The 576716-nt window shown below is 40.2% G+C and overlaps 23 protein-coding genes, 1 long non-coding RNA gene, 1 other non-coding gene and 5 pseudogenes across 47 annotated transcripts in view; 18 read left to right on the plus strand and 12 right to left on the minus strand.

Moving 5' to 3' along the window:
* The first annotated feature begins 2636 nt into the window (after positions 1–2636).
* LOC146558338 (uncharacterized) lies at positions 2637–6479 on the plus strand. Its single transcript, XM_085247765.1, has 8 exons — positions 2637–2875; positions 2957–3286; positions 3406–3645; positions 4235–4321; positions 4423–4451; positions 4560–4616; positions 5744–5812; positions 6002–6479. Exons 1-8 carry the CDS (start codon positions 2815–2817, stop codon positions 6143–6145), a joined length of 1017 nt encoding a protein of 338 aa, XP_085103891.1. The 5' UTR covers positions 2637–2814; the 3' UTR covers positions 6146–6479.
* A 672-nt stretch (positions 6480–7151) lies between these two features.
* On the plus strand, positions 7152–8764 carry LOC146558339 (uncharacterized; annotated as a pseudogene). The gene is made up of 5 exons (XR_014888682.1): positions 7152–7262; positions 7444–7779; positions 7908–8173; positions 8325–8423; positions 8594–8764. The product of XR_014888682.1 is annotated as an uncharacterized LOC146558339 (transcript).
* Positions 8765–16180: 7416 nt separating this feature from the next.
* On the plus strand, positions 16181–18804 carry LOC146558340 (uncharacterized). The gene is made up of 8 exons (XM_085248182.1): positions 16181–16232; positions 16643–16978; positions 17115–17381; positions 17483–17542; positions 17702–17791; positions 17875–17900; positions 18495–18563; positions 18670–18804. Exons 1-8 carry the CDS (start codon positions 16196–16198, stop codon positions 18763–18765), a joined length of 981 nt encoding a protein of 326 aa, XP_085104308.1. The 5' UTR covers positions 16181–16195; the 3' UTR covers positions 18766–18804.
* A 5008-nt stretch (positions 18805–23812) lies between these two features.
* On the plus strand, positions 23813–26449 carry LOC146558341 (uncharacterized). Its single transcript, XM_085248156.1, has 7 exons — positions 23813–23905; positions 24639–24974; positions 25102–25368; positions 25525–25653; positions 25792–25881; positions 25954–25982; positions 26193–26449. Exons 1-7 carry the CDS (start codon positions 23851–23853, stop codon positions 26259–26261), a joined length of 975 nt encoding a protein of 324 aa, XP_085104282.1. The 5' UTR covers positions 23813–23850; the 3' UTR covers positions 26262–26449.
* A 2608-nt stretch (positions 26450–29057) lies between these two features.
* LOC146558342 (uncharacterized) lies at positions 29058–36861 on the minus strand. The gene is made up of 5 exons (XM_085248184.1): positions 36701–36861; positions 33383–33730; positions 32724–32843; positions 31459–31800; positions 29058–31208 (listed from the first exon to the last, which is right to left on the minus strand). The coding sequence occupies exons 1-5, from the start codon at positions 36735–36737 to the stop codon at positions 31117–31119; spliced, it is 939 nt and encodes a 312-aa protein (XP_085104310.1). The 5' UTR covers positions 36738–36861; the 3' UTR covers positions 29058–31116.
* Positions 36862–46138: 9277 nt separating this feature from the next.
* LOC146558343 (uncharacterized) lies at positions 46139–49178 on the plus strand. Of its 3 annotated transcripts, XM_085248157.1 has the most exons (7): positions 46139–46263; positions 46392–46473; positions 46550–46870; positions 46994–47266; positions 48230–48322; positions 48424–48443; positions 48856–49178. In XM_085248157.1, the coding sequence occupies exons 1-7, from the start codon at positions 46219–46221 to the stop codon at positions 48895–48897; spliced, it is 876 nt and encodes a 291-aa protein (XP_085104283.1). In that variant the 5' UTR covers positions 46139–46218; the 3' UTR covers positions 48898–49178. The 3 variants fall into 3 exon arrangements, with proteins under 3 accessions (XP_085104283.1, XP_085104286.1, XP_085104285.1); XM_085248160.1 differs by lacking the exon at positions 46139–46263 and having other exon boundaries at positions 46344–46473; positions 48414–48443; positions 48743–49178; XM_085248159.1 differs by lacking the exon at positions 46139–46263 and having other exon boundaries at positions 46344–46473; positions 48414–48443.
* Positions 49179–63332: 14154 nt separating this feature from the next.
* On the plus strand, positions 63333–68117 carry LOC146558344 (uncharacterized). The gene is made up of 8 exons (XM_085248144.1): positions 63333–63529; positions 63606–63926; positions 64050–64322; positions 66454–66540; positions 66642–66670; positions 66855–66911; positions 67007–67075; positions 67781–68117. Exons 1-8 carry the CDS (start codon positions 63367–63369, stop codon positions 67871–67873), a joined length of 1092 nt encoding a protein of 363 aa, XP_085104270.1. The 5' UTR covers positions 63333–63366; the 3' UTR covers positions 67874–68117.
* Positions 68118–73262: 5145 nt separating this feature from the next.
* LOC146558345 (uncharacterized) lies at positions 73263–78978 on the plus strand. The gene is made up of 9 exons (XM_085248131.1): positions 73263–73341; positions 73548–73883; positions 74011–74277; positions 74372–74488; positions 74651–74746; positions 74854–74882; positions 76965–77021; positions 77126–77194; positions 77302–78978. The coding sequence occupies exons 1-9, from the start codon at positions 73278–73280 to the stop codon at positions 77401–77403; spliced, it is 1137 nt and encodes a 378-aa protein (XP_085104257.1). The 5' UTR covers positions 73263–73277; the 3' UTR covers positions 77404–78978.
* Positions 78979–79695: 717 nt separating this feature from the next.
* btbd9 (BTB (POZ) domain containing 9) lies at positions 79696–89762 on the plus strand. The gene is made up of 11 exons (XM_085248119.1): positions 79696–79831; positions 80177–80385; positions 81154–81517; positions 82502–82769; positions 82916–83135; positions 83373–83492; positions 84403–84512; positions 84631–84820; positions 85138–85245; positions 85925–86003; positions 87460–89762. The coding sequence occupies exons 2-11, from the start codon at positions 80201–80203 to the stop codon at positions 87658–87660; spliced, it is 1845 nt and encodes a 614-aa protein (XP_085104245.1). The 5' UTR covers positions 79696–79831; positions 80177–80200; the 3' UTR covers positions 87661–89762.
* Positions 89763–93086: 3324 nt separating this feature from the next.
* Positions 93087–104580, plus strand: zfand3 (zinc finger, AN1-type domain 3). Of its 2 annotated transcripts, none has more exons than XM_085248166.1 (6): positions 93087–93651; positions 98094–98134; positions 101438–101609; positions 103686–103798; positions 103885–104055; positions 104375–104580. In XM_085248166.1, exons 1-6 carry the CDS (start codon positions 93584–93586, stop codon positions 104527–104529), a joined length of 720 nt encoding a protein of 239 aa, XP_085104292.1. In that variant the 5' UTR covers positions 93087–93583; the 3' UTR covers positions 104530–104580. The 2 variants fall into 2 exon arrangements, with proteins under 2 accessions (XP_085104292.1, XP_085104291.1); XM_085248165.1 differs by having other exon boundaries at positions 93095–93651; positions 101438–101629; positions 103733–103798.
* Positions 104581–111612: 7032 nt separating this feature from the next.
* galnt14 (UDP-N-acetyl-alpha-D-galactosamine:polypeptide N-acetylgalactosaminyltransferase 14 (GalNAc-T14)) lies at positions 111613–345262 on the plus strand. Its single transcript, XM_085248120.1, has 15 exons — positions 111613–112105; positions 156412–156581; positions 234105–234203; positions 252420–252487; positions 269663–269728; positions 280779–280900; positions 285662–285749; positions 288678–288762; positions 301081–301184; positions 312299–312425; positions 317738–317830; positions 318719–318802; positions 321100–321244; positions 333947–334066; positions 342659–345262. Exons 1-15 carry the CDS (start codon positions 111944–111946, stop codon positions 342815–342817), a joined length of 1692 nt encoding a protein of 563 aa, XP_085104246.1. The 5' UTR covers positions 111613–111943; the 3' UTR covers positions 342818–345262.
* Positions 345263–346468: 1206 nt separating this feature from the next.
* angel2 (angel homolog 2 (Drosophila)) lies at positions 346469–355264 on the plus strand. Of its 5 annotated transcripts, XM_085248115.1 has the most exons (9): positions 347054–347415; positions 348034–348935; positions 349399–349610; positions 350223–350292; positions 350819–351249; positions 351510–351645; positions 352645–352714; positions 352846–352979; positions 353659–355264. In XM_085248115.1, the coding sequence occupies exons 2-9, from the start codon at positions 348041–348043 to the stop codon at positions 353793–353795; spliced, it is 2085 nt and encodes a 694-aa protein (XP_085104241.1). In that variant the 5' UTR covers positions 347054–347415; positions 348034–348040; the 3' UTR covers positions 353796–355264. The 5 variants fall into 5 exon arrangements, with proteins under 5 accessions (XP_085104238.1, XP_085104239.1, XP_085104237.1 ...); XM_085248114.1 differs by lacking the exon at positions 347054–347415 and having other exon boundaries at positions 348020–348935; positions 353632–355264; XM_085248112.1 differs by lacking the exons at positions 347054–347415; positions 352846–352979; positions 353659–355264 and adding an exon at positions 346469–346686 and having other exon boundaries at positions 351510–352708.
* Positions 355265–366176: 10912 nt separating this feature from the next.
* Positions 366177–398804, minus strand: vash2 (vasohibin 2). 5 transcript variants are annotated; one of them, XM_085248142.1, is made up of 9 exons: positions 398596–398804; positions 397087–397364; positions 382243–382331; positions 381984–382040; positions 381604–381678; positions 375971–376208; positions 375740–375883; positions 371649–371767; positions 366177–366504 (listed from the first exon to the last, which is right to left on the minus strand). In XM_085248142.1, exons 1-9 carry the CDS (start codon positions 398606–398608, stop codon positions 366435–366437), a joined length of 1083 nt encoding a protein of 360 aa, XP_085104268.1. In that variant the 5' UTR covers positions 398609–398804; the 3' UTR covers positions 366177–366434. The 5 variants fall into 5 exon arrangements, with proteins under 5 accessions (XP_085104268.1, XP_085104264.1, XP_085104267.1 ...); XM_085248138.1 differs by having other exon boundaries at positions 397087–397524; positions 398596–398803; XM_085248141.1 differs by lacking the exon at positions 398596–398804 and adding an exon at positions 398150–398221 and having other exon boundaries at positions 397087–397524.
* Positions 379849–379921, plus strand: trnat-ugu (transfer RNA threonine (anticodon UGU)). The gene has a single exon. It is a non-coding gene; the product is annotated as a tRNA-Thr (tRNA).
* A 1021-nt stretch (positions 398805–399825) lies between the features above and the next one.
* LOC146558352 (cytochrome P450 2K1-like) lies at positions 399826–404272 on the minus strand (annotated as a pseudogene). Its single transcript, XR_014888760.1, has 9 exons — positions 403955–404272; positions 403664–403826; positions 403409–403558; positions 403152–403312; positions 402874–403053; positions 402567–402691; positions 401306–401490; positions 400942–401083; positions 399826–400861 (listed from the first exon to the last, which is right to left on the minus strand). The product of XR_014888760.1 is annotated as a cytochrome P450 2K1-like (transcript).
* An 890-nt stretch (positions 404273–405162) lies between these two features.
* LOC146558353 (cytochrome P450 2K1-like) lies at positions 405163–418908 on the minus strand. Of its 2 annotated transcripts, XM_085248118.1 has the most exons (15): positions 418645–418908; positions 418354–418516; positions 418099–418248; positions 417842–418002; positions 417564–417743; positions 411452–411465; positions 408226–408397; positions 407960–408122; positions 407727–407876; positions 407481–407641; positions 407182–407361; positions 406741–406882; positions 406338–406522; positions 405852–405993; positions 405163–405778 (listed from the first exon to the last, which is right to left on the minus strand). In XM_085248118.1, exons 1-15 carry the CDS (start codon positions 418837–418839, stop codon positions 405591–405593), a joined length of 2346 nt encoding a protein of 781 aa, XP_085104244.1. In that variant the 5' UTR covers positions 418840–418908; the 3' UTR covers positions 405163–405590. The 2 variants fall into 2 exon arrangements, with proteins under 2 accessions (XP_085104244.1, XP_085104243.1); XM_085248117.1 differs by lacking the exons at positions 411452–411465; positions 417564–417743; positions 417842–418002 and having other exon boundaries at positions 408226–408380; positions 418645–418905.
* A 944-nt stretch (positions 418909–419852) lies between these two features.
* On the minus strand, positions 419853–423506 carry LOC146558354 (cytochrome P450 2K1-like). The gene is made up of 9 exons (XM_085248126.1): positions 422916–423506; positions 422650–422812; positions 422417–422566; positions 422171–422331; positions 421872–422051; positions 421431–421572; positions 421028–421212; positions 420542–420683; positions 419853–420468 (listed from the first exon to the last, which is right to left on the minus strand). Exons 1-9 carry the CDS (start codon positions 423120–423122, stop codon positions 420281–420283), a joined length of 1518 nt encoding a protein of 505 aa, XP_085104252.1. The 5' UTR covers positions 423123–423506; the 3' UTR covers positions 419853–420280.
* Positions 423507–425195: 1689 nt separating this feature from the next.
* LOC146558355 (cytochrome P450 2K4-like) lies at positions 425196–432740 on the plus strand. The gene is made up of 9 exons (XM_085248128.1): positions 425196–425443; positions 425538–425700; positions 425809–425958; positions 426027–426184; positions 430659–430838; positions 431029–431170; positions 431270–431454; positions 431886–432027; positions 432105–432740. The coding sequence occupies exons 1-9, from the start codon at positions 425249–425251 to the stop codon at positions 432287–432289; spliced, it is 1500 nt and encodes a 499-aa protein (XP_085104254.1). The 5' UTR covers positions 425196–425248; the 3' UTR covers positions 432290–432740.
* A 1001-nt stretch (positions 432741–433741) lies between these two features.
* On the minus strand, positions 433742–439415 carry LOC146558356 (cytochrome P450 2K1-like). The gene is made up of 9 exons (XM_085248127.1): positions 439112–439415; positions 438858–439020; positions 438423–438572; positions 438168–438328; positions 437901–438080; positions 437553–437694; positions 437241–437425; positions 435061–435202; positions 433742–434979 (listed from the first exon to the last, which is right to left on the minus strand). The coding sequence occupies exons 1-9, from the start codon at positions 439316–439318 to the stop codon at positions 434792–434794; spliced, it is 1518 nt and encodes a 505-aa protein (XP_085104253.1). The 5' UTR covers positions 439319–439415; the 3' UTR covers positions 433742–434791.
* An 8145-nt stretch (positions 439416–447560) lies between these two features.
* Positions 447561–461932, minus strand: LOC146558357 (cytochrome P450 2K4-like; annotated as a pseudogene). Its single transcript, XR_014888685.1, has 9 exons — positions 461813–461932; positions 450437–450517; positions 450154–450316; positions 449968–450067; positions 449684–449863; positions 448950–449091; positions 448213–448397; positions 447826–447967; positions 447561–447748 (listed from the first exon to the last, which is right to left on the minus strand). The product of XR_014888685.1 is annotated as a cytochrome P450 2K4-like (transcript).
* On the minus strand, positions 453025–461728 carry LOC146558358 (cytochrome P450 2K1-like; annotated as a pseudogene).
* Positions 460711–465052, plus strand: LOC146558359 (uncharacterized). Of its 2 annotated transcripts, none has more exons than XM_085248152.1 (2): positions 460711–462977; positions 463138–465052. In XM_085248152.1, the coding sequence occupies exon 2, from the start codon at positions 463866–463868 to the stop codon at positions 464856–464858; it is 993 nt and encodes a 330-aa protein (XP_085104278.1). In that variant the 5' UTR covers positions 460711–462977; positions 463138–463865; the 3' UTR covers positions 464859–465052. The 2 variants fall into 2 exon arrangements, with proteins under 2 accessions (XP_085104278.1, XP_085104279.1); XM_085248153.1 differs by having other exon boundaries at positions 460711–462391.
* An 8173-nt stretch (positions 465053–473225) lies between these two features.
* Positions 473226–480127, plus strand: LOC146558360 (uncharacterized). Of its 2 annotated transcripts, XM_085248150.1 has the most exons (4): positions 473226–476494; positions 476593–476875; positions 477008–477388; positions 479986–480103. In XM_085248150.1, exons 1-4 carry the CDS (start codon positions 476232–476234, stop codon positions 480028–480030), a joined length of 972 nt encoding a protein of 323 aa, XP_085104276.1. In that variant the 5' UTR covers positions 473226–476231; the 3' UTR covers positions 480031–480103. The 2 variants fall into 2 exon arrangements, with proteins under 2 accessions (XP_085104276.1, XP_085104274.1); XM_085248148.1 differs by having other exon boundaries at positions 477008–480127.
* A 13643-nt stretch (positions 480128–493770) lies between these two features.
* LOC146558361 (uncharacterized) lies at positions 493771–500002 on the plus strand. Of its 2 annotated transcripts, XM_085248170.1 has the most exons (9): positions 495801–495870; positions 496337–496433; positions 496982–497101; positions 497555–497644; positions 497748–497776; positions 497915–497962; positions 498819–498875; positions 499435–499494; positions 499703–500002. In XM_085248170.1, the coding sequence occupies exons 2-9, from the start codon at positions 496418–496420 to the stop codon at positions 499826–499828; spliced, it is 546 nt and encodes a 181-aa protein (XP_085104296.1). In that variant the 5' UTR covers positions 495801–495870; positions 496337–496417; the 3' UTR covers positions 499829–500002. The 2 variants fall into 2 exon arrangements, with proteins under 2 accessions (XP_085104297.1, XP_085104296.1); XM_085248171.1 differs by lacking the exons at positions 495801–495870; positions 496337–496433; positions 496982–497101 and adding an exon at positions 493771–493826.
* An 18758-nt stretch (positions 500003–518760) lies between these two features.
* LOC146558362 (uncharacterized) lies at positions 518761–523971 on the plus strand. Its single transcript, XM_085248169.1, has 6 exons — positions 518761–518774; positions 522737–523222; positions 523312–523401; positions 523493–523521; positions 523641–523688; positions 523846–523971. Exons 2-6 carry the CDS (start codon positions 522922–522924, stop codon positions 523963–523965), a joined length of 588 nt encoding a protein of 195 aa, XP_085104295.1. The 5' UTR covers positions 518761–518774; positions 522737–522921; the 3' UTR covers positions 523966–523971.
* A 3550-nt stretch (positions 523972–527521) lies between these two features.
* Positions 527522–528203, minus strand: LOC146558363 (uncharacterized). The gene is made up of 3 exons (XR_014888762.1): positions 528180–528203; positions 527673–527815; positions 527522–527595 (listed from the first exon to the last, which is right to left on the minus strand). It is a non-coding gene; the product is annotated as an uncharacterized LOC146558363 (long non-coding RNA).
* A 163-nt stretch (positions 528204–528366) lies between these two features.
* LOC146558364 (cytochrome P450 2K1-like) lies at positions 528367–529037 on the minus strand (annotated as a pseudogene).
* A 20183-nt stretch (positions 529038–549220) lies between these two features.
* On the minus strand, positions 549221–553017 carry LOC146558365 (uncharacterized). Its single transcript, XM_085247781.1, has 2 exons — positions 551102–553017; positions 549221–550941 (listed from the first exon to the last, which is right to left on the minus strand). The coding sequence occupies exon 2, from the start codon at positions 550211–550213 to the stop codon at positions 549221–549223; it is 993 nt and encodes a 330-aa protein (XP_085103907.1). The 5' UTR covers positions 550214–550941; positions 551102–553017.
* A 9072-nt stretch (positions 553018–562089) lies between these two features.
* On the plus strand, positions 562090–567933 carry LOC146558366 (cytochrome P450 2K1-like). 5 transcript variants are annotated; one of them, XM_085248121.1, is made up of 11 exons: positions 562090–562261; positions 562622–562690; positions 562843–562951; positions 563072–563234; positions 563321–563470; positions 563565–563725; positions 563813–564016; positions 564199–564340; positions 564468–564652; positions 566694–566835; positions 566917–567933. In XM_085248121.1, the coding sequence occupies exons 1-11, from the start codon at positions 562212–562214 to the stop codon at positions 567102–567104; spliced, it is 1563 nt and encodes a 520-aa protein (XP_085104247.1). In that variant the 5' UTR covers positions 562090–562211; the 3' UTR covers positions 567105–567933. The 5 variants fall into 5 exon arrangements, with proteins under 5 accessions (XP_085104247.1, XP_085104251.1, XP_085104249.1 ...); XM_085248123.1 differs by having other exon boundaries at positions 562092–562261; positions 563813–563992; XM_085248125.1 differs by lacking the exon at positions 562622–562690 and having other exon boundaries at positions 562091–562261.
* Positions 567934–570543: 2610 nt separating this feature from the next.
* The window catches only part of LOC146558367 (cytochrome P450 2K4-like), a 10391-nt gene continuing 4218 nt past the window's right edge, over positions 570544–576716 (minus strand). The window contains exons 5-9 of the mRNA XM_085248129.1: positions 572370–572549; positions 572038–572179; positions 571754–571938; positions 571181–571322; positions 570544–571103 (exon numbers count right to left, since the gene is read on the minus strand). Of these exons, the coding sequence (XP_085104255.1) occupies positions 570919–571103; positions 571181–571322; positions 571754–571938; positions 572038–572179; positions 572370–572549 (834 nt within the window). The 3' untranslated portion in view covers positions 570544–570918. The remainder of the gene's footprint in view (positions 571104–571180; positions 571323–571753; positions 571939–572037; positions 572180–572369; positions 572550–576716) is intronic.

The raw sequence follows: 576716 nt of genomic DNA on the forward strand, positions 1-576716 counted from the left end.
TTATGACAGAACCAGTGCCATCATGGCACCGGACACCGGTACCCATCCCTAGTGCTTAGTTTATTTTTCCAGTGTAGTTTTGTATTGTTTCTCCCAGCCAGCAAATAAAGCTGTGTTTTTTTGAGTTTGCTCTTTGCCTCTGTGAGTCTGCATTTGGGTCTTCTCTTACCAGCACACAGCTAGTTCATGACATTTATTGTTATGTTTTGTTTATTTTAAATAAAAATTGGTGTATATATATATATATATATATATATATATATATATATATATATATATATATATATATATATATATATATATATATATATATGCAAATTCATTGCCTCAAGCAAATAAGCAATGTTTGCTTAAGATAACTACATTAGGACAACTTATCCATTCATGAATTACATTTTTGTCATATTTTATATTTGTATTTTGAAAACAGTAGCGATGTCAGCTACCATTTCACACACTTCACATGGGATTTTGTTGGTTGAAGGACCCTAATAGACTCTAGAATTGTCACCATAAGCGCTGCCTGTCTGTTTCGTACGAGCATAACAGTTCAGGCTCAGCTGTGTTGCATGTGCGTCAAGAAAGAAGCAAGCATGAAGAAAAAGGAAGTGTACCTAATAAAAGAAGGAGGAAAGGAACAAGGTTTATCTGGCAAAAAATAATACATTGGGAAATAAAAATTAGCAGAAAAAACTTGTAAGATTTCATTTGATTTTTCTGATTCTAAATGTTTGGTATTGACATCCAAACCATTATAAAGGCCAAAATATAATCTCAGTAAACAGATGAGTAGATTAATAAGTGTAAGTAAAAGCAATAATAATCTGCCATTAAATGTTTTTATTTTCCATAGTTTGTTCCAATAACAGTATAAATTTGTCTTTCTTTTTTTCCACAGTGATTAATTTGCCTTGTTGCCATTTTTATTGACTTCAGCAACATTGTGCAGGGGAATTAGAGCATCCATTTGCTGTTGCTATATGTGAAGCTAGCCTTAAAGGCAACTGATGACGGGCTTTCTGTCTCCCATTCAGTTATCCACTCATCTCTCTTAAAGTAGAACAATCTTGACTCAGGATAAAGAAAGAAAAACTCCAGACGTGTGAACGGCACCTCCTCACGACACATCCCCACGTTAACAGTACATCAATCTGACTCCGCTCCCTAAAAGATCATCGACTGCGCTTCAGCTTCTCAGTTAAGCTTGTATGTAGTGAAAAATCTACCGTCTACAGTGGTGAGTGATTATATTAAACAAGGGTTTAAAGATTGTGTGTACTTTTTATAAAGAGGGTTAAGAAGTGGATGTCAATGTTATGTGACATGAACAAGTTTCCATTAGAGCACTGAAATACCAGCTGTTTCGATATTAAATTTGCCTTTAGGAATTAATCTGTAAGTGCTTGAAATGTAAGCTTTATTTAACGTTGTTTTGTTGTTGTTTTTTCCTAAAAGAATTATCCGGTTTTTAACATACGGATAAAAGGCACTACTGTTCAACGGAAATCTTCATTTTGTGGGCTATTTACTGTGGCATCATTTAATTTGAGTTTTAGTGGGAATTTTTTGTATTTAACTTACGTTAAAAATGGTCAAAGTAACTTACTCTTTTTAACGATATTTGAAATGGTCGCTAGCAGTTATGTTCTCGCCACTGCCTATTACCATTATGGGTGTAAAGTATGGAGGACCACAAGAGCCACACACATTGAAATAAAGGATTCTACTTAAATGATGAATTGTAGAACAAATTCTGCATCTGTGAATTCATTTTAACTAATTTAACCCTCTGGGGTCGCGGGACGCGTCAAAATCACATGACCAGTTTAAGAGGACACAGCTACAAGATGCAGCACGTCAGAGTCTCCATTTCAACTTGGGTCGAAAGTGCGGAGTTCAAGCTATATACCAGTTTACCATGTCAGCCAATCAAAAAAAATGATAAGGCAACATGTGACATTTGGTTGTTTAGGGAAAAGGGGAAGTTTTTAGGGGTGACACCCGCAACGGACAGCGGGCGAGCGAAAGAAAGAGAGAGAGCGAGTTTTCATATGTGAGACATTAGTGACGTTTAGCGTGTTTGGAGGCTAGAGTTAGTTTACCTGCTCTGTTATGGTAACTGTCTTGATTAAAAAATATTGTTATATTTTTAAAAGCATATAAATTAACAAAAACATTAAAGAGTGTTTGAGAACGTTTATCCAGCCATGATTTGAAAGCATATAGCCCACATTTTAACAGACTGGTGTAGCAGTGAAGATGTTTAATCTGCAGTGAAAGTAATATAATAAAAGTCACATGTTGTACCAGCTGTTCCAGTGAAAGGTTTGTCCCATTAGCTTGTCTATATACCTTTTAAGTTACATTTCATCAAACAGTCCTGAGAATCCACACAAATGATCTTTTTATATATTACAGTCCAAAGTGAATACAGATGGTCTCCTGCAGCTTTAAAATATCTAAAGGACACTGAGTGTGGAAACGATCTGTGTTTCTCTTTTTGGTCATCATTAAGTGCTAAAAATTCTGCTGCTGATGTACTCACATTCCTACTAAAAGACTTCCCTTTTGCTTCTCAGAGGAAAAACTATTTCAGAAATGCAATGAGGAACCAACACGTGTTAGAGCAAGAAAGAAAACATCTTATCTGTTACAGCTTGGACATCAACAGCAGATAGTTGTCCTCTTCACCTGGCCCTCTATATCAGCATAATATTAGCATAAATCACAGGAAGTGGACACAGCATCTCTACAAGAAGGACTATTTCAGAGATTAATTTTTAATGTGAGAAACAGGAAGGAGAAAGACGGAGAATGGCTGAATTCAGGTGGATTCAAATGTTTTCATCAGTGATACTAATGCTTCAATTGTCAGGTAAGAATATTTAAACGTTTATAAATGAGATTACAAAAGCTTAGTTTGTTGACATTATTGATTTTATTCTTTTCTTCACAGCAGCAGCAGCTGACTACTCTGAGTTTATTATCAGGGATGAAGGTGAGGTCACTTTGTCATGTGAAAATGTGACAGATGATCAAGATAAATGTGACAGAACTACCTGGCTCTTAAGTCAGTCAAATAGAGCCGTAGTAACACTGTTTGAAAACGGGAAGATTCACCAAGAGGCTGAAAATAAATCAGACAGACTGAGTGTTACAGCAAAATGTTCTCTGGTTATAAAGAAGCTCACAGCTGAGGATGTTGGTCAGTACACCTGCAGAAGGTTCAACAAATCAGGACAAAAAGAAGGTTCAGACTCTGTAGCTGAGCTGTCTGTTGTTAACCGTGAGTATTTCCATCATAATGTTTTCAGATTATTAGAACATCAAACTGAAACATTACAATAACTATAACTACAGTGATGATTACTGTAAATGTTATTCTTGTTCTCTCTTTTTTAACAGTAACTGAATATAAGGATGATGACACAGTGACATTGAAGTGCTCTGTGTCCACATATAAAGAATGTAAATACACTGTGAAGTGGCTCTATGGTAACAAAGACCTGAGGATGTCACAGTCTGCCTGCAGTGTGACCTTTGCAACATCTGATCATATTTACACATCCAAGAACTCTGAGATGTTGAAGTGCCAAGTAGCACATGGTGGAAACGTGCAGGAGTTTATCTTCAGTCAATCTTCTGGTCAGAGAAGGGATACGTAAACATTTCAGTCCTTACAATAACTTCATCCTGTTATAAACAAACAAAGAACTTTTTTGGGGGATATGATCATAGAAAAAGTGCTTGTATGATTGGGTGAATAAGGCGAGTTGTATAAAGCGCTTTGAAGTCAGGTAAAGTAGAAAAGCACTGCAAAAGAAGCACAATTTAACAGACTTCAGAAGCCCGCTCCTACCAACAGTCAGCGTTGGATTCTTATACACGATACACTTACTTCACTTCAGCAAGTTCCCAAAAATAAGCTGTAAAAGAAAACATCCTGTGGAGATGTATTAATGGAAAGAAGGAAAAGGGGAAGTCAGCTTAATGAGGCTGCTGTTCATTTTCTGTTCCAGTTTATAAAAAAGCTTATTTTTTAAAAAACATTTCTGTCAGTGAAATAACATTATAACCAGAACAATATTTCTTTGTTGGTCATTTTAAGCAAATACAATGATCTTAACCGAGTAATTTTATACAACCTAAAACACATTTGATTTTTATACATCAGGATTTTAAAAAGACAAGAACCTGCAGACATAATGTGTTTAATGTTTTTCTTTTTCTTCAGGTGTGTGGAAGTTTATTGTTGTAGCGCTGGGGTTAACAGTACTCATAATGAGTGCTTTCATAGGCATCATATGGAAGAGAGTTAAAGGTGAGAGCTTTCACAAGACTGAGCTTTCATCACCAGGGAGACTGCAGAAACCAGGATGGACTTTCATTCTAAAAGCTTGAATTGATTTTTCTCTTTTTCAGGACACAAATCACAGATGAATGAAAATGCTGTGAGTTATAACACTTTCATGCTATATACGAGTAATCAGTCTTTCTTACTGATGTGATTATAGTCTGCTGTGTTTATGAGGCTTCTTTGTCTGTTTTATTTGTTCCAGGAACTCAGTTTAAACCCTGCAGTGACTCTGTCTGCTCCAGGAACCATTCAGGACTCTGTGAGCTCAAATACTTACTCACCACTAGGGATGGGTATCGTTTAGGTTTTATCCGATACCGGTGCCAAATCGGTACTTTTGAAACGGTGCCGGTGCTCAAACGGTGCTCAAACCAGTGCTTAAAGAATGGAGAACACAAAATTGGTCCAAAAACCTCTCATGTTCAGCTGTTTTTTGTAAAAAGATAACAATGTTAGCCTTTTCTGCAGCTATGGGGCATATATGGTATCACTCTTGGCTGGAAGCAGTGCTTAAACAATGGAAAAAACACAAACTTTATCCAAAAACCTCTCATGTTTAGCCGTTTCCCTCTTTTTCTTTGGTCATTTTAGCCTTTTTGGCCAGAGTGAAGGGAGTATCTGCCATCAAACAAGAAGACAGCCGCATGTAGCTACGATGGTGTTTGCTAGTTCACCTTACATGCATTAATTTAATAACGTGGTGAGCCTACTCAACATAAATTATACACGAACAACATTAAGCTACTCACGCAGAGACGAACGGCTGCTGCTGCTGCCATCATCATCCTCATCATTTCTGCTACACTGGCAGTGCTAGGGGCCAGGACTCTACTCTTCGTGTTTTTGGGGGATGTTGCTAACTCCGGGTCTGATAACAGGCACCACACCCGCAGTAGATGTGCTCGGTGTGAGGTCTAGCAGCAAGCTATCAAATACAGCGCATTTCTGGCCTTTTAAAAAAAAAAACGCTATGCGTCGCCAGGTATTTCATCGGATTTGATGTGTTACTTCCTTTGACAGTATCCCAGTATCAGCTTAAAGCACTTGTTGCTGCTGAGTTTGCATATTTTGCTGTGAAGTACAGCCAGACTTTTGACCGCTTCGCCTTGGACATTTTTAATCTGTAGCTCTGCTCTAAAAGAATGTACGTACCTGGGCCCGCCTACTATCCTCGGAAACGTAAAATGATTGGCTAGAAGTGTATCACAGCTCAGGAAAAAAAAGCACCGAAATAAAGCACCGAAATGTGCGCTGCTTTTCGGTCTGGTTACTACCGTTTATGGCACCGGACACCGGTACCCATCCCTACTCACCACTTGTATTTGTTCTCCCATATGTTGAATCTAAGCATTACTGAGCAGTCTCTATGTTGTCGTATCTGTGCAGGCTGAATCTGAATACGCTGTTCCCTATTCCTCCATCAGCTACACTAACAACACCACCAGTAAAGCTCAGGTAAGCTGTCCTGTTGGTTATTCAGGTGATGTCAGTTAATAACAATAAAAATTCCCATGAAAGAGCAAGGTAAATGTTGATATCTGAGTGTTAAGAATAAATATTAAGATTATAATACTATTATCATATCTGCCTTACCCTACATTATTATGGTCTTAATTATTTTGTTTTTTGTGTATTAACTTTCAGGTTGTAGGTCAAGATGATGATGATGAAGATGATGACACAGTGACCTACATCACCATGAAAAGTCACATCACTTCTGCTGCACCCTCCAGTGATCCCAGCAGCCTCTATGCTGCCGTTAACAAACCAGTGAGAGACACGTGTTGACGAAACAGCTACAGCTCATACAAGCTTTCTTACGTTACACTGGTTATGGTTGCGCTCAGGCCCTTTTTAACCTGTTATTTGTATCAGATTGTGTAAAAATGTTTCTAATAGGCTTAAGTTCTCCATGTTTAACAAAAAGGATATTATACTGCTCATTTACATTTCTAACACAGAATGTTGCACTATGTTTTATCCATAAATTGTCTCCAGTTTGACAAAGTTCAGAATTTATTACTGTAGCAATCCCTTTATCCAGAAGGGGGTGCTGTATATTCATTATAACAAAATGTGAAGCAGTGGAAGAAATAATCTAACATCCTCAGACATAATAAAAGTCACATGTTACATCAGCTGTTTCTGCTTGCAGTCATTTAAACATCTATATCTCAGAACTGTTTGAGTGTGTGTTTCAAAGCTGAATTAGTTAATTATTCCGTATTCAACAATATAGAATCACAATGGAAAACATCCTGTGATTAACACTCCTCTAAATCCCTGTGCTTTGTGAAAATCATCTCTTTGGGATTTATGATTTGTTCGTCTCTGTAAACTTTTCGATTGGACAAATGGGAGAGAGGGGTTTCACCCACTCAAGGTGCATTTCCTGCTACTCCCTCTACTCGACGCAGCAGGAAAACTGTTATTCCACCACACAAGGAAAAGAAAAAACATGGTTTTCAAAGTGTGTGCTGCTTCTCATTGCAATTGTATCTGTGGCGTCTGATACGAGCCCTTTTGGTTTGGCGGTGTGCGTAAACTCTGAGCATTATGATTCAGTTTCTCATATTGCAGAAGTAAATAAAGTAAAGTGGACAGGACAACCAAACCTTACTTAACTATCTAAGAGATTAATTTTAGGAGTCACTTTAACAACAACTGGCTGTTAATAAATGAGGAACATGAAAGCTGTGACAGTCTGGTTGTGTAAGAATAATGGCAGAAATGTGAGAAAGAAAGCTGAAAGTCATAATGAGGAAGTCATAGATCGAAAACTACAGGAAGAAGACACGCTTATGCTTTAGAAGCCTGAGAAGAAAGGAGAGACTGAGAGACACGATGGTTACATTTAGATGGATAGAAATGTTTCTGTTCTTTGTACTCATGCTTCAGTTTGGAGGTAAGGATGATTTTTACACTGTACATCATCTTAGGATTTGAAAACTAACTCTTTTTAATTTTAGTAATATCATTTTTATTTAGCACACAAAGCTGTTGTGTTTCTGTGAACAATGAAAACTGAGTTTGATGCACTCTTGAAAAATGTAGTGTTAACATTTTTGATTCTGTCATGTTCTCAGGAGTAAATAGTGGAGATCTTTTGCTCTCCTTCACTGTCAGAGATGGAGATAAAGTCACTTTGCCTTGTGTAAATCTCATCAACAATCATCACAACTGTGACACTACTGTCTGGCTCTTCACTGATTCAAGAGGCACACCAGCAGTAGAGCTGGTTTATCTTGGACAAATCAAAGAAAAAGCCAAATCAGACAGACTGAGTGTTACAGCAGAATGCTCACTGGTTATAAAGAAGGTCACAGCTGAGGATGTTGGTCAGTACACCTGCAGACAGTTTAGAGGCAATCCAGGGAGACCGCAAGGTCCAGATGCTGTGGTTTATCTGTCTGTTGTTAGTAGTGAGTATTTGCAACACTATATTTTGAGCTCAAACCATCCTGTTAGAACAACATGCTGACAAGTTACATTTTGAAAAAAAGGAAACTTATTCTTATTTGGTCTTTCACTTGCATTTCATCTTCACCAGTGACTGAACAGAAGAAAACTGATGAGGTGACTTTAAACTGCTCTGTGTGGACATATGGACGGTGCAAACACAAAGTGAAGTGGATCCATATCAGTGAAGCTCTGGATAGAGATTACTCAAATTTAAAAACATCGGAGTCTTCCTGCTCTGCTGCTGTGACTTTTCTGAATGATGCATCACTCATATATCAACTTATGACTTTAACTGTAGCGTAACAACAGAAGATAACAAAGAGCAGCTTTTTACCTTCAGCACTCAGTCATCAGGTAAGAAACCAGGAGAGATTCTGAAGAACTTTTCAAAATAACTTTGCATTAATCTGACTAATTACCTAAAATATCCGCTCATTTTATTGATCTGAAGCTTTAACTGACTGAATTTAGTTTCCTAATGAAAGGTCCACTGAATTTTATTCAGGTGAGAAATCAAATACTGCAACAACAATAAAATCAGAAACTACAACTGGAAACACAACAAAAGAGCTGGAAATCATGGATGATTCAACAAAATTACAAGGTAATCAACAATATTCAGCTTTTTTTTTTCAATATTTTATTTTAGAATGAAATGTTTTAATTTCAGATACATGTTTTTTTTCCTCTGTATTCATCTACATTAAAAAACAAAAACAATCAGAAAATGACATTTAAAATATTATTTTCATGCTTTTCATGCTCTGTCTCCAGGCTCATGCTGGTACAGGCTCATCATAGTGCCTCTGGGTTTAGCAGCACTTATAGCAGCTGTTGTGGTCATCAACATCTGGACAAGAGCTGGTGAGAATGTTCACACATAAGCAAGAAGGGTTGATAAACCAGACATGAAGCTCTGAAGAAGCACGGGTTTATGATTTTGTATTTTACAGGTGTGTAAAGATGGTGAACAATGAAAAAGTCCAGTCTACTGAAGTAGTTTGACCAACCCTCCAGCTTCTATCAGATCTCACTGATCAGCACATCAACAAGCTTTATATTTGCACGAGGAGCAGAAGCTTTTAAAAAGGGAATCGTTGTTTTTGCCTTAGTCACAGTTTGGACAACAATTTGAAATCTTGATATGATCTTTTTAGAACCACAGTGACTTTTCTAAAATACCTGCCTGCATCAGCGGTAAAAAGCTCTTTCTCCTTGTACTGTGTTTTTTGGAGGTGTACATTGTTTTTCATCAGTTTTCAGCAGGCAGGGGTAGCTTTTGGTGGTTTTCTGGACCACAAAAATAGAAACACGTTTGACATGTTGTTTTCTCTTTCTGCAGAAGCCTCCTGTACAGCATGGTTGTTGTAAAAAGAAATACACATACAAATATTTTTCTTTTACATCTGCATTTGCTGATCATTTCTGAATTTGAAAAACATGCTCTCACTATTATTTCCAAAACACTCCTGTTGGCACTTGGGTAATAGATTTCAAAGCCATTTTTCATTTCTTTCTTTCTCAGCTGCAGAAAGTTAGTTTAGAGTTTTGAGCTTAGTTTTATGAGCCTGAGCCTGGATACAAAGTCATTTGTATGTGGTCGAATCTGGTCTGCGCTCAAATGAGTTTTGATTGATGATGATGTAATCACACACACTGTTATCTTTAATGGATTTGAACATAATGCAATCTTTAAAATAAATAAAAATTCTAAGCAGAAAGTCTATTTTGCATCTCTCACTTCAGTCACTTTTGGTGTCTTGTTTCCAGTCTTTAACTCTCATGTTATTTTAAGAACAACCACTTCTACCTGTCCCAGTTCCATAAGTACACCCTATCTTCGTTCATTTCTCTCCTTTGAACTCTTTGACAACCCTTCCCAGCATCCTGTGACCGGTTTGTGCTTTCATGACTACAAATGTAAATTTGGATTGGATTTTTGCCCTATCCTGTTAGCTTCTCTATTTGACTTTAAAGTACATTTAAATATGCCATTCAGCCACAACTTTGAGACCTGCCTGTCACAGTCAGGCTGCAAAGCTGACTGTGTGAATAAAGGAGGTAAACCCAAGCGCAGACACTCTAAAACAAAACTCAAGCTTAACAGAAAGCGAGACGTTTATTAAGGCTGGTAAGACATTGCAAAACAAAAGGCAGAGGTGATGCTAAACAATAACCTAAACTGGGGAAATTAAAGATAAACATAAAAAACCCAAAACATGACGTGGATACGTGATACGTGACACATGATAGATGGAACATGGTGGTGCAAAGGACAAAAGACAACCTGACACTGAACAAAGTAGGACAGAGGACTTCAGTACACACAGAGATAATGAGGGGATGTGGAACAGGTGGGAACACAGCTGGGACAAATCAGACCTAACGAGACAAGGAACACTGCACATAGGACAGGGACTTTCACAGTAAAACAAGAAACAGAGTGGAATCCAGACATGGCAACACAAGCTTGACAACAACAACAACAACAACAATCTTTATTTATAGAGCACATTAAAAGCCCGGGGCATGCCAAAGTGCTTTACATGAAACAATAAAACAATAAAATGATTTACACTAAAACATCAGAATCATATAGGTGTGGGATTATGTTCACAGGTAAAAACCACTAATAGGAACAGTCAATAGCACACAGCTGTAGCAAAGAGAACTGTACCATCATACACAGTGATAGAGGACATAGGCAACGCAACAATAAAATAATAAAATAATTAAGACTATAACGTCAGAGTCATATAAGTGTGAGATTATGTTCACAGGTAAAAACCACTAATAAGAATAAACTATAGCACAGAGCTATAGCAGAGTAAAGCTGTAAAGCTGAACCATCAAACACAGTGATGGAAAACATTGACAGCACAGGACAACGCAAAACAACCAGACACATTAGAACATTAGAACAACACACTAGAAGCAAGGCGAGAAATTAACTGGTAGGAAAAGCAAGTTCAAACAGATATGTTTTAAGCCGTGATTTAAAAGATTGAATAGAATCAGACGCCCGGATGCCAATCGGGAGACTGTTCCACAGCTCAGGTGCAGCTAGAGCGAACGCTCGATCACCTCTAGACTTCAAGCGAGATCTGGGCTGAACCAACAATGACTGTGAGGAGGATCTTAAGGCCCTCGTAGGAAGATATGAATTTAAGAGTTCCTTAAGATAACTTGGCCCTGTGTTATTAGTAATTTTAAAAGTAAACAACAGAATTTTAAATTGAATACGAAATTTCACAGGCAACCAGTGCAGATCAGCAAGGACGGGAGTGATGTGAGCAAACTTCCTAGTTTTAGTTAGAATGCGTGCAGCGGCATTCTGGACTGTCTGTAATCTATGTAAAAGGGTAGAGTGGAGACCATAATAAAGTGAATTACAGTAATCTAGTCGTGACGTAACAAAGGCATGGATAAGCTTTTCCAAGTCATTGTGCGGGATGTAATGTTTGGCCCTGGAAATAAGGCGAAGTTGGTAGAAACTAGATCTAACGACAGCAGATACTTGTTTGTCAAGTTTAAATGAGCTGTCAAGTAGCACACCCAGATTCCTAACAGTGTCAGGGAAAGAACTGGTGAGAAAACCAAAAGCATCATGAAGTTTGGCACGAAGAGCGTCACTGCCAAAGATCATAATTTCAGTTTTCTTATCGTTAAGGATAAGAAAATTTGCCAGAAGCCATTGCTTGACCTCGCACATGCACTCTCGAAAGTTACTCACGGACATAGCTAGATCATCATTCAGCTCAAAATAGATCTGGATGTCATCAGCATAATAGTGAAAGGCAATGTGGTATTTCTCCAAAATGACACTTAAAGGAAGCATATACAGTGAGAACAGGGTAGGGCCTAGCACAGATCCCTGGGGAACACCACAGCAAACAGGTACAGCGGAGGAGGAGGAGGTAGCCAAGTGAACCGAAGAGAGCCGATCGGAGAGGTAAGATTTAAACCAATCCAAGGCGGTGCCCTTGATGCCTACAGTGTGCTCTAGTCTCGCCAATAGTATGTTATGGTCAACCATATCAAATGCCGATGAAAGATCCAATAGCACTAGGACAGAGGGGCGTCCATTGTCAGCCATTAGTAAAAGGTCGTTAAAAACTCGAAGCAGTGCTGATTCAGTGCTATGGTGTTGTTTAAAGGCCGATTGATATTTATCATTAATGTTATTCTCATCCAGGTAGGTCTGAAGTTGAAGCAGAACTACCTTCTCAAGAATTTTAGCCACAAAGGGAAGTTTGGAAATCGGCCTATAATTGGCATAATCATTTTGATCAAGATTACTTTTTTTTAGAACAGGTTGGATTATGGCATGTTTAAGAGCTGATGGTACATAGCCGGACAGCAAGGAGGAGTTCAATATGGACAAAATACAAGGTCCAATTGTACTAAAACAATCCTTGACTATACGGGATGGAAGAACATCATGTACAAGATTAGTATTATTGAGTTTCTCAATTAGATGCTTCAGAGTAGAGAGAGAAACGGGTTCAAATTGACAAAAAGTAGTGGAACAATTGGGGGTGGGCATACGGTCGGTCACCAAAGGGAGGGTAGATTTAAGAGATGCGACTTTATCCAAAAAATAACTTGAAAATTTTTCACAAAGGCCCGGGGAGCATGGCAGAGGCATAAAGGGGCAGGGGTTTACCACAGAGTTGAAAATTTTGAATAAAATTCGAGGGTTGTTTCCATTTGTGGTGATAATTTTAGATAGGAAAGCAGCTTTAGCCATTCTGGCAGCTGATTGAAACTTCGAGCGGCTAACGCATAAAGTGTCATATGATGACTGGAGATTATCCTTCCTCCACCTCCTCTCATCCCGTCGACACATACGTCGTAAGGCACGAACAGAATCATTTAACCAACATTGTGAGTAGGTTCTGGGGCGTTTCATTCTGATCGGTGCTACAATGTCAAGGATAGAGGAACATGTAGTTAATAGAGTATTGGCGAAATTCTCAAGCGTATGTGGGGTAAGACAGTCTGACGTAGTAAATGAAAAGTTCACAAAAGAATTAGAAAATTTCAACAGAGTATCGGCATTCACAGTACGCGTAGGACAAAGAGGAGCCTCAAAGCGTGATCCGGTGTTGCCAAGGTCAAGATCGAAAATAACCGGAGAATGGTCGGAAAGTCCAGTGTTTCTAATTTCCTTAATACATATATCCACATCGTATGAAAAAACCAAATCAAGGGTGTGGCCCTTAACATGGGTAGGCTCATTCACCCATTGGGTAAGATTAAAAGAAGCAGTTAGTGCTAGAAAATCGTTGGCCAATTTGTCATCCATACAACAGACATGAATGTTAAAATCACCAGAAATAATAACAGAACCATATTTAAAAAGAATGGATCCCAAGAAGTCAGCAAATTCAGAAATAAACATCTTGTGGTATTTAGGCGGACGATAAACCACAACACACAGAGTAGTCCGAGGGGCAGTCAATTCCAATAACTGGGCTTCAAAGCTAGAATAGGTTGGGGAGGGTAGCAGCCGTGCTTCATGTTTGTTTTTAAAAACCGAGGCTAGGCCACCACCTCTACCAGTGAGCCTTGGTGAGCTAAAGAAGGCACAGTCAGGAGGGAGAAGCTCAGAAAAGGGGATAAACTCACCCGGAGAAGTCCATGTCTCCGTCAGAAATAGAACATCCAGTCCCGTGGTAAGGAAAAAGTCATTTAAGAGAAAGGCCTTATTTGAAAGAGACCTAACATTAAATAAAGCCATCCGAGTCCGAGGAGCTAGGTCATTAGCGGTAGCCCGTCGCAGGGTGTTTAGATTGCTGTGTTGAACACCGCGGCCAGGCGGTGTAATCCAAGACCGAGCAGAGTGATAGGCCACTGGGCAGGTAGGATAGGTATGAGGGCCAACAGGGCATATCCAGCGATGACTTAACAATTTAGCCGCAAAGCAGCTCCTGGAGTAGAAGATAAATCGTGACAGCTCACGACTTGCAGAAGGGTAATCCATAGCCATGGCTCTAATATAAGCCTTGACGCGAACGCGGGCACCACTCCTTCTACCCCGTTTCCTGAAGCGTTTCCTATGCAGAAAGGGAAAAGGTAAGTAGGTCGTTCTGGTGGAGGAGACAGGCGGCAGAGGAGTGGCACCACCCATAGCCCCATAACTGTCCAGACGTTGAGGACAGGAGAACCGAAGATTCAGGAGCGTGTCTCTATCATAAGTTATTAGCGTACAATCGCCTATAGAACATAAAACCAAGGATAAAATAACAAAGAGTACTACGCCGAAGCGCAGTTGAGGTCGCAGACGGTCAGCCATGCACACCGGCGCCATCTTGCCTATCAGCTAATTTGTAATGGGAAGTCCCAATATGAACAAGAAGACAAGAAACATGACAGACTAACACAGATGACTTAAGTAAAACATAAACTAAACTTAAGGTAACCAAATGATAATCCTATTACATAACATATTTAAAGGAATAACTTAAAGACTCAAAGCACTGCCCAAAAGCTTATCTCCATCTATACAAGGACAAGTGACCTCTGAGGAAGTTAGAGGAAGCATGAATAAAAACATATCTGTGATATCTGAAACAACTCATTTGGACTGTCTGCAGTGTTTATGTGGCAGCTTTGTGTATCCTATCCTATCTCATGTCAAGGCTTTCATTGGGGAGTGTGAACATTTCATTCTGTGGATTGCATTGCTCTACTGAAAATAAATCTCTTGTAAACTGGAATAGAAGGTGATAATTTATACTTTGCATGTCCCACTTGTAGTAAACTTTTCCCCTAAAAAGCATGATTGGATACTGAAATGTTTAAACATAAAGAATCATTCATCTTCTGCAGCTTTAAAATATCTAAAAGACACTCTGTGGTTTTTTGACCTGTGTCTGGTCGTCATTAGTGTCATGGTCCTGGGCCATGTTGGCCCAGTATTCTAAGTTTTTGTGTGTTTTGTATTTTGTTCCCTATTGATGCCTTGGTTCCTAGGTTATTTAGTTAAGATGTTCCTTATTTGGTTACCTCCTGTGTGTATCTGTGAGCCCTCGTCTCTCCTTGTGTTTTATTCCATGTTTTCCCCAGCCCGTTATGTCTGTGTTCTCCCTGTGCTCTCTCTCTCCTCCTGTCTGTACCTCTGTGTACTTCCTGTTTTACTTTGACAGTCTCTCGTCAGTATGCGTCATGTTGTGTTCACTCCTGCCCTGTCTCGTTATGATTATCTGTGTCAGCTGTGTTCCCCGTGTGCTCCCACTTCCCTCGTTAACCCTCTGTGTATTTATGTGCGTGTCTCCATCAGGTCAGTGTTGCGTCGTCAATGTCTCTTCCCCGAACCTGTGTGGCTTTCTGTTCCCTTGGGCTTTAGTTTATATTCCTGGTTTTGTTCTGTTACTTTGCACTTCTGCAATAAAGCAGCATTTTTGAGTTCAGTTCCAGTCTCTGTGAGTTTTGCGTTTGGGTCTTCTCCTGCCTCCACACAGCCAGTACATGACAATTAGAGGTTAAAACCTGCAGAGTTATGCTGGGGCTGTCGTATCCACATTTGCACCAAAGCACTTCCCCTTCAGTTCTCAGAAAGAGACACTTAAATAAGATGTAATGAGGAAGAAATGATGTACCAATGAAGTGACAACAGTTGAGCCTGTGAGTTTGTTGCCTCTGCACATCTATGCAGATTAATGTTTCTACCCTGTTGGCCTTACTTTCAGTCACGAATAAAAAAAGAGAGAATGAAATTTACAGTAATCTTCCAGTTTGTGTTTTAATGAGACAGTCTGAGCTGAAAATTATATGATTGAAATGTTTACTATTAACAACATAGGCATGAGCCACAAAAAAAAAAAACAATATGTTGAACTTTCTGAAAGTGTAATAACCAACACCCTCAGCTGTGAGAACAGTTTGCTGTTACACTTAGTTTAAATGTCTAAAGGACATTTAGTGTGTGAAGCGTCTGTTTCTGACGGTAACTCTTCTACATTCTCACCAACTCTGCCCCTTCACTTCTCAGAAAAACAACACTTCACAGACACAGTGAGGGACCAACAAGTATCAGAGCAAGAAGACGTAATCTTACCTTCACAAACGGACAGTGGGATTATCATAAGTCACTGAGCAACTTTCGGCTGTCTGCTCTACGTGCTCGTTTTAGTTTTACAGAGTTTGATGGCCTGCAGTGACCTTTGACCTCTTTAATATTGTTTCGTTCCCCAGCCATTTTATAAACAACAGAAATTGTCAGAGAAAGGACTTCCTGAACAGTTAGCGTGAGATAGTGAGATAACAACCACAGGAACCGCCACAGGGAGCACAACTTTAAAGTCTGCGACTGTCATTACTGTGAGAAACAGGAAGGAGAAATACCGAGAAGCTGAATTCAGATGGATTCACATGCTTTTATCAGTGATACTAATGCTTCAATTAACAGGTAGGAATACAGATACGTTTATAAATGAGATTACAAAAGTTTACACTGAGGACATTATTATTATTATCATCTCAGCAGATTCTGAGTTCTATGAATGTATTACCTCACTAATAACAGGGAAGCTGATACACTTATTTTTCAGAAGCTCAAGAAGAAAATGAGAAAAGAGAGACTATGAGAAATGATGGTTAAATCGATTTAGCTTAAAGTGTTTTTATTGCTGTACCTGTGCTTCAGTTGGTAAGGATACATCCAACATGTGTATAAGAGAAAGATTTAAAAACATTTCCAGCTCAGTGCACTAGTGAAAATGAAAAAGATACAAATGCATACATGTGTGCATAACTGTGCAAAATTATCTGTGCTCTGACATGCAGTGTTACCTTTTTGATTCTTTGTCGTGTTCTCAGGAACACTAAGTGGAGATCTTTCACTCTCCTTCACTGTCAGAGATGGAGATAAAGTCACTTTGCCTTGTGAAAATGTGATGAAGAATCATCACAACTGTAACGCTATCAACTGGCTCTTCATTGAATCAAGAAGCACACCAGCAGTAGAGCTGGTTAATCATGGACAGATCAAAGAAAAGGCCAAATCAGACAGACTGAGTGTTACAGCAGAATGCTCACTGGTTATAAAGAAGGTCACAGCTGAGGATGTTGGTCGTTACACCTGCAGACAGTTTAGAGGCAATCCAGGGAAACAGCAAGGTCCAGATGCTGTGGTTTATCTGTCTGATGTCATCAGTGAGTATTTACACCACACCACACCAGACCACCAGTATTTACAAGCTGTGAACAACTAAACAATATGCTAACACCTTACATTTATTTTTTTTTTAAAATGTTTGTTTGTTTGCTTTTTTCTTCGAATCTTCAACAGTGACTGAACAGAAGAACACTGATCAAGTGACTTTAAACTGCTCTGTGTGGACATATGAACGGTGTAAACACAAACTGAAGTGGATCCATGACAGTGGAGGTCTGAATAGAGATTACTCAAATTTAAAAACATTACAGTCGTCCTGCTCTGCTGCTGTTACTTTTATAAAGTCATCATACAGTCACATATCTAACTCTGACTTTAAGTGTAACGTAACAACAGAAGAAAACAAAGAGCAGCTTTTTACCTTCAGGCCTCAGTCATCAGGTAAGAAACCAGGAGAGATTCGGTTGAGAAAATTACTTTCAACTGATGTGAGGAAAGAACTTTTAATTAGCTGAATTTGATCTTTTGTTTGAATGATGAAGATACAGTAACATCATTAACAACAAGAACATCAAGAACAACATCACAGACTGATGACCCAGGTGATTTTTCTTTTTTTTCTTTTTTTTGGGGGGGGGGGGGGGGGGTTCAAAGCAATGATTGAATAGTTTTTTGTTAAGTCACATGCATGTCATATTTGCAACTTTTCTACCTCTTAGACATTGAACAGTAAATGAAAAGCTTCAGATATTTGTGTTCAGGTGCAGCTCTGGTGTGGCCGTACATCCTCGTGGCTGTTATTTCAGCAGCACTTTTAATCTTTGCTGTGAAACTGATTGTACTGAAGAGAGGTGAGAGAAAATCCCACATTAAATATTAAAGCTGAATCTTCTCTGTGGTCAAGTGTGTAATCCTGTTTTTCTTTTCTTTTCAGGGACCAAAACACAAGCCAATGAAAATGTGAGTTTAAAAATAATCTTTACTAAACATTTTAATTCTAGATCAGAAGTGATGCAGTGGTTGGTGCAGCAAAAGATCAAGAAAAGAAAAAAGAGGGTGCAAAATTCATTTTTGCTTTGATTTTATAATTATTAACTCCAAAAATGACCTCAGCCTATGTGCAAAGTCCTTTCTGGTCACAAAAAAGACCCTATGGTACTGGTAGTTGGACTTTTGTGTTGCATTTTATGTGTTTTATATCATTATCTATCTATGATTGTTGCAGATGTTTAAACACTCAAAAGTAACTGGAAGTTGCACTGATGTAATGCATATATTTATTCAGGCTTGACTTCAAATCCTTCAGTCATTTAGAAAATAATAAGGTCAAACTCACAACTTCTGCTGTTTGCATTTGTTCTTCAACATTATAAAACTAACTTTACAACATGAGACTGTGCAAGAGATAGATTTCAAACTGAAGGGAAGTGAACTGTTGCTGTCAAACTAAGCCAAAAGAAGTGGTAACAAATTTTGACATCATTGGCAGAGACGGGTCAGTGTAGATCCTCCTGCATCTCAGAGGGCAGTAATCATGTTTTCTTTACTGTGTAGGCGGATCATGAAGATGGTGTTTCCTACATCTCCATCAGCTACACCAACAAGGCTAACAGTGAAAATAAAGTAATGCATATGATATGTTTCTGGCTTCATCAGTGCATTAGTAAATGATGTTTTCACTGTGTTGTGTTACATGTGGTGAAACATCCTGTGGTCTGTGTGCTTCCAGGTTCGGGATAAATGTGAGAGTGATGAGACAGTTACCTACTCCACTGTGAAAGCTTCCTCCACAGATCCCAGCAGCCTCTATGCTACCATAGAGTAAACAAAAAGGAAACTTAATCATCAGGTCATTGCTTCTGTGAAAAAGCTTCGTCCCTATAAGAATTATTGGTTTGCTCAGTTTAAAAGGAGGAAGCAGTTGTGTGAGTGCTTAAAGAGCAGAATTTGTAACATTTGAAAGGCTTTCAGTTTTATTTTATCTTTTGTTCAAAGTTTTGAAATGATGTACATAGATGTGTTTATTTTGCTATTTGCCTGTAAATTTTCTAAAACTGCAGTAATTTATAAGTTTAGTTTCATTTTTTCCATAAACAATTATTCAAACATTTGTGTCTCATTACTCTAAGCATCAAAAGCAGGATTAAATGGAATCAGGCATCAGAGTGGGAGGATATGTCTTTACCTGTATGAAAAACACAATTTTACATGAATGAATGAGAAAGTTTTATTATGTTGGTTGCATTTCTCTACTGACAACAAACCTTCCCTCTGGTGAGCAGGTTTTTTCACAAAGGGCTTAAACTTATCTAAATGAAGAAATTCAGTTCAAGACACCTGAGATTGATCATAAATCAGGACACATACATATGAGAGTTAAAGTGAAAGGAGACAATATCCACTGCAAGTTTAGAATATCTAAAGGACACACAGGCTACACACACAGTGACATTAAACTGCTCTGTGTCCACATATGAAGAATACAAATACACTGTGAAATGACTATATAACAATGACAATGGCGTGTGGATATCACAGTCTACCTGCTCAGCTAGTGTGACCTTTACAACATCTGATCATATTTACCAATCCAACAATTGTTGGAGATTTTGAAGTGCAAAGTGACACATGGTGGAAAAGGTGGACGGTGGATGTTTTTCCCATTGACTGACTTGGAGAGTGGCCTAAAAAAGTAAATAACAGCACAGGTCAGTGTTGAACAGATTTAAGCACCTGCTCCGATCAAAGTTTAGTGTTGGATTATTTAGACCTTGATCAGATCAATAACATTGAACAAATACATTTATTTCATTACATGACAAGCTTATTGTCATCTGTGAAGTCAGTGAAAACAGTTGTTCAGTAAAGTTACAGTCATGACCACAACCATACCCAAGTATATTACTTTAACCAGGACTAATGAACTTTCCCTGAACCTGCAAACGTTTTTGGACCTTAGGTGTTTTTTTAACCACAAGGGTGTATAGACAAAATACAACAATAGGAAACCCAACAACAGTGTTTTCAGTTTGGAATTATATTGGATATTATATTATTTAGATTTATATATTATATTTTCTATTATATTTTCTGTTCTGTCTTTTTTGGATTGTTCTCTTTTATTTACAGTTTTATTTTTGTTGCCTGCACTTTCTAATAAATTTCACTTCCTTTGTATTTGCCTCCTTGATTAGTCGCAGCAGTGTTTGTTTTCCCATCTAGTTTACCTTCCTTCATTACCTGTTGTGTATTTAAACACACGTTGCTATTGGAGTGTATACTTGCTTAATCGATTAGTTGCGGCAGTGTTTGTTTCCCTTTCATTTCCTGTGGGTGTAACCACTCATTCTGTTCGATGCTTACTGTCTGTCTGCTTATGAGATTTCCTGTTGTATATTCAGCTTTGTTTGATGGATATTGTTATCTGGTCCCTGTTGGTTTTTTCCTTGCCCCAATAAAAGTTTGGCTTTTGTTTTGGATACACACTTTTCAATCAACATCACTGTTTTGTTATTAGTTTTATGTCTACTGGAGTGTATAATGGAAGATGTTAGGCTGAAGTTCCCCATGTAACAACCAGCTTCATTTATTTTTGTAACAATTACTGTTGTCCAGAAGGGGGTGCTGTATAATAATTGCAAGAAACTAAGCTACCAAATAGACACATACACTAACTGGTTTAAAAAAAACAATACAATAGAAAATGAAGAACTTTTTTTTCATATTTTATTTTTTCATAAATGAGTGTTCTTTATGTAAATAAGATGCCAGTGATGTTTCTTTAAGCAAAGCAAATTAAAATAGTTGCAGTCCAAAAAATGAAAAAAATAAACATCCAAATTCAAACTCTCTCTGCTTAAGTATGTCATTAATCTGCAGAGGTGGGACCAAGTCATTGTTTTGCAAGTCTCAAGTAAGTCTCAAGTCTTTATCCTCAAGTCTCAAGTCAAGTCTCAAGTAATGTCAGGCAAGTCAGAGTCGAGTCTCAAGTCACTGGTGTAAAAGTCCGAGTCAAGTCACAAGTCTGAAACTTTGAATTTCAAGTCCTTTCGAGTCATTCAAAAAAACGAAAAAAAGCATGTTGCAGTTATATGCTAAATGTAAATATTAGACCATGTAATTTTTAAATCTGTGTTTTTCTCAACACATGACAAAATAGTGAACTTAGAAAATATACACAAATTGTGAAATTGCACCTCTTTAAAATGCAGCTCAATTAAACCTAGCTCCAAGAATAATTTTCACCGACAGTTCTGAGATAAGCTGCATGTTATTCTTGGATGCGCTTGTAGGACCGGCTTTAAAATCGCATGACAAAAATATCATACACATTAAAAAAAAAACTGCATCACCAACGTAGCCTGGACAACATTTGCTAGTTAGATGAAGTCAGCTATCTCATCGTAGCATATTTATATGCATATTTATAATCATACGGTTCTTGGAGTGAGTGCATACACTCATGAAGTTTAGTAACTTCCGGTCACTGCAACAAGCCCAGGTACAGTTTACCGACGGATGGGTGCAGGACCTTGAAATGCACCGTGTAGAAAGTAAAGACCATCGTACGTATCATAAGTTTACCAGTCTCACAAATCGTCGTCATAAATACACATTCGTTAACCGTTTATTAATAGGACCTTTGAGCTCAATGGTAATTAATTAGTAGTGGAAATAATTTCTGGTAGCATCACAGAAATGTAGCAGTGACAATAATACTGTATGCTGTAATCGTACTGGGCAATTAGTGATACAAAAAACCTGTTTTATCCTGTGAATAAAAGTATATGTTTTTGTCAATGTACCATAATAACAGAGGCGAAACGCAATATTGTGTCAGGACAATTCACTATTTATGCACAATAAACAAAGGAGCATAGCGCGACAATTTCTGTTCAGCGCCAGACTTGCTTGTAACCTATATCACCAATTATTTTATGAAAAATGACGTATTAACTACTAAAAAACACTGACCTTCGTGTAAATGCTTGGAGCAGACTAACCTGTGAGCTGGAGTGTTCTGGGACGTTATATTTGGTCTTTGAATGGCTGCAATCCAGGCCATCCGTGGCTCTTTGTTACTTCGGAAACATGGCTTGAACAATTTCTCTTCAACGACGTAATCTGATAACAACCGATCTCTTTACCCGTCGGCTTCCCGTGGCTGTCATGCGACCGGCTATTGCAGTTAATAATACAACGGCTTCTTGACATTTTTGTGTTTCTTTTTATCGCTGTGTGACTGATTTCAATTGAAAGTCTGTGTGCGCTAGTACCGCTTGCCACGAGTTCCCAGAATCCTTTGCGGTTCTACCCGTGAATGACGTCACATTTTCAATCTCTATATAATATGCATGTTAAATTTTATATTTGGGGTAAAATATCAAGTCTTTTCAAGTAAACCGGTTCAAGTCCAATTCAAGTCCCAAGTCATTGGTGTAAAAGTCCAAGTCAAGTCACAAGTCTTAGAACATTTTTTCAAGTCAAGTCTAAAGTCATAAAATTAATGACTCGAGTCTGACTCGAGTCCAAGTCATGTGACTCGAGTCCACACCTCTGTTAATCTGCACTCTGAAAAGTAATGGTGACATTTCTACTTCTCTGGCATATTCTCAGTAGATCTTTCTCTTTCCTTTACTGTCAGAGACGGAGATAAGGTCACTTTGGAGTAAAGGAAAACAAAGGAACAAAGGAAGCAAAACCCAAGACAATGCACACATGGAACATGTTGTGGAGGTTTTCCATTTAAATAAAGCCTGCAGACGAGCGGTGAGCGGTAGCTAACATTCTTTAATCCAAACACACAAAGAACAGAAAACCAAGCTTGTGGAGAGCCTACATGACCGCGGGGCAGGTCAGCAGAGTCTCACTGAGCCTAGCATGGCTCTCAGTTAAATACCTTCTTCAGGAACAAAAGGCAGTACACAGCTGTTTCACACATTAAGGTTCACACTCCCTTCACACTTCCTTACAACACCTCCACCATTTGTCTTACAGTATGGGTGTCAGACATGTTAAAATCCAGTGGCACCAAGGCATTATACAATAAAATAATGTGATTAATACATAAGTAAAAGAAATTCCTATACAAACACATGCTCAACAAAATAAGACAGGAAATGAGAAAGCTAAACAGGGGTGCTAGTTTCAGTCATTATGCAAATCCAGTGTTATAAGGATGGGGAAAGGATGAGACTAAAGCAGTCACTTGAATGAGTGGCACTGAAAATGTGAAAACCTGCCACTGCATCCACATGAACAGAACTAGCTTTTACACTAAGGGAGGAATAAAGCCAAAGCAACTAGGACCTGAGAACTAAATACATTTTTTTAGGTTGCAAGAAAGTAAAGCAATCTAAAATACAAAATATTCCCACTTATGTTTATTCTGGTCATTTGTGGATAACACCTCCCCCGCTCTGCTGCTGCTCATTAAAAATGAATTAAACAAGCTAAATCATTAAGAGCAAAGTCTTGCTTACCATCACCAACATGGATTCTGTTAAACACTGAACAAGCAATATGAGTTTGCACAAGACAATTGGTACAAATGCATACTTTGATATATGGCAGTGGACAGGAAGTGTGCTGTGGCTTTAGTGGAGATAAAACTCTACAACACATTATTTAATATCCTATAAAATTACTCTTATTTACCTCCACCAAAATTAGTAAGACTGCAGTGTCAGTTTGGTTGAGAAGGGGTCTACACATTTGAAAAACTGAGGGAATTCATATGATCTACATTAAAAAATAAATACAAGAAATAACCATAACATTGAAAATGACCACAGCCTGAATGAGGAGGAGACAGGAAGTAAACTAGATAGGCATGTGTCTTTGACAAGTACAACAGAGTTTGCCAGTTATAGATGTGACAAAATAAGAAGGAAAACCAGAACAAAACGTGATGATTGAACACAAATTCTTCAACATTTCTCTGTTTCTGTTGCTTCTTTTTTCAGGTAAGGAAACCTTTATTTACAACTAAAACCTTTTTGCTATTTTACTTAATCTCAACAACAAATTTCAAACACACATTTTCAGATATGAAAATTAATTAGCTTTGAAAACCTCTTCCTACTGTAACACTTTATCAGCATCTAACTTACTGAACAGATTATTGTTAAGATTAACAGATGCATGAAGTAGTTTTGAATAATTCACTGTCTTAATGATAGACGTCTGATATTGATAAGTATGTTCAGTTACAATAGTCACCAAACTCTTGTTTTGTCTCAATTATTAGGTGTAATTTCTACATCAATTTTCTTTTACCTACTTTAGCTTTTATGCTGTGATACTTTGTTTGCTTTCTGCATTTATTTTTATATTCCTCCTTTGGAGTCTTTGTGGAGCAAATCAGCTGAACTTGTTTTGAACTGGTTGTTAAGAGTAAGCTGAAAGTCTTTATGAGGACATTATGATTCACTAATTAAAGGAAGCTCTCCGTGTATCTAGATGTATTACAAGGTCTGTGTTTTTTTTATATTTGTGCTTCAGTTTGAAGGTAAGGATACATGTAACACGTAAGAGATTTTTTTTTCTTCTTTTGAGTTTTACTTTATTTTGAAATCCAAGAGAGCTGTGCTTTTGTTTGACAACCCAAATCAAGTTTTTTGTTAGTTCTTTTGTAATAAGAATGTAAATCGTCTCCGTTCAGACAACTATTGTTTTTTTTTTCTGTTATATTCTCAGGAGATCTAAGTGGAGATCTTTCACTCTCCTTCACTGTCAGAGATGGAGATAAAGTCACTTTGCCTTGTGAAAACATGATCAAAAACCATCACAGCTGTGACACTACCACCTGGCTCTTCACTGATTCAAGAGGAAAAGCAGCAGTAGAGCTGGTTAATCTTGGACAAATCAAAGAAACAGTCAAATCAGACAGACTGAGTGTTACAGCAGAATGTTCACTGGTTATAAAGAAGGTCACAGCTGAGGATGTTGGTCGTTACACCTGCAGACAGTTTAGAGGCAATCCAGGGAAACAGCAAGGTCCAGATGCTGTGGTTTATCTGTCTGATGTCATCAGTGAGTATTTACACCACAATATGTTGAAGTTCAAACTGTGTTGTTAGAGCAACATCATGAAACATTACATTTAGTGAAAAGAAATGTATTCATACTTTTTAATTCTTCTTGCGTTTATCTTCACCAGTGACTGAACAGAAGAGCAGGGATCAGGTGACTTTAAACTGCTCTGTGCAGGTACATGGACATTGTGAACACAAAGTGAAGTGGATCCATTACAGTGAAGGTCTGAATAGAGATTACTCAAACATAAAAACATTACAGTCGTCCTGCTCTGCTACTGTGACTTTTGTAAATTCTTTATACAGTCACATATCTAACTCTGACTTTAAGTGTAACGTAACAACAGAAGATGGCAAAGAGCAGCTTTTTACCTTCAGCCCTCATTCATCAGGTAAGAAAGGAGGAGAGATTTTAATGATTATGATAAAATTTTGAAAGTAACTTCACATTATTTGTTTATTTTAACAACTTAAAGTTTTAACTGACAGACAATTTATACAGACAATTTATTAGTGAAAGGGCCACTGAATCTTCTTTTTTCATTTAGGTGAACAAACAAACAAACAAACAATTACAACAACAACAGTTAAATTGGAAATCACAATTGGAAATACAGTAAGAGCAGGTCTGGGGACAAAAGAGTTGGAAAGCATGGAAGGTTCAAGAAAATTACAAAGTAATGCCAACTTGTCCTCTGTATCATTTTTCCTCCGCTTTCTGAATTTCAGAACGAAAAGTTTGAGGTTTGTGTTGTGTGTTTTGCAAAGAAAAATACATTTCAAATATGCTTTTCGTGTTTTCTTTATCTTCCCAGGCTGGTCCTTGTACAGGCTCATCATTGTGGCTCTGGGTTTAGCAGCACTTAATGCTGCTGTTGTGATCGTCAACATCTGGATAAGAGTTGGTGAGAATAATCATATATGAACAAGATTTTGTTTGTGGAAGCTAAAGTTGACTCCTTACTTGGTCCTTTTAGGGAAAAAAGCACAGATGGAGGAAAACACGGTGAGTTTGTTAACTTTTTTCGGACAAAGTATACACAATAAATAGGCGATCACACTGAATTGTGGATAAAACTGTATTTTCTGGCTCATGAACAAGTAGAACCCATCAGGATAAAAGAAAATCTTTACTTTGTCGGCTTATTAGTCTGATTGTGCTAAATGCAAAATGCAGTTACAGTTTTAATGACGTTCATTGTTCTGTATTTTACAGATGTGCAAAGATGAGGTTGATGATGGAGCAGTGAACTATGAAAATGTCCAATCTTCTGATGAAGTTTGACCGAGCCTCCTGCTTCTGGCAGATCTCACATATCAGCACATCAACGTGCTGTATATTTCTTTTTACCTTCATACTCAACCTTTTAAACAGAGACTCGTGCTCTTGCTTCAGTCACAGTTTGGATAACGATACTGAAACTGCGATACTCTCCTACTTTGAAAACCAAAGTGACTTTTATAAAAATAATTTCCTGCATCAGCTGTAAAAAGCTTCTTGTTTTGTTTTTTGAAGTGACCAGTATTTTTAATGGTTTTTCAACATTTATGTGCTTTGTCTCAGAATCCTTGAGCTTAGTTTTATCACTCTGTGTGAGGAAGAGCTGATTTAATCAGAACTACACATCTTTCTACTTCCGTAATTACCCCCTGCTGTTCCCCCCTTTTAGAAAGGCTGTCCTTCTATTGTACACGCATAGTCAACACATCAAAGAGGAGACTTCAAACACACAAAAACTAAACAAAAAATACAACTTTATTCATTTATTTTGTAATAATTTTGACTTGAATGTAGCTCATTTTCATTAGAAAAAAAGAGACTTGAGAGAAACACATTTTTATGAAAGTCAGGCATTTTGATTTAATATTCACATTTTGTTTTGATTGCCACACAATAGCTACACTTGTTCTAAAGGCTCACCAGCTTTTACACATTTCCCTGAGCGATGGCTTTCTCACAAAGTTTACACATGCAACCCGGACAGGTATTATGCCTTAAGTGTCACGGCTGCACAGCAGTCGTGTGGTGTATTGAAAAAAGGATCCAAAATGCAGGTACCGACTGGGGTGCGAGTGAGTGTTTATTTACAACGGTGAGAAGGTGACAAAACAGGAAGAGCAGAGCGGGGAGTAAACAAACCTAAACTGGGAAAACTAAAGAACAAAACTTAAACCAAACACTCACGGGAGGAGGAGCGAAATGCACAAAGAGAGATGGCAGAGAGACACAGAATGAATACCAGGTAACAGAATAATGCAGACTGACATGGAACTAAACAGACGACGCGACAGAGACCACAGGAAAACACAGGGCTTAAATACACGGGGAGTAATCAGGGAATGGGCCACAGGAGGGAGACACAGCTGGGAGCAATAAGGCTAACGAGACAGGGGAGAGGTAAAACTGAACACACTGACATGAGACATGAACTTTCAGAATAAAACAGGAAACTAACAGACACAGAGAATCAGACAGGACACTGAATTTGACAGGCAGACTCATGAGCAGACACAATAACACCATGGACAGACAGAGGGAACACAGAGAAGTGGGAGCAGGCAGGCAAAGAACAGAAACCTAACAAATGGCAAAATCACAACAGAATACACACTCGGAATGAACAAAAGCATAAGGAAACACAAAACACTGAGTCCTCAGACTCAGGACCATGACATTAAGTCACAGCTGCAGACTGAGATTCTTGTCTCTGTCTCAGTGCTACTACACACATTTGATGGACTAACAGGTTGTTCCTTCATCTCTTCCATCAGGAACAGAGCCCTCTCTGCCAGGGAACTGCAGCCACCGCTGAACAGCATCATTCCCAAAGTCAACAAGCTTTGCAATAGCTTTAAATGTCTGCATTAAAATGGGAAAGTCTGACACCATTATCCTCAGTCAAAAATCCTTTTTAAGCTGCTGTTTTTCCTAGTTAAGCCTAATTTGTGTGCCCGGGGACATCCAATGTATATTAATAAACATATCTGTGACAAAAGGGATGCTGCTCTGTACAAAAGATTTAAAAAAAAAGTCAAAGTAAACATCTGTCATTTCCGCTATATACAGTATAGTATATAGAGAGACGAGACTACGAGGCTCCAATTACATCAGTGCAAAAAACCAAATAGATATAAGAACAGTAAGAAAATAGATATACACTTTATACACTAAATATAAACAAAAGTACGTCTTTGTGTTTCCATTTAAACAGAAAAAAAACTTGGCACAGAAAACAGACAGATGAAATGGGATGGAGAAGGTGTACATAAATTATACAACATACCTGACAATATCACAGTAAATGTGCAATGTACTGTGCGAAAACCTGCACTGATCTGACCTAATTTCTTCCTCATCCTGATTCCTGACCTGGCTAAGGTGGTTCTGGCATCTGACAAGGATTCCTTCTAGGCGTCTCCCTGGTGAGGTGTACTGGCCGTGTACCACCGGGAGGAGGCCCTCGATCAGACCCAGGACCTGAAGGAGTTACCATGGATAAGCTGGAGAGGGAGGTCTGAAGTTTTCTGCTTAGACTGCTGTCCCCGCGACCCGGTCGCAGATAAATGAAATGGGTAGAGCAAGTTTAGTTTGTAAAGCATGCAATTGTTTCCATGCAGGAAATCTATAGCAAAAAGAAGAGATGAGCCCTTCGTCACAGATGGTGTGGTCACCTGCAGGTTCAAGGTCATTGCATCTCCAACCCACATCGATAGCCACTGTACTTGAGGGAAGTTTGGACAATGTTAAACACTTTCTTCAGGCAATTGTATTTGGATCACCTAAATCAGGGGTCCCCAACTCCAAGCCTCGAGGGCCAGTGTCCTGCAGTTTTTAAATGTGTCTTTGATCGAACACAGCTAATTCGAATGGCTAAATTACCTCCTCAACATGTTTTGCAGTTCTCCAGAGGCCTGGTAATGAACTAATCATTTGATTCAGGTGTGTAGACCCAGAGTGAGATCTAAAACCTGCAGGACACTGGCCCTCGAGGCCTGGAGTTGGGGACCCCTGACCTAAATTCATGACAGTAATTCAAGCAGTAATGCCTAGACGGACAAACAAACCATCCTTAACCTCCTTGGACCTGACGTCCACATATGTGGACATCACATTTTGGGTTATTTAGACCAAAAAACTCAACACCATCTTACCAGATAACACCAGCTACAATATTGGTAATATGTGTGTTGTTCAGCAGAACATTGTCCAGTATGTTGGCTGATATACTTTATTTACCTTTGAAAATAAAAGTTGATCTGATTTTAATGAATTACAAGGAGTGTTATAAATTATTATCTTTGAAATAAACATACAGTGCTTATATTAACTGCTGAATTAGAAAAAATAATGTGCTCTTAAAAACACTCATCTATTTAAAGACTACACAAGCTGTGTTAATTATAGTTATACCATAATCCTTTGTGTCAGCATGTGATGTTAAATATACATAAACAGTATGTGTTATCAAATGAAAGTGCAAAACTCTTTGTTAGGAATTTCTACCTCTGATAACAAGTTTCATGCTTTTTCTAACTGAAAAATGAACTGAACTATGCATGAAACCACAATTCCTAAAACATGGATAACAGAAACATGAAACTCAAATAATAATCATCACAAGCACAACAAGAGAACAAGAAAACAATCCATGATGCAAAATTAATCCAAAACATAATAAACTCAAAATACTGGGTCCAACGGACACAGAACCGTGACAGCTACATAGTACTTCAGTTAGAGTCATTGACCTTTTTTTTTTTTTTAACAATGTCCATATCTACTCCACTGATTAAAAAGGAGCATAGCCTCGAATGAATAGCCAATTATATGACCCTTGTCCAACATTTAATGGTTCAATTCATTGCCATTTTTTCCCCATTCGCAGTTTTTTACATATATTTTATAAATTAATGTGCACAGTTTGTGTTGTTAGTGTCTTTGTTAATTATCCCGTTTGTCTTTTAACCCTAACATGAAGCACTTTAGTCTTTCAATCAGTTTTTGTTTTCTCAATCTTATAGAATATTTCTTACATTTAAACACAAAACTTTAGGCTGCTTTGGGGATGAAGAGCCATACAGAGAGGAATTAGGCTAGTAACAAATGTGCAAAAATGACCCATACAACTCATGTGCAGTGATTTTTGTGTAACTATTATTAAAAATTGACACATCACCAACTAATTAAACATGAATGACTCAAACAGATTTTACACAGATGTGATGACTAACTGCTAAAAGGTTTTCTGTGGATACAAATGTCTACAAATATTTGTGACATTCTTTTCTTTCACTTACAGATTGGTAAAAAATGTGTGCACGGGTTACCAGACACACACAGGTTACATTATATTTGTGTGCAGTTTTAACATTATATAGTATATTGTTATTAAAAATGATCTAATTTAGTAGCCATAGCCACTACCTTAACAAAACAGACAGGTAAAGTGGCTATCAGGTAATTGCTAATGAGGAGCCAGGTTAACATTTATGTTAACTCTTCAATATTTCAACACTATTAAAACAGGAGCTTTACTCACTGCTGAAACCTCACTGTTTAGCTGCTAGTGAGGGGCGGGGCTGTGTGCCTGTCTGTGGTGATGTGTCAGTTGAAGGAGGCGCTGTTGGTCTTTTTAGTATCAATTATTATCTACTGACTTTTCTTTCTTTTAAAAATCCTCTTTTAAGACTCTGACTGTGCAAGCTTTGTTCAAGTGCTGTTGGAAAACTTGGACATCTGAGCTTTCCTGTGCATTTATGCATAGTGAACTGGTACTTATACAGAACCTTCCTATATTCAAGTTGAGCATTAAATAGCTTTCTACTACAAGTCATTATTCTACCAGTCACACACATTTCTGCAGTGCTCTAATCTGAGCATTTTTATCTGTTCACACACACTCACACTATAGCCTATAAAGGCAAATTAATGTTTTGGATAAGTTAAAGTAACAAGTTGTTCTTGTCAAGAGAATACAGCCAGTCCAAAATGTAGTGCACAGACCACAGAAGACAATTTCTGTCTACAGAGTGTAAATAGAAATGGTTGAATGAAGAAATCAAACAGTAGTTTCTCTGATAATCAAAGCAACAATCAACCAAAAGCTTCAGATAACTCATACTGACTGCAGTAAACAGAGTTACTTTGGAAGAAGAGAAAGTGGAGTGGCGGAGTCTTCATTGTTTTCTGTGCCAATGTGGAACAAACCTCTGATGGTTTTCAGCCATCCCTCTGCAGAGGAGAAACACAACAGTGAGTCAGATCACAGAGTCCTGGTAAATGCATGAAGTCACATGACTCCAATTAAGGTGACTGCTCTGTTTATTTTCTGTCAAAGTATACATCAGTTCTTGTGTTTTTATCACACTAACAGCATTTTCATGTGAGGTCACTAACCTTCACAGAAATATAACTGTCAATATTACTAATGGACATGAATGTGTTCAGCAGGAGCTTTTAGGTCAAATTCTCTTATACTGACCATGAACCAAGAGCACCACCACTTGCTGCTCCAGGGTCTTTCCCTCATTGTCGCAGAAGGTGCAGATGTAAACACCTCCATCTTCACAGCTAACATTTCTCAGAGTCAGACTGGCATTTCCTGAAGTCCGTGGGTCTTTCTTCATCTCTGTGTGGCGTCGGAACGATTTGTTGTTTTTATGATGCTGTGTCCGACCCTGCTCATATACGATTGCCTTGACTTCTTTATCTTGGATACGTTTCCACTCCACTATGATGTCCTCTCTCTTACATTTTTTGGATTCAAAGGGCAGCAGGACACTTTCTGCACCCTCTGTCACGTCCACTGCTTTGAGCTGGCAAACTGAGAGAGCAGAGAAGAACATCAACTGTAGCAAACAGCAGCAGTAAATCACTTTTTTTTTTTAAAAAAAATGTCTTTCTATAATGTGGATAACAGCAGGCTGTGTGGCTTAGTGGAGATCACATAATCACCTATTGCACGGAAGACTGGGAGGGGATAGAGATCTGTGGGAAGACTGTTTCAGGAAAGGCGTGCCAAAAATCTGTTAATCAGATATGTAAAAAAAAAAAAAAACGAAAGAACCATAACCAATGTGTTAATTCATCCTATCATATATTCAGGTTTTATGTGTGAAGATAAAAGTATAGGATACATATAATGCCTGACTGGTGCTGGATTTATTGATATCTGACAGAAAATGTCTGTCTTCTCCATTCAAGGTTAAAGACGTCTTTTTTTTTTTAGTTTAAAAAAAAAAAAATTTCCCACTTCATTCTACATGTCTTTGACCTCTTGTAGGAGATTTTATCAGTATAGCATTCCTCCATGAATATGTTTGCTTCTTATCAAGGGCAGCTTTTGTTCTTGTGAAGGCAACTGCACGGACAACATTCATAACTTGAGAAACAAAACTGTAAACAACATCAGTGAGGAACTGAAGGCAGAGCTTGTGGGTATAAATTAGTCTTCTTCCTTTAGGGGTCTCAAAATGGATCATCTGCCTCTTACACCAAACACCACATCTATAGTACTCTCTCTTGGCATGAAGTCCTACTGCTGCTCACTGATCATCACTCTTCTTCTTAGCCTAGCATCAACAACTATTTCCCATATCTTCATAGTATCGCTCTGTAGTTACTGAAGCTCTGCACATTTCCATTGTTCCTGAAAGTCAGTACCAGTACGTGTCATCAGATTTTAAATTGAAACTCTCAACATCCCCACAGGAGCTGGCCAGGTCTGCAACACACAAACACACACACTACCTGCAGTTTTCTTCATCCTTTTATATACAAGGCTCATGAAGACAGCAACAGCAGCAGCCAAGAGAACCAGGGGAATCAGGACAGCTGGGACAACTTTGACCCAGACTGGAGAAGGTCCTGTAAAAAACACAAGCAACCTGAACATCACCCACAGTAGTTTCACTTGTTCCAGCAGTATTTTAGATTTCTGAAATTTTAAAAAATGATTTTTTAGATTCGATGGGGAAATGTGGCATCCTGCAGGATTCCACTTTGGGACCATTTTGTTTTGTTGTTTTGACTGCCAGCAAGAAAAAGGACTGGCATGTTTTTGTCTAAACTTCTAGCTTACTTATCAGACATGTATATTGTCTGTTTGTATATTATATCGATGAACACTGATTTGTAAATTATTAAAACGCATTAAATGATCAAGATTAAATGTTCTGCTACTCTGTTTTTTTTCCTAAGGCTACTGTTGTGTTTTGTTTTTTACTTTTTATCACGCTTACCTCTTTTATTCAGAGGTAAGCATGATGACATCTTTTCTGGAGGGAACCTTCAATAAACGTTGCAGTTGGTTGAAAACTGTTTGTCAGGCTATTACTGTAGTTGGGTAGTTTTTTTCATCAGCTCTGGTCACTGTTGATGGGCAAAGACACTTTTCATAGCCTGACCTTTGACCTTCAACTGTACTTCAGTTGTGTTCCTGTCCTCTCCGAAGCTGCGGGTGGTGCAGATGTAGGTTCCACTGTCAGAGACTGTAGGGTTTCTCAGAGTGAGGCTCAGGTCTCCAGTCTGCAGGGCTTCCTTCTGGACTGATGTTCTGCTGGTGTAACGAGGGTTTTGGTTTATAATGTCATCGTGTTCCTTGATGAGAGTGTGGATGATTGCAGGATTCAGATCATCACGTCTCCAAACAACTACATCGTCTTTAAATAAAGGAGCAGGAACCTGACAGGGCAGTAGCGCAGAGTCCTCCCCCTCACAGACCTCCACCTCCACCCCTGAGGCATGCTGGGAAACTGGGGATACAGAAACATGTTCACTCAGTTTCTGTTCCACAGAAAACACATATTTAGAGGCGAGGAGATCCAGATCAGGCTCACTAACTAACAAACAATAAGTACATCCAGTTTTCTTGTTTCTCTGTCACTATGGGGAAAAATTTGTGTTTCACCTTATTTTACTTCTGTGTACTGTTGGTGTGTGTGTAACCTTGTAGTGTGCGGATGGAAAACAACTCACTGTAAGCTGTGTTAATAGTTATGATGCACGTTGTGTCTTCATCTCAGGCTGGTGCCTACATGACTGTGAGAAGAAAACTATCTGCATCTAATAAGATAAAGTCTGTCTGTACAAGTCTCTACAATCCAGTTTGGTTTCAATGCTCAGTTTGTTTTATTTTATTTTATTTTATTTATTTTTTTTTTTTTTGGGGGGGGGGGGGGATTTCTTGCTTAATTTCTTTTTTGCTTCCATTTCGCTTCAACCTAAAATAGTCAAAATATTATAGGAATTAAATGTGTGGATGAATGAACCTGACTTTTCAGAAATGTTTCTTTCAGTATGAAAAATGAATGCAAAAATTAGAGAAGAACTGGAACCACTACAGGGCATTTACAACACTCGGGTCAGGAAGAGGGCACACAACATCATCAAGGACCGCACCCACCCACACTGTTCACACTCCTGCCATCTGGCAGCATTACAGGAGGGTAAAAGCAGGGACAACCAGACTAAAAACCAGTTTCTATCCACAGGCCATCAGGCTACTGAATCACTGACTGATTGTTGAACTGTAATTATCTTTAACCTGTAAATTTGCAATTTTGTACATTTATATACAACATAACACAACTTCATACAATATAAACATCTTATTATTGCATATTTATCATATGCAAACATATCACTTGTTTTACGTTATTTATTATTTTCTATGCTCAGAGTTACGTTTATTCTCCTCCATACCCGCTTCACACCCTGGAGGACGGGGCTGTGGCCCCCCCACACTCCCTAGCAGATCATTACATGGAGAAACCTTTGGAATGCAAGCATGCTGATCCACACAGGTATGCACACATGGGTATTCACAGACGCGGACTAAAGCTTTCTTGGCTGCTACCTCAAAGCACACTGTGCGCTGTCTATCTTGCGTGCTGCACAATATCGTTTATTATTTAGTAAATATTGATATCTATGACTAGCTAGTTTATTGTGATGGTGCTTTGTTTTCTCTATTATTATGTTGCTCTTTGTTGTTTGCTGTCTCCTCTGTTTGTTTTTTTTGTTTGTTTTTTTTTTTTTCTCCATACAGGTGACCCAGGAGTTCTTTTTTTTTTTTCTCTCTCTTCCCCCCCCTTCTCACCGTCTCTTCTCCCCTTTGGTTTTCTTTCTTTCTCTCCCCCTCTTTCTCTCATTCATTCCCCCTGTCCTATTTATTAAAAAAAAAAAAAAAAAAAAGACAAAGGATGAACTGAAGCTCTGCCATCACGTAATGTCGCATACTGCTGTTTCTGATGTCATTTAGAAAAAAAAAAAAAAAAAAAAAAAAAAAAAAAGAGTTACGTTTATTCTTTATTTTAGTTAGTTGCTATTTAGTTGTGTGAAGGGAACCCACAAATGAAGAATTTCACTTCTCTGTGCAACTACTGTGTTTTGCTGTGTACATGACAGTAAACTTCTTGAATCTTGAATCCAGGGCATATTTGGACAAACAAGCTTTAACATCACCCAACCTCACCCACCCACACAAGGTCCTTCCAGAGAAACTGCATTCTGCTACTTTTTCCTACTGTTATTCAAACCAATAAATGACCACAAATTCAGTGCTGAGACAGACTCTGACTTTGTGACGTGTCATGAAATTACATCAGTTCAATCACAAATAACAGTGATCACTACAGAGAAGTGCTTTTCTTGGCATGACATTACATTGCTGTCAGTGGATACCCAAGTATACTGCAAAAAACAGACTCTGCTGTCAGACAGAGACAGATAGAAAAAAGCATGCAAGAGCAGCAATGGTACAACAAAAACAGCCACACTGGTTTACAAAAGGTTCGTTCAGAGTGCAGCCAATAAGAATCAATAATGGAATCAGAACAGGTAAATTCTTATCAATTCCCATCTGTAAATATGATCTGGGTGGGTGAACTTCCATAGGAATCTTGAGCTGTTCTGATTTCCTGGGTCTGAAGAACAGTTGGGCTCTGTTCCAGAAAACAGATCTGACTTTTGGTTCCATGACAAAGATCAGTGTTGATCATTGTCTTACAGTATGCGGCTAAAGCAAACAGTGATCACAGTAATGTGCATTAAATGTCTCATTGAGGAGGAGCAGGCTGTAAACCTGTCTTACTGTCAAAACAGTCACAGACGTTTAATTATGAAGACAAAGCTGGAGAAAGTAATTCTGACTTCACCATGTTCACCAGAGTTCATGAGTAGAAGCATTAAAACGTGACCTCTGTTCTGTAGCAACTGACAATGCAGCCAACAAAAACAGAAATAACTCACTGAATTGCACACAACAGGGGAAAAAGTCTGGTACGTGTGAGATTTCCCACTATTTCTTGAAGTCAGTATGGCAAATACACTATACAGACAAGAGTACCACCTAAAAAAAACACATAGAGAAGCAGATCATCCAGTCTTTAAGGAGCTTACTTTGTGCACTATATACTGACCCAGCAGGCCTGTGCCAAATATGTATTTTAATAATAATAATAATAATAATAATAATAATAATACAGCAGATTTTTTGTATCAATAACTTCTCAGTAATTCTGAGCAATCATTTCAGTTTGTTTTTGAAGGTTTGATCATATGTAAGCCGTTCTCCATTTCCCTCTCCTGTGAACAGCTGCTCTAAATCAGATACAAAAACCAGAGCGGAGCAGCAGGAGGGAGACAGAAAGCTCTTACTCCTATTTAAACAGCTGATATATTTTTACACTAAACATCATGAATCAAGGACCAGCTGATCTTACTGTGAGCGAGGATCACAAACACCGGGACGAGCTTCATTTCCCACTACAATCGAATCCAGAACAAGCCGAACCGCTGCGCCGCTCAAAGCAAAAACAAAAAAGCAAAAAAACTTTCTCTTTCACTTTCCATTAGACTTTTGATCCCAATCCCAAGAGACTTAAAATCCCAGTGACTAATGGTATTGGCATAATAGCAATATTGATATGGTTTCACTGCATGTGTAGGCAGGGGTGGTAATATATTTACATTCATGCAGTAACACTTTTACAGTGGACATGAAACACTACATATATAAAAGTTAATGGTGCCCTGCTCTAAAAAACTGTCATAGATTTAAAACTGTCTGTGAACCTCTAGGATGTAAATTAGCATTTATAAACACAGTGTTTCATGTCAAATTTAAAATGTTAATGATATAATAAAATCTGTGATTGTGAATTATTTTCAATGTTTAGGAGTGGATTAAAAGATGCATTTAATTTTTGTGACACATCCATTATTAGGATTATTCGGTATTTATAGTGCACTTCTCAACACTGTAACAGGAGTGTATGGTAGCACAAAAGTCTACAGTTACGCTTTTTCATTGGCTCTGCGGTTCAGTACGGCTGAGCTGAATAGACTGAAGCCTAAATGGTTTTCCTCCTTCATTATCAATAAAGCCTTTCTCTTATAGCATCTCTGACTGTAGTGTTTTCAGTCACAGAGATCATATTTACATACAGTGGGGCAAAAAAGTATTTAGTCAGCCACCGATTGTGCAAGTTCCCCCACTTAAAATGATGACAGAGGTCAGTAATTTGCACCAGAGGTACACTTCAACTGTGAGAGACAGAATGTGAAAAAAAATCCATGAATTCACATGGTAGGATTTGTAAAGAATTTATTCGTAAATCAGGGTGGAAAATAAGTATTTGGTCACCTCAAACAAGGAAAATCTCTGGCTCTCACAGACCTGTAACGTCTCCTGTAAGAAGCTTTTCTGTCCCCCACTCGTTACCTGTATGAATGGCACCTGTTTGAACTCATCATCTGTATAAAAGACACCTGTCCACAGCCTCAAACAGTCAGACTCCAAACTCCGCCATGGCCAAGACCAAAGAGCTTTCGAAGGACACCAGGAAAAGTATTGTAGACCTGCACCAGACTGGGAAGAGTGAATCTACAATAGGCAAGCAGCTTGGTGTGAAAAAATCAACTGTGGGAGCAATCATCAGAAAATGGAAGACATACAAGACCACTGATAATCACTCCTCAGCCTCCCTGGGAAAGTCTATGCCAGGGTGCTGGAAAGGAGAGTTCGTCCGCTAGTCGAACCTCGGATACAGGAGGAACAATGCGGTTTTCGTCCTGGTCGCGGAACACTGGACCTGCTCTTTATCCTCTCCAGGATACTTGAGGGTGCATGGGAGTTTGCCCAACCAGTCTACATGTGTTTTGTGGACTTGGAGAAGGCATTCGACCGTGTCCCTCGGGGTGTCCTGTGGGAGGTGTTGCGGGAGTATGGGGTGTCTGGCCCATTGCTACGGGCCATTCGATCCCTATACAACCGTTGCAAGAGCTTGGTTCGCATTGCCGGCAATAAGTCGGACTCGTTCCCGGTGGGTGATGGGCTCCGCCAGGGCTGCCCTTTGTCTCCGGTTCTGTTCATAATTTTTATGGACAGGATTTCTAGGCGCAGCCAAGTGGCGGAGGGCTTTCGCTTTGGTGGCCTGTGAGAGACAGAATGTGAGAAAAAAAATCCATGAATCCACATGGTAGGATTTGTAAAGAATTTATTCGTAAATCAGGGTGGAAAATAAGTATTTGGTCAATAACAAAAATACAACTCAATACTTTGTAACATAACCTTTGTTGGCAATAACAGAGGTCAAACGTTTACTATAGGTCTTTACCAGGTTTGCACACACAGTAGCTGGTATTTTGGCCCATTCCTCCATGCAGATCTTCTCGAGAGCAGTGATGTTTTGGGGCTGTCGCCGAGCAACACGGACTTTCAACTCCCGCCACAGATTTTCTATGGGGTTGAGGTCTGGAGACTGGCTAGGCCACTCCAGGACTTTCAAATGCTTCTTACGGAGCCACTCCTTTGTTGCCCGGGCGGTGTGTTTTGGATCATTGTCATGTTGGAAGACCCAGCCTCGTTTCATCTTCAAAATTCTCACTGATGGAAGGAGGTTTTGGCTCAAAATCTCACGATACATGGCCCCATTCATTCTGTCCTTAACACGGATCAGTCGTCCTGTCCCCTTGGCAGAAAAACAGCCCCATAGCATGATGTTTCCACCCCCATGCTTCACAGTAGGTATGGTGTTCTTGGGATGCAACTCAGTATTCTTCTTCCTCCAAACACGACGAGTTGAGTTTATACCAAAAAGTTCTACTTTGGTTTCATCTGACCACATGACATTCTCCCAATCCTCTGCTGTATCATCCATGTGCTCTCTGGCAAACTTCAGACGGGCCTGGACATGCACTGGCTTCAGCAGCGGAACACGTCTGGCACTGCGGGATTTGATTCCCTGCCGTTGTAGTGTGTTACTGATGGTGACCTTTGTTACTTTGGTCCCAGCTCTCTGCAGGTCATTCACCAGGTCCCCCCGTGTGGTTCTGGGATCTTTGCTCACCGTTCTCATGATCATTTTGACCCCACGGGATGAGATCTTGCGTGAAGCCCCAGATCGAAGGAGATTATCATCCATCCATCCATCCATCTTCATCCGCTTTATCCGGGGCCGGGTCGCGGGGGCAGCAGCCTAAGCAAAGAAGCCCAGACCTCCCTCTCCCCAGCCACCTCCTCCAGCTTATCCGGGGGAATACCAAGGCGTTCCCAGGCCAGCCGAGAGATATAATCTCTCCAGCGTGTCCTGGGTCTGCCCCGGGGCCTCCTCCCGGTGGGACATGCCTGGAACACCTCACCCAGGAGGCGCCCAGGGGGCATCCTTGTCAGATGCCCGAACCACCTCAGCTGGCTCCTTTCGATGTGGAGCAGCAGCTGCTCTACTCTGAGCCCCTCCCGGATGGCCGAACTTCTCACCCTATCTCTAAGGGAGAGGCCAGCCACCCTTCGGAGGAAGCTCATTTCTGCCGCTTGTATCCGCGATCTCGTTCTTTCGGTCACTACCCACAGCTCGTGGCCATAGTTGAGGGTAGGGATCGACCGGTAAATTGAGAGCTTCGCTTTTACACTCAGCTCCCTCTTCACCACGACGGACCGGTGCAGCGTCTGCATTACTGCAGCTGCAGCCCCAATCCGTCTGTCGATCTCCGGCTCCCTTCTCCCATCACTCGCGAACAAGACCCCGAGATACTTGAACTCCTCCACTTGGGGCAGGAACTCATCCCCGACCCGGAGTGGGCACTCCACCCTTTTCCGGCTGAGAACCATGGCCTCAGATTTGGAGGTGCTGATCCTCATTCCCGCTGCTTCACACTCGGCTGCGAACCATTCCAGTGCGAGCTGGAGGCCCTCACCCAATGAAGCCAACAGAACCACATCATCGGCAAAAATCAGAGATGAGATTCTGAGGCCACCAAAGCGAAAGCCCTCCGCCACTTGGCTGCGCCTAGAAATCCTGTCCATAAAAATTATGAACAGAACTGGAGACAAAGGGCAACCCTGGCGGAGCCCATCACCCACCGGGAACGAGTCCGACTTATTGCCGGCAATGCGAACCAAGCTCTTGCAACGGTTGTATAGGGATCGAATGGCCCGTAGCAATGGGCCAGACACCCCATACTCCCGCAACACCTCCCACAGGACACCCCGAGGGACACGGTCGAATGCCTTCTCCAAGTCCACAAAACACATGTAGACTGGTTGGGCAAACTCCCATGCACCCTCAAGTATCCTGGAGAGGATAAAGAGCAGGTCCAGTGTTCCGCGACCAGGACGAAAACCGCATTGTTCCTCCTGTATCCGAGGTTCGACTAGCGGACGAACTCTCCTTTCCAGCACCCTGGCATAGACTTTCCCAGGGAGGCTGAGGAGTGATTATCAGTGGTCTTGTATGTCTTCCATTTTCTGATGATTGCTCCCACAGTTGATTTTTTCACACCAAGCTGCTTGCCTATTGTAGATTCACTCTTCCCAGTCTGGTGCAGGTCTACAATACTTTTCCTGGTGTCCTTCGAAAGCTCTTTGGTCTTGGCCATGGCGGAGTTTGGAGTCTGACTGTTTGAGGCTGTGGACAGGTGTCTTTTATACAGATGATGAGTTCAAACAGGTGCCATTCATACAGGTAACGAGTGGGGGACAGAAAAGCTTCTTACAGGAGACGTTACAGGTCTGTGAGAGCCAGAGATTTTCCTTGTTTGAGGTGACCAAATACTTATTTTCCACCCTGATTTACGAATAAATTCTTTACAAATCCTACCATGTGAATTCATGGATTTTTTTTCACATTCTGTCTCTCACAGTTGAAGTGTACCTCTGGTGCAAATTACTGACCTCTGTCATCATTTTAGGTGGGGGAACTTGCACAATCGGTGGCTGACTAAATACTTTTTTGCCCCACTGTATTAACATATTGAGCCTCATCAGGGGCATCACAAAGATGTTGTTCAAAAGGTGTAATCCAGATACCAACAGGAAACTTGACTACCAAAATACACTTTTCAGAATGCTCCAGCGCACGGCTCTCCTCTCCAAATTGTCATGAGCCGAGGAAGCGTGTAGTGTTTTTCCGCTCTCATCCTGTGTCTACCTGTGTCTGCCCTGGTTTCTCACCTGCCATCCATTGATGACAATGCGCTTAAGCCCAGCGCAGTCATCTATTCTCTGCCAGTTTGTCAGCTACCTCTGGTGGTAACCAGGCATTGTTGCATCCTGTTTCTGTGTTCATTCACTGTACTTACCTCTAGTTTCCTTGTCAAGTTGCCGCTTTAGTCACCTGCAGCTCAGTTATCTGGATGCTGGTCTCCTTGGTAAGATTCTCTGCATCTCTCTGCAACCCGCTGCATTCTTACACAAGGTTTAAGAGTGTTTCTGGGAATTTTTGACCATTTTTGAGGTCAGACATTGATGTTTGATGAAAAGTCCTGGCTAAGAGTCTCAAATTCAAATTCAAATTTCAAATTTCAAATTTTTATTTGTCACGTACACAGTCATACACAGTACGATATGTAGTGAAATGCTTGGACAACTGCTCGTGACCTAAAGAAAACAAAAAAGGAAAAGGCTATGAATAAGAAAGGAAATAAATATGAAAAATTAAAAAGGGTAAATTTAACTAGGAAGGAATAAAATATAAATTAAGGTTAAAAATGAAATAACTGTACAACACAAATTAGAATGAAGGGTAAATTTAACTGGGAGAATAAGATAAAATATATAAATTAAAGTTGAAAATAAAATAACTGTACAACAAAATACACAATACACAATATAGAACTATATAAGAATGTATGAAGAAATCTAAATATAAATAAATATATACACAATAACAGCAGCTGTACAAGTATTAACCGGAAATGAAGAATATAGTGACCAGTGTTGTGCAAAACCAAAGTCCAGAAAGTCCAGTGTGTGTGTAAGAACCATATGTGTGGGTCAGTACTGTGTGGTGGTGTGATTGAGAGACCGTATCGCCTGCGGGAAGAAGCTCCTCCTCAGTCTCTCTGTGTTGGTCTTCAGGGAGCGGAATCGCTTTCCTGACCTCAACAGAGAGAACAGTCTGTTGTTGGGATGGCTGAGGTCCTTCACCATCTTCCTGGCCTTGGTCCGGCACCGCCTGCTGTAGATTGAGTGCAGGTCAGGGAGCTCGGAGCGGATGGTGTGCTCAGCTGACCGCACAACCCTCTGTAGAGCTCGTCTGTCCTGCATGGTGCTGTTCCCGAACCAGGTTAAGATGTTTCCCGCCAGGATGCTCTCTATGGTGCACGAGTAAAAGTTCCTGAGCACCTTGGAGGGCAGTTGGAAGTCTCTCAAGCGTCTGAGGTGGTAGAGACGCTGTCGGGCCTTTTTCACCACGGTGTTGATGTGACAGGACCATGACAGGTCCTGCGTGATGTGAACTCCGAGGTATTTGAAGCTGTCCACTCTCTCCACTGGGCACTCGTTGATGACGGGGGTCTGGTAGTTCCTCTCCTGCTTAGTGCTGAAGTCCACTATCAGCTCCTTTGTCTTACTGACGTTTAGAAGGAGGTTGTTCCTCTGGCACCAGTTCTCCAGATTCCTAATCTCCTTCAGGTAGGCCGTCTCGTTGTTATCAGAGATCAGGCCCACCACGACGGTGTCGTCAGCAAACTTGATGATGGTGGTGGAGCTGGTAGTGGCCACACAGTCATATGTGTACAAAGAGTACAGCAGGGGGCTCAGAACACACCCCTGGGGGGCTCCAGTGCTGAGAGTGGTGGAGGCTGAGACATGTCCGCCCATCCTTACTGCCTGTGGTCTGCCAGTTAGGAAGTTGGAGATCCACTGACACATAGATGAGCTGAGTCCCAGATGCTCCAGCTTGGTGGTGAGTGTGGAGGGAATTATGGTGTTAAATGCAGAGCTGCAGTCTATGAAGAGCATTTTAACATAATTCCCCCTTCTAGTGTCCAAGTGAGTGAGTGATGTGTGGAGGAGATGAGAGATGGCATCGTCTGTGGAACGATTTGGACGGTAAGCGAACTGTAGTGGGTCCAGTGTGTCTGGTAGTGAAGAAATGATGAAGTCTCTGACCAGGCGTTCAAAGCACTTCATCACTACTGAGGTGAGGGCTACAGGGCGATAGTCATTGAGAGAAGCAGGGTGGGGTTTCTTCGGGACAGGAACAATGATGGACTCTTTGAAGCATGTGGGGATCACCGACTGAGATAAAGAGATGTTGAATATCTCAGTGAACACAGGAGCTAGCTGGTATGCGCAGTCTCTTAGGATACGACCTGGGATGCCGTCTGGTCCTGCTGCTTTCCTGGTGTTCACTCTCTTGAAGGCTCTCCTTACTTCATGCTCGGAGATGACGAGCACGTTTCCGGTGCTGGCAGTATCTTCCTGTCTGCAGCCGTTAGCGCCGCTAACACTAGCATTGTTGGAGACCTTAGCTGCAGCCTCGAAGCGAGCATAGAAAGTGTTCAGCTCGTCTGCCAGAGTCACGGCCGCGTTCGTCATACCGGTTGTTGGTGCTTTATAGTCCGTTATTGTCCTTAGTCCCCGCCACAGGCTCCTAGAGTCACTCTGTTGGAGTTGTGACTCTAGTTTCCTCCCGTAGCGCTGCTTCGCCTCTTTCACCGCCCTCCGCACGTTATATGACGCGGCTTTGTATGGGTCCATGTCCCCCGTCATGAGTCCCGTGTTGTAGGCAGCGGTGCGGGATCTCAGAGCGTTGCGGATGGTTTTATCCACCCACGGCTTCTGGTTGGGAAACGTTGTGATAGTCTTTGTCTCCACGGTATCATCCACTAGTTTCCCGATGAATCCCACAACCGCTTCCGTAAACACGTTGACGTCATCGTCGGAGCTGTTTCTGAACATGCCCCAGTCTGCGTCATCGAGTGCGTCCTGTAACGCGGCCACCGATTGATCCGTCCAGCGCGCGACCTTCCTCTGAACCGGAACTTCCTGTTTTAGCCTTTGTTTGTATTTTGGCATGAGGAAGATGGCGGCGTGATCAGATTTGCAAAACGGGGGGCGGGATTGTGCCTTGTAGCCGTCCTTGACCGTAGTGTAGCAGTGGTCCAGTGTCCTTTCACCTCTGGTGGGGCAGGAGATGTGTTGATAAAAGTTCGGCGCTGCGCGTTTGAGGTTGGCGCTATTAAAGCCCCCCGTCACAATAAGCGCAGCGTCCCGGTGTTGTGTCTGGTGCTGTGTGAGTGCCTCATGCAGCTCGCATAAGGCGGTGACCGTGTCCGCTTGTGGTGGAATATAAACGGCACTTACAATGACCGATGTAAATTCCCGAGGTAGATAAAAAGGACGACACATGATGGACAGTAGTTCCAGATTTGGTGTGCAGGAGCGTGTGAGAGGAACAACGTTCGCACTGTTGCACCAGTTGTTGTTCACCATTAAACACACGCCGCCTCCCCTTGACTTCCCCGAGTCCCGTGTCCTTTCCATGCGGTGAACCGAGAAGAACTCGGCCGGCTGGATGGCGTGGTCCGGCACCGCTGGGTTCAGCCATGTCTCGGTGAAGCAGAGGAGATTGCAGTCCCGAATGTCTCTCTGGAACTTTATCCTGGCCCTGAGGTCGTCAAGCTTGTTCTCCAGTGACTGGACGTTGGCGAGCAGGATGCTAGGCAGAGGTGTGCGGTGTGCACGAGCTCTCAGCCTGTTCCTGACGCCGGCTCGCTTCCCTCTAGGCCGCCGCCGCTTCCCTTTGTTCTCCCTCGAGATCTCACTCGGCCAGCTCGGATCCGGAGTTAAAAACTTCGAATTGTGAGTACATTGTATACCAATAGAAACAAGAGTGTCACTGTCATACCTAATGTACCCAATGGTGATGATTTTGCCGATTTAGAAACGCTGAAAACTAACTTAAAAAACAAAGACAAAGAAAAAGTGGTCGGAGCAGTCGTGACGGCAGCCGACCTCACCGGCGCCATCTTATGATCTATGATCTTATGAGTCTCCACTCTATTTCATCCCAAAGGTGATAAAGCTGAATAGAACATAGAATATGTCGCCATATAATCCTATAATATACACACAGCTGTACAAATTATCGTTTGCATGGAATATTCTAATTGTATTTTGTGATGATGGCAGATAACAAGATTCTGTGAATTATTCCATGCTTGTTTTACAGCATTGAAAGCACAGGCAGTGGCTATATTGTTATTCTTCATCACTAACTCCCTGAGTCAGGAGTGGGTAATTTGTGGACCTTGTACCTTTGTCAAAGTCTCTTATGAAAATAAACAACAATCTAATGTTACTTCTAGACCGTTTTCTGTTGATAGTAGACTTTCCCTCTGTTGAACAGTTTCTTTTATGCTGTGCTCTAAATGTGCTTGAGTGCAGAAATCCAGTTAAATTCACCTATTAAAAAAAAGCAAACATGCACACATTAAATTCAAAGTAAATGCAATTTATCTCTTAGTGTACCTTTAAAATGTGTAAAGGACATTTAGTGTATGACGCATCTGTGTTTCTGACTTTGCTCCGGCCATCATTAGAGGTTAACACCATCAGAGCTCTGCTGCTGTTGCTGTACCCACATTCTCACCAAAACACTTCCCCTTCATTTCTCAGAAGAAAATAATGCAATGAGGAACAAACATGTGTCACAGCAAAGAAATGCCATCTTAACTTCATGACTACTCTTAGACATCAACAGCCAATTTCTGTTGAAGTTTTCTCTTCCTCAGCATAAATTCTGAAAACGAAATAAGAACATATCCTGGTGAAAAAGTAATAAGAGCTACAAGTATTTACACAATCGCATTCATCATCTTCTCTTTTTTAAGGCACCAAATACATCACTGTGACAAATGCACTGTTTGGCTGTGGTTAGTTATTCATTTTAAATTTACAGAGTCATTGACAGCCTGGTGTGACCGCTGACCTCTGTAATATTGTTTGCTTCAGATGATGATTATAAACAACAGAAGATTAAGAATTGAAATTGTCAAAGTAAGGACTCTCTATATTTTTATGAACAGTTACAGTGAGGTGGTGAGATGATAACCACAGGAAGTCAGCACAGCCTCTACATGAAGCTCTGTTTCAGAGACTGTGACTGTCATTTTTGTGAAAAGCAGGAAGGAGAAAGACAGACAATGACGGCTCAGTTCAAATGGATTAAAGTCTTTTCATCAGTTTTACTAATGCTTCAAGTAACAGGTAAGAATACAAATACATTTATAAATGAAATTAGAAAAGTCAAGTTTACACAGTTGATTTGATTTTATCTTCACAGCAGCAGCAGTTGAGTTTATTATCAGCGATGAAGGTGAGGTCACTTTGTCATGTGAAAATGTGACAGATGATCAAGATAAATGTGACAGAACTCACTGGCTCTTCAGTAAATCAAACACAGCAACAATAACACTGTTTGAACACGGGGAGATTCACCAAGAGGCCAAACATAAATCAGACAGACTGAGTGTTACAGCAAAATGTTCTCTGGTTATAAAGAAGCTCACAGCTGAGGATGTTGGTCAGTACACCTGCAGAAGGTTCAACAAATCAGGACAAAAAGAAGGTTCAGACTCTGTAGCTGAGCTGTCTGTTGTTAACCGTGAGTATTTCATCATAATGTTTTCAAATTGTTAGAACATCAAACTGAAACATTACAATAACTATAATTACAGTGATGATTACTGTAAATGTTATTCTTGTTCTCTTTTCTTTTCTTTAACAGTAACTGAACATAAGGATGATGACACAGTGACATTAAACTGCTCTGTGTCCACATATAAAGAATGTAAATACACTGTGAAGTGGCTCTATGGTAACAAAGACCTGAGGATGTCACAGTCTGCCTGCTCAGCCAGTGTGATCTTTACAAGATTTGATCACATTTACACATCCAAGAGTTCTGAGATGTTGAAGTGCCAAGTGACACATGGTGGAGACGTGCAGGAATTTATCTTCAGGATTCTATCATTTGATCAAGAAACACATGAGAATGCAAGTCAGTTCATACAATAACTTTATCTGTTATGAAATGTAAACTGTTCTATGTGATTTTAAGATTTCATTTACTGATTTTTACTTTGAGAGTGTCCTCAAAAGACAAAATAGCAGCACTGTTCTGTGTTTAATCAGGCTTACGTTATCATGATAGAGAAACACTAGTCTTGTGTTCCTTATGAGCAGGCAGGGAATCTAATAGCTATTGAATCCCTGAAATCAGGCCGTGTGACTTAAGTGCTACTAACTGTTCGTACTCCTCGCTAGACCCCAGCAGCTCTTCTTCCCGAGGCACCACCACACAAAAAATGACTCTCTTTATCACTTCTGAGGGGTTGAAGGCTGCTGATCTAATATTTGCTCACATTGTTCTGTCATAATGGATTCAATGGGGGAGAGTGTGATGTCTGAGCAAAAAAAACTAAACACAATCTAAAAAACAATAGAGATTAGCTCAACATATCATGGCGGACACTAAGTACTGAGACAATGACTAACATACGAACTTGACAGAGAAGGGAAGGAAAAAGAACAAAAGACTAAACCAAATAACCTCAAAACAGACTTGAGACTCAAGCTACTTGAACAAATGTTACCCAAGTACAAACAAACTAAGAACCACACGGAGCATTAAATACTACAGAGAATTCAAAAGTAAGTAAACCTGTATTCATAAAATTCAGCGCTTTCAATAACTTCATCTGTTACGACTATTAAACTATTCTGTGTGGTTTTAAGATGTCATTTGCATTTATACACTTTGAGGAATATCCCGCAGAGAGGTTGTAATGGGGGCAGAAGCAAAAAGAGAAGTCAGGTTCATGATGTTATAGATCTACAGCAACATAGATTTTATCTAAACATAACCAGAATCTTCCATTTGATTGTTGAGGGGGCTTTTGTTGAGAAAAGAACAGAAAACTATATTTAAAGTATTTTAATGTGTTTTTTATTTTCTTTCCAGGCTGGTGCTGGTGGAGGTTCATCATTGTGGCTGTGGGTGTAGCAACACTCATAACAGCTGCTGTGGTCATCCACATTTGGACAAGATCGGCAGGTGAGAACATTCACATTTAAATGGGAAGATTTGATAAACCTGGATATTCTCTGTGAAAGCTAAGTTTGTTTCCTTCTCTTGTCTTTTTAAGGGAATAAAAGTTCAGCCGTATCAAAATGAGGTGAGTTTTTGTTGCATTGAGCTAAACAAACTCAGAATGTGTTTTCTGTCTTTTTATCTCTGAAAAATGTTTACAGCTCTAATATTTGTAAATCACATTTTCAGTGGAAAACCAAAATGCATCTGCATGTTTAAATTTCCATATAGGAAAGATAATATAAAAAAAGAGCAAACTGAAGCTTCAGGTTCAGTTTTCGTGTTGAATTCTTCTATTTATTCAATGCTCATGTTCATTATAGTTTAAATAAATCACATTTTGTGCCTAATGGTGTTAATGTAATGTCATGGATGTCTTTACAGTTTATCACTTTTAGTTTGTGCTACATTGATGCCCAAAGATCACAAAAGCTATATCATGTTGAAATCTAATGTCCAGAGAGTGAATGAGTTTGTCATCATGCTGTATGTCACAGGTATGTAATGATGAAAATTTCGACAGTGAAATATGGAAGTAGAAGATCTGATGGACACTGACTGATCCTTCTGTGTCTGTCAGACTTCAGTAATGTGATGGAAAATGTTAAGATTCTGTGCTTCTCTTTGTTATACAGGCCTAACTGAAATGAACGATGCATCTCAGTGTGTTTGTCTCCATATTATTTTGTAATACAAGACATACTCAGCTGCATGTAATGTTCTGATTGTATTCTGTGACTGTGGCAGGTAGATAAGGCGTTTCTATAAATGATTCGATTCTTGTTTTTATTCTTAATCTAAAGAAATACATACTGCTGCTGTACTCTGTGTTGTTGTTTGTCTTTGCAACGGCAAATAAAAAACCTCAGAAAATCTGTTTGTGAAGACTGATTTATTTCAAATTAACAGAACAAACTTGTGTCAGTGATTTCTGGGTTTGACTGGGGTCGACAAAGCAGCGACCAATCATTCTGGAAGGCAGCCTTTCCAGCCGCACAAGATGGGATTTCGAGATTACGTGCACCAGACTGAAGTAACTGGACATTTATAACCTTGGGAAAAACGTACAACACAACACGATATAGTAACTTAAATTAATAAGTGTTAATAGTAATAATAGTAATAAAATTATGAATAAGTGTATGTGTATTGCACACTGTTATTATTGCACATTAATTATTGTTGCACTTTGTATATATAAATATTTGCATAATTATAAATATTATTATAGTTATTGTTGTTACCCCCCCCCCCCCCCCCCCCCCCCCCCCCCCAGGGAGTCCAGGGAGGTAGCCAATCAGGTCAGCTGTTAGCAATTACTGTGGGGCTATTGCCCTGCTGTAAAAGCTGTCCTTTAGTCTGTTTGAACAGGAATCTCCTGCCAGAAAGCAGCAGCTTAAACACCCGGTGTGCTGGGTGTGTACAGTCCCGTAGGATGCTGCGTGCCCTCTTGAGACAGCGAGTGCTGTACAGGTCCTTCAGAGAGGGAAGGATGTCCAATTATTTTTGGGGCCATATTAATGACCCTCTGAAGTGCCTTTTTGTGTGCGGTGGTGCAGCTGGAGAACCATACAGAGATGCAGTATGTAAGTACACTGTCAATGGAGCAGCGGTAGAAGACGAGCAGCAGCTCCCTCTTCAGGTCCATTGTTCTGAGGATTCTCAGAAAGTGGAGAAACTGTTAGGCCTTCTTTAAAACCACCGAGGTGTTTTAGCTCCATTGGAGGTCTGACTCTATGTCCACACACTCCCCATTGATGCTGACAGGCTGCAGCACAGACTTCCTCCTTCAGTGTTAAGGCTGAGGGCTGAGGAAGGATGAGGCCCCACTTTAACTCTCTGTACACGGTCTGACAGGAAGTCTCCGATCCAGCGGCCGGTAGTAGAAGGAAGTCCGATATCCAGCAGTTTAACTATCAGTCTGTCTGTGAGTATCGTATTGAAAGCAGAGCTAAAGTCAACAAAGAGCAGCCTGGCGTAACACCCTGTTGTTCCAGGTCAGAGATGGAGGTGTGGAGCATTGTAGGAATGGCATCTTCAGTTGATCTGTTAGCTCTGTATGCAAACTGGAGCGGGTCAAGTGTGGGTGGCAGGCAGGACATGATGTGTTGTTGGACCAGTTGCAATGTCACATTGAGGCTGCTAATGTTGGTTCTCTTTGGCAGTGGGACAATTGTGGCCGACTTTAGCGAGATGCAGGACTGAGACAGTGAAACATTGAAGATCTTAGTGAAGACCCGGGCCAGCTGGTCTGCATATTCTTTTGGAAACCTTCCGGTCACCCCATCTTGACCGGCGGCCTTCCTGGGGTTCACTGACCTCAGTGTGCGCACCACCACCATAATCCTGCACCATGAGGCTTGGGCTGCTGCTGCTGTCCGATGTTTTAGCTGCTGCTGCCTCTGGTACCTTCACCTCAAGGCATGTGAAGAAGTGGTTCAGCTCCTCTGCAAGTGCCACATTGCCCTCAGTCAACGTGGTACTGCCAGGTTTGTAGTTGGTTAAGTGCTGAACTCCCTGCCATACTTGTTGTAAGTTGTTGTTGCTGAAGTGGTCTTCAATCCTCCACTTGTATGCTGCCTTGGCCTTTCTGATACCTTTTTTTTTCAGGTCAGATCTGGCTGCACTGTACTGCATACCATCAACGGATCTGAAAGCAACATCACGTTGCTTCAGCAGGACCTGGATCTCTTTAGTCATCCAGGGTTTCTGGTTGGAATACACCTGGAAACGTTTATCAGCAGTGGCACTGTTGACACAGAAGTTAATATATGAGAGCACTGATGTTGTGTGTGCATGTGATGCACCTTCTGACAGGGTTTTCACAGTCTTTGTGGCTGGGGAGGCTCTCCTCCTAACAGGAGTGTATGCAGGGATTAGCAGCATGCACATGTGGTCTGACAAACCTAGATGTGGTAGAGGGGTTGCTCTGTAGCCTTTTTGGATGTTGCCGTAGGCTTTATCCAGTGTGTTTTCCCCCCTTGTTGCACATTTAATATGCTCTTCAAATCTGGGAAATACTGACCTTAAGTCGGCATGGCTGAAGTCCCCAGCTATAATGTACTGCACTGGGAATGAAATGGATAAATCTTCTCAGTGAAATTCTAGGTTTTATCTTTGTTTGGATCAAAACCTTGACTCTGCCCCCCAAGTGGCTCCAGCACATGGCACCATCGTGCCATGTGCTTTAAATTGTGATCTAAATGCATGGTGGTGCCAAACATTTTTTATACCTTTATTTAATCTTTTTGTGTTATTTCAGATATTACATTATGTGGAATAGAAACAAATAGAAATGCACAACATATACAACTGCTGTATCTGTCAGAGACAAAAAAAATCCACACATACAGCAACTGGAACACAAAAAATGAGAAAATACACAAATACATTAATCAAAATTCTTCCTGTAGAGTGTGAGTGAGAGAGAGAGAATTCCTGCTTCCTTGTCACAAATGTACATGATAATGAGGACAGGAAGCTGCGGCGATGCCCCTCAGAAGCCTGGAAGCAGAAAGAGATGGAACCAGGACAAACATGCCATCCACAGTCCCCAAGAGTAACAAAGATCTGAGGCCACACATCCCAGGGACATCCATGATCCCATTCCAGCAGGAGAAGAATGGAGGCCCCAGATATGAGTCAAGAGTGGGGTCCCAGGACCACCCAGCACAAACCTGCCCCCGACAAGGGCGAAGTCCAGGCCAACCCAAGCCACCAAGGAAGCATACCAACAGCCATGCACCCCACCAACACGCATCTGCATCCCAGGGAGGGGCAAAAGCATCCAGCGCCAAGCGGTGACCATGTCCCACCTGGGCCAAGGTCCAGCAAGCCTAAGACCAACGACTAGCCATGCGCACACAAACACACACAACATTCATTCATTCACTGTCACACACCCACTAGTGGCACACAGAAAGACAAGGACATGTGCACACATTGACCCCCTCTCCTATGCCGCCCTGAACAAGCAGCAAGGATGAAGCCAAAGTGAACCACAAGACCCCCGTGAGTGTGAAATAACCATATAGGAAAATGCCTCCTCCCCCACCCCCCGACACACACACACTTATTGTTAAAGGCGTTATTTGAAGTTGATGTACAGCTAGTGCTTTAACATTTCCACATCCCTTTACCACTACTTCTTTTTCAAGTACACATCATGCTCTGACAGTTCATTTTTGTTCCTCAACACTAACCTGAGTGTTTCAAAATGGTGGGAAACCAGTTCAGTCACACACTCAGTGTGCTAATCCTTTGTGGCTAATGAAAATTAACAAATGGGCTGCTGTCAGTGTGTGTGGGGCCAGTGTGCAGAGGATTTTCATTGACCCATCGGTCAAAAGTGTGTCGGCCAACTAGACAAATGCTCTTCTATGCCCTGCTCTTGTGAGTGAGTACTGCTCTTGCTTTGGTGTCATGACTTTTGCTAATTCACATATATGGACTTAGTGTTTTATTAAAATAAACAAACTTCTACTTTGTTTTTGGACATTGTGTGCTAACACTGTTACAACTTTCATTATCATCATATTATCAGTTTCACTTTTGTTGATTGTAGACTTTCACTCTGTCAAACAGCTTATTTTAAGCTGTGCTGTATATTAGTTTGAAATCAGAAATCCACTCAAATTCATCTGTAAAAGAAAAAAAAATCAGCAAATATACAAATACTGGTAAAATTCAAAGCAAATGCAAATTATCTCTTGGTGTACTTTTAAAATGTCTAGAGGACATTCAGTTTGTGGCAGATCTGTGTTTCTCACAGATGTTTGGCCATCATTAGAGGTTAACACCATCAGAGCTCTGCTGCTGTTGTGCCCACATTCTCACCAAAACACTTCCCCTTCAGTTCTCAGGAAAAAAAAGAGCAGTAAGTATTTACACAATTGCATTCATCATCTTCTCCTTTTTTAAGGCATCAAACACGTCACAAATAAGCTACACACTCATTTTAAATTTGCAGGGTTTTTGACAGTCTGGTGTGACCTTTGACCTCTAATTTTCTTTAGTTCATGTAGATATTAGAAACAACAGAATGCTATGAAGGTGGTGAGATGATAACCACAGGAAGTCAGAACAGCCTCTACATGAAGCTCTGTTTCAGAGACTGTGACTGTCATTTTTGTGAAAAGCAGGAAGGAGAAAGACAGACAATGACGACTCAGTTCAAATGGATTAATGTCATGATCCGGAGTCTGCGACTCCGTGTTTGTTTAGTTTATTAGCATTCTGTGGTTTTGGTTACCTTGGGTGTTTATACTCTTCTGTTTCATGGTTCATGTTCCTATGTTCTGTGTCCCCCAGTCTGTGTTAAGTTGGTGTGTTATGTCATTGCGTGTATGTGTTTCCTGTTTTATTGTGAAGGTCTGCGTCTTATGTGAGTGTTTCAGTTTGTCTCCCTACTCTCGTCACGTGATCACTCCCAGCTGTGTTCCCACCTGTATGTAATCTCCCTGTGTTCTCTGAGTGTATTTAAGTTGTGTCTTCTGTCATAGTAATTGCTGGTTCGTCTGTGTTGTTTCCCCTCGGTCTCCCTGTATGTATTTCTCCGGACCGCCCTGCATCCTCGTTTCTGGTTTGTCTTATTAGTTTACCCAGTTTAGGTTTCCAGTTTCATGTTTTGTCGCCACCGTTGTTTGTACTCTGTGAATAAACACTCACCTGCACCAGAGCTGCCGCCTTTTGGTCCCTTTCTACAATTCCACACGGCTTGCCCCAGCAATCCGTGACAATTAAAGTCTTTTCATCAGTTTTACTAATGCTTCAAGTAACAGGTAAGAATACAAATACATTTATAAATGAAATTAGAAAAGTCAAGTTTACACAGTTGATTTGATTTTATCTTCACAGCAGCAGCAGTTGAAGACTCTGAATTTATTATCAGGGATGAAGGTGAGGTCACTTTGTCATGTGAAAATGTGACAGATGATCAAGATAAATGTGACAGAACTACCTGGCTCTTCAGTAAATCAAACACAGCGACAATAACACTGTTTGAACACGGGGAGATTCACCAAGAGGCCAAAAATAAATCAGACAGACTGAGTGTTACAGCAAAATGTTCTCTGGTTATAAAGAAGCTCACAGCTGAGGATGTTGGTCAGTACACCTGCAGAAGGTTCAACAAATCGGGACAAAAAGAAGGTTCAGACTCTGTAGCTGAGCTGTCTGTTGTTAACCGTGAGTATTTCATCATAATGTTTTCAGATTGTTTGAACATCAAACTGAAACATTACAATAACTATAATTACAGTGATGATTACTGTAAATGTTATTCTTGTTCTCTTTTCTTTAACAGTAACTGAACATAAGGATGATGACACAGTGACATTAAACTGCTCTGTGTCCACATATAAAAAATGCAAATACTACACTGTCAAGTGGCTCTATGGTAACAAAGACCTGAGGATGTCACAGTCTGCCTGCTCAGCCAGTGTGATCAAGATTTGATCACATTTACACATCCAAGAGTTCTGAGATGTTGAAGTGCCAAGTGACACATGGTGGAGACGTGCAGGAGTTTATCTTCAGGATTCAATCTTTTGACCAGGAAATAGGTGAGAATGCAATTAGTTCTTACAGTAACTTCATCTGTTATGAAATGTAAACTGTTCTATGTGATTTTAAGATTTCATTTACTGATTTTTACTTTGAGAGTGTCCTCAAAAGACAAAATAGCAGCACTGTTCTGTGTTTAATCAGGCTTACGTTATCATGATAGAGAAACACTAGTCTTGTGTTCCTTATGAGCAGGCAGGGAATCTAATAGCTATTGAATCCCTGAAATCAGGCCGTGTGACTTAAGTGCTACTAACTGTTCGTACTCCTCGCTAGACCCCAGCAGCTCTTCTTCCCGAGGCACCACCACACAAAAAATGACTCTCTTTATCACTTCTGAGGGGTTGAAGGCTGCTGATCTAATATTTGCTCACATTGTTCTGTCATAATGGATTCAATGGGGGAGAGTGTGATGTCTGAGCAAAAAAAACTAAACACAATCTAAATAACAATAGAGATTAGCTCAACATATCATGGCGGACACTAAGTACTGAGACAATGACTAACATACGAACTTGACAGAGAAGGGAAGGAAAAAGAACAAAAGACTAAACCAAATAACCTCAAAACAGACTTGAGACTCAAGCTACTTGAACAAATGTTACCCAAGTACAAACAAACTAAGAACCACACGGAGCATTAAATACTACAGAGAATTCAAAAGTAAGTAAACCTGTATTCATAAAATTCAGCGCTTTCAATAACTTCATCTGTTACGACTATTAAACTATTCTGTGTGGTTTTAAGATGTCATTTGCATTTATACACTTTGAGGAATATCCTGCAGAGAGGTTGTAATGGGGGCAGAAGCAAAAAGAGAAGTCAGGTTCATGATGTTATAGATCTACAGCAACATAGATTTTATCTAAACATAACCAGAATCTTCCATTTGATTGTTGAGGGGGCTTTTGTTGAGAAAAGAACAGAAAACTATATTTAAAGTATTTTAATGTGTTTTTTATTTTCTTTCCAGGCTGGTGCTGGTGGAGGTTCATCATTGTGGCTGTGGGTGTAGCAACACTCATAACGGGTTCAGTTTTCATGTTAAATTCTTCTATTTATTCAATGCTCATGTTCATTATAGTTTAGGCACAAAATGTGATTTATTTAATGGTGTTAATGTAATGTCATAGATGTCTTTACAGTTTATCACTTTTAGTTTGTGCTACATTGATGCCCAAAGATCACAAAAGCTATATCATGTTGAAATCTAATGTCCAGAGAGTGAATGAGTTTGTCATCATGCTGTATGTCACAGGTATGTAATGATGACAATTTCGACAGTGAAATATGGAAGTAGAAGATCTGATGGACACTGACTGATCCTTCTGCGTCTGTCAGACTTCAGTAATGTGATGGAAAATGTTAAGATTCTGTGCTTCTCTTTGTTATACAGGCCTAACTGAAATGAACGATGCATCTCAGTGTGTTTGTCTCCATATTATTTCGTAATACAAGACATACAGGGAGTGCAGAATTATTAGGCAAATGAGTATTTTGTCCACATCATCCTCTTCATGCATGTTGTCTTACTCCAAGCTGTATAGGCTCGAAAGCCTACTACCAATTAAGCATATTAGGTGATGTGCATCTCTGTAATGAGAAGGGGTGTGGTCTAATGACATCAACACCCTATATCAGGTGTGCATAATTATTAGGCAACGTCCTTTCCTTTGGCAAAATGGGTCAAAAGAAGGAGTTGACAGGCTCAGAAAAGTCAAAAATAGTGAGATATCTTGCAGAGGGATGCAGCAGTCTCAAAATTGCAAAGCTTCTGAAGTGTGATCATCGAACAATCAAGCGTTTCTTTCAAAATAGTCAACAGGGTCACAAGAAGCGTGTGGAAAAACCAAGGCGCAAAATAACTGCCCATGAACTGAGAAAAGTCAAGCGTGCAGCTGCCAAGATGCCACTTGCCACCAGTTTGGCCATATTTCAGAGCTGCAACATCACTGGAGTGCCCAAAAGCACAAGGTGTGCAATACTCAGACATGGCCAAGGTAAGAAAGGCTGAAAGACGACCACCACTGAACAAGACACACAAGCTGAAACGTCAAGACTGGGCCAAGAAATATCTCAAGACTGGTTTTTCTAAGGTTTTATGGACTGATGAAATGAGAGTGAGTCTTGATGGGCCAGATGGATGGGCCCGTGGCTGGATTGGTAAAGGGCAGAGAGCTCCAGTCCGACTCAGACGCCAGCAAGGTGGAGGTGGAGTACTGGTTTGGGCTGGTATCATCAAAGATGAGCTTGTGGGGCCTTTTCGGGTTGAGGATGGAGTCAAGCTCAACTCCCAGTCCTACTGCCAGTTTCTGGAAGATGCCTTCTTCAAGCAGTGGTACAGGAAGAAGTCTGCATCCTTCAAGAAAAACATGATTTTCATGCAGGACAATGCTCCATCACACGCGTCCAAGTACTCCACAGCGTGGCTGGCAAGAAAGGGTATAAAAGAAGAAAAACTAATGACATGGCCACCTTGTTCACCTGATCTGAACCCCATTGAGAACCTGTGGTCCATCATCAAATGTGAGATTTACAAGGAGGGAAAACAGTACACCTCTCTGAACAGTGTCTGGGAGGCTGTGGTTGCTGCTGCACGCAATGTTGATGGTGAACAGAACAAAACACTGACAGAATCCATGGATGGCAGGCTTTTGAGTGTCCTTGCAAAGAAAGGTGGCTATATTGGTCGCTGATTTGTTTTTGTTTTGTTTTTGAATGTCAGAAATGTATATTTGTGAATGTGGAGATGTTATATTGGTTTCACTGGTAAAAATAAATAATTGAAATGAGTATATATTTGTTTTTTGTTAAGTTGCCTAATAATTATGCACAGTAATAGTCACCTGCACACACAGATATCCCCCTAAAATAGCTCAAACTAAAAACTACTTCCAAAAACATTCAGCTTTGATGTCTGTGAAGGTTCTCAGTCATCCAGGTCATCGTAGTCAAAGGAGCTTGCAAAGAAAAGCGTCTGGACTTCTTTAAGTTGCTTGAAGACGTTTCGCCTCTCATCCGAGAAGCTTCTTCAGTTCTAAGGTCAAATGGTGGAGAGTCCCAGATATAAACCTAGTGGGAGTAACCCCCCACAGAGGGACAAAAGGACCCCCTGATGATCCTCTAATCGCCTGAGCCAAGGTGTGAAACTGGGTGTGGGTCCCAATCAGCCAGAGTTTCGGGTGTGTTCATTGTGAAACCTGGCCCCACCTTATCATGCGAATTCCTGAGGTCAGATGGCCCAGGATGTGAGTGGGCGTTAAGGCGTCTGGAAAGGGATCTCAAAACTGGATTATAGATGGCAGAGAGTTGGTGTCGTAAACCACCGCCTCTGTTCAAAGATGGTCGCTCACAGTGGACATAGATGGCTTCTTTCACTCCTCTTTCAAACCATCTGTCCTCTCTGTCCAAAATGTGAACATTGGCATCCTCGAAAGAGTGTCCTTTATCCTTAAGATGCAGATGGACTGCTGAGTCTTGTCCTGTGGAGGTGGCTCTTCTGTGTTGTGCCATGCGCTTGTGAAGTGGCTGTTTGGTCTCTCCAATGTAGAGGTCTGAGCATTCCTCGCTGCACTGTACAGCATACACCACATTGTTAAGTTTGTGTTTTGGCGTTTTGTCTTTCGGGTGAACCAGATTCTGTCTGAGCGTGTTGCTGGGTCTGAAATACGCCGGGATGTCATGCTTGGAGAAAACTCTCCTGAGTTTCTCTGATACACCGGCTACATGGGGGATGACAATGTTGTTCGTCTGTCCTTCTTATCCTCCCTCGCTGGTGTCTGGTCTTCTTTTCTGTGCCTCTTTGCTGACTTTAAGAACGCCCATTTAGGATAGCCACATGTTTTGAGTGCTTCCTTTACATATGTGTGTTCCTTCTTTTTTCCTTCAGGCTTAGAGGGAACATGTTCTGCCCGGTGGTGTAGGGTCCTAATTACTCCAAGTTTGTGTTCCAAAGGGTGATGGGAGTCAAACAGGAGGTACTGGTCCGTGTGTATGGGCTTCCGGTAAACTTCGATGTTGAGTTTGCCATTCTCTTCAATGTGCACGGCGCAGTCCAGGAAAGGCAAACAGTTGTCCTTTGTGTCTTCCCTGGTGAATTTGATGTTTTTATCCACAGCGTTAATGTGCGCAGTGAAGGATTCCACTTCTTGTGTCTTGATTTAGACCCAGGTGTCGTCCACATATCTGTACCAGTGGCTGGGTACTCTTCCTTTGAAAGAGCCAAGAGCCTTCCTTTCCACTTCCTCCATGTAAAGGTTGGCTACAATAGGTGACACGGGGGAGCCCATGGCACAGCCATGTTTTTGTCTGTAAAAGCCTTTGTTGTACTTGAAATATGTAGTGGTGAGGCAGAGGTCTAACAGTGTGCAGATCTGATCGGGTGTGAAGTTGGTCCTGTCCTCCAAGGAGCTGTCTTCTTGTAGTCGTTTTCTGACAGTCTCCACGGCCTCCGTGGTGGGTATGCAAGTGAAGAGAGAGACTACATCAAAGGACACCATGGTTTCATCTGGATCCAGGGTAAGTTTCTCTCCACCATTTGACCTTAGAACTGAAGAAGCTTCTCGGATGAGAGGTGAAACGTCTTCAAGCAACTTAAAGAAGTCCAGACGCTTTTCTTTGCAAGCTCCTTTGATTCAGCTTTGATATTAATGAGTTTTTTGGGTTCATTGAGAACATGGTTGTTGTTCAATAATAAAATTATTCCTCAAAACTACAACTTGCCTAATAATTCTGCACTCCCTGTACTCAGCTACATGTAATGTTCTGACTGTATTCTGTGACTGTGGCAGGTAGATAAGGTGTTTCTATAAATGATTCGATTCTTGTTTTTATTCTTAATCTAAAGAAATACATACTGCTGCTGTACTCTGTGTTGTTGTTTGTCTTTGCAACGGCAAATAAAAAACCTCAGAAAATCTGTTTGTGAAGACTGATTTATTTCAAATTAACAGAACAAACTTGTGTCAGTGATTTCTGGGTTTGACTGGGGTCGACAAAGCAGCGACCAATCATTCTGGAAGGCAGCCTTTCCAGCCGCACAAGATGGGATTTCGAGATTACGTGCACCAGACTGAAGTAACTGGACATTTATAACCTTGGGAAAAACGTACAACACAACACGATATAGTAACTTAAATTAACAAGTGTTAATAGTAATAATAGTAATAAAATTATGAATAAGTGTATGTGTATTGCACACTGTTATTATTGCACATTAATTATTGTTGCACTTTGTTATAATTATAAATATTGTTATTGTATTCATGTGCACACATTGACCTATGCCGCCCTGAACGAGCAGCAAGGATGAAGCCAAAGTGAACCACAAGACCCCCATGAGTGTGAAATAACCATATAGGAAAATGCCTCCTCCCCCACCCCCCGACACACACACACTTATTGTTAAAGGCGTTATTTGAAGTTGATGTACAGCTAGTGCTTTAACATTTCCACATCCCTTTACCACTACTTCTTTTTCAAGTACACATCAAGCTCTGACAGTTCATTTTTGTTCCTCAACACTAACCTGAGTGTTTCAAAATGGTGGGAAACCAGTTCAGTCACACACTCAGCGTGCTATAGTGATGGGTCGTTCGCGAACGAAATGGCTCTTAGAGTCTGATCTTTGACGTGAACAACGCGAGCCGGCTCCTTATCGCGAGCCATCACGTCTTTTTTTTTTCATATTTTAATTTATATTTCATTGTGTTGTGGTTTGCAGTGTTTTGTGTTGTTTCACTTTAAATTTGTAAAACGAAAAAGCTGAAAATTTAAATAGTTAAAAGTTGAAATGTGAATAGTTGATTTTTGTATTATATGTTTTATTTATTACATTTTATGTGGAGTGAATAAATAAAAGTATAATTACGGTGGCCCCTAGAGACAAAGCACATACAAACTTCAAATCACGTACAAACTCTGAAGCACGGACAAACCCTCAAGCACGTACAAACTTCAAAACACGTAAAAACACGTACAACCTCCGAAGCACGTAAAAACTCAGAAGCATATAAAAACTCAAAACACGTACAAAAGACAACAGAAGTGCTCCAGGATGCTGGGCGCAGTGTTGAGCTTTTGTTACCTAGTGGCTACACAAGCCAGGAAGTACCAACGACCGGATTTGGTGTGTGGTAGTAACGGGTAAATGAACTTTTTTTTTTAATTATTTGAATATATATGAATGCTTGTGTATAAATACACAAACAACACACATATGCTTTCAATTGTGTCATTTAAGTGATCTAGTAGCTCTGCTTTGGAAGTTCAGTTCATGCTAGAAATGTGTTTTGGAGTTTGTACGTGTTTTGTCTCTAGGGGCCACCGCATATATTTATATATAAACATATATAAATAAAACCACTTTTTTTACATTAGTAATTCCTTTTGTGCATAATTTTATATTATTGTTAATAATAAATTAATTAAAGCAACAAAACAACCTGAAGAGCCGGTTCGGAGCCGAAAGAGCCGGCTCTTTTTAGTGAGCTGAACCGAAAGAGCCAGATCTCTAAAAAGAGCCGGAAATCCCATCACTAGTGTGCTAATCCTTTATGGCTCAGATATGTGGTAAACATTAGAGGGTTAAACCTCCAGAGCTGCTGTATTCTCACCAAACACTTCCCACTGACAAAAAGTATGTCAGTGGTGCTGACCACCCTTCAAACCTGGGCGATGAGATTATTATTTGATAATCTCATCGCCCAGCTGAGGAACAGTTTCATCAAGAGTCTCTCAGAGGACATACAGTGTAATACCTATATTGAATTTGCTGATTTTTTTTGCCTCCATGTTTATTAAAAAGACAAAACATAAACATTTTCAAACTGACTGAAACTAAATTGAAAAAGAATCGGGGTTAATACTTCCCATTCTGCGCCAGTGCACGGAGGCTTTTCATTGACCCATCGGTCAAAAGTGTGTCGGCCAACTAGACAAATGCTCTGTATGGCAGTTTACAAGTCCAGCCCTGTCCGATGCTTTGTATTGCACTTATGTATGGCTTGGATACTGCTCAGCCATGGAAACCCAGAATATGAAGATCTCTACACACTGTTCTTGACCTAATCTGAAGGCTACATGAAATTTGTAAGTAAGTAGCCATTGACTCTACCTCTGTGCCTCAGTGCGCTGATCCAATGTGTGGCTGAGTTGCTGTCATTCTCAATTACGTCACTTGTTACACTTGTGGCCATGGAAGTGATCAGAATACCAATAATACAAGGTCTTGAATGATTAGACCCCATCGTACCTTAATGACCTTATAATACCATATGACCACATTACAGCACTTTGCTCTCAGACTGCGGGCTTACTTGTGATTCCAAGAGTATTAAAAAGGAGAATGTGAGGCAGAGATTTAGCTTTCAGGGCCCTCTTCTGTGAAACCAGCTCACAGTTTGGATTCAGGACACAGATACCCTCTCTACGTATAAGATTAGGCTTAAAACTTTCCATTTTGATAATGCATATAGTTAGGGCTGAATCAAGTGACCCTGAATCCTCCCTTAGTATGCTTGTTCATAGGAGGTCATATGATTGTTGAGATTTCTCTGCTTCTTGTAGACCAAGTTAGCTAAACAACCTGAAATTTCTTCAGAACCCAGATCACCCATCACACTGAACTCATCTTTATTTTTTCTGATTTTTTGAAATCATCACGAGTACATCAATTATGTGCCTTTGATGCTCCACACACACCTCTACTTATAGGACATTGGTGGCTCAAAGAACAAAATCCCATTAAACTGGTAGCTTAATAAGTGTTTGGGCTGGAGTCTCTTCTGTAATGAACACTAACCTGAGGGGAGCTATGGAAACTCAGTCATGGCAACTATCCTCTTGCAGAGGAAAAAAAAGAAAGTATTTTCCAAACCAAAGCAAAGGATGGCTTCCGAGCCTGTGTTGGATCTTGTGCATAAATGTGTGCATTCACTCCACTCTGCCTGCCTAGTGTTTTATTAAAATAAACAAACTTCTACTCTGTTTTTGGACATTGTGTGCTAACACTCTTATAACTTTCATTAGCATCATATTATCAGTTTTACTTTTGTTGATTGTAGACTTTCCCTCCTGTTGAACAGCTTCTTTTAAGCTGTGCTGTATATTAGTCTGAAATCAGAAATCCACTCAAATTCATCTGTAAAAGAGCTCTGCTGCTGTTGTGCCCACATTCTCACCAAAACACTTCCCCTTCAGTTCTCAGGAAAAAAAAGAGCAGTAAGTATTTACACAACTGCATGTATCATCTTCTCCTTTTTTAAGGCATCAAACACGTCACAAATGACTCATTTTAAATTTGCAGGGTTTTTGACAGTCTGGTGTGACCTTTGACCTCTAATTTTCTTTGGTTCATGTAGTTATTAGAAACAACAGAATGCTGTGAATTAGAATTCTCAGGGAAAGGACTCTGAACGTTTTAACAGTTACAGTGAGGTGGTGAGATGATAACCACAGGAAGTCAGCACAGCCTCTACATGAAGCTCTGTTTCAGAGACTGTGACTGTCATTTTTGTGAAAAGCAGGAAGGAGAAAGACAGACAATGACGACTCAGTTCAAATGGATTAAATTCTTTTCATCAGTTTTACTAATGCTTCAAGTAACAGGTAAGAATACAAATACATTTATAAATGAAATTAGAAAAGTCAAGTTTACACAGTTGATTTGATTTTATCTTCACAGCAGCAGCAGTTGAGTTTATTATCAGGGATGAAGGTGAGGTCACTTTGTCATGTGAAAATGTGACAGATGATCAAGATAAATGTGACAGAACTACCTGGCTCTTCAGTAAATCAAACACAGTGACAATAACACTGTTTGAACACGGGGAGATTCACCAAGAGGCCAAAAATAAATCAGACAGACTGAGTGTTACAGCAAAATGTTCTCTGGTTATAAAGAAGCTCACAGCTGAGGATGTTGGTCAGTACACCTGCAGAAGGTTCAACAAATCGGGACAAAAAGAAGGTTCAGACTCTGTAGCTGAGCTGTCTGTTGTTAACCGTGAGTATTTCATCATAATGTTTTCAAATTGTTAGAACATCAAACTGAAACATTACAATAACTATAATTACAGTGATGATTACTGTAAATGTTATTCTTGTTCTCTTTTCTTTTCTTTAACAGTAACTGAACATAAGGATGATGACACAGTGACATTAAACTGCTCTGTGTCCACATATCAAGAATGTAAATACACTGTGAAGTGGCTCTATGGTAACAAAGACCTGAGGATGTCACAGTCTGCCTGCTCAGCCAGTGTGATCTTTACAAGATTTGATCACATTTACACATCCAAGAGTTCTGAGATGTTGAAGTGCCAAGTGACACATGGTGGAGACGTGCAGGAATTTATCTTCAGGATTCTATCATTTGATCAAGAAACACATGAGAATGCAAGTCAGTTCATACAATAACTTTATCTGTTATAAAAAGTAAACTATTTTGTGTGTTTTAAGGTTTCATTTACTTTTTTTTACTTTGAGAGTGTCTTCAGAAGATAAAATAGCAGGGAGTTGAGGTCCATGGTTGTGACAACAAATTCTTTGTTGAGCAGGCAGGGATATTAAATCCCTGAAATCAGGCTGTGTTACTTATGCGCTACTACTTCTTTGTACTCCTCGCTAGACCCCACCAGCCCTTCCTCACGTGGCACCACCACACAAAATATGACTCTCTTTATCACTTCTGAGGGGTTGAAGGCTGCTGGTCTATTATTTGCTCACATTGTTCTGTCATAATGGATTGCAAATGTGGAAAGTGTGGTCTGAGTAAAAAAACTAAACCCAATCCAAATAACAATAGAGATTAGCAAAATAAATCAGGAAGTAACTAAGTACTGAGACAGTGACTAACATACGAACTTGACAGAGAAGGGAAGGAAAAAGAACAACAGACTAAACCAAATAACCTTAACTAGACTTGAGACTCAAGCTACTTGAACAAATGTTAACCAAGAATAAATAAACTAAGAACCACACGGAGCATTAAATACTAAGATGAATTGAAAAGTAAGTAAAACTCTATTCATATAACACCTGTTAATAAAAGGATCACAAAGTCTTCACAATAAAAAACAAAAAACAAAAACAAAGCAAAAATAAGGTTGCCTAAGTGCACGTCCAAAAGATTAATATTTTCAGTTGTTTTTGTTGGAAAAGTCCACAAACTATCATTACATTTCATTACATGGTAAAAAAAAATAATGCACTCATTTGCTGTCTGTGAAAAAAATAAAATAAAAATAAATAAATGCCATTAGCATTTCTTAAAACTAAATTGTTTGTTTTGAAGACAAGAAATCCTGTAGATGTGTAGTAATGGGACAAAAGAAAAGAGGGAAGGTAGTTTGATGCTTTTCCACAACAACAACCAAATGTTGAACTTTGACACAAGAGGCTGAACTTCATATTCTACTTCCTACTAAAAGTCAGTGAAAACAGTTGTTCAGTGAAGTTACAATCATGACCACGACCATAGCTATATGTCAGGAACGAGCTGTGTGGCAGCAGTTGTACCCAAAATACAGGACTCAGAAGATAAAGAATAAACTTAAAAGTTTATTTATTACTCTTACAAAATCAAAAAAAGCAGGTCAGGAGCAAATAGTCTAACAACTAGAAACCTTCTAAAAAAATATACTCGAGAACATTTGTGCTGGGTGGTCCTGGGACAGGGACATAAGAACATTAGGAAGAACACGACAAACAGCAAAGGGAAACTGATACAACATATACATACAGCATAATGAAGGAACAATGCAAGAGGTGGAAGAGCAGCTGAAACCAATCACAGAAGAAGAGACAAGGGAAGCAGAACTAAATACAAAGCACTAGCAGTCAGAGACTATTGAAATAAGACAGCAAATAGCAAACAATGAGACCAGGACTAAGTCATATGAACTTGATACACAGAGAGGATAAACAAACATGGAGACAAGATCGGAGGGACGCAATTGGAATGCAAGTGGGAAAAACAACCTACCATCAACAGTCAGGGGACTAAAGGCACAGATAACAGGAACGTAAACATTAGACTATAAACAGCTCAAACATAAATCCCATCTCAAAACCAAACACACAGAATGAGCATAAAGAACTGTTAAACAGGAGCACAGCACTAAAGGCAAGAAATAAACCAAACAAACTTATATATGAGTTAAATGAAAGAAAACCAGTGAAAAGTAAGAAATTACAGAAAGCAACACAGAATACAGAACCATAATGCAAAGATGATCAAAGATATAAAACTAAAGAACATGAACATCCCAGAAACAACAATAAACCCTGTATTCAAGACTGAGCGACATGACAGCATGTTATTTTATTCAGGAAGGATGAACTTTTAATGAACTAAAGCAGGTTGTTTCCAGACCTTAACACAACCACAACAGTGTATAAATAAAAATAAGTATATTTGATTTATTATTTATTTGTTGATAGCTGAGTGTTCTCTTCTCTTTTACCTGCAGGACACTAAACAGACAGGAATCTGCAGCTGAAATTATCTTAATGCTTTTCTTTTTCTCCAGGATGGTGGATGTTTATTGTTGTACTGCTGGGGTTATTAGCACTGATAATAAGTGCTGTTATAGCCATCAGATGGAAGAGAGCTAAAGGTGAGAGATTTCACCAGCCTGAACTTGTATGAACAAATGGAATGAAAAACCAGAATGAAATTTAATTCTAAAAACTTGAATTGATTTCTCTCTTTGTTTAGGAAAAAAAATGGAGACTAATGAAAATCCTGTGAGTTATATCATAATTTCTTAAACTTTGTTAGTGTACTCATACCACGGCCGTTCACTACAGTTACTGTGTTATATTTTTTATCATGAGGCCAGAAGATAAGTATTTTTGTCAGCTTACCCAACTGACCTGGTGTGCTTACAGTCTGCTGTGTTTATGAGGCTTCTTTGTTTGTTTGATTCAGGAACTGAATTTAAACCCTGCAGTGACTCCGTCTGCTCCAGGAACCATTCAGGAATCTGTGAGATTAAATAGTTACTCGGCACTTGTATTTGCTCTCTTATATGTTGAATCTGAGCATTACTGAGCAGTCTCTATGTTGTCTTCACTGTGCAGGCTGCACCTGAATACCTTGTTCCCTATGCCTCCATCAGCTACACCAACAAAACCACCAGTAAAACGCAGGTAAGCTGTCCTGTTGGTTGTACAATTGATGTCAGTTAATAACAATAAATGAATAAGCTGGTTCTCAGGAGGATATTTCCTCTATTTTTTTAGGATTTTATTTCAGGATTTGTTGTTGTAACAACCCCTTTTTGTTCAGAAGGAGGTGCTGTATAAAAAATATACACTAAAACACAAAACATGGAGGTAATGAGTTGACATCATAACCTCCTGAGAACCATCCTAATTGATTAATGCCAACTCTAGATGTTACCAAATGAGGAACATGAGACCTGTGACAGCCTGATTGCATAAGAATAACAGCAGAAATGTGAGAAAGAAGGCTGAAACTCACATTGAGGAAGTGATATTACAGTATAATTACAGCAAAACATTAAATTATTGTGTCAATAACTCGTGAAGAAAAGAGATTGAGAGATATGATGTTTACATTCAGACAGATTCGAATGTCTGTGCTTTTTATGCTTGTGCTTTAGTTTATAGGTAAAAATAAAATGAACATGTTTATAACAGAAGGATTAAAAATGTCAGTTGGTTTTTCCAGTTTTATCGTGCGTTGTAAGTGTATAAATAATCTGTGCTTAGACATTTAACGGTCACATTTTTGTTTGTCTGTGTTGTTCTCAGGAGCACTAAGTGGAGATCTTTTATTCTTCTTTACTTTCTGAGATGTGATTATATTTCCTGTGTTGTGTGTGCTTCCAGGTTCGAGACAAAAATGAAGGTGAGAGAGTTACGTACTCCACTGTGAAAGCTTCCTCCATGGATCCCAGCAACCTCTATGACACCATCAAGTAAACAAAAAGCTTCTCATCTAAAAGAGCTGTTGGGTTGCTCAGTTGAAAAAGAGAAAGCTGACACGACAATTAAACAAACATATTGTTACATACATTTATTACAGTGTGTTGTGATACTATCTGCAGGTGAAATGAAATAGTTGCTCGGGAGTTGATGCCATGTCAGATTTGGCAGTGATGGAGGGAAAGTTTATCTTGTCTATATATGTTCTCAACTTTCATTTCGGTTTTTACATATTTGTCACATTTACATGTTTCAGATCATCAATAATAATATAATATAATATAATATAATATAATATAATATAATATAATATAATATAATATAATATAATATAATATAATAATTGGACAAAGACAACCCTAGTAAATACAAAATACAGTTTTTAAATGATGTTTTCATTTTTAAGGGGAAAGTTTATTCAAATCTACTTTGGCAGTCGAGAGTTTGTGATAACTGAAAAAATTTTATTTACATCACTGTGAATGTTTTTTTTTTATTATTGTTTGCATAACGTGCTGTGTAACCCAAGTAAGGTTGAGCTGCAAGGCATGAACTGATGGCCAGACATTCAGGAGTTTCTGGTAGAGAGCAGAATTTATGGTTTCATCAATTACAGCAAGTCGTCCTAAAGGAGCAAAGTATCCCCACATCACTGCCACCACCGTGTATGATTGTTGGTGTGATGATCTTTCTATTAAATAATGTGTTAGTTTTATACCAGGTGTAACAGGTCTCAGATCTTCCTAAAAGTTCAACTGTTGTCTCATCAGTCCACAGAATAGTTTCCCAAAAGTCTGTGAGGCTTCATGTTCTTTCTGGTCAGCAGTGGTTTTCTCATTGGAAATCTCCCATGTTTGCCCAGTGTGTTTCTTATTGTTGAATCATGAGCTCTGACTTTAAGTGAGACAAGTGAGGCCTGTGGATCTTTAGATGCTGTTCTTGGTTCCTTTGTGACAATGAGATGAGTTGGTGATGTGCTCTTGGAGTAGCTCTTTGGTCAGCTGGCCACTTGTGGGAAAGTTCACCACTGTTCCAAGTTTTCTCCATTTGTGGATATTGTCTCTTACCATGGCTCGCTGTACTCCCAAAGCCTTAGAAATGGCTTTGCAGTCCTTTAGAGACTAATAGTGACTTTGTTTCTCAGATGTTTCTTTAGATCGTGGCATGATGCGTTGCCTTTTGGGATCTTTTAATCTACTTCACTTTGTCAGACAGATGATAACTGGGAGTAACCAGCAGTTACAGTTAATTTTTAATTTAACAAGAAATTTTTAATTTAACATAGTAGGCTTGGGTGACTTTATTTCCCTTAATAAATAAAGACTTAATTTAAAGACTTAAAATTTTTCGAATTTTATTCTGATTATCTAATATTAAATTTGGTTTGATCTGAAACCGATCCTATAGCTTTTTTATATGTTTGTTAAGTAACTGTCATGCACTGTATAATCTCAGGACTTTTCTTCTTCCTCTTTTTGAAGCACATTGAGCGTTTTGAGAATAAACTTGAAATGACCAATATATGGAAGTAGGTATATTCATAATATTGTTTGAAGGGGAAAGCCCATTTTAGTGTTTTATCATTGAAACATTTGTGTAATGCAGTATAATAGTTAGCCATCAAGTTAGCATTAAACTCTAAATAGATACCCTTAACATAGACTATGCAGTACACACAGTGTATTTCACAGTGTCAGTCTAGACAATTAAAGAAATATAAGTGGTAAGAATGTTTTAATGTCTTTGTGTGATGTCACTGTAACTCTTTTTTTAGTATCTCTGTGTTGAGCTGCTTAATTTGCATAACATCATTTATCTATTTTAATTTTGTATTCTGTAATATTTTACTTTGAATCTGAGTAATTGTGAATTAAAGAAATTGTTTTTAAACTGAGTTTGTGGCTCATTTTACCTGTATATTGGAAAAGTAACTAATCAAAGTCAAAGTCAGCTTTATTGTCAAAAACCATATGTACAGATCATACACGGGAATTTGAAATTCCTCAGCCCTCAGTGTTACAATAAAACGGCCTAAAGATAATCCATGTGTTTGAAGTTTAATTCTTACAATAACTTCATCCTGTTATTAAAAACAAAAAAAAAAATGTGTGATGTAATTTTAAGATGATGTCACTTCCATTCCTTTACTTGGAGAGTGTCCCCAAAAGATAAAACAGCGCTGGTCAGTGTTGAACAGTACCCTGCGCCTATCAGTGGTCGATGATGGATTACTTTGGCTATGATCAGATCACTAACGCCGAACAAGTAAAAGAAAACAGGCTAAAATAATAAGTATACTAAAGTTTTCTTTCCAAGAATAAGTAAAATTTAAAAAACTAAATTGTTTGCATTCAGTAGACAACATCATGTAGAGATGTAGTGATGTGTAAGAAGGAAAGAGGGAGGTAAGTCTGATGTTCCTACAGAGCAACAATCAGATGCTGGACTTTGGCGCAAGAGGCCGCTGTTCATATTCTGCTTTCTTCATGAAAATCAGTGAAAAGAGTCTTTCAGTAAAGTTACAGTGATGAATACAGTCATATTTTATTTTACTAGGAATAATGAACTTACCCTACGCCATAGTAAATTATATTTGATTTATTATTTATTTCCTGATAGAGCTGCAGGATTTTCAACAGATTATTTAAACAAAATAATCCTAAGAGGAAGGAGGTGAAGCACAAAATTAACAGATGTCAAGACTATCAGGAGAAAACACACCTCAGAGCACAATATTGTGAAGTGAACCGAGAAGTGAAGGAGAGTGCCAGACGGGACAAAAGACAATTTGTGCACAGTATGACAGAAGAGGCAGAAACAGCAGCCAAGCAGAACAACATGAAGGGAGTCTATGAGATCACCTGGACCTTGTCAGGAAAGAGTTTCAACCCAAGTAAGCCAGTCAAGGACAAGAGTGAGAAAACCATCACAAGGAACAAGAAACAAAGAAGAAGATGGGTGGAACATTTTGAAGAGATCCTGAATCCACCAACACCGCAAACAGTCCCTGACATACCACCAGCAAAAGAGCCCCTCTGTATCAACACCTGTCCACCAACCAAGGCAGAGATCACCAAAGCCATCAAGTCCTTGAAAAATGGAAAGGCATCCCCAACAAGGTGTTGACCAGAATCATCTTGGAGAGACTGAAGGAGGCATTGGACAAGAGACTCAGATCAGAGCAGACAGGATTTAGACAAGACAGATCATGTACAGACCACATAGCCACTCTGCGCATCATCATCAAGCAGTCTATTGAATGGCAGTCTCCCTTGTACACAATCATCATCGACTTTGAAAAAGCCTTCAACAGGGAGACCATTTGAAAACTGATGCAGCACTATGGAATCCCACAAAAGCTCAAAAAGATCATCAAACAACTATACAAAGACTCATCCTGCCAGATCACCCCCAACGGAAAACTGACCAACCACTTTGCAGTGAAAACCAGAGTGAGGCAAGGCTGCATGCTGTCACTGACACTCTTCCTGATTGTCATGAGAAGAACCACAGAAGGCAGCATTACTGATATCCAGTAGACCTTCACCAAACAGCTGGAGGACCTGGATTTTGCAGAAGACGTCAGCCTTCTGTGCCATAAGCAGCAACATGCACAGTCCAAGCTTACCCGGCTCGTTGAGGAGGTAGAAAAGACTGGCCTGAAGATCAAATTTAGAAAAACAGAGGTGATGCAGCTGAACAACCGACAAAAACATCCACTGCAGCTACAGGGAGAAGACTTAGTGGAAACCGACCGCTTCGCCTACCTAGGAAGTGTAGACAACAGCGATGGCAGCGCAGATGAAGACGTTAGGAGCCGGATCAACAAAGCAAGGCTTGCATTCAATGTCCTGGGACCCATCTGGAACTCCAAAGCCTTATCTCAGCGCAGCAAGATCCGCATCTTTAACACCAATATGAAAGGAGTCCTCCTGTATGGGTCCAAGACGTGACGGATGACCAACCCCATTACGAGCAAGATACAGATCTTCATAAACAAGTGCTTGTGGCACATCCTCAACATCCGTAGTGTTGGGGTTACACAAGACGAGTTAAGAAATCTGAATAACTTTGACTTTACTGACCACTAGTACTTGTTCTCTTATATGTTGATTCTACATTTTACACATTACTGAGCAATCTTTATGTTGTCTTCACTGTGCAGGCTGATCCTGATTATGCTGTTCCCTACACCTCCATCAGCTACACCATGAACACCGCCTCTAATCAACAAACCAAAAAGTAAGAAACATCTGTCACAGAATAGCTAAATTACAAGTGCCCTCATTTTTTTTATATATATATATAATTGATAACTAGTTTAACTCTGTCAGATTGTATAAAAGAATAAAAAAAAGTTTAGTTTTAGGATCAAGTTCCCCACTTTTATTTAAAGTAATAATATAATGTTACGTTTTATTTCAACCCACTGTATTTCCATAAATACATTATACATCCATCTACATCGACATCTGCATACCTCACTTGTCTTCACGTAGTTACTTTTGTACTTATTTATTTATCTTTCATTATTTTTATCCTTATGTTTATCTTTATTTATCTTAATGTCTTGTCTTATTTTTATCCTTATTTATCTTGTTCCTTCAACCTAATTTGGCATTTGTTTATGGACAGCAAAGGAAGAATTTCATTGCACAGAGAAATGCTATTTCTTCTGTACACATGACAATAAACACTTTGAATCTTTGAATCTTGACTTTTGCTTTTGCCAGGTTTGTTGTTGTAACGAGTTCTATTGTCCAGCAGAGGGTGCTGTAGGCTCAAAATAAAGCAGGGGAGGTACCGATCTAATGTGATGCAACTGCTCTAAACACAAGCACACGTGACAAAGGCCACATGTGATATCAGCTGTTTCTGTTTGATAACCAGTCATTTAAACACTGAAAACAAACTGTCACTGTGTGTGTGTGCGTGCGTGCGTGCGTGCGTGTGTGTGTAAAGTATGAAAATAAAGTACCCTCATGATATATATTTTTGAATTTTGTATGATAATTGTGTGTAGTAATAAACCTTATTCTGTTACACTTATGTGAAAATAAATATAAATACATTCATTCAAGTTTGTATGTAATTACAGCAAAGTGTAGACAGGTTAAAAACATGTTTGGGAGTTGAATTAAATACACTTAGCACAGAAACTCAAAGTGTGTTTTCTATGTTTTCACTAATTTTCATTCCAGATACAGCAGGTCAGTGTAAACTTAATACTAACTGTAGCTCTTTATTAATAGGGAACATGAAAGCGGTTACATAAGAACAACCGCAGAAATGTAAGAAAAGAATGTTGAAAGTCATGATGAGGAAGTCATGGCTCCACAGTTACAGGAAAAAGATACATTTGTGTTTCAGAAGCTCAAGAAGAAAAGCGAGACTGAGAGACATGGCGGTTCAATCTAGATGGATTAAAATGGCTGTGCCTTTTATACTCATACTGCAGTTTACAGGTAAGAAATATGTACAATAGAGAAGGGTTTTTTTTTAAACTCTTCTTTCTAATTTTGCTTTATGGAATCTTTATGTAGCATAGACAGCGATGCTGTTTATTTCACCAAAGCAAACAAAGATTAAATGAAAAGTAAATACATGTTAAGTGTGTAACTTATCTGCACTCGTGTAATGTAACATTTTCGATTCTCTGTTATATCCTCAGGAGCACTAAGTGGAGATCTTTTTCTCTCCTTCATTGTCAGAGATGGCGATAAAGTCACTTTGCCTTGTAAAAACGTGATCAACAATCATCACAACTGTGACACTACCACCTGGCTCTTCACTGATTCAAGAGTCACACCAACAGTAGAGCTGATTAATCTTGGACAAATCAAAGAAAAAGCCAAATCAGACAGACTGAGTGTTACAGCAGAATGCTCACTGGTTATAAAGAAGGTCACAGCTGAGGATGTTGGTCGTTACACCTGCAGACAGTTTAGAGGCAATCCAGGGAGACAGCAAGGTCCAGATGCTGTGGTTTATCTGTCTGTTGTTAGCAGTGAGTATTTGCAACACTATATTTTGAGCTCAAACCATCCTGTTAGAACAACATGCTGACAAGTTACATTTTGAAAAAAGGAAACTTATATTTATTTGGTATTTCTCTTGAATTTCATCTTCACCAGTGACTGAACAGAAGAAAGCTGATGAGGTGACTTTAAACTGCTCTGTGTGGACATATGAACGGTGCAAACACAAAGTGAAGTGGATCCATATCAGTGAAGCTCTGGATAGAGATTACTCAAATTTAAAAACATCGGAGTCTTCCTGCTCTGCTGCTGTGACTTTTCTGAATGATGCACACAGTCATATATCAACTTATGACTTTAAGTGTAGCGTAACAACAGAAGAAAAAAAAGAGCAGCTTTTTACCTTCAGCACTCAGTCATCAGGTAAGAAACCCGGAGAGATTCTGAAGAACTTTTCAAAATCCTTTTAAACTGATATACACAATAAACACCTGGCTGAATTTTGTTCTTTTTTCAGGTAAAGAAGCAGTAACAGCAAAATCATCAACAACAACATCAGCAACAATAACATCAGCAACAACAACATCAGCAACAACAACATCAGCAACAACATTATACGCACCTAGTATCCCAGGTGAGTTTTGTCATTTGTTTGTTTTCTTTTCTGCTTTTCCTAATAATAACTGAATGTCAATCTATCATTTTTTAAAGCACATGTTGTTTTTTATTTGTTTTAAATTATCTCAGATAATTAAAATATTTAGTGTAACTAAATACTTTATATTTTTGTATTCAGGTGCAGATCAGGTGTGGCTGTACATCCTTGTGGTTGTCATTTTAGTTGCAGTTTTAATTGTGGCTGTGAAACTAATCTGTTTGAAGAGACTCAAAGGTGAGATAAATTAAATTAAATGTCTCTTAGTGAGAAATCTGAATAAGGCTGAATTTTCTTTGTGGAGAAGCATCTAACCTTGTTTGTTTGTTTGTTTATCTTTTCAGGGAACAAAATAGAAGCAAATGGAAATGCTGTGAGTTGAAATTTTTTTTTTTTTTTTAGACATTTTGTATTCTCTAGATGAGAAACAATGCAGCAAGATAAACAGTGTTAATGGTTTTGTATTAAAACTCACTGGTTCTTGCAGCAAAAGATCAGGAAAAGGAACGAAAGAGGGAACAAAGCATTTTTGCTTTGCTTTTATAGTTATTAATGCTTCAAATGACAACCTGCTAACTGATGAATTTCTCTCTGACTGCAAAAAAGATTATATTAAAGGCCTCAAATATGGTGTGTATTGTGTGACTGTTGTGTTGCATTTTATCTATTTAAACTCTGGATTTAAAAAAAAGTTTGTTGCAGATGTTTCAACGCTCCCATGTTATTTATACAGTGGGGCAAAAAAGTATTTAGTCAGCCACCGATTGTGCAAGTTCCCCCACTTAAAATGATGACAGAGGTCAGTAATTTGCACCAGAGGTACACTTCAACTGTGAGAGACAGAATGTGAAAAACAAAATCCATGAATTCACATGGTAGGATTTGTAAAGAATTTATTCGTAAATCAGGGTGGAAAATAAGTATTTGGTCACCTCAAACAAGGAAAATCTCTGGCTCTCACAGACCTGTAACGTCTTCTGTAAGAAGCTGTTCTGTCCCCCACTCGTTACCTGTATGAATGGCACCTGTTTGAACTCATCATCTGTATAAAAGACACCTGTCCACAGCCTCAAACAGTCAGACTCCAAACTCCGCCATGGCCAAGACCAAAGAGCTTTCAAAGGACACCAGGAAAAGTATTGTAGACCTGCACCAGACTGGGAAGAGTGAATCTACAATAGGCAAGCAGCTTGGTGTGAAAAAATCAACTGTGGGAGCAATCATCAGAAAATGGAAGACATACAAGACCACTGATAATCTCCCTCGATCTGGGGCTCCACACAAGATCTCATCCCGTGGGGTCAAAATGATCATGAGAACGGTGAGCAAAGATCCCAGAACCACACGGGGGGACCTGGTGAATGACCTGCAGAGAGCTGGGACCAAAGTAACAAAGGTCACCATCAGTAACACACTACAACGGCAGGGAATCAAATCCCGCAGTGCCAGACGTGTTCCGCTGCTGAAGCCAGTGCATGTCCAGGCCCGTCTGAAGTTTGCCAGAGAGCACATGGATGATACAGCAGAGGATTGGGAGAATGTCATGTGGTCAGATGAAACCAAAGTAGAACTTTTTGGTATAAACTCAACTCGTCGTGTTTGGAGGAAGAAGAATACTGAGTTGCATCCCAAGAACACCATACCTACTGTGAAGCATGGGGGTGGAAACATCATGCTATGGGGCTGTTTTTCTGCCAAGGGGACAGGACGACTGATCCGTGTTAAGGACAGAATGAATGGGGCCATGTATGGTGAGATTTTGAGCCAAAACCTCGTTCCATCAGTGAGAACTTTGAAGATGAAACGAGGCTGGGTCTTCCAACATGACAATGATCCACAACACACTGCCCGGGCAACAAAGGAGTGGCTCCATAAGAAGCATTTGAAAGTCCTGGAGTGGCCTAGCCAGTCTCCAGACCTCAACCCCATAGAAAATCTGTGGCGGGAGTTGAAAGTCCGTGTTGCTCGGCGACAGCCCCAAAACATCACTGCTCTCGAGAAGATCTGCATGGAGGAATGGGCCAAAATACCAGCTACTGTGTGTGCAAACCTGGTAAAGACCTATAGTAAACGTTTGACCTCTGTTATTGCCAACAAAGGTTATGTTACAAAGTATTGAGTTGTATTTTTGTTATTGACCAAATACTTATTTTCCACCCTGATTTACGAATAAATTCTTTACAAATCCTACCATGTGGATTCATGGATTTTTTTTCACATTCTGTCTCTCACAGTTGAAGTGTACCTCTGGTGCAAATTACTGACCTCTGTCATTATTTTAGGTGGGGGAACTTGCACAATCGGTGGCTGACTAAATACTTTTTTGCCCCACTGTATATATTTATATTTCACGCAACTTAAAAGCTGCGGAGATGTAACGCATACACTAGACGAGTGATGCTTAAATTCTTCAGAGACCAGAATTAAATCAGTTCTTACATATTTATTTCTTCAGGGCCTGACCTCAAACCCTACAGTCACTAAGTGTGCACCAGAAACCAGCCAGGAAACAGTAAGATTGCCCACACCACACCCAGAGCAGCTGTTGTTTCAATTTGTTCAAGAATGTGTAATTGCAGTAAGCTAAAAGTAGTAGTAACACTCTTCACTGTGTAGGTGGATCCAGAAGATGGTGTTTCCTACGCCTCCATCACCTATGCCAACAAGACCCACAATAAAAACAAAGTAATGTATATGATCAGAGTTTCAGCTTCATTGGTGCATTTATAAATGATGTTTTCACTGTGTTGTGTTACATCTGGTGAACTATCCTGTGCTCTGTGTGCTTCCAGATTCGGGGTAAAAATGACAGTGATGAAGGTGAGACAGTTACCTACGCCACTGTTAAAGCTTCCTCCACGGATGCCAGCAGCCTCTATGCTACCATCAAGTAAAGAAAAAGAGAACTTAAACATCAGATTGCTGCTTCTGTGAAAAAGCTTCTCATCTTTAAGAAAATTGGGTTTCCTCAATTTAAAAAGAGGAAGCAACAACTCAGCTGTGTGAGTCCCTGTAAATTGGCAGTAATTTATGAAAACGGATTTTAAAAAAAATAGATATTAACGTGTATAATGATATAACCGTTTTGTCTTATTTCCGTTAATATTTAAAGGGGAAATGAAATGGAATCATGGGTTGGGTCAGGGATATAAGACTTACAAGAACAGAATAAATAATGTTGCATGGAGGGAGGACATTTAGGAATGCAGTGCAGGAGGACATGCAGGGGATTGGTGTGACAGAAGAGGATGCTTGGGATGGGGCGAGATGGAGGCAATTAAGAAAAAAAAAAGAAGAAGTAAAATGACTGAATGAATGAAACTCTGAAAATCAAAAGGCCATATGAATCATGTCACCATAAGGAAGTAAGAAGGAAGTTACATGCACACATGAGTAACACTGCAGATAGATTAGGCCTTTCTGTTATTTTGGAGACATTTCCATGAGACACAATGAAATGAGCGGTATGTCTGTTTCAGCGTGTTGTGATGCCACCTGCAGGTAAAATGGCATAATTTTTGTGGATTAATATTAATTTTTAATTTGGAATTCATAGGGGATATGTTTATCATCTGTCCTCATTATGCCTAAAATGAACACAGCAATATCAAATGTCTCAATTATTGCCTTAGTTGCTTTCTTTGTTGTTGAACAGCCTACAGAATGCACATTCACAGGGTCACTTATGATAGATCATGAAAATTAGTGACTATGGTCAGACTGTTTGGAATTCTATAGCCCTTTATTATTTTATTCTATTATTTCTATTACTAAAATGTAATAGTTAATATTAAAAGTCTCAGAATTAGCTTTAAAGTATGTTAGGGCTGCAGCTATCTTTCCATCAATTAATCGAGTGATCGGATAAGAAATGCTTTTGTTTTATTAATGGCCAATAATAATTTACTGTAAATTTACAACAATTTACGGTACTCTGTTTATAGTAACCATTGTCCATATGTAAATATGTAAGAAAAATTGTGCATGTTTCTGTTCTGTGTCCTGTGTACTGTTTGTTTGTATACGTGTCTTTCTGGCTGCTGTTACAACCAAATTTCCCCTTGTGGGACAATTAAAGGATTATTCTATTGTATTCTATTCTATTCTAATTATTCAAAAGAGAGAAAAACAGACATCTTTCAGAATAAACTGCTCATTGGTTTACATTTTAGAAAATGCAATGTTTTAAAGTTTAACTGCATACAAAGACCCTGCCAACAAAACCCTTTGATTATATTTATATGCCATATTGAAATTGAAATTTTTAAAGAAAACATTGTATTAAATGCAAAAAATATATAAATAATATCAAGTAAATACACTGTCTACACTGAAGAGTCCTGAGTTTTGGGTCCTATTTCCCCACATCTCCACGGTCTGCCAGCGCAGTCCTTGACATAAACATATATCAGACTAAGTTAACTTAACAGTTCATCTAAATATTTTAATACAACTGCTGGAGGCTAACTGCTGATTTTACACAGTGTAAAATAAAGGGCGATGGATGGAGCAGCTACACGGTTCCCTTTGGACGCTATACACACGTTTTTCACTCTGTTTGAGCTCACTGTCTCGGTAACGGCTCTTTGCTTTTGTCGGTGTGTAAACAGACTCCAGCTCCACGTTAAACTGTGGCCGCGTCATCATTAATGCTGCTGGTGTGTTCTCCGTGTTTCTGTTTAACACTCGTTTTATTCACATGCTCCTGAATACGTTTGTATTGCAACTGTGAGTTTAACGCCCACGTCTACATCTTTAACACACCGGCACACATAGCCGTGCATTACAGGAAGCATCAAAGCATAGAATTTTTCTACAATGTTTTATAATCAACTTTTTCGAATTAGTCGATAAATCCGTGCACCCTGAAGTTTGCTGCTATGTAGTATTTTTATTTTAGAATCAGTGATTGACATTGTTAATTTTATTTTCCTTTTTTCCTTAGAAGTTTGCATCTTTTATGTTTCAGTATTTATGTTTATGTTTTCTGAGTGTGTTTATGCATGTACAGTATGATCTCATGATTTTTGTTTTTCAATACGTTTTTTTAAATAAAATGTTTAAAAATGTAACTGTCAAGTATATGAAAATAAAACTATTAAATGTGATTATACACACGCTTTGTTGGGAGCCTTTATTTTGAAACTATCTTAACTGAACCGGATGTTTCTTCCTTTGCCCCCGAAGAGGTTTCCGCTGGTGTAATGTTGGAAGAGCTAGGGGGTTAACGGCTGATTTTTTCCTGCATTTTGGAAAAAATAACAACGACTGTGTGTTTGAGATCGACTTTATCTCAATACCGGAGTTAATGGTTGCTGTTCAGTAAGTTTATAACACAGATTAAAGCGAGAAAAGAGACATTAATTAGCTTCGAGCTAACGATTAGTCGAGGCGTCAAATATCCGCGACACCAGCGGCTGTAAACAACACAGCCGAGCTAGCTGTTTATTCACATCGTATTTTCACTGCTGTCGTTTTACTTTGCTGACTGAGTGTTTTTAACGTACACTTTAAAAATATGAGATTTGACGTCAGCGGTGTTTGATTACAGAAGCCATTTTCCTTCAGTGCATTCCAGTTAGCATTTACCTTCAGCTAACATAAGGTTAATTTTTTTCCGTCACTGCCTGTTTTGCTTTCGTTTTAACGTGTGCATTCCTGTGCCAGATGTAACTCTGACAGCCGTCGACCATGAGCAACAGTCACCCTCTGCGTCCACTGGCCTCCGTGTCGGAAATCGACCACATCCACCTGCTGTCGGAGCAGCTCGGAGCCCTGGTGCTCGGAGAGGAGTACAGCGATGTCACCTTCATCGTGGAGGGAAAGCGCTTCCCAGCGCACAGGGTCATCCTGGCAGCTCGCTGTCACTACTTCAGGTAAAGTTAAATGCCTCTTAGCCAGAGGTTGGCGCCTTTTTTAATTCCAGTCCTGAAACACCTGATAGTGAGTAACATAAATACTAATTTTAACCGAAAAAAACCCACGTTACGATGACAAACTGGCAATTTTTTAAAAAAGAAAAGAAAAAAAAGACAGCGCAGCGTTGTTTCACCCTGTTGATCATTTTACAACACCAAGTTTTTTCAAACTCCTAGTTGGAAAAAAATATCTTTAATTTTTTTAAAATGACTAAATTATTCAAAAGCTTCCTTTCCCAAATCTGTCTAATACAAAATATACCTTTTTTAATCCTCTGTAGCATCACTTTATTTTTGCTTTTCCACCTTGTATAAGGTGTGAAATATGTTTTCCACTGAACAATGCCTGTTCAACAGTGGTTGATTGTCCAAGTCATCTTTCTTGGGGCCTCACTGGCATCTTTTTCCATGTTTTTGTGGTCCTTGTGATCTTATTGACACTGTGCATGGTGGGACTGTGGTCTGGGTGTAGCATAACATACTCCACTCCCGATTGTCACTTTGATCTCTTACTAGTTCCACAACTCATTCCTGTTTTTTAACTAGAGACCTTATGTTCCCTACTGCCATCGAATCCTGCTGGTGTAAAGGACTATCTAATCTGTCTAAAGTGCATCTCATTCAATGAGCAGAATTTAGATCTTTTGTTTTTTGCGTGGTTTTATTCATGGCAAAAAATAATAAAAAACAAAAATGTAAACTTTTGCATATTCTGCCTCCTTTTAGGGCCCTGCTATACGGTGGGATGAAAGAGTCACAACCGCAGGCGGAGGTGTGTTTGGAGGAGACTCGGGCTGAAGCCTTTTCAATGCTGTTGAACTACCTGTACACGGGCCGGGCCAGCCTCAGTTCTGCCCGGGAAGAGGTGCTACTGGACTTCCTGGGCTTGGCTCACCGCTACGGGCTCCAGCCTTTGGAGGATTCCACATCTGACTTCCTCCGCACCATCCTGCATACCAACAATGTCTGTCTGGTGTTTGACGTGGCCAGCTTGTACTCTCTGAGCGCGCTCACTGCAGCCTGCTGTACTTACATGGACAGACACGCACCTGAAGTGCTAAATTCTGAAGGTTTCCTCACGCTCTCCAAGGTAAGAGTGATGGAAGAAGAATTGTAGTAGGTTTTGGTATTATTTCATTCTTGTGTTAGTCTTTATTTCTGTTAAAAATGTAGATGCAGTGACCTCTAGTGGTAGTTAGCAGAAGCTACAAAAGACAGTCAACACTGCTCAGCAAATGGCAACTGTTATCTAAGCAGGACTTCTGCATAGGTTAAAAATGTATTTTTATAGATATCTGAAAGGTATACATAAGTGATCTTAAATGAATTATTAATTTTTAATTGTGATTTATTATTTTGGTATGGATCCAAGTCTTGTATCAGTCATGTATCAGTAATAAAATATTAAGTGAAAAGTGTTGTCACTTTCACATAAAAACAGCTATATATGTTATATGCAGGGATAACAATGAAGTGTGTGTGGCTGAGAAAAGTAAAATCAAATAAGTTATCAGTTAAAAAAAGGATTTTGTTAAAGGCTTAAACCTTCTTTTTTTTATTTAACCCTAAAGAGACATGTAGACTCCTGCGTCCATCAGAACCCTAAAACAGAAGAAAGTTGCAGTCCTGAAAATCAGTGTTATTAAAATCATTCACATAATAAATAATCAAAGGGCTTCTGATCTTCCTGGTTTTTGTTCTTTGACCAGTCTGATTGTAAAATGAGTACTAAGCTGCCTTCTATCTGTTTTTAACCATCTTGTATTTTAGTTTGAAGAAAAAAAAAAACTATATTCATTAATTTTATTATATTATTCTGCCACACTTTGTTCTCTTTTACACAGTGATGTCATAATTTAGCCCAGAAAGGTCACACATGATGGTGAATTACCCCCTCGAATCTTCTTAAAGGCAGTTAGGTTTTAATTTAGTTACTTTTTTACAGATTAAATTTAAAAAAAGCCATTACAGTAATATAAAATGTGGTTAAACAAGATAAGCTATAAGCACTACATTTTGTGAATTTTCTGGTGTGTTTTCCTTCCCTTGAATAATTTATTACCTGTGTCTGCAGAATGCTTTGCTGACTGTGGTCAGGAGGGACTCATTTGCTGCCAGTGAGAAGGAGATCTTCCAAGCGTTGTGCCGCTGGTGCCGGCAGCATGAGGATGGCGAGCACACTTACGAGGTGATGTCTGCAGTGCGGCTGCCCCTCATGACTCTGACCGAGATGCTGAATGTGGTGCGACCGTCTAGCCTCGTGAGCCCAGATGACCTGCTGGACGCCATTAAGGCCCGGTCTGAAAGCCGCAATATGGACCTCAACTACCGGGGAATGCTCAGTCAGTCTTCTTTGTCCTTTGTTTGATTAGCGTTCACATCAAGCTGCAGTTAAAAACTGTAATGTGTGAATATTTTTTGTTTTTTATCTGCTTCTTGAAAGCATTAATTTGTGCTTTCGTTCATGGTGTCAAATCTTGGTTTTCAGTCCCTGAGGAGAACATCGCCACCATGAAATACGGAGCTCAGGTAGTGAAAGGAGAGCTGAAGTCAGCGCTGCTCGACGGCGACACCCAGAACTACGACCTGGACCACGGCTTCTCCAGACACCCGATCGAAGAGGACGGCCGAGCTGGGATTCAGGTCAAACTGGGCCAACCGTCCATCATTAACCACATCCGCCTGCTGCTGTGGGACAGAGACAGCCGGTAAAATATTCTCTGCTCATCCTGATAAAACAAACGATAAAAAGGTCCAAGCAGAGTGTGGGCCAATTAGAGCTGACTACATAAGACGTGCTGCTTCTTAATAAAAAAAAAAAGACCAAAATGTGTATTTTAAAGCACATTATAGAGTCAAACTCATTTCTTATGCACTTGTATTTTTAACCTCCCTCTTAAATCTGAAGTGCTTTGTATACTTAGTGTCCTGTATGACTGTTACAGGTCTTACTCATACTACATCGAGGTGTCAATGGATGAGCTGGACTGGGTGCGTGTTGTTGACCACTCCAAGTATCTCTGCCGCTCGTGGCAGAATCTGTACTTCGCACCCCGGGTTTGCAGGTAAACCAAACCAAAATCATATGGCTTCCAGTTATACCAGTGCTTATTAATCCCTGGCCTAAGCTATAAAATCCCATCCCATTTTTGCCATCTTTTTGGCTTTGCACAAGGGGCTTATTTGTGCTCTGTCATGACTTGCCTTAATCTCGTGTACAATTAGGGTGTGTATTTGGGTTGCTACAGTTAGTTAATTTGTACAAACCGCCTTGTTTGCCCGTGTGATGACAGAAGCATAAGTATTTTTGCATACCTCTCGAGCTGGCTGAGTTCAAATAGTGTTGTTGCCAGTAGCTGGTCTGTCCTTCCCAGACACACTGACGTGAAGTTCCTGACACTCCTGATTTTGAGTAATGTGTTGCCATGCCTTTTAAAGATAATGGAGCCAAAACATTCAAATGGATGTCAGAAGATATGACTAAAACTTGCCAGTAATGGGAATTACACCATCATTCTTTCTCTAATCGTCTTAAATTCACCATAAAAGTGAAAATATAAGTAAGTATAGTGATATGCTTGTTTGAAATTGATATCACCACCTACAGAGAAACCTGAAACTGAGTTGTCAAAAGAATGTTTATTTAATTGGTACTTTGTAAAACAAATGCTTGTGTTAATATTTGTGTTCTTGTGTTACATGGCCATGTTGTAAGAAGTTTTGTTCCTCTTCTCAAAATCCAAATTGTACTAAATGCGCTTCACTGTAGAGAAAGGCATTTGGATGGAAAACTGTCTCATTAATATAAAATACAATAAAATTCACTGGAATCAGATGATGAGCATTAATAAAATTAAAGCGGTGTTAAAAACATAAGAGGCAATAAAAAGTGTCAGTGTACTTGTGCTTATCTGAAGATTTTTAGATATAACCTGTTATTCATGTAGTCATTCATTTATTTCCTGTGTGTTTCAGATATGTTCGTATTGTAGGAACACACAACACGGTCAACAAGGTCTTCCACCTCGTGGCTTTTGAATGCATGTTCACCAACCGCTCGTTCACCCTGGAGAACGGGCTTGTGGGTAAGCAGCAAAATACTGACAGTCTGCACTGCATGTGTAGTTTGCAGTGTTTTTGTGTAGATAGAAAGGGTTTCATGTTTGTAATTTAAGCCTTTAACCCTGCTCGTAATGTCTGCAGTGCCCAGTGAGAATGTGGCCACTATAGCTGCCTGCGCCAGCGTCATCGAGGGTGTGAGTCGCAGCAGAAATGCCTTGCTCAACGGTGACACCCGCAACTACGACTGGGACTCGGGATACACTTGTCATCAGCTGGGCTCTGGGGCTATCGTCATCCAGCTAGCTCAGCCCTATTCTATTGGATCACTGAGGTGAGTGTGCACTAGCTTTGAGTTCAAATCTCAGCAGCTGTGATGAAGTCATTATTGTGTTACTTGTAATAAATCAAACGTTTCCATCACAGCTACAATAAAGTGTTTGTTTCCATCCAGTGACAAACTTTTATTTAAGCTTTTCTGTTGAATCGTATACAAGAAAAAGAAATAATTGTTGGAGAGATCAGAGCTGGAGAGTTTTATTCTGCATGTACTGTACCTAATATCTATAAGTTATTAACAACAGCTTCTTATCATTGGAGTCATTTAAAAATCTGTGGTAAAATAGCATTAACACAGACAAATGTGTTCAGGCTGCTGCTGTGGGACTGCGATGAGCGCTCCTACAGTTACTACATTGAAGTTTCCACCAACCAACAGCAGTGGACAAAAGTGATTGACCGCACCAGGGTAGCTTGTCGGTAAGTGGTTCACTTCTTCTTTTCTTACTTTCTGAATCACACCTTAAGCTACCGATGCTCTTCCAGTGTCTTTAATGGTTAAAAATGGAATCAGAGCCTTTATTTTATAATAAATGAAGGCTTTAAAGAACATGCTTAATCTGCATTATTGAAAGAAGGATCCGCAGTCGGCCTCTGTTTAAATAAATGTACCTGAAGTCTTTAACGAGAGGCCTTTTAAGACCTCAGTGTTACCTGTTCCAAATACTATTTTCAATAAAAACTCTTGATTGCAATTAATTTTTTCCTTGTTACATAATTTGACTAATCCGTGAACTCGACCCCAGCAGAGAAACTTGCTGATTTGTGTGTTCACAATCACTTTTCAAAGGCCTGTCTGATTATAGTCACCTTGAACCATCTGGATTCCATCTTTGTCTGAGAATAAATACTTATAAAGATCTATTTCTAATCCTGGAACTCTTGATTATTTTCATTTTCAGAAGATCCGTGTGTAAGTAGGTGCTGCTCTTCTAAGCCGAATGTGAACATTCATAAATGAAAAGTTATTGACAAACACTTATGAAGCAGATCCTGAGGTCCATAGAAAATTTTCAGGGTCTTCTCTGGAAACTTTGATAATAACCAGAGATAAATCAGGATCTTTCTTTTGTTTGTTTTTAATTGCTTTCTCTTACAGATCATGGCAGACACTGAAGTTTGATAAGCAGCCTGCTTCCTTCATCCGTATTGTTGGGACTCATAACACCGCTAATGAGGTGAAAACATGGTTTGAAATGGTCGTCTGTGTTCATTCGTCTGTCTCTTTGTTCGAATGCTTTAGCTTTAGAGGAGCTGAAAGTTCTTTTTACATTGTAACAAACTTTTGATAAGTTGTGCTTAATCAAGTAATTGTACAGAGAGTACTTTTCAAAAATCACTGGGTGGCTAAAGTAGCTGTTACAATCAGCTAAGTTAGTAAAGAAACAAGAACAGAAAATTCCTCTTGAACCATGTAAAAAAATTATGACTTAATATACATGTTATTTAAAGACAAAAAAAGATCCACATTTAGCACATTCCAATAGTTGAGGTTAAACACTGTCTGCTAATGTTCTTTGTGTGTTTTTGAGCCAGTTGAAACTGTTAATGATTTCCTCCCAAAGTCAGATTCTGCCTTTGATACAGACGTCGCCCCCACAAGTTTGTCGAGTGTGGCGAACTTCGCAATGCTAGCAGCGGTGGCCTTCTTCCTCGATAGTTAACATCCTCACACCTTTACAGAAAACAGTTAGACATTGAGTTGGGTGGTTATGTGCCAGTTTACTTGGACACAGCTTTCCGTCCATTTTATGGATGTGGGCACCGCAGAGTCGTGTTGGTTAGCGTGGCCATTGGTTCTTTATCTCGTCATGTCACAAAGAGAGAGAGAGGGATGCTGCGATCTGATGGGGCTGAAGATCTGGCAAGTAGCGGGTGGCCCCATAACATCGGAGAAACAGCCAGAATTGAATGATTAACCCTTTATAACCCAAGTACCATACAGGCCACCTACACGAGGAACTATTTGAATTTTCTCTCCAGCCCAAAGGTTGAGGAGTTACAGTAACGTGAATTGCACATGGTAACATGTAGGTGGAGCTGATTTTTCTGTCTTTGTTCAGACAGCAGTACCTTATGAGTGCTTTGTGCTGCTTCCATAAAACAAATATCCTCATAAACAGGAGTGCACATAAGTGGTCCGCAGGTGTGCATTCGCTGTCAAAATAAAAGATGCGTACCAGATAAGAAGTTGCAACGCGCATTTGCGTACATAAGATTTTCTGGAGGAGGACAGACATTTGTTTAGAGGTCTTAAAGATGTCGAAGAAGCTCCTTTAAGCAATTACTTTGGTGTTCCAAAGTAATTGCTTTGTCAAAAGGAGTCCGAACCGGAAAAGAAGCGCGTATTCTCAGAAAAGTGGTTGCACCTGTGGACCACTTATGTGCACTCCTGCCCATAAAGCTCATTTTCAATTTTTTCTGAAACTGTTTTCATTTTGTAATTGTAAAATGAGCCGGGTGATGGTTTAAAAAAACAAAACCAAAAACAATCAAAGGGGTTAACTCACAGTGGCTAATTGTCACTCCCATAATGATCTATTATATTAGACTAACTTTTGTCCAGTATCTGAGATAAACAGTCATTTGTGTATCGATTTCTCCTTTACATATTTAACCTTGATCTTTCTGCAGGTGTTCCACTGCGTGCACTTTGAGTGTCCGGCCCAGCTGGACACCGAGGTCAGTGAAGGCAGCCCGGGTTTGGATTCTTCTGATTCTGGAGCTACTACGCAGCAGCAACAGCAGCAGCGACCTCAACGACCTTCACGCACACACAGCCTGCTGCCCACCCAGCCCTCTTCCTCCTCATCCTCTTCCTCTTCCCATCATTAAGAACGTCCCCTTATTGGAAGATGTTGAGAGGAAGGAGAGTGGTGGGCGGGGGGGACCTCAGAACGCCATTTTGCACAGCCTTCATTGTTCAGACAGCACTGCTACAACAACACTGCTAAGGCGATCGTCTTTGTCATAATCCATAGTCCGTCTGTCATATGTGCAACATTAGAGACTGGTGTATTGGTAGCAACAGCATTTAGGGCTCCAGTCTTCCCAGTTTTGAAGCTCAACATTAGATATCATATCTCCTGCGTTTATATGAAGGTACTTTTTAGGAACTAAGACTCAAGTTTTATCCTTTAAAAAAAATATGAAGGTGAAATCTTTCTCTAAAGGTTAGGCACACACTGAAACATGTTTATACTGTATTATCAAAGAGCAGTAAGTCCATGGTGGGGGGGTGGTATTTGAATTTTATGCATTAATCGTACGATTAATAATGAAAGTACTGTTGTTAAGCTATTTTTTTAAGAAACTGTCTTAAACTGACTCTACTCACTTTTCATACCATCACAACTAACAGAGTAGAAGTTGAGTATTTTTCAAACTTTGGAAGTAAATAGTTCAAAGGTCTGCCAAAGCTGTCGAGCTAATGCATTAGGTGACATTTCTATCCAAATGGCATTTAATCCAATTATCTATCTGCATATTAAGTAATAGCTGTGGAGTATTTGATAGCAGGCTTTGACACCCAATCTAAACTTTGCAGTGTGACCTTTTCTCTTTTTTTTTTCTTTTTTTTTCTTTTTTATAGCTAAAATTCATACCTCAATAATGATCTCACTAAAACGAACCAAGATTTAACTGAGTGTCTTAATTTAATATTTTAAGCACTTGAATAGGTTGGCGCACACACACGATTAGGGAAATCAATTAGCTTGGGGGGGAAATGGGACTTAGAGGACCAAATTTGGCTGCACTTGGGCTGCTGAAGTTTAACTTTATACTGTAGACACATGAGCAGCTTCCATCTGCACTTTATTTTACTCAAGTATACAGAAATAAGGGTTGTAGCTTGGGTCTTCTGACTGAAGTAGAGTACTGGAGTGCTGGATTTGGTATCTTGCTGTTTATGTTAAATTAATTTAAAATCTTTGTGGTTCTGGGTTGTTTTTGATTTCAGTTCTTTTTGCATTTTTTTTAATGAAGTGTCAGTGCTGTGTTTTCTTTGTGTCCTGATGTTGCACTTTTACGTTATTTAAAAAGAAGAAAAAAAATCATTTGTTGGAAACCCTTTGTTTGCTGTTACATAACCTGAAATACCTATCTACCTTAGGTGACTCACTGATGTTTCTGTAAGCTTTCTTTAACCATCCCAATACATTTAAGACAACTACCCATTAGTTTGATAAGTCTTCCTTAATAACTAGAGAACAAAAATAGGGCTTTGTTCAGGTTGTACTCTCCATACCTTATCTAACTTTATGTGTACTTTTACTTATTTTCACCATCAATGTGTGACTGCATCTCACTGCCTCATGTTCAATGCCTGTTAAAAATGTGATTACGAAAAACAAAAACAACAAAAAAAGCCGATGTTGTTTGTTGATTTTTGTTTCTGTAAGAGGGTGACACACACACCTGCTAGTCAGAATCGCTGCTGTTACACACAGTGAAGCTCTTTGATTCAAGCAATACAATAAGTCCACCTTTGGTTTTAAGTATTGAGAGCTTTTGTTACACACCAAATGGTGCTGATTGATAATCGTGTAACATTAATGGGCCGGGCACTGATGCCCCACCAGCTTTGTGGGCAGTGTTAATGTGTACGGCTGCCTATGAAGATGTTATTGTCATAAAACTTTTTAAAATGTCATGTTTTGAAAATCAAAAGTTTTATTGTCTTGTTTTTCATAGTGAGAAAAGTTGCACTGTTTATTCCAGCAGGTAGGAAACTTGCATCCAAGGAGTTTTTACAGCTCGTAGGACCACAGACTCGGTTACTAACCAGTATATACACTACTGTGAAACAGTACAAAGTCTTGAGACACCCCTCATTTGTTTATTTTGCTATGAAAGTAGGAAATAAAGCAATATAAGGTAAAAACGTAGTTTGTACAGTTCTAACCAGCATTAAAGTCAATATTTGGTGTGTCTAATATTTATTCTTTAACACATCCTGAACTCTCTTAGGCAGCTTTCTTGTAATTTCTTTAAGTCTTCAAGAAAATTCTCTTGGCTTTTGGGGGGACATTGAAAGTTCTTCTTTCCGTTCTGTTCTCTGTCAAGATGATCATACACTGAGGTCTGGGCTCTGGGAAGGCCATCCCATCACTGATTGGGATCATTGTCATGCTGAAAAGTGGAGTCAATCAGTTGTTTTCCAGGTGATATTACATGGATCAAATTCTGACCATATTTTTCTGCGTTTAGAATTTCATCAGTTTTGATAATATCACCACTGGCTGAAATGCAGCCCCAAGCCATGACAGACTTTCCCCTATGTTTTACATAGGGGGTAGTAGATAATTTAATAGATAATGTTGTAACTCTCTCCTGACCTTCCGTCACTCCATAAGGCTTGTATAATATGGCATACCTCAGCCTTTTCTCCATTTCCCATCCCTAGCAATGGTTTCTTGACAACAGCCCTTCAACAGATAATGTCTCTGATGAGGCTTTAATGCCCCACAGCTGGATACTGGAATGCCTAGAATTGTACAAGATCAATGGGACCCTAAGAGCCTTCATCAGGAACTCAATGGGGATGTGGCGTACAACACTAGAGGCCAACTCCAAGCCCATAGCACAAGTCACCATCAAGTGCGGGATCTACCAAGGAGATGCTCTGTCCCCACTGCTGTTCTGCATAGGCCTGAACCCCCTCAGTGAGATCATTAACAAGACTGGCTACGGATACCGACTACAGAACGGAGCAGTTGTCAGCCACCTCCTGTACATGGATGACATCAAGCTGTATGCCAAGAGTGAACGAGACATCGATTCACTGATCCACACTACCAGGCTATACAGCAATGACATTGGAATGTCGTTCGGACTGGAGAAGTGTAGTCGGATGGTAACAAAGAGAGGGAAGGTAGTCAGAACTGAGGGGATTGAACTACCAGAAGGCAACATTGCAGACATAGAGGACAGTTACAAGTACTTGGGGATCCCGCAGGCGAATGGGAACCATGAAGAGGCCGCTAGGAAAGCTGCAACCACCAAGTACCTGCAGAGGGTCAGGCAAGTCCTGAGGAGTCAGCTGAATGGTAAGAACAAGATCCGGGCCATCAACACGTACGCCCTGCCCGTGATCAGGTACCCTGCTGGGGTAATAGGCTGGCCAAAGGAGGAGATAGAAGCCACTGACATAAAGACAAGAAAGCTCCTTACCATGCATGGAGGGTTTCACCCCAAATCCAGCACCCTGAGGCTGTACGCTAAGCGGAAGGAAGGGGGCCGGGGACTGGTGAGTGTCAGCACCACAGTCCAGGATGAGACAACGAACATCCAAGAATACATTAGGAAGATGGCCCCAACTGACCGAGTGCTCAGTGAATACCTCAGGCAGCAGAAACCCAAGAAAGAGGAGGGAGACGAGGAAGCATCATGGAAGGACAGGCCCCTGCACGGTATGTACCACCGGCAGATAGAGGAGGTGGCTGATATCCAGAAATCCTACCAGTGGCTGGACAAAGCTGGACTGAAAGACAGCACAGAGGCACTAATCATGGCAGCACAGGAACAAGCTCTGAGCACAAGATCCATAGAGGCTGGGGTCTATCACACCAGGCAAGACCCCAGGTGCAGGCTGTGTAAAGATGCCCCAGAGACAATCCAGCACATAACAGCAGGGTGCAAGATGCTAGCAGGCAAGGCATACATGGAACGCCATAACCAAGTGGCCGGCATAGTGTACAGGAACATCTGTGCCAAGTATAACCTGGAAGTCCCGAGGTCAAAATGGGAGATGCCCCCAAGGGTGGTGGAGAATGACCGAGCTAAGATCCTGTGGGACTTCCAGATACAGACGGACAAAATGGTGGTGGCTAACCAACCGGACATAGTGGTGGTAGACAAACAGAAGAAGATGGCCGTAGTGATCGATGTAGCGGTTCCGAATGACAGCAATATCAGGAAGAAGGAACACGAGAAGCTGGAGAAATACCAAGGGCTCAGAGAAGAGCTCGAGAGGATGTGGAGGGTGAAGGTAACGGTGGTCCCCGTGGTAATCGGAGCACTAGGTGCGGTGACTCCCAAGCTAGGCGAGTGGCTCCAGCAGATCCCGGGAATAACATCGGAGATCTCTGTCCAGAAGAGCGCAGTCCTGGGAACAGCTAAGATACTGCGCACGACCCTCAAGCTCCCAGGCCTCTGGTAGAGGACCCGAGCTTGAAGGATAAACCGCCCGCAGGGGCGTGCTGGGTGTTTTTTTTTTGTTATATATATATATATATATATATATATATATATATATATATATATATATATCAAAATTTTCCTTGTTTCTTTGTTGTAGATTCATCTAAAGAAATGGGAAATTCTGATGTGTCTTTGCGACAGCCATGAGTGACACTAGTGCAACAGGTTGCTAGTATGATAATGATAAAATTTCAAACTGGTTCTTTGCTATGTTGTCATCTCTAGAGAGTCATTGTGTTTTAATGAGTCATGGGTTGGTGTTAAGCTTGAAAAAACAGAAACAAAACATTCCTTTTAAATTTGTCAGGTGCGAGGACTGGACTGAGTGCAGAAGCAGGCAATGCCCAAAGAAAAACTTTGAAAGACCTCAGAAATCCTGGAGAAATATTGCTCAAGACCACCTAAAAATAGAGGTAACTCCGTAGAAGGCAGTTATAAAGAAATGAAGGTTGCTCAAGACTTGCACAGTGCACTATATATTGGGGATGATTTTCAGTAAATGCAATCTTTAACTGCATTTAACAGTAAAAAACAATACAGTAAAGAAATTATGTTTTTAAGGCATCTCATGCTGATGCTACCTTCATGAAGTTCTTGAATAAAATTTGCTTTTACTTTGCTATTTCACTTATTCCCTTATAAATGTTTTTAAATATAACAATCCACATTTTCAAATACTGAAAAGACAATTCACAATATATAGAGTGTTATCTGTAGTTTTAAAACGTGTTGTTATTGCTTTAGTCCATAGCTTCATTGTTTTGCTTTACTCTATAGTACATCTATGGCTTACTCTTACTGTACAGTACTCGCTGTACACTTGCCTTTCCAATACTAACACTCAGGATTATAGAGAAAAGTAAACACGGCGACTCAGAAATGTTGGCATATGTGTTTATTCTGGATGTTTTCCGTGTAGAAGCGGTGTTAGTTCATACTGTTTTACCATCATTTCGTTGGCCAATATTGACATTTCTGGTTTGATGGACGCGTTTCCGGCCTAGCATACTTCATACCAGCGACGTGTGAATAGGGGTGGTCCTCAACTGTCAAGAGGGGAAGGCCTTGCTCAGTCTATTTATTTTTTATTTTTTCGCACCCTCCCACACATTTAACGTCGCCATAATTGTGTTTTATTCGTATAGGTGGACGGGCGGTGTTCATTTTAAGCTTTTTGGTGTCGACTGAAACACCGGAACGCCCCCCTCCAGTCGTTTGTCGGTCGTAAAGTCCGAACATCCAGCTGATTGCTTTGAGTGCTGTTCAATTATTCCAGTTCAAACTAAGCCGTTTCCTTTGACTTAACGGAAGGCTTTTTGTGGCTGAAGCGAGTTTGCCGACGCGATATTTATTTATTTTTTACCCATGTGTGGACTTTCGGAGGAATTGGACAGCTATCGTTTTGTGTAATTTGAGCGTTGAAGGCTTTTTCTCATTGAACGACCAGGCCCCGGACTCATCCCCAGCCTCGCGTTTCCTTATCGGCTTTTTGTGTGTGCGTGTGTGTGGGTGCGCGCGCGTGTGGGTGCCTGTGTTTGTGTGTGTGTTGGAAGTCATGGGAGACACTAGTGAACGAAGCAAACCTCCGACTCTACCTCCCAGGTGTCCCTGCGGATTTTGGGGGTAAGTGTTAAACCTGATAGAAACCGGATTAAACCCGCTATCTTGAACTGAAAAGTAAATCCGGATGAAATGTGCTAAACGGGTTCAACTAGTCCAAACCCATTGTTGTTGTTCTGTTGTACAGGCCGAGGGTGGGGGGTTGGGAAGTTGGCTAATAAATAACCTCCTAGCTTGAAAACTAGCTTAATTTACCCCCTTTTTAGAGCTCTCACACTCTTTGTCGTCTCCTGTAGTGCCGGTTGTTATTTTCCGACCGTGCTTTACCGTTTTTAGGGCTATTTTTGAAGCCAGGAGATGACGTACCCGACATAGAAAATGATTTATTGCCAGCAGGTTCCTTTTAAACCTGCCCTGTTTTCGTCTACGACTTCAAAGGAAAGCTGGATTTAAATATTTAACACGCTACTTTTCTTAAACCTTAAGATTTAAATGTGTTGTTAAACTTATTTTGTCGTTTATTTTACGCCCCTCTTTACATTCGCTCTTGTCAAGAGGTGGATGTGTGTTGCATACCGGATGTGATTCACTGATCTCGCCTGTGTTACCCCATAGGAAAAATGACTAACCTTTTTAAATGTATTTAGTAGTAACCATAAGAAGTGACTGCTTATTTCTCATTAAACGCATTGATAATTTCTTGTTCCTGTCTTCACTTGCTTTGAGGCAAATATCAATACAGAACATAGTCTTATGAATTGACATTTGATAACCAGCCCATCTTCCCCAGCTGCTTCGTTTTCTGCTGTCCAGAAAGCAAACTGGAGGTGGCAGTAACCCACCTGTCAATGTCAGGTGACATGAATGGCAGCCTTGTGTGATTATGGCCCCAGCCTGCCTCAGCTCAGAATAACACCTGGTCTGGGGGGGTGGGAATCTGCTGTCTCTCAGCACATGTCCCTAAAAGCCAAGGCTTCGTGAAACGATTTCAAGGTTTTATTCAACTATTTGCAGGATTTTACATCTTACTAAAAATATGGGGTGCAAACCTTCACCTTGTCAGTACTGATGATATTTACATTGTTTAAATTCTTTTTTTTTCTTTCTTTCTTTTTGGTGTCCCTCAGCCCCAAAGAAACAAAAACAAAACAAAAAATATCTGAATAATTAACTAGTGCAAGACTGACTTGGTTCCAGTCGGTTGCACAATATACTGCTTAAGCTACTACAGAGTCTGTAGCACAGCACTACATAGATGATATAAAACTAAATCAATAGACAAATGTAAGCAGACAAAGTAATAAAATATTATGAAATGCGACTATTGATTTAAAAACAAGCAAAAGCAACAATAATACAATTTAAAAAAGGCTAAAAATGTACATGTTAAATCCACAGAAGAAACAGATATTTAATAAAGTGGTTATTAAAACCAATAAGAGGACAGTAAAATGGTTTTTAAAAAGTTAAAGGTAATAAACAGGGGAGTAATAAAATTAAATGAGAGCTGAGAGCAACACTATTCCAGGAAACAACATTTTGGCATTCATTATAAGTCCATAAAACAAATATATAAATAAGGTAAAATGATAATTAAGACCAGGAACTAAACTACCGAAATACAAATACTGCACTTTGATGCAGGTTTGCCAATATTATTCATACCAATGTGTCCTTTAAGATGTCAGCTCATCAGGGTTTAAAGGCATCGGTTAATTTTGGGTCCAAACCTGCACTAACTTGAGCAAATAAAAGTCAAACCACAAGTGATTTCATTGATTACTTCTTTGAGATAAGGCGATGCTATTCAATGGAAATCACCTGTTTGCACAGGTTGGCTCCATGAGTTTATAAAGTCCAGTAGTAAGCTCAGTAAAACATGCTAAGTAACTTCAGTTAATAATAAAAATAAATCATTAATAATGGCATTAAATGAGCTATTATTGGTTGTAACTGCAGACAAACCTATCTCACACTGAGTTTTGATGAGAATACCTTTTGATTAGCAATGATTAACTGCAACCAAGATATGTTACAGCTAAAGTGCAGCCTGGATGACATTAGTTTTAATCATTTCAAACATTGCTTTTAAGTTTCTTTAATTTGTGGATACTTCAGAGTAGCTAATGTACAGGTTGATCACTTCTTATGAGCAACAGGATTTAAGAGGATGAGGTAATCGATTTAAAAATACTTTCTTTGAGTAAAGCCTTGTTCTTGGATTCAAAATGACGGAATAGTTATCAGTCTGTTTGTTTTTTCCTACTCTGCGTGCTGCTATCAGATGAACAAGTTGCGTTTTGAGGACCTAAACAAAATATTTGACTTGGTTGTGGCACCTTTGTGCTGACATAATCAAGCTTTCCCATCTTGTCTCCACCTTGAAGCGTCACCTGGGAGCATAATGAAGTATATTTTGTCTGTAGAAGACTTGTTTTATCCTGTGTGGTTTATGTAGCAAAGAAAAAAGAAGCCATCTTATTTGGAAAATTTCAGGCTTTTAGTGATTTAAGTATTATTAAAGACTAGATGACAATATTAAAATTGTCTCAAAATTGCATTTTGTTTTTGTTTTTTGTTTTTTGTTTGGCTTAGAGCGACTGAATTTGTCTGGTACTATCATTCACCTCTTTGCTTTCAGTATAAACAGTCTGTGCAGGCTTGTCCTTCTGTATTAGTCACCTAGCTCCTGTAGGAACAATGATATGAATACCCCACCAAGTTCCAGCTTGTGTACCATTGAGAGAACTCGGTGTGAACAGAAATGGCTGAGAACAAAGACATTGTGGTGGTATGGACATTGGAGAGAAGCCCAGAAGGTGAGGGAAAGACACACCTGTGGCAAAGGTCTTACCAATTGCCAAGAAAAGATTCAAATGACTAGTTTTAAAACTGTTCATTGTCTTCTGAATGGACTTGCAATGAAAAAACCTTAAGGTCACATCTAGGTCACTTTAAACTCTGTAAGAATGTTTTCTCTGTCTATTCAAATCTTGACTATTCATGGCAAAAGCTTGTAAAATCACTTTTGTGTTTTTGTTGAAAGTTCTTAGTTAGGCTGTTACTATGCAGCCATCAAAAAGATGAAAGGCAAAGAACAAATGCTTTACACTACATTCAATCATTCACACACACATTCACACACTGGCAATGGCAAGCTACATTGTAGCCACAGCTGCCCTGGGGCGCACTGACAGAGGCGAGGCTGCCGGACACTGGCGTCACTGGGCCCTCTGACCACCACCAGTAGGCAAACATGGGGTTAGTATCTTGCCTAAGGATATTTGAGATCGAACCACCGACCTTCTGATTAGTGGCTGACCTGCTCTGCCACCTGAGCTACAGCCACCCGTGCTGTCAGTCTCAGCCGTTCTTTGAGGCATGCAACAGCAAATGAAGGTTGAAGTTTAGGTTGACAATATATGCACAGTTTGCAAATTCAAATGGGGGTTTGAGCATTGTAACAGCAGGTTACCTATTGTTGAACTTGAACCAAATATTAGTGAATTTGTAGTAGGGCTGCACGATTAATCGTTAGAAAATTGCGATCTCGATTCATACTTATGTGCGATCTCATTTCCAAATGACAACGATTTAAAAAAAAAAAAAAAAAAAAAGACGACGATTGTACCGCATTTTGATCTGGGACGTAATCTGCATGAAAACAAGCGCTCACTCTTCCTTTTTTGTTGTTTTTATGTTTATTTATTGTTTTTATGTTCAGTCTCAACTGTTACGAAGTTGATGTGCAGTTAATAAGTGCAATAAATATTTATACTGGAAAAGAAAATCGTGAGAGAATCGTGATCTCAATTCTAAGCCAAAAAATCGTGATTCTCATTTTATGCAAAATCGTGCAGCCCTAATTTGTAGCATAGTTTTTTCCCTTTTTGACTACAGAAAGATCGACTGAAATCTACTCGAGTACGTAAAACCAGATGGGCGTAATTTGCCTTTAAGATGAAATGTTTGTCTCTCTGCTTGCAGCTTGCAGGAAACTAGTAATGCTGAAACAATCAAGGGAGTGACAGAAGATTCATCAGCAACAATAGCTTAACAGTGGGGAAGAATATCCCCTCTTCCAGCCATGTGCTCCTCTTGTGCAGCAACCGTCTGCTTATCAATTTTCTCCCTTTTCTTTCAGTCTTACCTCGACGCCAAGGCCCAATTTCTAAAATCCTGAGATTAAGCCTTGGAGGAGATTATGAAAGATCATAGATTTAATGAGCTGGATATGACATAATTTTTATCTGAGATGTTGAAAAATTCAGAGTGGTATTATTCTTCCACATTTATGTTCACCTACTCTGCAGTAAATACAGGTATTAACCTGTTGGAGGAAAAGATGTTTATATATAGATGACTCCCATTAAATTCACATTTAGTAATTTGACATTGTTTCTTCTTTTACACATAAAGTTGAACTATAGATGGTTGAAATGTGTGGAAACAAACAGCAGGTCTGCGGAGGTTAAAAACTGACATTATCTCTCTTGTCTTTCCAGGTCCAGTAAAACAATGAACTTATGCTCCAAATGTTTTGCTGGTAAGTCACTTCTAAATGCACAGTATTTGTCTTGTGGGGGGAAATAAACAACACTGGGTTTTCATTTGGATATCATTCAATAGCAAAGGAGGCACAGGACACAAATGGGTCCTGTTACACCTTGGGTACCTGACATCTTTCAGCAGCCAACAACATCCCTCAGTTTACTGAATGTTTGCCAACTGCGTGACTTTTCTCGAAATATAAAAGATTTAAAGTGGTGCTACTTTGCATTCTTGCTTACATGCACGAAAGTAGGAACTCTACTTGGAGAATGAGCCAGACTTCTTTGTCCGTCAGTACAAGCCAGCTGGAAGCTGTACGAAAGAGACAGAACTGATAGCTATTCTGTTGCTTCTGATGTTCACTTTGGTTGTTTTGTCTGTAAATGTGGCCACAGGACACGCGTGGTCTTTCACTCGAATGTTGTGATGTTTTGTCCAATGAAGTTGTGGCTGGCTCAATAAATGGCCTGTATTTGTATAGCGCTTTACTAGTCCCTAAGGACCCCAAAGCGCTTTACACAACCAGTCATCCACCCATTCTCACACACTGGTGATGGCAAGCTACATTGTAGCCCTGGGGCGCACTGACAGAAGCGAGGCTGCCGGACACTGGCGCCACCGGGCCCTCTGACCACCACCAGTAGTCAACGGGTGAAGTGTCTTGCCCAAGGACACAACGACCGAGACTGTCCAAGCCGGGGCTCGAACCGGCAACCTTCCGATTACAAGGTGAACTGCCAACTCTTGAGCCACAATCGCCCAATATGTTCGTTGTCAAAAAAAAAAAAAAAATTCCTTTGCCCCCACAGCAGGTACTCAAAGCCAATCGCAGTGTTGTTTCTGTGCCTCTCTGGGTTTCAGTTTGTAGTAATGGTTAAAACGATAAATGATTTAAAGTTGCATTGGTGTACAAGGCCTGTTAACTGAAAAGGCTTATTACCTATGTCATTTTTAACATCAGTTGCCTCCAGAGTTTCACCTGTGCTGTTGTTGCTTGACTACAGAGTTAACAGTCTATACTACAGAGATTCAAATCCCCATACCCATGCACGGATGGATGCATTTCAGCACCCCTGGGTGCTCCTGGGTGTGTCTTTGTCTTTGAGAGTTACTTGCAGCTGCTTACTTCTCACATATAAATGGCTGAAACTATTGGATGTTCATTTTCTCTTGGCGTGCAGAGGCATTCTCAGTGACAGCCTGACACACTGCTAGCAGCAGCTTGAGGCTAGGTGTGCCAGCAGATTTCAGTTAGGAATGTCAATAATGCTAAGAAGTCATTCTCAGAAAACGAAAGAACCCATAAAGCGCCTCACTCCAAAATGATGTATTTGCCATTTGGAGGAAAACGGTGAAAGTTAGGAGATAATTGCTTCCATAAAGGATGATGAGATTCCATAAAATCTTCTTAATTTGCTGGGAAGATGGTAGCTGTTCTCTGAGGGCAGATTCGGGAAACAGACTTATCTTTGTCTGTTTCTCTGGTTACTGCATTTACTGTTTTGCTTGGAAGCTTTCTAAAACATAGAAAGTTTCATTTTTCTCCAGCATGATAATTGCACAAGAGAAAAATGCCCAGTTAAAGTTTGAAAATGTCATTGTATGAATTAAGCTGTCCCAATGACTTCTCCAGTCTGGTTCAGGTGGATGAGGGTTGAAGGTGATCCGCAGCCCTGTCGGTGGTCATAGCAACCAGTGAGCATGGTAGCATGGTAGACAGTGAGGACCTAGCATCACAGACAGCAGTAATGCTTAGAATAGACTTGATACACACAAGTATGGAGGCTGAGCAGAAGTGGGTTAGCCCACATGTGGAGGTAAAAGTAAAATCTAGGCTGGCCTCCCACACCTTCCCCTGCGGGGAGAGGGTGGTGGTGGAATAAAGACAAGAACCAGCTCAGGCGTGCAAGGTGATTTTTATCTTTGTCTCACTGAGTCACATTTCACTTGGTAAAGTTAACTGATAGCCACATGGTAATGGAGTTTAGAGATGGTTTGTACTTTCATTCAGGCTGTTTTTTTTTTAGTTTTTTTTTAAGGTTAAAGTTCTATTTTATTTTATTTTTATACACACATGGTAGTCATGAAATGATCAGTCGCAGAGAGATGGAGATGGCGCATGCTGCAACCAGTGATTATTTTGATTGTTGGTTAATCTGTGAATATGCAGATTAATCAACTATAAAATAAAACAATATGCAACAATGGTGGAAGCTGCTTATCAAAGATTACCATAGAAGGAAAATAGAGGCATAGATGGCACCAATGTTGAATGCTTTGGAAGGTATTCAGTAAATTATTGCTGATGAAAGAAAGTTTAATATGTTGTTTTTGTTGGGGTTTTTTTTTTGTTTTTTTGTTTTTTTTAAATGGTGGCAACTATTTGTTACAAATACAGCGTGGCATGTTAAAAAGCCAGAATATTAATTTGAGCACAGTTTTTACAAGATGCCTTTTAATCAGTGCACTGGGCTTCGATTGTTTCAAGTAATCGTGTAATTGACTTTTTGGGATGAAATCATTTCCTAGAGTTTTGTCTGTTTGCTGGTAATTTAATTTAGATGTGTTTCCATCTACAGTGTAAATGCAGATCCTTAAAGCAGCTGACCGTCAGCTGTTATTGACTTTCCTCAAATGTACTGATAAGGAAAGAGTCAGATGATTGCTGAATTCAGTGGACGCTCCATTTTCAAGTCACTGCTAAAAGTTATAGGTGTAATGGGAGGAGAGAGCCATAAACACTGAGGCACTCTGGAACATGATGTTAGGGAAACTCTGCTCACAGTTATATTTACCAAACAGCCGATGCATTATAGTTTGACAGACAGGAAAAACTGGGATACCAAAGGAAATGGTCAGGCAGAAGATAATAACATATGAGAGCTCTGTCAGGGCGGAGGACTAACTCACTGTTTCACCAAATGTTTTCTTTTTTGTCTTTAGGTTGACTTGATGGTTTTAGTTTAAATATGTACCTCCCACATATCGCTGTTAAATTGCCTGATAACTCTTATACACTAATTTCGATGTATTTTTCAGCTACATGAAACCTTTTACAGATGTTATAACGGGAGATCTGGGGTGCACAGTGCCTATACCACACTCCATAAGTCTAGAGTTGTCTGTTTGACACAATGTCCTATCTCCTCTTATTTATTTTTTTTCCTGTCCCTCCCACTGTTTGTATTTTCCCTGTCCTCTTCTTTTCTCTTCTTCTTCTTTTTTTTTTTTTTTTTTTTTTTTTTTTTTTTTTTTTAACATTCCTGTCTACTCCCTCACTCTCTGTCCTTGACCACAGACGTCCAAAAGAAGCAGCCAGTCGAAGACTGCACCCCCAAGCCCATCCAAAGCACCGGGAGTAGCCAATCGCCAGTTTTCAGTAGCGAGATGAGCAGTAGCAGTAGCCAATCCCTATCATTGTTGCCGCCCTCAAGCTCCGAGCAACTGTCAGCTGAAGAGCCCTTACCTGTGTTTTCCAGCACAAGGGAAGGTAAGCCTGGTCAGCCAATGACTTCACACTCACCCTGTTCTGTTTTTAAAAACTGACTTTCAGGAGAGCAAACTTTCCTAACAATGTGGAAGCAAAAGGTTAATGGTCACAGTAGACTGAAACTTTTGCTCAATTTAACGGTTAAGTCTTTCTCAAAGAATTGATGGATGCAGAGCAAGCTGTTTGTGGCAGTGATGATAGTCTGGACTGACTGTTCTTTTTCTTTGTCAAGCACAGGAAGATGCAGAACATGGCTGACACAGGAGTGCAGCACTGAAACAAAGGAACATAATGAAATATGAAGTTCATTGCAGAGCTCATAAAATCCCTCATGTAGGAATTTTCTCAACTATCGTGGACCTCAAGACTACGTTAAATGTCATTCTTTGTAGATGAAGCAGTATGATGTCTCTGTGGTTTGGAACAGTTTGTGCAGGCATAAATGCTGCTGTGCAGCCTTTTCAGTCTTTAAATAAGTACTGGATGAATCTGTCTGTGGGTTTTGCTTTTAAAACATAGAAAAGGCAACAGTAGTAATTCTCTAGTACAAAGCGGCACATGGTACAAGGAAAACTTCAATCTCGAGTAGAAAACACAGTTCTCTGCAAAAGCCTCTGACTGTTCAGATCTGTATGACCAGATCCTATGCTACATCAACCACAACATTAAAATCACCTGCCTTATGGATGTCAGCTGTTCCCTTCTAGGGGTGACCTGTAGGGACGTTAGCCAGAGCGCTTTGTTTTTGACAGTTGTGGTGATCTATAGATTTTTCTTGATCAGATGCATTTCATGCATGTTTAATCCGATCAGGTCAACACTTTAGGCTCTTCATCATGTTCTTTGAGCAGTTTCTGCTGTGTATCAGAGCTCTTTTCCTTGCTGGGGTAGATTCTGCCGTCACAGAGTATTAGAAGTGGGGAAACTGTACGTACAAGGGTGGAAAGACTATTAATAAAGATCAAGAACCAAGTTTTCCCCAGTAGATTGTTGCATTATAACAGAATAATACGTTTATTCACATCATAGGTTAGTGGATTCAATGTTGTGGATGATTAGTGTGTCTTGGTCTATAGCAGATTGTCAACAATAATTACTTAATATAATCTATTTTGTAAATTGCTACTTTTTAAATCTTTTTTTGGACGCTTTGGGACAGAAACGAGCGTACTCTGAATGCTGTCTGGGCTCCTGCTTAAATATAAGAAAGGGGTTCAAAGTAGAGTTGCTCTTCTGCATCAAAAACGGCTAATTGAGATGTTTTGGGCCTCTGATTAGGATGTCTCCTGGAGGTCTCCTAGGTAAATGGTTTCAGACATACCCAACCAGGAGCAGATTCTCCTGGCAGAGTCGGGACATGTTGAAGTGATTATATCCCTCAGCTGTCTCAGGAACACCTCAGAGAGCTAAAGGCGGTGGCTTGAGACTACTGCTCCTATGACCCAGACTCGCATAAGCAGTAGGGAATATAGATAAATGTTGTTCTTAACACATTTCTAAGTTGTAGAGTTATACTTGCTTTCATCTGGAGTCATGTTTCTTACCATGTGACAAACTTCAGTATTAGTTTTCCTGTTGGTCTCCAATCAAAGTCTCTCCACCAGCACATTAACTAAATTTTTACCCACCTTTCGCTTGACTGAGTTTGCTGGTAACTGTATCTGTCTGCTGTTTGATGCTGAGGTGATGTACAGAATCGTTCCTAAACTCACTATTAAGCGCTTAAAATGCACCTTTCCATACATACATCTTTGTTTTGTATCATTTGTAAAATATTGTTTTGGTTGCTTAAAAATCACATTTAAAAATCCTTGAAATGTTCATTTCATTTGTTTTGACATTTAATGGCTTTTGAAAAGGTCAAGCTGGTTTGGATGAAGTGAATATATGGCCTGCTGAAAAATGTTAGAACATCTATATAATAATGTAATGACTAATAGTTTAAGTATTGACATTTCAGCTTCAATTTCAAATGATGAAGTTGTTTTTATTTTAAGCATGGTACACAGTACAATCGTAGGTTTTCTTTCCTCGGAGTGGATGTTAAAGGAAGGAGGTCATTCCACATCGTGTCTCACTCGCCTTTTATTCCTCCACCTGTAGGTGTGTCGTCCACAGAAACAGCCCAAGGCACACTCTGCACGCCCACAAAACGTCCACGAGAATCAGGTACCACCTCTTCCTCTTGCCTTCTAGCGCCGCACGACCTTTGACAGGTTGAGCGCTAAATCTTTAACCCTGGTGTTTGTTTCCAGCCTCGGGCTCGGAGAGCGAGGCCACACCAGAGAAACGACCACGGACAGAAGAGAAAGAAGGGAGTGGCGAAGAGGCCCGCGGGACGCCCAAGCAGAAGAACCGTCGGCGCTGCTATCGCTGCCAAACCAAACTAGAGCTGGTGCAGCAGGAACTGGGATCCTGTCGCTGTGGTCAGTATCATCTTTGAGACGCATGTCACTGTATAAGCTAAGATGGTCATTGGCTTATGGCATCTTTGTCAAATGTTTGCATATAAATAATGTGGGAAAACTATAACTATATCAGAATCACTCACATGTACAAATTACAGGTAATGCACATTCATCCTCTTAAAATTGTATAAAGAAAATAGCACAGACCTGCTTTAGAAACTAGGAAAAGAGACCTCTTCCCAATGTTCTTGTTTAACAATAAGCTTGGCAAAGTAAAATTAAATAATGTGTATTGGGGTCACTTCCTGCCTCACCAGCTTCTCTGTTTGCCTCCCAGGCTACGTTTTCTGCATGCTCCACCGTCTACCCGAGCAACACGACTGTCTGTTCGACCATCTGGGCCGCGGACGTGAGGAGGCCGTCCTCAAGATGGTGAAGCTGGACCGCAAGGTGGGCCGTTCATGCCAGCGCATCGGGGAGGAGTGCTCCTGATTGGCCACAGAGTGAGCAGCCATCCAATAAAACAGGAGCTTACAAAGAGGAGGTGGTGGTAGTGGTGTTGATGGAAGGAGGTCTAGGAGAATTGACAAATGGGGTAATGGGAGGGGGCGGGTGGGAGGGGGGAGAAGAGGAGGAGGGGATGGGGTGTGGTTGTAACATCCTGCATCTGACCCAACGATTCTGGATCTGAGCTTAAGGCCACCCTGTTGAAGTCCTGGTTTCCTGCCTGGAGCGTCTGTTCGGACTCTGCTCAGGGCCAACAGGGGGCCGCCTGGTGGCTGTTCTTCAGAGCTACGTTCAGTATCGCATGTTCTCACACACACAGCCTTAACCCCACCCGTCTTCAGAGGAAGGACACCACAGAGACGGATCCAGTCAGTTGTATGTCATGCACAGTTCTTCTGTGCCTTGCCCCGGTTTTCTCCCCTTTACTCAGTCTTTTTTTTTTTTTTTTTTTTTTTTGTTCTTTCTTTTCAGTACAGGAAGTGAACTGCTCTAACGCTCAGCTGAACTGATCCATTTGGATTTTTTTGAATTCTACAGAGTTATTTGTTTTATTTAGATTTTTTCCCCCATTACCTGGTCGCGGATGAGGGGTCTAGCACTATCCCACGACCACTCCTCAGGTCGTCATCAAGGGGTCGAGGTATCAAACCTGTAACCTCACCTTCCTCTTCTTTTTTTCTTTTTTTTTTTTTTTTTTTTTCCCCCCCTTTCTTCCACCCGTGTTTGGACCCATGCACGGCATCACTAACCAGTTGTACTCATGCATGGTTCTAGCAACAGTGTATTTGTGCAGGTTTTGAGCGTGTCATTTGGTAATGTGATGCAGTCCAAGGACGCTGTGTGGCCGTTACCTTGATTAGCTCTGTTTTTACTGCTTAGCCACGGTGTCGTGGAGGACAATACAGCCGATCCCTGCCTCTGCTCACAGACTGTTGGCAAAAAGGAAAAATACAAATAAATAAATAAATAAATAAAATAGACAAACACACTAAATGGACAAGAGACACTCAGATAAATCCTCTGTGTAGCAGTCCCTCTTCTCCCTTCTCCCTCCCATTTTTCAATTTACTGAGTGGTACTGTTGTTCTTGATACATAAAGGGGAAGACGACTGAATTTTTGTATTCAAATGAAGAGTTCTTCACCAAAATGCCATATATTAATTTAGAAAAACAAATATCTGAACTATAACTGAGTCTCCATAGCTTCCCACTGAGTATTTATATTACTACCTTTTTATTTTGTGGTTTTGTTTTGTTTTTTTGTTTTTGTTTTTTTGTAGGTAGGATAAATTGGGGATTTATTTTCAGCTTTGAGATGTCTCTTTGGAATATAATTCTTAAAATATTATTTCCTTACTATTTTTATTTTTTTTAATACTGATTGTCATCCAGAACATCATTTCAGAGAGCGAGATTATTTAGTTTAAATCTGTGATAAATGTCCACCTAAAACATCAAATAAAACTTCTAAAGTAAAAAAGGGCAAATGTTGGATGGTTTTGAAAACTCTGTTTGTCTTTTTGTCAAAGTAGCCAATTGTAAGACTTTAAGAACTGAATACACTGCTTGTGGCATTGTTTGTTTGTTTTCTTACCACAGATTCAAACTGACTCTAGTGTCTAATGAATGTTTTGGCTGCAGAAATATCATGCGAATTCTGAAATTGAGTGGTTTTCCCCTTTCCTCATACGTTTTTCTTTTTTGTCATTGCTTCCAATCCTACTCCTAATCAGCCTACTCAGTCTGACTGCTTGGACTTTGTGCTGTGCATATTGTTCAGTTAAATGTTTCTTCCTCCTTATCTAAAAGGATTGTTCTACCAAAATCAATGTTTAGTTTGTGATGCTGCAGAAGTTGACGTTTTTCATCCTTTTTTTTTTTTTTTTTTTTTTTTAAGCTCGAGGTGTGAGTGCAACAAAATAAAGACGTTGTGGTTGATTTAAAACAAATTCAGAATCTCCATTTAAAAAAAAAAAAAAAAAAAAAAAAAATAATAATAATAATAATAATCTGCAGCTTTATCACACGTGTGATGATGACGTGACCGTTTCAGTTTTTCAATTTGGAGAAATAGCAGCAGGTCTCTCTGAACGGCAGGAAAATTAGAAGGTGTCGTCTTTTGCAAAATAACTCCATAAAAGTTGATTTGGGTTGAAAGCCTTTAGAAAAACCACTTAACTATGCTAATCCTCACAAGTCACGGTTTGTTCTGTCCCTCATCACTCCCCACTCCTGCTGTCTTCTCCAGTGAGAACAGTGAAGGATGAAGGGTTTGTTGGCTGATTCTTATTTTACTTTTGAAAAAGTTTTTTTTTTTTTTTGTTTTGTTTTTTTTTTTTTTTTTTTTTTTTCTTTGAGTGCTAATGAGAAATGGAAAAATCAAATTATCTTTCTGTACCTTTTAAAGGAAAAAATTTATTTAACCTTATATCAGTTTGAGTTACTTACACCCTAGCATAGAGTGACATATTTAGTTAAATGTATAAAAACGCAGGAACATAATTCTGTCCTATCTTCTCATTTTAATTTTATCGTGTTCCATTTTCTGCCGAGGAAAATAAACTGGATTAGAGGATGTGATGTGTCTTTTATTGTTGGATCACTATATGTTGGTAATTATTTTTCTCCACATAAATCACCACTGATATCAGAATCCAAATTAAGAATCAAAAATTCAGTTTTAACTTGGTAATAAATTACAAACACTTACCCTGTTTTGATTTAAAAAAAAATATTTTTTTTAAAAAATCTATATCTCACACTACCAGAATGGGAACCGCAAAGAGGAAAGCCCCAACCACAAAATACCTGTAGAGGGTCAGGCAAGTCTTGAGTAGTCAGCTGAATGGGAAGTGCAAGATCCAGGTAATCAACACCTACACTGCTGGGATAATAAGCTGGCCAAAGGAGGAGATGGAAGCCACTGACATCAAGACGAGGAAGCTCCTGACCATGTGTGGAGGGTTTCACCCCGAGACGGTACTCCAAGCGAAATGGAGTGTCAGAACCACTGTCTAGGACGGGTGGGCAACTCCTACCCTCGAGTCCCGGTGTCCTACAGGTTTCAGATGTGTCCTTGATCCAACATAGCTGATTCAAATGGTTAAATTACCTCCTCAAAATGTCCTACAGTTCTCCAGAGGCCTGGTAACAAACATATGATTCAGGTGTGTTGACCCAAGGGGATATCTAAAACCTGCAGGACACCGGCCCTCGAGGCCTGGAGTTGCCCAACCCTGGTCTAACATCCATGAGTACATCAGGAAGATGGCCACAACCGACTGAATACCTCAGGCAGCAGAAACCCAAGAAGGACGAAGACCAAGGAGAAGAATGTGTGTGTGTGTGTATATATACACACACACACACACACACACACACACACACACACACACACACACACACACACACACAGTGGGGCAAAAAAGTATTTAGTCAGCCACCGATTGTGCAAGTTCCCCCACCTAAAATGATGACAGAGGTCAGTAATTTGCACCAGAGGTACACTTCAACTGTGAGAGACAGAATGTGAAAAACAAAATCCATGAATCCACATGGTAGGATTTGTAAAGAATTTATTCGTAAATTAGGGTGGAAAATAAGTATTTGGTCACCTCAAACAAGGAAAATCTCTGGCTCTCACAGACCTGTAACGTCTTCTGTAAGAAGCTTTTCTGTCCCCCACTCGTTATCTGTATGAATGGCACCTGTTTGTGTATGTATGTATGTATATATATATATGTATGTATATATATATATATATATGTATGTATATATATACGTATATATATGTATATGTATATATACGTATGTATATGTATATATACGTATATATACGTATATATACGTGTATATATACGTATATATACGTGTATATATACGTATATATATGTATATATACGTATATATATGTATATATACGTATATATATACGTATATATATATGTATATATGTATATATACGTATATTCATATTCAAGTTTGTCAAGTTGGTTCATACATTCAAGTTGGTCAGCGCTGATCAAGTGCTGGATTTTGGTTTCATTGAAAACTGACTTTTGCAACACAGAGGAACTACACCACCGTTTTGAAAATAGAAACTGAGGTCAATGACCATATGAATTCATCCTCAACCTGGATTCACTCACAGACATACACAGATCGTTACCCAGCACAGACACTAGATGGTGCACCAAGACAGTAAAAATCTTTTTCTCCCTCAGGTTCATATCTCATAAGAAGGAACAGTTTTATTTTTGTGCCACATGTTTTATTGATAAATATAGGATGGATTTAAGTGCTCAGTAGTGTTCCTGATAATTTATTGAACTGATATGTGGAATAACTGACAGTTTTATTCTTGTCAACTTGTCTGAAAACAGGAAAAATACAATCTTGCTTCCTCCCTCCTCATGTTCTTCCAGTCTCATCACTCCTATTTCAGCTTTTTCCACTTGTTCTCATTTTCTTTTACTGTTCTTGTTCTTTGCTTCCTCCTTTGTATTTTCCCACGTTTTCTCCCACTCTGTTGCACTTTCTCCTCTCCTCTATCCCTGTCCTCTTTTGTTGCTCCCATACATTTGGTAGCTTTTATTTTATTACCAATTCTGCATACTGCCACACTCACTGCTGAAGTGGGACACAGCATGGTTAAATATAGCAGTAATGCAATAATAAAATATTTTTACTACACTAATTTTATGGATAGAAAACTACTCAGGACAAGGAGATGTGATAACCCAGTAGGCCTGGATTATATATATATTAAAAAATCTATCTTAATGACTAACAGAGCCCTTGCATGGATATTTATTGAATATTTATCATTTATATTATTCAGTGATTCATTTAAAATGTACTTATTGTAAATTCCTGTGTTAAAAAAGTTAAAAACTATATTGACTTATATTCAAAACCTGTATGTAATCATTTGTGTCATCTATGACATTTAAGAAATATTAGCTGAAGTTGAACTTGGGCCAGGTCGTACTTTTGTGTAATATCAATTTCTACCAAAAGAGGGTGGGGTGAGTCAATAGAGCATTCGGAGCCAAACCCAGTACCTTCACTGTCCCATATCCATTCCAGATCAAATAAACAATTTTCCTGCTTCTTGTGACAGCAATGGACAGCTAATACAGAAAGTATAAATAAGTGAAGCCACCATGGAAGTGATCCAAACCTGCATTCTTTCTAATAACCAGCAGGGGGAGATGCCACTGGTTCCAGAAGGACTCCCAGCTGTATACAAGTCTAAAATGTCTCTTGTCTGCTTTGCTCACTGCAGTAAACACTTTCATAATGAATGTACTGGCTCAATCACCAGTTTCAGGTCAGAATGAATAAAACATAAAGTTCAGTCTATGAATTATGGTCATCATTAGAGTCAGAATGGATGATTATTCAGGGTGTGTGGTGTTCTCAGTTTCACAGTCCATCTCTCTTGTTTCAAAATACCAAGTCTCCTGCTGTGAAAATACTGAATTCAAGGCTTCATAACAAGACATCACTAAACATTAGATAAAGGTCAAAGTGACAAATTCTAGCCTTTGTACTGTCTATGGAAACTAAACTAAGAACTTTTCTCATTTCATAACTGAAACGTCCTCCTGTCAGTGACCCTTGTCTCTTTTGTCCTTCATCCTCCTATCTGTGATTTGTAAACCAATCTCACCGCTTCATGTTTGAAGGATATCGAAAATAATGGCAAGCTTCCTCTGTCCCGGATGACAGAGGAGGCTTGCTAGAGGCATTATCATCAAGGATGGACAGATAGATTCTTTGCAGAAGTATTTTTACGTTCAGTGTATAAAGGATGCATAGACCTTGGTGGGAGAAGGGCTCTTTAAAGAACTTGTCTTTTTTTACTCATAGGTTGTTTCTTTTATTTAAGTTCATCAAACTTACTGCACTTACCTTCACTGTTTCAGGGTGCTATTAAAAATAGGCATGACGTCTTACAACATTACAGCATGTAATGAATTTAATTAAAAGTGGCCATAACTTCTTGGACTTGGACTATAACAAAAACATTCATAAACAATGTGTGATGCTGTGTTGTTGAACGTCATATTTAATTGGCATTGGTCAGAGGGAAGGATTCTCATTTTGATGAATGCATCAGTCCTCATGCCACTTCCTCATATCCTTGTTGCCAGTTTGGGAAATTTTAGTGTAATGGTTTACACATTTTACCTAACAAGCAAAAAAAAAAAGTCCCTCCAGTTTTTGAATCATTGCGAGAATAACAATTGTCACCGCAGTATAAGGAGAAATAATCAGTAATGGAATAGATTTGGGGGAATGTACAACAAAGTAGAAAAACTTGAGGGACAAATATGTATACACCCAATAAAATCCAACCACGCCAACATTTTATTTTTCTATCAGCTGGTACCACATACAAAACACCGGGGCACAAACACACGGAAATGACCGTATAACGCAAGTATAAATTCTAGCAACAATGTCGGCCACTTACATAAGTTACATGTCAGACTCTAAAAAGATTAACTGAAGAAGTCTAAATCAGGCATTTGGGATTAGTTGAAAGCAGCTTTATAAACGTGGTAAGACTCTGCCCCCTGATGGTGAAGGTTTTAATTACATTCTGTCAAGGTTAATTACAAAAAGTACCTTTAAGCAGTACTTCATATTAGTTTCCTATTCTTCACACTTTTCAGAAACTGCAACTAACTTATTTTAATTTATGATAATCTGCCAGTTTTCCACATTGGTTATTATCGATAAACTCAAACTTGGATAACTTGGCTGAGCAGAAACTGCAAAATCCAAAAGTATGCAACAGATAAACAATAATCTATCAGAGCAAGGAAACAAGTAGATGCATGCCTACATCTTTCCCCAGTCAATGCCTGTCATGCTGACCTAACTGATCATTCTCCCTTTGTTTTCTTCTCTCTTCTTCCTCCTTGTTATTTTGTTTCGGGCTCCTCCTTAGTGGAGTAGTTGCGGGTGTCGCCAGGTGGAGCTCCATGCTCTCCCAGTCAAACCTTCAGGAGGGTCCAGGACTCCCTCAGCGAAACACACACACACACACACACACACACACACACACACACACACACACACACACACACACACACACACACACACACACACACACAATAACATGCTCGCGCACACCAGCGCACGCGCTTACGGCTGTCAGGCGTGTCAGAGAAGCGCTCGCGCTTCTGTGAGTTGAAGGAGCGAGAGTGAGGGCGAGCGAGCGTGTAGTCGGTGCTTTACAGTGAGCGGGACCAGGCACGCTGCTGCCGTGTCAGTGAGTGGAGGCTGGCTCCGAGTCCGCTTCTTTCACTTCTTTTCTCGCTTCTGTGAAATGGACTTCTGACAGCAGCCGGGCTGCGGGCGCCGCCGGTTCCTCCTGACCGGAAAATGAAGCGACTCTGTCGGAGGCTGGCGGTGGCCGTGGCGGTGCTGGTGTGGCTGGGAGCGCTGGTTTACCTGCTGGTGTTGAGCCGGAGGAGGTTGCCGGAGCTCAGTCCAGGAGCGGTAGCAGGGGGAGGCGGAGTAGCAGGAGAGACAACCTACAACCAGGTGAAGTAAAAATATGACCTGCTGTGTACGCGTGGCGGACTTAAGCGGGACGTCTGCGGAGCTCGGGGCAGTCGCACTAGTTTTAGCAGCATCATGAACCCAAATCCCGAGTGAAGGAGTTTCTGAAACAGACATGGAAACGGAAAAAAAAGTTGTAAAGAATTGCTCCAATATGAGAAAGTCCTTTTTGACATTAATCTTAAGTAAAGCAACCAAATTGTCAGAAAAAAAAGTCTAGTGAAGTTTAATGATGGGGGGAAAGTGTTTACTCTTTGTAATTACCTCCGGTGGACCTAAACATCACTAATGAGCTCTTTCAATCGTTGCACTTTCTCTTAATGTATTGGTGAATTCTTGACCTGTAAAATACTTTGGCCATGCAGTGGACTAAAAACAAGACTAAAACATCTCAAAGGTGAGATGAGAGCAAATGCCACCAAAGATCCCAACTTTCTTCTGATTGCTTTTCTTGACTTGACTCCCAGAGTAAACTAAATGTTGTCTTCTGTGTTGCAAGTTAAAAACTTTTATTTTTCAGTAGATTTATTATCAGTGAAAAATCAGTTTTCTAATCCTACAGTATTCCTATCAGAGCAACTCAGTAAATTGTGAGGTAATACTCAGTTTGTCATTTTAAATTTCATTCCTTTTTTTAATGAAGTGTTGCACGCTCAGTATCCACTATCAGAGCTCTTATCATTGTTTAATTCAGTTATCAAATTGCAGTGGTTCCTTTGAAGATAATTGGGTTCATTTTCGACCCAGCTTGATACCCATGCCCTGTGTTCACTGCAGGACGTCTGTTATGCAAGAGACCCGCAACATGTTCACTGTAGCTGGGGGTATAAACGTATTGATCCTGTCTCTCTTACCTTGTTAAACAGAGCTGCCAGCGCACACATGCACACCATGTAGGAATTGTGTAACAGCCCAACTGAATGGTAAATGGCCTGTATTTGTATAGCGCTTTACTTAGTCCCTATGGACCCCAAAGCGCTTTACAGGACATCCAGTCATCCACCCATTCACACACACATTCACACACTGGTGATGGCAGCTACATTGTAGCCACAGCCACCCTGGGGCGCACTAACAGAGACGAGGATGCCGGACACTGGCGCCACCAGGCCCTCTGACCACCATCAGTAGGCAATGGGTGAAGTGTCTTGCCCAAGGACACAACGACCGAGACTGTCGGAGCCGGGGCTCGAACCGGCAACCTTCCGATTACAAGACGAACTCCCAACTCTTGAGCCCCGATCGACCGAATGTCCGTAAGAATATGGTGAGATTGTCATACATGGTATAAACCACATAATTAGCAGGGATACTGTATGAATTTATCAAGAAAAGATTATCTATGCTTAAGATAAATTGTAGCTGACCTTTGTAAAGAGTGTTCTGGGTCAGGAATTTGTTTTGTTGTGAGGCACAACAGGTAAAATGCATCCGCTTCAATGTACTTTACCTGAATAAATCTAATGAATAAGGATCCAAGATGCAAGATTTTTAGATGGAAGTACCACTCCAGTGTGTATGTGCAGGGCATTTCTGTGTGAGGACTGCTACATATTCAGCATCTCCACCACACGCTGGGACTCAGCAGTCTGTGTCAAAGGAACATGTGTTTATAGAAACTGCAAAAAATACAAAAAATAAATTCTGCATATGAAGTAGGAAAGATCTCTCATAAGCTGTTGTGTTCTTTGTGCTTTTCTGAAATTAATATGCATGTACTCGAATCACATTATTTGTTCTTCAACACCAGCGTACAGACCTCTGACCTCCCCGAGACCCTTGTTAATGTTTGCTTGTTGCTAAAGTGCACACTAAGCACTGAATGAAGGCTTTCAGAAAGTTCTGAGTAAACAGCAGAAACCCACGTTGCAGTTAGACCACCTGCAGTGTGCGTTTATTTTTGTGAGTGTATGTGTGATCTGTTACAGTGCAGTGAATTTAGAGCTAGTGTAAAAGCTGCTTCACAGGAATTCCATTCTTCACATCATCCTATATATACAGAATAGACTTACACTTCTGCGTCAGCTCTATGTCGTAACTTATGCCATAACCGGAACCCTATTTTAACCCTACACTGCAACCTTCTACCTGGTGTGCACCTCCCAAGAAACATAATGCGGGTTGAAGCACAACGCAATAACTCGAATACTGTGGAAAGTTGTTGTGTAGGAATAAAAGGAGTTTCCAGTTACTATGAAAGTTACGACGTAGGATAAATCAAGCTTTAGGCTTCTCTGAAACCTGCAACCAGCTTTTCAATGGAGGCCTACAGCTGTAGGTATTCTCTGTCTGAAAAAGAGCTGTTTTAACTCCATCTTTCTCCCTTTAATCCAACTTTATTTTGATTGGGTGCCCTTCTTAAACAGGAGGTTTGAACAGCAGGTGCGTGTGCTTGACTGTGTGCACGTATTGACTATTATAGAGTAGCATGCTCTGTCTGCGTGGGCAGAAAGGTTCGCAGACTGAGTCAAAAGCAGGAAGATAAGTCATCATTCGTGACAGTCTTACTCACCTTGTCACTCTACCGTGACTGTAGATTTCAACATTTGTTTGATAGAATACTAAAAAGATCAGGAAAGCAAAACCACAGTGCTAGCAAAGGGTGTGCACTGAAGTCAGAGTATACAATTTGGAGCAAAGTATGTATATCTCACTCCTTGGGGCTTAAAAAGTTGGAGTGGTTCATCAGATGATCTGGGAAACTCATCTCTTATAAGATACTAGAGATGTGTTCAAATGTCCATTTGATATATAGCGCACTACATATATAGAGTCCGCAGTTTTATAGCGCTGATTGAAATCTCAGCTGTAAATTTCATCCTCTATGTTATGTTCTACAAAAATCGCCACATGAGACAGCAAGAAGTGGGTTACAGGCGCTTTATTGTATATCCATCGAAGGAGACCGCCGCCTCGCTATCTGTTAAAGAATTCTGATGTAGTGTGCTAATGTGATTTTCTTACCTGTTGAGAGGGGAGCATAATACTCCTTGGATGTCTCAGCGGTGCGGTGGCTTGTTTCCTCCCCTGCCCTAGCAGTAGGATTAAAAAAACGAAATTATGCGAGACACCTACAAGAAACATATTTGAGACTTTTCAGTCTAAACTGTAAATATGTTGGAGACGTGTTATTAAGTAGCATGCTTATGAAACCTTTGCACACAAGCAATAAGAGTGAAGCTGCTGCTGTTAAAAAACAAACTGTTATTACGTTGCATTTGGCTGTGCTTCGAAGGGGTTTGAAATGCATATACTGGAGATACAGTTACAGCAGCTCTTTCCTTCTTTTGCTCTTGTAGGTGGATTTGGTTCAGCTGAAGTACGCTGTAAATAAAGTTTGCACAGATGGTGTGTGGATTAGACTTTTTTTATTTTAAGAATACAGAGTCGTATGTCAGTCACAATGTGTGTGTATACCCAAAAACTGTGTTACATTGCACCATATAGAGGATGAAAGTATAAGCCGACTGCTGTCAGATTTGAAAGACAAACTGTCTCACCCTGTGAGATGATGGATGGACTATCTAGGGACACCTGGGGAACAGCTGGGCAGATGGGTGATGATGGTCAGGTGATGTGCCTCTGCATTGACCTTCAGAGTTGGAGTGACTGAAGTGGCAAATCATGTGTTTGTGCACAACTAGCTCATGAAGAAGGACGGCCAATAATTTATGTAGAACGTTACATTATTGTAAATGCCCCCTCATTAACAATAATGTAAAGTCGGGAACAATATGAATCGTCTTAATTTTGAGGCGTGCCTTAATTTTGTGTGAATAGGGAGGTGTTTTCAAACTGCTGATAATTCATGCAATGAAGCTTAATCTGCTGTTGCTCTCATTGTATGTTGACCTGGCTAAGATTCTCAGCTAAATGCCTCAAATCTGAAATCTGAAATGTAATTAAACTACTTCAGTTGGAGGGATAGAAACAGCTGCAACCACTTTAGCCTATCAAAAGAAGAGGAAAAAAAGAGTGTCTTGTCTTGTCTTGTGTGGACTTGTTCGGTAAGCTGTGAGCCTACAAGCTAATGAGAGAATCGCTGTTCATTCAGCAGAACAGTGTGTGTGTGTGTGTGTGTGTGTGTGTGTGTGTGTGTCTTGTGTGTGTGTGTGTGTGTGTGTGTGTGTGTGTGTGTGTGTGTGTGTGTGTGTGTGTGTGTGTGTGTGTGTGAAAATGAATGTATCATTTTCAAGTCAGGACACACATGCTGAAATGCACCTCGGCTAATACCCAGCCAGATACAGACTTGCCAACTTAATCCTACAGTTTTTCACACCCAGTGTAAATCTGTAGGTACAGATTTGCCTGGTATCATCATTACCATGCACACAGTCTGCTTGTATCATAAGAAAAGAAGAATATATTTGGCTCTTTCTAGTGCCGTGGTGTATTCTCCAAATGCAAGTTTAAACAGGAGCGCTAGAGAAGTGATACAGTCTTAATTAGAGAGAAAAACATTTGGAATCAAACCAAATGTATCTATAAAAAACAGGAAACTTGTCTGAGGAATTTTGCTCAACAGAAACTTCTTAGTTTTAAATTCCTAATTCAGTGTAAAATCCTTTTGTGCAATATTTGATGATACACTCTGCTAGCTGTCCCATTAAACTTAAAATATTCTTTCTGTTTGTGCATGCAAAATGATCTTGTCTATCCACATCCACACCCCTGAGTTCATGCAAGCTGTCAATGTGCATGTGAAATTTGACTGTGCAGACTGTGTGACTGAGAAATGAGTGTGTGCACGTTTGCTGTCACATTAGAATAAAAATAAGAGAGTCACCTCCTCACAACTGGGAACAGTTGGTGAGTACTCAGTGATTACATTGAATACTTCTTCACATTTAGTGACTGAATTTAAGTAATTGCAGCGATATGTTGGTTGCACAGACATTGAGAATATAATTACTTATAAACCTCATGGTGACTAATTTTGTTTGCAACATAATTGCACAGGTAATACAATGGAAGGCAACTTGTCTTCAGATATTCACGGTCCAACTAGAACTGCCTGCAATCATTCTCAGACAGACTGGCAAAGGTTTGCAAATAACTGCTGATTCATTAATACAGATTGCCAACATGTTCCAATCAATCTCACTTAGTCTTTGCTGAAAAGTACAACAATTTCTAATCTCTGAGCTCTGGCTATAGACTCTAAATGTAAGTAGTTATTATGAATTTCTGGGTTTGGCAACAGATTTGTCATTACTGATGACATATCACAAATAATTGTTATATTGCAACAAAGAGATGGCATTTAATTGACAATTCGTTCCCATCCAGCCTGAGACTGATGGCAGTCTGACTCCACCTTATTGCAGACAGTAACTGTCTGCAAGTCGTCACAGACCTGGAGCCCAACTTCAAAGCAAACATTTCAAATGCAGTGAGATTTTTAGTTTATTACACATGATCGCAGTAATTTTGGTTGTGGCGTGGTCTCCAATCACTGTTTCTCTCTTTTTTGTGACTGTAGCTTTATGTTTGACTTATTGCCATCTAAGTCTTTGCACATCTTTTTTGTTGTTGTTGACCGAATGCTTAGTTAATATAATAATTTTCCTTTATTTTTGTTCTTTTTTTACACTCGTTTGAATTAGTCTAAATTTGCTTGTAGCTGTTTCAATGTTGGCAAACAGTGCTTGTTTTTGTGTGAATGAATGCAGTCTCAAGGCGTGTGTTTGGCATTCAGAACTACAAACTCCACCCTGATCGTTTCTGGTTTATCGCGAATTCCACTGCAGAAGCAGGAATGTTTGTGGGGCAGGAATTACGACACAAAAAAAACAAGGTTCGTGCTGTATAAATGCAAGCTAATCTCACGAATTCTTGAAAGGCCATAGGAGGTGGACAATACGTCACACTTCTGGAACTTTATCCTTTCTGTTTATGAAAAAAATCTTAATCCTAGTTGCACTTCGGAAATTGAACAAGCAAGATTTCTAAACAAACATGTATGTTCCTGTGGTAATGAAACATGCATGCAATCATGTACCGCTTACATAGGGTCCTATCCTTGTTGTTGACCTAATTACACTGTAAATACCGTATTTCCCGGACTACAAAGCGCACCTGAATATTAGCTGCACAAGCTAAAATCAGGGGAAAATCCTGTTTTTTACATACATTAGCCGCACCTGACCAAAAGCCGCAGGTGTTTCAATGTTGACTCATCATATGTAAGAGAATATGCACAAAGGGAATTGTCAGGAAAGAGATGGCTGTTTGGAGACACACCCCTTTTATTAATATTTTGAAAAACAAGTTATGGGTACATATTTGCATAACTTTTTAGGTATATGTACAAGCAGTGTTGGTCAAGTTACTTGAAAAAAGTAATCAGTAACTAATTACTGATTACTTCCCCAAAAAAGTAATCCCGTTACTTTACTGATTACTTATTTTCAAAAGTAATTAATTACTTAGTTACTTTTTAAAAACATGATTTACAACCTGAAGAGGTGATAAAGCGATAGATCTTTCAGCCCAATTCTACTTTTTCTACATAATCCATCATACAAAATGTAATCAAATGGAAAAATCTCTTTTTTTTAACTTGTTTTATCAGTTTTAATCTTTTAACTTTATGCATCAAGCAAAAATTTAATTATATGCAACATTCTCTGAGTTGAATAAATTAGTTTAACATTTAAACCTATTTTGTGCACATTCCAGCACATAAAATAAAATATTTTTTGTGTTTACACTCACTCTTTCAAATAGATGCAAGTAAAACACTTGAAGAATCCGCGACTTTCTCTGTGAGTCTCCCATTACGTCGTTGCGCACTCGGTACTTGCTTGGAAGTTTAGGGATTTTTTCGCTTTAAAAAGAAGTTTTCTTCCCACGCACAACGGACGCTAATGTTTTTGTCACTTTTTATGGAATCAAACTCAAAGTAAGGTCAGTACTTCCACGCTTTAAACGCTGCACGCTCATACTCTCTCCCGCACTCGATATATTATCCATTGTTGATCTGCACACAGCTGTTGTCACTAACGGCGCACTCGCTTACGTCACTGTCGTGAGACATTCTCGCAAAAAATCACGGTTTTAGTAACGCAGTAACGCAGCGTTCCTACGGGAAAGTAACGGTAATCTAATTACCATTTTTGCAATAGTAATCCCTTACTTTACTCGTTACTCGAAAAAGTAATCAGATTACGCCCATCTCTGTGTACAAGTAGCGGTAATTACAAGTACGAAACATGTACTGTGCTTCATAAATGAGTAACAAATGTAGTACATAACAATAACCTACAGCACACCAGAAAAATAGATTCAGACTACCTTTTAGGCTCAGGTGCAGTGACACGGCTTTAACAAGAAGAAAAGTCAAGTCATTCACCACCATCTTTCTCTTCTTCCTGCGCACTAAAACCACCAAAGTCCTCTCCTCCAGTGTCGGATACGAACAGGCTCAGGATGGCTACGTCATCCATTCTCAGCTTCTTTCATTCGTTGTCACTTGCAAAACCAAAGAAATCCTCGTTGTCAGTGTCAGAGTCGAACACCCTCTGAAGGGCCATGGCGGTGTCCTCCTCTCCATAATGCAGCAGTCCAGCCCTTGATCATGGATGTTTTCACACTTTTCCACGCTGTCAGAATCCAATGGTGGAGTTGAGCATAACTTGCTTTTCGCAAGTTTATCGCCGCTCGTCATCCACGACTCCCGCTGAACGCGTAGCGTTAATTTGAAGTTTGTTTTTCGCGCTACTTGTACAGCACTATGTTGCCTGGCGGATGGACACATGACCAACATACCACTCTTGAACCCCGATACTGTGTGTCTGATCACATGCCCTTCCGCCAGGTAACAGGCAGGTAACATTTACACACCTCCAACATTTGAAAACAATCAGCAGGTTGCCATTTTTTAATCAGAAGGAACCTTTAAGCTACTTGTCTGTGGCTGCTAAAAAACATTAATTTTTTTAGTACATGTCAAGCATTTGTGTGTGAGTGTATGCCAGGACAGAGGATGTGTCTTTTGTCAGCAATGCTCGTGCTGCTGAGTACTATTCAAATGCTAATGCAGAATTCCCACTCCTCACTGGATTAGCCTGCACTCCTGTTTACCTAGCATGACTACTTCCTGTACAAGGAAGGATACTCCTGTACTCTGTGCACACACAGAGAAATGCTTATATGCAGAATCACACCCTCATCTATATGCACGCACAAGAAAACTGGTATTTCTTGCGGGATCCCACACATGGACACACACATACACACTGAGAGAGCTTTTGGAGAGCCTTTGAAGCAGCATGGTTGGAGTGTGCCGTGTCCTCGGGCAGGTTGGCAGGGGGTCTTTATGGAATTTCTGCCTTCAGAAATCCAAACATGAGAGGAAACAATCTGTTGGTTCTTTGAATACTGAAGGACACTGCCTCACTGTGTGCCTCTCTCATTCTCTCTCTCTGGTGGAGGAATGTCAAGCGTCTCAGGGCAAGATGTTGATCAGATCTGGACCAGACAGAAATTATTTCTGTATGTAGTACATTATTCATTGAATTCATTATTTCACAGAGGATTCTCTCTTTAAATGATGAACACAATGGCACTGTGTCTAACAGAGTTAGCGCTGGTACTTCCTGACACTTTACAAAAGCACCACTGCTAATGCACTGTTTTGTTTAAAAAAATATACATGTTAGCAAATGATTGAAGAAAAGGTTTTATTAAATTGTTGAGGTGGCCATTGAATCGTTTTTGCCAGCTTTGCCCTTATTGTGCAAATTTGTCTTCGCTGAACTCTGATGGCAGAAGTTCCATACAGCGTAGTCTGTTTTTACATGATTGATTGACATTATATTGATCAAGTGACGAAAAGATGGTGTGATTGTCTGAAGCATTAGACTGATTAAAAGTTAAGAATCACCATGTGCACCCACCTTAGTAGTGACCAATTTTTAAGGATATTCTGCTGTTACTTTTGAACAGGGGCCAAACCAACTACGCCCTTCCACTCCTGTCCTGCCAACATCTGGTTGGTCTCATCCAGTCTAATGTGTGTTGTTATTCTTCAGTTGTTCCATTAAAAAAAATGCTTATTTCTAATCTTACCATCTTGTAAACCCTCCCTTTCACTTCTACCTCTATCCTTCTCTCACAAATCACTCCCAATACTTGTCTCCACCCACTCCACCCTCCCTGGACTCTCCTTCACCTCTCCAGTGCTTGTCTGTTCCTTATTAAAACGTCACCTGCACTACCTCCACTCCTTGCGTCTTACAGCTGCCTCCTTTTTTGCACACATGTATTCTGTGTGGCTTCTATTGACTTTTGCTGCTCTTCTCTCCAGAGCATACCTCCACCTCTCCAGGCTTTATTCCACCTGCTCCTGACGTTCAATGCAGATCAGTGTCATCTGCAAACATCAAAACCGACTGATGCAGTGATGAAAGAACTCAGTATTAGTGCATATTGTGATTTTTTTCTTTTGTCCCTAACTCATGGTTCAACCAATCACACAACTCGAATGCAAGATTGCTTAGTTCAGTATATAGAGTGACAGAGTGCTGTGAGAGTATTAACCCTGCTGCTTCAAGTTCCCTTGTTTTGTTTTTTGCACTAATCCCAAAGCCAATAGTAGCCCTTTTTTAAAATTAAAAAATAAATAAATAAAGGAAAAAAACACCTTAATTAATGGATTAATGGTTGATGCTACACACTGTAGTGCTCTATGCATGTAGAAAAACTTAAAATACAATATACATTTTCACAATATTCTTCTTCATACACTCAACAAAAATATAAACGCAACACCTTTGTTACTGCTCCCATTCTCCCATTCCCCATGGGATGGACGTAGAGACCTAAAATTCATTCCAGATACACAATATAACCAGCCCTCCCAAACAGTGGTCACAAATCAGTCCAAATGTGTGGTAGTGGGCACATCTGCTATATTGAGATAATCCATCCCACCTCACAGGTGTGCCACATCAGGATGCTGATCTGACATCATGAGTAGTGCACAGGTGTACCTCAGACTGCCCACAACAAAAGGCCACCCTGGAATGTGCAGTTTTGTCTCACAGCAAAATGCCACAGATGCCACAAGCAATGAGGGAGCGTGCAATTGGCATGCTGACAGCAGGAATGTCAACCAGATCTGTCGCCCGTGCATTGAATGTTCATTTCTCAACCATAAGCTGTCTCCACAGGCGTTTCAGAGAATATGGCAGCACATCCAACCGGCCTCACAACTGCAGACCTCGTGTAACCACACCAGCCCAGGACCTCCACATCCAGCAGGTTCACCTCCAAGATCGCCACCCAGACAGCTGCTGGAACAATTGGTTTGCACAACCAAACAATTTCTGCACAAACTGTCAGAAACCGTCTCAGGGACGCTCAACTGCATGCCCGTCGTCCTCATCGGGGTCTTGACCTGACTCCAGCTCGTTGCCGTAACAGACTTGTGTGGGCAAATGCTCACATTCGATGGCGTCTGGCACGTTGGAGAGGTGTGCGCTTCACGGATGAATCATGGTTCACATTGTTCAGGGCAGATGGCAGCTGAGAATGTCCCAGTTCTTGCATGGCCAGCATACTCACCGGACATGTCACCCATTGAGCATGTTCGGGATGTGCTTGACCGGCGTATACGACAGCGTGTACCAGTTCCCACGAATATCCAACAACCTCGCACAGCCATTGAAGTGGAGTGGACCAACATTCCACAGGCCACAATTGACAATCTGATAGATTCCATGCGACGATGTGTTGCACTGCATGAGGCAAATGGTGGTCACACCAGATACTGACCGGTTCTGGGTCCCCAGACCCCCAATAGCGCAAAAAACTGCACATTCCAGGGTGGCCTTTTGTTGTGGGCAGTCTGAGGTACACCTGTGCACTACTCATGATGTCAGATCAGCATCCTGATATGGCACACCTGTGAGGTGGGATGGATTATCTCAATATAGCAGATGTGCCCACTACCACACATTTGGACTGATTTGTGACCACTGTTTGGGAGGGATGGTTATATTGTGTATCTGGAATGAATTTTAGGTCTCTACGTCCATCCCATGGGGAATGGGAGCAGTAACAAAGGTGTTGCGTTTATATTTTTGTTGAGTGTAGCATCATTTTTAAAACAGTCATCAATTTATTAGCTTATTGCAATGTTTTTTGTGGAAATCTCTCTTACAATTTGACTTCTGTCTCAGTTTCTCTCTTTTCTTTCTCGAGAAAACAAGATCGATGCTCCAGTCACTGTGCTCGTCGTGTGTATCACAACGCCCAATCGCGCCACAATGGCACAAGGCACACTTACACACAATACTGTACACTACACTAAATAACACAAGAGCACACATACATAAACTGCATGCACACGCACAGTTGAAATTATTCATTTCCCTGTCATATGAAATGCAGTTATTGTTCCTTTCTCCTTCCCTCTCCCTATCAGGAGGCATTCACATGGACAAGAGGAGAGGGAAATGAGTTTTCAGAGCGGCTATAACCAGCTCCCAGGGAGGGAATAATAATAATAATGTTTTATATGAAGCACTCAGTTCAGCAGGGCCCACAGGTTGGCTAACTAGACTGGCCTCTGGCACTGGAGGACTCATTTGTGAAACACACTTACCACTGTGGAAATGAACCTAACTGAGGTTCAACAGCTACAGCGGCTGATATATCACTAAAGTTATGTCGCAGCTTTGCGATTTTCATGATGTTGGTTTGGAGAAATGCCAAACAATCAACCAGTTAAGTGTTTATTTTTGACTGGTATTGATGGTAGGGATAAAAGGGCACCAGTTTAAGCTTTTAATTAAACCATATGTTAATGGAAATTTGTCATGTCTTTGAGTAGGTTCAGAGGTTTCCTAACATGTTTTTTCCCTGACATTTCATAGTGTTATATTGTCATAACATAGACTTAGTGTTATTTTTTTACAATAATTATTATAAAATATGATTATATTTTGGCCATGTTTCTCAGTTTTCCCATGTCTGTATCATAATGAGAAATGTGAAGCTAAATATTTGCAGACATCACCCAGCAGAGATCCATGTCAGAACGCTAATGTGCCAAGCAGTCAGACTGGACATGTGGTGGTTTGGTGTAAATCAGTTCCCATGTTTCTGCTTTGTGTTTAGTATACTGATTCATATTCTATTCTATCTGTTTCATATCAAAGCAAATGTAGGTTTAAAAAAATCTGAGATCTCAAACAAAACAGACGGAAATGTTGCTGTGAAAGTCTTTACAGTACAGCAGCTGTGGGGAATATTGACTTACCTGTGAGGCTTGGTCACTGAAGGCCATATGTGTTTTTAGTGAAAGTGGAGCATTGCAAAGGTAGAAAAGCAGTGGTATCGAAACTCTGGAAAGAATTCATTTGCATTTGTGATTTGGATTAACTGAAGTTGTGGGGGGGGGGGATCCATCTGTTATTTCATTTTTTTGTGAATATCAACAACAGAATATTGTTTATTTAATCATATTTAATTAAAATTTCGTTATTTGGTGCAGTTTCTATGTTCCCCCCAATAATTCTCAGAACCTTCAGAAGTTAATTTTCATTTCAAATTTTGACATTTTAGCTTTTTGCTTTGAAAAGTGTTTTTTTTCTCCCAGCGAGAATTGCAACTTCTTTACTTGTTTAGCAGAAATGGTACAAAGAAATATTGTTACATAAGCATTCATATGTAACAAATGCAATGTGCAGTATTTAAGCCATGTGGCCCTAATTTCAACCCTTTATCTCTCTCACCCACAAAAATGACATCTGATGACCTCCCCTGTACCCTTAATTACGTGTTTTTGACACCACAGGATATTACGATAAAGATGTGCATAGTTTCCGAGTTTTTCCAAGGGTAGTTGCGTAGGCAGAGGTAACCCTCAGTAACTTCTGATGCAAACCCAGCAGGCCTTAAATATGACAGAAACTGCTCAGTTCAGAAAAGAGCTTTAAGGGATATTCCTAGTATGATTTCAAGGGGTAAAGAGTCAATATGGAGGGCCTTTTTCCAATATAGAACTTCACCCTTTACTGTATATACATATTCTTCACATCATAAAGTGTTGATTTAAATTTCTATTGGTGTGATGTTTTGAATAAATGTCTCTCAGAAACTGTTCTTTACCTAATTACATTTCCAACGAATGCACATTTTACTCATATACATGTATCTGACAGCTTCAACTAATGTTTGTTTTTTTTACTTACAATTTTTCACTGACTACATAGTCTTCACTTCAGAGGTTATTGGACAGCAGCTTTCAGCTAAATTAGCATTTGATCAGATGTTATACAAAGAAAGGGAATTTGCCATCACCATACAATTCCTGAAATGAGAAGCATGTTTCTCTCAACAGCACAAGAAAAGGCGTTTAGCATTTTTCCCTCCTAATTCCTTCCTACGTTATAAATGGTAAATTATTCAGAAGCTTCAAAAAAAAAGGGAAAAAAGCAAGAATCAGCATACATTGGATTTTTTTTTTTTTTAGATGGGGATGCGGTATAATCAAGCATCTTTGACTGCAAAATTATCCATGTACTCTGTATGTGTGTGTGTCTGTGTTTCTCTTACACACACAAACATACAGATAAACAGAGGCTGGGAAAGGCTCGAAGGTTTGATTATGTCATCATGCAGGCTCAGCAGGACAGTGTCAGTAAATCATAACTTTACATGTACCGACATTTCATTTATAATTCATATGATGGTCATGTAGGCGTCAGTTTGGGTTCCGCTTTGCGAGTGTGTCTCTTCACTTGTGCTACACATACTTGGGTTGTGTCTGTGTGTATCTGTGTGCAATGGAAATTAACTGTCACTGATAAGACATGCACCACTTTGTCACGCTACACAACAGACGCCTTTGTGTGTGTTAGGGTTACGGTTTTGTGTGTGTGTGTGTTTCTGAAAAAGATGTTGCCATGGATTTAACTAATTTGGTTACTGTCGCTTTCCACAATGACTTGACTTTTTAATGTAATATATAAATCAGGCTCTTGATTTCTTGTTTGAATATGGGGATTAGAGAACAAGATTCACACAGCTGTTGAAAGAACATGATGTCTTAATAATCAAGATAAACAAGTTGTGTATGTATGGCAAAAGGGTTTTGAATAAATTCTGACTGAAAAAGTTTCAAATTTTAAAACTTGAATTAAATATGATGTTAAACAAAAAACCTAGAAGGAATTTTTGCTACTTGGTAGCCCTGTTGGTAACACCTTCAGGTTGTTATTTTAATATAAGACTGTAGATCTGAAGGACAACATGGTGCTAAACTTAATAATCACATGGATTTAAAACCTGTGTGGAAAGAATCATGAATCAGATCTGACAACTTCTTAAAGTTTCTAAAGTTTCATGACAGCAGAGCTTAATATATGGCTCAGTCCACGGTGATGCCACGATCAACATTTTGAACAGAGTACTTGAACAGATGCTTCAGAAACCATTATGCTTGCATAGAAATCCGATTGGTATTGGTTGTTCTTGGTTTTGCTGTTTTAAAGTTTTGCTGTAAAGTGTATTTTGGCATAGTGTTGGTTTCTATTCTACAAATGTTGCTGTCTTTCCTGAAGACAACTTCATCCTGGGGTTGGATGTAACCTACCTCCACTTTCTTGGCCTGGCACCAAAGATGATCCTCCTTATACCACTGTGACCTTAGTGGTAATTGTAATTAGAACCTGCAGCAGCTTGAGAACTGATCATTCATGATCAAGACAGTAACAGTCACCTGCACTGACTGGACAGCAGCTGTTACACAGTGCAAGGGAAATAAAATATTTGCAGAAAGAAACATTTAAGAACACCTCTTCAGGGCACACAAGGATGCATGTACATACTTAAACACTAAATGTTTAATGAGGTTATATATTAAAGAAGTGCAACTATAACTTTTCCATATATTTTCATGTAGACATTTTTTTTCCTCATTCAGAGGTGTTGATCCATTCTAGCCATGAGAAAGAATTGTGGTTTAAAGCACTTCCACATCAGCTGTACTTTTCACACTATGTCCCTGTTTTATTTTCAGTCTGTGGTTTTGTGTTTTTAGCCTGGCCTGCAGCTCCTAACCTTTTCTGAATAGCTAGTGTTGCACTGATCAGGAGGCAGGCAGACACCTCTGTATTGTTAAATGAACACTACGTGTAACATGTTTTTAGGCCAGAAAAAGCAGTACACAACATAGGCAAGTCAAAACCCTTCATGCCTTCATGGGTTACTGCAGTACCACATTATACCTTGATATTACGCTAACTGAGGTGTGCCAGATTAAACAGGATTGCATCTGGAAAATCAGTGGCAACAGGTGTTATGGAGTAATTAATCCAATTATGAAATTTTGGTTCAAATCCTCAGTATGTATGGAGGAAGTCAGGATAGAGGTACAACAATGAGTGTCTACAGCCATGTTTAAAACAAAGTAAAGGCTCTATCTCTGTTTAGGGTTGTATTTTAGCCCATTTTTATTGCCAACTTGTTGCTTTGTGGAATGTAACAGATTGGCAATGGCTTTGTTTTTTCAGCCTGATAATGATGCCAAGCAGCACTGCCAGTGCAGTAAAAACATACCTGGATAGTTTTTTGTTGTGCGTTTTTTCTTTTGGTCATGGATTGGCCTCCCCAGAGCCCAGACCTCAGCATTACTTAAGTAGTGTTGGATCATCTCAACAGGGAATTGAACAAAAGACAGAAACATCCAAAGAAGAGCTTTGGATGTCCTTCAAGAACCCTGGAGAATGATTTCCAGTGAACGCTTAAAGAAATTACAAGAAAGCTCGTCTAGGAGAGTTCAGGCTGTGCTGAAAAACAAAGATGGCCATACTAACTATTGACTTTCAAGCTTTTTTCCTAAAAAATATAAAGAAATGAAGGATGGTTCATGACTTTTGCACAGTACTATATCCTCTGATATCCTGTGTTAAACTTGACTCCTGCCAGCAACCAGCTTATTTTGTGAATGTCAAATTAGCCTGAGTGAAAAAAGGTGTGTGTGTGTGGGAGGGAGGCAAAGGGAGAGAGTGTGTGTGTGAATAGGGCAGTAATTGTCTACTGCCATTTCTGTGAGTGTATATGTGTGTGTGCGTTGGTGCAAAAATTGTAATTCTCACCTTGATGCATGTAAGATTGAGCCATCAATCTAGTTTATAGAGAGCGGAGGGTAAAATGAGGATAAAGAGAGTGGGGGAGAAAGATAACAGAGAGGGAGAGTGAGGGAGAGGAGGGGATACAAACGAAAGAGGAAAGTCAAAAACTAAGAGTCAAAGAGAGTGAGAACAAAGAAGGCTACAAAAAACGAAGAGCCAAACAGCAGCATTGACAGAAAAGTCGCAAAATCACAATATGAGAGAGAATAGAAAAGCTGATGAAGAATAAGAAAGATGGCACAAAAGGAAAGCGTGATGAGAAATGAGAAGAAAAATGAGAAGGAAAAAATAAGAAAAGACAAAAAATGGGATATATTGAGAGGATGTGAGGTAAAGAGAGACAAATGGATCCGCAGAAAGAGCCGACACACACGCACACTTGCACACACAAACAATGAGAACAACAGTGAGCCGACAGGGAGCAAATTAACTGGTTTAAAGCAGACAGAGTACAAGCTGTTTTCACTGTCACCAGTCATTTGTGCTCAATGTGTCATTTCTCCACTCAGTGCCAGTTACAGTCGGCTTCTCCTGTCACTGCCTCTGTGCGAGCACAAGCTAGTATCAGTACTTACACAGCATTGTGCGGTGAGCCATAGTATTTCATGCAAGAAGCCACCTAGCAGAGGACAGCCTTTCACGATGCTCATGTTTGCAAAGTTACAGCGATCATGTCTGGTGTATGTGTGATGCTGTACTGTGCTGTGTGGACACAGCACAGTTTTACCGTGGAATAAATGTAGATTGAGCTGGAATATTATTATTATTTCTGTAACTCTACAACAGAAAATGAGTGCTGTGAAAACTGCTTACTGACTGGTTTGTGAAGTCCTCCATTGAAGCCTCAGCTTGATCACTTTGGCTGTTGCCGTCTTGTTCTTTTGAAATGAGATGCAATAAGTGAGGGTTGGCTCCATTGTCAGGTAGCTGTAGACTAAATCATTCTTCTAGTTCATCGATGTTACTCTTAGTAGACTGAATATGTTGTACTGGGGGGAAATTGTAAATTAGTATTTGAGACCAAAATACATGCGTTGTGAATTTTTCTTCTGAGATCATAAATCAACCCGAATTCTCCCCCTACCAGGTCCACACTAGACAAAACACCGCAGAGAACCAGTCTCTGCCCACACACACAAAAACCCCCCCCACAACCCCCCCAACATCTCAGGACCCATACACATAACAAGCATAATCCCCAAAAAACAACAACAACCACAACCCCTCCCCCCCACCCCGCAACCAAGCAAACAAACAAAAACAAAGCAAAAACAGAGAAAACAAAAGCAGTTATTATAGTTAGTTATAGTTATAATGTTATAGTTATAATGTTATTTTGTTGTCAATTTTTTTACTTGGTTTTTTTTTTTTATGTAAAAGTGTTTTCGGAAATGTTAATTTTTTGTTGATGTTGTAAATGTGATTTGCACTTCACAGCCACCGTAGTACGGACATTTGATGTAAAAATCTGCCAAACGTGGAGCTACATGCTGTGGTGACCTGTTATGAATAAGGGGGCATTTGAAAGGAGCTTCTTTTTCTTTTCCTTTTTCTTTGCCAAAGTGTCTGTTTTGTGTTGACACAAAACCTTTCTATTGATTGAATGATGTGCCTTTTGATGATTTAATGATTTGTAGTTCGTAGGTTAAGTGGATTAATAAACAAAACAAGAAGCAGACCTTCAGAAAGCCATGAGAACTGTTGTTAAAGAGCATTTAAAAATACAATAGTCTGGCTCCTTGGAAGTTAAATCTAATGAAATGAGGGTCAAGACTTGCACACAGCAAACAGCACAATTTCCATGCATTTCTCTGTTACATAGCCAGCGTGCCATGTAACCTGCAGAGACTGAAAAGAGACTTTAAAATCTTGTCAAGTCTCAAGTCTGCAAAGTCTCATTTCACTAACCCTCTAAGACCTGAGGTGCATTTGTAACTTCAGAACTGAAGCAAATTCCGGCGCTTCACTCTGAAACTCGTGTTGCTTCAAAGCTGTCAGCTGTGAGGCCCAGACAGGAGAGTCTGCCGACTGCTGTACGTATTGCTGCGGTTGTCATCATCACCATTGCACTTTTCAAGCCGTTGCTGTTGTCACAGTTGTTGTTGTTGCTGGGGCTAATAGCAGATATATCCTCTCCATTAGCAGTTAATCTCCTTGCCAAGGGAGTGAAGAAAGCAATATTACCAGCGGGATTTAAACGAGCACTCCTATCATCTTTTTCCTCTTCCACCTTCTTCCAAACTCCCCTCTAAAAATGTAAAATTTTCATTCCTGCTCGGCAACAATGACACACACTCTCTCTCTCTCCCACACACTCACACAAACGTACACACACAATATTGCTTATTCCCCGGCTGACCCTTCTGCTTGGGGCCAATAAAGAAAGGGATTAGATTGAGAGCTCAGTGCACACAACAAACACACCCAGCTGCTGTCAAGACATTTAATAATGAATCTGTGTTGTTGTGATTTTGTCCTTGGATTTTTTTTTCAGCAAAGCCAGACTTCTATGTTATTAATTTTTATTACTTCTCCCGTTTGTTGTTTGATAACTGCGGCACCGTGTTTATGTCTGTGAGCATGTCGCTGCTCTTTCAACATCAATTTTAATTTCATTTTGTTGAAATACCAAAAATAATATTTCTTTGAACCACACTTGATGAAAACCAAAGGTGAACTGGAGAAAGGAAAGTATCTGTGTCTCTGCATGTGTGTCTTTGTGTGAGAGAAAAATAAAATAGAGAGGAGGTGACAGAGAAGAATAGAGGGAAAGAAGAATCACATTTTGTATTTTGTCTCTTCTCTTAAGTTTGTTTTTATTCATGGCTTTTGCACAGGGTGAATTATTGCTGTGCTTCCAGACGTCTGGCTCTGCAGTGTTTGCTAAGCATCCAAAACAACGTATTCACACTCCCAGGAATTTAGATTCACCAGCGAAAGTGGGTTTTGTGGGAGAAGGTGAGGAATTTTGAACAGCTGTGATTGGATAAATGGTTTCCAGGACTGTTGTCCACTGGGATATCTGGACAGATTAGGGACAGACAGAGAGGGAGCACAGTCTATCATTGACAGCTACTGCACCTGAATTGTAGATGGAGATGGTGTTATTGTAGAGTAGAAAGTGTGTGACAGTTTTCTTTGCATTCACAAATTAGAAATGGTCTTAATACTGAATACATTTACCAGCAGTGTACAGGAACAGGCCACCCTGTACACTGTTCTTTACCACCAAAGTAAAATCAAGAAACTGGTTCTTTCATAACTATTAAAACTCTTTTCTTGACTTTAGCAGCTTTTTCTCCAAAACGGTTGAATAGAACATATATGAACACACAATTAAGCAATCTGACAATCACTAAAATTAATTGGAAGATAGTATAAAAACAATGAAATGCAGTCATTGAAAATGACTAAAGAATGCTTATTTATGGAGTGGGACTGTGGTGAATCAGAATCAGAATTAGAATACTTTATTGATCCCTAGGAGAAATTTTTTTTCGTTACAGTGCTCCATTATAAACAAACATTAACAGAGACAGACAATACACTAACTAAGAATAGCACAATATATGCAGGCATATATATACATAAAAGTCACTTATTAATAAATAGCTGAAAAAGAGCATGTGCAAGAAGGGTGTAGCTGTTGCAGTAAACAGTGTGTTAAGTGGATGAGTTGTACAGAGAGATGGCCACAGGCAGGAAAGATTTCCTGTGTCGTTCAGTGGTGCTTTTCGGTAATCTCAGTCTCTTACTGAACGAGCTCCTGTGACTGACCAGCATATCATGGAGTGGGTGGGAGGTGTTATCCAACATTGTCCTTATCTTGGACAACATCCGCCTCCATCCCCACAACATTACTGGCCTTAAGAATCAGTTTATCGAGTCTGTTGGCATCTGCGACCCTCAGCCTGCTCCCCCAGCATGCAACAGCATAGAGGATCGCACTGGCCGCCACAGACTCATAGAAAATCCTCAGCATTTTCTGGCAGATGTTGAAGGACCTCAGCCGCCTCAAAAAATAGAGATGACTCTGGCCCTTCCTGTAAAGTGCTGTGGTGTTTGTAGCCCAGTCCAGTTTATTGTCAATGTGTACTCCAAGGTATTTATAGTTCTCCACAATGTCAACACTGACCCCCTGAATTGAAAGAGGGGTCAAGTGTTTCCTGGTCTTCCTGGAGTCCACTATCAATTCCTTGGTCTTTGCCACGTTGAGCTGCAGATGATTCTGCTCACATCACGTGACCAAGGAGTCGACCACAGCCCGGTACTCTGTCTCATCATCCTTGCTGATGCATCCAACTACCGTGGAGTCATCAGAAAACATCTGAAGATGGCAGGTCTCTGTGCAGTGGCTGAAGTCTGTGGTGTAGAAGGTGAAGAGGAAGGGGGAGAGGACAGTCCCCTGTGGTGCCCCTGTGTTGCTGATTACCTTGTCAGACACACACTGTGGGAGACGTACATATTGTGGTCTTCCTGTCAGGTAATCAACAATCCAGGACACCAGAGAAGCATCCACCTGCATCACTGCTAACTTATCACCCAGGAGGGTCGGCCTGATGGTATTGAAAGCACTAGAAAAGTCAAAAAACATGACCCTCACAGTGCTCGCCGGCTGGTCCAGATGGGTGTAGACACGATTGAGCAGGTAGATGATGGCGTCCTCTGTTCCGAGACGAGGCTGATAAGCAAATTGAAGGGGATCCAGATGTGGTCTGACAATGGGTCGCAGCTGGTCCAGGATGAGCCTTTCCAGGGTCTTCATGATGTGGGAGGTCAATGCCAGTGAAGTTGTTAGCACTGCTTGATCATAGGTGAAATTGTGAGCATGAATGATTGTCTCTTGTTATTAGTAGTCCTGTGATCAATCTTGACACACTGGGTAAAGACAATCAGTCAAACAGAAAACCGGTTAAAACTCTGTCATGTTAACATCTACAAATACTGCTACCTTCTCTGAGCTTGAGCTCATTTAGGATGACTGTGATAAAATGGAAAAATGTCCTGTGATCACACAAAGTTTTATTCGTTATCAGTCCACGTTTGGTAAACCAACATCTGTGATGGTTTGGGAATGTAGAAGTGCACTGGCAGGGCGTCGGGGGGTTCCCCGGAGGCATCTTCCTTGGGGGGCTCAACCCGGGGTAGCGGTCACGTCCGGTTGAGGGCTCTGTTGGCTCTCAGGTGACTGTTTCCTCGCGGCTGCGTGCAGCGGGGCTAGGGGAGGGTCTGTGCTGACGGACGCGGGTTACTGACCTGGCAACCTGGCTGCCCCTGGGTGGGTCCGGGATGGGCGTGAGGTTCTGGGGGCGCTCCGTCTCTGGGCTGGGGCCCGGGCCGGGCCTCGGGGGCTCGGGTCCTGGTTGGTGTGTTGCCGGGGTTGTGGGCGGGTGGGTGCATGGGGGCCCGCCCCTGGAGCAGGGTGCCGCCGGTGCATCGAGCCGCCTGGGGGGCTCTTCAACTGGTGGGGGGGATGGTCACATCTTGCAGGAGCTTTCTTCTCTCAGGAACTCTCTGCAGGAGGGGGAGATACAGGAGAGGTGGAGGAAGATCTCAGCCTGGGCGTTTACCGTCTTATGTAGTCTGGAAGATGTGTGGTTGGTGGGGTGGGTGCAGTTTTCTCTGTGGTGGGGTTGGGTGGACTGTCCAGGACTCTGTGGAGCCGGGGGGCGCTACTGCACTGGGCCCCGGTCTGATGGGCCTGGGCCCCCCTTCCCTGGCGGGTCGCGGAGGGTGGGAGTGCCTACTGGGGTCAGCGGGGGAGCTGGCCCCAGGGAGGGGTTACCTGCCCCTCCCTTCCTTCCCTCCCCATCTCCAGCTGCCTCCCTCTTCCCGCTCCTCTACAACCACCCACACATGCAGGGCCTTGGAGTGGGGGTATGTCACCAGGGTGCAGAGGAGGCTAACCCCCCCCCCCCCCCCCCCTGTCCCCTTCTGGCTGCCTCTGCCTCAATTTTATCCCACAACTTAGACATTCACATTATTCACACTCTCATTACACATACATATAGGATCTTGGGGGTGGGCACAATCACGGAGTCCAAATCACCATCAGGGTGTATACCTCACCCCTGACGTCGTTGCCCACCTCTCAATTTTAAATACACTTAGTCATTGAGGGTTAGCAGGAGGGACTATGCGCTTACCTGCTGCTCCTTGGCAGGTAGCTCCATGCCCTCCTGGGTTTTAATTGCACCTTAGAACACACATGCATCAACACTACAATGAGCGGGTGGAGGGAGGTTTGGAGTCTTCTCCCACCCCCATTCTCTGCGGCCTGCTGGAGCGGGAGGGCTAGTAGGAGGAGTTGGCCGTCCGACTGCGGTCTGGGGTGTGGGGCCTCCCTGCTGCTGCGGAGTCGGGGTGGTCTGCCTCTCCCCACCGCAGGGAAAAGGGTAACACCACCTGGGTCTGGGTGCAATTCCCCCCTCCAGGGGCAAGGGTACCTAGACCCGGTTTGTAGAGTACGCTTGGGGAGTGTGATTGTGTGTACAGCGTCTCTTTATGTCTGTCTCCACGTTGGTTGAGTGTGGAGTGAGTGCATATGAGAGCATGAGGGTGGGAATGGATGTTTGTGTCTGTGTGTGCCTGTATGTCTGTGTCTATATGTCAGGTCAGGTATCAGACGCCACCTCTCTGGGGACACCTCAGGCCCTCCAAGGTTTGGAGGCCTATCTCCACCCACCACCACTTCCCCTGCCGGTGGCGGACTCCCTCAGGTGTTGGTGTGTTGGTGGTTCTTTGTGTCTGGGGGTGGGCGTCCGGGTACACACCGGCTCACTCCTTGGCGGCCGCTTGTCGGGGCCTGGGGCCTGGGGCTCGCTCGGGCCCCTTTGGAGGTGGGGTGCCCCCGGCCTCTCGGCCTAGGGCTCGGTCACTCAGGCGCAGCTGGGGGCCGGCGGAGCTCACGGGCGCGTCACTGCAACTCCCCCTGACTTCTGCTCCGCGGCTGCTGGGCGAGCCCTCATCTGGGACTCTCCTCAGCTCTTACTGGGACAGTGGCGCGGCTGCCCCTCTGTTGGTCTTCCATGGTCTCTTGTGTTCTGGGGGCCTCTGGATGTCTGGAGTTTTGATCTCCTCCATACCCGCTTCACACCCTGGAGGACGGGGCTGTGGCCCCCCCACACTCCCTAGCAGATCATTACATGGAGAAACCTTTGGAATGCAAGCATGCTGATCCACACAGGTATGCACACATGGGTATTCACAGACGCGGACTAAAGCTTTCTTGGCTGCTGCCTCAAAGCACACTGTGCGCTGTCTATCTTGCGTGCTGCACAATATCGTTTATTACTTAGTAAATACTGATATCTATGACTAGCTAGTTTATTGTGATGGTGCTTTGTTTTCTCTATTATTACGTTGCTCTTTGTTGTTTGCTGTCTCCTCTGTTTGTTTTTGTTTGTTTGTTTGTTTTTTTTTTTTCTCCATACAGGTGACCCAGGAGTTTTGTTTTTTTTTTGTCTCTCTTCCCCCCCCTTCTCACCGTCTCTTCTCCCCTTTGGTTTTCTTTCTTTCTCTCCCCCTCTCTCTCATTCATTCCCCCTGTCCTATTTATTAAAAAAAAAAAAAAATAATAATAATAATGACAAAGGATGAACTGAAGCTCTGCCATCACGTAATGTCGCATACTGCTGTTTCTGATGTCATTTAAAAAAAAAAAAGAAGTGCACTGGCATGGGAAACTTGCACATCTGTAACGCTCTGTTAATGCTCACTGATATATCCAGGGCCTGGAGCGACAGATACCGCCCATATGAAGTTTGTATCAGGGACAAAAATGCCTAACCATGTTCTGCATGTTCTCCAACAGGATGGTGGAGTAGTAAGAGTTTCAGTGCTAAACTCACCTGTGTCCAGACTCGTTAACTGTTACAGACGTGTAGCCCATCATGAAACACATGAAAACCTGCTGAGTACTTGAAATTCTGTTTCCGTGTTGCTTTCCAAACAACAGCAGCTGGTCTCAGTAGTTCACAAACGCAGTGTAGTCAAAATAAAATGTCATGCAACACTGTGGGAAACAAGCAGAAACATGCAGCAGGCTCATTCATATATTTAAAATATTATCTGTCTTACCATGTAATATATTGACTTTGGTTTATATTGGCAAGTTTAATACAGTTTTGGTGATTTACACGACAGTAAATAGCGTTATTTACATTTTAAAGCTGTTTTGGAAACAGGATTGTTAGCAGTAGTATATCCTTAACCATTCATAAATCCCTTTGAGGACATACACTGATCTGGCATAACATTATGACCACTGACAGGTGAAGTGAAGAACACTGATTATCTCTTCACAATGGCACCTGGTAATGGGTGAGGTATATTAGCGAGCAAGTGAACATTTTTCCTCAAATTTGATGTGTTAGAAGCAGGAAAAATAGGTAAACATGAGGATTACACAGAGCATCCCAGTTTGTTGTGTAGGGTCTCCACAGCTACAGACCAGACAGTGTGCCCATGCTGACCCCTGTCCACCCCTGAAAGTGCCAGTAGTTGGCACATGAAGAGCAGAACTGGACCATGGAGCAAATGAAGAAGGTGGCCTAGTGTAATGAATGATGTATTAATTTTACATCACGTGGATACCTGGGAACATCTCACACCTGGATACACTGTAGGAAGAAGGCAGATTAATATTAGCTGGGAAACATTGGGTCCTGTCATTCATGTGGATGCTACTTTGACACAAACCACTTTCCTAAGCATTATTGCAGACCATGTCTCATTGGAACAATATTCCCTGATGGCTGTGGTCTCTTTCAGCAGGACAACACACCCTGCCACAAAACAAAAATGTTTCAGGAGTTGTTTGAGGAGCACAATGATGAGTTTGAGGTGCTGACAACCTCCAAATTCCACATATTTCAGCCCAATCGAGCATCTGTGGGATATGCTGGACAAACAAGTGTGATACTAGTGCAACTAGTAACTAACTGACAGTATTCCAGTTGTTTCTGAATATATGTCAGGGTTATTTTGAAGAGTATTATGGTGTGTATGTTTATGCATAAATCTCCATGCTGAGGCTTCTCATATGTGTGTGATGGGTAAAATGTGCATCTGTACAAGGTAATGTTTAAATTACATTCCATCTGTCACCTCATACATATGCATGCTGAAATACACACACGCATGCAAAAGATTGGCCTTGGCTGTTTTTCTTTACAGTTTTGAGCTCGGTTGAACAGACACGGAAAGCCTTGCAGGGCTGCGAAGAAAAATGCTTTAAATTCAAGGCAAATTTTTGATGTAGACACCTACAAATGCATTTTCTCTCTCTCTGTTTATCTCTTCCTCTCTCTACCACTCTCCTTTTTTCTCCTATGCTTTATGGTGGATGCATTTATCCCTGGTTCTTTTGGTGTGCCATGAATATGCAATGTGATCCTCTCTCGATCCCTGTGGGGACACTCTGCCTCATCTCAGCCCTACTGCCTACGCGGGGATGCCGGCGGTCAGAAATTGGGTTTTTGCTTGAGAGTAGCCACAATCTGGACCACGTACAGTTTCTGAAAGTTGCCAAACAGCGCTTCAGCTGTGACTCTTAAGGTTTGAATGAGAATAAATGTGTGTGTTTGGCTCTGAGGGCATCATACAGGAAGTTTTTTTTTTTTAAGTTTTTTTTAAAAAAGTTTGGAAAACCAACTATAGTAAGTAAGTAACAGTATGTTACTAGATTTTGACTATACAGTATGTTTGTGTCCAGTCATGTGATTATACATAATTTATGTTTGGTTGATAATAAAGTCCTGTCCAGTTGTGTTGTAGGTTTTTGTTTTTTTTTAATATATATTTATATATAAAAAGCAAGTTCCTGTGCTCCAATGACTTACTCAATCATTGTTAGATTTCTTGTTCAGTATTTGGGTTTTGAGATAACTTCAGGGATATATGTCTACACATTTGTGTGTGTGCGCATTCTCAAGCAATATATCGCTTTGTTGCTGTGTTTGACTGACTGGAAGTGCAAAACCTGAAAATAGATAAGACTGCAGGATTTGTTCTTGTACCTGTAGAACTCTTGACAATCTAATGCCTCTTTTTTGCACATACCTTTTGCTTACTTCTGTAGGTTTTCCATTAGGTGGTAGCACTTTGTCCCAGGTATTTATTTTAGTACAAATTTGTCCAGAGTTCCAAGTGATCTGAGTCACAAATGTGATGTCAACAGACTGTATGTCACTGATTGGCCAGTCAGATATGTCGATGGAGGATGTCGAAGCAGATGTACTTCGACATCCTCCATTGTTGTGTTTTGTTTGTGTTGCATACAAATGATGTCTCTGACTTTTGTAGGTATTGCTATAATGTCCATGCCCACATTGAGGTGATACTCATTTATAATGGAAAACAAACAAAATCCAGTGGAGTGGAGTCGAGTTGAGCCAAGTAGGTGCAGAAGAGGCATAAGAGGCTTTTGAAAAAGGGCATTGCCTTGAGAAGTTATTGTTGTAAAAATGTTCCTAGTTGTCATGGCCGTGTTATATTTCCCAAATAGAAATGAAAGCTCGACTCAAATGTGGCCAATATCTGCAGTTTTCAGTGGGCCACATTTCGCCTTGATGGTGTTGACTCACAGTTAATTTGACTTCCTTATCTCAGCCAGTGGTTTGTGTTATGTTAGCCAGATGTGTCAGGCATGCTGTGACATTTGGGCCACATGAGACACACTTAACATTTGCAATAACTTGATGTCAACTACTTGTCTGTTGTAACTGAGGGACATGAGCCCAAAGGCATTTGCCATTATGTTCAACAAAAAAGGATAAAATTTCATATTTCATGCCCTTAATGGTTTTATTTTCCTACTGCTTTCATACTTAGTTTCAAGTATACATCAAATAATTGCATTTAGATTAGGCAGTAAAATTGAGTTGTTTTGGTTTTTTTGGGGGGGTGTACAGAGAGTAATATCTTTATTTAAATTTGAATTTGGTGAATTGTGAATTTAATCCAATTCAGGGTCACAGGTGGACTAGAGCCTGTCCCAACTCCCATAGAGAAGGAGGCTCTGTAGCATCTTATTATTATAATATAACAGGGACAGATGCATAAAACAGTGTGTACATTAATGACTAAAACTAAAGTGCTACACACAAAGCATGAAAGTGCAAAAGCATTGTTTTAGTCAGCTTTTTAAATTCATACATATACATGATGATTATAGCTCCTGATCAGGATGACATTTCACAGAAGTGCATGAGCCTCTCTTACACTTCCATATTTAGCTATTTATTGAGCCTCCCTCAATCACCATTTGCATATAAAATTGCAGGTTATTTGAAATAGAGAAAGATATACAGACAATAGCATAAAAAACGTGAAGGAAACATCGTTTGTTGGTCTCAGAGTCACAAACAAAAGAAAAACTACTGAAGCAGAAAGCCAAACAAACACAAAAAGAGATCAGTTGTGAAGTTCAGAGCAAAGGACTCCGGCTGAGGTAATGAATAAATAAATAAATATATATTTGGACTACAAACAATTCACACAATGAAAGCAGACCATTACATATGGTGGCAGTGATTTAAAGTATCCACCCTGAGCCACACATAATAATAATATTAACCACAAAAACAGGCCTGTTTAGAATTTGTACATTTGTATACAATAGATTATTTGGAATGAAGACTGTGTTAGTAAATTCACTTATTATGGTATGTAGGTGTGCTTTCTAAACAGACACACGAATAATGTTAATAAAAAATGGCAAAAAACCCAAAACATTTAAACCAAAAAAGAAATAAATGTATGTTTTATTTTGTGTCTTGATTTATTTTTTAATCTCCACTCTGTCTGGTTTGATTTGTCGTAGAAGATTTTTATGGATGATCTGAAGAATGCCTGCATATTTATGACAGATTCTTCCTGTATAAATACCAGTTTATATGCTGGAGAAGGCTTTTTTTTTTGCTTTTGTTGTTGGCTTTGCTGTTCAGCTTTCAGTTCACTACCACACAAGCACAAATGTCCTTATTTCATTTTTAAAAATAAAAACGAAATAAAAACTTGGCTCCTGTGGTCAAAAGCAGAGAAAAGCAGGGCTACAAAAAATGTTCAGAGACAACAAAACTAATAATGTTGCAGAGGTGTGTGTATCTGTGTGTATATCTGGCTGTATGTGTCTGTGCGTGTGTGGCTGTATTTGTATGTGTGTTGGGGTCATAGACAGAGATGTATGAGCTGGAACAGAAAACAATGTAGAAACCAAACAAGCACCACTGCTGCAGGGAGAGATCTATACACACCCTTAATTGATGACTGAGCAGTGTGTGTATGTGTGCATCCACTTCAGTCCCTGTGGGTGAGACAGCGTTGATAGAAGAACAGAGAGAGAAAGAGGAGGTGTTTGTATCGGTGTGTGCGTGTATTTCTGTGTGTGTGTGTAGTATCGACGTAGCTGTGCTCTCCCCAGACCTGAGCTCAATAAGCCCTGACTTCAAACAAACAGCAACCACTTTACACAGTAGGAGAGGTGGAAGGAAAAGGGAGCAGGTAAAAATAAATGAAGGCCAGAGAGAGAAGAGGAAGAATAAGGAGAGGAGTCAGGCAGTGTGGAATAACAAAGGAGAAGCACTAATGATGAAGAAACTTCAGAAGCTGACAGTAAAGGAGAAAGAAGGGGAGAAGGAACAGCTGGGAATATCAGAATAGGTGTGAACAGAGGGAGGATGACAAGAGGGAGCAAAGGAGAAAAAACATGAATGGAAAATGAGGAAACATGAAAATAGACGAGACATTTCTTTTTAGGAATGACTATAATGATTTAGCCCAGATAGCTTCTCTACGATGAACAGAACAAAGTTAAGAATCTTCATGCTGTGTAAGTGAAAACAGACAAAAAGAGAGGGGGGGAAATGCACTAGTTTGCGGATTAGCCTCTGTGGCTGCTGGGTTTTGATTGGTATCACTTGGAAGTTCCCAGTGGACTTTTTTTGACCACTAGTAGTGCTTTTGAACACTGCTTTGATGGGTTGCAGTATTTTATTCATGCACGCTGCTACACCAGTGATGGCTTGAGCAGCTCGCTCTGATCCCCGGAGCGTCAATTAGTGCCGTTTTCTCAAAGCCAGTGGTGTGGCTCGTTTGCGCCTAAGGTGTCCTCTGGAGCCCGTGCCCTCACACACTGGGTTATTCGAATTAGTCAGACAAGTCTGTTTCTCTCACCCCATCATTTTTCAATATGCAGAGTTACTACAGAGGGTGATGTTACCCAAAACACAACTTACTTTGCTCAGTGTTTTAACCTCACCAGCAAACAGAAAGCAAACACACAAGCAGAAACCTGTCAAACATGTGATGTATCCCGTCAGCATCACCCCAAACTTCCAACATGGATTTTAAAGGACTGTTAACTGGATACCAGCAAACATATTACTCATAGACTTACTTTTGCAGGAACAGTCAGGAAAGAATGAGACTACAATCTGTAGTAAAAATACAATATTGTGCATAAAAATATTAAACGATTCAAAATTATGGTATCTTATAATAATTCTTCTGACTGCTCATTTAGGAATCACCACAGTGGATCATCTGCCTCCTTCTCACCCTATCTCTTGCATCCTCCTCTGTTGCTCCAACCCTCCTTCACTGCATCCATGAGTAAAAAATGTAAAATTCGGGTATGCGATTTTATTACTATATTGAAGTAATACAAAGATGATGACAAAAAAAAAGATGTCAGAACTGCTTGATTAAGGCAAAAATCATAACCATGATTCTTTAGGTCATGTTTTGACATGGCCTGTCGCCGCTGGCTGTAGCATTCACCTTTGGAGACCTGTGAGTGCAAACCCGGGCAATGAGTGTCCTGGCAGTCTGCAGAAGTGCATGCACTAGGGCTGGGCCATATCATACCGTTCACGGTTATTACCGTGGTTTTTTTTGGAAAATACGGCACACTTAAAAGCGATCCTTTGATTTTTCTGAAAATCGACAGTGCCCCTTATAATCCCGTGTGCCTTATGTTTGAATTCTGGTTGTGTTTACTGACCTCGAAATGATTTTATGTCGTACACGGCGCTCGAAAATCTGTCAAATGTTTTAGTACGACTTTGCTAAGATACAAACCCGCACAGCTTGATGGATTGTCGGAGCATTACGGCTATCGTAGGCAGGAGCCTCGCGGAGTGATACGTACTGTGCTTGAACATAATATTACCGTATTGTGTGTGTATAACCTCTTTTTAAGTTTTGTGGATATTATGCATGGTTATGCTGAGGATATGTTGGCCAATTTCCACTGGAAATGCCTTTTTGGTTAAACTGTCAGCAAGGAATTTGCATTTGCACTGTTACATTTTTATATAACTTTAATGCACATAAAAACAGCTGCTTGTTTAAGTGAAAATACATTGATGAGGTTTTTTTTTCACTAATAACGTTGTGGAGTTGTAAAGTATTTTGTCTAGTGTCAATTATATCGTCAGTTATATTGTTATCACAAATTTTCAAATGTATATCGTGATAAATATTTTTGGTCATATCGCCCTGCTCTAGCATGCACACCTGCACAGAACTGCAGAGAGAGTAACGGGATGTTTTCTATGATTCACCTAAGGCAACCTTCTCATGACTTTTCCTTCTTCTTGTTCTTGTGTAGTCGTGGCTGGAACTAAACAGTGAGTAGATCAGGGCTTTTAGAAAGTGGTGAAAGAGTGCTGAAGCAAAGAAAAGGTCACACTAGATTTATTACACAAAACAAAACATAATTGCAAAAAAACCAGTTGCAGCACAGCAACTGTTTTATATCATATATCTTGTTTTCAGAATTATTGGAAGCAAAAATTGTAATCAAAAATGAAGCCTAGCATCATTATTCATCAAAAGCCCAATCGGCTTTGTCAGATTTGGTCTATGTTGGATCCACAAGGTACAGAACTGCCTGAAAAAGCAAGAAGGAAGTTGCTAGCATTAAAAAATGGGGGTATTAGCAGGCTACTGAACAGCTGCAGGCAGCTTGTTTAATAGGAGCATACTGCCAATAATAGGAGGGCCGATGGCCATCCTAAAAAAAGAAGCTACAACCCCCCCCCCCCCCCCCCCCCCCCCCCCCACAAAAAAAAAACACTACATAGAACCTGGCACTGAAAAACAGACTATCAAGTGATTCTGATTTGCACTGGGGACACTGGTGTTTTAGTGACCAGTGAAAGACCTGGCGTGTACTCAACCTCAATGGCCAGTATCTAAGAAGAAAGCCATTTTGCCAGAGAGTGTGAAAAGAAGCCTGATTGAAACTGGCAGCATATTCTTTAGTCAGTTAAAACCAAAATAAAATTGTCTGCACCAGTACTGCCACAGTGATTTTGGAGTGCCAACTGTAATGGCCAAATACCGAATAAAAAGATGACTCTCAAGAATCTTGGCAAGAGATGAATATTCCAGCATGTCAATGATCCCAATACACTGCAAAATTGTGGAAGACATTTTGAAAGAGAAAGTGAAAACGAATGCCCAACTGGAATCATGTGAGGGGACATGAAGCAGCAGAGTGATGAAGAGGTTAGCGCTGTCATCTCACAGCACAAAGGTTCTGAATTCAAACTTTCTTGTTCGCTCAGTTCCTGCATGGGTTTTCTCCAGGTATTCCAGCTTCCTCCTACAGTCCAGTGACATGCTTGTTGCTTGTTAGGTTAACTCAGTGGTTCCCAAACAGTTTTTGTCCATTATGGTAGCAGTGTCCAAGCGTTCTTTTTTTCTTTCTTTCTTTTTTTTGCCCCCCCTGCAATGGCTCTGCGCCCCCCCCCCCCCCAGGGGGCGGGCCTCACACTATGGGAACCTCTGGGTTAACTGGTGAATCTCAATTAGGCGTAGTTGTGAATGGTTCAGCCTCACTGTGACCCTAGATTGGATGAGTAGCCTATAAAACCACCGCAGTAAAGAGCACCTTATAAGATTTATCCATGAAAGCCACCAAAAAAAACATGCAGATGATTGCAGAGCATTGGTATTCAGAAAGGTCAATGGAAGGAAATACACATCTTTTTATTTAGTATTTTATTTTTGAAAATAACAGGTTTCATTCTTTTTGGACCCTCAGCCGGTTGTGGCAGATGGCTGAGGTTTAATCCTGTGAAAGGGGAGTTTTTCCTTCCCATTGTTGCCAAGTGCTTGCTCATAGGGGGTTATCTATTTGTTGGGGTTTCTCTGTATTATTGTAGTCTTTACCTTACAATACAAAGTGCCTTGAGGCAATGTTTGTTGTGATTTGGTGCTTTATAAATCAAATTTAACTGAATTAAAAAAACAAGTAAAGCAACGCAGATTTAGCAACACTTCCTTTGCTTGCCCGCAAAATGCCGCTGCTCATCCTCACCCTGGCCTCCCTCCATAGACACTCCATAGGAACCACTTTAAGATTTTAAGATTGGTTTTAAATCTTTTAATTGATCAGCACCACCTTATATAGCTGAGCTGTGGATTCCATACATCATCCCGAGGTTGCTGCTCCTAGTAGTCCCAAAAACTGGACCGAAAGCCACCAGAGGTGATCGATCATTTTCTGCTAAAGCCCGCAAACTCTGGGATAAACTCTCTGTCGATGTTAGGATGCTCCACTCATTACCTGTTAATAAAACACATTTCAAAACAATTTTTTACTGGGATCTTACCTGGTATTTATTGTAATTTTTCTTGTTTGCTTGTTTTGCTGTGTGGAGTTTTGGTGCTCTGTTGTATTTAAAAAAGTGTTCGCTACATAAAATTGGATTGGACTTGATCACAGCTCAGTGATATGACCAGAGATTTTGTTTATAGAAACCATCAATTATAAAAAGTATATTTAAAACCGTTGATGTAAAAGATTTAGATCCTGAATAAGTTTCCTACTTGTGAGATCACTGCCTCTCTATATTTCTTGTACTTGCATACATTTTCAGAAATTAATTACGATTACCAACAGATAAAAACTCCTATTTCTCTAGATCAATCATTAATAATCTTGTTATCTCAAAACAGCAAAATCTGTCAGTGCTGCTTTGGAGTTTTATCTATAATAGAAACTTTCTGCCTCTTCCATTCTCATCAAAGCAGAGTGTGAAGAGTTGTTCAGTCATTTCCACTGACTGTGCATGAGCTGCTTTGGTTTCCCTTCAGTGAGCTGGACTTTAAAGAGCGACGCCACCCCGAGTCCTTCTGAAGTTGATCTGAAGATCTAAAGTCACAATCTTACAAAAGAGTTTGCAGTTTCATGAGATAACAAGATGGTTAGTCGTGACCTGAAGATAACAAAACTTTGGTACCTCGTTGCAGCATGAAAACTAATTGGCAAACTTTAGATAACAGGATTATAAAAAAAGAGTCTATGGAAATGAGGCCTGTTTCGCTGTGAGTTGTGCACCCTTTTTTTCAAACATGGGTGTTTTGTGCAGCATCTGACCTGTCTTGGCTGTAACTAATCCAACACTTTTATGTTTCCTTTTTGGTTTCTTTTATTTGTTTACGCTGCATAATCTGTCTTCTGGATGCTTATCTCTGTGTCTTTTGAAGCGGGGGTTTTACTGTCAGCCTGCGCTGCATAGCACTTAATCTGCAGCTGAAAATCCATATTCATATGTTTGTTGTATTCCTGCAGATTTTGTGCCATTTATACATGACCGTGGCTCCAAATTGAATTCAGCATCTCCAACACATTGTCCCTGTGTTATTTTATCCTAACATTATTTTGCTAGAAGGCTGTATTTTTTACATTGTCATTATTGAGATGGCAACCACATAATGTCATAGGATCATGCACAGAAACACAAAAGGAGGGGGAAATGGTTGCGTCTGTTATAAGTAATGCTCAGCACCCTTTCTGCCTTCTCCTACCCGTATAACCCGAGTGAGATAATTTTCAAATTGGATGACATGAAGGATTATATTCTCCTTCCTTTTATGTAATAATGTCACCGATAACTGCCAATGCTATGAGTTTAATTTGCCTTTACAGAAGCAAACAGATATTTTAAATAGAAACGCAGAATAATGGAGACATTACTTGTTTGGCTTCTTGTTTAGAGTTCTTACAAAGGTGATACATCACAATATAATAAAGGGGTTGACATGTTTGTTTATGTGTATGTGTGTTCAAGTGGTGCTCATGAACAGGGGGTAATAAAGACACACACATGATTTATGCCTTGGATGTAATAGGTAATTCATCATCTGACTGGGGCACATTTTAAGGTAAAGAAGCAGAGAGAGGGTGAGAGTGTGGTATTGTTTGGTTTATCAGAAATAACAGTAGCAGTAAATTGAAAGCTTGATTTGTAGGCTGCTTTACTAAAACTATACTTCTCTTACACCATATCCTTCATTTTCTGTGCTGTGTTCAACTGGATAGCCTGTAATACTCTCTCTACCAGACGCGTGTGCACGCACGCACGCACACGCACGCACACACACACACACACACACACACACACACACACACACACACACACACACACACACACACACACACACACACACCCTCGCACAAACACGTGTGTGTCTTCAAAGAGCAATGTTCTCATTAGCAGCAGTCCTCTGTTCAGACACTGATGTCTCTCTCCAGCTCTTTGCTTCTGTGTGTGAATCTATCTGACAAGCAAGCAATGCTCTGAAAATAAGAACACTAATACTCTTTACACCGATAATGACACTGATATTAAAATAGATTCTCATTACAGGTAATACTGATGATTCTCCTGCTGCCATATGCATGGCTTGTATGACAGGATTAGTGGAGGCTGTAGTACACAGATTATCAAAAGTAAAAATGGTCACATACACCAGATATACTGAACATGGAGATATATGTTCAGTATATCTCCATCTACCAGTGCAGGAATAAAAATATGTATTCTAGAGATAGTTTTATGATATGGAGAGGCTCCAACTCCATATTTTTGTACAATACCCTCAGCACTGACTGCAGCTCATATAGCTCATGTAGAGTATGGACAAGCAACAACTAAAAAATGAAGTCTGTGTCCAAGTGCCAAAGACTGCAGTTTCACCCATGACCACTTGAGGCACACTCCTAAAACAGCCTGTTTCTACAGGCAGGTCAAAGAAACTCTTTTGCGCTCTATAGCTAATTTCTCCCTTTTTAACAAATGCAACAGGGGTGAAATGTTTTATAGCTCAGCTCTTTAAGCGCCAGCCTCAATAAGCAGGGATCAGATCTCCAGGGCTTGTGCCCTTAATCTCCACCTCACACACACACTACACTCACCCTCTGGCTGTAGCTCAGGAGGTAGAGCAGGTCAACGACTAATCAGAAGGCTGGTAGTTCGTGGTCTTGGCTGCTTCGGTCTGCATGCCTTCAGTATCCTTAGGCAAGGATTGGTGAAGTTGCTCTCTGATGCATGAATGCAAGACAGAAAGCACTTCTGTGTAGAAAATTACTGCTTGTATGACAGGATGAACAAGATACATTGAATAAAGTGTTTTGAGTGCTTAAGTAGAGCAGAAAAGCTTTGTATCAGTACTGGTCCAAAATCTATGGCTCTACGGGAGGGCTCTCCTTCAAGCAACCTCGCCTCTACGACATAGGCTCCTTTGACTGACAGGTGGATGCCAAAACAAGTGGCTGTAGCTAGTAGCTGCCTGCGATACAGTTTTTTATTTTTCCTGTCTTTTGGCAGCATGCTTTGTAGCGATTTGGACCTTTTCTGATCTGCATGTTGATATGACAAAAATATAATGTCAGATGCCCGTATCGACACAACCTTCACTATTCATCTGGGATTGGCACAGCTATGAACCAGCTATGAAGTGAGGTCACTGAGGCCTTTTTTAAAAGAGTGAAAATTGGCACAAATCACTGTATGATGCGCCAGATGGCTTTTAGTTAGAATTCCTGTGGAGACTTTTTAGCAAAGTTATGGCCCAGCCTACTGTGTCTCTGATTGGGTTGAGTTCAGGGGGTTGTGTTGCCGCATGACTCATAATAAATGATAATTGGCTGGTTTAGGCATGAGGAGTCAATCAGAGGCACAGTAGGGCCAAAGTCATCGAATAAGTAGCTTTCCCCCCTCCTGCTATTTTATTTTATTTAAACTGAATTAATAATTCTGCAGTTTGTTTTGTTGTATTTTTTATTCTTCTATACACACAACTCACCCGTTCCATAATATTTTTTACACATGGCTTTTTTTTATACATAGCAATACATTCACAGCTTTTTTTTAATATAGATAAATAAAACCATTTACCCTTTTTTCAACACTAGGAGTTGTTGCTGCAATATTGTAGCCTTTTCTAGTGCTGTACCTTAAATATAATACATTATGAGAAAAAATGGACCTCCCTAGTTTCAAAAATCTGATTACAGCCTTGGCAGTATATTTAAAGTTTTCTGACCACCAAAAACCCAGCATCACCAAACACTATACTCTGAACACAGCAAAATCTCCAGTGTTAAATTAACACTGGAGAGTGTCTATATGGGTCCACACCTCTAGTGTTAAATACAACACTGTTGAGTGTTAAATTAACACTTTTGACAGTGTTATATGTTTAGAAGTTGTCATGCGGCCGTGGTGCGCGGGCACGAAAGGATCCAGGCGCAGACTCCGAGCTAACAAAAAGACACTTTATTAAAACAACGAAAGGCGACCCGGGGAAAGTAGAGAGCAAAACAGAAACTAAAAATCCGGGGAAACAATGACACGAGGAAGCCGGGATCGGGACGGCGGGGGGCTGCAATAGAAAGGGGAGATGATTACTAGGGAGCCAGGAAGCGGGGAGAACATATCAGGACTGAGTTAGAGTAGGGGCTTACGATAGAACGGAACCGTGGGAGCTCGGGAGGGAAGTGTGGCAGTCCGTGGGGGCAGGAAGTCCGTGGAATGGCGAGTGGGCCAGGTGAGCACCGCGAGATCCAGTTGAGCCGGAGGACAGGCAGGTAGCAGACGCCGAGTAGAAACCACTGTGGGGATGACTACGGACTGGCGTGGAGCATCCGTCAGCGCCGGATTAAGTGGATCTCCGTGTAATCACCGGGATGGAGAGCAGGTGTGCTGGTGATGGCCCAGCCCGGGGGTGTGGCTACCCGAGCATCACGCATTCCACAGACACAGGACCACGGACCATGACAGAAGTAACCTAGTCAGTTTTGAAGATTAACAATGGCTAACACTGAGCAGTGCTGGTTTGCTAACACTGGAATATTTCTAACATTTTGAGTTATTTTCCAGTGTTAGCAAACCAGCACTGCTCAGTGTTAGCCATTGTTAATCTTCAAAACTGACTAGGTTACTTTTAAACATATAACACTGTCAAAAGTGTTGATTTAACACTCAACAGTGTTGTATTTAACACTCAGAGGTGTGGACCTATATAGACACTCTCTAGTGTTAATTTAACACTGGAGATTTTGCTGTGAACAGACAAAAAAAACCCATGAGGTCAGACACTGATATAAGTTAATGATTAACAATTTCTTGTTTGATTATACATGACGCTGTTAGAAAGTGGGATATAAGTGAGGTAATAGCCTCTGATGTCGGATGTGTAGATGTGATGATTTCATGCCATCTATTGCTATGCGGGAGCTTGAAGTGGAGAGGGTGAGCAGTTTTAGATACCTGGTCATCCACATCAGTGAGGACCTCACCTGGTCACTGAACACCACACAGCTGGTCAAGAAGGCTCAACAGCGGCTGTACTTCCTGAGGAGGCTGAGGAAATTTGGTATGTCGGCCAAGATCCTCATCAGGTTCTGCAGCTGCATTGTGGAGAGCACATTGACCAGCTGCATCACTACATGGTACGGCAACACTACTGCTATGGACTGCAAACGCCTGCAGAGAGTGACATTAACCTAACCGGGCATTTGTGTGTGGCAGCAAAGAATGTGAGTATTTCACAAGTTCAGGCATGCAACGCTACTATCAATATCACTTATGATCATTTCCAGCTGCATAGTTTTATTCCTGGACTCTAGTAGAGTAGCTTCGTCTGATTCACAGTCAGAAGTTATCCTTATTTATTAAATACTATGACTTTGTGCGGTCTGTCAGTTTATCCTCTGTCTGAAACAAGCTGCTTTAGCTTCTGCTAACTGGCTGCCTCTCACAAAATGCACAAACGAGAGTTTTGAACAGCAGGTGGGTGAGGCTTCATAGATATAGATAGCTGGCCCTAATCCTAATGGTATCATACAGAGCCAAGGGTAGAAAAAACTGTCTGAAACACACCAGTCAAAGACGTCTGAAGTGTAATGGATCGCCTATAAGCTTGTTTAAAAAAAAAAGCAGCTGATTGTGAACTTGTTTTGCTCTTTTACTTTCTTTGACTGGATCTTTCAAAGTGGTCAGAGGGATCTAAAGCAATAATCTTTCATTACAGGACCACATTTTAATATACAGGTTACCTTTTGCTGTCTTCTTCTTTTCCTTCACACACCTCTCCGTTTCTCTCTCTTTACCCCGGCTACCTTTCTCCACCGTGAGCTGTCAGAAAGTACGCAATGACCGTGACATCCCGGTGTGCGTGTGTGTTTGTGTGTGTGTGGGGCTCAGGCTTCAGCTTTCTCATTATGATTCTAAATGTATCTGTCTGTCTAGTCTGGATGAATTAATAGGTTCCTTGGTGGCTTGGCTCGACACTCAAACACACACACACACTCGCAGAGCCACACATTGTTTGTCCAGCGATTCGTGCCTCAGGTTTGTTAATTGAATGTCTGTGTTCATGTAAGCGACCGTGAGAGGCATTGAGAGGATGCCACGGTGCATTAGGAAGACAAGCTGTGTGTGTGTACGGGTGTGCACCTGTGCGGGTATGTGTCTTGTAAATAGGATAGAATCCAGGGGACCTTGAACGCAGCCACTCCTGAGCTTCTAGCGAGACAAGACACAAACAAATCCTACAGAGGCGAGAAGGCCGCAGGTGTGTGTGTGTGTGTGTGTGTGAAACCCAGAGAAGCTTAATCACAGCCTGCCCTTGTTCCTCTTTTCTTACTTTGTCCACTTCTTTTTCACTTTCTCGTCCTCATTTCCTTTCTCTTTACTTCTCTTTCCTCTTGCCCTTCAGTTCTTTTGCTTTTTTCCCACCTCCCTACTCCCATTTTCAATATTCTCCTATTCCCATTTTCCTGTTTTCTAACTTGCTTATCTATGTGTCTCGTTCTTATCTTTTTCTTATTTGTCTTCACTTTATATCTCCTACTTTTTGTCAGTTATTTACCATTTTTCTGCCTCATTTTTCTCATTTTCTTTGCCATCTTAATCATCCTTCCCTTTTTAAAAATCGTTTTTGTTTTTATCTTCCCACTTGTCCCACCCTTTATCATTTCACCTTGCACACTTCCTCTTTCTCTTATTTCTTTTTTCTTCCTCTAACTGTAACCTGACAGGTACAGTGCAGATCTTTTTCTCAGTGCTAATAAGTTACAGAGGCACAACTAAAACTGCTGGATTTGGACAAGCATTGAATGTTCTTTATTTCTCCTCACTTTTCCCTCTTTCCCTTTTTTGTAATTAGTTTTCATGACTTTCTTATTTTTAATTTCTATTTCTTTCTTGCTACAGTTGTTTGATTTCAAACTGCTCTTATTTCTTCTTCCAGGCTACAACTGTGTCATTTCCATTGTTCAAATCTTGGTTTTCTTTCTCTAGACTGCTCTCATTTTCTAATTTCTTTTTGTGCTCAGCCTCCATCTATCTTCCACTTTCTCCCTTTCTTTCCCTCTACCTGTTTTTTCTTCCTCTGAATCTTTTTTCTTTCTCTTGTGTTATTCTAGCCCTCTTTTTGTCTTTAGTATCTTTATTTTTTCTCTTCTTCTGTCCTCCACTTTCTTTTCTTTCCCACTGTCATCCACTCCCCATCTTTTCTCTACTCCAATATCTTCTTCATCTCCCCTCCTCTCCTCTCCTCTCCTCTCCTCTCCTCTCCTCTCCTCTCCTTCTCATGCTTTGCGGTTAAAGCCACCAGGGGAAGTTCCACTAACACATCCTTACACATTCACATACACACATTCAAAGAGTCTGACTCCCAGCACTCTAATGGCCCCATTTAGACAATGTGTCGCATCAGCAAGTCGTATGGCTGAATAATGAGAAGAGGAGGAGGAGAAGGAGGACAAAAGAAGATGATTCGTTTTCCACATCACTCCATCCAGGCAGCTGCTTCACCGTAAATGTTGTTCTGTTACACACACCATCAACGCTGTGACCCTGCGAGTGTGCGTGTGTGTGTGTCCATTCATCCGCACTACATGCTGGGCTGTATGGTCGTTGAGAAAAAATATGGCCTCCGGGGATTTTGCTGAAGCTCCTGTGTTATGTTTATGATGCGGCGAGAGAGAGAGAGAGAGAGAGAGAGAGAGAGAGAGAGAGAGAGAGAGAGAGAGTAATAATATACATTCATTATATCTCTCACCCTCAAAGAAACTATTCCTTGCTCTGTCTCTCTCATGTATTACCCAAAGATGAAACTCACACTTTCTCTTTATCAAGTGAAATACACACACACACAAGACTGAGAAATCTGATTCTCAGTCTCCCAAACAACAGGCATCTGCACTGTCTCATAAGTGATATATACTCCCTTTTAAACTCCACACACACTCCAAGCAGAGGTCTGACAGACAGAAAGTGCAGCTGTAGCTTTTTTTTTTTTTTTTTTAAAGTCATTGCCACCTTGTGTTTTTCACCACCAGCTGTTCAGGAGCTGATTGGGATTTATGAGCTACATTAACATTTTATATCTTATTTTATAATGTTTGTATTTTCTGGAGACGTAAAGATTTTTGCAGAGTCGGTTGTTTCCTTTGTGCGACACTGTCTCTGGTACTTGTGATGAATAACATAAAGTTCGTTTTTGGTGACTTACACTGACAATTTGCTTCCTTACTGGTATGTTGAAGGGCCATATGGCTGCTTTCGCATAGCCCATCAACTGCAAACTGCATATGCTTTACATTATTCATGTCTACTTTCCAATGTGTTGTAAAAGTTTTAAAGTTTGCTTCCAGAACATTTTTTTCGCCCTCATTTTACTGTAAAACTGTTGTTTTGTGGTACTGCAGTTGAAAAATGTTTTTCTAGCTTCTCTAGTCATTAAAAAGAAGAACATTTCCGTGCAAGAAATGCCTAAATTTTCTGTGTTATATTCACAGATTTGTTCCATGCTCTTTCTATGTCGCTCTGGGAGTTGGGGGGGGGTATTTTCCAACCACCAAAATCATGAATGCAGAACAGTTCAGCAGCCAGCCATCAATTCTCAGATGTCAAAATGAATTGAATGCATGTTCATTACCACTTAGTAGTAAGTGACAAAAAAACTACAGGCAAGATGGATTACCTACTGTATCTCAAGTAGCTTTTTTTTTTTAAGTCTCTGCATATGATTTTCATACATTACTGATATGAGCTGATGCCAGTGTTTTTGAAGGTTAGAAAACTTGCATCAGTCTTGCGTGGTGTACCAGAATTACAAAGTAATGGTGTACCAGACGATTTTTTTGTTTCATTTTTGTTTTCCCTTTGCTCTTAAAGCCCTCAAAACCCACAAGAGCATCAAACATTGTTTATTTGCATATTTTATGGTAAACGTGCGAAAAACTAAAACATCTGTGAGCTGAATTGAAGAGTCACAATGTTAAAGTGTTTAAATGATTTTGGACGGGTTATAGTTGTAGCATCATAAACACCCGCCTCTCCTTTGACCAAAATGATCTTAAACACAAAGAGACAAATAATATTCTGTATCTCCAGCACACGTTGTGATTTTACTCCTAAACATATCTGTTGGAGCTAATTTGAAAGTCGTCATGTTTTGCCTGCGTTGGACATAGAGCAGTGAATTTAGCTCATTTTTACACCAGTCTGATGCTAATTTATTTTGATGTAAGTTAGAAGACTGAGAATAGTCCCTGTAAGCACCAGTAACGATCACTAGGCTTTCAGTCCCACAGGTCTAGAGACCAGTTGATGACCCCCTGATGACCTCCAATTGCTATGGAAAAAATGTATAATCCCCAACTAGCTGGCAAGTGGTTGCTGGAAAGAGTGTACTGCACCAAACTCATAATGTACTCTCTGAGCGTTAGTGATACTTTCACTACTAATTACCAATTTGTGAGGCAAACCAGAAACTAGGAACGCTCCCCTTCAAAGTAAGTTGTGCCTTAGAATAGAATAGAATAAAATAGAATAGAAAGGCAGCACGGTGGCACGGTGGTTAGCACTGTTGCCGCACAGCAAGAAGGTCCTGAGTTCAATTCCACCATCAGGCCGGGGTCTTTCTGTGTGGAGTTTGCATGTTCTCCCCGTGTTTGCGTGGGTTCTCTCCGGGTACTCCGGCTTCCTCCCACCGTCCAAAGACATGCAGCTTGTGGGGATAGGTTAATTGGATAATCCAAATTGCCACTATGTGTGAATGAAAGTGAGTGCGAATGGTTGTCTGTCCCATGTGTTAGCCCTGCGACAGACTGGCAACCTGTCCAGGGTGTACCCCGCCTTTCGCCCTATGACAGCTGGGATAGGCTCCAGCACCCCCCGTGACCCTGAAAAGGATAAGCGGATGGATGGAATAGAATTCAACTTTATTGTCATGTCACAAGTACAAGGCAACGAAATGCCCTATTGCTTATTGAATGCAAACAGTTTGTTTCTAGTTTGTCACACTTTTCACAGTTTGCAGTGTTTGCCGCTCTGCACACCTCTGCACTGCATACCTGTGACCTTCCAGTAACCACTTGCCAACTGGTCGGGGAATGTAAATTTTTCCCTCGTGGCCGGTGGTTGCCTCACGGTTGCTGACAGGTGTCTTGGCCTGTGTGACTGGGGCCTCTCTTTTTCATGCAATACTGCATTGACACATTTAATTGATCATCATGCTGGATGACTGACTTGATGACTAATTGCCTCATTGATCTGTTGACTGGCTAACAAGCTACATCCAAACTGGGCTTTTCACAATGCTGGCAGCAGTGCAACAATGCAATAACATGCATGTGTGAAAAGCTGTTATTTAGAGGTGTATTTGGCTGATTTGTGCCCTTAAATGTCTGTAACAAGAAGAGGAAAAGTGGTGCGCCCCTTTTCCATGTTTGTTTGTTTGGATAGTTCAGATTTAGAGCATCACATAATGAAGAATTACAACATCAAAGTACAAACCAAACAAGCTGCCGAGAGACAAAAATGCAGCGTTTAGTCACAAAATAAGCAGGCAGCAAAGAGGATGAAAAACTGAAGCACGGCCTTCATCTTGTTAAATACCAAAAAGCAGGAACTGAAAAGCTCTCTGAATCTCCCTTAAATAAAATGACCCCTAAAAGCTCTTCAGATGCTTTTAAAAAGCCCTCTGCTGTGAGCAGCAAAGAACATGTGTGAATAAATCCAACGTTCACTAGTTCAAATGTTCTGATGACTGATAAAATAGAAAAAGATAACTGTGAACCTGATGCTTTTTTTTTTTTTAAGATTACATCACGTTGTTTCTTTTCTTATATGTCAAAGATGATTTTGAACACATGGTAGATCTTTTCATTGTGTTGACTGCCTCATGCATTTGCCCACTGCAAGCTAACTCGTTTCTACTGCACCATTGTTCAGGAACCAGAAATTGCCATTTTAATCACATGTGTCCGCTAATTAACATGTCAGACTAATACAATGCTGGACTCTCATTCACCAAAACTGAAGCACAGACTTGTTGGAAGGGCTGTACCACACGGCAACCATATTTATCACTAGCACACAGCTAGCAGCTACGCGTGTCAGTCGAAACACTCACTATTAAGCCTGAGGAAAATCCAACATGAGTGAGTTAAAAAACAAAGTTTAGTCCTAATGCAGTTATTAAAAAAGGAGTGATGGGCTCTAAAGACAAGACACATTTTTATGCCACATTAAAACACATTTTTTTCATGGTCTAAGTTGGATGTTTTAGCACGGGCACCTCAGGGGAATGACTCCCTTTTGCAGCCTGTCTCAAGTGACCGTTTGGCACTTCTTGTTGGCTTCATTTTCAGCACCTAGGCTGATATAACTGAAATAAAACAGAGCAAACTGATTTATTTAATATTTTGATTTAACAAACAGAAACTGCATCTTCTGTTATCTGTTATACCGCATCAAATTTGATGAGAGTGCATTTCTCTTTTACATGTGATCCTTAGTTCTCTTTTTAACAGCTTTGACTGATTTCCAGATTTCAGATGCAGAGTGGGAGGACATGTTGGAGGGCTTTGATGAGCGGAGTTACCTGAGCGCTCGGCGCTGGAAGCCCGGAGACGACCCGTACACTCTGTACGCTTTCAACCAGAGAGAGAGTGAACGCATCCCCAGTGATCGAGCCCTGAGAGACACTCGACACTACAGGTACAAAACCACAGAGTGCAGTATATAAAACGAACATGCACAAGTATAAATGACAACACACAGAGAAGTCTGACACAATACAACGTGTGTTGTGTTAAAGACGACAGACGAGCTTGAGAAAGTGCAGATTCTTTGTAGCAAAATGTTTCTGCAGCACCTGAAAGACAAACCTCTGGAGGAATCTATTTATTACAGGCAGACTCTACAGAGTTATGTATAAATCTATCACAAGTTTGCATCCCTGCATAAAAGGAGAGCTTATCACACAAAACAAACTCATGTTGCCTGCAGGCATAAACAAACACATCAACAAACACACAACAACACCACAGATCAGCTTTTAGTATTACAGGTATGTGTGCGCACATAAGCGCGCACGCACCGAATTAAAGCAGCAACTCCTGGAGTTCGTAATGAATCCCCTATCTGTACTAAAACAAATTTAGATTATGGAACCAACACGTTTTCATAGAGAAACCACCAAATTACAATCCGCCTGTCCGCTAAGAAATTAAATTAAACCAAAATAGAAATCCTCTTAGCAGAGCGCCGTCTTCCTCTGTTGGAAAGACGCTCAGCAGGAAGATAAGGAGCTTGCCGCATTGACAGCAGCTCCCTACTTGTATATTTCAGGAGATAAAAACTTCCAGGCACTTGTAGAAGGCGTTCAGAGGTCCAGTGTTGTTGGTTGAGATTGTGTGGGATACACAAACACGGCTTTTTTGCTGAGATTCTGTTTCTATTAGGCTTTCAACAACAAAGCCACGTCTTTGCATTGATATATAATTTTTTTCTTTTTACAATTTTTTTTTTGAGTTTTGTTTCCTGGGTTTTTCTCACCCGGCCATAATTGATGTGCCTAGAAAGTCTGGGAGCAAAGTTTATCCACCCGACGTAGTTTCTAATGATTAACCCACACACTGGGTGGTCTGTTTGCTCCTTGATTTCAAAGCAGAACCAGCATTGCATCTAGTTTGCAAACTTTCTCTCGTGCTAAAAAAATAGTGCAAAATCTCTTTCTGACTGACGGAAATAACATTAAGCGAAGAAAAAAAAGCCATGCCAATGTTGAATCTGTCTTCATTTTAGATCAAAACAGTAAGTACCAAACTGCAGTACCAAAAGTTTTTCAGGAGTCTCTAAGCGGCAGTGAGATGCACTGGATCCACCTGAGTTGTGCAATATATCTTAGATCTTTAATTAAATCAGGGAATAACAGAAGCTGTGGGAACATAAAATGAAAAATGGAGTGAAAAGGATTTTTTTAACAGTTTATATATAGATTTATAGGTTTTTGCTATGCCCCCCCCCCCTCTTTTTCCTAATTGACCTCAGTGACATGGAACTCTAATTATTGCTCCAGACCACATGGTCCCATAAATTAGACAGCATATCAGCTTCTTAGGTCCTTATGTAAAATCAAGCCTTAGAAATCTCGGTGTCGTATTTGACAGCTCGATGTCGCTCGAGCAGCATTCTAAGCAGCTGGTCCGAAACTGTTTTTATCATTTACGGAATATTTCTAAACCCAGACTAATGGTATCAAAGCTTGAACTTGAGATGATTATTCATGCTTTTATTTCTTCTCGTTTAGACTACTGTAATGGCCTTTTTACTTGTTTTAACAAATCAGCCTTAAATCGTCTTCAGACTGTGCAGAATGCTGCAGCACGTCTCTTAACAGGCACCAAGAGAAGATCGCATATCACTCCAGTCTTGGCCTCCCTTCACTGGTTGCCTGTAAATTTTAGGTTTCATTTTAAAATTTTAGTTCTAACCTTTAGGGCCCTACATGGTCAGGCTCCTCAATATTTATCTGACCTGCTGAAACCACATACATCTTCTCGGGCTTTAAGGTCATTAGATCAGAGACTGCTGGTGGTACCGCGCACTCGTTTTAAAACTCGTGGTGATCGGGCCTTTCAGACTGTGGCACCATGGTTGTGGAATTCTCTCCCACTGTCTCTTCGCTGCACGGACTCCATTGATTCTTTTAAGAAACAGCTGAAGACATTTGTATTTAGAAAAGCATTTGATTAATTTCTTCTTATGCTGTTTTATAGTTTTATTGTTTTACATTGTTTTATTTACTGTTATATTGTTTTTATATTCCCATTTCCTGTGTTGTAAAGCACTTTGTGATTTTTATCTGTGAAAAGCGCTATATAACTAAATTTTACTTACTTCCTTCAAACATCGGGGAAAACTTACTTGATAATGGATAATGGATTTGAGTGTAGCTTTAGGTCATGCCCTTCTATGCATCCAGTTGACAAATGTTCAACATGCTACTTTCTTCAGACATTCGTTATGCTGTTTAAGCTCCTTCAGCTTGCTTAAAGTGTGTCTACAAGCTGCTTTGCAACCCATCTTCATCCCAGTTCTGTTCTCTTTGAGGGTTTTGGTGCTGCTCATGGAGGGGCGTTGATGTCCCATACCACAAAACATGATTACAGATCGCAATCCTTTTCATTTTTTTCATGATTTTTTTTACTAGTATATGTATAGTATATTACTTCATAGTATATGAAGTACATGTCCAGCTTGAACATCCGTTGTCCTGTTTTGCACATGTGTATGTGAGCCAGTGTTTGCTGTGTGATTAACCTCCTAAGACCCGAACTCTTCCACAGCATGCATTTTTAATTTCTCTTTGATATTTGGGCATATTGGGGCGCGATGAATGTAAAAACAAAGAATTTTTTACCTTATTTTTGTTTTTAAGAAAAATGAGAGCCACATATGAGGATATTCGTTTAAAATTTTGATAGAACAGTAGCAGTATAATGTCCTTGTAAGTGGATATCAGGCCCTTGTAGAGCAAAATTAAGTAGTTTGGTCTAAATTACCCAAAATGTGATGTCCACATATGTGGACCCCAGGTCCTAGGAGGTTAAAGGTTACAAGGCAGCTCATGGTGACCCAGCTCCCTAAGAGGAAGCTGCATGTGGGTGTTTGTTGGGTGACTGTTGGTTTTGGCAGTCGTGCTGAACATGGTCATGTCCTGATTGGTTGCTGCTGCTGTGGCTGATGGTGATGAGCACAGCAGGTTACAACTTCACAGGCTATAATCTGTTAGCGTAGCCGGCATGTACATCACTGTGTGCGGATGTGTTTTGACGTGTGATGAGGAGATTGATGTCTGACTCAGTCATAGCTTGTCTGCTGCTTCCAACACTGACTGTGTGTGCGTGTGTGTCTGTGCACAAGTGTGAGTATTTCTGAGTGTTTATCCATATGTGCACGCTAATGTGCGTAAGTGCACATTGTGCCGATCGTTTGCATCATCTGCTGTGCTACCGGAGGAGGGAAATTCACTGTCGAGCTGACATAAGGCGACTGAGAAATGTGTGAGTTGTGTGTCTCATTGTGTGTGTGTGTTAGAAAAGTGAGAAGGATGTGTAGGAAGGGGGGACCAGGGATACGCTTACACATTAATCTGTTAGCAGGGAGGTAGGGGGCTGATGGTGCTCATTTATCTCATATAGGACAGCGAAGTGTGCGTGTCTGTCTGCACGCATGTGTGTGGATGGGGAGGGGGGTTGCTGTTATGTGATTATCTGTTAACTCAGTTACCTTGTAGCTGTAGATCACAGGAGCACTTGGCAGGGGAAAATGAAGGCGCCTCATCCTGTTTTAGGATTGGAAAAAAGAAGAAAAACTGCAGTAAAATCTTTGACTGTAGCTACTGAGGTATTCTTAGAAACACCTTCTTTTCTACTGCAGAGTCATGGAGGTACTTCCTACACCTTGGCAGGGTTCCCAAGAGGAACTATTTGGCTTAAATTAAAGGTGGTGTGAGGGCTGGTGGGAAGGAAATTGGATAAGACAAGACAAACGGATATGGGAATGATGCAGCTGGGAACTGCGTGCCGTGTTTGAATGTTAACCTTATCTTAGGTGTTTGATTCAATGCCAAATATTTTCTGTTCTCACCTTTCACAAAAATAAGCACAGGTTTAACAACTTGGAGGTTTTGATACCATGGTGATGTATGCTTGTTCCCATTACTTCTATGTGCAGAAATGTAAAAAAAAAAAAATCCAAAACAGACAAGAAAAGCATTTCCATTTTGTCTAGTGAACATATTTATATGTTCAGAAATATTTCTGCTTATGCTGAAAATCAGTGGCCCCATCTAAAGAAACCAAGTCCAAGGAAATTGACTGACAGGCCATCTCTCTAAAGAAGCAACTTAGCAATGAACCTTGAAAGCTAAATAGAAAGACACAAAACCAAGAAGAATTTTAGATTACCACTCTAAAGGAAAGCACCAGAAGCGAAAACACAGCAGGTTTAGTGAAGCTGCTTCAGGTCTGTTATTTTCCCAGTGGGGCAAGGATAAGCTAAAGATTAGCAGGCTTGGAGAGATCAGGAATCTATAAGATCCGTAACCCCTGATGGTAAGACTGTGGCTGCGACCACAGAGATGAATGCAGTGCAGGTGGAAATTGTACGATTTGTGTATACAGGGGGTAAATGTGTCGGCAAGAGAGATGCAGTTGGTAAACTATAATAGATGATTACTTAATATATGATTGCAAGGTGATGGAGTGGTTAGCACTATTGCCTCACAGTGAAAAGGTCCTGGGTTAAAATCTGGGTGCTTGTAAGTACCCCACCTCTTACCCCGGTCCCAGCTGGTTGCAGCAAATGGTTGCTCCTCCCTGAGCCTGATTCTGGTGGAGTTTTCTTAATGGTAAAATGATGTTTTTCCTTCCTGGTGTCACCAAGTGCTTGCTCAGATGCGGTCTTGTGATTGTTAGGGTTTTATCTCTATTATTGTAAGGTCTTTACCGCACAGGATAACGTGCCTTGAGGCAACAGTTGGTGTAATTTGGCATATATAAATAACATTGAACTGAAAAGTATTTTTGAGGTTGGGCTGCTTTCACCAACAATGCCAAAGCCTAGCACTGAAAACTAAGGCTACTCAATTAGCCCTAATCTTCAATTAACCGGAAGGCAAAAAGCACAGTGACAATTATTTCATGATCTTGAGTATTTAACATCATTAATTATGAACTCACTGAATTTATTAAAAACGTAATAAATGAAAAATGTGGTGGCTGATTCAGTTCAATCTTTGACCAAAGTCTGCCTTGGTAGAGCCACCTATACCTGCTGATCTCTTCAGCAGGATGTCTGCAGATGCAGACAGGGGCAACAAGAGGCCAAGGAAGCAGCTGACTTAGCCCAAGTTGACACCATTGCAACCACGAGCTTTTCATCCTCGAGGTTTAAAAAAAGGGAAGCTGTGTTCTTTATTTATAAGGTTTTTAGCAAAAACAAAAAAGAAAGAGGTCACAAAACAGTTGCAAAAGGGTAATTGTTTCATTCCTGTTATCTTATTTTCATAATCACTAAAAGCCAAAATTATAATTGAAATTAAAATCTGATTAAACAGCCAGCTCTACTGAAGGTAACTCTGGGCTACAGTGTGGTTAGTATATTTTATACATTAATTTTGCAGCTGTATGAATCTCACATTGATCCTCAAGCTGTTTGTTGTTTGTGTCTGTGCGTTGCAGAGTCACTGCATTAAGAACAGTGGTGTTCAGGTTGGTAGGGGGTCCAGAGAGGTGTGGAAAACAATTTCTTTTGAAGCAGTGTTTTGTATATTTATTTATTTGTATTTTTGAAGGGAAGGCAGGATGTCCAGGTTGTTACTGCGTATGGGGGGAGTGCTTCTGTCTCTATCTTGTGTTTGACGGTGGAACAGTGGAGTGTATGCAAGAGGAAAGAAATGAGAAGAGAGCTACAAACAGCTTAAGCAAAGATAGGAAGATAGAAGAGAGAAGGTGATAAGAGAAAGAGGAGGAAGAAAAGTCAAGTGGAGATTAGGGAAGGGAGAGAAGGGGAAGTGGTAGAGGAGGAGACTATAGGGGAGATGGGGGGAGATGCCACAAGCTGCTGAGAGGAGAGATAATTGCCACATGCAGAGCTGAGGAAGCTGTGTATGTGTTGGGGTGTGTGTGCTTGTGTGCGTGTGTGTATAAACCACTCCACTTCAGTGCGCTGCTATTATCTCGGTGAACAGGGGAACCTCCCTCTGTCTGCTCTCCGGCAGACAGTCTATAAGCCCAACAGCCGCTTCGCTGCAGGGATTAGATCCAAGTAGGGAGACAATGGGCTGATACAGTACAGGGAGGAAACATGTCCTACAGTTATGCACAATAGGTTGATATGGCAACAGGAAGTGTGTAAGAAAAATGTTTTAATGCGTGAGTAGACAACAAAAAGTGATGTTCAGTGCAAGACAAGTTGTTAAAAAACAAACTTTTATGTATTGAAGAAATATCGAAAGCACTTTTATCAACATGCCATAGAGAGAAATATCATCTGTATATACTGTCTCACTATCTTCAAATGCAGAAAATATGCATAAATATATTTTACACATTTTGTTCCACTGACTTCACTTTTATACACTATTTGTCAAAACTATTCGCTCGTACGCCTTCACACTCATTTGAGCTGAAGTAGCATCCCATTCATAATTCATAGGGTTTAATATGATGCCGGCCCACCCTTTGCAGCTTTAACTCTTCTGGGAAGAGTTTAGGGGTGTGTTTATGGGAATTTTTGCCATTCTTCTAGGAGTAGTTTCGTGAGGTTAGACACTGATGTTGGACGAGAAAGCTTGACTTTCAGTCTCCACTCTAATTCATCCCAAAAGGGTTCTGTCGGGTTGAGGTCAGGATTTTCTGCAGGCCAGTAATGTTCTTCCACACCAAAGTTGCTTATCTATTTCCTTGTGGACCTTGCTTTTTACACTGGTGGGCAGTCATGTTGGAACAGGAAGGTTTCCATCCCCAAATTTTTCCCGCAAAGTTGAGAGTATGAAATTGTCCAAAATGTGTTGATATGTGAAGCATTAAGAGTAACTTTCACTGGAACTAAGGGGCCTGAAAAACAACCCCACACCATAATACCCCATCCAACTTTACATATTCATACAAGTACCGTTCTCCAACTGCTAAACCCAGAGTCATCCATCAGATTGCCAGATGGAGAAGCCATGAAGCTCTCTGCACACTGTTCTTGAGCTAATGTGAAGGGCACATGATGTTTGGAGGCCTGTAGTGGTTGAATCTGCAGAAAGCTGGCGACACCTGCGCACTATGCACCTCAGTATCCACTGAAAGTGGAACTGTGTGTGGAACTGTGGAATATTTATTAGTGAGGAAATTTCATGACTGGACATGCTGCACAGGTTCATGTTTTATTTTTATTTATTTTATTTATTTGATTTTTTAACCAGTGTTTTTCTATATCACAGGAAGTATTTTTATTTCTTTTTTTTCTTTTCTTTTCTTTTCCTTTCTTTTTCTTTTTTTTTTCATGCGTTTTAGGTTAAAAGACCTCACCATGTGGTTGAAAGAATGTTGGAAACATTGTTTGGCTGTCTGTTGAATATCCTTTCCTTTAGTTTCTCACATGGAGCAGCTTCCTTTAGATTTTTCGTACATGATCTTTTTATTAATTAGAACAAAAAATAGAAACACAAAATACCAAAGGGCTGATTGTTTGGAAATTAAGTTCAACATGCAGGCAACAAAAAGTGTCTGAAAGCATTTTGGATGCAGAAATGCTGCATTATACTTACATTGCAGTTTTGCTGTTAAACCATGACCATTTTTGACTATGGACACACTTTTACTGTTGCAAAGGTATTTTTTGGGTTTATTTTTGCACAAGACAAGATTTATTTAAGTATTTTAGGTCAAACTCCTGCACCTTTGCTTTATTTTGTTACCTGAAAAATTTAAAATACAGTATTATGACAAGCCCTCTGCTGTCTTGGAAGGAGTTACAGCCTCCTCTTTAAAAGGTCATCCTCCAACTCACCCATTTGGTCATTGCCCTCTTGTCTGTTATGTACTTGACACAAACCGTCTTTGGTGATTACTTTTTTGTTAGTTTATCTTCCTATTTCTATTATACTCATTTGTCTGTGCTGTCAGTTATCAGGCAAGGCCCTAGGGAGAAATAATGGTATTAAAGTGGTTCCACAGTCAGCCACATTGAAGCTGGTGTAAAAACATTAAAAATGTGTAAAACTATCATCCTTTCTGTCCTCTGAAGCACATCTGAACAACACACACTGCGTAGCACACAATTTGTCATTTTCTTTGTTTTGCCTCAGTGGAAGATGTGATAACGCTCCAGTGTTTTGTTGTTACTGCTCCAAAATGGAGGCATCTCTCCTGCAACCAGACAGTGCTGCAGGGAGAAAAAACCCAACAGTCCATTCAGTCACTTACTAATTATTTGATTACATTTTGACCCTGTGATGCTCAAACACTTATTACTAACTAGATCATGCAGTCGTTCAGCACTGCCCTGCCTGTGCGTGTGAACGTGTGTGTTACATGTGCACACTGGCGTCAGTGTCCTTTCACACTCAGTCGGCTACTTAGTCATATTTCCATGAATCACAACAAGCAGCTAAACATTAATCACTGTATTAGCTCTGGTGCCTCCCACGCTAACACTTGTCATCCTTCTCAGATCACAAGCCTCGAAAATACACAAAGAAAAAATCCCTCTGAACTCTGACGCTAAATGATTTTTATTATCTCTTGTCAGGCTTGCTTATTTGATTACCTGCTCTGGTGATGAATGATCAGAGTCTGGTATCAAAAGCAGATGGAAGAAACATAAAACAACCTCGAGGCTCACATTTTCTTTATATCGATGTTCTACGAAAATGCTCGGATGTGGAGAAAAAAAAATACAGGTCTGACCTCCAAAAAGTATAAACACCACCCACTGCATTACTTTATTTGCTTCTTCCCAGTAAGCACAGATTTGGTGATTTGTAACACATTAGATGTCTAGACTTTTAAAGTGGAAGCACTTGACTATAATATCATCAGTCTTCTTGCAGACCTTCAAATAACCGCCTACTGGTTAGATTTATTGGTCATTCATGTAAGTCAGGTGGTGTGTCCATTGACAAAAAACTGAAGTTTTCTTGTTGATTGAATATTATCCTTTCAACCAATCAATCGAGTTTACAGAGGGTTGATGTTTTTGTTGTTGGCATGAGTTTTGCACTGGACAAATGTCCCTGCAATAATAGATACAGAGATAATGCAGAGACAAACACAACAATTATATGATCCCCCCCCCCCCCCAAGCTCTTTGGCGACTGTGGGAAGGAAGAAACCTCCAGCAGAACCAGGCTCAGGGAGGGGCGGCCATCTGCCGTGGCCGGTTGGGTGAGAGAAGGAAGGCAGGATGAAACACATTCTGTGGAGGAGATTAATAACAAGTACTTGTTATTTAAATTATTGTAATCATTAGGTTGCAAAGCAAAGTTACAGATGTTGTACATTTTATGCTGGGTAACAAAAAAAGTATAAAAGAATGAGTATATAGTTTATTTATAAAAACCTGATTTTCTTGATGAAATGTGGAGGATGAGTTCAGTAGCCGCACAGCCTGAGTGTGTTAAAAAGCGTGGTACTAGGGTGATAAGTCCTTTTCCTACTCCTGGCTCCTTATCTTTCCATCTATGGTGTGTGTTTCTTGTATGGTTGTGTCCCAATACAGGGAGTGCAGAATTATTAGGCAAATGAGTATTTTGTCCACATCATCCTCTTCATGCATGTTGTCTTACTCCAAGCTGTATAGGCTCGAAAGCCTACTACCAATTAAGCATATTAGGTGATGTGCAACTCTGTAATGAGAAGGGGTGTGGTCTAATGACATCAACACCCTATATCAGGTGTGCATAATTATTAGGCAACGTCCTTTCCTTTGGCAAAATGGGTCAAAAGAAGGACTTGACAGGCTCAGAAAAGTCAAAAATAGTGAGATATCTTGCAGAGGGATGCAGCAGTCTCAAAATTGCAAAGCTTCTGAAGCGTGATCATCGAACAATCAAGCGTTTCATTCAAAATAGTCAACAGGGTCGCAAGAAGCGTGTGGAAAAACCAAGGCGCAAAATAACTGCCCATGAACTGAGAAAAGTCAAGCGTGCAGCTGCCAAGATGCCACTTGCCACCAGTTTGGCCATATTTCAGAGCTGCAACATCACTGGAGTGCCCAAAAGCACAAGGTGTGCAATACTCAGAGACATGGCCAAGGTAAGAAAGGCTGAAAGACGACCACCACTGAACAAGACACACAAGCTGAAACGTCAAGACTGGGCCAAGAAATATCTCAAGACTGGTTTTTCTAAGGTTTTATGGACTGATGAAATGAGAGTGAGTCTTGATGGGCCAGATGGATGGGCCCGTGGCTGGATTGGTAAAGGGCAGAGAGCTCCAGTCCGACTCAGACGTCGGCAAGGTGGAGGTGGAGTACTGGTTTGGGCTGGTATCATCAAAGATGAGCTTGTGGGGCCTTTTCGGGTTGAGGATGGAGTCAAGCTCAACTCCCAGTCCTACTGCCAGTTTCTGGAAGACCCCTTCTTCAAGCAGTGGTACAGGAAGAAGTCTGCATCCTTCAAGAAAAACATGATTTTCATGCAGTACAATGCTCCATCACACGCGTCCAAGTACTCCACAGCGTGGCTGGCAAGAAAGGGTATAAAAGAAGAAAAACTAATGACATGGCCTCCTTGTTCACCTGATCTGAACCCCATTGAGAACCTGTGGTCCATCATCAAATGTGAGATTTACAAGGAGGGAAAACAGTACACCTCTCTGAACAGTGTCTGGGAGGCTGTGGTTGCTGCTGCACGCAATGTTGATGGTGAACAGATCAAAACACTGACAGAATCCATGGATGGCAGGCTTTTGAGTGTCCTTGCAAAGAAAGGTGGCTATATTGGTCGCTGATTTGTTTTTGTTTTGTTTTTGAATGTCAGAAATGTATATTTGTGAATGTGGAGATGTTATATTGGTTTCACTGGTGAAAATAAATAATTGAAATGAGTATATATTTGTTTTTTGTTAAGTTGCCTAATAACTATGCACAGTAATAGTCACCTGCACACACAGATATCCCCCTAAAATAGCTAAAACTAAAAACAAACTAAAAACTACTTCCAAAAACATTCAGCTTTGATATTAATGAGTTTTTTGGGTTCATTGAGAACATGGTTGTTGTTCAATAATAAAATTATTCCTCAAAAATACAACTTGCCTAATAATTCTGCACTCCCTGTAACATTACATGTTTCCAAAGGGTTCTGATCATTTCACATGTTTCTGTGAGATCATCCACTGACGGTTGTGTGGTGGTGATGTAGATTTGTTTCTGTTCATCAGTCTTAGTCAAATAAACCAGATTGCATCCAAAGTCTACCTATTTTTTTGCTCACTGTGTGCAGCATTGCAATTCTAGGAATCATGGCTTCAAACGAAAGCGTCTGAAGCCCACTTGTTATTCTGAGCAAAGATGAGTTCTCTCAATATCGAATCCTGGCTCAGTTACAGGTTTTGAGGGGGCAGTTCATAGCACTCTCAAACACTTCATGGCAACTGGATCAGTTGTACCCAAAGCACGATCGGGCAAACTAAAAGACCTTGCACTATCAGAGGATCAATAACACAAACATTGTTCACTAAGATACAAAAAAAATCACCTTCATCTCAGAAAAAAGATTTACTAAATAAAGAATGGAAGAACTTTGATGGTTTAATAATGAGGAATAATTGATATAAATGTTAGATTTCATTTGCAAGAGATTCGCAATTTGCATAATTTTATTGTATATTAAATTATATATGCAAAGACATGCAGTTAGTGGGGTTAGGTTTCTGGATTGGTGCAAAAGGTACCCCGCCTCTCACCCTTTGTCACCTAGGAAGGCTCCAACCCCCTTCTGACCCTGAATTGGATAAGCGGGAGGAGGGATGGATGGAATAAGTTATATTCATAACGATATTATATTTTATTAACTGTAACTCTGTGTTATAGTCACTGAGTTATTATTCTTCATTAGAAATATAATATTGTTTCTTTCATCATTAGAAATATCTACGCAACATTTTTTCCCCCCTAATGTTAGGCTTTAAGTAGCAAAGATGCTAATATGCACCACATGTTTTAAAGTACTTTGAGGCAGGTTCCTGTGTCCTCCAATGTTCCCAGTTTATCCTGAATTCCAGTCCAGGATGTTCCCCAGTCAAAAAATACCAGTGGTTCCTCTTAAGTGTGCCACTGTTTACACTGGGTCTAACGAACAGCACAAACCACAGCAGAAAGCTCTCTGTGAGGCGAGGAAATCCCCTTGGTGTATTGTGGGTAATCTGCTGATGTGGAACCTGAGCTGCGAAGCACCCCGGTGCTCTACAACAGCGCAGAGTGACAGTGATGCTAAGCAGCTTTACCACAGCTAGCGTCTCAGCTAACCGTCCTGCTCTGTCTCTGAGATGAATGTGTGTCGAAACAATCACCGAGCAGACGACATTACAAGTGTATCTGCTCTGATACCTGATTAGATTTGTTTGACTTTTCTTTAGCCTCTGTGCTTTTGGATTCTGCCCTTTTTTTTTTTATCCCAGCTGCTGCTTTTCTTTGGCATCTTTTGCTCTGTTGATGAGTGCAGAGAATTACGGGGATTTACATTATGAGAAAAATACGCTGCATGTTTGAAACATGAGGCAGAGCTGCGCCTTGAAATAGACTGATGGTGGATTTGAGTGAAGCTCTGATGTCTCATTGATTTCACCTCTTAAATCCACTTTTCAGCTGTGAAGGTGAGATGCAGAAGAAGAAGAGGAAGCAGATTAAAAAGTTTTTAAGTCCTCGTATATTTTGGGCATGAATGGTAAAATGTAAAAAGCCGCCCGGTCTGAAACACACAGTGGCTGGTGTTGTGTTTTGCACTGCTGCATCTATTGTGTTATTTTAGTGTTTCATGTCTCTCAGATAAAGCAAGCTGAAGAAAAGTGTTGTAGCTATAAAAGTGCTGCGTAAATCTCATCACAACACTACAAGTTAAGCCAAAACTGATTATATCTTCTGAACCCCCAAACCCATCTGGAGGTTTGGAAGATTATAAACAGGAAGAAGGGAAATCATTACTAAAAGATTAATTGCGATTATGCAATAAAAAAATAACTCTTTCCTTTTGGGCTAGGTTAATTAAATTGCTTGTTGTGCAGCACTGTTTTTGGGTTTAATTGTGCCATAGAAATAAACTGACTTGACAAATTTACTTGATTTAAGTCAACCAATGGGGGATGCAAGGAAGTATACCTTTGTTTTAGGTCATTTGATTCCCAATCATTGGTAGTAGATTACAGTGGGTCCAGAATTTGTGGGAGTACGTTTGGATACATATGCTTTTCATATCAGGTACAAATGGTTTGTTTTCAGTTCTCAAACTTGTCAGACTCTTTGGTTGGTTCTCACAAAAGAACAAAAAAGAACCGTAATTACCCGTGAAACACACACACACTGATGGAGGCAGTTCTATGCATGTGCATAGAGCTTTCTTTGAGCTTAAAAAAAGGATTACATAGAATGTGATCTTTTTGGCTATTCCTCCTTAACCCAAGCGCAGAAATACACAAGGGTGAGCCAGAGGATCAAGCTGAGTGACAGTTTGATTGAGCTTTTATACAGGTGCAGTGCTTGATTGGAACACAGGAGTCAGGCACTGGTCAATTCAGCCATGGTGGAAGGCTAGATGAAGGATAGACAATGAAAATGATGAGCTCAGCAGGAGCTAAATGGAGGAACCAATCAGGAATAGGGTCTTATACATAATTAATTTCCGTGCAAGATAAAATAGTTCATCACGCTGTGAGGGGTTGGAACATAATGACCTAGGACTGGAAGAGATCTCAACACTCTGGCTGATCTGTAGATGGAAAAATGAAAACCTGACGACAGGATCGCATCGATAAATGTACAGTTCAGCCTGGCCTTCTTGTGACCTGCACACCAGTGTAACCAATCAGTATTAAAAACAAATTAATTTAATTTCATGCTCTGAAATATGGTAATTATGATATTATTTGATAGTTAACTGCAGAATTTATGTAATATCTACCTACACAATGTGAATGGGGCCACATAATGGCACAGTGTGTGTGTGTTTGTGGATTTGTGTGTGTCACAGGGGTTGCGGCAATCATCGATTGGTCCAGTCACGTATTGATCCATCTTCATCGATTGGCTGGTGTAAGTGCCTGTCAACCATCCTGTCACTGCCACTCCTCACTTGAAGGATTGCTGTTACATCCACTACTTGTCGTCCTCCTGTGCTGAGCATGTGTGTGTATTACTCTTGTGCTGTGCAGCTCCTTTTGTCTTCTTTTTCTGATCATTTTCTCCTCTCCTTACCTTCTCCATCTCCTTCCCCCCTTTTACTTCTCTCTGCCATTTTCTCTCATTTCTGCTTCAGGCCATATCTAAATTGAGCTGGACCCAGAGAACAGTCAATACTGCCTGATCCCTGCAGATGTGTGTTCTGTGTGTGTTGGGTTTTTTAAATTTTAAAGTAAAAGATGGATGGAAAAAAGGAGAAGAAAATGGAGGCATAGAGTGTGTTTGACAGTTCAACACAGAACCTCATGGGGTGCACAGTACATGCATCCAGAGGGGGTGTAAGGATCTTAACTTCGGGTCAGAAATCTTTTTGAATATTACCTGATAACTGCACCATTTCCCAGTCATTAAGTGTACAATTAATATATGAATTAGAGGACTGGTATTTATATAGAGCTTTGTTTTTAGAGCTCGTTTATTCTAGTTGCATTCACCCATTCACACATGTGCACTTTAAGGACTCACACACACACACAGACCGATGGAAACATTAGGGGTAATTTCGGGTTCAGTATTTTGCCCGAGGACACTTTGACATGCAGACAAGCAGAGATGGAGATCAAACCACTGACCTTTCAACTAATGGATGACCTCGTAAGCCCCTTCAAAGACTAATGTGAACCACTGTGCTCTGCCATAAGATTCAGTACACAGCTAAATATTACATTATACTCATTTGAGGTTTAGTCTACACTATTCCTACTTTTTCTTCCTACCAATTCTGCTGATTCTTGACTAATTATGGATTTCTTCATCCAGAATTTTAAATCTGTATTCCTTTTGACTGCATGAAACTAAATATAAACTAAACCATGAGTAAAAATGTGATGGTACCTGATACGTTGGCAAATAATGTCCAAAATAGGCGCTGACTAGTCACATTGGCCAAACAAGGTCAATGTCTAATTGTGTGTCAGTTCTAACATCCCAGCAAGAGTGCACTGAGTGCAAGAAAGAGCTGTTTTATGTGCAACTTTTTAAGTGGCTGTTCTGCAGAGGTAGGTTGTTTTATCATTTTACACTGTTGGCAACATACATCCCACATTGGTCTTGAGTAGGGCAGATAAGAGTGTAAAGATATGTAACATTTAACTTCCCAGATATCTTAGTAGGAAACATAGAAGTGCTATTTCAACAGCACATCTCTGTTCTTCTGCATAATAAAGAAATGCTGCTGTAAGAAATCTATCGCCACAACAGTTTGGGCATAAGTTGTAAGAAATATGTAAAATTACAGAGAAAGCTCTGGTAGCTCATAGCTCAGACTCTAATGTAATCATAAAACAACGTTTTTGTTAATTCACACAAATGTACTAATTTTTGTTATTACGCCGAACCCCCCCAAACCCCCCGGATATTTCTATAATAATGAAAAAAAGGAATGTTTTTGTCACTTAAATGTTTATGCGTTACTTTGGTGCAGTGGGAATGGCCATGAGGAAACTCTTTATGAGAAGGAAAGATGTCCTGAAAATAGAACACAAGATTTATATTTATCATAACTGTCCAGTCGGCCAGGTTCAAGTGTTTGCCGGGTTGCTTTTGGTTCCTGGGGCTTATGTTTGACACCCCTGCTTTACATAGTAATGCATTTGTTATAACAACTTTTCAAGGTGAAGTGCAGCATATTTGTTGTTGTCAAAAGTACCTATAGTTTAAGCATGGCCAGATATTAGTTACAGCCTTTTGTCATTCCTTTGTTATGTTTCAGACTGGTGATGAGTCTGAAATGCTCAAAACCAAAATTAATAGTTAAACAGTAACTTTGTATTAGAAAGCTCACTGCTCTATTCAGGTATTTGACCGTATTCATTATAATTCGGCACAAAAGCAGAAAATATTATAATGAAGGACAACTGAGCAGATTTTCTTCTTCGTAGGTCACGTTTTTATTATTTTATCATTATCAGAATAGTTATTAATTATTTCATGCAGTAGCTGAAATGTGGCTGTAAAGTTCTTTCGGTTGAAAATCCATGTTCTGCTTGCCTGGACTCGTGCAGTGCGAGGAAATTGTTGATGATCTTACAAACAGCTGGATGCAGCTTCACGCCGAAGCCCTCCAACATCATCTCCATGCACGGGCACACACAGACACACAAAGACCAAAACCTGTGCACAGTCGCACACAAAAGCACCATCAGTCACCCCTGCTGAGCTGTTGATAATTACAAGTAAAACTCTGCAGTAAACACCCACCTACACACACACGCGAGTTGAGAAGGAGTTTTATTGCAGTTTGGAGCTGCTGGGCCTCTGTTCTCTAAGCAGCATGCAGAGTTCACTAATAACTTTCAGCAGAGATGGAAAAAATAAAGCAAGCATGCAGAGGCTGATGGACAGATTAAACACATACATCATAAACATGCATCAACTAATGAGCGAGTTAGGGATTGAATGAGCAAATAATTGAGTGAAGCGATTAACAAGATCAGATGAATAATTAACAAATGAACAGGGGAGAGGGAGAAGTAAACAACAGGAAAATGAACACAGGTGACGGAGCAGACGCCCGAGTGCACGAAACGTTGAACTAATCAGATTCTCAAAAGCGTCAGACTTCCAACACCTTTCAATTCTCACACTGCTGTGTTGGGGTGCGCTGAAACGAGATGAAACAGCTGGCAACGAGCAAGCCGCACCTCCACAGAAATCAACCCCATAGGTTTCTACAAGCTGTTACTCCAACCTGTAGTGATATTTTTAAATGAAGTGACTTCTAGCTGCCACATGTAAAATGTATTGTAACCTTTAAAGCTCCTACTTCAGAGTCATAGTGTGTGACGAGGATCTAATGAACATCAAGTTTGATGCATCTGGACTGTACAGTGATATTACCTGTTATATTGGGACCTGGTATACACAGCCACTGTTTCTTCCTCTTTCTTGGCAAACTCATAACAGCCGGAGGATACATCACCCAAGCAAGGCGTTCTATTGCCAATTTAGCTTAACTTGGGATTTCAAAAACAAAGTTTTCTTCAATAATTTCATAAAAACTACTTATTCTTCCTCCTAAACAATAAAAACATAACCAACAATTAATAACAAGGAGATAATGAATCCAAACAATTGTCTCAGGGCATGAAGTGGTCTGCTTTTCAGTTAACACCAAGACAAAATTATTCACTAATTACTGAATATCCAAAAAAACTGAAACAAGACAGCGTGCATTTCATTGCTTTGTCCTGGTAGTTTTTTTCAGCATGTTAGAATAAATGAATAACATTTCTTGCAGCTTTTACACAAAACAACCTTGATTCAAAACCTACAGGCCTCACTTGACCTCTGTGCTTATATACACCTGCACCAGGAAACCAACAGGTGACCCTCTCCAAGTCGAGGTCAGCTGAGTTGTTATCGCTGAGTTGAGCCAGCTGTCTGAGACCTCGAATGCTAACAAGTGCTCCTTCCTCCTCATAAGCTCACTTCTGTTTAACTTGCACACAGAGGCTGCACAGAGTAGAAGAACACACACATAGGCATACTTACAAAGTTTATGTATCCAAACATGCACAAGTAACATGCATGTAAAGTCACACTCAAACATGCACACAAAATGCAGACAAACACACAACACAGATTTTTCACTTGGCTCGATTGTAATGATTACAGCATTTCAGCCTGAATTTCTTTCCTCCTGGCTTTTGTCGAACAACTGCAATATGTTCCAGCTCAGCATGATGAAGTGTGCAGAGACAAGCCTGAACAGGCTCGTACAGATCTTTGTGCGTGCGCGTGCGCGCACACACACACACACACACACACACACACACACACACACACACACACACACACACACACACGATCTCTCTCTACTTTTTTTTTTGAAGCAGCCTAAGTAGGACTACCGTTAAATAACCTATTAAATTAAACTTTTGTATAGCTCCCCAAAGTGTATTTTTCATATGTGCTAAATTTTTTATAGCTCAAATCCCAAATTCTGTATAAGGGACCTAAAAAATTTTTTTAGCATGAATGCAGTTTTAGTGAGAATTGTATAATTTCTTATCGTGTATAAAATGCAGGGATGATGCTCTTTAAATTAGGTTTATAACTCTCAGAGCCACACAAATGTACTGTTTGCCTTCTGATTATAAATAGAGTGCACTGAGGCCTGTGAGACAGGTGTGTAGAAGAGGGAACTGCTAGTGAAAAAAGTTCCACTTCTACATACCAGCAGCAAAACATTTTTAAAAGGTTTCACCCTGCGATGACAACAGAATTCGCCTGAAACATGTTCAAGATTTTTACTTTTCTGAGCTCAGATTTATAAGACACATGGAGCCCTAAGCTATATATGGCCCCAGTAATCACCAGTTTATGCCTCAGAACTGCTCAAGGCAAAGATAGTCTGTGCACTAAGTACACACAGTATACTAAATATACCGTACATGCACATTATGCACAATGTACACACAGATATAAAGAAAAAAAAGAAGAAGAAACAACTCTTTAAACATTAAGTGATTAAATAAACTAACAAAGCACAGAGGGTGAACGTACAGGGAGGGAGCGGGTGTGTTTTCCTTGTTTGAAGTGATCAATAATGACAGATAGAAGTACCCAGAATGCAGATGGATCATCGTGGCCTCTAACGTCGGAGGTCGACCGTTCATCAGCTCAAATCGAGCGTGATGAAATATATCGCTGTTCTAGCCGAGTGAAACATCGCCTCACGTTACATTACATTTAGCTGACTGGCTTTTAAGTGACTCGCTCGAGCGTGAAGACTTTGTCAAACACAAGTTAACACCCACACAAGGATGTTGAAACAAATACAGCAGGCTCCCAGTTGTGTTGTTACTTGTTAAGCATCAGGAACTTAGTAGGTGCTCTTGTTTTTTTTAAGCAGAAAAAGGCTTTACATGGCTCTAGAGAAAGGATTTCAGGGGTCACAGGTAAAACATAAAGTCGATTGAACTCTTGAACACAAAAGGCTTTGAAAACAGTAAGAACTGGGTTTATTTAGACAGTTTAGTTCAAGGGGGCGGGGTTAGGTTTGGGTGATTTTCTTCTATTGAACTTCACTTGAAGGTATATCAGTAACAATCTGATATAATCTGCATTAGAAAAAGAGACTGTCTGAATTGTTATTTATAACAAAAAGAGAGATTTGTTTTCATTGGAGCTTAACAAATTTGTGTATTCTACCAAGATCCAAAATGAGTTGCATTGTGATCATTTGATATTGAGTGTATATTTGTAGATTTCAGGTACCATGTTTAAACTAAAAATTCGATGAATGAATCACAGTTTGGACTGAAAAAATATAGACAGAGTAGAATGAGGGTCAAGATTTGAGGCCTGGGCTTTTACTCTACAGCCACATTGAGGGGCTGATCATTTTCAGTCAGAGGCAGACGGTTCAGGACTGTTTGGCAGGCAGATAGGAGGCTCTCTGGCACATGGCTGTCCGCCTCCAATTTGATCCATTCAGAAGCTCTGAGATCATGAATCACACTCTAACCACAGAGCTGACCAGCAGACGGCACTTTTACCTTGATATATGATACAGTTTTTGCCCACAGAGATACTTCGGGCAGGTACACAAGCTTTGGAAGGCAGACGGTTTGTGCACAAAAAGGCAATATGTTAAAAACTGATTGTTGGTCGTCACATTGTGAGACTGTTGTTTTTCCCAGCATGCTCCTGGGTTCCTATAACCGGGCACTATTATCAAATAAGGTTTTTTGGGGCACTTTTATCTTAGAAGAATGTTTTCCCATTCCAAAAGAGTAAGAAAAATATCATTTAAATGGTTTCTGGTGATTATATACAGTATTTGTAAATCGACATGTATGTATAACAAGCAAAAAAATTGTCTCTGCAGGAATATTTATATATGAAAACACAAAGCAGAGATTAGTATTGCCTTTTACAAGGAATTACTTCTGCTTACAATTACTTTATTAATGTTTTTATGTAACACTAATCCCACCCAGAACTGCATCGTCATTTAATCCCATTTGGTCCGACATGGTGATTACCACAATTACCAAAGTCCATCTGGATAAAGAGAAAAGAAAAAAAATACAGCTCCACTAGAAGTGTGTAGATTAGATCACATCAGATTAGTGGCAATAACTTCAATACTGTGCAAGTATTCAGATATAATCTGATAATGAAATGTATGTTTTTCCCTAAATTAAAATTTTTTGCAACACTGATCATAAAACCCCCCAATTTCATCCATTGTATAAAGATCATCCTTTTTTAATCTATCTTTAGAAAAACAAATATATTTACATGAAAAATGTACTTCAAAAATTCAAAGCATGAGCAGAATTGCTGAAATGACCACTTTGAACCATACAAGGCAAACCTATTTAACTTTAAAATTTTACACTACTTTAATTAAAATGTGTTAATGGGAATAAACATAATGTGTCACACGTGAGCAGTTATTCCCACACAACTGGTTTATCTCAAATATGGCGCCTTCTCATTATTTTTGACTCACTATTTGTTAGAGAAGCGATATTAGCAGTGACTTCTTCCACAGAAAGAAAGCAACAGTATGAGGACCTGTGCAGTCAGTGTGGTTAGACTAGCAGCCCACTTTACTCATGGTTTCACATCTTTGCTAATCTTATACAAAGGTAAATAAAAACATAACCTGAGCAACAGTAAACATAATAAACATAGACCAGCTCATAATGGACAGCAAAACCAGGGAATATAGGGTCCATGTTCAAATGTGGATTAACATGTATAAATGTATATAGCTGGATCATATTGTTGATAATTTCACAAAAATTTGTAGAGCTGATGCTTCGATTGGTTATCACAGAAGCATAACCACAAAGTCAGACCTACTCGTGAGCAAAATGATAAATCTGGCATCCTCCAACCAGGAACAGGTTGAGAATGATGCTCCGATAATAAGAAAGGTATGTCAAGAGGGGAAGATCAAGATTGTCAAGAGGTAATTATGTGTACCATGAACGCTGGCAAATGGATGTTGTTTTAGTTGTAACAATGTTTGTCCATTCCAAATATGATCTTATCATTTATATGCTCTTATCGTCTATTCATTGACATTCGCTGAATGTTCTTTTTTGTGCTGCAGCACATAAAAGAACATTCAGTGAAACAAAGTACTTTTCAAAACAATCGTGTTGGATTTTTCTGCTGACTTATTAATTGACAGGAAACAGATAAACTCATGTTCTCTGTCCTTCTAACATAAATGGGTAGAAGACATAATTCATAAAATAAAGTAATAACTGATTACACTGCACTGAAAATATTATTCAGCGAGTGTCTCAGGGTGTCGAAGGGGAGACTTCTTGGAGCTAGGGACAGGGTGAAACTTTAGTTCAGGTAAATAAAAGGCTGCATTGTCATTTCAAACATTTGTATGCATGGTTTATGCACAGATTGATGCCTCCGCACTGTTTGTGAATGAGGTCCATTATAATTCATGTGGGTTTTATTAATGTAAAGACACAAGCTTGATTCTATGTTGTTATATTGACATCTGTTCATGTTTATTTATTCAGTTGTTTTTAGGAATCAAAATGTCTTTAAAATGAAGGTGATCCAGGAAGATCATGGATCATACTGATGATTATCTTCACTACAAATCTAACCTCTAACACCGGAAGATGATGGAAGGATCTGATCAGCAAGACTTTCAAATTTCATTTTTGTGCTTTAATAATAGTTATATGGCGAATCAAAGTTCATCATTCAGAAGCAGATTAAATTGAGAAACAAGTTATTGGGCAGGATCACTGACCAGAGGTGATAGTACGATTCCATCCACATTACATTGTTCTATAAATTCACGGGTTGTAATTTTAAAAAGGGAACTGAGTGCATTGCAGAGACAGACAGAGAGAGGACTAATAAAAGTTTAATGGAGGGAGGAAAGGGAAAGTCAGACAGAGAGACAGAAAGAGAGATGGATAAGCCGATCGCCCAACATGACAGGCTCATCAGACAGCGATGTGTGTGAGGTGGAGAAAGGTAGAGAGAAGACGAAGAGAGGGAGGAAATTGTTCTGTCTGGATTCTAGCGGTTGCATCATTATCCTGCAAAGCTGCGTGCTGCTGTCTCTTGCTGTCTCCTCTCTCTCTGGTCTCATCTGCTCTGCTGTCCAGCCAGCTAATAGAACAGTCCATGCAAATAGCTTGGGTTAATAGAGCAAGGGACAGCAGACAGGAGAGGGGGTGGAGGAGAGTTAACACCTCAAATCCTCTCATCAGCAGGCATGTTACACCACTGCTGCTGCTGCTGCTTTCACGTCAGATTGGATTTATTACAAAATGAAGCTGCAGCATCAATTAAGAAAAATCACAAAATTAAAAAAACACTATGTTGTTGTTACTGGGCTGTTGCTACGGGTGTGCTGTGTGAAGCAGTTTTTGTTACCAACAGCTGTCTAATGCAAAAAAGGGAAACATATCCCTTGTACCCAGAGTAATAACACCAAAAGTTAAAAAGCAGGCATTGTCTGAAGGAATGTATGAATTTGCACAACAAAATAATTTAGTTGCATTGTTTTGAAACCCAGACATAAAATATATATGCAAAAATAATACACAGATTTTTCAAGCACCAGTTTGTAGCCCTGTTACTTGGCGTTAGGGGTGGTATCTGAATGTTGGTTTGTTGGCTCATGAGTCCAGGCTAATTTCATGAACCACTGAATGAACTGCCATGACATTTCATACAAACATTTACGGCCCCCAGTAGACGTAAACATGGTGGTCCTCTGACTTTTATTTTAACACCAGCAAGTTGATGGATTGGCACCAATTTTTTCACTTCACATTTCTGTCTATCATCACCTTACCTTGGAATGCTGCAGGGTTCTTACTGCAATTGAACCATGGCTGGTTTGGACTAAACAGCTTCCCATGAGTACCTACTGGTCCAGAAGGCCACGCCTATAGACACGTTTTAGGAGATGGTTCATCAACAGCTCAGTATTTTTCACTTCCTGCTTCTTTTACCTCACAAACAAAGCAGGAATCGTCTAAGGACATTCTGACTACATAGCTCGCTATACTTACTGCTTGCTACCTTTAGGGATCAATCCAGTGTTTCTTGATTTGCTATATTTGTTAGACAGTTATTAGCATTTTATAGACATTTGAATAATCCAATCATCTTTGCATTTTATCAAAGTGCCTGACCTTTTTGTGTTTCACAGGAATACTTCTTAGAAGGTTCTGTGTAACAAACCTTTTCACACATCAGCTGCCATCAGCTGCTTGACATTTTTTTGGTGGAGACTGAAATGTCAACTTGTTTTCCGTGACAAATGGTAGAAATTCTGATGTTTGACTTGTTGAATCATGTTGATGCTTGATACTCCTACATAAATTTGACATATTTCTCTTTTCATTGAAATATCTCAGCAACTCCTGTGTGAAATGTGATGCACACATCCCAGTGGTTCTTGTTATATATTGTCAACAGTCCCTGAGATTTTTACCATCAGCTCCTGTTGTAGTTTGTGTTAAATGCCAATTAACACAAGATAGCATGCTAACACATTAACCAACGATAATGGTAATCATTATGCCTACTAGCATGAAGATCAAAGCACTGTGCTTACATACAGTCTTAAAAAGCAGAGGACTCTTAGTTTTGTTTACATGCATGTCTTCATATTTGCATGAGTACATTTGGGGTGGGGTTGTAGAGTGAGCTCTGTCGAGCTACAACAACAAGATATAATCTAGTTCATTTGAGTCAGAGATGAAATTTCTGTGCTTTTTAAACAAACATGTAAGAACATCAAACAGCGCTATATGGAGATGTTCTTGCTTATTAGTTAAGTATAGACCCAGTGTCTATGCATGTTTATTTTCCTGCTTCTCATTTTTTGTTGTATTGTATAAAGAAAGTAACTAAGTAAACTTTGTAAAAACAGTAATTACCTTTGATTTTCACAGATTTATGCAACGTACATGTGGACCCATCCGCGCTTTAAACTGTAGCTCGACAGCAATATTTGCTGATTTGTGGTTCATCTCTCCAGCAGGCCCTTCTTGGTCATGTTTCCTCTCTTGTGTTTCTCTACTCTCTGTAGTGGATCCTCTGTTATTTAATATTTAGAGTCGAGCCTGGGGCAAATCACGCATGCAAGACGTGCAGTAATATCGATTTTTATTGCTACACAGATTACACATTACATGTTGTCATTTATGTCCTTCTTTGCTGAAAATCTGATTTTCACATTCAAAAGCTTCCTGCTCTTGAATCAGACTAATCAGAAATAATGATAATGCAGCCTCCTAACCCTGTTATTAACAATCTTTTTTCTCATCTTGGTTAAAGAAAATCAGGTTGTTTTTTCAGTTCCTTGGACTAAAGCTGTGCAATTACGGTTTGGTCCAACTGAGATGTCATTTCATCTGCACCAGTATTTTCTGGTCTTAAAGACTACAAAGAATACAAGACAACTGATTTTTTTTATTTAATATTGTTGTATGTGCATGCAATTTGGCCACACAAAATGCATACACATTTGACTAATATGCTACAAACTATTAATAAAAAAATGTTTCAACATTGCAGACTTACCATATATCTTTTTAGATTTGCGTGGATAATATACACTTTCTGTAAAAATATGAATAAAATCCAGTAGTCATTAAAATTAACGTAGGCTTTGAAATAAATAGTACATGCTTATTCCTTCGTTAACACACACAGCCTGCCAAAAAAGTGTAAACACTGAATGAAATGCAAACTGAGACAGAGAGCTTGTAGTTGAGTAGAAAGACATACTGGGTCACGTTCTGCTGGCAGAGAAAACGGCTTCTCATCTTTCCACGACATGCTGTCACACCCTAATATAGAGCCAACACACACAACAGAAAGCATGATGCATCCTAAAAATACATGCAAGCCTGGTGGATGCAGACAGTCGTGGACTGTACTGGACCAAAGGTCCATGTAGAGCACTGACAGATTGACTGACAGCTGCACGGAGGATTTGGCAAGTGTTTGGTGTAGCATTTTAAAGATTACTTTATCTCTGTCAAATGAGGCCTGACATGTTCGTGACCAAGATCTTTGTAAAGCGTTACCATATACATTTCCAATTAACGCTTGGTGATATACTGCAGCAACTACACAAGCACAGATGGCATCGTTGTCACAACATTCAGGATCATTTTGTTTTGATAAGAGATGATGTCAACAGCACAAATAGTCCTCTCACTTTTAATTGTTGTTGAAGTTCAGAATAAATCTCCAGCTTTTTGTGTGTATATAGATGAATCGAAATTTTTTCTTTACCCTTTTTAAACCCTGGTTATTACCTTTGACCTTCAAACTACACAGCAGAGCAGAAAAGTGTAGGTCGGTGAGGCAGTGCAGAAGAATCATAGGCTGTGGGGACAGAAGCTAACAGTGCATCGATCTGCCCCCTGCTAAGAGAGCCTTCAACCTCTGAAGGATGAAGGCTGCAGATCACTAATTCCATCTAATCAAGTGTTTCACTGTAATAAGCTGTCTGTGAATGTGAAAGACAGACTGCTGTACAGAGATGGAAATTTAGTAGAGTAGAAAGACTTTGTTGGGTTAGGTCTGCTCATACTTGACAAATATATTTTTGTTTTCATCTATTTATTTTGGCCTGGGGCACCACGGTGATTAGCACTTCTGCCTCACAGCAAGAAGGTCCTGAGTTTGATTCCTGGCTGGGGCCTTCCTTTCTTTGTGGAGCTTGCATGTCCTCCCGTGGTTGCGTGGGTTCTCTCCGGGTACTCCAGCTTCCTCCTACAGTACAAAGAGGTGGGGTTAGCTCAAATGGTAATTCTAACTTGCCCATAGGTGTGAGTGCGAATGGTTGTCTGTACCTGTGTTAGCCCTGCTACAGACTGGTGACCTGTCCAGGGTGTACCCTATGGTAGCTGGGACAGGCTCCAGCCCCTCCTGCGATCCTGGATAAGCAGAATATTTTAAATGAGTGAAGTTTGTAGTAGATAATTTTTTTTTCTCGGTCCACAGGGATGCAGGGAATATGAATGAAATCCAAATCTTTTAAATGCAGTATCTTATCCATCCACGCTGGGAAAATCTTTAAAGGTTGCAGTTAGAAATCTGTAGATAAATAATAAAGATGTCATTTTATCTACTTTTGCAGGAGGTATCTAAAAAAAAAAGATGCACTTTATGGCTTTCACTGTCAGAAGACGCACAGTCAAAATGCAACAGCTTGTCTTACAGAAACAGAAAACTGACTGTTGCAACAGTCAGTTTTGGATTTCTTTGACTTTGTATCGGTTACAAAATGTCGTTGCTCACAGACTCACAGTGAGTATTAGTACGGTGCAGTTTTTCCACAATTGAAATGGATCGCGCGTGTCTTTGTGCCTTTATTATCGACTTCTGTAAAGGTTCATTTTTTAATTTAATCGTTTATGCTACTTATTTTTGTTCCTCATTAGTGATTCCCATCACACAGCAAGTTATAGGCATTTAGTATCAGTTTATCCTAGCAGAGGGAATTGACTTTGAGCCAGGTTTGCACAAAACAAACTCTATGGAGTACCAAGCTTTTCCTTTTCTGTCTCCAGCAAGTAAATTTATGATTAGTTAGACTTTTTGTAGACGCATTCATTGTTTACACTGCTGTAGAACCATAATTCTGTGTAGTTCACTTAATACTTCATGCTTTTGCATTTTAACTGAATTTAAAATGAATGCAATTTGACAGATATGATTGATAGGCTTAAAAAGAACATCTGTTCTTTTGCTTCTGGTTGAGGATATTTAAAAAAATATAAAAACTCTACTGAAGAACTGAATATTAATGAATTGAATGAAATGAATTGAATGAAATGAATTGCTGGCCTAGAGGTCAAATAAGCTCCCATTGCTGGGAAAAACTATGGATATGTAAATATTCATATGTGTATGTTCCCAAAATATAATAATAAGTGGTTGTTGGAAATTACTGTGTGTCGCTGGGAGAAATCCCTTGCAACGACAGTGCAGCAACAAAATTTGCCTGTAGTTTGTATCAAAGGTGCCAACTTGTCTGCAAACACTCAATAGTGGCTACCCAAGCAGTAGCACAAACAAACCACTGTAAATGGAGAGCATTCAACTGCAAAGTAAAAGTGGTGCCACCACTTCAAAATATACAACTTTTGCTTTGAAGGCAAACGGTTCCATTTCTGGTTTGTAGACTGCCACCAGCTAGTCAACTGCAGGTCAGAATACTACTACATTTCCCCTTTTTGGCTACCACTGGCTACCAATGTGTTGCTGATTGGTGTCTAGGCCTGCGATACTTGACCTGTCGCTGTGGGTTTCTACACTAACAACTTGGGGAATGGACGCAGAAAAAAAAAGACCTGTAGTATTTTCTCTAAATTCTTATTTGCAGTTTGTGGGTTTTGTGTCCACTGCAATCACCTGCTTTTTCCCTTTAGCTAATATGCACCAATCTTAAGTCCTTTCTTAGTGGCATCTAAAATAATGAGAAAAATGAATCTCCACTGCTTAACTGCTTTTAGCATATCCTGCCTAATCAGGTTTGCATGAGAAAGCTATCTAGATAGCAGAAAAAGTTGCCCGCCGTTAAACATAACGACTCTTTACTTGCTACTTTGGCATCAGACTGGAGCATGGTGTTTTCTTAAAAATGCAGATGACAATAAGTGAAGCAAAGCAGTCCCCCATGTGGCTGTCAGTGTGGCGGAAATGGGACTTTCCATGTTAACAACGCTCACTTCCTTTATCCGACTCAGCCTCTGAAGCTGGTCCAGGAAATGAGGAGCAGGTCTCTGATTGTTCGCTTTGATTCCGACCGACATTTGCTTTTTATCCTCGCTGCTCTCTCATTCCCTTTATTGTTTTTTTTTCCCCTCCTGCATTCAGCCCTTTGCTTTCATTTTGCATTCTCTCTTTCACTCTGAATCTGCTTGTGAACACATCAAGGGATGTAAATGAAGAGAGATGGTGTTGACTGCTGGGTAGATGGCCTGATAAGCAAAACGACTTATGATGCAGAGATATGGGGCAATTTGACGCTGGAAAACGGAACTTTATTTTTTTCTTTATCTTTTTATCTAAAACTCATTTTTATTGGTGCCGTCCTTCCTGCCACATTGGTGTTTAAGGTCACTGGCTGCAATACTTTCGGGCAAGACAAACAAACTCACGTGGACCTTGAAATACTCTAAATGTAAATTCCTATCCGAAGCTCAACTCTACTGTACATTTGAATAAATAACCTTCTCGAGTGTGGGTGACTCTGAATGCCCCCACTGTAATGTATGTAAGTTACTTTAAAGAAAATGGTCCTGTCAGCACACATGCATCGGTGACTGCTGAATAAAAAAAAAGAAGCTTAATACTCCTCCGGATGTCCTTTACTGTTATTATGGGTGGTTTGGTGCTGCAGACCAGCTACATTGCTGGACATTCTCAGTCCCTCAATGTGGGAGCTAGGACCTCAACACAAAGGTTTTACTGCTTCGGATATTAGCTTTCTTACTGCCTAGCGTCCCTTCTAGTCTGTGCAGAGTTTGAAGAGCCTTTGGCCACATTGATATTTTATTATAATACCAAATAATGCAAAGTCAGAGGCAACGTATGTCTCCGTGCATACATATATGAATGATTTCAGTTTTCATACTAGCACTAGAACAAATCATGTTTAATTCCAGACAGGTCGTGCACAGCAAAAGGCACAAAAGAAACGGTGTGAGGACACAAATTGAAATCACCATAAAACTTAATATTATTAAAAAGCTGAAATATCTTTTGTATCTGAGTGTCTTTTGTGCTGTATTCAAAGGTGACCCAGTGGTACATCGAGGGTTGCTGGATCTATTGTAATGTGGCAGCAGAGTTCGTTTAATCCCCGTCCCAGTGCAGCATAATCCAAATGGAGTGCTGAATAGTCCTGAAGCTAATAGCCTCCCAGGAGCTTCTCCGTTGGCTCTGCCTGCAGATTAATGCAAGGTCTATTCCAAAATGTTTCCAGTCTGTGATTCTGCATCTGTGTGTGCAAGTAGGAGTGAAATTTTCTTTTGGCCTCCTCAGCTATATCTCTGTGTTTTTTCTTATATTTTCGACCCTGGATTAACCAGACAACCAGACCAAGAACAGCTGTGATTGCACACGTAGCTGACATTAGTGAAACAAAGCCGAGCAGCGACTTTGTAGAATTGACTGTCCTGACATTATTAAACAAAAACCGTCAAATTAACAGTGCATGCTTGTATGCATTGCGCATACTAGTTAGGACAGCTAACATCATAACATCACCTCTCCAGACAATCAAATAATAAGAAATCCAAATAGAGACCTTTGCTTGTTCGCCCTCAGTGAAGTAGTTTCCATCTCTTAAACTGCTCGCTGACCCATCCGAGCTGTCGTAATAATATCAAACATGTTCCTTATTAAGAATTTCAAATCCAAATGACAAGAGAGAACCAAGACGACAGAGCCTATAATGAGACAGAAGTTAATAAGAGGACTTGTCGAGTGCTAAACAACAAGCTGCTTGTGTGTTGGTTGGCTGAGATGGAGGAAAGAGATTAGTTCAGTGGCTGAATTCCTCCATCTAGCAGCTCTGCAATTACTTTGGGGCCAGGTCATAGTGACCGTGTTACTGCTGCCTGATGATGATGATGATGACAGCCACATGGAAAAGTTTTATTTGAAAAATGTTTGCCATTCCTGGTGGAGCCGCTGAGAACTGCACTTATTCTGCACAATTTTATACACATTATTGTCAAAAGTCGCATTTCACCATAAGTAAATGGACTGATACTTATGTAGTACTTTTCTACTCTCACTGTGCACTCAAAGCACTTCTTTTACTAAAAGCTATTCAGATACATTCATGCTGAATTTTATTTTATGCCTATAAGCACAACTATCACAAACACTGACAAATTCATCAGGGGTCTGTATCTTGCCCAAAGTATACTTCTGGTACTCCTCCAAATTTCTCTATACAGCATTAGTCCCTGGTGGTATTGAAGTGAAGTGGTTGGAACTGTCTCCTCAGAGCAAAACTATCGGCTGGCCGGACCCTTTCTGAGCAAGGACAATTCAAAGAAATCATGGAGAAAGTTGGTTTTATTTCTGATTCTAAACAGACCTGGTGTACCCCTCCATTCATTCTCATTCTTCAGTCAGCTGATTCATGCCACTCCGTAAGGATAAGTCTGATCTGTTGGTCGTCAGTCCAGGAGCAGCTAACAGGGTCAGCAATCAAACATTGTAGCCTTTGAAGCTAACGTTAGATTGCATACGGTTGACAGCTATAACTGTAAGAAAATTCACCTCCAGGTCTCACTAATGGGTAGACAATCTCTGCCTACTGCACCTCTTCAAACACTTTATATTCTACATGTGTTTAGCCTCCTGCTTTGGTTTCTCCTCACTAAAAAATATTGCTGCAACAAGATCTTTTTGGTGTGGATGTGGCTCAGGATGTAGAGCAGGTCATCTACTAATTGGAAGGTTTGTGGTCTGGCTGGTCAGTCTGCATGCCAAAGTATCCTTGGGCAAGATACTGAATCCCAAGTTGCTCCCGATGTATTCATCAGAGTGTTAATAGATAGAAAAAGGGGAGCATGGTGGCGCAGTGGTGCTCACAGGTCTGGGTTTAAATCAACCTTTCTGTGTGGAGTTTGCATGTTCTTACCAGGTACTCCAGCTTCCTCCCACAGTCCCAGGACATGGAGTTAGTGGGGTTAGGTTGACTGGGGATTCTAAATTGCCCAGGGTAGAAATCTAAATCCACAACAAACTGGGGACCTGTCCAGGGTGTATCCTGTCTCTCACCCCATAGCAGCTGGGATAGGCTCCAACCTTCCTGTAGCTGTGTAGGTTGTGTATTGGATAAGCGGAAGAAAATTGATGTCTTACTTGCATCTTTGTTTACATCTACAGATGCAATAACACAAATTCCCTCTGGTTTAATGATATTAATATCATGCTGTAGTGTGTGTTATGCTGTTGTTTAAAGTTTAAATTATTTAAGAGTGTGTATAATTTTCATCTTTGGGATAAAAGAGAAGACAATCTGAGATTTTCTCTGCATGTTCTTGATGCAACCTGATTTCAGAATTGGTTAGAGTGAGTCTGAGCCAACCATTAATTGCACATTCTTGCTGATTGTGATGTTGTAAGGTTAAGAAATAAACTCCAACGTGCCTGAACAGAATCTGTTTTGGTTTAGTGCAGTGCATAATGTGCAATGTTGCTGATGCTGTTGTTTTAAAACTGCATTACTGAGGCAGCACAGAGCACCTGTAACCCCATGTGAAAACATAGTCTGCTTCTCTTCTCGCACTAACCTGCACAACAAAAAGAAATCAAACAACCATCAAATTCACACTAGCTGCACGTCCTCCCACCTGGAAGTAAGAGATGGATTTTCTGGCCACAAGAGACTAAATACATCCATGAATTAAACATTTTGTTCTGCAATTCTCTCAGTTTCAACAACACTTTGCTCCCACTGCACAGTCATGCTCCCAACTCCCACCTCTACATCCAACTGAGTACTTAGAAAACACTTTTTCACTTGCTTAAGTAGCATGACAGGCCTCAATCTAACTCAGACTAGTTAGGAGACAGTGTAACGCTTAATTTCAGCTGCGTGTCACTTAATGCACACGTTTAAACGACTCCTTTTTATCCCAGTTATTATGTGTATGATAACCGAAACCTGAGATAAAATTGAAGAAAACTTAATTGGATTTTAAAGTGGAGGAGCCTTTTGAAAACGGTCAGAACATCACCCTCAGTTTATGTAGTTTTATTTAACATATCCTATGAGTAACTCACAGGTGGCATTTTTCTCTCTGTTTACTTCAAGCACCGCTGGTAGCCTCTCTGGGAAGTTTTAAAATAGAACAAAATAGAAAATAATCTTCCCTGAGTGGCACTGTGTTTCATTTTGAGTGCCTTGCTCAAGGACACTTTCAGTTCTCATTTAATGGAGCTGCCTTCACCTCTGTGCACTTTCTCTCACTCCCACCCATACACCCCCACAGTCTACATCCCTTTCCCTCCTAACTCATCTAGTTTTCCTCTTTCTCCTTTTTCCTCCGTCACAGCAGCACTCTCGTAATCCCTGACTCACTCCTTGCTTTTCATCCGGTCGTCTAATCTGCCTTCTTTGCCATCTTGTTCTAACACTTTCTTCACCTAACCCTCCTTTTTTCTCTGCTCTTCCCTTTTTTCTTTCTCATCCCTTTCTTGCTTAACCAACTGCTTTTCCAAACCAGGTCCTCCTCATCCTTCCTCCCTTGTGCACTCTCTCCAGTGATTCATGACTCCTTCTTTCCTTCATCTTCTTCTCACCTCTTCTTTGCTAATTCTTTTCTTCAATCAAGACTCTCTCTTCTTTCCTGCTTTGATATGAAATTGGCTTCTAAGTGATTTATGAACGATGAGAGGCTAATAAAGAGTTTATGCTGTAACTCTTCATTACTTTACTATTAACTGCTTTCTTCTGTTCTGTGTGTAACTTATGAGCCTGTGTGTGTGTGACTGAGAACCATTAGAATAGCACCTTAAAATGAATTCAGTCTTGATGGATGTCATTAAAGCGATCGTCCGGAGAATTAATTGCTTAATTTTTTTTTGTGTTGCTTCACTCTCAGGCACAAAAGGTGTGTCAAGAGATTTTTTTAAGCTTTTTTAAAAAGACATCACAAAACAAAACTGAGGACACGCAGGCTCCCACATACACTTACCTGCAGCTGAAAGCAGGGAAAAACAAGCAGCCCACACAAGTACAAATGACCCTTGTCTCCTGCCAGCGTACTGAATTCTGCAGCTTCCAAACTGCTGTGAAAGTAAAATGGATTGAGCAGAATTTCTGTTCATGCAAGTCTCTTTTTTTTTTGTAAGTGATTTTAAATGGCTAAATCTGCACTCAAACAAAAGTCTTCATTGTCTTTCCTTTTCTTTTCCTCTGTTAGACTAAGCAGAAGGCTTACATTTCCTGTTGAGCCATTTACGCTGTAAGTTATGAGCATTTTGCTGCTAACGACAGCCAAATGACCGACACGGCTGCCGTCAAACTCTAAATGTGTAAATCGAAACTCCGTGTTCGGCTCGGTTCAATCAATATCTCGTCCTCAGGACAGGAAGATACTATTTCCCAGCTCGGTGTGTGTTATTATGTGTATGTTTTTCTGTTGGTGGGGGTCGTGTTCGTGCTAAGGGGCATGTCGAATGCTGCGGGGATGAATACAATATAGATGTGTGTCATTTATTCTGGCGTGGGAATCAATTACTGTTACGAGTTTTGCTTCTGCTATAGGCAGAAAGAGAGCAGTGAGAGGGTGGGAGGGGAGCAGAGGGGAGCACAGACAGTACAAAGACACTACAGTACAGTTTACATGGAAAACTGTGCTGTTATATATTATGTTGGGAATGGAAATATTTTTGGTTAGTTTCTTTTTGTGTTCATTATATTTCTAAGAAGCAGTGCACTGTGATGCAGTTTGTTTTTATGTTTCACCAAATTGCAAGCTTCCCTCTGGGGACCGTTTATCTGAAGTTGATGTTTTTGTGTATTTTGCTCTTGAATGGTTGCATAATGGTTAGGATTTTTCGTTTTTGTTGTTGTTGTTGTTTTGTCTTCACTTTTTTTCTCTCGATCTGTTACTAATGTAACCACGTTAACATAATGGGATGGGACATAAAGGGAATGGCTAACAATGTAAGTAAGACACAAGATGAATATGCGCTTTATAAATGCTTGAAAACTTAGTTTGTCTTTACCGCATCCTTAGTGTCAAACATTTATATACTGTACTATTAAAACTAACAGCATGACCAAACGTTGCACATCCAATGGTATAAAACTGCTGCTTCTTCCACTGATAATTCATCACACTCAGAAAGAAGTTAAAATAAGAAAAGTCCAGAATTTCTATACAGACAATACAGTCGTAACCAGAATTTTTGGCAGTGGCACAAAGTTTGTTCCTCAAGAACTTTTCCACTTGAGTTTTTATTTATATTATTTATGATGTTATTTTGTTTCTATAGTGAAGAACAGTGACAAGGATTTTATAAGTTTTAAAAGTGTTTATTGGTAAATAAATAAAATGTTTATATTGGCAGGGGTGCTACTGTCAGTACTTTTGGCATTGACTGTAGAGTGTGATAGTGCCATAAGTCACAGAGACAAAAACTGGAGGAAGAGAGTTTTCAAAAACCATCCATCCATCTATTCATACATTTTTTTGATCGTGGCTCAAGATCGTGGCTCAAGAGTTGGGAGTTCGCCTTGTAATGGGAAGGTTGCCGCTTCGAGCCCCGGCTTGGACAGTCTCGGCCGTTGTGTCCTTGGGCAAGACACTTCACCCGTTGCCTACTGGTGGTGGTCAGAGGGCCCGGTGGCGCCAGTGTCCGGCAGCCTCGCCTCTGTCAGTGCGCCCCAGGGTGGCTGTGGCTACAATGTAGCTTGCCATCACCAGTGTGTGAATGTGTGGATGACTGGATATGTAAAGCGCTTTGGGGTCCTTAGGGACTAGTAAAGCGCTATATAAATACAGGCCATTTACCATTTTATTCAAGTTTTGTCTAATTTACGGTCATGGCTAGAGGAGGGGCACACCGTGGACCAGTCACAAATCTGTTTTTTGTTGTTGTTGTTGTTGTTTTAAATCCACTATATTTCATCTACCTTTACTCTTTTTGTAAGATGTGTTTTGGACATTCAGCATGCCCTCCCCCATATACATTTTTTAAAAAAATTAAAATATAATAAAATGCAATACAATAAAATACAGGCACTAAACATACTCCCACCTGAATCCTAAACTGCAGAATGGGACTAAAACATGAGGTCTCACTGATAAATAAACCGTAAACACATTCTTCTTTGATGTTTTTCTGACTCACAGCTTTTTCTCAGTCTTTAGTTTCCAGGAGGAATTAGGTCACATGGCCCAAAAATCAATTCACCAAATACGTGACCAAACTGCTTGTGAGCTGTTCACCAAAAAGAAGCGATTTTACCAAGGGTTAGTAGAGTGTGAAAAACTGAAAGTCTCAAAATGAAAGCGTCTCCGATGTTGTGATGAGATGTGTGACTCTGTCAAATGGTGTTTCATTGAATGCGGAGCCGGAGCGGAGTAGGAGCGCTCCGTGACAAAGGTTGAGACGCACTTATGGTGTCAAGGATTGCCTGGATTTTGTGCAGACTACAGCCAAACTGCTAGAGCTGGTGGTTCTGCCTCTTCACGTAAGATCATTGAATTATTTCCTGCAAAGCCAGCAGAGCAAGAACGCAAATGTTATTTTCTTCACAATAAAAATCCTCTTCACATATAGTTCTTTCTATTTATTCTATTCCTTTAGTCATTTCAAAGAACTGCTGTGTTTACAGCACCATGCAGTAGCCTTAATCTGTAAATTAAAAAATTCCACCACAAATTATGGTCCATGTTTCTCCAAACACAGCAGTCATTGTATCATAGTTTACAGTGAGCCTTGTGCGAATGTGTAGCAGAGCATCTGTGTAGTTCTTTTTACTTCCCCCCATGGGTCAAAAATGATTGAGGCTGCAGTGTAAATTATTAACAAGAGCTGGGAAGGCTCATCTAACTTCACAGCATGGTGAGTCATTACTTTTCATTCGCAAGTGAAGCTAATTGTTGTCATTTGGATCATAAATTTGGATAAAACCCGTTTTGTTTTGAGACACGGGGTAAACAGGCAATAAGAACACACAGTTGTAATGACTGCGTCATGGCCTCTTCACTGTTATTTTGTTTTTTTTAAAATGCACTGTTCATTCACAAGAAACCATCCAGCGCTGCACTTTGGCAAATGTGAGATCTGCGGTTTCTGATAATCCAGAAGGAGCAGACTAATTGGGAAGGTCAGTTTTATAATAGATTGACCACAGTATGCGCTCTGCCCACAGGGACTGTCTGACCAAATGTCTATACTGCATATCTGCATTTCTGCCTGGCCACAGAGCATCAGGTCTTACTTCTTGCTTGATATCTCAAAGGATCTAAAAGTTTTATTACAAGACTTTGGTATCATCAATAACAATCCCACATGAACATAAGGAGAGAAGAAAGTTTTGTCTGCTGGAATCGGAAACAATGACACAAACTTCCTGTGAAAGTGACTTCAACACGGTTCTTTAGTCCTGAACAGAAGGTAGCATGTCTCATTTAATTAGGCCTTGTAGGTTCTTCCTTCCTTTTGCCCGTGGTCCTTTATGAGAAAAGCCAGTTTTACTTACATCTGTGAAAGCTTTGGGAATATTAAGGAGCAGCTACCTAGCAGAGCGAGTCTGATGCATGTAGGGTGTTTCATTAAAGAGCTGCAAACTTTTCTGCTGCTCACTTTTTACAAATATGTCTCAGTCTCTCTGCCCCTTGAGTGCAGCAGGTGTACACAGGTTTTTTTGTACATCATTAACTCTGACTGACACAACAGTCTTATGAAGAAACCACCTAGGATGGATTTTTTTAATGATAGATCAGAGGGAGACTGTTGCTTACTAGAATAAGAACAGTATGCAGTGTCCTGATGTTTGTCTGCCTCTCTGAAACATGAAGTACTGTCTTTAAAATTAATGAAAGTACATATTGAACTTATGTTTGGATTTCTTTATTTTAAATTGTCGTACTGTCCTCACCAGAGAGACACTTGCACTATTCTTTTGCTCACAAGCTTAAAACATGTTGTTTTTTTTAATCATGGAAGTGAATTCTTGATCTTAAAATGTGTAGTTTAACAAAATAGTTCTAGCTCAAGGTCAGGGGCTCATTTCTCTCAGTGTTAGTGGGAGCTAGGTTACTGTTATTATTTTCAGTTGTACTTCTAAAGCCACTCATGACCGATTTCACTGATACTGAAAACAAAAGTGCAATTTCTAAAGCGAAGATTGTTTATATCATCTTAATTTAATCATGAAAGTTCAAGCAGTTTCACAAAGTTATGTTTTTAAGCAACCTGAAGGATGGATTCTGACAAAATAAAGAATTTATTTAATTATTCAAACTCTTTTTACATTCTTTCTCTTCATTGAGGTTTGTGCACATTCATTTATGCACAGCTCATTGTCAGGTTGATGTTTGGACTTTAGTTGGGCCATTGCAACCTTGATTTGATGGCGCCCTTGCTTTGTCCTGTTGCATGACCCAGTTTCAGTCAAGCTTCAGCTGTCAAACGGACAACACCACATTTGACTCTAGAATACTATAATGCTATACAGTTCATGATTCATGGTTTATGGGTGGCAAAACCTGCACAACAAACTCAAGTTATCCACCCCCTGTAAAACTGATATAGGGTGTACTTTTTGACTGTAGATAACACAAAAACCATCACATTAAAGTCATTTAGTCATTAGTCATTTGAATCATTATAGAGGTCACTTATGTACCTGATGTACCTGTATTTAAAAGATAAAAGCAACAAACAGGGCATAATAGTTGTTTTAAAGACTACTGCTTTCGAGAATGTTTTTAACCAGACATAATGAACAAGGGATAAGTCATACTGAGAAACCCAACTTGTCAGTAACAAAGTAACCACAACCCAAAAGCATACCCTGCTTTATCAAGTTCACTCTAAAATTTGCAAAATACAAAATACACAATGCACTAACCTCGTTTAAAGTGAGCAACAAGAATATGAACTGAATAATTCAGAGGCCATAAATCCGGTTAAAAGTAGGACCCCTTTCTATTATTTTCTACAGTCATACAATGTAGGTATACAATGGAGAGATGCACATGACTTTTTTCATTTTTAAATATGCCAGTGTCAGCTCTGCGGTTAATGTAGGTAAACTAAAAAAGGCCATAAATGTCATAACTGGGTTTTAAAATTATATTAATTTGCAGCCTTTAATATTTTACTTGGTGATCAGGTAATTACCTGCAATTTGCATTATTTATGATTATGTGAAAATCTCATTCATCTGACATGCTTAATAAGTTTATTTGATACCTGCATTGTACTGATATAACACAACGGCACTGCACTGTGCATTTTAGTCCAGATGGTTCCCGCACAGATAAACACTCGCATGTAAAAATGGAAGATAATGTTCTTGCTGCCAACAGGGATGGCACTACTCCATCAGTAAGAGTAAAAGCTACTTACAATATCCTTGTATGGGTTAATACACAGGTTAAAACAGGGACATTGTATGGAGAAGTCGTTAGCAATGCTAATTAGGCGAATCAGGAGGAAATGAAAGTCGGTGCTGCTGCTGTGAAGCTGAATCTGTGATCTTTAGCCCACAGTGAGCCGAGGAGATAGGAGATAATTTGAATGTTCAGAGCCCCGAGGCTTCAGAAGCTGGCTTCATGTCATGTTAGGGGAGGCAAGAGTGGAAATGTGATCTCTTTGAATGTATGTGTGTGTGTGTGTTCGTGTGTGTGTCAGAGGGATACTGTACTCACCCTTTCTGAGTCATAGACAGCCAATTATAAAAACCCAACGGCCACCTCGTCCCCCCCTCTCTATCTGCCTCACTCATTTCCTACCTCTCTCAGCCTCCTTGTCTCATTCTCCATCTCTCTCTTATCTTTCTCACTTGCTTTGTTTTTATCTGTTTCTCTGCCCCCACCGCCCGCCCCCTCCCCTCTCTCTCACAATATAAAAACTTGCACCTCATTAATAAACCTCAGTTGGGGTAAAAATAGTAGAGGAAGGGATGGTAAAGAAGAAGAAGAGAGGAGGGTAAACGAAGTAGAAGGTGAAGAAGTGGGTGAGGGGAGAGGGGTGAAGAGTTGAGAGAAGATGAAAGGATGGAAAAGAGGCAGCCATAGCAAGGAGAAGAGACATTAGGGGGAAATAGAAGAGAGGGCAGATTAAATTAGATTAGCTTTGACTCTATGCATGTCTAAATGGAAATTAAATTTTCACGACAGGAGGTACAATATAACAATATTTCACCCCAGTTCAGCAACATTTGATGTTTCCTCTTGTTCTTTTCTGCTCCTGTTAATTGCATCAGTTTTAGTCTCTTTGCTGCATGTTGAAATAAACGTCTTGTCTTGTTTTACCCCGAGCAGAAGACTCACCATGTTAGTGTGAATATAAGGAAGGATATCTCTGCTGCACTGCACACTGCTGGTTTTCTATATCTGAGGGGAATGCACCAGGCTATATGGGCACTGGACAGAAATATTAGGCTGATACATATTTATTACAGCTTGAATATTATATCTCAGATTGTGTCAGATACTTGTGGTATTATGTAGCGATCAATGTCGCAGTGTTGATTTATTTTTTTCTTCTTATTGTGTTACTCTTCTTATATAAAGATGGAAAATGTTTTGGGAAATTCATCACAAATTCATGCATTCATGCTTTGTGCATGCAGTTGCAAAACTTAAAATCTTCTCACGTTTGCGTCTTTCGCTGAACTGACTTATTTAGTCTGACGCATGCAGGAAATGTTATAAATAAGCAGAAGGGGCAAATCATCATTTGCATTTTGAATTATAGGTTGATTCAGCAGTTGTTTAAGTGCAGGTTTAACTGTAGGGCTCAAAGTGTAAATCTACTCATCACATCATTGCTGCAATGTAACAACTAAGGACAAAATAAATCACATTTTTTCAGCAGCTTTGCTCAAGCTAGAGCAGGTGGGCAGTGCCTCATAATATTATTATTATTATTATTATTATTATTATTAGTGTAGTTATTCCAGCTGGCTCCGTCTTCCTTCCTCCTCCTCTGTGTCACAGAAGGGTTGTTAGAATGTTTTAATATCATCTGATGTATTTATTTTTCTTCTGTCAGTGCAAAATGTTTAATGTGAGTTGTTCAGTGTATATTTCCTCCCGCCGGTTCACCAAATCAGAGGGATTCATGTTGCAAGTAAATAATCCCACTTAATAGTGTTACCGCCGTATGCCTCTCACTTCATCAGATTAATTCAGTCACTGTTGGCTGCTGTATCTGTGTAGCTGTCAACCACACATCTGATTTACATTAGTGTGTGTCTGTGTCTGTGTAGCCACAAAACTCCTGCACGCAATTATCAAGCGTATAATGTCCTCTGTGGGTGCGACGAGGCATGAGGTTGCTGTCACTTGTTAACATCTTGATGTTTATTTCCAAACTAAATGAGAACACAGGTGAGAGAAGATTTGGGCTGATCTAAAAAAAAAAAAAAGATATTTAAGTGGAACAATGATGCCTCCCATAAACACCAAAGACTGTATGTAAAAGATGATACTAACTTTAAGCCCTAACAAAGTGGCTGAGTTATTATAAAAAAGATTTAAAAGTTGGTATTGTATGGTGTTATTGTAAAGTTCCTATGAAGTGGAAAACTAGCCACAGAGCCCAAAACTGCCTGTTGTACCAGTTTGCAGTTACACAGGCGAGTCTACTGATTGACTCCAAGTGGCCACTAGAAGAACTACAGTTTTTGGTACTTCTCTGTTGGTGCCATTTTTCTGCCACTAATGTTGAGCTATATGTACGAGAGCATGCATGTTAGCAGAAGGTTGTAAGGCTGTATCAAACCTGAAAAGGAAGACCTGCTGCTCAGCCGTGAGTCATATTCTTAATTATTCAACTTATTTTTGTTCAGATGCGACCCTGGGGATCTGGATACACAGAAGGCTCAGTGATACAGGGATTACTTGCAAACCTATTTAGCGGACATGCTACAGTGGGAATATAAATCTGAATTCCCTTAGCAACTGCCAATTGGTAGGAGTTCAAATTCCATTCAGTTCAGGATCGTGCAGAGGCTGAAGACTATTCCAGCTTTCTTTGGGTGAAAGGCAGGGTGGACCCAGGACAATTTACCAAGCCATCACACGTCTAACAAGGGGCATTTTTGTTTTCAGTTGGGCGGCACAGTGCAGAATGAAAGCAAAGCAAACGGGTGCCCACTTTCAATACCAGTGGTGATGTTAGTTTTATAGTACACTCTTAAGGCAGGATCCAAGATAGACTGGGTGATATTCAAAATAGAGTTTATTGGCAAATGTGGCTCTGAAAAAGGATTGAATGCAACACGTTTATGATATGGGAAACTGTGCCATCCAGGAGAGTTCATGGATCGAGTAAAGGTGGGTCAGTCTGAGCGCGTTACTATAGTTTGGATTGGAAGAGTCTGATTTACTTGAAGAGATGGAGATGGCTGTACCGTGGAAGGCAAGTGATTTGTTCTTGAAGTCACTGAGACATTGGAGGGTGGACAGTAGATGAGGACAAGAGGTAAGGGATCCACAGTTTTTCTGGGTACAAGTGTGGCTGCAAGGTTGCCCTTCAGACACACATATAACTCTGTGAGACAGGAGAACACAAGCTTAAGCACTGGGAATACTAGCATGCATGGAAGCCATCTAGGAGCCTGGTTACCACACTGAGGAGTTTGACAATCTGGTAAGGGAAAGGAGACTTGAGCCGGTCTATATATATTGCTTCAGATGAGGCTGATGGGAAGCAGGTGCAGTGGCTGAAATGCAGGAAACTGAAGTCTACACCCTTGGGTGGAGATGGGACCAGCTCAACCCAGTCTGGAACTCAGATCATATACAAAAGGAACAAACTGCAAGGACTAGGATACCCGCAGGAAATCTAAATTTAATCAGAAATGATAATGATTTTCAGTCCCCCCCCCCCCCCCCCCCGCCCCAACAGTACAAATTTCATAAGTAAAATGTGATGCTGTGCAACACTAAGTATAATTTTATGATGGATAATTGTTCTCCCCAGCCGGAGTACCCAGAGAGAATCGACAGGCTCAGGACTAACACACAATCCTCACACAGAACAAAAGGGTCCAGATGGCCCTCAAAAATATGGATACTTTAATACACATTTTGATTTTGACTCACGACTTATGCAAATTCAAATTGTGTATTAAACAATCCATATTTTTGAATGAAACCTCTAAAAATGTAATTATTGAAAGGCTGAAGAGTGTTTGGTGTGTGTGTGTGTGTGTGCGCGCATCTGTATGTTGATGTTATTTAACTCGATGAAGAGGTGTGTGTCCAGGGTGTATTGCCTTGGACAGCTGTGCTGCTGGGAGCAATACAGTCGTCACGCACCATCTGCCGTGCACACATGCCCACACAAACACACTCATGGACATGCACACACGCATCAGCATGTTGTGATTTAAGCAAACAGGCACATCCACCACCTGGTGTGGCTCTCAGCTACCTACTGCTGTCTTTCTTGGTTTACCTCTTTCTTTCTCTCTCTCGCTCACACTCTCTCGCTCACGCACACACACCTCTCTACGCAAGCAGTGTCAGTCTTTCTCTTTTTTGTTTTATTCGCAGACGCAGCCTGATTTCAGATTGTTGAGCCTGTCAAGAAAAGAGTGTGTTTTAATTGGCCCGTATACTTCTATAACGGCTGCTCCTAAACACCAATATAGCTCCCCGGAGTCACTGACAGGTGCTGCAGTGTTTACTGCGTGTGTGCATGTGTTGAGGGGGTGGTTGCATAGTTGTATCTCTGTGTGTGTGTGTGTGTGTGTGTGTGTGTGTGTGTGTGTGTGTGTGTGTGTGATGACACGGAGATGCACTAATAGGTCCGCAGAGACTGCAGCTTCCTTTTGTGAGTGTGTGTACTTGTGTGTGTCTGTGTGTGTTTTATATCTAATGAGCATCCCCCTTAACAACAAAACATCCATTTCTAGTGAATCTGCAGACTGACTGACTAATGAACTGTTTCAGCGAGTGGCGGACTGACCGATTTAATGGCTGCCTTACTCACAGAGTAGTTGCTCTTTTTCTTTAATAAAACAAGTTAAAAAAAGATTTCTTTAAATCTCCTGATCTTAGGATGTTTTCTTTTATGAAACTCATTGTCCTGCCCCACAAATTTGGGTCTTCCTCCACTTGTCCAATATCCTTCACACGTCATGCATCTCGTAGTGAAGGATTGCAGTCGTTAATTAGTACAGGCTCTACAAGTGTTCTGATATGTTTGTTAGCCAATTAAATAGTGAGTGATTACATAATGTAACATAGAGGATATTTTATAATTTGTTCTGTATGGCTTGTGGTGTAGTCTGTTCCTTGCTGTAAGTATGATGTGTTAGAGTTAATATGCTGAGCAACAACACTGAAGCCATGCTACTGTTTTGGTCTAAAATCAAGATACGCCTAAAAGCTAAAACTTACTGATAGATAACCATACCAGAGTGGTTCTGTTATGTAGACTTCTGAAGCAACTTAACACACAGAGTTAACATCCACTGGTTGATATGTGTTGCAATACCCAGTGAGCTTGTTGACATGGCTTGTTTAGGTGCATCTTCAGCATTTTCTGACCAAGAAACCTGGTATATGGATATGATGGGGGAAGCTGTTGTTGCAAGGTCTGCAGTAATGATTGGGTCAGTGATAAGAACAAGGTTTCCCAGCCCTTTATTAATGGTTAATATGATTCATTTCAGCTGTAAATAATTTCAGGTTCTGACTGATTGTTCTATAGTACACCTGATTGTAGGTATGTTATACCACTTTCTGTTTGGCTTACTCTTTCAACCATCCAAGCTCTGTTTTATTCTTATTTTTCTACTGCAATTTAATCATGAAACATTTGGAAATTGCTCTGATTAATTTAAAGCAATGGTGCTGTTTTATTTTGAGATTCATGACAGAAACAAAGTAGAAGTGTACGGTGTCGAGTTTCTTTCCATGTTTTGTTGCTGAACTTGGAAAGCAGTCTGGATGGTTTAATGAGTAATTTAATGACTAACAGGCTGGTTATGCAATTGAGTGGCTGCCCAAAACTTGGACAACACACAATACTAAAGCTGTTTTTATCCAAATAATAAAAGCAGGGAGGCTAGAGGCTGCACACATTTATTATTTCACAGGAAAAGAGCATTTATCACAAAGATTAACAACATGGTGAGACATTTGCATATTCGAAATTATGTATTTTTTGGTTCAATAAATCATTTGCCGCCCCAGGTTGAGAACTGCTGCATAATGCGGCATAAAAAATATACTTTTTAAATTTTAACATTCTGCTTCTACAGCTGAGCAGCATAGTTAAAAAATGCATACTTACATCTTGTAATGTTTTGAACTTTTGAGTTTCAATTTTGATATCAACCTGGAAATGTTTCCTTAAGATTTTATTGGATTTTGACACAATTTGGGAACGTGTGATGGATTAATACAGTTTTTGGGAACTAGACATTCTGTGCGTGTGTGTGTGCGTGTCTGGATTCTGGTGGCCTGTTGGTGGGTTTCCTGTGTCTGTGTTTGTTAATCATTTGCTTTTCTTGAAGCCCATACGGAAAAGAAATAGTAAAAACTTATATGTGATTACTCATGAAAGTGGCCACTTTCTCATTACTTTCATACATTGTTTTAGTAAGTATCCAAAACATACAAGTTGTAATTTTTCAAGGGATCTTATATCTGTTTTCACTCTTATATGCTTTTCATATAAGTTTCACACAAGACAGATACAAACTTTATAAGATTTATATATATCTTTTCCATATGGGTGTGCATATCAACAGTTCAGTGCGTGATTTGCTGTGTATCTGTGTTTAGAGAAGTGATGAGGCATGTAGTATATTACAGCAAGTGTTCTTTTTTTGTGTTGCAACTGTCACACACTTGGTGTGTGTGTGTGTGTGTGTGTGTGTGTGTGTGTGTGTGTGTGTGTGTGTGTGTCCTCCAAATTTAGTGGGAGCTATCTGAGGTAAACAGCTGGTGATTGGAGGGGGTACGTCCTATTTTGGAGAGCTTCCCAGACTCTCACTCACTGTCTCTCTGTCACACACACACACACATTAACACTCTCTCACACTCTGTCACTCACTTTCCCTCCCCATCAGATTCGATTAGGCGATCTTTGGATGATGCTGAGGTGGAGTCATGTGAGCATGAGATTGATGAGAGAGAGAGAGAGAGAGAGAGAGTGTGTGTGTGTGTGTGTGTGTGTGTGTGTGTGTGTGTGAGAATTAAGCACACTGTGTGGATATGACACTGTTTACACAGTCACACTGTATAGAACTGCTTCTGTTTTGGTGACAAAAAACAAGTCAAGCTTAGTATTAAGACTTGGTTTAAGATTAGGTTAAGTTTAGGTTAACAGTGCAGTAATTCTTCAAGTAATGAGCCAGTGTAGTCCTAAATGATAGAAATGTGTGTGTGTGTGTGTGTGTGTGTGTGTGTGTGTGTGTGTGCGTGCGTGTGTGTGTGTGCGCGCGCGTACACGCACGCGCTCATCTGTGTAATTTCTTCAGAGTTGTGACAGAGTCTAATTAGGGAGTAGGCAGAGAGTGCTGACTGACTAACAAACCGAGTATATAGTGTTTGTGTGCGTGCATGTGTGTGTTTTGGTCTAATAGCTTCTATAAAATGGCAGCAGATGGCCATGTGCTTATTGAAATTTTCCTGAACCTTGAAGGTGACGGGTTTGGCATTTCCTTGCTTTGCTTAAGTGCCCTTGAGCACCACCCTCAGCCTTCTAATGAAACTGTATGTGAGATTATCAGTTCACCTAAATAAGAAGCACAATCAATACATTTTGAATACAGTGAATGTGAATACTGTACTTACTACAAGTTACTTTGCATATTGAGGTTTTGCATACAGATCCAACATATTGTCCTAAAACAGTTTACATCTACAGGTGACCTGACTGAGCAAAATTACAGCTTGTCCAAAAGCTTTAAAATAGTCTGTATTAAATGAAATACGCAGCAGCCTGAGGATGTGTCCACACACACACACACACACACACACACACACACACACACACGCATGCACGCACACCTGTTGTTGTCAAGAATGCCCATTTAGATAATCTGGCCGATCTGATTGTGGTAGACATACACACCTGTTGTTGTCTTCTTCCTCTCTCATTGTCTGACTGTCCGTCTTCCCGATGATCTCCTTCTCCTTTTCCTCCTTTCAGCGTCTCTTGGCAGCACCGCAGTCTCATATCCGAATGAGTGTTGAAACAGTAATGAAGTAGAGATCAGAGAGCTTTTCTTGGGGAAAAGTACACGAAAATGGGATGTGTCCTGTTCCAAACAGAGTAAACACATTTTTTGCAGGCAAAACAAGAAATATTGAGGGTACTCCAGCATCTCCACTGATGAAGGCAGCCTGACGTCTTCGTGTAGATCCATCCAAAGTCATAAATGCACCAGTGTGATCTGCACCTTTAGATTAGCTTGCATGTCATCTTACTGAACTTTGAGTTGCCTCCAAAGCCATCCATTAGCGTAGGTGTATGTGACTGTTAGTGCTTTAAGTATAGATAAAGGCACCGTATGAATGTGTATGCCTGGGTGAATGAGACTTGTAGTAGAAAGTGTTTTTAAGTAGCTTAAGTACGTTATATAAGGATGAGTCCATTTATCATTTTACTATTTATCTAACTAGATATATGAGAGAGCATGTATTTACATATCCTCCCTTTGTAATTGTAGTTGGTATCACTAGCTTAAACCTATTCTGGAATGACTCCTGCATTATTATGTATTTATTCATAATATATGATGTAAACCTGTCAGATTTCCAGAGTCAGAAAAAGTCAAACTGTGTCTTGCTTATAGTTCAGCTGTAAAATTCTCTCACCACATGGAGCATCTCTCCTGCCGGGCTGCTGACAGCCAAAAACTCAGTCACAGTGAAGAGCAGTAGTGAAAGTTGAACTAGCATCTAACTTAAAAGCAGTTTATCCAACTTCATTTACAGCCGGCAGTAGAGCCGAGAGCGTCAGGCCGGCCAGCGGACACATTCTGCACTACTGCGTCCATTACTTCAAAACTAATCGGGGTGAGGTGCTTTTCAGGCTGGACTTGGTTTGTCAGGTTTACAACCTGCCTCCCATGCCGTTGTTCTCACATTGCACATTTGCAGTGGTTGGAGAAAAGTCATCATAGATTTTTAGGGGCAACCACAGTCTCCAGTTTCCAGAAGAGTAATAACTCCTGAACAGCTGGGCAGTAAGGAATGTTTCCCAGAAATATTCAGCAACATTTGTTTTTAAAAAGAAATGAGTGCATGACAATTAAGATAGAATATAACTTATACGTTGTAATTAAATCATTTTGAATCATAAGAAAAAGTGATCTCGAAGCTGGTTGTGGGGAAAAACAGACCAAAAGTTATTAGCTTAATTAAGTTATTTTTCATTGTGTCTGGACTTTTTCTATGTTCCATGATGCATCATTTTACAACACACCACCATTTTAAGAAAGAGCAATGACTGTTCCCCTGACAGATTTCCATTTGTCTCATAGCAACAGCAGAGCCGGCAGCGGCTCCTCTGCAGAGCTCTGCTGGCTAAGTGTTGAGGGCTTTGGAGGAAACAGGACATCAGCACTTTGAAGAGAAGGTCATCTGTCTGCTGGCTGCAACTGAGGACCAGTGTGTGTGTGTGTGTGCCTGTGTGTGTGTGTGTGTTTTTATGTATGCGGCTGGATGTGTAAAGAAGCAGAATGACCACAATAGTATTGGGCTCAAGATAAGACACAGGCATGTGCATTCACAAACACATGAAGGTACTCTATGTGTACTCTGGCAAACAAATACACAAAAACGATAATTACCAGCATGAACAGTGTGAATAGAGTTCAAAGTAATCTCTCCATTCAAGCGATTGGCTCAATTGTTGTGAAAATGCTGCGAAAAACCAGCAGGGATCAGTTGAAAGTGGTGTTCCTCTGTCAAGAGCATAGCGTAGAGATAGTGTCTGTCTCCTGAATCCAAACTGGAAGCTGGTTTCACAGAAGAGTTGCCTGAAAACTGAAGGCTCTCCCTCCCATTCTACTTTTACAGTAAATACTCTAGGAACAACAAGTAAGCCTGCAGTGCGACAGTGAAGTGCTCTAATAGGGTGATATAGTACTATAAGGTCATTAAGATAAGATGGGGCCTGATTATTTAAGACCTTGTATGTGAGGAGCAGGATTTTGATTCAATTCTGGATTTAACAGGAAGCCAATGAAGAGAAGCCAAAACAGGAGAAATATGCTCTCTCTTTCTAGTTCCTGTCAGGACTCTTGCTGCAGCATTTTGGATTAACTGAAGGCTTTTCAGGGAGTTTTTAGGACATCCTGATAATAACGTTCAGTTTAGGCACCAAAACTAGTTGGTTAATTTTAGAAAGAGTTGATATTTTTAACCGCCGGTTTCACCCTAATAGAGTTCTCGTTATCAGTGAATCAGTTAGTCCACCCCCCACCCCCTTTTTTTTTTAGAGAAAGACAAAAAGTGAACCATACATCAATGTCATCAGTGTTCCACTTTAAACTCTGCTGCTGGGTCAGCCTGTGACCTTCATCACGACACGCCACCTTACTATCTGTGTTAGCTAAGTGGGTCAGTGTGTGTGTGTACGTGTGTACCCTCACTATGAAGATGACCTTTAAGTATGTTTATTATGTAGAATTATTTTCATGAGATAGTATATCATATTTTTGTCTTTCTTAAATGAAGTGCATGTCCTTGTACTGTATGTGTGTGTGTGTCTGTGTGTGTGTGTGTATATATATATGTGTTGCATTGTGAAAACTCATCAGCTGGGTGTTAAAATACAGTTGCTATCACCACTCTGTCCTCATAAATGTAGCAGTAGAGGTCTGTGTGTATAAAAAACAGATGAAAGGAGGAGATGGCCCGGGGGAGAAACACAACTCTTTTTCAGCATCACTTCCTGCAACATTCAGCCTCAAGGCATCACCAGACGAGACCTGAATCACAGATTGGAAATCTAAGAAATATTAGAAAGCACTGTTCTGTGCTGCTCTGTGTATGAGGGGAAGTGTGCCTATTGATAGTGAAGGACCCACCACTCTAAATTAGCATGCTGCAGATTACTGTTTCAACGTGTTTTAACGTGCTGTGAGTGTAACAAACACTTTAGATTTGATTTCTAAACTGCTGTTTAAGGTCTTATCTCTCAGGGAAATTAATGGATTATTTTTCTTGGAAAAAGTGTGTTTTTTTTCTTTTTAACATTTTCTACACCAAGTGTCATTTTCACAAAAAATCACAGAGAAACATCGTGATGAGGGTGAGCATGACTGGCAGTGATGAACAAGCATTTTTTTTAACCATAAGATGCTATCAATCTGAAAAGTGTGGAAGGAAGAAAGAAGTGGGCTTGCCAACTGTTTTTTTTAAATTAATTTTTTATGCCTCAAGTTGTCCATCTGTCGCTCTTTCCATGTTCTTCTGAACATTCTGTCATGATTGCTGTGAGGTCCAAATCTGGCACCTTTACCTGGGATCAAGAATAAACTGTTATAAACAGTACTCAAAGGTCAAGGTCAGTGTGGCCTCTCAAAACAATTTCCCCACTAATCAGCAGTTTCTATTAAAATATTTACTATGTCTTCAGAAACAAGAACAGGGGGCATGTTGTCAACATAATCAAAAGACCTTTTGGTCCCTACCTCGAAACTGTGGTGAAGATGTGATTTTGGATAGACTTGGATGTAAATGTGATGCTACTTGACTGGTTGTTGGTGGCAAGTAAATTCAACCAGTTTACTTTATCAAAGTCCCAGTTTGTCAAAGAGATGAAGAAAGGCAGCTCCCAAACCAGTCAAGGAGGCTGGCAAAATTTGCAGCTTACTTCACACTATCCCCTGTTTCCAAAATGTAGTCCACAGAACTTTTATGGGTCATCAGGATATCTGCTAGTGCTGTTGAAGCTGGTGTATTAAGGCACTGATGCAATAAAATAAAATAAAATAAAATAAAATAAAATAAATGGCAGTATTTGTTAATTCTACATGCCGACATTTTGGAAAACTCAAGAAATCACAACTGTGTTGAAAGGATTTTTTATTTTCTATCAGTTGTTGCATAAGTACCCCTGAGCTCTGTGAACAGCAGCTTCTGGAGCTTAGTTGGAGATATTAATGTCATCAGTTGCAGCTCTCAGGAGTAAGCGTGTGTAACCGAGTGAGATTGAATTACGGTTTTCCTGATAAAGAATACAGCTCAGTGGATGTTCCCTGAACAAATTAAAGCTAAATATTATTTCTAAATTACTACAATGTGACACTCATGAGCATTTGAAATGAAAATTGGGTTTATTTCATGTTTTTAATTGGTTTGCACAAGGTATCATTGCTCACTGGCATGTTTCGAGCAAACTGGGTCACATTAACTTGTGGGTCCCGTGAGATGAAATTAATTTAACTTCAAACATTCAGTCACTTTTTACATTTTCTTTTAGCAATGACACTCAGGCAGCTCAGACACCCCCCTGTGAGCACTTCCTCACTCCATATCGAAAACACCTAGCCTGTCTCTTCTGCTTTTTTAAAGTTTTTTTAAAGGCATCACTTGCTTTATTGGATATGACATGAAGGGAAGGGAAAATGAACAGCACCTTCTCTCCTGCAGTAACCTTGAGCAAGGCACTTAACCGGCATCATTAATGGGCTAGTTGCACTCCTGAGATTTAACGTGCAAAACTGTGTGAATGTCAAACAGCGTAATGTTGATAAGAGCATCCAAGTTCAGTCGGTGTTTGGCTGCCAAATCGTGGCAAAAAAAGCGTCTTTACATGTATGGCTTAAAGCAAGCCTTGACTAGACGTTGATTGGTTGGCATGTTTCAGCTCCAGTAAACAAGGTCACATTAACCAGCTCATTTCTAAAATATAGTTTGACAACCTCGAGGCTAAAATGAGTCAATGATTTCATAAAGCGAACCCAGGGGTCGTAAACTACCATGCGAGTTGTCATTTTGGATTTTCATCTCTCAGTGTATCCTTCAGTTTTACTGGAATTTTCAGTTTAAAGTGTTTTGGACAGCAAATGGGAAACAATTGTAGGGTAGAAAATGCCTTCAGTTATGTGAAAATTTAAATACCACAGAGGTATCCATGAGCGAATTACAGCTTACAGCTACTGTACTGCAGCGTAGTTGAAGGCGGATGTTTTGGAATGGGAAGGCAAAATTAATCGTACTATGGACACTTTATTTAGGGGACCAGGGCTTTAATTTCAGTAAATGCCACACTTGCCACACAACTGTACAGCATCCCAGACCTCTATACGAGAATCCACTGTTTGATTCAGCCACAGCAGATCTTTAATCTCCCACATAGTATGAAACCAGGATGAAGTCTGTTAATGCCAAGGATGGAATAGTGCAGGAAAGTGGTGGTAATTTTAAAAAAAATGACACTACTGTCTCAACTTTAAATGATGACAGACCATCAAACACTTTGTCGTTTAAGCTCAGTGTAAAGTTTGGATTTCTTTTGCTGCATTTTCTTTCTTTTTTCCCCACCCAAAACTTCCATTAATTCAGTGTTTTGCATAAAACAGCTGATTTATTACCTGATGAAGTAGAAATATGGGAAATTGAAGGGATAGTCCTACCTGTATTACACCAAAAACAGGCAAGTAAATGCTTGAGCAGGGTGATAATAAAGCTTATAAATGCCCCTGCCAGAATTTTCTTTTCCATTTTTATGTCATTTGAAACATTTACATATGTCCAAAGTTGCATGACACTATAGCACATACCCAAAAAAAAAGAACGAAAAAAAGTGATGCCTTCATACTCAATTTATCCATCTGGTTCTTGCAGCGTATCAGCCAACTAGATATCTTTGAACTGAGTATTTGTATTGCTACAGGTTTTTGAATGATTATTTTCAGCAAACAAAAAATCGTCTGCAGTTTATGTAACATTAATGACATAGTTCAGGATTCATGCATACAGATCTGACACAAGTATGGCATCAAGGGCTTCATCAGAATTTTAGGAGGGTTGATATATTTCAGTGCACACTATTATATCTAAATTGTACAGAGGTTCATTTACAAAACTTATTAATGAAACATGGTGGTATTTAAATAGCTGTCTGCTATATGCTTCCCCACACTTTTCTCTCTCACTGTTTGCCTCTGACTCTGTGTCTCACAAACACTGAGAGTGTGAAAGTGTGTGAGAGAGGTTTGGATAGAAAACAACTAGGCCAGCAGAGGCCTTTGCTTCTAGTCCTGCAGGCAACCTGGCATCACACAATCTGCTAAGCCCCGACAGTCTATTTGTGTGTGTGTGTGTGTCTGTAGCTAGTGGTGTCTATTAGTATGTTCATAAATTTTGTGTGTGCGTGTGAGAGAACGGTACTGCTAACACTTGCCTGGCACTGACCCACTGCACAAAGTGACGTTGGAGTGACGTCTTTTAGAAGTCATTTTTGGATGTACACTGAAGGGTTGTTTTGTAATTCCAGGAATTGTCTTTCAATGTCTAACTTAGACTCATTTTAGTCGTGGTTTTATAATGCTTCTATAGGCTCGGTAGTCCGATGTTTCCAGAGGATGGAGGACATGTCTTCTGTACAGAAACAGTTATGTGTAAAGGGATGCAGAGTGATCAGCAGACATCTACAAGACGGCGCAGGCTCTTGACGCTAAAACAAAAGTGAGCAGCTGCACGATGGATTTCAAACAGAAAGCACCTCAGCTTCTCACAGACAGTTTGCAAAATGCGCACATCCACAAGAACTGTTGTTATGTTCTGCCATGTGTAGAGCCACCTCGACAGAACTAGACTCACCTGCACATCTTCATCTAAAGGTCAAAGGTCACTGTTTGGAGTATGCAATTGTTCACATTTTGGACAGAGAAAACAAATGGTTTGAAAGAAGCAATCTATGTCCACTGTGAACAACCATCCTTGATGGTGGCTTATGACACCAACTGTCTGCCATCTAACACAAACAAACAACCTTTGTTTCATACACAATGATACAGTGAAATGGATTACATTGTTTTTAAAATTTCAACACATTTGAATAATTGACAGTTTTAAAATGGTTCTAAACAAATAACTTTATTAAAAATATTATATTTATTAATCATGTACATTTCCTGCACCTTTCAGATGACATTGATGGTCCAAAGTTCAAATATTCAATGTAATATTGATGTTCAAATTGGATGATAGTTGGAAACCAAATTGTGGACTTAGTCTGGACGTTGTATAGATGTCCACAACTGGTCGTGGACTGATGGATCCATGATTTGATTGATATGATTTACACGTCTATCTGAAGTCCAATGGTTAGTGGGGAGATACTTGCCCTCTGGGCTTTTGCCTAACACAGTAAAAGAACACCACACCCTCTGCAGAGTTTAATGCATGTGACTGTCTGTATGCATGCGCGTGTGTATCCTCTGTGCGAGTGTGTGCTTGCATAAAGATGTGCATTTACATGTGTTTGCATTTTTGTGTGTGGAGTAAGACAGGTGATTCTTCTGTGCTGCAGACCCTGTCGCACTCTGACGGATGGGGTTTTCACAGCATATATTGTGTGTGTGTGTGTGTGTGTGTGTGTGTGTGTGTGTGTGTGTGTATTATAGAAGGAATACGTTTGTGTATGTGTAATGTATAAGCATTTCTCTGTACCACCATCTGTGGTGGGATGCTGGTTTAGACTGAAATATTGCTTCATTCATCACCCAGCACAACCCACACACAGTCACTGCTGTGTGTGTGTGTGTATACTTTTTTTGCGTCGATATACTGGATGTGTGCTTGCTCATGCATTTTATGTGTGTTTTGCCTGTGTGTGTGTTTGTGTGTATGATGGAGAATGACCACAGATCCATTGTACAGAATCCTCCATGTGGAAAACCTCTCCCTCTGCCTGCCTTCAAACATTCATCTACTATACTGTGTGTGTGTGTGTGTGTGTGTGTGTGCGTGCGTGCGTGCGTGCGTGCGTGCGTGACCTGGGGCTACAGCGTGAGTGATGGTTTCCTGCTTGTGTGAAGCAAACTGACTTGGGAGTTGCAGCTATGTCAGGACTGGCACATGCACACGGACACACACACACACACATGCACATAAGATATATGGATGCTAACAGAGACTCTTCTCTGTCTCCTGTAATGTGAGCAGGAGTTTAGAGGAGGCAGAGCACTGGGCTGCAATACTGTCTGATCATGACATCAACATCTGCTAAGTTAAAATTTTAAATTTGAAGGTTTTTTATTTTCATTTTTATTTGTACAGAAAAATTAAAATGCAAAATTACGTTCAGCTTGACCTTTATTCATTTGTCTTTTTATGACTCCAAATGAACATGGCTTCCTCCCCCAAAATGAAACAGTAAAATTTCGTGAATATCTTGTTCTTATTTACAAAAACACTGTTCTGAGCCATCTTTTAAGGTTTTTTCTTAACGTTATAGATAGACATAAGGGAATACATTCTGTGTTTCATTTGAATAAGGGTGAGTTATTTATCATACATCTGAATCATACCATTAATATTCATGAAATATCAAATATGAAAAATCCATCACTGGAGAGATTTTACATGTTTTCACTTCATCAGACTCACACTCGTGCTCTCGGAAGCAACTGGCATGATAATGTGTAGCAGTTAACATTTTTCAGATTGTGTTCCTATTTTGACAGTGTGGTGGGAAATTGTGACTGATGAGCAGGTGATTTGCTCCCCCAGCTGTCTGTGCAGTAAAGAACTGCTTTGACTTGTTTTCATTTACCGTGATTTCATTTTATTTTTTTCTCCACCAACTAAACATGTTGAGAAAAGGTACAAGAAACCTTTAAAGCTGACTAATAATCGCAAATCAGATCAATGACTCAAGTCTCAAACTTACTGCCTTCCTAGAACTCAGCAAGTAATGCAAAGAACAACAGTAGCTACTTTCAGTTCCTCTCTCCAGCTTCGACTCGTGGATCAAACCATGGAGTTCCCCCTGCTGCTGCTTTCCTGTGAGAATTGGATGAATCCAGAATCTTTCTTTCCTTTTTCCTTTTCTTGTTTAGAAAGATCAGGACTAGGGCTGCCACGATTAGTCGACTAGTCACGATTACGTCGACTATCAAAATAATCGTTTGTGGCAGCCCTAATCAGGACCAGGTCAACTTTTTTTTTTAAGTCTATTTTTGAGGATGATTTTTCTGAAAAAAACAGAATGTGTTGGGTGTGTGTGTGTGTGTGTGTGTGTGTGTTACATGGCACATTTAAGATATTGGTAGATTATTTTACACTGGGTCCAACATCAAAGGGATTTGTGTCTCCTCTTGGAATCAAATCAAGGATCTTTTGGTTGTTGGGTAAATGCGTAACACACTACATTATAGAGCTACTGTTACAGTCTTGTGCAGTAATGGATGCAAATGAAGATTAGAATATGTGTGGAAAATGAAAACCTTTAGTTTATGTGATGACGAAAACCAATCAGAATTTTTTAGATTTTGCTTTCCATCTATTTATCCATCCAAAAAACAAAAAACACCCAGCAGTTTGTTATTTTGCTATGGAATTTTAACTTGTGGATGTCAAACTGTTGTTGTGTCTTAGTAATGATACAAATAGTTGCTTGGAGCGTGTTTGTAAATTATTCAACTTCTGATAAAAACTCCAAGTTTTAAAAGAAACCTGGAGTGTTATCACCACAGAATAAAGACGAAGGAGCCATGAGCGTCACTGAAAGGGAGTGATTTTTGCTGGTTGACAAGGCCAGGTCTCACCCCTAGGCACATGTGACTGTGTTGAGCCATGGATTTGTTGGAGGAGCATTTCGGGCAGAATAGTGGATCATTGCAGTGTATGCATCGGAAACAGTTCAGTAAATTGTATGTTTTTGACGTAGTTTTGATGAATATTTGCAGACAGTCAAGTTAAGATAACAAACATTGGAAATATTAGAAAGGCTGGTTGTTCTCGATTCACATCATTGCTTGGCAGTTTTATGCGCATTTAGTATTATTGGTCTGAATCTTTGGCTGGGTTTTTGGATGCTGTGTCAGGTAGTGATGTATGAAGATGTAAAAGTGGTTATAAAAAGGAAATTGAACCTTTCTAATTGGACTGCTGTTTTAAATTGCTGTACCTGTGCAGCATTTAATAGGTTAGAAACTAAAACTTGACCAACAACACAAAAAATTTAAAGAGTCAGTTTAGAGATTTTAGGGAGACATCTTGTAACAAATATACAAAGTTTAGGTCTTAAATAAGAAGACAAAACAGGTAAAAGCTTCATTATTTAACCCTCATATCTCAATGATTTTCTTTCTCTATCAAAATGGCTCCGTCCTGATTTACTGTATGTATACCCAGTACTATGCTCGCCCAGCACTAACAACAAGAACCTGCAAGGTAACTTGTTGACAGACATGACTTTGAGTCTGCACTCAGAGGCGTGCATGTATATGAGCCGTAACCAATAAACAATACACAGCTTTCGTGCGTTTAACAGGGTTTTCTTTGCGGATTTCGTCCAGCTCCATCTGCAGGAGCCGCATTCTATAACGTCTGAGTCTCAGCAGCTGTCTTCTCCAGCTTCTCGTCTGCACAAAAGAGCGCAGAGGCAACAAAAGTGGCAGGCTGCTGCTGCACGTCAAGCTCCATCTGGCATGCTGAAATCACCTGAAGAAACTGTCACCTTTCACATTTGTTTTTGTGAAAATGAAGACGGCTGAAAATTCTTGTGACCCGAGTTTGAACTAGATGATTTTACTGGTACAGAAATGGTGAGAGCAGTAAAGACTAGCCACTAAAATACAAGCTGACAAATATTGTATTCCCTGAAGAAATGCACATATCACTAAAATAGCTTTCAGAATAATGATTCTGAGGACAATAGATGTTCGAGTGGAGCACTGATAAACATGTCTGCCTTTTTTGTTCCCTCTTAATCTTCCCACATTTAGTAAACAGTGCATCTGTTATTTGGTAGATCAGAGATATTTTCTTTACACTGAAGCGACAAACACAAACCAAACATCCAGCAATTATCTCCTGTCCTGCAGAGATATATGGTATAAAAGCTTTGACTGCAGAATGACGTGATAAAAAGAGCCTGTTGTCCCTTTTGTTTACTTGTCTGACATATTTTATGTCCTTTTTTTGCCTTCTGTCACCTCCTTTGCCTTGCTAGCTCTTTTGAAAACTTCTTTTAGTTTGTTATTCCCCTCTCCTTTTTTCTCTTCATGGTCCCTTTCTTCTCATTTCCTTTCCTCTGCTGTCATCTACAATCTTTCTCTCCATTCGCCCACTCTCCTCCCCTCACTCTCTATCTGTCCAACTCAGAATCTGTCTTTCTCTCTGAAGTTGATTCAGCTGATAGGGAGACAGAAAGCGGGCTCGTCTCTCTTCCCTCCCTCTGTCGTTCTCAGTGACACAACTTTCATCATTTTTTATTGTTCAAAGCGTTGTCTGAGTTTAGATCCTGATTTCTCTCGGTTCTGACACGACAGGACAAAAGGGCGTGGATGGACAGACAGACGTGTACATAGAGAGGGGGAGGAAGGTTTGGGAGAGACAGAGAAGGGCAGGGGAAAGAAGGATGGGAATGATATTAGAACAGTATACGTACGGCGTCCACACTCAATCAGTCACTTGTTGTTTACATCTTCTGTGTCTCTGTTTTTCACTGATCTCATTACATTACAGAAAACAAAAGCAATAACAAGTCCCACTTTATTGATGTCATAAAAACAGGATCATGTACTATGAATATTTCTAATTAAATTAGCTCCACTCAAGCACAGAAACTCCCCAACTTGTTGCCAGCATGCTCATCGGAATACTTGAGGCAGAAATGTCCATACAGGCGTAGACTTGTCTTAAAACTGTTGCAATTCAAGAAAGTCTCGTGGGAATAGATTAAAAGCCATTTCACAGAAACTGTATGTTAATGCTCACTTGAGAGGAATATAAATGGACCTGAACTTTGTGCAAAGTACACTCAACAAAAATATAAACGCAACACCTTTGTTACTGCTCCCATTCCCCATGGGATGGACGTAGAGACCTAAAATTCATTCCAGATACACAATATAACCATCCCTCCCAAACAGTGGTCACAAATCAGTCCAAATGTGTGGTAGTGGGCACATCTGCCATATTGAGATAATCCATCCCACCTCACAGGTGTGCCACATCAGGATGCTGATCTGACATCATGAGTAGTGCACAGGTGTACCTCAGACTGCCCACAACAAAAGGCCACCCTGGAATGTGCAGTTTTTTGCGCTATTGGGGGTCTGGGGACCCAGAACCGGTCAGTATCTGGTGTGACCACCATTTGCCTCATGCAGTGCAACACATCGTCGCATGGAGTCTATCAGATTGTCAATTGTGGCCTGTGGAATGTTGGTCCACTCCACTTCAATGGCTGTGCGAGGTTGTTGGATATTCGTGGGAACTGGTACACGCTGTCGTATACGCCGGTCAAGCACATCCCGAACATGCTCAATGGGTGACATGTCCGGTGAGTATGCTGGCCATGCAAGAACTGGGACATTCTCAGCTGCCATCTGCCCTGAACAATGTGAACCATGATTCATCCGTGAAGCGCACACCTCTCCAACGTGCCAGACGCCATTGAATGTGAGCATTTGCCCACACAAGTCTGTTACGGCGACGAGCTGGAGTCAGGTCAAGACCCCGATGAGGACGACGGGCATGCAGTTGAGCGTCCCTGAGACGGTTTCTGACAGTTTGTGCAGAAATTGTTTGGTTGTGCAAACCAATTGTTCCAGCAGCTGTCTGGGTGGCTGGTCTCAGACGATCTTGGAGGTGAACCTGCTGGATGTGGAGTTCCTGGGCTGGTGTGGTTACACGAGGTCTGCGGTTGTGAGGCCGGTTGGATGTGCTGCCATATTCTCTGAAACGCCTGTGGAGACGGCTTATGGTTGAGAAATGAACATTCAATGCACGGGCGACAGATCTGGTTGACATTGCTGCTGTCAGCATGCCTATTGCACGCTCCCTCATTGCTTGTGGCATCTGTGGCATTTTGCTGTGAGACAAAACTGCACATTCCAGGGTGGCCTTTTGTTGTGGGCAGTATAAGGTACACCTGTGCACTACTCATGATGTCAGATCAGCATCCTGATGTGGCACACCTGTGAGGTGGGGTGGATTATCTCAATATAGCAGATGTGCCCACTACCACACATTTGGACTGATTTGTGACCACTGTTTGGGAGGGATGGTTATATTGTGTATCTGGAATGAATTTTAGGTCTCTACGTCCATCCCATGGGGAATGGGAGCAGTAACAAAGGTGTTGCGTTTATATTTTTGTTGAGTATAAGAACTGCAAAACATAAGTACGATGTGGAGAACAACACCTCATTGAAAGGAAAAAGGGAAATTGTTCCACTTAGCTACTGCTTAGAAAAAAGAAGGGTTACCGTCTCTCTAAAAAATCATTTTAGCTATAACTGCAACAAAAAGTAAAAAAAAAAAAGAAAGAAAGAAAGAAAAGAATTTTAGCCTATTAAATCATTTTTTTAAAAACGGGACTCTATAACACGCGTAACACATTCAACATCAGACACACTATCAGGGTGAGAGACGCAGGCAAAAGAGCTTTTCATTGCATTAGTACAATATATCAAAGTAATAAACCTAGTAAAATCTTGTAAACTTGGGTCGTAGAGAAATCGAAAGGAACAAAATCAGGGTGGAGTCTGACTTATTTGTATTGTGTTTGTATCTACTACATGGTAGTAGATACATTATTGCTAACATTAGTGCTATTAATTTCATTACTTCCCCTAGTGGTGCAGATAACTTTAATAGTACTCCTGGTAGTAATAGTAGAGTAACACAAAAGCACAATAATAGCAGTCATACATACATATTAATGTGTAGTTGTACTAGTGTTAGTACGAGCAATAGTAACTGTGTGAAGTATCTCAGTCAGTACTACGAATTTCAAAGGTGTATTAAAATGTATTCATGATACTATCAAAAATTTTCCTTGTGCAGCAGCTTGGCTTTACACTGTACCAGGGAATTAAAATAAAATCCATAGACAGTTTCGGGGTGTCATGACACAGATGTGCACTGTCTGTCTGCAAAGTTCCTTCAAAGAGGTTTACTTGCATAACAGTATAAAACAAGAAGACAAGAAAGGCAGCTAACTAGATCCCTGCTTCCCAAAAGGAAAAATAACAGATCGCAGAGAGATCTCAGATCAGTCTCTGAATCTTCAACCAATTAAATTCCTGAGGCTAGATTTTATTATGAGAAACAACTGATTTGGTTTCATGCTTTGATAATTAAAAGAACCCCCACTGTTTCACTTTATGATCACCAAAATGAAACTAGTGGAAATTCACAAATGCCTTCATATATATAGTACATGCATGTTTGAGCAAAACACACAGGCAGACGCATGTAGCATATGTGTATTTACATGAAGGTGTACACAAGCTCAATTTCATGCTAAGTGTTTCCACACAAGTAGGGAATATGCATAAACACGGACTGCTGCACACAGTCGGTGGCAGTCAGAGTTGTGGAAGTATAAAGCATGAATATATAAGCAGCACGGGGGTGAAGCATCTCTCCCAGCAGTTCCAGCCTCATGTTTTTCAAACAGTCAGAAAACTCTGGAAAACATGAGTCTCTCCGCTCCGCTGGGGGATCCAGCAGCTCTAACAAGGAACCAGAGGAGCCCAGGCGGTTGTTAAATTTTTTTTTTTTTTTTTTTTTTAGCAACGCATCCTCTTCTTTTGTCTCTGCTTTAGTTCAGCTCTCACACCCTCTTCCCCTTTCGCAGCTCCACCAATAGCAGCTAGTCTTCAAGTGTTGCTTGTCTCTGAAGCTATCAAGAATTTTTTATTTTTTCTACCTTTTTTGTCACAGGGATTGTTGTGTTGTGCAGGTTAGTCTGTCACAGAGCCTGGCTTGAGCCCTCCTGGGAGACAGTGTTCTCCCTATAATGTGGGTGTTGGAGTTTGGAAGATGCTCTTGCTTGTGTTAATCCTTGGCAGGATTTGCAGTATGTGTGACACCCTCGCCCCCTCCCCCCCTAATTATAGTTGTTATATGGCATTCTTTCAAAACAAAAACAAAAAAGTAATACTTTCCTTCATTTCTGTTTTTACATCATTATTTAAAAAACATAAATGAGATACTGTCAGCAGAGTGTGAGATCCTCATAAATGATCAGATCAAAATCTCAAGTCATTTGTTTACTTGGACCATTTTAGTGCATCAGAAAGAAAATTACTTTACTCTGATAATACAGCTCGACTGTTGTGGAGTGATGATAATGACACATTTATGCTGCTCTTTCTCTCTAAAGCTGAGGCTCTCTGGATGACTTTAACAACTTGGCCATCTGCTTCTAAATGCAGTTTGTGACTATGTACAGTACAGTCTTCCACAGACACACAGCAAAGCTACACTACAGCACAGGTACCCACACAAACTTTGATATTCTGTACGAGCTCACAAACACTTCTTGTTTTGCAAGGGGAGAAAAAAGGAGGCAGCGAAGTAGCTTCTCTTAGCTGATTAGCCCTGACAATCAGCTCTAGGTTACTTTTTTGAAGTCACTGACCTAATTTTTTGTTTGTTTACTGTACATTTTAATTTACTGGTTATTTTGCCTCCAAACATACGAAGGATTTTATATAATGTCTCCAGGATTTGCGGGGTGTTACATCACGTACCTCTGTCCGAGGTCTGTGCTGGTTGGCAGTCAGGGCGGTCTTAGACCTACACACACAGAGCAGGATATCAGAGCAGGCCGTTTCACTGACAGAAGTGCTGTCTGTCAGACTGTCCTGTAGAAATGTCTCATCTTATAAATACACAGACACATTCCTCAGAGACACGTAATAACATCAAGCTATTAACATAAAGTAGATGTTTGCACATTTAAATGTGTTAGAAGTCAGAGGCTGAAATGTCTGATATGAAATGATGTAAACACAGCACATTTGGCATGCAGTGTAATAAGTTTAATTCACAGACTGCATATTTTTTCATGGAGTCTTTCCCATTCATCTCATTTATTATGTATGCACGTCATATACATGTACTACACACAAGCATTGCAATGGTTTCCCAGAAATTTCACACAGCGCACATTAGAAATTTCTAGAACATTTCCATACTGTGCCTAGAGTCTCTATCGCTACTATTTTATTCATCAGTTAAATGTATGAACCTTTTACGTTATCTTTGTAGTTATACAGGGTCATTTATATGGATACACCGTAATAACATGGGAATGGTTGGTGATATTAAAGTCCTGTTTGTGGCACATTAGTATATGTGAGGGGGCAAACTCCTCAAGATGGGTGGTGACCACGGTGGCCATTTAGAAGTCGGCCATCTTGGATACAACTTTTGTTTTTTCAATATGAAGAGGGCCATGTGACACATCAAACTTATTGGTAATGTCACAAGAAAAACAATGGTGTGCTCGGTTTCAACGTAACTTTATTCTTTCATGAGTTATTTACAAGTTTCTCTTTGTTCACAGCCATTGACATGTCGAAGAGGTTAACACGTGAGGAGCGGATCGAAATTGTGTTGATAGCTAGTGAACGCAGTAACCGGGTCATTGCAGCAGATTTTAAAACAAGACACCCTACGAGACCACCCATCTCCCATGCTACAGTTAGCAAACTGTTTGCTAAGTTTCGTGAAACTGGTTCAGTGTTGGATTTGCCAAAATGTGGAGGCAAGAAAACTGTCACTAATGAAGAAACATCAGTGGCTGTCCTAGCTTCATTCAGCAAGAGCCCACAGCGTAGCACTCGCCGCATGTCACTGGAGAGTGGCATTAGTCGAACATCCCTTCGGTGGATATTAGCTACTCACAAATGGCACCGTTACAAACTCCAGCTACTGCAGCATCTCAACGAGGATGACCCAGATCGGTGCACAGAATTTGCAGAATGGGCAAAACAAAAATTGGAACAGGACCCTCAGTTCATGCAGAAGATTTTGTTCAGTGATGAGGCAAACTTTTATGTGAATGGTGAAGTTAACAAAAAAAACCACCTCAATTGGTCTGACACTAACCCACATTGGATGGATCCCTCCAAGACTGTTGGACCAACAAAAGTGATGGTTTGGTGTGGTATATGGGGTACAACGATAGTGGGTCCATTCTTCATCAATGGAAACCTCAAGGCCAGTGGATATTTGAAATTGCTACATGATGATGTGTTTCCCTCTTTATGCACTGAAGCTGGCATGTTCCCTGAGTTTTTCCAGCAAGATGGTAAATGGCCTGCATTTTTATAGCGCTTTTCTAGTCCTTAAGGACCCCAAAGTGCTTTACACTACATTCAGTCATTCACCCATTCACACACACATTCACACACTGGCGATAGCAAGCTACATTGTAGCCACAGCTGCCCTGGGGCGCACTGACAGAGGCGAGGCTGCCGGACACAGGTGCCACCGGGCCCTCTGACCACCACCAGTAGGCAAACAGTAGGGGTTAGTATCTTGCACAAGGATATTTGGCACCGACCTTCTGATTAGTGGCTGACCTGCTCTGCCACCTGAGCTACAGCCACCCCACATTATGGTGCACCACCACATTTTGGGTGCCAGGTCCGAGCATTCCTAGATGAACAGTTTCGTGGACAGTGGATTGGTCGTCGTGGGCCAGTTAATTGGCCCCCAAGGTCTCTCAATCTGACCCCCTTAGACTTTTATTTTTGGGGTCATCTGAAGGCAATTGTATATGGTGTGAAGATACGAGATGTGCAGCACCTGAAACTATGGATACTGGATGCCTGTGCTGGCATTTCTCCTGCGGTGTTTCTATCAGTGTGTGAAGAGTGGGAGAAGAGGGTTGCATTGACAATCCAACACAATGGGCAGCACATTGAACACATTTTATAAGTGGTCAGGAACTTGTAAATAACTCATGAAAGAATGAAGTTACGTTGAAACCAAGCACACCATTGTTTTTCTTGTGACATTACCAATAGGTTTGATGTGTCACATGGCCCTCTTCATATTGAAAAAACAAAAGTTGTATCCAAGATGGCCGACTTCTAAATGGCCACCGTGGTCACCACCCATCTTGAGGAGTTTGCCCCCTCACATATACTAATGTGCCACAAACAGGACTTTAATATCACCATCCATTCCCATGTTATTATGGTGTATCCATATAAATGGCCCACCCTGTAGTTTGATTGAAAATACTTGGTCAAGAAGGACACAATGCTACACTCCAGACTTCAAAACAGGATTAAAATACATGATGTCCTGGTAGCTACATCTATGTGGGTTTTTTTTTTTTAGGTTTTTTAAAAGCTGTCTATGGCCAAAGTTGATGGTAACACGTCTCACATTAGCCCACACAGACAAACACACCCACACAATGATGTAGATATAGATGGTTTGGATCTGGCCACCATAACCAAGTGAAGGTCTTGGTATCCACTCAACTGTTCATGAATCGTGGTAGTTTAAATTACTGTGTTGTATGTCAGTTTCATCATGATTTGTAACTCTTCCGTCAGCGTGGTCGTTGTTGCTTCTTCTTCATGTCAGAAATGGAAAATTATTCATCGGCGTGCGTGGGTGTGTGTGTGTCTCTCTTTTATCTTATTAGTACCAGCAACTACACAAGAGTAGCTGCAAGTTGCTCCTCTGCAGATTCACAGGTTCAACAGTACAATGTTTACAATGAAACATTTACCAACCAAACCTTAAACAAAACCCCCACCCTGATGATGATGAAGATGATGATGATTATTTTGCATTTATACTATAAATACAGTTTTTAGTCTATTGAAATGTGCCTCATGAGCCAAGTTTCATCTTACCCAACGTGTTTATATGGGTTTCATTTGTTTTACTGAGTGTTTTTGTTTGATTGAGTGCTTTACACAGCCTTGCAGAAAACTTTATAGTTGCTTATAAGAACTGCAAATAACTAAAAACTGAAATTTGTTAGGAGACATAAGTGAAAATGAGGCCAATACCTTGCCAATTTCTATTCTTGTGCAAAGTCCATACACCTCTAAATGCCTTTCATGGATTGAACCTGGCTCAATTAAAAGAGTTGAATCCACAGAAAGTATTCATTTGAGCTATTCATTCATTGGAGTCATTGACTCGGAAATTTTCCTAATGGAATTTTCCAGTAAAAGAAGAAATGAAGCATTATCAACTGTCCCTTGCTGTTTCTTCCCTCTTTTCTTCTCTTCCTCTCATTCAGGAGAAAAGAAATCCCCTGCTCCCTCATTCACTGTCGGTGTGTATAAATATGTAAATGGCTGTTGCCTAACCAGCCAAAACTAGGCCATCTTCTCCTCTGTGAACACCTGAATAGAAGTGAGACAGAGATAGTGGAAAAAGAGGGGGGGAAAAAGGAAAGGCCAGAGGTGAAAAGCTTACCAAAATATCTTACTCCAGCAGGCGTGCTGCTACTTTGCTCAGATTAAACTGACATTGTTCCATATCATGCTGCCCACGTAAAAGCAGAATGATATTATACTTATAATTCCCACGTTTATTCCTGAGAATATCACATTAAAAAAATATTCTTTTTTATAACAAAAGGCAACTTTTCTGTGAACTCTGTTTGCATGCTGTAAGCACTTTCCACTGGTGCATAAGAAGTTTATGATTCCTGCATGCTTGCAAATACATGGAGAAGCACAGGAAGTTTAGAACATTAAAAACAAAGGGTCCTGATGATGTAGTGTTTGGGAGGCAAGCGTAAGCTTATTTTTAGGGAATTTAAATGTTTTGCTGTCTCAAGTGAAGTAATTAGATCAGTCTCTCATCTCAAGTAAAAACTAATATTCAGGAAATGCATTCATTTTATTTATACTGTACTGTGCAAAAGTCTTAAGCCACCCCTCATGTACCTATATTTTACTTCCCAGGAGCCAGACTCTGTCATCTTTAAAGTGATCTTGAGAAATCGTTCTACAGGCTTTCTGATGATTTTCTTCACACATTGTTCTTCAGTCCAGTTCTTTAAGTTAGCCACTCTCAAATTGTCATGATTTGGCTGTGTGGCAGGCAGGAGAGGACCCAAACGCAAACTCACGGAGACAAAACATAAACTCAAAAACACAGCTTTAATGCTGGCAAAAAGTGGAACATGAAAACAGTACTAAACTAAACTGGGAAAGCTAAACATAAAGTAAACCAGGAACCACGGGGAGAATCACACACAGCATGAGGGAGAAGGTGACGCCGAACAGAGGGAGACGCAGACAGAAATACACAGAGGGTTAACGAGGAAAGTGGAAACACACGGGGAACACAGCTGACACAGATAACCATAACGAGACAGGGCGGGGTGAACATAACACTGACGGGAGACGGGCAGAGTCAAACAGGAAGTACAGAGGTTCAGACAGGAGGAGAGAGAGCACGGGGAAAACACAGACATAACGGGCTGGGGAAACATGGAACAACCACAAAGGGAGACGAGGACTCATAAATACACAGAGGGCACACAGGGGTGAGAGAGAGCACGGGGAGAACTTAGACATAACGGGCAGGGGAAACATGGAATAAAACATAAGGAGAGACGAGGGCTCACAGATACACAGAGGGGCACACAGGGGGTAAAAGCCACGAAGGGAAAACACTTAGGGAACAACACAACAGGGCAACTCAGGAAACATGGCCTAAATAGGGAACAAAATACAAACATACAAGAAAACTAAGAATACTGGGCCAACATGGCCCAGGACCATGACACAAATGAATTATTGTTTGTTAATTGTTTGTTAAGCGCTTTAACACCAACCTGTGAATCATTCAAGCAATTGCAGATGCTTAATGTATTCACTACGGTCAAACAATCAGGATGTGATTGAAGCAACATATAGAGAAACGCATCTAACTCAAGGCTTGAACCAGTGTTGTGTCTGCACATAATGGATAACTTTGCAAAGGACCAGCTCCCATTGTTCCCATTTCTTTATAAATCTATGAGATGTGCCTGTTGCTGCTGATCTTCAGTCCAAGAACTGGACTGAAGATCAGCGGCAACGGACATAAGATCAGGTGACTGACTTGGCAACTGAAAAATATCCCATTTATTTGTCTTGAGACACTCTTGGCTTGCTTTCCCAGTATGCTTTGGTTCATTTCCCATTTCCACAGTGGCATGCTGTCCAATCAGTTTTACAGCATGTAGCCCTGTGCACTTCTCAATTCATTGTGCTTCTCCTATCAGGAGTCACCGTCACTAGTGGCTCGGATCTAGTGACAGTCATGCATGGCCATGCCATAGCATTGTCTCAACCATGTTTGACAGATAATGTGGTGTTCTTTACGATTATAAGCTCTTCCTTTCCTTCTCCTTCCTTTTCTCTTCCAATCATTCTGGTGCAAGCTGATTTTGGTTTTATCTGTCCAAAGAGTTTGATTGTTTTTCCAGAACTATGGTGGCTATTTTAGATGTTTTCTCACAAAGTCTAATCTGACCTTCCTGTTTTTGTTGTCATTAATGGTATGTGCCTTGTTGTACACCCTGTTTTTACATGAAGATGTATCTTGATTGTAGATCTTGACAATGATACACATATTTCCCTAAGTCAAGTCTTCTTGACTTAGATGTTGTGAAGAGGGTTTTCTTATCCAAAGAAAGATTCTTGTGATTATCCACTTTAGTTACTTCTGTGTTGCTTAGGTTTCCTGTAAATGTCTTCTTTTTAAGAATGTACTCGATTGTTGATTTGACCAATCAGTGTTTTTGCTATCTTTCTTACAGCTTTGAGTGTTTCAGCCACTTTTGCACCAATATTTCAATATGGCTCATATTAAAAGTCGGAGTGAACAGCTACCAAATACCAAATCGTTAGAAATCTTCATTTTTGAATCTTCAGCTGTGTTGTACAGAGGCAAATATAGGGTCCAACTGTTTGCACAGATATGGAAAGGTTAGGCAAAACACAAATAACCAAATTAATGTTAAAGATACTGATGATAATGTCAGTGATTACAGAAAAACACTTGTTACACGTTCCCACTGCTCTCATGTCGTGATTACTCACTGCTGGGGACCTAATAAAGCAGAACTTTATATACTGACACAAATTAAAAGCTACATTCTGGGAAACACAGGTGAACCACAGAAGAAATCAACAACAGTCAACACAACGAAGTCAATTTAATTAACAAACCCAATCACATCCCACAATAAATAAATAGAAATAGAAACCTATCGCGTGGTAATAGTAATGATCATACATCCTGTAAATAGTGTTGGGAACTGATCACAGCGTGAAGGAAGACGACGGTCAGTAAATCTTGATGAGAATGTGTTTTCCTTTATAACTGCAAACACTTTAGGTGACTCAGTCGTAAAGCTGCAGCATCATTTGATGTGTTTACTTACCAAGGTGAACTAGGGCATTCGCACATCTTGACAGGTCATATTTCCACCGCAGTTCTGAGGATGTCCTCCATCACAAGCACCTTTATGCTGCAACCAAATATTCTGTACACTTTTTTTTTATTCAGACAAGGTACTTTCGATTATTTTACTCTGCACAACTAAACACATTATGTACAGATTACGAGAAAGACATAATGGCATAGAGCAGACTCCCTACACATGACCCCCGAGCAGGTCATCTACTTACTGGAAGGTTGGTGGTTTGATTCTTGGCTGCTCCAGTCTGCATTCCTCTCTGATTTAGCCATCGGAGTATGAATGAGTGTGAAAGGTAGATAGAAAAGACTTTTCATAGAAAAAATTGCTTTGAATGCTACAGGAGAGTAGAAAAGCTCTATATATGAAAACTTATAACACTTTTACGCTGCTCAAAAAAAGTCAAGGAACATTTGATTATCATAGTAGAACCCAAAGTCAGTTGGACTAGACTTAGAAGGATGAACCATCTTGAATCCACTTTCACCTGCTATAGTGCTAATGAGGGTGACACCACAACTTCCAAAGGCCTCCTGGCTAATATTTATCTGGTTTTGGTTTTTGTTAGTGTCCTCATCAGCGCTGGTAGCATGAGATGGTACCTGCAATCCACTGAGGTTGTCTAGCTAGTCTGTGGAGGCTGTGGAGGAGATACTGGCAGCAGGAACAGCATTGTGTGAGGAGGAGCAGCATTGCTAGAGTTAAACAAAATGACCTCCAGCGGGCTACTCGTGTGAATGTTCCTAATCAATTTGTCAGAAACCAAATCCAGTGTGGTGTGAAACCCGAGCTCCTTTAATAGGACCTGAGTTCAGCACCATGGAGAGCAACTGGCAAGTCAGTTAGACCAGAGAAAACCCAAACTGGCAGGCCCAACTTTGGCATCCTGTTCTCTTCAATGATGATCTTGCAGGCAGCATAATTTTTTACCACATATTCTCCAGACTATTAGTGCTCTGAGAGTATTCTCTTAGACTCTTATGTTTTTGTTGGAGGATCCGGCTCACCGACTGACGTGTTCCATCCAGAGGAGAACAGTTTAGTGGGGAATGGAAGAATTCAGTCTTTAAACCATCACCTTTCGATTACAAAGTCTTTATGCCTTTGTTTGGGTGAGTTTTCTGCCAGGAGCAAGATATCGCCGGACAGAGAAAACAAGAGCAGAGACAGACGGGGCAGGCCAGGCCACTGAGCGAGGGAAAAATGCTGGGAAAATAGAACAGAAAAAGGCTGAGAGGCAGAACAAGTGAAGGACGGAGGGAGAGAAAAGTGTTGGAGGTGTTAATCGTAGGCTGCGAGCAGGTATGTGTATGAGTGAGAGAGAGAGCGTTTGTGCGTGTGCACGGGTCTGACAGTATCTCAGGGCTACATCAGTGCCCATTAGTATTTTGCAGCACGAACACACATTTTGACAGGTCGGCCGCCGCCGCCTGCAGAGAGGGACTGTGAGTGTGCGTGTGTGTAGCTGCTGGTTTTGACCTCCCTTTTCATGTGTTTATCTCACCTCCAGATGAACTTTGATGAGCCAGCATACACTTTCACAACCACAAACACACAAATGGCAGCCACTCCTCATCAAATATTAATGATTTTCCCACCATCTGAGCAGAAATGTACACTAAAGACATTTCTCATATTCTCTCAATTCTTGTCCACTTTTCTTCTTCTTCTTCTTCTGCACTCTTTAAAAATAATTTGCTCTCCTCTTCTTTTCACCTACTCTCCTTTCCTCTTCGCCCTCTTTTTGTTTCATTGCCGTGCGGTTTTGTTTCCTCTGCTTTTCTTCTCCCTCCTTCCTTCCCTTTTTATCAATTTCAAACTGTGGGCAGAATACAGATATGCAGCTTCAGATTTGGCTTTACTGAGGGAGGACACTGGGAGATGTTAATGGCCCAGTTTAGTGTTTCTCACTAGTAAATGGAAATGTTTCTGCCTTTTTACATTTGTTTTTGCCTTTTCTGTTTTTATCTCCAGTGGATATAATAGATTTTTTGTGATTTATAGTAGTAATAGCCAGGAAGTTGAATGAGAATCACTTCTTAGTTTGATTTTCTTTTCCTTCTCTTGTAGTTTTATTTTCTCTCTTGCTTCCATCTTTTTGATCTCATCTATTTTTCCCCTCTGACATCTTCTTTTCCTTATTTTACACCATGCACACTTCTCCATTTCTTTTACTTTTTTGTTCCTTTTTTCACTTACAATAGACTCCTGCTCTTTTCCTATTCAGATCCCTCTTTACTATAGCCTAGTTTCTTTGCTCCTTCTCATCACAGCTTTCAACTCCCATCTCACATTCTGTCTTTTCCTTGTCTCCTCCTCTCTCACACCTACCTTGTCATGGTTTCTCCTGTCCCTCTCTTTTTTTTTGCATTCCTGTATTTCCTTCACTGTTTATTTGTGTTCTCTTTAGCTTTGACGCAGCAGGGAGTTAACACACACACACACACACACACACAAACACATTGATACGCATGCACATACATACATACTCACTTGCTTTGGGAGTATAAAGGCTTGTTCATATCAGCTTTAACATCAGTCAACTGTCAGCACAACTTTTATCTGAACATCTCTGTTGCTCTCTCTCTTTCTGCCTGTCTGTCAATGTCTCTCGACCTCAATCATCTTTCATTCAGTCTCTGTCTCAAACACACACACACACCACACACACACCACACACAGTCTCTCACTCGGAAGCGGCTCGTCTTTATCTTCTTATCGTTCCTCTCTGGTAGAGCTGCTGAATAAATCAACTGCAGCAAAAACCAGAGATGGAGGCAGGGAGATAGAGGGATGGAGGAGGCAGAGAGGCATGATGGGATATGATATGACAAATATATATCGTGCATATTCCCGCTCTCACCCAGGGAAAGGGACAGACAGTGGAAAAGGAAAGAGTAAGGACGTAAAAATATAGAAAGAAATCCGAATTCAAAGAAGCGAAAGATTTCACTGATGCTCAGCTTTGAAAAACCTTGACTTTCCCAAGTGTGCGTATGTATGTGTGTATATTTAAGGGCACTTTAACCTCTACATAAACAGATATGCACGATGTAACAGTGGTTAGCACTGTTGCCTCACAGCAAGATGTTACTGGGTTTGAATCCACCATCTCATTAATAAGCATATTCAAAAATTGTACTCTGGCTAAAGTGCTGCTAAAACCAATAAAATAATAAAGCAATAAAAATGGTTAAAATATTTTTAAATGTCTGATTTAGGTGAAGAACTCTGTTTCAGATAAAGCTTATTTGGGTATGGTGTGCATGAGATTTGAAACTAGCTGGAACATAATCACAAAGTGTGGCACAGTCAGTGTTATTTACTGTCCGTCTGGTTTTCAAGCATGATGTAGCTCTGCAATGCAAACCAAACTTGCCCAAATATCAAAAGTCACATTCACTTTCTTGCACTTCACATAAGGTTTGAATATGTGCAAATGTATCAAGTGTCTACTCTTTGTATCCAAAACCAAGGTAGCAGTAGGATAAAATAGTACTCCACTGTGAAGTCAGGAACTCTACGAAGCCTATTTTACCCTTTATGCAAGGGTTTTGTGGAGCATGAAGTACGCACACTCATGTATGCACATCAGTGTAATGTGGACAACAGGACTAACGTGGAACCCTGTGAAGGCAAAAGTGCCTTTTTTTGGCTACACGTGTCTCTTAACCAGAACAGGAAGCTGAGTGAAGCTGCAAAATCTCTACATCATTAGAAGCTGGCTTGTGCTCCTTTACTCCTCTGCCAGTTCCTGGTGCCTTGCATGTTTACTCTCATTGGTTTCCTCATTATGGTCTTCTCATGGCATTGAGAGTTCCAGCTGTTTTGTGGCCTCAGAGGTGATGATCATGTCTGGTTTAAGTGATGTTTTGGCTGTGTGCTCTAGGAACTTGTGGGTAGAAACATTGAAATCTAATGCACAGTTTATTCCACACCGGCTGTTGGACTACCTTAGAAATGTGCACTGCTGTTTGACATAGAACTTAATTCTTCACTAATTTGCCCCATTATCGTATGTTCTGATGAAAAATACTAATGGAAAACGGAATAATAGAAAGTGTTGCAGTCTATGCTGACAGTGGACCCAAACACAAAACTGAAAAGGCAGACAGAGTTAACAAAACATATATGACCTTTTATAAGGTAGGTGCAAAGTTTAAAAGTAAAAATACAAAATAAAAAGTAAAAAAAATACAAAAGAAACAAAAAAAAACAAATCCAAGAAACCCCATAAATGAGCAAAGAGCACATAGGGAGAACACACTCCCTGTGTGTTCTCCCTATAAACACTCAATAGACAATAGACAAGGATAAGAGAGGACTAGATATTGTTTAGGGAACAGGATAAAAGACAAATGGGACACTAACTAACAAAGTAAAAGAGGAAATGCCAAGAGAAGGACGCTGAACACAGAAATGAAAAATTCGCACAGAAAGAAACAGCCATAGAACATAACTGAGAGAACCAGAAAACACCTAATAACAAAAAACAAGGATAGAAAACTCAGAGGTGCTCCAAACTGTGTGAAAAACAGGAACCATAAAAGTAAGGGAAAACCAAAGCAGACTGTAACAATGTTAGAGTGATGAATAAATAAAAGAATAAAGGAGGAAAAACAACTAAAGTATACATGCATAGATAGGAATGCATGGGTAGACAAATTCTCTAATCTCCTTTGGAAATATTGTTTCCCTACTTCATCTCTGTGCCTCCAAACAAAAAAGGAAAAAAAAATCAAATTGCAAGTTAATGAGGTGCTGATGGTATTATTTCACAGCCGGGTGCTCGTGCGCGCTGACTGATGCTGCGTGCCGACCTGTTAATACAACAAATTAGGAGTTGAGCTTGTGTTCTAACCCACTGCAGATCTCAAGAGGAGGTTCAATGTTTAGCTCAAGGACACTTAGATGATGCACACTGAGTTGAGCTCACAAACTAGTGGAAATGTGGCACATGCGGTCTGCTAATACAAAAACTCAGCTCATTGGATATTCATTGTTGTTGAATGTGTTCCTGAATAATTACACATGACCCGACTGATGTGATCTTGGAAGGTTGGAAACAATGTTTTTGAGTTTATGTTTAGTGAATAAATCCCAAGAAACTCAGACTGGCATCGTGTTTGATAAGCCATGAATACAGAAACACAGATAAGCTCCAAAGAAACTTATATCAGAAGACATATTTATGTTTTGTGGTATGAAAAAAGTATTTGGTATGATCACAGTAAGGCAACATGCTTTTGGTGTCTTCGTTTTTCATATGTCAGGGAAGTAGAAAAGTCTCCTTCCCTTAGATTTTTCTGTGAGGAATATATATATCTTATCTTTTTGAACTACAAAGTTGGGCAGCAACAGGAAGGAGCTCCCCAATCTGTCTTGCTGGGAAATGTGAATATTTGTACTTATGCTACAAGAAAATTCTGTATTTTTGAGCACTATGATATGAACATGCTTGGAGAAAATTATGTGAACTGCCTATATAATATGTGACTAACCACTTTTTAATTTTAATACTGTGTTACAATATGAATTATATACACAATACAACATATTTCTGTTGAGTCAACGAGTTGCTGGAAAAAAAGACATTTTAGATAAATACAACTTTCTAAATTTTAAGTAATTTCAAATTATTTAAATCTGCTTGTCAAATATACAAACTTATACATGGTCTGGCGCTTCCACCAATGAGTGATTTTATTAAACAAAAGTCTAGCAGTGTTGCCGGGTAGTGACTGACTCAAGCAACTGTGAGAGGTGATTGTGAACTGACATTTAGACGGACCACCTTTTCACAGAATGCTCTGTCATATCAAGGAATGAGCTTCTGGAATAGTCTTCCACTGTCAGTGAGGGAACGTACAAGTCTCCCCATCTTTAAGAGTCACTTAAAAGGGCAGCTGAGGGACACACAAGCATGTGATCATGTTTAATAATCATGCTTTATATTGAACATGAAAAAGAGTCCGTGTATTACAAAAAAGGGAAACAACTATTAGTGTAATGGGTCAGTGCAATATCAGGACAGTCAGGGCATGTGCAATACTGGGGTTTGTGCAATATAATTGATGTGTTTCCATTATTGTTATCTATATTGTCCTCTGTTGTCCACTCTTCTTGTCATTGTTTGTTCTAGTATAATGTGAGCACTGTTTTTGTCCTTGTCACATGACCTGTAAATAGTGTCTCTGTATGTTTTTACTAACTTGTGTGTAACACCAACCTGCCAGAGGGTCTGCGGATGGAAATTAGCTCAAGGCTATAATCTGGCATATTTATATTTGTTAAAATGTTCATTAATATGTATTGGCCCTCTTTCTAAATGAAATAAATAAATGAATACAGCTTCCTTTTTTTGTCTGTAAACCACAGTTAATTTAAAGTCAAGCATTTAAGATGTGCAGCAGTGAACAGGTAGGTTGTGGCAGTTAGCAGACAGCTTCAGTTCAAGGTTTGCAAAAATGTTGCATTAAATACAGCCATTTTCATACATAAAAGTAATTGGACAATTGACTAACAAGCAGTGTTGTGATGAGGTGAGGCCTGTTCCCATGTTATAATATGGAAAATAAAGCAGACCTAGTGTTTAAAGTTAGTAGTGGGGATAGGCAAATTGTAGCAAAGCCTGGAAGGCCATTGAACACAACTAAAGTGTATGACGACAGAATTCATTTCATAGTTAAGAAAAATTGAATGGAGTTCAGTTTATTTATATAGTGCCAAATCACAACAGCAGTTGCCTCGAGGCGGTATATACTGTAAAGTAAAGACTCTACAATAAACCTCCGTCTCAACCTAACCAAGTCAAGATCACTCTTGAGGAGGTAGCTCAAGAGTGTCAGGAGGAGGACGTCATTGTCAGCATCTACAGTCAGTAGTTGTAATACAATGGGTTTACAACCACAGCGCCTTGGTTTGCAGAAAATCTGATTCAATAGAAAACATCTAAAAGTCCGACAGTTCAAAGAATCCAAAGATTCTTTGGGTAAATAAAACCGGAATGAACTTATATAAAAGTATAAAAAGGAAATGTGAAGCACAGTGCATCATCTGTCAAACATGGTGTAGGCAATTTTATGGTATGGGTGTGAATGACTGCCTGTAGAACTGGGCCAACAGTGTTCAATGATAACGTGTCATGGATGAATTATGAAGTGTACAAAGCTATACTCTTTGTTCCTATTCAGACAAATGCAGAAGCAATGCAAGAGTTTCTCAAGACAGATTTCACCCCAGCAGAGCATGCTTTTCATTTATTACATACAAAATGATATGTCAAATGGCTAGTTTTTGATCTGTAAAAATGCCTTCTGGCAATTTGTTTGTGCGTTTACATTTCACATTTTGTATTGATCCTCTTGTAATGATACAAAACAGGAAACTTTTTTTCCTGTTTTGTATCAAAGGAAATGGATAAAACCAATCATATTTTTCTTGCTTGTATGCGGTATATGAAATTAAATATTCTAACCTCGTCGCCTTCTGCAAAACAAATAATGAAACACGTTATGGAAGTAGATTAGGTGAGCTGCAGAAAACCACATGTTAGGCTGGTTAATGGTGCAGTATGTTTAGTTCTACAAACACACAGATGCACAAACACACACAGACACACACATATTCGAGAAAGGTTAACTTCTTAAAAATAAAGGCCAGAACAGACCAAGCAGACTGTTTCTGTTGGAAAATGTCACCAATCCATCAATCTGATAGGTAAAGGCCAGTCTTCTCATTATACAGTGCGCCTGTGTGTGTGCGCGCGTCTGTGTGTGTATGTGCGTGTGATGTGTGTGTGCGTTCCTCTTCTCTTTTAGAAGAAAAGCCTGCTGACCCAGCGAATGCACTGCAATCAAACATGCACACACTTTGCAACGTATTTTAATGAGCATAGTGGTGGTCATCTATAATTCATTTTCAACATGTCTGGTCTGATCACTTGGTTAGTGTGTGTGTGTGTGTGTGTGTGTGTGTGTGTGTTATACCTGAAGACAGGAGCAGCCAACATTATAGGAAATAGTCTCACAGTAATCACCTTGAAACAAGTACTATTGACCAGTATAGTGTATGTTTGTATACCAGCACATCACAAAAAAATAATAATTAAATAGAAATTCTAGAAAATTGCTTGTTTTGCATGTATCATGGTAGTCTTAAGCACTTAAGTTGAAAGCAGTTGGATTTCTTTTTAGGTTCATGAAGACATTTTCTCTCTCATCTAAAATCCTTCTTCAGTTTTGGAAACTGACTGGGAGTCATAGATATTAAACCCGTATTGGGGTTATCATTGTGGGGGTGGTCCTGATAGTCACAGAACCTCCATGCCTCATGTAGTTTGCTACCACTACATGAGCCAAGATGTGATTCAAGGTGTGGGTCATTACAATCACATAGTGTGAGTGCGAGAGAAATCATCTGGGAAGGAATGTCAAGATTGATGCATGTTGACGATAGTTGGGGTAATTTTCTTTTATATTTAAATATTTTAAATAATAAACTTACATTCATTCTGTATTAAGTCCATTAATTCAAGCCTTTTGTGTTTTACCAGTATAGTCAGTTTTAGAAATTTTTATTTAGTAGCATTGTTTTTTTGTCAGGTACTACACATTCTTGTTTGGGGATGCATGGAAAGCTAGAGGCAGGGAACAGCAGCAAGACCCAAGCACAAAGCAGACATATAGCGACAACAGATATGACATTAATAAAGTCAGGCGCAGCATAACGGGAGTGACAAGGATGGAGCTGGGTTGCAAAGTGGCTTGGACTTGAGGTTTAGAAGGATATGAGCTGAGCTGTCAGCTGATGCAGTAGTCTCACTGTAATGTTTGACTATCCCTGGCTAGGGTGGTGGAGACCACAGTTGCTACATGGGTGCTCCTCTAATCTCTTGCCAGATTTGTTATGTCAAGATCAGACAGCCTTTGATTTTTGACTCAACTTGAAAATGTGTGTCTTGCCTGAAAGTCAATTTGTTATATTTTGGGAACTGACAGCGAGCTGAGCTGAACAAAAGAGTAGCTGGAGGACTTGTTGCTCATTTAACTTTTACTCAAAGTTCAAAACAGTTTATGTTTACCTGTCTTTTAATACAGCATTTTAAAATTTGACATGCCTTTTACTAAATCAAAGGGTTCCTTGCCAGTAGCATTGAGTAATGCTTTTCTCTTTCTTTAGGTGCACCACTCTTCACTACGACTCAGAACTTCCTTCAACCTCCATCATCATCACCTTTCACAATGAGGCCAGATCAACTCTGCTGCGGACCATCAAGAGGTAAACACACATCTGAGACTTCTATATGGTAGAGCTCAGTGATAAAACTGCAATTGTGCTATGTAATTCACACCCAATCCCAATTCTAGGAGGATTTTGGTTATTTGTATCTAAATATTAAAGTCATGAAAAAAGTAGACAGGATTACTGAGATGCTAGGTGTACATCAAAGAGAGTGGTAGCAAAGGAAAAAGGCTTATAGTGAGTGGTATGTGAGACTGGACACAAAAGGACTTGTATTGACAAGCAAGGTAGAGAGACTGAGTTAAAAAGGATGTGCAGCAGGTTAGAGTGATTAAGGATGGAGATGGAAATGTGCTAACAAAGGAAGCGAGTGTTGAGAATAGATGGATGGAGTACTTTGAGGATCCGATGAATGAAGAAAAGGAGGGAGAAGAGGATGGATGAAGGAAAGTTGCTGAATGAAGTGCAGAGATTAGTAAGGATGAGGCAGTCTGTCTGATCTCATCCTTGTGTTAATGTTGTTCCTGAATTAAGATAATGTTTTTCCAGGATCAAAATTGCATCTAAACAATTATATTGCTATGATGTCATAGCTCTGTGACTTGGAAAAAACCTACACATATCCACTCAGGAAAAAATCATAGATAGGGTTAGAGGTTACAGCTAAAGTTAGAGTGTGGGTTAGGGTTCACCACTTTATGATTTGATGTGTGGTGTGACGTGTTTCCATGAAGCAAAACTATGACATTGCTACAATGTGACTGGTCACTTGCAATGTTGAACCTGGACAAACATTCGTTTTATTGGTCCAGGAATAAGACCAACACGATATAAGGTCGAGCTAGTGAAGGCATCAAAAGAGGCGATGAAGGTGTGGAGAGAGGGCAAAAGACTGACCAGACTGTTTAACACAGTCTTGGAGAGTAAGGGGATAACTGAGGAATGGGGAAGTTAATTGCTACAAATTTTTAAGAACAAGCGTGAACAAAAATACACTCACAAGCTGATGTGGTATGCTGATAGTATGGTGAGTAGTATGGCTTTATGCTGAGAAAAAGCACTAAAGATATAATGTATCCTTTGAGAGTGTGGATATAGAGAAAGCATACTGTAGTAACAGTATAGGTGAAGAGGAGAGTACAGGTAGGGTGGAGTGGGTGGAGAATAGTGTCTGGGGGAATTTCTTGCAGAACAGTAGAAGCAAGAGTGAAGGGGAAGGTTTACAAGATGGTGGTGAGACCTCCTATAATGTGTATTCAGGACATGGTGGAAAAGACAGGAGGACGAGTTGGAGGTGGCAGAGTTGAAGTTGAAGACCAGGATGGACAGGATTAGAAATGAGTGTATCAGAGGGACAGCTCAGGTTGAGCAGCTTGGACATGGACAGAGGAGGGATACTGGATATATAGGACAGGATGCTGAAGATGGGGCTGCTAGGCAGGAGGAAAAATATTAAAACTACAGATGATATGTGATGAAAGAGGACATGCAGAGGATTTGAGGAACAGGGGAGGATGCCAGAGTGAGATGGAGGCAGATGATTTGCTCTGGCAACCCCTAAAGGAAGAAAAGGTATTGAAATATTAAATCGTATCAGCCTTCATCAACCTGTATTGTTCTGACTTTATTTATTGTTTGCCGGTAAGCAGAGCAACATTCAAAAGACACACATTTACATTCTCTTGACCCTCAATCCACTCTATCATTGAACCATCGTTCTGTCAGCAGGTTACCACACCCACAATCAGCACAAACAGATACACACAAGTTTTGGCTTGAGTTCAGCTCATTATACCAGTCAGTCAGCAGGGACTGGCTACGTCTCCTCACTATCACAGAGGACATTTTGTGATTTGTGTGTGTATGTTTGCTGTGTGTGTGTGTCCCCTTCAGCCCTTTTCAGAGCTCTGCAGTTTTCAACCAATTAAAAGACAATCTGTCTCCCTGGGCCCCTCTGCTCCCTTTGGCTCTGTCTCTCTCTCTGTATGCGTACAAGTGTGTGTGTGTTTGCCGGTAGTGACTTGGAGCTAGAAGTAGTTTAGCTGCCTTTTATTTTTACTTTGTGAATTTGGAACGTTTGTGCTCACCAGGGTGCATTAGATCCTCTGAAGCTTCCACGCTGCTCCAAACTGGTTTGCTTGGCATTAAAAGATTTGAAGATAAATATACTGTATAGTCCATCTGAAAGACATTAAGCTGTGTATTATTTGTATTTAGACATTTTTAGGTATTTTTATTGCCCTTAAATACCAGTTAATATAACAAAGTAAGTTGCTTGCAGCAAAAAGAGTATTTGTGTTTTTTAATGAAAGACTGTATCTCTCCCTAGAAAATCATATTTTGAATGGATGCAATGTATTTCCAATCTTCTGTTGTCCAATTTTGGTGAATCCAGTGATTTGTACCCTCAGTTTCCTGTTTTTAGCTGATAGGAGTGGCACCTGGTGTGGGCTTCGCCTGCCAAGGTTCAATTTGATGTGCATTCAGAGATGCTCATCAGTTTGACATTCAAAAAAAAACTTTTTAAAATTTTCATTGTGGACAGTCTCTCCTTGTTTTGGCTTTGGTGATTTTCAAAAGGAAAGGGGACAAACCCTGCGTGGATTTGGTGTGACTGTTGAAGAATTGTCAGCTTTTGACGTTTCATATAGTTTTTGTGAAAATTAGCCCTGCCAAACTAAAGGATCGGTGTCTTAACAGAAATCAGCCACTTGACAGAAGAGCTTCAACTGGTGTCTTTACAGAGAGAGTGACGCACTTAGGTAAAGCTCAGACGAGTTAAGAGTGCTGCAACAGATCACTTGACATTTGCAGTTTTTCTGAAAGCCAGTGCAGCTGACAACAGAAAAAACAGCCAAGAAACAGAAACTGGTGATGTTATGAGTAATGAGACTGTAAGTGTGGAGTAACTTCTGTATTGGAGGCTACACACAGATCTTTTTTGAGAATAGTAAATTGGAAACAAACGTATTAGATGCGATGTTTACAAAGTATGTTTTTTTTTTCTAAGACAGAGTGACGCTGTGGGATCACAGAGTGTTTCCATAGTCCCTTAGTAGGTTGCTTAAGGGTCCTTAATGGACTATGGTGTGGCTTTGCAGGTTGTGGCCCATTAAGAGCAAATTGTGTGGTAATTACATTTGCCCTCACTCAAAACAAACCATCAATTTTTAGACTGATGACTTTATAGCCAGGCAGTGCTTTCAGCTTATATTTGTGCCCTATGAAATTTTACTGCAAGTGCTCACAAAAGGTCATTCAGTCAAATTCTCATATTGTTTTCGTTCCTATCACTGCTTACCCATTTCTTACCTGCGTAAGTTTTTGAGAGGGTGACAAAATCCACACAGAAAGATGGTTGAGTCGGTGGTGGCTCAAAACAAACAAAAACTAGGTTTTGGGAATTGTATAAAATCATTTTTGCATTTGGCTTTTACCAAAACTACTTTGCTAGTTTACTTCATTATTATTGGTCTAATTGTATAGGTTTACAGTGTTAAAGACATATTAAAAAACTACGACATGATTAACTACATGAAAAGATACCAGAGCACATTTTACATGCCCCAATCTGCATCAGCACAAAAAACTATTATAGTTAAATATTTAACTATTAGTTGCATTTATCTTCTCGCCCAAATATGGCTGATTTTTGCCAGAAGGCTGTATTGGTGTGGTAGTTTTTTGTTTTATTATTATTTTTTAGAAGTGTCAGAATGATTTCCATGATACTAATAGGTGTCCTTTAAAGTTTAGTATTATAACACACTATAGAAAATCTGGCATAATGTACCTTGAATGTGTTGATAACTGGTGGTCCTGCTTAGCTGCACAAACAAGTTCTCCTTGGCAAACACCTTGCCAGAGATTTCCACGAGTACATGAATACCAAATGTTTATAAAACTGCCCCAAGAAAAGCAGAAGGGAAGGACGTACCACTAAACCGAGGCAGAGTTAAAATACTGAATTGGAAAAAAGCTTCAGCATCGTACTCTTTGTGTGAAAAATGCTTAAAAATATCAGTGTGCCTGTCTCTTCACTGGATCATGAAAAGTTTGCAAAGATCTTCAGTTTAGTGAAACTGAAGGCTTTGAGAGGCATTCAGTCATAGACAACTGAAGTCTAATTTCAAACGCCACTATTCATGCTGAGTGAAAAAAGAATAGAAAAAAAAACTTGAATAGCCTGATAATGGAAAGATAAGTTTGCTTTTTACTATCTGCAATCATGTTTTGCTTCAAGGACTCTGAAAACACTGAAAATGTATTGAATGCCTACAATTACATTACAAAGGGGTGTAATTTTGGACCTTTGTGTGCTTTAGGGCTCGGCAGTATGCACGCCGAACTTTAATAAGTTTGATTTGAGACAATGATGGGTACTTTGAAAGCTTTTCATCTGGTGATCAAAGAGTTGCTTTCTGAGGGAGAGCCAGGCCTTGTCGATATTTAATCAAGGTCTGATCCTGAAAATTGATCTCATCTTCTGTCTCCGCTGGGCAAGAGATAAGCAGGCCACATGAGAGAGAGAGAGAGAGAGAGAGGCAATGACAGAAAAATAAAAACTAGGAGCTTTTGGGATATTTGGTTTTTAATAGATTTAGTTTGTTTTGGCTCTGTGTGTGTGTGTGTGTGTGTGTGTTCATGTAAAACAGGCTCCTGAACTGCAAAGGTTTCATTATGTACAAAGGAGCTACAGCAGGAAATGGGAAAATGAGAGAAAAGCGCTACAAATATTATTCTGTGATCATCATTCCTACTGTTATGTTATGTTATTGTATGTTATGATTCGGTTGGTTGTTATGTTAATGTCAAATTTAATGACATAAAAAATCCTACAAAAGGGATTGATTGTGGCAGCATGTTGCAGATGAAGAAATATATCTATTAAATAAAATCTAGTTTAATGCATTTCACTGTTCATTATGTTTTCAATTCATTTTACATCTTCAGCCAAATCACTGCACACTGAATGTTAATTGAGTGGAGAAAAGGGTTAATTAAATGTTCGGGTGTGATATTTGTTTTGATATCCAGCCCGCACTTATCGTGCGTTTTTGTTTACATGCGTTCAATTAACCGCTGATTGTGGTTCATTTTTCCTCTCTATGTGAGGGCACTCTAAACACAATGACACCCAAGACTGCATTCATCTACATCAGGGGTGCCCAATCCCGGTCCTCGAGAGCTACTATCCTGCAGCTTTTAGATGCATCCCTACTCCAACACAGCTGAATCAAATGGTTTGATCTCTTCAGCATGCCATCATGTTTGGCAAAGGCCTGATAACAAGCCATTCATTTGATTCAGGTGTGTGGGAACAAGGATGCATCTAAAAGCTGCAGGACGGTAGCTCTCGAGGACCGGGATTGGGCACCCCTGATCTACATCCTTCATATGCCAAGCAGCACACACATGCTGTGTGTTATCTACATATCTGTTTCACATGCTGCTTTTTGCAAATGAAACAAAGGACTGGCTGAGAAGGGACTCATTCCTGTAGCTTTAGGACATTTTCTGTTGATCATATAATCATATATATTTTCAAGCTCAAGCTGTCATTCTAAATAATCTGGAGAGGGGCATTTTTGAAGCGTTTTGTTGTTGTGGAAACATTATAGGCAGCATTGCACACTCATCACAGTTTTAAATCCCCGTTCTTATAGTCCAATAAAAATAAAATAATAAAATGTTTTTCTTAACTATTTTAGAATAAAAATGTAAAACACTAACAGAATTATAACTAGGAAGAATTTGGTGGATCCTTCATTCTTTACCTGATAAGTCTGTCTTCAAGACCAGTATGAAGGTTATACTAAATGGTATTTACCTATGATTTACACAGTGGTTTGAAGTATTATCTGCAGATAGTTTTGCTTGCTTTTGTAGTATTAGAAAGTAAATGATGCTATGAACCACAATTAGCATCGCAGTTCAACAGACTTTCTTTTTGTACAGTTTAAATGTAGAAATTTTCTTTAAGAAGGTCAAGTGTTAAATTTGTGTGTGAAATAAACCTCAGGGAGTTGTCTAATTACCCAATCGGTCCATCAGTCAGTCTGTAATCCAGCCAAGCAACCATCCTGCTCTGCTCAGCAGCCAGCACTCACTGCAAGTGTAGAAATGCCACTTCTAGATCAGCACCAGCTCAGCACTTTCTGATTCAGTGGTCCTAAAAAATGCACAGTAAAGAGTCCAGAACACTTCCTTTAGAACTGATCACTCAGGATTTATTAGGAGGAGGACGAGGCAGATTTATAGTCTCTGCCTCCTTCTGCAACTTGGCTGTTTTACGAAATCCTTCCTCCCACTCTGTTGGCTCTTTGTCACATACTTCTACCTGAATCATTATCCCTTTCGTTTTGGGCTAAAGCATTTTCATAGATAAGGAAACCCACGTGTTTTTAGTATATAGAAATACCCAATACGTAAACATTATTTTAGATACAAACAGTCTGTATTTAAAATGTATTTTTATTGCTTGTTTGACAGGCAAATATATGTTTTGTTTGTAATTGTGATTTCAACACATGCAGTCAAGTTAAACAGAAATTTCTCAGTAGTCTCTGTGCAGTCCTGTAAAAAACTAAGTAGACTAACTACTAACTATACCTTCTAGCACCAGTAACATGAAGTAATAATTTTCTATATGAGTGTTTTAGTGTTTGTTTTTGCACAATTTGGCCTTAAATTTTCAATCAGGTCAGGACTTTAGTTACCTATAGTAACACCAAATTCCTTACTTCTTCAGCCACTATGTCCTGTTGCATGATCCAGTTGGATCTGAGCTTTAGCAGAGGAGTTCATGGTCTGTTCAATGACTGCAAGGTGTTCAGGTTCAAGCCCAAAGTCATCACCCCTCCAGCACCATGCTTGACAGTTGGTATGAGGGGTTTATGTTGTTGTTTATGTTGATGTGATGTGTTTACTTTTTGCTAAATTTGGCACTAATCGTCATGAACTTTAAAATTGTATATACAAACTGTAGGTGTATAGTGTAGGGGGGGGTTTTTTTTGGGGGGGGGGGGGGGTGGTTTTGTTTTGTTTTTCTCAGTTCCTCTTAGGTTTGCACAGCTTTTCTGACCTTTGGGGAAATTTGCTGGACATTCACTCCTGTCAAGATTATGGGGTTGTGCTACCTCACTCCTAAACACTACAGTAAAGCTGCCAAAACTCGTTATAGCAGGAGTCGCACTTGATGATCAATTAAACAGTTGCATTTGATTAGCTGCACATCGCTTCTACTTACCCTCTGAATTCATATGGAAGTAGTAAGGGTGTACTCACTGTATAGAGTCCATTGAAAACTCTTTCATGTGACTGTATTTCTAATAATGTTTCCATGTTGGTCTGTCTGTGGGCTGGAGTTGACACAAAGATGTGTGCCTAGTTCCCTAAAGTATTTTAGGCAGGCTTAAGCATAGCATTACTTTAAGCAGACCACAAAGAATCACTCAAGGGATCACGATAAGCTTGCCCACAGCTGCTCCACATCTGCAAGCCACTTTGGAACCCATATAGCTACTCCTTTTCATGCTGTTTCTGACTTAATCAATTGCATACCTACCTGTTTTATTCTGAGCAGAGCCATAGTACCAGATATAAGTTCCTGCAGATGGAAAATCGTTTTTTGACTACAAGAATTTAACATTGCTGAATAAAGGGCATTTCCAAGATAAATGCATTTGATATCCATATCAGCTCAGAATAATCTTTGACGAGACTTATAATGTAAATGATACTGTAACATTACAGATCATTAGTAATGAGATGCTATTCCATCTAGATACCATTCATTGCGTCTGTGAGGCATTAGATTAACACTGACGAGCTTATACATACAGCATCCTCTAAATCAGGGGTGCCCAATCCCGGTCCTCGAGAGCTACCGTCCTGCAGCTTTTAGATGCATCCTTGTTCCCACACACCTGAATCAAATGAATGGCTTGTTATCAGGCCTTTGCCAAACATGATGGCATGCTGAAGAGATCAAACCATTTGACTCAGCTGTGTTGGAGTAGGGATGCATCTAAAAGCTGCAGGATAGTAGCTCTCGAGGACTGGGATTGGGCAGGCCTGCTCTAAATAAACAGTCATAATGAGAATGTAATTAGTGAATATCAAAATAGATTTCTGCAAATTAGCGGGGACAAGACTTTATTTAATGTGGACAAACTAGTACTTTGATTTCAGACTAAGGCTGATAGATTCAGATGTATAGTGATAGATCAGCACTGATGAGACAGTATTTACTGGGTGCAGATATATAGGATAATGAATCACTGGTGGCTAGACAGAACAGAACATACTGAGTGGCTGAATCAGGAATTCGTTCCAAGAGAGAGATTTTCTACAGATGGATTTAAGATGCAGTGAAAAGGGCAAAGTATACTGTTTTTAAAAAAAGATGCATCAGCATTTAATACCACATATTTTAATACTGCGTGGATGTACAAAATACTTTAAGAGATATTTGACATCCATAGGAAAAAATTTTCATTGCTGTCAGAGACCTTGATAGAGAAATAGGCTGGAGGAAGATGTGCATGAATGGAAAGATAGGTAGATTCAGAGGTGGGGGGAAAAAAGAGTGATGAATTACTCCAGCAAGCTAGAGGACAGAAGAGCCGGCTGTCAGCTAAGCAATCAGGCAGAGAGAGTTTGGAAGGAGGGAGGTAACCAAGCTGAAGCATGAGAGAGAGGGAGAAAAGGTGAAAGCTCCACAGAGGAAAACAGGAGAATTTTGATGTAAGCAAAGCCTGATAGTAGTTAAAAGTAAATTAACTTCTTAACTTCTAACTGTAGAAAAAATAATAGGTAACGGGAAACATTCTTCAGCTGATTTACAGTTCAAATATAACACAGACCCCATTCACATGAAGGAAAGAGTGGCAGTGTGTTTTTACTGTAACCAACGGAGCAGAAGAAATCGAGTTCCCAAAAGTTGAAAGCATCACTTCTCAGCTGTGTATAAAACCCTGAGCAGTAGAGAGGCGAGACAATCTAAAACCTGAAGGAGGTTTTGTATTTACTTCACATGTTCAGAAACACATTTCCTGGAGAGGTTTTAGTGCACAAACAAGGATGGTTTAATGGTTTAATACCTGAAACTAAACAAGGCTTTTGAGAATTTTACAAAGTTAGTGGTCAAGGTGAAGTGTGGACTGAGTGTTTGTATCAATGAGTACGTACACCACAGACTGATATCTACGACTTTGATGTGGCTCAAGCTTAGTTCTAATTTGGAATCTTCTTTTTTTGTTGTTACCAAATTATGATTATTTTCTCACTAAATTTAAAGACATTTCTAGGTGAGAAGAGAGTTTTGAAGATGAATAAAAGTCCTGCTTCACCATCTGCTGCATCTTTGTTGATAGTACAGAATACTTTGACCTTACAGAGACAGTGAGTGGGTCTAGGAAAGTACAGATGAGACCAAAATGATTATTCCCTTATGAAGTTTCAAATTTTTGTTCAGATTTTAGCAAAGAATGCACAAATCACTGGTGGGCAATAATGGACTTTAACTTTGTAATGCTCAAAACTTGTAAAATTAAGTTAAGACAGAGGATTATCTTCTACTTTACACACAGTAAAAAACTTAAGCAAGAGTTTGAGCTGTTGCTCGAAAGCATCATACCATAAACAAAAGAAATCAGAGGGGACTAAAAAAATCATTAATGCTCATAAAGCAGGAGATGGATATGCAAAGCTTTCCCAGGGTTAAGGTACAAGGACTGGAGTGAGAAGTACTATCAATAAATTTAGGAATACTTTCAAGCCAGATTGAAGTATGCTGGATATGCAAAGCTTTCCCAGGGTTAAGGTACAAGGACTGGAGTGAGAAGTACTATCAATAAATTTAGGAATACTTTCAAGCCAGATTGAAGTATGCTAAGGACAATCTGGAGAAAGATTATGCATACCAGAAGAGCGTCCTTTGGTCCGATAGGACGAAAGCAGAGCTCTTTGGCCATCAAGACTGCTTATGTTTGGAGAAAGAAGAGAGAAGCATACAACACTAAAACCACTGTCCCCATAGTGAAACACAGTGTTGGGAGTGTTATGCTTTGGGGATGCATCATTGCATCTGGAACTGGGAATCTTGTTAAGGCAGAAGGAATCGTGATAACAGAAGGATATGTAAAGATTTTGAAAGACAACCTCAAACTGTCATCAGCAAAACTGGGTCTGGATCGGCACTTTTTCTTCCAGTATGACAACAACCCAAAGCATACATTGCTCCTGATTAGCTACGAAGGGGCATAAACAAAGCCTTTACTTGATCCCACTGCAAATCTTTGGGGTGAACTGAAGACCAAGGTCCAAGCAGAGAAGAATAGACTAGTATTGCTCAGGTAACCTGAGTAATACTTGTTGAAAGTACAACAAATAACTGCAGGCTGTTATCCAATAGTCATTCTGTCATAACTCAACCCAGAGCTTCGGACAGGGTGTAATATAGGAAGGTTAGGGGTGGGACATGAAAACAAAGAGCTGACATGATCAAAGACTCAAACTGTTATGTCCGGCGTGGCAGATGTGTGGAGTTGTAGATTAGGACCCAAGATGCAGCTTTTGACGAGAGTGAACTTTATTAAGTAAGAAGGAATAAAAACAAACAGAAACGGCGAGATGAGAATAAACTAAACCGGAACAACTAACGAAACAAACCTAGAACCAAACCCAGAGACGTAGGGAGACACGGAGAGACAACGGAGGGAGATACGCAGACGAACCAGCAACACACACGAGAAAACATAGGGCTTAAATACACATAGGGCAATCAGGAAATGGGAAACAGGAGCGAGGCATGGCTGGGAGTAATTGGACATAACAAGACAAGGGGAGTGAAATACAGGGTGGGCCATTTATATGGATACACCGTAATAACATGGGAATGGTTGGTGATATTATGGGGCGATTGTGGCTCAAGAGTTGGGAGTTCGTCTTGTAATCGGAAGGTTGCCGGTTCGAGCCCCGGCTCGGACAGTCTCGGTCGTTGTTTCCTTGGGCAAGACACTTCACCCGTTGCTTACTGGTGGTGGTCAGAGGGCCCGGTGTCGCCTGTTTCCGGCAGCCTCACCTCTGTCAGTGTGCCCCAGGGTGGCTGTGGCTACAATGTAGCTTGCCATCACCAGTGTGTGAATGTGTGTGTGAATGGGTGGATGACTGGATATGTAAAGCGCTTTGGGGTCCTTAGGGACTATTAAAGTGCTATATAAATACAGGCCATTTACCATTTACCATATTAAAGTCCTGTTTGTGGCACATTAGTATGTGTGAGGGGGCAAACTCCTCAAGATGGGTGGTGACCACAGTGGCCATTTAGAAGTCGGCCATCTTAGATACAAGTTTTGTTTTTTCAATAGGAACAGGGCCATGTGACACATCAAACTTATTGGTAATGTGAAGTTAACAAACAAAACCACCGCTATTGGTCTGACACTAAACCACATTGGATGGATCCCTCCAAGACTGTTGGAACAACAAAAGTGATGGTTTGGTGTGGTATATGGGGTACAACGATAGTGGGTCCATTCTTCATCAATGGAAACCTCAAGGCCACTGGATATTTGGAATTGCTACATGATGATGTGTTTCCCTCTTTATGCACTGAAGCTGGCACGTTCCCTGAGTTTTTCCAGCAAGATGGTGCACCACCACATTATGGGTGCCAGGTCCGAGCATTCCTAGATGAACAGTTTCCTGGAAAGTGGATTGGTCATCGTGGGCCAGTTGAATGGCTCCCAAGGTCTCCTGATCTGACCCCCTTAGACTTTTATCTTTGGGGTCATCTGAAGGCAATTGTCTATGGTGTGAAGATACGAGATGTGCAGCACCTGAAACTACGGATACTGGATGCCTGTGCTGGCATTTCTCCTGCGGTGTTACTATCAGTGTGTGAAGAGTGGGAGAAGAGGGTTGCATTGACAATCCAACACAATGGGCAGCACATTGAACACATTTTATAAGTGGTCAGGAACTTGTAAATAACTCATGAAAGAATGAAGTTACGTTGAAACCGAGCACACCATTGTTTTTCTTGTGACATTACCAATAGGTTTGATGTGTCACATGGCCCTGTTCCTATTGAGAAAACAAAAGTTGTATCCAAGATGGCCGACTTCTAAATGGCCACCGTGGTCACCACCCATCTTGAGGAGTTTGCCCCCTCACACATACTAATGTGCCACAAACAGGACTTTAATATCACCATCCATTCCCATGTTATTATGGTGTATCCATATAAATGGCCCACCCTGTAAAAACACTGACAAAAGACACGAACCTTCAAAATAAAACGGGAAACACACTTAACAGACTGGGGGACACAGAACATAGGAACATGAAACGTGAAACAGGAGAGTACAAAAACCCAAAATAAACAAAACCACAAAATAATAATAAACTTAACATAAACACGGAGTCACAGACTCCGGACCATGACACAAACAGTCTTTGGACCTAAATTTCTCCAGACATTACCTGATCAGTGAAGTCATTAGCAAACAGGATGTGCTTTCTGTTTAGCCTGATAATCAATCTTCTGTAATGTGCTGATGAAATAGCAACAGAATGTCTTTTTGCTTATACGCTGACAATACAAAATGGCGACGGTGAGGTCGGCTGCCGTGCTCGATGCTCTGCCCCAACTTCTCCCCTTTTTGCAGTTTTTCGTCACTTTTTGCTATATCTGCCATAATCTTGCATGGGCATCATGCAAAACACAGAAATTCGCTACAGTAGAGACACTTTGGTTTCTATTGGTCCACAATACACGAACATTTCACCATGTTTAACTCCGGACCCAACCTGGCCAAAGGAGATCCTGAGAGAGAACAAAGGACGCGACCCCAAGTGATGGCCTCGAGGGAAACGAGCCGGCATCAGGAACAGGCTACGGGCTCGCGCACACCGCGCACCCATGCCCGGTATCCTGCTAGCCAATGTTCAATCCATCGAGAACAAGCTTGATGACCTCAGAGCCAGAATCAAGTTCCAGAGAGACATTCGGGACTGCAACCTCCTCTGCTTCACCGAGACTTGGCTGAACCCAGTGATACCAGACCACGCCGTGCAGCCGACGGGGTTCTTTTCGGTTTACCGCATGGACAGGACAATGGAGTCGGGGAAGAAAAGAGGTGGTGGAGTGTGTTTGATGGTGAACAACAGATGGTGCGACAGCACAAACATCTCCCCACTCACACGCTCTTGCTCGCCCAATCTGGAACTTTTGATCATTAAATGTCGCCCTTTCTAGCTCCCTCGGGAATTCACCGCGGTCATTGCCTGCACTGTTTACATTCCGCCTCATGCGGACTCGGACACTGCCTTATGTGAGCTACATGGGGCTCTCACACATCAACAAACACTTCACCAAGATGCCGCACTCATTGTTATGGGAGATTTTAACAGAGTGAATCTCAACGGACATTTCACAACCTTCACCAGCACATCAACTGCCCCACCCGGGGCACTAGGACATTAGACCACTGCTACACCCCGTTCAAGAACTGTTACAAGGCTCAGCCCCTGCTGGCATTTGGTAAATAGGACCATGCCGCCATCTTCCTCATGCCTGCTTACAAACAAAGGCTAAAGCAGCAACCACCAATCAGGAGGGAGGTCGCTCACTGGACGGACCAATCAGTGGCCGCGCTGCAGGACGCACTGGATGACGCAGACTGGGACATGTTTCGGCGCAGCTCTGATGACATCAACATGTTTACGGAAGCGGTTGTGGGATTTATTGGGAAACTAGCGGACAGCAGAAAGAACTATCATCCGAACATTTCCCAACTAGAAGCCGTGGGTGGATAAAAACATCCGCGACGCTCTGAGATCATGCACCGCTGCCTACAATGAAGGGCTCGTCTCCGGTAATATGGACCTATACAAGGCTGCGTCCTACAACGTGCGCAGTGCGGTCAGAAAGGCAAAGCGGAGCTACGGGGAAAAACTAGAGTCACAGCTACGACAGTGCAACTCTAGGAGCCTGTGGAAAGGACTGCGGACTATAACGGACTATAAACGACCAGCTTCTTCAATGATGAATGCCGATGCTTCACTGGCTGATGAGCTGAACACGTTTTATGCTCGCTTCGATGCCGCAGCAATTAAAACAAACGGCTGCGCGCGCTCGGAGTGCACTAGTGAAGAAAATGCATTCATCATCACAGAGCATGCCGTGAGGAACACCTTCAGGAGGGTGAACACCAGGAAGGCAGCAGGACCAGATGCAATCCCTGGCCGGGTACTGAGAGCCTGCGCTGACCAGCTAGCACCGGTGTTCACAGAGATCTTCAACCTCTCCCTGGCCCAAGCAGTCGTTCCCACGTGCTTCAAACAGTCCATTATTGTTCCTGTTCCAAAGAAACAACAGCCCGCTTGCCACAATGACTACCGTCCAGTAGCACTGACTTCAATTGTGATGAAGTGTTTTGAAAGACTGATGAGAGATCACATCACTTCTTCACTTCCTGCCACCATCGACTCACTTCAGTTTGCTTACCGGACTAATCGTTCCACAGACGATGCCATATCTCACCTGCTCCACACATCCCTGAGTCACCTGGACACTGGCAGAGGGAATTATGTTAGGATGCTGTTCGTGGACTACAATTCAGCATTCAACACGAATAATTCCCTCTAAGCTTTTCACCAAGTTGACGGATCTAGGACTCAGCTCATCACTGTGTCAGTGGATCCTCAACTTCCTCACAGACAGACCCCAATCAGTGCGGGTGGGAAAACAAGTCTCCCCCTCCATCTCACTCAGCACTGGAGTGCCTCAGGGCTGTGTTTTAAGCCCCCTGCTGTACTCACTGTACACTTATGACTGTGTAGTCACATCAGACACCACCTCCATTGTCACTTTTGCTGACGACACTGCTGTTGTGGGCCTGATCTCTGACAACATCGAGACGGCCTACCTGGAGGAGATTAGGAACCTGGAGACCTGGTGCCAGGAGAATAACCTGCTCCTAAACATCAGCAAGATTAAGGAGCTGATCGTGGACTTCACTACAAAGCAGGCGAGGAATTACAAACCCCTCATCATCAGTGGCACGCCAGTGGAGAGAGTGGACAGTTTCCGATACCTGGGTGTCCACATCACTCAGGACCTGTCATGGTCCTGTCCTGTCATATCAACACCCTGGTTAAGAAAGCCCGTCAGCATCTCTTCTTCCTCAGAAGACTTAGAGACTTCCATCTGCCACTGAAGGCGCTCAAGAACTTCTACTCCTGCACCATCGAGAGCGTCCTGACGGCAAACATCTGCACCTGGTTTGGGAACAGCACCAAGCAGGACAGACGAGATCTGCAAAGAGTGGTGCGCTCAGCCAAACGCATCATTCAATCAGAGCTCCCTGACCTGCTGTCCATCTACACCAAGCGACCAAAGCTAAGAAGATTATGATTGACCTCTCCCATCCCAACAATGGACTCTTCTCACTGTTGAGGTCTGGGAAGCGCCTCCGCTCCCTTAAGGCCAAAACAGAGAGAATGAGGAGGAGCTTCTTCCCCCAGGCTATTCGGGCCCTGAACCAGGTGTAGGACTGAACTCTCCCATACACGTCACTATAAGACTGGACTCTCACACACATCACATCACCACACGCACCACCACACATTTCCTATAATCCTATAATTCCTATAATTTATAATCTTTATAATCTTTATAATCTCTTCTGCTATTTGCACATTCTTTACTGTAAATTCCCAAGTTAATTTGTAAATTTTGTAGTAACCTCTAAATTGTAAATATTGTAAAACCTTTTTTTCTGTCATTTAATGGTCGGACATTGTACAGCTACAAGCATTTCACCCCCACGTCATACTGTGTATGGTTGTGTGTGTGTGACAAATAAAATTTTAATTTTAATTTTGAATTTATTAAATATCTCTTCTTGCTTAACAGTTGTTTTCATTTTGTTGTTTCACAGATATTTCAGAGGAAGCTTTTATCACTTTTATTCAAAGTGCCTCACTCTACTCTGAGAGCATGAACGCTCTCAGCCTGTATACATGGCTCCTGTGGGAATTGAACCCCTCACCCTGGCAGTCATACAGTAGCACCCATTTAAGATCAGTGCTATCACTGCCAGAGAGTGGGGTTAAATTCCCACGGGGCCCCACACCTGCCACTCTTTAAAAATGCATGCTCTTAAGGCACTTTGGATGAAAGCACCCTCCAAATGGCGGCTGTAGGTAATGAAAATTTTTCAAAAAATTCTCAGCTAAAACTGATATATAGAGTGTTGGAAATGAGCGGCGCAGATATAGAGCTGCTATTCTGTGGCAGCCGACTGCGGTATTGTCAGCGGTGATAATATTTTCTGTGAGCTGAAGATAGCTTCTCCCTCAGCACGCCTGAGGGGAGGTTAAGCCTCATAGCTAGTGGCCTGTGAACCAGAGAATGGGAACTCCTGTGTGTGTGTGGGTCTGTGTGTGTCTGTGTGTGTTTGCGTAGATGGAAGCTAGTGAGAGGAATTGGAGGTTGTGAAAGGGAGAAGAAAAGTTGTAGCGAGAGAAGGAAAAGAGATTTGTGTCCTTTCACTCATATCTGTTTCATAGATAGATGCATAGATGGATACAGGGTGATTTAATGGGAACTAATGCGATAAATGCACTATTTTCTTTCTACTTGATCACCTCATCTCACCGTCTTTATTTTCCCCTCCATCTTGATTCCACCCGTCTCTCCCTCTTTCATTTATTTTCCTGCTCCACACCTTTCCTTCTCCTCCCCCTCCTCTCCATCTCATCCATCAATCCATTCATCCATCTCTCCTGATCGGCCCTCAGCCCACAGAGAGAGAGCAAGAGAGAGTTAGCATCAGGATTATTTGTCTCCCTTACTATGCTGTCATATCTCTCCCTGACCCCCTCTCTCTCTTTCCCCCCTCCCTCATTATCTTTTATCTCGCCCCACCTCTCCTACCCTCTACCTCCAAGCATCCATAACTCCTCCTGATGGGGTCCAGTGCCCCAGAGACACAGGTTCTCTCCACACCTCCTCCTCCCTCTACATTACCAACCTTTCCTCCATCCATTCCTCACTAGTCTCTTGCTAATTTTCACCTCTGCCATTCTTCTCCATACACAGTACCTCCCTGTTTTTAGTCTCAATCAAGTGACAACCCTCCTACTCATTTCCTCCTCCTTCCCCCCGTTTTTCTTTCCTCTATCTATCCTTTTCTACCTGTCAATTCAGTTTGATTTCCTTTTTTCCCTCCTTTATGCTTGCTCACCCCTCCTTTAGCTCTTTTCTTCCCTCGTCTTCCTTTAATTTTCACATTTAAACTTTCTCACCCTTTTCCCCACTTACTCCCCCTTCCCATTCCTGCTCTCTCTTCATCCTCGTATCTTTCCGCCCCTGCCTGTATCTCTTTCTCATTTTCATCCTTTGGAACAGGATAAATATGAAGAAGGAACAGATCTCTTTCCTTTCTCATTCCATTTCACCTTTTTTCTGTCTCATTTGGTTTCTTTCTTCTCACCTTTCCTTTCCCCCCCTTTTCATTTACACTCTTCAGTCTCTCCCTATTGCTTTTTTAATATTTTCTTTTATCTTTCCTTTCTTCCTCTGCCCTCAACCGTGATCCTCAGCCATCGATTTTCTACTTGTTCATCTTTCATGTACTTTCTTGTACCTTTTTACCTTCACTCCCTGTCTTCCCCTTACCATACTTCTGTTCTTCTCTTCTTCCTCCCTGATTTTTCTCTTTTCATTTCTTTCACTTTTCTATCCTCTTTTTTTATCTACTCCATCCTCTCATTTCTTCATTCCCTGTCCCACATTCATCCTCCTCTCCTTTTCTCCCTTTTTTACACTTCTCCAGAGGACATGATGAATGCAGAGGTTATTGAACGGTAGAAATAATGAAATAAAATGGAACAGAAACCCACCCAGAACAAAACACATTTTCTCATTTTCTTCCAGTAAAAGTTATGAATTTTTTATGTTTCAATCTTCCTCTTTAATGAAATAGTTTTTTTAGAGGCGACACGTCATACATTTTCATAACAGGAATTTGGGCTGACATTTTCAATATGTTGTTTCGTATGGCGTGTGCTGCGTACATAATGGATTCATGAGCACCTGAGTGTGTGTTTGCATCACTGCAGGTTGGCATTTACTTGTCAGCTTTTTCCATGCATTTATGCATTTGTTTTGAATACTTATTTATGATTGTGCAAACTGACTAATATTTTAAATCACTTTTTTTTTTGTCTTCTCTCCAGTGTTTTAAACAGGACCCCGGTTCATCTCATCTATGAGATCATTCTGGTGGACGACTTCAGTGACGACGGTGAGCTGCAGCTGGACACACACATTCATATACACACTGCAAATATACACATGCCTGGTTTCTTCCAGGTCAGAGATAACAAAGATGAGACCTACAAAACAGGTCAGAGGGAGGAATGTGTCCACAGCAGCTGGGTCCACAGCTTCAGGATTAAAATGGAGTTTAAAAAAAAGAGAAGAAACTCCGTTCTGGGTCAGAACGGAGTTTCGTTCACAGCGTGCACACTATCTCATCCACAGATGTGCCCAGTCCATCTCCAGAGGTTCAAAAAGTCCTAGTGAACTATATCAAACAAGGTCAAGGTCAAGGTAACTTTATTTATACCCAAAGGCAAGGTAAATTTGCTTTACAGAAAAATGAAAAATTGGCATCCCTTTAAAAACACACATACCTAGTAAATATATAAAGCTCACTGTGGCACATATATAGTATATTTCGAATCAAAAACAGTTCTTATTTAATTCAGTGACAGCAACGGGGACAAAGCTATTTTTATAACGCTTTGTCCTACATCTCGGAAATAGAAACCTCCGTCCTGAGGGAAGAAGCTGAAATTCACCCCTTAGAGGATGGGAACCATTTTTAAGGATTGATAAAGCCATCCTCTGTACCTGCTTAGAGTACAGGGAGGCTAAACAAGACTGTGGCTCACCTATCAGACGACTGGACCATCTCACTATCTGATTTAGAGAGTTTTTCTCTGTGACAGAGGTCTGACCAAACCATGCCACCAAACAAAAGGATAAAACAGACTCAATAAAAGAACGATAAAACAAAGTTAAAAATTTTTGGTCAATGTGGAAGTGAACAAGTTTCCTAAGACAATAAAGGTGCTGGTGACCCTTTTTACAAACTGATTTGCAATTTTGATCAAAGTTCAGTTTTTCATTTATTATTGTCCCAAGATATTTATATGATTGTACTTGCTCTATTTTCTGACCTTTAATTAAAGTGACTCCGTGCCCATTTTGTTGTTTCCTAAAATCAACAACCATATCTTTTGTTTTAGATATGTTCAGCAGGAGATAAGACTCCTCACACCACTGAACAAAGTCATCAATGACTGGGCCGTGGTTAATTTCACCTCATCTTTCAAGTAAAAGATGTGCCTCACCTCTGATACCACCCCATTTAAAAACATGCAACTTTTACTTTGAAGGCAAAGGTCTCTGATTCTGCTTTGCATCACACTCTTTACAGTTTCACTACTGCTTGGCAAGTGGTTGGAGAGTGTTTGCAGATAATTTGGCATCTTTGAAACAAACTACCAGCTTTTAGTGACAAGCAATAGCAACAGCAGGCAACTTCTAGCAATCCCTCATGACCCTTATTCACAATAGATCATAGAAATATCGATATCCTATTATATATATCAAATATCAAAGGTTTAAATTGTGCCATTTAAAAAAAACCAAATAAGCCCATTTTGAATTTGATGAATGCAACACATCTAAAAAAAGTTAGAACAAGGCCATGTTTACAGCATCCCCTCTTCTCGTAGGTCGTGGATGGAGTAATATAGTCAACAAATGAACAAATCCAATGAAAAGTCCAAAATCAACAATAATTTGATCCACATAAGTATTGTTTGTGTGTATTGGGCACCTAATATATTTTGCTCTGTTTATACCATTGAGTTAGCTCTTTCTCCCTTAAATTGGGACTAACTGGATGGTTGGAGCTTCAGTCTCCAGCTTTTCCATTAGCAAGGTTGAAATGCCAGATACAGTGGGGCAAAAAAGTATTTAGTCAGCCACCGATTGTGCAAGTTCCCCCACCTAAAATGATGACAGAGGTCAGTAATTTGCACCAGAGGTACACTTCAACTGTGAGAGACAGAATGTGAAAAAAAAAAATCCATGAATCCACATGGTAGGATTTGTAAAGAATTTATTCGTAAATCAGGGTGGAAAATAAGTATTTGGTCAATAACAAAAATACAACTCAATACTTTGTAACATAACCTTTGTTGGCAATAACAGAGGTCAAACGTTTACTATAGGTCTTTACCAGGTTTGCACACACAGTAGCTGGTATTTTGGCCCATTCCTCCATGCAGATCTTCTCGAGAGCAGTGATGTTTTGGGGCTGTCGCCGAGCAACACGGACTTTCAACTCCCGCCACAGATTTTCTATGGGGTTGAGGTCTGGAGACTGGCTAGGCCACTCCAGGACTTTCAAATGCTTCTTACGGAGCCACTCCTTTGTTGCCCGGGCGGTGTGTTTTGGATCATTGTCATGTTGGAAGACCCAGCCTCGTTTCATCTTCAAAGTTCTCACTGATGGAAGGAGGTTTTGGCTCAAAATCTCACGATACATGGCCCCATTCATTCTGTCCTTAACACGGATCAGTCGTCCTGTCCCCTTGGCAGAAAAACAGCCCCATAGCATGATGTTTCCACCCCCATGCTTCACAGTAGGTATGGTGTTCTTGGGATGCAACTCAGTATTCTTCTTCCTCCAAACACGACGAGTTGAGTTTATACCAAAAAGTTCTACTTTGGTTTCATCTGACCACATGACATTCTCCCAATCCTCTGCTGTATCATCCATGTGCTCTCTGGCAAACTTCAGACGGGCCTGGACATGCACTGGCTTCAGCAGCGGAACACGTCTGGCACTGCGGGATTTGATTCCCTGCCGTTGTAAGGCAAGGCAAGGCAAGGCAAGTTTATTTGTATAGCACAATTCAACAACAAGGTGATTCAAAGTGCTTTACAGAGACATTAGAAACAAGAACAAATAAAAAGCATGATTTAAAATTGATTAAAACAAGCAAATAAACTAACTAACTAATTAACAAACAAACAAACAAACAAACAAACAAACAACAGTATATAAAATCAAAACAGATAAAATCAGAACAGTAGATAAAATCAGTAGTTAAATGTAAGTTTTGAAATTTAAGCTTAAAGTGTGGATTTGGTGCTTTATTCAAATGCAGCTGAGAACAGGTGAGTCTTCAACCTGGATTTAAATAAACTGAGTGTTTCAGCTGATCTGAGGCTTTCTGGGAGTTTGTTCCAGATATAAGGAGCATAAAAGCTGAATGCAGCTTCTCCGTGTCTGGTTCTGACTCTGGGAACTGATAAAAGACCGGATCCAGATGACCTGAGGGATCTGGATGGTTCATACTGGGTCAGGAGGTCATTGATGTATTTTGGTCCTAAACCATTCAGAGCTTTATAGGCCAGCATCAGAACTTTAAAGTCTATCCTCTGACGGACAGGCAGCCAGTGTAAGGACCTCAGAGCTGGACTGATGTGGTCCACTTTTTTGGTCTTAGTGAGGACTCGAGCAGCAGAGTTCTGAATGAGCTGTAGTTGTCTGACTGATTTTTTAGGTAGACCTGTAAAGATGCTGTTACAGTAATCAAGCCTACTAAAGATGAATGCATGGACTAGTTTTTCCAGGTCCTGTTGAGACATCAGATCTTTTATCCTTGATATATTCTTGAGGTGATAGTAAGCTGACTTTGTTATTGTCTTAATGTGTTTTTCTAAGTTTAGGTCTGCATCCATCACTACACCCAAATTTCTCGCCTGGTTTGTGGTTTTTAGATGTATAGATTGAAGTTCTCTGGTGACCTGTAATCGTTTTTCTTTGGCGCCAAAGACTATTACCTCAGTTTTGTTTTTGTTTAGCTGGAGAAAATTGTGGCACAACCAGTCATTGATTTCCTCAATGCATTTACCAAGAGCCTGTACAGGGCCTCGGTCTCCTGGTGACATTGTGATATATATTTGTGTGTCATCTGCATAGCTGTGATAGTTTATTTTGTTGTTGTTTATAATCTGTGCCAGTGGGAGCATGTAGATGTTAAACAGAAGGGGTCCCAAGATGGAACCTTGGGGAACTCCACATGTGATACTTGTCTGCTCAGATGTGAAGTTACCTATTGATACAAAGTATTTCCTGTTTTCTACGTATGTTTTGAACCAGTTTAGTACAGTTCCTGAAAGACCTGTCCAGTTCTCCAGTCGTTTGAGTAATATGTTGTGGTCAACTGTATCAAATGCTGCACTGAGATCCAGTAAAACTAGGACTGACATTTTTCCACTGTCTGTATTCAGCCATATGTCATTAAACACTTTGGTCAGAGCGGTTTCAGTGCTGTGGTTCTGTCTAAAACCTGACTGGAAGGCATCGTAGCAATTATTCTGTTTTAAGAAGTAACTGAGCTGTTGAGAAACTGCTTTTTCAATGATCTTACTTAAAAACGGGAGATTTGAGATCGGCCTGTAGTTGTTCATTTGTGTCTTGTCAAGATTGTCCTTTTTCAGTATAGGTTTGATTACAGCAGTTTTTAGTGATTCTGGAAACACACCTGATAATAAAGAAAAGTTGACGATCTGCAACAGGTCTGACTCTAAAGTCTTTGAGACCTTTTTGAAAAAACTTGTTGGCAGGACATCTAAACAGCAGGAGGAGGAGTTCAGTTGACCTAAGATGTCCTCCAGGTCTTTGCTGTTAATAGGTTGAAACTGTTTCATGGTGTTTAAACAGTTTTTTGGTGGACACAGTACATATCCTGGATCTGCTGTTGATGTACCAATTGCTTGTCTAATTTTTTGGATTTTTTCAGTGAAGAATTTGGCAAAGTCATTGCAGGCCATGGTCGAATGAAGTTCAGCTGCCACTGACACAGGGGGGTTTGTTAGCCTGTCAACTGTAGAAAATAAGACCCGAGCATTATGGCTGTTTTTAGTGATGATGTCAGAGAAGTAGGACCTCCTTGCATTCCTCAGTTGTAAATTATAATTGTGAAGTTTCTCTTTATAAATGTCATAATGAACCTGGAGGTTTGTTTTTCTCCATCTGCGCTCAGCTTTCCTACACTCTCTTTTTTCATTTTTCACCAGTGTGGAGTTTCTCCATGGAGACTTTTTCCTTCCAGAGATAACCTTCACCTTAATGGGAGCAATAGTGTCCATTACATTTAACATGTTAGCATTGAAGCTATTGACGAGCTCATTGACTGACCCTCTGGACAGGTCAGGTGTTAATGGGAAGACCTGGTTAAAAATTGCACTACTGTGTTCAGTTATACACCGTTTTGTGATCACTGTTGTTGATATATTTGTGTGGGCTGAGATTTTACTTTCAAAGAAAACACAGTAATGATCAGACAGGCCCACATCAGACACAGTAACCTTTGAAATGCTCAGGCCTTTGGAGATCAGTAGGTCAAGAGTGTGTCCTCTATTATGTGTGGCCTCTGTTACATGCTGAGTCAGCCCAAAGTTGCCCAGAGTGTTACTCAGGTCTTTAGTCCCTTTGTCCTGAGGGTTGTCCACATGAATGTTAAAATCCCCAGCAATAATTACACAGTCAAAATCAACACAGATCACAGACAGCAGTTCACTGAGGTCATTAAAAAAGTCTGTGCAGTATTTGGGAGGCCTGTAAACATTAAGAAACACAACTTTGGATGGGGCCTTCAGCTGTAAAGCCACATATTCAAAAGACTGAAAACTTCCAGGAGATAGCTGCTTACATTGAAATGATTCATTAAATAAGACAGCAACCCCTCCTCCTCTCCTGCTCGCCCTGACCTCACTGATAAAACTGTAGTTAGGAGGGGTCGTCTCGATGAGAACAGCTCCACTGTTACTTTGGTCCAACCAAGTTTCAGTTAAAAACATAAAATCAAGGCTGTGCTCAGTGATTAAATCATTAATTAAAAATGTTTTCCCAGCTAGAGATCTAATGTTTAATAAAGCCAACTTAAGTGTTTTAGAGGTATTACTTGTCCCCTCGTGTTTGGGAGCAGTCTGTGGCACACAAGGTATGTTTACTATGTTTAAAGATCTTTTAGAGTGCAGCTCTCTGTGTTTTGACCAGGCCACATGTCTCCTGTCACCTAAAAGTACAGAAATTTTAAAACCTTCTAGTAAACAGGGTCCCAGCTTCTCCTGGGAAAAGTCATCACTGCCATAATCCTCACAGCCCGGACCCTTCACACATCACGCATCAGACTGCGGAGACAGGGCATGAAGAGGAACTAAGGGGGGCGAGGCTGGGCAATGTGACTTCGATTGCTCTGTTGAGGGTGGGGCTCGATGGCGAACCTTTGGCCGCTCTGGTGGGGGGTTTATGGGGGACAAAAAGGGATTGGGACGGGGGGTAGATCTGAGCCCAGCATTGACCCGCTCCATCATCTCCTCAGTGAATTTCAGGTGTGGGGAGGAGGGAGAAAGGGAGGGGGAGGAGGGTGATGGCCTGTCAGGGGTTTGGGGGACTGGGGAAGGTCGTGGTCCCTTGTCCTGGTCGTTGGTGTTGTTGAGAGAGTTGGAGGCAAATAGGGACCCCTCTTCTTGCCTTAGATGTCTCTCCTTTCTGAGGCTCTTCCTCAGATGCCATGGATGTCTCTCCTTTCTGAGGCTCTTCCCGGGTGGGGGCAAATGGAGCTCCTCCTCAAGGTTTCTGCTGGGCTTTGTCTGTTCTTGGAGTACTGTTTGTTCCTCTTTATGAGATAACTCCTCGTTTATCTCAGCCTTGGCACCAAGCACAGATGGATGACGTATGGAATAAAACAAGTTGGAGGTGAACAGTTTCACCCCTGACTTGTTAAAATTAAATCCATTTGCTTTGAACAGATGCCTGCGTTCCCAAAAAATATTAAAGTTGTCGATAAAATGCACTGAGTGGTCAGCACATGCTGATATAAGCCATTTATTCAGTGTAAACAACCTGCTGAATCTCTCGTCTCCTCCTCTGACCGGCGGTACAGGTCCACTGATGAATACAGCTGCATTCAGAGAGTTTACAGTATTTAATAATCCAGTAAAGTCCCGTTTCAGAACCTCCGACTGTTGTTTGGACACATCGTTTGACCCTGTATGCAGAACAATGTTTGTCACAGTTGGATATTCATCTGCAATTTGAAGAATTCTCTCCTTCAGGTTGTTGACCATATCGTTAGGAAAGCAGAGGACTTTAGTGTTCTTACCGCACATCCTTTGTACATCCTTTACGGCAGAGTCACCCACAATCAGAGTTTCAGGCCTAGCCTTTAGCTTTCCCTGTGGCCTTTCACTTTTCAACAGATTTTCAGACCTTATTTCGCTGCTTTTAGATGGATGGTTGTCCGATATAGATCCAGGGTCCTTTGATAGTGGAGCAAATCTGTTCTGCAGTTTCACATTCAGTTGTTTTGGAGGTTTGTTGTTAACCTTCCTATTCACGGTTGTCCAGTCCTGTTTCCTCCTGTATACAGGGGTAGAAGAGCTTCTCTGTCTCGTAGGAAGTGAAGGCCAGTCGGTTTCAGAGATTTCAGCTCGCTGTGCCCTGCCTGTGATACGTCCTCCCCCTTCCAGGAGACATGATTTATGTCTTGGTTTTGCACCAAGACAGTCTAAGGGGGGATTATCACTTGAGGATTTATAATAATGCACAGAGTCTACTTTCTTGGTCATGTTATCTGTGCTCCTTAGCTGTGTACTAGCTTGCTCATCGCCATTGTTTTGAATCAAAGGCAAGGTTGTTTCATTTCCACACAGTCCATTTACCTCCACGTTTACTTCTAAGCGATGAATTTTTGTCTCCAGTACTGCAATCTTCTGCAGGAGGCTGTGGTAGTCATCTGTGGAGAGGGAAGGCATCTTGTTGCTAGTTAGCCTAGCGGTTAGCACCTTTCCAGGCTATTGAGGCTGCTCGGTGCCCAGACGCTGTAATCAGGCTTCAGCTGTGTCTAGGCCACAGACACACGGAGCGCTGAGGACAAGGTAACCATAAAATGTTGCTGTTTCTGTTAAGAACACTCTAGTCCTAATGATCTACAAGTGTCCAGAAGTTATCGCAGGTAAGCTCACACGGAAAAAAGGGAAAAAATCAGCATAAAAATCAATAAAAATCAATATAAGAAGCAAAGCATTCAAGAGCAAAGAGATGAAGCGTCCACACTCACAAAGGGGAGGAGCCAAAAAAAAAAAAAAAAAACTGACTGTTTGAGGCTGCGGACAGGTGTCTTTTATACAGATTGTAGTTGTAGTGTGTTACTGATGGTGACCTTTGTTACTTTGGTCCCAGCTCTCTGCAGGTCATTCACCAGGTCCCCCCGTGTGGTTCTGGGATCTTTGCTCACCGTTCTCATGATCATTTTGACCCCACGGGATGAGATCTTGCGTGGAGCCCCAGATCGAGGGAGATTATCAGTGGTCTTGTATGTCTTCCATTTTCTGATGATTGCTCCCACAGTTGATTTTTTCACACCAAGCTGCTTGCCTATTGTAGATTCACTCTTCCCAGTCTGGTGCAGGTCTACAATACTTTTCCTGGTGTCCTTTGAAAGCTCTTTGGTCTTGGCCATGGCGGAGTTTGGAGTCTGACTGTTTGAGGCTGTGGACAGGTGTCTTTTATACAGATGATGAGTTCAAACAGGTGCCATTCATACAGGTAACGAGTGGGGGACAGAAAAGCTTCTTACAGAAGACGTTACAGGTCTGTGAGAGCCAGAGATTTTCCTTGTTTGAGGTGACCAAATACTTATTTTCCACCCTAATTTACGAATAAATTCTTTACAAATCCTACCATGTGAATTCATGGATTTTTTTTTCACATTCTGTCTCTCACAGTTGAAGTGTACCTCTGGTGCAAATTACTGACCTCTGTCATCATTTTAAGTGGGGGAACTTGCACAATCGGTGGCTGACTAAATACTTTTTTGCCCCACTGTATTGATATTGCCCCCCTGCACCCGTGTATCTATGTGTGATATTGAAAACTAATTTTTATTTTTAATTAATGCATATGAGTCCTGCTGCTGCCCCAAATACATGCTAGAGTACCAAATGGAAATTAATCAACAAAATATATAGTGTCATATGATGTTTTATGTATTTGATTACCAAGAAATGATAGTATTGAGGGTTTTTTAGTAACTGTAATTTGATAATCCTTAAAATAAAATGTAGTGAGTGTCTGAGTTTGGGACGATCGTGGCTCAAGAGTTGGGAGTTCGCCTTGCAATCGGAAGGTTGCCGGTTTGAGCCCCGGCTCGGACAGTCTCGGTCGTTGTGTTCTTGGGCAAGACACTTCACCTACCGCCTACTGGTGATGGCCAGAAGGGTCGATGGCTTAAGCTTAAAACTCTACTCTCAAAGCCCTGTTTGTTGATTTAATTTATGAAGTAATTTAAGGTGGCATTTTTAAAGTGTGGACAAAATGCATGATGTCCATTAATTGGCATCCTATAAATTAAAAACATGGTTAATCACACAGAAAGAAGTGAGTCTATGGAAAATTTGTTTATCAAAAACCATGATTTGAATCCTTTATATTGCCTATATACTCACAAAGTGATGTCGCAGAGATGTCCTTTAGAAGTTCCTCTTCAAAATAAGACCAGCCTCACTAAAATAAAAACAAACCATTTATAATGCAAGTGGTTTTTTAAACTTATTAAACACAGTGTACTCCTTTTAAAAGGAATTCCAACATTTTTCTAAATACTATTATTATTTTACATTTTAACATTGATTTCAACAGTTTTTGCCTGGTTACAAAAAAAAGTTGATTAATTAAAATAAATAAACCAGTTAAAAAATGTCAAATAAAAAAAAAATCAATAAGCTAACACGTGAGAAATTGTGTTTGTTTATAAACAATCTGTATTCACGTGTCATGTTGATAACAACAATGTTGATATTTGTAAATAAAAAAAATCTTACATTACTTAACCATGTAAGCTCCCTGCACCTGTCATAGGCGTTCACATGACGTCCCAAAAAATGATCCAGTCTGAAATGTTGAACATCATAGGTTGGGTTGGGTCATGGTTGGACGTCCAAATTGTGGACCAAGTCGGATGTTGTATAGATGTCCAGAATTGGTCATGGACCAACGCACCCAGTGTAGAAATGTGTACGTCTATGTGATTTCCAATGTTTAATACAATATCTAAATGGTCTCTGGTCCTATAAATCAGTTTGATTTGCGTAATTAAAAGTGAGATGATCAGAGTATTTATGTAGGGACCTATTTTTGCTACTGTTCCCCTAAAGATTAAAAATTAAATTGCTCATTAAGCAAAAGGGTTATTCAAAGTAATATATCAATCACTGGATCATTATTGGTGTCAAATGAATATGCAGCCACAGTTTAATGCTTTAGCTGGTCATAGTGGAGTTAATTATAACTACTAGGGGTAGTAAAATGGTTTAATATTCCAGGATCATATGATTTGTTTTAAATAGAAGCATAGTGGAATAAAAACTACAGTATGTCCAAGAGCAGAATATAATGGAAGTCAAATATAAATAGCTTCAAAATGTTACTGCAGACCTAGTAAGATAGTATGTTAAGAGGTGCAGTCATTTGTAGTTTTCAGTTTTCTGTCCACTCCTGCTAGGAAATAAATTCTGGCCAGCAGACTTTGATATGATCAGAAAAAGTGTCTGCACTTTGGTTTTTGTGGTCAGGGAGTAAAGCAGTGATAAGGAAAGCACAAATATACAGGCAACTGAACACTACATGGTTTACATTGGAAACAGCAGCTTCAGGAGAAGCTAAAGCTGCCTGACAAGATTTGATTTGTTCCTGCAACTTTCTCCAGTTTCACCGACACACAGTTTATTCTTAAAGGCTGCTCAACTGCTTCAAGTGTAGTTATGCTCCTCACTATAATTTTAAGTCACAATTAAAGAATTTTTTAAGAAAACGATAGAGGCACCAACAAAAAACTTGTGTTTAGGTGTTTTTTTCCCTCTTCAGGCTTAATGAGCACGTAGCAGAGAAAATAACCACAGTGAGTGCTTCAGCGTCCCTCTTAAATTTGAATAAGATCCAAATCAGCGCAGGGAGATTTTTCACTTAACGATATGTGGCAGCTGAGTGTTTTGAAGATCAACTTGTCAAATTGCAATTCCAGCCAGTTTTCCCAAAAGCATCTTAAAGATAGGATGATAGTAAAATTCTGTGAACTTTCTGAAATCCAAGAGCCATTTCCCCAAAGCATCGTAATTTCAGATGTTCTTAGGAATTCAATTATATTAACGACTTTCTAACCATTTACTGACAGCTAAGAGTCTCTTTAAAAAGCCCTGTGATATTTTTGGTTTTTCATTTTAATTTTTTTTTATTTAGGCTATATGCATCACAGGACATGTTATGCATCTTTGTTGCAAGTTTAGTAACCCGTAGCTAAATCTCAATGCATGCCTTGAGCAGCAGGATGTAATATAATGCTAACATGCCTTGAGCAGCAGCTAGATTAATTGAAGGTTTCTTATAGTCTTCTTATATTTTCTTAATTCCATTATCATTAATCAAAGCAATCCAGAAGCTAAACCAATTTTCATGTTGTCTCTACATTATTACATTTCATAATGAACATGGGCAGATACAAAATATTTCACAGTATTTTTAAAACATTTAAGAAAGAAGTCTACAGAACATCTATATTCAAACGCTCAACATGCAATGTGTGCATTTGTTTGCAATGTTAGGAAACACTGTAAATAAAAGATGGCTTTAGCTATCACCCATTGTATGTTTTGAGAATGACAAGTCTCAAAAGACTGACTGAATGACAAGTGACAGACCAACCATGACACCGAGGACACTGTATGCCCACTTTAACATGCTTTTTGATAATTTGTGCTATAATTTACTTAAAACTGTGTTTTCTGATTCATCACACTGCACTGGGGGACTTTAGCCTGTTTGACTGGTCAATTACAAACCAAACAGCAAATAGAAACAAAAAGGTTGTTTTAAACATGGAAGTTAAAACATGAACCCCAAACCCGTACAACCTTTGTAGAACAGGCTTTGTGTCTCATTAATAACTCGTGATTTTCCAATGTTTTTTCAACATGCAATTGTTAAAACATTTTTCTAACTCACCAATCTGAGAGCGACAGAAGTGAAAACCTGAGTGATGAAGGTTAAATAACAGCAGATTTAGACTATAAAGACATGATTGGTGTAGGTGAGGCAACAGTGAATAGATGCAATCAGCAGTGGAGACAGATACATGCCAGTAAACAACCACAGATGGATGTGCAAATCAACTACCGACAGATAATCAGTGTTAATAATACTGCATATACACTTATACAACCATATCACCAGTGCATATGCATGCTGATATACATAGCCAAAGAGAAAACAACTTTTCCAGCCGCCCACACAGGTGTGAGTCAATAAGTTTAATGCCTTGCCTTTGCTTATTTGCGGTGATTTGTTTTAGGATATTTGACCTATCATAAACAACTTTTCTCTTACTACCTTCCTCAAGCACATCAACTTAATGTTTCTGTCTTGTTCACTTTCCTATGTTGAGGCAGTTCTCTAGATTATAAACTCTCATAAAAATCTTCTTCTTGATGTACTAAAGTTGATACATTTATAATATCACTTCTATTTAAAAATAATAATAATAATTATCCAATAATTTATGGTACTACCACCTAACCTCTTGCACTTTTAGCTTTCTCCTCTTTCATTCAAGAACTATTGTTGCCATATGTTTCCACAGAGAGCTGTCCTATAAATCTATATATCTCGACAACTGTTCATCCGATCTGCTTTAAACTGTGCACCAAAGAGATTTCTTTTTCTTCTGGCAGCTAAAAAATGCCAGCTGCGAGTGCTTGAGAGCAATCTGGAGATGAAGTATTTCTTTTGTTGCTATGATACAGAATATCCAAGGAAGTAATATCTTGTAAAAACCGTGACTCTAGATGACTTTTGTTTACCTGCTATACCCACTGCAAACTAAATCGTCCTGCAAGCCAAACTTTTCATACAAGCAGTAAAAAGTCCCCATTGTTCAGCACTAGTGCGAATAGGACGTGATCTTGGTTCACTGAAGTATTTGACTCACCCTTTTGCCACTGAAAATGGAAGTCTGGTTAAAAAATGACAGCATTGGCCATAATTGTTTATGAGAAGTTGAACATTTTTCAACTGAAAAATCTGGAAAGAAAAAAGATGACCTGCTTTTTTTTTTTTTTTTTTTCTTAGCATATTATCAAAAATATGTTTCTATCATTGCAAACAGCTGAGAGGGCAGTCCATGAGATGTATGCTGTGGTGGACACAGCCCCTGAGGACAATGACCAAGAAGATTTTATAATTAAGCAAGCATAGCTGTAGCTGGATCTAATCTGCATAGGAGGTAATGACTGTCTATATGTTCTACTTTTGCTGATGTTAATATACAGTATAATAGTCGTCTTAAGCAGGTAGGTACAAAGACGTAAAATGTCCACAAACAGGACTTAATTACAACAATAGTGTAACGGGAAGAGTATTTACAGTGGGGCAAAAAAGTATTTAGTCAGCCACCGATTGTGCAAGTTCCCCTACTTAAAATGATGACAGAGGTCAGTAATTTGCACCAGAGGTACACTTCAACTGTGAGAGACAGAATGTGAAAAACAAAATCCATGAATTCACATGGTAGGATTTGTAAAGAATTTATTCGTAAATCAGGGTGGAAAATAAGTATTTGGTCACCTCAAACAAGGAAAATCTCTGGCTCTCACAGACCTGTAATGTCTTCTGTAAGAAGCTGTTCTGTCCCCCACTCGTTACCTGTATGAATGGCACCTGTTTGAACTCATCATCTGTATAAAAGACACCTGTCCACAGCCTCAAACAGTCAGACTCCAAACTCCGCCATGGCCAAGACCAAAGAGCTTTCAAAGGACACCAGGAAAAGTATTGTAGACCTGCACCAGACTGGGAAGAGTGAATCTACAATAGGCAAGCAGCTTGGTGTGAAAAAATCAACTGTGGGAGCAATCATCAGAAAATGGAAGACATACAAGACCACTGATAATCTCCCTCGATCTGGGGCTCCACGCAAGATCTCATCCCGTGGGGTCAAAATGATCATGAGAACGGTGAGCAAAGATCCCAGAACCACACGGGGGGACCTGGGGAATGACCTGCAGAGAGCTGGGACCAAAGTAACAAAGGTCACCATCAGTAACACACTACAACGGCAGGGAATCAAATCCCGCAGTGCCAGACGTGTTCCGCTGCTGAAGCCAGTGCATGTCCAGGCCCGTCTGAAGTTTGCCAGAGAGCACATGGATGATACAGCAGAGGATTGGGAGAATGTCATGTGGTCAGATGAAACCAAAGTAGAACTTTTTGGTATAAACTCAACTCGTCGTGTTTGGAGGAAGAAGAATACTGAGTTGCATCCCAAGAACACCATACCTACTGTGAAGCATGGGGGTGGAAACATCATGCTATGGGGCTGTTTTTCTGCCAAGGGGACAGGACGACTGATCCGTGTTAAGGACAGAATGAATGGGGCCATGTATCGTGAGATTTTGAGCCAAAACCTCCTTCCATCAGTGAGAACTTTGAAGATGAAACGAGGCTGGGTCTTCCAACATGACAATGATCCAAAACACACCGCCCGGGCAACAAAGGAGTGGCTCCGTAAGAAGCATTTGAAAGTCCTGGAGTGGCCTAGCCAGTCTCCAGACCTCAACCCCATAGAAAATCTGTGGCGGGAGTTGAAAGTCCGTGTTGCTCGGCGACAGCCCCAAAACATCACTGCTCTCGAGAAGATCTGCATGGAGGAATGGGCCAAAATACCAGCTACTGTGTGTGCAAACCTGGTATAGACCTATAGTAAACCTCTGTTATTGCCAACAAAGGTTATGTTACAAAGTATTGAGTTGTATTTTTGTTATTGACCAAATACTTATTTTCCACCCTGATTTACGAATAAATTCTTTACAAATCCTACCATGTGGATTCATGGATTTTTTTTTTTCACATTCTGTCTCTCACAGTTGAAGTGTACCTCTGGTGCAAATTACTGACCTCTGTCATCATTTTAGGTGGGGGGACTTGCACAATCGGTGGCTGACTAAATACTTTTTTGCCCCACTGTATATGCCAACAGTCAGTATGTTGAAAAAGCTTGAAATGAGGAGCTGGGATAGAGTTGGGTTGCAAAGTGGCTTGCAGATCATGGGCAGACTAATATAGCTTAAAGTGAGCCATAAATGAGGTTTGCCATTTGAATCCATAGGTTGAGATATCAGCTGCCGCTGAGACAAGCTGACCTGTCCTCATTGTTTTTAAGCTTAACTTCGTCCTGCCCCAACAAATGCTGTGGATGATTTCAGATATGAATATGACTGATTTTATAGTCAAATTATGTTAAATATCTGGTTATATTTTTCCTCACAGCAGGTACAGTATGTGGGTTCAGAGGTTATGTGTGCATATCCTGGACAAGCCCCCAAACATGTAACGGTTCCTATGTACATGCCTCAAAGGATCCTAATATAGAAGAAGATAAAGTTTTAAATTGAAACTGATATTGAAAGTGTAAACTGAATTACTTACAAAGACCAAATACAAATAAGGGACTTGCAGTCCTAGCAAAAACAAGGAAAAGATCAAAAACACCAGGAACTGACCATACAACTGCCCATTAGTTCTGTGCTTTTTCCCTAACCTGATATTAGCCAAGACTAATCCAAACTGAAACTGAAACTGATGCCAACACCCAATTAATAATATTAACATAACTCCACCTTCTCTGGCCTTTTGTGCATACCTTGAGGGTTTTGCAGCCAGTCAGCATTAAGGCATGTGGAACAGTAGTACACAAACTTTTCTAGCTCTGCAAAGATGCTGTTACACCAATGCTTGCAATTAAAATTTGAATGCCTCTCAACCTTTCGAGCTTTGTCAAACATTAGTGTCTGTTTATATGGTTATTTTGTTTTTCTTTTTTTTTTTTTTTTTTTTTTTTTTTTTACTTTGATTTTTATTAGGTTATTTTGACATTGTGGACATACAGTAAAGAAAATAACAAACAGACATGCATATAAACAAACATAGAGTCTGGAGTTTACATATCTTTCTCCATTTATCACGTTGCAGAAAAAAAAAAAAGAAAACCTATTATGTTATTTCATTTGTGTCACTTCTGAATGTTTTCCACTTCCTCCATAGTCTGTCGTATTTACCTCCCATCAAAGGTTATTTTGTTTTTCATCATGCAGGGCATCTCAGGCTGAGAGAGAACCACAGAGCCAAATTAGTATATAAAAACAAAAAATATTTATGGGGGTGTGTCTGAACTTTAAGGTTTTTGGAAACTGTGTTGTTTTAGTTCAAATTCCATATAAAATAACAATAAGAATTTATCCCCAAACTGAGTCAAAACCTTTCTGCTTGGATCAAAGTGCATATGCTCTTGGTCACATATATTTTGTCCACTTGAAGGGAGAAGTTCAGTGGAGAGGGGAACAACCATGGGGCATTGTTTCTGGGTCAGAGCGCTCTGATGGAGGTGTTAAGTCATTCAGGGTCGCTATACACAAAACATCACATACAAAACCATTTGAGAAAAAGCTGTTATATTGTGTAAAATATAATACTAATAATAATTTTTAAAAACTGAAAATGTCATGCACCCATATGTTACTCACAATAGAGCACAGAAAATAACTTGAATATTAATATGAAGAAAATGTGTTTATTTTTAATTTGACTGCAGGAACATATTTCAGAAAAGTTTTAACAATAACACTTACAGGGAAAAACAAAAACTAACTGTTAAGAAATCTTTTGAGATCCCACCACCATTGTGATTAGGAATGTAAGACAGAACATACTCATCATATTATCATAAGTCATGACATTTTCCAGTTTTTTGAGCCGTGACGGCTTCTCTTTCTTCTCTAGTTTTTTTTCTTCCAATCTTTGACTCATTATTCTGAAATTTATAATGGAACGCTATTGAAATCCTTTTTTGATATTGTAAGTACATTCACTATTTTCCTGTTCTAAAAATCATTAATATTAATTTCACTTAACTTGACTTCATTAAATGACTCACATATTGTACACCAGTGATTCATTTTTTCTGCTTTCTTCTTTTCATTTTGAGACTTTCAACCAGAGTATTTTTGACAGTTTTATTAAAAAAAAGAACAAAATACAAAAAAAAAAAAGAAATACAGCTCAGAAATTCAGTGGAGACCTCACAGCCGGCTGAACAGCAACTAGACAAATGTCTAACTTGTCAAACCTTAAGCTTTGAATTGTCGTCATTTTTTTCAGTGGGCTACTATTTGGTTTCTCTGCAGACTTTCAAAGAAATTATCAAGATATACATTACACGGCACACAATGTTTCCTTCTTTTATTCGTATTCTGCTCATGCTGTTTTTTTTTTCTTTCCCAGATAGTGACTGCCAGCTTCTCACCAAACTGCCCAAAGTTAAATGCTTTCGCAACAACAAGCGAGAAGGTATGGAAGCAGTTGCGTTTGAAAAATTTCATTAGCATTTTTAACATGCTAGTGTGTATAAATTTGCATGCTTAATCATTCTTATGTTCTTTGTAGGTTTTTTGGCATCTCATTTGTCACCGGTGTGCTAGATTTGTGTGTGTATGTGTATAAAAAGGTGTTATTCAGGGTGTGTATAAAGAATATAAATTTCACTGGTGGTACTGAAAACTCTCTGCCTAAACAATCCCATGCTGTATATAAACACACAGAGACGGGTGGACAGACAGAAAGACAGTGAGTGAAGTGAAATTGATTCATTCATCTCTGGCTACATATTGAACTGCAGAACTGAAATGACCTGAAGTGAATTGAAGTGACAGGAGAGCTACTGAAATAGAGCCCAGAGTGGCAAGCTATCATAAAAAAAATGTCACAGAAAAGAAAATGTCTTCCACAATCTCAAACCAAACATACATTAATTCAAAAGCAAGCTTATATGCTGAAATTTAAAAAAAAAAAAAAAGAAAATTTATAAATAACCTAATCACAGATGACAACCAGTTTGAAGTTAAAGCCTCAGTCACACTAAATATGGATGGTGTTCCTCATTTTAATGGTTAACACAGTCATGTGTCATGGCTATGCTTATCATTTTTCCATATAATCCATTTGGAGCTGCCTCCATGCTCTTAAATATAGAATACGAATGAATGGAATACATAAATTAACATGACAGCTTGACAATATGGCGGGGTCAGGAGTATACTGTGAATAAAGAAATGGTTAATGGCCAGAAAAAGGTTTAAGACATATATAATCTTCCACTGTAGCTGACTGAAAATGTTTGGTATGTGCATGATTTTTAAGGAATTGAAATGGATTAAATACTTCGGGCTGAAAGAACATTTTATTTAACTAAAACAATAGTGGAGGTGGCATGCTGTGGTTTATTCAGGTCTTTTAATCGTTTAACTTTTTGCCACTGAATGTTGCACTTTAACTACTACACCCCACTGTTAGAAGCAAATTCACAAAATAGACCCAAGTACAGACACATACTGAGGCAGACAGTAGGGGTGCAACGATACACAAAATTCACGGTTCGGTTCGGTTCGGTTCAATACTTTGGTGTCACGGTTCAATATTTTTTCGATACAAGAAAATGTTCATGCTTTTTTAATTTGTCATTTATTAAAATTATAAATATATATTTTAACTCCAACGTACAGTTTTTAAATTTAATGTTGCTGAAACAACAAGGGGAGAAAATAATAAATCTATCTGATCGAGAAATCACTCATCTTTGGAAAAGAGAGTTTATTACAGAGAAATGGCTCTTTCCAAAATAAAAGCTATACTATACACTTCTTCTGGGGTACACTCTCAGCAGCATATTAAACATATCAGGTCCCCATGAGGAGAATCATGTGCTAACGGCTGACTAAATGACTCGGGTAAAGTTTGTAGCATGCGTGCTTGTTGTTTTTGTCTGCTTCCACTTGTCTTTGCACTAGGATGATGTCGGCGTAAATGTGCAGTCATATTCATTGTGTTCCCACTAATGCTGTCAGCATTAATCTGAAATGACGTTAATGCCACAACACAGCAAATCTCCTTTTTTTTTTTTTTTTTTTTTGCCTGTCCCGTTTGGCTCTTTTGCCATCAGAATTATTGTCTAAAGGCAAAGAAAGATGCCCAACGGATTTACTTTACCAAATTGACCATCCCAGCCTTGCCGTAATGGTCCATTTGATTCACCTTTTATTGTTTATTTTATTTTCACTTGCTGAATACGGGACAGACTTGACTGGGGAAAAGAAGGGGAGAAAGAAAGAGGGAAAGAAAATCAGCTGAGAAGAGGGACGGGAGAGAAGGGCAAAAAACAAAAACCAACAGAATGGGCAAGAAAAAAAAATACATATATCGATCACCTGGATCACCTGTTGAGAAAGAAAAAAGAAAACAAGCAGAAGAAAACGAGAGCAATACAATAAACAACATCACAATGATATATGGGAATATGACAGTAAATACTAAATATTAAACATTATTGTAAGATCGACAGCGCACAGTGTGCTTTGAGGTAGGAGCCAAAAAGGGTGTAGTTTGCGTGTGTGATCACCCGTGTGTACACCTGTGAGCATGGACGTGCTTGTATTTAAAAGGTTCCTTCATGTAATGATCTGCTAGAGGGTGTGGGAAGCTACTGCCCCGTCCACCAGGGCATGAAGCAGGTATGGAGGAGATCAAAACTCCAGACATCCAGAGGCCCCCAGAACACAAGAGACCAAGGAAGACCAACAGAGGGACAGCCGCGCCACTGTCCCAAAAAGAGCTGAGGAGAGTCCCAAATGAGGGCTCACTCAACAGCCGCGGAGCAGAAGCCAGGGGGAGTTGCAGTGACGCACCCCTGAGCTCCGCCGGCAGCCAGCTGTGCCTGAGTGACCGAGCCCCAGGCCGAGAGGCCGGGGGCACCCCACCTCCGAAGTGGCCCGAGCGAGCCCCAGGCTCCAGGCCCCGATAAGCGGCCGCCAAGGAGTGAGCCGGTGTGTACCTGGATGCCCATCGCCAGACACAAAGAACCACCAACGCACCGATGTCTGAGGGAGTCCGCCACCGGCAGGGGAAGTGGTGGGGGGAGATAGGCCTCCAAACCTTGGAGGGCCTGAGATGTCCCCAGAGAGGTGGCGTCTGATACCCAACCTGACATATAGACACAGACATACAGGCACACACAGATACAAACATCCATTCCTACCCTCATGCTCTCATATGCACTTACTCCACACTCAACCAACGTGGAGACAGACATAAAGAGACGCTGTACACACAATCACACTCCCCAAGCGTACTCTACGAACCGGGTCTAGGTACCCTTGCCCCTGGAGGGGGGAACTGCACCCAGACCCAGGTGGTGTTACCCTTTTCCCTGCGGTGGGGAGAAGCAGACCGCCCCGACTCCGCAGCAGCAGGGAGGCCCCACATTCCAGACCCCAGTCGGACGGCCAACTCCTCCTCCTAGGACCCCCGCTCCAGCAGGCCGCAGAGAACGGGGGTGGGAGAAGACTCCAAACCTCCCTCCACCCGCTCATTGTAGTGTTGATGCATGTGTGTTCTAAGGTGCATTTAAAACCCAGGAGGGCATGGAGCTACCTGCCAGAGAGCAGCAGGTAAGCGCATAGCCCCTCCTGATAGCCCTCAATGTCTACGTGTATTTAAAATTGAGAGGTGGGCAACGACGCCAGGGGTGAGGTGTACACCCTGATGGTAATTTGGATTCCGTGTATCGTGCCCACCCCCAAGATCCTATATGTATGTGTAATGAGAGTGTGAATAATGTGAATGTCTAAGTTGTGGGATAAAATTGAGGCAGAGGCAGCCAGAAGGGAACAGAGGGGGGGGGGGGGGGGTAGCCTCCTCTGCACCCTGGTGACCCTACTTCAAGGCCCTGCATGTGTGGGTGGTTGTGGTGGAGCAGGAAGAGGGAGGCAGCTGGAGATGGGGAGGGAAGGAAGGGAGGGGCAAGTGACCCCTCCCTGGGGCCAGCTCCCCCGCTGACCCCAGTAGGCACCCCCATACTCCGCGACCCGCCAGGGAAAGGAGGCCCAGGCCCATCCGGACCGGGGCCCAGTGCAGCAGCGCCGCCCGGCCCCACAGAGCCCGGGACAGCCCACCCGACCCCACCACAGAGAAAACTGCACCCACCCCATCATCCACTCATCTTCCAGACTACATAAGACAATAGACAACCAGGCTGAGATATAAACATATTCTAATGATGCAAATCATTTTGATTTAATTTGGACAGACCATCTCCAAAAGTGGAAAGAATGTCATTAAAAGGTTAGAAAGGTCAGAATAATTTAGAGCTTTGTTTTAAGTGTTACTCCATTCCATAGAGAATAATTTTAAATAATTCAGAACAGTACAGATATTTAATTCCACCCGTGTGACCTTGAATGAATTGACTGTTTACAGTTTAGCCGATGCTCATTATTTTTAGAAGTAGAATAGTGATGCTAATTCTTCATGGCACAGATTGAACAAGGTGGCCAGAAAAAGGCTAGTCCATACTGCCATGATGGCATCACACAGTTGCTGCAGATTAGGTGGCTTCACGTCAATTATGCAAATCTCCCCTTCCACCACATCCCAAAAGTGCTCTATTGGATTGAAATCTGGTGACTGTGGAGGCCATTTGAGTACAGTCATCTTCCTGTCATGTTTAATAAACTAGTTTGAGATGATTTGAGCTTTGTGACATGGCACGTTATCCAGCTGGAAGAAGCCATTTGCAGATGGGTACACTAAGGTCATAAAGGGATCGACACAGTCAGCAACAATACTCTGCTGGGCTGTGTTGCAACAATTAAACAATCCTCAGTTGGTACTTAGAGGCCCAATATGTCCTAAGAGGTTGCCTACGCCTACAGGCTGTCTTTACAATGTCTACTTGCCTAAATGCATTGAGTTGCTAACATGTAACTGACTGATTAAACATCCATGTTAACAAGCAGATAAACAGCTGTGCCTAATAAAGTGATTTAAATGCAATGATTCATGGACACAAACTCATAATGAAAGAAATATGAAAATAATGTGTGTCATGACCAACGTCAGTCAGGATTCAGATGTCCTAAAGTCACAGATTGGCTTGTATTAGTTGCTCCTCCTATGATGTAAATGTTTGATGCAGTTTTAAATGAATACTAGTTTGTGATGTTATCTGACTAATAGCCAAAGAAAAGGATGAATTGTTTCTCAGTCAGAACCAAAGCTGTAATAATAAAATGATGGTAAAGGTAGATTAGAGGGCAGCCAGAAATTTCTCTGTAGTGATACACTGTTACAAAGATGTACAACTTATTGGGTGTTAGTAATTACAGCCACCATTTTATATACAGTATAATAACACTAATTGGATCATAGCAAGCACTTTGCAAAAGATGAAGGGGAGTTCAAATATAGTGTAAAATAACAACATGGTGCAATTAAATAGAGATCACAGACTAACACAAAGTTCATCCGTAGAGTTAGTGTGAAAAACAAAAAGTAATTTCTGGCTCTCGATGGTACATGGCTCCTTTTCCCCATTGTTATTGTTTGACAGTGATATTAGGGGTTTAAAAAAAGATATTTAAAGCCATTTTACAGTAATAATATTTCTAAATGGTGCCCACTGATGTTGGACCTTTACAGCAGAAGACAAATCCCTCTAGTGGAGCATCATCTGTGGAGTATTCTGATCAAGTCTTTGCTACAGCTTACTTTCAGTGCAGTTCCTCTGAAAAGTGATAGAAACATTTTCAGACATCTCATTGCTTCTGAAGATCAAATGGCAGCATTTTTTACAGGAACAAATTAAGGAAAAAACACTCAGAAACCACTTCTGACATGCTTGTTGTTGCCTCGGTGAGAGCAGCGCCGTTTGAACTCCGGTTACTGCACTAAAACGTCTGAAAATACGAGTCCCCTTTCCACTTCACTAATACCTCTCTCTGTGTTCTTCTTTCTCCCTTCTTTCTTCCTCTTGCTGGATGCTTTATTTCACCTCATATTTTAAATTTATCTCGCTTGGCTGTTCTGTTGCTTGCATTTTATAGTTTCCCTCTTTCTTTCTCACTCACCTCTCTGTCTCTCTCTATAACAACAGGAACACTTGTCCTACATGCTGTCACTGAAGGATTTCATTATAGCACAGTCATGCTGATCACACAATGACACACACACGCACACCCACACATAGACATCGGCAGGGTTCATCAGTTCAGCTAGTTAATAGTTTATGGCTTCAGGCTTTCTGACTTGATTGTCTTTTTAATGGCCATAAAAAACACACCAGCCTGATACTGTATGTCTTCTCTGACACACTCACACAAACACAGGTGGTTGTACGTGCACGTTTGTGAGAACACAGTGTTGGCATGTACCATTAATCCAAACATCAAGTTGTTTTAGAAAAAACTATATCTAAACAATGAAGCGCTTTAGTACTTGCCCTCAAAAGCTAACCCCCCAACTGTATGAATATCCTTGCTAGCTTCAAAAACACACTGTGAAATGTGTGAAAAGACCCGATTTATGTGTGTGCATTACAATCTAAATCTTTTTTTTTTCCATCTAGCATTTTGCCATGGTGCCTAACTAGATTTGAATTTTAAGAATCTTTCCCGTCGGACATTACCTAATACATGTTCCAGTCTGGAGACGTTCCAGACGTGAACTCTAATTTTCCCACCTAGCTTGATAAATTGTAAATTGATTTCCTTTATATGGAGTCTTTTTGCTCTGGTAATTTGGACAGCTCAAAGCAATTTCAGTGCATCTTTATCCTAGAATGCCAAATACTGTTGGTCTTGCATATATATATATATACAGTCCATTGGCACTGGCCCCTTGATGCACCTGCCATTGAAATATTGTATGCTGAAACACAAGGGCTCTCTTTTAAGATGCAACAAATCCCACAAATGGAAATAGGATGGGTAGCGATCAAGTTTGTTTCAAGTTTGCCAACCAGGAGACCACAGTTTGGAGCTTTATATTTGGCAAAACCCAAAGATATTCTAAGTAATTTTCCTTTTCAGTTGGTTTTCATTAGTGGTACAATTGATCATTCGTTTACTAAACACAAATTAACTCACTTACATGCTTGATAATTGGTTCAGTTTACTGCACTCTCAAGCCAGTGGTCTCAGAATAGAAAAAACAAAACAAAACAGTGGGCGTGTGACATTGTCATCATTGCCACCTGGCAGTAATGTTGACTGAAGCCGGGCTGTAAACATGCTGAATGCTGGACTGTGTGTCTGAGGTGCTGCATGAAAGTGCCATTTGTAATCAGACTATTGTTGATAGAGGATGAAGTTATTAAGATGAGATGCTCCAACCTGTACCTGTGGCATGGCTGCAGCCCAATCTGCAGCTGTTATTGCAGCCTAATGTCTGCCGCTACACTGCCAAGGTAGGACAGACCATGCTAGTTCAGGTACATATGCAGACAGACAATTCCTTCACCAGGATTTAGTCTAGATGTGTTTCCTTTTAACCACACTGGGTTGACATGTTCACTGGAGGCAACCACAGCTAGTGATCGTTGCAAAGCAGCAGCCTTTTAGATAACCAAATGTGGTTACATTTAAGAGGTAGAATCTTATTTAGTTAGGTTTAAAATTAAAATTGCCAAAAAAACAAAACTGTTTAGTCATTTCAGATGACCATAACTTCTTGGCTAAGTTTAGAAATACACTCTTGTCTGAAGGAAACCATTGGCGCTCACACTTTCATCATTTGGTGGTTTTAAACAAATGTGTATATGTTTATATCGTATATGTACATCAGATCAGCTGGCTATTGCATTTGTTATATCCCATGTTGCCAAGAGGGAAGTTGCAAATTGCCCTCTTGTGGACAAACTATGCAGTATCAACACCTATAAGGCTGTTTCTCCGATTTCTTTTTTACTTTTTGCATTTTTTATTCACGGTTATAAATCCTGATACTGATATATCAGTAAGTATATCAGTATCAGCAGGGCTGACATACTAGTCTGGCTTTAATACAGTGTATTTAACTGGAACCTCAGGATCTCTTTCAAAGTGCCCATATGGACAGACTTAAGAATGAGATCCACTTCTGCAGTACCTTGCTGACAGACACCTATTGTGTATCTGCAAGATGCCAGTGGCTCTGGCAGAAAGGTAGTGTTTGATGTCCTGAATAAGAACACGTTGTACTTTCATACACCAACTCTACACATACATTCATACACAAATGACACACGGGGCAGTTTCTGAAATTTTGTCTAAGGATACTTTAATATGAAAACTGCTGGTGGATGACCCCTTGAGTCACAGTTGCTATCGTGATCAACAATATTGACACCTTTCCAGCTTCACATTTTGGAAGGTATCTCGCCAGCAATTTTGGTAGTATTCTGAAACTGACACACCAACAACTACACCAATGTAAGCCATTCATGCAGCACAGAAAAGGGAGAGCAGGGTTTGAACTTCTCTCTAAAAGTGCCATCACTCACGCTTTTCATGTCTACAACCAAATACAACATAGTGAATTCTTTGTGAAGAGCATATGATTATCCTTTTTAATGACATGGGGCTTTTCATGATGCCATCAAGTGTGGCCATTCATAACAGCTAAACTGGACAGACAGCACTTTGTACTAACTAGTTCTTTTCAAGCATAATGCACTCTTTGGATCAATTGCCAGACAAAATGCTCTCACTTCTTACAACTCTAATGGATCCACTCAAGCGTAGAAGTCCAATAGCACACAACAATGTCCATTTGTACAATAGTGAAGACACATTAACAAAGACATTATGCATTTTCTTATCTGATATTAATCTGTTAAGATGTTAACCTTCAAACAGCCCTTTAAAGTTTCAAAGCCTGGCCAAAATGTCCTCACTACACTGGCTTCAAATAAAAGGTGTCTACACAAACACAGACCCACATCTGATAGGTGGAGACAGTTAAGAGTTATCGGTGTAGATTAACACTCTCCTCTGTACAAAGTCAGCCCACCATGCACTGTGTGTGTGTGTGAGTGTGTGTGTGTATCTAAGTAAACGGGCGTCCACTTCTGTCAGTGCAGATGTGTGTGTGTGTGTGTGTGTGTGTGTGTGTGTATCTAAGTAAATGGGCGTCCACTTCTGTCAGTGCAGATGTGTGTGTGTGTGTGTGTGTGTGTGTGTGTGTGTGTGTGTGTGTGTGTGTATCTAAGTAAATGGGCGTCCACTTCTGTCAGTGCAGATATGTGTGTGTGTGTGTGGGTGTGTGTGTGTGTCCCTGCTTGTATGTGAGTCCAGTTTATGTGTCTGGGTACGTGTGTGTGTGTGTGTGTGTGTGTCCATCCATCCAGAAAATAAAGCCTTATTGAGGATGAAATGGGATTTTTAATTGGCTGAGCCTCGGCCTAACGGCGCCGCGTGAAACTTCACGGCCCTTTGTACAATGTCACCGACACACACACACACACACACATTCACAATGGGCCCCAGCACTATCACGATAACACACATACAACAATGCAGACTCCTCTGTGGGCATGTACCGCACACATATTCAACAGTGCACGCACTCACACACACATTACGTCTCCGTGTCAGGGAGTATCGATTAGACCATTTAGTCCAAATAGAGGGGAACACTGGACCCCGTCAGGGAGACCTCCTTAACAGGCTCATTTACACACAAACACACACACTCTGTGTGTGTCTGTCTTTGTCTTACTAAAACACAACTGCAGTTAACTGACGCACACATTTGGCCTTTTGCTCCACTCCCTTCTTTGCTTTTCTCTCCCACTTGTTTAAAAATGGATACGCAAACCTGTTCTCCAACACACACACATACAGACACACAAATGCAGAGAGTGATGCGCCTGTTAAAAGGTTGTGTCCATGTCTGACAGGCCCTCTAAGAGCACTGCATTGATTTTCCCCTCTGCTGACTGACTGCGAGAGCAAGTGAAAGAAAGTGAAAGCAAGAAATGTGGTGTCAATAAATGGAGCAAGGCACTAATACATCCAAGGTTACGGGTTCCATTCTCACCAGTGCCTGAAATATTCTTTGTCTTGTTCTTCTGCTGCTGTGGGGCCTTTTCGATGAAAGTCTTCGTGTATATTTATAGCGAGCGGATGGAGGATGTGTGTGTTTAACTGATAGTCACAGCTTGTGAGCATGAAACTTGAGTATATACTGTCTTATCCGATCTGCCGCCCTGAAAAGAATCAATTTCAGACGGCAACGGATTTCAATTTAGCAAAGAAAAGCTGGGAGGGCTTTAAGTTCAATATCGACGGTATCCAAGTGAACACTGTACACAACATTTCAATGTTAAAGTGTGTATGAGACTGTAAATGGGACTGAGAAAGGTGCAGTAAATCGACACTATCAGTACCATTTGTGCTCGCTGTAATTATGGCTGTTTCTTAATTGTGATTGGATGATTAAATGTTGTTACGTTGTTTACAAATTTAGATCTGTTGTTTACAGAAGACTGAAATTAACCAAAAGTCTTTTGAGTTGGCACAACAACACCATGTTGAACTGATGATTGTATCATACTGTAGTCGTTTTTTCAGCGTTATGAATCATATTTCACAATTTCACAAACACCGTAATTGTTTTGTTTATTTAGTTGTATTTTTATCAATAGTTATCTTTTTCCTTTGTTTTTTTTTTTTTTTTTTCCCAAAAGTTTTGGATTTTTTTGTTAATCAATGCAAATGTTGTTCCACTCCACAACATTTTTAGTTTTTTTTTTTATGGAGTAACTGCATCACTTTATGTAAAGCTACCAGCAATATGTAATTACTTCATATAATCAACAATTTCAATATTAAGGAGATGCTTTAATAATATTAATGATGCAATAGTAAATCTAAAAGTGGCATTAAACATATTGAATATAGTTACTTTAAGTACAACTCAAAATTATGTTGAAAATCTTGTACAGCACCACTTTCATGTAATAAATCTGTATCTCTATGACAGTTTTATACATTTATTTTACCCCCACCCACCCTGTACCGGGTACCTTGTATGGTTAAAGCTTTATTACAGAAAAGATACAGTGTTTTCCAAACCTTATTTTAAAAGCTAAAGCATGAATGACAAATTAAAATCAAACCTGTTGGTTCTGTTTATGCACAGGGACACATTGTCTTAATGTGCTTATCAGTGGGTGATTCAGTGAAATGGTTTTCAGTGCAAAAATAATTATAGATCTGGATTATATGCATTTTTCAAAAGACCCTTCTATTAAATGTCTTCTCTATTCAGTTCATTTTGTATTTATTTATTTATTTTAAAAAAACATGTTGGTGCAATTGCATTGTCCTTTATTATATATCCATCAGCCACAACATTTAAACTGCTGGCCTAAGTTTGTCAGTGATATTTAAAAGTGCAGTGTGAATAACAATTGTTAATTAGGTCTTGTGTAATAAAAGTTATAATTTTAAATAGATGTGGTTAATATTTTGAAGGTTTTGCATGAACAGGAATGAGATTAAACTGTCTTTCTATTTGTCTGCTTAAGGTCTCATCAGGTCCAGAGTGCGGGGGACGGACGCTGCAAGAGCCAAAGTGCTGACCTTCCTGGACAGCCACTGTGAGGTCAACAAAGACTGGCTGCCACCCCTCCTGCAAAGGATCAAAGAGGTGTAACTGCATGTTCATTTATAAACCCTAATGCAACAAAGTATATGTGAGTCTGAAAGCTTCTCTATCAAATTACAACCCTCTCATGTTCCAGATGTGTCTATATATACACACAAATATATGTGAGTCACGAGGCATAATGACCAAGGCCAATCTGCAAATATGGCATGCTTTACTACTCAACGAAAAGCCTCTGCGTGATGACTCCAGTGGTCGAAGTGAAATCGTGCCATTAAAGAAAATAGATGCCGGTCTGATTGCCTCTCATTAAGAAATAAGTGCGGTACTCTCTTCTTCACCCCTCTTACTCTCCCGTCTGCTGTCCTCTGCTTGTGTCTGCTCTTCTTGTCTTCCCCATCCAATCTCTCATCACCTTGTTTTGCCTCCTCTCACCACCTCTTCTCCGCTCCCTTTTGTCCTGTCACATCTCTCTTCCTTTCTTCCCTTTTTCCGTCTCTCGTCTCCTTTACTTTTACTTACTCTTCGGTACCATTGCACCTTTTCTTTTCCATTTTCATCTCCTCTCCTGTTTTCACCTCTTATCCAACAATTTTGGTTATCGCACTCTGTTCTACTTTCCCCACCTCATGTCTTCCTCCCTGTGCTACTGCCATTACTCTCACACCTTTGCTTTTCTTCCTTTTCTCTTTACATCTCCTCGTAATTTTCCCCCTCCTTTCTCTGGCCTCCTCTCAGCTTCTTTCTGGCCTCTTGAAACGTCCACTTTTCTTTTCTATCCCCATCTCTTTTCCTCTCTCGTTTCTCTGCTCTCTTGAAATCTCCCTATCCACTTCCTCTTGCATCCTTTTCTATCCTACCCTGGCTTTACACATACCATCACCTTCCTTTGATTTGCTTTACGACGTTACATGGCCTTTCTCATCTCCTTCCCTGTCCATGTGCCTCGCATACTCTCTTCTCCAGTTCATTTTAATTTTAACACCTGTCTTGAACTTCTCCAATTCATCAAGTCAACAGTTGTTTGCCTGCTATTAAAGACCTTTGATCTCAATCTGCAGAGAAGCGATCAATAAATCCACCAGAGAGTCTGATCTGTTTCTGCTGCTGTACCATCACCATCCATATTTATACTCGTGGTTTATTCGTGTGTGTGTTTGTGTGTGTGCGCCTGTGTGTGTTCAAGCACAAAAGTGATCTGTCACTGTCTATGTAGTCACTCTATAGTCGTATATTTAGATTTAAATGTATGAGGTATTGATCCGATTAACACACACGCGTAGTCAAAACTCCAGGCTACCGTAAAATCACATTCCCCGCAAAATAATTGTCTGTCTTATTGATATAGAGAGCTAAAGTCTTGTCCAAATTTCAGGTTATCTGCTTTTCTGTATTTCACATCTGATCAATTTTATCATATATTTTGATTTTGTTCTCTTTTAGTTGTTGTCAAGCTTTTTCTGTTTTGCCAAAAAAGCCTTTTTTTGAATACTTTACTGTTTGATGCTAACAAATCATTTTGTGTCAAATAAATGATTTATTGTAATTCCATTGTCAGGGAAGTAATTGAGAAATAATACATGCAAATATGCATCTTCTCATTTGAATAAATAGAAATTTCCCAGCTTTTTACCACTGATTGAATCTAGAGAGTATTTACTCAGCCCCATGTCTATCACATTACCGCTTTTGCTTTTGTCTTTCAGCACCAAGGCAACAATTTATTGTAATTGTTCACCAGTTAACAGTAATATTTTCAGAGCATGTCAACATAAAAGGATCCTGGTTGTGTTTAGCAACATTGCTCATTTGTTGCTATATGTGCATATGCAATCAAAGAGAGCTGCAAAACAAAAGCGATAATCACAATGAACGGCCAAACATGTAGTGAATATGTTGATGGTTTCATTAGTATTTCCAGTCATTTCCTAAGAAATGACTGGAAATGAAATAGGACAGTGACAGGGCTATTTAGGCACTATGGACGCTCAGTGAACATCACCTATAAACCTCACTCCTAAATGAAGGAAAAGAAAACAGAATAATTGTTTACATGAAGAGCAATGAACAAAATTAACACTAGCACTCCCTGCATGCACTGTTGGATTTAAAAAATGATTTGAAAGATGGTATTAGTGATTAAAAATATATAAAGAATTGCATTAAAGCCTAGAGTGCTTGTTGTTTTGGAATAATGGGTTTTCTGAAGGGACAATTTAGATGATAATTTTGTCAATAGTCAAACGTCTGCCTCGACACAACTTCCTTGCATGCTTGCATAAAATACTCAAGGACGACTATGTAAAACAGGTCATTTATTAAAATTCAATATTCATTTATAAAATCATTTATAATTCATTTATACATTTATTCATTTGTAAAATTCAATAAATGTTTGAAAGTTGCACTTTAAAAACAAGAGTCCAAAACCATAAAAGAAGCAGATTGCTTTGGGGTCAGATTCCTCTCAACTTACTCATCAAATATTCTCATTTCTATTCAGGTGAAGGGAAAAAAAAAAGAAATGGCTAAAATTAAGAAAATGCTCCAGAGTGATTTGAAAATAACAGTTATCCGGTTACGACAGTAATGTCGTGATGCTTCACCCTGAGTGCTGCACAGTGTCATTACCCTAACAGCTATTAAAGCAGACAGAGTGCTTTGTAATGTGGCTGAAGCTGTAGAAGGATGCAGCTTGCGTCCCCTTGCACTGACCCTGCAGCTAATGGTCCAGAACCGCTCCACCTGCTCTGTAATATCACTGGCTGAAGATGCATCCAGCCGTTTGACCAAACTAATAGAGGGACACTTCATGATTTAAAAGGGAGTGCAAGTCTGGCAGCGCCAGTGTGTGTGGGTGTGTGCAAGTGAGATTTTGTACCTTTTATCCTTGTAAAGAGCAAATGGCACCATCAAGGAAAAAATATGAGGAAAATCAAGTGCAGCCATTTTTGCCAGTTTTCACTTTAAAAGGATTTAGGACTCTGTTTAAGGGTTAAGGAGGCAATAACTAAACTAAATCCATGAGTATCTTATGGCCTTATGGACGATTACACAGGGTTGAGGGATACGGGAATTTTTGTTGGTGCTTGATATTATCCCATTTTTTACAGTCTCATCAACCAGTCACAAATATCAAGCATTACATTTTTAATGGCTTTAAATGTTCACTTAAAAAGTTAGAAATGCTTTACACGCTAACCTCTTTCCCCGCATCCTGTCTGCATGATTTAAGCTTATAAATTTGCTCATTTCCAACACAGAAATGAAATCTATCTATAGGATTAGTGGCTCCACTGGGACATGAGTCGAGGTCTATCAGCAAGCTTAGTAGAAAACTGCCAGCTGGATTTCATGAAAGTTGGTAGAGGTGAATTACAAGAAACACCAGAAAAATAGAGGAAAAAAAGGTTTGGTGCATTTCCAGACCACTTTGTTTAAAAGTGGAAAATAGTTCATTGATGGAGGATGTGCTTTCCAAATGTTTTTTAAAAATTATTGTTGCGCTACACTGAGGATCTTATTCTCTGAACCACATGAACCAAACTGTAGAGTTGAGTGGGCAGCTGCTTGGTTGTTACTTCAGAAAAGTCTCAAAAGTGCCATAAACCAGAAAATCACTGTAATAAAGTGGCGTGCAGAGCACAAGAAATACAAATTACAGTGGCTGAAAAGTCAAGCAAATGAAGCCAAGATTCAGTTTCTTAAATAACCACTTGGGGTTGGCTTAAACACAAAGGGTCAGCTTTAGAGCAGAAATACATTGTCTTACAACCAAAATCTCTCTGGTTTTGATCTCTCTGGTTATTTTCTTCCTTCTGACAGCCCTGTGAAGGAGGAGTTTTATATTACTTACCTTAAAGTTAAGGATTTGGTTGATTTAAAAGACTAGTAGGTATGAACACAAGGGGCATGCTGAACTCTAGCCAGGTAGTAAATTAGCTCTCCCCATCTCTAATCAAAAAGTATCTTTGTCTGTGTCTCTACTCCAATATGGTCGCATCCACCAAAATAAACAGAAAAAAAAAAAAGATTTGCAAGCCAATAATTAAAAACATGTATTAGTAATATCAGTCTTTTATATAGCACAGTCAATGTCATGCTCTAAATATGCACTGTGCTCAAACATCACTTGACAAAAAATTATGCAGCCAGCTTTGCTGTTGTAGTAAGACGAAGACAAAGCTTTCCATCAGGATAGCTAGGTGTCAGACCTTTCTTTATTCGTCAATTCCAATATAGCCCTAACACAAATGAAATGAAATACCAGAGCCCGTATTGAACTTCGCAAACTAAAATATTGAATTCTACACAGCCTACACAGTTTACCTCCAGTAACCTATTGATGTGTTACTCATTTTCTCTGCTGCTTCTTAATAAATTGTGTTGTCACCTAAAAGCATTTTCTGTATCTCTTCATTTCATGTGGCTCAGTGGTCTGACATTAATGACAGAGAAGGGAATAAAGTAGCACTGAATTAAAGTCAACAGAGGTAGTGGTCAATCTCACCTTGCTACATTTGCTGTCTGCATGATTGTTGCTGAATGACTGAAATTCCCTTTCGGAGAAGTGCAGTATAATGACCTTGGAGTTTACAGTCTGTTTCACACACAGATGAACACACTGGACTGAGCGCCTCATTTATTCGAACAGAATTTGGTGATGAAAGCAGAAACACATTCACTTCTTTCTCTTTTTCTTCCTTGGTAGCTTGTTTTATTTCCCTTGCATTACACTTTTTAAAAAATTAATCTGAAGCCCTAATTAAGCATAAATGTGTGTGGTTCTTTTTGTGTCTCCAGGACCCGTCTCGAGTGGTTAGCCCAGTCATCGACATCATCAACATGGATACGTTTGCTTATGTGGCAGCCTCTGCCGATCTCCGTGGAGGTACACAACCACTTTCTTCCATCTACACTCAGAAACAAACGTCTCTGAGGCACCTTTGGGTTGTGTTTTGATGACAGAGAGAAACCCCTTTGGGTTTCTGACTTATGAGGTGGCCCTTGATGATAAGTTTGTGATGAGTTCATGAACCTGTTCTCTCTGGCTGCTGTGAACATTAAATGCTTTGAGATATTTTTTTTCCTACTTCTTCTTCTTCTAGCAGTGACTCTTATTCGCTCATATTGGACCCCTCGAGAATAGTTGCTGTCCTTGAATCATCTTATCTTTGAAATGTGCACTAAAGTCCCTCAACCGTGTGTCCTTGAATATTCAGATTTTGTTAGAGTTGCCCTTTTTTTCTGCCCAGTTTCTACAGATAAGTGCTGATGTCTTGGTTTTAAACTGTGCAGCGAGTGCACCAACTTTCTTTCCATCATTGTAAAGGGAACTAGAGACTGTAGGTTTATGTTCTCAAATTTAATTGTTTATTTTTAAGAAATAAACTACAACAGTCTTAAGGTCTCATATGTCTCAAATGCTGTTTGATGTTGAAAAAGCAGAGGCATGAATCTAAATATATTTCCAAATAAAAGAACGAAACGCCTTTTATTATTATTTATCATAGTTTTGTCTTTCTGTTAATAATTCTTCTAAGACAAAAAAGGCTAGCAGGTGGAATTTTGCATATTTAGTTACTCTCAGAAAATGTCCCCCAATCACATCCCCAACTTTTCAATTGTTTGATTAATTGACTACAGCATGGCATTCAGCTGTGGACTGCAGATGTTCACTTACCTATATAACACAAACTCTGTGAAAAACATGGAGTTTCAGAGAACTGTGATGGTCAAAAAGACTTAGGACACAGCACTAATCCAACACAAGAATCAGTTTGCATGCAAGCTGTGAAAGAATGATCACATCTTCATATTTTGTATCCAAGGATCCCAACCTTCTTGTAATTTTAAAGTGGTCTTTAAAGCAATTGGTCTCCAGGCTTTCTGAAGGACTTTTAAAGTGTTTCTTTGCATATTGACTGCTTTGTCACTCATCTTCAGTCCAGTCCAGTCGCTTTACCTGACTGTTTCCAGTGTATTTTTATCGTTGTTTGTTTTCTTTTAGGTTTTTCTTTCTTTCTTTTGTTTGTTTCTTAATGATTCTATGAATCATTCAAAGAATGAACTGGTGTGGTGTGCAAACTTTGATTTAGTGTTTGTCATAATTTAAGCTTCTAGATTCTTTTAGTTTGAGTTTAGTTCTAGTTGATTAAATATGATAAGATTATAGTAGACTAGACTGAAGTTGTTTCAGTTGACTAAAATATAAAGTGTAAAGGTTTGTCGTGTTTTCACCAGTGACAGTGGCGCCACATGTTTCACGTGTCTTATCTTCCTTGACATCAAATGAGAAACGTGTCCATATGGCTGCTCTTGTCTTTCTACCAAGAGTTGACATTTCATCACGTTTTGATGACAAACAGGGAGCGTGGGAGCCTCCCCCTCACACCCTGTTTTTTCTGTGACAGATCAAAAATGAAAGAAAGATTAAGCTGTGCCAAGTTACACAAGAACTGGACTGAAAATCAGTGGAAACAGGTCTTATGGTATTATTTAGCATGACAATAATTCCAAACACACAGCCAAAGCAGTAAAAGCACACAATGGACCACTATCAGCATGGATTGGCCTCCCCAGACCTCTACATTATTTAAGTAATAAGGGTCATCTTGACAGAGAACAGAACAAAAGGCAGCAAACATGCAAAGAACTTTGAAATGTCCTTCAGGAAGCCTGGGGAACTATTCCTGAAGACTACTAATAGAAATAATAAGAAAGATACCTAAGAGAGACCGATCTCTCACTCCAACCGGTCGTGGCAGATGGCTGGCCCTCCCTGAGCCTGGTTCTGCCAGTCAGCGATTGCCTTGTATACTGTATTTCCATGTATATGTGCACTTTTAAATAAATCCCTGAACATATTGAGGGGTGGCTCAAGACTCTTGCCAAGCATTGTCTATATGTGCACAGTAGGGTTCTCTCACACAGCTTTGAAATGTGCTTAAAGTGTTGGCACATAAAATGACTCTTTGAACAGTTAACACAGTCCTTTTAATTTGTTGATATCAAATTCTTAGATATCAGTCAGTTCGTTCGCTGCCATCAGGATCCTGACATCATCTTTAAGACCATCATGCTTTTGTAAATGCTTTTTAAAACATTAAATTAGTAACTTGAATAAATGTAGAAAGTGAACATTTCTATTAGCTCAGCAGGATTATACTCGCAGATGAGCTAAAGCTAAACGGCCTGTAAAAAAGCCAGAACAACACATAACTGTGTTCTCTGTCTGCGATCTGCACTACCTCCCACTTTATCTGTTGACTTCATAGTACCTCTCTCCTTCCATTAGACTCTTTTACCAGTCTTATTTTCTTGGTGAAAGCAGTCCGCCAATCAATGCAGATAATAGGGCTGTCCACTGTGCACGCACAATCACACAGGAAGGAGAATCGATAACGATAGTCGTGCTTATAAAGAGCATTTTAATTATAGATGAACCTGTCGCTGAAATCATAAAAAAGACGGTCATCAGATCCATCTGCATTGATCCTGACATTCACACACATGTTGAAGTCTAAAGACATGCCAACAGAGAGTGGAGGGGGAGTACTGTGGTAGCTAATCCGTGACCTGGTGGACTGTAAGCACACAAAAAACTACACAAGCCAACACAACATTTTCTTTGCTGAAGTTTTTCCTCTAGTATCAGAAAAATAAAATATATCTCTATTTGTCTTTTCATTAACTATTTTATATACATATTCTAAAGAAAGCATAGCATAACAGTGACCTTGATGTTTTGGTACAGCACAGTAGCCTCTGTACTCAGTATTATTTAAAGCATGTTCTTTACTCTGTTGTTCTCCCTCAGGCTTTGATTGGAGTCTCCATTTTAAGTGGGAGCAGTTGTCGCCTGAACAGAGAGCCCGCCGGACTGACCCGACCCAGCCAATCAAGTAATGCACGCATACACAAAAACTCAAACATTAAAATGTATAACTGTGGGTGTATAGATTCTGAACCCAGGGCTCATTAAGTAAGTGCAGACAAGTGGAAACAGAGAAGGCAGAGAAGAGGAGGTTAAAGAGTAGGAACAAAGGACAAGAGGGGGAGTGAGGAGACAAAAGGAAAGAGATGCACTGAAGTCTGATGAAAGGATGAAAAGGAAAAAGTGTAATAGCACGGGTTTAGTTGTCTTCTTAGGATGAATTCTGAACAATTAAGTTCATTAAAAACTTGAAGAGTAAATGTTTTAAATTTTCACCAAATCCAGAAGATGCTGACGGTGAAATAAATAGATAACATTTTCATATGTATCGTTTTACAGACTTGAGTGCAGGGTTTTACTTGTTGCTAAATAAAGTGTGTGTGTATTTTTATGTGTGTGTGCGATTGATCCATACAGCATAATTATTATTAGGGACTCTGCAGGAGAAAAAATATTTGACTCAACATTTTTAGCAGTATTTAACTCCACCAATAACATATTTCTGTCTACAAGCAGAGGTTAAAGTGGGCCAGAATGATCTGGAATAACATTCTAGCAGCTTTCATTAATAACCAATTAAGATAAAAGCAGATAAAGTAAAAATAATCTGCTTTGCTTATCCCCAATGTTGGAAAGGACAACAACCTATAACAAAGAGCTTCAATAAAGCAGAACAACTCAGTATCTTAAAATATAACATGACCATAAGACAAAACAAGGAGGGCTGGATTTGGATAGATCCAGCCCTCCTTACTCATCTATAATTATAACCATACACTGGACCACATTTACAGGCTGCACAACGAAATCAAGCTACTTTGAATCATATTATGAATCTCTGTGCCAAATTAGAAACATACACGTGGATGGAGGATTGTAGCCACAGTTATAAAAGTGCAAAATTATTTTTCTTTATGTGAGGTAAAGTAGTGCAAATGGTAAGAAAGGTGATAAGTAGACAGCATCAGCAGACTGGTCAAATTTCTTTTTAGTGTATTTTTTTTTGTGGCATCTCCATTCTGCCATCTTAAAACGACCTCTGTTGTCAAAATCTCACTTTTATATTTTACAGAACTTTACACACACCTGAACCTCATTAGTCTCTACTGTTTAAAAAAAAGGCTAAACCAAACAACGAAATCTAAACAAAGAAACAGGAATAAGATTATTCATCTAATTTACAAACTCATTTACACAAATAAATGGTTTGAAAAGAAAACAACTTCACTATGCAAAAAGGAAAAACCATTTGGTTGTACCCAATAATAATGGATTTGATTTATATAGCGCTTTTCAAGGCACCCAAAGCGCTTTACAATGCCACTATTCATTCACTCTCACATTCATACACTGGTGGAGGCAGCTACGGTTGTAGCCACAGCTGCCCTGGGGCAGACTGACAGAAGCGAGGCTGCCATATCGCGCCATCGGCCCCTCTGGCCAACACCAGTAGGGTAAAGTGTCTTGCCCAGGGACACAATGATCAGGACAGAGAGCTCGGGGATCGAACCGGCGACCTTCCGGTTATAGATACGCTTCCCAACCCCCTGAGCCACAGTCGCCCAGTGATGCAATCAATGACATCATGATATAAACCCCATATAAACAGGAAGTGCTGGGCCGGCCCCTCCCCCACACCTGTTTTGGATGTAAGATCTGAACAAAGGGACAAACTATTGTGTAATTTACCAGAAATTGACCTTTCAACAGAAGAAAATTCAAATGATCTTATGTTTCAGTAGTATTTGCTTTAAAAACATACGCATGGATGTAAACTGTAACATAAAGCTACCACAAACAAACCCGGGATAGTATGTAGAGCAAAGTTACAACAGCAATGTCTAAACTATAGCATTATGGCCAACTGTAAAATAACATGGGATAAATTATAAATATGTTCAAGGGACAAGTGGTAAATAAATTCAATCTTTTCTCAAGGTGTTAGAGCAGGTTAGCACAGTACATGGCAGTTCAGAATATCCTCAACACATTTCTGTTGGTTTTCCAGTGGGATCACACTTAAAGTAAGCTGTGCGAGGTGATGAATGACCTCCTTTTGCTTCCAAAGAGACACGAGTGTAACTCCTCAAAGTCGTACCGTGCCCTCCTCAGTCATGCTGCCAGGATTGCTGCAGATACACGAGCTACTATTAACTGAATAATTAAAATGAGCATGGTTGGTACTGCAAAAGGTTATTGGTGATGTGGGTGGTTGATTTTTTCATTACCAAGCTGCATCAATTCATTTTACTTATAGTTGTAAAAGTACACCGAGCAGGCACAATGACCGTAACACCAACGCTATCAGTAAGGTAAAAGTTATGCAAAGGAAATCAGGACAATTCGATTTTAGAAAGCACCCACTGCATAAAACAATAAATAAGATAATATAATGCCATGTAAAAAGGCAGAGTATAATACAACAAGGAGCAAAAATCTAAAGAAAATGAATACAGGTGTTGTGGTGTGAGGTAAAAGTATTTCTGTCATTTGGCAGTGGAGCTGAAAGCTGAAAATGTTATTACAGAAAGCTCTGCCTTTCCAGTAAGTGGTTCAGTGGGTGGCCTGGATTAATGGCAGTTCTTTCAGTGGCCTCCTCTCTACCACAGCCACCAGTTATTTGGATGCTGCGTCTGCAGGTTTGATACATTTAAAGATGTCTCATGCTACATCTGTGTTATTGGCAAATTGATACGTGTTACCAGCTTAGTTAACTTTTCATCTGACGCATCCCGGTGTCCCTTCCCACTGATGCAATTGAGATACTCAACAAATCAGAAAGTAGTGTCACCCTATGGTCCTGTCTGTGCTCATTTGATCACAGACTTGTCGTCCTCTTGTCATCCCTGTCATGTGTTCATGCTTGCTGATGTCAACAAAGTTAATCTGGGAAAACGTCCGCACCTACAGAGTGGCTGGTAATTTCAAACAGCTCAACAAATACCACCAAGCATACATACAAACAAAAAAGTTGATATTTTATATAAAAGTTGTGATGTTCTGATTAAATTTATATTATTTTTTTAAAACGATGATACTGTACTTTTGCCAAAGGTTATACTAGACAGTAGGTGCAGATTATGGAACTGTGGAGTTTGCAGTAGTGTGATTTATAGTAATTGATGATGCAGGTGCAGAACAGCCTGTAGCATCCATTGGCACTGTTAGGTCAAAGGTACCAGACTAAATTAAACGTAAGCTGATGGTGGTTTTTAATATTGCTCACCAAATGTAACTTTTTTAGAAAACAGTCCGGGTGGAATCAAACCCAAACCCCTGCAGTCTTTCACCATATAGCTCACCTCACTTATTCTTAGCAAAGTAATATTTCTCTGCTACACCAAATTGTACCACCTTCAAATTCCCTTTTTAACCCATTTCTATAATATTTTTGCTGGAATAGCTTTTTGGTCCAATTATTTATACTTTTTATTTTATCTTATAATAAACTTGCCACACTCATGTGCTTGTTACTCATTTCAAACCAGATTTCTTATTATTTTCTTATTATTGATACTTTTAAAGCTAAACTGTGAAGGTTTTCTTCACTTTTGTGTTTTTTTGTGCATAAACGTTCAGAAACATATAGACAGAGAGCAGTCAAAGAAATGGTGGAAAACTGAGGCGCATAAAACTAAAACAGCATCAAAATTTACACCCAATATTTCCTTTTATTAAGTCCACATTGGCAAATAGAAATGCAGCTATGCCTTCCAGAAACGCATTCCTCAGTGTGCAATAGTTTTTCATGTGTTTACATTTGCCTTTGGGAAGTTATTAAAAACAAAAATCTACTGATTTTGCCTTTCAGGCCCATTTTTCTGCTTTTATTAAAAAAACCTGAACCCATTGTCATCCTTCTCTTTGTGGAATTTTTGTATTTGTTATGTATGTTCTATTCAAATATAGAGTAATGATATATGTATAATATGAAGTATATATAATGAATATCTTGTTTTTGTACAATGAGCTTAAACTTTTGTCTTTACAGTCTAAATTTCTCTATAGGTTGTTTATTATGAATGCATGTAAGTTTATCAGACCTCATTAGCCCCCGAGAGGGACAATGGACCCCCTAATTATCCTCTACCTAATCAAATGAGCCAAGATGTGAAAACGGGTGTAGGTCACAATCAGCCAAGGTTTCGATGAGCTAATTGTGAAACCTAGGCCCACCCTATCATGTGACTTCTTGAGGTCAGACGGCCCAGGATGTGAGTGGGCATTAAGGCGTCTGGGAAGGGATCTCAAAACTGGATTGTAGATGGCAGACAGTTGGTGTCATAAACTACCGCCTCTGTTCAAAGATGGTCACTCACAGTGGACATAGATGGCCTCTTTTACTCCTCTTTCAAACCATCTGTCCTCTCTGTCCAAAATGTGAACATTGGCATCCTCGAAGGAGTGACCTTTGTCCTTTAGATGCACATGGACCACCGAGTCTTGTCCCGTGGAGGTGGCTCTTCTATGTTGTACCATGCGTTTATGAAGTGGCTGTTTGGTCTCTCCAATGTAGAGGTCTGGGCATTCCTCGCTGCACTGTACAGCATACACTACATTGTTAAGAGGTTCTTAAAAGGTTCCTTTTTCATAAAGCTTAAACTTACTGTTGGATCAGGTGACCCTGAACATCCTTCATCATGATGCTTCCAGTAACTATTATCTACCGTCAACCTCCAACCACACATAGTAGGTGGCTACTTTTATCTGGGCTTGGTTCTTCTGGGGGTGCCTTCCTGTAAAAAGGGAGTTCTTTCTCCCCATTTTCAAGTGCTTGTTAATCGGTATCACCCATCAGATCATTGGGTTTCTTTCTTTAATATTGCAGGATCATTACGTTAGTATAAAAAGTGCATCGAGATGTGTTGTTGTGAACCAGTACTAGAAAAAAACTGCTGAATTCATAAAATTCCAAATAGACCACAGTAAATGCAGCTGACTAACTAATGTTGGTTACCTTATGTGCTATACTGCATGTAGACTAATTTTTAATAAAAAGCCCCAATACATAATTAATTTAAAATGGCAGTAATGGCCCACAATCACAGACTGTCAGAGTAGTGCTTTAAAAAAGCTTCTATGTCTACATAATGTAATTTTCTGTGGGGTGCTGTGATTAATGGCAGTGCTGATGTGCCCCACCACTGCTAGAATAAAAAAAAAAAAATGCAGTTCAGAAATCAGTAAGAAATTAATCATCCTGCTCTGACCTATTATTACTGCAGTGACCTCAGCAGGGTTGTGGCAGGCTGACCTCATCAGAAAAATAACAATAGTGGTCAATTTTGATTGGGTTAAAATAACTGCTGTTTACAGAGGCAGCCTTCTAAGGTCATGTAAGTAAAACCTCCAACCTTTCTCAGACAGGTGTTGACTGAGGCCATATATGTATATATTATGAAAGAGAAGTTTGACTTCTAACCTTTAATTACACTGTTATTTTTATCCAAATTATTTTCTTTTTCCTAAACACTGCCAAGTAGTTTAGTTGCCAAACCCAAGTGAACAATTAGTCAAAATTGTTATTTTCTAAACCTAACAACTAAAACTGTGTGGAAAAAAATATAAATAATTGAAACAATATTGTGTACTTACTAAACAAACTTATATAAAATGAACTTTTCTTTTCTTTTTGGTCTTTTAGTTAAGTTTCTGTGGTTTTGAGTGATGCTGAGTTTTTTTGTGATATGATGCTTAAGTTTTGATTTGAATCTATTTGTTATGCTAGCCTCCCTGTGTTTCCCTGTCTGTTCACCACTTTGTCTTACTATGTTTAGGTTAGTTTCCGTGTTTCCAGTGTCTTCTCTTTCTTTCCTGTGTTGCTTTAACATTTAGTGTTCTTTTGTTTTTGTTGCAATAGTTTTAGTTTCTCCATATGTGATCATCCTGAATAAACACAAAAATCGGCTTTAATGCTGTTAACTCACAAGAGTTATTCACAAGAAACAAAACAACCATGAAGGACGATGCAACAAAGCAAGACTGAGACAATACAAACACACACACACACACACACACACACACACACACACACACACAGGATAACGAGGGCAGAGGTAACAGGTGGGAACACAACTGAGAATAATTAACTTAATGAGTCGGGGGAACCAACACACGGAACAACAGTCGCCAAAATAAAATATGGAAGAGAGCCACAGCAGAATGGGGAGACAGCACTAACTTGACACAAACAGACAAAAGGAAAAACAGAGAGCGAGAAGACTGAAGGAACATCATGAGAACACAAAGGGGAACTAACAAACCTGACGTCATCTAAAGCTGAACTAAAAGCAAGAGACACATAAACTAACTCTCAGAAGCACAAGAAATCTTTGGCTCCTTTGGTGGTTCGACACTGGCACTTAAATCTACTCAAGTTTAGTTTAAATTTAGTGAAACATTGTGGTTTAGACTAAAATCCGCCCCTTCACAACACCAACCCTGCACTGCTGAGCTTGATGCCTTGGAAATGAAAGCAGGTTGCATAAGGACACATTGGCTGTGATGAAAAACCTAATACGCTAAAAGTTTACAAAACCTCAAATCATCGATGCCTGACAAATCATTTGCTGTGGAGAGATGAACAAACAAACAAAGGGAAGCCACAAGAGCCACAGAGCAAACACACATGCACGGTTATAAATAATAAACTTTGGCACTGCTCCTTCGTCATAAGTCAGATTGGTGGCAGGAACCCAGATTTGCTGCTGTGCCAACTTATGACTGCCTGACTTCATGCATGGTTTTTATTTTTATGTTTTGGTGGAGGCAGCGGGGCAGGCAATCACATATGGTGCGTGTGTGTGTGTGTCCCTGTGTTTGTTTTTTGGAGATGGATGTAGAAAGATTGTGGAAAGGTTGTAGCTTGTTCACTGTCATGGTTTCTACCTGCAAGTCAATGCAATGCTTTTATCTGCCATGTCAACCTCGTTACCAAGAGTTACCATTTATGCATTTATAAACTATACGTATGAAGACCATGATTGGCATTATGTATTTCAAAGCCTCCAACCCTAACCTTTACAACCACATACATCATATATATGCACTGTAACCTGTAACACAGATACTCGAGGAGATGAGTTGGGGTGCTTTTCACCACTTTTTTTTTAACAGCATCAGTTTTTGGAACAAATAAACACACAGGGGCAGTTGAACATTTAGAAGTGCTTTCATTTACTCTTATCCTGGTGTTTCAACCATGCAAACATTTCCATCTAGTATTAATTTACTTCTAGAAACAAGTTTCACCACTTAGCAGCCGTCTCAGTAATAACATAAAAACTGCGTGCATAAAATCACCATCTATCCATCCATATAATATCTTTACTACAATATTTAGTGGATGTGCCAGCTGCAGTATAGTTGAAAACTTCTGCTGCACCACATTTTCCCATATTTATCCTGCATGTCCTGTTTTCTCCTCTGCATTGATGATAAACACTGTAAATGTATTTTGGTACTTACTTACTGCAACAAAAAAAAAAAATCTAACCTTTGCTGTCAACCAGGGGTCTGAAACTTTTAGTGCTCAGTTTCATTCTCTGCTGTCTTTAATTCTGTAATTAATTTTTTATGTGTACAGGGAGTGCAGAATTATTAGGCAAATGAGTATTTTGTCCACATCATCCTCTTCATGCATGTTGTCTTACTCCAAGCTGTATAGGCTCGAAAGCCTACTACCAATTAAGCATATTAGGTGATGTGCATCTCTGTAATGAGAAGGGGTGTGGTCTAATGACATCAACACCCTATATCAGGTGTGCATAATTATTAGGCAATGTCCTTTCCTTTGGCAAAATGGGTCAAAAGAAGGACTTGACAGGCTCAGAAAAAGTCAAAAATAGTGAGATATCTTGCAGAGGGATGCAGCAGTCTCAAAATTGCAAAGCTTCTGAAGCGTGATCATCGAACAATCAAGCGTTTCATTCAAAATAGTCAACAGGGTCGCAAGAAGCGTGTGGAAAAACCAAGGCGCAAAATAACTGCCCATGAACTGAGAAAAGTCAAGCGTGCAGCTGCCAAGATGCCACTTGCCACCAGTTTGGCCATATTTCAGAGCTGCAACATCACTGGAGTGCCCAAAAGCACAAGGAGTGCAATACTCAGAGACATGGCCAAGGTAAGAAAGGCTGAAAGACGACCACCACTGAACAAGACACACAAGCTGAAACGTCAAGACTGGGCCAAGAAATATCTCAAGACTGGTTTTTCTAAGGTTTTATGGACTGATGAAATGAGAGTGAGTCTTGATGGGCCAGATGGATGGGCCTGTGGCTGGATTGGTAAAGGGCAGAGAGCTCCAGTCCGACTCAGACGCCAGCAAGGTGGAGGTGGAGTACTGGTTTGGGCTGGTATCATCAAAGATGAGCTTGTGGGGCCTTTTCGGGTTGAGGATGGAGTCAAGCTCAACTCCCAGTCCTACTGCCAGTTTCTGGAAGACACCTTCTTCAAGCAGTGGTACAGGAAGAAGTCTGCATCCTTCAAGAAAAACATGATTTTCATGCAGGACAATGCTCCATCACACGCGTCCAAGTACTCCACAGCGTGGCTGGCAAGAAAGGGTATAAAAGAAGAAAAACTAATGACATGGCCTCCTTGTTCACCTGATCTGAACCCCATTGAGAACCTGTGGTCCATCATCAAATGTGAGATTTACAAGGAGGGAAAACAGTACACCTCTCTGAACAGTGTCTGGGAGGCTGTGGTTGCTGCTGCACGCAATGTTGATGGTGAACAGATCAAAACACTGACAGAATCCATGGATGGCAGGCTTTTGAGTGTCCTTGCAAAGAAAGGTGGCTATATTGGTCGCTGATTTGTTTTTGTTTTGTTTTTGAATGTCAGAAATGTATATTTGTGAATGTGGAGATGTTATATTGGTTTCACTGGTAAAAATAAATGATTGAAATGGGTATATATTTGTTTTTTGTTAAGTTGCCTAATAATTATGCACAGTAATAGTCACCTGCACACACAGATATCCCCCTAAAATAGCTAAAACTAAAAACAACTTCCAAAAACATTCAGCTTTGATATTAATGAGTTTTTTGGGTTCATTGAGAACATGGTTGTTGTTCAATAATAAAATTATTCCTCAAAGATACAACTTGCCTAATAATTCTGCACCCCCTGTATTTCTCAGTCCTTCGTAGCTTGTCTTCATTTAGTCCACAACTGCTAACAAAAACATGCCTGTGCCTGCTTATCACCTCTAATCTAGCTTCACTTCATTGGGCAACATTCAGAATTCATTGTAAAATGTAGTAATTTCATGGGCAGGCTCCTCCTATTATTGCATTAGTTGGCCTGTCCAATCATCTGGTCAGAGTCTTTTCACTGTACTGTGGTCTTCTTTTAAATTCAGACACAAGGCTGCAGGAACCTTTGGAACAGCCTTCCTAAGCTCCTCCGGTCAGGGGTCCGTTCTTTGTACCTCGCTTACTACATCCAAGATCAAATGACACATCCAAGATCAAATCATCGCGCTAACTTTGAGCTCGCTATTCCGGTTCTCCGAACACACCTGTTGTTGACGATTAGTATAGCTGGATGAAGTAATGTGAGATAACTGGGTGGCTTAACAGGGGCTACGCGTCGATAGTAGAAACATTGATCGGCAACCCTTTGATTGGTCGGCGAAAATGTCGAAGGAGCGCGCTCTGTATTTTTTGGCAGCAGAGCAAGAACTCTTGATTGAGGGATTTCAGGAGTTTCAGAGTTTAATTAAAACGCAAGGGAACACTGCAAAGGCTGCAAAAGCAAGGAGAGAGGGCTGGCAGAAAGTTGCTGACAAATTAAACTCGTAAGTAATTTAATAATAATAATAATAATGGAGTGGATTGATATAGCGCTTTTCAAGGCACCCAAAGCGCTTTACAATACCACTATTCATTCACTCTCACATTCATACACTGGTGGAGGCAGCTACGGTTGTAGCCACAGCTGCCCTGCGGCAGACTGACAGAAGCGAGGCTGCCATATCGCGCCATCGGCCCCTCTGGCCAACACCAGTAGGCAGTAGGGTAAATTTATTATATTACACTATATTATATTATATTATATTATATTATATTATATTATATTATATTATATTATATTATATTATATTACATTATATCCTCTTTCACATTAGAGCCACGACAGGACCCACTAGAACATGGGAACAAGTAAAAGTGAAATATAAGAATATTCTACAGAATGGTAATATTTATCACTTATATTGCTTTTAGTCTCTTGGAAAGAGACCCTGAAATAATCTGTTTGTTTATAACAGCAACCAAGAAAAGGGCAGAGCAAACAAAGACAGGTGGTGGTCCTGCACCCCCTCGTCAACAAGTTGGTTAAGTAAATAATACCCTCACAGGAAAATCGATATCTCTCTATGAGCACACTGTCGCGCTGAGCTAAAGGATCCTGTCTGTCCCGCAATATATGCTGAATTCTGAAAACTCTCCTTATCAATCTTGCACCTTCCGCAATGGGTGGCTCGCGTATACGGACAGGACATGGCTGCGACAGACTTCCCAAATCCACCTTCGCTTTTATAGCCGTGGTCTCTCATCTTGATTACACGAAGTAATTTACAATTACTACTCTAAAATATGAATTACATCTGAAATAATCAAATACATGAAATAGAATGATTAATAGTACATTTCCCTTTTTTTAGGAAATGACCTGTATGTATCTGTATGAAATCAATAAAAGGATCAAATACTGCATTAACTTTAGTTACATTGATAATATTTATTTATGGTAAAACAGTGGTAAAATATCGCTGTTGCTTTCGTATAAGTGAAGCGGACATACCTGAGTGGCCGCGATCTAATCCTGTTTACATAAAGTAAACCTGCTCCCGAGCAGGTTTACGCTTACGGATCTGTTGCTATGACAGCAAGTCCCGGATGAGCTTTGGAGAACCGAACGATCCAAGATCACGCAAAATCGTCAACAATCAAATCCAGCTAACTTACTTAGCGAGGTACGAAGAACGGACCCCAGGTCAATCTGTGCTTTGGTTAAATTACTGCTGAAAACACATTTTTGTATGTATGCACACTTTTCTAATGTGTGTTTTCTCCAAACTGAAAAGCACTTTGTATCTGTATCAGAAACTGCAATACAAATAATAATGTTATTATTATTATTGTTACTCATTTCAGTGAAACTGCTCCATAATGCAGTGATTTAAACATTTGTCTAACAAGAAAAAGATCCTGTAAAAGCTCGAAGTGTGCAGACAGACTCGCTGTGGTCACCTTTTGTGAATAAGGGAGAAGCTGAAAGTAGCTTTATTTAAGTGACACTCCGGTAACGTCATCTGAAAAAGGAACGCGGTGGGCGGTCGCTTGTGATGAGGTCTGCATTCCCGTAACTTTTGAGCTTAATTTCTTAAATGATCATTACTGAGATTTCTGCTGTTCCAGTCCTATGTCACATCATCGCTGCTGCACTGTGTGGTGTTGTCCGATCGGCCTCGACACTCTAGAGAAAAAATAGCCCTCGAGCATCAGTCCTCATAAAGATAGGGACACATACACATAAATGTCCACAAATAAACGCAGTCTTGTTTGTCTCATCCTATTCATTGCATTTGCCAAGTTATTTTATGCCATTTAACATCCTCACTTTCTGCAGTCAAAGTCTTATACACACACACACACACACACTGCTACATTCCTTTAAACACACAAGGACAAATTGAGCTTGAAAAGAGTTTATGTTCTGCCACCCACATACGGACACACACACTCGGGGTGCTATTTGCAGGCGATGACAGCGGGATAATTGTTGATAAACAGAGGGTATTTGATGGCGCGTGCTGGCCTTCAGCTATTCAGTCGTCTCATTGTCCTGCATGTGTCTGTGTGATTGTGTGTGTGTGTGTTTGCGTTATGGCAAACAGAAAGGAAACGGCAAAACTCAAAGAGAAACTACACAGGAGCTCCTCGTGTTTGGATTAGATCTGATGAGATTCTGGATAAATGTGAGGACAAATGTAAGCAGCACAAGCACGTGTGAGGGCTGAAGCTTTTACTTTTCTTTCACATGTTTATGTGTAGCTAAAAAGTTAGGGTAGTGAAGGTAGTGAAGATTTATGCTTTTGAAACTCCCTTTTCATAAATGTTTTTTTTAATCTGTTTTGTCATCTCTGGATGTTTTCGGGTCAGTAGTGAGACATAAATCTAGTAGACATGCTTAGGACTTAATTACAAATTACAAGGAAATGTTTTTCTCATCTTGTGACTCCCTTATTTTCCCCCTTTTGTTGTTTCTCTCACAGGACCCCCATCATTGCAGGCGGACTGTTTGTGATTGACAGGTCCTGGTTCAATCACCTTGGAAAATACGACACTGCCATGGACATTTGGGGTGGTGAGAACTTTGGTGAGTCATCGTACTTGGAAGAAAGGTGCTGTGAAGTTTAGAGGGAACTCGTAGAACATTGGAAACTAATATTAACGGTTTAAGCAGTAATATTAATGATGTTTTCTGTTGAGTAATTACATTTTTGCCACTTCTACATTTTTAAAATCATTTTATTTTTGTTGTTACAGACCACCCATCTCAAATGGACTAAACCAGTGAAACCATTATATCCTAACATTAGCAAAAAGTCAACCATCCATTTATGAAACACAAAATAAATAGCTCAAGCTGCATTTTCATCAGTATCTTTTGGTTTATTTACATTCAGTCAGTCCACTCTCACTGCAAAGAAACTGGAATGTATCTTTGGACCAAAGGAGGCCCACATTTTCAGTTTCCTATGAGCTGCATTAGGCTTTAACTGCCAGTGTTGCTTCGGGGTGAGTCTGGCCACAGTGACACAGTCACAACTCCACATCTGGAGCTCAGCTCAGATTAGCCCACAGACTATTTTCCTGTGCCATGACTGGGCATAAGAGTCCAAAGTAAATCAGATTAGGTCCAAATGTGTCTTCTGTCAGGCTGTGGATGGTGTCTTTGTCAGTACGAGGGCCATAAAACTGATTCAGACATAAGTGCAATTAAATTAGCTCGAGTTCGAACCATGACTGATGATTGTCATGCATTTTTAATGATTTAGTGCAAGGTGTACTTACAATGTGCATCAAAACAGCAGGATAACCTGAGTCATTTGTATGGGATCAGGTCCACTCTAACCTGGCTGATCGTAGCCAGGTTAGCCAAAAACGTTTAATTTACTGAATGCCAATGTGCAGACTTAAAAATGCATTTGTCCTAGCTGCCACTGGTCTTTTGAACAGTGTTTTTTTATGTTTTATATGATTTGTTATTTATTGCATTTTGCTTTATGGTTGTGTGATTGATCCTTTATCCCAAAACATTTAAAAGTCCAAATATAAGGTGTTTTTCCCTGCAGATTTCACATTATGCAAAAACACATCAAGTAACGCAGATTGGTCCTTTTATCAGAGGAGTTATTACCAAATGTAAGGAGTTAACAAATTCTACAGATTCTTCTTCTCTCTTCCCTTATCGTCTCTTCTCTTCTGTGGCAAATTAAGGTATTCTGTGTTAAATTAAATGACGACTGCATTCATTATTATTTCTCAAGGTACAAAATATAAGCAGGAAAAAATATTAGTCAAGCACTCAATCTTATTTGCTAATGTTTGCAACATGCAGCTTACTGCCGGTTGCGCTGATTTTTAACACTGGAAAAAAGCATGTAGGATTTTTTTACGTTTATTGAAATGAACTGACTTCTCCTGTGTAACTACAAAATAAGTCGCCAAACTGACCATCTAAAAACATCATAACATCACAGAGAAACCTGCTGGATGTCTGCAAACTTGAACATCGTCACAAAATTTGTAGGATTATTACCTTAAGGGAAAAAATCATGGTTTTAGTTAAATATTTAAAACGTTAGCTTTCACTTGAAGGAGGAAATGGGCTAGTTTGCTTTTTTCATTTTATACCAAACGCTGCTATTATTTCCTAATCATAATCAATCTTAAATAACAGTGCGAGGGGCCCGGCCCTGGAGCAGGGTGCCGCCGGTGCGTCGAACCACCTGGGGGGGCTCTTCAACTGGTGGGGGAGATGGTCACATCTTGCAGGAGCTTTCCTCTCTTCAGGAACTCTCTCTGCAGGAGGGGGAGATACAGGAGAGGTGGAGGAAGATCTCAGCCTGGGCGTTTACTGTCTTATGTAGTCTGGAAGATGAGTGGATGATGGGGTGGGTGCAGTTTTCTCTGTGGTGGGGTTGGGTGGACTGTCCCGGGCTCTGTGGGGCCGGGAGGCGCTGCTGCACTGGGCCCCGGTCTGGATGGGCCTGGGCCCCCTTTCCCTGGCGGGTCGCGGAGTGTGGGAGTGCCTACTGGGGTCAGCGGGGGAGCTGGCCCCAGGGAGGGGTTACCTGCCCCTCCCTTCCTTCCCTCCCCATCTCCAGCTGCCTCTCTCTTCCCGCTTCACCACAACCACCCACACATGCAGGGCCTTGGAGTAGGGGTATGTCACCAGGGTGCAGAGGAGGCTACCCCCCCCCCCCCCCCCCCCCCCCTCTGTCCCCTTCTGGCTGCCTCTGCCTCAATTTTATCCCACAACTTAGACATTCACATTACTCACACTCTCATTACACATACATATAGGATCTTGGGGGTGGGCACAATCACGGAGTCCAAATTACCATCAGGGTGTACACCTCACCCCTGGCGTCGTTGCCCACCTCTCAATTTTAAATACACTTAGACATTGAGGGCTATCAGGAGGGACTATGCGCTTACCTGCTGCTCCTTGGCAGGTAGCTCCATGCCCTCCTGGGTTTTAATTGCACCTTAGAACATATGCATCAACACTACAATGAGCGGGTGGAGGGAGGTTTGGAGTCTTCTCCCACCCCCATTCTCTGCGGCCTGCTGGAGCGGGAGGGCTAGGTGGAGTTGGCCGTCCGACTGCGGTCTGGAGTGTGGGGCCTCCCTGCTGCTACGGAGTCGGGGTGGTCTGCCTCTCCCCACCGCAGGGAAAAGGGTAACACCACCTGGGTCTAGGTGCAGTTCCCCCCTCCAGGAGCAAGGGTACCTAGACCCGGTTTGTAGAGTACGCTTGGGGAGTGTGATCGTGTGTACAGCGTCTCTTTATGTCTGTCCCCACGTTGGTTGAGTGTGGAGTGAGTGCATATGAGAGCATGAGGGGGGGAATGGATGTTTGTGTCTGTGTGTGCCTGTATGTCTGTGTCTATATGTCAGGTTGGGTATCAGACGCCACCTCTCTGGGGACACCTCAGGCCCTCCAAGGTTTGGAGGCCTATCTCCACCTACCACCACTTCCCCTGCCGGTGGCGGACTCCCTCAGGTGTCGGTGCGTTGGTGGTTCTTTGTGTCTGGGGGTGGGCGTCCAGGTACACACCGGCTCACTCCTTGGCGGCCGCTTATCGGGGCCTGGAGCCTGGGGCTCGCTCGGGCCCCTTCGGGGGTGGGGTGCCCCCGGCCTCTCGGCCTGGGGCTCGGTCACTCAGGCACAGCTGGCGGCCGGCGGAGCTCACGGGCGCGTCACTGCAACTCCCCCTGGCTTCTGCTCCGCGGCTGCTGAGTGAACCCTCATCTGGGACTCTCCTCAGCTCTTACTGGAACAGTGGCGCGGCTGCCCCTCTGTTGGTCTTCCATGGTTTCTTGTGTTCTGGGGGCCTCTGGATGTCTGGAGTTTTGATCTCCTCCATACCTGCTTCACACCCTGGAGGACGGGGCTGTGGCACCCCCACACCCTCTAGCAGATCGTTACATGGAGAAACCTTTGGAATACAAGCGCGCTGATCCACACAGGTGTACACACGGGTGTTCACTGCTCGTAGACCCAAATTACACCTTTCTTGGCTGCTACTTCGAAGCACATCTGTCCTGCGTGCTGCACAACAACATTGAATATTTAGTATTTACTGCTGTTTACACTTAGCTAGATTAATGCGATGGTGTTGTGTTTAGTATGTTGCTTTGTTTTTTGTTTTTTTTTGTCTTTTTTTGCTTGTTTTCTATTCTTCTCTCAACAGGTGATCCAGGAGATTTTTATTTTTTTTCTCCCCCCCTTTCTCACTGTCCCTCTCCCCTTCTGTTTTTCCTTTCCTTCCTCTTTCTTTCTCCCTTTCCTATCTCTCACTCATGTCTGTCCCGTCTGTAACATCTGAAAATAAAATATAATAAATAATAAAAACAAAGATCGACCAAATGGACCAATACGGCAATGCCACGATGATCCATTTGGCAAAGTAAATCCATTGGGTATCCTTGTTGGTCTTCAGACAACAATTCTGATGGCTAAAGAACCAAATGGGACAGGCGGAAAAAAAAAAAAAAAAAAAAAGAAAGAAATGAACTGACTTCTCCTGTGTAACTACAAAATAAGTCGCCAAACTGACCATCTAAAAACATCATAACATCACAGAGAAACCTGCTGGATGTCTGCAAACTTGAACATCGTCACAAAATTTGTAGGATTATTACCTTAAGGGAAAAAATCAGGTCAGAATCAGTGAGTGGATGAATTTCTCTCATATTTCTCTCATGAGAAATATGAGTTTCTCTCATGTTCAATAAATTTGGTACCTAACAAATTAAAGGTATTCATCACATTAATGCCAATTCCTATAAAAACCCAGAATTGCCATAAAGCAGTTACCATATCACTTTGTACCATTGCACACAAAGGTCTAATTTGCCCAGAGATAAGGCACTATATCATGATCAGCTTTAATGAGCTCAGTTCTTCGGTTACAAGAAAGCCAAACCTCCTCTTCACCTGCAGTTCTACTGTTTCACATCTAAACTGTATTTTCTTCACTATAGTTTTAGCAACCCTGTCTTCTCACCACCAACATTCAGAAATGATTAATTTACCCAGAGCAAATCTGTGTGGTTGTCATGTTCACTGGCAGGATGATGCTTTAATGCAAGATTCATGTTTTTTATGGTTTTAGTTAAATATTTAAAACGTTAGCTTTCACTTGAAGGAGGAAATGGGCTAGTTTGCTTTTTTCATTTTATACCAAACGCTGCTATTATTTCCTAATCATAATCAATCTTAAATAACAGTGCGAGGTGCAGCCATAGTTAATAAGCATGCCTAAATTTAATTCCTCATTGTGCTTCCAGTGCTGCTGAAATTTTTAGATGGCTATTATATGATGGATGTCCCATTTTGATGGCTTACACCTACAGTCTGTGATTTCACCACATGAATCGAAATTGCACCAACTTCAGTGTCAAGAAGACTCGAGTTTCATGTCAGGTATCATCACTTGTGATGAGAACTGTGTCTGTCTGCAGCTCTGAGACAAAACAGCAGTTTTCAGGAAAAACAGAGACTCAGTGTGCAAGTTTGAAGGTTAAGCATCAGGTCAGGGGTATTACAGTTTTTTACAGCCGCTAGGACACATTTCCCAATACTTAGGTCACTTTTGCAAAACTCTTCACACAATCCTCCTAACTGACCGTCAGCTTGGCAAAGCAGTTCATTTCACATTCAAAATGCACTACAACTACCAAAACACTTCATTCAGGTCTCAAATAAACTCATTCTTCCAGAACACTAGCAAAGGTTGACAGCCGACAAACACACTTTGTCACCCACAAAACAATGACCTGAAAAACACTAACAACATGTAGCATTACACAGTGTTTTCTTGTGTAAAACAAGGACACATCTCTGTTTATAATTTCAATATATGTTACTGGAATGAATCAGACATCATGCAGAATTCGTTAATATTTGTTTATGTATTTCTATTTTTTTGCACTAAGTAATCCCAAAATACAAGAATTTGTATACACACCATCCACTGATACACATACAATAGTAATGCTAATCTACTCGGTCTTCTCCATTTGGCCACAGGTTCTCATCCACATCACATCTTATGTCATCTAGGCCAATACACCTAGGAAAGAATCTTCTGGCTGCCAGAATTGAAGGAGTTGAACAATTGAAGGAGTAACACCTGTGCAGATGTTCATCTACAATGAGAATCAGCTGTGGCTGGTTAAACTGCATTTTTAGATTTAAAATATGTTTCAATAAAATATTGCTGTTGAATTTTGCTGTCTTTTCAAGTTTTGCATTGTGTTATTGTTTTGGCCATAAGTTTAACAGTTTTGACAACAGTATGTAAGCACATGCAAAATGTCCTGTACGTACAAAGATTTTTGGCAGTTGTTGTGTCTGAGTGAGAAGATAATTCATGAAATTTGAGAGATGTAGTCATTGAATGCATTTTGTGCCAAAGCAATGATAACTGGTCCTCAGTTTAGCCCACATAGACTTCTGTTGTGCTCACTGTGTGAGGAGTTTTGCAAACGTGACCTAAGTATTGAGAAATGTGTCCTAGCGGCTGTAAAAAACTGTAACACGAGCATACTTGCCATTTTGTTTTGACTTTCACAACACACAAAGACATTGTTGCCCAGAGTCACACTGTCATGGCAGAATTATACCATCATGTCCAGTGGTGTCTGAAAGATAACATCTATTGCAAACCAGCTGAACTGTGCATGTGCTACTGTACCCTAGCACACAGCACAACCTTCACTTACCACGAGCTCGACCAGATGCTCTCTGTAACCTTGTCCTTTTCCACAGAATTAAATTCAAGTTGAAGGTTTGGCCTTTCGACACAATAGTGGGTATCCAGTGAGCATCATTGACGCATACAGAATTTGAGATAGTGATCTAAAAGTAGGAGGACAGCTGTGCCCGAAGGAGACAACTTTAAAGGCGACTGCTCAGTAATTTAAATCAGATTTGAATTCAGATTTGTAATAGTGGAGTGACAGAGGGGGGAAAGTGAGGAGATAACAGCTTGTAGTTTTAGCATACACCTAGCACTGCATCAGATGCATGACTTGAACAGTTTCCCTGGTGTTGACTGTGTGATCACAGACAGCTGAGCCGATTGCAAAGACAGAGGGATGATTAAATTAGTGAGATAACTGCCAGAAACAAAGGTGAAGTTTTCATTCAACAAAAAAAAAGTCTTTACCTTCTGACATCCATCCAGCAGCAGCATCTGGCGCTCCTGCTGCTACCTGCCTCCAGTCATCTGAACTGTGCGTGTGTGTGTGTGTGTGTGTGTGTGTGTGTGTGTGTGTGTGTGTGTGTGTGTGTGTGTTTGTGTCTGTCTGTGGGTGTCTATGGTGTTGAATTCAGTTTGGTGATTGTTATACTGCTGCCTTTTCTCTGATCACTGAAAGATGGTTAGCCTGTTTTTCATCTCCCTTTGAGAAACGTGCGCACACAAACACGCACACACAAACACGCACACACACACACACACACACACACACACTCATTTGCTCTCTGTCATGTTTCTGTCAGTCTCACAGGCTCTGTGTCAGTATCTCAGCATCTTGCTGACTTCTCTTGTTCTCCTTTGTACTCTCTCGTGTTTCATCTTTGCCTCCATCCCTCCTCTCCCTCATCAAACCAGTCCATGCTCTAATTTTCACTTCCTCTCTCTTCCATGCTCTCACTCTCCCTCTCTCCCCCCCTGTTACTGCAAAAACTTTGTGAAATTTTCAGCTTCTCTTTCTTTGGGGGAACGCTTGTTTCTTTTTTTCTCTGTGGACAGATAGAAACTCTGAGAATTAACACACACACGAGGAATGATGTGAAATGAAGTGAAGTTAGTTTTGTCTTTCATCTGTGTTGCAGTGCTCACATCAGAGAATGAGCACAGTGTAAGCAGGTCATATGAATGCATCCGCACACACATTCTAACACACATAACTCAAACAAACAAATCAGAGTCCATCAGTGTGTCATCAAATATTTAGGGAGGGTTGTCCCACTTAGCTGTGATGTGCCGAATAGAAAAGATACAAAATAGAAAAAAAGGACAACACTTCAAATAAATAAGCGTGAGAGACAGAATGGAGGTAAATTTAACCAGTTAACCTGACACACTTGATGTTTGCCTCCCAAAAGTATGTTAAAACTGGTTTCATCCCTAACACCACCTCTTACTTTAGTGAAGCTTGTTCTAGACATTTAAAATGAACCCCATGTCTGTGAAGGTTCTCAGTCATCCAGGTCATTGTAGTCAAATGAGCTTACAAAGAAAAGCGTCTGGACTTCTTTAAGTTGCTTGAAAATGGTAAATGGTAAATGGCCTGTATTTATATAGCGCTTTACTAGTCCCTATGGACCCCAAAGCGCTTTACATATCCAGTCATCCACCCATTCACGCACACATTCACACACTGGTGATGGCAAGCTACATTGTAGCCACAGCCACCCTGGGGCGCACTGACAGAGGCGAGGCTGCCGGACACTGGCGCCACCAGGCCCTCTGACCACCACCAGTAGGCAACGGGTGAAGTGTCTTGCCCAAGGACACAACGACCGAGACTGTCCAAGCCGGGGCTCGAACCGGCAACCTTCCGATTACAAGGCGAACTCCCAACTCTTGAGCCACGATCGCCCCACAAAGTGGAAGTGGAAGGGGTTACATGAATAGGATGAATAGGATGAGGGATCTATGGAATCTTCGATACCCAGCATCCAGATTGACAGTCAAACCACTAGTAGCTCAGTGTTCCAACATTCAGTAGAAGGAAATATTCTCATGTCTAGAGTTTGACAAGGTACAACACTAATGCTACGGCAAGGGGGAGCCAGGATGACGGCTCATGGGGGCGATATCATCACCTCCACCCGAGATTGGGTACCAAGCCCCAAGTGCAATGGAAGGAGGATTGTTGAGTGCTTGAGGAACTGTCCTGAGAGAGGGTATCATGGCAAAGCTTGAAACCTGGATCCTCCGTAGCTGGTTACTAAGACTAAGTGAAGTACCATCTGAGGATCTGCTAGATAATGTGAACGGAGTACTATGGACAGTACCTCTGAGATTGCAAGTCCAGACTGACCAACCTGTGCCCTACCTGGATTGACTACAAGAAGGTCTATGACTCCAGTGCCCTGCACCTGGATCCTGGAATGCCTAGAAATAAACAAGATCAACAGGACCCTAAGAACCTTTATCAGGAACTCCATTGGGATGTGACGTACAACACTAGAGGCCAACTTCAAGCCCATAGCACAAGTCACCATCAAGTGCACGATCTACCAAGGAGGTAGTCTGTCCCCACTGCTGTTCTGTATAGGCCTGAACCCCCTCAGTGAGATCACTGACAAGACTGGCTATGGATACCGACTACAGAATGGAGCAATCGTTAGCCACCTCCTCGTTAACCAGGGGGAAGGAAGAAAGAACTTATGGGATCATGCTACAAGTATCTTGGAATCCCACAGGGAAATGGGAACCACTAACAGGCTGCTAGGAAAGCTAGAACCACCAAGTACTTGCAGAGAGTGAGGCAAGTCCTGAAGAGTCAGCTAAATGTTAAGAACAATATCCGGGTTATCAAAACCTACTCCCTGCCAGTGATCAGGTACCCTGCTGGGATAATAAGGTGCCCAAAGGAGGAGATAGAAGCCACAGACATCAAGACAAGGAAGCTCCTGACCATGAATGGAGGGTTTCACCCCAAGCCTAGCACCCTGAGACTGTACACTAAGTGCAATGAAAGAGGCTGAGGACTAGCTTGAACATCCACACCCATGAGCACATCAGGAAGATGGCCTTCACTGACAGCATGCTTAGTTAATACTTCAGGCAGCAAAAATCCAAGAAAAAAGAGGTGCAATAAGGACATGTAAGGACAGGTCCTTGCAGATACCACCAGCAGATAGAAGAACTGTCTGACAATCAGAAATCCTACCAGTGGCTGGACAAAGCTGGACTGAAAGGCAGGAAAGCGGCACTAATCATGGCAGCACAGAAGCAAGCTCCAAGTACAAGATCCATAGAGGCAGGGGTCTATCACACCAGGCAAGACCCCAGGTGCAGGCTGTGTACAGTTGCCCTTGAGAAAATCCAGCACATAACAGTAGGGTGCAAGATGCTAGCAGGCAGGGCATACATCGAACACCATAATCAAGTGACCAACAGGAACAAGTCCTGAGGTCAAAATGGGACACCTAGGGTAGTTGAGAATGACGGATCTAAGTTCCTGTGGGACTTCCAGATACATACAGACAAACTGGTGATGGCTAACCAACCAGACATATTAGAGGTGGATAAACAGAGGGAGATGGCCGTAGTGATAGATGTAGCTATACTGAATGACAGCAAGATCAGGAAGAAGGAACATGAGAAGCTGGAGAAGTACCAAGAGTTGAGAGAAGAATTTGACAAGATGTGGAGGGTGAAGGTAACAGTGGTTCTAGTGGTAATCAGGGCGCTCAGTACAGTGACCCCCAAGCTAGGCGAGTGGCTCCAGCAGATTCCAGGAACAACATTTGAGATCTCTGTCCAGAAGAGCGCAGTCCTAGGAACAGCAACGGTACTGTGTTGGACCCTCAAGCTCCCAGGCCTCTGATAGAGCACGTGAAGGATAGACTGAAAAGGGGATTTTGAAGTGCAACATTTATTATTTACTGCTTCAGCCATGCCATTTGAAGCACTTTGGGCTGTGTGACAGGTGCTTTGTAAAAAACAAAGCTTAGGATGAAAGGCGACATTTATTTAGGGTGCCTTTCAAGAGCAGAACATCACAAAGTGCTTCGCAGAAGAAATAAAACATTTTTGAAAAATTACATAGTGACACTGATAAAGATACACAGAACAGATAACTCTATTCTTGGCTTTGTGTAAGGGATGAGCATTCTTGGGTCAATTGTCATTTTGTTTAGGATAAAAGAGACCCCCCCCCCCCCCCCCCACACACACACACACACACACACACACACACACAACTTTAGCTTTAAAAAAACAAGAAAAATAAAACTTACATCACTGAATAAAGCTACTTCAGCCAAGTCATAAATACTTTTTTTCTGATCCCTCTTATTACAGTTGAGCATTAGTGAAAATACAGAGAAATATTTGAATAAGTATAATTTTACCATTCATGGCAGTTAATTGAGCTGGATGCCTGAATATCTTTAAACAAAAACATCCCGCGTCTTCATATACGAAATGTCTCTACCTGAATTTAATTATTTTTGACTTTGCAATCAAATTTTGCTGTAAGGCTTTTTATTAGATATTAAGCCTTCAGTTTCATTAAAGTCTTACAGACAGATTTACTCTTCGTCATTATTTTATTTTGAGACGTTTCTGTATTTGACTATAAGAACTCTCATCATCAACTTTATGCCATTAATACAAAATAATCAAAGCTGCTCCCAGTGATCAGCTCAGATTGTTTAAGTTTACAGTTTGTCACAGCTGCATGAAAACCAAACCAAAATTATCAGTGATTTTATTTACATTTTTCAGTACAACAGGAACAGTAACAGACTGAACTAAAGTAAATAATACAATATATTGCAGAGTTACAAAATATAACAAATAGCTCAATTATAAATATCCAGAATATTACAGAGATTAAATATATATGATTGACATTTTATACAGCTTTAGTGAAACTTTAATAATCGCTTCATATATCAATATCAGGGAATTTAAAAGTCTTTCTTATGTCTGTTTGTGTTGTGTGCAGAGATCTCATTCCGGGTTTGGCAGTGTGGCGGCAGTCTGGAGATCCTGCCCTGCAGCAGAGTGGGTCACGTCTTCAGGAAGAAACACCCATATGTGTTTCCTGAAGGCAACGCCAACACATACATCAAGTAAGTGTCTGAAGGATAATTTATAGAACTATTTTTATCACGGTTTAACAAAAAAATCAGTAATACTTGAGCATGAACCTTTGTGAATTCACTTCACCTGTTTCGGTGCAATTCAGAGGGACAACAGAGGTGTTGGAGAGGTGGCAACAGACCCTCTTCTTATTCCTCCTGACTGAGTTTTTTCTACTTTTTCTTTTTGCTCGTTTCCTTGTCACTGCTGATAGTATGAGACGATACCTGCAGCAAATTTAGGCTGCACATGTAGCCCAGCTCCTCCACAATATTGTAAGGTTTGTTTAATCTCTGGGAACAGACTCAAGAGCATGGAGGAGATACCAAGAGGTGGCTCCTGTTGCTGCTGTGTTGATGCCTTTCTTTGTCACTTTCATTTGTACTAAAGCAGATGAAACTGCTCTATAATGGCTTATGTTTCTTTTTTTTTTCTTTTTTTTTTTGCCATGTATAAGAAATATTTGAGAAATTCAATGTTAGATTGAACAAAGTTATAAGTATCACAATTTTTTAAAGTGCTACACTTCTTGCAGCAAACAAATGTATTTTTTTTCCCGTCTGCTCACTCATTATTGACTCAGTGTCATGAGTCGACAGTGAATCACTATAATGACCATTTGGACCGAAGGAATCTGCTCTGTTCCTGACATTTAGAAGATCACAGTGTTAACACGCAGCCGTCTGTGTCCACACTCCAATGCTTTTGAACTCTCTCCTGGAAAAATTCAGTGAAAATATATTTTCAATAAATAAACCCTTCCAAGTGTATCTGTAGGCTCGGGACAAGAAGAAGCAGAGGGTTTCTGCTTGTACTCAACTGGACCAATCACATTTGAGCAGGCTTTGATTGCATCCAAGGAAAACATAAAACGCAAAAATAAAACGTTTACCAAAATAGAATCAGCTCTAACCCAAAGTCCAGAAAAAGTGGTCTTCAGACCTGCATATACTGGGTCTAAAGACTAGCTGGTCATAGGAATGACAAGAATTCAGCCTCAGCTTTGCTATTAAATCTCACAGCTAAGAAGTTTACTTTCTTCCATCAGTGGTCTCATTCATACTTGGCTCATATTTGGCTCTTTTCTTCACTTTTTTTGTCTTCACTTTCTAAAATGCAGCTGCATAAATATCAAGAATAACGGATCCCCTTTGAGGATATGTGCAAACTCATATTCCCACAGAATCTTTGATTTATATTATACCATTGCAGCTGTTATTAACATTATGCATGTCCTACCTTCTGTGTTTGCTCAGTCACTCAACATCTTTAATTTAATATGCTGGAGGTAAATTAATTATGTGAGGAATATCGTGTCTGTCTAGTTTCTGCTATCTCCGTGGTGCTGACCTTCTAGCCTAAATACTGTTTGTTAACGAACTTTGGTACTGAATTAATAACATATCTGACTTTTTTGTAAATTTATATAATCCTCGAGCATGCGCTAACCTTCCTGCCTAACTAATAATACGAGATCACTTTTGTGTGACTGAATTGCTGTGGCATGCAGAGGAAACAGACATGCAGCATTGCCATTCGGAGCTGTGTGTGTGTTGCAGCCTCCAAATGATGCACCCATCATTGTTAAAGTGGATTTACAGCTGCCTGGGAGCCTTTGAGCTGCGAGCACAATATTATCCTATTAGCATAAGCTGTATTCTTATTCTGCCCCTGTCAAAGAGTTTGAACAGAAAGATGCTTTCAGGCAGCCCAATAATCCATTAACAGGACTAATGTGCTCAGAATGCTTCCGAATTGGTCTTGTATAAATAGATCAATCATGGCTACAATAACAACTCCATTTAGATTACAGGGTCAAGAACAAAGTAAACATGACTGCAAGGTGTGTTCCTAATAATGGCACGGTTTGGGATTTTGATCATGTTTGTGTCAAGTGATTTACTCAATTATTTTGTACTCCCATTAGTTTTACTTCCTTCCTTTGTTCTTCCCTTCAATTTCCTACCACACACATGCAGACACGCTTACAGTATAAGAAGTTTCTTGTTTTCCTCTCATTAGTCAGAGTAGTCAAGCTAGTTTCCTTTTTTTCTATTTATTTGAATATTTTCCTTGTGCTTATAAAAGGATTTCCTTGGGTATGACTACTGGCTACTTTTATGCTTTTATGCTCTTCTGGATTGTTTGCCATGTTTATTGACCCCTTGTGTATGACCCGAGCCTTCAAATTCTTCCCTTTTGGACTTTTACTTTGCCTCCCGTGTCCCGTATTTTGCTTTTCATCTTATGCTTTAGACTCTTCAATGCCTATTAGGGAACATGAGCTAAAAATTTACATTAAAAAGTTGCCACAAGAGAGAAACTCAATTTCTTCATTTAATATTAAAACCCATTAGTTTAATTGGGCCCTTTGCTAGTGAATATCCAATATTATGTTGAAGCATGTATTAAAAGTCATTCTGGGAAACGCTTAAAATGACAAATGAAAGTAGAAGACCAGTGAGAGGTTATCGAAACCCAAACTGCGGTGCTTTTTTTTCACAAATTAACTCACGAATATATTGATGATTTGTCAGGTGATTTTTTTTCCTTTAACAGTTCACTAATTCATAAACCTCAGCATGCAAGCAAGGCGCTAGCACTGCCAGCGTTGGGAGTTGAGGTCCCCTTTGTGGCTTAATGGACAGAGCAAGGCACTAAAGATGCCAGAATGAAGGGTTCTGTTCCCAAAATGAGCGCTCCCACTGCTAAATGGCACTTTGGAGCGAAGCCTCGGCCAAATGGCTCATATAAATTTATTGTTTTGTGTCAAGCAGCTAATCCATGCCAACACTGATACTTTTTTTTCAGTTGGGCTGTTTAGTTGCTCATTTTGCTCCCTGTTGGCCGTTACCGAGGCAACATCTGTTCTGCGCAGAAGAAGATGACTTTTATTTGTATCACGATGGCCTGATGTTTGTGATCAACGCCGTCCTCCCAAACAAAGCTGCTGTTGTCTGCTCTCGTGTTGCTCTGCTGGTTAATTAGCTCGAGGCTTCAGTGCTGGCAGTCTGGATTATGAATATGCTAAATAAAAAGGGGCTGCTTAATAATTCGATTACAAAGTTTATGCTGTTTCCTCCCTCGCTGAGGTCTGCTGCTGTGACCTCGTGTTTGCCTGCTTGCGTGTGCACAGTGAGAGGATTTAATTGTAAGCCTGCATGTGACACATATTTATGTTTATACGCCTACAAGCATCTCATATCCCCTCTCTCTTCCCCTTTCATTAAGCTGCCACAGCCAGTGTGTGTAATGCCTGTAATGGAGGGTTTCTGTCATTTCAGTGAGATTGTTCACAGCTCACAGAAACTCAGCTAATAGCTAATTACTACAGAGAGACAGAGGGAGGGAAAAATAGAGTAAATGGAGATGAGAGATAGTGAAAATGTGGTTTACTGTTAGCGCTGTGTGGGTGAATAAAGTGCAGTGAGTTGAACCGAAATGATGAGATACAGCAGTAGCTATGACTTACACTTGGTATCAACATGGCTCTATATGTGGAAGTCCTGCCTGAATAGAAGAAAACATGATGTGCTTGAATGCAAATGCAGAAAACATCGCAGCCAGCCATATGACAGCCTTTGTTGTGATCTCTTCTACACACTGCGTTACAGCTTATATTGTATGTACACTGAATGCCACTGAACTGTACAGTAAAAGGTGGATACAACCAATGTTTAAGTGCCTTAAACTTGCATTCTTTCTGATGCAGTCACAGGTTTCAGGTCATATTAATTACACTTTGATCGTGATTTTGTAAATTATTGACTCGTTCAGCATCTTCTCAGTGAACAAGTTGCCACTGTACATGTATGAACATGCGGTCAAGATGGTGTTTGCCAAAATTCTCAGCTCAAGGCTTTCAAATTAGACTTTAAAAAGTGCGTTAAAGAGATCTCACAGAGGTTATGTATACGCTTGTATCTGTTATACACACTCCATGGTTCCATGGTTTCTCTGGTGCCCAGCTGGATTGAGATCTGGAGCATCTGATATTCAGGAAGTTGTTTTTGAGGTCAGCAGATCAAATTGTCCTATGGGGACGAGCAGGGGTAGTGACGTTAGAGAGTCCTATTTTTTCATTGTGGTGAGGGAGTGTGCTCGAATCAGTGTTGAGGTGTGCGGTCCAAATAACGTCTACATGAATTATTCCCTGCAGCTGTCAGTTGTTTGAATATCATGGCTGATCTGTTTGTAAATGTGCACGCTAGGGCAGGTGAACATGCAAAGAGACTCCAGTGAGGTCAGAATGGGATCTGATTGATCTGGCTAAGGTTCTGATTGAGCAGGTGATCCGGCTCACTTGGTTAAGTATGTGATCTATATACCAACGGTGGTGCAGGAACCAGGGTTTAGGTCTCCTCCAGACCTTTTTCTGCATTTATGTCCCCCTACTCTCTACCTGCTTTCTTGTCCACTCTGAGCTGTCCTGTTGAGGCTAAAAATGCAAAAAAAAAATACATTTTAAATAAATAAATCAGCCAGACCACATCTAGAGGTGGGTTGTTTCTTTGTGTGTTTAAAGGCAGCAGGTAAATGATGTCTGTTTTTACTTCCTTCCATTTCTCCTTCCTCCTGCAGCCGCTCATCTGTTCGCTGTGGTTAAAATAACAGCTGGATCATATTCAGAAGTAGTTCAGACTGCAAATGAGGGCGAGACCTGACCTTACATATATATGCAAATACTACATTACATTACAGCACAGAGGTTGTGTTGCTGTATCTGAGATGAAGCTGTTCTGTTTGTTCTCATTCTGTTTGTATGTGATTAATAAATTACCTCTTGGTTTCACAATGCATTTTGTCAGTCATAATCACACATGCATAAAATGATTTTTGATGTCTCGCATAGTGTTAAATAAAAAGGCCAATTATGCACCTCCTGTTTTTATATTTATGAAAACAAAATCTGCAGCCTGAGGATCAAATTAGAGACATAACATCATTTTAAGTCCCAAAGCTCTCTTTCTCATACACAATTAATATATTTCACAGAGCTGGGAAACACAAAGTTGAAATTAGTCTTGGGTCACATTCTTATCTGAGTGATTAAAGCAAAAACCTTTGTTGCTCAAGAAAACTTTAACATGAAAAATTTCTGTTTTCCAACTAAATTGCAAAATGTCTTTCAGAAAGCACATTATTAATTTCAGGAACGTGACGTTAGCTTACTCGTTGTCTGGTTTAAATTTGTCCAGTGACCTTGTATAAATCAACAAGAGGAATATTCAGAGTAGCACATGGTCACCATTAATGATTTTTAGCCTGAGTGTGATGTAAGTGTGTGGTTGTGCGTTTGCAGGAACACACGTCGTACAGCCGAGGTGTGGATGGATGACTTCCGGCTCTTTTATTACTCCGCTCGCCCGGCAGCACGAGGCAAATCCTACGGAGAGTAAGAACACACAAGTACATCTGACTCTCACATGTCAGTGTGTCATCTGCGTTGCCTCTTAGTCCTCAGATATTGAAACAGGACTGGTGTTTCTTTATTTGCACCAAAGCACGGGGACTTGTAGTATTGTCTTACCACAAGTAATTTAATGGAAATGTACCCTAACTTTGTTCACCATTAAAATTCAAGCATAAAGTAAAAGAAAGGGACAGATTGTTACATTTTACCAAAGTTAACTCACAGAAGTATAAACTCCTTCCTTTATCAAGTTAACTGCCCCTAGCAGCTACCACAATCAAACTGAATTAGGGCACAGAATAAGGCCATAAAATAGTGTGTTCATTGATTTGCACAATGGAATAATACAATCAGAGAAACTAAAAGGGTATTTCCTTTAACTCTTAGTTATTTAATGTGCTCTGAAAGTGTTGCTTTTGTTTTCTTTCAGCAATTTAAACAGTGAGAGGACTGCAGCTCAGCTTTTCAGCCTGGTGTGTTACTCTTAAAAAAATAAGGGTTAAGCCTAAAATAAATGGTTTATCTGTTTTGATAGCAGAAAAGATATGAGTATCAGAAATGCAGCCAGTAATAGACGCTGGCGACAGTTGTCGGTGAATACATGTCAGTGATTATCAGTCCTGCACATGTAGATGATGCTGCAGCTCTGCTTTAAGATTTTACCTGTTTTCATATCACACACCTCCGTTATTGGTAATGGTTGAACTCTTAGTTTGTCATTACTTGTGTCAGTTTTATTTTGTGTAGTTGCCTTATTGCTTTTTCTCCCCATATGATAGTGGCAGAGAAAAATAATTTTAATGAAAGTTGTTTGCTGATCATCTGCCAGCTTCTGTATCAATCTGATTGTCTGTTTCTGCCTGTGTTCAGTATCCGAAGCAGAGTGGAACTTCGGAAGAAGCTCAACTGTAAATCCTTCAAGTGGTACTTGGACAATGTCTACCCAGAGCTCAAGTAAGTATGTGTGTGTGTCTGTGTGTGTGTCTGGAGACTTATCTGTCTAGGAAAAGCTCCTGCTGAGTATGCAAAGTGAGAAGAGAATTTTTAAAGCTAATGCCGAAAGTGGCTTAAATACTGCCTGGCTCATTGTTATGATAAGATAATTTCTTTTTGTGCTTTTCTACCTTTTTGTTTATCCTCAACTTCTAAAGAAGAACATTTTGCTGTATACACTTAAAGTTTACTTTGCTCCCCATAGGGGATACCTCTATCTCTGCGAAGCTTTTTAACAGCTTTGTAAAACTGAGTGAGTTATTCCTTTTTTTAAAAAACAGGGTCACAGACAAGTTTTACAGATTAGCCATTATCCAGGTCTACGCCAGCCTCTGCTGCTGGAGTTGTAAATGCTCTGTTTTTAATCTGTGTCCTGGATTCTTTAACGCTAATTCTATTCATAAAAAAGTGATTTATGCTTGGCCAATCTCCCCTTCGAGGACAACCACTTAAATCGCTTCAACCACAAGTGCCGTTGTGACCATTTGTGATTTGTCAAACTCAAGCAGCCTTCATTTCAATGTTCACTGCTGTTGATTATATCTCATGGATAAATCAGTAAAAACACCCAGAGTGTCTAAACCATCAGGTTAGGTGTGGGTTTTTTGTTTTTGTTTTTTTTTTTTACAGTAAACCATCAATGCAGGTCTCAACTTCAATGTCACGAGACATCTGAGGGAACATATGTTTTAAGTTTTTGTACAGATCAATACAATAATTGCTCCCCAACCACTTTACCTAATTGATTTTAATGCAATGGCAGCACCGTTTATAAATGCATACATATGAATACTACAAGTAGTAGTAGCAGTGTAGAGCCACTGGTGCATAACTAGCGATAAAGCTCAGCTTGGTTTTTTGCGCTCAAAAACACAGCTGCAGCAGCTATAGCATGGCTGCTCATGAATGGAGTCTGATCAGCACTTTGTATATGGCTTATTTAGCAACTCACAAATGCATCACAAGTTTTACTAATGTTTGCATTCACTGCCGCCACCTTGAAATGTTTGGAAAGCAGCAATGGTTAAGAGACGTGTAAGCAGTTTGCATCATTTCCAATGTTAACAGCTATGACACCCTGATTTGAGGGTGTGAAGAAGCAAAGGTCCCACTGGGTTTGCGTCAATGTGGGACCTTTGCTTCTTTTTTTTTCCCCCTCACTTCTTACTTTCGCTTCCATTAAAAACTACTTGGTTGTGGTCATGAAAAGAGGTTCAGGTTAAAGTATGCCCTTTCACACCAGTAGTGAAAAATGATGAGTTGTAACTGGTCGCTCTCATTTACCTTTGCGTAAATGTGCAACTCAAGCAGTTTTCAACCACATCTGCTCACATATACAGCCCATTTTCATGTCCTCTTCAACGCCTAACTGTCTCTGTGGGTTAAATGTCTCCCCATGTCCTGATTGGCTGAGTTCCCATGGGATCTGCTTCCTCAGACTGACTCCCCTATCTGCACACAACACACACTCACACACAAATATAACTAAACGGCCACACTTAAGTGTGCCCTAAGCTCTGGCAGTGACTCTTCCTTACAAGCACACAACCTAGCAATGCAAAATACCTTTAAGACACATAAACACTTTCATTTAAATGCTTCCTCTCCCTTTCACACACTTTAGCACACACACACACACTCCCACTTAAATACCGGTACCCATTTATCCACTGGAGGCTGGTGTTAATCCCCCAGAATGGAATTAACACGGTTGCTCTCAAGGGAAGACAGACCTGACCCTTAAAACGCAGAATAACCTTTAACGGGTTATTAAAACAGAGAGAGATAGCAGATTGAATTAATGCTACAGGGCTTAAGCCCGAGTTTATAGCACAGTGGAGACTTTAACAAGAAAGAGTGAGAAAGTTTATCACAGAGGAAGACAAGGAAGAAACTTTCTGAAGTAATGAGTTTAGAGAATCGTAGCCTTCAGCAGATTTTTTTAAAGGTGTAGAGCATCTTTTTTTTTTTCCCAAACACTGATAAATTTCTGTCAAATTAAGAGTGTGATCTTGATGTGGCTAATGAGACCATGCAGGAGATGATTAAAGTCTCTGGTCTCATCACAATGACATTCCTATTATAGTTTAACTTTAGGCCAAACTTCCTCTAAAGGCTATTGCTTCTTTTTCAGATATGTGTGTTCTTGGAGATTAAGTACGTATTTTAATGGTAGAGTTTTTATGGTTTCATGTTGCTCCACATCCGTACGATGCAATGAATACCTTAACTGAAAGGAGTCTCGTTTTCTCCATCAGGGTCCCAGACGACTCCGACTCACAGTCTGGAGTGATCAAACAGAGGCAGAACTGTCTGGAGTCCCGCAAGGTGGAGGGTCAGGAGATGCCCGTCCTCACATTAGCTCCCTGCACGGGAACTGAGGGCGTCCCCGCCATCAATCAGGTGGGTCAGTCAGCAGTTTGAAAGGAAGAGACAGAGCTTGGAGGAAATGCTGAAACTGTCCCTACTGTGAATCAGCAGGGACTACTAGAAATGAAAGAGTGCTGTTTCTTTTATTAAAAGCAGGATGGCAGTTTTATATTTCAACAGTTTAGTTCCTGGTTTGCATTCATTTGGTTCTACGGAGAATTTTATTTTGTTACAAATTTTAAAAATGTGAAATAACTTTTACAAAAGTTGCATTGATGCTATATCTAGGGAAATCTAGGAACAAAGCAAGAAAATGTTTGAAATGCAGATCTCTTTCTTCATAATAATACAGTATTTTTAAAAAGTGATGTGTGAAGGGGTCAATCATCCAAAGCAGGGGACAGTACAGAAGAGAGGTGAAGAAAGAAGAAAGTGCAGGCAGGGTGGAGTTGGTGGAGATGCATGTCTGGTTGACAGAAGGATAGAACCAAGAGTGAAAGAGAAAGTTTACAAGATGATAGTGAGACCTGCTGTGAGGTGTAGTTTGAAGTTGGTGTCACTGATAAAAAGACATGAGGCGGAGCTGAAGATGTTGAGATTTTCATTGGGAGTGACCAGAATGGACAGGAATGAGTACATGAGAGGGACGGCTCAGGTTGAGATTTCTTTTATTATAGTGGATATATTGGACAAAGGATGTTGAAGCTGGAGCTTCTAGGCAGGAGGAAAAGAGAGAGACCTTCATGCGGTGAAGGAAGAGATGCAGAGGATTGGTGGGACAGAGGATGAGAGCGAGGTAGATGATCTGCTGCCAACACAGCCCCTAAAGGAAGCAGCTGAATGAAAATGTAACACATGAAAAATTCAGTCTTCAGCAATAGCATTTTGTTTGCCAAACTCAAAACTTTAGGGCAGGAGAATAATTTGAAATCTGTTGCAATAGCATGGAAAATTCTTCTTATAGTGGCTTTCACCTGATTGTGAGTGTGCGGAAAAGCTGCAAGTGCAAAATGGTGGGCTGAACGGATTTAAAAAAGAAAGAAAGAAAAAGGATGAGGAAATACTGCTCAACCTCAGCTTTCATTTTATTGTCTCTCACTTGCCATTTTCCAGAAAATTGTTCCCCTAAAACACACTAAGGTTTTAAAATGTGTGTTTTTTTTGTGTTTGCGACCTTTATGTGTGCATGCTGTGTATAAAATCTGCATGTACAGACAGGATTTAAAGAGAAAAAAAGCTTCTCTTTCTGACCTGGAGCACACAACAGAAAATAGTTGGTCATATACTTTCTCACTATTTGACTGTTTGGTTTAGGTGAAGGTGCTGCTGAAATAGAGCAGGCAGGAGCAGGACACATGGCGCCCTGTCACTCGCTGTAAATTCACAGGACGTCAGTGCGAGTGTGAAAATGTCTTGTTTGTGTTCAGCCAGTTATTTTTTACTCTTCTCTGTGTTTATGTGTGTATGTCTGACCTGCTCTCACTATGTTCATTTTTACTTACTTTGCACAGCAGCATGCTGAGGAGCGTGTGTGTGTGTGTGTGTGTGTGTGTTTCCCTTTCTCTGAGCTATAATTAATACCCGTAGGATTCTTATTATTCCATGTTAAGAACAAGTGTGAAGGCTGCGCTTCACTCTAAACAAGCCGCTGCGCAGAAAGCAAATGTGTCAGCAGCTGGGATGCCTAAAGGCTGCAGAGCTTGGCTTGTGGCTGGAAGGTCGCTGGTTCAGATCCCTGAGCTCAAAGGGAGAACCGCTGAGATGTGTGTGAATGTGAATGAGAAACTCTCAGTAATCAGCAACGCAAGAGAAAGGCCTGAAGGGGGGCTCTTAATCCCTGTTTGTTCGTGTTCAGAAGTCTGGTTTGAACTGGGCAGCTCCCAGGTGGGTATAATTTTGAATTTTAATTCATTTCCCCCTTCTGTCATGTTAAGGTTTTAAAGCAGCCCAATTACTATAAAATGAAGGAATTCAAATGAAATATTTCTAATATGAATTACTAAATTTACCTGCGGTTTTGGTCATTACTCCTATCGAGGTATAGTTATAATCATGTCCTGTCAAGGCCGTTCTCAACAGAAAATCGAGAGCATTGACAAAGTTGGATACTGATATATAATTTCAAAACTATCTGGCTGTAAGATAGTGTCTCACTTTGGAAAGGGAAGTAAGAGTTTTTTTTTAACATTAATCAGTGTAGCTTCAAATGTATGTAGTTAACCAAACCCAAATCAGGTGGTTACAAATGTGCTGACATCAGTTCTTTTAGGGATAAAAGTCAATTCAGAAATCAGAAAATAAATGTTTATCCAGTCACTGGTAAATTCAAGCAAGCAGCCACAGTATAGTCACGCTGCAGTAGTCCTGTAGTGGGTTTGTTTTGTACTCATTGGTAAGGTTGTGCCATAAATAGTGCTTGGGGGTAGATGTGATATCTATCACAGTTGAAATAAATTTTAATCCCAGTATCGTTTTTGTCTTTTTATACCCAGATTACGAGAATGCTTTAGCCATATGTCACTGATAACACGGGCCTTGTAATCAAATATAAATACTGAAGTTGGCAAGATACCTTTTGATTGCAAATTTGTTAATAAAGTCTTCATGAGGCCAAAGCTGTTGCTATATAAATAAAATGTAATTTATTTAATGTAGTAAGAGAGATTCCATTGTATCTGTCTCTTGACCAAGTCTATACATATTGACAATTCATCATATTCATTACTCCGTAAGACTTGTTGGCATTAATTTTCAGTCCAGTTCTTGTGTAATTTGGCATGCCTCAGCCCTCCCTCCCTGTTTCCTTTCCTTATGAATGACTTCTTGACAGCCGCTTTTCCACTGAGACCATTTCTTATGAGGCTTCAGCAAACGTTTGATGGATCAGCTGAAGGGCCCGATGGTTCCCTCAGGTCCAGCGTCAGGTCTTTGCTGGATTTTTCCTCTTTTTAATATAATATAATTGTCAGATACTGTTCATCGGCTGTAGAGAATTTGTAGGCCTGCAACTTATCTTGACCTCCATTTGTCCAGTTTCCTGAGATTGACAGACTGCACACCGTCCTGAGCTATGCCAAGGTTTTAGCTAATAGCTTCTTGAGAGTCATCTTGTTGATGTGGAACTACTACTTAGTATTACTTAAAATTTTATTTCTGTCTATCTGTGTTATCTTAGATGTTTTCTGCAGATCTGTTTAAAGACGTGTGAGCAAATTATGTGTTTTGCCACAGGATGTTGTTGTCTGTTGCATGTATACAAAACCCTGGTTAATCCCTGAGTTGGTTGTCTTTTTTATGCTTGAATTATTCACCATTCAGTCAGTGTTAAGTGGTTTAACACTGATTCCCCCCAGGAAATCCTGGAGAACTGTTGCTCAAAATCATTTTAAAAAATTAAAAATCTTTTTCTATGGAAGCAAAATGGAAAGAGAGGAGAGTGACTCAAGACTATTAATATTTTGTGCATTATGATGTAGAGTTTTTACAGACATTTTTAAACAAAACCAGGTGAATTGAAAATAGGGAAGAAGTGAGTAAGACCCACGAGGATTCATGGGCAGCAGAGGATGGCTCATTCATCTGTTTCAGAAAGATTGTATAGAAATCTTTGAGAAAATGACATTTGTGTTGATTTTATTTGAAACTTTGTAAACCTTTCCTTATGGATTTATGCTCTCCATCACAGTTAGGAATCTTATTTAATGTAACGTCCATTTTGTAGCTATTACTCACATTTCCAGTGACGTGGTAAAGTGGGGTCTACTTCCAGACTTATCGAAGATTGCTACGAGTCAGTCATGCAAATGTTTTGTAAGCCCACACATCTTAATTTGAATAGTAATTTCCTAAATAGTAGCAAAACCTGTGTTAGTGTTTGAGTAACATAGCAGAGGCCAGAATGGTTCCACCAGCTGATATACAGTACTAGTCAATAGTTTGGATCCTCTTAGCCTGTCCAAACCTTTCAGTGGTTCTTTATTGTCGAATGAGGGTGAAGAAGTTTGTAAATGTCTTTGTTTGTCTCACTTTGGACTCGGGGTGTCCCCTGGTCTCTCTTCCAATTTGTTAGATGAGGATGCTGGATTACCAGCGCAGGCAGCCAAACATGAAGTGAAAAGCAATTCAAAATAGCAAGTGAAAACAAAGCTCTCCCACAGGACATCAACTTGAAAGTTGACGAGAAGTTTTTTGGCATAAGTAATGAAATAATAATGGAATATCAAATATGGGACATTAATAGTGTAAATAATGCAATGTAAGAACAAAAAATAGCCATTCTGAAGCTTAAAAATCTGAAGCTTCGGTCCATCAGAAAAAAAAGAAAAGAAATTTTGCACCAACTTTCACATACAAGGAAATAAAAATCAATAGCAGAGGCAGAGAGACCATTTTATAAACCCACAGCAGCAGAAACTAGAACTGAATCCTGCAAAGCAAGGATTCAAATGCATTATATGAGTGTATTAATGGGAGGTGGACAACTGTGTATAACATAGCAGAAATGTAAGATGAGGTACAAGAATGATGGGTATGAAATCCAACCCACTGAGCCACAAAACCATGAATTTAAACACAATTTGCTCCAAATGTAATGAGTGCACAGGCATGAAATTGTACTTTAATCATTTCTGCTGTCGACTCTGAATGTGCACACAAATAGAAAGTAGTTCGGGCAACTTTCTTTTTTCTTTTTTTTCAGGAAAGAATAAAGCTTACACTCACAGCTTTGTACACAGAGCTGCAGGTGTCATCATTATTTTGAGCCAAAGTCCACTTTGCTTTTAACCTTTTAGCTATCTGGGGAACACTTGTGCTGAGCATGCAGACCTTGTTTCAGTGCTGACCTGCTTAATGTTTAACAGCATAACCAGTGAGCGTGTTTACCCGCAGCTTGATTCCCATCACAGTTAGCAGTCCGCTTCAACCTCTGCCTAACGTGTTTACATGCAGGCGGTGACTTTCTAAAAATATTCCTGAGATATGCATACGTGACATGTCAGGATTGTGCAGAAAGTCGAATCTTGTTGGAACACATCTGAAATAATAAAAATCCTTTTCTCACGTCTGAAACCAGGCAAATTCAAAAGAAAACAGAAGAATAAGGCATGAGTCAGCAGCGAGGCCAAGAGATTATAAACGTTAGGAATAATTATTTGAAAGTAATGCAGGACCACCATGAGGGCCACACTGCCTTATATTCCAGGAAATATTGAAGTGTGAGTCAGTGCCTGATTTTCGTGTCTTTCTTTACTTAAATAAAGACATTTTCACCAGAAGCTGAAACAGAAAAAGCAGGCGGAATCCTCAGGCCCAGCTATTTAATATGCATCTACGAAAATTATAATAGAAATGTGCTCAAATTTTTATTATTGTTATTATTACAGTAATAACAACAATGATCTTGACGGATTTAAAAATGCTTTAGAATTCTCATTGGAAAACAGGTGTGTTAGTTACATCCCAGCCTGAGCAGTGGTGAGGTTACTGGTTTTATATTGTTGAACACTGACTCTTAAGTACGAATCCTGGGACGTTCCAGTAGAGAGAAGATGTACTGAGCTGCAGGACCAATTAACTTCTAATGTCATTCTCTTTGCTGCAGTTCAATAAATCAATCATGTGATGAAATACACCCCGCAGCGTTGAGATATTTAAGATAAAATGTCATAAATCACCCAGCTGGTTTGAAAAGACCTCCCACTGTTCTGCCATCTGACTCTCGACCTCCATTATTCTATAAGGTCAAGTCAGCAGACTTATAGCAGTATGATTATGTTAATAATGTTTGAATATGAAATGAAGGGGGGGGGGGGGGGGGGGGGTTGAAAAACACATTACTTATTCACTGAAAGATTTAATGATTAACTGAAAAGCAAGTCAACAGAAAATTAATGAAAAGCTAATCTGAGAATAGAGTAATCCATTAAGTTAAAATGCCAAACAAAAAAGAAGTGTTTGGAGTTTAGGTAAAAGCAACAAAGCTCCAGTACAGATCACAAGTACAGAGCTGAAAATTTCATGTTAATGGCTGTAAACACAAAATCACTCATAATTTGGAAATGTGGCCCTGAATGTTGTACCAATGTAAAATCTAGTATTTTTTTCTTAATGATATACACTCTAATAAATAAAACATTGGTTCAAATAAAAAAAACATGTTAACGTTTTCCACTAGAATTTTTGAGTTAAGCCAACTTCTGGCAGAATAGCATTAATTCAAAGCAATATTTTTGAGTATGGTGAAGTAGCTTTTTTGGCCACAATTAAAAACATTCTTAAGTAAAATTAACTTAATAATTTTCGACTAGAACACAAAAATTTAAGTTGATCCAACGTGAATTTTACGTATAGTGAAGTTACTTTTTGGCCACAAAAAAAAACCACATTCTGAGTAACATGAACTTAATAATTGTCAACAAATACACAGGAATTTAAGTTGATCCAAGATTATATTTATGTATGGTGAAGTAGCTTTTTGATCAAAATAAAACACATTTATAATTAAAATGAACTTAACTGTCGGCATAAATAGTATTTATGTTGGTCAAATATGATATTTTGGTTACAGTGTAGTAATTTTTTGGTCCTACAGGAGATTCTATAAGGGCATTTACCTGTTTCCCAGCAGGCTAAGTCGCTCCAAAATACAACCTTGATCATTTGGCTGTGTCTTATAACCATGACTACCGCGTGGGCAGGCTCATGCATGGTGGTGCCTGCCCACAAAGAAGTCAAGGTTCTAAGACCTTAGAAACTTGTCGATCACTTTTTTCCCCAAACGAAGGTCAGCCTTAACATGCGCTGTGTGTGCTCTTGTGTCATGACCTTCAGAAAAAGAAATGGATGTTGTGTGTATTTGTTTGAATGCGGCAGATGTGATGCCAAATACCTGGACATCAGCTAAGGGACTCGTACCTGGTGCTCAGAAAGAATAGAAATTCAGAAAGATGTATTCAAATGAGTTAGACCCATTTAATTACAATAACAAACATCACAATTCTTTAACGTGCGTGTGAAGTGCAAGATTTGTGGGCTTCAGTTTCCTAGAACACAAGTTGCCTGCTGAAACTTAATGAGCTGTGTATTAAAATTGTAATAAAACCTACTACTTGAATCCTCTTTTTTTTAACTTTAACATGTGACAGTGAATCAAAACAATAGATGACAGGCTGCTATACATTAAATGCACTAATTTAAACATAAAATGAGCAAAGCTTCTTTCATTCAACTTTGTCAGCACTCTTACAAAGTATTCTTGATTCTCTTCTATATTTGACTTTTCACCCTCAAGATTAAGGCCAGCTAAAGAGGGCATTACACAAACTTTAAAACACACCAATACCCTCAGAACACAGGTCATGGGAGAAATTAAACGCATTCCTTAAAAATGTGCAAATAACAGCATTTAAGGCACGGCAAAACATTAACTCAGAAGACTTAAGAACAGCGCTTTAAAATTTAGTAAAACACATTGAAGTAGTGCCAGAAATGCAGGAATAAGGTTTTTGTGAAACTCACTCACGAATGGTCTATCAAGTCTGCTCTAGAAAATACCAAACTTAAGATTCATTACTTTAGAGCTGGCTTTTTGTCCATCAAGCTCAAGGCATAGCTTTTGAAATACCTCAAAGGTAAATTTCAGCTGCTTGGGATAGGTAAGGTTCAGAGCGTAGATTACTCCCATCATCAAAGCACAGGATCTGGCAACATCAATCCTCTCCAGGATCTTGGATCCCTCAACGATGATGGTTGCAGGCCCATCACCAATGATAGCAATCTTCATGATTTGCATTGCAAGGTCTGCGTTGAGCTCCTCCTCATCCCTGTAGGAGAAATTAAATGTTAGGATGTATAAAATACATAGCTCAAGCACTTCAGGATGACGTGCATAAGGGAATGAACTACTACAGGTAGGAAAATAAGCTAAAACAGGTTGTCTTTTGTGTTTTTCAGTGATTTTACTTTGTCATTCTGTAATTTTTAAAAGCTAAATTAAACCATAATCCAACGTTTAAAATAAAAAATGTCTTGTTTTTCACAGTTTTGTTTTTCCACTTTGAAAAGAAAATCTAATAAATCATTTTTAAGGGTTATTCCACTTCTAAGTGAAATTTTATCTATTGCCATATTGTCACAGTTAGAAAGTGAGAAACAAGCCTTTTGTAAACAGCACACTAATTCTCCGGAAGCAATCCATTTGCTTTAGCAGAGCATAAACAATGTAAGTGAATAGCAGGTGCTAGCATGTTGTGTGCAAAAGTGATTAAAATGACTCAGTAATGAAAACAAATATTTCTTGGGAGCTTAGTAATCATGTTCACGGCAAATGAAAAGTGCAAAAGTAACACGGAAGATTTGCAGAAGCTGATTTAGACTTGAGACTACATTGCAGTTACGACAAACACCGCTGTAAACATCCACTGTATGGTGCATGGATATAACGCAACAGTTGAAAAAGCCTCCAGCTTCCATAAACAAACACACACAGCCACTACTATACAAGCATAGTAAGCTGCAGTAACAATGGATGGATCTTTGATTTGTTGAAGAAATATTGCACAAATAGCATGTTGGTTTATAGACACTGGTCGGCAGTGGCTTCAACTGCTGTGTTATAACCATGTGGAGGCTTACAGCAGTGCTTTGTCGTAATGTAGTCCCAAGTCCAAATCGGCTTCTGAAAATCCTTCATGTCAATTCATACTTTTCATTTGCAGTCAGCATGATTCATGATTCTGAATTACTCAATTCAAGCTTACTTGTTAAGAAGGTCCCTTGGTACCAGGAGAAGATGATGGTTTGAGCCTTTGTCCTGGCAAGAAACACAGCAAAGTAACTGAATATTTCGGTGAGATTCCCACTTTCTTTAGAAGGCTGACCACGTCTTAACTGGAACCCCTAGATCTGCAACGCCAGGACAGTGTATAACACCAGAAAGTTGTGCCTGCACAAAAATACAAAAGATGGTATTTTCAACTTCACCTGTGAGTCTTCAATACAGTGAATAAGTTTCACCTGTCAAAGCTGTGTGAGCTAGAACCAAACATTCAAAACTACATAGACCTGAATACACTGGGTGCTGGAAAGCCTAACGTGGCTTTCCATAGATCAAATATACATAGAGGTGACATGGACTGGGCCAGTCTGTTGGAGCGTGTATCCCCACCGATCGCGATCTTGGAGGGGTCTCCACTCGCCCCCAGTGCATGTATTTCTACTGAGGAATGTGTTAACTCAAAAAACAAACAAACAAAAAAAAAAAACTTATATATATATATATATATATATATATATATATATATATATATATATATTAGTTGTTTTTTATCAACAAAAGCAAACATAAGGTGTGGCATGACAGGACAGAATCATTTCTGACAGTAAATACAAAAAAAACCCCAAACTTTTTATACACAAGCTACAATGTCAATAATCCCACTTGATCTGTTTTCATTTCATTCTCCAAAACCAAATTGGAATCAATGCTGAGTCAGCAGCTATGGTCATTTTTGTGCACCCTAGTGTTGCAAAAACTGGCATACTACTGAAACCATATGTGGGATTATTGACCTTTCTTGCCTTATCCGTTTGGAAAAATATTTAAACATTTTCCTTATTTACCATGGGTGAATACATTCCTCAGTAGAAAAAATGCACTGGCGGCGAATGGGGACCCAACCAAGATGGTGTCTGGTCTTTTACCTGTGAAAATAGGCCGAGCAGACGGTGAAGAACCGCTCTTAGCGGTCAACAGACACACCGGACTAATGGCGACCGCACTTCCTGCGCAGAAGCCAATGGGGTTGAACTTCACCCCGTAACGTTACGAAAATTTAGAAGCGTTTCTTATCAATTACTAACATAAAATGCTTCCCTTCAAAAAATAAATTTCACATTTCAAAAATAAAATCACAGTGAACACAACTTAGCTTGGCTAGCTACGTTAGCATAGTAGTTAGCGCCGGGGCTAACAACGTCCGCTATCTTTTAATAATTATAAGACAATTACAGTGGTCTGCATTAGAGTAACGTCAGTGTTAAATTTTCCAAAAAGAGCCCAACAATTTATGCTATCGTGGAATTAGCTGCTGTGTGTATATTGAAACACACAAACGCGGGGGCAAGCTAAGATGTATGTTATGTATGTTACGTCGTTGTTTTAAAGTAAACTAACAAAATCCAGAGCGACTGCAAATATGTGTAATTTCGCATAAAATTACTCACCGTTCGCGACGAACACAGCTAAAGACAGCTATGATAAACCTTGAACACGTGCTGTTGAATATGTCCGCTTGAGTAGAAGAAGGGAACTGTGAGCTGTTTACACATCATCAAGTTGTATTTTACATCAACAGAACTTAAAATTATATTGTTTTTTGATTAATAGAAGATTTTAAATTCAGACAAATCACGATTATATATTGAGTAAAGAGGCATAATTTATGTGTCACCCGAACTCAATAAAATAAAATTTTTAATTAGGAAGTCTAACAGTATTTATGAACTTGATTTTTCATTTCACAACAACATATATATGTAAGTAATGACTAAAGGTCACATTAATTACTTTTTAGAGTGTACATTCATCTGTATGTACAATTTCCTCAATGAAGCTGATCTAATGTAAGGTGATATCTAATGATTTTATACTTAATACTATTCATGATTAATTATATTTAATATAAAGCTGACTGTTGAGTAGCAATTTTCATGCGTGTTGAATATAAAATGGTAATCTGTTAATTAACTAGTAACTAAGACAATTAAAGTACACCAGTTCCCTGCAGACTGCAGACATTTGTAGTAACTACTAATCATGTCTTGATGACCATTAAAAAAAGCTAATTCCATTGATTTATGAAAAGTATTTGTGTTTTTCTAAGTATCTGTTTTCAACATTGCTCATAAATGTTTGTCTGCAACTCTCTATCTAATTTAAGTTTTTTAAAAAAAGGTACTCGGACTGAGTCTGATATAATCATTTTGGACAAGACGTTCGAGCTTTGTGAGTTATATATTGTCTGACTTTAATCTTGATACATTTATACAATATGCGCTACACAGTGAGCTACACAGTGAGCTACACAGGTCTGATACTCTCTCACAGGCTTCTGAAAGAAATGTATCTGTGGCCGGAGCTTAGTGAGATCGTTTTTGTAGACTGATTATTCTTGGTGATAAATGTGCTACAAATGGATTGACTGATTTTTCTATTTTTTGCTCTATTTTATACAATTCCAGCAGTTTAAAGAAACAACATAACAAAAAAAACGTATTCATGCATTTTTTGCTTCACCAACGAATACTTGAAGATAATGCTGATAATGAGATACACAGTCTGTAACTTGATAGCAGGACTTCTTTCAGTGCTTTCTAAACACAATCCATAAAAATGTATCATTTCAAGCTGTTTTTACCTGAAACTTGTAACACTGCCTGCTTCAGACAAGGTTATATGTCATTATAGTTACCAGGGTGATCTAGCCAGGTGTCATCTTTGTGACATTGAAAACTCTGACTTTAAGCCTTGCATCTGTTGCTAGCTCATTATTCACAGTAAACCCTTCAGGCAGTTCTACAGGAGAGGAAGGTCTGAGCATCTTTGCTTAGACCGCTGCTCCTACAACCTGGACTCAGATAAGCTGGTGAAAATTGAATAATGGAAGACAAATAGACTGCTTGGGCAAAACTGCTCTGTAATCACTCGGACCATGCAATCAGCCATGAACTTTTCTTTATACTAAAGTATTCTAGAGTCAAATGTGAGGCCATCTGTTCAACAGCTAAAGCTGGGCTTAAATTGGATCATTGCAAAAGGACGATGATAATAAACACAGCAGCAAATATGCAACTGATGGCTGAAAAAAACAATCAAGGTCCTGCAATGGCCCAGTCGGTCCAGACCTCTGCCCGACTGAAATGCTGTGGCAGGACCTTAAGAGAGGTGAGCAGAAATGAATGCCTGCAAACATCAATGAGGGTAAAACAGTGTCATAAAAAAGAGGCAACATTTCTCTACAAGATTTCTCCTTATAAGACAAATTTGACTGAACTATGAAGGAAAATATCACGGAGTATTCTTTTTACCTTTTAGGATCCCGTGAAAACTTTCTTTGTCATGTGACTGTTTATATATATTTATTAAGGCAAGAAATAGCTGCAGGAACTTTTTCAGTATTTTCATATTGAAATGAAAAGTTATAAGTCAGGATCATCCCTAGTTTGTTAAATGCCCTTTAATTCTAATAAAGATATATCAAAATCAAACACGATTAAGACGATTTAAACCATTTGCTTTGACAAGCATGTCAGCATTGTTTGTTTGGTCTATAAAGAAATGGCTTTCACAGTTTGTTGTGGATGGCTGGCCTGGATAGAGCCCTAATTTCCTCCCCATTCAGCACATTTGTGCTGAACTGCAATGCCAACTGCGAGCCAGGCTTCACCGATACTCTTGTAGCCAGATGGGAGCAAATCCCTGCAGTCAGGTCTGGTGCAAAGCAAGAAACAATGGGAGTTGAGGATTAAATTCACACCAATTTAATGTTGCTTTTCCACCTGTCTCTACCGCTGTTGTGCTGTCTTTAATGACTTTATCTTCATGACCGCTTATCAGAAACAACACCAGAGGCGGGGCTGCACTTGAAAATGTCAGCTTTCAAAAACCAAACCCACACACAGCATTTCAAAATTCAGAGCAGATAAAAATGATTAACTCCATCTTCCTCTCTGCAGGAGTGGGTGTACACTCACGGACAGCAGATCCGACAGCAGCAGCACTGCCTGTCTGTCTCCACCACGTTCCCTGCCTCCCAGGTCCTGCTGCTGCCCTGCAACATGGCGGATGGCAAACAGGTCTGAGCACATACACGCATACACTTAGACAGACACACACAGTCGAGGAAGACAGGTGGTGCGTATCTGCTGGCGGGTCATAACCGTATATCATATGGCTGATAAATTAATCTAAATGTTAATTAATCTGAAGGCAAATTTGTCTAAAGATGATTGTTATACACACACACATACTCGCACTAACACACACACACACACACACACACACTCTGCAGGAGCAGATGCTTGACAGTTTTTTGGACAGGTAGCTAGAAATACAGACACACATACACACTCGCTCTTGTCATTACCTGACCACTGGGCACCTTGACGGCGTCCCAGAAGCTCCTGCAGCACAGAACGACCTGACAACCAATAAATCACCTGAGAGAGAGAGAGAGAGCGATGGAGAGAGGCACAGGTGGAAAGGTGAAGCTAGACAGACAAAAAGAAAAGATGAGGAAAATAGAAAGGCAGAGGGACACAGAGGAGAGGAAGTTAAGGGAGAGGTATTGCAGAAGATTAGCTCATTACACCCCACCAACTGTTCAGTCTGCATGGAAAATTCTGCAAAAGTGCACCTATGTGTAAATGTTCATCTGTGTGTGCGTGTGTATTTGTGTTCATCCCATCTGGATTAATAGAATCTACTGGACACGTGGGCAGGATCAGACATTAAAAACCATGTACAGGTGCTAGGGTGTATGATTCACTCAGTGTTCGTCATTGCTCTTATTATGCATTATTTGATCCATTAGTCATTGAAGCGCAAAAAGCGGGGGAAAAAGGAGAGACAGGAAATTGAAGTAAAAGGAGAGGTAATTAGGGGAGCGACAAGGGGCTAAAACCAGGAAGAGAAAGACTAAAGGAGTAAGAGAAGAGAAATGGAGGCTGAAGGAAATGTTGATGTGTGATGATAAAAGAATAAAGAGTAAATACTGATAAAAGAAAAGAGAATGAAGGGAGGAAAAAATGTGGATGTGAAAGGAGAAAAAGGTAAAGAAAAGAAAAAGAACAAACAAATGACCTCGTAGGGCAGCCGTTCATCATATAACACGTCGCTGCAGCACACAGTGTACATCAACAAAAGCCCAGAGCAAAAAGTAAACACAATAAATCAAAATAAATCTTGTCACAGGATTCAAGAGTCTTTGTGCATTTGTTCACTTAATTCCTCACCTGAAGAACAGTCCGCCCCATTTTAGCCTTTATGAGTGAGGCTCAGGCTTCTAGGGGTCTGCATATTTTTATACCTCAGCAGTAAGCTCCCCTGTGGCAGCAGCAGCAGAAGAGGATGTGCTGTCACCAAACGAGACAAAAACTTCAGATACAATAGATGTGCCAGCTGAGGGAATCTGGGGAGAAAGTTGTTGCTCTTCTGGATTGTTAACTGGATGTGACTCTGACGGACAGGAGCGTACTCTCCTGCACGTGTGCTCTTTATGGAGACACTCTCAGTACACTGGGGAGAGGGGTTTGGAGGTAAAGCAAGAGGAAGAGCAAACAAAAAGATCTTTATCAGCAAAACTGATGGAGGAAAGATGGAAAACAATGTTTAAAAAAATGAGGAAAGTGGAGAGAAAGAATGACAGAGGTGAAGGATGTAAGGATAGAGAAAATAGAATGATAGAAATACATAGAGGAAGTTAGGAGAGGAGAATGGGAAAGAAATGAAGGAACAAAGGATATGGGAAGGAAAATATAATAGGGACATCAAAGAAAGGAGAGAAAGAAGGAAGAAAGCAAGGTATAGAAAAGAAAGGAAGATTGGAAGAAAGGAAGAAAGAATAGGGAAGGAAAAGAAAGCCCGTGGGGGCATGAAAAGAAGAAAAGAAAAAGAAAGAAGGAAGGAATTAAGGATAGGAAAAAAGGAAGGAAACAGGTAAAGAAGGCAGGGGAAAGGAATGAAGGAAAAAAGATATGGGCAGGGAGGAAAGTGTAATGTGGCATGGAAGAAAGGAGAGAAAGAAAGAAGGAGGACAGGTGTAGGAAGGAAAGAATAAGAAAAGTGAGGAAGAAACAATAGGAAAAGGAAAGAATGCATGCAGGTAGGTGTAAATGGGACACGCAATGAAGGAAGGACGGTAGGAAGGAAGGAAGCAGTGAATGAAAGGAAGGAATGCTAAATAGTAGGAAGCAAACAAAGAATAAATTTATCGAAATGGTATGGATAAAAGAAAGGGAGAAAGAATTGGGAGGGGAGGGAAGGAAGGAAGGAGGGGAGCTATATGAAGGAAGGAAAAAAAGATGGATGATGTAAAGAAGGAATGAATAACAAACATGCATAAATGGGCGAAATGGAAAGAGGACATTAACAAGGAAATAAATAAGGTAGCTTGGGGAACTAAATAGAAAAGGATGAATGAAGAAAAAGGAATAAAGAACAATGTGGAAAGGAAGGAAGGCTAAATGGCAGGAAAGAAAAAGCAAACAGAAATAAGGAAGGGAACAAAGGAAGCAAAACCAAAATAGGGAAAGGAACAGTTTGAAAGGAGGAATTAAAGGAAGGAAGAACGGAGGTTTGTGGCTAATGATGAAGACAATTGAACACAAAAAGCGCACAGGCAGGTGTTTAAAGCTGGAGTCCTTGAGACTTAAACTAAAGGACTGAAACCACACACACACACACACACACACACACACACACACACACACACACACCAGTCACTGTGTATGTTTTGTTTGTGTTTTTTAGCTGAGCCACTAAAGCGGATCTCTTTCATGCAACTTTTAAACTTTTGTACCGAGACACACACACGCACACACAGTGTTGTTACATGTCCCACTTGAGAGTGTGCATACGTATGTGTGCGTGCGTGTTTGTGTGTCAGAAGGCAGGAAGTAGAGGGATGATAGCTAATTAGAACGGCGATCCACCAGAGAAACAGCCCAGAGCTGACTGGTAGAGAGACTCAGACCCAGAGAGAGAGAGAGAGGAGAAAATGCAGAGAGGTTAAATTGAGGCTAGAGAAATGTGGGCGCGGTGATGGGACGAAAGACACAGAGGAAGACAGCAAAACGGGGAGTGAGAGTGAGTGGTGAAGACGGAAATAAACAGACCGTGACAGACAGAGAAGGAGAGAGAGGCAGGGTGAGAGAGGTAAAGAGAAGGTGAGAGTAGACCGTTCAGTATGAGAGGGAAAAATTACGTTTGACCTGAGGAGCTGAGAGAATGTAGCCACTTAGATTCGCACTTACAAACACTTTGATTAACATGCGCTGAGTGCCATCTCGTCACTCACAAACCCAGTAGAATAAGCATCCAGTCACATACACTTCCACTAACCTCAGTTTTAGTGACAAACACCTCCTATAGCATACAATTACAACCACAGGCAGTTGCACCACAGATTTTATTTCCTTGCAGATGCACACACATCTGTAGAAGCCCAGCATGCAAGAAGCCTATAAAATTCCTCTTCATACAGTATGGCTATGCAGCCACTGTACTGCAAGGCCACCAGTGCTTCATTGCGAATAGACCAGAAAATAGTATAATAAAACAAGCATTACTCACCCACGCATGACTGCAGGGACGTGTAGGAACACTCACACCAATCAGGAGGGTCAGGGGCATGGATAGGGCCAGTGGTGGAATGTAACTTTGTCCATTTACTCAAGTACAGTTTTAATGTACTTGTACTTCAAGTTTTTATATGTTTTGTTACTTTCTTATTATTTTGCATATTAGAAAAGACATCTTTACTAATATAGCTACCTAATAGTATTAAAAGATTTTTTTGTTAAAAAAAACTTTATTTGTGATGGTTAAACATTCGCTCCGTGAAAGAGGCTATTAGAAGGAGCAGTTTTACCATTTTGCTAAGCACTTTTTCAACTTGAAAAAAGTTTAAACCTTGGAGGAGTGCCATTTTTCATGTAACACCATCTGCATGGCGTATTGCTGCACATGAGCATCAAAATCAAGCCAGATTTTTTTTCTACACTGTGTTTATTTATTATCACATACACTTTATGGTTAAACGTACTGTGTTCCACCTCTTCATCTTTGAATTCAGGTGTTCTTTCAGTCCCATTTCCACAGATGTATAAAATCAAGCATCTAGCCATGATGTCTGCTTTTACAAGCATTTTTGAGAGAATGGGTCGCTCTAAAGAGCTCACTGAAAAACAACAGAGGTGTCTCAGCACAAAAATGGTGCACCCGGAGCTTCGTGGCATTAGTTCCCATGGCTGAGCAGCTCCTGTAGGTGTAATGTGGAGATGGCTCAGTACTTTTGTACACAATACATAATGAATTGTTCTTTCATGCAGATCCCTGTCCCTTGTTCTTGACACATTCTGTGCCCCCAATTTACTTTTAAGTGAAAGTTCCAAATGAGGATAACTTTGATCTATTTTCAAGGTGCACATATTAGTGAAAGTAAATCTAAACACCATCAAGCTTTCTAATGTATAGAAAACATTATCGTGAGACCAGTGCATTTAAGTGTCTGACCTTCATGAAGGTCAGATCTGCTCTTAAGTTAGACTGAAAACTGAAACTTCATTATTATTGTGTTAAAAATAGAAACTCTGCAGTAGGACCTCAGAAGGCAGTGCACTTTTTTCCTTTGCATGTGCACATTTATTATTGATGGCAGACTTAGTTGTCCTCGACATGAGGGTGTGCTGCATAGGTTTCTGGAGGGATGTTCTTCCATTCTTCAGAAACTTCTTTTTTTTCCAGCTCTTATTTGCTGGAGGTGCTGTGTTGCTCTATTTTTATCTTTAAAACCCCAAAAGATGTTCTGTTGATTTCAAGCCAGGCACCATCCTGGGATGTCAAAGTTCTTCAGAAATTCCTGTGTGAAATATACATTTTTATTCTTTAACATTTGAGTGATTTTGCATGGAGTGTGTTTCTTTTGTATACTTAGACTTCCTGTCACACACTTCCGCTCGCATATTTTACAGATTACTTAAAATCTCAGCTTTTTCTGATTTCAGTTTTCCACAGAAGCATATCGGCTTGTGTTAACCAGATATAAATCACAGCTTGTGGTTTTTCTTGAACAGTAGGTTAGTAGCACAAGTTGTCACAAGGTAAAAATAGGCAAAAACATTGAAAGAAAGTTGGTCTTTCTGTCACGTCCTTAGGATGTTTCTCTATCACAAATCTGTTTTCTTCCTCTGAGGCACCAGACTGTTTTTTCCTGGAACTCATTTCTGTTCCTGGTGCCATGTCTGTTGGATTAGAACGACAACTTGCAGTCAAATCAAAAAATCACAGCACTAAAGAGATGGAGTCGCAGATGTTCAGAGTGAGAAGGAGCAGCAACCTTAATATTGTCAGAAAAAAGCGAATGGGCCTCATGCTGGAAACCAGATTTATTTTTGAATAGAGTACATGAGTCAGAAAATGGTTGGTGTTCACCTCTCTTTTAAAGGTTTGAGTTGTTAAACCTGCCAACATGTCCTCTATTCACCAAGAGGGAAAAAACACAGACACACAAAAACAAACTAAAAGCCATTTGTTTGATGAATTCACCTGAGATTTAAATGATAAGAAAGTGCAGTGGTGCACTTTAAATGTTCAGATATATTTCCTGCAAATCCATCATTGAGGCTCATCAGTGATCAGCCCCAGATTCATTCTGCAGCACATCGACAAGCCCAAACATCCAGCCTGAGTCATAAAGAACTATTTTCAGCCACAAGAAAAACAAGGAGTTCTCCAACAGATGGTTTAGCCCCCACAGAGCGCTGATCTTATCATCATGGAGCCGGTCTGCGTTTTCACAAAGAGACAGTGAGACAGCCTGAATTCACAGAAGATCTGTGGCATGTCCTCCAAGATGCTCAAAACAAAACCACCTGCCAAGCAGGTGTGCCTGCAGATTTATTATTTCAGTGTTGCTTCCTGTTTGCTGTGAATCTTTGAAAGCATCCTTATCCTTTTCTATTTAGAGCCAAAAACTTTTTTCAAGGTGTTTTATAGCTGATTAGATGCAGAAGTAACACTTGACTGTATTACTTTTACAGCTGCTGTATTCAGCCTCCGGTGGACTCTAATGAGACAAGTTCAGCATACTCCCTGTGCAGATTCTTGCATTTTGCACTTTGTTATCTCGCTCTTGTTCTTTTGTGCAATAAAATATAATAAAAATGAAGCTTTATAGTTAAACTTTCTAGCTGGTGACTTTGCTCTCACGCTCTCGTACAAATACGATAATTTCCATTTCCACCCTTATGACACAGTGGCTACATCCACCTTTAATGTACAGTCTCTTACCAGGGTATTTTGATACCTGTAGATTCCTGGAGAAAGGTGATTTCATTTCAGCCTGTGTTGTTCACCAGGTTGTAAAAGACTCCCATCTCCCTTGAGTCATCCTGAAAGGCAACAAAAGGCTTATGAACTTTAATGTGCAGTACTTAAAAGAGAGACAGTGATGTGTAGAGAAAGACCAACGCAACATGTTACTCTCTATAGTCTGCTGGAGCCGACACTAATGAGTTGAATACTAATTAATTTACTTTTAATTATCCCACCGTCTTTTTTTTTCAATTAAAAATCTCGGCGGCCCGTCGCTGTACTCTGATGGGCATGTCATCTTGACAATGCCGCAGCAGACCCACAATGCACTTCTACAGAACAAAGCTGATTTGTGTGTGTGTGGGTCTGTGTGACTGTGTGTGTGTGTCTTTACAATGCCTCATGAGATCAAGATACATGACAGTGATATGCTTCAGAGGCTCAGCAAATACAACATGGCCGCTCTGAGCCAACGTAAGCATAAAAACACTGATACAAGGAGATAACCACACAAACGTGCAAATTATGAAACACAAAGATACAGATATCACACAAATGGCACACACACACAAATAGTTTCTATTTTTCCCTCGTTTTGTCTCTCTTCTTTTATCTTTTATTCTGTTTTTCTTTGTCTGTCTCAGATGGCTGGGTTTCAGACCCACTGCTAGATAAAAGCCTCTTTTCATGTCTGATCATATCTACTGCTTTGTTTCACAGCTAAAGAATCCAGCTATGAATAATACACACACACACACACACACACACACACACACACACACACACACACACACAGTGTCTATCTGGTCAAAGAGCCACTGGATTGTTGAAAAAGTCAGGAGACTTCTCCATCTAGTGGTGACTGTGGGGAATCACATGCTGTCCATTGTAAACTGAAAGCGGTCAGAATTTATGATTACCTTTTAATCAATAAATGTAGAGAGTATAATTAGATGTGGAAGTACAACCATAAATATGTTTTTATTACCAGGTGGCTTCAAGTAAAGTTGGTGGAGTCATGTGAAAAATGTTAGTCACTTTGCATCTGTAGAAAATGATTTTAATGAATATTAAAGGTGAGAATAATTTCGCTCCTGACAAAAACACAGCTTTTAACATTAGTCTGAATGATTCCAATCAAACAATACAAACAATTATTGAAGTATTATTTGAGTAAAAAGGGAACAAATATCATCAGTGAAAGCAGTTGTAAGCTATTGAGCTGGCACATTTAATAACTCCACCAGGGAGCCTGAATCAGTGTTTGATTTGTTTTTATTATTAGGATTACTTAAATTACTTTCTTTTTTCATGAACATTTTAACAGCAGTTGAGCTTGACACAACTTAGAAGTGATTTTTGGAAGAATATTTTACCATTGTAAGATCCTAATCACTTATATGGACATGGGTCATAGACAGGCTGGAGCCCAACTCAGCTATAGGAGTGTGAGAGGCTGAGTACACCCAAAAGCACAGCCATGCACACCTAAGGCCAGTTTAGAATCACCAATTAGCCCGAGTCATGAGTCCCACTAAAACCCACACATCCACAGGGAGAACATGGCCCAGCTGGATGGAGGATATATATAAATCAGTGAAAACTTGCACTTTTCATACTTGTAAAATCTGCATACACATGCACTTCTGAAAGTAAAGATTTGATCACCAATAACAGCGTTCAGGATTCAGTGAAGCGTGCTTCTCCGACGGGTCCTCTGATGAGAATTGTGGTGCTAACCTCTGTTTGGTGGTCATCGTGCGGCGTGCGGTTCCTGGGGATTTCTGCTGAAGCATCCTGTTTTTTTTTCTTAGATGTTATGTTGGTGTATTGTTAGATTCGGTGGCGGCTGTATAGCCTGCATATTCCATGCTTTCTAAATTACTTCAGTGACTTGAGCGAGGCCTGCCATTCAGTGCTGTGTGTGCAGGTGTAACCCCTAAAAAACGTTTTCTTTTCATTTTCTTTTTTATGCGAAAGAGTGTGACATCAGCTCTGTCATTGTCAGATTCGTGTTTCTCAGCATATTTCTCTGCGGTCATACAGTAATACACCTGCTCAGCAGAGCATGACTGAAGACCTTTTCACAGCTGCTGCAGGTTTCTGCATTCATTAGATCCTCCGAGCAGCTCTTGACTGCAGTACAGCAGCTGGATCAATAGTGAGCAAAAAAAAAAATGAAGCACAGCAACAACAACAAAAAATTAATTTTTGGACTCCTTATTTGTGGTATGTTTTCCACACTAACCAGTAAATGTTTTGTTTTCTAATTTACATGAGATGATAAAGTAGTTAAGATTTTAAATGTTTGTTTTTAACTTTTTAAATGTTTTTTTTCTTCATTTTTCCTGCAGCGGTGGCAGAAGTCAGGGACTCACTTGGAGCACCTCGTCTCCCGGTTCTGCCTGGACTCGGAGATGGCTCTGGACGGGATGGACGATTCCCGAATGTTGGTGATCAGCCCCTGTGAACTGAGCGCATACACGCAAAGATGGGAAGTCCCCTTCTCCTGACCCCTGACCATGTGACCTTTACTCCCTCTTAAAAAATGTGCCCTGTCACACTCATCCCTCAACTCAAAGAGAGAATGCTGCTCACACACTGACCATGCATGAGCAATCATGTCACAGTGCTGCATCGAGGATATCTGAATAGAAAGCTGATGAAGACTTTTTTATGGGTCTTTGTAGCATGAAAAGAAATGCAGACCTTTCAGGTATAAAGACCTGATTTATTTATGAGCTGCACTGGTTTGAAATAATGTTGCTCCAAGAGAAGCCGGAAAATTGTGTGGTTTGGAGATTCAAGTGTCTGTATTGGAGAGTGAAAACCAAGTGCACCTTAAAACCCAGAACTTTCAAATAGCTGAGATGGACAAAAAAAACAAACAAAAAATAACAATCATAGAATGTTTCCTGTGTCTTTTGCAATCTGCTTTTAAAGGATGTTTAATAAGCTGGAAATTAAAACCAAGCACAGCTCGAGGTTTTATTTCAGTTGGTCAAATACCTGTCACTGTCTTTACTGCAGCATCCCAGTCGGTTTCTTACTGGGATCTAACCAGAAACTCACCAAAGTAAAGCCCCAGTAAACTGCACAAAATGTGAAATCTTTAGTCTGTCACACCAAGCGGGATGCAATCATCTCCAGTCTGGAATATATCCTAAGGTTTTTGTTTGTTTGTTTGTTTGTTTTGTTGCTTGGCTTAAGCTTTCATTTACTGCTTTGGGAATAGTCTCAGTTATTGAGGTTCTCAATTATGAGAACACTTTATGTACAAGTAACCCCTGTGATCCTAAAGCTCTGGCTCCACCCTGCTCTAAATGCTCCGTTTCATACCATTTTTTTCAACGGTAGGCTCTTTGTGATGTCAGTGAGAGAGGATATTCCTAAAGTGAGCACAAAAGCCCCACCCATCTTCTGTTCAAACCTTCTGTTTGCAAGGGGCAGCCAATCAGAAGAAAGTAAGCTTACAACAGCAGCTCCTAGTTTTTGTGGCATATGCCCCATTTTAGAAGCGCAACACTCTCGAGAGTTTAAAAAAAAAACGAGGATGAACGATAACAAAGGATCTTTGTGTGAGGTACAACTCCTCTAATGTTGACCTTTAAAGGTCAGTGCAGCAGCATCAGCTAACTATTTTTGTATACTCTGCCTAGTAAAAGCAAACCCAGTTTCACTTCATATTTTTCACCAGGTTGACAGTGTCCCACCTGCAGTGGCTCTGTGCCCCACCTACAGGACCTGCCCCACACTTTAAGAAACATAGGCTTAAAGGGTGGGTGGCCTTAAAGGAACAGGAACTAAAATGGCCTGTTTCAGAGAGGATGAACTTAGGAGCTGTACCAAGTATGAGATAAAGAAAGATTATTTTGAACTATGAATGATGCAAAGCCACCTTAAATGACTAGAATTGCTCAGTGCTCAGAGTAGAAAAGCGCTATTTAAATATGCCAAAACATTTACCATTTACCAAATAAAAATTAAGAAATGGGAAAAGGAATGCTGACTTTTAGAAAGCTTTGCACCTAAACACAGTCTAGATCTAGAGTAGTTTCTGTACGCCAACCAAGGCTGCCTACTCTGGGACTGCTAGAATTCCCATATTGTTAGTGTTATAGGGTTTGCACAGTGGATGGAGCATTTTAATGGGTTCTTTAAATGACTGTAACTTCCCCATTGAAACTTGGCCTCATGCAGCTCTCTTGGCCATGTGAATAGCTTTGATTGCAGAAATATGAGGAAGAGGATGAAAAGGAAAGAAATAAACAATGAGGGGAGTCACATTAGGTAACACAAAACCTGAAATTTAGAGCACGCCCTGGCTTAACTACAGGATGTAGCATGAAAGCAGACAGGACAGAGCTACAGGTGCAAATATGGACAAACAGTCACAGTGGAAAAAAATATGTAAGAGGAAGAACAGCATGAATGCAGCACATGTCAGAATATCTACATGCTGGTAAATCAAATCAGCAAATTTCTGATTCCTGTTGCCCAAATGAAGCAGCTGCTTCACACAGCTGCTGTGCATGTGAGACTTTTTATACACAAATGAGATTTTTTCACCATAATTACAAAGTATTGATATTTATCAGGCAAGTTTGGTAAATTAATAAAAATGATGCTATTTAGGGTTTATTTTAATAAATGTGTCCACTCTCGAGGTGTGCTATGATGCAACCAAACCTTTTGTTTTTCTCCTACTTGAGATTATTTCTGAGCACTCTGAATGGGCACGAGGTTGGGCTGGTGGAGCTCAAACCTGTGGGAAGAGTCAAAATCCAAACTGATGTTAACTGCAAGTCTTCTCTAAATCGCCTCTCTGTCTGTTCACAATGATTTTTAAAAATTGTAGAACTTCTTTGCGGTTCAGTTACATAATGTGTTTGACATCTTCAGCATCAGTTTGATATCCTGTTTGATTCCTGAATCCTGAATAAAGCTTTTATAATGGCTGTTTCTATTTTATTGACATGCTTATTGTGCAAACTGTGAGCTGCTGTTGGTGCAAACACGGTGCTGCTCAAAATATTTACAAAACTACAACTAATCTTTTCTTATGTTTTACCCTTTACACAGTTAGGTCCATGTTTGGACTATGGCACATTTTCTTGTGATCGTGCATCCTCACAGTAGACTTTATATTAATTCATTAAATTTAAGGGCTTTAAAGTACTGCAGAAACAGGTTAGAATTACACAGCCTCATGTTTGTTTATAATGCAAGTATGGTGTCATATATTAGCTTCAGAAATACAAGGGTATTTCCTTTGAGATCTGCAGCTGTGGTTGTGAAAGCTCTGTGTTTAACTTCAACAGAAATCAGTTTATCTTATGAACCAACTGGTTTTGAAGGTCACACCTTTATAACCAGTTGTACATCCTTTATAACTAAGAGTGTCTTTGACAGTGAGGACCTGACTGTTCACACACTGGCTGTTCTGTCCTACATCAGCGTCACATAAAGCAGAAGCCCTGGATGAACAGTCATGTCAAAACACTCCTCAAACCACGCAAATCTGCTTTTAGGTCCACCATATTACCAAATTCAGGGGGCAGTCCAACACAGTTGTGGACCTGAGCATGCATTAACAAAAGAACTAAACACCTTCTTCTCACACTCAAAGTCCACTTTAATCATTCCTGTACCCAAAAAATAATCTACAAACAGCCTCAACAACTTCCACCCCAATGCACTCATACCTGTGATCACTAAGTCCCTGGAACAGCTGGTCTTAAAGGTTTTTTTCTAATTTATTCTAAATGCTACTACCATGTAGCTGCTTCTAATTTCATTGAATCTTTGATGTTTAATGACAATTAAACAATTCATGACAAAAGGATTCTGATTCTGTTTGGTTTAAGTTTCTTTGTCTGCTTTAAGAAGTTTCTTGTCATGAACACAGACCATTGTCAACACACAATGGTCCGTACTGCCCAGATTTTCGAGTTTTAAATGCATCATTAGGCTCTCCGTCCGTTTACACGAGCCTTCATGTAACTCAAAAAAATTCTGTGAATATACACATGGGGACGATTTTTGTGCTGACACCATAGTACTCCAAATCTGAAAATTAGCTAGAAAATTCTTCATTTGTGAAAACTGGGGAACAAAACTGGAACGAGGCAGGGTTTGTTTGTCCAAACACACACACACACAGAGAGAGAGATACCGTTCATTGCCTCTGTGCCCACTCCTCAGCTCTAACAAACCACTGCTTCTCTAGCCACACTCAGCAAACTATTACTCCGACACAAGACAGCTCTATTTCAGATTTCAACGACGCATTATAACAGAAAATGACACAGACTGGAAGGTGACATTTTGTGTTTAAAGAGGCTTTAAACGACACCGCTGTCTTCGAGAGGCTCGCTTTTACGTAAGTACAATGACCTTTGTTTTAATTCTTCATTCACGGCGCTTTCAATAAAGAATCCTAGCTGTTGACATAATTCACGGGTTTCTTTAATAATGAGTCGCTATCGCTTTTATAACTGATAACCTCAACGTTTGAAGTGACATTTCATAATGCGCTCGATAAAAATGTATAAGCAATGGTAAGTTACGTTGCACCCGGACCACTTTCCGCACCGTACCCGGTTGTCTGTAGTACCTTCAATAGTTTGAATCATATCACTCACTGTTAACTAACTCAAGTAAAAGACTACAACATCCAGCGCGAGAAAGAGACGCATGCGAGAGTGATGGTGATGCATTTATGTAGCCTTGAAAATGTTGGGAGTTGCGCTACCAGCTTTGGCAAAGAGCAAGATTCCTCTGTAAAAGCGGAGTGTTTGTTTCGTTAGCTGTCATCCCACTCTTTAATATTTGACACACCTTTTTTGTAGCTACACTGGTACGTTAGCACACAAAATCTGCGCCGTATGTTGTCCCTGTTGGATTTGACGAAAAATACTGACGGTACATGAAGCCAACGCCTCATTCCGCGCTTTGTTTTTACGTTTAGTTACGTAGGATTTCGGGGACTCGACTTGTCTTGATCTGACTGCAGATTCAAACTCAAAGGTCGAAACTTCCATCCTGTTATCTCGTTGTGTCTGAAAATGCACCCAAGCTGAGGCTTAAACAAAGTCGCCGATGACGACACGTAAGTCGACGTGAGCTAGCAGCTCCGGGTTAAAAACGAATCACAGTGTTTGAGTTCTGTTAATTTTCAATGCGGTTGAAATCATTTATAACAAACGCAACGTCAACTTCTGATTGGTGATTCGTCCTTTTAGTATTCGCCTACTCGTTTGTTGTGTAATCCACATTTAAACACACATCAGTTTTAACTAGAAGTGCTCCAAAACAACCAGGGAAGCAGCAGGTAGTTAGCAACTAGCTTAGCCATCGCTGCTTCTGGTAGCTGTCATTTCAACAAAGCAGCTAGAAAGTTGCATGTTTAATGAAGAGTTCATATAACAGTTTTGATAACATGTTCTTGGACACCCCTGGGCTTTTTGCCAGTTATTTTTGCGATTTTAAACTAAATATATGGTTTTGAAAGTAATTTTTGCCTCCACTTAGATCATTCTCTCATCGTGTTATTTCAGACAATAAGTTATCCTTAAATCTAACTGGCAGAAAAATTTTTTTATCATTTAATCTAACCTGCAGTTAGATAAAAGACATATGGATGTAAAAATAGCAAATTCTCACAACTGAGAACCTGCAGACATCGGCTCCGTGTATTGATTCCCCCCCCCCTAATGTCTCCCTCCAGTCATCCCATGTTCCTTCGCCGGCTGAGCTCTTTGAGCTCATCTTTCCCACCCTGCAGTCTTCCTGCTCTTTCCCAGGCCCGCTTCAAGAGCAACACTGATTCCTCTGCGTCCTCCTTCCTTCCCCAATTCATTCCCACCCCTCATCCATGGTGGTCGGTGCCAGGGTTTCCACCCTGGCCTTCTCGACTTCCCCACTCCCACCCGTCTGCCCTTGAATCTTTCACTCACAGGGCATTACACCCCCTGAACATCAACCTTGGTGACTTTGGTGCTTGCCGCTCATTCCACACCTCTGCAGACCACTTGATGGAGTTCCCCGACAGAGACAGAGGGCCGCCCTACAAACGGAGGAAGAGTGGAGAGGAAAGAAAAGAACAAAATAAAGAAAAGGAGGGACCCAGAGGAGGAGCAACAGAGGGTAAGGAGGGAGGGTCCAAGAGGGAGCACCATCACCTAGATTCCAGAAAAGATGGCAGCCTTCGATCTAGTCACCACTTCAACGATGGAACTAAAGACAGAGTGAAGAATAATGTCGGGAAAGATGTCAGAGGGGAAACCAGCAGAGATAAAAATGTGGAAAGGACTAAAAGTGAGACTAAAGACAGACAGCGAAGAGAGAGTGCAGACAGAGATCATCATCATTATCATCGTCATCATCATCATCATCAGCAAGAAGGACATAAAGAATCACAGCCAGTGATGCACAAACCCAACCAATGGTTCAAAGGGAGGGGGTCTCAGGAGCTGGATGGGCCTCACAGGGACACAAAAGGGACTTCAGAGCAGCAGAGGGATGGATGTAGTGATGGAGGGCAGCCTCGCAGCACCACTTGCCCCTCAAACCTGGGGCAGGTACCTGGAGGAAACACGCAGCCCTCTCCACCAAGAAGGGCTGTGAAATGTGAGTCCTTTTGTTAAGTATAATTACAGTTTTGATGTGTCTTTTCTGCTGCTTGAAAACATGTTGGAAGCAGAGTCTCCATTAAGAGATCAGCTAGGAAATTTTCCCTCCACAGAGCAATAATCTAAATCTGAAAAAGTCCAAGTAAAAGCAAAGGTGGAGGTCCTGTCTGTCCCACAGTGGGAACCCTTTTTGGGGAAAGCAGCTGAATCATGTCAAAGACCAGAACAGCAATCTGGCCTGTGGTTTGGAAATGGACATTTTGACAGATTCAATCCTACTTTTGTGTTCAAAACAGGCTGTGAACCTGCATGGAGACGGTGTAATTAACTGGTCAATACAATTCAGACTAAAAGCAAATTGCACACAGAAATGGCTAATTCTTGTCTTCTGGCTGCAGATTCTATTTCTTCATATTTAGAGATTATATTTCCAGCTCTCCATTTGTCTCATCTCTCCTCAGCTCTTCAAAGACACTGGGAGTCCTGCAGCACTGACCTCCACCCACCAGGCGACAGTTCAGTCTTTGACTTCTCGGTGATGTCCTACAACATCCTCTCCCAGCAGCTTCTGGAGGACAATGCCTACCTGTACCGACACTGTGACCCGGACGTCCTGCCTTGGGAATACCGACTGCATAACCTACTGGCAGAGATCCAGCACCACAATGCTGATGTGAGGGGATGCAGTGTCATAAAACGTATTAATACGTATAGTTTAATGGTCTCAGGAGGAAGTTTTGCCCTGATGTTCAGTGGTAAACCTGGGCTGGGCCATAAAAGGAACATATTATCTACTGGTTACTGGCAATTAAACTAATCAAGTGTTCATTTTTTGGGGAGAGTTTATTCATTCCACTTGTAATGATGACTCTTCTCTTTTACTTCTGTTGTGCTTAAGTTTAGAGAGTTACATTCAGTAAAACCTGTTAGGAGTTTGGCCATCACAAGTTACAGGCTGTGCATCCTGATCTTTTAAATATCTTGTTACTCATCTTATCAAAACTTATAGGCTGCACTGGATCCTTTATCTGATCCTTTATCCTAGGTTATTTGGAGTTGACATTAACGTATCGATTAAGCCCATTTAAAGCAGAAGTGAAATTGTTGCCACAGAGTTTGTAACACACAGTGGTTCAAAGTCATTGTGCTGCATCATTAATAGGAGTTGCAAACCACCAGAAAACAGCAAAATGCACAGAAGGGTGTTGGTAAACGTGTCCATATACTTTTGGCTCTTCATCATAAATTTATGAGAGGTTTTTTTGTTGTTGTTTTTTCTTTTTAGATCCTGTGTCTTCAGGAAGTGCAGGAGGACCACTATGAAAACCAGATTAAGCCTGCTCTCCAGGCACTAGGTACTGCTGCTCATTTTTGTGTGTACATGTGTGTGCTTGGGAGGGCCGTTAAAAGTGAAAGACAAAAAAAGTGAAGACAGATAAATCTTCCCTAACTAGTGCAAACAGACTGTATATTAAAGATGGGTAAAGCGACGTTATTGCCACTCACTGCTTTTCGGAGTCGAGACTCGAGCATTTTGCTCCTTTCATTTCATTTCTCTTTTTTTTTAATCGATCTTCTGAGTTGTGAGTCTGATCACAAACTCAGTTTCACTGTTACACCCTAATTCACAACCTGCTTTATTGGTTATTTTACTTCAGATGGATCTGAAAACTCATCATTAAAGTGTTTTCTGAGGTTGAAATGTTATATAAAGCATGCTGAGCTGGTGGGAAAAGCAATATATAAGAGCCAGCCCAGGTTTAAGGCCTTTTTGCTGTGGTAAAATTTGATATAATTTGATTGTTTCTGTCTGTGATATTTCTTTGTCATTTATTCATGATATTTTTAATATAATAACCCATCTTTGTGTGTGTTTGTCAGGTTATCACTGTGAGTATAAAAAGCGGACAGGAAAGAAACCAGACGGTTGTGCCGTTGTCTTCAAAACCTCCCGCTTCTCCCTCCTCTCCTCCAATCCCGTCGAGTTTTTCCGGCCCGGCGACACCCTCCTCGACCGAGACAACGTGGGACTGGTTGTGCTGTTGCGACCTAACAAGAGCTTCAGTCATTTAAATCCCTCCTCATTCATCTGTGTCGCCAACACCCACCTTCTCTACAACCCCCGGCGAGGTGACATCAAACTGGCCCAGCTGGCAATCTTATTGGCTGAGATCAACCGACTGTCCCGCCTCCCAAACGGGCAGGTTAACCCAGTGGTTTTATGTGGGGATTTTAACTCTGCTCCCTGGAGTCCACTGTACAGTTTCCTGACCACAGGCTGCCTGCAGTATAGTGGAATGCAGATTGGCATGGTGAGAATATTGTGCCACTCACAAACTGATCAATTAACTTATAGTTAGTAGACATTCTGGTCGTTGATGGTCATTCATGCAAAACTGTCATCTGTGGTTTTCAGTTCAGTAAATCCAATTTGTTTTTGCCTGGTTTCTGTCGCCTCACAGTGTCCATTTCCCACTCATCAAAAAAAGAAATACTCGATGCTTCAATCCCCAACACTCACTTCTCCGTTTTGTTTTTCTTTCCCCCTTTTCTTTTCTGGGTGTTTGTGTAGGTGTCAGGTCAGGAAAACAGTCCCAGAGGTCAGCGTCTCCTCATGTCTCCAATCTGGTCTCCCAGCCTGGGAATAACCCATCAGTGCCAGTATGAAAACAAAGCTAGTGCTGAGACCTCGCCCACCAGCCCTACAGGTAAACTTTGGAAAAGCTGTTTTCTCAAAAGAATTCTGGAAAAAGTCAAAAGATTCCAGCCGGCTCGTTGTTCAGAGAGGTGGTTTCTCACACTTAGAGCACAGTGGGAGTCGGTTTGCGTCAGCTGCACTTCAGGGCATATCGTGCCTGGTTTACGTGAGAGAGCTGCCGGCAGGATAGTTGACGACCACTTGCAGTTTCTGCTCTTTTCTCATACGGTGCTGTCAGAAATCCCACATCACTGTGTGCTCGTGAGCTGGCAGGTTAAAGACGCAAGGTGTCTGAAAGCACTTCCAGTAGTACACTGTGCACGCTACATAATCAGCTGCTTAGTGTGCAAGAAGTGTGAGAAATGGTTCAAGTCGAAGAGCTACTTCTCGATGATTTTACACTGAATGATCTTCCTGACTCGACCCTGCCTGTTTATCCAGGCCTCAGACTGGTGCTAGTAGTGCACTGGCTCGTGGACTCCCTGTGGCTGCGTTTAGCTCTGTCTCAAAGGACTTATTAGAAATCAAAATATAGCGAATCCTCTAATAATATAGAACTGTATCAATGGTTTGCTTTTTTTCTCCTCTCCTTCAGCTATTGAGGGCACAAAGTGTCCAACCATCCACTTCCAATTTTCTGACCATTATGAGTACATCATGCCTGTACTGGTATACTCCAGATAGCCATTTTTGTCGGTATGAACATATGTATGTACTTAAAATAATAAGTGTAATTATGTGTGCTTCTCTATCGGATGATGTCTAGAAAAATTCAGGCCTCCAAAGCTTAACCTGCATTTAATTTAACATCCACTTCGCAGTGCAGCACGTGATTAGGCAGGTTTGACTTTGATCTCCATTTGTTTAATCTTTTATTCAGACTTTGCTTAGAAAGTTACTCATGTTGTCCTGGATTGTCGCCAGTTTGCCTGAGAGATGTTAATAGAGTTTAGTGATTAGTGTGTTGAACCTCGTCACTAACAACCGCCTGTCCTTTTCTCTCCGTCAGCTGTAGAGGGAGCGATCTCTAATCTCAGTGTGGAGGATCTCGCTGCCAAAGCTGCTTATGAATTCAGCAGGTAAAGTCTCGCCGTCCTTCTCTCGTCACTCCCTCCTCCTTTCATTTCTGCCTTTTTAGTTCTCAGTAATTGAAAAGCTGGTTGTCGCCATAATAAAAATGGACAAACTCTCTCTAACCACGCGTATGCAGAGCGTGGAGGATCGAGCACAGCCTGAAGCTGCAGTCGTCTTATCAACATCACCTGATGCCTGACAGGAGACCTGAGATCACCACCTGTCACTCCCGCACGGCCCTGACAGTGGATTACATCCTGTATAGTCCCGGTACGCTCTCTCACAAACACACAAACACACAAAGGTCAGATTTTCTTTAGTATTTCTATTAGTATTTAAGTCTTTTAAAATCTCAGACTTTAAAGATAGGTACATTTCCTTTAATTGCTGTAAGCGTCTATATTGGCAATAATATGCTTTCTGTAGATGATCATGGGTCCATCTGGGAACAAATGTCTCTAAAAGGCTGTTAATAGATTGAGCAGGCTGTTAAATCCTTTACATGTACAAACCCTTTCACTACTGCTGCTGAATGTGCCTTTATGGCTGTTTTTAGCTTCCATATCCAAATGTCCTTTGTTGACACTGAACCCTCAAAACTGTGACAGAGGCGTGAGAAATAAAAAACTTCTGTATGAGTTAATGTGAAAGGGTGACTGTTGTTTCTCTGCTTGGAGTGGCTTAAAAATGAGATGTGCTGTTTAAATGGAGTCGATTTCCTACTTTTTTATGGGTTAATTCATTTATTTGTCTTTATGTTACCATACCGTCACTGGTGACTTTTCAAACAGTAAGATCTTAAAGCTGTATTAAGTAATACCTGCTGGAAGCCACTATCTCTGAATTCCTTCTGCTTCTTCTTTAATCTTTAATCTCTTTAATTCAGTTTCTCTCTTTTCCCTCTGTCCTTTTTCTCTGAAAGATTTCGTTCCACCTCCCTCACTTCCAGGTGGGCGGGGCCTCCAGCTGCTGGGCAGGCTGTCATTGGTCGGCCAGGCCGAGCTCGAGGAAGTCAACGGCCTGCCTAACCATCGGCACTCATCGGACCATCTCCCTCTCCTCGCTCGTTTCCGCATTTGGTGCTGAAGCGCTGCAGGTCCACTGAGGAAAGTAGGAATGTTCAAGGAATCTGCAGTTTCTTCCCCACATAAACAACAAAAACAGGATGAACATTAAATGCTGGGGTGTTTAATTCAGTATGTGATTTTATTATTAAAAGGGAAAACCCTTTTCAAGTCCTCTCCAAGAGTGGCTGCAAGTTAAATTAATGATTTCATACAGATTGCTTCACGGAGTTACAACAATATTTATTTTTCTCTATTTTTTGTGATTAAACTATTGATACTATTTCTACCCATCTATACTATTATTACTTTTCATGTCTTGTTATGGGATGAAAAACAAACAGAAGGTAGAGGAGGAGCCTAAATCCCCGTTGAACCACTTAAATTATAATTTGTGATGTTTTCTCCAAAAATGCCCCATCTTTAAGTGGCAAAATGTTTAAGTCTGCTTATGAAATGAGACCCACTTGCTAAATGGCTTTGTGCAGAGGACTTTCACCTGAGAGAGTGGGGATGCTTATGTGGTGGGAGGAGCTTGAAGCGTAAGGAGAGGTATCTTTCTAAAATAACATTTTTTTTTCTTAGTTTAATTTATTTTTTTTGTTCAGGCAGGAAAAAGTAATTATGTTAAAGCTTTTCTTGTTTTTCCTGCTGCATGGTGGCGCGTCCCATTTCTTAACCCCAGCAGGCGGTTGTTTTCCTGCACATTATGTTCAGGGGTTTTAACTAAAAGTTTAGGTCTTGTTCTTTAAATGACGAGTAAAAAATGAATTCTGGCAGTCTGGATTTCCCCTGAAATGATTAACGTGTTCATATCTCTAAACATCCAAATGATCATCATTTTAAAGCAGTAGTAAATATTTAATTTGACATTTTTCCCACCATGTAGAGATGTTTACCATATTTTCTTTCTTTTGTTTTTTAATAAATAGAAAGTTTTCTTTCTTACTAATGTTTCCTTTCGAGCTGTATCGATGAAGGGATGGATTTTAAGTCACTTTTTAAAGCTGAACGTTTACTGTAGTGCTGCTAATTTGGAAAACTTGATCATTTTCTTTTGATAACAAGACGGTGCTCATTCTCCTTTAAAAACTAACAAAATATAAATAAAAGTTTAGCTTGTATTTCTAAAGATCTTCAGAAATATCTCCTGTGTCAGTTGCATCACAGCCATGTAATGATTTTCTCTTATATTTCACAATGTGCCAAAAATTAAACTAAGCACTATACAGCACTCAACTAGTTCTCATATATTTCAATTATTTATAGTTAAATTAAGATGTTATATGGAAAACATGGATGTATATGTCCGCTGAGGAATCTAAATTTTAATTCTGCATAAATATCAGTATGGTCGGTTGTTACTGGAGCGGTCTTGTGTCATATTTTCACACATGTAAATACTGAAAATAAAGACTGGATGTATTTTTGTATCATTTTAAGGAGTTGATTTTTGCTGGAAGTTTACACTTTGTAAATAAAAGTTCTTTTTCTATTACATTTACCTTTGGTTTCAATCATTTTTGCATTTTATACACTGACTTCTAATAAAGCTTTAGCACTTTTTGTTTTGTTTTTTTACAGTAGTTTTTCTCGGGCTAGCTTAACAGACTCATTGGACTGTAACTGCTCATATTCAAACCATTAATTTGAAAATGATGTGGTAGTTGTTATTTTGTGTCACACACTTTAGTTGTTGTGGTTGTTATGTGTTGATATACATTTGGTGTATTAAGTTAGCTCATGTATCTTGTCAACCTACCATCGGCTTTTTTGCCCTAATAAGAAAAAACGAAATAAGTGAACATGTGGTGCCACTCATTGGTTACTAAAGTCCTGTTTGAAGCCTCGCGTTCAACGTTTTCGTTGTCACCATTTTGGTGTTTTGAAACTAGATGTGAAAAGTGAGGCTTTGATGTCACTGAAGCCAACTCGTGGCTCAAGAGTTGGGAGTTTGCCTTGTAATCGGAAGGTTGCCGGTTCGAGCCCCGGCTTGGACAGTCTCGGTCGTTGTGTCCTTCACCAAGACACTTCACCCGTTGCCTACTGGTGGTGGTCAGAGGGCCCGGTGGCACCAGTGTCCGGCAGCCTCGCCTCTGTCAGTGCGCCCCAGGGTGGCTGTGGCTACAATGTAGCTTGCCATCACCAGTGTGTGGATGACTGGATATGTAAAGCGCCTTGGGGTCCTTAGGGACTAGTAAAGCGCTATATAAATACAGGCCATTTACATCAGTTTACAGCTTCATCATTTTGCCTCCCAGCCCCCCCCCCCCCCCCCGTGGAGGAAACTTACAGCCTGCATTCAGAGTAGCTGTTAAAATGTTGCATACAGCAAGATTGCATAACTGTGTGCTGCAAAAGGAAAAACACTGATATATGGTCATAAACAAGACAGACAAGTGGCCGAATTCATGCTATATTCTAGTTGTTCTCAAGTTTATTTGAGGTGTTCTTATTAGACTTGTAGGCAATTTTTAAAAATTATTGTATTCTTTAATTTTTCTTCGTGTTCATTGATACTGAGTTGCTTTTTACTGCATATTTTCATGTTGTGCTGTTTGTTCTGCACTAATCTGCATGAAAAGTGTTATACAACATTTGGTTGACAGTAATTTATTGCCCTTCCTACTGTTCATCTTCTACAGTAACAGACTGTTTTTTGCAGATAACAGGTCCACAGTAAAATAACTTTACTGCTCTTTAATCTGACTGCCAGTACTTTACTGTCCAGGATGTTCACTAAGTAGTACACACCGTGTATACTGATTACTGCATCTTGGAATATGTTCTCAGACTATTTTAATGTTTCTTTTTGCCCATATTTAATAGAAGATGTCATTGTTGCCCTGTTATTTGGTTCTTGGAGAAATAATCATATAAATTAGGATCCTGCTGTTTGTCCTCCTGGTGGGAAACAGTTGTTTTTTTCTCTACAGTCTTGCCTCTTTGGCTGTTAATGGAAGTGCTGGTGTAATTGTTTTTGACGCAGAGTGTGCCTCTGCATAACAGGCCCCACATCTTTCCACATTAGCCTGAGTGCGATGGTGACAAATGGCTGCATCGTTTACCTCAGTTCACTGTGTGCTCAGGATGCAGAGCTTTTGATATTCTGAGCGTCACTCCGCACTGCAGCAAGACACTCGGCTGGATCTCAGCAGGCTTCAAGGGCTCCTCTCTGCATCCTATTGCAGAGTCGACGGGGGTCGGGTTTCAAAACTTGCCCGTTTACAGAGAGTAACATTATAATCAGGAAAATTATACAAAGTGGAGTTGGTATTGGTGATTTCTGCAGCATTTATGAGCAAGCTTCTGTCAACAGCTGACCTCTGTGAGTCTTCTCCGATGCTGCTGATGCACAAAAGTTTGTGCCCATCAGATTTCTTAGCAGCATACCAACAAGCTTGTGGCAGGTGTCTTTGGAGTTGTTTGAGTTTTGGCCACTAGATGTCAGCAGCAGAGTGCTTGTAAACAAATGAGGTGGATGGCAGGTGAATAAACACAGTTTTGGTTGGTTGAGAGGTGCAAGATGATGACGATGATGGATTCAGAGGTTTATGTGGATTTTTGCTTGAAAATCATCTTGAATTCATTACTAAAAACTGACTTAGAGCTGAGGTATGTGTGATATATGAGATATGAGATGTTGCACTCACAAGTCTGTGAGAGAGCTGCAGCACTGCTGGTACAACCAAAGTCTTTCAAGAAGCAAAAGTCACCATCTTAAAATGCTGTATTTTGAGCACTACCAAAATGATTTAATATCCTTAATATAATATCATAAAACTGCATGTATAGAATAGTTAACACTGATTTAAAAGCAGCTTAAAATGCTTGTTAACATTGTGCCAAAGTAAGGTTTTATAAAATGTTTTCTGTATCTTTTTTTTCTGTTCAGGATTCTTTGAGTCTCTGGTTCAACTTTGACTGGAAAAGGTGTTTAAAACCTAATTTTAGGGGAAGTCAGCTAAATCTGAGCCTTTTTTTTAGGACAGATTTGTTTGTGTTTGTTCAGTGATTAAAGTTAATACAGACGAAGTTTCAAAATAACTGCCCGGAATTTCAAGATTGTTGCACAGTTGAGGTTCTGAATGTCCCTCAGTGGAACAGATGCTCACAGACCAACAGCATGTAGCATGATGGAGAGGACTGGAACTGGCAGGTCTGCTACTGGCGCACCCGTCTCCTCTCTAAATGATGCTGGGACCTCATTCTCACAGATGATCGAGTCTTCTCTTATTTATTCATTTATTTTTAAACAGTGCATAACCTGATAATTACTGCCTTAAACAACTATTCTATTTACCAAAGTGGGTTGATTCGCTGAGTGTTAACATGGATGTGAAGTTCAAGAAGTGTGAATGCTTTGACTGTGTGTGGCATTCATGAGGGTAGCTCCCTTGCATGCCTCCTGTCTCCTCAGCTCACCTGAACAATACGGCAGATTTCTGGAATCTTCAAGGAAATGTACCTGTAGCCAAAAGGCTTTGAAACGTGTGTGGGTTGCAGCAGTCCTAAAATCAAATCTGTAATCTGAGGAGGTGCTGCAGATGAAAGGTTTAAGTCAGTTTAACACAGTTTCAACAGGGAGCTTTTGCTCTGAAAAGACCGCACAGGTTGCAAAGGGACTTTTTGGGTTGATGTGATTTGTGGTCCTGGACAGTAAAAGGTTTCACACATGACCCCCAGGAAGGACAAATAAAAAACCCAGGGCCAACCAGAGACCCAATCTGACCTCTCTTTTTCATAACATTGAGAAAAGCTCTGCTGGCTTCTCATCTCTACAGTTTGATCCCTGTGACAGTGTTTTTGTGCTCACACACAAACATTACATCACATTAAGCTGAGTGAGGTGAACCTCCCCTGCCTTCCAATCCCTGAGCTGCTGCTGAAAAATGAAGGATTATTTCTCTAAATCTGCTGCCTCCATGTGCTTGTCTGAAACACACACACATCTGCAGTGGAACGTAAGCAGATTATTTTATCAAAAGGCTGTGTAGCACAGAGGTGTACGACGGTGTGCACAGGAGCGTCACTTAAAGAGGAAGAACACACTGTAGTTTCCCTCTGTTTGTCTTCTTTCTGTTGTTCTCCCTGAAAGTTTAAGGAGAGTTTGCTGCGAGTGCGTTTAGCTTTGAACTTCACACCAGAGATCAGATTTGTAGGGCTGAGCTGCTGAACAGTGCTTCAACAGGAGAGGAGAAAGTGCCGATTTTGTTGTTTTCTTGCCTTACCCGCACTTTCCTCATGAACGCTGCATCACGTTGGTCCCGTGCTGTTTGCTTTTCAAGATTGCTGGAGGGCTTTGTGCTTTGCTGGATTTTGTGAAACATGTTCTCTGAGATAATTACGAATCATAATTGTTCCATACATTTAGCACTGAGTCAGCCAATGAACCAGTCTACCGTTCAGTCAGATAGACATGCTTGTGTAATTGAGCATGCTTACTTTTAAGATTAACCCTGTTCATTCACCAGGAAGTCCAACAATCACTCATCACAACCAAGGTATGCAGAGAAGCAACTCTGAACACACAGCACGTCAAACCAGAACAGAAAACCAGGACAGGTGCCACTCCTGTTAGCTAACAGGAAACTCAGACTAAAAGTCACGTGGGTGCACCAAAACTGTACAGTAGAAGACTGGAAAAACATCTGGTGAGTCCTGATTTCTGCTGCAACTTTTAAATGGCAGGATATTCTGATATGGTGTAAACATTATAAAAGCATGGAACCATCCTGCCTTCTGTTAGCTGCTGGGCTGGTTTGTAGACATATTCTTGGTACACTTTGGCTCCCTTTGTACAAACACCACAGCCTACCTGATTATTGTTGCTGACCATGTTCATCTCTTTATTACCACAGTTTACACAGATTCTCATCATGGATGTGCAGCCAGCAAATCTGCAGCAACAGTGTGACGCTATCACATCAATATGGACCAAATTCTCTGAGGAATATTTCCAGAAACTTGTTGGATCTGTGCCATGAAGAATTTAGGAACCACAAAGAAGCTATACCTCATGAAGTGGATGATGAGCGTATGAAGCCAAAAATGCTTGTACTAAACTCATTTGACAAGTATGCTCCATGTTTGTGCTTCTTCAACATGTGGATAAAACCAGCTTAAACAGGTGGTTGTCCAACACAGTCTTTAGTAAAGTCTAAATGAGCATAACAGTTCCCCTTATAAAGAGATCAAGTTACATCAAGTTGTATTTGGCTGCCAAGACATGCCAGACAAGTCTAAAAAACGTTAGCTAGTTTTCTGGTTTTAAGGATCTATTAATCAATCCGTCACTAATTTGTTATTAATCAGTTTGACCACAAGGTTAAAAACATAGAATATTTATTAAAAGAACACATGCTGCTACAGTTGTTGATAAAAACAGCTGCTATCAAGACCAATCACACTGTAACAGTAGGAGATTTACAATAATAATGATCACTGGGCTCACAGTTTCTCCCACTATTGATTGCCATAAAACAAAAACAAAAAAAACCTCACACTGTGTTTTTACACAGGAAATCTGGATGAAGTGTGCATGTGTGTGTTCTTTAGAGCACTTTCCTCAAACTCAGTGTTCATCAATCCGATCCATTGGCTCCAGTCGGTCCACTGAGCTGTTAAATCAAATTCATCACTGGATAAATATGCAGCTGGAGTTTCATTTCACACACAGACACACTTATTTTTGCTTTTCATGGGCCACAAACTAGGCTGCCTGTCCCTTTGTTCTTTGCAGCACGAAGTAAACGTGTCCGCTTTACAGGCTCACAAAAAAAAAGAGGAAAAAAAAGAAAATCAGGCAAGAAAACAGGAAACAAAACAGCTTTTTTTGCTTTCTTATTTTCACAGAACATCTGAATAAAACCGGTGAGCCAAACACGAAAGGAAAACGTGCAGTCAGCGTGAATGACACGTTATTCGTGGAACACACGAGGGCAACTCCCCCGAGCAGAGATACAAGGTTGTAATTAAAGTAAAAACATTTCTATCTGACACGGCTGAGGCACTGGAAGCTTGGCGTGGATACGCGTCACAGTCCACCAGACTGTTTGTATTTATATGTGTTTAAGTGTGTCAGCAGCTGTGGCACAAACAGATTTCTATTTTTTTTTTTTTTTAATTACTGGATGCAACAGCAGGCTACGTCTGTGATCGGCGTCCTTGTTCTAGGCCATCAAGATGGCTATGATGGCTGTGACATCTGTTGCAATAATGTGGCTGCAGGAGGATTTGGGTTTTTTTGTAATGTGACAGTACTTTTAATGTAAAGCTGATTTATGAAAAGCTGAACTTAAGAACAGGATATAGTACATTTTACAGTATAGCAGTGCCTCTCAGAGGGACTGGTGGATCTGTGTAAAGCTGCTGCAGGGGGGAAAAAGTGGTAGTTTTACTGAACAGTTTAATACTGTTAGCCGCCCCATCACACAGGCCTAGAGTCAGTGACCCTCAGCAACCGCTTCTTTGGAAAAAAGCCCTCGACCAGTTTGCAGTTGTTAGGTGATACTGATTGCAAAGAGGTAGATGGTGGTGCGCTGAAAACCTCCTCGTCATTAATTAGGTCCACTATTGTTTGGTGAGTAATTGCAAGTTTGTGTCCTCAATGCAAACTATGGGCAACCGTGGGAATCTGCTAGCAACCAAAGCAACTTTGTGACCAATTTCACCTGGCAACCACCAGCAACCACTCGTCAGCTGGTCAGTGAAGGCGCATTTTTCCCTAGCGACAGGAAGTTGCCAGAGAGTTACCAATCAGTCTTTAAGCATGCACGAATTAGGTGATTGGCTGAATATTTGATAGAAATTAAACCAACTTTTTTTTTTGTTTTCCAATCTTCTGAAGTCGAGCATGACGGAAGAGGTTTGGGAACAAGACCAGAACAGTTAGCGTCAGAGTGGAGAAACATGGTATGAGCACTTGAAAACAACTCAAAGGCCTTCAAAAACAGCACCTGCTACAAGTACAGGCTGTTTTTTTGTTTTTTTTTAAAGAAACACTTGTCATTCAAAATGATAGATTACAATCGATTATTAAACTCCAAATAAAACTGATTCAGTCAGATAAATTGTCAAGCACAGAAGTTGCAATTGCAAACGGACACAGAAACAAATGTAAGTTGCTACATGGAGTTTAACTGTTTCAGGTTGCTTTGCTGCCATTTGTGACCTCAGTGAAACGTAACATGATGCAGTTTGTGTGTCCCTGCTCAGCAGTCTGGTTGTTTATCACTGTCTTTGGGTAAAGTTTTGATCTTTCTCTTTGAACAAAGTCATCATAGTCATAGAGAGCAGTCTGAAGTTAGGCCCTTCGAAACTTGTTGATCATCAGTTTGTAGTTCCAAAAATACAAAGGCATCAGTGCCTGTCATTCCTAAAAATCTTCTGAGATATGTTGCTTCTTCAGTAAGAAAATGCATCATTTCATTGCAGTGAAACAGCCTCAAAAAGCAGAATAACTTTGTGCTTCTCCTATATGCTAACAAACATCAAGCCTTTAGAAAGTATCAACACGCAACCATCAGCACAAATATGAACGCGCTCGGCTGGTAGTTTGTTCCAGAGTTTCACATGTAACAGTCTCCGTGCTGTGCTGGTCCAAACATCAGGAATATCTAAAAAATATTCTGCTTTGCTCACAGCACCTTGAATCAGCCTGGATATACAGAAGAAAAAAGCTAAGTAGAATCATTCTGAAAGATTTTTTTCTGTGCGGATGGTTGAAAACACGACTTGCCTTGTGTACATTGAGCAACAAACACTTTCCCCCTCCAGCATTTCAACTTTGGAAGACAAGGATTCATATGTTTCGGTTAACACAGTGCGTGCATAGCTCACTGTTGAAGCAAAAAGCTAGCATAAAATGTTCGCAGTGGCAAGTGGCAACAAAACACACATTCTGTGATTAAGAGGGTGTAGTGAAACAGTCAAAGAAAATCGATAAAACAATCAAATGATCACATTTACACATAGATTTCCGAAATCCTTCTGAATAACCAAAGAAAAAATAAAGTTTTCCCAAAACGTTCCAGCCATTAAAGATCACCTTTGCTCTGTTAGACACACAGTTCAACTAAGACCAGGTTCACACGCTGTTAAAGGCACCCAGTGAATAATGCCAAATTAAGGGTTCCTCACCACAGTCTTTCCTTAAGGGACAACAAATGTGTTTGATTCCTTCATATGCATATCACGTTCTACAACTCTGCTAATAGTAGTAAAACATTGCATGATCAAAGTCTGGACAATCTTCCTTGTTGGGTCATCTCCTTCTTCCCATCTGAACCTCTTCCAGGGCAGCTGGTGTGACCTATTGCACTGTAAATTCTCCCTACCAAATCAGCTTTAATTCGTGTGTGGCACTATATGGATAGACACTGTGCTGAAAAAGCAGATTTAGCTACCTCTGATTTTTCTAGACTTTCTGGACTTACCTTAATTATGTTAAATTCATCAGCAACCTACTGCCACTAACTGTCAAACAAAACAGGAACCACTCCTCGCCTCTTTAACAATGTCTAACTTTCCTTTTTTAAAACCGAAGCACAAGGTTTAAAAACAGCGTTCCACAGGGATCTTTACTCAGCGCCCTGGTGTAAGTGAACAAAGATGAGCTTTAAACTTTGGGTGTTTTGGGAAACACAAATCTGAGTTAAAGGTTCAGGTGAAAACTATAGAAGTCAAATGTTGAATCATCAAATTATTCCACCATACAATTCTGAATATTTATCCTAAGCCACCAAATTCATGTAAATTTCTCTGAATGAGCTGGTCTGTGGGCAGTGATGGAGGACTGTGGATGTACTTAGAAATATCTTGTTTTGAATTAAAACTGACTTCTGCAGTTGTCACCCAAAAGACTTAAAACCATGCGGTACATTCTGCGGATGTAACAGACACGATGTAGATCACAGATCACATAAAGGCATGTATGCTTAAAATCTGCTTTGATTAAACGTTTGCGTACAGTTTGAAAGAAAATCCGGATATGCAGATATGAGATATTCAGCCATCATTTCAAGCATTTGTATTCAGATGGATAAATGCTGAACGCATGTAATGTGTGATTTCAAGCTTCATTAATTTCAAGCTTTTGAGCTTAGCTTAGCTATTCACTGAAGGCCTCAACAGGAGAATCCAAAAAAACCATCGGATTTAAGCTTGACTGGAATTTTTGGACCACCTTTACAATAGATCAAGCATGAAACTGCATACAGTACTGAATGGACTCTTATAGGTCACTTGGCTTCAGGGGGCAAAAACAAACTTCTTCGGGCTGCTCTGAGAACTTGCGTGTTTTGCCCTTATTGTCTCCTGTACTTAGACAAAAAAAAAAAAACCACAAAAAGATTTGCACTCATTTTGCAGACGTTGCACGGTTCTCACAAATAAATGATTTGGTTAGAGTGTGTGTCACACTGGACGGCACACAAGTGGGAAGCTAAAGAACATCGAATATCGTCCTTTAGGTAATATCTGATCATTTTTTTAAAACAGCTTTATATTGGCTGTAAAATATATATTTTTTCATGCTATTAAGAAAAAAAAGCCAATCTAATTTAGATTAAAACCTGGAGATTTCAGAACTATTTTTCTCATTTTGTACCAAAACACCTTGAAGGGCTCTCTGGCCCCGTCTCTGATATCTGCCGACAGCTTGCACAGACTGTTACATCCTCTCTGGCCGTCTTGAATGAGGCTTTTGTTGCTGAGATTCATTCAGTCAGCAACATCGCTCCTTGTTTGCCTTAGTAGAGAAACTGGCTACAGCTGATCTTGGACCAGCTGAATCATTTTATGTTCCAGCTGTTGGTGGAACAGCAGTCAACTGGCCAGCACTATGTTGGTTTACTGTGTGAACATGCAGAGTGGCCACAGCTGAACTCTACAGGTTTTCTCCAAGCCAGATTTAGAAATAATGATTCCTGACTTTTGGATCAAGATTTTTCTTCTTTTTGGTGCATTGTGTGAGAACAGAACACCGTGTATTTAACGTTTGGCTTGCAGGTTCTTGTTTGTATGTCAAAGCTTACCATTTTCATTTGAGCTCTGCTTTTTTCAGTGTAGATTTTTCCTATTTTACCAGGAAACGGGAAATCCAGTCGGTCACTGGTAAATGAAAGGATGAGAAAAACAAAATTTACATATTGATTTTCTCCCCCACACTACAAACCAAAGATTATGATCAATGTTTCCCAAGATCTTGGCCAGCTTTTGCCGTCCCCCCCCCCGCCCGCCTGCCTGCCTTTATGGCTCAGACATGAGCTGTGTGAGAAATTATACCCACAACTGTTTTATTTATTTATTTTTTTAAATTTGTCTGATTTCCATCCAACAGCAGAGCTTTTGTTTGCTCTTTGCTGCAAAGTGAATATGATGGAAAATGAGTCTCTTTAATAAATATAGATGTGGACGTAAATGCTAAGTCTGCCTATTTATCTTGACAGAAAATGTGTCCTTCTGTCTTCATATTAAAAAAAAGTGACTATTAACTGGGTCTAGCCTGTTCCTGGAGTCTTTCGATCTTCTTCCATGAAGTTTTGCCATGAGTTATGGTTACGTTTCAACAGACGCCTGAGGAAGAGGAGCAGATGAAACATGAACATTGCCGCAGTGCTCTAATGATCACTCCGTCTTCTGCAGTGAATCGTCTCTCTGAATCACTCCCTCGTTTCTCACACTGCTTTACCTCATCCTCTTCTTCTTTTATCCTCTCTATTGATTCTGCATCTTTGATTTCCCCGCATACTTTATCGCACTTCCACTGTAATCAATACAGCTGGCACACAGGAGTTTACGTAATCATCTTCCTAAAACTGCTGCTGGTTGAGGAGTAAGTTATGACTTGGATCATTTACAGTGAACCACAATATAAAAGTCGAGTGGCAGACCAGAGCTTCCCATCAGATTTGTTTTGTCATTCTTAAAAAAATGTAAAAATGAAGCTTTAATCTCTTGTGCTTGTTAACACAGGTGGCAATTTCAGTCGTCTTCATGGTGGCTTTGCCCAAACAAACAAACAAAACAGTCATCATTACTTCCACCTGTGATAAAACATAATTCCCCTGGTGTTCTGAGAACTGCTGAGACACCAAAACAACCCACAAGTGAATATTTCACCAGTTGTGTTTGATGCAACGACACCCGGACATCTCTTTGTTCCAGCACGACGATGTCATTTTAACCACTGACGAATACTTTCAGTTATTTATATTGACAACTTCCCATTCCACCTCCTGGTGAATACATATGATAACCTAACAATAAATTTGAGCTGATTTTGCTCGAGTGCTTGTCTCTAAGAGAGGGTGACTATTTCAACCAAAAAAAGAATACTGGTTTAAAATACCAACAGAATGATAAAAGCCACCCTCTTGGCCTGTGAATGATGATGATGAGACTATTTTAAGGGATTTATTGCTACAGAAATGAGCAAACACTGTATGAAATATCAGGACCAGGCCAACCATTATCACGGTCTTCCATTTAAGCCATTCTCTTGTTTTAAATAACACCATCCACCTCGTCTGTGTAAAAAATGTGGCTCGGGTTTTGGCGACTCTCTTGCTGGGTTGGGTAGAGACTCTTGGATCAGGGTGGCTGCGGAGCCTGGACGGATATGGAGAAGCTGAGGGAGTCTCATAGGTGAAGGAGGGGATCAGATGCGGATCTGGTAGCCGTCATTGAGCATGCTGAGTTCTGGAGGTTTCCTCTCCACTGAGGCCAGCCTGAAAGATAGGACATAAAGTTGCTGAACATGCACTGCATACTAAGAGCACAGTGGCAGAAGAAACTGGAGAAGCTCTTTCATTCTGACAAGCTCCTTAATGTTGTGCAGCAGAGCTAAACGAGAGCAAGTCTCCAAACTATCTCCCAAAACTCTCCCCAGCATGGCTGCAGTCGCTCATTATTTTCTTACTGTTGATTAATCTGCAACTTTTTTCTCATCTCACTCAAAAATAACACAATAATCACTGTATATTAAGAGTTCAGTTGGTTGTTTCGTGGTTAAATGCAGTGAGCTCATTTTTACAAGGACCATCAAAACCAACAGATATAAATTGAAATCACCTGAATTTTGAGTGTTTTGCTTAGAAACTGACCAAAAAACTCAAAAAGTGGCTAGAAATACAAGACTGCCTGACACAAATAAAAATCATGTTTTAGTTGCTTAAAATCAGGGGCACAGATGCTTTGATTGGCAGGTGGACACTAAAGGGTCGTCCACATGGGAGGTAACCAACAGTAGTAACCAGAGATGGCAGGAAGTCGATTCGGATCCTGAATAAAATTTTTCTCAACCTGGAGGCGAGTGACTAAAGCGATTCTAAATATGCAAACAGTGTTGTTGTGATTTGGCGCTGTATAACTTAAAGTGAATTTTGGAACTGCAGGTGCTGACAGCACATAAAGACCCTGATATTGTAATCACAAACAAATGTGTAACATAACATTATACGCAGTCTAGTTGTTCCCTAGTTCACTGTACAAAGAAAGAGAAAAGGCTTCTAATAAAACGAGAGGAACTAGAGATGGACCGATCTGATATTACGTATCGGTCCGATACTGACGTAAATTACTGGATCGGATATCGCAGAGAAATAAAAAATGTAATCCGATCCATTAAATATCAAAAAAGCACCTCACAAAACTTGTGACACAGCATAACTCGGCTCATAACCTAGCATGTCGGAGCAGTGTGCGTCATGTGATAGAGCAGCTGTGTGTATTTGTAGCCTTGCTAGCAATCCCGCATTTCATCTCTGAGGAATTTATCCCAGAGAGAAGGAAAGCAAGTGTGTAAGTTCATCTCTGAATGTTTGTAAAGCATTCCAGCGTTAAGCTTAACAACCAATATATGGAGCAACGGCCTCTTCTCTCTCCCTCCCTCTCCTACTGCTACTTCAATCATGAAACTGATCAATGATCAGCTGATCGGCTTTTCTGTAGCGAGTCCGTCTCTCTTCTTTGTTTTTGGCCCACTTTGCACCAGAAAGAGGAAACCAGCGGCTGAACAACAGCAGCACGTTTAAGCTTGATAAGCTGTTGTTAGAATTTATTTAATATTACTTTGTACACCAGGATCTTTTTCTACGTAGCTGACGGCTGGTAACTGTGCAGGGGCGGATCTAGCAAAGTTTAGCCAGGGGGGCCGATAGGGCATTAACAGGGAAAAGGGGGCATAAAGACATACTTTTCTTTCTTATTCTCATTTAAAAGGTCTAGCTTTTAATAAATAATTATCCGAATCTTACACCCAAAGTTTTAATCTGATGTAAAATGTATAGAAGTCCATTACTGTATATACCGGTAGTAACTGTTAAGTCTAATATACCCTAGTAAACTATAGTACTTTTTCCTTTGGGAAGGTACCATCTGTGCAGTCTGCAATTCTGTTGAAGAAAGATGTTGAATCTATTTAATTATTTTTCAAAATTAATTGATTTCTGTGCATTTTTTTCCCCACACTGCATCAAATTAAAGTTGATTACGTCGATTAAGCATCATGAGGTGGGGGGTGGGTTCCCTATTTTTTTACTGGGAGTTTTAGAACCCTATTAGTTAGGTTGCTTACTCTTTTAAATACCAGAATAGGAAGGATGGAGTAAGTTTAACTTTATTAGATTGATCAGTATTGCTGAACTATGAGATATTTTGGGTGCAGTGTATTTTTTGCATACAGGTATAAAAGAATAGCTTTAGTGTTTTGTTTTTTAACTTGAGTATGAACTTATACAAAAAGCAGCAAGATATTAAAAAATAAGTTTTATTGATTAAAAAACACTATATCGGATTCATATCGGTATCGGCAGATATACAAATTTATGATATTGGTATCGGAAATAAAAAAGTGGTATCGTGCCATCTCTAAGAGGAACACAAATATATCACTGTCAGAATGCAAGCTTAAAAACAGGCAAATTCACCACAATAATAATAATAATAAATAAAACAAACAGTGACTTTAATCCAACCTTCTTCAGTGCAACTCAGAAGGAAAGAAACAAGTGTGAAGACAGCAGAAAATCAAAAAGGCCTTCTTATTTCTAAAAGCCCAAAAGTGTTCGATTTAATCCTCCTTCAGTGCTTTCCGTCTCTCCTTTTCTCCCTGCCCTCTCCTCTAATGTCACATTGTCCTCCCTCGCCTCCCATCTTTATTATTTCTGCTCAGAAGGAAGCTTTCAAGCTCTCTGACACATCACAGAGAAGTGTTCCTTGTTACAACCAGTCTGGAGAGCTGACAGGCTTTTTATTCCTTCTCATCTTTTGCCAGACCTTCACCTCTTTTCTCATTCACTCTCCTCTCTCACCCTCCTAACCCTCCCCTTTTTCCACTTACTCAGTTTCTTCTCCCCCTTCTCGCCATCTTTTTCCATCTCTTTTGCCCTCTAACACATAATTATTCTTTTTTCCTTCATCCCTTCTCTTTGCTTTCTATCCTTCTATCTTGAACGTCCCTGTGTAGAGAGCCGCTTATGTAACAATAATATTACAGAAATTCATTTTGAAAATTGAGTCATTTGTATAAAGCGGGCAGTGCTGATAACAGCCTCCTGAAACGTCTCGCTCGAGCTGTAAAATGAGCCGGCGCTGTTGTGTCCGCACTCTCAGCTGTTTGAAGCAGCAGCAGGTTATTACACCATTTCTGCTGAAGTCGTCGCTCTAAGGTGGCAACATATTGTTAAGGGTGTAAGTGCTCCGTTGATAACAGTAATAGCTTTTTAAGTATCGCATTCAAGTGGCTAAAAGTGGTGATGTGCTGTTCTAAACATTTTAACTGCTTCTCTGAGCTGATGAAACTACGGCGCTTACAGAAAGTGAAAATTAAACCATGGCTAAATGAACTCTGAAGGTAACAGAAATAGATTTATGCAAATGAGGAAACCATTTCACACTTTCACAACTCATTTAATTAAAAAAAAAAGTCTTGCTTTTATCTAACTAACATGCTCACTGCAGACCATTAAGATATGTTCCTTGATTCTGCACATAGCTGTGCAGTTACACTTTATGGTATCAGTTCAACTGAAGCCCCAGTTATAAGGCAGAGGATAAAGTTTTAGTGTTTGGATTAAGGGTGCCTCAAAAGCACAAACATACATTGATAGAAAGACTCTTTGTTACTGCAGAGGTTTGAGTTAGTTAGCTCACTAGACTTGTTCATCATCTTTTGAGAAACTCTCTTTTTGTCTGTGTCAACTGTTGTAAAACCACAACAAAAGAGAAAGACTTTGAATAGCAAAATGTTCCAAATGCAAATCAACAGCAGAGTCACCAACAATAAAAGGTGGCATGCACCTCATGTCAGCTAGACTTCTACTGCAAGGTATAAAAGATCTGTGGGCATGAGAAGTCTAAAGGGAGTCTAAAAGTCTTACGTCAGTTGGTCAGCTGTTGGGGGATTCCATCCATCCAGCCACTCATTTTCTTCTACTGAACCAATTCTCAATCACACCTATGGCCAATTTAGTTAACCTAACCCCATAAACACGTATATTCAAATGGCAGGAGGAAGCCACGCAGAAACAGGGAGAACCTGCAAACTCGGACCAAAACCCAGACTGGATTCTTACATTTAATTTTCTGAGGTTTACAGAAAAACTCAGCAGCTGTGCTGGTGATCTCAGGGACAACCAGAGTCATCAACAAAGCCTGGCATCTTCAGCTCTGAATACTTTTGTAGAAGCTGTATGCCACAGCCCTTTTTAATTTTCATATAAACTTGCATTCAAAGCTAATAAAGATTAAAGTGGATATACTAAACAAAAACATACGAATGCAGCTGAAAGCCTGTGAAAGCTTAGCTCAGTGTGATAATATGTGTGGTTTAATAGCTCAATTACGTCAAGAATTTTAGGATCATCATCTCAAACGATGCGGAGATGATGATCTAATGTTAGATGACTGACAGTGATTTAATTGAAAAGCCAAGTGCATTTCCCTAACCACCAACATACACATGCAGATCCCCAAATAATTACTCTCTTAAGCGCAGCAGAGCTTAATATATGAAAGGTCAACAGAGAGTCAGCCAAATGGCAACACTAGCAACGTCAGCAATTCGTGTGCCGAGTCTGTGTGTGTTTGTGGTGACTCTGCAGTACGGCCACACTTCAGCTGTCGTCAGAGTCAGATTGTGTTACATCCCACCACACAGCTGACGGCACATGCAAACACACTCAGCATCGTCATACGTGTGTGTGTGTGCGCGTGTGTGTGTCAGAAGGCTACAGTGTTAAACTTTAAATACTTCAAACAATATCTTGGATTCTTTAATATGTTGGCATAGAGGCGAACAAGGACGCTCTGATTTTACAGACTTTATATGGAGTTTGTTTTTAAGCCTGTGTTTGACAAGCAGCATTAGAGACCTTATATTCTGCTGAGTGCTGGTGATATGGACACACACACGCACACATATATCATAGTGATAACACTGTCAGCTGAACACAACAAGGAGTGTCTGTCTGATGATAATGCTGAGCTGTCGGCGACAAAAGCAGATAAGCAGACCCACACACTCATACATAAAGTCCTCAGTGCCACCCAGCAGATACACAGTTGTTGCCACTAAGATGTCAGAACAATTTATTCTTTAAAGGCGCACACACTAATTAAAGTCCAAACTTTCCTTGACCTGAAGAGCAGACCTTTAGAGAAAGAAGACAAGGGGGAGGAAGATGGAAGTACCACACAAAAGCTGACAGACACCAGCTGCCAGCACTGCTGATTAACCCTGCTCTAAGTGTGGAAGCCTTCTGTATTTTAAGGATGTCATCAGCTGCTTAACCAGTGGAAACTGTCGGGGAAAGAGGATATGAGGCAACGAGCGCCCTGAGCAACAAACTGTTCAGCGATGGGAAGAACTTACGATTTGTCTCTGTGGTGCATGGAGCGTCGCTGGGGGCTGCTCTGTCGACGCCGTGGCGATAAGGACTTCCCTCGGCTTCGCTCTTTGATCGGTGACTGGGCACTGGATGATTTTAGGATCTTAAAAAAAACAGAAGAATCAACATCACTAATTGTAGTTTATTAAAGTTTTAAAATTTATTAACACTCTGCAGACCAGCACGTTTTCATTCTTTTCTAGCTTATCAGTGTACTATCATCCAACCATTTTAAGCCGCACCAGCAGCAATATGCACCAAAAAAGCTCTGATAACAAAACTGTACACTTTTACCACCAAATATCAGAAAAAGTTTAGATAATTGATGATGGAAGTTGAATATCCAGTGACACTCGGGTCCAGTCGGAGTGTATTATGAGGTAAAGGTGATCACTAAGAAACCCTGGAGAACATCTCGGTGAATAATCATTAATGTTTCCCATTCAGAAATGAAGAATATTTGAATAAAATATATGCTGCTGTGTATCTGACAGAGGCTAGTCAGTGTTTGGACACAATGTTAGCATTGATCCAACAGAAAGGTTAAAGAACTTCAGACTTAAAAGCTGCACTTTAAGTCATATTGCCTTTTCACCAGGTGGACAAAAATCATTGTCACCTATTTCAAGGTTAATCTTTTAATTATTATGAACTGTGATAAAAGTGCAGACAATACTGGAAAAGTTTAGAATGATGGCATTAAAAAAAAAGCAGTGAGTGAGAAGAGTTTGGCAAAACATATGGTTGTTTACACCCTGCTTTCATATTTACAAAGAATCCCTGAACTTCTAACATTTCAGTGTACAGCGGTTATGTTAGCATGAAGGGAAGAAAGCGTCACCGTGATGAATGGAACAGCAGACAAATGTATGTGATAATGTGTTTTTCTCTATTTTAATCTTTCTCACTGTTGTGACAGATGACTCATGCAGACAATACAGTTCAGAGCGACAAATGAGGCATTCTTAGTGTATTAAGCAGCAACTTGAAGCTACCATTAAGCTCTCAGCAGGAGAAAAAAGAAAAGGATGACTCCGGATGGCAAGTTTTCCTGAATGCAGTAAAGGAAGTTGCTAATATCCTGCAGCTGGTTGTGTTCGTCATGTGTTTGTGGTACAAACATGGATCATATTTCTTTGTTTTTTGTAAGCAAAACTATTTTATTCCTTTTCTTTTTTCCCCCTTTTTAAATGTCTGATCCAATAGCTAAATTACATCTACTACACTGCTGAGTACCATTAAAACACCCGAATAAAGTGACTATTTGCTACGACTGTGCTTAATTATATAGCAGCTTTTCAGCTTCACGTTTTCACTGTCATTTGGACAGAATTCCTATTTATCTCATGTCCGGCTCTTTATGTAACCTTGGGGTTCATGCTCTGTCTACAACAAAGGTTCTTATGAAGACAGAAATACAATCTGTGTAAAATGGAAATGGAAATAGAATGCAATGATCTTCAAATCATATATTGTACTAGAAATAAAACACAGGAAACATATCAAATGTTTGACAGAGAAACTGCAAGAAAAATATATAGAAAAATAGTTGCCATCAATATTGAATTTGATGGCAACACAAAAAACTCAAAAATGCTGGTACAGCAGCGCAAAAAGGCTAGAAAAATATGCAGTACTAAAAACAAACAGCTTGAGGAACATTTCGCAACTAATTAAGGTTAATTGGCAACAGGTCAGTTATATGATTGGGTAGAAATAGAGCATCTTAGAGAGGCAGACTTTTATCATTCTGCAAAAAAAACTGACACAAATTATGGGGTGATTTCAGAATAATCTTCTTCAATATAAAACTGTACAGATTTTAAATATCTCACCATCTATAGTACATCAAATATCATCAAAAGTCTCAGAGAATCTGGAGAAATCTTTGTACACGAGAGACAAAGTCTAAGCTCTTCGGGCTCAAAGGCAGCACTACATTAAAAAGGGAAGGATTCTGTCATAGAAATCCTAGCAAGGAGTCAGGAAGACTTTTCAGACATCACTGTACGTGAAAAATTCAACAAAGATGATCCAGGACTGCTGAGCTACTAGAATACTAATACAAGAGTGGGAGAATGTTCCAAACGTCCAAAAAAGCTCCTCTCACTTCCCAGATGTTTACAGAGTATTGTTAAAAGATGAAAGGGTGCTACACAGCGGTAAACATAGTCCCACTCCAACATTTAAAACATGTTGCTGCCATTAAATTCAAAAAGAGCTAAAATCTTTCTTAAAATGCTGCATTTTCTCAGTTTAAACATTTGGTTTGTTTTCTATGCTCTACTGTGAATAAAATATAGGTTTATGAGATTTGCGGATCATTCCATTTTGTATCTATTGACATTTTTATGCAGTATTACAGCTATTTTATTTTGTACATGGGCACAGACACAAACACACTCTATACTAACTTCACATCCTCTGGAGCACAGCAGATTATACCAAAGTCTCACAAACCCCAATGCACTTGACCTGTGCCTGCCCGTGATTCTATGTGCGTGCGAGACAGCTGCAACCTTACTGACCTACATAACTTGCTGACATACAGTACATGTTATATACTGTATCACTGTCTAACATCAGCGTCTATCACACAGCTACTCACACATTGCTTTCATGGAACTGCAAATGCTGCAGGAATACACAAAAAAGAAAGAAACTCATAATAAATACAAATAAAAACTTACGGGTCCTCATAAAACATTTAACCTTGTGCAAAACACTTCTGCATCTCCCTTCCTCACACGTACACTCACACATTCCTTCTTCCCCATCGTGCCCTAAATAACTCTTGCCAGTTTATATTCCCTGTTCAGCCCAAAGGAAACGACATCTATCTCTGGTCCGACGGAAAAATATAATAAAGGTGTTTCCCTGGTTCTTTCTCTCTAAAAAACAAAAAAGGCCATGTCTGTCCAAACAAAGGATGCAAAAAATTGCATCAGAGTTGAATCACAGATAGCAAATTTGCTTTTATTTTAAAATTTAATTAATACGACCATGAACTGAAACTGTGTGTGTGTGTGTGTGTGTGTGTGTGTGTGTGATTTTAAAAAGGTAATTTTTGTCAGCTGATCTAAGTTTGAGAGACATTTTCATCTTTTCTAGTGAAACTATTTTCACTGAATTTTGTCAAACAGACCTCTTTCCCACAGTGTGGAATTACCCACTTTCCCCATTTTCACCTCCTAATATTCAGTTTTTCAGCATCTTGGCTGATTTATTTTGTGGTTTGTTTGTGGTCTGTATTTTCCACTGCTGCTGACTGTGGGCTGCCAGTTCTCTCTTCCATTCCAGGCTGTTCTTACTTTCTCCCTTAGTGTACAACCCTTTTTCCATTTATGCATTATTGTATACATAATATATCTAAGTCTGCCGGTTAGAAAAAAATGTCTGAATGTTCACAAAGTTGCTTTTTTCTCTTTTTTTTTTTTCAAACCAATAAAGGTGTTTCTGACCTGATTAATATTTTAAATGGAGCAATGCTGTGAGACTCTATCTAGTGTCTATGTAGTGTAATATACAAAACAGGAAAAACCAAACCTTAAGTGATGCTGATGGAACATTTAATCATCAGTCGAGAAAAGCATTATTTCAAGCAAGCTATAAAGGTAATTTAATCGGAAACGTCGACAGTGCCAGCCCACTTTAGATACACTTCTAAACACCCAAACGTCAGCTTCTTTAAAAGGTTCTTTCTTACAAGCCTCGTTCACCCAGTCACACACACATTCATACAAGCACCTTGCCTAACATTGGCATACAGTCACATGGGATGGGAAAAGAACCACCAATGCTGCAATTGGTAGATGAATCGCTCTGCCTCCTGCTTTACCCGACCTGCATTTGCTATGAATCTGGAAGCCACTGTGCAACCCACCATCACCCCAGTTCTTCTTTTTCATGCCGTTTCTGATTTAATCGATAACATATATATTGCGATTGATGATTGCTTTTTCATGTACTGCCCAGGGCAGCAAATTCCCATAACAGAGCTGTGGCACAAAAGCAAATTAAGTGTACAGAGAAAAATACCCTGGGGCATATCTGTATGTGAATACACAATATGTACCTTCATCCTCATGTCCCGCCCATGTTTCTCTAGCTCTTTTTTCATCTCCTGAGCTCCCAAACAGGCCAGGTTCAGCACCAAATGCTTCCATTCAATTGGCTGGAAGACATGTGGGTCGTGAGGCACGTACAAACCAATCTTCACCTGGTAGAAACAGAAAATGTGTTTAAAGGTTCTTCATTAACTCTTGGACTGCATTTATTTCCCACACCCTTTATCTTCTTCCTTTACCTTCTTTAGTGTGTGCTGGTATCTCTTGTAGGAGTTTTCAAATTCAGCCACCAGTTCTCCGAGAGTCCGATGGGTGAGTGGTTTGTCCATCAGGTCCTGGCGGCGGCTCATACCTAGCGACCCATACCGGCCATTGCAATAGACGCCCAGCACAACATGGTGAAAGCAGTGACCCGAAAACTGGGTCTTAAAGCTGATGGGGAAACGCTCGAGAGACGTCAGCCCATTGGTCAGGTAGCTGATCAACACCGCAGGATTAAGGAAAGACCTGGAAGTTTTTTTGTGGTGTAAAAATATTATTGGGGTAAAATAAATGTCTGCTGTGCTTTTATTGCACCTCTGGAACTGCTCAAAAATTATTTACCTTTGAGTACAAACCTGAGAGTGAAAGTGTATTTGTTTGAATTTGTCACAGCAGAGGAAGCAAAGCAGCTTGAGTTGTTTGAAATGAGATTCAGTCTGACTCTCAGAAGGCCTATAGTATGAAAATGTCACTGGGTAAATAATGTCTTCTGAACACAGTTTGTGTGCTCATGAGAGTTTGTGCAGCTCCATCGGTCTTACTGAATCTGTCAGATTCACTGATGTTTTTACATTTATTCAACAAGGAAAACAGGGGCAGAGAGATATGATCTGTCTGGTACAGAGGACACGATAACACACACATCAGATCATATGTCTGCTGATCTTAGTGACTCACCAAGACGTCACAAATGAAGGCAGGATTCGACTGCATGTTCATACCATAAAGACATGTCAGTCCTGTTTTAGGCCACGCCCCAAAACACACCCTTCTTTATCACCTATTTAACTTAGAAACTAAGCTTCGTGCTGTATTAGGTCAAACTCAAGACTGGCTATTAATACTGATGAGGAAGGTTTTTACTGAGGTGACAAATCAAGTGATTGAGGGTTGATTTTCCAATTGAATTCTATATATTAGTTCTGTTTTTGCAATCACAAAAATTTATAGCTACTCGTTATTAGAAGGAAATGCATCCAAAAGATCAGATTTTCAGTAAATTATTGAATCTATATTTAGACAGATCTCATCCTGTGTACTGCACATCTTCATGCTACATGCATCCAACTGTAGCAATCTGTTCTACCATACAGCAACAGAGAAACTTGGAAGATGTCTTTGTGGGCCAGTAGCCAGCCATCTGCTCTATTCTGCCTATGGATGGAAGTCTGCCATTGGTTAGAACACATGTCTGTCACTTCACCAGCCTGGATGCCACAGCACTGCTGTGTTGTCATTAAATATTCACAAAGCAGACCACTGATGACATGCACATACCAATGTATTTCAATGTGTCTCTCTGGCTGTGTGGGGGAGTTTGTGGTTTTAAAGTAGAACACGGATCTAAACAGGGTTGGCTGGACAGTCAAGTAAAGAAACCACTGAACTTCCACAGTCAGCGTGCTGCCCAAGTGACTAAACCTTGGGATGAATGCTTGGACGGTCACACATAGGTTTTATTTGTGCGCAAACATACCACCTGCATTATTCCCCTTAACAAAATAACTTAATCAATTAATAGCACAGTCAAAATAGAGTTAAATGTGTTAAGAATGTGCTTTTGCTTGTATCATATTGATCATATATTGAAATATTATTTTAGGTAGGCACACTGTTTTCAATCCACAGACTCAGATATTGATACACCTTCTTAACTGGTCCACTTGACATCCCTCTCACTTACAAAAAGGATCAGCAAACATCAGTTTATCAAAACAACACAAACCTGGTAATTTCTTTGCTACTTTTAGCAACTTTTTACATCCTTTCAGCAACAAAAGCCTATGGAGTTCACTACTTTGCAGCAAGATCGTGCCTTCCTGGCACAGAACAGAGCTCTCTCTCTGCACTGTTGATTAGATCAGTCAGAGGGCAGCTCTTTCTATCGTCCCGTTCTAGTTGTCTTTTTTTTTAAATTTGCAATCATGTAAATAGATATCAAATCACAGCACAGTCACTATCTTTGATTCTTTGAAAATATTTACTGTTTTTACTGTTTGTATTTACTGATTACCAATGAAGCTCAAGAAGCCCCCAAAAACTGATCCTGGGTATCCTGATATAACCGACTGTCACAAAATTAATCTAAACCACAATAGTTCTGACAAGAGATAATTTAAATCAGGGTTGATGATTGTCTTATCCTATTCTAATAACAAATATCATAAAAAATATTTAAACATGTTCATTAGTAAGAAGCTTTTATGAGTGTCATATTTTATTGTGATTCCTTTTCTTCATTGGCAAAAATGAAGAATGATCCACCAATGACAAGAATGCCTGGACGCCAAATGTTTATGTTTGGCATCAGCTTTAACTTCCTCTGACAGATTCCTGCGAGTGTTTCATTTTGGATCAATATTTATCCTACAGGATGAATACAAACATGAAAATCATACACCAACACACCCTGCTGTTTCTTGCTAATGAATGCTTCATTAGACAGGCGTACTTCCTGTGCCAGAGGACATGTGACACTGCTAGCAGTAGCTCCCTGACTGAGACTGCGACTAAAAGAGCACCTATCACTACCTCACACTACTCATCCATCTGTCAATTCTAAAGCAAAAATTAAAACAAACCTCTGTGGATTAGTTTCTCTGCCCCACAGGGATGCTCTAATGCAACAGAAATCCATACTTGTTCTGTTTCTGAAAAGCAGAGGTAACTGAAAAAGCTTAATAATAAATATAAATTCGTTGCAGCAACAATGTTCTGGTTAACTCTCTCACTGTTCCTCTTACCTTTTGCATCCTTTTCCTCTCCAATCCTCTACCCTCCCTTCCTCAAGTTTCTATGTCAGTGCAAAGATTAAAGATAATATTTTAGAAGCATAAAATTCCCTTTACATATATTTTTTCCTTTAATCAAGGATATACTAGGATACTTCCAGCTTTGTGGTCTTTCCTTATTTTAAAACAGTAAAACCTTATATATATATATATATATATATATATATATATATATATATATATATATATATATATATATATATATATATATATATATATATATATATATATATATATATATATATATATATATATATATATATATATATATTACATGCTTCATGCTGTTTATATATATTGTATAATGGCAGATTTTGCTGGATTATTTTGATATTTATAAACAACTAAGTTTTACACTAGGATTCAAGTGGAGGCTGCTTTGTGCTCTAGCCTTACTCTGCAAAGCACCAGTCAGTGATGGCTAATACAATGGGACATGTCACACACACACACACACACACACACACACACACACACACACACACACACACGCGTATACATGCACGCATGCAAACACATGCATGCACACACACAGAGCTGGTTGGACCCAAGATAAACCCTGCGTATCCTGGAGAGATTTCAGATCACTGATAACGTGGAAGAACAGAGAACCAGAAGCAGACTAAACCCAGACAGACAGCCCCCACCATTACAGACTACAACAGTGGCTACTCATCCCTTTTTCTTGCCTACGTTTCTATCTTGGCTTTCCACTACTTCTCACAGCGTGACTCTTTCTCACAAATGAAGTGTTTTGATTGAGTTACCAGGTAGGTTAACGTTGCAGGTAAATGTGTGTGAATGACACTGGGTCATTCTTGTTTCACAATGATCCATACAGATTTTTATGTCTTTTAAGTCACTGTATTTTATGTGTGATAATATTATTTAGGACATTATTTAATACTGATGATCCATTGCGTTAAGACATTTCAAAATCAACTGGTTAGGTTGGTTATGCATTAGCATAACAATAGCTGGAATCCAAGGAAGGCGTGTCTATTAATTGGTGTGGCCTTGGTTGACATTCAAATTACACGTAAACCACTGCAGTCAACAGGTGAGGCCTCATAGCTCAGTGGTTAGAGCACTGGTCTTGTAAACCAGGGGTCGTGAGTTCAATTCTCGCTGGGGCCTGAGAACTTTTCTTTTCCCCCCGCTTAAATTATATTTATCAGTCCTGACCTCATAACACAACCAAAGGTGAAACCACACAATTACTGTCTCTTATAGCTCTGAATGTCACTGTGGGGTTCTTTAAAGGGCATGCAGCAAATGGAAAAACAAAACAAACAAAAAAACTAAAACTGCCACTGTCTTATAAATTCTCCTGTCCTATGGTGACCCCCCGCCCCCCAGAGCTCCTACCATCCCCCCCAGCTCACTCTCTCCCTAAAGCCAGTCTCAATTAAAGTCACTGTCAGCTGTCACCCTTACAGCCCTTGAGGAAAGCAAATATGAAACTAGCACATGCGAAACTGGACCAACAGTTCACAGACGGGGAGGGAAATCTCTCATCTGGTGACACTCAAAAGTCCTAGTTTCCTGACCTGCTGCTTGTATTTGAAAAGTATTTGGTTGCACTGAAACAATTTTAATATATTTTGTTTTGCAAACTAAGCCATTATTTCACAGGTGTGCAAATCCAATCAATCAAATGAATGTTGCAATGCAATGTGGTAGGCTTTATAAAGTGTGGACCGAAATTCAAAAAGAATTCAACTTCTGAAAAATCATCCATCCCTTTTTGCTCTGCTTATCTAATTCAGGGTAAGGGATGAAGCATATCCAAGCTCTGTTGGGGCAACAGGTGGGGTATACACTGGAAAGGCCATACAGAAAGGCCCCAGACTGGATTTAAACACAGGACCATCCAAACCGCCACTGTTCAACATCTGCTGATAGATCAAATAATACTTTGTATCTTTCAGTTTAATGGTTAAAGCTGGTAATATATTTTTTCAATATGGAAAAATGTTACTTTTGACATGTTACTTTGGTCTGATAAACATAATCAATGAAACAAAACAGAAGCAGCACATTTGCTACAACAGTCATTTTAAACAATAACTCTAAATCAAGGATGGTTTAACAGCTGAATGAGGCTGAATTACACTGTTGGGGTCAGCGCCTTAGTGAATTTACCATTTAAAAATAAAATCACTTTATAACATTTTCTTCAAAATGACACACATACTCAGTACAAGTGTATTTCTGTGAAGATAGCCATTTGGGTGTCAACTGGCCTTTGGAACCAAGTAGCCACTAGAGTAACTGCAGTTTTTAAGCACCTCTGCATGGCTTTATTTGGAGTTTAGTGCATGGAAAAGCATTACAGTTCAGCATATCAAAAACAACAACAACAACAAAACAACTGGCAAATCACTTGTGGTAAATAGTCAAAACAAACATTTCCTTTTAGAACAATGATGAAGAACGAGTTCAGATTCTAATTTTGCCATAAGCAAACATGTTTTCAAGGAATTGAAAAAACACTTTCTCAAATCGCAATAGAGAAGGAGTTGCAAAAATAAAGCACTGCTGCTTTCAAATTTAAGCTCTGCTGGATGATGATACTAAGCTGGTGAGTATTGGGGGGGGGGGGGGGGGGGGGGGGGGTGTCGGTTAAACTTTGAAGTGGGCTTGTTGCCAAGCAACACGGCAAGCGCTGGAAAGAGTGGCAATGGTGGGGAGCATTAGGATATTACAGCAGCATGTCTTATTGATTTCACCCACAAATAACAAAATGACCTTTTGGCCCTCTGCTTAGTGTGTGTGCGTGTGTGTGCGTGTGTGTGTGTATATACAGGAAAGGATACATTCCCAAGATGACGGCCTCGAGGCATTTGATTGGTAAAGACTCCCTGATCATCTCTCTTGCTGTCTCCATTAATCTGAATGGGGAGGAAGATGATGAGATGAGGAAGAGGAAGGAAAGGGAAGGGTTGGAAGCAATACACCTTGCACAGAGACAGCATTGAATTAGACACATGATTTAGGCACTGTGGTAATGTTACATCCCAAAGTCATAATCAAGTAACTCAAGCAACTTAGCTGTTGCTTCCTATTCAAGCCAGCTTTTCATCCAATCAGTAAAGATGATGACAAAAGGGTGATAACAGGACAGTTCTGTTTATATTACTGTGATTGAGTCACAGTGTACAGTTACATGTACTTGCCAAAGCTGCAGTTCACTTACCCACACAGTGGACGGCTCTTCTTGATTTCAAAGAACTGAGTTCCTGTGTGGTTATATCTGATGGAAATGTCAGGGACAACAGCGACTTTACAACACTTCAGTCCTGTGGCTCAACTCCTATTGACATAAGTGATTATGGTGTTTTGATCACTTAAAGTCTATAAGAGCATCCAATGATGTGAGGCACAAGCAGGACTAGCTTCACCTGACAGATAAAAGCTTATACTGTCCTCCCTGTCGTGCTTGTGATAAAGGATACTGCAGAGCCTTCATGAAGTTTTGGACGGCCAACAGCCAGTCTGGGACAGACATGGATGGCTTGAAAGTTGGAATTGAGGGAATTGGATGCTGGAAAGAGAAAAAGAGAGAGCATTAGAGATATTTTTTCCACATCATTTTCAGTAAGTCGACATATGGTAACACTCAGAGCCCCCAAACCACCTTCCGCCATCTTTAAAAAAACCCTGCATTCCTAATGTGCTGTGACTCATTGCATCTCATATAGCTGACACACACCGCTGTTCCTTAAACCAGTCTTCTTTATTTTTAAACAACAAACACCTCATTAGAAACTCACCTCTCTTTATACTCGAGTGCAGTGCATGTCTGACACACAACATGAGCAAGTCTCTAACTCAAGATATTAGGGTCATGTTCTCTGCACCACCTCTACGCCCACAGATACCCACATGGTGAACAGCAACATGTGGTGAAAATGAACTCCCACTGCTGCTTTGGCAGCTGTTTCACCTCAACAAGAACCACTACAAAGAGGAAACAGCGGCTGCAAGTGTGGATACATGAACGGACGCGACCACACCAAGAGAGGGTGAGTCAGGCTGAAATACAGACTGAAGCTTCCTCATACACAGGCAGCCTGCGTGATGTACATATGTGTGTGTGTGTGTGTGTGTGTGTGTGTTTGTGCGTGTTTGTGTGCAGGAAGGGTGAACCATAGCACAAGGCCTATCATTTCCTGTGGGTTTTGCTCCATTCTTTATTGACAGCATAAAAAGGGAAGTGAGAAGGAGGACAACAGAACAACATGGTGACACAGCTCTGCATGCTACAGTGTTTTTGGTCGCTTGTCTTTCGTTTCCATAAAGAAAGATTTAAAAAGAAGGAAGTCAGAAAGGTTTGTTTTACAGTCCCACAGGAGGTATTTCACCTACACGCTTCAGTTGTTGGCCTCGTTCATGTATGATAAACAGACACATTTCTAATTTAATCACTAATGCTGTCACAACAAACAGAGTCACACTGTAACCCAAAACATATTTATAAAATTGCAGCATTATATGTTTTTTTTGAGCCCAAACTTAAAATGATAGAAATGCTAATTTCATTTCTATGTGCAGCCAGCTTCTTGGTAGAAGGCTAAGCTATATGACACAACTAAATTGAAATGATCAAAGGTGATTAACTTCGGACTGGTTCAAGGGTTTATGTGATATGTTATGTGGAACATGCAGTTAAAATTCACATACACACTTTAGTGTATTTATGTTTGGGCCAGTGTAGCCTCAGTGAAACTGAGCTGATGCTATCCTACATCTGACCGTTTCATCTAGGTCCCTTGGTTTGTCCATAATCTACGATGGTTTGACAATTTTGACAGTTAGCCTGATCCCACTCAGTACAGTACTGCTACAGTATACAGGCTACACACACATATGTTTAAACTAATATCTGACAAGGCTCAATTGAAATTGAAATCTATTAAATCTAGCTTAAATGGTTGCCAATTAACTTGTGTTTCCATAGAGACAAAAAAGTCAAATCGACTTTAAAGCAGACGCCAAGCCAGCCAGGCAACCTGTCAGACAGTAAGTCACAGAGCAAATAAAATAATCAGCCAACTGGCCACTTGTACAGTTATTAGGCAAGTCAAAAGTCATTCAGCCCATAAATCAGTCTGCCAGCTGGCCCAAACCAGTAAATAGCAGGTTTTACTACCACATAATCTCTCATGTAGTGAAATCCTCACTAAGGCGTTATGGAGTGGCTACAGCAGCTGACACACACACAAACACGTGCGCGCGCACAAACACACTAAAGCGGCTTTCGTCTGGGTCAGGGAGTGAGATGAGTGCTGATCTCTCCGTTATCATCCTCCCCTCTCTCCTTTCCGCTACAGTAAAAGGATGATGGTGACTTGCACAGCTTAATGTCCTTGTGAAGCGTGCGTTAAGCAATCACATTGGACATAGATGTACAATATGCAGCACACTCTTATTAACTATAATATACTGTAGACAGCAACACAGTATCAGGATGCAGTAGCCTTCCCCCTGTCTATTAAGAGTTCAGCTTGGAGAGCATCAGTTCAGAGCCACAGTTAACACTGATAATTAATCTGTCACTGGTTCCTTTCCTGTTTTCCTCCCTCCTCTGTAATCTTGTCCCTTTTCCTCTTTCTTCTCCAACCATCCTTTTGTTATGTTTTTATAGTCATCTCTACTCTACTCTACTCTACTCTTCTTTTGCCCTTTCTTTCCCATTATATTCACATCTATCATCTTTTTTCCCCCCTTTCTGTAACGCCCCTCGTTTTTCTCCCTCTTCTCATATGTCATTTTGTCCTCCTTCTGTATCTTCACCAACATGTTTTTTCTCCACCTCTACAGTCCAGAGCCAGCTTTACATCCACCAGGTCTAAACATCATCTGTATCCGTGTCCCCTCTGCTGGGTCTCAAGGACTAACATATCCCATCCAGCAGCACAGACAAAATACAAAGCGACTGGGACACAGAGGAGACAGTATGACTGTCCTGGTTTTTGAATTTTAAATTGTTTGATGGAAATGGGGGATGAGCAGTAAAAGGCAGTATAAGAAAGAAAAGGAGGTGGAAAATAGTAAGAGAACTGCAGAATAATTGCCAAGAGTCAAATTAATTTTATAACTAGTTTTAAGAACAGGCTCAGCTGTTGTTAACAAATTATTAAAGCTGAGCAAGACATGTAAATTTATTTACAATTCCATGCCTTATCTATCCAAGCTTTTTGGGAGTATAAATAAACAGATGAGTGTTTTTGTCTTTAATGTAGTCTGGGTAATACTAAGGTGACAGATACTACAGATAGCTGTGTCCTCTACAACCTTTAAAGCACTTTTGCTCTGTGTGATGAAATATTCAAAACAAATAAGCAGGACAGAAAGAGGGAGAGAGACCGATCAAATTTCCTGTTGTCAAGTTATCTTTAGAGCGGGACATCCCAAGGAATGCCTTTTTCTCTGAGCGTGTGTGCAAAAAAGACAGCTGAGACACCAATGATTAATCCTCAGCATAAGACTTCCTTTTTTCATTTGTATGAAAAGTAATGACAGCATTCCCTGAAGGCTTCCACTAGTTCACTGCAGACAGCAGTACTTAACTGTGGCTTGTATCTGCTGCAAGACTATGATAAGCACACACACACACACACACACACACACACACACACACACACACACACACACACACACACACACACACACACACACACACAGTTTCAGTTTATGGTCATATTAATTAAATTTTAAAATAAAAGCAACTTTGCTATCTGTGATTCAAATCTGATGCACACACACAGTCACCGAATGTATATATTATATATAATGTTCTCCCCCCCCTCCCTTTTGCACAAGTCAGGCTACATTTCACTGTGTGTTATACCTGTATAACTATGCATGTGATGAATAAAGAACCTTGAACCTTCTTGAAGATTACTGCTGCTGTCTGTAATTCTTTGCCTCAGAGCACATCTGTCTGCAGTAATCCTTGTTGGCAGGCGTCCATATGTATCAACGTCCGAGCCAAAACATTTCTACTTGAATTACACACATAGGGATGTCTGTAATTCAGCAGCACTGTTTTACTCTGGACCCTGATATATATTAGGGCTGCCACGATTAGTCGACTAGTCACGATTACGTCGACTATCAAAATCGTCGACGACCAATTTAATAGTTGACGCGTCGTTTGAAGCTTTGTAATATCCCAAAAGACGCAGGAATAAGTAGTAGGATTTAAGAGTGTAATAACGGACTGAAACAGAAGATGGCAGCACTGCATGTACAAGGATGCCAACCGTTAAACCCTGAAGAAGAAGAAGACATCTCATATTTTCAAAAGCGCTCTGACGTTTTCGGAGACGTCTGTTACCCACCAGCTCGATACCTAGCCCAGGTTCAAGGCTCACTAGAGCCCGTGAGAACACCGGACTCCCGGCACATCATTTTCAAACCCACCGCTGTCTTTCGCTACTCAGGTTAAACATGATATACAAGTCACTAAGATAACTTAAAATGTTATTGTTTGGCTTTTTTCGGTATTTTATTTGTTCCTGAGTAAATCAGTTTGGCTGCGATTCAAGTTATAGTTTTTACACAGCTGAGTAAACGTCAAGCAGACAACTGACTATCAGAAGTGTGAGATGCTCGAGAATATACTCCGGGGTCCCGTTATATTTTAGATAGCAAGGAGCAGACGGCTGAGTTTATTAAACTTCACCGAAACAATCTGTAAATTTCATTAAAAATTAAACAATCATCTTGTCTTTATTTTTAGTTAGCACATACCTAAAACACTTAAAAGCTGTAAGCTAATGATAGTTATATAAGAGCAGATGCATGCTGGTGCAATAAGCTGTAGGTTTTACGCTCAATGGATGCATGATCTGATTAGTCGACTAATCGCAAAAATAATTGGTGACTAGTCGACTATCAAAATAATCGTTTGTGGCAGCCCTAATATATATAACAGGTCATATTCGCTAAACTATCCCACAAAAATAATATCATTTTGGGAATCTGTCAGCTGCAGATTTTTTTCCTGCTTTCTTGTTGTTATGTCACTTGTTATGTCACTCAGGTCATTCTGCTGGGGCAATGCTAAAAGGTTATAGTTGTACTGTGATCTGTTAAGGCCAACCAAAATAAATAAATCCTATTGTCATTGAAGAGAAACATTTACCCTTAAAAGAATTCCTCCCTGAAAAAAAACTGAAAAACGTGATGACCAACACTTTGCCAGATGTAGAAAAGTAAAGCAAAAAAGCCATTACACTATGGCTTTTTAATATTTTACATTGGGTTGAGCAAGTCACTGCAGGGGCCATGGTTTTGCATTTCATTGCCCTGTTTTCTCTCTCTGACTTCCCATTTACTCTACTGTCCTGTCAAAAACTGTCCCCTGTCCCTTTCTTTTCACCACTGCTACAAAATCTCCAGGCATCAGAAGATATAACCCCTGCAGACTTCCTGCTTGAGGCTCTGAGCTGCATGAAGTAGACATGTGATTTTGAGTTTGGTTTTAGCCCGGACAACGTTGGCTATACCCAGGAGCTCTTGCATCTCGCCAAAACAACTGGCTCTCCTCCACTGGTGATGTAAACAGACCAGATGAGCGGTATCATTGAGAGTGGAAGGGGATTGGCCTACGTAAGAGGAAGACTGCAGAGCTGTAAGGTTTTTAGGTTGGGTGGTGCAACAGATGAAAAGTCCAAGATAAGCTCATCCTTGGTCCATAAGTCTTGCTTGAGCTTCATCACGTTTTTTTTGGAAACTTAAGTAAGCAAGCCATGATGATGATGCTAAACATATGTTCGCAGTGACAAAGGTTAAAAACAACCTGATATCTGTCTGTGGAGCAACACCTTAACTCAGCTTTCTGTATTCTATCTTTCTACAGCTGTTTCTTAGATTTATAGTGCACATATTATTTATTAATGCACTTTGCTCTACTATCTACTCTCTTAATCGTACCTTTTACTCTTCTTTAACTTAACCCAATTTTTCTTTTCTTTTTTAAAAATCTGTTGCATACATAAGTTGTTTTTCTGGCAGTATAAGACCCTCACTATGTACCTGGAGGACTTTTACTTAATGTTGTTTATTGTAGATTGTATTTTATTCTTTATCCTGCTGCTGTAACACAACAATTTCCCTTGTGGGATCAGTAAAGTAAAGATTAACCCATCTCTCTAAACAGATTAAAATCTATAGTGCAGTATTTATTAAAGTCAGTCAAGTGTATAAGAGTAAGGACCAAAATCCAGTCCATAAAGCACAAATTAAAGCTAGGAGAAAGGCAGTCAAAGTCTCGTGATTTAAAATAGTGAGCAGGAACCAGAAGAATCGAAATCCAAATAAAAATCAACATGTCTGCACTTTTGAAACAATGGCTGGTTGTCTCTTAGGAACCAAATTTCACCTGATTTTAGACTCTAATCAGAAGTAAATTGGTTAGTGTGATTTAGTGAATGGTTGCAAATAAGCTGTATTCAATCTGTTGTAATAGCCTGAGAAGATTAATTGCCATCGTTCAGCCAAGTGTACATGTAAAGACTGGGACTTTTTAGAGGCCACGGCTACCCGACCAGATTTAGCCCAGAAAACCAGGTCCATGGATATTGGGTGCTTCGGGGAAAGAGAGTGCAAAGGAAATGAAAAACAAATGTATCCTTCCCCTCGACTGACAGCATCTGTACAGTTAGATTTAGCTCATGTTCCACTGACCAGTAACCAAGCCTCAGATGTAGCACAACAGAACACACAGCAGGACATGAAAACAGACTCATGCTTCAACCTGTCACGCTGTGCTTTTAGGGCTTACCGAAATGTTTCAGATAAAATTAGTGAAAATTTAAAACCCTCAGGAAAAATTGCAAAGTGAGCACTGGCTGTAATTATGGTGTAGTTTACAAGGCTTGCAACTTTTGGAGACACTATATCCTGAATCAAATCATTTCTTTCAAGCTTTGGTTGTAAAACAGATCTTTGCTCTGTAGAGTTCTCGCTTGTTTTGTTTCCCCATCAAAAACCCTTCAGGCAGTCCAGTTGGTATTCAGAGATTATCCACCACCCAGATTGTATTAGAGGGATTATTTGGGTGCTGTGGTATGGTGTTAGGACACAGAGAATGGTGACAAGGATTCTGGTCATAGACTGTAATACTGACCTATATTTTAAAAAGCATGTCAAGCTACCACATGTTGCACTATCTTTACAAAGTTATATCGTGGCTAATGATGTTCCTCTCACCATTTGTCTTACTGTCATACGACAAATGGTTTATAAAATGTAAATTTATATAAATTATAAATTTACATTTTATAAACAGCAGCTGTTAGAAATGTCACATTAACAGAGACTACCAAATTCAGATTACACTATATGACGATAATATGCTAATTAATAAGTTAATTAAACATTTTTGGCTTTCACTGTCGGTCCTATTAGGGAAGCAAAACCATTTTCACTCTCATGTCTTCTCCTTGTTCTCTTTCCCCACCTTAAAGCACAGTTAACCCACCTTGGTTAGTTGTGACTGTATCTGTGGTAACCACCCGTTTTACACCTTATAGACACACACACACATACACATACTAGAAGGAGTATCAGGTTACAATAATGGATTGGATTTATATAGCGCTTTTCAAGGCACCTAAAGCGCTTTACAATCCCACTATTCATTCACTCTCACATTCACACACTGATGCAGGCAAACCACAGTTGTAGCCACAGCTGCCCTGGGGCAGACCGACAGAAGCGAGGCTGCCATATCGCGCCATCGGCCCCTCTGGCCAACACCAGTAGGCGGTAGGGTAAAGTGTCTTGCCCAAGGACACAACGACCAGGACAGAGAGAGCAGGGGGATCGAAGCAGCAACCTTCCGGTTAGAGATGAGCTTCCCAATCCCCTGAGCCACGGTCGCCCCACGGGGCCAGGTTACATATCAACAAAGTTACAATGGAAACCAACTGACAATGGAGATACCTACATAAAGCACCAACACAAGACATTACAATAGACAGAGACAGGAATCGAAATCCATGGAAACAAATAACAAAAATGGTAGATGAAGTATAACTTACACAGCTGATGGTTTTTTTTTATTATATTTGTAAATCAGATTTAAGTGGTGATTCTTAGCATTACTTAACGTCATATTAGTTCATTGGTTAACTTAGCTAGCAGAGGAACTCTGTTGGCTGTTATGAGATTGAATTGAGTTAAGCCAATTTTGCAACATAACGGTACTGATCCCTGGTTAAAGGTGACCCCCTGTGAATTTTTGCCTAAGCTCTCAATAACGCTTAGAATCACTAGTGACTTTGGTGGTCTGATCTTGACCTGCGGCGGGACAGATTCCAACTCCACCTTTGAAGTGGAATCATGTTCATGGGCTATGACACCGAGTTGACTAAGAACACAGACTATGAGTTGTAGTCCAACACAGCGGACTTTTAAACAGTTTTATTTAACAGGTTATTTGTGAGACTTGATTCATAATGTATGCAAGTCTAGATTAGACACACTGAAGAAAAAAAACATCAATTTGAAGGTTTTAAAAAGTAGACTAATTGTTTACATAAAAATGTGTTTATATTTTCTTCGTATTAATTATTGCTTCACTGAAGACTGCAAGTTGTAGTGTGTCTTACAATATGCAACGCTAAATCTGTCCAAAAGTAGATACTTCTACATATACAAGGCACAGTTTAGTGTGTTTGTGTGCACACACAACCTGATGCTGTCCTTGTATCTGGAACACAGTAAGTGAGTTTGGCATTGCTAGCCAACCAGGTCACTAATGACCACATGGCCAATTAGCAGAGCCAAACAACAACCGGATTCCCTTCACCTCTGCCTGCAAAACAACAAGCATTCATCCAAATCACTGACGGGAAACTATGAGGAAAATCTGGGCTGAGGGGCCTCAGAAGCAACAGACAAAGATAAATATGTGTTTATATATATATATATAAAAAACACCCAGCACGCCCCTGCGGGCGGTTTATCCTTCAAGCTCGGGTCCTCTACCAGAGGCTTGGGAGCTTGAGGGTCCTGCGCAGTATCTTAGCTGTTCCCAGGACTGCGCTCTTCTGGACAGAGATATCCGATGTTATTCCCGGGATCTGCTGGAGCCACTCGCCTAGCTTGGGAGTCACCGCACCTAGTGCTCCGATTACCACGGGGACCACCATTACCTTCACCCTCCACATCCTCTCGAGCTCTTCTCTGAGCCCTTCGTATTTCTCCAGCTTCTCGTGTTCCTTCTTCCTGATATTGCTGTCATTCGGAACCGCTACATCGATCACTACGGCCGTCTTCTTCTGTTTGTCTACCACCACTATGTCCGGTTGGTTAGCCACCACCATTTTGTCCGTCTGTATCTGGAAGTCCCACAGGATCTTAGCTCGGTCATTCTCCACCACCCTTGGGGGCATCTCCCATTTTGACCTCGGGACTTCCAGGTTATACTCGGCACAGATGTTCCTGTACACTATGCCGGCCACTTGGTTATGGCGTTCCATGTATGCCTTGCCTGCTAGCATCTTGCACCCTGCTGTTATGTGCTGGATTGTCTCTGGGGCATCTTTACACAGCCTGCACCTGGGGTCTTGCCTGGTGTGATAGACCCCAGCCTCTATGGATCTTGTACTCAGAGCTTGTTCTTGTGCTGCCATGATTAGTGCCTCTGTGCTGTCTTTCAGTCCAGCTTTGTCCAGCCACTGGTAGGATTTCTGGATATCAGCCACCTCCTCTATCTGCCGGTGGTACATACCGTGCAGGGGCCTGTCCTTCCATGATGGTTCCTCGTCTCCCTCCTCTTTCTTGGGTTTCTGCTGCCTGAGGTATTCACTGAGCACTCGGTCAGTTGGGGCCATCTTCCCAATGTATTCTTGGATGTTCGTTGTCTCATCCTGGACTGTGGTGCTGACACTCACCAGTCCCCGGCCCCCTTCCTTCCGCTTAGCGTACAGCCTCAGGGTGCTGGACTTGGGGTGAAACCCTCCATGCATGGTAAGGAGCTTTCTTGTCTTTATGTCAGTGGCTTCTATCTCCTCCTTTGGCCAGCCTATTACCCCAGCAGGGTATCTGATCACGGGCAGGGCGTACGTGTTGATGGCCCGGATCTTGTTCTTACCATTCAGCTGACTCCTCAGGACTTGCCTGACCCTCTGCAGGTACTTGGTGGTTGCAGCCTTTCTAGCGGCCTCTTCATGGTTCCCATTTGCCTGCGGGATCCCCAGGTACTTGTAACTGTCCTCTATGTCTGCAATGTTGCCTTCTGGTAGTTCAATCCCCTCAGTTCTGACTACCTTCCCTCTCTTTGTTACCATCCGACTACACTTCTCCAGTCCGAACGACATTCCAATGTCATTGCTGTATAGCCTGGTAGTGTGGATCAGTGAATCGATGTCTCGTTCACTCTTGGCATACAGCTTGATGTCATCCATGTACAGGAGGTGGCTGACAACTGCTCCGTTCCGTAGTCGGTATCCGTAGTCGGTATCCGTAGCCAGTCTTGTTAATGATCTCACTGAAGGGGTTCAGGCCTATGCAGAACAGCAGTGGGGACAGAGCATCTCCTTGGTAGATCCCGCACTTGATGGTGACTTGTGCTATGGGCTTGGAGTTGGCCTCTAGTGTTGTACGCCACATCCCCATTGAGTTCCTGATGAAGGCTCTTAGGGTCCCACTGATCTTGTACAATTCTAGGCATTCCAGTATCCAGCTGTGGGGCATTGAGTCATAGGCCTTCTTGTAATCAATCCAGGCAGTGCACAGGTTGGTCAGTCTGGTCTTGCAGTCTCGGCTGACTGTTCTGTCTACCAGTAGCTGGTGTTTTGCGCCTCTGGTATTCTTGCTAATTCCTTTCTGTGTCCCACTCATGTATTGACCCATGTGCCTGTTCATCTTAGCCGATATGATGCCTGACAGGAGCTTCCATGTAGTACTGAGGCAGGTTATTGGTCGGTAGTTGGAGGGGACCGGTCCCTTCTTGGGGTCCTTGGGGATCAGGACCGTCCGACCTTCGGTTAGCCATTCCGGGTGTCTCTTGTTAACTAGCAGCTGGTTCATTTGTGCTGCCAGACGCTCGTGGAGTGCAGTCAGCTTCTTTAGCCAATAGGTAAGTCGCACCTTTCTGCAACTCCGTTAGTTGGCTAACCTCCCTCCGTGCTACTTTGATCTTGCCCTCTAGCCTCCTTCTCCATGGAGGGTACTGCCCCTTGTGGCTGTTCAACTTGTAGCCAAGCATCTCACTGATCACTGCTGCCGTATTGTAGATCAGCTTGTTAGTGTCGGTAATCGTGGTTGTAGGTATTGTCCGTAGTGCTGCATTAACATCATCTAGCAGACCTTCTGAGGGTACTTCACGTAATCTTGGTAACCGGCTACGGGGTATCCAGGTTTCAAGCTTATATATATATAAGGGGTGCAACGATACACAAAATTCACGGTTCGGTTCGATACTTTGGTGTCACGGTTCGATATTTTTTCGATACAAAAGAATGTTCATGCATTTTTAATTTGTCATTTATTAAAATTATACATATATATTTTAACTCAAAAGCACAGTTTTTAAATTTAACCCTAACCCTTGTGCATGTTTTTTATTTTGACAGCGAATGCGCACCTGCGGACCACTTATGTGCAGCCCTGGTTATTTAGCTCATCATATTGCAGCCACAGAAATTCTTTTGTCCATGAAACCATAAAGCTGCACTTTCTTTTTGCCTTATAGTCTGATTTGTCATAACTTCTCCGTTTTGTGGTAAGCTTTTCTTTGGCTGTCACTTCTTCACCCTGACCTGTCTTATTTGGCTCAGCAGAACTGAAATGCTTTTACACACGCACTCACATAAGCTCAGCGATTCTCTGCGCGATCAACCTCTCACATGTTTAAGCTTGCTGCGGGAGATTTCACTTGTCATGTTTGCATAGTAAGCTAACGATTAATAAGACGATGTCAGAGGAATTGGTGCACAAATTATCATCACTCACAGATCAGTGCTGTCACTCTCTATACACAGTTCGCACGATTGCAAAGTGAAAGCAAAAAAACAAGCGCAAATTCAAACGCGACTTCAATATGTCACATATTGACAGTGGCTCACCGATGCCAATGACATAATTACCCAGCTACATTTCTGAAAGAATGCAAAAGCATTGACATATATTTTTCCTACAATAGCCCGACGGGCAGGGAAGAGATAGATTTTGGTAGCCCGACTGAAAAAAATCGCTAGCTCCGGGACGTCAGGCTAGCGATATTGCGAGCCCTGTATCTGATTGAGGAATCACTCATCTTTGGAAAAGAGAGTTTATTACAGAGAAATGTCTCTTTCCAAAATAAAAGCTATACTATCCGCTTCTTCTGGGCTATATTCTCAGCAACATATTAAACATATAAAGAGAATCATGTGCTAACAGCTGTCTAAATGACTCAGCTAAAGTTAGTAGCAAGCTTGCTTTTTTTTGTCTGCTTCCACTTGTCTTTGCACTAGGATGATGTCGGCGTAAATGTGCAGTCATATTCGTTGTGTTCCCACTAGTGCTTTCAGGTTAATCTCGTTGAAATGACCTTAACGCCACAACACGGCAAATCTCCGTTAACGAGCTACTGCCGATCGCTCCGTGCATGGGGCTAGACGGCCAACACGTTAACGAGCTAACTGCGCTAACACACTAGTTCACACCAATGTAATTGAGCATTGCATGGCACATCCAACATACTGTTTTACTTTAGTCCATGACTCGCTTACCTTCAGGGTCATATGTCACATGAAAACCAAAATAATTCCAAACGCCAGATCTGAATGAGGTTCAATTTGCCTGTTGCAAGGAGAGCTTAACTTCTGTCTCGCTAGCTTGCCCTGCGCTCTTCCTTCTGACAATGCTGTCTGTGTTGAACGCTCAGTGGATCTGCGCTGGACAGTGCAGCCTAGGCGGAGTAGTCGAACACAGATTCACTGAGCGCTCAACACAGACAGCATCGTCAGAAGGAAAATTGATAAAATAAATTACAAATGTTGTATTGTTCGATACATATGCGTACCGAACCGAAAGCACTGTATTGAACGGTTCAATATCGATACGAATATCGTTGCACCCCTAATAAATATATATATATATATATATATATATATATATATATATATATATATATATATATATATATATATACACATAAATAAAAATTCCCCACTTGCCCCTGGGGGCGGTCAATCCTTCAAGCTCAGGTCCTCTACCAGAGGCCTGGGAGCTTGTGGGTCCTGCGCAGTATCTTAGCTGTTCCTAGGACTGCGCTCTTCTGGACAGAGATCTCCGCTGTTGTTCCCGGGATCTGCTGGAGCCACTCTCCTAGCTTGGGAGTCATTGCACCTAGTGCTCCGATTACCACTGGGACCACCGACACCTTCACCCTCCACATCCTCTCGAGCTCTTCTCTGAGCCCTTGGTATTTCTCGAGCTTCTCGTGTTCCTTCTTCCTGATGTTGCTGTCATTTGGAACCGCTGCTTGGGTCTTAATGCCACTATAAGCATACCCTATTATTGTTATCGAAACAGTCTTCTAACAAACAAACAGGTTATGATAATAAGCCTGTGTGTGTGTGTGTGTGTGTGTGTGTGTGTGTGTGTGTGTGTGTGTGTGTGTGTGTGTGTGTGTGTGTGTGTGTACGCGTTTCAGAAGTGACACCGAGTCCCACTCAATGTGACAAATCCAAAATGCAGAACTAATTTCAACTGACAGGTATGATGGCTCAATTTAGCACTACTGTTGTCATGGTAATGCCATGCATTTGTCTGTGTGTACACCTGAGAGTGTGCATCCGAGAAACAACAGACTGTGAAAACAGGCTGACATCAACACCTAAGGCGACCATTATGCCAACGACTTGGAGATACACTATCTGACGCCCCGACTAACATTATAAAAACATAAATTCCTCATTAAAGTTGGAACAGTCACAGCAACAGGAAGGATAACACAGCTAGATAACAGTATTTTTTATAATGCAGTGACTCAGATACATGTATTTATTTAAAAAAAATTTCTTTGCAATGTTAACAAATGATCCATACAAGTGTAGATTCATCTAACTGCAACAATTAGTCAATTAAATGTAGTCAACTTTAATCACTGAATCTGTGAATAACAGTTTATACTCAGTGATGTGCCTGGTTATAGATAGGATATGTGAGAATTAAAATGTGTTTTAGCTAATCAGACGTGAGGATTTCATGTCATACAAGACAGAAAGTGAAAAACAATTAAAAAGCTTCACTTTGATTCATTAAGGAAATACCAAGCATACTAATCAATAATAAAAATGACGAGTAAGTGCATTGCAAGATAGTATATATTCTATATTATATCCTATATATAATGCTTTTAAAATCCATCTGTTCGTTCAAAAATCTCTTGATGATTTAATATATCTTGTGGCAGCCAAGTATGTTATGTAAGGACAGAGTTATGTCCCAACATGGCTATTCCACATACCCATCTCTAACCCAGGCAATCATATAGTCCCTACAAACTAGACAGCCTAGTACATTCAGCACATTCAGAAGATCTTTGAATTTCTTTGAGATGAGAAGATTCAAGGAACCTCAGAGGGCTCAGTGAAACCCTTCACAAAAAGTCCATTAACAGTGAAGAAAACCTTGGTGCACATCTAACTGTCATATTTTTACTACTACACACAGTGATGTCATTTGAAAAGCCCTCTGGCTCAACTGAGAAATATTACGCTATGGTGTTATGAGAAAGAAGGAAAATTAGCAGGAAAATTAGACAAAATAGTTCAACTGTCTTGTGCTATGCCAACCAGGTTTTCTTTTGCAACCCGGTTTATGCTGGAGTCTATCATAGTTGCTTCAGGCAAAAGAAAAACTGGGGTGCAGTGAACACCAAAATGCTGCCATAAACTCCATCTAAATGTAATGAAATAATAAAAAACTAGAGTCCATAAAGCACTAGGATCACACCTGTCTCAGAGCAAGTTACTTCTCAAATCATGATCAAACTTGGCCTTCATTTTGATGTAAGATGCATATCTGAACCCTTTCGTGTTGAAAGGCAGACATACAAACACCTGCTTTTGTAGGACATGCACACACACAAGGTAAAAACAATTCCAACCTTACTACTGTGGTGAGTAAAAATGGCATGCACTTCTGTAACACATAAACGATAGTAACAAATCAAAACAAACCAACAGATGTCTAAGCATAACATCTAGTTTAATTAATAAAGACATTTGTTGCAGTAGAGAATTTAAAAGCACTGAGAGATGGCCCAGTCCCTTGGCCAGCTGGCTTACCTTGGGAAGGTATGTAGCATTTTGTATCCTGTCCACCATCTCCTGTCCGTCAGGGTGCACGGCCGCCACATGGGACCACATCCTCTCCCAGGTGACACTCTCGATAGGAAAACCAGATCGATTAACGTAGAAAAGAACCCCTCCATCCTTCTCCTCTTCCTCCTCGGGGGATCTCGAGCTGTTCTTTGGGGGAGACAAAGAGGAGGACTCCTGGGTGCTGCAGCGGAGGAGACAGTGCGAGCTGGTGCTCTTGGACCGGCCATGCCTGCTCAGCTTGGCTGTAGAGGTGCCAGTCCGGTTTGGGGAGTTGGGTCCAGTCATTGGCCCCAGGAAGAAGTAGAGGAGGAGGAGGAAAAGTTAGGGCAGGCAATCTTCCTCCAGCTACAAGAGCTTCTTTTTGTTAGTGAGCAGTGCAAAGCACATGTTGATCTTCAAGGTCTAACGTGGTAATGGGGGAAAAAAAGGAAAAAGAAAACGCATTAACTCAACTATGCTTTTTAAAACGACAGTACATGTACATGACTGCCCAGCAAGGATCACTACAAAAAGTGTTTGTATAACACAGTGGGGATTTTTTCAGGTACTTTCCACTGAATTGTTACAAAAAAAAAATCAACGTTATCCGTATTTAAGAAAAGGGGTGATTGTGATAAAGAAGCCAAAAATGCAGCAACAGTCGACAATAAATGTACCAAAAACAATATATGCATAAATAATAACTTCTGATTCCAGAGTAGCTCAACAGCTGATAAAAAAAACCCCCTCCGAGCATTAAAAATCAACATTAGCAGTCATATAAACTCATGAGTATGAAATACACAGTATTTATTTTGCAACGACACAATATAGCAATCTGCGGAATGAATTGATTAAATCTCACTAAAGTGTAACTTAACAGAGCAAAGGCAACTTAATGTCGACTTAAGTTTTTCTTTTGATTGAATCAGCTGAAATATCCCAACTGTTATCATCCTGACCGTATCGTGTTTTCCAGGAAGGCTTCTATTTCACATAAACAATCGGACTCCCGGTTGAAAAGGCATTAGATCTGAAAATCAGTCACCAAGGCGAGGTGTGTTCCATTCATAACAAAGCGGCGTTGTCCACCACAGGCTTTAAAGTCTTGTTTTGGTTCAAGGCTTTGTAACTTCACCTCTTCTGCTATATGTCAAGCTAGCACAAGCTAACATTTGCTAAGAAGGAATTAGAGCGCGATTCCTTTCAAAATAAAACCAGTACTTTGGTCAATCGTTCATAACAACTGATTACTGCGAATCACCAGAGAACACTCACAACTCCATCATTTGCTTGCCTGTAAGGCTTCTAAAACGTGTTAAAAGTAATTACGCACAGAACCGTAACGAAACAAATCATTTGTCTGTGGATATGTTTTTATTTTGATAGCGCCGTCCAGGAAGTTCCCCTCTACTGTTTTTGCTAGCTTTGCCGCTGTATCTCGGAACACTGCGGGGGCCGTTGCCTCCCACCACCACAATACGGGGAAATTACCTCGTCTCTGCATTTCTCTCTGTCAGCAGCCTGCAAGGAGCCTCGATATCAGCTACCTCCTCAGAAAATCCAATTTCATGGTGATAAAAACGCTTCTTTACCCTCTCATGTGATTAAATCATTGGGGATAAAACGGTCCTACTAGCGGCCACTGTTCTCCCGTATCTGTCCGTTGCTCGTATCCCCTACGGTTGCCACTGCTCAACAGCTTCTCATTGGTCGAGCTAACAAAGAGAGGCGGGTCAGAGAGTATTCGCTACCTTTTTTGGATCGGGTGGTGCCCTCTGATTGGTTAATTTTGATGGACGAAGAGGTCAACAAGTGATAGATCTGCAACAAATTGGATTTTCTTCCACTTGTTATAACTGTTGATTTGGAATATATTGTTTTAGGGGCTGGACGCTTTTTCTTAGTAAGAATGAGTTTAAATACATTGGAAGAAACCTAAGCAAATAGATAGACTACAGTCAAATTATTCTAATGGCATAAATTTATAACCACACACATCCCATAATATAGAGTTATCAGTTTTATTGTGATTTCCAACTGTCAATAATGAATGCATTTTTTTAAATAACAAAAAAAAATATTATTATTATTTTTTACTGATGTTACAATTATATGTGAAACATACTAGAAACAAAGTAGACACGTGAAAACCTCCCACCTAGCATTAGATGTGTGGCACAATAATATACAGGACCTGTTGGGTTTTTTTTAAATAAAAATTGTCATATTATGTGTGATATTTTTGTGGCACTCGACGCAGCAATATGAATAATGGGCTGCTACATTTGCAGTCGTAACGTAACTTGACTTAGAACGCCACCTTATGGACAAATTGTTTGTTACAGCACACAAACAATTTGGCACACCTTAGTCGTTTTCTCTTTTATAAGAATGGCTTCTTGACAACCACCTTCCACTGACAGCACGTCTGATGCCACTTCAGCAAACACCAGATGAATGAACTGAAGGTCTAGATCCATCTCTCTGCACTATTGCTAAGGAGCACTTTTGACAAGACAAGAAAGTGTTGCTTTTTGGAAGCAAAATATACAGAAATCAGAGGTGGCTCAAGACTTCTGCACAGTACTATATGGATGTCGCCTCCCATATAGTACTGACTCCCTAAACATGGTGGATTGTAGAATAGTGTAAAATTATTCCACACCTATTTGGCTTGATTTACTCATAAAAAGACTCCATTTTGACATATAAGGAAAATCATCAGAGGGCCAGTAGCATTACAATTACATTAAAGATTAAATGGGAAACAGGTCTGTATGAAAGTTCTTTGTGTTTTATATTCCAGCTGGTCAAACATAGACACTTAGAAGACTTGCTGAGAAGACTGGTGGAGTGAGGAAGGAAATGATGTGTGAGGTGTATTCATTTTAATATTTCAACTTTATTGTGGAGAAAATGAAGAAAATATTAAGTCTTCATGAACAAGAGAGAGATTAACATGTGCTTGTGCAACATTTTTAAGTTACAGTGAACATGTTGAGCAAAACAATCAACCAACTTATGAAAAAACTCATTGGAGACTCCATTTCCAGGAGAAAATGCTCACTTAGGCTATGTTCAAACTGCAGGTCTTAATGCTCAATACCGATTTTTTGATCAAATCTGATTTTTTTTTGTCTGCTTGTTCACACTACAAATAAAATGTGACAGCAAACGCGCTCTAGTGTGAACCCTCAAAGCGGCCCACATGCGCATACGAAAGTGACCCAGGTCGGATTTGAAAATATCAGATTTGTGCTGTTCAAACTGTCATACCATGATCGTATATGGGTTGCATAGGGTCAAAAAAGTCGCATTTGATGCACTTTCGCCTGCAATGTGAACGTAGCCTTAGATTCATGTGATGGAGCTGTACAAAAAGCTTAAATTTAAAGGATCGATATCAAACCTATGGCCCAGAGGTCAGTTCTGGCTTTGCAAACTCTTAAATTTCCAAAGAAGCCTTTACCTAATCCATTTTTTTCCCAGAATCTATTACGATTACTTGTACGTCATGAAATAATAACGTGATTCAGAGAAGACTGGTTCAGCGTTCAAATACAGTTTCCTTACATACGGGAAATAGCTCATAGTTTATGAGGCAAAGGGCTGAGAGTAAAACCCACAGCTGGAGTCAGATCTAATTCATCCTCTGAAACTCCAGGTGCAGGGGTGAAACGAAAATGCTGAAGGAGAGTGGTGAAGAAGAGGAAGAGCTCCATCCTGGCCAGACTCTCTCCGAGGCAAATCCTGCGACCTGTAAGAGACAATTGAAGAATAACTTCAGCTGTCCTGTCAGCAGATGTAACCTAAACAGAGATGGCTGAGCTCACAAACCTGCAGAAAATGGAATGAAGGCATCTCGCTTAGCAAACTTTTTCTCGTTGTCCAGGAAGTGAGCAGGATAAAAGCTGTGTGGTCTCTCCCACTCCTTGGGATCATGCAGGACAGATGTCAAGAGAGGAAACACCGTGGTTCCCTGCACAAATTACAATACACAGGCTGCTAAAACCTTTCCCCACCTTGTATTTACATGTATTTTATCTGCATTTATGTTTTCCTACCTGCACTACCAAACCATCACCCTTTACACATAATTATCATAAAGAAACAATCCACAATGCAGTTATATTTTGTTGCACTTGATGGCTTAGTGCAGGCCAGGTTTTTTAAAAGCGGTAGGTGTGTTATGCAGTCTTACCTTCTTGATAGAGTGACCCTGAAAAATGATGTCTTCGGTGGTTTTGTGAGGAATTCCAGTGGGAACAATGCTGCTCAGTCTCTGTATCTCATGGATGACGGCGTCAGTGAAGGGCAGGCTTTTCCTGTCTGCAACCTGCACCTGTCGATCTCCTATGACTCTCGTCAGCTCCTCCTGGACCTCATCTGGTGTATAAAAGTAACAATAATTAAATTTCATCCCTATTAGAATCACTCAAACACTCCATTTTACAGTGTTTTCACAGAAATCTATGCAATCTTGTAAAAAAAATTAAGTGCACGCCAGTTGAAGTAATAGTTCTTTTTAAATTATTTTATCAGTCTCTCACATTGGTGTAGAGAAATTCTGGCCCACTCTTCTTTACAGTGCTGCTTTAGTTCATTGAGGTTTGCAGACATTCAGTCAGGCATGGCTCTGTTAATGTCTTGTCACAGCATTTCATTTGAGTTTATGTCTGGACTTCGACTGGGCCATTGCAGCACCTTGATTGTTATCTTTTTCAGCCATTCTTTTGGAGAGCCCAGTTTAGGCCAATCTGGGACAGATCCTCTGACATTTGCTATAAAATACTTATGATCATTACAGAGTTACCCAAGGTACCCAAGTCCTGTGACTGGAAAAATCAACTGCAAATCATCACTCCTTTAGCACTGTGTGTGAGTTTGTCTGAGGTGTTTGTGCTGACATACTGTGTTGGATTTGTGCTTGATGTGGTACTTTTGCATTATGATAAAACATTTCTAGTTTTGTCTTGTCAGTCAACAGGATGTTGTCTCAGAAGTCTATGCTTTCTTTTGGCAACTATTTTAAACAAGCCGTACCTGTTCTGTCTTTTTTTAATTGTAGAACTGCAGAATTGTACTAGAATAAACTGGTTTTTAATTTGGGGTGCATTTACTGGAACTTCCACTCCAGGGAAGAATGAAGCCCTCAGGTGTATGTTAGTCCACACCTGAAGGCTTCAGTCTAACAAACTATAAAAAATCTGTCTTCATTCAGTTGCTCACACTTGCTAAAGATCAACTAATCGTGCTTTTGATTAGCACCTTATTGATTGGCTGCTACTCCTAAATCCCATGAAGGGAATCATTTGTGTTTCACAGGACTAAAAATAGAGTACTTTGAAAACGTGATTTTTCACACGGCTATAAATGAAGGTGACATTATTTATTTGATTTTGTTTTTGTGACAGTGATTTGATTTCATTAGCACATTGAAGTTAAATTTTTAGGCTCCTCACCCTGAATCTTTGGATATTTGGCCATAAGCAGAAGTCCCCATCTCAGTGTAGTTGATGTTGTCTCAGTTCATTACTGTCATCAAAAGGTTATCATCATGGAAATGACTGTTGGTAATCCCAGATTCCTTCAGACATGCAACAATAAAATGCCAGTAAATCTAATTCCCTTAAAACTGACAAAATGTGTACTTTGTTCTTACTAGGACACAGCATATTTGTTTAGTTAAGCAGGAATGTGCACAGCTTCACCCTGAGCTTCAGTTAATAATTTCAGACTACAAACTTGACAAGTGACAGAGATGCCAACCTCCAGAGTTTGCTTGCGGAGCAGAAAGGCATCCACAAAGCCTCTGCACATCTGTGGGTTCAGAGTCTCTTTTAAATGACTGAAGATGCCAAGGTTTTGTTTGCTACTGGTAGCAGACATTTCGAGCAGTTCCTTCCTGGCACCAATCCAACTCAACAGCGCTGGACACATGTTGTACATCTGTCAAAAATTATATAACCACCAGTAACTAGAATAATATTTTGTTATTTGCAACAACTGATGCTTTATGTGCTTATGAAAGTAACTATAGAAATGACCTGTACTGAAGGAGAACCCAAAAGTTTAGCACCTCTGCTCATTCGATCTACCAGAGATGTAAACTCTGGATCATTATATTCAAATCTGCTTCCATAGACAATGGAGCAGATAATATTAGAGACTGCATATGATAATCTTTGGTTTGTATCAAAAGCTTCTCCTGTGACAAGACAAGTGAAAGGAGTGAAAAACAAATAACAGTCAAATTAATCTTCATCAACCTTCATGAATTTTTTTTAACATAAACAAATCTTACCTTTGAATTTCTTAAAAACCTCAATGAGGTATTGACATTCTTCAATTATTTTGTCCTCACATGCTCTCTTGCCCATCCCAAAGTCTCTCAGGTTAGTCAGTGCAAAGCGCCTCATTTCCTTCCATGAATCACCGTTGGACCACACAACCCCTGTAATGAAGTGTGTATAGAGTTTAAATAACAATAATTTAAGACACATAATGTGGTTATGCCCATTTTTTATTTTATTTTATTTATTTATTTATTTATTTTTACCATTTCCATGGTTCATTTGATGCACAATTAGAATTGGATCTCTGTCTCCAAACACTTCATCATAGTCAACAAGTGCCTCCTTCACTGTCTTGTATCCTGCCAGCACCACCACTTTTTGGGGTCCAAGATAGACAGTAAAGACTGATCCATATTTCTTGGACAGCTAAGAAGGGCAGAATATGTTGATATTTTGACACACATTAGAGAGACCCTGGAAGTTGTAAGAGCTGCATGGAAAGCTGAATTTATAAGTCAGCCTAAAAGAAAAGCAGCCCAATAGCTTTACCTCACCTCCAATAATGTTTTGTAGGGTCTTTTCAGGTTCATCTGAAGCAAGTTCCCAAACAAGGGAAGTGGTCTGGGTCCTGGGGGATCCTGGGTACTAAAGCTAGCAGAGGAGATTAAATAGATGAGCAGGAGGACCGTCAGAGCCCCCAACAAGAAGGTAGAACTGAAGGCCTGAAGAAAAACATTTAATATCCCCATGGTTTTCAAGTAAAATATACACTCTGTTACTTGCACTGAAAACTCAGTGACTGTGAAAGACACTGCACAGGGATAAACAGTGCAAACAGTGTTCTGTGGTTATGAATGAGTAAATGATTAATGTTGCAGTTAGTACTTTGGTCTGTGTCAATATTATATTTTCAGAATGAAAAAAAAAAAAATAATAAAACACGTATAAATGTGTGTACCTGATATCAACACAGTTATTTGTGTAAACACTTTAAAGTGCAGCATTTTTTTTACTATATTTTAACATTATTTGAAACTGAAGCTCATTTTTTTGTATTGACTTTTAGAGTTGAATATATGATAAATGTAAAGAGCATTTATATTTTATGCTTTTCTATAAGACTTCCAAACCGGAAGTATGTCATAAATCAGAAAGTACGGTAAATAACTTTTTATCCAACCTAGCTGAGTGTAGGATAAAACGGGTAACCAAGCAGTTTTGGCCAAAGTGACTGGGTAGCAAAGCAGGTTTCCTAACAACAAGGGCAGCAGGTAAATAAAGTGGCAATATCTAAGAGAAGCAATAAGGTTGGAGAAACCTGCATTCAGCTAAGACTGAAGAAGTCACTTGGATGAAATGCTTCTCCCGCTGAAAAAACTACGTCAAGATGAACTGAATACACTTTAATTATGGGTGACTTAGACAGCTACAAGTGATGGTCATTAGTTTTTCTTATCACTAAATGAAAAAGTGAAGCGGACAGATAGAAAATGGCCCAAAGAGTCTGGTAACCATCAATTAGCCCCCCAAAATTATGAAAAAACAATTCATCTATACAAATAAACATTGATATATATTTCAGTTCCTTTCAGACATTCTTCTTCTCTCTAAAGAGGTCACATGGAAGACCAACAATGTAACAATAATGTGTTGTCAACCCATCTGTAAACTTCTCCAACCACCAGGGGGCGTGGCATGGCGGTACTTACTAAGAAAACTGAGGGTGTCTTCTTTCTTGAGGGGCAGTAATGAGCACGACATGCACTGATGCAGCATTTGATCTTTATTGTGGAGGAAAATGTTTAACATCTTACATCTTTATGAGCAAGCGAGAGAGCGATACATGGCAGGTGTAGCATTTTTAAGTAATCAAAACATTCTGCCTTTATTGTCAGTGAAAACTTTGAAGCCAACAGGCAATCTTTACCTACATGAGATGGGGCTAATAAAATCACCTTGAAACTAAAGGAACAATTGAACTAAACATTTTGTAAATCATGTCAGTGAGCCTGAAATTGTTGCCATGATGCCAGGTCTCTCTTGGAAATTAGATTTTTAATCTCAATGAGATTTTTTTTACCTGGATAAATAAAGGACTAATAATAATTAAGGACACAAGAAAATATTCTGCTAAAAATTGACTGGAGCCGTTTCACAGGACAACAAAAGCTTATAAAGACCATCTCTTCCTCACATTTGGGAAACAGCACATAATTTGTGAATCGAAGGGCTGAGAGTAATGCTCACAATTGGAGTCAGATCTAATTCATCCTCTGAAACTCCAGGTGCAGGAGTGAAACGAAAACGCTGCAGGAGGGTGGTGAAGAAGAGGAAGAGCTCCATCCTGGCCAGACTCTCTCCGAGGCAAATCCTGCGACCTGCAAGAGATGAATAATAATCAACTGTCCTGTGATGAGATGTACCTCAGTGGTAATGGCTGAGCTCACAAACCTGCAGAAAATGGAATGAAGGCATCTCGCTTGACAAACTTTTTCTCTTTGTCCAAGAAATGAGCAGGATAAAAGCTGTGAGGCCTCTCCCACTCACTTGGATCATGCAGGACAGATGTCAAGAGAGGAAACACTGTGGTTCCCTGCAGATAACAGCTGATTTCAGAGATGCACAAAGTACAAAACGTACTAAGACAACACATAAAAACAGCACATACTTTTGATTTGGATTCAGTTTCAAACTTTCCCGTATTCCTGTGATTGCCCGTCCAAGATGGCATCAAGCTTCTGTTTTGTGCACTCAGTAAACTGATAACAACTGTTCCCACTCATGCTTACTCTTTGTGTCTGCACTTAGGTTTTTTATAGCTTTAGAACTTTGGCACCTCAACTCAAAGTTAATGCAGGACGATCCAGGATGTAGTTACATTATCTCAAAACATGGCTTGATGCCGAGCAGATTCGAATAGATAACAATTAGTCTAACCTTCTCAATAAAGTGACCCTGAAAAGTGATGTCTCGGGTGGTTTTGTGAGGAAGTGCAGTGGGGACGATGCTGCTCAGTCTCTGTATCTCATGGATGACGGCGTCAGTGAAGGGAAGGTTTTTCCTGTCAGCAACCTGCACCTGTCGATCTCCTATGACCCTCCTCAGCTCTTCCTGGACCTCATCTAGAGTATAAAAGTAACAGTAATTGAATTTCATCCCTATTAGAATCCTCTGGAGTCTAAACGAGAACAGTGGACACATTACACTTGTGTTACACTGACAATAACACTCCAGTATATTTGATAAATGTATGCTTATTGTGATATTGCTCTTGTGACATGTGTCATGTGATTTCCAGTAAAAGAGTGTATTCAAGTTGTGGATTATTTGAGCTCCTCACCCTGTATCTTCGGATATTTGGCCATTAGCAGAAGTCCCCATCTCAGTGTAGTTGATGTTGTCTCAGTGCCGGCAGCAAACAGATTCATGACTGTTATCAGAAGATTATCATCATGGAAGTGACTGTTGGTAATCCCAGATTCCTGCACATAGACATTTAACAGCAAAGTCACTAAAATCATTCTAATCCCAAAGTTGGATGGGGGTTGCACAGTAGAAAAAGAAGTGTCAGGGCACCGAACAGTAACGAGGATGTAACATACACCAGAAGAATTACAAATGATCAATAGTGTTCGCATACATCTGCTGGGTGATAAAGGTATTAGGATGCAACACAGCTGTTTTGTCTTAACCATAGCTGAGCAGGATAAGGCACAGTTTCACCATCAGCTTAAGTTATTTATTCCTGAACACAAAGTTAAAAGATAATAGAAAGTCCAACCTCAAGATTTTCTTTGCGGACCAGAAAGGCGTCTACAAAGCCTCTGCACATCTGTGGGTTCAGAGTCTCTTTTAAACGATGGAAGAAGGCACGGTTTTGCATTTTATTGGCAGCAGCCAGTTTGAACCCTTCGTTCCTATCAGCAGTCCACTTCAGGATTGATGGAAACATTTCATACATCTGTGAATCATCAAATATACATCTGTACATAAAATACCATTTTTCATTTACAAAGGTTATTGAGTTGTACCTTGAAAAAATCTGTAACTCCATAAGTGTCACAAAGTAGGAATCAATACCTGTATTGAGGGACTTCCACCGAGTCTGACAAATCTGTTTGTTCGATCTACCAACGATGTAAACTCTGGATCATTATATTCAAATCTGCTGCCATAGACGATGGAGCAGATAATATTAGAGACTGCACAGTTAATTGATTGGGTTGTATCAAACGCTTCTCCTGTAGCAAAACAAACACATACAGTCAGTATAAGTAATTAGACCATTAATTCAATTCAGTTCAAACAAATGTGATAATTTTTTACCTTTAAATTTCTTAAATACTTCAATGAGATGTTGACATTCCTCAATTATTTTGTCCTCACATGCTCTCTTGCCCATTCCAAAGTCTCTCAGTTTAGTCAATGCAAAGCGTCTCATTTCTCTCCATGAGTCACCATTGGACCACAGAACTCCTGAGAGTGGTCATATTTTAGTTTGACAGTACCAAAATAGAAAAAAAGCTAAAAGATTTTAAGAAAAAATATTATTCCTTTACCATGCTCTTTGGTTAATTCATGTGCAAGTTTCGTTGGGCTTCTGTCTCCAAACACATCATCATAGTCTACAAGTGCCTGCTTCACTGTCTTGTATCCTGCTAGGACCACCACCTTTTTAGGTCCCAGATAGACCGTGAAGACTGATCCATATTTCTTGGATAACTAAGAACAGAATATTTTCATATTTTCACACACATCAAAGAAACCAAAGCTAAAAAGCTGCCTGGAGAACTGTATCTGCAGCATAGTTCAATTACTTTCTCACCTCCAGCAATGTTTTGTAAGGTCCTTTCAGGTCCAGTTGCAGCAGGTTCCCCAGCACAGGTAGTGGTCTGGGTCCTGGAGGACCTTTTTGTTTTTTTTGAGAATTGAAGCTTGGAGTGACGATGAAATAGACAAGGAGGATGACTGTCAGTGCCCCTAACAAGAAGGCAGAACTGAACGATTGGAGAAAGACATCTAATATCCCCATGGCTGTGAAACGAATTCTCTGCTATGAGTTCTTTGTACTGAGAGCCCAGAGACTTAGTGCTTTTTGCGTTGTCTGCCAAATTTCAGTCCTGTACTGTGCAGCATATAATACAAGGTGTGACAGTAACAGAGCAAAGGTCCTCTATGAAAGAAATAGTAAATCATTAACGTTGCAGTTGATACTTTGGTCTGTAAAATAAATGGAAAAACATTAACAAACCAACAAAATACATTAAACACAGAATAAAAATATCTACTTGGATGTTAGAATAATTTTTGACAGAAGTGAGTATATCTGTTAAAAACGTAATAATAGTTTTCATTTTTGGTAGATTTTAGCATTAAAATTCAGGGTTGCCATGGCCGTTTTATCTATCTATCTATCTATCTATCTATCTATCTATCTATCTGGCAAGACTGCAAACATGACAGATGTATGTATGTATATATATATATATATAAAAAAAAAAAACACCCAGCACGCCCCTGCGGGCGGATCTATCCTTCAAGCTCGGGTCCTCTACCAGAGGCCTGGGAGCTTGAGGGTCCTGCGCAGTATCTTAGCTGTTCCCAGGACTGCGCTCTTCTGGACAGAGATCTCCGATGTTGTTCTAGGGGGCTGCTGGAGCCACTCGCCTAGCTTGGGAGTCACCGCACCTAGTGCTCCGATTACCACGGGGACCACCATTACCTTCACCCTCCACATCCTCTCGAGCTCTTCTCTGAGCCCTTGGTATTTCTCCAGCTTCTCGTGTTCCTTCTTCCTGATATTGCTGTCATTCGGAACCGCTACATCGATCACTACGGCCGTCTTCTTCTGTTTGTCTACCACCACTATGTCCGGTTGGTTAGCCACCACCATTTTGTCCGTCTGTATCTGGAAGTCCCACAGGATCTTAGCTCGGTCATTCTTCACCACCCTTGGGGGCATCTCCCATTTTGACCTCGGGACTTCCAGGTTATACTCGGCACAGATGTTCCTGTACACTATGCCGGCCACTTGGTTATGGCGTTCCATGTATGCCTTGCCTGCTAGCATCTTGCACCCTGCTGTTATGTGCTGGATTGTCTCTGGGGCATCTTTACACAGCCTGCACCTGGGGTCTTGCCTGGTGTGATAGACCCCAGCCTCTATGGATCTTGTACTCAGAGCTTGTTCTTGTGCTGCCATGATTAGTGCCTCTGTGCTGTCTTTCAGTCCAGCTTTGTCCAGCCACTGGTAGGATTTCTGGATATCAGCCACCTCCTCTATCTGCCGGTGGTACATACCGTGCAGGGGCCTGTCCTTCCATGATGGTTCCTCGTCTCCCTCCTCTTTCTTGGGTTTCTGCTGCCTGAGGTATTCACTGAGCACTCGGTCAGTTGGGGCCATCTTCCCAATGTATTCTTGGATGTTCGTTGTCTCATCCTGGACTGTGGTGCTGACACTCACCAGTCCCCGGCCCCCTTCCTTCCGCTTAGCGTACAGCCTCAGGGTGCTGGACTTGGGGTGAAACCCTCCATGCATGGTAAGGAGCTTTCTTGTCTTTATGTCAGTGGCTTCTATCTCCTCCTTTGGCCAGCCTATTACCCCAGCAGGGTACCTGATCACGGGCAGGGCGTACGTGTTGATGGCCCGGATCTTGTTCTTACCATTCAGCTGACTCCTCAGGACTTGCCTGACCCTCTGCAGGTACTTGGTGGTTGCAGCCTTTCTAGCGGCCTCTTCATGGTTCCCATTTGCCTGCGGGATCCCCAGGTACTTGTAACTGTCCTCTATGTCTGCAATGTTGCCTTCTGGTAGTTCAATCCCCTCAGTTCTGACTACCTTCCCTCTCTTTGATACCATCCGACTACACTTCTCCAGTCCGAACGACATTCCAATGTCATTGCTGTATAGCCTGGTAGTGTGGATCAGTGAATCGATGTCTCGTTCACTCTTGGCATACAGCTTGATGTCATCCATGTACAGGAGGTGGCTGACAACTGCTCCGTTCCGTAGTCGGTATCCGTAGCCAGTCTTGTTAATGATCTCACTGAGGGGGTTCAGGCCTATGCAGAACAGCAGTGGGGACAGAGCATCTCCTTGGTAGATCCCGCACTTGATGGTGACTTGTGCTATGGGCTTGGAGTTGGCCTCTAGTGTTGTACGCCACATCCCCATTGAGTTCCTGATGAAGGCTCTTAGGGTCCCATTGATCTTGTACAATTCTAGGCATTCCAGTATCCAGCTGTGGGGCATTGAGTCATAGGCCTTCTTGTAATCAATCCAGGCAGTGCACAGGTTGGTCAGTCTGGTCTTGCAGTCTCGGCTGATTTGCGTTTGTGTTTTGCGCCTCTGGTATTCTTGCCAATTCCTTTCTGTGTCCCGCACATGTATTGACCCATGTGCCTGTTCATCTTAGCCGATATGATGCCTGACAGGAGCTTCCATGTAGTACTGAGGCAGGTTATTGGTCGGTAGTTGGAGGGGACCAGTCCCTTCTTGGGGTCCTTGGGGATCAGGACCGTCCGGCCTTCAGTTAGCCATTCCGGGTGTCTCTCGTTAACTAGCAGCTGGTTCATTTGTGCTGCCAGACGCTCGTGGAGTGCAGTCAGCTTCTTCAGCCAGTAGGCATGAACCATGTCGGGCCCTGGTGCTGTCCAACTCTTCATACTGGAGACTCTTTCTTGGATATCTGCCACTGTGATGGTTACTGGACCCTGTTCAGGGAGGTTGCTGTGGTCTGCCCTCAGATGTCCGAGCCGGCATGCCTTCATATTTATTTGTCTCGCTCATGTCTGCGGTAGGCTCGCTTAGCATAGGGGGTCTAGCCTTAGGACCCTTACTGGATACAGACGCCCCAGGCAGGAATCGAACTTGCGATCCTCTGTTCCAAAGGCGTGTAGTCTAACCACTACGCTTCCGGGTGTGGTTAGACTACACGCCTTTATATATATATATATACATATATATATATATATATATATATATATATATAACCATGCATGAAGGGTTTCACTCCAAGTCCAGCACCCGGAGGCTGTATGCTAAGTGGAACGAAAGAGGCCGGGACTGGTGAGTGTCATCACCACAGTCCAGGATCAGACATGAACATCCACTAACACATCAGGTAGAAGGCCCCAACCCAAGAAAGAGGAGGAAGAGGAGGAACCATCATGGAAGGACAGGCCCCTGCACGGTATGTACCACCGGCAGATAGAGGAGGTGGCTGATATCCAGAAATCCTACCAGTGGCTGGACAAAGCTGGACTGAAAGACAGCACAGAGGCACTAATCATGGCAGCACAGGAACAAGCTCTGAGCACAAGATCCATAGAGGCTGGGGTCTATCACACCAGGCAAGATCCCAGGTGTAGACTGTTAAAGATACCCCTGAGACAATGCATGACATAACAGCAGGGCACAAGATGCTAGCAGGCAGGGCATACACAGAACGCCACAACTAAGTGGCTAGCATAGTAAACAGGACCATCTGTGCGGGGTTTAACCCTCACCCCAATAAGGGAAATTTAAAACTGTTGGTTAAGGGTAAATGTAACTTCAAGCGTAAACATCAATTGGAGCTCACTAAAATTAATATTGAATCCATGTGTAACTTTGCCAAAACAATGCCAGACTCTTTAGTTTTCTCTGGTCCCCTCCCCAATCGCACCATTCCTTAGTTTGCTGGCTGTCTGAGTGGTGTCCACAAAATGATGTGGTCTTTATAGATAATTGGAGAAAACCTGGTCTTGTTAGGAGAGTCGGCATCCATCCCTCTTTGGATGGAGCTTTTATTTATAGAAATCTCAGTCGAGCCCTACCTCCTCCCTGTACTTTGCAAAAACCATATTTTTTGAACCAACTTTAAAACTGAGTTATGCTGAGACATTGCTTCAGTTCTTCAAGTAGTCTATTCCAAAGCTTCACTCCACACACAGAGATGAAAAAACGTTTTAGTGTTGTACAGATTAATTAATGCTTCAATACAGGGAGGCTTGCCCGATGGCACTTACCGAGACGTGGCTGATCGATGTGGACAGTGACACTTCACTGCGAATCAGCGGCTTTGGGACTAATGTCCGGACAAAAAACAGTTGTGTTGCCCTTCAGGGGTGTTTTGATTGTACTGACTGGTCCTTGTTTCAAGAGAGCACTTCTGATTTGGATGAACTCACTGGTGTGGTGTGTAGCTACATCTCTTTTTGCAAAGACTCTGTAATTCCAGTCAGAGAATTTAAGACTTCCCCCAATAACAAACCGTGGCTCTCTAAAGATATTAAGGATCTGATTCTTAAAACGAAAATTGCTTTTAACAAGGGAGACATTCCCACTGTGAGAATACTGAGGAAGGAGGTGAGGGCCGCAATACAGATTGCCAAGATGAGATACAGAAATAAGATTGGGGGAAAACTCCACAGTAACAACCTCAAAAGAGCTTGGCTTGGTATGAAAACAATGGCAGGGCTACAGATGAAAGGTAAAAGTAATATTACCTTAGAGGGGTTTACCTCTAAAAACATCTGGCAGACAGTCTTAACAGTTTTTACCTTTGTTTTGAGAACTTTGACTGTTCTAGGCAGACCAGCACACTGAGGGAAAAGACTATCACTCCCCCATCATTTTGTATTGATGAGAAGGGGGTAGCTAATCTCTTTAGACACACTAAAAGTAAGCGTCCTGGACCTGACAACATCTGTGGACAGGTACTGAGAACTTGTGCTGATCAGCTGAGTGGGATTTTTCACCATATTTTCTCACTATCTTTAGAGTTTCATTCAGTACCTAAGATTTGGAAACATGCTGTCATTGTTTCTGTTGCTAAGGGCAGAGCCTCTGGCTCTGACTTCTTTAGTGAGGAAGTCCTTTGAGAAGATAATTGGAAGGAGATTTTAATGCATGTTGAACACCATCTTGACCCCTTCCAGTTTGCCTACAGAGCAGGAAGAGGTGTGGAGGATGCTGTTGAAACACTCTCGTATTTCTTGTATGAGCATCTTGAGGCCCCTCACATCCAATTCAACACTTCTTACTTGCTGGCAGGCTTTACAATCATTTTAAACTTGATACTAGTCTGGTCAGCTGGGTGACAGACTTTCTGACTAATAGGTCACACTGCGTGAGGGCGAATCATGTGTTTTCTGATGTGCTCTCCTGCTCTACTGGATCACCCCAGGGTTGCTGCCTCTCTCCCCTTCTGTTCATTCTTTATACAAATGAGTGTCGCAGCAATTTCATGAACAGACACATCCTGAAGTTTGCTGATGACACAGTGATCGTCAGTCTTCTAGTGGGAGACGAGTCAAGCCATGGACAGGTTGTAGTCCTTTCTTTCACTTAATGTGTCAAAAACTAAAAACATGATTATTGATTTTAGGAAGTCCTCTTATAGCTCATCACCTACTATTATTAAAACTGCTGAAATCGGGATTGTTGAGAGTTACAAATATCTAGGTGTGGTACTTGACCATAAACTGTGTTTTGAATCTCATTGTCACAGTGAGGTTCACCGGTATGTTAGTTAGAGCAGGGCCCAAGAGCAGACATAGGCAAGGAGACATGATATGAGTTAACAAAAGGCGAGCCTTTATTATGGCTGATGACAAAAGGCAAAACAAAAGCTAAACAGACTATGAAAAACCTATGACACTGAACGCTATGCGAGACTATGAAACGGTGATAAAGCTATGAAACTTTGAAAACTGATTCTATGACTGTGACTATGAGAACTGTGATGACTATGACGAGACATAACTGGGAAGGTTACACAGACGACGCGACACAGACTGAATGAAACAGAGACTAAATACACATAAGGGAAGATCAAGGGAAGTGGCCACACAAGGGAGCACAGCTGACACCCGTGAACCTAATGGCAGGACAGGGGAAGTGAAACTAAATACAATGAACAAAGAACACTGGACTCTTTCAAAATACAACAGGAAACATGGAGTCGTAGACATGACACAAGGGGAACCTGATAAACCATGAACTAAACTGCAATCTAGGCCTGACTGAATAACTAGAAAACTGAAAAGAAACTGGAATACAGATGAAATAACAAAATAACATGAAACTCAAAAACACTGGGTCGCATGACACAGGACCATGACGCTCATGCTGATGCCACTACTAAAAAGGTTCAACAAAGAATGTTCTTTTTAGGGAAAATGAAATCTTTTAATGTCTCATCTGAGATGTTGTCTTTGTTTTATGGAAGTTTTATCAAATCTGTGATGTCCTTTTGTATCGCTGCCTGGTTTGGTAACCTGACGGTGAAGAATAAGAATTGAGGTTGGGACTTCTGGTAAAAACTGCTAGCAAAATTTCAGGGCACTGGCAAGATGGACTTTTGGCCATCTACAACAAAAATGTGCTTAGAAAGGCTCATTCTATTATGAATTGTTTGAACCATCCACTTCACACTGAGTTTGAGTTGTTGCGGCCATCGTTTTAGAGTACCTCTGAGGAAGATTAAAAGACTCCAGGTTTCTTTTATCCCTACTGCATCTTGTCTCCTTAATGGCAAATAACCGTCCTTGGACTTTCTATCACTACTATTGTCATTATTATTTTATATTATTGTTCTGTTTACTTTTATCCTGCTGCCAAGCTAATCTTCCTTGTCTGTTTTCTGATACATACAGGTTTATGAGTGTAAATGTGCTTTGCTTGATTTCAGCAATTTTGACAATTGATTCAAATTGTAGATACCGAATAAAAATAAAACTATTTAAGACCAGTGTTGGTCAAGTGACTTGAAAAAAGTAATCAGTAACTAATTACTGATTACTTCCCCAAAAAAGTAATCCCATTATTTTACTGATTACTTATTTTCAAAAGTAATAATTACTTAGTTACTTTTTAAAAACACGATTTACAACCTGAAGAGGTGATAAAGCGATAGATCTTTCAGCCCAATTCTACTTTTTCTGCATAATCCATCATACAAAATGTAATCAAATGGAAAAGTCTCTTTTTAAAACTTGTTTTATCAGTTTTAATCTTTTATCTTTATGCATCAATCAAAAATTTAATTATATGCAACATTCTCTGACTGGAAGAAATTTGTTTAATATTTAAACCTATTTTCTGCAGATTCCAGCAAATAAAATAAAATATTTTTTGTGTCTACACTCAGTCTTTCAAATAGATGCAAGTAAAACCCAGCAGAAAATAAATAAAGTCAAAGACTAGTCGTCCTGTTGCTCTATTTTCACCTGTAAAGCAGGAGTGGGGTAGGCGGAGGTTTACCCTGGTGCAGGTGTGCCGCAGCAGTCAGTTGAAGAATCCGCGAGTTTCTTTGTGAGTTTCCCATTACGTCGTAGCGCACTCGGTGCTTGCTTGGAAGTTTAGGAATTTTTTTTTTCCGCTGTAAAAAGACGTTTTCTTCCCACGCACAACGGACACTAATGTTTTTGTCACTTTTTATGGAATCAAACTCAAAATAAGGTCAGTACTTCCACGCTCACCCAGACATGGCTGACCAACAATGCTAACAATAATAATATTGTTTTGTCAACCCACCTGTAAACCTCTACAGCATTGTGGGTATTTGCTAAGAAAAGTGAAGGAGTCCTCCTTTGGGAAGGATACACACAGCGTTGTCTGGACAGTTTGAATTATCAAAATGATCTAGAGAGGGCAGTAATGGGTATGACGTACACTGTTGCAGCATTTGATCTTTATTGTGGAGAAAAACCTTTAACATGTTACATCTTTATGTCTGTCTGCAACCTGAACCTGTCGATCTCCTATGACTCTCATCAGCTCCTCCTGGACCTCATCTGGTGTATAAAAGTAACAATAATTAAATTTCATCCCTATTAGAATCACTCAAACACTCCATTTTACAGTGTTTTCACAGAAATCTATGCAATCTTGTAAAAAAAATTAAGTGCACGCCAGTTGAAGTAATAGTTCTTTTTAAATTATTTTATCAGTCTCTCACATTGGTGTAGAGAAATTTTGGCCCACTCTTCTTTACAGTGCTGCTTTAGTTCATTGAGGTTTGCAGACATTCAGTCAGGCATGGCTCTGTTAATGTCTTGTCACAGCATTTCATTTGAGTTTATGTCTGGACTTCGACTGGGCCATTGCAGCACCTTGATTGTTATCTTTTTCAGCCATTCTTTTGGAGAGCCCAGTTTAGGCCAATCTGGGACAGATCCTCTGACATTTGCTATAAAATACTTATGATCATTACAGAGTTACCCAAGGTACCCAAGTCCTGTGACTGGAAAAATCAACTGCAAATCATCACTCCTTTAGCACTGTGTGTGAGTTTGTCTGAGGTGTTTGTGCTGACATACTGTGTTGGATTTGTGCTTGATGTGGTACTTTTGCATTATGATAAAACATTTCTAGTTTTGTCTTGTCAGTCAACAGGATGTTGTCTCAGAAGTCTATGCTTTCTTTTGGCAACTATTTTAAACAAGCCGTACCTGTTCTGTCTTTTTTTAATTGTAGAACTGCAGAATTGTACTAGAATAAACTGGTTTTTAATTTGGGGTGCATTTACTGGAACTTCCACTCCAGGGAAGAATGAAGCCCTCAGGTGTATGTTAGTCCACACCTGAAGGCTTCAGTCTAACAAACTATAAAAAATCTGTCTTCATTCAGTTGCTCACACTTGCTAAAGATCAACTAATCGTGCTTTTGATTAGCACCTTATTGATTGGCTGCTACTCCTAAATCCCATGAAGGGAATAATTTGTGTTTCACAGGACTAAAAATAGAGTACTTTGAAAATGTGATTTTTCACACGGCTATAAATGAAGGTGACATTATTTATTTGATTTTGTTTTTGTGACAGTGATTTGATTTCATTAGCACATTGAAGTTAAATTTTTAGGCTCCTCACCCTGAATCTTTGGATATTTGGCCATAAGCAGAAGTCCCCATCTCAGTGTAGTTGATGTTGTCTCAGTTCATTACTGTCATCAAAAGGTTATCATCATGGAAATGACTGTTGGTAATCCCAGATTCCTTCAGACATGCAACAATAAAATGCCAGTAAATCTAATTCCCTTAAAACTGACAAAATGTGTACTTTGTTCTTACTAGGACACAGCATATTTGTTTAGTTAAGCAGGAATGTGCACAGCTTCACCCTGAGCTTCAGTTAATAATTTCAGACTACAAACTTGACAAGTGACAGAGATGCCAACCTCCAGAGTTTGCTTGCGGAGCAGAAAGGCATCCACAAAGCCTCTGCACATCTGTGGGTTCAGAGTCTCTTTTAAATGACTGAAGATGCCAAGGTTTTGTTTGCTACTGGTAGCAGACATTTCGAGCAGTTCCTTCCTGGCACCAATCCAACTCAACAGCGCTGGACACATGTTGTACATCTGTCAAAAATTATATAACCACCAGTAACTAGAATAATATTTTGTTATTTGCAACAACTGATGCTTTATGTGCTTATGAAAGTAACTATAGAAATGACCTGTACTGAAGGAGAACCCAAAAGTTTAGCACCTCTGCTCATTCGATCTACCAGAGATGTAAACTCTGGATCATTATATTCAAATCTGCTTCCATAGACAATGGAGCAGATAATATTAGAGACTGCATATGATAATCTTTGGTTTGTATCAAAAGCTTCTCCTGTGACAAGACAAGTGAAAGGAGTGAAAAACAAATAACAGTCAAATTAATCTTCATCAACCTTCATTAATTTTTTTTAACATAAACAAATCTTACCTTTGAATTTCTTAAAAACCTCAATGAGGTATTGACATTCTTCAATTATTTTGTCCTCACATGCTCTCTTGCCCATCCCAAAGTCTCTCAGGTTAGTCAGTGCAAAGCGCCTCATTTCCTTCCATGAATCACCGTTGGACCACACAACCCCTGTAATGAAGTGTGTATAGAGTTTAAATAACAATAATTTAAGACACATAATGTGGTTATGCCCATTTTTTATTTTATTTTATTTATTTATTTATTTATTTTTACCATTTCCATGGTTCATTTGATGCACAATTAGAATTGGATCTCTGTCTCCAAACACTTCATCATAGTCAACAAGTGCCTCCTTCACTGTCTTGTATCCTGCCAGCACCACCACTTTTTGGGGTCCAAGATAGACAGTAAAGACTGATCCATATTTCTTGGACAGCTAAGAAGGGCAGAATATGTTGATATTTTGACACACATTAGAGAGACCCTGGAAGTTGTAAGAGCTGCATGGAAAGCTGAATTTATAAGTCAGCCTAAAAGAAAAGCAGCCCAATAGCTTTACCTCACCTCCAATAATGTTTTGTAGGGTCTTTTCAGGTTCATCTGAAGCAAGTTCCCAAACAAGGGAAGTGGTCTGGGTCCTGGGGGATCCTGGGTACTAAAGCTAGCAGAGGAGATTAAATAGATGAGCAGGAGGACCGTCAGAGCCCCCAACAAGAAGGTAGAACTGAAGGCCTGAAGAAAAACATTTAATATCCCCATGGTTTTCAAGTAAAATATACACTCTGTTACTTGCACTGAAAACTCAGTGACTGTGAAAGACACTGCACAGGGATAAACAGTGCAAACAGTGTTCTGTGGTTATGAATGAGTAAATGATTAATGTTGCAGTTAGTACTTTGGTCTGTGTCAATATTATATTTTCAGAATGAAAAAAAAAAAAATAATAAAACACGTATAAATGTGTGTACCTGATATCAACACAGTTATTTGTGTAAACACTTTAAAGTGCAGCATTTTTTTTACTATATTTTAACATTATTTGAAACTGAAGCTCATTTTTTTGTATTGACTTTTAGAGTTGAATATATGATAAATGTAAAGAGCATTTATATTTTATGCTTTTCTATAAGACTTCCAAACCGGAAGTATGTCATAAATCAGAAAGTACGGTAAATAACTTTTTATCCAACCTAGCTGAGTGTAGGATAAAACGGGTAACCAAGCAGTTTTGGCCAAAGTGACTGGGTAGCAAAGCAGGTTTCCTAACAACAAGGGCAGCAGGTAAATAAAGTGGCAATATCTAAGAGAAGCAATAAGGTTGGAGAAACCTGCATTCAGCTAAGACTGAAGAAGTCACTTGGATGAAATGCTTCTCCCGCTGAAAAAACTACGTCAAGATGAACTGAATACACTTTAATTATGGGTGACTTAGACAGCTACAAGTGATGGTCATTAGTTTTTCTTATCACTAAATGAAAAAGTGAAGCGGACAGATAGAAAATGGCCCAAAGAGTCTGGTAACCATCAATTAGCCCCCCAAAATTATGAAAAAACAATTCATCTATACAAATAAACATTGATATATATTTCAGTTCCTTTCAGACATTCTTCTTCTCTCTAAAGAGGTCACATGGAAGACCAACAATGTAACAATAATGTGTTGTCAACCCATCTGTAAACTTCTCCAACCACCAGGGGGCGTGGCATGGCGGTACTTACTAAGAAAACTGAGGGTGTCTTCTTTCTTGAGGGGCAGTAATGAGCACGACATGCACTGATGCAGCATTTGATCTTTATTGTGGAGGAAAATGTTTAACATCTTACATCTTTATGAGCAAGCGAGAGAGCGATACATGGCAGGTGTAGCATTTTTAAGTAATCAAAACATTCTGCCTTTATTGTCAGTGAAAACTTTGAAGCCAACAGGCAATCTTTACCTACATGAGATGGGGCTAATAAAATCACCTTGAAACTAAAGGAACAATTGAACTAAACATTTTGTAAATCATGTCAGTGAGCCTGAAATTGTTGCCATGATGCCAGGTCTCTCTTGGAAATTAGATTTTTAATCTCAATGAGATTTTTTTTACCTGGATAAATAAAGGACTAATAATAATTAAGGACACAAGAAAATATTCTGCTAAAAATTGACTGGAGCCGTTTCACAGGACAACAAAAGCTTATAAAGACCATCTCTTCCTCACATTTGGGAAACAGCACATAATTTGTGAATCGAAGGGCTGAGAGTAATGCTCACAATTGGAGTCAGATCTAATTCATCCTCTGAAACTCCAGGTGCAGGAGTGAAACGAAAACGCTGCAGGAGGGTGGTGAAGAAGAGGAAGAGCTCCATCCTGGCCAGACTCTCTCCGAGGCAAATCCTGCGACCTGCAAGAGATGAATAATAATCAACTGTCCTGTGAAGAGATGTACCTCAGTGGTAATGGCTGAGCTCACAAACCTGCAGAAAATGGAATGAAGGCATCTCGCTTGACAAACTTTTTCTCTTTGTCCAAGAAATGAGCAGGATAAAAGCTGTGAGGCCTCTCCCACTCACTTGGATCATGCAGGACAGATGTCAAGAGAGGAAACACTGTGGTTCCCTGCAGATAACAGCTGATTTCAGAGATGCACAAAGTACAAAACGTACTAAGACAACACATAAAAACAGCACATACTTTTGATTTGGATTCAGTTTCAAACTTTCCCGTATTCCTGTGATTGCCCGTCCAAGATGGCATCAAGCTTCTGTTTTGTGCACTCAGTAAACTGATAACAACTGTTCCCACTCATGCTTACTCTTTGTGTCTGCACTTAGGTTTTTTATAGCTTTAGAACTTTGGCACCTCAACTCAAAGTTAATGCAGGACGATCCAGGATGTAGTTACATTATCTCAAAACATGGCTTGATGCCGAGCAGATTCGAATAGATAACAATTAGTCTAACCTTCTCAATAAAGTGACCCTGAAAAGTGATGTCTCGGGTGGTTTTGTGAGGAAGTGCAGTGGGGACGATGCTGCTCAGTCTCTGTATCTCATGGATGACGGCGTCAGTGAAGGGAAGGTTTTTCCTGTCAGCAACCTGCACCTGTCGATCTCCTATGACCCTCCTCAGCTCTTCCTGGACCTCATCTAGAGTATAAAAGTAACAGTAATTGAATTTCATCCCTATTAGAATCCTCTGGAGTCTAAACGAGAACAGTGGACACATTACACTTGTGTTACACTGACAATAACACTCCAGTATATTTGATAAATGTATGCTTATTGTGATATTGCTCTTGTGACATGTGTCATGTGATTTCCAGTAAAAGAGTGTATTCAAGTTGTGGATTATTTGAGCTCCTCACCCTGTATCTTCGGATATTTGGCCATTAGCAGAAGTCCCCATCTCAGTGTAGTTGATGTTGTCTCAGTGCCGGCAGAAAACAGATTAATGACTGTTATCAGAAGATTATCATCATGGAAGTGACTGTTGGTAATCCCAGATTCCTGCACATAGACATTTAACAGCAAAGTCACTAAAATCATTCTAATCCCAAAGTTGGATGGGGGTTGCACAGTAGAAAAAGAAGTGTCAAGGCACCGAACAGTAACGAGGATGTAACATACACCAGAAGAATTACAAATGATCAATAGTGTTCGCATACATCTGCTGGGTGATAAAGGTATTAGGATGCAACACAGCTGTTTTGTCTTAACCATAGCTGAGCAGGATAAGGCACAGTTTCACCATCAGCTTAAGTTATTTATTCCTGAACACAAAGTTAAAAGATAATAGAAAGTCCAACCTCAAGATTTTCTTTGCGGACCAGAAAGGCGTCTACAAAGCCTCTGCACATCTGTGGGTTCAGAGTCTCTTTTAAACGATGGAAGAAGGCACGGTTTTGCATTTTATTGGCAGCAGCCAGTTTGAACCCTTCGTTCCTATCAGCAGTCCACTTCAGGATTGATGGAAACATTTCATACATCTGTGAATCATCAAATATACATCTGTACATAAAATACCATTTTTCATTTACAAAGGTTATTGAGTTGTACCTTGAAAAAATCTGTAACTCCATAAGTGTCACAAAGTAGGAATCAATACCTGTATTGAGGGACTTCCACCGAGTCTGACAAATCTGTTTGTTCGATCTACCAACGATGTAAACTCTGGATCATTATATTCAAATCTGCTGCCATAGACGATGGAGCAGATAATATTAGAGACTGCACAGTTAATTGATTGGGTTGTATCAAACGCTTCTCCTGTAGCAAAACAAACACATACAGTCAGTATAAGTAATTGGACCATTAATTCAATTCAGTTCAAACAAATGTGATAATTTTTTACCTTTAAATTTCTTAAATACTTCAATGAGATGTTGACATTCCTCAATTATTTTGTCCTCACATGCTCTCTTGCCCATTCCAAAGTCTCTCAGTTTAGTCAATGCAAAGCGTCTCATTTCTCTCCATGAGTCACCATTGGACCACAGAACTCCTGAGAGTGGTCATATTTTAGTTTGACAGTACCAAAATAGAAAAAAAGCTAAAAGATTTTAAGAAAAAATATTATTCCTTTACCATGCTCTTTGGTTAATTCATGCGCAAGTTTCGTTGGGCTTCTGTCTCCAAACACATCATCATAGTCTACAAGTGCCTGCTTCACTGTCTTGTATCCTGCTAGGACCACCACCTTTTTAGGTCCCAGATAGACCGTGAAGACTGATCCATATTTCTTGGATAACTAAGAACAGAATATTTTCATATTTTCACACACATCAAAGAAACCAAAGCTAAAAAGCTGCCTGGAGAACTGTATCTGCAGCATAGTTCAATTACTTTCTCACCTCCAGCAATGTTTTGTAAGGTCCTTTCAGGTCCAGTTGCAGCAGGTTCCCCAGCACAGGTAGTGGTCTGGGTCCTGGAGGACCCTTTTGTTTTTTTTGAGAATTGAAGCTTGGAGTGACGATGAAATAGACAAGGAGGATGACTGTCAGTGCCCCTAACAAGAAGGCAGAACTGAACGATTGGAGAAAGACATCTAATATCCCCATGGCTGTGAAACGAATTCTCTGCTATGAGTTCTTTGTACTGAGAGCCCAGAGACTTAGTGCTTTTTGCGTTGTCTGCCAAATTTCAGTCCTGTACTGTGCAGCATATAATACAAGGTGTGACAGTAACAGAGCAAAGGTCCTCTATGAAAGAAATAGTAAATCATTAACGTTGCAGTTGATACTTTGGTCTGTAAAATAAATGGAAAAACATTAACAAACCAACAAAATAAATTAAACACAGAATAAAAATATCTACTTGGATGTTAGAATAATTTTTGACAGAAGTGAGTATATCTGTTAAAAACGTAATAATAGTTTTCATTTTTGGTAGATTTTAGCATTAAAATTCAGGGTTGCCATGGCCGTTTTATCTATCTATCTATCTATCTATCTATCTATCTATCTATCTATCTATCTATCTATCTATCTATCTATCTATCTATCTATCTATCTATCTATCTATCTATCTATCTATCTGGCAAGACTGCAAACATGACAGATGTATATATATATATATATATATATATACATATATATATATATATGTATATATATATATATATATATATATATATATATATATATATATATATATATATATATACATATATATATATATATATATATATGTATATATATATATATATATATATATATATATATATACACATCTATATATATATATATATATATATATATATATATATATATATATATATATACATCTGTCATGTTTGCAGTCTTGCCAGATAGATAGATAGATAGATAGATAGATAGATAGATAGATAGATAGATAGATAGATAGATAGATAAAACGGCCATGGCAACCCTGAATTTTAATGCTAAAATCTACCAAAAATGAAAACTATTATTACGTTTTTAACCGTCGTTCGCTGTTTACATTAATTGCACCATATATATATATATATATATATATATATATATATATATATATATATATATATGTATATATATATATATATATATATATATATACATATATATATATATGTATATATATATATATATATATATATATATACATATATATATATATATATGTATATATATATATATATATATATATATATATATATATATATATATATATATATATATGGTGCAATTAATGTAAACAGCGAACGACGGTGAGAGGTGCTCAAAGTGCTCACCATAACTTAGAATTGCTCAACGTAAACAAGGAATAACTTAAAAACACTCATGAGAAACTGAGTGCTAGCGGCAACCTAAATAAACTTAACACACGCTAGAAACTCTACTCTGGAGCATGAATTTAGATATAACTTTAGCTTAGAGGCACACTATGATTCATAATACTCGGCTTGGAGTCACACAGTTCTAACTCAGAAATTCACAATCCTTTACTTTGAAACACACATGGCCGACTTGGCATTTCTATGAAACAAAACTAGAAGGAGCACTGGAAGTGTCCGTGGTGAAGCCACGGGGCTGTTGTGGATTGAATGGAGAACCCGACACTGGGAAATCTGGGTGAGGGGAGATGATTATTCTGAGCGCTGGGCAGGGAGGCAGGCAGGCACGGAGAAACTGTAAACAGACCAGCGCTGAAATCCTAACAGGTGACGGCAGCGGCTTGACAACGTCCAGAGGTCCTCTGAGAGTGGAGAAACTGTGAAAGCCCTGACTGACAAAGGTTTGCCGACGATCTGGCGAGGTGTGAGTCTGAGCGCTGGTCTTAAGAAGCCGGCAATTCCAATTATGCTCAGGTGCAGCCTGTCAGCATGCTGTGGCGGCTCTGCCTAGGGGTGGAAATGCCGGCCCTGTGGGAAGGCCCAGCACTCACCCGGACCATAAAATAGTCAGATGTCTATTCATATTAATGTACAGAATTCACCTGCTTGCTGCTACTACTGCACATTCACCCAGTGTATATACTATATGTAGATATATATAATGTTCTTCCTCTACACCCCCCCCAATTTTTGCACATGTCGAGGAGCGTGTCAGGCTACATTTCACTGTGTGTTATACTTGTATAACTATGCATGTGACAAATAAAGAACCTTGAACCTTGAACCTTGACCATGACACAGTCATCCTGTCTGTCAGTTGGAATAACCAACAGAAGTCACTGAGCTTAAGCCATGGATATACTATATGTTTTTCTCCAGGGGATTTATTCAATTGTTTTGTGTCTGACAGTCCTTCTATTGATCCACTGCCTTTTCTCTAACATAACCCAAAAGGATGGAAAGGAGCCTCCAGGACCCACACCATATCCCATTTTTGGGAACTTCCCGCAGCTGTACCTGAAGAAAACACATGTCACGTTACTGGAGGTGAGGAAGTCATTGGAGGAATTTTCTTTCAATGTATCTGATCATTTTAATGTATTTTAAACAAAGATATATGAACATTTTTTGTTGTTTTTAGCTATCCAAACAATTTGGATCTATTTTCACCATCTATCTGGGGACCAAAAAAGTGGTGGTCCTGGTAGGATACAACGCAGTAAAGGAGGCACTTGTTGACTATGCTGAAGTGTTTGGAGAAAGGGATCTGACACCAATTATTGATGAGCATTTTCAAGGACATGGTGCGTAATTAAGACAAGACTTTTGCAAACACATTTGAGTGTGAGTCATAATTAGCAACTATGTATAACCTTTATCTATATTACTGAAAGTTGTTTCTGTCAAATCAGGTATTGTGTGGGCTAATGATGACACATGGAAAGAGATGAGGCGCTTTTCAATGATCAACCTGAAGGACTTTGGAATGGGAAAGAAAGAATTTGAGGACAAAATCATTGAGGAGTGTCATTACCTTATGGAAGCTTTTAAACAGTTCAAAGGTAAACAGTGAACTGACAGAAACTGCAACTTTTTGATACAAATGAACTTTTTGTAATTTTCTTTGCAGGAGAATTTGATGTCAAGCAATCATTAAACAATGCAACTGCCAATATTTTCTGCTCCTTGATCTATGGCAACAGATTTGATTACAATGACCTGGAGTTTACATCTTTGGTACATCGTACATGTAGAAACACCACACTTTTGAGTGCCCCATCTGTCCAGGTATATTTTAAAGTTTTTAAAGATTTTGTTTGTAAATTCTAACTGACTTTTATAACTAAGGGGCAGTGCTTTGCTTATGTCTGTGTAGTGATATGCTTTCAAATATTTGCTACTGTTCATTTAACTTTGCTTTCTTTTTAATGATCACTTCCTCCAGGGGCTTTACCTTTTCCAAGTGTAACCACTGACTCATTTTAAATAGTTTAGGACAGCCAAACTACGGACCAGTTGCTAGGTTCGGCAGGGCTACAATAGAAAGCGAGGCAAATATGGAATGAAATGGCTGGAGACAGGAATCTGAGCAGCAACGGTTATTATTTTACACAAAATGAAATAAACAAGACACAAATTCCACATTGACAGTAGTAATGGTAATAATAACAATAATAAGAATAAGCCGGCAAAACAAAAAAAAAAAAAAAAATAGTCCCTTTGAGCTCAATGTTCAATTGTCTTTTTGTCTTCGGTCATTCGTCATGTCAAAAATTCTTAGTCTAGTTCTTTTTCTCTTTTGTTTGTGGTTTGTGTGTTACCACTTGGGAGTCTCCGTCGAGGAAGAAGAGTAAATTCCTCTGTAAAGTTCAGTCCGGGCTCAGGCTCGCCATCTCCCTCCGGAGAGAATCCATTGTGATCCAAAATCTTAGTTTCTTCCACACGAACAAGAAAAAAACCTAGCCTGCACAACAATATTAACATTATTGCACACAGCCAGCTCCGTTTCTACTCTTGTATCACAGCTATAGCTTTAGTTCTTTATCTCTTTTCACATCTCTTTCACATTACCACAGTAATACATTACAAGCATGCTTTGAATATATCTCTCATTGTGCATGAAATTATTTTAACCACACGTAAAACAACAAATGAATTTCTCGTTCTGTTTTCAACCATGAATTTGTGATTAATAGATATAAACAACAAGATAATAGATTTTTTCAATCATCCTTCAAGTATGCTAAACAAATTCTACCACAAACAGCAAATTACCACTCGCAAATCGGTATGAACAGAAGAAACAACTTTTAGCAACAGACTAACACATTATTATTTTCTATTTATTTATTTATTTTTTGTCCCGTTTGGATCTTTAGCCATCAGAATTGTTGTCGTAAGACCAAGAAAGATGCCAAGCGGATTTATTTTACCAAGTGGATCATCATGGCCTTGCCATATTGGTCCATTTGATTGACCTTTATTATAATTATGTATTTATTTGATTTGATTTTCGGTTGCTACAAACGGGATAGACATGACTGGGGGATAGGACAGGGAGAAAGAATGAAAGAAAGAGAGGGAGAGAAAGAAAAACAGAGGGGAGAAGAGACGGTGAGAAGGGGGGGAAGAAAGAAAGAAAAACAAACAAAACACCTGGATCACCTGTATGGAGAAAAAAAACAGAAGAGAAAACAAACAAAAAATTAGCAACATAATAAATACAACACCATCACAATAAACTAGCTAGCAGTAGATAACAGTAGATACTAAATATTAAACGCTATTGTGCAGCACACAAGATAGACAGCGCACAATGTGCTTTGAGGCAGCAGCCAAGAAAGGTGTAGTCCGCGTCTGTGAATACCCGTGTGTACACCTGTGTGCATACCTGTGTGGATCAGCATGCTTGCATTCCAAAGGTTTCTCCATGTAACGATCTGCTAGGGAGTGTGGGGAGCCATAGCCCCGTCCCCCAGGGCATGAAGCAGGTATGGAGGAGATCCAGGCCCCAGACATCCAGAGGCTCCAGAGTACGAGGACCCGAAGAGGACCACCAAAGGGGGGGAACACAATAGTGCCCTGCAGACTGTTCACAAAGCTGAGGGATCTGGGACTTAACAGCCGTCTGTGTGCATGGGTGTTGGACTTCCTCACTGGCAGAACTCAGGTGGTGAGGGTAGGCAGGTGCTTCTCCAACAGCATCACCATCAACACAGGAGCACCTCAGGGATGTGTCCTCTCGCCACTGCTCTACTCCCTCTACACTTCAGACTGTGTGGCCACCCATGGCTCCAACACCATTGTGAAGTTTGCTGACGACACAGTGGTGTTGGGTGCCATCTCCAACAACGATGAGGCGGCCTACATGGATGAAGTGAAGAATCTGGCATCGTGGTGCCAGGACAACCACCTCCAGCTGAACGTCAGCAAGACCAAGGAGCTGGTGGTGGACTTCAGAAGGGGTTAGCACAGAGACTACAAGCCCATCATCATCAATGGAGCTCCAGTGGAGAGGGTGCAGTCCTTCAAGTATCTTGGTGTCCACATCTCCTCAGACCTGACATGGGCTGCCCACATTCAGGTCCAGACCAAAAAGGCTAGGCAGCGCCTGTATCACCTACGACAACTGTGGAAGTTCAGGGTCTCTCCAAAGATCCTCAGGATTTTCTATACAGGCGCTGTGGAGAGCATCCTCACACAGAACATGACATCGTGGTTTGGGAACAGCTGTGTGAAGGACCAAAAACATCTTGTGTGAAGGACCATCTTGAACATCCTATGACCAGTATAGTGCACTCTATGTATTATTTTGTATTGTATTAATTGCAAACTGGGATTTCTGATCCATTGAAAGGTTTTTAAGCATATCTGAGACCAAAGGTTTTGGTCTAAGTTGATCGATAAATCTGCTTCCCATTTTGCAATAGGAAGGGATATTGATTCATCTATTTTAGAAAGTGTTCTGTATATTTAAAACAATAATTTGGGGGCTTTTAGGTTAAAAAATTCCACAACACTTGGTGGTGTTTGTAATTCAGCTTCACTGGGATTAAATTTCTTTTTTACTATGGATTTAATTTGTTGATATTCCAAAAATCGTTTCTTGGAGAGTCGAAAATACGAGTTGTCGCCGACCAGAAACGGGAGCTGGAAGCATGTAAATATAATAATAACCACTGCAGCTAACAAGAATGCCTGACGAGCCCAGTTGTAAGTAAGCTATTTAGACTCGACTGTGTTCGTGTTTTTTTCCGAAACAATAAGTTCCTTTTGGAGCAGCCTTTCAATGCTTCTCTCTGTCTCTTGCTAGCAAAGTTGACCCAGACAACAAAGTAAAGCTAGTTTTCGGCTACGAGCCCAACACGGAACCCGACGTATTAGCCAGAGGTCCCTTTACTACGGTTCGGAGCCATAGACCTGTTTTATATACGTGAGGAATATTCTTATATATGAGATCGCTGCAAAAAGTGCAGCCTTACCTAATGTCCACCCTACTGTTAGTCATTTTATATTAAGATTTAAAAATCTAGTTGGTATTGGTACGGCGAGTAGCCTTCAGTAATAGTAATAAATCACACAGCAATAGTACATTCATGTACGGTAGTTGTAAACAGCATGATAATATATTAAGTAATCCAAAGTATTCAGAATATGTTACTCTCATTGACTAATGTAACAGAATACGTTACAAAATACATTTTCGGGCATGTATTCTGTAATCTGTAGTGGAATACATTTTAAAAGTAACCTTCCAAACACTGTGGAGACCAATGACAATGTAAACAAAAAGGGGAGACACAAGGACACACAGCAACACACATATCACCAACACACAGAGGACTAAGGCTACGTTCACACTGCAGACGAAAGCACATCAAATCCGACTTTTTTGACCCTATGCGACCCATATCCGATCATGGTATGACAGTTTGAACAGCAGAAATTCAGTATTTTCAAATGCAACCTAGGTCACTTTCGTATGTGGTACTGAATCCGATACATATCTGATGTTTTAGAAAGTGACTGCTCTTTGAATGGTCATGTCACATTTAATCCGTCTTTTATGTCACTGACACAAGACGCCAATTATCAGCGCCGGAGAAGATAAACCTCTGAGTGGAGGTAGCAGCCACTGCTCCAAACGAGGCCAATGTTAAAGCACGGGCACTCTTTTTTTCTCAGTGTCCTTCTTTCTCTAATTATTTGTCAAAATTCTGTTGGTTGCGACTGTGCAGAAATTGATAGACTACTGGAACAACACCTACTAGCTTTGTAGCCGCCATTTTACTGCCATAAACAGAGCACGTTGTGTGTGACGTCTCTTTTGCGCATGCGGGCACTTTGAGGGCAGTGAACCGTTCACACTAGAGCGCGTTTGCTTTCACATTTTATTTGTAGTATGAACAACCAGACAAAAAAAAATTGTATTTGATCAAAGAATTGAAATTAAGCATTAAGACCCGCAGTGTGAACGTAGCCTTTGACACAACAGAAACCCAATAGACAAGAAACTAAAGTGTTCATAAGAATACCTCATGATGTAATAAGAATAACCTCAGAACTAACCAGTAAACTTAAATTACACTGGAAGGTGGCACGGTCCCCCCCTTACTTGACATTTCTGATTTTAAAAATAAAATCATAACAAACCATAATCCTTTAAACTACTTTCAGACACATTAGTTTTTCTTCTTATGAAATGAACAAACATTTGCTTGCCCTTTTAAATACTAACACAGATGCATTTGGGTTTTTACAGCTTTATAACATGGTCCCGTGGATTGGCAAATGGTTCTCTTACCCAAATGAATTCAAAAAAGCATTTGCAGCCAATAGGGAACAACAGAGGAAATTGGTGAGTCATTTGAAAGAAACTCTCGATCCAAAGATGTGCAGAGGATTTGTGGATGCCTTTCTGATTCACCAAGACAATTTGGAGGTGAGGAACAAAAATTTATACAATGCTGATATTGTTTTTTAAAGAGCAATGGCAATAATGTGAACACGTTATCCTAACCTGGTGGTGCTTCTGCCCAACTGGTGAATAGAAATCTGTTTAACACAGCAATGTGAATCTGTGTCATAATCAAAAGCTTCAGCTGTTGAATAACTTCTGGTTTTATACGCAGAAATCTGGAATTACCACCAGTCATTTCCACAATGAAAACCTCTTGATAACAATAATGAATTTATTTGTTGCTGGCACTGAAACATCAGCACGCACAGTCACATGGGGACTTTTTCTTATGGCCAAGTATCCAAAGATACAGGGTAAGAACCTGTAAATGTTCAAAGTGCTTGCAAACAACAAAAATTTATGTTACACTGAAGTCAGATTTATTACATCCTTCGAGCCCTTTCATCTTCCAGAGAAGGTCCGGGAGGAGCTAAGTAGTGTAGTGGGAAATCGTCAGGTTCAGTTTAAAGACAGGACAGAGCTGCCTTTCACCAATGCTGTCATCCATGAGACACAGAGGCTAACAGCTGTTGCTGCCCTGGGGCTTCCTCACAGAACTTCACAGGACATTACCTTTAGAGGTCACTTCATTAAGAAGGTAAAATATATCAGAAAACAAATGATGTGTTTATTATATATTGAAGCTTAAAAAATAATCATATTTTGATTACTAAAACATCGTCACAGATGTGGAAAAAGAGAGTTGAATGATTCTTTCTCTCAGTGTTTGATTATCAAATTGAAGATCAACATTTCATGGAATTTGCAGTAGTCAGCATGTTCCAGCATCAAGGAGGAAATATTCTGTGATCAATATTTATAGAATACAACAGTGTGAAAAATGTTCATCAGCTTGATTTTTTTTAAGCTAGATTAAATGAATCAAGTAGGTTTTCAAAAACTCATTTTGTCCCAGATGAAATTTTGTTTTGAAGTCACAGCTAAAAAATAATATTTGATTTTTGTGTAATATCCTGTGAATACATATTAAAAAAGGGAGGAAAAAAGTTTGGTTTGTGTATTCAACAGGGGACAGCTGTGTATCCTTTCCTGTTTTCTGTTCTGTCTGATGAGAGTAAATGGGAGAAACCGTACACTTTTTATCCGGAACACTTCCTGGACAAAGATGGAAAGTTTATCCAGCGTGATGCCTTCATGGTTTTTTCTGCAGGTTTGTAATCAACTTCTTGTCATGACCCAGATTACTATCAGATAAAATGTAGTGTATTTTTTTGTTTTCTATTTCAGGTCGCAGGGTTTGTCCCGGAGCAAATCTGGCCAGAACGGAAGTCTTCATCTTCTTCACCACCCTTCTGCAGCACTTCCGAATTACTTTTCCACCTGGAGTTTCAGAGGATGAACTGCTTCTATCACCATCTGATAGTCTCATCCTTAACCCTTCAAATGTTAAACTGTGTGCTGTCCCCTTGTGAGACACAGTGGGCTGATGTAATTAATTCTAAACAAGAAATATTTTATATAAAACAAGCTTCTAATGAAATAGGTAGAAGGGGTGGTGTTTCCTTGATTCTTCTTTAAGCAAGCAAAATCAGTTTGAGACTCCGAAAGAAACCTGCAGCACCACGAGGAGCTTTGTAAGGATATTTTTGATTCATGTCAATTAGCTTGAATAAAAATGTACACTTAAACACAAGAAAACGAATCGATGAGTGAGTGGAAAGACAAATTGATCTGTGAACTAATGATAATCAATTATAATCTTCATCTTTAGGAGCTGGTTAAAGCAGAGATAAATGTAGAATGCAGCTGAAATAAAGCAAAATGTAACTAACAAAGTGTGCAGGTCAGTACATAAAAGGTGTGGTTTGCCACTGTTAAAGTATTTCTGTATCAACCAACAATCAAATATATCTTTAACTTCAACCAAGTTCTCAGGTGGATTTTCTTGTACATTGCATACATGTGTTAATTGAACATGGTGACTCCATTGTGGTCAGAGAAGTGACTTGTTCCAAGCAATGTGAGTTTCACTTGTGCTACTATTATAAATGTATTTAAAGGTTTCTGACATTGTAGAATTTGTAGTATGTCAGGAGGCGGAGCAAGACACTTTGAATAACAATGATACACAGTGAGAAATATGAAACAATGATCCTAAAAATACTGGCAATTACCAGTGCTACCTTCCCAGCCTCCTCATATACACCTTTGGTATCAATTTCAAAATCCTGTATCACCTTGTTTCCGAGTAATTACATTCACAAGAATTTCAGAAAGCTTGACCTCTGACCTTGACTTTGAAGTCAACGTTACTGAGATTTAAACTCATCTAAGATTTTTAATAAATGCTAGTTCTCATACAGCACTTACTCTACCTGAACACTTAAAGCACTTCATGCAATTTGCCTCATTGCCCCATTTATACATGCATAAGTACCTTGTATCTAACATTCACACACATTCATAACCGATGATACAAGAAGAGGATAGGTTAATTGATCAATCTAAATTGTCCATAGGTGTGAATGCAGGAGTGAATGTGAGTGTGAATGGTTGTCTGTCTCTGTGTGTTAGCCCTGCGTCAGACTGGCGACCTGTCCATGGCATGCCCTCCATCTCGCCCTATGACAGCTGGGATAGGCTCCAACAGACAGACCAAGACAGACTGTCTGTCCGGGACTGAAAAGTGGTGGTAGAAGAGAGACAGGGGCTCTTGTTGATGATAGGTGATTACTCACTCTTACTTTTTGTCAGTTAAACTACTTTGTAAATCATTCACACATCATTCCCATGATTTTATGGTCTAGTAGTGATCCACTGAAGTACATGATGTACTTTTTGAACTTTGGCTTGTTGTGAAACCGTTCTTTTTCTCAGTGTTTGCATTTAGGCCAAAGGAAACTCAGTAAGAGGTCATTGCCATTTTGTTCTGTGTCAAAGGCAATTCAAAAGCGGTTTATTTCTTTTTCCGAATCACATGATTGGCTTTGAAATAACAAATAGTAATAGTAATAATGATAAAAACAGAAAGAACTAATTCAAATAATACAAAAAATATGGCCTCTTTTAGTGCATGACATTCGGGAGTACATCGACTTTGGAACAAAAGCAGCAACACAGCAATATTTTTTCTCTTCAATTATAAATTTCTATTGAAATTGTTGAATTCTTAACAGACCGACAGAAGTTTCTATGGCACACCTCTTCACCACATACAGTCCCTGGGACTCATATGCTATCACAATAGTCACTTCTTAGTGTGAGAACTGCTAAGAAGACACAGGTTTTCTTCTATGACCACAAGTCCAGGAAATTAAAAGCTGGTTGCTTTTCTTAAAGCACTTAGTCTTGTCTAGATAAATGTATAATGCATAGACAGGAAAAAGTGAATTAAGTCACCTCTGGGGCAGCTATAGGTGGACTCTTGGAAGAGGAGATAAAATAGATGAGCAGCATTTGGTTTAAAGTTTTTTTTTTTCTGTAGACAGCCAGCAGACGAGGGTGGAAAAATACAGTAGAAAGATTCTGTATGAATTCCAGCCGGTTAACTGGTTAGATTTGTTTTCATATTCCACTCTCCATGTTCTAGATGTTGGATCTGCAGAATGGTCATTTTCAGTCTTCTCTGTCTGTCAGTGTGTCATGCAGTTTGACAAGATTAACAACCTTGGCAAAGAAGGGTGCCCATCTCCAGCTCATGCAAAAGCATACACGTATCAATGAAGCCCAAATGGTTACAATGAGTTGGGCTTCATTAGTTTGTAAAGGCCGATCCATATGCCTATGATAACTATGATAACTAAAAACAGAACCATATGCTCATATTTTCATAAAAATCGGAAGATTGAAATGTTGTAGAAATGAAATAAAGGGCTGATAAAAAAAACCCCAACCAAACAAGAAACTACCCAAAAGAACTCATTTTTATAAAAGGATTGAGAAGATAGGACAACTTTGTTTAGACTGCCTCCTTCTTACATACAGGGAACAGCACATAGTTTGTGAGGTGAAGGGCTGAGAGTAATGCCCACAACTGCAGTCAGATCTAACTCTTCTTCTGAAACTCCAGGTGCAGGAGTGAAACGAAAATGTTGAAGGAGGGTGGTGAAGAAGAGGAAGAGCTCCATCCTGGCCAGACTCTCTCCGAGGCAAATCCTGCGACCTGCAAGAGAGAATTCATGAAACATTTCTGGCTCTCTTGTGAGTCAAAGTAAACTAAACAGTGATGGCTGAGCTCACAAACCTGCAGAAAATGGAATGAAGGCATCTCGCTTGACAAACTTTTTCTCTTTGTCCAGGAAGTGAGCAGGATAAAAGCTGTGCGGTCTTTCCCACTCGTTGGGATCATGCAGGGCAGATGTCAAGAGAGGAAACACTGTGGTTCCCTGCAAAAATTACAATACACAAACTGAAAATGCTTTTTATATGATACATTTTAATAGCTTACAGAAGTTACTTATGTTACTAATGTCAAACTTCTTCTAGCAAAGGTAATGAGGGGGGTTATGGTCAATGGCTGTCTGATCAGCATGATCAGACATGTTAATACTTGATATTAACAGTATGTTACAAGCCATTTTCAGAATATCTTTAAAGGGTAAATTCAATAGTTTTATGTTAAATACCTTTTTAACAGTGAAGAAATATTAAATATACATTCTACTTAAGTAAAGATAGACATGACAACCCCTTTTACAGTACAATCAAAAACACTGTAGAATACAAATCCAGTTACTAGTTTAACAACAGTATATATATATATATTTTTAAACTTTTTTATGGGTGATATTTCATTACATAATTTCCCATTTATTTTAATTTATTCTACCATAAAATTCGATACATTTTCCATTGTGTAATTACTAAAAAATTCTATATTCTATATTTTTATGGTAGTAAAAGGACATTTTGTTATTTAACTTTAAATTTGTTTTTCGGTCGCCCCAGAAAATCACAGTTTATTACTCAAGGTGGAGTATTTGAATCAGCTGGGTATCCAGACAAGAGGGAAATACAAATCCAGATTAGCTGCAACACAGATTAATTGATCAGCATTTTTTTCCCTTTGCATATAGGCTGTGATCAGCAGCATATTGGTGAAAATACTTGCATTCTTCTATAACAGTTTTGTAATGCTTCTTTTTTTTTTTTATTATTCATCTGCTGCCTTTAGCGCCCTCTTCTGTCACACTGTCTTCCTGCATGTCTTCCTGCACTGCTATCTTCATGTTTCCTCCTGCCTGCTCTCTTTTCACCATTGTCCAACATGCTTAATATCCCTCCTCAAACAAATGTATAAATAATCTCAATCTTGGCTCTTTGAATTTGTCTCTAAACTGCTCAGCCTGAGCCTTCCCTCTGATGTAATCCTTTATAATGGTGTCTTTTGTCAAATTAATCAGCATTTATTTACTTAATGCGTTTGATGGCCTGCATGTCGTTCTTGCACTTTTTTTCTAATATTATTGTGAACAGCAGGCAACTTCCTCTTTTTTTTTCCTTTCAGCTATTCCCTTTAGCACCCTGTTCTTTCACATTAACCTTCTGCATGTCCTCCTTCTTCAATATTTAAATACATCTTCTCTGTGGTCTTCATCTTTTCCTCCTGCCTGGCTGCTCTGTCTTCACCATTGTCCAAAATCCTTAATTCCCCCACTCTGCATATGTCCAAACAATCTCAACTTTGCCTCTCTTACTTTGTCTCCAGAGTGTTCAAACTAGAATCCATCATATGCATTTTGCTTTTTTCTGCTCTTTATAATTATTAATTGGTTCTGCACTCACTTTAGCTTCTTTTTTACATGCTGTTTTAAAAGGAGGATTGTTGGCGTGCCACTTTAGCTCAGTGGGTGAGCAGGCAGCTACATGGCTGGAGAAAGAAGGCTCAGGTGTGAGTCTGACCTGCAGCCCTTTGCTGTGTGTCTTTCCCCTCTTTCTTCCCAGTTTCCTGTCTACGTTAACTGCTACATAATCCAATAAAGGCAAAATTGCCAGAAAAAAATATCTAAAAGAAAAAGAGCATTGTGAATCTGTACAATATTATCACGAAAAACAGAACAGCACACTAAAAGGCACATAATCTATTCTCCAGTTTCACATTTTACAAAGTTTTGCAAGGTGCTTTTGTTGTTTTTTAGTTGTTTTTTTACGATAACTTGTGTAATTCTTGCCTGTATGATTTTAAAGCTTTCTTTTGCTGGCAGCAGTTTTCCTGCCAACCTCCCTGTAAGCTTCAGTTTCCTGCTGACAGGTAAATCAGTAGAAGCAATGCCTATGCCTTTGTCTGCATTTAGGCTGACCTGCCTGTCGTCATGTATCATGGCCCCAACTTGAAAGGACATTGTTCATATTGCATTTATTTTTTCCATCAAGATATTTCTTTGGTATATCTTCGGTTTTCCATAGTAAGTGTGTTAGTGTTACCTTCTCAATAAAGTGACCCTGAAAAGTGATGTCTCGGGTGGTTTTGTGAGGAAGTGCAGTGGGGATGATGCTGCTCAGTCTCTGTGTCTCATGGATGACGGCGTCAGTGAAGGGAAGGTTTTTCCTATCGGCAACCTGCACCTGTCGATCTCCTATGACCCTCCTCAGCTCTTCCTGGACCTCATCTGAAGCATAAAAGAGTGCAGTGGACACATCCCCATTACCTGACTAAAACACTTCACTTATACTAAATAAATACATAAAAGCTTTGTGGTTCACTTGATCTTGTCTTTTTTTACTTAGGCTTCTCACCCTGTATCTCTGGATATTTGGCCATAAGCAGAAGTCCCCATCTCAGTGTAGTTGATGTTGTCTCAGTGCCGGCAGAAAACAGATTCATGACTGTTATCATAAGGTTTTCATTATGGAAGTGACTGTTGGTAATCCCAGATTCCTGCACATAGACATTTAACAGAAAAGTCACTCAAATCATTCTAATCCTAAAGTTTAGTTGAGTTGCAAATCAACAGAGGTTTCAGATACATTTCAAAGTTCTATGAACACACAGCTACAGTTTTGGGCAGGAACATGCACAATTTCACCCTGAGCTTCAGTTAAACATCCGAGAACACCAACTTGAAAGATGATAGACAGTCCAACCTCCAGATTTTGTTTGCGGACGAGAAAGGCATCCACAAAGCCTCTGCACATCTGGGGATTCAGACTCTCTTTTAAGCGACTGAAGATGGCTCGGTTTTGTTTCTTATTAGCAGAATATATTTTGTGTATTTCATTTCTGTCCCCAGTCCACTTGAAGAGCGATGGAAACATGTCAAAGATCTGTCAAAGTTGACAAAGTAATGCTTTATGCAAAGCAAAATAAATAATACTGTCAGTGAATATACTTCAAAAAGTAGCAATTAATACCTGTATTGAGGGACTTCCACCAAGTCTAACAATTCTGGATGTTCTCTTTACCAGAAGTATAAACTCTGGATCATTATATTCAAATCTGCTGCCATAGATGATGGAGCAGATAATATTAGAGACTGCACAGTTAACTGGTTGGGTTGTATCAAAAGCTTCTCCTGTTACAACAGAAATAAAATAGCACATGAACTTTAGAAAAAATGTCAGTTTATTTACTATTTACTAAACTCAACACAATGTGATTAGTTTTACCTTGAAATTTCTTAAAAACTTCGATGAGGTATTGACATTCTTCAATTATTTTGTCCTCACATGCTCTCTTGCCCATCCCAAAGTCTCTCAGGTTAGTCAGTGCAAAGCGCCTCATTTCTTTCCATGAATCGCCGTTGGACCACAAAACCCCTGAAATGAAATTTTTACAAAATAGTTTACCTAAGATAGATTAACCTCAAAGTGTAACTGTGTGAAAAAATACATTTATTGTAGCATAATATTAGGGTTGCCAACTGATTCGTCCTTTTAGTCTACCTTAAATGTCACATATATTGACCATTACTTGTAATGTCACATACACTGCATATTTACACTATGTCCAGAGGGTTGTGCATTGTGTTTCTGACATAACAGAGTGTCTCTTATTTCATAGTTAAAAAAATAGCAACCCTACATAATAGTCATTTTCCATACCATGTGATTGAGTGAGTTCACGCATGATCTCCAGTGGATTTCTGTCTCCAAACACGTCATCATAGTCAACAAGTGCCTCCTTCACTGTCTTGTATCCTGCCAGGACCACCACTTTTTTGGGTCCCAGATAGAGAGTAAAGACTGATCCATATTTCTTAGATAACTAGGGACAGAAAAACAAAGGCAAATGTGTTACCTGGTGAGCTGAATCTACAAAACACCCTGAAAGAAAAATAATACAAAAACTACCTCACCTCCAGTAATGTGTTGTAGGGTTTTTTCAGATCCAGCTGCAGCAGGTTCCCAAGCAAGGGGAGTGGTCTGGGTCCTGGAGGCTCCTTACCATGTTTTTTGGTACTGAAACTGGAAGGGGAGAATAAATACATGAACAGGAAAACTGTGAAAGCCCCCAACAAGAATGTGTAACTGAAGCAATGGAGAAAAACATCTAATATCCCCATGGTTTTCAAACCAAATATCCACTGAGAGTTCTTTTTACAGGGACACTCTCTGACTCTGCATTTGGTACTAAACTAGATTTTTTCTTTGGTGCCCAATCTAGACAATAAGTACTAGGGGGTGGGATGATTTAGTAGAAAGGTTCCAAATGAACGACCTAGTAAACCATTACTGTGAACAAACTGGTACTTTGGACTGTGCAAATATGCAAATATTAAAATTGTACTTGGATCTGAAGCAACTAGAAGGACATTTCTATGTACAACCACAAGCTCAGCTGCAACCGTAAGATGTTATATATTTAAATATATATTTAAATATATATATATATATATATATATATATATATATATATATATATATATATATATATATATATGAAGATTTTTTTAAAATTTTCATTGTAAATAGACTAAAGTAGTCTATAAATGCTGTAATTTGATTAATAAACCATGTAACTTGGATGGATTCGATGCTGGTGTGACCACAGTGCACATGTCTGCTGTTGCTCACAGTGGTCCAAGGGACCGCTCAGGGAGTTTGTGTGTTCGCTTCAGACACATGAAAAATTAGAGGGAACATTTCTCCCAGGCTGTGGAACTCTCTACCCCCAGATATAAGAAACATTGGTTTTCTCCCCCAGTTAAAAACTCAAAACCCATCTGTTCAAATCTGCATATTCACTGTCAACCCACTGTTTGTTAATTTTATCTTGTGCTTTTGCCATTGTTCTATTATGTGTTTTTATCTATTGTATAGTGTCCTCTGGTGTCTTGAAAGGTGCTTTATTATTATTATTATTATTATCTTTAAGAGCAAGTGAGAAAATGATACATGTGCTGATGTAGCATTTTTAAGTGATCAAAACATTCTGCCTTTATTGTCAGTCAAAACTTTACAGACAGCTATTCAGAGACTATTCTAAAGCAAACAGGCAAATGTGACATCTTTACCTACATGAGACTGGGCTAATAAAATTACATTGAAACAAAAAGGAGCAAATTAACTAAACATTTTGTAAATCAGTGACTCTGAAATAAAGGACACAAAATGACAGAAGGCAATATTCTGAAAAAAAACTGGGCTGATTTATTTTCACAGGGCAACAACAGCTTTTAAAGAGCATCTCTTCCTCACATTTGGGAAACAGCAAATAATTTGTGAATAGAAGGGCTGAGAGTAATGCCCACAACTGGAGTCAGATCATTTTGGAAACAACTTGTCATGTTTTGGCTGTGTGGCAGGCGGGGATTGGACCCAAACGCAAACTCACGGGGACAGAACTTGAACTCAAAAGCACAGCTTTATTGCTGGAAAATAGAACACAAGCAATACAAAACTAAACTGGGAAAAGCTAATTATAATGCATACCAGGAGACACGGGGAGAATCGCACACAGCATGAGGGAGAACACGACACCAAACTGAGGGAGACGCAGACATAAATACACAGAGGGTTAACGAGGGAAGTGGGAACACACGGGGAACACCGGTGACACTGATAATCATAACAAGACACGGCAGGAGTAAATGCAACACTGACAGGAGACTGTCAAAGTAAAACAGGAAGTACACAGAGGTTCAGACAGGAGGAGAGAGAGCACGGGGAGAACACAGACATAACAGGCTGGGGAAAACATGGAATAAAACATGAGGGGAGACGAGGGCTCACAGATACATAGAGGGGCACACAGGGGATAAAAGTCACAAGGGGAAATCAATTAAGGAACAAAATACAAAAAGACATGAATACTAAGACTGCTGGGCCAACATGGCCCAGGATCATGACACAACTGAGGTGAATCTTTTAACCAGAGCAAGATATGTTTTTAGAGAATATCTGTTCCTCACATTCTGGAAACAGCACACAGTTTGTGAGGTGAAGGGCTGAGAGTAAAACCCACAGCTGGAGTCAGATCTAATTCATTCTCTGAAACTCCAGGTGCAGGAGTGAAATGGAAATGGAGGGTGGTGAAGAAGAGGAAGAGCTCCATCCTGGCCAGACTCTCTCCAAGACAAATCCTGCGACCTGCAAGAGAGAACTACTTTCATCAATGTAACCTAAACAGTGATAGTTGAGCTCACAAACCTGCAGAAAAGGGAATGAATGCATCTCACTTGACAAATTAATTCTCTTTGTCCAGGAAGTGAGCAGGGTAAAAGCTGTGTGGTTTCTCACACTCCTCTGGATCATGCAGGACAGATGTCAAGAGAGAAAAAAACGTGGTTCCCTGATGAAATTACAAAACACAAACTGAAAATGCTTTCTATATTGTATATAACTCATATGGAAATCAAAGAAAATGGACATGCTTCTTATGACAGAAAACTGCTTCCAGATGAAGATGAATATTGGAAAGAATCAGAATCATTTACCTTGACACATCTTCCAATATTCATAAAGGGTGAAGCTGAACAAATTTTCAGCCCAGCTTTAATTTTCTATTACAGTTTTTGCCCACTGCTTGAACACATTTTGCAAAACCCCGCTCGCTGTGCCAAAACTGTACACACAAGTACACATGACACAACACTGGGAAATATACCATTCACATCTGTGCCAAATTGGAACTCTACTCCCAAAACCTAAACTCTGCTGTCAAAACCTAACATTCCTTTGTCAAAATGTAACTCTGTTGACAAAATGACACATACTTGCATCATATGCAAACACTTACAGATCAGGGGGAACACACTAGTCTACTTTACATAAAACACTGCAGTCCTTGATTCCCATTGTTTATTCAGAAGGCACATTTACAGGAGACACATTTCCAAACAACCATAAACGCAAATAGACCTACTCAATACTGTACATTGCAGTACCATGAATACAGGTACAGCAAATAAAACAACAACAACACAATAGTACTGCAATAGAAAAAACACTATACTGTAAACACAAAAAACCATGACAATTGTGCATAAGTGGGCTCATGGATCCCGCCGTCTGTTGGGGTCTGGCCACAGGACCTCATCAACATCGCAAGCAATGTCCTCTCCCGCTAGGCACCGGGGTAAATATCCTCTTGCTCTCCCTCCATCCATGCTTGCAAAGTTCTTGGAATGGCTACGCTGAGGGCTTTTTGTGGTTGGCTAATTGGTGTTCGGTTTTGCAAGTAGGTGCCTTCAGGTGTGTATTTGAGTGGTTGCAATTACCCGATGTGTTTTGCATTTTGGATACATGTGTTTTCCGAATGGCACCCTGAGATTTCATTTTGTGAGCGAAGTGTCTTATGTATGAAATAGAGTGTAGCATGCAGGACCATGTGTGTTGCATGAGGGAGTAGGTGTGTTGCATAATTGGTACTGGGGTGCAAAGCAGCGCTTTTGTTTAAGGTAGGGGTACATGTGTTTGAGGTATGGTAACAACAGCTTCACGTTGTGTTACTTTAGTCTAAGCATGGGTTTATAGTGTTCAAGCAACGGGCAAAAACTGTAATTGCATTTTAATTTTCAGATTACAGTTTTTTACAGTCGCTAACAAGCGTTTGTCCAAACAGTTGTCACATTTGCAAAACTCTAAACACAATTAGCACAGCATCGGTCTGTTGTGGCCATACCAGTCACACATTTCATGTCGTGTTCACCCAATATGCAGTCAGTGAACACATTTCCACAATGCTTACATTTTCTTAACAGACAAGCTATACCTCCCAGCAAAATCATGAACTGTTTTTGTAGTATCTACGAATGTTAACACACAACATCCCACAATAGCAAAAACAATATCCCAAACCTTAGATACAGTATAAAAACCTCTGCTTCTGCAATGATATGTCGGTGGATCCGACATACCAGGCGGTTTTATCCCAGGTGCATCGACTTGGATAACATCAGATGTGATGTTGATGAAAACATGTGGCCTAACCCTGAAGATCGCAGAGATTAGATGCAAATCTTTTGCCTTTTTATAGCCCCCCTCCCCCTCCCCCCCTTTTTATCTTGGCTTTTTGCTGTTGTTTTTTTGTTCAGAATGCTCTTGTGTGTTTCATGGATATTTTGTTCACTGTAAGCAATACTGTAAAACTTTCTCTGTCCTATCATACCGTGTTTCTACTGTACCTCCTGTGGTAAACAGTAAAGAAACAAAAACTTGTTTGCTTTTTACTGGAATGCTTTTGAATGTGAACATTACTGTACATGTGGACATACAGTTACCAACCAAGACATTTCTGGTGTCAATATGGTGGATTGCATGTTTCGCATGCAAATACCTGTGAAACTGAAACATAAATGTCTATGCAGTTTTTGTAATGTCAATGATAGCCAGTATTTTGAAACCTGGTGTACTTTGATTGACTGCATGTACCTTGTGAAGTGAAAACAAGTGTTATTCTTTGACAGACTAATTTCATTTTGAGTCAGATTTATAGTGTTTTTGTACAGTTAGTGTGTGCAGAGAAAGATGTGTTCTAATTTTGAAATGAGGAGTTAGTATATATTTAACAAAGTGTATTTTTGGGAAGGATATTATCCATTTGGCCAATTGTGTTTTGTAGGTGTGGGTCTGTGTTAAGAGTTTAGAAAAGGTATCTGAAGTATGGGTAGGCGCTTGTTAGCGACTGTAAAAAACTGTAATTTAAATTCACTTAGGTTCAATTCAATTTTATTTCTACAGCGCCAAACCTCTAGGCGCTTTATATTTTAGGGTAGACCCTACAATCATGTTGCTTCACAACAAAGTTCATCTTTAGGTGTTGTATATTGTAAATTCAGGTCTTGCTGAGAACTGGCTTCACAACAGAGGAGCCTGCGAGATGATGGCATTTCTTACTCTCTTTTTTTGGAAACTCCAGGAACCTCAAGTAAGCCTGCACTCTGAGAGAGTTTAAGACACGATGGAGCTTGCATAGTCAAATTATTTTAATTCTGGCTTTGAGGCCTTTTTTCATATGACAGGGAAGCAGTTTAGAGTCTATAATCACTGTTAAAGAGCATATCCTGGCCAAGTCAGATTCTTTAGTTTAGTCTGAATTAAGAGACAGAAACATAGTGGTGATCCAGACCTTTATCTTTTCAAGCTAATTCTATAGTTTAACTATTTGATTTGATCTGACCTCATGGATAAACACAACTGAGTATCATTTGCATATAGGCATACAACTGTTTGCTTTGTTTTCTAATAACATTACCAGTGCCAAGCATGTATTACTTGGAAAGAATTTTAAGAAGTGAGCCCACTCCTTGTTGCACGGCCCTTCAGGTTCTCTGTCTGCCCTGCAAGCACTACATGCCATTTGTTCTCAGTTTGGTGACAGTCCCCACCAAGGCCTTTCCCAAACTGCAGTCTCAGTTCATGCTCAAACCATCTGACATCATTTACTATGAATCCGTGTCTGTGTGCATCTGTGTGATGTCAAGTCTCAGATGCAGTTTTGCCATGTTGTGTGAACATCTTCATCTGACTGGGCTGAGGTAGAAGTGGAGGGCTAGTCATGGTTTTAAAAACAAATTCCGAGTATAACAGTGGCCTCCTGCCATATCATCGCTGCCAGAGGACTCCACGCCTGCTGGTTCTGTTTTGTCGCTGCCAGGGGTCTCCGCACCTGCTGGTCCTGCTTCTGTTCCCACTGGGGGGTTCTGGAGAACGGAACCAGCTGTCTCCGCTGGAGGATCGGAGTGGCCCGTTCAGTTGTCTGTCTCTGTTGGAGGCTCCAGGAAGTTCATCCAGCCATCAGCGCCACCAGATCCTCCACCTACGGCTTCCACACCATTGACTGCACTGCCACCACTTGCTCCATCACCTGTGGCTTCCACGCCATTGCCTGCAGTACCACCACCTGCAGTTTCCACACTGTCACCTGCAGCTGCATTTTCCACTAGTGGTGAGTGGATCGATCCACATATCGATTGTACCAATACCAGGTCGGCATCGGATCGATACTAGCCTGGTGAGATCGATTCTAAACTTTAAGTTCCGGACTTGTTTGCAATGCTGTGGTTTTGGCAAAGACGAAACAGTCAGGTCGTCGAGGTTTGCGTAGACTTTTTATTAAAAATCTTTCTAATAAATATTGATAATATTCATTTTCTATAAGCGTTTTCTATTTAATTACAAACTTTGTGCCAAATATGTTCTGGGTTTTAAGTATTTAATAATAAAAAAGGAAACATCACAAAAAACGCTTGAGGTCATGAAAATGAGATTTGTTGAGATTTGTATCGGTGATACTGGCCTGTATTTACATGTAGCCTGGCTAAATTAACCAGCCCAGAACACAGATTATCTTTGGGGTTCTTTTAATCTGAATGATGAAGTAAGTGCTCAGAAGAAAATAACAAGGTTGTAAAAATAAAGAAATAAAATTGTTACAGACAGCTCCTATCCAGTAACAGCTTTGTGCTCTGGTAACCCACTGCTACTGCAGGTTATTTCCCCAACTTTATCAGCATCTGGAACTCAAGGACATCTAGCGTCATTTCGTGTCTGATATAAACCCAAACATAAATAAAACAAAACTTAGCAGTGCAAAAATAACTGTAGTGGCTTCTCAGTGCATTAATCCAGCAGAAAACGGAATATGGATCCCTCTGAGACGAACGGCGAAGTTGGTGGCAGCTACTCCTGGTGCCTTAACTGTTGCACACTTTGCGTTCAAAACAGATCACGCAGCGAAAAAAGGCATTGCACACCCACATAAAACCAATGCAAGCTAGCACTCATGCATGTCTCCGTAGATCCCCATGATCCCTTCCGCTCTCAGAGGTACCCCAAAAGAAAAACAGTGCCATCCAGTGGCATGTCCCATAATATCGAACTTCCACCCGGCTACATACATGGTATCGCATCGATACCAAAATATGCAGTATCACACACCACTAGTTTCCACACCGTTGACTGCAGCTCCACCTGCCTTGTCTGGTCCTGCCTCGTCTGGGCCTACATCATCCGGTCCACATCCTCCTCGGCTGGCATGGCCAGCTTGTTCACGCCTAGCACACCGTCGTTGGCCACTTTCCAGGCCGCAGGCTGAGGAACATTGCCGTCATGGTCGGCCTACTGAACGGTGTTGCTGCCTTCCACATGTCGTGTCAGTAGTCCTCCTCCGTTCAGCAAGCCTTCGATCGGCTGAAGCAACATTTCTCATGTGTGCCCATCCTGATCCAGGTTGACCTCAACAAGCCTTTTGTGGTGGTGTTTTGGACTCAGGGGTTGGGGTAGTGCTGTCCCAGCTCTCCGATGGAAAGCTTTGTCCCTTTAAAGTTTAACTTTTAACATTTATGAATTCATCACCTATCATCTTTTTGTTACTTAAACGACTTTCACATATTTTTTCTGGGTTTTATGGTCTAGCAGTGATCCACTGAAATAGATGAGGTGCTTTTTGAACTCTGGCTTGTTGTAAAACTCCTTGTTCTCAATATTTGCATTTAGGACAAAGGAAACTCAGAAAGAGGTCATTGCCATTTTGTTCTGAATCACTTTACCCTCCACTTTGTCAATATAATAATAATAATAATAATAATAATAATAATGGATTGGATTTATATAGTGCTTTTCAAGGCACACAAAGCGCTTTACAATGCCACTATTCATTCACTCTCGCATTCACACACTGGTGGAGGCAAGCTACGGTTGTAGCCACAGCTGCCCTGGGGCAGACTGACAGAAGCGAGGCTGCCATATCGCGCCATCGGCCAGAGGCGATATGTTTGCTTGTGTAGTTTTGGTGTAATTGTGCTGTAGAAGTACTGGGGCGGGAAGATTGTGCATTTGTTTGTTGTTCAGAATTTGTATCATGTGAAAAAATGTCATGCCATTGTTCACATAGTGTTGAATAATTTTTATTATCTAGTATTTTTAACTATTCAGACTGTTATACAGGTAGATGGTAAATTAATGGATAAGACTGGGTTATACAAAAACCTTGAAAATAAAATTTAAAAGTGGTTTATTTAATTTTGTAGATCATGTGAATTGCTTTGAAATAACAAATAATAAAACCCCACAGAAAGGACTAATTTAAAACTAAAATAAGACCTCCTTTAGTACATGAGACTGGGGAGTACATCAACTTTGGAGCATAAGCAGCAACACAGCAGTTTTTTTCTTTTTCTAGATCACAAAAGTGTTTCAAAACACTTTCTAAACACAAGCGATTATTATTATGCATTAAACTGAGCTGGATTCTTTAACAGGCCAACAGAAGTATATTGCTATGGCACATTACCTTTACTGAGCAGAACAGAAATGTTAGAAATCTTACACTTGGGCCTTAACTTTGTTAAGAACACCTCTTCATCACATACAGGAAACAGCACACAGTTTGTGAGGTGAAGGGCTGAGTGTTAAGCCCACACTTGGAGTGAGATCTAATTCGTCCCCTGAAACTCCAGGAGCAGGTGTGAAACAAAAATGCTGCAAGAGGGTGGCGAAGAAGAGGAAGAGCTCCATCCTGGCCAGACTCTCTGCAAGGCAAATCCTGCGACCTGCAAGAGAGAATTCATGAAAAATTGATTGCTCTCCTATGAGCAGATGTAACCTTAACAGTGAGGAGCTCACAAACCTGCAGAAAATGGAATGAAAGCATCTCTTTTGACAAACTTTTTCTCTTTGTCCAGGAAGTGAGCAGGATAAAAGCTATGTGGTCTCTCCCACTCGTTGGGATCATGCAGGACAGATGTCAAGAAAGGAAACATTGTGGTTCCCTGCAGAAATGACAATACAAATAATTTCCCCCAGGGATCAATAAAGTATTCTGATTCTGATTCTGATTCTGATACACAAACTGAAAATGCCTCCTGTATGTTAAATAATAATGTCTTATAGTAATTAGTTATGTTACACACAGTCCTTATTATCCTCAACCAGTCCAAGTACCTGATGGGCCACAGCTTTGTTGAGTATTTTGTTGAGCTTTGTTTTCCATAGTAGCTGTGTTATTCAGTCTTACCTTCTCGATAAAGTGACCCTGAAAAGTGATGTCTCGGGTGGTTTTGTGAGGAAGTGCAGTGGGGTTGATGCTGCTCAGTCTCTGTGTCTCATGGATGACGGCGTCAGTGAAGGGCAGATTTTTCCTGTCAGCAACCTGCACCTGTCGATCTCCTATGACCCTCCTCAGTTCCTCCTGGACCTCATCTGGAGTATGAACAGAATCAGAATCAGAATCAGAATGGGTTTATTGCCAGATGTTGAGGTTTACAACATTAGGAAATTGCTGCGGTGCTTCAGTGCAGACAATAAGAATTAAAGTGCTATGTAGAAAGAAAGATATGTGCATGAGATATACATGAGATATATACATGAGAATAAGAATTATGAGTGCTACGTAGAAAGATATATACATGAGTGCAGGTGGTGATCAGTGCCAAACATGAAATGAAGCAGTGACACAGCGTAGGGTCATGTGTTAGTGGCGGGGACAATCATGTGGTTATTGTTCATGTGTCCAACAGCAGAGGGGAAGAAACTGTTCTTGTGGCGAGAGGTTCTGGTGCGAATGGACCGGAGCCTCCTGCCTGAGGGGAGCAGGTCAAGAACAGTGTACACATTTCATCCCTATGAGGCAGACTAAAACACTTCACCATACTTGAAAACTCCATGAAGATCAGATTTTGTTTCTGTGATGGTCTGTTTTCAGTAAAAACAATAATTGGCATATGCAAGTTGTGGATTACTTAGACTTCTCACCTTGAATTTTTGGATATTTGGCCATAAGCAGAAGTCCCCATCTCAGTGTAGTTGATGTTGTCTCAGTGCCGGCAGCAAACAGATGCATGACTGTCATCAAAAGGTTTTCATTATGGAAGTGACTGTTGGTAATCCCAGATTCCTGCACATAGACATTTAACGGCAAAGTCACTAAAATAAAGTTTAAGGGGCTTCAGTAGTACAAAAAAAGAAGTTATCCAACACTGATTTTACATGTATTTCCAATCCCTGTGTAGGCAATACCTCTAAAGAATTCACATAGACATAATGTCTTATATACAGTGCCATGAAAAAGTATTTTTCCCCTTTGTTGAATTCCTCTTGATTTTTATGCATAGTTATCACACATAAATGTTTCAGAGCATCAAAAAACTTTAATTTTAGGCAAAGTATTTTGTATTTACCCAGGTAAATATGAATTACAGGTTTTAAATGATGATTTCATTTATGAAGGGGAAAAACTATCCAAACCTACCTTGTTCTGTGCAAAAAAGTATTTACCACCTAAACCTAACAAATGGTTGTGTCACCCTTTGCATCTAGAACTGCAATCAACCACTTCTAAATAAGCAGTTCTGATAATGTCTTTCAATCAATGTGGAGGAATTTTAGCCCACTGATTGGGATTTTTTCACTAGTTGGAACAAAGTTTCACCCTGAGCTTCAGTGAAACATTCATGAACACCAACTTGAAAGATGATAGAGATGCCAACCTCCAGATTTTGTTTGCGAACCAGAAAGGCGTCTACAAAGCCTCTGCACATCTGGGGATTCAGAGTCTCTTTTAAGCGACTGAAGATGGTTTGGTTTTGTTTCTTATTGGCAGAAAATATTTTGTGTATTTCATTTCTGTCCGCAGTCCACTTGAAGAGCGATGGAAACATGTTGAAGATCTGTGAATCATCACATTTATATTTGGGATTAAATAACATTGTTGAATTGATACAGTTTATGTACTTTTAAAAATTCCGTAGCTTCAAAAAATAGGAATTGATACCTGTATTGAGGGACTTCCACCCACTTCCCAAAGTCTCTCAGGTTAGTCAGTGCAAAGCGCCTCATTTCTTTCCATGAATCGCCGTTGGACCACACAACCCCTGAAATGAAATTTTTACAAAGTAGTTTAACTAACACTAGATTCTGAAAAATACATTTATTGTAGCATAATAGTCACTTTTCATACCATGTCCTTGACTAAGTTCACGCATGATCTCCGGTGGATTTCTGTCTCCAAACACGTCATCATAGTCTACAAGTGCCTCCTTCACTGTCTTGTATCCTGATAGGACCACCACTTTTTTAGTTCCCAGATAGACCGTGAAGACTGATCCATATTTCTTGGATAACTAAGAACAGAAAAAAGTTCATTCTTTGACACAAATCCAACAAAACAAATGTAGGCAGCTCCCTGTAGAGCTGAATCTTGAAAACCACCTAAAAGAAAAGTAATGCAAAAACAAACTCACCTCCAGTAATGTGTTGTAGGGTTTTTTCAGGTCAAGCTGAAGTAGGTTCCCAAGCAACGGAAGTGGTCTGGGTCCTGGAGGCTCCTTACCATGTTTTTTGGTACTGAAACTGGAAGGGGAGATTAAATACATGAACAGGAAAACTGTGAAAGCCCCCAACAAGAATGTGTAACTGAAGCAATGGAGAAAAACATCTAATATCCCCATGATTATAAAACAAAATGTCCTCTGATAGTTCTTTGTACACAGCGACTCACTAAGATAAGATAAGATAAGATAACTCTTTATTGTCATTGCACAGTCATACATAGTACAGTAGTACAATGAAATTGGAAAAACTGTCCTACGTCGGCACTACATATAACACAACACGACACGATATGACACATCACAACGTAACAAACAACACAACACAGTATATTAACTTAGTATAAAAAAGAAGAATAAGTGTATGTGTATTGCACACTGTTATTATTGCACATTAATTATTATTGCACCTTGTTATAAATATAAATATTATTGTTATCGTTTTAAACATTGTAAACTCCCCCTAAAAAGTCCAGGGAGGTATCCAGTCAGGTCAGCTATTTACATTGATCAGGGCTATTGCCCTGTTGTAAAAGCTGTCCTTGAGTCTATTTGTTCGGGACCTCAGCAGCCTGAACCTCCTGCCAGACGGCAGCAGCTTAAACACCCGGTGTCCTGGGTGTGTGCAGTCCCGTAGGATGCTGCGTGCCCTCTTGAGACAGCGAGTGCTGTACAGGTCCTTCAGGGAGGGAAGAGGATGTCCAATGATTTTTTGGGCCATGTTGATGACCCTCTGGAGTGCCTTTCTGTGTGCTGTGGTGCAGCTGGAGAACCACACACCGATGCAATATGTCAGCACACTTTCAATGGAGCAGCGGTAGAAGACGGTCAGCAGCTCCTTCTTCAGGTCCATTTTTCTGAGAATCCTCAGAAAAATGGACCCAGCATTTGGTACTGAAGTTCTTTTTCTTTCTTTTTTTTGTTTCTTAGTTGACCAATCTAGACATCCACTACAAGGGGGTGGGAAAATGCAGTAGAAAGGTTAATCTGAATGACTTAGTAAATCATTACTGTTAGCAAGCTGTTACTTTGCTGTATACTGATATTGATTTTCTACTCAGAAAGACCTGTCACCGAATTCTTATTGTTTAACCACAGTCAAACAATGAGTGTATTTGAGTTAAAGGATCATGAATAAAAAGTGAAATAGTGACAAAATCCGTTCGATTTCTCTGCTTCTTTTAAAGGCCTTAGGAATCTTCCAGATATTATCCCTTACAGTTATTTGTATTTAATCATGAGAAATAAATGTAATATTGAGCTAAGCTGTTACTGTTTGGAAAACAGATTTATAAAAATGCCGGACTTACCACTGAAGACCTGAATCATGAGTAGCAGCTGTTCTCGTGATGAACACCATTAAGATGGTTACAGTTTGATACAAAAATAAAGTTGTTTTTGTTTTTTTGTTTTTTTTGCTTCAGCCAAGTTCTCAAGCTTATTTTTCTGTGCAGTTGTACAACTGTGTGGTCACCCCAGTGATTTCAAGCAAGTAACTATTTGCTATTTGGGGGAGACCATGGTTCAGGTGGTTGGGAAGATCATCTGTAACTGGAAGGTTGCCAGTTCGATCCCCCAGCTCTCTCTGTCCTGGTAGTTGTGTGCTTTGGCAAGACACTTTACCCTACCGCCTACTGGTGTTGGCCAGAGGGGCCGATGGCGTGATATGGCAGCCTCGCTTCTGTCGGTCTGCCCCAGGGCAGCTGTGGCTACAACTGTGGTTTGCCTGCATCAGTGTGTGAATGTGAGAGTGAATGAATTATAAAGCGGTTTGGGTGCCTTGAAAAAAATTATAAATGCAATCCATTTTTATTTATTGATGTATTTATTTAATTTATTTTGGCACTCCATCCATAGTAATGTGTTAGACAGAAATCATATTTCAAATGGCATTTGGTACTTCAAACCATATATTACTGTTTAAACAGAATTTCTAACACTAGAATAAGGTCAGATACAGTCACGGCCGCGTAGCTGGTGTGTTTGTGAAGCGGAACAAAAAACAGACACAGGAGAGTAAACTCAGTATAAGAAAAGGTGAGCCATTTATTTGGCTGACAATACATGAACACAAAACAAGGCAAAGTGCGCTGGGGTAAAAACTAAACTGAAATCTAAACCGGGAATAAATTCAGATAAACTGTGACAAGAGAACATAAATCTGAAAAGCTGCATGCGGAACTATGACGTGAAAAAAAGAAGAAGAAAAAAAACACGCCAAAACTAAACACACTGACCATGGAAACAAGACTTTCAAAATAAAACAGGAAACATGGAGAGATGTAGACATGCTAACAAAAGCTTGATAACATGAAACATGCAGACAAGAACTACATGACAGGCTGGGGAGACACTAATTTGAATAAAATTAGGCTAAATTTTAAATCCAGGCAACAGGGTAGGACAACTTTGTATAAACTGCCACTTCTATGACCAAAAAGAGAATTCAAATTGTGAAAAATTTAGGTAGCATTTCAGGTAATGCAGTACTAGTTCATCCCAGTTTAAATAAACTAAACTATACCTTTAGACGTAAACATGAGGTATTGACATACTTCTGTTATTGACATTCTTCTGTCACAAGCTCTCCATCCGGAAGTCTCTCACATTAGTAAATGCAAAGAGTCTCATTTCCATTCATGAATCACTTTTAGACCAAAAAAAGCCATGAGAAATGATTACATATAGCCACGGTCACAGTCAAACCCCTGAGGAGAAACGCTCAGAAAGTATTTTAAATAACACAGTTGGGACGATGGATCCTTATTTTGATAGTTTTCTTACCACGCCCTTGTCTAAATTCTTTTTCAAAATGCAATTGTTTTATTTCCAAAGACTATTTCATAACCAACAAGTGTGTCCTTCACAGTCTTGAATTCTGCAAAACCACCACTATTTTAGGTCCCAGATAGACTGTGATAATGGATCCATATTTCTTAAATACCTAAGAACAGCAACATTTGGTCTTCCGATGTCTGTGAAAATATGGACATATGCTGCTGTTCTAAGGAGAGATAAATCATCCATGGGGAGAAATAACAAGACAGAACAAAACAAAAAAAGAAAATAAAAAACAGTTTTTTGTATCCATATATGATCCATCTTTTGTCTAACTAATAAAAGAAAAAACAAATTCTTTTACACACACATCCAAGAAAACATCAGTACTGATGATTCTGGCGTACATTTCTATGGCAAATTACTCTTATTGTTTAGTAGAAAGAAAAAAAACAGAAGAAAAAAAAAGATTACACCCAGATGATTCAGTTCTTTGTACAGGCTAGGACAACTTTTGTCAAGAATTTCTCTCCATCACATACAGGAAACAGCATACAGTTTGTGAGGTGAAGGTCCGAGAGTAGCGCCCACACTTAGCGTGAGATCCAATTCATCCTCTGAAACTCCAGGTGCAGGAGCGAAACGAAAATGGTGCAGGAGGGTGCTGAAGAAGAGGAAGAGCTCCATCCTGGCCAGACTCTCTCCGAGGCAAACCCTGCGACCTGTAAGAGACAATTGAAGAATAACTTCAGCTGTCCTGTCAGTAGATGTAACCTAAGCAATGATGGCTGAGCTCACAAAACTGCAGAAAATGGAATGAAGGCATCTCACTTAACAAACTTTTTCTCTTTGTCCAGGAAGTGAGCAGGATAAAAGCTGCGTGGTCTCTCCCACTCCTCTGGATCATGCAGGACAGGTGTCAAGAAAGGAAACACAAATTACAATACAGAAATGGAAAATCCTCTATATGGGGAATAATAACGAGAAGGCAGTGTGTTGTCTTCGTATAGCTTTGAATAATTACACAGCATCCACTTGTGTTTCGCGAGCGTCTGCTCCAAACATTTTTATTCTCCCATTCACAAATCAGTCTTCTTTTATAGAGGCATTCATGAGCCCTCTCAAATACAGCGCCCCCTACTGGCAAAACCCCATTAGCACATGAACACCCACACATCACCACATCCCCTTTTCTCTGAATTGTTTTACATCAATATATTTTTTTTTTCCAACACCATCAGAATATAAGATAAAAACAAATCCAGTCGTAGCTTTACAGATTAAGCCTAACTGGTCTTTTGACCTTAAGCTCTGACCTCCTCAATACAGGTTCTGAAACAACTGCACTTTTCTCCACATGCTCATGTCCATCCAGTGGTTTTAAACCAGACACTATCTCTGCATGTGACACATCAACATTTTCATCTTCCTCACCATATTGTTCCTCCTGAAATGTCTCTTTAGTCTTCAGCAAGTTACGACGGTTCCTTCTGAACACATGACCTTCTTCAGTTCTTACGTCATATGATCTCGGACCTGCTTCCTGAAGAACAATGGCTTTCCTGCTCCATGCATTCTGATCTTGGATTCTCACTACATCATCCTTTGCAAGCAATCCAAGTGCTCTTGTTCCCTTGTCGTATTGCAGTTTTTGCTTCCATTTCAGATGCTCCTGCTTTTTTATAATTTCTTCACTCTGCTTGCTTTCTGCATAGCAGGGCAAAGTTGTGTGTAGCTTACGATTCATCAGCAATTCTGCAGGGGATAAACCACAGTCAAGAGGAGCAGTCCTGTAGCTCAGCATAGCTAAATAAGGATCTGATCGACTGTCTGTAGCCTTCTTCAGAAGCTGCTTGATGATATGCACTCCTTTTTCAGCCTTGCCATTTGCCTGTGGATGTTGAGGACTTGATGTGACATGTTTAAAGCCGTATTCTCTTGCGAAATTCTGCCATTCTTTGCAATTATAGCAAGGACCATTGTCACTAATGACAGTTTCAGGTATTCCATGCCTGGAAAAGATAGACTTCACATGTGTGATCACATTATTAGCAGTTGTACTTGTAAGCAGAGCAATCTCAGGAAAGTTAGAGTAATAATCTATCACCAACAGATAGTCTTTCCCATTAAAATGAAATAAATCTGTTCCGACTTTCCTCCAAGGCGCTGTAGGAAGTTCAGGAATCATCATGGGTTCTCTTGCCTGTCTGCTCTGAAACTTGTTACATGTTTCACACTTTCCGACCATGGTCTCAATGTCTTTATTAATGCCAGGCCAGTACACAGTGTCTCTAGCCCTCCTTTTACACTTTTCTATTCCCAGATGTCCCTCATGTATTCTTTGAAGTATCAGCTGTCTCAGACTATGTGGTATCACAATCCTATTGCCTCTCAACAGCAGTCCATTTACCACATTGAGCTCCGATCTAACATGATAATACTTTGAACAAGACCCTTTGGGCCAGTCTCCTTGGATATTTTCCATCACCGTTTGCAGCTCCCTGTCTGCAGCTGTCTCCTCGCATATTTGTTTTATCTTTGCGTCAGACACTGGCAGAGACTCCACTATCATATTAACATGATCGTCTACTTCTTTCTCAGTGGAGCTTGCGTGACACACCTCTGATGCTCGCGACAGTGCATCCGCTAAAGCTAAATGCTTTCCTGGTGTGTATATCAAGTCAAAGCTGTACCTTTGCAGTTTCATCATGAGACGTTGAATCCTCGGCGACATCTGATTCAGATTTTTCTTAATGATTGACACCAAAGGACGATGATCTGTCTCAACTGTAAAGGTAGGAAGACCATAAACATAACAGTGAAAAATATCAAGTCCATATGCCAGTCCGAGACATTCTTTCTCAATCTGAGCATATCTGGTTTCAGACTTAGTCATGGATCTAGAAGCATAAGCAACTGGTTTCCAACTCCCTTCTTCAGCCTGAAGTAAAACAGCTCCAAGCCCATCCTTTGAGGCATCTGTCGAGATTTTCAGACTCTTAGTTGGATCATAATAGGCAAGCACCGGGCGCGTTGTCAGTGTGGTTTTCAAATCATTCCATTCTTGTTCATGCCTCGCTGACCATTTAAATTCTATGGAATCACGAAGTAACTCCCTTAGTGCTGATGTTCTCACTGACAAGTTAGGTATGAATTTTCCTACAAAGTTTATCATTCCCATCACTCTGAGCACACCTCTCTTATCTGTCGGGCGTGGCATTGTTGCGATGGCTTTTACTTTTCTTTCATCTGGCTCAATACCTCCAGCAGAGAATTTGTCTCCCAGAAATGTTATTTCCTTCACACCAAAATGACACTTGTCACGATTTAGCTTCAATCCATTCTCCCTCATCCGCTGCAGCACCTTTACCAGTCTTTCATTATGTTCTTGTAGGGTGGAGCCCCATATAACCACATCATCAACATAACAGCGAACACCTTGTAAACCCTCTAACATGTTGTCCATGGCACGATGAAAAATCTCAGATGCTGAGATTATGCCAAATGGCATTCTGAGGAATCTATACCTGCCAAAAGGTGTATTGAAAGTACAGTATTTTGAACTTTTCTCATCCAGCTTTATTTGCCAAAAACCCTGTGCTGCATCTAGCTTTGAAAAGTATTTGGCGCCTGCCATTTCACTTGCAACCTCTTCACGCTTTGGTATCTGGTAGTGCTCACGTTTTATGGCTTGATTTAAATCGCCATATTCTCAAATCATTGTTTTTATTCCTTTTATCCACACACACCATTGAGTTTACCCACGCAGTCGGTTCTTCCACTTTTGTAATGACCTGCAACTGTAACATCCTGTTAAGTTCTTTCTTTAAACGGTCCTTCAGTGGAGCTGGGACTCTACGTGGTGCATGGATCACTGGCTTTGCATCCTCTTTCAGCTGGATACTGTAATTGCATGGTAGACATCCCAAACCTTTGAAGATATCCTCATAATGCTGTACAATGGAGTCAACTGCTCCGCGCTGTCCACTTTCTGTTTCTGGACAGCTGATGTGATACACTCTTTCTACTAGGTTCAATCTTTTGGATGTCACGCCACCCAGCAGTGATTCACGACCTTCTGGAACAACATTAAACAATACATCATAATCTTTATGTTTTATTGTCACTTTAAGCCTGCATTGACCACTGCTCTCAATATACTTTCCATTGTAGTCTTTTAGAGGTACTCTTTTCTTTATTATTTTGGGCTTTGGTTTCATGGCATGGATCTCTGTCATGCTGATTAGGTTCGCCTGCGCACCTGTATCAATCCTTAGTGCCACCAAAGCTCCTTGTATTGGGAGTGAAACAATCCATGTGTCTTCATAATCTGAGCATCGCTCACTGTCCTCTGCTTCGTTATGCTCACTTTTTACATCCTCAAGTGACACTATGCCCACAAAGAAAGTCTCGCTTAAGTCAGTCTCTTCAACTACATGCACTGATTTGGGTTTGGCTTCCGACAGACATTGTTTGGCAAAATGATTTTTCCCATCGCATTTCAAACATCTTTTGCCATAAGCTGGACACTGTCTAGGTTCATGTCTGCTACCACATCGCTTACAGGAGTACACTGTATCATCATTGCTGGGCTTCTGCGACATATTCTTCCTCATTTTCTTTTTAACCACAGCTATTCTTGCACTATCAGGTACTGCAGCGACGCTCGTCTCATTAAATGTCTTTGCATGCTGCAGGGCTAACTCACTCGCATGACACAGTCTTTCTGCTTCATCCAGAGTTAACTTGGAATCTCTGAGCAGCCGTTCTCTAGTCCGTTTATCATGGATCCCATACACAATTTGATCACGAACCATAGAATCTTTCAGCTCTCCAAAATCACATGACTGTGCCTTTAGCTTCAAATCAGTCACAAAGCAATCAAAAGTTTCTTCTGGTTGCTGCATCCGAGATTGGAAAACATACCTTTCATATACTGTGTTCTTCTGTGGTGAACAGTGTGCATCAAACTTTTCAACCACTCTGTCATACTTATTCCTGTCACCAACTTCCTCAAACTCAAACGTGTTGAAGACTTCAATGGCTTGAGGACCAGCTACCGTGAGCAGCAATGCAATTTTCCTGGCATCGGGTTTAGAGTCCAGTCCCATGGCAGCCATGTACAGCTCAAACTGCTGCTTAAAACACCGCCAGTTGCTGTCCACATTCCCCACCAGTTTCAGTCCTTCCGGAGGCTTCAAACTTTCCATCTCAAACAGAACTTTGAGCTACTATCGCTTCCGCTCTCCCACTTTTACTCCTGGTACCATGTGTTGTCTTCGTATAGCTTTGAATAATTACACAGCATCCACTGGTGTTTCGCGAGCGTGTGCTCCAAACATTTTTATTCTCCCATTCACAAATCAGTCTTCTTTTATAGAGGCATTCATGAGCCCTCTCAAATACAGCGCCCCCTACTGGCAAAACCCCATTAGCACATGAGGCACAAAAAGGACCAGAATGAAAAGAAACAGCACATACGTGTTTTCTAAGGCCAATCATTCCCCTCTTTCTGCAGTTGCTTAACAACCTGCCTTCAAGATTCAGTTTTATGCATTCAGTTAAACCAATGAGAATATAGGAGGTGGGTTATTCAGTCTAACCTTCTCACTTTATCGAGAAGGTTAGACTGAAAAGTGATGTCTCGGGTGGTTTTGTGGGGAAGTGTAGTGGGGATGATGCTGCTCAGTCTCTGTATCTCATGGATGACGGTGTCAGTGAAGGGCAGACTTTTCCTGTCAGCAACCTGCACCTGTTGGTCTTCTATGACCCTCCTCAGCTCCTCCTGGACCTCTTCTGGTACATGAAAGACAAAGTGGACACATTTTATCTCTGAAAACCCTAAGCTACAGTGGGGCAAAAAAGTATTTAGTCAGCCACCGATTGTGCAAGTTCCCCCACTTAAAATGATGACAGAGGTCAGTAATTTGCACCAGAGGTACACTTCAACTGTGAGAGACAGAATGTGAAAAAAAAAAATCCATGAATTCACAAGGTAGGATTTGTAAAGAATTTATTCGTAAATCAGGGTGGAAAATAAGTATTTGGTCACCTCAAACAAGGAAAATCTCTGGCTCTCACAGACCTGTAACGTCTTCTGTAAGAAGCTTTTCTGTCCCCCACTCGTTACCTGTATGAATGGCACCTGTTTGAACCCATCATCTGTATAAAAGACACCTGTCCATAGCCTCAAACAGTCAGACTCCAAACGCTGCCATGGCCAAGACCAAAGAGCTTTCGAAGGACACCAGGAAAAGTATTGTAGACCTGCACCAGACTGGGAAGAGTGAATCTACAATAGGCAAGCAGCTTGGTGTGAAAAAAATCAACTGTGGGAGCAATCATCAGAAAATGGAAGACATACAAGACCACCGATAATCTCCCTCGATCTGGGGCTCCACGCAAGATCTCATCCCGTGGGGTCAAAATGATCATGAGAACGGTGAGCAAAGATCCCAGAACCACACGGGGGGACCTGGTGAATGACCTGCAGAGAGCTGGGACCAAAGTAACAAAGGTCACATCAGTAACACACTACAACGGCAGGGAATCAAATCCCGCAGTGCCAGACGTGTTCCGCTGCTGAAGCCAGTGCATGTCCAGGCCCGTCTGAAGTTTGCCAGAGAGCACATGGATGATACAGCAGAGGATTGGGAGAATGTCATGTGGTCAGATGAAACCAAAGTAGAACTTTTTGGTATAAACTCAACTCGTCGTGTTTGGAGGAAGAAGAATACTGAGTTGCATCCCAAGAACACCATACCTACTGTGAAGCATGGGGGTGGAAACATCATGCTATGGGGCTGTTTTTCTGCCAAGGGGACAGGACGACTGATCCGTGTTAAGGACAGAATGAATGGGGCCATGTATCGTGAGATTTTGAGCCAAAACCACCTTCCATCAGTGAGAACTTTGAAGATGAAACGAGGCTGGGTCTTCCAACATGACAATGATCCAAAACACACCGCCTGGGCAACAAAGGAGTGGCTCCGTAAGAAGCATTTGAAAGTCCTGGAGTGGCCTAGCCAGTCTCCAGACCTCAACCCCATAGAAAATCTGTGGCGGGAGTTGAAAGTCCGTGTTGCTCGGCGACAGCCCCAAAACATCACTGCTCTCGAGAAGATCTGCATGGAGGAATGGGCCAAAATACCAGCTACTGTGTGTGCAAACCTGGTAAAGACCTATAGTAAACGTTTGACCTCTGTTATTGCCAACAAAGGTTATGTTACAAAGTATTGAGTTGTATTTTTGTTATTGACCAAATACTTATTTTCCACCCTGATTTACGAATAAATTCTTTACAAATCCTACCATGTGAATTCATGGATTTTTTTTCCACATTCTGTCTCTCACAGTTGAAGTGTACCTCTGGTGCAAATTACTGACCTCTGTCATCATTTTAAGTGGGGGAACTTGCACAATCGGTGGCTGACTAAATACTTTTTTGCCCCACTGTATAGTCAAGAAATGCAATTTACATCACTTCTTTCCTTTGATTTTGTTATGGTCACTCCTTCCTGTCCATTGGCATTTTCAAATCGAGGATTACTCAGGCACCTCACCCTATATCTTTGGATATTTGGCTATAAGCAGAAGTGCCCATCTCATCTCAGTGTTTGCCGGCAGCAAACAGATTCATTACTGTAATTAAAAGGTTATCATCATGGAAGTGACTTTTGATAATCCCAGCCTTCTGCACATAGACATTTAACAGCAAAGTCACTAAAATAAAGTTTAAGGAGCTTCAGTAGTATAAAAAAAAGTTGTCCAACACTTATTTTACATTTACTTCAAAGCTCTGTGATGCAGGTTCAAGAACAAAAGTTATTCTTTACAAAAAAAACAAAAAAACAAAACAAAAACTCCACTATGAAAATAATCTCTCTCTATTGATTAACAGAAAAAATTGCAACACGTTGCACATAGACATTAACATTAGCAAATGATTGAATCATCATATTCAAATCTGTGTCCATAGACAATGGAGCAGATTATGTTAGAGACTGCACAGTTAATTGGTTGGGTTGTATCAAAAGCTTCTCCTGTGCCCTCCCCCCCAAAAAAGGAAAAAAAAGATATTTAAGTAAAATTTCAGATAATACTAGTTCATCCCAGTTTAAACAAACTCAACTGTACCTTTAGATTTCTTGAAAATATCAATAGGTATTGACATTCCTCCATAATCTTGTCTTCACATGCAAACATGCAATCAACAAGTGCCTCCTTCACTGTCCTTTATCCTGCCAGTACCACCACTTTTTTTAGGTCCCAGATAGATGGTGAAGACTGATCCATATTTCTTAAATAACTAAGAACAGTGGAGTATGTTGATATTTTCACAGACATCGGAAGATCAAAGGTGAAAAAGCTGCCACAGGGGGGGAAAAAAATCCCTGAAAAGTTGCCACAAAAAAAACTGACCTCCATTAATGAGATATCAAGTCTTTTCAGGTCCAGCTGCAGAAGATTCCCCAGTAGGGGAAATGCTCTCGGTCCTGGAGGCTCCTTTACATTTCTTTTGGAACTGAAGCTTGAGGAAGAGATGAAGAGGATCAGTATCAGCACAATCAGAACCATTACTAAGAAGACAGAGTTTGTTGACTCAATAAAAACAGCATCTATTGTCCCCATGGCCTTGAAAGAAAATATCCAAAATGTGTTATTTGAACTGAAAGAGACAATTTTTTTTCTCAGAATGTTTCAAAATTTATAGAAAAACTATTTTTTTAGACATTGTCAAAGAGCAAGAAACATGTATATAAACCACAGCTAGCACACTAGACTGTGACTTCTGTGGTAGTGAATTAATTGCTTAATGACTGGCAGGTGGGTTGAAGAGAGAGAGAGACAGACTCAAAGGCTCTTGATGCTGCAGCTGGAGCTGGTGTGGTGCCTCAGGTCCTAGTCTGCACTATACAGCATACTTTCTCTTTTAGTGTACACTTCTATAATTGGCAAATTCTGATCTATAATAATACCTAGATACTTTTAAGATGTGAACAATTTCAGCACCTTGAATTGTTTTATTTTTAGGAAACAACTCTGCCATTTGAGAACAACATGAACTCGGATTTGTCTACATTTAACACCGTAAGTTAAGTTAAATGGGACTGAAGGCAGACTGCAGAAATTCAAGGGTTTGTGCTACTGTAGGAGATGAAGAATAAATAGTTGTGTCATCTGCAAAAAGATGGAATGCTGCATTTGATAAATTATCAGAAAGGTTATTCATATAGAGATAAAGACCAACGGTCCTAATATGGAGCCCTGAGGAACTCCTTTGGGTACTGGGAGAAAAGAGGAAGAAGAAAGTAATTTGACAAAGAAATTAAAGATAAACCAATATTGTTTAGTCTGTTTACTAAAATGGCATGGTTATTGTGTCAAAAAGCTTCAAGCTTCCAGTCAAGAAAAAGAGCAGCACAGTATTTTTTGCAGTTCATTGCATCAATAATATCTGTTCTGCCTTTTATAACTTAAATTGGATATCATAGTTGTAAACTGCCCTAGAGCTCCCTCTAGTGGCTGCTTTGTAATATGGGTTTGGTTACTTTGGAAAGGGGAAAAAATGAGAACGTGAAGAAGAAATAAAAGATGGCGGAAAGTGATACCGTAATGTTATCGTTCTAAGCTGATACGGACCTTAACATGTTGTTGCCTTGGACAAGATATGTCTGTAAGTATGAGTGTCGATAAAATAATTATTATCTTCAGTTTTGTGTAAAAATGGTACGATAACTTGTACATTTGAAAATTTTATCTTGTTAGCTTGCAGTAAGAGTGTAACAAGCTAGTTTACAATGTTAGTTAGCTAATACAGTATTTTGTACTTTCAGTTTTACGATGGTCAAAGAGAAGGCAATGGTCAGAGGCCATTCTTCAATAAATCAGCGCAAAAAGGAAAATAAGTCTGGTTATTGGAGCATCGTTATCTCACTGTCTAGCTGGTGAAACTAAGAGACTCAGGGCGCAGACACACAGTAAAAAGACATTAGCGCAGCGGGCAGGAGGAGCTATTTTCAGCACATCAGTTATGAGTCTACGGTCAGGAAAGCAAAATCAACTGGATCTTCCAGAAGAGGAAGAAACACTAGACCAAAGAGAAACAGAACAAGTGCACAACGCAGTGGATATGGAGAACAAGGATAATGCAAGCAACGCAGACACACAGGGGGAGTCTAGATGCTCGCGTACATCCAAGCGTTCATCCACAAGTTCTGCAGCACTTAAAGCACGAGCAAAAGCAGAGGCTGCACATGCACAGCTGGCGTATTCAGAAAGAGAAGCAGCTATAATGAAACAAAAAACTGAACTTGAGGCTAATTTACATGTTTTGAGTTGTCAAAAGGCTGTTGCAGTTGCAGAAGCAGAGGTTGCAGTTTATGAAGAAGAGGAGGAGTGACTCTCAAAAAGTGAACTGCGCTATCCATTGGTGGGACCACCCGCTAGTTCAAAACAACGCACAGCAGAGTATGTACAAAAACACTCAGATATTTCCCTTGAAGAATTCAAATTAAAAGTAGATCCACTTGCCTGTCACAAAGCTGCACGTGAACAATGCGAAATGGCTATGAATGCAGATATAGACAAAGACGGCTCACATAGTGCTCAAAAGGCTAATGTTAAAGTGGAACTCCAAACACAACAGAGAGAGAGACTGGATTCCCCCAAACCTTATCCGTACGACACTCTTCAAACATCAACAGAGACACAGGGTGTCCAGGATATTACAAGGTACCTGACACAGAGGGAAATGTTAAGTACTGGACTTTTGCAGTTTGATGACCACCCAGAAAACTACTGTGAGTGGAAGGCGTCATTTCAAAGTGCTATTAAAGACTTGCATGTTACACCTCAAGAGGAGCTAGATTTAATGGTCAATTGGCTTGGAGTTGAGTCTGGTCACCAGGCCAAAAGAATCCGATCAGTCCATGTCTTTAATCCAGCTGCAGCTCTCAACCTTGTGTGGCAAAGACTCGAGGAATGTTATGGATCTCCAGAAGTGGTAGAAAATGCACTGTTAAAAAAGATTGAACAGTTTCCCAAACTAAACAACAGAGACAACACAAAGTTAAGAGAGCTGGGTGACGTTCTTCAGGAAATAGAATGTGCAAAAGATGGAGGATACCTACCAGGCCTCTCATATTTGGACACAGCTCGCGGAGTCAACCCCATTGTGGAAAAGTTACCATATGGACTGCAGGAAAAATGGATTGCAACAGGAGCAAAGTACAAAGAAGAACATAAAGTTGTTTCCCCCCCTTTCAGTGTCTTTTCAAAGTTTGTAAGACAACAAGCCAAAATAAGAAACGACCCAAGCTTTGTCATCACACCTCCTGCCGACACAAGCTTCAAGAAGGAGAAAAGCTTCAGAGGCAGTAACAGGCAAGTGATTAGTGTACACAAAATGGACATTCCTACAGGCACTAGTTCACCTCAAAATAGTTACAGCAAGCCTATAGAAAGCCCTGACAAGGTATGCCCAATACATAAGAAGCGTCACCCTCTTACAGTTTTTTCTGATTGCTTAAGCACATTTTTTGTAACTATTGGCTAATTTTGCAAAACTCTTCACACAAATAAGAAAACCTGTCACCCAATCATCAAAACATTGTAGTTCTCTTGCAAAAGCAAACACAGCTAGATTAACTCTTCACACCTTTGTAAAAATGGTGTTTCCGTATCAAACAGTACACACAAGCCATCATCTACTAAGCACACAATGCGCCAACTGCACACTGATGGTATGAATACAAAACACATCTGGCCTTTGCTTCCTCTGTGCACAAGGTAGGCTATGTCAGTTTGAGCTCATACTTCTGTCATAGATCCATAAGCATAGAGGGATCCAAACTTCAAGTACTGGTGTTTATTCACACACATCAAAACAAACACAAGTGTTTATTTCCAAGTATAGGATTATTTGCAATCGCCATAATGACTATATGGGTTACTTGGTCTGCAGTGAACATGCTTCCTCTGTCCCAGCATCTGGTCATCTAGCAATTCTCTAAAGTAACAATTTCAGTATTTTTACATCAATGGTATTGGTGTGTTTCTCATTGGCATATGGCAGTGCTACAAATCTTTGTGCGAAGTGACTGTACTAACCGATTCTCATTTCAAGATGTCCTTATGGTACTTGCTACAGTGTAGCGGCTCGAGTTAGGCTGGACCCGTTGGCCAGCTACCCTCAGGGTCATTCCACGGTTGATTACATGGTCCACTATTGTAGCTCTGATGTCATCAGCAATTCTATTTCTTACTCTTCCTACCCTTCCTCTCCCCCCTCCTCATCTTCCTCTCCCCCCTCCTCGTCTTCCTCTTGCTCCTCCTTGTCCTTGTCGTCCTCTTCATCCTACTTCTTCACCTCCACGTCCTCTTCCTCGGCCTCCTCTACTTCTCACTCTTCCTGCTCCCTCCATTGTACTCCGCACTAGAGGTCTGCGCGGGAATGTTTTTTTAGTCCCGCTCCCGCCCGCTCCCGCAAGGTTTTGTACCGCACCCGACCGCTCCTGCTGTATATTCAGTCTTTGTTCACCCGCTGCCCGCTTAGAATAATTTTCTACCCGACCCGACCGTTCCCGCTAAATTTAGATCTGGTTTCCAAAATCTCACATTTAAATGGGGTACCACCAAAAAATAGAGATAACAGATAAAACTGCAGGTTGTGCAATGATTGTATTTATTTTTCTTAAACAAGATGCATTTATCTGTCAACATGCAACATTTATCTTTTAACATGGAAAACGTGTTGCAAAAATAAAATAAATAAAAACGAATACAGCATTGTGGCCTACTTGTTATTTTTATGTAAAATACAAACGTAACATTTTTCTGTCAACACAGTAGGGAAAGTGTCGCGAAAAAAAAAAAAGTCACTTAAAATTGTAAACAAAAGAACAAAATAGTTGGCCACTGCGAAATTAAATGGTTGTTTAAACTATCAGTTTAACGAAAAAATGTCCCAATGTCGAATTCAAGGTCTCTCCTACAAAAGAAAATATGCATATATAAATACAACAATAAACGACATCTCAAAATTATAAACTATTAATCAAATGAACGAAACTTACTTAAAAAATCCAAATTATTTTAAATTTCCATGCAGGAAAAGAATGTCACTGACTGATGAGGGTTTCAGTACTGAACGTCTCTCCTCCAAAATCCGACCACAAAGGCTGAATGCTCTCTCGGAAGGTGCACTCGTTGCCGGGATGCAGAGGACAAATCTTGCAAGGTTGCTCAGGGCAGGGAACTGGAAACTGTTGGAATTCCACCACTGCAAAATGTTTTGTTGACTTGATAATTCAAGTTTCATGGTCCTGTACTCCTGAATCTGAACATCTAGTGATTTTGATCCACATGATTCTTCCTCTTCCTCCCAATCTGAAAATTTATGAAGAACAGTAGGCCTTTTGGCAGGTGTTGGTTCAACATCCTCATCATGTGCATGATCAAACTTTAAATCTTCGATCATCTCCTTGACTCCCTGTATCACATTCTGTCGCCCTCTTTCATCTAACATTCTCAGACCTCGCAGATTTGGTGTCAGAAAGGTTGCTATTTTATAAAGCATGTGAACAGAATGGGATGAAGTGCTGTCTGCTGACAGTAATTCTTTCAGCCGTGTTACACAGACGGTTGCAATTTCAGAGAGCAGAGGGTCTTTTGTGGCTGATGTACAGTGCTCAATTAATCGCACAGACCACGGAAGAACAAGTGAGGCACTGGGAGCTGTGTTATCAGTTTCCAAGTCGTCAGTTGCCTCTTTGAAGGGTTTTAGGAATGATACTAGTAACTTAAGAGTACTGATGCTAATGCGTCCGATCTTGTCATAATTATTGCTCTCAGTCAGCACAGATGCAATGTCTTCGTACTGTTCCAAGACAGAATTTAACATGTCAAAGTTAGAGTTCCATCGTGTCTCTATGGATTGTTTCAGTGACTTTTTAAGCTTGCCCTGCTGTCCTGAGTGTTTGAAATATGTAACCAACTTTTTAACATCAGTCAGAAGGCTAGCGATCTCTGGAGACTTTTCGATTATGGCAGTACCAAACGCACTGGAGAGAGTCACGTTTAGTATGTGCGCTGTGCAGTTTAGCCTCGTGTATTCTCGTAAGGCACTGATCATGTTGGCTCCACGATCTGTGACAAAAATAATCTTTTTGCCCATGTCTGTCGCATCAATGCCAAACACTCTGAGATTCTGCAGCAGGTGCCTTCGAATGTTTTCACCTGTCTTTGAGGTGCTTGGGTCAAAAGGGGCAGCAAAAAGCACTCTTGAATGTAGCTCAGATTGCTCATTAACGTAATGGATGGTTGCAGACAAAAAGGACGTTTTTCGATATGTTTCTGTCCATATGTCTGCTGTAACAGCGCATCCAAACTTCGATATTGTTGCAGTGATTTCCTCCACAACATGTTTACGTAGACTCTGAGCCCTCATTTCAACATTTCTTGACACCGTTGTGGGGTGTGGTAGTATCTCACAGACATCGAATTTTCCTATTCTTGCTGCTGTGTCGACCAAATGTTGGGCCAGCTGTGTGAAGCCTTTTCCAGAGATGGTATCATACGGTCGAATGTCTTGGCAAACAAACTGAACACATTTGTCTCTGGTTTCTTTTTTAAACTTCTCTGGCACCAGCAAAGATTTAGTAAATGCCAGTTTTGTTTGCCCCTTTGTGATGGGACATGAGTGCCGCCTTAAACCTGAGGTTCCAGTCTTGTGACTGCAAAAGGGTAAAACTTTGAGGCATTTATCGCATTGTACAAAGGGTAATTTTTTTCCATTTGCGTCTATGACGCATGAAAAAGACTCCCATACATCAGACTTGCCTGATGTGGGTTTCCTTAAAGTAAACTGACCGTTGTCTAATCCCAGCTGAACGTCCTTCAAGGAAATTGCATCTTCAGTTTGCTCTGCCATGTTGGTAAAGCGCGCTCTGATGCAGGTGATGCGCGCACAGAGTCACAGACTGTGCAAGTAAAATGCACGTGCAAAAAGCACTGATCCATGCGCTCAGTGCGTGTAACAGGCGTGAGCACTGGCTGTACCAGTGCTCAATTAGAATGAGGAAATCACAGATATGCTGTTCCGAAAAAATGTCGGGCACGCTATATTTTCAGACCGCCCGCTCCCGTTCAAATTACACCAGAGTTACCGACCGCTACCGCATTTTATTTGGAAATTTATTCCCGCGCCGCAAGAAATCTGGTCGGGTCCCGCGGCTCCCGCGGGACAGCCGCGGGAATGCAGACCTCTACTCCGCACACACAGCTTACCTGTATTATAGTGCTTAGCCTGATTGCAAAGTGAACGAATTATCTAAAAAAGTTTTCACATGTGAAAGTGTGCCAGACAGTTGGCAAATTAGTGTTAATGATAGCCATACATGTGTATACTTTTGCTAGGAGTGTGTTGGAAATTTGGTAATTGAGTGTTGTGCAGTGAATTGTGCCTACAGTTGTGCAAAGTGTGTGTTACAAAATTGCAAACTGAGTGCAAAGCAGTTTTTGTGCTTTTAGTTTTGCAAACTCAGTGAGTGGTTTTGCTATAAGTCTGAATAGTTTTAGAGATTGTGCTACAGGAATCACAGTTAGGGTTTAAGCATTCAGAAAAAACTGTAAAAGGTGCAAGAGTTTTAGAGCAAAGCCCATAGATGAGCGCAAGTCATTTTTAAAAGAGAACAGAATCTGTTTTAAATGCTGTGGCTCTACTCAACATCTAGCAAGGGACTGCAGGGCTCAAATAAAATGTATGGACTGTGGTAGCGACAGGCATTTAGCAGTGCTACATCCAGGTCCACCCCCTGCTCCAGCTGAGAGCTCTGGAGCTGATAAAGATGATGGGGGGGAGACACAGGATAGTTCAAATGCCTCAGTTGTTTCCAAATGCACAGAAGTCTGTGGTGATGAAGATAGCCCACATTCATGCTCAAAAATAAGTCCTGTGTTAGTCTATCCAGAAGGTGAAAAAGAACAGGCTAGAAAGATGTATGCAGTGCTTGATGAACAAAGTAACAAGTCACTAGCTAAGTCTCAGTTTTTTGAGCTCTTTAATATTAAGACACGCTCAGAGACTTACAAGCTCAGAACATGCTCAGGACTGTCAGATAATGTCGGCAGAACGGCAATAAACTTCATGATTGAGTCAATGGATGGTAAAGTAAAGCTCCCACTCCCAAACCTGATTGAATGGGACATGATTCCAGACGACAGAAGAGAGATTCCCTCTCCACAAGTGGCCATGAAGTTCCCACACTTACAGAAGATAGCTGAAAAAGTACCTCCTGTAGAAGAACAAGTACCTATTCTGTCGCTTTTGGGAAGAGACATTATACAGGTACACAAAGTCAGAGAGACAATCAGTGGGCCACACAATACACCTTATGCGCAGCGTTTGGATTTAGGCTGGGTTATAGTTGGGGAAGCCTGCATGGGAAAGACGCATAAGCCCCCTAGTGTGAGTGTTCTCAAAACACATATTCTTCAGAATGGCCGTGCTTCTTACCTCTGCCCATGTCCTAACACGTTTCAAATCAAAGACCAGTTAAACACCACACCTGACCCCAAAAAGGACAGGGGAAACACAAACACCAATCAACTGGGAGAAATTGTTTTTGACAGGACAAAAGATGATGACAAACCAGCACCGTCAGTAGAGGACAAAGACTTCATTGACATCATGGAGAAGGAGGTGTATCAAAATGAATGTAACAGCTGGGTGGCGCCTTTGCCATTCCGCTCTCCAAGACCAGAGCTTCCGAGTAACAGAGAGCAAGCATTCAAGCGCCTCCAATCTCTCAGAAAGACACTGGACCGGAACCCATGAAAAGACAATATATCGAATTCATTCAAAACATGCTGGACAATGATCATGCAGAAGTCGCTCCACATTTGGACTCAAACAAAGAACACTGGTACTTGCCATCCTTCGGTGTGTACCACCCACAAAACCCTAATCAGCTGAGAGTAGTCTTTGACTCAAGTGCAGAATTTGAAGGACAGTCCCTTAACAAAGTCTTATTAAGTGGACCCGACCTGAATAACACACTACTGGGTGTCCTTATGGGTTTTAGGAAAGAGCCTGTAGCATTTCCAGCTGATGTGCAACAAATGTTTTATTGTTTTGAAGTGAGAGAGGATCATAGGGATTATCTGAGATTCCTTTGGTATGAAGATAATGATCCCGACCAAGGTATTTGTGACTATAGAATGAGGGTTCATGTTTTTGGGAATAGCCCTTCCCCAGCTGTGGCTATTTATTGTATGAGGCATGCTGCAGTCAAGGGAGAAGAAGAGCACGGACATGATGCAAAGCAGTTTGTAATGAGACATTTTTATGTTGATGATGGTCTCACATCCACAGCAACAGTGGAAGAAGCTGTTGAGACTCTCACAAGCGCTCAAAAGATGCTGGCACAGTCAAACTTAAGGCTACATAAAATAGCCTCTAATGACCACAAAGTAGTGGAAGCGTTTCCTGCTGCTGAGAGAGCCAAGGATCTAAAAGACTTGGATTTAAAGTCGGATGACATACCCCTGCAAAGGAGCTTGGGGGTACTGTGGAATCTTAAAAATGACTGTTTTAACTTTCACGTCACCACTGAACAAAAGCCGTTCACCAGGAGAGGTGTCTTGGCCACTGTTAACAGTCTGTATGACCCGCTGGGTTTCGTGTCACCCATCACAATGCAGGGAAAAGCTCTTCTCCGTGAATTGACCTCGGAGCAAAAGGACTGGGATGAATCACTTCCTGCAGAAAGAGAAGATGAATGGAGCAAATGGAGAAGCTCATTGAAGGATCTTGAGTGGCTACAGATACCGAGGTGCTACCTCCCATTCTCCCAGGCCATTGCTGTGAAAAAAGAACTGTGCATATTTTCAGATGCCTCCAATATGGCTATAGGAGCAGTGGCATATCTGAGAGCTCTTGATGGTGAAGGTCAGTGGCACTCAGGTTTCATCATGGGCAAGTCCAAAGTAGCCCCAAGACCCGCCCACACTGTTCCTAGATTGGAGTTATGTGCAGCAGTGTTAGCTGTAGAGATGTACGAACTCATTAGAGATGAGATTGACATTGAAGTAGACACTGTCAGATTTTTCACAGACAGTAAAATCGTTCTTGGTTACATACACAACAACACAAAGAGGTTCTACACTTGGCTAACCGAGTGATTAGAACCAGGAAGACTACACATCCAGCACAGTGGTTTTACATAGCCACTAGTGACAATCCAGCAGACACAGCCACTAGACCGATTGCAGCTTCTGCATTGGCTTCTACGAACTGGTTTAGTGGTCCTTCCTTTTTGACACAACACGACATAGAGAAGTCTCACTGTGATGGTTTCACACTGATCGATCCTGACACAGATGCAGAGATCAGACCTGATATAACAAGTTTTGTTACCAAAGCCTCAGTAACACAGCTAGAGCCATGCCGTTTTGAAAGATTCTCTCTCTCTGGATGAGATTGTGTCGCACTATTGCATCACTAAAGCGTGTGGCAGCATCATTCAAGAAAACAAACACAGAAGGTAAAGGCTGGAAGTGTTTCAGTGAAACTAACACCGCAGATGAAGTGTCTAAAGCAGCAAAGTTCATCATTCACACAGTACAAAGTGAAACGTTCAAAGAAGAGTACAGATGCATAAAAGAAAATCAGCCACTTCCAAAACAAAGCTGTCTTCAAAGGTTAAATCCAGTTATTGATGAAGATGGGCTCCTCAGACTAGGGGGTCGATTGGCACCTGACAAAAGATGAGAAACATCCACTCATTATCCCAAATGCTCATCATATAGCCATCCTTCTTATTAGATACTATCATGAGAAGGTAGCACATCAGGGGCGTCACCTAACAGAAGGAGCGCTCAGAGGTGCTGGATTTTGGATTATTGGCAGTAAACAGCTCGTCTCTTCTGTTATTTACAAGTGTGTCGAAAGCTTTGATGACGACTTCAGACCCAAAAGATGGCAGATTTACCCGTGGACAGGCTGACACCAATGCCACCGTTCACTAGTGTAGGACTGGATGTCTTTGGACCCTGGACGGTCACCACATGTCGCACCAGAGGAGGGAGTGCAGACAGTAAACGCTGGGCTGTGCTTTTCACCTGCATGTCCACGAGAGCTGTGCACATTGAGCTCATTGAAACAATGTCAACATCCAGCTTCATCAATGCGCTAAGGAGATTTTTCTGCATCCGTGGACCTGCTCAAATACTCACATCTTATAGAGGTACAAATTTTGTTGGAGCATGCAATGAGTTGCAAATTGATCACAAGGACACAGAACTAAACTCATACCTGCAAGAGAAAGGATGCACATGGCTGTTTAATCCCCCACACTCGTCACACATGGGTGGATCATGGGAGAGACTTATTGGAGTTGCAAGGCGCATCCTAGATGGTATTCTGTTGAAAGCCGTACATGTCCAACTATCGCATGAAATGTTAAGTACATTCATGGCAGAAGTAATGGCAATAATGAATGCAAGACCACTTGTACCAGTCTCAACAGATCCAGACAAACCAAACCTTCTCACTCCAGCAATGCTCCTACACAAAAGGTCAATGCATTATCTGCACCAACAGGAAGCTTTGGACCGCCAGACCTCTACTCAAAGCAATGGAAGCAAGTACAGTGTTTGGCAGACTGCTTTTGGAAACAGTGGAAAAGTGAATATCTTTCAACACTACAGCAAAGGAGAAAATGGACTGATGATAAAACAAACATAAAAGTTGGTGATGTTGTGTTATTGAAAGATGCTCTCGCACACAGAAATGACTGGTCCATGGGAAAAGTTGTAAGAACATTTGAGAGCAAGGACAATAAGGTTCGAAAAGCAGAAGTAAAGACTGTGAAGGATGGAAATGAATAAGTGTTTTTGAGACCCATCGCTGATATGGTTTTGCTTTTATCAAGTGATATATATAAGTGTTTGAAATAGCCCTAAACTGTTCAAAATGTTTATTAGAAAAGTTTGTTGTAATGGCACAATTATATTGTACCAGGCGAGGAGTGTTCTGCCTTTTATAACTTAAATTGGATATTATAGTTGTAAACTGCCCTAGAGCTCCCTCTAGTGGCTGCTTTGTAATATGGGTTTGGTTACTTTGGGAAGGGAAAAAATGAGAACGTGAAGAAGAAATAAAAGATGGCGGAAAGTGATACCGTAATGTTCTAAGCTGATACGGACCTTAAAATGTTGTTTCCTTGGACAAGATATGTTTGTATGTATGAGTGTCGTGTTGTGGAAGTTTTCTATTTAAATAAAGCCTGCAGATGAGCGGTGAGCGGCAGCTAACATTTTTTAATCCAAACACACAAAGAACATACAACCAAGCTTGATGGAGAGCCTACATGACCACGGGGCAGGGTCAGCAGAGTCTCACTGAGCCTAGCATGGCTCTTAGTTAAATACCTTCTCCAGGAACAAAAGGCAGTACACAGCTGTTTCACACCTTAAGGTTCACACTCCCTTGCTACTTCCCAGAGTCCTCGAAGAGACAAAAGACTGGTCCTCTGGAGTTCCTGTTTCCCCCAACATCCTTACTACACCCCCTACCATTTGTCTTAAGTATGAGTGTCAGACATGTTAAAATCCAGTGGCACCAAGGCATTACAATAATGTGATTAATAGATAAGTGAAAGAAATTCCTATACAGTCGATAAAATAATTATTATCTTTTGTTTTGTGTAAAAATGGTACGATAATTTGTACATTTGAAAGTTTTATCTTGTTAGCTTGCAGTAAGAGTGTAACAAGCTAGTTTACAATGTTAGTTAGCTAATACAGTATTTTGTACTTTCAGTTTTACGATGGTCATAGAGAAGGCAATGGTCAGAGGCCATTCTTCAATAAGTCAGCGCAAAAAGGAAAATAAGTCTGGTTATTGGAGCATCATTATCTCGCTGTCTAGCTGGTGAAACTAAGAGACTCAGGGCGAGGACAGCATAATATCATTCACCACTTTAATAGCAGCAGTTATTGTGTTGTGTTGTTTTCTGAATCTTGACTAATGTTGGAAAAGAAAAAAAAAGGATTGTAAAAAAATATTGTAGTTGTTCACTACTAAACTAAGCTAATTTAGATATGGCGCTATAGTTATTACAGTTTTTTCTGATTGCTTAATAGGGCTGAACGATTATGGAAAATAATCTAATTGCGATTTTTTGCCCCAATATTGCGATTGCGATGCGATATGCGATAATTTTTTAAGGTCTTTGTCTTCTGTATTATTAAACAAAGACAAGCAATACATCATATAGTATGGCCAATACTATATTACATTAATTTTAAACTGTTCTTTCCTGGAAGACAGACCTCTGTTATGATGACATGAGGTGATGCATGAATTGATGACTGACATTTTTATTTAACTTCTTCAATCACAACAGTATATTTGAACATACACAATAGTTTATTTTTAGCTTACAAACATCTGAGCATAAAGTGCTGACAAGGAACCCTGGTGTAAACATTAAAATGAAAGTCAGTACAATGTGCAGATTGCAGAAATATACATAAAAAAAATCAGTGGCTTTACCACACTCAGTTTTTCGACATCTGTGAACTACTAGACAGTCATTAAATTAAAAAATAATATTAAATAAATAAAACTAATAAATAAAAAATACACACATCTTACTGATCTCTGCAGTCAGTAACATTACACATAAAGTGCAAACATAATAGCAATTGTATAAACACACACACAAACACGCCTTTAAAATTTAAAGGCGTGAAATTGGACGGTCTAGTTCTGATTAGCGTCACCGCTGTCTCGGTGGAGTTTAATAAACTCGGCCGTCTGCTTCTTGCTATCTAAAATATAACCAGACACTGGTGTAAATTCTCGACTGTCTCATACTTCTGTTTACAGTTTTTTCTGATTGCTTAAGCACATTTTTTGTAACTATTGGCTAATTTTGCAAAACTCTTCACACAAATAAGAAAACCTGTCACCCAATCATCAAAACATTGTAGTTCTCTTGCAAAAGCAAACACAGCTAGATTAACTCTTCACACCTTCGTAAAAATGGTGTTTCTGTATCAAACAGTACACACAAGCCATCATCTACTAAGCACACAATGCGCCAACTGCACACCGATGGTATGAATACAAAACACATCTGGCGTTTGCCTTCCCTGTGCACAAGGTAGGCTATGTCAGTTTGAGCTCATACTTCTGTCATAGATCCATAAGCATGGAGGGATCCAAACTTCAGTGCAGTGAACATGCTTCCTCTGCCCCCTCCTCGTCTTCCTCTTGCTCCTCCTTGTCCTTGTCGTCCTCTTCATCCTACTTCTTCACCTCCACGTCCTCTTCCTCGGCCTCCTCTACTTCTCACTCTTTCTGCTCCCACCATTGTACTCCGCACACACAGCTTACCTGTATTACAGTTTTTTTCAGTCGCTAACAAGCGTTTGTCCAAACAGTTGTCACATTTGCAAAACTCTAAACACAATTAGCACAGCATCGGTCTGTTGTGGCCATACCATTCACACATTTCATGTCGTGTTCACCCAATATGCAGTCAGTGAACACATTTCCACAATGCTTACATTTTCTTAACAGACAAGTTATACCTCCCAACAAAATTATGGACTGTTTTTGTAGTATCTACGAATGTTAACACACAACATCCCACAATAGCAAAAACAATATTCCAAACCTTAGATACAGTATAAAAGCCTCTGCTTCTGCAATGATATCAGTACAAAAACAATATCAATATGAAAAATATATCTCAGCTGATAATAAACAAACAACTGAATAATTGAGAGACAGCTTATTTATGTTGGGTAAATTGGGCCAACCACAGCTTCTTCCATTCTGGCTTAGACTCAGTGGGGTTTATAAGGCAAGACCTTGAGGAGTGATGTTTTTGGAAACAAAAAAAAGACAAACACTGTAATGTCTGGTCGAGGAAGAGTAAGAGCAAGGGGCCCAGGGAGAAGAGCAGTCCCAAGGAGAGGGCAAGGTAGAGGTGTAAGAATGCGTGGTGGTGGCATTCCAAGGGCTGCAAGAACAGTAGTCAGTGATGAAATTCGTGCCACTATCATTGACCATGTAATCAACCATGGTCTTTCACTAAGAGAGGCTGGTGAAAGAGTGCAGCCCAATTTGAGGCGGTCAACGGTTGCCTCCATTATACGCATCTTTCAACAAACCAACAGGTAAGTATTGCATTTTACATGGATTGTTTCTATTCTCACTTGACATGTCAATATGGTCATACAGTAATGCATATGTTGAATTTTTTGTCTTTCTAAAGAATGCAACGTCTTCCACCCTCTGGGGGAAGAGGAAAGCTCCTCAGTAATGATCAGGAGCTTGCCATTGTAGAAATGGTTACTGCAAATAATGCAATAAAACTGCGTGAAATTCAAACTAGAATTGTGGCAGACCATGAGATATTTGACAATATCGATAGAATCAGCCTCACAACCATTACGCGGACATTGTCCAAACACAGAGTGCGGATGAAGCAGCTCTACACTGTTCCCTTTGAGAGGAACAGTGAGAGGGTCAAGGAGCTACGACGACAATATGTCCAGGTATAGTGTATATTCAATCCAATGTCCAGTTCTATAAGCTTTGCACTTTGCAAGTAGGTAACCTACACAATACTAGGTTACAGTACAGTATGGTATACAGTAATAACATGACTTACATAAACTTTGTTTCAGAGAGTTATGGAATTGGAGGCCAACCAGGCCCCTCATGAATTCATATACATCGATGAGGCAGGATTCAATCTGGCCAAAAGGCGTCGACGTGGACGAAATGTAATTGGAAAAAGGGCCACAGTTGATGTGCCAGGACAGAGAGGGGCAAACATTACCATGTGTGCAGCAATTGCAAATGCAGGATTACTCCTTCACAGATGTCAGGTTGGACCCTATAATACAGAGCGCTTGCTTGCCTTTCTCAATGATCTCCACCAGCGCCTGGTTCCAGAGCAGGGTCAGGAGGGTGAAAACATGAGGACCTTTGTAATTACCTGGGACAATGTGGCTTTCCATCACTTGCAAGCAATAACAACATGGTTTGAAGTCCACCCAAGACTGGTAAGTCTCTTCCTTCTTCCTTCCACCCTATTCACCTTTCCTCAACCCCATAGAGGAGTTCTTTTCTGCATGGAGGTGGAAGGTTTATGACCATCAGCCACATGACCAGATGTCCCTCCTTGAAGCCATGGATGCTGGCTCCAGGGACATCACAGTTGACGATTGCCAAGGGTGGATCCGACATACCAGGCGGTTTTATCCCAGGTGTATCGACTTGGATAACATCAGATGTGATGTTGATGAAAACATGTGGCCTAACCCTGAAGATCGCAGAGATTAGATGCAAATTTTTTGCCTTTTTTTAGCCCCCCCCCCTTTTTTTTATCTTGGCTTTTTGCTGTTGTTTTTTTGTTCAGAATGCTCTTGTGTGTTTCATGGATATTTTGTTCACTGTAAGCAATACTGTAAAACTTTCTCTGTCCTATCATACCGTGTTTCTACTGTACCTCCTGTAGTAAACAGTAGAGAAACAAAAACTTGTTTGCTTTTTACTGGAATGCTTTTGAATGTGAACATTACTGTACATGTGGACATACAGTTACCAACCAAGACATTTCTGGTGTCAAAATGGTGGATTGCATGTTTCGCATGCAAATACCTGTAAAACTGAAACATAAAAGTCTATGCAGTTTTTGTAATGTCAATAATAGCCAGTATTTTGAAACCTGGTGTACTTTGATTGACTGCATGTACCTTGTGGAGTGAAAACAAGTGTTATTCTTTGACAGACTAATTTCATTTTGAGTCAGATTTATAGTGTTTTTGTACAGTTAGTGTGTGCAGAGAAAAATGTGTTCTATTTTGAAATGAAGAGTTAGTATATATTTAACAAAATGTATTTTTGAGAAGGAAATTATCCATTTGGCCAATTGTGTTTTTGTAGGTGTGAGTCTGTGTTAAGAGTTTAGAAAAAGTATCTGAAGTATGGGTAGGCGCTTGTTAGCGATTGAAAAAAACTGTATAGTGCTTAGCCTGATTGCAAAGTGAACGAATTATCTAAGAAAGTTTTCACATGTGAAAGTGTGCCAGACAGTTGGCAAATTAGTGTTAATGATAGCCATACATGTGTATACTTTTGCTAGGAGTGTGTTGGAAATTTGGAAATTGAGTGTTGTGCAGTGAATTGTGCCTACAGTCTTGCAAAGTGTGTGTTACAAAATTGCAAACTGAGTGCAAAGCAGTTTTTGTGCTTTTAGTTTTGCACACTCAGTGAGTGGTTTTGCTATAAGTCTGACTAGTTTTAGAAATTGTGCTACAGGATTCACAGTTAGTGTTTAGGCATTCGGTAAAAACTGTAATAAGTTTTCTGTTTGACGTTTAGTCAGCTGTGTGAAAACCAAGGAGGAACCCACCCGGGGGATTAATAAAGTTTTATTTTATCTAATCTAATAACTTTAATCTCAGCCAAACCGATTTACTCACGAACAAACAAAACACTGAAAAAAGCCCAACAATAACATTTTTAGGTTGTCTAAGTGACTTATATATTACGTTTAACCCGAGCAGCGAAACTCCGCAGTGATCTGAAAATGATGTGCCGGGAGTTGTGCCGTTCTCGGCCGCATCAGTAACCCTCAAGCTCCCGGCTAGCTGTCGAGCTGGTGGGTAGCAGACACCTCTGAAAACGTCGAAGCACTTTTGCAAATATGGGATATCTTGATAAACCGAGCAGATATTTGATGTTTACACAACTACTTTCTCGCCTGAAAATATGTTAAAAGTTTATTTTGTGACCCTGAAAGATTAGTATGAGTAATTTTAAAACTTAGTAGCGGCCGCCATTGCTGGAAACTGGAGTTTGGCTGGGCCGCGCTATGAATTCTGGGATATGGTAGTAATTTGGACAGCCTTCGGCGCGTCGCTGTGACGTAATCGGTCTACAAATGCGGCCTCAGGAGGATGCAGCCCATGAATTTGGACATGTCCAGAGTATAATCGCAGCCTTTGCGGTTAGAAAATTGCACTTGATCATGTCGCGATATTATCGCAAATGCGATATATCGTTCAGCCCTATTGCTTAAGCACATTTTTTGTAACTATTGGCTAATTTTGCAAAACTCTTCACACAAATAAGAAAACCTGTCACCCAATAATCAAAACATTGTAGTTCTCTTGCAAAAGCAAACACACCTAGATTAACTCTTCACACCTTCGTAAAAATGGTGTTTCCGTATCAAACAGTACACACAAGCCATCATCTACTAAGCACACAATGCGCCAACTGCACACTGATGGTATGAATACAAAACACATCTGGCTTTTGCTTTCTCTGTGCACAAGGTAGGCTATGTCAGTTTGAGCTACTTCTGTCATAGATCCATAAGCATAGAGGAATCCAAACTTCAAGTACTGGTGTTTATTCACACACATCAAAACAAACACAAGTGTTTGTGAAAGAGGCGAAGATTTGACCAAACATCATATAACAGTTTTAGTTTGGGAATTTAAAAGGTTTCAGATTCATGCCGACCTCTGAAACAACAGATTAAAAGGGAAATCTCACCAGTGAATCCAGTGAAATTTGTTTGAAATGTGGGAAAAGTTCTGAGGACCTGTTACAGAGTTTTAGATTTCTTTTATCACCTGTTTTCTCTCAGTTGCAGCATCTCAGACGCAAAACTGGGATGGATACATCACATTAACGTGCACTCTCTTCAAATACTCTGACTCCCAATTGTGTGGCGAGAACAGCATCGTCTGGTTGAACGAAACAGGAACTGTGCTGCTCGGCAGTGGTGCGAGGGACATTGGACCGATGTGTGTTTCTCTTTTGACTGTGAAACCTCAGAGGGCCCACAACAAAACATACACCTGCCAGTATATCAAGAACAACAGTGTGAAGATAGAAGCTCACTACACACCTATAGGTATGATAAGAAGCTTAAATGAATTTCAAAATAATCTGAATTATGCACTTCAATAAATAAAGCTTTGGTTTTATTTGTAGAAGTAATTTACTGTAGTTTCCAAATGTTCAAACATTAATTTGACCAGATTTTAATAATAAAGTTACAAAAGCATGACATTTTTTTGTACTGTTTTTCATAGAGTACACAGATCAGTTTCCTGTGAGCTACATCATGTGGACTCTTCGCATTGGAGCAGTGATCCTAATGACTGCAATCACTGTTTTTGTCCTCAGAGACAGAGATGAGACGATTTAGATCCTGATAGAGCACTGATAAACAATCTGACATTTGAATCTAATTGCTGTGCTCTCTGCCTTTTCAGGATGCAAAAAGCCACTTGAAGACATAAGAGTGAATGAAAAAAAAAAACTCAAAAAATTTGAAATTTATATCACGTGTTCTTATTTCAAAGTAAGCTTTGGACACCAAACGACATCTTTGTGTCAATATGAGCACTTTACTATTTGTGTCAGAGTTAAATTAGAGATTGTTTGTCTCTAATGTAATAATCATACTTCTCAGCTAATCCCTGAACTAGGACTGAGTTGCACTCACCTGGTCAGAAAATGAAATGATGAAATGCTCTTTTGTATGAGAGCAGAGCCTGAGGGCCTGAGAGCCTGGGTTAGCAGATAAAGATAATAACCACGCTCAATCCCTGTTATTTCTGACTTGGATTTTTGGTTTTGCCCACCCATCTAAGACAAATAAACCTGACCTTGCTTCACTATATAAGAATTTCCATTTTAATAATCCCCCACATTTCTTCCCCATCTGTGGTAAATTATCCAGTCATTCACCCCGGTATTGTTACCTGCCTTTGGACTGTCACAATGATAAGGATATGGGCTTTTGTTCACTGCAGTTTCAGTTCTTCTTGCTGAATAAAATGTAGCAGCATTGCACATTGTGAGTACAAGAAAATAATTATTAGAATATAATGTGTTAAATTTGCTTAGATAAGAGGGTCCAGCAGTAGATGAGAGGAACAGGGAAGGATTTGTCTGTGTGTTTTAGTTTGGCTTAGCTGTAGGCCTGAGAGTGTGTAATTGTTGAGGGACAGGAATTTATGGACACTGGGGGTCTGCCTGTCATAAAAGGAGACAGGAAGCTACAGTTGGGGATTGCTGATGCTTGTACCTTTAATAAAAACTCATAATTGTTATAAACTTAGAAGTAGGTTTGCAGGAGACTCTCCACACGCTTATCTGTAACTGTAAGACAACAAGGGGCCAATGGCCCAGTGGATGCAGAGTGGGGGTCTCAGTGTTTGTAATCTGTTAACTCTGTTTTGTATGTTGTCTAAAGGAATTTGGTTTAGCTTGGGTGAGGAGATTACTTTTATGACCGGCAGGAAGTCACACACACAGTGCTTTGGCTGTTACGACACACCCACACCTACATGCACACTCACTCACGTGCACTCACATGGACACACGGGTATGTGCACACACAGGCACTCACGTGTTCGTGTATACACACACAGACACAAGTTTGCAGCACACCATGGGGGTTTTATGATAGGGTCGCTTCTACAAAGCTATGTTTCACAGACAAAGGAGGGAAGATTTGCAGAGGGACACTGGCCTTGCACATCTCCTCTTCTAGAAGTGCATGCTTAAATGAAGATGAATAAAGATTAATAAAGGTTTTTGTGAAAATGACTACTGAGTCCGGTGCCGTCTCTGGATGCCCGAGGAATAAAAGAACCGGGGTGAAACTGATTTCGTAACAACATCTACACAAAAGATACCAAATTAAGGAATTAAAATGTTATGACTAAATTTAGGATCTTGTGTTATTTAAATGGTAATTGGGCAATAGTAACTACATAACTTCCTCTGAAATTCTGCCTTTTAATTCATAAGAAATAGGAAATGGCATCACCTTTTCTGATGTAAAGCTTGTTTACAGAAATCCAGCGACAAATGTCTTCACCAACCTTTTATAGAAGACTGTAGGCGGCCCAATGAACATAAGCTTTAATGCAATACTGATTTCATCATTAGGTTCTTTTTCTTTTGTAATGTCTGAATAATTTCCATTTAGAAATACACAGAGACCCCAACAATTAAACACTTGGTGAAAATGAAAAAGAAAATCTCCCTTTTCCGGCTCTACAGGTTTATTTATGATTGCATTTAATTATTAGTTTATTATTAGTGGCTAAACCTATAGACTATAGTGTAACATCTTGTTTTCAAATGGGTCCACATATGCTGTCTATTAGTTTCTGCTAGGGCTGCCTTGCTTAACGTATAGGTGTTTCCCATTAAGTAGCTGTTGGTAGAATAAAAGCACTGAAAAGTACAGCGGTACTCAATAAAGCCAAGTTATGATTCTTAAGCTTTAATATTTGTCATCACTTGAACAAAGTAATTCATAATAATTCCCCTGGATCTTCTTGCTGTGAGGTAACATTGCTACCTTGATAAATCTTTACGTTATGGCTTTGAAATATCAAATTTACAATTAACATATAGTAGATATTAGCTAGTTAGGTAATATCTATATTAGATAGATATCAACATTAATCTGATTAATCTGCATTTAAAAATATGATGGATCATTTTGAGGATAAACTCCAAATTTTTGGAAAAAATTGTACTTAGAGAAAAAAAAAAGTGCTATACTCTAGAAATCTCCTAAGATTAAATGGCATTTGCCCACCTCTAATTCTTGTTTTTTGACATTGATTTATTTTCTGAATTAGTTTACAACACCTTACCATGCTTCCAGGATTCTCCTCATAACTATCCATCCATCCATCTGCTTCCACTTCTCCTTTTCAGGGTCGCAGGGGGTGCTGGAGCCTATCCCAGCTGTCATAGGGCGAGAGGCAGGGTACACCCTGGACAGGTCGCCGGTCTGTCGCAGGGCTAACACACAGGGACAGACAACCATTCGCACTCACATTCACTCGCACATTCACACCTAGTGGCAATTTGGATTATCCAATTAACCTATCCCCACAAGCTGCATGTCTTTGGACGGTGGGAGGAAGCCGGAGTACCCGGAGAGAACCCACGCAAACACGGGGAGAACATGCAAACTCCACACAGAAAGACCCCGGCCTGATGGTGGAATTGAACTCAGGACCTTCTTGCTGTGTGGCAGCAGTGCTAACCACCGTGCCACCGTGCTGCCCTATGTGGCAGATTATTGAACTGCAATAATCAGATCATACTTGTTAAAGTACAGCCAAATTAAGATTAAAGTTAAATTAACCTATTAAGATCCACCAGGAGACAGTGACCCATTGACCTGTCAGAAAGACAAATGAGGGTTATGGTTATGTTCACATTGATCCTTTCATATTGAATTTTCACCTTTATAGATTCCCCAAAGTTTTTTTTAACAGAAAAAGGGTAAAGAGAAAATGCACAAACTGATAATTGTTAGAAATGCAACATATTGTAGTTTCTGAAAGTATTTTTGTTGACCTAAAATGGAATTTATGATGTCAAAGTTCTCACCCAAGAGCGGAGTTCTGTGTATTGATATTTATGCAATCTAAACCACTGTGTTTCTAATCAGAACGAGCCAGAGGAGAATATCATCTACGCCACAATTGACCACTCCAATCAAAAAACTCTGAAGTAAAAGGTAAGTTTGTCAGTTTTTTCCTACAATAATTATGATCTTATCTTAAATTTTCTTTGCAGCGCTATATAATAGGATGTATTACAAAGCATATATTTATCTTCAACTCCTCTGATTTCAATCAGTGAGTTGTTTAAAAACTGAATAAAAAAACTGAACTCAACATCAAAATCTTTGTAACGATCTGACTTATGTAAATGTTGTGTGAAGCAGGTCAAAAACGAGGAGGCGGTGACTTATTCTGCTGCGAAGACGAAGGCAGAAACTGACCCCAGGAGCATCTACAGTAACATCTGCTAAGCTTACCAAAATTAAATCAGAGGGAATAAAACCTCTCATAATGTCAGTGCTATCTACCCATGCTGGTTCGGGTTTTAGCACCACCACAGGCAAGGTTATTATCGTTAACGAAAACTAACGAAATAACGAAAACTAGAAGTGAAAAAACATTTTCGTTAACGGAAATAAAAATAAAAACAAAAAAAGGAAAACTAACTAAAACTGTAATATGTGTTCACAAAACTAACTAAAATTAACTGAATTTATAGCAAAAATGTGTTTAGTTTTCGTAGATGTGTGTGTGTCATAGTCAAGGGTGAAAATGAAGTTTAGTTTCCAGATTTTTTTCTTGCTATGTCTCATTATGCCAGCAGGTGGCAGTATGTTAGTCGAGTCGTCTGTGTTGCTGCTCCGTCCACGCGCAGAATCATGTCAGGAAAAGTCGGGAGAAAGCGCCAGAGTCCAATTTGGGATTACTTTGAATATGACTGTGTTTTGGATAAAGCAAGTGTCTTGTAGTGGAAAGAGACAAATTATGAGGGACATTTCTAAAGGGGAAAAAAATCCCACAAACCTTAAAGTGCACTTGAAAAGCTCACACAAGAAGGCTAACCTAGCTTACCTTGAGAAGGTAAGGGAGCGCACTCAAACCTCATCCCCAGAAAACAGAAGCTAACCCCAGGCAAGGCAGCGTGATGCATCCCGAGACAACAGGACGGGGATATCTACATAACTGTGTGAGTCAATTGCCTTCAAAAGGTTTATCAATTCACTTGAACCAAAATTACGAACACCCGGTGCTGCAAGAGTTAATAGTCTCATTGGGGCCAAGATATAAATTTTATATTTGCCTGGTATCAATGGTTGTTCATCTGCCTTTATTTATTTATTTAAAGAACCCATAGGTGGGAATGTGAGTTGTCTGTCTCTGCGTGTTAGCCCTGCGACAGACAGGCGACCTGTCCAGAGTGCAGGGTATGGTAGCTGGAATAGCAACATACCCAAGGATAAGCAGAAGAGAATGACTGATATGATGAAACTGGGATTTTGTTGCACTTAATTATTGCAAACACAACTAAAACTATAACTGAAACTAATCAAAACTAAACTGAAACTAAGGATTTTCAAAAAAATAAAAACTAAACTAAACTAGCAAACAATTGGTAAAAACTAATTAAAACTGATATAAAATTGAAAATCTGAAGTCAAAACTAAATAAAAATAAAAACTAATGAACATTGCAAAACTATTAAAACCCTGACCACAGGCACCAACCACTTTGCAGCCACAGCTGAGTGCAGCAGCTTCAGCAATGGAGGTACTACCTTTTTATCCCAGTAGAGCACTTTGCTCTCAGACTGTAGGTTTACTTGCTGTTCCTAGAGTTTTTAAAAGACCCCTGCCATTTTAGGATTCAGGAGACAGACCATCTCTACATTTTAGATCAGGCTTAAAACCAATTATTTCTGTCCCAGGTATCAGAAAAAACAACCACAAAAAACCATAGCTGGACTGGCCATCGGGCATACCGGGCATTTGCCCGGTGGGCCGCTGGCGATTTTTTGTTTTTATGGGCCGATCGATTATTTTTTGGAAGGGTATAAATAATGAAAGGTGTTGGATTGGCCAATTAGTCATGATCGACTCTGGGCTGGACCAATTACAGCCGAGGAGGTCGGATGCACCCTCGCCCTTGTTTAGCAATCTTATAGACGAACTAAAGAAAATGGAGAACAAAAAAAGGAAAGGAGGTGCAGAAAAAATTAGGGCCAAAAAGAAACAAGCCCTTCAGGCAGACGCTGCCAAATGTGTAAAAATAACTGAATTGTTTGGTGGTAGCTATGGCATAGCTTCCACAGATTTAGCAACATCACCAAGAGGCCAGCAGGTGGATAAGGGAAAGGGGAGGCAAGAGGAGGAGAGACCCGAGGCGTCCACCGGTCATAGTGGCAGAGGAACTGAACTTCAGGTAAGAAGTTATGACCAGGGCCCTATTTCAGGAAGCCGGTTTAGAAAACTCAGAGTGAAAAACGATACTCAGGATTGAGTAACCCCGAACTGTCCAACTCGGAATATTCGGTTTCAGAAAGGCTGATAACAATTAGTTCAATCAACGCGGAGTTGCTTTAACCCCAAGTTAAGCGCGCGCACGAGGATACATAAAGCCCTGATTAGTGGAGCACAGATTAAGCGAGTCACCATGGAGACGGAGGGAAAGAAGGCGCGGTCAATTTTACAGCGCTGATGGCAGTATAGGGCTTTGGAGCGTGATGTCACGGGGGTGGGCTATAACATGCAAATTTTGCGGAAAAAAAGTAACACAGCCTCAGCTGCAAAAGAAAGGGAGCATGCATGGCAAAACATGGCCGACAGAGTCAATGCATGAGTGTTAATTTAAACATTGATCTAGGGATTTCCACCCATGTAACACGTTATTTTATTATATTTTATTTTATTTTTTTATTTCATACATTTTATTTTGTCATGTGATGTGAGCGCAGGTGCAACCCAACAGGCCCCAAACGTTCCTGGCAGCAAGTAAAAATGAAATATAAAAATATAGTCCAAACAGGTAAGGTGTAATTGTATTATGAGCCATAGTGCTTGGTCTGTTTGTCCTATATAAATCAATTGCAGTTAGAGGCTACATTAATTTCCCCTCTGTAAGCACTTATTGAAATTATCTGAGCACATTACAAGTACATATTTGCTTACTCTGTATGCTCAAATGTGACCCGTTATAGCCAACAGAAAAAAAGCGGAGGCCTGAAAAACAGGTGGGGGTCCTCCACCACCACCACTCACAGAGGCTGAGCAGTTGGCTTCCACATTTGTGATAATGTTGGCAGCATCACATATGATCTTCACAGTGCAGAGAACACAAATTAGCATCCATTACTATAATGAAATAATCTGTTACTTTGAAATGCTACAGGGAACTATGTACCTGCACATTAATGCTGTGGAAAGACTTCCTGTTCACATAGTCTCCTTCATTTACTGAAGGAGCAATGATTGGAATGTGAGTGCCATCTGTACAGCCAATCACGCCTGGGAACCGTGAGAATAAATGTAAAATTTAAGTAGTAGTTCAAGTATCACCACATCATGAATTAAGTTTCGTTCATCCTGATACCTGCAATTTTGTGGCATCCCTCTTTGATGAATCTTGTGGGTCTATGACCGGGGAACACCACAAACGAGTACAGGAGACGTTTCAGTGCAACTGTAACATTCCTGACTGCCCGACAGACTTGGAAACGTGCTCAGCGTCACCAATATTATACAGAAAGCTCCCGTTTGCAAAAAACCGAAGTGCAATACAAATAATATGTACAGAACTGAGAGAATGTCCGCGATGTGTCACATGAGCAATATTAGGCCTGAGGATGTTATTCAAATAAATTATAGATTGTGCTGAAAAACGGTAACGTTCACACAGGAAATCATCAGGAAATGATAAAATGTCCAAACGCGCTCTAATCACTCTCTCCCGGCGGAGAGCTCTGCGGAGAATTTGGGCTTCAACATCTACTGGCTCTTCAAGGAAGGGGCACGCCATGTCTGACACTTCCTACAGTCAGGTTTCCGACAAAGAGGCGGAGAAAGTTAGGGTTAGTTGAAGTAAACCTGCTAGGGGGCAGGTTAGCTTCACGGAGTGTGTTGTCATAGTAACTCGCTCAGAATTAATCTAAACTCGCTTTGTGAAACCGAAAACCCAGAGTTTTCGTTAACTCAGGGTATACTTACTCAGATTTTGCTCTAAACCGGCTTCCTGAAATAGGGCCCTGCTGTCTATCTGTGTCAGATATAAACCAGGTTTAGTTGTAGTTTGTTTTCATTGTGCTGACTTTTTACAGTCACTGGTACTGCCTAGCTAGCATGACGGAGTTTATATACTGCTGGGCGGGTGCTATGAAGTTACTGATAGTAAATTTTATTTTATGCTTAAGGTTAGTTTCTCAAACTCCTCAAAATCTTAACAAATTGTGCCAATCCTTACATGTTGCACCAGGCTGATCTATCATCAAAAGTGGAGAAGTCTGTGACAGAGGAGACAGAAGAGCAGCAGAGAGAGATGGAGCAAGAGAGAGAAATAAAAGAGCAGGAGAGAGAGATGGAGAGATGACTTTATGTCATCCATGAGGGATGCATTTGACCTATGTTTCACATATTATAGCCCAACAAGTTTCTTATAGCAATTTAAATATGAGCAATCACTTTTTGGCACAACACCGGCTATTGCAGTTACAGCTTCTTGCCATTTTTTGTGTTTCTTTTTATCGCTGTGTAACTGAGTTCAATTGAAAGCCTGCATGTGCTAGTACCTCTTGCCACAAGTTCCCAGAATCCTTTGCGGTTTTACCCCTGAATGACGTCACATTTTTGGTGGGCCGGTCTCTAGTCAAAATGCCCGGGCCGATTTTTTGTCCCAGTCCAGCCCTGCAAAAAACAACAACCCAACACAGAACTTCAGAAGCACAGTGCCGAAGCTCGGTTCATCTGGTCAAAGTCACGTGATCAGTGATATCCAAAGCTCAATTCAGTATGTCACTGCTTCAGTACCTGATTCAATGGTTTACGAGGAAGTGAATCATTGGCGGGATTTGTGATGTGTTTAGGTATGTCCATCCAGAGATAGCGAACCAGTGTGTGACTTAATGACATGGAGCCAGTGAGGACTTTCGGCCTGTTCATAAATAAACAACAAAAATAATAACCTTATATCTGTTATGTTTGTATCTGTACAAGAATGACAACACCACGGGACAGAAGTTTGATACCATCATGGGGAGGCTCGCGGTTCTCCAATGGGAGATTGAGAGACCAGTGTCGGAGTGTTAAGAACAGCTTTGAAATTCTCCTGAGCTGCTCGCATAAAAGAAAAATCAACAACATCAACATGCGGACACCACGGCGCCAGCTGCACGGGTCCAAGGCTGGAGCCGAACAAAAACTCCCTGATAACAGCTGTGTGATGACTATTCTTCCCATCCCATGCAAGGCCACATGGGTTGGCTAGTAGACTGTTTACTTAGCCTGATAGGGTGAAGGACACTGTCTCAGCTGAACTACGGACACGCACACACATACACTTACACTGATAAGCACTCACACATCCCCCCTCCCCTTCCAATGCCTTCGATGCTTGTTGCCTCCTGGGAACACGAGGCGGGTCTGGGCCCGTGCTGGTGAGTCGGCGCAGTGGCAGGATGGCTGCTGTGTTGCCTGGGATTACTCCTTATCCCCTACCCAACCCTGTTGCTGGTCATGTGCTCTATAATGTTGTACTGTGGACATTTATGTGCTTTCTGTGCAGAGGAGTTTTTTTGTTTCCTGTTCACATGCTGTCCTCCTGTAGCCCAGCATGAGTAGAGGTCTCTTTTTTTCCTCTTGTACTTTTCCCATTGTAGTGTACATTTCAGTGTTTTTTTCTGCAATGCAACCGTTCTCTGACTTGTATCCCCATGTGATGTCTGTGTTGTGTGTGTAAGGTCGGGGGGCGGGTTCATTTCACTGCAGGGCAACCTGCATGTGGCGAATAAATTTGAACTTGAACTTTTTATTTTACCCAGATTAAAAAAATAAATTAGAAATACATTATACATGTAAGTTATAGTATTTTATATATAAATGTATCTGTCCACTGGTTAATCACATAACTATGTGGGGGCAGAGACCTCACACCACAAACATACTCCCAACCTAGTATATGACTGTGTTGTGTATTATTATACATCATTGATTGATTTATTTTTAATTTATCATGTTTACAAATGTCAAGTAGTCACAGTACAAATGAGACCACATCATTTTACATGTTTAAACAAGGAAGGTTTATTAATTAATATTCAGATAGACATAACATTATTTTGTTTATATGTGATATTTTAAAAGAAGCTGTCAACTTAGATCTGTAGAGTGAACAATCATAATGAAAAAGTTGATTTTAATTTATAGACGCAAGCCGCACTTCATATTTCTGACCACCAGATGCTACTAAAGAAGACTGTGTTCAAAGGTTTAGAGTAATGAGCCCCTTTTGAATACACACTTCAATCCTTCAGAAAGCTTCATTTGCCCACCACTAGCTGCCCGTCCCTGAGACTGGTTCTGCTGGAGGATTGAGCATTCATCAAGACTGTTAAAGGGATGCTTTTCCCTTCCCACTGTCGCTAAGTGTTTGCTTATAGGGGGTCATCTGATTATTAAGGTTTCCTTTTGATATTGTAGGGTCTTTATCTTCAGGTGACTGTTGTGAATTGGCACTATATACATAAAACTGACATGAACTGTATTATACAGACACAGTGTGAGACCAGATCAGATGACAAGGATATTCTGCTGTTGTGGATCCTTGTACCAATGTCTAAACACAATGCACACACACACACACACACACACACACACACACACACACACACACACACACACACACACACACAAACATGTACAAAGCCTCTAGCAAATATTATATTTAGAGTTTAGCAACATTTTTTTTGCATTTAAATTTAATAAGTCTCACAAAATAATAATAGATCAGTTAGGACTGACATCATTGTTTTGATCACACCTGATGAATATCTTGTGATTTGTGACCACACTTGCCTGAGTGCTTCTCAGTTCTCAGAAAAACAGAAGCGGCATCATTTGTCACACCTCTAAAATAGTATCAGCATTGCCAAGTATCAAACATCCAAAAAATGGTAACTAAACAATGAAGTAAAATAATATGATTGACATAGACTCTTACAGCAGAAGCACAGTTTTGTAATGCTGTCTAATTATCAGAATCTGTGTGTTCATAGTCTGAGGCTGCAAATATAATTGCAATATGTCCACACAAAATATGCATGATTCCCATCTCCTAAAGTCAACTGTCGACACATTACGTAAGTGCATGTGGATGTACTATGTTTCAGAACATTTTAAATAAAAATGTTGTTTTTGTCTTTGGTTATGAATCAAATCTGAAAGAGATACTATGAGCTTACCTACCTTAAAATAAACAACACTATAGTCTCATGGGGAGGAGACATTAACCACAGGAAGTAGATACCACATTTCTGCTCATGACAGAGTGCAACAGAAACCTTTGAGAGATGCTAGACTGAGAACAGGAGATAAAAGAAGAAAAAGCTGATAATTTGGAGCAAAGATTTTTAATATCTTTCTATTTTAGATTTTTTTTTTTACTTAAAGGTAAGGAAACAAATATATAACATATATTTAAACAACAATCAAAAACTTGTATTTATATTACAGTTTACTTTGTAAAGTATTAATTACTGACAGAAAGTGTTGTGTTTGCTGTTTCCTCAACAGCAGCACCTGGAAGAAATTAAATTTATTGTCATAGTTGGAGGTGAAGTCACTTTACCTTGTGAAAATGGAAAAGATGTTCATGAAAGATGTCACAATAATACCTGGCTCTAATTGATTAGAGAAACAATAAAACAATAATGCTGCTGTAACACAGGAATTTAGCACCGGCTGCCAAAGATGCCACAGCTAAATAAAGCAGCGCGGGTGTTACAGAAAACCTTTCTCACGTTATAAAAGGACAAAGGTGAAGATGATGGTCATTATGACTACAGACAGTCATCAGACCATCAGGTCAGAGGTCAACATTTAATTTTATTTTATTTATACAGCGCCAAATCACAACAACAGTCGCCTCAAGGCGCTTTATATTGTAAGGTAGACCCTACAATAACACTTACAGAGAGAAACCCAACAATCATATCTTCACATAGTACTTCCATTGTGTTGGTAATACATACAACACTAAGTAACAATCTTAGTTTCTAAGTTTATAAGGCTGTTTGGCAATTTTCAACCAATAAATTATTAGTTGACCTTTGTAATGGGGAAAATTTTGGTTTATCCTCATATTTAGATATAAGCATGCAGATGGCAGCGCAGTGGCAAAAGCCCTCCTATCAGAGATCATCTCCAGATGGGGTATCCTGGAGAAAATCACAAGTGATGATGGCACCCATTTTGTAAATCAGGCACTGAAAGAAATCAGTGTGAGAGTGGGGTTTAGATTACAAACACATTGTGCATGGAGGGGCTGTAGAAATAGCGAAAGACTCCTTGAAAACCTCCAGCACACCTCAGTCCCTATGAAGAGTTGTATGGATGAGCTGCCAGAATGGGGGCTGAAACCCCAAAGTGGACAGGCGTGTCTACAGAGCTATGTAACAGTGAACTGATTGTGTATTGTCAAAATCTCCCCAAGACTCTCTCGCAGATACACCAGACAGCGAAGGCAGTCCCTCCTAGAATGGCAGAGGAACCCCTGCACCCTTTCAAGTCAGGTGACTGGTTGCTGGTGAAAGGCGTAAGAAGGAAACACTCGAAGGCAAAACGCTGGTTGGGCCCATTCCAATTCCTGCTGACCACACAGACAGCAGTGAAGGTCGCGGAAAGAGGCAAGTTGATCCACGTCAGCCATTGTAAGCTCTTCACAGGAGAATTGCCTGTGACACAGAAAGTACAACCAGACAAAACACATTGGGCAGAATAATCCTCGCACCTCATCCAGGTAGTAGGCTACCCTCTACCTGCAATGATGTGCCAAACCGAGAAGCAGCCCTTGTGCTATTCACAGGGCTGCCTTGTGGTCGAGCCTCTGGGGAGACCTGCAGCTGAAGACCTGCAGCTGAACACCATGCCAAAGCCCAGAGACATCCGTACAATAGGAGGAACTGCCAACAAGCAGAGAGACAAATCTCTAAGTATGGCGGATGCCTTGAACTACACTATGTATACTCAACCACTCAAGATTTAAGTTTTGATCTGTGTAATGTGATTAATTGTAAGGGAAAGGGTGACAGTTGGAGAGGGTATGATTTGTATTTGTGTAGGCCACCAAGGGGATGGCCCGAACCTGGAGACCGAAGCTGGTGCAGTAGCTGGGACGATGTGTGGTCTCACTTGCAACCAAATTATTGGGGCCCAAACAAGGTACGAAATCTGCGCTTTTCTCATTAAAGAGAGGCCGGGTGGGACTGGGACCAGATCCAACCCCTTGCTATTGACCATAAATGGTCTGAAACAAAATCCCTGGTCCATCGCATATTCAGGACGATGTTATGATCTGTCTGAAGACTCATTTTACATGATTATCAGAGTAGACCAGGCAGGCACAGATAGCATGGGGATAATTAAGGTAGTTCTTCACTCTAAGGCGGAAACTGTCGGTGGGGGTTACATTCCAGTCAACGGCACTTCAGCACCACAAAGATTAAGGGGTGAATGTCACGGATTTGGCCTACGAGACCTCCAGAGACCTATTTGTGAGGTATGTAAACATATCCTCACCAGAGGACATGATACAGGTAGAAACAGGGTACATAGATAAAAACACCTGGCTGGATTGGATAACATACACAGCCAGTACAAACAACATGATAGAGTGTGTGGCCTGCTCTACAGCGCGCCCCACACTGTTCACTGTGACTGCCCCTTTATTGTTCAGGGAGGACAGGCCAGGATTTGACTGCATGTTACAGCTCCACATGAAGGAGGAGGTGGGTCATGACTAACAAATTTTAAGTGCACTTTTCCCAGTAGTCAGGAAGGGTGTCACTCCTCCTCTGTTTTCCCCAAGGGCCGGAAATTACACCTGTTTAACCAGGGTAAGTGTCACCCCTATAGGAAACTCAGACGCTGCATGGTGCAATGAGGTCATAGATGTCACTGAATGGGCAAATATGAGCAGCATTAATGTTGCGCGTGCTGACCGCTCCTGGTGGTGTGGAGACAAGACCGTGAGAGACACTCTGCCCAGTGGTTGGTCAGGAACTTGTACTATTGTGAGATTAGCGCTCCCTATAGTGTTAATGGGATCTCATGCTACTGCAGAGACCGTTGTGAGTAGAACTGGTAGAACCATGTCAGAAGATTCTGATTTGACTAAAAACTCTCCAACTTACATAGATGCTATAGGCGTCCCTAGAGGTGTCCCTGATGCATACAAATTAGTTATTTCTTAGATGAAGGATGTGTGTGTGTGTCAATATGTCCTGGTGAAAAATGCTTAGCTATGCTTAATGATGTTTCAATATGTTATCTGCTAAATGTTAGATCGTAGAGGGACAAATTCTAGGAGGTTCCTGAAGCAATGTTAGTGGAAAGTCTTCCCTGCCCAGCAATAACCCAGGTGGGACGAAGTAAGCCCTTGTAGCTAAAAGATAGAGGGATAGCATTTTACATTTCCAATAAGTAGGATTGTGGGTTTGTGACTTACACGCAATTTAAAATTAGTTAGATATGACAGTGTGGTTGAACCTGATGCTTATTTTTGTCATGTGTATGGCACGCAAACAGAGCTGACATTAACCACAATGTCATCAAAACACCTCCTACCCTAGTACCCTAGTTCGCTTTCCTGACCTCAACAGACTGTTCTCTCTGTTGAGGTCGGGAAAGCGATTCCGCTCCCTGAAGACCAACACAGAGAGACTGAGGAGGAGCTTCTTCCCACAGGCGATACGGTCTCTCAATCACACCACCACACAGTACTGACCCACACATATGGTTCTTACACATACACTGGACTTTCTGGACTTTGGTTTTGCACAACACTGGTCACTATATTCTTCATTTCCGGTTAATACTTGTACAGCTGCTGTTATTGTGTATATATTTATTTATATTTAGATTTCTTCATACATTCTTATATAGTTCTATATTGTGTATTGTGTATTTTGTTGTACAGTTATTTTATTTTCAACTTTAATTTATATATTTATCTTTATCTTATTCTTCCCAGTTAAATTTACCCTTCATTCTAATTTGTGTTGTACAGTTATTTCATTTTTAACCTTAATTTATATTTTATTCCTTCCTAGTTAAATTTACCCTTTTTAATTTTTCATATTTATTTCCTATCTTATTCATAGCCTTTTCCTTTTTTGTTCTCTTTAGGTCACGAGCAGTTGTCCAAGCATTTCACTACATATCGTACTGTGTATGACTGTGTACGTGACAAATAAAAATTTGAATTTGAATTTGAGTTCTCAGAAAAAAATAATCTCATGACCACAGTTCTCAGACCACTAAAATATCTCGTCCGTGTTATCCTCTATAAAACATTAATGTGTTACATCTAGGAGTCAAATATGGTTTAGAAGTTCAACTCCCTCATAGTTCCGTGTGCTGTCCGTCATGCCATGAATCCTGCTGTTTAAAAAGCACAAATGTCAATTTTCCCAAAGAAGCACACATACTGTATAGTGACACGCTTTTGTGCTAGCTGGTTGAGTATATATGGTTAAAGGATAGAAATACCCTCATTATATTGTGTCGTAATGCTAATTTTGAAATATAAAAGTAATGCATGGTCGATTCATTAGAGACTAGTTCTGAAACAAAACATTTATATTCTTAAAATGTATTCATTCATCAATATTATGCTAAAAAAATACAGTGTGAATTCGATTTAAACAGGATATAAGTTTAAACTGAACAAAATGAAGACGTTAATGTGATCTGCCTAGACTGAAAACCACCAGTCACAATGAGGTGGAGACAGGAAGTAGGCTGGATTCTACACTTGTCTTGAGACACAAGTACAGCGACATTGAGACTTGAGGTTATAATAAAGAAGAAGACAAAGAAGCACAATGGTTGAATTTGCAATATTTAAAATTCTTCTTATTTTGATGCTTCTATTTACAGGTAAAGAAACATATTTAAAATATGTATCAAACCTATACTGACATTGCTAATGATGGTTCAGGACGTAATAGTCATGTAACTGAAACTGTTTACTATTTTTAGTTAACACGATGAGTTTAGGAAATTCTTGAACCATGTGCATTTTATATATATAAATATAAAATTATGCCCTACATACAATATAAAAGCTGTGTTTGAGTCTAACGTTATCATTTTCATTTATCTACTTTTGTCACCAGCAGTTACTCAAATGACCAAATTAAGCTCTAAAGTTGGAGGTGAAGTCATGTTGCCTTGTGTAAATGGAAAAGATTTTCACAATAGCTATAACAGTACTACTTGGCTCTTCAGTGGTTCAGGAAGCAATGAAACAGTGTCACTGTTTGAACATGGGCAGTTTAACGGTGGTCTCAGAGCTAAATCACACAGGTTGAGTGTTACACCGGACTATTCTCTGATTATAAAGCAGGTCACATCAGAGGATGATGGTCATTACACCTGCAGACAGTTCAAATCAGGAGAGCAATTTACAGACTCTTTGGTTTACATGTCTGTTATTAACAGTGAGTATTGACATTACTGTTTTCACCTTTAACTGCTTTGTTACAGCGCACTCAAAGTACAGTAAATAAGTACATTATCTTGGCCTATGCTGACACCTGTATATTTAATGAGAGCTTAAAAAAATCAAGGAAAAATCTGAACATTAACGCCTACAGTGAGTGGATCTAATAGCTCATTTATAATCATGGATAAGTTTTCTGATCTAATTAAGCTCAATATGTTCCCCTCCATGATTCAGTATAAAGATAAAACATTAGTTTTTATTCTTTACAAATGATTTAAAATAAAAAAATGTGATGATTTCACCAGTCTGGTCTATTTGTTCTGTTTGAGTGATTTACAGTATATACAAAGTATTGCATATCTTATAGTACAGTAGTGCTGTTGCATACAAGTGAGAATATGATAAAAAGTTTGAAGAGATTTCATACTGAATTGTTTTGTTTTTATATTGATAGATTTGTAATTTTTAGACCCATTGTTTTTTGTTTAATGACTGTAGATAGTAAATGTGTATATTTTCTCACTGGATTTTTTAACATTTCAGAAGGGGACACAACAAAAGGAATAATTACATCAACAACAACCAAAACTGCAATATCAGCAAATGCCCCTGAATCTAAAAGCGCTACATCAACCACAGAACCAGAGAAACCCTCAAAAACAGGTACAGTGTGAGCATCTAAAAATTAAAACTGTATGTGTTTATTTAATAAAAAAGCTGTTTCTGAGTAAATAATACAGATCAAACCATCACCAAAAACAGGGTTAACATTACTCTGGTAGCACATTGTCTCAATCAGGCAAAATGTTTTTTAAAAAACTAAAAATACATAAATTATTTCCACAATTTACATAGGCTGGAAGTAGCAGTCTTTTTTTTAGCAAGCCCTATCAACACTTATCAAATCTTATGAAATACTGACAGGTAGTGCCACGTGCTGCCATATTGCACAGGTGCAATTAGAGCAATAAGAAAGGGTATCTCTCTCGCTCTCCCATTTAGTGAAAATACACTGGATATAAATCATTTACCATGTTGATAACTGGTTTAATAAATACATAGTATTGTAATTAATAGCTATATTTTGTTAATTTCTGAATAAAATTTTTTTTCCAGTTCAAACCAAACACATGCTGATCATTTTAGCAGGTGGTTTTCTAGTACTCTTCATAATCCTGGCACTCATTGGATGGAAGAGAAATAAAAGTGAGAACACCACATTTATATTTGAGAAACACAAATATTTTTTTTAAATAAAGTTGTTGGACTTAAATTGTTGTTGTTGGAATTCCCTATTTTGTCTCTTTAGGGAACAAAACACAGAAGAGTGATGAAATTGTGAGTTTTAAACTGAATAGTCAAAGATGTTTATACAGCGAGGACTTCTATAGTTAATTTCTCTGTGGCTATAACATCACTTTATTTTAAGTATCAGTGGTTTAAATGAAAAATATCTAACAACCTCTATTTGTTCAGGAACTGAGCATGAATTACTGCGGTATACCACAAACCAGTCAGAAGGGGGTGAGATCACACACCAGTGCAAATTACACCTGTTTCATATTTTACTTATGATATATTTATCCTCTAACACACACACACACACACACACACACACTATACACTGAACCAATTATTAAAAGTAATGGTACTCATTACATTTCCATTTTCCTTAGTGTCAGGGGTAGATGGTTGGGTGTCCAGATACAAAGAATAATAATAATGGACTGGATTTATATAGCGCTTTTCAAGGCACCCAAAGTGCTTTACAATGCCACTATTCATTCACACACTGGTGGAGGCAAGCTACAGCTGTAGCCACAGCAGCACTGGGGCAGATTGACACCAGAGGGGCCGATGGCACCAGCACCAGAGGTGCCTCTGGCCAACACCAGAGGCACCATTGGCCCCTGGCCAACACCAGTAGGCGGTAGGGTAAAGTGTCTTGCTCAAGGACACAACGACCAGGATAGAGAGCCCAGGGATCAAACCAGCGACCTTCCGGTTACAGATGCACTTCCCAACCCCCTGAGCCACGGTCGCCCCTTACAAATTCCTTATAAATGTTTATAAGGAATTTGAAATCTATATAAAACTGACATCAAAAGACATTTTTTTCTCAGATTATATTTGACTGAACTATACTCAAATATATTTAAAAAAAAAAAAAAGTTTCCTGTTGCCTAAATGCAACTTCACAAAAAATGCAAATGATTAAAAAAATGTGTCACCTTTTTTGAATGGTGTTGGAGTAAAAGTACAAAATAGTTTGAAAATGGTAAAAAAGTATATACTATAAATGTACCTCTAGAAATTAAGTAATGAGGTGTATTTGAGTATTTATGTTCATTTTCTATATTTTTCTGACTTTACTGCGTAGGCTGATCCTGCTTACTATCATACCATTGGTAACAGAAACAAGACCTACAAAGCCCCAGTAAGCTGTCTCACTGGTTATACTTAATGTTAGTTTTGTTGCATGAAGACAAATTTCAACAATTAGAATTTGCTGTGTATAATTGTGTTGAATGAAAAAAAACTTACATTATGCGTTAGGATTTGTGTGTGTGTGTGTGTGTGTGTGTGTGTGTGTGTGTGTGTGTGTGTAAAACCCCTACAGCAGATTAAATCAAAGCATCAAGGGTGCAATGAACAAAAAAAAATAACACATCTCACACATGTTTGAAATTCATGAAGAACAAAAAAAGTATAAAAAGCAATGACTTCACCAGTCTGGTCTATTCAACTATTAAACTAGACTAGTTTATTGTCTCAAAAAACAAAATCAACATTTTTTAAGTATGTCCCTCTAAAATAAATAATAGATAATATCTATCTGCAATCATTACTTTAGAGATTTAAATGTCTGTAAATTCAATCTAGAAATCTTTCTGAATCTGCACACTAGGAAATACTAAAAGAAGGCACAGGTTAATCACAAGAAATTTGATATCAAAAATATTAACATATCACCTCTGGTTATTTTTAATGTCTAGGCTAATCCTGCAGTTGATGTTTCCTATTCCTCCATCAAAAAGTCCAGGAATAAAACCCAGGTAAGTACCAGTATTGATCAAGAACAAATCACAGCAGCAAAAATTTTGTATAGATATTTTTTTTTATTTCTGATGACTGAAAAATTATGCAGTTTTTTTATGTGTGTATTTATTATGTATTTATGTGTGTGTGTGTGTGTGTGTGTGTGTGTGTGTGTGTGTGTGTGTGTGTGTGTGTGTGTGTGTGCTGCTTTCCTATATTTTACAGGTTCAGAGTAATGACCATAAAGATGATGCACTGACTTTCTCCACCTTTGGCAAAGCCTCCAATAATGATAACAGGATCTACATGAACATGAAAAGCATACAAAAATCCAGGGGCAGTTATTTTTAATGATCAGAATATGCTTTATATTATTTGATATTACTGTGATGATCATTTAGGAACCTACATAAATCCTTTTTTTCCCTAAATGATTCATAAAGACAAATTTCAAAAATCAAAACAAAAAACAATAACTTATAATTGTAACATTTTTTCTTTTTCGGACATCTTATGTTTAATAAAAAAATGAGATATTTTCTGTCAATTTACTTTGCGTGATCTGAATTCCAAACTTTGCTAACAGCCAAAACATTTTACACTTTTAATTTTTTTGCTATATTTTGAATAAATACTTATATTAATCAGTGGCAGGGCGTGGCCTGCAGTGCCGCTGCAAGAGAGGTGGTCACACCTGAGCGTCATCCACAATCACGCCTCGCTGCCTTAAAGTCTGTGCTGTCTCTGCTGTTGTGTTATGTGTCGGGCTGTGTGCTGGAAAGCTAAACCCAGCTGCATGTGTACAGCAACGTGTGTGAAATTGATCAACAAAGAGAAACTGTAAAACATGTTCATGCAAACATCGTCGGGTCTGCCGTGATATCTTTACAATAGGACTTCTGCTCCTGAACCTCTGCGCACAGCTTCTGCAGACTGGGGCTGTACAATGTCACTTTCATCTTTACGCAGGACTGTAAGCTGTTGTTTGTAAGGCATGAGCGGTTTTTGTTTTTATCATTGTTCATGGTGGGGAATAGCTGCTCAAACACGTATGTGGATCCGAAGATCGACAATCCACAAATTAGGCATACTGTTAGGCAGCTCTCGTCAGAAGTAAATAAATCTGCACAGGCATCATTACATCTTCTATTTTCTTCAGATATTTTCCTTTTCTTTTTTTTTTACATTTCTCCATACTTGGCCTACCTGGGGTTGAAAGTCTCAATAAATGCACGGCGGGTTTCGGCTGGTATACCGGCTTCCACGAGTGTGACTCTTACTTTGAGCAACGAAAAATAATAAAATATAATTTTATTTTTATATTTCAAGATCATGATAATCCTTCAATTTAGAACTACAAGTTAAAAAAGAACTAACACAAATAAAATACAATTCAGCTACATACTTTTACAATTTATTCTCCCTAACCACAGGGCCACAGCATAAAGACTAAAGAGCCGCAGGTTGCCCACCCCTGGGCTAGGCAATGGTACTATCATGGCCTCTGTATGCCATGGCCCAAGCGATATATTCAGAGAACCCTTATTTTTTTGTGAAATACTTCCACCCTATTGAAGCAGGAAGTAAAACGGTGGGGCTCACTAGAAGTGAGAGAGCACATGGTACAGCAGGATGCTTATAATACATGATGGAAGAACAGCAGCACAAACTTCTCAGTCTGAGAGTTGTTTAGTTAACTGGATAAACTGGTTTAGATACAAAGAGGGAGGGCAGCATAGGCTCCCTGTGCCACGACTGAAAGAGCTGAACCCCAAGATGGACCTAGAAAGCAGATAAAGACCGAGATGCAGTTGATGTGCACAGCGTTTATTTACAATACCAAGGTAAACAGTGGAAGATTGCAACATGCGACTATTTACAACAGTGAGAGACTGTGGAGATATTTACAAGAATGTGACAGGAAGTGCAACAGTGAACAAAACTAGAGAATAAACAAATACATGGGAATCAATGGCTGAGAACGATTGAGGCACTATTTACATACACTATTACAAGGAACATGAAGTGCTATATACACACGCTGTGACTATAACCCTGAATAGGAAACAAGACACTAAATCTACATCAGGGCTAGGAATGGAGGCTGTGGGCTAGAGACAGAGTTAGAACCTGAGGGGACAGAGGTAATGAGCTGGTGTACAGGGTCATTGATGGCAGGTAGGGATGGGTATTGTTTAGGTTTTATCCGATACCAGTACCAAACCGGTACTTTTGAAACGGTGCCGGTGCTTAAACGGTGCTCGAACTGGTGTTTTAAAGAATGGAGAACACAAACTTTGTCCAAAAACCTCTCATAGTTAGCTGTTTTTTTTTGTAAAAAGATAACAATATTAGCCTTGCAGTTATAGGGCATATATTGTATCACTCTTGGCTGGAAGCAGTGCTTAAACACTGGAAAAAACACCAACTTTGTCCAAAAACCTCTCATGTTTAGCTGTTTCCCACTTTTTCTTTGGTCATTTTAGCCTTTTTGGCCAGGGTGAAGGGAGTATCTGCCATCAAACAAGAAGACAGCCGCATGTAACTATGACGGTGTTTGCTAGTTCACCTTACCTTATTAATGTAATAACGTGGTTAGCCTACTCAACGTAAATTACACACGAACAACATTAAGCTACTCACCAGAGAAGAACGGCTGCTGCTGCCATCATCATCCGTCATCAATTCTGCTACACTGGCAGGGCTAGGGGCCAGGACTCTCGTCTTCGGGTTCTTGGGGGATGTTGCTAACACCGGGTCGATAACAGGCACCACACCCACAGTAGATGTGCCGGTGTGAGGTCTCGCAGCAAGCTATCAAATATGGTGCATTTCTCGGCTTTTAAAAAAACGCCATGTGTCGCCAGGTGTTTCACCAGATTCGAGATGTTACCTCCTTTGCACAGTATCACCTTAAAGCACTTGTTGCAGGCTGCTGAGTTTGCATCTTTTGCTGTGAAGTACAGCCAGACTTTTGACCACTTCGCCTTGGGGATTTTTTTATCTGTAGGTCTGCTCTAAAAGAACGTACGTACCTGGGCCCGCCTACTATCCTTGCAAAGGTAAAATGATTGGCTAGAATCCAAAGTGTGTGACAACTCGGTCTGGTTACTACCGTTAATGCCATAATGGCACCGGATACCGGTACCCATCCCTAATGGCAGGTGGAGGTTTGTGAGAGGAGGAAGGCTAAGCTGGGTCTGGGTGAGTGAAGAAAAGGTGCAAGAAAAGGTTTTAACACAGTATTGCTTTCAGGAAATTTCTAGCTGAATATCATTGATATTATGCATGAACCTCTTCTTTTCTTTCTTCCTATTCTTTTAACATGGCAAATTTAGTGTATTTTTCAGACCCGTAACCTATCAAAAACCTATAAAGGTATTACATTTCTCTCTCTCTCTCTCTCTCTCTCTCTCTCTCTCTCTCTCTCTCTCTCTCTCCTTATTTATTTATTTTTTCTCAACAGTTCCATCTCAGCCATCCAGTTCCAGCTTCTCTGTTAGAGCTGGAGATGGAGTTACTTTGCCTGAGATAGATAAGAATTCAATTACCAACGTAAATTTGGTACGGTTCAGAAAGAAGCTGGATCTAAATCAGACACACTGAGTGTTACAGCACACTGTTCTCTGGTTATAAAGGTCACATCAGAGGATCATGGTCCTTACACCATGATTCAGATCAGGACAATCAGTTACAGACTCTCAGGTGGATGTTCTTAACATTGAGTTCATGGTCTGTCTGTATCATGGTGTTCCAGTCAAAGAAACATATTTACACAGAGATCAGTAATGTGTTTTGATATTACTGATGGTATTTATCTTTAAATAGGGTGAGTTTAATGCATATTTCAAGCAAACAAAAACTTTCAAATACAAATTTAAAAGACATATATGGCTGAAATTTATTTTCTCAAGCTGTCCTATTATCATTTTACTATCTCTTTAAAATAGCGATTAAAATTTGGTGTGTATATTTGTGATATCTAATGTCTCGTCACTCGTATATTTTTTCTTTATGTGTGTATTTGTTGAGCTTCTATCATCTGACATATTTCAAGTAGACATAACAAATGTGAAGAAGTGACCTGGTCTGTGTGGGTAACTGCACTTGACTGGTTTCGATCCTATTTAACTGATAGAAGTTTTTCGGTCAGGTCCGGTAGCTCTTTATCCACATCCACGCACCTTACATGTGGGGTCCCCCCCAAGGATCTATCTGTGGCCCAGTACTCTTTTCACTTTGCATGCTCCCATTAGGCTTTATTTTCAGGAAACATGAAATCTCATTTCATTGTTATGCCAATGTCTATCAAACCTACTTTCCTCTTAAAAAGAATTCTAAAGACTCTCTAAAAATGTTCTGCTAGACTGCCTTGTTGATATTAAATCGTCGTTTGCATTACATTTTTTGAATGTAAACGATCAAAAAACTGAGATTGTACTATTTGGACCTTCTGACCCTCGTTTTTCTCTTAACGGTGACCTAGGCTCTGGAAAAGTCCAGAACTCCCATTTCAAAAAAATCTGATTGTGTCCTTCATCTTTTTTCATTTAAGACACAAAGAAACTCTGTTGTAAAAGCCAGCTTCTTCCAGTTCAGGGCTCTTGCAAAAACTAAGAACATTTTTATCATTTGCTAACTTCGAGAAAGTGATACGTGCATTTATTTAATCCAGGGTTGAGTACTGTAATAGTCTTCATTTTGGTATCAGCCAGGCTCTGATCTCTCATCTTCAGTTTGTTCAGATGCTGCAGCCCAACTCTTAACAGGCAGTCGTAAGCATGACCATATTTAGAATTTATGGTTCAGGGGTGACAGAAGCGGTCTGCTGGTAATCTAATGATGGCAAATGTACCTACAGAGAGTTCTGCTGCCAGTGGAGGCAGTCTGCCAGGGATACCAATGGTCTGTGGGGTACTCTTGTTTGTGCTGTTGTTGATCCATCACCCTATTGTTGAAGAAGAGTGAAGCTATAACACACAAAGAGCTGAAGTGAAAACCAGTGTTCAAAATAATGAAAAGTGTGCTCTGCCACCACTGTCTGCATTTTTCATGCTCCATGCTTTCTTTTTTGGGCCTTTCTGATTCTTAGCTAATTCTGCTATTGGATTGTGCAAATTCTAAGACATAACAACCACAACTGAATTGACTAATGAAAAAAAAAAAGAGTGATAAAAAAAAATTTCATATAGGGCAATGCTTGTGTGACCAAGTGGTCGGCGGAGTTATAAAAGAAATAGTAATAACATGACAACGCCACCAAGAGGAATTTCACCTCCAGGAAATATATATATTTAAGAAAAATAAATAAAAGAGGCCGCACATATTCAAGGATGCACACCGAGGCAGGTTGGCTCCAATATTAATACAGTTTTATTTATAGTTAAAATAAAGAATAAAATTAATACATTAATGTAGCATCGTAGTTGACAGTGTCCTAAAAGTGCAATAAAACAATCATGGAACTTGGACTAACCAGCAGCCGTGGACCCAAAACAAAATCACACAAAAAGAAAATCACTACAGCTGGCACCCAGTGTTGTACAAAAGGAAGTGTGAAAACGACCCACCACCTGAGGTCCCTGGACCACTGGCACGTCCTCTGTTCACTGAAATAAAACACAGAACAACACGTTAAAAGAATAAAAGGACGCTGAGCATCAGGCTCGCTACATATCATCTTTAATAGCTTTAATAAAAGAAATCACACACACACACACACACACACACACACGCCTTACATCCCACGAGTCAAACCACAGCTTGGGTTGGTGGTAACTGTCCAGGCCTCCGCTTCCGCCGTTTTTTTCGGCAAAATTATCCACACCACCGCCGCGCTATGAAATCTGGGATATGTTGGGCCATGAAGGCTACACCGACCCATCCTTAAAATTCAGAGAAATTAAGGACGCATTTGGGGGCCACATTTCAAGCAGCCTTTGAATTGGGACAGCCTTCGTCGTGTCGCTGTGACGTAATCGGCCTTAAAATGCGGCCTTCAAGGCCGCAGACCCTGAATTGGGATACAGCCTAAATCCGGTCATTGGTACTTTCTGGCTTGTGTAGTTACTAGTAGAGATGGCACGATACCACTTTTTTATGTCCGATACCGATTCCGATATCATAAATTTGGATATCTGCCGATACCGATATGAATCCGATATAGTGTGTTTTAATCAACAAAACTGTTTTTTAAAATATCTTGCTGCATTTTGTATAAGTTCATACTCAAGTTTAAAACAACAACTACACTAAAGCTATTCTGTTATACCTGTATGCAAAAAAAAAAAAATTTCATAGTTCAGCAATACTGATCAATCTAATAAACTCAAACCTACACCATCCTCCCTATTCTGGTATTTTAAAGAGTACTTAGCATAAATATTAAGCAACCTAACTAATAGGGTTCCAACTCCCAGCAACAACAAAAATAAATAAATAAAAAATAGGGAACCACCCCTCACGCTCCACCTCATGATGCTTAACCCTTTAAGACCTACCATAGAACCAAGTCCGCCAGAGCTTATATCATATTTTTACATGCTGTGGAACCATTTTTGGGAGCATTTCAAGTTGCTATACATCAATACAACCATTATAGCCCAGATTTTAATAATATGTATTCATTAAGTGCATAGTAATTACATAAATTGCAAAAAAGTGCAATAAACTACAAAAAAATTGAAAATCGTTTTTGCTTTTTTAACATATATTTGTAGTTAGAGAAATTTAAGAGGCTACTCCCGCAAAAATATAAATACAAAAAAGTTGCACAAAATAGTTTCCCACCACAGGAAATTTATTTTGAGTGTCTTCATAGTTTTATTTTTGAAATACACCAATTTTTATACACTGCAGGAAAAACGAAAATAAATATTATACTGCAAATTTGCAAAAAAGCAGCATATGCATCAAAATAAACTATTTCCAGCAGTGCAATATGAGTCCTAAGCATCCCAGAAACGACACAGAAAGTCATAAAGTCAAAGATAACTTTTAAAAAGACGAGTATAGGCCCTGAGGCCCTGATAGTAAAAAAGACTACATTTCCGCGAAAATGACGTCACTTCCGGTTTCGGGCAGGTAATGGCGGAAATGCAAAAGTTCGCGCTGACGTCTATTCCAACGTAGGAAGTGTTATGACCAGCTGATTGGATCGGTAAAGCGTGTTTCTGGAATATTATGTTTTTGTTCCTGCAAGCGCTTTTTATGCAGATTTTGCAAAGCTTTATGTGGAAGGAAACCGTGACCTAGGACAAGCTGATGGCATAAGATGTAAGTACAACTCCTCCGGTTTCATATGCAAAAAAATTTTTTGCGCTAGCTTACGTGGTTGCAGTGCTACCGGGATTTAAAAATAGTTACGCAAAACAGAGCGTGCCCGCTCCGATCGGCTGTAAAGGGTTAATCGACGTAATCAACCTTAATTTGATGCAGTGTGGAAAAAAATGCACAGAAATCAATTATTTTTCAAGAAATATTAAATAGATTCAACATCTTTTTTCAACAAAATTGCAGACTGCACAGATGGTACCTTCCCAAAGGAAAAAGTACTATAGCTTACTAGGGTATATATATTAGACTTAATAGTCACTATATACAGTAATTGACTTCTATTCATTTTACATCAAATTAAAACTTTGGGTGTCAGATAATTATTTATTAAAAGCTAGACATTTTAAATGAGAATAAGAAAGAAAAGTATGTCTTTGTGCCCCCTTTTCCTTGTTAATGCCCTATCGGCCCCCCTGGCTAAACTTTGCTAGATCCGCCCCTGCACAGTTACCAGCCGTCAGCTACGTAGAAAAAGATCCTCGAGTAGAAAGTAATATTAAATACATTCTAACAACAGCTTATCAAGCTTAAACGTGCTGCTGTTGTTCAGCCGCTGGTTTCCTCTTTCTGGTGCAAAGTGGGCCAAAAGCAAACCAGAGACACGGACTCGCGACAGAAAAGCCGATCAGCTGATCATTAAGCAGTTTCATGATTGAAGTAGCAGCAAGAAGAGGCAGTCGCTCCATATATCGTTTGTTAAGCTTAATGCAGGAATGCTTTACAAACATTCAGAGATGGACTTACACACTTGCTTTACTTCTCTCGGGATAACTTTGTCAGAGATGAAATGCCGGGTTGCTAGCGAAGCTCCAAATGCTATCCAGACCACCGACAGGTCCCGCATGCCACAGCCGCTCTATCACGTGATGCATACTGCTCCGACATGCTAACGTTCTGAGGTGAGTTACGGCGTGTTGCAAGTTTTGTGAGGTGCTTTCGTGATATTTAATGGATCGGATTACATTTTTTATTTTTCTCCGATATCCGATCCAGTAATTTAGGTCAGTATCGGACCGATACCGATACGTAATATCGGATCGGTCCATCTCTAGTTACTAGGTAACAAAACCTCAACACTGCCCCTAGCGTCCTGGAGCACTTCCGTTGTGTTTTGGAATTTGCAAGTGTTTTGGAGTTTGCATGTGTTTTGGAGTTTAAAAAAAGTTTAAAGTTCCCAACACGACACTTGGGCAGAGGATCGCTCTAGCCCGATCACGGAGGCGTGGGGACAAGCAGCAATCCAGAATAAAATAGAATAAAACCAGGTGGACCAAAGAAAGGTAAGCCCACTTAATAAAAACAGTTCCAGGAAAATAAAAGATGACACCAGACAAGACAAGACAGCAGCTGCACTGAGGAGGAGCCCTCAAACAGCGACTAGGCAGGCGTCTCGATTCTCCAATTAAGGTTGGGCGATTTGCCACGGAGAGGTGAAGGCAGCAATCAAACCCCCTGGACTGGAGGCGCTATACTGCACTGGTGGAGATAACTCTAGCACCTCTCTCCACAACGCTGGAGTAAAACAGAAGCTGCCGCGCTGTAGCTGTCACATGATCTGCTCAATTATGATGCCAGGTCTCTCTTGGAAATGAGATTTTTAATCTCAATGAGATTTTTTACCTGGATAAATAAAGGATTAATAATTGCTGATCAATCCGTAGCGGTGTGCCAGCATTACTGCTGCTTTTCGCGAAAGGCATGGGAGGAATAAACCAGGAGAAGACCGGCTTCACTTTATACGGACTGATGCCCCCCTGCAATCAATATGCAGGTGGGTTCCCAATTAACCTAGTTGCGAATGCAGGAGAGAGCGAGGGCGGGAGAGCGAGCGAGGGAGAGAGAGAAAAAGAAATGCGAGTAGCCCATCCGGCTACACTTGTGTCTAATGCACATGGGTTTCCATATAGTAAGAAGTGGCATGAATCAAACCCGACATCAGGCAGAAACGTACAAAGTTCTGCTGCTCTTGTCATTACGTTCTTATGAAAGATCGCTTACTCAGTTCTCGGGAAAATTACATCACGTCTCACACAATTAAAATAGCTTATCTATGTTTTTCTCTGATGATGAAGCACATCCTGGAAACATCAAACAAAAATATTGCCCCCAAAAAACATCATCTAAACAACAGAGGACACCCCCCCCCCACCACCACCAAGAAGTTGATTTAATACAGTTTCAAACAATAGCCATAGAGACCATGGGTTACATTTCAAAGCAGGAACACAATCTTTATAACGGCATAAAACCGTTGTTTATGTATCTGCAGCTGGTAAGTGAAGATGAGGTAATCAGGATAATATATTATGGCATTAGTACTCAGGATAAGCGTGGGTGGAGACAAAAACACACAACAACATTTAACATGACGGCAAATGTCGGTCAAGATTCGATATTATTCAAATGACGCAGATACTACACACAAGCCTTATAACGGATGTGAACAGATAATTTGCGCCTTATAAGTTTCACCACAATAGACAAGAGAAAGAGTAGGCAATCAGAATCAGAATCAGAATCAGAATACTTTATTAATCCCGAAGGAAATTAGGGTTACAGCAGGCAGCACGCTAATGGCGCATGCGCACTTACAAAGGAACCTTCTGACCAACTTTACACAAACATCACATTGGGGAGACATGTCAGAAAGGTAGGCTGATAGGAAAAAAACAACGAAAATACATAACATGAGGTAAGAGGAGGAGAAAAAAAACTCCACTCAGACTGAGCTCCTAGTGGGAGAACAGTTTGATAACAGAAAAAACACCTCAGCACAAAATGACTATCAATACACCATAGAAACACAAGACAAGCAACAGGGGTGGGTAAAGGGTAAGAGAGAGCCGGTGTAGACAGCGCATCCGGTCCTGCAGCATGTCTGCGCTGGTCCAGTCGACTGCCATCTTCCCCGGTAGGGCACAAGCATGGAAGGCGTTTGGAAAGGGAGGGGGGATCAGTGTGTGCATATCAGTGTATGTGTGTGTGTGTGTGTGTGTGTGTCCAGAGTTCAGCTGAGACAGTGTCCTTCGCTCCGCCAGGCTAAGTAAACAGTCTTCCAGCCAACCCAGGTGGCCTTGCATGGAATGGGGGGAACAGTCTAAACACAGTCGTTTTTAGGGTGTTTTGTTCAGCTCCAGCCTTGAGACCGCAGCTGGTGCCGAAGGGGTCTCCGCATGAAGTGATGATGGTTTTTACTTTAGTGCGAACAACTCTTATGAATTTCAAAGCTGTTCTAACAGTCCAACACTGGTCTCTCAATCTCCTGTTGGAGAGCCGCGAGCTGATGTTATCCAAACTTACGTTCTGTGATGTTTTCATTCTTTTTGCTCAAAGAGCAGGTTCTGAGAACTCACGACCGCAGTGCACTTCCCCAAGATGTGATCGAATTTGCGTTCAAAGGTGTTATTCAAGCTAGCCCCTCCAGATGTAATCCAGTTTTTCACTCAGAGGTCTTGTTCTGAGTATTCACGGCAGCCGTGCGTTCTCCAAGATCTTCTGTGCGACCGCCTTCGTCAAGAGCAAGAGCAGTGTGTGTGTGTGTGTGTGCAACATTGGCATTTGTTTACTCAGATCCAAGGCAGGCCAAACCTCTGTGTTACAACCTTCAGAAATTCCTGCTGTATCGATACAAAAGACACACATTCACAATATATGGGTACACAAGTCTGTTTTATTTCAAAGTGTTTCAAACTTTACAGCATTGGCAGACCCAGTGTCCATCATCCCTGCATTTGGCACAGGTGAATTTGTGACATGTTGCACAGGTAAACATGCCACTTCTAAGCACTGAAGTCGAGAATATCTCTCGCTTTGCAGTATCTTTTGCAAGTTGAGGAAGTTCACACCGGACTTTATTCACGTGCCCAGTAATGTTGTTTTGCGCTGAAGTAGTCTGTGCGACAGTGACAGTGAAGTAAAGAAATTGTCCGTTGTGACGTTTCTCCCATCATCCAAAAACGGCTCCATCAGTTTCATGACCACGTTCTCTGCCAGCCTCTCTCCCTTCTGACGACTGGCGTCCTTTCCCAAGTAAGGATATGCGTTGCAGACATATTTGGTCTCCAAATCCGTGGCCATCCAGAACTTGATTCCAAATCTCTCTGGCTTGGTTGCGATATACTGTGTGAATGGACAAGGAACCTTGGTAGGGAACATCTGTTTATCTATGGTCATATGTTCTCCTGGAGTGAAACTCTTAGCACAGTTCTTGTTGAAGCATGTCCAGATGTCGGAGATCGCCGCAAATTTGTCTGTTTTCAGCTGTTTCAGAACATTTTGCTCTACATATTTGAGTTGTTTGCCATGCTTGGTAAGTCATTTTTTCAAAGATTGTTTCAATTATTATTATTAGCTTTTACTTCTGTGGCTCTTTGGAGTTTAGACAAAGCTATGTGAAAGGCATTAGCCATATTGCTCGCTGATAGCATAATATTCTGTTTTAGCTAGGTGGAAGGTATTGTTTGCGGGCAAATACTACAGTCCTGAAAAAAAGCTTACATGTGAATTTTCAGTCAAATTTTTGGTCAACTTAAATACACCTAAAACAATGTCTAGAATGTGAAATGTTGGTATAATGGTGCTACTTGAAGCCTGAAAACGATCTCCCATAAAAAAATGAGCAAACAGCAGTAGCAGATGTCCTGACTGGGTTCTACGTTAGCATCTAGATCCCTCCAGAGTTTTGTGCACACGGTTTAGGTAAAAATGAAAAAGGTTGAGGTTTTAAATTTAGTTCAGTATTACCTGTTGTCTGTGTCCTTGTCTTTTGGGAAAATACTTTACACAAGTAATGGCTCAAAAATTATTCCTTTTTTTTTTTACTATGATTATTTGTGATTATTTGTGCAATTAATTAGTGTCAACTAATTTTTAATCAATCTCCACCAGTGTTGGTCAAGTTACTTGAAAAAAGTAATCAGTAACTAATTACTGATTACTTCCCCAAAAAAGTAATCCCGTTACTTTACTGATTACTTATTTTCAAAAGTAATTAATTACTTAGTTACTTAGTTACTTTTTAAAAACACGATTTACAACCTGATAGAGGTGATAAAGCGATAGATCTTTCAGCCCAATTCTACTTTTTCTGCATAATCCATCATACAAAATGTAATCAAATGGAAAAGTCTCTTTTTTTTAACTTGTTTTATCAGTTTTAATCTTTTAACTTTATGCATCAAGTAAAAATTAAACTATAGGCAACATTCTCTGACTTGAATAAATTAGTTTAACATTTAAACCTATTTTCTACACATTCCAGCACATAAAATAAAATATTTTGTGTGTTTACACTCAGTCTTTCAAGTAGATGCAAGTAAAACACAGCAGAAAATAAATAAAGTCAAAGACTCAGCAGTCCTGTTGCTCTATTTTCACCTGTAAAGCAGGACTGCGGTAGGCGGAGGTTTACCCTGGTGCAGGTGTGCCGTGGTCAATGGAAGAATCCGCGAGTTTCTCTGTGAATTTCCCATTACGTCATAGCGCACTCGGTGCTTGCTTGGAAGTTTAGGGGTTTTTTTCGCTGTAAAAAGAAGTTTTCTTCCCACGCACGATGGACGCTAATGTTTTTGTCACTTTTTATGGAATCAAACTCAAAGTAAGGTCAGTACTTCCACGCTTTAAACGCTGCACGCTCATACTCTCTCCCGCACTCGATATGTGATCCATTGTTGATCTGCACACAGCTGTTGTCACTAACGGCGCACTCGCTTACGTCACTGTCGTGAGACATTCTCGCAAAAAATCACAGTTTTAGTAACGCAGTAACGCAGCGTTCCTACGGGAAAGTAACGGTAATCTAATTACCGTTTTTGCAATAGTAATCCCTTACTTTACTCGTTACTTGAAAAAAGTAATCAGATTACAGTAACGCGTTACTCTCTGATCTCCACACAGAATATGCTGTGAATATGAAGATGGAATATGGGGGACAGCAGAAGTGCGTTGAAGTTCCACAAAGTGATGAATGAAGGACATGCATATTGTATTGAAGAAATAAGTGATGAGAATGCTGTTATTTGCATTTACCAGCTCATCTATGTCAAACAAAATTCTAATGAAAGTGAGAACATGTACACTGTTACATCTTTCAGAAAATGTTTTGAAATTGTGGTGCACAGTTCAGAATAAATGTTTTTCAAAAACCATTGCATCTTTTTAATAACTGTTTATTTCCAAAGGAATTTCTAGAAGTTCAGAACAGTAAAATTTCCACTTTTTAGAATTAATTAGAAGATAACTCTTATGTAGTTAAACTAAAATACTCTTTGAGAGTTAATATATAAACTCTTACCACCTAGTTAGCATTAGTAAATGTTAAATTATCAACTCCAGATAGATTTGGTGTTTAACACTAAATCAGAGTTAACGTACCAACTCTCCAAAAAGAGTTAAATTAACACTCTCTGATGTGGACCCATATAGACACTTTAATAGTGTTGAAATCTAATCTGACAGTGTTAATTTGGACATGCTGGATTTGCTGTGCAGTGACAAACCTTAGCAGACTCTGTGGGTCCAGCTTGCACAGTGAAGCACGAGCGATTTGCTACTGCACTGGGCATTCCAATGTCCTCCTCATCCACACAGTGCCATCTTTTGCCGTGTGGCTCAAACAGGGCTTTCCAGTACCACGGTGCCTCTTCCGTGGAATCATGTTGGGTTCTTGTTCCGTCTCCTTTTCAGATTCTTCTGAGGAGGTATCAGTGGCCTGCTGGACAAATGAAACCTCTCCTCCATCAAAATCTGCTTTGTCCATTTCCTGAAGCCAGGCCAAAGCCTGTTGCACAGAGAGGTTCTTCCTGCGTGGCAGTGATACGGAGGCCATCCTGATGTGCGTTCTCAGAAATGTGAACAAGAAATGATTCTTCCGCCTGGTCGGTCTGCTTTTATGCACAGTACTGTGCTGTAGTCAAGCAATGCCTCTTCCTCACATACACAGTGACAATGGAACAATGGAAGATCTGTGCTGAGAGTCAAGGAAGGTGTGAATGTGTGTCTTTTATATTTGCAGGTCAGTCAATGTGTGGGATATTTTGTATAGATACGGCAGGCATTTCTGAAAGTTGTAACACAGAGGTTTGGCCTGACTTGGATCTGAGCAACTCTGAGTGAGCAAATGCAAATGTGCCAGGCCTCAAGGATAATGGGTGGTTTGCACAACAAAAGCTGGAGGAGAAACGAGCTGACGACCTGTGAAAATCTCAGCAGGGGTGATTAACACCTCGGGACTTGCACCAGAAAATAAAAAAGCCAGTAATTCTAGGAGGTGTTGGGTTGAGGGAAGTTACGCAAATTTGCACAGGTTTAGTAAATCTAGTGCTAGAGGCCGTTGGGCCTGTCAATCAGATCATGAGAGAGAGTCTGTAGGATAGCATGCGTGTGGTTGGCTGAGAGTGTTTGGGGGGTGGGTGTTAGAGAGTGTGCCTTTGGTCTATGCAGGGAAAAGGATCATGAAAAGGTGAAGAGAGAGTGACTTGTTTGTTTTGTTTTGATTCTGGAGAGAGCGTTTTCCCTGTTGTTTTGGCATTGGCTACGGTCCGCAGTTGACTGTGTTACTGTTCTTAATAAACAGCCAGTAAACGGAATACCTAATACCATCTTCTGTTGGAGGGACACTACAATATTAGTTAAAATAAAGCTGGTAACATCAGTAAAATCCATTAGTGTGAAAAACATATAGGCATAGTATATGTGGGTACAGTATATGCTAAAAATAGCTTTATTCAGCGTGTTGCAAGGTAGTCTGTGGACAACATGATGGCATCACAGTGTATAATTTAGACAGGGATGCTAAGAGGCCTTGGTGTACCTGCAAAGTTTGTCTCTCAGCTCCCAGTTGTGCACCAGAGTTAGTGGACAAAGAAACAAACACACATCACAGATGCTGTGAATTATAGGAAGGTGTATTATACTGACCGACTGGCCTCAAATGTCCATGAATGAGTCATGTGGCTTTTGTTAGAGACTAAAACTACAGGCCTGCTGCTCTTCTACCTACATTCTCACCATCCTCTGAATCGACCTTAGTTAATCTAACCAGTGCACACAAAAACACACCCAAACTTACTCTTGGAACTGATAATATCAGTTTTCAATAATTAGAAATAGTCATTTCTAATTATTGTCTTGACGCAGCTGTTTACTGTTATGCTATTTAAAACAAAACAAAACATACTATTCCAAGTTTCCAAAGAGGGGGATTGTGTTTGTCATGGTCCCTGCCACACAGCCAGTTCATGACAGTGTTTGAGTTTCTCATGCAAGTTAAAACTAACATCAGTGTGTTCACACCTCATGATTATTTTGTCCATTTGTGGGTAACACCTCCAGAGCTCTGCTGTTGTTTTGACCAAATTCATAACGAAAGACCTCCCACGCAAAAATTATTTGAGGATAACTGGTGTCATATGACTAAAAATTGTTCTTTCCCAGCTGCTAAACAAGTAAAATGTTTACAACCTGGACATAAAGATGGGCTCAACTGTTCAATTTCCACCTGTTTATGTCTACTGTTAACATGAATTCTGCTGTCTAATAAACACAGAATAAATAATATACGTTTTATTTAAAAGCACATTTCACACTGCATTATATAACGTACGTGGATTAGTGGGCTTTAGGATAAATTGCACGAGGCTATCATTTAACTGTGTATGTTTCTGCTGCACAAAGAATAACCAAAAAATTTCTAATATCATACATCCATTTTTAGGGTCTGGAGATAAGAAAATTATACAAATAATAATCATGACCAGAAGACAAAAATAGCTGGAGTGTTTATGGTAATAATGACCTCATTATTGGTCACAGTTGCTTTTAAAGATGGCTGTGGACAGGAAGTGTACTCTGGCTTCAGTAGAGACAAAACTACAGCATCTGCACATTTACACATTTACACAAATAGAATAACAACACACATTAGTTAGCTCTGATAGTGTCACTTTGGTTAAAAAAAAAAGGGATAAACATCACTCTTTTTTTTCTTTTTTTTTCTTTACATATGCCTAATGGTCTAATATGATCCGCCCACACACAAAAAACCCCAGTGAAGTCATGCTTTGGTGGAACATACTTATGTCTACATTTATATCTATGACACTCGAGTATGTGCCATTTCAGAGTCAAGAGTGAGAGAACGGGAGACAAGAAAAGACAGAATAAAGCACAATGGCTGGATTAAAACTGGCTAACATTTATGTGTTTGTGATACTAATGCTGCCATTAGCAGGTAAGGAAACATTTAACATGTCTTTAAAAAAAAATATGAGTCTGTATTTTTTTTTAGTTCAAATTTTGCAGTAGTGACAAGATTTCTATGTACCACTATCCTAGTGATGCCACTTTTTTCAAAAAACAGATCTTCAACAGACTTAATCAGACAGACTGTTTTTTAGTCAAAAAGAATCTCACAGCTGAGTGTTTTGGTCTTTGCGCCTCAGTCAATTCAGATCAGAAGAAGCAGTTATGCATCTGTCTGTATTAACAGCGGGTATGTCCTTCGAAACTGTTTGCACATTGAATGGTCTGAAACGTTACAGTAATAAGACAGCATCACGATAAGGAAATTTAAAGCTAAGTCTACAGCAGGGGTGTCAAACATAAGAACTGACCCACCACAGACTGTCCCACTGTATGGCTTTGGAAAATGTAAAGGAAGGCATACAGAAGGCATTTTGGACTTTTAACTGTATTTTCGTAAGTTCTGCGTCTTTTCATACTGATAAAGACCTTTCCCCATTGCCATTTATACTACACTGAATAAATAAGACATAGTTGAACAATGAAATGACAGAAAGTTTCCATTTTTCACAATCTACTATAGAAACTTCTGTGAAGTCTGACGATGAGCTAACAAAACTTTTTCCTTTAATTTTATATTATTTCTTAAACCTTAAGCTCAAAGAGTCATGCTGACAGCCCTCTTTCATTTACAATAGCAGCATTACTTTATCATGTGGAAAAACAGGTGTATTGTTATATATATTAAATATATATCAGTGTTTAAATGTGTTAAACTTCTTTACACTTACACAAAGGCTACAGTGGTCCTTTGTTTATCGTGGGAGTTATGTTCTAAAAATAACCCGCGATAGGGGAAATCCACAAAGTAGCCAACTTTTACTTTTACAGTTATTATAGATGTTTTAAGGCTGTAAAACCCCTAACTACACACTTCATACACTTTTCTCAGACAGGCATGAACATTTTCACGTTTCTCTCTTGTTTAAACACTCTCAAAGTTCAAACCTTCGTAGAAAAATACATCCAGTATTATAGAATGAAACCAAAGATCAAAGCCTGTTTTCAGGTCCAGAACATGGGAATAGAGCAGCTGCGAGAGAATTCAACATTAATGAATCAATGGTACAGAAATAGACGAAGCAAGAAGAACGAGTTGAGTAAAGTTTGACTTATATCACTGCTTATGTCACGCCTTATAACCCGATGTGTCTTATGGTCTGAAAAATACGGTAACTTTTAGCTTCCTTTAGCATGTCCAGAAGTCCAACTTATTGTGTGATGGTTAGCATCTTCCTCTGCCTTTTGGGTGCTACCGCAGGTGTCTTTGACAGTGCAAAACATTTTGTCGACATTGTTGTGTTTGTTGGGGAGGAAACTTACAAACATACAGTACAGCACTTCAGTCCCACTGCCAGCGATCAAAGATTTATGTAAATTTGACAAGCTGAATGCATTCTGTGCTGGACAGGAGACACGGCATGGAGGATGCTCTACAGATAATGGTCTACAGCCGATCAGGACGCAGAACACAATGCGATGTAAAAAAAAAAAAAAAAGCATGCAAAATTGCACCAAAAAAATCCGCGAAATAGCGAGGCCGCAAAAGGTGAAGTGAGGGACCACTGTAATTTCACTGGTCTGGTCCACTTAAGATCAAAGTGGGCTGTATGTGGTCCACCATTTCAAATGAGTTTGACATCGTTGGTCTCCAGAGTAAAAGTACAGAAACTTTTACAGGTAGTGATGTGAGACAGGAATCGAATACCAGGTTTTATATGCCAGAACTTCTAATCTAATGAAGAATGAAGACAAAAGTTTTACGTTTGTATGTTTTTTATTTGTTTGTTTTGCTTTGCTTTTCTCTTTTCCTCAGCAGCAGGAACTCACCCCTACCTGTCTGTTAGGATTGGAAATGAAATCACGTTGGCTTGTCAAAACAGAGAAGACTTTAATAAAAGCTGTAACAGTACTACCTGGCTATTTGGTGCTTCCCGAAGTTTCATAACAGTGCCACTGTTTGAACATGGGAAGATTCACAATGACGCCAGATCTAAGTCAGGCAGACTGAGTGTCACAGAAAACTGTTCTCTGGTTATAAAGAACATCACATCACTGGATGACGGTCGTTATAACTGCAGACAGTTCATATCAGGAAAACAAGTTTCAAACTTTATGGTTTTTCTGTCTGTTTTTAACAGTGAGTATTTCTATCATAATATTTTTGCCTTAAACTGTTTCAAACATTACAATAATTATAATTAGAGGAAGGTCATTAACTCTAAAGTGACTGATAAAGTCTACTTTTGGCTTCTCTCGTATTCACAAAAGGTCACCGCAGGAGACAATTCGTATTTGATTTGGCAGATTTAAAGCCAGATGATCTCGAACTACCAATCTTTCACTTATTAAGCAGATGTGCAAATCCAACCTTTATTTAATTATGTGTGATTTACACACAAACATATAAAGATTTATAGATTCTAATAGCTTCATAAACAGGAAGCAAAAACTCAGAGGAGAATCTAATTCATTGTTCTAAATTATGCTTTACCTATAGTGCTGTATGTTTTTGTCATGATAACTTTCTTCTTCTGTCTTCTTCAAACTTATTAAATAATCATTTTAATTAAAGTACCCAGAATGAACTTTGTTTTTCTTTCTTTTTTATCAGCAGCAGGAATCCCACCATCCAATTTCACCAACAACGTGAGACATGAAGGTGAAGTGCCTTTGTTTTGTGCAAGTAGTGCAGCATTACTATTGCTTATCTATGAGCAGAAATTCAGAGCTGTAGGAAGGGCCTTGCAATTGAGGGTGATAAAGTGAGTGTGTGTGTGTGTATGTGTGTGTCAGTCACAAACACAGGTGAGCAAATTATGAAACCATAAAAGAAGAAAAAACATTTAAAAGTATACCAGTCTTCCAACTACAAGGTTTCTCAAGACACAACAGTGAAAATATAGAATAAATCTATTTGTGCATAGCTGACAAGAAAACTTTAAAGTTTATATAGTTAAGTTTAAATAAGTTTATATAGTTCACTAAATTGAAAATTAAAAAACTGAAACTAAATGTAAAAAACATTAAAGGGAACTAACTAAAAATGTTTTAAAAAGTGTGCAAAATGTCTTGCAGGACATTTAGCTGGGAATATGTATTGGCTGATAGGTCATTTTGAAAAAAACAAAAAACAACCCCCCCCCAAATCAAAACAGCTAAATCACATATTTTAGAGAAAAAATAAGAATAGTAGTTTTATGTAAAGAGTTTAAATACCTTTATAAATTTTGCATTTGGCAGGGGGTCCTTGATGTCTGCCTTTTGCATTTCCCATTTCCTATAAATATCACTTGCACTGTCAAAATGCAGCAGACTTTAATGCTAAATGTAACAGTAAAACCTGGACCTTTGTTGGTTGAGTAAGTAATACATCAGCGACACTGTCACTGGATCAAATCACTGGATGACAGTGATTACCGCTGCAGGGAGTTTTTATCAGGAAAACAAGTTTCAGACTCTGGGGCTCTCCTGTCTGTTTCTAACAGTTAGTGTTTCTATAGTGATGTGTGAACCTTCAAACATTACAGTAATTATGATTAGAGTGAGGAAGTTAAGTGTAAAGCCACTGATAAAGGTTACTTTTGACACTCCTTGTGTCACTACAGGGGTCACCACAGCTGGTAGCTCAACATATTTGATTTGGCAGATTTTAATACCAGATTCCACCCTGATGCAACCCCCTCTGATCTCCAACCAAAGATCTTTCCCTTTTTATGCAAATGTCTAAACCACACTGATACAATTATGTTGTTATTACTCACAAGAATAGACTTTTTTTTTTTTTAATTAAGAGCCTTAAAACAGGAGACAGAAAATGAGATTGAAGAATATTTGTTTAAATTTTCAGTTTTGGACCCTGATACTTGACCTATGATACTGTATGTGTTTATCGTTATGCATACAATGTCTTTTTTTTTCAAGCATGAACATTTCCAAATTTGAATCTAAACTTCTGCTCACTTTTGTGAGCAAAATGTGAACAGTTGATACATACATAAATATTAGGGGTGCAACGATATTCGTATCGATATTGAACCGTTCGATACAGTGCTTTCGGTTCGGTACGCATATGTATCGAACAATACAACATTTGTAATTTATTTTATCAATTTTCCTTCTGACGATGCTGTCTGTGTTGAGCGCTCAGTGAATCTGCGTTCGACTACTCCGCCTAGGCTGCACTGTCCAGCGCAGATCCACTGAGCGCTCAACACAGACAGCATCGTCAGAAGGAAGAGGGCAGGGCACCTCCCCCACCCTCATTCAGATCTGGCGTTTGGAATTATTTTGGTTTTCATGTGACGTATGACCCTGAAGGTAAGCGAGTCATGGACTAAAGTAAAACAGTATGTTGGATGTGCCACGCAATGCTCAATTACATGGGTGGGAGCTAGTGTGTTAGCGCAGTTAGCTCGTTAACGTGTTGGCCGTCTAGCCCCATGCACGGAGCTATCGGCGGTAGCTCGTTAACGGAGATTTGCCGTGTTGTGGCGTTAAGGTCATTTCAACGAGATTAACCTGAAAGCACTAGTGGGAACACAACGAATATGACTGCACATTTACGCCGACATCATCCTAGTGCAAAGACAAGTGGAAGCAGACAAAAAAAAGCAAGCATGCTACTAACTTTAGCCGAGTCATTTAGACAGCTGTTAGCACATGATTCTCCTTATGCTGCTGAGAATATAGCCCAGAAGAAGTGGATAGTATAGCTTTTATTTTGGAAAGAGCCATTTCTCTGTAATAAACTCTCTTTTCCAAAGATGAGTGATTCCTCAATCAGATACAGGGCTTGCAATATCGCTAGCCCGACGTCCTGGAGCTAGCGATTTTTTCAGTCGGGCTACCAAAATCTATCTCTTCCCTGCCCGTCGGGCTATTGTAGGAAAAATATATGTCAATGCTTTTGCATTCTTTCAGAAATGTAGCTGGGTAATTATGTCATTGGCATCGGTGAGCCACTGTCAATATGTGACATATTGAAGTCGCGTTTGAATTTGCGCTTGTTTTTTTGCTTTCACTTTGCAATCGTGCGAACTGTGTATAGAGAGCGACAGCACTGATCTGTGAGTGATGATAATTTGTGCACCAATTCCTCTGACATCGTCTTATTAATCGTTAGCTTACTATGCAAACATGACGCAGCAAGCTTAAACATGTGAGAGGTTGATCGCGCAGAGAATCGCTGAGCTTATGTGAGTGTGTTACACACTGAAGGACGACAGGGTTCATTCAGGTGCACATGAAGATTTATTGCACTGAAACACAGCAAAACAATTCAGTGTTACTGGCGGCTTCCATTGTAATAACTGGCCTGCGTTACTTTTGTGGCATTACGTGTAATGGCCACGTATTAATCAGCCCTTAACACACAGAGAAAATGACCAGTACACAATAGACAACATAACATGTACTGGCTGGTCTATTTCCTATAACTTTAACTGAAACCCGCTAACAGTTTCCTTTCACCTTACTGATGGAACAACACGGTTACAGAGATTAATGCAGGAGGCTAACATGACTTAGCTAGCGCACAAATGTTACTAGGATTACCCACAGATAACGTGAAACAACTCCCTTATTCGCTCACATTAAACACCATATAAACAAGAATTACACTCCAAACATGTTAAATAAGCATCAACTTTACATAAATGTATGTAGTTCTCGTATATTGCTCTCACCTGAAACACAGCAAAACAATTCAGTTACTGGCGGCTTCCATTGTAATAACTGGCCTGCGTTACTTTTGTGAAGGATTATTTTGCCAGTTACCCGTTTGGCTGAGCCGCCACTGCCACCTACTGGCGAAACTAAATACCGCCCTAACATCACATCAGGTGGGAGCAAATGAGCTTTTCGCTCTGTGTTATGATGCAAACTATTGTCACAACAAATAGCAAAAAAATGATGATGGGGGGTGGGCACGAACACATAAGGAACACATCTGAGACTTGTTCTTAATGCTCAAAATACTCAGGGCGCCACAAGTGCGTGTGTAAAAGCATTTCAGTTCTGCTGAGCCAAATAAGACAGGTCAGGGTGAAGAAGTGACAGCCAAAGAAAAGCTTACCACAAAACGGAGAAGTTATGACAAATCAGACTATAAGGCAAAAAGAAAGTGCAGCTTTATGGTTTCATGGACAAAAGAATTTCTGTGGCTGCAATATGATGAGCTAAATAACCAGGGCTGCACATAAGTGGTCCGCAGGTGCGCATTCGCTGTCAAAATAAAAAACACGCACAAGGGTTAGGGTTAAATTTAAAAACTGTACTTTTGAGTTAAAATATATATTTATAATTTTAATAAATGACAAATTAAAAATGCATGAACATTTTTTGTATCGAAAAAATATCGAACCGTGACACCAAAGTATCGAACCGAACCGAACCGTGAATTTTGTGTATCGTTGCACCCCTAATAAATATGTATGTATCAAATATATTTATACATAAATATGTATAAAGTTATGGTGCAGAGATATATGTGTGAGTACACACACACACACACACACACACACACACAAACAGTTTTGTCTGGTTTAATCATATCTGCATATTCCTAGATTGTAAAACTAAATATCAGATATTTTATTTTTCTGGTATTCTTGACATCTTTAGAAAAGGACTCAGCAAGCACAAGAACAACAGCATCATCAACAACTACAGCAAAACCCAAATCAGAAGGATCTATATCAAGCGCAACAACTACTCAAGCACCCACAACAGCAGTTGTAACAACATCACCCTCAACAACAGTCATCAACAGTAAAACAACTATAACAACAACCAAAACTAAATCACCCATGACAACAACCTTTACTAAATCAGTTACAACAACAACCACAGTTGTTGAATCCCTGATGACAAAAAATACAACTACATCGATTGTAATAAGAACCAAAGCTATATCCCTGGGGACAATAAGAATAACTACATCAAATACAACAGTGACCACAATTAAATCACCTACGAAAACAACCACATTTAATTCAACTACAACAATAACCTCAACTAAATCACACACGACAAGAAACACGACAGAATCAACTACAGCAACAACTACAATTAAATCGGCTCGAGCAGCTCAAGAATGCCCAAATGCAGGTCAGTACAGTTTTTCAAATCCTGCCAACATACTGAGCTCTGGTTCATAATAATGTCATGTTTCATTGTTTCACTTATGAACTTTACAGTTCAGTCCAACATCATTCTGATCGTTGTAGCCGGTGGGTTTGCAGTACTGTTTATAATGATTGCTATCGTCATATGGAAAATAAGTAAACGTAAGAATGGTATATTTACAATTTATAAACAAAAATGTTTTTACAAGTCAGTCAGTATTGAACTGAAATGTGTCCTTTTCTATGTTTTTAGTGAAAAAATCACCGACAAGTGGCAACATTGTGAGTTTTCAAATTAAATAATCAGGGTTTTAAAGAATAATGACAACTTTTGTGAATTCTTTTATTTTCTCTATCCATCATTTTCAGTAATAAACTTAAACTAAACTATGTTTGTCCAGGAAATGAGCACAGACAACTGCCATGTACCAGGAACCAGTCAAGAAAGGGTGAGATTATGCACCAGTGCAAATTCACGCTTGTTTCATATTTACAAGTACAAGACTGAGTACAAGTATTTTTTACTCGGGTGACAGAGCACATGTATTTTTTTCTCTAAGTGTGTTTAAGTGTTTATTTGTTACGTTTCTTACTCTTATCTCACAGGCTCACAGTAAACGTCAGGAAGGTGATGTGGCGACCAACAGGAGAGTCAGAGTTTCCTACGCCTCTTCTGCAGCTTCCAGTGATAGCAGCAGCATCTACGCCACCATGAAAAGAATCTAATGGTCCAGAATTCGAATGAGAAAACTAGCAAATGAAACTTTTCATTTGTTTAACTACATTAAGAGAGATTTTCTGCATATCTGCTATGTTTTTTACATCAGCAGTCTCCAACCTTTTTTGCGCCATGGACCGGTTTATGCCCGACAATATTTTCACGGACCAGCCTTTAAGGTGTCGCGGATAAATACAACAAAATAAAACTAGTACCGGTACCGAAAAAAAGAAAATGTATTCATAAACTATACATTTCACACCTGAGCCTCAACTCTCGCGGCTCGGTACCAAACGACTCACGGACCGGTACCGGTCCGAGGCCCGTGGGTTGGGGACTGCTGTTTTACATAACAGTTATATATTCCAGATATTTTAACCCCTGTTTTTTCCCTATCTTACATTACATAAATACCATACATACATATCGTTTGATAATCAGTCTTTAGCTTTTCATATTCACATCTTAACATTTGCACTGACCTTTTTCATATTTAAGCATTCATAATTATTTGTTATAGTTACAAGTATTAGTAGTATTACTTAGTAAAATTTAATTTTCAGTAGTATATATTATTCAATATTTAGTAATATTCAATATCATGCCTGAAATTCATTATATAACCTTCATAATTTATTTTTGTCTAGTTTTATCTAATTAACAATCTAAAAGTACATTTTCATTTACATTAAAATGTGCTTAATTCTTTTTTTAAACATCAACCAAAATGTTTTTTTAATTTATTTTATATTTTTCAGATTTACAAATAGATTAAATACAGTAATAGTAATAGCTGTAATACTGTGACATCAAGAGTTATGACCAGCATAATCTTAATGAAGTATACATTTGTAAAATTTCTTTCTTATATTGCAGTATATTGTATTTTTTAATAGTAGTAGTATGCAGTTATATACAATCAATATGCAAATGCTTTCAGGTGCATCTTTTTATTTTTAAGATTAATTCACATAGTTGCCATTTAATCTCACTTTGTCGCAGGTTTATGCTGTGACTTTCGTACATGAAGTCACAATCTCTCATGTATCAGAAATATTAATCAATAATGTTTTGTGTTGTTGGTTATGATGTTCTTTCTGAGTTTAATAAAGCATTTTAATGTTCAGCATTTTTTTTTCAAATAAACACAGATATTGAAAACAATGATTTTCACATACAAGGTCTTGAATAATCAGGCCCAATCTAAACACCTCATCTTATAACCCAGTAGACCGCTTCACTCTAAAACTGCAGGCTTCTTGTGGGTCTTAGAGTATTTAAAATTAGAATGGGTGGCAAAGCCTTCATCTTTCAGGCTCCTCTTCTGTGGAACTAGCTTTCAATTTGATTTTGGAGGCAAACACTATCTCTGCTTTTAAGATTAGGCTTACAACTTTCCTTTTTGACAAAGCATGTAGTTAGGGCTGGATCTGTTAGGTGTGGCTGTGTGCAGGCAGGAATAGGACCCAAGGTGCAGACTCCGGAGACAGACGTGAACTCAAAAAAGGCTTTAATTTAATACTCAAAATATAACAAAACTAAAAAAACTCAAAACAAACTTAAACTAGAGAAATGACAGAACACACAGCTAAGAAAACGGTAGATCGCGACACAGACACAGAGAAACACAGGGCTTAAATACACAGAGGGAGCAATCAGGGAATGGGTAACAGGAGGGAAACACAGCTGGGGCAAATCAGAACTGACGAGACCAAAGAAGCATAAACTGAACACACTGAGAAAAGACAGAGACCTTCAAAGTAAAACAGGAAACACATAACACAGACTGAACAAAGACACAGACTCACATGCAGGCACTACAAAGGGAACAGAGACGTGGGAACAGGGCAGACAAACACTGACTGAACACGGGGATATAGGAACTTAAGATACACATAGACGCGAACTAGACAAGGGGATGCAGGTGATAGGGGAGACAGAGCAACTAAAGACGACAGAGACATAAGCCATAAGACGGAACTCAAAGAAACCAAAAACTAGGAAGTATAAATAATATCAAAAACTCAAAAACCCTGGGTCGACGACCCAGGCATCCTAACAGGATCAGGTGACCCTGAATCCTCCCTTTGTTATGTTGGAATAGGTGTAGGCTGCTGCACTGAATATTTCTTCTTCAGTCACCTTTTCCACTCATTATGTGTTGATACACCTCTCTGTATTTAATTATTGGTTATTATTAATCTCTGGCTCTCTTCTTCCCGTGAGCCCAACCAGTCACAGCAGAGCCTGGTTCTTCTGGAGGCTTCTTCCTGTGTCTACAGAGAATACATGTCATATTTTTTGTAATAATGTGGAAGAGGGAATAACAAGCATATATATTTCATTATAAAATCTTTAACAGTATATGCTCCGCTAGATTTAATCAGTACATTTTATAAAGAGACCGTATAGATCTGACTGATCTGATGCTGAAATAGTAATCATTACAATATGCAAAATAAGTTCAGAACCAAACTGTAAACACAAAATCAAGATAGAACACACGTTGTTCTGGGTGAACAATGTTAACAATTCAATACTCAATTCAGTTTCACACAGCTGCATTTATATGTTGCCAACTCCTTTTATATATTATGTAACAAAGTTTGGATATAACACAGTTTAGATTTGCAGAAGTGTAAATCTATGCTGACACATAGTAAAGCATGCACATATGAAGTAAAACCTCAGCAATCAAACGATGAACTATAGGCAGCACTTGGCAGAGGTAGGAAGAAAAAAAAGAAGTTCTTTTAACAAGAAGTAATCTTCAGCAGAACCAGGCTCAGGGAGGGGCCGCTATGTGCCATGAAGGGAAAATGTAAGGAGAGCCAGGAGAAATACACAATCACCATTGGAAGAGAAAATAGGAAAACTCAGTGTGAAGTGTGAATTAATGTTTATACTGCATCAATGCAAAGGACAGAATTTGAATGAGATGAATGGAATAAACTGTGAAAGAGATCAGTTTAGTTTGTATTAGTAGTGAAAATCCCATCTTATCTTTTCATAAACACTTTTTCTGAACCTCAGTGGAAAATGTCAAGGAAAGGTGTGACTCTGACAAAAGTTAGAATGGATTGTTTCAGTGTAACTGAAGATGTTGGTGTGTCAGTTGACTGTCTACACTTGGGTTAAGCCTAAATGCATAGTATTGTATTTACAACAAACGGAGGTTTCTATCTTCTGAATCATCTGTAGATTGTGGGTATGCTGAATGCACTAGTCAGATGCATGTCTGAATTACCCTGATTAAATGAATACAACACTGGAGATTAAAAATATCCTTACAAAGCTCCTCGTGGTGCCGCAGGTTTCTTTCGGAGTCTCAAACTGATTTTTCTTGCTTAAAGAAGAATCAAGGAAACACCACCCCTTCTACCTATTTCATTAGCAGCTTCTTTTATATAAATGATTTCTTGTTTAGAATTAATTACATCAGCCCACTGTGTCTCACAAGGGGACAGCACACAGTTTAACATTTGAAGGGTTAGGGATCAGGCTATCAGATGGTGATAGAAGCAGTTCATCATCTGAAACCCCAGATGGCAGAGCAATTCGGAAGTGCTGCAGAAGGAAGGTGAAGAAGATGAAGACTTCCATCCTGGCCAGCCTTGCTCCGGGACAAACCCTGCGACCTGAAATACAAAACAAAAAAATATACTAGATTATATCTGTGAGTAGACTGGGTCTTGACAAGAAGTTGATTACAAACCTGCAGAAAAAAACCATGAAGGCATCACGCTGGATAAACTTTTCATCTTTGTCCAGGAAGTGTTCCGGATAAAAAGTGTACGGTTTCTCCCATTTACTCTCATCAGACAGAACAGAAAACAGGAAAGGATACACAGCTGTCCCCTGTTGAATACACAAACCTTTATTTCTTGCATTTTTTAATATATATTCACAGAATATTACACAAAACTCATATATTGTTTTTACATGCGACTTAAAAGTAAAATTGCATCTGGGACAAACAAGTTTTGGATGAAAACATTTTTAGAACTTAAAAATGCAAATAACTGATTGATGAAGACTGAAGAGTGTATAAAACGTTGATTTTCATAATAATTTGGATAATCACATACTAACTGATCAGAGGAAGAATCCTTCACTCTGCTTTGTTCCACATCTGTGACGATGTTTTAGTAATCAAATCTCTGATCATTTGTTAAGCTGTAATATACAATAAACACATCATTTGTGTTCTGATATATTTTACCTTCTTAATGAAGTGACCCCTAAAGAGGTCCTGAACTGATGGAACTTCTTTAAGATTCTTCAAGACATTTAAAACCTTTAAAATTCAGAAAAAGGTGTTAAAAATCACTTCTTTGAGAAATTTTATTTTTTGACTAAATTTCTCGAAATTTAAAGGAGTGAAGTTGTTTTCTCTCCACAGCCATTAATCAGCTTTTACCTTTGAAGGGTTTAAAAGCTTCCAAAAGGTAATGACACTCCTCGATGATTTTGTCCTTCAGCTTCATCATCGTAAACTGCCTCATCTTTTTTCCATGATTCACCATTAGCCCATACAATACCTGATTTGATCAAAACAAATTTCAATGACATACACATGGCAATATATATTTTCAAATTATGATGCACAACAGGAAATGTATTTGCCATAATCTTGTCTTTTTAATTACTCACCCTGTCCTCGAAATAGCTCATCCATAATTGGTATTGGATCCCTTTCTCCAAATGCTTCAGCATAGTCAACAAGTGCCTCCTTTACTGTGTTGTATCCTAACAGGAACACTACTTTTTTGGTTCCCAGATAGATGGTGAAAATTGATCCATATTTTTTGGATAACAAAAAAACACCTTAACCCATCCATGCTTATCATACATTACAGTATGACCCTGTAACATTCACTAACGTCACATATATTCTCTTCAGGTCCAGCTGCAGCAGGTTCCCAATTAAAGGAAGTGGTGTGGGTCCAGGAGGCTCTTTTCCATCCTTTTGGGTGTGAAAAATGTTGGAGGAATGTAAATAGAACAGTAGAAAGACTGTCAGAGCTGCAAGTAAAACAACTGAATAAATGGACTCGAGGAAAACATGTAATATCTCCATGGCTTAAACACAGATGAGTTTGAACTGAAAGACACGATGACTGGGGGTTATGATGAACACAATAGGAATGAGACACGGTTCAGAAAACCTAACTCATATTACTGTACTTTGGTCTGTGCTAACTGATTAGGAAACAGGGGATGATTGACACATTCACTTAGTGTTCTACATCTTAGACTGTTGTTTATTGTCATTGTATCAGTTTAGCCCAAGATGTCCATTAATGTGTCACTGTCTTTTAGTTAATTTGTATCTGTTAGTTCTTTAAACACAAACGGGCATGTCTTTAAAAAAATAACTAGTTGTTCTTTAAGAGGGACAGATGGTTCAAATGTCAGCGTGACATTTCAGGCAGGTGACATTGACACCTAAGTTTGTGAATGTGTTTACTTGAAAACAAGGCAACATAGGAGCTTCAAGTTGATACGATAGGTGTAGCTACTAAAGATTTCAGGTGAGTGTAAATGTCAGTGACTTTGACATAAAGTTCAGAGGTCAAGTTTTCTGAAAAAATCATGAAAGCCATAACTCAAGAAGATTTTGAACTCAATACCGTAGCCGTATGTACAATAAATCTTGGATGAGTTTTCTGAAAATTTTGTAGATGTCAAAAAATTACTTTTCAACAAAATGCAATAGGATTTTGAAATTTAGATCATAGGATCAGCTCCTAAGATTCGTGGACGAGTTTGAATCTCAGTGACCTCGACTTCAAGGTTGAAAAGAAAAGTCAGAGTTTTTCTTAAAATCTTTTGAATGCAACAACTCAAGAATGAGGTGACGTAGGATTATAAAATTGATACCAGAGGTGTGCCTACTAAGAGGTTGAGGGGTAACATTGGTGGCTGCCAGTAGTTTTCAGATCATCGTTGTTGAAAATTTTTCACTGAAAATTATTTTACTGCATTTGAGTCTTGTTTCATCTCATCGCAAACCAGGCATAAAATGAAAAATTTCTAAAACTCTGAAAACATTTAAGTACATTTTTAAAAGTAGCAATTTAGTAGCTTTGTAAATGCACTAGAGTAGATTTCACAGGTATTTTCTTCATGTTACATGTCTATCCGCACGTTATTCTCAGCAGCTCTGTGTTTTATTGACTTTATTGGCAGCTCTCTGTCCATCTGAGGTGCATGAACTGTAACAACCCTTACTGTGTTACAGCACCACTAGGAGGGGTTGCCCTACTATTGTAATCGTTGGGAGAGTCCTCCTAGTGTGTGTGAGTATAGTGTGGCAACCATTACATGCTGCTAGTGTGTCTGTTCCGAGAGAGACCTTGCCATTGTAACAGGCTGGTGCCAGCGACTACCTATCCCCTCACATGTATGTACGGACGGAGTAGAGCCGTGGAGACCTGGCTTGTATGGTCTTATGTTGCTAATGTCAAATAAAGGTCTGTTGATCAACTTAACTGACTGGCTTCGAGTTATCCAGCTAACCGCCACACCACATTCCCACTGGACCAGTTAGCTGCTCTTTCCTCGCCAGATTGCTGTTACAGAACAGTCTGGAGAGCAAGATGAGCAATATTTTTTTAGTCATCTCAAAGGGCACAAAATCGGATCTTATAGCTTTTAGAAGTTTTTCAAACTCATGTTATCTGTGTAACCCCAGTCACGAGTCTAGACAGCTTGGCACAGTGTGTAATGATTTTTATTAGCAACAAGAGCATTTTTTGACTTGCATTGTTGTCACGACCACAGCTGCCGAGCTTCCTAGCTGACATCAGTACCTCACTCCGGGTCCCAGCGTCACTGTAAAAGGGGTGAGATGTGATTACACAATAACATACAGTTGTCCACCAGCCTCTCTGGCACTGCCCCTTGAGCCTGCTGCACCACCCCTCCCCTGCAGCGAAGTCAAAGACCACACCTCTGCCACAGTCTGATTTACAGTTTTTTCTGATTGCTTAAGCACATTTTTTGTAACTATTGGCTAATTTTGCAAAACTCTTCACACAAATAAGAAAACCTGTCACCCAATAATCAAAACATTGTAGTTCTCTTGCAAAAGCAAACACAGCTAGATTAACTCTTCACACCTTCGTAAAAGTGGTGTTTCCGTATCAAACAGTACACACAAGCCATCATCTACTAAGCACACAATGCACCAACTGCACACTGATGGTATGAATACAAAACACATCTGGCTTTTGCTTTCTCTGTGCACAAGGTAGGCTATGTCAGTTTGAGCTACTTCTGTCATAGATCCATAAGCATAGAGGGATCCAAACTTCAAGTACTGGTGTTTATTCAAACACATCAAAACAAACACAAGTGTTTATTTCCAAGTATAGGATTATTTGCAATCGCCATAATGACTATATGGGTTACTTGGTCTGCAGTTAACATGCTTCCTCTGCCCCCAGCATCTGGTCATCTAGCAATTCTGTAAAGTAACAATTTCAGTATTTTTACATCAATGGTATTGGTGTGTTTCTCATTGGCATATGGCAGTGCTACAAATCTTTGTGCGAAGTGACTGTACTAACCGATTCTCATTTCAAGATGTCCTTATGGTACTTGCTACAGTGTAGCGGCTCGAGTTAGGCTGGACCCGTTGGCCAGCTACCCTCAGGGTCACTCCACGGTTGATTACATGGTCCACTATTGTAGCTCTGATGTCATCAGTAATTCTATTTCTTACTCTTCCTACCCTTCCTCTCCCCCCTCCTCATTTTCCTCTCCCCCCTCCTCATCTTCCTCTTGCTCCTCCTTGTCCTTGTCGTCCTCTTCATCCTACTTCTTCACCTCCACGTCCTCTTCCTCGGCCTCCTCTTCTTCTCACTCTTTCTGCTCCCTCCATTGTACTCCGCACACACAGCTTACCTGTATTATAGTGCTTAGCCTGATTGCAAAGTGAACGAATTATCTAAAAAAGTTTTCACATGTGAAAGTGTGCCAGACAGTTGGCAAATTAGTGTTAATGATAGCCATACATGTGTATACTTTTGCTAGGAGTGTGTTGGAAATTTGGTAATTGAGTGTTGTGCAGTGAGTTGTGCCTACAGTTTTGCAAAGTGTGTGTTACAAAATTGCAAACTGAGTGCAAAGCAGTTTTTGTGCTTTTAGTTTTGCAAACTCAGTGAGTGGTTTTGCTATAAGTCTGAATAGTTTTAGAGATTGTGCTACAGGAATCACAGTTAGGGTTTAAGCATTCAGAAAAAACTGTAAAGCTGTCTGATGCAGAAGACAACCACTCCCATTTAAAATTAAGATTTCATTAGAATCTACACTAAAATAGACAATTTATCACTAAATTAAAGCCTCATTATTTGCCGAGACGGATCTATAAGAATCTACAATACTAATTAAATGGCCCTTGAAAAGTTGGAGCTTGAGGGCAAGAAATTCAAATTCCTCTCAAACAGACACTGATGATTGAAAAGTACTGTGGAATCTGTTTTTAACATAAATTGCAACACCACCACCTTACTTTGGGCATTCACAACGATAAAGGTTGTAATGCTTTGCTGCAATATCTTCGTCAGTAATTGATTTATTAGCCCAGGTGTCAGATAACAAAAGAATATCAGTATCCAATGCTTTCTCCCAATTTTTTAAAATTATTTTTAGGAAGAAGACTTCTAACATTTAAATGAATAATATCTAGCTTTAAAATCAAAGGGAGTACTCAAACATTTGCAATCTGGATCAGGGTTAGGTTGTACATTTCCAGATAAAATAAGCACAAGAACAATGAAGCATTTTGTCTTAACAGAATTTTGAAGCATTACAGATTGATTTTTTTCTAGCCCCCGAGCTCTTCGGGAGGTGAGAGTACAGGGAAATAAACCAGTCATACAGAACAAATAAATCAATTACAGTTTTTTCTGAATGCTTACAGTTTTTTACAGACGCTAGGACACATTTCTCAATACTTAGGTCACGTTTGCAAAACTCCTCACACAGTGAGCACAACAGAAGTCTATGTGGGCTAAACTGAGGACCAGTTATCATTGTTTTGGCACAAAATGCATTCAATGACTACATCTCTCAAATTTCATGAATTATCTTCTCACTCAGACACAACAACTGCCAAAAATCTTTGTACGGACAGGACATTTTGCATGTGCTTACATACTGTTGTCAAAACTGTTAAACTTATGGCCAAAACAATAACACAATGCAAAACTTAAAAAGACAGCAAAATCCAACAGCAATATTTTATTGAAACATATTTTAAATCTAAAAATGCAGTTTAACCAGCCACAGCTGATTCTCATTGTAGATGAACATCTACACAGGTGTTACTCCTTCAATTGTTCAACTCCTTCAATTCTGGCAGCCAGAAGATTCTTTCCTAGGTGTGTTGCCCTAGATGACATAAGATGTGATGTGGATGAGAACCTGTGGCCAAATGGAGAAGATCGAGTAGATTAGCATTACTATTGTATGTGTATCAGTGGATGGTGTGTATACAAATTCTTGTATTTTGGGATTACTTAGTGCAAAAAACTAAAAATACATAAACAAATATTAACGAATTCTGCATGATGTCTGATTCATTCCAGTAACATATATTGAAATTATAAACAGAGATGTGTCCTTGTTTTACACAAGAAAACACTGTGTAATGCTACATGTTGTTAGTGTTTTTTAGGTCATTGTTTTGTGGGTGACAAAGTGTGTTTGTCGGCTGTCAACCTTTGCTAGTGTTCTGGAAGAATGAGTTTATTTGAGACCTGAATAAAGTGTTTTGGTAGTTGTAGTGCATTTTGAATGTGAAATGAACTGCTTTGCCAAGCTGACGGTCAGTTAGGAGGATTGTGTGAAGAGTTTTGCAAAAGTGACCTAAGTATTGGGAAATGTGTCCTAGCGTCTGTAAAAAACTGTAAACCCTAACTGTGATTCCTGTAGCACAATCTCTAAAACTATTCAGACTTATAGCAAAACCACTCACTGAGTTTGCAAAACTAAAAGCACAAAAACTGCTTTGCACTCAGTTTGCAATTTTGTAACACACACTTTGCAAAACTGTAGGCACAATTCACTGCACAACACTCAATTACCAAATTTCCAACACACTCCTAGCAAAAGTATACACATGTATGGCTATCATTAACACTAATTTGCCAACTGTCTGGCACACTTTCACATGTGAAAACTTTTTTAGATAATTCGTTCACTTTGCAATCAGGCTAAGCACTATAATACAGGTAAGCTGTGTGTGCGGAGTACAATGGAGGGAGCAGGAAGAGTGAGAAGTAGAGGAGGCCGAGGAAGAGGACGTGGAGGTGAAGAAGTAGGATGAAGAGGACGACAAGGACAAGGAGGAGCAAGAGGAAGACGAGGAGGGGGGAGAGGAAGATGAGGAGGGGGGAGAGGAAGGGTAGGAAGAGTAAGAAATAGAATTGCTGATGACATCAGAGCTACAATAGTGGACCATGTAATCAACCGTGGAATGACCCTGAGGGTAGCTGGCCAACGGGTCCAGCCTAACTTGAGCCGCTACACTGTAGCAAGTACCATAAGGACATCTTGAAATGAGAATCGGTTAGTACAGTCACTTCGCACAAAGATTTGTAGCACTGCCATATGCCAATGAGAAACACACCAATACCACTGATGTAAAAATACGGAAATTGTTACTTTAGAGAATTGCTAGATGACCAGATGCTGGGGGCAGAGGAAGCATGTTCACTGCAGACCAAGTAACCCATATAGTCATTATGGCGATTGCAAATAATCCTATACTTGGAAATAAACACTTGTGTTTGTTTTGATGTGTTTGAATAAACACCAGTACTTGAAGTTTGGATTCCTCTATGCTTATGGATCTATGACAGAAGTAGCTCAAACTGACATAGCCTACCTTGTGCACAGAGAAAGCAAAAGCCAGATGTGTTTTGTATTCATACCATCAGTGTGCAGTTGGCGCATTGTGTGCTTAGTAGATGATGGCTTGTGTGTACTGTTTGATACGGAAACACCATTTTTACGAAGGTGTGAAGAGTTAATCTAGGTGTGTTTGCTTTTGCAAGAGAACTACAATGTTTTGATTATTGGGTGACAGATTTTCTTATTTGTGTGAAGAGTTTTGCAAAATTAGCTAATAGTTACAAAAAATGTGCTTAAGCAATAGGGCTGAACGATATATCGCATTTACGATAATATCGCGACATGATCAAGTGCAATTTTCTAACCGCAAAGGCTGCGATTATACTCTGGACATGTCCAAATTCATGGGCTGCATCCTCCTGAGGCCGCATTTGTAGACCGATTACGTCACAGCGACGCGCCGAAGGCTGTCCAAATTACTACCATATCCCAGAATTCATAGCGCGGCCCAGCCAAACTCCAGTTTCCAGCAATGGCGGCCGCTACTAAGTTTTAAAATTACTCATACTAATCTTTCAGGGTCACAAAATAAACTTTTAACATATTTTCAGGCGAGAAAGTAGTTGTGTAAACATCAAATATCTGCTCGGTTTATCAAGATATCCCATATTTGCAAAAGTGCTTCGACGTTTTCAGAGGCGTCTGCTACCCACCAGCTCGACAGCTAGCCGGGAGCTCGAGGGTTACTGATGCGGCCGAGAACGGCACAACTCCCGGCACATCATTTTCAGATCACTGCGGAGTTTCGCTGCTCGGGTTAAACGTAATATATAAGTCACTTAGACAACCTAAAAATGTTATTGTTGGGCTTTTTTCAGTGTTTTGTTTGTTCGTGAGTAAATCGGTTTGGCTGAGATTAAAGTTATTAGATTAGATAAAATAAAACTTTATTAATCCCCCGGGTGGGTTCCTCCTTGGTTTTCACACAGCTGACTAAACGTCAAACAGAAAACTTATTACAGTTTTTACCGAATGCCTAAACACTAACTGTGAATCCTGTAGCACAATCTCTAAAACTATTCAGACTTATAGCAAAACCACTCACTGAGTGTGCAAAACTAAAAGCACAAAAACTGCTTTGCACTCAGTTTGCAATTTTGTAACACACACTTTGCAAGACTGTAGGCACAATTCACTGCACAACACTCAATTTCCAAATTTCCAACACACTCCTAGCAAAAGTATACACATGTATGGCTATCATTAACACTAATTTGCCAACTGTCTGGCACACTTTCACATGTGAAAACTTTCTTAGATAATTCGTTCACTTTGCAATCAGGCTAAGCACTATAATACAGGTAAGCTGTGTGTGCGGAGTACAATGGTGGGAGCAGAAAGAGTGAGAAGTAGAGGAGGCCGAGGAAGAGGACGTGGAGGTGAAGAAGTAGGATGAAGAGGACGACAAGGACAAGGAGGAGCAAGAGGAAGACGAGGAGGGGGCAGAGGAAGCATGTTCACTGCAGACCACGTAACCCATATAGTCATTATGGCGATTGCAAATAATCCTATACTTGGAAATAAACACTTGTGTTTGTTTTGATGTGTTTGACTAAACACCAGTACTTGAAGTTTGGATCCCTCCATGCTTATGGATCTATGACAGAAGTATGAGCTCAAACTGACATAGCCTACCTTGTGCACAGGGAAGGCAAACGCCAGATGTGTTTTGTATTCATACCATCGGTGTGCAGTTGGCGCATTGTGTGCTTAGTAGATGATGGCTTGTGTGTACTGTTTGATACGGAAACACCATTTTTACGAAGGTGTGAAGAGTTAATCTAGCTGTGTTTGCTTTTGCAAGAGAACTACAATGTTTTGATGATTGGGTGACAGGTTTTCTTATTTGTGTGAAGAGTTTTGCAAAATTAGCCAATAGTTACAAAAAATGTGCTTAAGCAATCAGAAAAAACTGTAAACAGAAGTATGAGACAGTCGAGAATTTACACCAGTGTCTGGTTATATTTTAGATAGCAAGAAGCAGACGGCCGAGTTTATTACAGTTTTTGCCCGTTGCTTGAACACATTTGGCAAAACGTCGCTCATTGTGCCAAAACTCTAAACACAAGTAAACACGACACAACACTGGGAAATATACCATACACATCTGTGCCAAAATGAAACTCCACTCCCAAAACCTAAACTCTGCTGTCAAAACCTAACATTCCTCTGTCAAAATGTAACTCTGTTGACAAAATGACACATACTTGCATCATATGCAAACACTTACAGATCAGGGGGAACACACTAGTCTTCTTTACATAAAACACTGCAGTCCTTGATTTCCATTGTGTATTCAGAAGGCACATTTACAGGAGACACATTTCCAAACAACCAAAAACGCAAATAGACCTACTCAATAGTGTACATCGTAGTACCATGAATTCAGATAAAGCAAAAAAAAAAAAACCACAACACAATAATACTGCAATAGAAAAAACACTATACTGTAAACACAAAAAACCATGACAATTGTGCATAAGTGGGCTCATGGATCCCGCCGTCTGTTGGGGTCTGGCCACAGGACCTCATCAACATCGCAAGCAGTGTCCTCTCCCGCTGGGCACCGGGGAAAATATCCTCTTGCATGTCGAAACCATCCATGGATTGCTGTCACCTGAATGTCGCCGCAGGCCTGTTCCATTGCCTGCAGAAGAGGCATGCGGGCATGTGGTTGGCGGTCATATACACGTCATCTCCAAGCCTAAAAAAACCCTCAATAGGGTTTAAAAATGGTGAGTAAGGGGGCAAGTATACCACTTCAAATTGATTGTGGTTGGAGAACCAGGCCTGGACCAGAGCAGCCCGATGGAAACTGACATGATCCCATATCACCACAAACCTGGGCTGATCTGGTCTGTTCTGTACAACTATATCATGGAGAGCATCTAGAAATGTGAGTATGTGTTGGCTATTGTATGGACCTAGTATTGCATGATGGTGCAGAAGCCCTCGAAGGCATATGGCGGCACATAATGTGATGTTTCCCCCGCGCTGCCCTGGGACGTGCACAATTGCCCTTTGGCCAATTACATTACGACCCCGTCGTCTTGTTTTGCTCAGGTCGAATCCAGCTTCATCAATGAAAATGTATTCATGAGGCTGTGCAGCTCCATCCATGGCCAAGATTCTCTGAAAAAAAGGGGAACATGTCACTGTACTACAGTGCTACACATACGGCACCCTCACCCCATCACACAGGTACCTGTGTAGCTCTCAGAATAGATCCATGTGGTACTGATATGGTACATATTCAGCTGCTACTGGATTTCACCAATACTCTATTGTAAATGTAAGGGACAGTTACACGTACCCGTACATATTCAGCTCGAAGTCCTTTGACCCTGTCATTGTTCCTCTCGAATGGGACTCTGTAGAGCTGCTTCATGGTGATGCTGAGTTTACCCAAGATGCGTCTGATGGTGGTGATGCTCACATGGTTTATGTTGCTGAACACTCGCCTGTCTGCAAGTATTTTCCGTCGTAGCTGGTGGAGACGGATGGCATTGTCTGCCCTCACTAGGTCCACAACGGCAAGTTCCTGCTGTTGTGTGAACAGGCGTTGCCGTCCTCCCCCAGAAGGTCTTCGGGTCATTCTGGAGGAATACAACCACATATTGTCATCGGTTTGCTTATTTTTCTTACAGTACTTTACTGTATGTACTGTGTCATCCACTGTACAACACTGTACTTCAATATAAGGAATCAGCCACTTTGGCTGCAAAAGGAGCATTAGCACCCCGTACACTTGATATGGTAATGTGATATACTGTAGAACAGTGCTATGAAACCATCTGAGTAGAGCAGAAGGTATGGAGGTGAAGACATACCTGTTTTCTAGTCGGAATGTTCTTATTACAGATGCCACTGTGAAGCGGCTTAGATGTGGGTGGACTCTCTGCCCAGCTTCCCTCATAGTCAGGCCATGGTTGATGACATGGTCCACCAAAGTTGCTCTTATTTCATCAGAAATATGGGTCCGTTCATGGCCTCTTCGGCCTTCTCCTCCTCTTCCTCCTCCTCCTCTACCTCTTCCTCTTCCTCTTGCTCTCCCTCCATCCATGCTTGCAAAGTTCTTGAAATGGCTACGCTGAGGGCTTTTTGTAGTTGGCTAATTGGTGTTCGGTTTTGCAAGTACGTGCCTTCAGGTGTGTATTTGAGTGGTTGCAATTATCCGATGTGTTTTGTATTTTGGATACATGTGTTTTCCGAATGGCACCCTGAGATTTCATTTTGTGAGCGAAGTGTCTTATGTATGAAATAGAGTGTAGCATGCAGGACCATGTGTGTTGCATAAAGGGGTAGGTGTGTTGCATAAAGGAGTAGGAGTGTTGCATAATTGGTACTGGGGTGCAAAGCAGCGCTTTTGTTTAAGGTATGGGTACATGTGTTTGAGGTATGGTAACAAAAGCTTCACGTTGTGTTACTTTAGTCTGAGCATGGGTTTATAGTGTTCAAGCAACGGGCAAAAACTGTAAACTCCACCGAGACAGCGGTGACGCTAATCAGAACTAGACCGTCCAATTTCACGCCTTTAAATTTTAAAGGCGTGTTTGTGTGTGTGTTTATACAATTGCTATTATGTTTGCACTTTATGTGTAATGTTACTGACTGCAGAGATCAGTAAGATGTGTGTATTTTTTATTTATTAGTTTTATTTATTTAATATTATTTTTTAATTTAATGACTGTCTAGTAGTTCACAGATGTCGAAAAACTGAGTGTGGTAAAGCCACTGATTTTTTTTATGTATATTTCTGCAATCTGCACATTGTACTGACTTTCATTTTAATGTTTACACCAGGGTTCCTTGTCAGCACTTTATGCTCAGATGTTTGTAAGCTAAAAATAAACTATTGTGTATGTTCAAATATACTGTTGTGATTGAAGAAGTTAAATAAAAATGTCAGTCATCAATTCATGCATCACCTCATGTCATCATAACAGAGGTCTGTCTTCCAGGAAAGAACAGTTTAAAATTAATGTAATATAGTATTGGCCATACTATATGATGTATTGCTTGTCTTTGTTTAATAATACAGAAGACAAAGACCTTAAAAAATTATCGCATATCGCATCGCAATCGCAATATTGGGGCAAAAAATCGCAATTAGATTATTTTCCATAATCGTTCAGCCCTATTAAGCAATCAGAAAAAACTGTAATAACTATAGCGCCATATCTAAATTAGCTTAGTTTAGTAGTGAACAACTACAATATTTTTTTACAATCCTTTTTTTTTCTTTTCCAACATTAGTCAAGATTCAGAAAACAACACAACACAATAACTGCTGCTATTAAAGTGGTGAATGATATTATGCTGTCCTCGCCCTGAGTCTCTTAGTTTCACCAGCTAGACAGCGAGATAATGATGCTCCAATAACCAGACTTATTTTCCTTTTTGCGCTGACTTATTGAAGAATGGCCTCTGACCATTGCCTTCTCTATGACCATCGTAAAACTGAAAGTACAAAATACTGTATTAGCTAACTAACATTGTAAACTAGCTTGTTACACTCTTACTGCAAGCTAACAAGATAAAACTTTCAAATGTACAAATTATCGTACCATTTTTACACAAAACAAAAGATAATAATTATTTTATCGACTGTATAGGAATTTCTTTAACTTATCTATTACAGTTTTTGCTCGTTGCTTGAACACTATAAACCCATGCTTAGACTAAAGTAACACAACTTGAAGCTTTTGTTACCATACCCCAAACACATGTACCCATACCTTAAACAAAAGTGCTGCTTTGCACTCTGGTTGCAATTATGCAACACACTTACTCCTTTATGCAACACACATGGTCCTGCATACTACACTCTATTTCATACATAAGACACTTCGTTCAAAAATGAAATTTCAGGGTGCCATTTGGAAAACACATGTATCCAAAATACAAAACACATCGGGTAATTGCAACCACTCAAATATACACCTGAAGGCACTTACTTGCAAAACTGAACACCAATTAGCCAACCACAAAAAGCCCTCAGTTTAGCCAATTCAAGAACTTTGCAAGCATGGATGGAGGGAGAGCAAGAGGAAGAGGAGGAGGAGGTCAAAGAGGCCATGCACGGACCCATATTTCTGATGATATAAGAGCAACTTTGGTGGACCATGTCATCAACCACGGCCTGACTATGAGGGAAGCTGGGCAGAGAGTCCACCCACATCTAAGCCGCTTCACAGTGGCATCTGTAATAAGAAAATTCCGACTAGAAAACAGGTCTGTCTTCATCTCACTGCCTTCTACTCTACTCAGATGGTTTTCATAGTACTGTTCTACAGTTACCATATCAAGTGTACAGGGTATTGCAGGGTGCTAATGCTCCTTTTGCAGCCAAAGTGGTAGTTTCTGTGAAACATACCATGATTACTTATATTGAAGTACAGTGTTGTACAGTGGATGATACAGTATATACAGTGAAGTACTGTAAGAAAAATAAGCAAACCGATGACAATATGTGGTTGTATTTCTCTAGAATGACTCGAAGACCTTCTGGGGGAGGACGCCAACGCCTGTTCACACAACGGCAGGAACTTGCTGTTGTGGACCTAGTGAGGGCAGACAATGCCATCCGTCTCCACCAGCTACGACGGAAAATACTTGCAGACAGGCGAGTGTTCAGCAACATAGACCATGTGAGCATCACCACCATCAGACGCATCTTGGGTAAACACAGCATCACCATGAAGCAGCTCTACAGAGTCCCATTCGAGAGGAACAGTGACAGGGTCAAAGGACTTCGAGCTGAATATGTACGGGTAAGTGTAACTGTCCTTTAAATGTACAATACAGTATTGGTGAAATCCAGTAGCAGCTGAATATGTACCATATCAGTACCACATGGATCCATTCTGAGAGCTACACAGGTACCTGTGTGATGGGGTGAGGGTGCTGTATGTGTAGCACTGTAGTACAGTGACATGTTCCCCTTTTTTTCAGAGAATCTTGGCCATGGATGGAGCTGCACAGCCTCATGAATACATTTTCATTGATGAAGCTGGATTCGACCTGAGCAAAACAAGACGACGGGGTCGTAATGCAATTGGCCAAAGGGCAATTGTGCACGTCCCAGGGCAGCGCGGGGGAAACATCACATTATGTGCCGCCATATGCCTTCGAGGGCTTCTGCACCATCATGCAATACTAGGTCCATACAATAGCCAACACATACTCACATTTCTAGATGCTCTCCATGATATAGTTGTACAGAACAGACCAGATCAGCCCAGGTTTGTGGTGATATGGGATCATGTCAGTTTCCATCGGGCTGCTCTGGTCCAGGCCTGGTTCTCCAACCAAAGTCAACTTGAAGTGGTATGCTTGCCCCCTTACTCACCATTTTTAAACCCTATAGAGGAATTTTTTTCGGCTTGGAGATGGCGTGTATATGACCGCCAACTACATGCCCGCATGCCTCTTCTGCAGGCAATGGAACAGGCCTGCGGCGACATTCAGGTGACAGCAATCCATGGATGGTTTTGACATGGAAGAGGATATTTTCCCCGGTGCCCAGCGGGAGAAGACATTGCTTGCGATGTTGATGAGGTCCTGTGGCCAGACCCCAACAGACGGCGGGATCCATGAGCCCACGTATGCACAATTGTCATGGTTTTTTGTGTTTACAGTATAGTGTTTTTTCTATTACTGTATTATGGGGTTTTTTTTGTTTTGGTTTTTTTTGCTTTATCTGAATTCATGGTACTGCAATGTACAATATTGAGTAGGTCTATTTGCTTTTTTGGTTGTTTGCAAATGTGTCTCCTGAAAATATGCCTTCTGAATGAACAATGGAAATCAAAGACTGCAGTGCTTTATATAAAGTAGACTAGTGTGTTCCTCCTGCTCTGTAAGTGTTTGCATATGATGCAAGTATGTGTCATTTTGTCAACAGAGTTACATTTTGACAAAGGAATGTTAGGTTTTGACAGCAGAGTTTAGGTTTTGAGAGTAGAGTTTCAATTTGGTGCAGATGTGAATGGTATATTTCCCAGTGTTGTGTCATGTTTACTTGTGTTTAGGGTTTTGGCACAATGAGCAAGTTTTGCAAAATGTGTTCAGGCAACGGGCAAAAACTGTAATCACATTATTGTAATGCCTTGGTGCCACTGGATTTTAACATGTCTGACACTCATACTTAAGACAAATGGTAGGGGGTGTAGTAAGGATGTTGGGGGAAACAGGAACTCCAGAGGACCAGTCTTTTGTCTCTTCGAGGACTCTGGGAAGTAGCAAGGGAGTGTGAACCTTAAGGTGTGAAACAGCTGTGTACTGCCTTTTGTTCCTGGAGAAGGTATTTAACTAAGAGCCATGCTAGGCTCAGTGAGACTCTGCTGACCCTGCCCCGTGGTCATGTAGGCTCTCCATCAAGCTTGGTTGTATGTTCTTTGTGTGTTTGGATTAAAAAATGTTAGCTGCCGCTCACCGCTCATCTGCAGGCTTTATTTAAATAGAAAACTTCCACAACACGACACTCATACATACAAACATATCTTGTCCAAGGAAACAACATTTTAAGGTCCGTATCAGCTTAGAACATTACGGTATCACTTTCCGCCATCTTTTATTTCTTCTTCACGTTCTCATTTTTTCCCTTCCCAAAGTAACCAAACCCATATTACAAAGCAGCCACTAGAGGGAGCTCTAGGGCAGTTTACAACTATAATATCCAATTTAAGTTATAAAAGGCAGAACACTCCTCGCCTGGTACAATATAATTGTGCCATTACAACAAACTTTTCTAATAAACATTTTGAACAGTTTAGGGCTATTTCAAACACTTATATATATCACTTGATAAAAGCAAAACCATATCAGCGATGGGTCTCAAAAACACTTATTCATTTCCATCCTTCACAGTCTTTACTTCTGCTTTTCGAACCTTATTGTCCTTGCTCTCAAATGTTCTTACAACTTTTCCCATGGACCAGTCATTTCTGTGTGCGAGAGCATCTTTCAATAACACAACATCACCAACTTTTATGTTTGTTTTATCATCAGTCCATTTTCTCCTTTGCTGTAGTGTTGAAAGATATTCACTTTTCCACTGTTTCCAAAAGCAGTCTGCCAAACACTGTACTTGCTTCCATTGCTTTGAGTAGAGGTCTGGCGGTCCAAAGCTTCCTGTTGGTGCAGATAATGCATTGACCTTTTGTGTAGGAGCATTGCTGGAGTGAGAAGGTTTGGTTTGTCTGGATCTGTTGAGACTGGTACAAGTGGTCTTGCATTCATTATTGCCATTACTTCTGCCATGAATGTACTTAACATTTCATGCGATAGTTGGACATGTACGGCTTTCAACAGAATACCATCTAGGATGCGCCTTGCAACTCCAATAAGTCTCTCCCATGATCCACCCATGTGTGACGAGTGTGGGGGATTAAACAGCCATGTGCATCCTTTCTCTTGCAGGTATGAGTTTAGTTCTGTGTCCTTGTGATCAATTTGCAACTCATTGCATGCTCCAACAAAATTTGTACCTCTATAAGATGTGAGTATTTGAGCAGGTCCACGGATGCAGAAAAATCTCCTTAGCGCATTGATGAAGCTGGATGTTGACATTGTTTCAATGAGCTCAATGTGCACAGCTCTCGTGGACATGCAGGTGAAAAGCACAGCCCAGCGTTTACTGTCTGCACTCCCTCCTCTGGTGCGACATGTGGTGACCGTCCAGGGTCCAAAGACATCCAGTCCTACACTAGTGAACGGTGGCATTGGTGTCAGCCTGTCCACGGGTAAATCTGCCATCTTTTGGGTCTGAAGTCGTCATCAAAGCTTTCGACACACTTGTAAATAACAGAAGAGACGAGCTGTTTACTGCCAATAATCCAAAATCCAGCACCTCTGAGCGCTCCTTCTGTTAGGTGACGCCCCTGATGTGCTACCTTCTCATGATAGTATCTAATAAGAAGGATGGCTATATGATGAGCATTTGGGATAATGAGTGGATGTTTCTCATCTTTTGTCAGGTGCCAATCGACCCCCTAGTCTGAGGAGCCCATCTTCATCAATAACTGGATTTAACCTTTGAAGACAGCTTTGTTTTGGAAGTGGCTGATTTTCTTTTATGCATCTGTACTCTTCTTTGAACGTTTCACTTTGTACTGTGTGAATGATGAACTTTGCTGCTTTAGACACTTCATCTGCGGTGTTAGTTTCACTGAAACACTTCCAGCCTTTACCTTCTGTGTTTGTTTTCTTGAATGATGCTGCCACACGCTTTAGTGATGCAATAGTGCGACACAATCTCATCCAGAGAGAGAGAATCTTTCAAAACGGCATGGCTCTAGCTGTGTTACTGAGGCTTTGGTAATAAAACTTGTTATATCAGGTTTGATCTCTGCATCTGTGTCAGGATCGATCAGTGTGAAACCATCACAGTGAGACTTCTCTATGTCGTGTTGTGTCAAAAAGGAAGGACCACTAAACCAGTTCGTAGAAGCCAATGCAGAAGCTGCAATTGGTCTAGTGGCTGTGTCTGCTGGATTGTCACTAGTGGCTATGTAAAACCACTGTGCTGGATGTGTAGTCTTCCTGGTTCTAATCACTCGGTTAGCCAAGTGTAGAACCTCTTTGTGTTGTTGTGTATGTAACCAAGAACGATTTTACTGTCTGTGAAAAATCTGACAGTGTCTACTTCAATGTCAATCTCATCTCTAATGAGTTCGTACATCTCTACAGCTAACACTGCTGCACATAACTCCAATCTAGGAACAGTGTGGGCGGGTCTTGGGGCTACTTTGGACTTGCCCATGATGAAACCTGAGTGCCACTGACCTTCACCATCAAGAGCTCTCAGATATGCCACTGCTCCTATAGCCATATTGGAGGCATCTGAAAATATGCACAGTTCTTTTTTCACAGCAATGGCCTGGGAGAATGGGAGGTAGCACCTCGGTATCTGTAGCCACTCAAGATCCTTCAATGAGCTTCTCCATTTGCTCCATTCATCTTCTCTTTCTGCAGGAAGTGATTCATCCCAGTCCTTTTGCTCCGAGGTCAATTCACGGAGAAGAGCTTTTCCCTGCATTGTGATGGGTGACACGAAACCCAGCGGGTCATACAGACTGTTAACAGTGGCCAAGACACCTCTCCTGGTGAACGGCTTTTGTTCAGTGGTGACGTGAAAGTTAAAACAGTCATTTTTAAGATTCCACAGTACCCCCAAGCTCCTTTGCAGGGGTATGTCATCCGACTTTAAATCCAAGTCTTTTAGATCCTTGGCTCTCTCAGCAGCAGGAAACGCTTCCACTACTTTGTGGTCATTAGAGGCTATTTTATGTAGCCTTAAGTTTGACTGTGCCAGCATCTTTTGAGCGCTTGTGAGAGTCTCAACAGCTTCTTCCACTGTTGCTGTGGATGTGAGACCATCATCAACATAAAAATGTCTCATTACAAACTGCTTTGCATCATGTCCGTGCTCTTCTTCTCCCTTGACTGCAGCATGCCTCATACAATAAATAGCCACAGCTGGGGAAGGGCTATTCCCAAAAACATGAACCCTCATTCTATAGTCACAAATACCTTGGTCGGGATCATTATCTTCATACCAAAGGAATCTCAGATAATCCCTATGATCCTCTCTCACTTCAAAACAATAAAACATTTGTTGCACATCAGCTGGAAATGCTACAGGCTCTTTCCTAAAACCCATAAGGACACCCAGTAGTGTGTTATTCAGGTCGGGTCCACTTAATAAGACTTTGTTAAGGGACTGTCCTTCAAATTCTGCACTTGAGTCAAAGACTACTCTCAGCTGATTAGGGTTTTGTGGGTGGTACACACCGAAGGATGGCAAGTACCAGTGTTCTTTGTTTGAGTCCAAATGTGGAGCGACTTCTGCATGATCATTGTCCAGCATGTTTTGAATGAATTCGATATATTGTCTTTTCATGGGTTCCGGTCCAGTGTCTTTCTGAGAGATTGGAGGCGCTTGAATGCTTGCTCTCTGTTACTCGGAAGCTCTGGTCTTGGAGAGCGGAATGGCAAAGGCGCCACCCAGCTGTTACATTCATTTTGATACACCTCCTTCTCCATGATGTCAATGAAGTCTTTGTCCTCTACTGACGGTGCTGGTTTGTCATCATCTTTTGTCCTGTCAAAAACAATTTCTCCCAGTTGATTGGTGTTTGTGTTTCCCCTGTCCTTTTTGGGGTCAGGTGTGGTGTTTAACTGGTCTTTGATTTGAAACGTGTTAGGACATGGGCAGAGGTAAGAAGCACGGCCATTCTGAAGAATATGTGTTTTGAGAACACTCACACTAGGGGGCTTATGCGTCTTTCCCATGCAGGCTTCCCCAACTATAACCCAGCCTAAATCCAAACGCTGCGCATAAGGTGTATTGTGTGGCCCACTGATTGTCTCTCTGACTTTGTGTACCTGTATAATGTCTCTTCCCAAAAGCGACAGAATAGGTACTTGTTCTTCTACAGGAGGTACTTTTTCAGCTATCTTCTGTAAGTGTGGGAACTTCATGGCCACTTGTGGAGAGGGAATCTCTCTTCTGTCGTCTGGAATCATGTCCCATTCAATCAGGTTTGGGAGTGGGAGCTTTACTTTACCATCCATTGACTCAATCATGAAGTTTATTGCCGTTCTGCCGACATTATCTGACAGTCCTGAGCATGTTCTGAGCTTGTAAGTCTCTGAGCGTGTCTTAATATTAAAGAGCTCAAAAAACTGAGACTTAGCTAGTGACTTGTTACTTTGTTCATCAAGCACTGCATACATCTTTCTAGCCTGTTCTTTTTCACCTTCTGGATAGACTAACACAGGACTTATTTTTGAGCATGAATGTGGGCTATCTTCATCACCACAGACTTCTGTGCATTTGGAAACAACTGAGGCATTTGAACTATCCTGTGTCTCCCCGCCATCATCTTTATCAGCTCCAGAGCTCTCAGCTGGAGCAGGGGGTGGACCTGGATGTAGCACTGCTAAATGCCTGTCGCTACCACAGTCCATACATTTTATTTGAGCCCTGCAGTCCCTTGCTAGATGTTGAGTAGAGCCACAGCATTTAAAACAGATTCTGTTCTCTTTTAAAAATGACTTGCGCTCATCTATGGGCTTTGCTTTAAAACTCTTGCACCTTTTACAGTTTTTTCTGAATGCTTAAACCCTAACTGTGATTCCTGTAGCACAATCTCTAAAACTATTCAGACTTATAGCAAAACCACTCACTGAGTTTGCAAAACTAAAAGCACAAAAACTGCTTTGCACTCAGTTTGCAATTTTGTAACACACACTTTGCACAACTGTAGGCACAATTCACTGCACAACACTCAATTACCAAATTTCCAACACACTCCAGCAAAAGTATACACATGTATGGCTATCATTAACACTAATTTGCCAACTGTCTGGCACACTTTCACATGTGAAAACTTTTTTAGATAATTCGTTCACTTTGCAATCAGGCTAAGCACTATAATACAGGTAAGCTGTGTGTGCGGAGTACAATGGAGGGAGCAGGAAGAGTGAGAAGTAGAGGAGGCCGAGGAAGAGGACGTGGAGGTGAAGAAGTAGGATGAAGAGGACGACAAGGACAAGGAGGAGCAAGAGGAAGACGAGGAGGGGGGAGAGGAAGATGAGGAGGGGGGAGAGGAAGGGTAGGAAGAGTAAGAAATAGAATTGCTGATGACATCAGAGCTACAATAGTGGACCATGTAATCAACCGTGGAATGACCCTGAGGGTAGCTGGCCAACGGGTCCAGCCTAACTTGAGCCGCTACACTGTAGCAAGTACCATAAGGACATCTTGAAATGAGAATCGGTTAGTACAGTCACTTCGCACAAAGATTTGTAGCACTGCCATATGCCAATGAGAAACACACCAATACCATTGATGTAAAAATACTGAAATTGTTACTTTAGAGAATTGCTAGATGACCAGATGCTGGGACAGAGGAAGCATGTTCACTGCAGACCAAGTAACCCATATAGTCATTATGGCGATTGCAAATAATCCTATACTTGGAAATAAACACTTGTGTTTGTTTTGATGTGTGTGAATAAACACCAGTACTTGAAGTTTGGATCCCTCTATGCTTATGGATCTATGACAGAAGTATGAGCTCAAACTGACATAGCCTACCTTGTGCACAGAGAAAGCAAAGGCCAGATGTGTTTTGTATTCATACCATCAGTGTGCAGTTGGCGCATTGTGTGCTTAGTAGATGATGGCTTGTGTGTACTGTTTGATACGGAAACACCATTTTTACAAAGGTGTGAAGAGTTAATCTAGCTGTGTTTGCTTTTGCAAGAGAACTACAATGTTTTGATTATTGGGTGACAGGTTTTCTTATTTGTGTGAAGAGTTTTGCAAAATTAGCCAATAGTTACAAAAAATGTGCTTAAGCAATCAGAAAAAACTGTAAGAGGGTGACGCTTCTTATGTATTGGGCATACCTTGTCAGGGCTTTCTATAGGCTTGCTGTAACTATTTTGAGGTGAACTAGTGCCTGTAGGAATGTCCATTTTGTGTACACTAATCACTTGCCTGTTACTGCCTCTGAAGCTTTTCTCCTTCTTGAAGCTTGTGTCGGCAGGAGGTGTGATGACAAAGCTTGGGTCGTTTCTTATTTTGGCTTGTTGTCTTACAAACTTTGAAAAGACACTGAAAGGGGGGGAAACAACTTTATGTTCTTCTTTGTACTTTGCTCCTGTTGCAATCCATTTTTCCTGCAGTCCATATGGTAACTTTTCCACAATGGGGTTGACTCCGCGAGCTGTGTCCAAATATGAGAGGCCTGGTAGGTATCCTCCATCTTTTGCACATTCTATTTCCTGAAGAACGTCACCCAGCTCTCTTAACTTTGTGTTGTCTCTGTTGTTTAGTTTGGGAAACTGTTCAATCTTTTTTAACAGTGCATTTTCTACCACTTCTGGAGATCCATAACATTCCTCGAGTCTTTGCCACACAAGGTTGAGAGCTGCAGCTGGATTAAAGACATGGACTGATCGGATTCTTTTGGCCTGGTGACCAGACTCAACTCCAAGCCAATTGACCATTAAATCTAGCTCCTCTTGAGGTGTAACATGCAAGTCTTTAATAGCACTTTGAAATGACGCCTTCCACTCACAGTAGTTTTCTGGGTGGTCATCAAACTGCAAAAGTCCAGTACTTAACATTTCCCTCTGTGTCAGGTACCTTGTAATATCCTGGACACCCTGTGTCTCTGTTGATGTTTGAAGAGTGTCGTACGGATAAGGTTTGGGGGAATCCAGTCTCTCTCTCTGTTGTGTTTGGAGTTCCACTTTAACATTAGCCTTTTGAGCACTATGTGAGCCGTCTTTGTCTATATCTGCATTCATAGCCATTTCGCATTGTTCACGTGCAGCTTTGTGACAGGCAAGTGGATCTACTTTTAATTTGAATTCTTCAAGGGAAATATCTGAGTGTTTTTGTACATACTCTGCTGTGCGTTGTTTTGAACTAGCGGGTGGTCCCACCAATGGATAGCGCAGTTCACTTTTTGAGAGTCACTCCTCCTCTTCTTCATAAACTGCAACCTCTGCTTCTGCAACTGCAACAGCCTTTTGACAACTCAAAACATGTAAATTAGCCTCAAGTTCAGTTTTTTGTTTCATTATAGCTGCTTCTCTTTCTGAATACGCCAGCTGTGCATGTGCAGCCTCTGCTTTTGCTCGTGCTTTAAGTGCTGCAGAACTTGTGGATGAACGCTTGGATGTACGCGAGCATCTAGACTCCCCCTGTGTGTCTGCGTTGCTTGCATTATCCTTGTTCTCCATATCCACTGCGTTGTGCACTTGTTCTGTTTCTCTTTGGTCTAGTGTTTCTTCCTCTTCTGGAAGATCCAGTTGATTTTGCTTTCCTGACCGTAGACTCATAACTGATGTGCTGAAAATAGCTCCTCCTGCCCGCTGCGCTAATGTCTTTTTACTGTGTGTCTGCGCCCTGAGTCTCTTAGTTTCACCAGCTAGACAGTGAGATAACGATGCTCCAATAACCAGACTTATTTTCCTTTTTGCGCTGATTTATTGAAGAATGGCCTCTGACCATTGCCTTCTCTTTGACCATCGTAAAACTGAAAGTACAAAATACTGTATTAGCTAACTAACATTGTAAACTAGCTTGTTACACTCTTACTGCAAGCTAACAAGATAAAATTTTCAAATGTACAAGTTATCGTACCATTTTTACACAAAACTGAAGATAATAATTATTTTATCGACACTCATACTTACAGACATATCTTGTCCAAGGCAACAACATGTTAAGGTCCGTATCAGCTTAGAACGATAACATTACGGTATCACTTTCCGCCATCTTTTATTTCTTCTTCACGTTCTCATTTTTTCCCCTTTCCAAAGTAACCAAACCCATATTACAAAGCAGCCACTAGAGGGAGCTCTAGGGCAGTTTACAACTATGATATCCAATTTAAGTTATAAAAGGCAGAACAGATATTATTGATGCAATGAACTGCAAAAAATACTGTGCTGCTCTTTTTCTTGACTGGAAGCTTGAAGCTTTTTGACACAATAACCATGCCATTTTAGTAAACAGACTAAACAATATTGGTTTATCTTTAATTTCTTTGTCAAATTACTTTCTTCTTCCTCTTTTCTCCCAGTACCCAAAGGAGTTCCTCAGGGCTCCATATTAGGACCGTTGGTCTTTATCTCTATATGAATAACCTTTCTGATAATTTATCAAATGCAGCATTCCATCTTTTTGCAGATGACACAACTATTTATTCTTCATCTCCTACAGTAGCACAAACCCTTGAATTTCTGCAGTCTGCCTTCAGTCCCATTTAACTTAACTTACGGTGTTAAATGTAGACAAATCCGAGTTCATGTTGTTCTCAAATGGCAGAGTTGTTTCCTAAAAATAAAACAATTCAAGGTGCTGAAATTGTTCACATCTTAAAAGTATCTAGGTATTATTATAGATCAGAATTTGCCAATTATAGAAGTGTACACTAAAAGAGAAAGTATGCTGTATAGTGCAGACTAGGACCTGAGGCACCACACCAGCTCCAGCTGCAGCATCAAGAGCCTTTGAGTCTGTCTCTCTCTCTCTTCAACCCACCTGCCAGTCATTAAGCAATTAATTCACTACCACAGAAGTCACAGTCTAGTGTGCTAGCTGTGGTTTATATACATGTTTCTTGCTCTTTGACAATGTCTAAAAAAATAGTTTTTCTATAAATTTTGAAACATTCTGAGAAAAAAAATTGTCTCTTTCAGTTCAAATAACACATTTTGGATATTTTCTTTCAAGGCCATGGGGACAATAGATGCTGTTTTTATTGAGTCAACAAACTCTGTCTTCTTAGTAATGGTTCTGATTGTGCTGATACTGATCCTCTTCATCTCTTCCTCAAGCTTCAGTTCCAAAAGAAATGTAAAGGAGCCTCCAGGACCGAGAGCATTTCCCCTACTGGGGAATCTTCTGCAGCTGGACCTGAAAAGACTTGATATCTCATTAATGGAGGTCAGTTTTTTTTGTGGCAACTTTTCAGGGATTTTTTTCCCCCCCTGTGGCAGCTTTTTCACCTTTGATCTTCCGATGTCTGTGAAAATATCAACATACTCCACTGTTCTTAGTTATTTAAGAAATATGGATCAGTCTTCACCATCTATCTGGGACCTAAAAAAAGTGGTGGTACTGGCAGGATAAAGGACAGTGAAGGAGGCACTTGTTGATTGCATGTTTGCATGTGAAGACAAGATTATGGAGGAATGTCAATACCTATTGATATTTTCAAGAAATCTAAAGGTACAGTTGAGTTTGTTTAAACTGGGATGAACTAGTATTATCTGAAATTTTACTTAAATATCTTTTTTTTCCTTTTTTGGGGGGGAGGGCACAGGAGAAGCTTTTGATACAACCCAACCAATTAACTGTGCAGTCTCTAACATAATCTGCTCCATTGTCTATGGACACAGATTTGAATATGATGATTCAATCATTTGCTAATGTTAATGTCTATGTGCAACGTGTTGCAATTTTTTCTGTTAATCAATAGAGAGAGATTATTTTCATAGTGGAGTTTTTGTTTTGTTTTTTTGTTTTTTTTGTAAAGAATAACTTTTGTTCTTGAACCTGCATCACAGAGCTTTGAAGTAAATGTAAAATAAGTGTTGGACAACTTTTTTTTTATACTACTGAAGCTCCTTAAACTTTATTTTAGTGACTTTGCTGTTAAATGTCTATGTGCAGAAGGCTGGGATTATCAAAAGTCACTTCCATGATGATAACCTTTTAATTACAGTAATGAATCTGTTTGCTGCCGGCAAACACTGAGATGAGATGGGCACTTCTGCTTATAGCCAAATATCCAAAGATATAGGGTGAGGTGCCTGAGTAATCCTCGATTTGAAAATGCCAATGGACAGGAAGGAGTGACCATAACAAAATCAAAGGAAAGAAGTGATGTAAATTGCATTTCTTGACTATACAGTGGGGCAAAAAAGTATTTAGTCAGCCACCGATTGTGCAAGTTCCCCCACTTAAAATGATGACAGAGGTCAGTAATTTGCACCAGAGGTACACTTCAACTGTGAGAGACAGAATGTGGAAAAAAAATCCATGAATTCACATGGTAGGATTTGTAAAGAATTTATTCGTAAATCAGGGTGGAAAATAAGTATTTGGTCAATAACAAAAATACAACTCAATACTTTGTAACATAACCTTTGTTGGCAATAACAGAGGTCAAACGTTTACTATAGGTCTTTACCAGGTTTGCACACACAGTAGCTGGTATTTTGGCCCATTCCTCCATGCAGATCTTCTCGAGAGCAGTGATGTTTTGGGGCTGTCGCCGAGCAACACGGACTTTCAACTCCCGCCACAGATTTTCTATGGGGTTGAGGTCTGGAGACTGGCTAGGCCACTCCAGGACTTTCAAATGCTTCTTACGGAGCCACTCCTTTGTTGCCCAGGCGGTGTGTTTTGGATCATTGTCATGTTGGAAGACCCAGCCTCGTTTCATCTTCAAAGTTCTCACTGATGGAAGGTGGTTTTGGCTCAAAATCTCACGATACATGGCCCCATTCATTCTGTCCTTAACACGGATCAGTCGTCCTGTCCCCTTGGCAGAAAAACAGCCCCATAGCATGATGTTTCCACCCCCATGCTTCACAGTAGGTATGGTGTTCTTGGGATGCAACTCAGTATTCTTCTTCCTCCAAACACGACGAGTTGAGTTTATACCAAAAAGTTCTACTTTGGTTTCATCTGACCACATGACATTCTCCCAATCCTCTGCTGTATCATCCATGTGCTCTCTGGCAAACTTCAGACGGGCCTGGACATGCACTGGCTTCAGCAGCGGAACACGTCTGGCACTGCGGGATTTGATTCCCTGCCGTTGTAGTGTGTTACTGATGTGACCTTTGTTACTTTGGTCCCAGCTCTCTGCAGGTCATTCACCAGGTCCCCCCGTGTGGTTCTGGGATCTTTGCTCACCGTTCTCATGATCATTTTGACCCCACGGGATGAGATCTTGCGTGGAGCCCCAGATCGAGGGAGATTATCGGTGGTCTTGTATGTCTTCCATTTTCTGATGATTGCTCCCACAGTTGATTTTTTTCACACCAAGCTGCTTGCCTATTGTAGATTCACTCTTCCCAGTCTGGTGCAGGTCTACAATACTTTTCCTGGTGTCCTTCGAAAGCTCTTTGGTCTTGGCCATGGCGGCGTTTGGAGTCTGACTGTTTGAGGCTATGGACAGGTGTCTTTTATACAGATGATGGGTTCAAACAGGTGCCATTCATACAGGTAACGAGTGGGGGACAGAAAAGCTTCTTACAGAAGACGTTACAGGTCTGTGAGAGCCAGAGATTTTCCTTGTTTGAGGTGACCAAATACTTATTTTCCACCCTGATTTACGAATAAATTCTTTACAAATCCTACCTTGTGAATTCATGGATTTTTTTTTTTCACATTCTGTCTCTCACAGTTGAAGTGTACCTCTGGTGCAAATTACTGACCTCTGTCATCATTTTAAGTGGGGGAACTTGCACAATCGGTGGCTGACTAAATACTTTTTTGCCCCACTGTAGCTTAGGGTTTTCAGAGATAAAATGTGTCCACTTTGTCTTTCATGTACCAGAAGAGGTCCAGGAGGAGCTGAGGAGGGTCATAGAAGACCAACAGGTGCAGGTTGCTGACAGGAAAAGTCTGCCCTTCACTGACACCGTCATCCATGAGATACAGAGACTGAGCAGCATCATCCCCACTACACTTCCCCACAAAACCACCCGAGACATCACTTTTCAGTCTAACCTTCTCGATAAAGTGAGAAGGTTAGACTGAATAACCCACCTCCTATATTCTCATTGGTTTAACTGAATGCATAAAACTGAATCTTGAAGGCAGGTTGTTAAGCAACTGCAGAAAGAGGGGAATGATTGGCCTTAGAAAACACGTATGTGCTGTTTCTTTTCATTCTGGTCCTTTTTGTGCCTCATGTGCTAATGGGGTTTTGCCAGTAGGGGGCGCTGTATTTGAGAGGGCTCATGAATGCCTCTATAAAAGAAGACTGATTTGTGAATGGGAGAATAAAAATGTTTGGAGCACACGCTCGCGAAACACAAGTGGATGCTGTGTAATTATTCAAAGCTATACGAAGACAACACATGGTACCAGGAGTAAAAGTGGGAGAGCGGAAGCGATAGTAGCTCAAAGTTCTGTTTGAGATGGAAAGTTTGAAGCCTCCGGAAGGACTGAAACTGGTGGGGAATGTGGACAGCAACTGGCGGTGTTTTAAGCAGCAGTTTGAGCTGTACATGGCTGCCATGGGACTGGACTCTAAACCCGATGCCAGGAAAATTGCATTGCTGCTCACGGTAGCTGGTCCTCAAGCCATTGAAGTCTTCAACACGTTTGAGTTTGAGGAAGTTGGTGACAGGAATAAGTATGACAGAGTGGTTGAAAAGTTTGATGCACACTGTTCACCACAGAAGAACACAGTATATGAAAGGTATGTTTTCCAATCTCGGATGCAGCAACCAGAAGAAACTTTTGATTGCTTTGTGACTGATTTGAAGCTAAAGGCACAGTCATGTGATTTTGGAGAGCTGAAAGATTCTATGGTTCGTGATCAAATTGTGTATGGGATCCATGATAAACGGACTAGAGAACGGCTGCTCAGAGATTCCAAGTTAACTCTGGATGAAGCAGAAAGACTGTGTCATGCGAGTGAGTTAGCCCTGCAGCATGCAAAGACATTTAATGAGACGAGCGTCGCTGCAGTACCTGATAGTGCAAGAATAGCTGTGGTTAAAAAGAAAATGAGGAAGAATATGTCGCAGAAGCCCAGCAATGATGATACAGTGTACTCCTGTAAGCGATGTGGTAGCAGACATGAACCTAGACAGTGTCCAGCTTATGGCAAAAGATGTTTGAAATGCGATGGGAAAAATCATTTTGCCAAACAATGTCTGTCGGAAGCCAAACCCAAATCAGTGCATGTAGTTGAAGAGACTGACTTAAGCGAGACTTTCTTTGTGGGCATAGTGTCACTTGAGGATGTAAAAAGTGAGCATAACGAAGCAGAGGACAGTGAGCGATGCTCAGATTATGAAGACACATGGATTGTTTCACTCCCAATACAAGGAGCTTTGGTGGCACTAAGGATTGATACAGGTGCGCAGGCGAACCTAATCAGCATGACAGAGATCCATGCCATGAAACCAAAGCCCAAAATAATAAAGAAAAGAGTACCTCTAAAAGACTACAATGGAAAGTATATTGAGAGCAGTGGTCAATGCAGGCTTAAAGTGACAATAAAACATAAAGATTATGATGTATTGTTTAATGTTGTTCCAGAAGGTCGTGAATCACTGCTGGGTGGCATGACATCCAAAAGATTGAACCTAGTAGAAAGAGTGTATCACATCAGCTGTCCAGAAACAGAAAGTGGACAGCGCGGAGCAGTTGACTCCATTGTACAGCATTATGAGGATATCTTCAAAGGTTTGGGATGTCTACCATGCAATTACAGTATCCAGCTGAAAGAGGATGCAAAGCCAGTGATCCATGCACCACGTAGAGTCCCAGCTCCACTGAAGGACCGTTTAAAGAAAGAACTTAACAGGATGTTACAGTTGCAGGTCATTACAAAAGTGGAAGAACCGACTGCGTGGGTAAACTCAATGGTGTGTGTGGATAAAAGGAATAAAAACAATGATTTGAGAATATGCATGGACCCTGGCGATTTAAATCAAGCCATAAAACGTGAGCACTACCAGATACCAAAGCGTGAAGAGGTTGCAAGTGAAATGGCAGGCGCCAAATACTTTTCAAAGCTAGATGCAGCACAGGGTTTTTGGCAAATAAAGCTGGATGAGAAAAGTTCAAAATACTGTACTTTCAATACACCTTTTGGCAGGTATAGATTCCTCAGAATGCCATTTGGCATAATCTCAGCATCTGAGATTTTTCATCGTGCCATGGACAACATGTTAGAGGGTTTACAAGGTGTTCGCTGTTATGTTGATGATGTGGTTATATGGGGCTCCACCCTACAAGAACATAATGAAAGACTGGTAAAGGTGCTGCAGCGGATGAGGGAGAATGGATTGAAGCTAAATCGTGACAAGTGTCATTTTGGTGTGAAGGAAATAACATTTCTGGGAGACTAATTCTCTGCTGGAGGTATTGAGCCAGATGAAAGAAAAGTAAAAGCCATCGCAACAATGCCACGCCCGACAGATAAGAGAGGTGTGCTCAGAGTGATGGGAATGATAAACTTTGTAGGAAAATTCATACCTAACTTGTCAGTGAGAACATCAGCACTAAGGGAGTTACTTCGTGATTCCATAGAATTTAAATGGTCAGCGAGGCATGAACAAGAATGGAATGATTTGAAAACCACACTGACAACGCGCCCGGTGCTTGCCTATTATGATCCAACTAAGAGTCTGAAAATCTCGACAGATGCCTCAAAGGATGGGCTTGGAGCTGTTTTACTTCAGGCTGAAGAAGGGAGTTGGAAACCAGTTGCTTATGCTTCTAGATCCATGACTAAGTCTGAAACCAGATATGCTCAGATTGAGAAAGAATGTCTCGGACTGGCATATGGACTTGATATTTTTCACTGTTATGTTTATGGTCTTCCTACCTTTACAGTTGAGACAGATCATCGTCCTTTGGTGTCAATCATTAAGAAAAATCTGAATCAGATGTCGCCGAGGATTCAACGTCTCATGATGAAACTGCAAAGGTACAGCTTTGACTTGATATACACACCAGGAAAGCATTTAGCTTTAGCGGATGCACTGTCGCGAGCATCAGAGGTGTGTCACGCAAGCTCCACTGAGAAAGAAGTAGACGATCATGTTAATATGATAGTGGAGTCTCTGCCAGTGTCTGACGCAAAGATAAAACAAATATGCGAGGAGACAGCTGCAGACAGGGAGCTGCAAACGGTGATGGAAAATATCCAAGGAGACTGGCCCAAAGGGTCTTGTTCAAAGTATTATCATGTTAGATCGGAGCTCAATGTGGTAAATGGACTGCTGTTGAGAGGCAATAGGATTGTGATACCACATAGTCTGAGACAGCTGATACTTCAAAGAATACATGAGGGACATCTGGGAATAGAAAAGTGTAAAAGGAGGGCTAGAGACACTGTGTACTGGCCTGGCATTAATAAAGACATTGAGACCATGGTCGGAAAGTGTGAAACATGTAACAAGTTTCAGAGCAGACAGGCAAGAGAACCCATGATGATTCCTGAACTTCCTACAGCGCCTTGGAGGAAAGTCGGAACAGATTTATTTCATTTTAATGGGAAAGACTATCTGTTGGTGATAGATTATTACTCTAACTTTCCTGAGATTGCTCTGCTTACAAGTACAACTGCTAATAATGTGATCACACATGTGAAGTCTATCTTTTCCAGGCATGGAATACCTGAAACTGTCATTCGTGACAATGGTCCTTGCTATAATTGCAAAGAATGGCAGAATTTCGCAAGAGAATACGGCTTTAAACATGTCACATCAAGTCCTCAACATCCACAGGCAAATGGCAAGGCTGAAAAAGGAGTGCATATCATCAAGCAGCTTCTGAAGAAGGCTACAGACAGTCGATCAGATCCTTATTTAGCTATGCTGAGCTACAGGACTGCTCCTCTTGACTGTGGTTTATCCCCTGCAGAATTGCTGATGAATCGTAAGCTACACACAACTTTGCCCTGCTATGCAGAAAGCAAGCAGAGTGAAGAAATTATAAAAAAGCAGGAGCATCTGAAATGGAAGCAAAAACTGCAATACGACAAGGGAACAAGAGCACTTGGATTGCTTGCAAAGGATGATGTAGTGAGAATCCAAGATCAGAATGCATGGAGCAGGAAAGCCATTGTTCTTCAGGAAGCAGGTCCGAGATCATATGACGTAAGAACTGAAGAAGGTCATGTGTTCAGAAGGAACCGTCGTAACTTGCTGAAGACTAAAGAGACATTTCAGGAGGAACAATATGGTGAGGAAGATGAAAATGTTGATGTGTCACATGCAGAGATAGTGTCTGGTTTAAAACCACTGGATGGACATGAGCATGTGGAGAAAAGTGCAGTTGTTTCAGAACCTGTATTGAGGAGGTCAGAGCGTAAGGTCAAAAGACCAGTTAGGCTTAATCTGTAAAGCTACGACTGGATTTGTTTTTATCTTATATTCTGATGGTGTTGGGAAAAAAAAAATATATTGATGTAAAACAATTCAGAGAAAAGGGGATGTGGTGATGTGTGGGTGTTCATGTGCTAATGGGGTTTTGCCAGTAGGGGGCGCTGTATTTGAGAGGGCTCATGAATGCCTCTATAAAAGAAGACTGATTTGTGAATGGGAGAATAAAAATGTTTGGAGCAGACGCTCGCGAAACACAAGTGGATGCTGTGTAATTATTCAAAGCTATACGAAGACAACACACTGCCTTCTCGTTATTATTCCCCATATAGAGGATTTTCCATTTCTGTATTGTAATTTGTGTTTCCTTTCTTGACACCTGTCCTGCATGATCCAGAGGAGTGGGAGAGACCACGCAGCTTTTATCCTGCTCACTTCCTGGACAAAGAGAAAAAGTTTGTTAAGTGAGATGCCTTCATTCCATTTTCTGCAGTTTTGTGAGCTCAGCCATCATTGCTTAGGTTACATCTACTGACAGGACAGCTGAAGTTATTCTTCAATTGTCTCTTACAGGTCGCAGGGTTTGCCTCGGAGAGAGTCTGGCCAGGATGGAGCTCTTCCTCTTCTTCAGCACCCTCCTGCACCATTTTCGTTTCGCTCCTGCACCTGGAGTTTCAGAGGATGAATTGGATCTCACGCTAAGTGTGGGCGCTACTCTCGGACCTTCACCTCACAAACTGTATGCTGTTTCCTGTATGTGATGGAGAGAAATTCTTGACAAAAGTTGTCCTAGCCTGTACAAAGAACTGAATCATCTGGGTGTAATCTTTTTTTTTCTTCTGTTTTTTTTTTTCTTTCTACTAAACAATAAGAGTAATTTGCCATAGAAATGTACGCCAGAATCATCAGTACTGATGTTTTCTTGGATGTGTGTGTAAAAGAATTTGTTTTTTCTTTTATTAGTTAGACAAAAGATGGATCATATATGGATACAAAAAACTGTTTTTTATTTTCTTTTTTTGTTTTGTTCTGTCTTGTTATTTCTCCCCATGGATGATTTATCTCTCCTTAGAACAGCAGCATATGTCCATATTTTCACAGACATCGGAAGACCAAATGTTGCTGTTCTTAGGTATTTAAGAAATATGGATCCATTATCACAGTCTATCTGGGACCTAAAATAGTGGTGGTTTTGCAGAATTCAAGACTGTGAAGGACACACTTGTTGGTTATGAAATAGTCTTTGGAAATAAAACAATTGCATTTTGAAAAAGAATTTAGACAAGGGCGTGGTAAGAAAACTATCAAAATAAGGATCCATCGTCCCAACTGTGTTATTTAAAATACTTTCTGAGCGTTTCTCCTCAGGGGTTTGACTGTGACCGTGGCTATATGTAATCATTTCTCATGGCTTTTTTTGGTCTAAAAGTGATTCGTGAATGGAAATGAGACTCTTTGCATTTACTAATGTGAGAGACTTCCGGATGGAGAGCTTGTGACAGAAGAATGTCAATAACAGAAGTATGTCAATACCTCATGTTTACGTCTAAAGGTACAGTTTAGTTTATTTAAACTGGGATGAACTAGTACTGCATTACCTGAAATGCTACCTAAATTTTTCACAATTTGAATTCTCTTTTTGGTCATAGAAGTGGCAGTTTATACAAAGTTGTCCTACCCTGTTGCCTGGATTTAAAATTTAGCCTAATTTTATTCAAATTAGTGTCTCCCCAGCCTGTCATGTAGTTCTTGTCTGCATGTTTCATGTTATCGAGCTTTTGTTAGCATGTCTACATCTCTCCATGTTTCCTGTTTTATTTTGAAAGTCTTGTTTCCATGGTCAGTGTGTTTAGTTTTGGCGTGTTTTTTTTCTTCTTCTTTTTTTCACGTCATAGTTCCGCATGCAGCTTTTCAGATTTATGTTCTCTTGTCACAGTTTATCTGAATTTATTCCCGGTTTAGATTTCAGTTTAGTTTTTACCCCAGCGCACTTTGCCTTGTTTTGTGTTCATGTATTGTCAGCCAAATAAATGGCTCACCTTTTCTTATACTGAGTTTACTCTCCTGTGTCTGTTTTTTGTTCCGCTTCACAAACACACCAGCTACGCGGCCGTGACTGTATCTGACCTTATTCTAGTGTTAGAAATTCTGTTTAAACAGTAATATATGGTTTGAAGTACCAAATGCCATTTGAAATATGATTTCTGTCTAACACATTACTATGGATGGAGTGCCAAAATAAATTAAATAAATACATCAATAAATAAAAATGGATTGCATTTATAATTTTTTTCAAGGCACCCAAAGCGCTTTATAATTCATTCACTCTCACATTCACACACTGATGCAGGCAAACCACAGTTGTAGCCACAGCTGCCCTGGGGCAGACCGACAGAAGCGAGGCTGCCATATCACGCCATCGGCCCCTCTGGCCAACACCAGTAGGCGGTAGGGTAAAGTGTCTTGCCAAAGCACACAACTACCAGGACAGAGAGAGCTGGGGGATCGAACTGGCAACCCATCAGTTACAGATGATCTTCCCAACCACCTGAACCATGGTCTCCCCCAAATAGCAAATAGTTACTTGCTTGAAATCACTGGGGTGACCACACAGTTGTACAACTGCACAGAAAAATAAGCTTGAGAACTTGGCTGAAGCAAAAAAAACAAAAAAACAAAAACAACTTTATTTTTGTATCAAACTGTAACCATCTTAATGGTGTTCATCACGAGAACAGCTGCTACTCATGATTCAGGTCTTCAGTGGTAAGTCCGGCATTTTTATAAATCTGTTTTCCAAACAGTAACAGCTTAGCTCTATATTACATTTATTTCTCATGATTAAATACAAATAACTGTAAGGGATAATATCTGGAAGATTCCTAAGGCCTTTAAAAGAAGCAGAGAAATCGAACGGATTTTGTCACTATTTCACTTTTTATTCATGATCCTTTAACTCAAATACACTCATTGTTTGACTGTGGTTAAACAATAAGAATTCGGTGACAGGTCTTTCTGAGTAGAAAATCAATATCAGTATACAGCAAAGCAACAGCTTGCTAACAGTAATGATTTACTAAGTCATTCAGATTAACCTTTCTACTGCATTTTCCCACCCCCTTGTAGTGGATGTCTAGATTGGTCAACTAAGAAACAAAAAAAAGAAAGAAAAAGAACTTCAGTACCAAATGCTGGGTCAGTGAGTCGCTGTGTACAAAGAACTATCAGAGGACATTTTGTTTTATAATCATGGGGATATTAGATGTTTTTCTCCATTGCTTCAGTTACACATTCTTGTTGGGGGCTTTCACAGTTTTCCTGTTCATGTATTTAATCTCCCCTTCCAGTTTCAGTACCAAAAAACATGGTAAGGAGCCTCCAGGACCCAGACCACTTCCGTTGCTTGGGAACCTACTTCAGCTTGACCTGAAAAAACCCTACAACACATTACTGGAGGTGAGTTTGTTTTTGCATTACTTTTCTTTTAGGTGGTTTTCAAGATTCAGCTCTACAGGGAGCTGCCTACATTTGTTTTGTTGGATTTGTGTCAAAGAATGAACTTTTTTCTGTTCTTAGTTATCCAAGAAATATGGATCAGTCTTCACGGTCTATCTGGGAACTAAAAAAGTGGTGGTCCTGGCAGGATACAAGACAGTGAAGGAGGCACTTGTAGACTATGATGACGTGTTTGGAGACAGAAATAAACCGGAGATCATGCGTGAACTTAGTCAAGGACATGGTATGAAAAGTGACTATTATGCTACAATAAATGTATTTTTCAGAATCTAGTGTTAGTTAAACTACTTTGTAAAAATTTCATTTCAGGGGTTGTGTGGTCCAACGGCGATTCATGGAAAGAAATGAGGCGCTTTGCACTGACTAACCTGAGAGACTTTGGGATGGGCAAGAGAGCATGTGAGGACAAAATAATTGAAGAATGTCAATACCTCATCGAAGTTTTTAAGAAATTTCAAGGTAAAACTAATCACATTGTGTTGAGTTTAGTAAATAGTAAATAAACTGACATTTTTTCTAAAGTTCATGTGCTATTTTATTTCTGTTGTAACAGGAGAAGCTTTTGACACAACCCAACCAGTTAACTGTGCAGTCTCTAATATTATCTGCTCCATCGTCTATGGCAGCAGATTTGAATATAATGATCCAGAGTTTATACTTCTGGTAAAGAGAACATCCAGAATTGTTAGACTTGGTGGAAGTCCCTCAATACAGGTATTAATTGCTACTTTTTGAAGTATATTCACTGACAGTATTATTTATTTTGCTTTGCATAAAGCATTACTTTGTCAACTTTGACAGATCTTTGACATGTTTCCATCGCTCTTCAAGTGGACTGGGGACAGAAATGAAATACACAAAATATATTCTGCTAATAAGAAACAAAACCGAGCCATCTTCAGTCGCTTAAAAGAGAGTCTGAATCCCCAGATGTGCAGAGGCTTTGTGGATGCCTTTCTCGTCCGCAAACAAAATCTGGAGGTTGGACTGTCTATCATCTTTCAAGTTGGTGTTCTCGGATGTTTAACTGAAGCTCAGGGTGAAATTGTGCATGTTCCTGCCCAAAACTGTAGCTGTGTGTTCATAGAACTTTGAAATGTATCTGAAACCTCTGTTGATTTGCAACTCAACTAAACTTTAGGATTAGAATGATTTGAGTGACTTTTCTGTTAAATGTCTATGTGCAGGAATCTGGGATTACCAACAGTCACTTCCATAATGAAAACCTTATGATAACAGTCATGAATCTGTTTGTTGCCGGCACTGAGACAACATCAACTACACTGAGATGGGGACTTCTGCTTATGGCCAAATATCCAGAGATACAGGGTGAGAAGCCTAAGTAAAAAAAGACAAGATCAAGTGAACCACAAAGCTTTTATGTATTTATTTAGTATAAGTGAAGTGTTTTAGTCAGGTAATGGGGATGTGTCCACTGCACTCTTTTATGCTTCAGATGAGGTCCAGGAAGAGCTGAGGAGGGTCATAGGAGATCGACAGGTGCAGGTTGCCGATAGGAAAAACCTTCCCTTCACTGACGCCGTCATCCATGAGACACAGAGACTGAGCAGCATCATCCCCACTGCACTTCCTCACAAAACCACCCGAGACATCACTTTTCAGGGTCACTTTATTGAGAAGGTAACACTAACACACTTACTATGGAAAACCGAAGATATACCAAAGAAATATCTTGATGGAAAAAATAAATGCAATATGAACAATGTCCTTTCAAGTTGGGGCCATGATACATGACGACAGGCAGGTCAGCCTAAATGCAGACAAAGGCATAGGCATTGCTTCTACTGATTTACCTGTCAGCAGGAAACTGAAGCTTACAGGGAGGTTGGCAGGAAAACTGCTGCCAGCAAAAGAAAGCTTTAAAATCATACAGGCAAGAATTACACAAGTTATCGTAAAAAAACAACTAAAAAACAACAAAAGCACCTTGCAAAACTTTGTAAAATGTGAAACTGGAGAATAGATTATGTGCCTTTTAGTGTGCTGTTCTGTTTTTCGTGATAATATTGTACAGATTCACAATGCTCTTTTTCTTTTAGATATTTTTTTCTGGCAATTTTGCCTTTATTGGATTATGTAGCAGTTAACGTAGACAGGAAACTGGGAAGAAAGAGGGGAAAGACACACAGCAAAGGGCTGCAGGTCAGACTCACACCTGAGCCTTCTTTCTCCAGCCGTGTAGCTGCCTGCTCACCCACTGAGCTAAAGTGGCACGCCAACAATCCTCCTTTTAAAACAGCATGCAAAAAAGAAGCTAAAGTGAGTGCAGAACCAATTAATAATTATAAAGAGCAGAAAAAAGCAAAATGCATATGATGGATTCTAGTTTGAACACTCTGGAGACAAAGTAAGAGAGGCAAAGTTGAGATTGTTTGGACATATGCAGAGTGGGGGAATTAAGGATTTTGGACAATGGTGAAGACAGAGCAGCCAGGCAGGAGGAAAAGATGAAGACCACAGAGAAGATGTATTTAAATAGTGAAGAAGGAGGACATGCAGAAGGTTAATGTGAAAGAACAGGGCGCTAAAGGGAATAGCTGAAAGGGGAAAAAAAAGAGGAAGTTGCCTGCTGTTCACAATAATATTAGAAAAAAAGTGCAAGAACGACATGCAGGCCATCAAACGCATTAAGTAAATAAATGCTGATTAATTTGACAAAAGACACCATTATAAAGGATTACATCAGAGGGAAGGCTCAGGCTGAGCAGTTTAGAGACAAATTCAAAGAGCCAAGATTGAGATTATTTATACATTTGTTTGAGGAGGGATATTAAGCATGTTGGACAATGGTGAAAAGAGAGCAGGCAGGAGGAAACATGAAGATAGCAGTGCAGGAAGACATGCAGGAAGACAGTGTGACAGAAGAGGGCGCTAAAGGCAGCAGATGAATAATAAAAAAAAAAAAGAAGAATTACAAAACTGTTATAGAAGAATGCAAGTATTTTCACCAATATGCTGCTGATCACAGCCTATATGCAAAGGGAAAAAAATGCTGATCAATTAATCTGTGTTGCAGCTAATCTGGATTTGTATTTCCCTCTTGTCTGGATACCCAGCTGATTCAAATACTCCACCTTGAGTAATAAACTGTGATTTTCTGGGGCGACCGAAAAACAAATTTAAAGTTAAATAACAAAATGTCCTTTTACTACCATAAAACTATAGAATATAGAATTTTTTAGTAATTACACAATGGAAAATGTATCGAATTTTATGGTAGAATAAATTAAAATAAATGGGAAATTATGTAATGAAATATCACCCATAAAAAAGTTTAAAAATATATATATATATATACTGTTGTTAAACTAGTAACTGGATTTGTATTCTACAGTGTTTTTGATTGTACTGTAAAAGGGGTTGTCATGTCTATCTTTACTTAAGTAGAATGTATATTTAATATTTCTTCACTGTTAAAAAGGTATTTAACATAAAACTATTGAATTTACCCTTTAAAGATATTCTGAAAATGGCTTGTAACATACTGTTAATATCAAGTATTAACATGTCTGATCATGCTGATCAGACAGCCATTGACCATAACCCCCCTCATTACCTTTGCTAGAAGAAGTTTGACATTAGTAACATAAGTAACTTCTGTAAGCTATTAAAATGTATCATATAAAAAGCATTTTCAGTTTGTGTATTGTAATTTTTGCAGGGAACCACAGTGTTTCCTCTCTTGACATCTGCCCTGCATGATCCCAACGAGTGGGAAAGACCGCACAGCTTTTATCCTGCTCACTTCCTGGACAAAGAGAAAAAGTTTGTCAAGCGAGATGCCTTCATTCCATTTTCTGCAGGTTTGTGAGCTCAGCCATCACTGTTTAGTTTACTTTGACTCACAAGAGAGCCAGAAATGTTTCATGAATTCTCTCTTGCAGGTCGCAGGATTTGCCTCGGAGAGAGTCTGGCCAGGATGGAGCTCTTCCTCTTCTTCACCACCCTCCTTCAACATTTTCGTTTCACTCCTGCACCTGGAGTTTCAGAAGAAGAGTTAGATCTGACTGCAGTTGTGGGCATTACTCTCAGCCCTTCACCTCACAAACTATGTGCTGTTCCCTGTATGTAAGAAGGAGGCAGTCTAAACAAAGTTGTCCTATCTTCTCAATCCTTTTATAAAAATGAGTTCTTTTGGGTAGTTTCTTGTTTGGTTGGGGTTTTTTTTATCAGCCCTTTATTTCATTTCTACAACATTTCAATCCTCCGATTTTTATGAAAATATGAGCATATGGTTCTGTTTTTAGTTATCATAGTTATCATAGGCATATGGATCGGCCTTTACAAACTAATGAAGCCCAACTCATTGTAACCATTTGGGCTTCATTGATACGTGTATGCTTTTGCATGAGCTGGAGATGGGCACCCTTCTTTGCCAAGGTTGTTAATCTTGTCAAACTGCATGACACACTGACAGACAGAGAAGACTGAAAATGACCATTCTGCAGATCCAACATCTAGAACATGGAGAGTGGAATATGAAAACAAATCTAACCAGTTAACCGGCATTTTACGTCCCAGGGCCTAGCTAATAAGAAACAATGTAAATAGGCTGAACATTCACGTTTTTGCACAGGCTTGGATTTTTTTTCCCCTTAATAATAAAACACAGAAACTTTAGAAAATGCACTTTGTATTTACTTGTGTAAACAGCACTGCCGTTTCACTCCTGCACCTAGCATTTCAAAGGATGAACTCCAACTAGTACCCTCATTCCTTCACCTCACAAACTTGATGCTATTTCCTGCGTGTGATGAAGTTGCATTTTTTTCCAAAGTTGTCCTACCCTGACGCCTGTCAAGGAATTCAGCCTTTAGTGCTTTCTGTTTTTTTCTATTCTTTGTTATTTCAGAGAAGCTCACATGAAGTGCGAAATGAAATAAACTGATTTTGAAGAACAAGACTGCCTTTTCTTCTTACCTGTAAATCTCCACCTTGTTCTTTGGTGAGAGGTCCAAATGGTCCTGTTTTATGTAGTTTAGCATCACACAAATGGATCATATACTAGTATAGAGACATATGAGAGGAATGAAGTGATTTATTTTGAAAGTGTTTTAATGCAGATATGCTCATCCTCCATCAGGGAAGTAACAACAAGACAAGAGACAAGTTTTTTTTGTTTTTTTTTTGTCATAGTGTACCTGTCCATGGTTAACGTTTTTATTTAAAGAATATTCATTTCAAAAACAATTCAATTCAAAGCAATGTTCAACTTTGAGATATGAGATCTTTTATAAATATTCATGACATATTTTTATGCAGTATCTATAATTTGAAGAAAGTATCTGTCGTTATTGTAGTGTTAGAAATTCTGTTAAAACAGTAAGACATAATTTGATGTACCAAATGCCATTTGAAATGTGATGTCTGTTGACTGAAAAAGAGCGAAACCTAGGTTGCTTGGGTTTAGTTACTTTCTTGCAATCATTGGGGTGACCACACAGGTGTACAAGTACACAGGAAAATACACCTGAGATTTAAAAAGAAAGCTATGTCCTAAACTGTAACAGCTTAACTCTATATTGTATTTATTTCTTATAATTTAATACAAACTTGGGTTTTGTGATTTAAATAAAAATAAAAAGTATTTTTATATATATATATATATATATATATATATATATATATAGAGAGAGAGAGAGAGAGAGAGAGAGAGAGAGAGAGAGAGAGTTCTCATAAATCACATTTAGTGAGAAGCAGGATAAGTAATGCCTTAGCTGGCATCTTTCAAGCCGGTGAAGCTTCTCTAAAGAAAGAGATGACATCTGGGAGACTACTAGGGCCTTATAAACAGCCAGAGGTTGGATTGTGTCAGTATTTCTGTTTTTAGTCATTATCATTTCACTCAAATACATTCATTGCTTGATAATATTTGAGCAGTATGCTGTTTTATATGTAAGTGGAATTCATACAGAATCTTTCTACTGTATTTTTCCACCCTCGTCTGCTGGCTGTCTACAGAAAAAAAAAACTTTAAACCAAATGCTGCTCATCTATTTTATCTCCTCTTCCAAGAGTCCACCTATAGCTGCCCCAGAGGTGAATTCACTTTTTCCTGTCTATGCATTATACATTTATCTAGACAAGACTAAGTGCTTTAAGAAAAGCAAGCAGCTTTTAATTTCCTGGACTTGTGGTCATAGAAGAAAACCTGTGTCTTCTTAGCAGTTCTCACACTAAGAAGTGACTATTGTGATAGCATATGAGTCCCAGGGACTGTATGTGGTGAAGAGGTGTGCCATAGAAACTTCTGTCGGTCTGTTAAGAATTCAACAATTTCAATAGAAATTTATAATTGAAGAGAAAAAATATTGCTGTGTTGCTGCTTTTGTTCCAAAGTCGATGTACTCCCGAATGTCATGCACTAAAAGAGGCCATATTTTTTGTATTATTTGAATTAGTTCTTTCTGTTTTTATCATTATTACTATTACTATTTGTTATTTCAAAGCCAATCATGTGATTCGGAAAAAGAAATAAACCCCTTTTGAATTGCCTTTGACACAGAACAAAATGGCAATGACCTCTTACTGAGTTTCCTTTGGCCTAAATGCAAACACTGAGAAAAAGAACGGTTTCACAACAAGCCAAAGTTCAAAAAGTACATCATGTACTTCAGTGGATCACTACTAGACCATAAAATCATGGGAATGATGTGTGAATGATTTACAAAGTAGTTTAACTGACAAAAAGTAAGAGTGAGTAATCACCTATCATCAACAAGAGCCCCTGTCTCTCTTCTACCACCACTTTTCAGTCCCGGACAGACAGTCTGTCTTGGTCTGTCTGTTGGAGCCTATCCCAGCTGTCATAGGGCGAGATGCAGGGCATGCCATGGACAGGTCGCCAGTCTGACGCAGGGCTAACACACAGAGACAGACAACCATTCACACTCACATTCACTCCTGCATTCACACCTATGGACAATTTAGATTGATCAATTAACCTATCCTCTTCTTGTATCATCGGTTATGAATGTGTGTGAATGTTAGATACAAGGTACTTATGCATGTATAAATGGGGCAATGAGGCAAATTGCATGAAGTGCTTTAAGTGTTCAGGTAGAGTAAGTGCTGTATGAGAACTAGCATTTATTAAAAATCTTAGATGAGTTTAAATCTCAGTAACGTTGACTTCAAAGTCAAGGTCAGAGGTCAAGCTTTCTGAAATTCTTGTGAATGTAATTACTCGGAAACAAGGTGATACAGGATTTTGAAATTGATACCAAAGGTGTATATGAGGAGGCTGGGAAGGTAGCACTGGTAATTGCCAGTATTTTTAGGATCATTGTTTCATATTTCTCACTGTGTATCATTGTTATTCAAAGTGTCTTGCTCCGCCTCCTGACATACTACAAATTCTACAATGTCAGAAACCTTTAAATACATTTATAACAGTAGCACAAGTGAAACTCACATTGCTTGGAACAAGTCACTTCTCTGACCACAATGGAGTCACCATGTTCAATTAACACATGTATGCAATGTACAAGAAAATCCACCTGAGAACTTGGTTGAAGTTAAAGATATATTTGGTTGTTGGTTGATACAGAAATACTTTAACAGTGGCAAACCACACCTTTTATGTACTGACCTGCACACTTTGTTAGTTACATTTTGCTTTATTTCAGCTGCATTCTACATTTATCTCTGCTTTAACCAGCTCCTAAAGATGAAGATTATAATTGATTATCATTAGTTCACAGATCAATTTGTCTTTCCACTCACTCATCGATTCGTTTTCTTGTGTTTAAGTGTACATTTTTATTCAAGCTAATTGACATGAATCAAAAATATCCTTACAAAGCTCCTCGTGGTGCTGCAGGTTTCTTTCGGAGTCTCAAACTGATTTTGCTTGCTTAAAGAAGAATCAAAGAAACACCACCCCTTCACAAGGGGACAGCACACAGTTTAACATTTGAAGGGTTAAGGATGAGACTATCAGATGGTGATAGAAGCAGTTCATCCTCTGAAACTCCAGGTGGAAAAGTAATTCGGAAGTGCTGCAGAAGGGTGGTGAAGAAGATGAAGACTTCCGTTCTGGCCAGATTTGCTCCGGGACAAACCCTGCGACCTGAAATAGAAAACAAAAAAATACACTACATTTTATCTGATAGTAATCTGGGTGATGACAAGAAGTTGATTACAAACCTGCAGAAAAAACCATGAAGGCATCACACTGGATAAACTTTCCATCTTTGTCCAGGAAGTGTTCCGGATAAAAAGTGTACGGTTTCTCCCATTTACTCTCATCAGACAGAACAGAAAACAGGAAAGGATACACAGCTGTCCCCTGTTGAATACACAAACCAAACTTTTTTCCTCCCTTTTTTAATATGTATTCACAGGATATTACACAAAAATCAAATATTATTTTTTAGCTGTGACTTCAAAACAAAATTTCATCTGGGACAAAATGAGTTTTTGAAAACCTACTTGATTCATTTAATCTAGCTTAAAAAAAATCAAGCTGATGAACATTTTTCACACTGTTGTATTCTATAAATATTGATCACAGAATATTTCCTCCTTGATGCTGGAACATGCTGACTACTGCAAATTCCATGAAATGTTGATCTTCAATTTGATAATCAAACACTGAGAGAAAGAATCATTCAACTCTCTTTTTCCACATCTGTGACGATGTTTTAGTAATCAAAATATGATTATTTTTTAAGCTTCAATATATAATAAACACATCATTTGTTTTCTGATATATTTTACCTTCTTAATGAAGTGACCTCTAAAGGTAATGTCCTGTGAAGTTCTGTGAGGAAGCCCCAGGGCAGCAACAGCTGTTAGCCTCTGTGTCTCATGGATGACAGCATTGGTGAAAGGCAGCTCTGTCCTGTCTTTAAACTGAACCTGACGATTTCCCACTACACTACTTAGCTCCTCCCGGACCTTCTCTGGAAGATGAAAGGGCTCGAAGGATGTAATAAATCTGACTTCAGTGTAACATAAATTTTTGTTGTTTGCAAGCACTTTGAACATTTACAGGTTCTTACCCTGTATCTTTGGATACTTGGCCATAAGAAAAAGTCCCCATGTGACTGTGCGTGCTGATGTTTCAGTGCCAGCAACAAATAAATTCATTATTGTTATCAAGAGGTTTTCATTGTGGAAATGACTGGTGGTAATTCCAGATTTCTGCGTATAAAACCAGAAGTTATTCAACAGCTGAAGCTTTTGATTATGACACAGATTCACATTGCTGTGTTAAACAGATTTCTATTCACCAGTTGGGCAGAAGCACCACCAGGTTAGGATAACGTGTTCACATTATTGCCATTGCTCTTTAAAAAACAATATCAGCATTGTATAAATTTTTGTTCCTCACCTCCAAATTGTCTTGGTGAATCAGAAAGGCATCCACAAATCCTCTGCACATCTTTGGATCGAGAGTTTCTTTCAAATGACTCACCAATTTCCTCTGTTGTTCCCTATTGGCTGCAAATGCTTTTTTGAATTCATTTGGGTAAGAGAACCATTTGCCAATCCACGGGACCATGTTATAAAGCTGTAAAAACCCAAATGCATCTGTGTTAGTATTTAAAAGGGCAAGCAAATGTTTGTTCATTTCATAAGAAGAAAAACTAATGTGTCTGAAAGTAGTTTAAAGGATTATGGTTTGTTATGATTTTATTTTTAAAATCAGAAATGTCAAGTAAGGGGGGGACCGTGCCACCCTCCAGTGTAATTTAAGTTTACTGGTTAGTTCTGAGGTTATTCTTATTACATCATGAGGTATTCTTATGAACACTTTAGTTTCTTGTCTATTGGGTTTCTGTTGTGTCAAAGGCTACGTTCACACTGCGGGTCTTAATGCTCAATTTCAATTCTTTGATCAAATACAATTTTTTTTTGTCTGGTTGTTCATACTACAAATAAAATGTGAAAGCAAACGCGCTCTAGTGTGAACGGTTCACTGCCCTCAAAGTGCCCGCATGCGCAAAAGAGACGTCACACACAACGTGCTCTGTTTATGGCAGTAAAATGGCGGCTACAAAGCTAGTAGGTGTTGTTCCAGTAGTCTATCAATTTCTGCACAGTCGCAACCAACAGAATTTTGACAAATAATTAGAGAAAGAAGGACACTGAGAAAAAAAGAGTGCCCGTGCTTTAACATTGGCCTCGTTTGGAGCAGTGGCTGCTACCTCCACTCAGAGGTTTATCTTCTCCGGCGCTGATAATTGGCGTCTTGTGTCAGTGACATAAAAGACGGATTAAATGTGACATGACCATTCAAAGAGCAGTCACTTTCTAAAACATCAGATATGTATCGGATTCAGTACCACATACGAAAGTGACCTAGGTTGCATTTGAAAATACTGAATTTCTGCTGTTCAAACTGTCATACCATGATCGGATATGGGTCGCATAGGGTCAAAAAAGTCGGATTTGATGTGCTTTCGTCTGCAGTGTGAACGTAGCCTTAGTCCTCTGTGTGTTGGTGATATGTGTGTTGCTGTGTGTCCTTGTGTCTCCCCTTTTTGTTTACATTGTCATTGGTCTCCACAGTGTTTGGAAGGTTACTTTTAAAATGTATTCCACTACAGATTACAGAATACATGCCCGAAAATGTATTTTGTAACGTATTCTGTTACATTAGTCAATGAGAGTAACATATTCTGAATACTTTGGATTACTTAATATATTATCATGCTGTTTACAACTACCGTACATGAATGTACTATTGCTGTGTGATTTATTACTATTACTGAAGGCTACTCGCCGTACCAATACCAACTAGATTTTTAAATCTTAATATAAAATGACTAACAGTAGGGTGGACATTAGGTAAGGCTGCACTTTTTGCAGCGATCTCATATATAAGAATATTCCTCACGTATATAAAACAGGTCTATGGCTCCGAACCGTAGTAAAGGGACCTCTGGCTAATACGTCGGGTTCCGTGTTGGGCTCGTAGCCGAAAACTAGCTTTACTTTGTTGTCTGGGTCAACTTTGCTAGCAAGAGACAGAGAGAAGCATTGAAAGGCTGCTCCAAAAGGAACTTATTGTTTCGGAAAAAAACACGAACACAGTCGAGTCTAAATAGCTTACTTACAACTGGGCTCGTCAGGCATTCTTGTTAGCTGCAGTGGTTATTATTATATTTACATGCTTCCAGCTCCCGTTTCTGGTCGGCGACAACTCGTATTTTCGACTCTCCAAGAAACGATTTTTGGAATATCAACAAATTAAATCCATAGTAAAAAAGAAATTTAATCCCAGTGAAGCTGAATTACAAACACCACCAAGTGTTGTGGAATTTTTTAACCTAAAAGCCCCCAAATTATTGTTTTAAATATACAGAACACTTTCTAAAATAGATGAATCAATATCCCTTCCTATTGCAAAATGGGAAGCAGATTTATCGATCAACTTAGACCAAAACCTTTGGTCTCAGATATGCTTAAAAACCTTTCAATGGATCAGAAATCCCAGTTTGCAATTAATACAATACAAAATAATACATAGAGTGCACTATACTGGTCATAGGATGTTCAAGATGGCCTATACACCTTCCAACAACTGCTCACACTGTCTAGCAAATACACCGGACAATTACATCCACGCTCTTTGGTTCTGTCCACCAGTTCAGAAGTTTTGGCGTGAGAAATGTGAAGACTTATCAAAGTGTCTGAAATGTAACATTCCAGCCTCCCCTTTAGTATGCTTGCTGGGCAACTTGGATGAGGTCACTGCAGAAATAAACACAGCCCACGTTGTTTTTACGGCCCTATGCATTGCCAAGAAAATGGTCCTCATTAACTGGAAAAATAAAAATAATCTTAATTCTAACCAATATAGAAACCATCTAATAGATCACATTAGTCTTGATACAGCCTCTGCCATCACATTTGATCAATCCCTTTGGGCTCCTTTGATCAGCTTCATCACCTAGTGGGGGTGGGGGGTCATGGTTTGGTCCTGCCTTCACTATTGTGGTTGATATGGGGGTAGGGACGGCCTTAGGGCGTCTGGGGAGTCCCTAGGGACGTTTTCCCTGGAGGGCCTAACCCGGGGGACGTGGCCATGAACTGGTTAGGGGCTCTGGTGGCTCTTAGATGGTGTTTTCCTTGTGGCTGCGTACAGCGGAGATGGGGGAGGGTGTGTGCTGGCCGACGTTGGTTACTGGCCTGGTAGCCTGGCTGCCCCTGGGTGGGTCTGGGACGGGCGTGGAGGCTTGGGGGTCTGGGGGTGCTCCGCCCCCGGTCTGGGGTGCTGGCTGGGCCTTGGGGGCTTGGGTCCTGGCTGTTGTGTCGCCGGAGCTGTGGGCGGGTGGGTGCAGGGGGGCTCAGCCCCAGTGCAGGGGATCTCTGATGTATCGGCCCAACTAGGGGGCTCTCTAACTGGTGGGGAGGCTGTTATATCTTTGCAGGTGTTCTCCTCACTACAGGAGCTCACTCTGCAGGTGGGGGAGAGATATAGGAGAGGTAGAGAAGGAACTCAACCTGGGTGTCTATTGTCTTGTGTAGTTTGGGAGATGATTGGATGATGGGGTGGGTGCAGTTTTCTCTGGGGTGGAGTCGGGTGGGCTACCCCGGACTCTGTGCTGCTGCTGCGGGCCCCGGTCCGGATGGGTCTGGGCCCCCTTGCCCTGGTGGGTTCCAGAGTGTGGGGGTGCCTACTGGGGTCAGCGGGGGAGCTGGCCCCAGGGAGGGGCCGCTTGCCCCTCCCTTTCTTCCCTCCCCATCCTCAGCTGCCTCCCTATTCCCACTCTACCACACACACCCACACACGCAGGGCTTGGGGTGTAGGGGAGGCACTCCCCCTCTGTCCCCTTCTGGCCGCCTGTGCCTCAATTTTATTCTGCAACCTAGACATCCACATTACTCACACTCTCACATAACACATACATATAGGGCCTTGGGGGTGGGCACCTTTTACAGCATCCAGAGGATGGTCGGTGTATTCCAACCCACCTCTGGCGCTGGTGCCCTACCCACAATTTTAAATGCATATAGACACTGAGGGTTTTCGGAAGGAGCTCTCTGATAGGAAGCAGGAACATGCTCTCCTGTGTTTTAAATGCACTTTAGAACAGCACACAGCAACACTACATATGAGCGGGTGTAGGGAGGTTTGAGGTCTTCACTCACCCCGGTTCTGTTAGCCGTCAGGGCTGAGGGGCTGGGAGGAGGTGCTGGCCGTCAGATTGGGGTCTGGGATGCAGGGCCTCCCTGCTACTGCAGATAAGGAGGTGGTCCGCTTGCCTCCACCCCAGAGAAGGGTTACATCTCCTGGGTCTAGGTGCGGCTTGCCCCTCTGGGGGCGAGGGTACCTGGACCTGGGATATAGAGTATGTTTGGGGAGTGTGACTGTCTGTGCAGTGTCTATTTGTGTCTGTCTACACGTTGGGTGAGTGCCGAGTATTTGGTTGTGTATATGGGGGTGGGAAGGCACGTTTGTGTCCGCGTGCGCCTGTTCGTCTGTGTCTATATGTCAGGTTGGGTCTTAGACTCAACCTCTCTGGGTACATCTATGGCCCTCCAAAGTATGGAGGCCTATCTCCCCTCACCACACTCCCTGCCGGTGGCTGATGCCCTCAGACGTTGGTGTTTTGGTGGTTCTTGTCGACTGGGGCTGGGCGCTCATGTATGTACCGGCTCACTCCTGGTGGCCGATTGGCGGGGCCTGGCGCCTGTGGGCCCCTTCCGGGGGGTGGGGTACCCTCAGGCC

Source organism: Mchenga conophoros, linkage group LG15 (assembly GCF_057382185.1).
Source record: "Mchenga conophoros isolate Kocher_MC1m ecotype Shallow Benthic linkage group LG15, M_conophoros_male_GT1.1, whole genome shotgun sequence".
NCBI lineage: Eukaryota > Metazoa > Chordata > Actinopteri > Cichliformes > Cichlidae > Mchenga > Mchenga conophoros.

Bases quoted from the DNA above. Each gene is read 5' to 3' on its own strand.
- LOC146558338 (XM_085247765.1), top strand. From the start codon at position 2,815: ATGGCTGAATTCAGGTGGATTCAAATGTTTTCATCAGTGATACTAATG. The intron at 4,452-4,559 runs GTGAGTTATAAC...TATTTGTTCCAG, and splicing joins CACAGATGAATGAAAATGCT to GAACTCAGTTTAAACCCTGC. The intron at 5,813-6,001 runs GTAAGCTGTCCT...ATTAACTTTCAG, and splicing joins ACACCACCAGTAAAGCTCAG to GTTGTAGGTCAAGATGATGA.
- LOC146558340 (XM_085248182.1), top strand. From the start codon at position 16,196: ATGCTTTTATCAGTGATACTAATGCTTCAATTAACAG. The intron at 17,382-17,482 runs GTAAGAAACCAG...TGAATGATGAAG, and splicing joins CTTCAGGCCTCAGTCATCAG to ATACAGTAACATCATTAACA. The intron at 17,901-18,494 runs GTGAGTTTAAAA...TTTACTGTGTAG, and splicing joins AAACACAAGCCAATGAAAAT to GCGGATCATGAAGATGGTGT.
- LOC146558341 (XM_085248156.1), top strand. From the start codon at position 23,851: ATGATTGAACACAAATTCTTCAACATTTCTCTGTTTCTGTTGCTTCTT. The intron at 23,906-24,638 runs GTAAGGAAACCT...TTATATTCTCAG, and splicing joins TCTGTTGCTTCTTTTTTCAG to GAGATCTAAGTGGAGATCTT. The intron at 25,654-25,791 runs GTAATGCCAACT...TTATCTTCCCAG, and splicing joins AGGTTCAAGAAAATTACAAA to GCTGGTCCTTGTACAGGCTC.
- LOC146558342 (XM_085248184.1), bottom strand. From the start codon at position 36,737: ATGAAGCTCGTCCCGGTGTTTGTGATCCTCGCTCACA. The intron at 33,731-36,700 runs GTAAGATCAGCT...CTGTATCCCCAG, and splicing joins GTTTGTGATCCTCGCTCACA to TTTCCCAGCATGCCTCAGGG. The intron at 31,209-31,458 runs GTCAGTATAAGA...TCTCCTCTGCAG, and splicing joins GGTGGTGCTCTTGGTTCATG to AGGGATGGCTGAAAACCATC.
- LOC146558343 (XM_085248157.1), top strand. From the start codon at position 46,219: ATGATGATTATAAACAACAGAAGATTAAGAATTGAAATTGTCAAA. The intron at 46,264-46,391 runs GTAAGGACTCTC...TGTGAAAAGCAG, and splicing joins TAAGAATTGAAATTGTCAAA to GAAGGAGAAAGACAGACAAT. The intron at 48,323-48,423 runs GTGAGAACATTC...AGGGAATAAAAG, and splicing joins CATTTGGACAAGATCGGCAG to TTCAGCCGTATCAAAATGAG.
- LOC146558344 (XM_085248144.1), top strand. From the start codon at position 63,367: ATGATAACCACAGGAAGTCAGCACAGCCTCTACATGAAGCTCTGTTTC. The intron at 63,530-63,605 runs GTAAGAATACAA...TTATCTTCACAG, and splicing joins ACTAATGCTTCAAGTAACAG to CAGCAGCAGTTGAGTTTATT. The intron at 66,912-67,006 runs GTGAGATTAAAT...TTCACTGTGCAG, and splicing joins CAGGAACCATTCAGGAATCT to GCTGCACCTGAATACCTTGT.
- LOC146558345 (XM_085248131.1), top strand. From the start codon at position 73,278: ATGGCGGTTCAATCTAGATGGATTAAAATGGCTGTGCCTTTTATACTC. The intron at 73,342-73,547 runs GTAAGAAATATG...TTATATCCTCAG, and splicing joins ACTCATACTGCAGTTTACAG to GAGCACTAAGTGGAGATCTT. The intron at 73,884-74,010 runs GTGAGTATTTGC...CATCTTCACCAG, and splicing joins TTATCTGTCTGTTGTTAGCA to TGACTGAACAGAAGAAAGCT.
- btbd9 (XM_085248119.1), top strand. From the start codon at position 80,201: ATGAGCAACAGTCACCCTCTGCGTCCACTGGCCTCCGTGTCGGAAATC. The intron at 84,513-84,630 runs GTAAGCAGCAAA...TAATGTCTGCAG, and splicing joins CCTGGAGAACGGGCTTGTGG to TGCCCAGTGAGAATGTGGCC. The intron at 84,821-85,137 runs GTGAGTGTGCAC...AAATGTGTTCAG, and splicing joins TATTCTATTGGATCACTGAG to GCTGCTGCTGTGGGACTGCG.
- zfand3 (XM_085248166.1), top strand. From the start codon at position 93,584: ATGGGAGACACTAGTGAACGAAGCAAACCTCCGACTCTACCTCCCAGG. The intron at 93,652-98,093 runs GTAAGTGTTAAA...TTGTCTTTCCAG, and splicing joins TGTCCCTGCGGATTTTGGGG to GTCCAGTAAAACAATGAACT. The intron at 101,610-103,685 runs GTTTTCCAGCAC...TAAAGGAAGGAG, and splicing joins GCTGAAGAGCCCTTACCTGT to GTCATTCCACATCGTGTCTC.
- galnt14 (XM_085248120.1), top strand. From the start codon at position 111,944: ATGAAGCGACTCTGTCGGAGGCTGGCGGTGGCCGTGGCGGTGCTGGTG. The intron at 280,901-285,661 runs GTGTAACTGCAT...TTGTGTCTCCAG, and splicing joins TCCTGCAAAGGATCAAAGAG to GACCCGTCTCGAGTGGTTAG. The intron at 318,803-321,099 runs GTAAGTATGTGT...TTTCTCCATCAG, and splicing joins AATGTCTACCCAGAGCTCAA to GGTCCCAGACGACTCCGACT.
- angel2 (XM_085248112.1), top strand. From the start codon at position 348,041: ATGTTCCTTCGCCGGCTGAGCTCTTTGAGCTCATCTTTCCCACCCTGC. The intron at 349,611-350,222 runs GTGAGGGGATGC...TTTTCTTTTTAG, and splicing joins TCCAGCACCACAATGCTGAT to ATCCTGTGTCTTCAGGAAGT. The intron at 351,250-351,509 runs GTGAGAATATTG...GTGTTTGTGTAG, and splicing joins GTGGAATGCAGATTGGCATG to GTGTCAGGTCAGGAAAACAG.
- vash2 (XM_085248138.1), bottom strand. From the start codon at position 397,407: ATGACTGGACCCAACTCCCCAAACCGGACTGGCACCTCTACAGCCAAG. The intron at 375,884-375,970 runs GTAAAGGAAGAA...TGTTTCTACCAG, and splicing joins ACCAGCACACACTAAAGAAG to GTGAAGATTGGTTTGTACGT. The intron at 366,505-371,648 runs GTAAGTTCTTCC...CCTATCTTTCAG, and splicing joins ATGCACCACAGAGACAAATC to GCTGGCCTCAGTGGAGAGGA.
- LOC146558353 (XM_085248118.1), bottom strand. From the start codon at position 418,839: ATGGGGATATTAAATGTTTTTCTTCAGGCCTTCAGTTCTACCTTCTTG. The intron at 418,517-418,644 runs GTGAGGTAAAGC...TGCCCTTCTTAG, and splicing joins CCTACAAAACATTATTGGAG to CTGTCCAAGAAATATGGATC. The intron at 408,123-408,225 runs GTGAGAAAGTAA...TTCTGTTCTTAG, and splicing joins CTTACAAAACATTGCTGGAG to TTATCCAAGAAATATGGATC.
- LOC146558354 (XM_085248126.1), bottom strand. From the start codon at position 423,122: ATGGGGATATTAGATGTCTTTCTCCAATCGTTCAGTTCTGCCTTCTTG. The intron at 422,052-422,170 runs GTATTGATTCCT...GATGATTCACAG, and splicing joins GTGGAAGTCCCTCAATACAG to ATGTATGAAATGTTTCCATC. The intron at 420,684-421,027 runs GTTAGACTAATT...TGTTATCTGCAG, and splicing joins AGGGTCACTTTATTGAGAAG to GGAACCACAGTGTTTCCTCT.
- LOC146558355 (XM_085248128.1), top strand. From the start codon at position 425,249: ATGGATATACTATATGTTTTTCTCCAGGGGATTTATTCAATTGTTTTG. The intron at 426,185-430,658 runs GTATATTTTAAA...GGGTTTTTACAG, and splicing joins TGAGTGCCCCATCTGTCCAG to CTTTATAACATGGTCCCGTG. The intron at 431,171-431,269 runs GTAAGAACCTGT...TTCATCTTCCAG, and splicing joins CAAGTATCCAAAGATACAGG to AGAAGGTCCGGGAGGAGCTA.
- LOC146558356 (XM_085248127.1), bottom strand. From the start codon at position 439,318: ATGGGGATATTAGATGTTTTTCTCCATTGCTTCAGTTACACATTCTTG. The intron at 437,695-437,900 runs GTTGGACTGTCT...GTCTATGTGCAG, and splicing joins TCCGCAAACAAAATCTGGAG to GAATCTGGGATTACCAACAG. The intron at 435,203-437,240 runs GTAACACTAACA...TAATTTTTGCAG, and splicing joins AGGGTCACTTTATTGAGAAG to GGAACCACAGTGTTTCCTCT.
- LOC146558359 (XM_085248152.1), top strand. From the start codon at position 463,866: ATGGCTATGAATGCAGATATAGACAAAGACGGCTCACATAGTGCTCAA.
- LOC146558360 (XM_085248148.1), top strand. From the start codon at position 476,232: ATGTCTGGTCGAGGAAGAGTAAGAGCAAGGGGCCCAGGGAGAAGAGCA. The intron at 476,495-476,592 runs GTAAGTATTGCA...GTCTTTCTAAAG, and splicing joins ATCTTTCAACAAACCAACAG to AATGCAACGTCTTCCACCCT. The intron at 476,876-477,007 runs GTATAGTGTATA...ACTTTGTTTCAG, and splicing joins TACGACGACAATATGTCCAG to AGAGTTATGGAATTGGAGGC.
- LOC146558361 (XM_085248170.1), top strand. The intron at 497,777-497,914 runs GTGAGTTTTAAA...CTATTTGTTCAG, and splicing joins CACAGAAGAGTGATGAAATT to GAACTGAGCATGAATTACTG. The intron at 499,495-499,702 runs GTAAGTACCAGT...TATATTTTACAG, and splicing joins AGTCCAGGAATAAAACCCAG to GTTCAGAGTAATGACCATAA.
- LOC146558362 (XM_085248169.1), top strand. From the start codon at position 522,922: ATGACAACAACCTTTACTAAATCAGTTACAACAACAACCACAGTTGTT. The intron at 523,402-523,492 runs GTAAGAATGGTA...CTATGTTTTTAG, and splicing joins CATATGGAAAATAAGTAAAC to TGAAAAAATCACCGACAAGT. The intron at 523,689-523,845 runs GTGAGATTATGC...CTTATCTCACAG, and splicing joins CAGGAACCAGTCAAGAAAGG to GCTCACAGTAAACGTCAGGA.
- LOC146558365 (XM_085247781.1), bottom strand. From the start codon at position 550,213: ATGGCTATGAATGCAGATATAGACAAAGACGGCTCACATAGTGCTCAA.
- LOC146558366 (XM_085248121.1), top strand. From the start codon at position 562,212: ATGGTGTTCATCACGAGAACAGCTGCTACTCATGATTCAGGTCTTCAG. The intron at 563,235-563,320 runs GTATGAAAAGTG...ATTTCATTTCAG, and splicing joins TGAACTTAGTCAAGGACATG to GGGTTGTGTGGTCCAACGGC. The intron at 564,341-564,467 runs GTGAGAAGCCTA...TTTATGCTTCAG, and splicing joins CAAATATCCAGAGATACAGG to ATGAGGTCCAGGAAGAGCTG.